Consider the following 556,500-nt stretch of genomic DNA (forward strand, 5'->3'; position numbering starts at 1 on the left):
ATAACCCTCATTCCGCTGCCCAAATGGGTTCTAAACTGGGGATGGCGTGCCTGCTGCTTTCTCATGTGATTCCAGACCCCAGTTTGCAATTCACGATGGTACGAATTTCCCTTGGTGATCAGCTTCATCTCATTTGATGAGTGAATGCCTCTTTCAAACATAGGAAGTCAGCTAATAGTGAACTCCTTCTATTGTCTTCATTTTGCCAGATGCTTGAACACAGACACATCTTTCATTCTCTGATGAGACACTCCGTGTCACTCACTCCCTCTCGGGAGGTCGGAGCACAGTTGCTGGTCCAGTGAGGGACTCAGGAGTTCCTTAGGACACCAGCAGGGATGCTTAACTACTGTGAATGCTGAAGAACCCTCATGTCTAACCAGATACACCTTCCTCTGGTCCTCAGCGTCCTGGTTTTAGAAGACCCCACTACTCTGCTTCTTACTGCTCTACCATCCCAGGGGCTCAGGAAGAGGGACTGGTTTCTCCAAAGTTATTTGTAAATAAAGCAAAATTCAGAATCACATGCACTCCTGTAGACCAACAGATTCTACCTTTGGATGTGGGAACAATCGAAGCACTAAACCATAGGGATTAGAGCATAGAGCTGCAAAGGGTTCCTTGGCTTCAACTCTGACTAGAATCATTTCTCCTCACTTCCTCAGTTTGCCTCTTAGTAAAAAGCCTTCTTATTCTTTTTGTCTCATTTTAATTGCTTTTATTATATCTTTAAAATAATAGCAGTACTATTTTTATGCTGCTTAATGATTTCTTTTAAAAAAACTTCTATATTTCTTATTACCCTATTCTTTAGGAGAATCTGAAGAACTGTGTGTTTCCAGTATAAGCTGGCCTAGTCAGCATTGTACCTATTGAATATCTCCAAGTTACACTTTTTAATATGTGGCACACAGTGATAATTGAGGAATTCCAAATATCCTCTGCATCACCAAATGTTTCTAATATATTCAGTTCAGTGTTACAGTCAGTGTATTTTATTATGTGCTAATTCTTTGACAATTGGAAACCACAGAGGCTCCATGTAGTAATTCTCTTATTAAATAGAAATTTGGATTAGGTAGATCGTTCTATTTTCCTATTACTATTATTACTGTGCTGCCTTAACAACAACAGCAATAATGGTGGCAATGCTAACATCTGTGGAGTACTTAACATCTCCAAGGACCTGTGCTCAGGTGTTCTCACACGTCGGTCACAACACGCTGTGATGGTTACTGTTTCTAAATTTTCTTTCACAGAAGACAAAAACAAGTCCTGCAGTAGTTAAGCAATCCAACAGTTTAAATTATTGTTCAGCAAATATTTTCAACACCCTGCCTGTAATGGACAGAATATATTTCCTCTGCACACTGAAGTTGAACTTGGTGTCAGAACTTGCTTTGCATCAGGGAAAGCTAGGTGTGGAATGTGCTGTCACAGGGGACCTTGTTGCCCTCTTGGGTATCTGCCATTGCAAAAGGGCAGAACTCAAACCCAGGCATATGTCTGTACATCTTGCACACTTACTTATACACTGTTGAGACAGTGCATTCACAGCACTTTACGTACGACAACCCCATTATACAGATGAGGAAACTGAGGCTTAGTAGGTTAAATAACTCACCAGTTTATATAGCTATTAAGTGTGGAGCTGGTCTTTGTCCCTGAGAGTCTGGCTTCAGAGTACACCCATGAACCACTATGTTGCTGCCCTTAGCTTGTTTTCTCAATAGACAAAAAGTCCTATGTAAGAAAACTAAGAGTTACTTTAAAAACAGGATCAGCGTATAATGAGTTCAAACCTGAATCTGATCCTTTTTAGAGGGAAGTCACTCTGAACCTCAACCTTCTCATTAGTAAAATGGTGATAGTACACAGCACTGAGGGAGGTTTAGAAAAATAATTGAGATTAGGCAAAAAAAAAAAAAAAAAAAAAGTCCAGCACTTACGAAATAGCTTAACTGTTACTATTGTATCAGTGTAATTTACTAGAGTAAAATCCTAGTGCAGAGTGCCTTGCTAGTCCAGAGACTTGATTACGCTACAGGGCAAATTCTCCTCCCTCCCAAATGAAGGACGGAGATATCATTTTGTGCCCTAGTCTGAGATTTACAAGAGGGCTTAGGTCTGTTAGGAGCCATTGAGAAATCCGACTGTGAATTTCCATTCTTTCTTTGACTGAGTCGGCTCCCTTGGCCGTGTTATCTGTGCTTTCAGCAACCCACACAGACCTACTAGAGAATGGACTTGAGGATATGGGGAGGGGGAGGGGTAAGATGTGACAGGGTGAGAGGGTGGCATGGACATATATACACTACCAAATGCAAAATAGATAGCTAGTGGGAAGCAGCCGCATAGCACAGGGAGATCAGCTCGGTGCTTTGTGACCACCTAGAGGGGTGGGATAGGGAGGGTGGGAGGGAGGGAGACACAAGAGGGAAGAGATATGGGAACATATGTATATGTATAACTGATTCACTTTGTTATAAAGCAGAAACTAACACAAAATTGTAAAGCAATTACACTCCAATAAAGATGTTTAAAAAAAAAAAAAAAAGACCAGCCAGTGCATCTGAAAGTTCTTTGACTCAATCAATGAGCTTGTTGCCATGGCAGGCTAACACGAGGTGCCATTGATGATGACTTGATTTCCTCTCGCATCTGAAGTGGAAAGGGAGAAGACAGACTAAATGAAATCCCATCCATCTTAATGAAATACAATTATATTCTCCTTATTAATCATTTAAGAATCAATATGTCTCTTCTTGGTGAACCTCACCAGAATTTGTCATTCCACGCCAAGCCTCAATACATCTTGTCTTGTAGTGATTTTTATAAGTTCAGTCACCTGTGTCCCAGGGTAAATAACAGTGTTTTCTTGTACTGCGGGGAGAGGGCAGGAGCAGCGATGACAGGGCGGGTCACAGAAATCCCCTCTGGATCTTAAGCAGCCAGCTGAATATTGCCTCCGCGTGCATAATGTAAAAATGTACCTCGCTTTATTTTTAAATAGCATGAAGGGAAATAGATTACCTTAGAAAAGGGCTTATTCTAGTACCATCAAGTGGGAAAAACTCTTGGGTAGTCTTACCCATTGAACGCTATCATCCTGCATAGGTTTATCAACATATTATATGTACATATGTGGATATATAGATAGATATAGAGGTAGAGAGAAATGAGAAAGAATTCTTAGAATACAATTTACAGTCTGTCTCACTCTACATATAATGCATCAATTTAGCATTTTACTTTACAATATTCACCTATAAAAAATTGCTATTGTTTCTATCTTCGGAATATGAATTGTGAAGTTAGAATTGAACTTCATGCATTCTGTAGCTACCTAACAGCTCTTGTTTAATTAATGAGAACCAAGAAAAAGAGAAGTGGAAAAAAATACATAAAGAGAAAGAAGCGAAGACAGGAATTCAGGCAAGCACAAGAGAGAAACAAGTGAAGAGAAACAGACTATTAGAAAGATTAAACTGGTTTCATGAGTGAGACATTAGTGGTTCTATCTCACCAGGAGATTTTTGTTATTCATGCTTATTTCAAGTATTCCTGCACCTTCCTTAATGAGGAATTGTATAATCTGAATAATTTGCAGAAAAGCTGGGCAGTGTCTGGGTTTATATGTATGTGAACAGGTTAATAGGACTTGGATAGCTTTCACAGTTAGGTCCCTACTATCTACAGATCTAGTTTTATCTACATCTTTATCTTTATAGCAATATAATGGTCTTAACAGGACTAAATTCCTTTTTTATGATTTAAAAAAAAACTACAGTAAAATAATCTCTTCTGTTTTCAAACTTGGAGCTTTCCATGAAAAAGAAAGATCTGAAAGTAAGCACCTCACCAAGAAGCATCCTTCTGTGTGGCTGAATGGTCCCTCAGACTTGCCCTCCTTGACCAAGTAAATGCAGCCGCTGAAGCGTGAGGCCAGGGCACCCGAAGTCTATAAACTTCGAGGTCAGTGATTTCAAAAAGTAGCTGAAAAATCCAAAAGGATCGGTGCCGTTGGTTTAGTTATAGCCATGGCTCTAACAGGTGACTCTTATAGGTTCCATACCGGTGACTCTGAGGCTCTGTGAAATGCTTGTCCCCGCTTCTCTGCCAATAGTCTCTGTTCCAATAGCATCAAAACTGGACGCACACCGACCCTAAGCTGGACACCCCAAATTGGTCTGGTCAAGTAACTAAATTATATGATTGGTCCAATAGTGTCCAGATCAAGGGTGAAATCCAAGAAATACGTGAAGAAAACAACACAATGCCTTCGACCTTCCAACCACCTGCTGTACCACATTCCCCCTTTTCTACACATCTGAGGGTTTCCATCCTTCTCTGGTTTTCCTGACTACAGCTCCTAGCCTCGAAAATTCTCCTCTTCCACAGCTCTCTCTCAAGTCCACGCTTATAATAGGAAATCCAGAGTCACTTAGGTGGGTATGAAGAACAAGTTTCATTTGCACAAAAGAAAGGGAATGCACGAAAGAAGAAAAGGTTTTGGAAGCGGCATCTAAAATCTGTGCTCCTGTCTGTATTTTTAATGGATCCCTCACTCTCCTCCCGGAAGCTTTCATGGGTTTCTTTGAACAAAAAAGACACTAAAAACCCAAGTTCACCACAGCCTTCCTGTGGACAATCTAGAGAAATCTTTACAGAAGAGGCTTGGAAGAACTTACAAAGGGAGACAGAATTGTCTTCGGATTTAGTGATCCCAAGAACACATCTGGAATAACCCTGGATTCCAGCAGAGCTTATAGTGAATGCTTGCAAGTACAGACAGTTGAATAAAACCCTATCAGGAGAGAGTGAAATGCAAAGTTATCAATAAATAAAATGATATTCGTACAAAATATGTATTTATTTATTTATTTTAATTGAAGCATAGTTGCTGTACAATATTATATAAGTTAAGGTGTATAATATAGTGACTCACAATTTTTGAAGGCTATACTCCATGTATAGTTATTACAACATATTGGCTATATTCCCCATGTTGTACAATATATCCTTGCAGCTTCTTTTATACCTCATAGTTTGTACCTCTTTCCTTCCCTACCCCTTTATGACCCCTCCCTACTGCCCTCCCCACACTGGTAACCACTAGCTTGTTCTCTGTATCAGTGAGTCTGCTTCTTCTTTTTTTCTGTTGTTATGTTCACTAGTTTGTTGTATTTTTTAGATTCCACATGTAAGTGATATCATACAGTGTTTGTCTTTTCTCTGTCTGAGACTTATTTTGCTTTGCTAAGTGAAACAAAATATTTTTTAACAACAAAAAAATACTCACCATGTGTTATTCTCTTCAGTGGCTAATTTATCCTGCCATCCATCATATAAGAATCCCTCAATCATGTGATGAGAGGACAATATACCACTGTCTGTGTAATATCATGCTTAGGAGGAAGGGTCTTCCAAACACCTTCTCCTACTCAGCCTGTAAGGAAATCCTTTCCTGGTTGTTGTCTTTGTGATGGTGATTAGTTTGTTTTCTCCCACCAGTTCTAGGAGGTCAGAGACTGTGATCTGTTTATCTCTATCCCCCCACCCCAGCACATAGCATGCCACCCAGTTAACAGCAGATGCTGTTACGTTAATAAACAGATATACAGCAGCCCACTCCATGTAAGGCATTAACCAGTATATTCACTTTTTGTAATAGTCGCAATCGGTGCAGAGTGGACACATCCTCTAAAGTAAGACATCCCGTGCATTAATTTTATTTCATTTCAGATATAGACAAAGAGTTGGTCATGAAGTATTAAAACAACTCTACATCGCCGTTCTCAGTGAAACACAGAAAAAGGTAATGATGCTGCAAACCTCCAGTATCCACGGAAAACCCAAGCGACCTCGCTTTCATTCTCCATAATCACACACCTTTGAACTGCTTTATTTTCAGGGTTATAAGGCTACAGCAGGGATCACTTCGCCTCCTTTGTGGTACCTGTCATTACAACTAAAGAGCGTAAGTTTAATCTACAAGCAAATGTAGTGCTGTTTTCTCATTGTCCCCAACAATAAAAGAGCATTTACAATGGCAAATGGTTTAATATGTTCAAACAGTTCCTTGCTCGCCCTCAGTCCCCTTTACTCTCATGTTTCAGTTCACATGCAAGTCTTCTGAATCCAGAGCTCCAAAATCAAGATTAGTGGGGAGAAAATCCAATTGTTTAGGGTCAAAATAAAGACGTTTTTTAAATGCCAAAGAAAGAGAGCTGGGTTATTCTACTTTGATGTTAATACCGTGCTTTTGTAGTTTTCCTGTTTGTTTGTTTTCATCTTCTACTGTCAACAGGGCACCAGATTCTATAGGCAGCTTAACAGAGAGCAGATGTTGATTAAAAGAGATGTGGTTTTGAGTGTGACATTAAAAAAATATCATTCTCGGGCTTCCCTGGTGGCGCAGTGGTTGAGAATCTGCCTGCTAATGCAGGGGGACACGGGTTCGAGCCCTGGTCTGGGAAGATCCCACATGCTGCGGAGCAACTGGGCCCGTGAGCCACAACTACTGAGCCTGAGCGTCTGGAGCCTGTGCTCCGCAACGAGAGGCCGCGACACTGAGAGGCCCGCGCACCGCGATGAAGAGTGGCCCCCACTTGCCGCAACTGGAGAAAGCCCTCGCACAGAAACGAAGACCCAACACAGCCATAATTAATTAATTTAAAAAAATCATTCTCTCTTGTCTAAATGCTATAGTCCTAATGGGCTTAATTTTTTATTAACTGATATATAAAAGAACAATAAGCACACATTTTGTCTTAACTGAACCATACACAGCTCAATAGCAGAGCCATGAATAAGGCAAGAAAGGTTCACATTTTAATATTAAAAAAAAAAGAAGAAGAAGAAGAAACATTTTCTGCTTTGTGCAAATAGCCTGTGTTTCCAGGCCAAGACTCCCTGCATTTTCATCTGCTTTATAAATATAACTGCTTTGGCCATGGTAAAAATAATTCTGAATGCATTTTTTAGATTCATCTCTAAAGATATTCTTAAACGGGCTATTTCTTCTATTTTAATCAAAGATGGCATACCCAGAGCAACATTTGCAAGCAATAAATCTGGAATAAATGGGACAAAGATAAAAGTATAGTTGGGACCTTGAAAGGGAAAAAAACAAATAAAAAGTCTCCAGTGACTTTACAGATACCTTCGTGCAGGAAGTAAGTAGAAGCTGCGTTTGGCAGAGTTGGCCACTCGGGTGCTAGAGGCATTTCCAACGGACTGAGCCAAGAAAATAATGCATCCCTACTTTTGCTGATACAGGCTTGAAAGCCTTGATGAGTAGGTGAGGCGAGATACCTGACCTCAGTGGTCCACGACACCAAAATAAATGGATGCGGAAAGCAAATTTTGCCCACTTGGAACCAGAAACCCCGTAAGAGCCATAGCAAAGTGCCTGTGTGATCAACACACCTGTTATGCCTGAAACTAGACTGTATGCCACACACCTAGAAACGTTCTTTTGAACTCAGATCAGAAAAGAACATAGCCATTGTTGTTTGCTGCTAGTGGTGGTCTTGTTTGAAGCTCTAGAGATGTTTTACCTACAAGTTTAGGGTTTTCCTAAGTTAGCTTTGTCCAGTTCCCTATATGGCCACGGATCAGCCATCTGAAGGCCACTAAGTGCTAATGACCAGTACTGATAGCACTGACCTCCCCTTTCTGTGTGTCACCAAACCACGGCACACCTAGGGGTTACAGGAGATTTGTTGGGTAGAAGATACCTTATCTGTTTGGAAAATGAAAAAAAGTTGCAATTCACAAGATTCTAGTGTAATTCCTTTCATTTGCCTCATCTATAATGCAGTTACTTTATTTAAAAATGAAGAGAAGGAAAGATAATATGTAATATTAATCTAAAAGCAATAAACTCTGGTAATTGGTACACTTGGGCACATAATCTCACATTTCAAGGCTGGCTCCAAAAGTTCTAGATCCTTCAAAAGGAACTGATGGTAATACGCAGAGCAAGCTCACATTTCAAAGGGCCCTGCAGACTACATAAATGTGTTTACACACACACACACACACACACACACATAAATACACACAAACACCCACGTACAAACAAAAACACACACACACAAACACACATTTCTTACTCAGGGGAAAAATATACTCCCTTTAAATTATTTTGGACATAGTCTTCAAATTCATCTTAGATTTTTTAAGCACTTCGGAGATAATTACAATCACTATATATTTGGTTTTCATTTATTAAAAAATATTTTCCTTTCAAAATAATATTGAAACAACAAAAATAAAACAACTTTTTCTGTGTGTCAAACTCTATGAAGAAATGCAAAAACACCACTACAAATATTCTATTGCCATTAGTATGGCATGATTAAAATGATAGGGGACCAAAAAATGAAACTAACAACAGGCTAGGAGAAAATATTTGCAAAAGATGTATCTGATAAAAGACTGTTATCCAAAATATGCCACTTTAGAAGACAGCTTGGCAGTTTCTTAACAAAACTAAACATACCCTCAGCAATCACACTCATTGGCATTTACCAAAGGGAGATGAAAACCTATGTCCACACAAAAACCTGCGTACAGATTTTTATAGCAGCTTTATTCATAATTGCCAAAACTCAGAAGCGACAGAGATGTCCTTTAGTAGATGAATGGTTGAATAAACTGTGGTCCATCCAGACAGTGGAATATTATTCATCACTAAAAAGAAGTGAGCTGTCAAGCCATGAAAAGACATGGAGGAAACTTAAATGTCTATTACTAAGTGAAAGGGGCCTATCTGAAAAGGCTGTGTATTGTATGATTTCAACTATATGATACTTTGTTAAAGGCAACACTATGTAGACAGTAAAAAGATAAGTTGTTGCTAAGGGTCTGCGGGGAGGGAGGAATGGCAAGGCAGAACATATAGGATTCTTAGGGCAGGCAAACTAGTCTCTATGATACTATAACGGTGGACATATTCCATTATACATCATTATACATTAGTCAAAACTCATAGAATGTATGACACCAAGAGTGAACCCCATTGTAAGCTATGGACTTTGGGTGATAATGACATGTCAATGTAGGTTCATTGATGACAGTAAATGTAGTCCTGGTGTGGGATTTTGATAGTAGGGAAGCTGTTCGTGTGTGTGGGTAGGGAACTTGGTTTACTTTCTGCTCAATTTTTCTGTGAACTTAAAACTGCTCCAAAAATTAAAGTGTATTAAAAAAATTTTTAGGGGAAATGATGCACAGATGATTGTGTGTGGTTGTAGCAGCCTGTCATTCCAGTTTTGATACAATGTTTACATTTTCATTTTGTTGCATCCCAAGTAGAATTATGATTTACATTTTCTATGTGCAATAGCTGATTTCATGGACTTTTGAGAGTTCAGGAAAATAGTTTCTCTATATCAGTCGTAAAATATTTTCATTCTTTACGATCACTATGTCAGTCTAATTATGAACAGTAACTACCCAGAAGAAATGTCGAGTAACAACTTTGAATAAGTTGGAAAATAATGCTATATTCTCTAATATACAGGATAGTCTCCTGAAGTTTTCATCAGTCATTGTAACTGAACCTTTACAGATATTAGATTCAGGTTCACAGTTGCCAGAAACTACACAAAAGGGGGTTAAAAAGGAAGATATGTGAGTAGAAAGCACATGGACATTGGCAAGTTAGAGGAGAATCTATCTTCGAATCACAGAATATTGTGGCATAAAGGATTCTGAGAGCGACGTGGCCCAAGGATCCTTTGTGAAAATGCTTTATTGCATCTGGGTTAGGTTTCAGGTGATTCATGTAGCCCTAGAAACTATAGGGAGAAATTTTGTTTGCATCTGAATTTGCAGTGTTTAGGGAGAAGTCCCACTGCTATCATCAGAAATCTCAAGGTACATGATGACCCCAAGATAGTTGGGAACTACTGAAATGATAACAGCTCTGTTATTTGCAGAAGCATCCCAGAGATGGGAGAAACACTCCAAATCACCCAGTGCTTATATTGGTGTTTAAAAGTTTGTTGGCTTTTTCTTAATCCAATTAACTGATGAAAAGTTTAGAGAATGAAAGGAAAATCACAGTAGCTTCCATATTATAAATATATACTGAGATAAATGGTACCAATCTAATTTTTTTTTAACAACTACAACATTGCCTAGGAAATATTTTCTATTAGGGTGAATCCATTTGGTGTAAATATTAAATTCACTAACACCTTGTTATGGACGGAATAATTGTGTCCCCTACAAAGTCATATGCTGAAACCTAATCCCGAGTGTAACGGTATTAGGAGGCGGGGCCTTTGGGAGGTGATTAGGTCATGAGAATGGAGCACTCATGGATGGGATAAGTGCCCTTATAAAAGAAACTCCAGAGAGACCCCGTGCCTTTTCTCCAATGTGAGGTCCCAGCAAGAAGACGGCCATCTATGAACCAGAAAGTGGTTTCTCACCAGACACCAAATCTGCCAGTGCTTAATCCTTGATCTCCCAACCTCCAGAACTATGGGAAATAAATTTCTGTTGTTTACAAGCTACCCAGTCTATAATATTTTTTGTTAAAGTAGTCTGAACAGACTAAGAAACTTGTATTCTTCATTTTTCAGTATCAGATAATTTCTCCTCCATAAAGGCAAGACTCTACATGAGCATAATAAATAGTCATATACATGGCAGCATTTAAGGGGCATCAAGTATCTCTTCTGCCGTAGCCCACCTGCCACAGTGCCCCCAGATTTCCATTTACCTTTCAATATTCCTTCTGACTTAGGCAGTATTTTCCAAAATTCCTTGAAACACAAATCTCATGAAATTCTTCAGCACCAAGAAGTTTCCTATCAAGAGTGTTTAAGAAACTTCTATTTGGAGACCCCCCAGTATCCATGGCGATATTAAAGACTCCAACAAGTCTTGTAGTCAAGCTATTTCACTAAACTTAGCTAAGTTTAACCCATCATTTCTTAAACCTATTTGAATTTTTTATTGTATTTATTTTTCAAAGAAAGGCCTAACACCATTAACTTAATGAAAAGAAACAAAAACCTCCTGAAAAAACACGAACGTGTTTTTTCGTGAGCGACACTATAAATTATCAGAGCTTTTTTAAAAAAGTCATATAGTAAGAAGGAAAGGGACCTTCTGAGGGAAGAAGTTCAGTCCTTTGCAGATGTTAATCATGAATTCTCCCCCCAGCAGCATGGGACGAGTCCTGTGAGCAATGATTTCCAGACTTAGGAGGGAAGAAAAGTCACCTTGTGGATGTAGAGTCCAAGCAGATCCCTAAACCCCAACTCTACACAGTGTGATTCAAGAGCACAGTAGGAATCTCACATTTTTTAGGAAGCAACCCCGTGGCTTGGAAGCAGGTGGTGGTAGAGGGACAGGCTTTGAGAAGTGAGGCATTTGAGGATGCAGTAGAGAAAAAATAAAATCAAGGATAGAGAAGGAAGACACAGTAAGAACTGAGAGCAGCTATCTTATTTCTCCTACCATCAGGAAGTTCACACCTACAACTTTTCCGGGACCCAGAGAAGCTGATTCTGTGCCCCCTGCCTTTGTCCACTTCCTACTGGGCTGCCTCATACTGCGTTCATTCCAGCCTCAGTCATGGCTGATCATTTCCAAGTTGATATAAAAGCTCTTACACAAGCCAGTTTATTGTTACCCATATTTTCATCTAAGCGCTTTGATCAATACTCGACAAGTCAATTAAAGCATTCAAACGTTTTCTCGGGGAGACCCAGGACAGTCCTCGGGTCCAGCTCCTCTTTCGAAGATTATTTTATTTATTTATTGTTTATTTTCAGAAACACACAACTTTCCAAAATTTGTGCATCCTTCTGATTCTGGTTTTAGAAAGGAAATGAAATTTGTCACGCAGTCATCCATCATTTCCCTCGCGGTACAATGTCCCATCTGTGTGTCAAGTACAAAAGAAAAGCATTTTGTGAAAAATTGCTAAAGAAGTAATGATTTTTGTCCTCAACTCTTTGTTTTGCCTTTCAATAAAGAAGGTGACATGTACCACAAATGATGTATTATTGTTTTGGTATAACCCCTGTAACACAGTGCATAAGCAAAACCATGTTTCACAGCAGAGAAACTATGGTTTACTGCCCCTATGGCTCTGATGAGAATATAATGTTCTACAGTTTATAAATGCTTTGAGGTCAATACGTGATTTGCTTCAGCTTGTTCATCCAATGAGCAGGGGATCCCAAAATATATCAAGCTATTAAGACAGCCCCCGGGAAGCTGGGCTGAGGCAGCTGTGATGGAAAGGGTCCACGGAAACCCCTCTGTCAGCTGGAGATGGGATAATTAGATCCAGGTAATACATTGGCGCCCCAACAGGGAGCCGCCAAGGAAACATGTCATCTTTATGGAGCTTTCTTGTCCTGCACAGCAACTGTGGCCAAGACAGTAAAGCATTGGGGGATTCGTGGATGCCCACCAATGCCCCACTGGCACTCAGTCATCCCCAGACACCCTTCCTCCCCACAGAAGCGAACCAAAAAGAGAAAACAATCAGGAGAGGCTCTTTTTAATTACTTTTCTTTATTCCTCCACCATTTTTTCTCTTTTTTTCTTCTTTAATTTTTTTTCAACATATCATTAGTAATGTGCTTGGATTCATCTCAGATTCTATGTATATAGATTTTGCAAAATTTTTGATCTCTTATTTCAAACGGTTCTCGCATTGGGGATGCTTTTTAAACTGCAGACAAAATAGTCACTTGTTCCAACTCTTTGAATTAAGCACAAGAGACTGTGTTTTTCTTTCACCATGATTTCACTTGGATCGTCATTGTCATTTTTGTCATTATTTTACTCACTCAATAAATATTTATTGAGGGCCTGGCTCTTCTCTTTCACTAGTCCTTTGAAGGCAATTTCTTTCAAGGGCATTGAGACTGGCCATCCTCAGTCCAAAGCTCTTCTCACTTTATGACCCAGAATCTGCTTGGATGGAAGAGGGAGTTTGCCTCCTCCACAATGGTCAGTCCGGGTAGGAGTTTTCCTTGATAAAGAAGAAGTTCTCTTCCCAAGAAGGATTCAGAACTGTTTGATTCTTAGGCCAGTGCTTTGCTTCCTTCCCTCGGTACCAAGTTTGAGGATCCAAAGTTTTGTCTACGAGACTGGGTGCTGCCTTTTCCACGTGCTCAACAATGAATGCCCTTCCTGTAGCTGTTGCTATAACCTGTGCATAAACCACCGTTTTATAAAAATAAATTGATTGAGATGGAAATCTCTGAAGTTTGTAAAACTGTGTATTTTTGACAAAAGCTACGTTATAAAAAGGACAGAGGAAAGATATGGAATAATTTATAAGGATGCTCCCATGGGATAGTAAATAAAATGACAGATAAAGCCTGAGCCAAACCAGCTTCTATTAAAGCCTCTTCATTGTTATTCAAGTGAATTTCCTCCCTCTCCCAAGTGGAAACTATTTGCACAAGACAAAAATATTAGAATAGCATCCTAGGAATTTGGGCAGTGAAAGAAAATCTTGTTAAAACTTGAGAGTTGAGTTGGCTTTAGGCAAAATTGTCAAGATTCTCTCTGTCACCTTCCTGCATCTCTCTTCAGTCCCTCTTTCTTTTCAAATTCTCCTCTCACCCAGATGTCTTTCTTCCTATTTCCGAGGTCAATGTGCCTTTTATTAATTCGTTAATTCAATCAGCACTGAGTGCTTAAGATGTGCTAGGGACTGGTTACTTGGAACACAATTATAAATAAGAGAGGATTCTGGCCTTCCTGGAGCTTACACTCATTTCTATACACTATTCACCAACTTGTAAAAACCTATCTACCAATATGTAAAAACCAAGCTAAGCTGAAAAATATAGAGGAAAAGCAAACAAACAAAAAAACCTCAAAACACACAAACACATACACACAGGCCACAAAAAGCTCAGAGAAACTCAAAGTTCTCAGTTGTGGTGGTGGGTTTATTGCTGCTATTGTGTGTTTGCTTAGTTGTTTGGTTTTTATTTATTTCTTTTTTTTCTCTTGGGCTGGGACATGAATTTTAAGATGAAAATAAAGAATCTCTTTTTTTATTGGCTTTCAGGTAACTGCAGAGATCATTGGGTTTATAATCAGTGGATTCACCTCTCCCAAAGTTAGGAGTTACTATGTGTGTAAATTCATATATATTTTCAGCATTGAATGCAAAAAAATGAACTTGTGATTCTTCATTCAGCAAATTCAATGACCCAGCTAGCTACATGCAATAGAACTAAAAGCACGTAGAGATCCACAAAAATACAAGCTGTTTATTTGCAACAAACTTGATTGATACTTTTCTCTACAAATAATTTATAGAAATTAGAAGAAAATCATTAACATATCCAAAGGAAAATAAGAAAGATATATAAAAAAGCAATTCACAAATAATACAAACAACCAATAAACATTGTTTATTATTTACATTAAGTACATTACATTAAATTAATAGGATACACTATTCACCTATGAAACTAGAACAAAGTTTTTTATACAGTGCATCTTCGTAAGAATACTGTACATTTCACTAAAACATATTAAAGCAAGAGAAGTAAAAGATTAGAAAATTATTGTGATACTGTGTCCTTCTCAGTACGTTATATCAAGAGTCACAGGATGTCAGTTTGTCCTGTTTCTGGAGAGGTCAACAGTAATTATTTGGTTAAGGAGATGTCTATCAGTTTTCTCCATCATGAAGTTGCTATTTTTCCTTTAACAAGTGTCTTGTAGAGTAACATTTTGATATATTTTGAAATATTTGATATACTAATATCTTTCTCATCAGAATTACCTACTAGTTTTAGCATCCATTGACATCTCCTAGTCTGAATCAAGGATTTCTATAATGGTTGCTAAAGGCGATTTTCTAATTTCATTACCTTTTCAACATTAATCAGTTGGCATTCATATCTACAATATTTTTGTATGTACATGTATGAAATTTATAATCATACAAAATAACAAATGCTGTTAAAATTATAAATCAGTGCATCTTATCTCTTCTTTATCTGTTACTTTAAAGAGTCTAGAATTCTTCATTATTTTATAAATTTAATAAAATCTTGTGACCTTTCCTTCAGGATATCAGGCTATCTTTTTTGATTAGCAAATCAATTGACTAAAAAGTGAGAAAATTCAATCATTCAACTTCAATTACACCAAGTCATCCATTTGAATCCTGCCATCTCTTGATTGTTGCTGACTGTTTGTCCTGCATAAAGGAGAAAAGTCTTCAAGGTGGAACCAAGAATTTTAGTTGCAAAGCAAAATATATATGACATGACAACAAGAACAAAGGATCAACTGAGGAAATCAGCAGGATTTGTCTTTAAATTATCTCCCGGGCTCAGACAGATGGGCGCAGTTGTAAGTTATTGCAAATGCCCTGGCAGCAACATGATTCCTGAACTCCTGGCCACTTCCTGCCTATATTCTGGGAGAGTTCAACCTGCATACAGGAATTATGCTGTGGAAGGATGTGTCAATGGGAGCTGCAGTTTTACAGTGAGACTAGGAAAACCTTGGTATGCTAGCAAGAGACATGGCTATGGTATTAGAGTGACTATTTAGAAACTATCTGGTGCAGTTCTGCATATCTCACTCCTGTAACGATACCAGGACAAGTGATGAACAAAATCTGACCACATACTACTTTAAAAATGCCCTGTTCTCTCTTCCTGGTCATCCAGGAAGGGCATTGCTTCCCAGAGAAGGGCGACTTGGTGCTTCCTTTTTCTTTCATCATACTATTTTGTGCATTATAACTAGATTACAGTGGCAGCAGAAGGGATGGAGACATAAGTATTTGAATTGATTGTTCCTTTTAAAATGTTTGATATTGAAGACAGGTTCAGAGAGTTCATCAAAAAAGGTTCATTTTATAGAATGATGAGGTAAAGGAGAGGAGAGTTCTGGAGAAGGAAGAGTGTGTAGATACCATAGGTACACCCCTCACCTTCAAAAAAATAAGGAAATTGAGGGTCAGAAAAGGAGATGTGTAAAATTCACGGAATGATGTAGAGTTAAGAACCCAGGTGTCCTGCCACCTGCTACAAGGCTCCAGAACTGCCATCCTTATGTCTCCTCTGAACCACGCACACCTCTGGGGCTTCATTAAGATATTCCAACTGGAATCTATTGGCAGAGGTGAGGTATGACATCTCAAGATTAAGATTGTCATATAAAATAAAGGATGTCCAACTAAACTGGAATTTCAAATTAAAACAAATATTTTTTAGCATAAGTCCTAAATATTTCATGGGACATATTTATGCTTTAAAAAATTATTTGTTGTGTACCTGAAACTCAAATTTAACTGGGCAGCCTATATTCTACTTGCTAATTCTGACAATTCTACCTAAGAACCACACAACCAAATAGTCACACACAAAAAAATAGTATAATATGTCACGGGAGAGGATAACTTTAACAAAGAATTCTTAATTTGCAAAAGGATAAGTTTGGGCTGATATACCCATGATAAAATTTAAATTCCCTATGTTTTTAAAGTAAAGATTATTAATTAACCATTCAATAACCTTAACTGTACTACCTCATAGATTCACTGTAAACTTTCATTGAGATTTTATATGTAATACAATTAAACAATACCTGAAAAGTAGTAATCATGAAATGCATATGTAAACATTATTAGACTTCATTTATTGCCTTCAATAATTCTCTGAGGTAAGCACAAGTATCCCGATTTTATAGATGATGAAACCGAAGTGCAGAGAGTTTAGGATTGATTGAGTAGGTTTCCCATAACATCATATGTTTTAGGGTGGTTTTTCTTCTTTGGTGGAACTGATATTTAGCCCAAATCTATGTGTCTAAAAGCCAAAGTCTTAACCATTAATGCTCTAAACATCATTCCTATATTTGCAGGGATTTATGCTAAGAAATTAATCAGATAAGTGCAAGGAGATTTATTTACTAAAACAGTCACCACAGAGTTATTATAAAGGAATTAAATTTTTAAATGGTTACCAATAATAAATTGGTTCGAGAAATTGAGATCACACATTGATAAAATACTAGATTATTAAAAGTGGTGTAAAGAAAGATGAAACTCAACTAACTCAAGGATTATTTCTATGGTAAGATAAAAGTTTATCATATTTATCTGCAAGTGTATCAAGATGTTATTTCCCCAAAATGGAATTATTAGTTATTTTTAATTTGTTCTTCATGTTTTAAAAATTTTTCTACAATACACTTTTTTTCCAATCAGAAAAAAATCACAAACACTTGCTTTATGATTTTTGGTCAAAGAAAGAAATATACTTAACCATATAATGTTTGTTTCCCTCTTTTTGGGGAAAGAAACAAGAAGTGACTTTAACTGTGAAAGAGGAAAACATTTGGAGCAGAGTCAAATCTGAAATATGAAGTCGAAAACAGGCAGTGAATTGAAAGATAAACTCTTATTTTTAATAGTACATTCAAGTAGCTTTAATACATTTTTTTCTATTTATTTATTTATTTTGGCTGTGTTGGGTCCTCATTGCTGCGCGCGGACTTTCTCTAGTTGCGGCGAGCGGGGGCTGCTTTTTGTTGCAGTGCGCAGGCTTCTCATTGTGGTGGCTTCCCTTGTTGTGGAGCAGGGGCTCTAGGTGCGTGGGCTTCAGTAGTTGCAGCACACAGGCTCAGTAGTTGCAGCACACAGACTGTAGAGCACAGGCTCAGTAGCTGTGGTGTACGGGCTTAGTTGCTCTGTGGCATGAGGGATCTTCCCGGACCAGGGATCGAACCCGTGTCCCCTGCATTGGCAGGTGGATTCTTAACCACTGTGCCACCAGGGAAGTCCCTTTTTTTTCAGTTTTTATTACAGTAAGTATAATCCTGGGTGGCTGGTACAAGAGGGGAAGGTTAGTCAAAGTGGCAACTGAAGTATAAGAAAACAATTGGAATAGAAACTAAGTATCCTAACACCTAGACATCATCTGTGAACATGAGAAAGTTTTCTAATCTAAAGTAGATATCAGACTTTGGTAACTATAGAATGTCATATAACTGCAACATTGCAGTGTGTTAGTTTTGTTATAACACTCGTGAAAGTCCGAGGTCCCTCAGCTCTAACTCTTGTACTTATCCATGAAGGCATATCATTTCAGTTGTTCTACGGAATAGATTCTGGTCCTCGTCTTCCAGCTCCTTTGGAATTTAGGTAGAGGTGATGTGAATTGGAATCCAGGGTCTTTCTACTTCTCTTCTTTGCATATTTCTCAGCAATAAAGTGATCATTGCTAAAGATAAGTAGTAGCTCGATGTTATAACTTCAGTACTACTTAATTTAGCAGAGTCTTCCTAGACACATAATGGATATAAAGAGCAGAATTTCAATAATACCATTTTGGACACTCGGGCATGTGAGTTGGTTAGAAGTGTTGCCTGAGTGTGGGGGGAGAGTCTTCTAGACTAACAGTCACTCAAGCACTTTACAGAGCAACACATAGTTTGAATAAATCCGAACTGGTCAGAGAGCAGAGGTGATCATGTCAGCAAAGAAGTCAAAATAAAAGCAACCTCTCTGCCAAAGCAATTTGAGAGTATTTATCATTAGAAATAGGAAGATGCAAACAAATGCAGGAAAGCTCAGCCAACCAGTCGGATCACTGTCTCGTGTAGAAGCAGCCAAGTCCTATTCAAATGGGAGAGGTTTCAAATGGCAGAGCTTTTCCATTGGTATCTGTCCCTTAGAACTGGTTGATACAAGTACCTACAAATGTATATTAAAGTGATATATGCCCTAGCTCCCAGTGGGTTTAGGAGACCTAGCTCCTGATTCAGTTTCTGACTTTAATTAGCTATAAATTAAAACCGTGCTGACTCTACCAAGCAGAAAGGGCCTCAAGGATGGCCTGATCAGGTTCTAGCCATGTGACCGGTCTGGATTTAGGTACCATAGGCCTGAATCCAAGGTTATTACACAAGACAAATGCGAGATAAAATCCAGAAGGCCAGCCAGGAAGACTGTGGATGAAGCCAAGGTTCATGGAGGGGAGGCAAAATTCAGATGCCAATAGAAGTCAGAGGTAGAAAGTAAGGTCCTCAAGTGAAGACAGAGCCAACTGATGACGGAACAAATGCCAGCTGAATAGGACAGAAGTGGGTCAGATTTGCGTGCAGTTAAACAGGGCCAGCATGGACGTTCATCAGCTGGGATAAGTCACATTCTTTCTGGGTGTCAGTTTCTTCCCTAATAAAAGGGTAAAACATCAGCTGCTGTCTCTTTAGCTCCAAGTTATTTGGAGAATCAAGTGTGACAAAGCCTCTTCAAAGGTAAAGAGTGAGGAATTCCCTTTTAAAGTAATAAAAATAATCCAAATTTGGAACACTGATAAGACAATCAGTTTAATTCCTTTCAATTACGGAAGATGTTATAAGCTAAAGAGCCCTTGTCCCCCCGCCTTGACCCTCTATCATCAAAGGGTGATACCTTTCCTTCTAGACAAACCCCATCCCTCTAGATTTATTATATTTTGGACCCTGCCCTTCATTCACTCACCTCTTCTCTCAATAGACCTTGCTCCCTTAGTTCCTTTACCTCTTCAACGTTTCCTCTTTTCAGGCTCCTTCTCTTCTGCATGTAAGAATGCTCATTACTCTCATCTTAAAAAAATAAAGTTTTTCTTTGCTTGTGTCTATTATAATCTTCTCTCTCCATGTCTCGGTTTTTTTAGAAAAACTAGTCAGCAATCTCAGTTGCTTCAAGCACTGTAATATGGCTTCTGCACTCAGCTTACTGAAACAGTTCTCACCAGAATAAAAACTAATAGTGAAAATAATTACAATGTTAACGAAACCAGCATTAAATGATACTTACTATGTGGACGGCACTATGAGACCATCTCCATAGCAACTCTAAAACGTAGGCAAAATTATTCATTTCCTTTTTTACAGATAAGACTTGAGGACTAAAGTAGTGAAATAACTTGTCTAAGGACACAGAGCTAGTCTGTGTTGGTGCCAAGACTGAACCTCAGGTCCGCCCAACTTTAGATTTCCAAGCTGGAGTTCTCACCTAAACTCCGGACACATCACACACTTGTCTCATGTCCATCTTTCCCAGGCACAGCAATCTCAGCAAGTCCAAAAACAATCCAAGATCTTCTCCTCTCTAAATCTGCACCGCCTGCCCAGACACTGCCCACTGCCTGCCCATTTGAGAGGTACCACCTTCCATCTGTTCCTTCAGATGGTCAAGTTCTTCCCAGTCTCACAACCAGTGAACCATGCACTATTCCTGATCTTGCCTTATCTTTAAGGAGACTCCTATCTTTTCATTCTACAAACATTTATTGAGCAATTGCTATGCAGGGCAGAGTTTAGAGACTAATGATAGCGAGAGTTATAAAACATGGTCCCTATACTCTATACATATACTCTTTTCTATTGAGCTAGAAAAGACAACTCAAAACAGTTGGAGGAAACTATACAAGTCCCTTAGTTTAACCTGAAGAATAAGGATCCACTTTCTCATACCCCCAGTGAATGGATATATTAACTTTGCTTGAGTTAATGAACAGTAACTTGGAAAGTTTATATACTAGAACACTCTTTTGTATAGTGGGCTGAAATCTATCTCTTTTTGTTCTATCTCCTGAAATAATGAGTGATACGTTTAATCATTTTATTCTCTTTTCCTTCAAATATTCAAAGCATAAGACCTCTGTAACTATGCTTCCAGATTTCTTTGTAATTCTGATCAGCTCAGTGTAATAATAATACACCATATTATCACAATCATCATGCATTATTAATTGACTCCCACTGTAAGCCAAGAACTGTGCAGGAGATGTAGACATACAGATAAATAAGACATACCTCTTATCCTCAAAGATGTTATGATGAATCTGGACTGATAGCATATATCTACAAAACTTGACATTAATGGTGAAAACTGCATTAAATGTCTTGCAAGTACAATAATCCACTCTAGGAAGTGTCTTCTATCAGCTGTGAGGACCCTTGACATAAACACAAGGTCTGGAATGATCACAGCCCAAAAGAATGTGATAGGTACTTTTACTCTTCAAACTCTCTCAATATATTTATAATATGTATGCCTACATATAACTTATATATATATGTTTATTTTATCTATCTCCATATTTATTATCTATCTCTCTATCTCTATCAGAATCTTGTATGTAGAATGTTTTAAAACCAGGTCCAGCGATGAAATCCACACTCTCTAGTTCTCAGAAAATCCTCAATCACCCTTGTTCATCAACACCAGGTAGTGGCTCCTCCTCAACTGTTCTAAGACAAAAGATTTGTGAATATGATACTCTGGATGCACATAGCAACATGCACACAGAAAACGAAATGGATTCTCACGAATTAAACTGCCCTTGTCAAGCAAGATACAACGAGTAAAAAAAAAAAAGAAAAGAGAAATCATAGGAAAGACCTTCTGCGGGCGTTGCTTTGCAAAACTACCACAAAGATCTGTGTGTAAGAGTTAGGTTTGGAATTGTGAAATTTCTCTGAAGATACCCATCTTTTGGACTAAACTGTCGGGCCAATTTCAAATTCTTAAATGATTATTTGCCAAAAGAAAGCAAAAACAAAGCAAGCAAAGTCATTTCTTTCACGGTGGAATGGAAATTTATTTTAGTTTATAGGAAATAAATCAAAACAATATCAAAATAATGTCTCCACTTCTTTGTAGAGAAAAATGTTTCCCTAACATAGATCTTATAAACACTGGCAGTGCACTCAGTTTTGAAAAGTAAATAATAAATATAATAAAATACTCGTTTGCCATCATTTGTCTCTTTCAAATATTATCTACATACAGGAATTCAGGTAAACTATACATAAAAATATAAAGGCAAATTTTCTAATGATATACAACTGTCACATAATATATTTAAAGAAATACCCAAAAAAAGGTACATATTACCATGTAATAATTAAATTATAAATTGAAAATATGCTCTTTTTCTGTTTAGCTTGAATTTTCTAAACTGTATATACATATTAACAAAGGTCATCTATATTGGGGGATAATGACTATTTTTTCATCTTTGTATCTCTGCGTCTTGAAAATCGAATTATCCTTTCAAAAAATACTAATACTAATGAGGATATTAGTCATCTCTGCTACGAGAAAAATTACCCTCCAATTTGAGTAGCCTTTAATAAATGTTTATTTCTGTCATGTCAGATGTCGGAAGCTGAGGTTTTCAGTTCTTCTCCATGCAATTTAAAATTCTGGACGGAAGGAACACTCCTTATTTGGGACATGGTGTTCTCATGGCAGAAAGAAAAAGCAAGTGAATGGGTAAAAACACACAAGGGGCATCAAGCTTCTACTGCACACATCTTATGACCACCTGCTCACTTGTCATTGGCAAGGCAAGTCACATGACCAAGCCCAACTTCCGGAGCCCACAGGAGGCTCAGACATGGCAGTGAATGAGTGTATATCTTTACTGGAAGAAGTAATGACTGTTGAATACAATAATACCATCTACCAGAGTATATAGCTATTTCATTCTAGGGGAATTTCCAGATTGAGGAAACTGGAAATTGATCAGAATGGGAACTTTAATAAAACATATGCGTATATTTTATACGTATATAATGTAAAATGTTTTCTAGCCAGAATAGGAACCTAAAATTCTGCTGGGTATTTTAAAAATATTTAAGGTTTATTGACATCTTTGGGAGCCTACGCAGGGACAGTCTTTTTAGTCAATCTCAAAAGTATGGTCCATCAACAATTTTATGAAGTTAAATATTGGAATATAAAAAGTTTGAACGTAAAATATTCAAAATAGTATCTCTGTTCAGGGTTCGCAGCGTGTTATCAGTCTGAATAGTCTATTCCTGCACAAACTTGACCTAATCCAAAAAGCGCATATTGAACACCCTTCTCTCTAAAGGGAATCATGACACGTGATGGTGAGGCAGAGCTGGGTGCCGAGGTCACACTGAAGAGTATCCCAGCACCCACACAAGGCAGAGAAAGGCAGTCCCTCCCCACTGCGGAAGGTCACCATGCTGTTTTCATCACTGCCTACCGTAAATACGCTCAGCAATCTAGAAGAAGATGCTCAAATGCCACCATCCAGTTGGACACCCTGAGGTGGGTCTTTGCCCACGTTGTCAGGAAACAGGACCACACATGAGTAGACACCAAGCCTCATGAGGCCAAAGCAGCCAACGTTTGATTTGAGGAAGAAATAAACACTTAACGACGTAAAGTGAGAGATGCCTAAATAAACTCATTCTTAGAGTTTGGTTATTTATTAGTTATATGGAAAAGCCATGGCTCCAGGTCTGTGTAACCGGGGTAGCTAGGAGATGTGGACTTAGAATTAAATGATAAAAGAGCCATAATTATAAGTTTGGAAAATCATTTGAATAATTTTTGAACTGCTTAGAACATAAACGCTGGTGTCGTTTGCAAGTTAGAGCTGGCAGGTTCAAGCTAGGATCTTTTTTTTTTTTTCATATATCAGGGAACAAGAAAGAAAAAAGGTGAGAGGAATGAAAATATGTATATATATTTTTTCTTTTTCTCAATTCTGCACTCTTTAAAGCTAAGATTGATTTAAGTAGCATGCTCAGGACAGAAGAACAGACAAATCTGATGCTCCTATCTTGACTTTAGTAGCTTCAAGCTGCAGCAAGGTGCCGCTAAGCCTTCCGGTTGCGTTCTTCTCACAAACTATCTCGTTTTTAAGTGGGCTATAACCTGTCATAAGATTTCACTCTGAGATGAGAGCATAAGGTGTCAGTCTGAAGTTTAAATGTTTAAAAATATTCCAGGCCATTTTGGATACAAATAAATTAATAACTGCAAGTGGCTGATTTCCCTTAGGCAGTTCCATGGTGTGGTGAGAAGGGGCAGAAAGTGTTTGACTTTGCATAGATTTCCATCAAACATGGAAGTTCTGCTCCACACACTCATGGGTTCATACATGATGTTTTCCCCCAAGACTTGTTTATAGAGCCTTGAAGATTAGCAGGGCCCTGTTTAAAACTAAGTTGTTTGGGCAGTGGCTCTTCCGCTTTGCAGATTAGAATTCTATACGATTGTTCCTTCCTGGAGATTACGTCCAGCAGCAGATCACAGGCCAGTGAAACAAGGCTGGAAGGCCAGAATTAAAGAAGATACTTTCGATCGCTGTTCATGTTACATCAGGGGTAAGTAAGCATCAATAATTTAGGGAACTGCCCAATAGCAAAGCAAATGAAAGAAAAAAATACATATGTATATACCAAATATAAATACATTCTGTAACTAAATTGAACTCCCCAGCTGAGCCATCCTAGACTTATGTACATGCTTGATCATCTTTAAGAACACAGAGGAGCAAATGATGACAATAAGCCCAAGTATTTGCTGCCACTGAGACAACTTCTTCCTCTTGTCTTCTTGTCGTTGCCAAGCAAACCTTGAATGCATCGAAAAATCATAAATCCCGTGCAAAAAAGATAAGAATAAAGATATCACACAGGAAAGGAGCTGGACATATGCACAGGAATCCAAGTTTCAGTTCCTACACAGAAATTGCTCTTTGAATGTTCATAAAATTTTTACTTGTCTTTTCTTTATTTATCTTTTTTAAGCCAATATCTTCCTCTATAAAATAGGAGTATTGAACAAAATTCTCTCTAAAGTATTTTCATCTCTAAAAATATTGGTTTCTATGCATCTAGATGTTATTTCCTCCAAGAATGAAATATACAAGGGAAATACCAAGATTTTAGCAACAGAAATACAGGGAAATTTTCTTTCTTTACTTATAAATTCACCCAGTATAAATGAAATAACTGAACATGGATTAGGTAATTGCGGTCATTAAAGGCCTTTCCTGGGCTCACACTCCAAAATCCCCGACTTGTTCACGGCTGTATTTCCATCACTGGCACAGGGCCTGGCACACAGGATGAGCTCACAATATGTGCAAAATAAATAAGGCATTTAAGGCGTGAACAAACTCACCCCGGCAGAGCGTTGTCTTTATTCGGCAGATGTAAAAATCAGGAGAGAGGCATGCCCGTAGCAATTTAATGAAGAGGAGATCTAAGATTACCCAGCTGTACTTTTTGGGAAAATGAGATGCTTCAGGCCATACCCAGGATAGCTGGCTTAACATCAATACCCCGTGTATGTTATGTCCAGAAAACACTTTTTTACCTTGACATTCCTACTGACCTTTTGCACCCCTGGCACCTCACAGCACAGGGCCACCCCTGACGTGCTGTAGGAGGTGAGGAATCCTGGGGGCAACGCCTGCCTGCAGGTGCACAGGTCGGGACTCCTCTTCCCTGCTTGCATCAGACGCTCTGCATCCCCTTCGCTGTGCAATGAAAATAACACGGCTACGCTTAACTGAAAACCTGCCTTTTTTGAGCTTGCTCTCCATTTTGAAGGCACCTATTCCTAACAGCCAATCCTCAACAGCACTCTTCTTTTTTTCACTATGATCTAAAAGTTCAAGAGGTAACATCCACTGTTCTCTTCTGTTTAAATGACAATCCACTTTTTATTTCTTGATCAAAAGCTACACGAAGGTGACACGTTAAGCTCTGGTTGCCTGGCTTCTCGTCTGATGTCTTACGAGTTATACATACACGTATGTAATATACGTCTCAATATGTAAAAAGAAGAAAGAGAAAAAGAAAGAAAAACTCAAAGAAAGGGGAACAAAAATCTGTGCTTCAAATAATGAGCATGTGCACCTTTGTGCCTCAGGCCTTCATACACAATTTAGCCAGGAAGCCAGGGTAGATCATGATTTAGCTTTTGACATCTCCTGCCTCCAGGCCAGGAGAGACTAATACCGATTTCTGACTCTGAGCAGGCCACAGGAAAAAAAGTGAGAGAGAGAGAGGCCTTTTATTGACTAAATGATAAAGAGGTTTGTAATGATAAATAACAGTCATTTTATTGTGGAATTCCCCAGAAAAGATGCATTCTGCAGTGTCTGAAGGAGCCTAGAAGCTGAGGTTGGTTCCCTATGGAGCCGAACCTGTTAAACTCCAATTTTTACAGCCAGGGATGGGGGTCACAAATTGCGCGGACCTCTGGCTATTAAAACCGCACACGCACACTACGTACCCCTGGTTGCAGCTTGGCTCAAGGAAAAGTACCAAACGCTGGATCTCAGGGTGATCGGTGGAGGGTGTATCTGTCAGTCTGCTATCTGTCTGCCCGCATCCCCTTCTTCTGGCTTGACACACTTGGGTTCTGATGCAATTCCGCGGCCTCTCTGCTCAGGCTGCTGAAGGAAGCACTGCCAGTTTTGATCGATAGTTTAATTGTAAACTTTGGAAACAATAATGGATAATTTGGCTTGAACCGTCCATTATGAGCAATGTTGTCTAGGAGAAAACCTTGGAAATTAAACAAGAGTTGGGCCACATTATTGCATTTGTACAACTCACCCAGAGTTAAATAAATCCCCCTTTGTAAATGCTGTCTTGGCATCTATGGAGTTCAGTAAACATAGGCCCAGGCAGAGGAGAAAAGAAAATAGAAAATAGGCCCAAATTAAAACTATTTACTTACTCGTTTCTTCTGAAAGGGTATTATTACCATCATCATCATCACTATGACCACAATAACTCTTTAAAGGACTCTTTAAATAATGAAACGTCTAAATAAGTGGATAAAGTATTTATCTGGGGAAGAGTGTTTAATGAAAATTTAAGTCAGTGGGATTAAGGAAAGGTGGACGTAAGTTATTCACAGAAAAAAATTATCCCTAAAATAGCCATAGCACTGCTGACTGCTATAGAACAGACTTCTTAGAGAAATATGCATTTGGACTTCAGTTATTTCTTCATAAAGAAATTGTGCAAGAAAAAAAAAAACAACCCCAAAATTACCAAGGGAATTGCTTAGTTACATTCAGGGTTTAAAACTACAAGCCCCCCCCCCAAAAAAAAAAAAAAACTACAAGCCCCAAACCTGGGTTTTCCCATGCCCGTGTGAGCTATTAGAGCCTGCAGCCAATCAACAAACGGAGTCTCCAAAGTCAAACCCCTCACCTTTACCCCAGAGACTCAAATATCTGAGTAGGACCTGGGGATAGGGTGGGGCTCCGCCCCAAAGTTGGATGAGGGCTCACTGTGGTATCTCACAGGAGCATTTCCCCAAGGAAATATCCAGCAAGAGATTGAAAAAAAAAGACTTTATCGTGCAAAATAAAAGGACCATATAATGTAGGGGTAAAAGACATGGGGGCTCTGGAGACACCTGATCCAAGGGCAGCTCCGTGACTTACTCATTGCTTGATTTTGACAAGCTTCTTAACGTTTCAGCACCCGAGTTTAGCCATCCTTTAAATGGGGAGAACAACGGTACCCAGTTCATGGAGCTATTATGATCATTCAATCAATTAATTCATGAAAAGCACTGAAAACAGTGGAAGGCTCATAATAACTTCTGGCTTCAATAATAATAGTTTGAATTGCTATTCCTCAAAAGTAGTGAGCTGTCAGTTTTCGGCAGTTTAATTTTAAAAGTCTTTGTATTTCTCATTACAAAGATCTGATCATTCCTTTAGTGCGTGTGGAGGAGAGACTTTCCTTTGACGTAACTTCATTTTTCAATCCATGTTTAATGCTAACCTTCTTTACTGAAACCAGTATTCTAAGTTGTTATGAGATAGGAAGCAAAGGGTGGTTAATAATGTCTTGTAAAAGGCACATCATTGCACGATCTCAATCCAATAACGTCACCGTAACTGGTATAATAGTAAATTACCTCGCAGGACAGTGGTAAATTTCAGGCCCCACTGGTCCCAAGCCCTAACAGTCTGTCCTTTTAACTACCTCCGGGCCACTAAGCTCTGTCTTCACACTCAGGGCTGCTCCTAGATGCCTGGATTAATCCCAAGATCAGGAAGCCAAACCCAAGAGGCTTGGTGTACTTTGGTTATGAGAAGCGCTCCAGAATCAGATTGACCTGCCTGGCCTCCAGCTTCACCACGGTTTAGCTGCATGACCTTGGCCATGGACTTGACTACTCTGAGCTCCAGTTTCCTCATTTGTAAAATAAGGATAATAATACCTACCTCTCAGGATTGTGATGGGATTCAAAAACAGTCAAGTAGGTGAAACACAGCCTTAAAAATCAGCACTGGGTTGTTGTTATGATTGAAAATATATTTTTAACCAATAAAGTTTTCTTCTAGCCAGACTCTGAGGCAATGTTCCATTTCTTCTGCCACGGCTCTGCGTTGTCCCTGACTTCCAGTTTACCCATGTGCTCTGCTTCTCTGAATGGGGCTTGTGCCCATGTCCATATTTCAGAGCTCCTATACTGGCAATATACCCATTGTCCCTCTCTTTGTTTACAAAAATAAGGACCTGGCTCAGTCTTTCCAGAATTCATGTCACTGGTGCCCCATCAATCTATGCCATATACAACTAATAATAAGATAAGGCAGACTTACTATTTTTTCTAAAATTTATTTATTTATTTATTTATTTATTTATTTATTTATTTATTTATTCGGCTGCATTGGGTCTTTGTTGCTGCATACGGGCTTTCTCTAGTTGCGGCGAGCAGGGGCTACTCTTCATTGCGGTGCGCGGGCTTCTCATTGCGGTGGCTTCTCTTGTTGCGGAGCACGGGCTCTAGGCACGCGGGCTTCAGTAGTTGTAGCATGCGGGCTCAGTAGTTGTGGCACACGGGCTCAGTAGTTGTGGTTCACGGGCTCTAGAGCGCAGGCTCAGTAGTTGTGGCACACTGACTTAGTCGCTCTGCAGAACGTGGGATCCTCCTGCACCAGGGCTCGAACCCGTGTCCCCTGCATTGGCAGGCGGATCCTTAACCACTGTGCCACCAGGGATGTCCAGGGCAGACTTATGTTGTAATCATCGTGCTTGGATAAATAAAGGTGAGGACCCTTAGTTATCAATGGTCTAAATACATATGGAAGATAAGGCTCCAAATGAAAAGCAGTACCATGAAAAACTGAATTATGTTCAGAAGAGGGCCACCAAGATGGAAAAAAATCTAGAAACCACACTGTAAAAGGAGCCATTTTACAGAAATATAGAAATAGAAGGAAACTTGGGAGACAGTTTATGGCTATCTTAAAGGGCTGTGATGGGGGAAAGTGGGTAGATGTGATTACGGTCAGAACCAGCACCGATAAAAAGAAGGAAATCTTTTCAACACTTAGAGCATTAGCATTCATGAAAATATCTGCCCCGGAAATCAAAGACTGTCCCATTCCTGGAGACCACTTTCTGTGCCAGTACACGGGTTGGAGAGAAGAGTCTTATTTTAAGGAGAGGTGTGGGATTAGATGGCCCCAAACGCCATTCTAATTCTCAGACGTTATGATCTGATCATGCTTCATTAGTGCCTTCGAGTTCTTTGTTGAGTCTCAGAAGCCAATGCTGTAAAATGGATTTGGCAACCAGGCGCAAAGAGCATGCAAATACACTATCCATTTCTCAGAGCCCCCGCTATGGCTCAGGGGCAGAAGTTTTCTTCCTGAACCATCACAAGGTGAAGAGGGCAAAGAGGCAGCAACAGGCATGAACATGAAAACAAGAGCTTCTGACTCCATGAAATGTTCCTTTATCCCGGGCAACTGTAGGCTCAGAAAAATTATCATTTTCATTAAAGCAAAAATAACCTCACAGACACAGAAAACAAACTTATGGTTACCAAAGGGGAAACGTGGGGAGGTGGGGCGGGATAAATTAGGAGTTTGGGATTAACATATACACACAGCTATACATAAAATAGATAATCAACAAGGACCAATGTACTCAATATTCTGTAATAACCTATATGGGAAAAGAATCTGAAAAAGAATGGATATATGTATATGTATAACTGAATCACTTTGCTGTACACCTGAAACTAACACAACATTGTAAATCGACTATACTCCAATATAAAATAAAAATTAAAAAATAAATAACCTCACTACGAAGAGTGTGTGTAGAATAAATATTAAATTATTTTGTAAAATATTTCCAATACAGTCCCAACTTGAAGACTCAAAAAATGTTCTTTGCTCTATTTCAGAAAATCTTCACTCAGATACTATTTTTCTTCATTCTCCAAAGCTCTCTTTCTCTGTTATTTAAGAGCATGAATCCTCCCATTGACGGAGGTATCAAATGCCCTCCGTAACCAGATTTAATCATAGAATACCCGCTTCTCTTCTCTTTGTAGACATTTGATTTAGCTTCACCCACACAGAGACTCGGGATGGATAAGCTATTCTTTGCATTGTTATTGACAAATACTTACTTGTTATTGCAATAGACTATGACAATAAGTTATGTGCTATTGACCAAATTTTGACAGTGCCATAAAATATTTTAACTTGAACTGACACGGGAGGAGATGATCATGCAGTCATTTCTCCTAAATAGTACCCGGGGGTGCCTAGATACTCTTTTTCCAGAATAAAGAACCCTCCAGGGATTTGAGATGAAGGACCATTACTAACAAGATGTAACTACTCTATAAGGTTTTTATGAAACACATTGTATTAAAAATGCATGTAAAATTGGGATGTTTGCAAACATGCTCTGCCATTCTTGATCTTTAGAAGAAACAAATTAAGGTGCTCACACTAGAAATGTTTGTTAAAAGTACTTCTACGTGACCTCGTTACTTGAGTGACTGACACATATGTGAATCTAGCAAATTAAATCCTGTGGTCAGAAGTCTTCAACCTGCATTCAACCAAACAGTGGGCCTGGTGAGCATTCTCAAGGCAGCCAGGCAATGCAGCTTTGGGGTTGAATAAATGCCTTGTTTTTATTTATAAATACTGGGCTTTTCCTTCTTAAAGTGGAAATTTTGGAAATATGTTGATTTTTTTTCCAGTGGTGAGTTAAAACTGCCAGTTCTCTTAGTTTCAATTTATTTTGTAATTAATGGGGTTTAATTAAGGTGGACTTCAGGGACATTCTTTTTTTTTACTTCTCCCCTTTTCTCTGGAACTTTAAATCCCATGACTGGTGGGTTGATCCACAGCTACAGAAACTGTCAGGTGTCTGGAGGTTTCCTAGGATAAGTGTCTGGATGGGTCACACTTGGACAGGCTCATAGGTCCCCATGTTCTAGTCACCGGGAAGCTGTGGAATTTTGTCCTCATCCTGGTCGTGGACATTTCACCTGAGAAGGAAAGCAAGGCTTCCAATATTTTAATTTCAGTCCCTTTTTTTTTTATATATATAATCTTAATTACTGTAGCTTTTTTTTTTTAATTAATTAATTCTTATTTTTGGCTGTATTGGGTCTTCGTTTCTGTGCGAGGGCTTTCTCTAGTTGCGGCGAGCGGGGGCCACTCTTCATCACGGTGCGCGGGCCTCTCACTGTCGCGGCCTCTTGTTGCGGAGCACAGGCTCCAGACGCGCAGGCTCAGCAGTTGTGGCTCACGGGCCCAGTTGCTCCGTGGCATGTGGGATCTTCCCACACCAGGGCTCGAACCGGTGTGCCCTGCATTGGCAGGCAGATTCGCAACCACTGTGCCACCAGGGAAGCCCAATTTCAGTCCCTTTTAAACAAAATATCTTTCTGCTGGAGATAATTACACCCAGGTACTAAATATTTTATATTCATTTTGATCAGAAGCAAGCATATTGCAAATAATATATGTCTTTCTCTTCATATAGCTACCCATTGGATATTGTGACTTAGAAAAATAAGTATTTATCAAGACACTGAGCTTCTGAGTGTCGTATTCATTTAAGCCCTCTAATGGCCTTTCTCACCTTAGTGGGGAGAAAGGGGAATATATTTATACTCAGATGTACGTATTCCCCAAGAGAGGGGCTGCATCCAAATTTACACAAAGTTTGAGTAAGCGAGAGTTGTCCACGAACCCACTCCTTTTCTTTTTATGTGTCATGTTACTCTTTTTGAGCATCTTTCCACCTTTCCTTCCTTCATTCCCTAGACAAGTACCCTTCACTCCCATTTCGTAATTTTCCCCTTATTTTTCTTTTCTTCTTTCTAGACTAACAGAGAAGAACAAACCTGACTCCATATTGGATCTATTCTTTTAGGTCTAACCCTTATGCTCTGTTACCTGTGCTTAGTCAAGCGGGCTCTGCACCTTTGTAAAAGAATGCTGTCTATAGCCTGAAATATCTCAGTGATCTGCCTCCCAGGCTAGACCTTTAAAGGTATAACACCTTTCCATTCATATAGAGATAAAAAGTTGCAGAACAGAAAATAACAATTGTCATGTTGGAGGTTTACAGGAACATCGTGACCAAACCTACCTGGACAGCTGCAAGAACAAAGGATTCCAGCAACAAGAAATCTGCAACAACCAGTTACAACCCTCCCTTTTTAATATAAAAGGAGCCTGAATTCTAACTCAGGTAAGACGGTTCTTTGGTACAGTAATCCACCATCTTCTCAGTCTGCTGGCTTTCCAGATAAAATCGCTATTCCTTGACCCAACACCTCATCTCTCGATTTATTATTGGCCTGTCTTGCAGCAAGCAGTTCAAGCTTCGACTTGGTAACAAGACTACTTGGAATATCTCAAGAAAGCTGTACGTTTTTTTCCCTAGAAAGTGCACATAAGCCCAAATCTTGTGGACAACTTTGAGGTGTTTATAAGTATCAGAGATGCCTTCATGGTCTAAAACCTATGTTCTCTACAGAAAGATTGAAAGTCTGCTATGACAACAGCCCTCATGTAAGTCAGTTCCAAAGTCCAATCACTGCTTAAAGGAGCATCGCAGCGATCACACGAGTAACATCCCAAGAGTTTCCTGGGGAACCCTAAAACATAAGTATAATACAAATTACTCAATTCCCAAGATTTTCTGGGATTCAGCAAACTGATTTTTGAGTCCATAAAGCACGAGGAGGGAGGTCCTATAACTGGAAAAAATTTAATTCATTCATTGAGTGTTTACTGTGTGCTGGATTGTTGGGAAACGTGGGCAATGAGGTCTTGCTCCCTTAGGGGCCCTCAGTCTAGAGGGGTCATTGATGACAAATTCTTTCTCCTTAATGTAAGGGCTTTGAGAGAGATGTGCTGGGAACCCTGGCGCACCCTTGAGGGCTCACAGATGGCTCACCAGACCTGAGGTACAGTAACAGTTAGCCTGGTGCCATAAACTGAACGTCACTGTCCCCTGAAATTCATTTGTTAAATCCTAAGACTCAGTGTGATGGTGTTAGGAGGTGGGGCCTTTGGAAGGTGATTAGGTCATGAGGGTGGAGCCTTCATGAGTGGGATCAGTGCCCTTATAAAAGAAACTCCAGAGAACTCCCTTTCCCTTTCTGCTGTGTGACCACAGAGCAAGAAGAAGGCCACTTATGACCCAAGAATCTCTCACCAGACACCAAATGTACCTGTACCTTCATCTTGGACTTCCCAGCCCTCAGAACTGAGAGAAATAAATCTCTGCTGTTACAAGCCACCCAGCCTACAGTATTCTGTTATAGCAGCCTGAACAGACTAAGACACTTGGTTAAAAGAGAGTGAAGGAGCTCACAGGGGGAGGAATGGCATGCAGAGAGAGGGAAGCATGCCCAACAACCCGCTGTGTGAAACGGCACGGTGTCTTAAACAGCAACAAGTAAATTGGAATACTAGAGCACCAAGTCTGAAGGAAATAGAGGTGGGAAGTAAGAGGGCTTATATTTTCTTTTTTTTATTGGAGCATTTATTTATTATAAATGCTTTACAATGTTGTGTTAGTTTCTGCTGTACAGTGAAGTGAATCAGCTATATGTATACATATATCCCCTCCCTCTTGGACTTCCCCCCCACCCCATCCTACCCATCTAGGTCATCACAGAGCACGAGCTGAGCTCCCTGTGCTATACAGCAGGGGGCTTATATTTTGACAGGTGCTTGTATTTTATATTAAGAGTCTTGAAAATTTAAAAAATATGTGAAGTGGAGTCATCTGTTGGATTTTAAGGAGGCAAATGGCATAACTGAATTTGCACTTGAATTTGCACTTTACTTGCATGTCTCCGGCCACGTGCAAAGGGAACCACATGGGGAAAGCATGGAATCAATGAATAGGCAGATGCAATACAGTTTCCTCCTGCTAGGAAATCCTCTTGCATCTTAACTCATCACAAAGGACCACATACATTTCCTTTGTGATGGAAAGGTATGGACTTGGATATACAAAGATAACGTTTCTTTTTCTTTCTTTTCCTCCATAGGAAGAAAGTTGTGGGGTTTTTGTTTTGTTTTGTTTTGTTTTCATTTCCTTCCTTCAGCTCCAGCTGAAATGTTGGTTCCCAAGTCTTGTCTTTTTTTAAAAAAAAATGTTTGAAGCAACTAAACATCCTTGACAGAAGCAGCTTTGATGTGTAATGTTCCATGATTTAAATAACGGCTTTCTTCCACATAGACACAGACCTTTTCTGAGAAGTGGCAATTACAGGATTAGGCACTACTTCAAACATGAATTCTTTGAGCACTGCTCAGGCCTTCCTTTGTTTAGTTAGTAATTATGTTTTTAAGATCCCTTCACTTGCTTTCTGAGTAATGGGTGCTGGGATTTAACTTCTTTCTCCTTCAAATTTCTAATATAAAGTGGGATTTGTGTCATGCTGGGAATCCTGACCAGAAAACAATCTACCTTCTGAATTTTATCGCACTGTCCAGCAGGATGAATCTTCCAAGTTGACTATCTCTGAAAATCAAAGAAAAACTTATCGTCTTCGAGGAAGAAGAAGAAGAAAAAAAGAATGGACACAAAAATAGCAGCCCTTCACATTAATTTAAAAAATGTACGGCAAGGAATTATGCCCAATCACCACTGCAGATAACAGTCCCTCAACAAGACAACAGTCCATTGTCCGGATGGACCACAGTTCAGTTATCTTTTCACCTACTGAAGGACATCTTGGTCGCTTCTGTGTTTTGGCAGTTATGAATAAAGATGTTGTAAATACCTGTGTACAGGTCTTTGTATGTGCATAAGTTTTCAGTTCATTTGAGTAAACACCAAGGAGCATGACTGCTGGTTGAAGGGTGACAGCATGCTTATTTTGTAAGAAACGGTCCTCCGAAGTGGCCGTACCATTTTGCACGCCCACCAGCAGTGAATGAGAGTTCCTGCTGCCCCACATCCTCACCTGCATCCTCAACATCTTCAACATCACCTGATGCTGTCAATGATCTGGATTTGGGCCATTCCAGTTAAGCCTGCGGTGATATCACGTTGTTGTTTTAGCTTGAATTTCCCTGATGACATGTGATGTTGAGCACACACATACGCTTTTAAATGCTTATTTGCCATATATCTTCTGTGATAAGGTGTCTGTTCAGAGCTTTTGCCCATTTTTGAATTGGTTGTTGGTCCTCTTATTGTTGAGTTTTAAGAATTCTCTGTGTATTTCAGATAAAAGTCTTTTCTCAGATATGTATTTTGTAAATATTTTCTCCAAATCTGTGCCTTGTCTTCTTATTCTATTGACAGTACTTTCACAAAGCAAAAGTTTGTTCTTACTCTGATGAGGTCCAATTTACCAACTATTTATTTTCTAGATTGTGCTTTGGTGCTGTATCTAAAAAGTCTGAACCATGCCCAGGGCCATCTAGATTTTCTCCTAGATTATCTTCAAGGAGGTTTATAGTTTTGCATTTTAAATGTCAGCCTACAATTCATTTTGAGTTAACTTTTGTGAAGGATGTAAGGTCTGTATCTAAATTTATATTTTTGTGCCTGGGGGTACAGCTGTTTCTGCATCATTTGACTCTCTTTTGAGCATATTTTTTTGTAAGCAAAACCTTCTCCTCGACCACATTATGTAGTGAGACTCCCTCTGTCTCAGTTTCTATGAAACGGAATCTCCAATCACCACATGTCAGGCAGCCTCATGCAGTGACAGCACAGAACTGCAGTCAGCATTGCAGTGCAAGCCTCCTTCTATAGGAAGAGCTCGTCAGACTCACTCACAGAAGTCTTTTCCCATATTTAATAACATTTCAGTAAAAACAGTAAGACCCACGGAGAGGAACTACGCCATAAGATTGTTTTAACGGTTACGACTAGTATATAACTATTGCCTCCTTCCACACTTTAGTTCAAGACCCTGGACACATGACTATTAACATTAATAGGACACTAAAGGACAGTAAATTTTAAAGATCATGGCTAATTAATTAAATAAAACATGAAGCTGCTATGAAGTGGGTACTCTTGGCTATTTAGCAGTCTAGTAACCGGCTCAGATCTACATTAGAAACCCCTAGGATTTTTAAATTTTTTCTTTTACTTCTATAAGAGACAAAGGCCCTATCCTTTGACGTCGAAAAATAAACACACACACACACACATTCACATACCCAGAGAAATAACCAATCTGCAGGCTCGCCTCAGCAGGACCCAAGTAAAAACTATGGAAAACATTGAAAAACTACTTTAATTGTTCCATTTTCATTTCATAAGAAAAGAACAGTATGTGAATAAATACATGTGTTGGAAGAAATAGTGGAGAAAAAGCTTTTGTTAATAAATTCTCTTCAGAAAATTCAAAGAAGCAATCAGTAGAATCAAAGAAGCAATCTATTTTCATTCAATAGATGGTACTCTGATTAGAGGCCATCAGAGACCACTAATGAATGAAATAGTATTTGCCTTTAGTAAGTACGTTTGCATATCACTAGTTTTAAATTTCATTCAGTAACACAAGGTCAGTGAACACCTTTATGGAAAACACAAAAACAAAAACCAGGCTCTGAGTTGATCAGAGGTACAAGGCAGGCCTTAAATTATTTACATTCTTCTTTGTAATTAAAAAATGTCTAAAGTAATCAAATCATAAATCTGCGAATAGCCCTTCTCAGTGTGGCGTCAGAATGGTGTGGAAAAAAACCGACACTGAGAGTCAGGGTTCCTGAGTGCTGGTCTCAGCTCAGTTACAAATTTTCCTGGTTCTCTGTTTCCTCCTGCATAAAATAGGGGGGTCAAATTGCATGATTGTCAGCCTCCTTTCAGGTCTAAGTTAGGACTCTATGCACTACTTATAATATGAAATAAACATAAACCTCAAATAAGGAGATAAATAAATGTGTATGAGCATGCCTCTATAGGACACTTGGAAAAGTGTAAGACTATTTAAAAAAAAAAAAAATTTAGCACACATACATGGAATCTAAAAAGATGGTACTGATGAACCTAGTGGCAGGGCAGGAATAAAGATGCAGACGTAGAGAATGGACTTGAGGACATGGTGAGGGGGAAGGGAAAGCTGGGATGAAGTGAGAGAGTGGCACTGACATATATACACTACCAAATGTAAAATAGATAGCTAGTGGGAAGCAGCCGCATAGCACAGGGAGATCAGCTCGGTGCTTTGTGGCCACCTAGAGGGGTGGGATAGGGAAGGTGGGAGGGAGATGCAAGAGGGAGGGGATATGGGGATATATGTATATGTATAGCTGTTTCACTTTGTTGTACAGCAGAAACTAACACAACATTGTAAAGCAATTATACTCCAATAAAGATATTAAAAATAAATACATAAATTTAGACTTACAAAAAAGTTGCAAAAATAGTATAGAAAGTTCTCATACACTCTTCACCTGGTTTTTCCTGATGGTAACCTATGGCGTAACCATAAGAAAGTTACCAAAACTGAGGAATTGACATTGGTACAATGCTATTCATTAAACTACAGTCTTTATTTGGGTTTCACCAGTTTTCCACTGTTGTCCTTTCTTGGTCCCAAGATCTCACCATGCATTTAGTTGTCATGTCTCCTAGTTTCCTTCAATCTTCAATAATTTCTCAATCCTACCTTGTGTTCTATGACCTTAGTAGAGTGCTTTGAAAAGTACTGATCTGATATTTTGCAGAATGAGTGCTGGTCTCACGTCCCTCAGTGTGGGTATATATGATATTTTCTTATGATCACATTAAGTTTATACATTTTGGGCAAGAATGCCACAGAATCGATGTGCTCTTCTCAGTATCTCATACCAGAGGTACCTGATGTTGATCTGTAACCCATGAGTTTTTAATGTTTTGGGGTATAAGTAGATAACTTTTGTACTCATCTAGTAATTTCGTAAGCTTATTAGATGTAAATAAATTTGATTAGTTTTTTGAATTATCAATAAAAAATACGAAACTCCACCACTCCTAAGTGCAAAGAATAGATAAACCCTTTATTCCTTCTCAAAGACGGATGTTCAAGCATGGAAAAGAGGGATTGGAAATTTAAAAGAGACAGGAGGGCTCTCTCAAACTCACAAAACTAATATGAAACTTCTTTGTACAGGGAGCAACTGTATTTGAAGTTAATAGTCTATCGAAAGCTTAGTGGAAATACAAAACAAACGGCAAAATGGAAATATCTTAGTTAAGTATATTTGTGAAAGGATACACTCAATGATTTTTCATTTAAAAGATATCGTGGGTGCTGTCTTCTATTCGTCTTTAATTAATGCAAGTCTGTGTGTAGTTATTTTTCTACACCCTGTATGCCAAACCCCTAAAATATGTAAGATGGTACAACTTTATAAACCGATGTCTTGGTCAACTTATCCAATGCATTTAAATTAGCACAATTATTTTTCTACCATGAAGAGGTCTACCTGTTAGAGATATGCTCCCCCACTTAATACCTCTTCTCTTCCTTCTCCCATGTAGACGGTGGGTATAAACCAAGAGAGCAGGATATTACACTCCCAACGGTCAGATAAGATGGAGAATTTTCTTGCTCTATTAAATCCGATGTGTGCTGTGCTGCAACTACCAGAATGTAATTGGAAAGAGTTAAGCAAGAGGTAGATATGTTCTGAAAGTGAAAGAATGCCTGGAAAGAAGATGGAGAAAGAAATGGAAAAGAGAGTTGAAGAAAAAAAAAAAAAAAATTCAGGTGTGAGTTTAAGAACAGCATTGAGATCTATCACTGCATTTAAAGTTAGTAAGGCACGTTTGCTGGCTTAGAAATACTACAATTCAGAGATCTAAAAATATACCTAAACTTTAGAAATGAATTCAGTTGTAGTTGGAAAAAAGAGAAAGAAAATGAAAAAAGTTACTGAATCCTATATAAATTAAATTAAAATAATAACAAAAAGGATTCAGAAATGAAACAGCAAAGTTGTAGAGAGAAGTAATTATGAAGTTCTTATATTATGAGGTACATTTACATGTTACTATTTTCCTTTTAATAACCTAAAAGAAAAACTCTTTATAAAAAGCTCTTGAATCTGAGAAATGATTTTTATTTTTTTCAAAGATGAAAATCTGATGTCATCTTTGATTCCCCTTTTCTTTGTATTTTTTTTATTATATACTTTCTAAATTCAAACCTTAGTCAAAAATCAAGGGGAAACAAAACCACAAGTGTAAGAACATTAGTTAATCCAATGGATACCTTCTTTTGCAAATTAGTCAGAAAAAATAACAAAAACTTTTCTTTTTTTGGTTATTTCAAGAGCAACGACAGTGATTCTTTCTTTCTTTCCTTCTTTCTTTCTTTCTTTCTTTCTTTCTTTCTTTCTTTCTTTCTTTCTTTCTTTCTTTCTCTCTCTCTTTCTTTCTTTCTTTCTTTATGGCAGTGTTGGGTCTTCGTTTCTGTGCGAGGACTTTCTCTAGTTGCAGCAAGTGGGGGCCACTCTTCATCGCGGTGCGCGGGCCTCTCACTATCGCCGCCTCTCTTGTTGCGGAGCACAGGTTCCAGTCGCGCAGGCTCAGTAGTTGTGGCTCACGGGCCTAGTGGCTCCACGGCATGTAGGATCTTCCCAGACCAGGGCTCGAACCCGTGTTCCCTGCATTGGCAGGCAGACTCTCAACCACTGCGCCACCAGGGAAGCCCCACGACAGTGATTCTTAACTCTATGCTGTCCTGGTTTGTACCTTGAGGGCATTTTGTTCAGGTTTGGGGGCTCTGGATCCAACAGGTCTTTGACCAACAAAATTCTGAGTGACAGTTAATAATTTTCTGGATGTCTAATAGGTGATGGAAGAAGAGTGGAAATAAATAGCTGTTTCTAAATATCTGAAGCATTGTCAAGTGGAGCAGAGATGAGGTTCATTCATTGAGACCCTTTGAGGACAGAACAAAACCCAAGCAGGTGAAAACTGCAGAAAAAGGATAATAGCTCATTGTAAGAAAGAACTGCCTAAAATTATTTTGTATGCAAATATGTCTGGCTTTCAAAGGAGATGGTACATTTCCCATCACTAGAAATAGAGAGGAAAATGGAGTGACCTCTTATTATGAATGTTGTAGAGTGGGCTCATTCATCTGCTAAGGTTGTACTAAATAACCTTAATGTTTCCTACTAAATCTGAGACTTCATATGTGTAAAATGGTTATGTAAAGTATATTAAATATTTTAAATGCCTTAAAGTTGTTCTTCTATTTAAAAAACCCTCAGTCCATTATTTTGTATATTGATGAATGAAGTCTTTTGCAGTATATGAAACTCTCTTAACTTTTCTATTTTGAACCTAAAGATTTTATGTCTTTTGTATATAATGTAATAGATAAATAAATAGATGAGAGAGAGAGATAACAGATATTGAAAGTGATTCAGTTATATATTTACATATATAGTTATTCAAGCTAATAAACTAAATAAATCAATCCAAAAAAATCAAGATTATAATTTCCACTTCACATGGCTTTCTGTTACAATTTTTGTTGTCGGTTTTGTTGTTGAAGCACATACGAGGCCTAAAATAAATGAGCCTGTACCCATTTTCAAATAACATTTTAAAATGCATTTCCTAAATAAAGACTTTTATCATTAATAACCCAATTCATTTATGATGAGTTCTGGAAAGGGTCCAAGAAGTTAATTTTTGTGAGGACTCTGCCCTATTTCCATTTAAATCTATTCTACTTCTATTGCTTTTAAGTGGCCACATACTGGTTCCATGCTTCCTTCACTTGTTTTTGGAAAAAGGGATGTCAGAGAACACAAAGAACTAGGGCTGATATAAAAAAATAAGAATAAAAGGGGTGGAAAGGCCACTTTCCTCAAGTCATTATTTCAGCATTTTAGTTTTTTATTTCCTCATTTATTGAGGATGGATGAGAATGAGACATTGAACTGCCCTACCGGGGACCAACATTGTCCAAACAATTAAAATAGTATGATACGGTGAGGGCCAAAACTCAAGTTAAAGAAAGCCAAATAAGGACTACTGACTACAGCAGATAACCAATCAGCAAAACACTGTATATCAAAAGTGGTGAGCACATGCAGTACATAGAAGGCACTGGAAAATAAATCAACTTGCAAAGAAGGTAAGATGACTAGGAGAATTTCCTCCAACTGTACAAGATTGGGGGGCCTCTAAGATGCAGTTCTCAGCTACAAAGTCTTGACCCAAACATTTAAATGGGCGGGAGAAAAAGGGGAGGATCTATAACTAAATTAACTGGCATAGTGTGTCACCAAAGCTTGTCTTACCCATATTTCTCATCTACAGGACAATCTATGCTATAAGAAATACATAATGATGGTGATGGTGACAAGCAAATTAATTTATAAACCCAGACACACCCATGGAAGTGTGCTTCTCATTTGAGCATCTTTTCTTATTGGTGTCATGGAAAAAGTAAAAATTCTTTCATAATATACTCTTCTGCAAAAGATGATAAAAATATAGATTTAAAAAAAGGGAAGAATCCATTTCCAATGACTCTTCTGTGAGGATTAATAAGATGTTTATGTCTTCATACACCAACAAATGTCTACTAAGCACCTAAAGGTACTGACTTCTCCAACCCAGTCTCCCCATCGTGGCTGGAGGACCGTTCTCAACCTTAGATCTGACTGAGCCCCTTCCCCACTTCAACCCTTCACAGCCTTCTCACGGTCATGGCCAATCAGACTCTGTCCAGCCTCCTCTTACCACTCCGTCTTTTACGCTCTATTACCCATGCTTTTTGAACTGCTATTAAGTTGTGTTCCCTTGAACACGATCACTCACCTTGACATTTTTGCACCACCTGTGCCCTCACTATGGATATATTGCAGTAGACTGCCTTTCGTCTGTCTACCTCTCACTTATCTTTTAGGTTTCTGTCTCAATGTCCCTTCCCAGGACTTCCCAAGACTCTTTCAACTGGATTGCATAGGCCCACCAAGTACCCTGTACTTTTCCTACAAAGGCACAGAACGTTTGACTACTTGTTCCATTCATTTGTCTATCTTCCCTAATAAAATGTAAACTTGACAATAGACGGAATGCCTTTTCCCCAGTAACTAGCACAAGGCTTGGTACATAATTGGAATACAAAAAAGGATTTGTTGAAAGAATGAATAAATGCATTAAGTAGAGAAATAGGGAATATAAGTGACCAGTATGGCAACAGAGTTGATTACGCAGCTGAGTAGATTGCCTTATCCATATATAATGCATTAGCCTCTTTCCTAAGCATTTAGCCACAAGAATGATCCTTCCTGCAGACTGGGAAAATGAAGACAGAACACTTGGTGTCTCTCCTAAGTCATACAATTAAACATCGGCAGAGGCAGGGTGAGAACCCCCGTCTCCAGACACTTTTGGCTCCTCCCCCAAACTGAGATTTACTTTATCATGCTGTCACAGAAAAATACACCAATCACTGGATTAAGTCCCCCCTCAAAGAATAAGGGGAAATATATTAAATGGATCAATATCAAAGCAAGATATAAGTGTAGTTTCTCTAGAAGTTTTACTTCCATTAACTAACTTACCAAGGAAAAGTATTCCACAAATAATCCATGGGTATAAAATGCTCCTGGAAAGAACTAGGAAAAGGATTGAACTTGCTGGAGGCGTTTCCACATAAACCTATCTATACTATGTTCCCCCAGTAAAATTGGAAGCATCAGAGGACACAGACATGCCCAAAACCTGATTTTCAATCCCCTGATAGTTTATCAGATTGCTGGCGTCATCATGTTTTTGTAATTAAGCAGAATAGATTTGCTCACACATAATAACTAAAAAACAAGACAGCTTCTCTAGTGTTAGAACACTGTGTCCTCAACGTAACAGGACTGACTGTGTGAAATGAGAGAACATTCTGGTGAGCATAAAGCAAACCACACACTGCCCTCTGGCCTTGCTCTGCTGAGACTGAAAAGATCTTATCAGCCCTTTTCAGATTATCCAACTCCATTGGACTTTGGGCTTTCTTCTGTTTCTGCAGCTGTTTACCTTTATGGTATAATCTGAGATTAAATATAGGGGGAAAGAGAAAAAATAAATTGTAAGAATTGTACTTAAAATATAATAGTCCCACTAGGAGACATGCAACATTTAAACCTTGAACACCAAAGGCCATACAGAACGCTACCATGGTCTGAGCAATAAATCAAACACACATGGCTATGACCTCTATTTATATACCCGACAGGCTCCCTGGTGAAAGATAAGAATCTACCTTTTCATTTTCATAGAAGTGTAGTAGGAAAAGAGTAGCCTTAAAGTTCTAGTGAGAAAGAAAAAGACATTTAAAATGTGTTTGCAGAAACCTGTTACAAAGTCTTAATGCCATACTAGATTTGTACCCAGTGATATGTGGGCAAATGTGTAGAATTTCTGTAGACTGAACTTGACTCTGAAGATGTAGGCATTGTCGCTTTATCCTGAAAACGTCACTACATTACCATTCGCAACTTCTCAGAATTTCTGAGCATTGGACAGTAAATCCATTGCACCTCCCTACTTAATTCACAGAGTCTTCTGGATGATCACCGATGTGTGTTTCTTAAATTTGTTTGTTCCTTTCCTTGAAGGCTGTTGCAATGTGTTATGAGCATGGAACTCAAAGCATCTGGATGCCAAATGCCCTCCTCTGCCTGCTGTCAATCAAGTTGACTCGATGCTCTGTCCCAGGTCATCATTCCTCTTTGGCTTCTAGTAACAGACCTCTGAGAAATGACACACAGCCAAACAAATATTGGTTTGCAAATGTCTATCAATCCTTAAAAGACCTTCGTTCTTCAAATATGCACTATACAAGCCTGTAGACTTATGGTGTCCTCATAATCCTCCCACATTTCAGGCGTGCCCGAGTCACCTGTCGGTGCCAATTACCACTGCTCATTTTATACCCAAGCTGATTTAAATATGTCAATTGGTATTCGAGGCTTTTTGAAGATTGTGATTTTTTACCACTTTCATGGTGAAGGAAATTTTCCTGTTTTCTTTCAACTTTTATATTTTTTGGTCTTTTGCTCTTTGATTATTTCTAGGGCAATAATCAAAATAAAATTTTAGTTTAAAAAAAAAGGGTAAGAAGATGGCAGAGAAACCATTCGTAGGTCCATGTTTCCCACTTTATCTCTGGTAGCTTTGTTGGAAAACTAATACGGTGTTCAAAAGAAACTGGATCAGGCTTCCCAGGTGGCGCAGTGGTTGGGAATCCGCCTGCCAATGCAGGGGACATGGGTTCGAGCCGTGGCCCGGGAGGATCCCACACGCTGTGGAGCAAATAAGCCCATGGGCCACCAACTACTAAGCTTGCGCTCTAGAGCCCGCGTGCCACAATTACTGAGCCCACATGCCACAACCACTGAGCCCACATGCCACAACCACTGAAGCCCGTGCACCATAGAGCCCGTGCTCCGCAACAAGAGAAGCCACCGCAATGAGAAGCCCGCGCACCGCAACGAAGAGTAGCCCCCGCTCGCCGCAACTAGAGAAAGCCCGCGCGCAGCAACGAAGACCCAACGCAGCCAAAAATAAATAAATAAATAAATAAATAAATAAGAAATGGTAATTTAAAAAAATAAGATAAAATCTAGCCATCTTTATAACAACTATTTTGTGAGACAATGGATTTGATTTCCAAGCAACTTTCCATATATAACTCATTAAAATCAGGGGCTGCTCGCCACACTGTCATACCTGAGGTTTAACGTAGCATGTGGGCTGAGGGAGAGGCATGGGAGAAACATTTTAGAGCAGAAGCGGGCCATTTAATTAATATAAACATTTGGGGAAATCACTGCATGGGTGAAGCTGGTAGTATCCTTCGTGCATCAGAGGTTTTGACTCACTCTACCCGTTTGTACAAAGTTGTGACAGTCCTGTTTTCAAAGTGCTTCCTAAGCACTTGAGCAAGTTAAGGCGTTTAGTATTTCTCCTCCTACTCAAAAGCAGCAGAGATGCATTTAGTTAGAACCTCCAGTTAACGACTGAGTCCCTTGCAACATTGCTCTTGTTTCCTTGTAATTGTGAATAGATGAACAGGATCTCCCTCAATTGTGTCCTGAGGAATGTTTAATTCAAGTGAACGAGCAATTGAATAATTTAATGTTTGTTATGGATGGCGATTTTTTTTTAACATGAAAGATGCTTTAAGTTCACATTTTTTTTCTTTTCTGCTATATCTCTTCTCTGGGGAGGAGCAGTATAAGATTCTGAAAAGAGCATGGCCTTTGGAACTTGTCAGACCTGCATTTTGTTTTGTTTTGTTTTTTGGCCACGCCATGCAGCATGCAGGATCTTAGTTCCCCGACCAGGGATCGAACCTATGCCCCCTGCAGTGGAAGCAGAGAGTCTTAACCACCGGACTGCCAGGGAAGTCCCAGACCTGCATTTTGAATCCCCTTTCTGCAACTTTGTGGCTGTGGGGCTTTGGGAAATTTGCTTAGCTTCTCTGAGCCTGTTTCCTAAACTACAGAATAGAAATGGAAGTGACCCATGGCAGGAGTGCTGTGAGCGTCGGACGCGTGGTAACACACCTGGGCCAGCGCCTGACTCGTGCTGGGCATTTTGGGCGTGTGCCTCTCCTCACCTCCTCTCCTGTTCTCTTGGAGCTAATTCAAGTGCCACTCTCGCAGGCGGTGCTTATGAGAAAGGTATTTGCTGCTCCATTGCTTCCAGAGGAATGTTTTCAGGCCACGTTAACCTAGGACCAAAAAAAAAAAAAAAAATATAGTTTTCCCGCTCTTCCTGTCTATCTCAGTACCCCGGATGCCACTTGAAAGTAAAATCCCTCCTTCCCACCCACCTCAAATGTTTCTCAGATTCTAGAAAAATCCTTCACTTTCCTGTTCAATCCAAATTAAACCAGTGGCTCTGCCACTTTTTGCTGTGTGACATTGGTCAAGTTACTTAACCTCTCTGTGCCTCCACCGTCTTGTCTATAAAATGGGAATACTAAAAAGATCTAACTCACAGAGTTGTTTTGAGGGGTACAATGGTTCCTACAGGTGAAGCACTTAGAACATTTCCAGGCATAGAGTCAGTGCTCAAGAACTGGCTGTTGTCACACCCGCTCCAGCTTCCTGGGGCTGCCAACCTGGTTTTCTTCTTGTGACTGATGCTGCTGATGTTTGTTTCCCAGCACTACCTTTGTATAACCTGAAACTGTCCACAGCCAGTCTGACCACAGCCACAAGTCAGGGATGGGTTCTCGAGGGCCTCTGAGCAGCCACCTATGAGCTGAGCTTTCTGCTACCTGGGACATCCTGCGACCATGTGATCACCCACTATAAGACCCTTACAGCCATGCAGCTGTGTTCCTGCAAAACAGAAACATCTGTTTCTGTTTTTTTTTTTTTTTTTTCCTCTCTCATAGCTCCGTCCCTCACACTCAGGTATGATCCCCCAGGGCCGGACCAGGGGGTAATATGGGTGACGAATCCTCCTCTGATCTCAGAATCACCCTTTCTGACCATGAAGCATTTTCTTTGGCTCCAGCTTCTGTGCTTTGATTTCTCCCACCTTGAAGGTGAGCACTGTTAGGAAGACCCTTCAATACCTCCTGCAACCAAGGTTATTCCTGAGTCTGCCTCGCATGCCTGAACCTTGGGTCCCACTTCATCTGAATTCCTTCCTCTTGGAGATGCAAGTCAGTGAAATAAACTCCTAGAGGCGTTTCAGGCACCAAATGTCCTTGTTTGAAAAATAAAGTATGATTTCAAGAAACAGCCATAGTACCTGCTACTACTCTATCAGAAAATATAGAGGAAGTAGTGCTAGATGCTACAGAGAAAGGTTGTTTTCTCCCCTTTCTTCACGGTTATCCTTAATCTAATCTGAAAGAGAGGAACTACAAATGCCTGTTATAGACATCTGCACACAGATGGTCACTGTCATGTGCTAAATTGTTGACATTTCTTGCCAGAAGAATGCTCTGGGAAAAACCATTGATGAATATATGCTACTTTGGTTTCACCTTGTCAATGCTAAGTAGAAATCTTTTTCTGAGGTTATAGTTGAGATATGCCCAACAAAGTCATAATGAGCAAGCAAGCGAATGTGCCAGAGTAGCAGCAAACCTTGATAACAGCCCCTGTGCCAGTACTGACCTCAAAGGCATCACAGCTTGTTCCTGGTAAAGGAGAAGAACAAATTTCCCCAATTGTCTTGGAGTACAGTCTGAAATGCATATATATTATTTATGAAATTTCATCATTAGAAAGAAATCTCCATGCATGCCAGAAATTTAATGTTGCATTTACTACGTGATCACCAGTATAGAATGATTTTCCTTAATGTTCATTCAGAGTTAATGATTATTTTGTAAGTGAGAGGTACACCCCAGATGTATGGAAATTCACTCACATTCATTCATTCATTCTTCCATCCAGCAAATATTTATTTAGACCCTACCAAAGGCACGTGGAGGAACGAATTAACAAATGAATGAATGAAGTTTTTTAAATATCAGAATTTAAGAAAGTTTGCACTTGAATTTATGGATATTTTGAGCCAGTCAGGCTCCAAAATTAATAGACCCTAGAATAATTTTTTTAATGCTCATTCGGAGCTAATGATTATTTCAAATATGAAACGTAAACACCAAATAAAGTTGAGCAAATGTAAATTATATTTTGAGAGAAACAGCTAGTAATTTTATTTAGAGGTCTTACTCAGCAAAATCTAGTCCAGATGTGTCTGAATCTACATCTAAATGTTTTTTATAGCTACTTAATCTTAAATCATGGAAGATTGTGATCCTAAAATATAGAATCCACAAGTTCTTATAAAGCTTCAATGATTGCTCAAGATATTGACAAGCCACTGACATTATCCAAATCTTTTGGAACCTGAATTTGTGACACTTTTTCTTAGCTCTAGATTTTCACTCTTCAGTTTGTTATAGATCTCAATATAAAGATATGTATATATGCCCTGTGGGAATAAAAAAAGAAAAAGTATTGTCTTTCCTTCATTCTTCATATTGAGGAAAATTATCTGGTTTTTAACAGGTCTTACATATATGTAGATACCAGTAGATTTAGTGAGTTCAACTTGGATTATATCCTGTGATGTCAATGCTGTATGTTTTGGTATCAATTATGGTTCTAATTGCAATCATGGAGTTATTTTGAATTAACTACTTTAAATAGGAATTATAGCCTTTGTGTATGATACTTTCGTTAAAAAATAAATAAATAAATAAAGATGAAAGCCCTAAAAAAGATAGTAGTGGATACCGATTTGATTTTTGAACAATTTTAGAGTACAGTCTATACCTGGTGTTCTAAACTTTTTTATTTTTTTTTAATTTTTTTATTAAGCTTTGGCATCGGTTACTTTTTTTTTTTAATTTTTGGCTGTGTTGGGTCTTCGTTTCTGTGCGAGGGCTTTCTCTAGTTGCGGCAAGGGGGGCCACTCTTCATCGCGGTGCGCGGGCCTCTCACTATCGCGGCCTCTCCCATTGCGGAGCACAGGCTCCAGACGCGCAGGCTCAGTAGTTGTGGCTCACGGGCCCAGTTGCTCCGCGGCATGTGGGATCTTCCCAGACCACGGCTCGAATCCGTGTGCCCTGCAGTGGCAGGCGGATTCTCAACCACTGCGCCACCAGGGAAGCCCCTGGTGTTCTAAATTGATTCAGTTTTTGTTATTATTCTTTATATCTGCCCATTTTTATCTAAAACGTTTCAATAGCTGTTTCGATCATTATATTAAAATAAAATTAGGTACGTTTGAGGTGCATGAACCTTTGCAAACGTACAGAGCTACAGATTTAAACATGAGCTGGGGGCTACCTTTGTTTTGACTCTGTTAGTCCCTCCTCCCCTCAGAGTGTGTGTTAAAAGAAACTGGCTCAGTTAAAAGGTGCTTCATGAAAGATGCCTTGACAATCACACAGGGTTTAGAAACCCACAGATAAACACCAAAAAGGATGTGAAGCAAAAAAGCCCCAATTAAGCTTGTTTTAATTCAGCTAGAGATTAAATAACTAATCTCTACTTTTTTTATCTGTTACATTTTATGCCAATCAAAAATCTTCCAAATCATAACTTTTATCAATCTGAAAACATTTGTTCCTGGCATTTGATGAATGTTGACTTCAGAGCTACTGTTGCTACAAAACAAAACGCTACCAGCCAACATGCATAAGATAAACATTTGAAAGATGGGGTTTTCTAATTATGCATAAGATAAACATTTGAAAGATGGGGTTTTCTAATTATCTCCTTTCTTTTTTCTTTTTCCTTCCCCCTTCCTTCCCCACTCCTTTCTCTGTATGTCTTTATTATGTGAGCAAATGATCAAAGAGTAAAGTTCAGACCACAGAAAGGATTAGAATGGCCACTAAGATCACGGTTTCCTTCTCATGAGAGTAGAAAACTGGCTGAGTCCCTTGTAGAAAACTCCTCCCCAGGTTTGATCAGTGCAATTTCAATTCTGCTTTAAATAGAATGGCTCTCAGGCATACTCTGCTATTGTCTCCTTACAGATTTGCAAAATGCCTTTATGCTTTCCCATGGCCAAGGAAGCTTTTCAATCCTTAGTTGTCCATGGGAGCTGGTTGATTAGATAAGTATATGTGTACCAAAGGAAGAAGTGGGTTATGGCTTAAAGGTGGTACAAAGGATTCATTTTAATTTGGCCTCAAGTTCCAAAGCTTTTGAACCACAAAAGATTTGTCTGCACTGAAAACTAATATATGTATATACATTTTTTGTTTGTTTTTAATTTTTTTTAATTTATTTATTTTTATTTTATTTATTTTTATTTTGGGCTGCGTTAGGTCTTCGTTGCTGCACGTGGACTTTCTCTAGTTGCGGCGAGTGGGGGCTACTCTTCGTTGCGGTGCACGGGCTTCTCATTGCGGTGGCTTTTCTTGCTGCGGAGCACGGGCTCTAGGTGTGTGGGATTCAGTAGTTGTGGCTCGTGAGCTCTAGAGCACAGGCTCAGTAGTTGTGGCACACAGGTCTAGCTGCTCTGCGGCATGTGGGATCCTCCCAGACCAGGGCTCGAACCTGTGTCCCCTGCATTGGCAGGCGGATTCCCAACCACTGCGCCACCAGGGAAGCCCAGTATATACATTTTAAGAGGGAAGAAAAGCATAGAGAATGGTGATTTGCTTTCCAGGTGACAGGTGTTGCATCTTTTTGGAATAAACACAGGGTTCCTAAGATCCATTTCCTCTGGGCACAGACATTTTCTCTAAACTGAACATGTTTTTGTTTGCATAAAGTCTGGTTTTATTCCCAAACTACAGAATTTCACAAAATTTTCCAGACATTGGCATGTATACAGTAAAGCTTCTCATTTCTTCCCTTTCGAGGCGTTTCCATTCAAATGATCTGCATTTCTTGTGTGTTGTGTGCAATGTATTTCACAAGGGAAGAAGTTTCATGAAAACGAGTAAGATGCAATCCTCACTTATAAGGATCTTGCATAAACAGAGAAATCAGCTGCTCCAATAAGCATGGTAGAAGCTGTAGTCAGACCATTAGCTCTTCCATGACCCTGTAAAAGTGATTCAACCTTTCCACATTTTGTTATTCCCTATAAAAATAAAGGAGCAAAACTAATCCACAGGTGCTATGGAGATCATGTTCATGTTCACAAAGTTTAAAATGTGATTGCCATGATGATTTATCTTAATTTACTTGAATTAACTTAATCTACATTCTGTCATACTATCAGTGTGTGATACACAGGCACACACATCTCTTTGGGAAAGAATACCCACCCTCCCAGCTGATTAGCTTGAAGGAACAGCATGAGAACACTTGATAGAATGCGTTCAGTGTGTGTGAAACTAATTTACATTTTGCCCCACTTTTGTTCTGGAGGCTTTCTGATGCTTTTTACACATGATTTCATTGTATGAACATGTGTCTGTATGCACCTCTGTGTAGAGCCCTAAAATTAAATTGACTTGCTGGCTACAGTTAGAGAAAATCCTTCTCTAGCTTCTTTCTACCACTCAATAAATTATTACAGTCTGTGCACAAAACACAAATTACATGCTTTATTAGTATGTTCTGTGGTAACCTCAAAACCACAAGTGTTTACATGTGCTGCACGCATGCACTTTGGGGCTTTTTAATAGCTGGTTGACAAGAGATTAAAGGCAGAAATATGGCATTTTATTAAAGCAAACATATCACTATGCCTACCATGATAAAATGATCTAGTTTTCTTCAGACACAAAAGTTTCTGTTGAGTGATACCTTCGAAATTCCTTGAGGGCACCCTATTATTCACTTTCCTCAACAGAGAGCAGGTGCAAATGGTCTCCAATTTTCAAAGAGTACTGCCTGGTCATTCTTTACTGTCAAAATGAAGAAGAGCATAAAAGTTAGGTCAATAAAGTAATATAAAATGCTTAATATAAAAATTCAGGAATGAATGATTAACCATTAAAAACTTACAGTAGCTATTTCATCTAGGAGAAAAAAAAAATTAACATTTCCCCTGAAACCTATTAACACTCCTTGTAAACAATATTCTTTTTTGAAATATATGACCTTCCCTCATTCTCTCCACACCCATGGCATTTTTCTTATATCCACTTTACCTCTACTGATAGGAGGTTGAATTCCTCAGGAAAGAGTGTTCCGAGCTCCTTTCTCAGATGTATGTGGTCTCCTACTGCATCTTTCACCTGGATGTTCTCATCAACATCAGATGCTAATCTGACAACCTGTTACTGCTGATCCAACTCCAAAATTACAGAATTTGGTCGACAGCCATACCCCCCTGAACATGCCCGATCCTGTCAATATTACAGAATTTGCCAGGGGACAGGAGGCAAAAGACTGCCAAAGCTTAAACCCATCGCTTCCTTATCGATCTAAAAAATTGGACAAATTGATAATTGCAGAAATTAGTATACATGCCTCTTCTCTCTCGATCACCTCCATTTCTTGTTGATATCTGTTCAGTCCCTGTGACCGTCAGATAGAGGGTCGTGTGCAGAGAAAAGCAGAAGTAAAAAATGCTTTTCTGCATTTTTGAGGAAGTCTATGACTTCTTTTCAGATTTAAATCACAGAAAAAGCAAGACCGTTCAGGATCTATCCTAAAGCTAATCCTTCAGTTTCCTGATGTTGTTAAGAAAAATAACACCCCAGGCGTAATATACATGAAGGATGATATTGATTTAAAAATTGTGAAATGATATGGCCACGGTCAGTAAGACCGCCTCTTGAGGTTGCCAAGTGTTTTCTACACGATGGTTCTAGAGTCATTGAAAAGGCCCCACTGCCATGTCATCCCGAGAAAACCATCACCCGGGCTGCAGCAAGTTGGTTAGCATGAGAGGTGAGTATGATTTGATCCTGGGAATAAACTAACATTGCAGAAATTTTAAGGATTCTTGCAAATCTCTCATTTTATAGAGTTCATTTGCTTCAGTAGACATTGTGAGCTGCCAGCCATTTCCCAGAAGTCTTCCTCCAAATATTGGACAGAGATATCCAGGCGACTCCTGCTAAGGAATAAGGAAGCATACTGAATAGTGTCTTTACTGGGTTATGAAATATTTGTTTAACACCTAAGAAGCATTCTGTTCTTGAGAAACACCTCAAAGAGAAACAACTAAAGAATGCAAGCACACTCAGGGCAATAGTGCTCCAATATTTTAGGCAGGTATAGATGGCATGTGAAACGTGCCCCATATTTGTTCTCCTTATGTTGACATTTAAAAAAATCAAACAATAGATTCCCTTCATTAAATCTACAACCAATTCAGTGTTCACAACACCGATAGGCCTGGCCATCCCTACCCTATAGGAGTAATTTGCAGTCCTCCTGCCTCTGCTAAGGTTTGGGGGTATTGTCTTATGGAATTTCTTTTGTCAGCCATTTCAATGCAATTTTAAAATAATAAACTTTATTTATAAAATTACTTATTTTCTTATGCTCTTGACTTATTAAAACACTACTGAACAAGATGTGTTATTTCTGGTAGGTTTATTTATATTCTATTTTTGTTTTTTTCCTTTGGTGTTTGTGTGATACCTTGTGCTAAAAAAACAAGAAGACTAAAACCAATTGTAGCAGTGAGGCTAAGGAATGTGGTAGTCTTGGATCTCAATGAAACTACAAAATTTTCTCTACAGGTCATTATCAAAACTCCATTCAATTTAAGGGCCAACAGGAAACAAGGTAATTTTCACCAAACAATCTCAGAATATCTCAAAAATTGGAGGCAGCTGGTACATATGAAGGCAAGGACACAGGATGGGGATAAGAACAACGAGCTTGGTCTGTACAAATAGTAACTACACCCCAGGTAACCTCTCCCATCTGATTCAGACAGGTCACTACATCTCTGCCACCCTACAGGACATGGGAGGTTTACTATACAAATATTTTAAACAAGAGATGCTCTAGGTTCACAGACATAAGACACAGTTGAGCATAAGATTGAAGCACCAAGAAGGGGGACAGTGAAAGTGAGTATTAGACTATGAACCCACATTCCTCTTCCCTTGTCTATGAACCCACATTCCTCTTCCCTTGTCTGGCTCTCAGAGCCCAGCAGCCAAACTAAAATCACACTCTCTTCTACACCATCTTTACCCTGGCCTCACAGTCAAGAGATTGGAGGGTTTCTTTCTGGGAAAATCCCCCAATCCAAGAAAAAATTCCTGTAGAGACTGGCTCTCGGAAGGTCCCAACCCAAAGGTTGAGTTTACACACGGTCAACAAATCTGCCCGCTCACATATCCAGACCTTCTTGTTAGTGCATCACTGCCTCATTTTCAATATAAACAGAGAGCCAGAGATATAAAACATTTTTTAAAACCTCCAACAAGAAAGACAAAGATTAAAGGAGATAGAGAAAGGAAACTCAGAAAAAATAAGACTATTAAGAGAGAAAGGGAAAACTAAGAAACAAACAAACTAACAAAAATCCTGAAATTGGTAGCCTAAAAAAAAGTGAGAAAGTAAGAGAAGATTTATGAAACAAAGAAGGATATTATTAAGCAAAAGGGTTGTTCATAAAACAATAGCTCTTGGAAATTAATAATTATACAATTATTAATAAATTGTATAAGAGAAGTTAAAAATTCAATTTAAGGACTAGACGATAAAATCAAAGAACTTCCTGAGAAGGTAGAACAAACATATTCAAAAATGAAAAACTGTATAAGAAAGAATCAATCTAAGAGTTATAGAAAGAGAGAACAACAAAATCAGAAAGAAAAAAATCTTTCAAAGAAATAATACAAACAAATTTCTCGCACGAAAAATAACCCAAAACATCGATACCAGATTGAAGGGCCCATGAAACACTCAACTCAATGAATGAAAAAGAACCCAATCAAAACATATTATTAAAAGTTTAAGTCACCAGGGAAAACAGAGGTGGATATCTCCAAGGAAAACATCACCATATTTATAGGGATGTGACAGTCTTATCAGAGAATCTGAAGATAAATTAATAATAAGTGTAAAGGGAAATTAAGAAAATAATACAAAATAAGGCAATTATTAACTGCTTGAGCAGTACAGGAAAGGGGATGTCATTGTCGTACTCTGCATTACTTAGCTGTAAACAATATGCCTATAGTCATATACACAGTGGCTAGTGAATTAACACAAAAATTGTGATTGAAATATAGCAGATACGCAAGTGGAAGAAGATGAAGGGGGTTATGGAGCTCCGTAGAAAAGATAAATTGCATCTTTCTGCTGTAAGAAATCACTGTCTAAATAATGTCTAAAATAAGAAAGTCTAAAAATGGCAATACACAAATGTTATTTTGAAAAACAAATTTTAATGCAGAAGAAATGTCCAAAAAAGTTTCTTAGAGTAGTTAAGAGTGGGTGGGGTTGTCAACTGCTGTTTTTATTTTCAAGCCTCATAGTAGCAGGTGCTTTTGAAAATATATACACATATGTATTATTTAGTTAAAAATTTTTTAAAATTAAAAAACATTGAATGAGGTAAATAGAGAAGCACTGATACGGTATTATGTTCAAGACATTAAGTTATATTAAGTGAGCTACAGAATCCTAGTTATGTTGCTAAAGTTACATATTTGGATATTTACTCTATATGTATTTGTGTTGAAAAAGACTTAGAAGCAGCCATGTAGAACTAAAGTGGCAAACCAATGGGAGAACTTAATACAGGTTTGATTCCTTGAAATGTTTATTTTTACAATGTCTTCAAATATTATAGGTATGATTTTTAAACCTTTGAACACTTTAAACAATATTCAATCCATATGAAAGTATATGTGCATAGGGAAATACATAAAATCATGGTCACTAAGATATTGGGATGATATCTCAGAGTGATAGAATTTCACTTACCTTTCATTCTATGTTTTACACTATTCACTTTGAGTTTTTGGAAATGATAGAGCAAAAGCCAGCATGTGTGAATATAAGGCCACAATGACTTCAATATAAACCTGTGACAAGGGATTATGTATACAGGTAAGTAACTCCTGGCGAGAACGATAAAAAAAATAAACAGTTGAATTAAGATGGTACGATTATGCCTGAAAAAATTTTTAACCGCCCATCTTTTGTATACATGGCATTTATTTAAAGAAAGAATGACTTTGTCTCCAATAAAATAAATTTAAATAAACAGGGAAGACAACTGACAAATGTGGACAGAAAAGGAGGGGGGTGGATAGAAGAACACGTGTTTGTTTAGCATCTACTACATGCTAAGTACTAAGTGTGTCTTGGTGGCGGGCACAGCAAGTGACATACACAGGTTTTTCTCCACCACCTTAGCACAACATCTATGTCCAATAAACATCTTTAATAAAGTACTATATCTAAGGACGAATGAATAAATAAACCAATGAGTTATGGACATTTTTAAATTTGGCAAGAAAAGAAGGAAGGAAAATGATGGCACCCGCAATAGTAATGAGCAGTAGCAATATTAAGTAATGGGTTTTATATGGTTTTCAGGGTAATGGAAATGGAACATGTTTAAAGAGAGAGGGGTTTCATGGACGGTTAAGATGAAAATGTAGATGAGGACCTGAAAGGACTTAAAGAGATGAGATCCAGAGCAAAAGTGCAGCATGAGCTCCGGCTGCCTTTTCTGGGGGACGAGGGGATGGCAGTTGCCTAATTCGAGGACAATTACCTGTGAAGGTGATTTTGGAGACATCTTGGGGAATTTACCTTGGATTGTCTCAAACTTCACATAAGTAGCCAAAAGCTTGTGCTTGAGAAGTGACAAAAATGTAAAACCAAAGCTTTTAAAGGATCTCTTGAAGATTAAAGATTGAACGAGCACATTTGATTGTATTAAATAATTTAGATATTTTGTCGTGGTTACAGACTTATTTTATTGCAATAAATCAGAAGTTGAAGGATCATGAAATTCAGATCATGTTTTTCTTCTTTCACTTAAACTACTGATAAAACTGTGTACCCATTTTGATGACTGATTGATATTAAACCCCTTAGAATTTCCATACTCTCATCTATAGGTTAGAATTAGAATATGTTTAGAGCCCCAAGAGCTATTAGCTTTTACAGCTATAACCATGACTATAAAGGCACGTTGTCAAAGAAATCCTCTCAATAATCCCAAAATATGAAAACCCTTTCAAATCATAGGTGAGAAAAGTGACCTGAAAGGCATTGACATACGATTTAAATGAGGGTACGATTTAGATTAAGGATATGATAACTGGGGAGAGAATGAGAAAGTTCAATAAAATCTCTCCATGACTGAATATTGCAATTTAATGAAATGATTATTAATATGCATTTAAATGGAATATTCTTGAAGATGCATATCAGAAACATGCTTTCTCTGAGGCTGTGGTCTCTCGGTGCCCACACAAAATTGAGAATTGAAGATGTAGCCATTGATTAATGTAATGACTCCCTTTAAGTGAATGGATGATATGTGAATAGAATTAAACTCTTAAATAAAAATCAAATAATTGAGATATTGGACATAGATAGTGTATATATGAGTTTATTTCATTTGTACTTGAAAAAATTCTGAATATTTTTATTGTGAATATGTAACTCCAAATTCCCTAATAATTTAAATATTTAATAGAAATTTTATATCCTGAATTTCCATTTTAAATGATGTGGAACGTATGGGGAGAATGTACTGGGTTGACTGAAACAGCCAATGGTAGGACATCTCTTCTATAATCTATAGATGACACAGAGAGCAAAACAGAGTAGAAAAAAGGCTGCACCAGTTGCCAAGACTGGAAAGATAGCCTGTAAAAAACCCCCAAAAAACAGAAAGTGATGTATTTATTTTTAAAACAGACTAAACATATATTTTAAGCATGACATCATGATAGAAACTGACAAAGGCTAGGTCAGCACCACTGACAGAACAGTTCATGTTGCAGAATATCTGACTTGAGAGAACATTTTGAACACTTACCAAGGACATGAACCAACTTTAAAAATCCCATGGTGAGATGCATGTGACTAACAGTAGAACTTTATGATTTAACTGGAAATGAATTTTAACCAGGTAGTAATATTATGGGTCACACTCAAATGCTCCCATGTGCTGAAGTTCAGAAAGATTTAGACTTTTTTTTTCTATAGTAGGTACAGATCATAGATTCTATCTTGGACTAGTGTACCTCCTGGGTGCTTGGCAGACATTGCTATGTGTCTGATAGAAAGAGAAAATGAGGTTACAAAATTGCTGTACTATCACTTACTCGTAGATGGAACAGATAAAAAATCCTTAGGGAAGTCATATTAATGGGCAATAGGTTTTCCAGAATTTAGCCACATTCTGGGAAACAGGGACAGAACGCAGCACCCCACTCCATTTCCTATAACAGCAGTGTGGCTTGGGGAGGTATTTTTAAATTTTGGAAAGCAGAGCCATAAACAGTAACTTTTTAAATAAGTGTATTCAACTGAAAATCCATTCATTTTCTTAAAACATAACACATTTGTGTGTATGAGTATCATATGCAGTTAGATATTGGTGTTCAGTACAAGCTTTTTGATAAAGGGACTGCTTAGAGACAGGTATAAAGAATTTCTTTTTGGTGATCAACACAAATTCTTGCCTTGTGAGAAGATGAGAGCCTGTTAAAAATCTCAAATAAAATGAAGTGCATCCCAAATCCTATAAGCAATACAGCACAGAAAGAAAAAAAGACATTTGTTGAGCAAGAGAAGTGAGATAAACAGAAACTAATAAAAACGGGGGAAAATGTAAACGTTTACAAATTTCTCTTAAAAGTGCTTATTCAAGCTTATTCATTGCATTAGCAGAAAAGGAACAAAGACCATGATCTTGTCATCTAACACGAATACTCATTAGCATATCATTAGCATGTGGCAAAGTTTACATTTTCCTCTTATAAGCACATGGTTTGGATGGGCGTTCGGCACACCAGCAATCTGTTCTGAAATTGTGTGTATATAGTTGTGTGTATTTAGTATTCCTGAACTGTTCGTTCCTGAAATATCCTCCTCCAGTGAAACTCTCGAACATAGCTCCATTCCCATAGACTTTGGAAGAAAGACTTCCTCTTTAAAACTCTCAGCTAAGGACACACAATGAAATGCCTCGTTAAGAATCTTAATTTAAAGCAGCACACAGTTCTGTATGTCAGAGGTAATAATTACCTTCTTTAATGAGCCCGATTTTCCCTGTGATGAGTAAGCCTCTCTCTGCTTTGTTTATAGTAACTCTGGATTTGTTTCTGGCTTTCTTCAAGTGCTCTTATTTTTTAAAAATTATCATTATGCTTGTCTTCCTGGGGTCAAATTCTGCCTATTCTATACTCAAACCATGTGCTGTTTAAGCACTGTTAAAACCAATTACCCACATATTCCCGGGACATGCAGGGGCCTATAGAAGTCATAGAATCCATACCCCAGCTTCTAAGCAGAGCCACAGATAAACTATGTAAGGCTGACAAGGGTCTACCTTATGATTTTAAATAATTTCCACATGAACTATATATATTCAAAATGTCCCAGCAAACGTAAGCAATAAAATTGAAAGGCTCTTGAACAAATTGATTTTATAGATATCTATTATAATCTTAAGAATTTAAGATATATTTTTACAGTTGGAGGAGGGCTTGAAAGTAATGCCCAAGCATATGCGAAATTACCTAACAACTTGCTTTAATTATAATATGAAGTATTTTGTGGTTTTCTCAATATAATTAGATCTTTTCCCCATTCTATTAGCTAACCCTAATATTCTGCCCAAATTTTATCTGCATTTCATACAAAATAACTGCGAATTTTAACTTTTTTAGTTTTTAGATGCTGAGTTTAAATCACATAATATAATTCCTTTGGTTTACGGATAGGAAACAAATAAAAGGACATTAAGTGATTTGTCTAAAGTTGTATGATATGGATGTGACAGAAGCAGACCTTGAACGCAGATATTCAGTATTTGGTATTTGTATCCAAAGCTCTCTTGTCTACGAAAATCTGCCCTTTGCTTCTGGGAGAAGAGAGAGCCAATTATTCTTTCTAATGTTTTTGTGAGATGCATGCCATCAAGTCAGGTTCACATAAAAGTTTAATGATTTTCCACTTTGAAACTAGGAGCCAGGGCCATTCATTTCTTGTTCTTCATGCTGGGTCAGACCCAGAGTCACCAAGTTTTGGAGTTGGAGAAAAGCTGAGAGAGCACATGAGTGGACATGTTATGGAAGGGAAGGCATTTCATTAGATGTGAACTTGAACAACACAGAGAAAACCAGGGCACAGGCACGCCCATGTCACAGAGTCTAGACTATCACGACTGTCACCAATTCCCAGCACAGCTCTTTTTTGACTGCAAAGCAGACTTCAGGGCTTGACATTTTATTTATCAGTTTATACTTGTCAAGTAAGAATGAAATTGCAAAATTGGACAATTTGCATTAAAGTGACCTTAATCCATTAGCCTGGGCAGCTGGATGCAGACGAAGTCAGCTGAGATTTACCTTCCTTTGTTCCTTTGGTCGCATTACTCTAAACATTACAGATTTGGCTCAATATTTATTAAAACAACAATAATAAATATTGAGAAATTTATTATTGCAAATTTATTTATCAATAATAAATTTTCTAAAACTTTAACCACAGTACTTGACATCTGACAGAGGCCATGACCATGTGTAGTTACTTTAGAAGTTGTTAGTCTCTTTTGGCAACCAGCTCCTGAAAAGCCAGTAAAATTCATTACACATTAAGATTCAGCAGCTAACGTAATTAGAGCCTCCAACATTTTCAGAAAGTGCTTGCTGGACAGAACTAGCATATCCATTCTCCCAAGTTAATCCATATACTCAGTGCAACAGATTTATTTTCTGGAACTTGATAACTTTATCTCACTGTTTATATGAAAGAGCTAAAATGCCACCAATAGTCAATTCTATTTTGAAGAAGAAAGTGGTGAGGGATTTGTCCTATAAGATACAAGATGTTCTAGAAACAGGAGGAGGAGGAGGAGGAAAAAGAGTGAGAGGAGAAAAAACAGTAAGAAAATCTCATGTGACTCTGAGAATGTGTATTGGTGCAGGGCTAGGGAAATAGACCAAAGGAACAGAACAAAGAGCCCAGGAATATTTACATGGAACATACGGCTTAGTACTTGGAATATAAAAATAAAATTTTACAAATCTATAAAAAAAATTAAAACATTTCAACCTCTCTAGTTGTAAATGGAATGAAAATTAAAAACACAAGAGTCTACCTTTTCACACGCATCAGACTGACCAATTGAAAAGTTGTTTTAACGTGTTAGAAAGGATGTGGAGAAATAGGCAATATCTAGGAAAGTTGCAGATGACTAAGTCTGACCGAGGTGTTGGAGAAGGTCACAGAGAAGATGGTTGACCAGAGAGCTGGACCCAGGCAATTAGAGGTTCCTGACTCTCCCCCCACCCACTTGGAATGTGGTTCTGCCCACAGTTTCTCACTAATAGCCTTTTGAAGGAAGCGGCCTTGAGAGTAATGTTTTGTTGAGATCACCCGGACTGGATACGTGCCTGAACCCCATTAAGGCCTCTCTATATAAACTCCTGAGGTTCTGGCAGGTGGGTGTGGAGACCTACTCATCTTGCGGCCACTCAAGACAAGCCTGGCAGGTAAGTTCCCTTGCTTATTAAACCTGCCACCTACCAATCTGGGTCCTCTGCCTCTTTCTTTGATCTCTCCTTGCCTTCCCTATCCAGGGTCCAGTTTTGAATTTCACCCTGAGAACCCCTGAGATTTCAAACCCACACTAGGACCAAGAATTCCACACTTAGGGAAAGCTTGTACATGTGGATACAAGAAAATGTATGCAAGAATATCCACTGCATGATTGGCTGTAGCTAGAGGACAGACTCAGGAAGAAAACTGCCTGGACCATAGTTCTAGTACCAACACCTAGCAGCTCTCTGACTGTGGGCAAGTTTCCAACCTCTCTGTGCTGTAGTTTCCCCATAAATAAAACAACTTGAGTGTTATTGTGAGGATTAAGTGAGTTCATACACAGAAAGCATTTTTAAAAAGTCTTCCACCTGTAAGTGTTTCCTATCATTTTTAGTTATTATATGTATTTAACCTATCCTGGGTCTTTACCCATACCAGTGTACCCATATAATATCACAGAAAATGAATATATTTATACATCAGAACCTCATTATCCCATGTTCCACTAGATCACATGGAAAAAACTCGTTTCCTAGTCTTCAAACTTCATTTCAGCTGCAGAAAGTTTCTTCAACAAAAGCTTAAGCAGAAGCAAGTAACAGAGTCCATGATAGACCCCACCTTTCAGAAGTCAGCATGACATGGTTAATCTACATCAGGTCCCCCAGATATCAAGGGTAAATAGAAATAAGCACCATTAAAGAAAACCAGATATGCCAGTTCCTAAACCTAAGACCTGGAGAGATTAGGGGATGATTTTCACTTTTTTGAAAGGAAACACTCTAACTTTCCAAAAAATAATAGTTCCCTTACTTAATTTCATATGGGATTTGGTTTACAAAATGCACACACACACATACAATTGGCCAGAAATTTTTAGAAAATGTACAACTCAGTGAAGTGTTTTTTGTACTTTGGACTGTTTCTTTTATAATTACAAAAATAATAGAAAAGTTTGAAATATCAAAAATACAGAGATATAGAGAGTAAAAAAATAAGTTTCTCTTAACCTCTCCCCTATACTCTGATGATTCCTTCCTTGACATTACACACACACACACACACACACACACACACGCGTGTACATATATACACACGCTACTTTAAACGCACATGGGATTGCAATATTCATTACAAATGTATAGGACTGATTTTTTTCTTTATTTTTAACAGTATATTGTCTATTTTTTTGCGTAGACTATGTATATAAGGTAGAATTCTGAATTTTTATCCGTGTGTGACCCAGTTATCCCAATATCATTTATTAAACGATTTTCCCACTGATTTAAAGTGCCATTTTTATTATAGGCATAGTCTCTTTCTGGAACCTAGTCTATTCTATTGATCTATTTTTTCATTTCCATGCCAAAACCACATAATTATATTTACTATAGTTTTATATTATATTCTGGTACCTGTAGAAAAAGTTTCTCCTCATTCCTCTTTGTAAAATGTCTTGCCTATCTCTATGCTTTCATTCCTCCATATAATCTTTATAATTTACTTAGAAAGTTCTACAAAGTATATTTTGGAGATTTAGATTGGAACTTCTTTACATTTATTGATTTATTTGTAAAAGTGGGACATTTTCAATATCCCAAGATATATTGTAAGAAGAAAAAATTAGATTAGAAAGTAGATATCCTTTCTTGAATACTGAATGTCAAAGAAAGGTAATTTTCTAAAGATAAATAAGTAAAGGTACTCATTTTTATTGTGAAATAAGAAGGAAAGGATAAAGTGAAAAATAAAAGCACAAACAATATAATGCATTACAGTTTAGCAGGTCTGATTTTAAGGCAAGTCTCTTTTACCCTGTTGGGACCAAAATGTTCTCATCTATTAAATAAGCAGGTCAGACAGGATGAGGTCTAAGGCCTTTCCCAGCTCTATAGTCTACATTGCTCCTACTCTAGGCAGGACAAAATCATCAGCCAAACCAAATGGCACTAAACAGTGACCCAGACAAACTTTTTTCTTGTCTAGGCTCACACCTTATTTTGAGAGGAAGATAAATTTGTTGCCCTCCATACATTTATTTGCAGGTTGGCCAGGCAACACAAAGGAAGGTGTTGTCAATCTGATAGTTCACTTCAGAATACTGAGGCTCAGAGGGGTTAAGTAGATTTTCCAAGATCACACAGCTAGCAAGAGGCAGAATGTCATTTTCATATTAGATGTGTGAGCCCAAAGCTGATTTTCTTTCTACCTAGTGGAGCAATTCTGAATGATTGCTGAAGGAATGATTGAATAAATGGTTGGATGGATGGATGGATGAAATGATCACGTTTCAACTGTGTCTCCTCATTTCAAAGTAGAGAAAGAGACACTTGCTGAGAAAAAGAAAGTAGACTTTGTTTTAGAATTTGCTTTTTCCTCCTCATCGTAACTAGCTTTTACAGGAATTCGTTTATAAAAGGATAGATTAAACTGACTTTAAGCTTGTAAGGGATAAAGACAACAAGAGAAGTCATTCTGTGCTCCACCAGATCAGAGAATTTGACCAATAAAATAAGTGTTATCAGTATGTTCTATTTTCCTAAGTAGAATCTATTTTACCTATCTTATTTATAATAACACCATGAATGGTAGCTTTTGAAGAATTATTTCTGCAAAATCAAGGTAGGAGAGAAGAAATATATTCATAGGAATAGTTTCTATTCATTGTGGGTACTACATGCCAAGCGTTGTTCTGAATCTTTATATGTATATATGAACTCATTTCATCTTCATTAAAAAACTTATAAATATTTTCTTTATTCTTATTTTACAGATGAAAAATACTGAGGAACAGAGATCAGGGAGATAAAGGAGTTTGCCCTCCCACACAACTAGATAACAACAGTGTATGTACTGAAATGCAGACAGCCTAGCACCAGCACCTGAGCTCACTAAACTGCCTTTCACCAGGTAAAGATAATGGGCTTTGGGGTTAGAAGAAGAAGAAGAAGGTGGAAGAGAAGACGAGGTCACAGCTAGAGCCCATACTAGGTGTCGAGTGCCTTCCTACACTCCCTGAATGTATCAGCTCATGACAGCCCCACGAAGTTCAACTTCTGTGTACAGCCCTTACAGGCTGTGTGATCTGGGGGCCAAGTAATTAGCATGTCTGAGCTTCCAGTTATACACAGGAATGGTAATACACACAGTTAGTGTAAAGTTTAAATGAGAGAATCTGTTTGAAAGCATCCAGCATGCAAGAGCTTGATAAATGTTTGTAGTTTTTACTTTTATTTACAGTATTTTCAGTGCCCTCATGAAAAAGAGGAACTTCATGGGTCTGAATATTTAACAGCACCAAAGTGTTCAAATTCATCATTCAAACCAACAAAACCCAATCTTCCTAATCACATTGACTTCCTTCTTAATAGTTTCTATAGTTTCTTTCTCTCCAATACATAGGATGAAATAATATGATATCAATGCTCCCACACCCTGGAAGTTCCTTTCCAAACATAGAAATGCTTATACTTTTAAATTTGAAAGCAATCTTGTGAGAAAATGAGGATTATATTACATTTACACCAATATCATCATGAACTGATGTTCATTAGGCTCAAGCCAGACCAGGTTTCGTAGCGTTTCAGAGCTGGAAGAAATCTTACTTACCTTATACAACAGCAGTTTTTGACAGACAAGACAATGAAGTCTCAGAGAGATAAAGTGAGCTGCTCAGTGTCACAGGGTAACCTGGGTGGCTTGCTGAGGGTTACATACTTGGTCCTGTCTCCTGCAAGCACTGAGTATGTTGACAAACTTAGGGCCTTCTCAGCAGTTACTTGGATGTGAAGAGTGTGAAGCTTAGTTCAATGCCATCACACCATGCTCTTCCTGAGCCATTCAGGGAGCTGCTGAACAATTAGATGTCATTGCCAAGGACAGACGTTTTTTGGCCAACATTTGTACTCAAGTGTAGCTTTGTAAAGAGATGGGCTATTGCAGGATGAGTAGATATAATGTCAATTGTTCCCCTCTGCCCGGTAAAAGAGCTGGGCAGAACAGGGTCTTACTGCTTCTGTCCAAATGCATGCAGACTGATTAAAAGATGGTAGTTCTTTTAATCCACCAAGACATTTTTAAAAATTTTGTCTATCCCTCCACCTACTCCATGATTTGGAAGAATTTATGGACCAAACTACATGAGTAAATCCTACCCAAGGCACTATGATCCCCCCGTAACGATGTGAGAATAGCTCAAAGCCACATTTCAACTTTTAATCTCTTAAGAAGTTGAGGAAGCCAAAGTTGGGATCCCTGCTCCTCTGAATGCTTTAAGTTAAAAAGAAGGTCTGATTTTCAAAGATACTTTACTCCAATTTATATATACGTATGTTCAGGGAAAGTAAAGTAAACTATATAAACATGCTATGAATTTAATATCTGTTTTTTGTGTCCTTAGGTTTTGAGGAAATTTTGTTTACTTCTCAATGATTGTAAGAGAAATCATTAAGGAGAAAGACAGAAGGTGAAAAATTTGGTTGGAACTTTCACAAAATTTGTAGGTATGAGGTGGAGCCGGTCTCTTAGAGGAGGTCCTCTACACATGGGGCAGATTTGGACTGAGTTCAGAGAGAGGGGAAAGGCAACAATTCATGTGTGCCTGCTGTGTGCCGGGAACTGTTGTGAGCCCTTCACAGACATGATTTCATTTAATGCATGTGGAGACTCTCAACATAGGTATCATTACCCTTATCTTAGCGACGACAGTACGAGAGAACTTAAGAAACGTGCCCAAGGTGTAGAATAGTGTGTATCATAAGCTATTGTTTCTATTTGTAATTATTAACAAATGGAAGCACAAACCAGTATTTGCTTATACTACAAGTGGAAGAATAAACCAAAATGTTTTAAAGAGGATACCTAAAGGTGAGAGGTGGAGGAAGTAGAAGGAGAAGATAGACTTCTTTGAATATACCTTACTCTGTAGAATTCATCTGGGAACCACGTAAATAGTTTACATAATGGTAAACCAAAATTAAATGTTAAAAAGCAATCTGGGGGCTTCCCTGGTGGCGCAGTGGTTGAGAATCTGCCTGCCAATGAAGGGGACACGGGTTCGAGCCCTGGTCTGGGAAGATCCCACATGCCGCGGAGCAACTGGGCCCGTGAGCCACAACTACTGAGCCTGTGCGTCTGGAGCCTGTGCTCCACAACAAGAGAGGCCGCGATAGTGAGAGGCCCGCGCACCGCGATGAAGAGTGGCCCCCGCTTGCCGCAACTAGAGAAAGCCCTCGCACGGAAACGAAGACCCAACACAGCCAAAAAAAAAAAAAAAAACATAAAAAAAAAGCAATCTGTAATCTAAAGCCAAATGAAACAAATGAACCTAAATAGGCATCACACTGACACAATTTTAAAAAGAGGAAAAATTTCAAGTGACTTTAAAACACAATAATATGACTGCCCATCCCTAGTTGAAGAGATCCTATAGACAAAAGTAATCATGAAAAAACTTTTAAATGTTTACAGTAATCAGAGTGGGGGGTGGTAGAATTGGTACTGCTCTTCTGAAATTATTGGGCATGAATTACGTAATAAAGCAAATCCGTATTTAGGTTGGCATTACCGAGAACTGGAATTTTCATTGGAAGTTAGAGATGTAATATGGAAGATGGCAAGTAAAAATCTTGGAATCCGAATTTGACTTGGAAATATCTGTATTAATTTATTGTACATTTTACCTTTTTTGTTTCCCTAGCACTCTCCACTGAAAATGAGCACCATTAGTGCTCAGATTACTGCATTTAAACACTATTTCACACTAAAAGAAACCAGCACTCTTTGTAGAAATGACTGATGCCGAGCGTGGAAAAGGGAAAGTACAAAATGTGCCTGAAACACCTTAGACCAAAAAGCAAAAAGGTACCAAAGACTCTTAAGGTTGTTTCAAAAGGACGCAGGAGCTAACCTGAAGAGACCTCCACAATAGCCACACATGGGCATTTGAGGCAGCCATAAGGATAATAATTGCAATCTGATTGCCATTGATTTAATGTGTTGCAAGACACATCAAATACATTGAGATCGATGAGTTCATAAAAACAAAAACAAAAACGAATTCCTTACCTTTGGAGGACGTTAGGGAACCAACTTGTTATTTTGAAAACTAGTAAATAAAGAGAAAGAATCAAGGGTTTGCCCTGCCTTCCTATACGAATATGTTCTTTAGTTTGTAAAAATTAACAATGAAAAAGAAGGAATTCCAATTTTAAACATGTAAATCAAATACAGTAAAATTTGATGTGTGAACTAAAATTTGCATTTACCAAACAAAACTCTTATACCTTGCAATTCACGCGCTATTGTCTTTTAAATTTAAGAACAAATGAAGTTAAATTCAAAAAACAAACAGCATGTGAATAACTTCAAGTTGTCACACAAAATGATCACTTGAGAAGTAAAGTGACTTGCATTCTGTGCGTTCCTCTTGACAATGATTATGATATATTATTGGATTTTGGAATTAAACAAGACTATGTAGCCTCAAAGGGACCGAAGTCACAGACTGCACCCAGAGCTCCCAAAAGCTTAGGAAATCATCCTTAAAATGGAAACATTCCCCCCAGTCCTTGTGTGTCAAGGCCAACTGCGAAACTGGATTTCTCCAAACTAACTTCCACTTAGGAGAAAATGTTTATGAAAGGATAGGTAATTAAAATGTGCTTATTTATGCTTACATATATATTATTAAAACTCAACAGTAACCGCAGCAATTGTTTATAACTTAGTCCAGCTGAAGATTTTTCAGAGATATTATTTAAAATTAGTGGCCTCAGTAATGATAAAAAGTGTGCCAGTATTTACTTAGTTATATTGCTGTTTAAACCCTCTTTAGGATCCAAATTACTGCAGGCAATGCACCCCTAATTGCCTGGACCCAGAGCAGGTCACTGCCACTGCCTCTGCCCACAGTGGTGTGTGGGCCGCTGGGTCTGGGCAATTGACTCCAATGTCACAAGAGACAACCAGCCATTATCCACCTCCTAACTGAAGTGCAGAACACTATCTAGAAGGTATTTCTTGCAAAAATATAAAATTTGAATCTGATCAAGCCTCTAGATACAACTACCAATTTGTAGGAATCATGGGGGTCAGAACCTGCTAAACGACATGACAGGATGTCATCGGCACAGTCCAGACTGTGGGAAACTCCACATAACAAATACACAGATTTTTCAACAAATAAGTTACAGAAATGTGTGGTGGGGGGGGGGGGGGAGGAGGGGGAGAAAGAAGAGGAGGAGGGGGAGGAGGAGATTTAAGAGATACATCAACTAATTGCAAAGGATGATCGTATTTGAATCTTGATTCAAACACTCTTAAAAAATTATCCAAGACAATTGAGAAAATTCAAACACTAACTGGATATTTGATAGTTATTAAAGTATTACTGTTAAAGTGTGAGAATGACATTGCTGTCATGTTTAATGAAAGAGTTCTTTTATTTTAGTAATAAATCCTAGAGGTGATTTAATATCTGGAATCTGCTTCAAAATACTCTGATCTGGAGGCAATGGGTGGAGGTAGAGATGAAACGAGGTTGGCCAGGAGTCAGGGATTGTTGAAGTTCAGTGTTGCATGAATGGGGGCTCATTATTCTGTTCTCTCCACTTGTGTGTGTGTGTGTGTGTGAGTGTGTGTGTGTGTGTATGTGTGTATGTGTGTATTTTCCCTAATAAGATGTTCAAAACATTTTCCAAAGATCACCAAGCTGATGGGAGGTTTGGATGCAGTGCAATTTGATTTCCTTTTATGGGAAGTGAGAGAGAAGTTACATAAAGGAAGGAATGAAGGTCATTGTAGGAAGAAGACCCCAGAGCCGTCCTCTGGATTCAGGAAGCACGGAGCCAAAGCACGGGGGTGGTATCGGTCTTAAACTTAACACCTGAGAAAAGACACTTCTTTCTAGAAATGGGAGAGGAGAAAAGGAGAACATGTGAGGATACTGACACGTGCACTTGCTGGGGAAAGACAGCAGATGTGGGAAGCTTGAAGGCCTTCATCAATCACTTAGCCTCTTTGTTTCTGAAAAAGAGTGAGGTAAGCGAGGTGCGGAGGGGCCACCAGATGATCTGCAAGTCTCTTCAGCTAATTCTACCACAGTTGATTCTCCAATGTCAATGGCAGAGAATAGAACTTACCGTCCAATTTCAGACTTTCTGGTAATAATGAATTTGAAGGCCAGTGACTTTCACTGTAAACTACAGCATTTTTTCTCCTGTTTCTCACAATATCTAGTAGAAGTTCTCACAAATATTCTCTAATGATTCAGAGTTCCTCCACTGACCTGTTTTATCTTTGTTTACAATTAGGTAATAACACGAATTTATTATTTTACCTGGATAGTTGATAAAACCAGGCTTCACATTATCATGAACTCATGAAACAGAAGGTCAATCTTGCAATAAATTCTAGCAAATTCTGATGCATATTTATTTATGGGCAGTAGAAGCTGGTGCGGTTGGTTGCGTGGCAGAAATTTCAGCCCACAAATGTGGCCCTTCAGCTGCAAACATCTGAGAACAAATGAAATCTAGTTCTCATGTGGCAATATCCAGGGTGCCTGAAGCAAAGCTCACTGGTACAATGGCTCAACCAACTTGAGAATTCTGAATTCATTGCTTTCCATCTACCACAGCCATGGGAAGTGCAGGAAAGGCCAGGCTATTTCTGCTTCACCAAAAAATGTGCTTTGTAGCACTTCACCCTGGATCCTGGGGCAGAGAACTTACAGAGCCTGACACTTCCATCAGACATAACACTGACTCATCACACTGCATCACATCTCCTGAACTGAATAGGCAAAGGAAATCAGAAGAGGGTGACCACATTCAATGATTTGAATTCTTTGGAGACACCACAGTCCTCTGCAAGTCTAAAGAAGAATAAATTATTACAGAAGATTTCCCGACACAGCTGCTTCCTGTTAAACACTGTCAAATAACTTCCAACTTTCTTTGATCTGAATGAATTCTCTATAGCACTTCAGTGACCTTTAGCACATCTCTCCTTGATTTCCTTTCTTTTCTATTTTATTCTTTATTTCTATTTTATTATATATACGGAGAGAGAGAGAAATATGTCAGTTATTTAGTTGGTTTTACTTTAGGAATGTGTAAAAGCCAATAAGTGGTTTGGTAACTTGATAAAATGATAAAGACACAAGACATCAAATAGCAAGAAATAAAAATATAATGTCCTGGGCTGCTAAAGTATTCGCCCTCTGATGATTTGTGGTTTATCAAAGACAAATCACATGAAATCTGTATCTAATGACTTCTGATACTTTTCCTAGGAGTAACATTAATGATTTCAAAATCTTGGAAGAAATGGATCAAAAAAATAGAGAAACAACTGAGTGTATAATGAAAATAAATGCAGTACTCTGTGAGAAAGAGAAATTGAACAGTTATATAGATAGAGAAAAAAAAGAAAAAAGAGGAGACAAATTACACAGACAAGGTGGATTATCTCATTTTATCCTTAAGAAAGAAAATAAACCAGTAAAACAATTTTAATTGGTTGTGACAAAAGTATATTTATTATATACTAAGTTTATTTTAATAATTTTATTATAATAAATATACTTACCTGATTTGTGTATCATGGCTACAGAAATTATTCTATAGTACCATTTATTGTATATATGATGAATTCCACTCTTTAACAGTTATGGTCAGTTAAATATTTTATTGCTACATCCAATATCATTTTTCTGCAACCAATTGCTTGAAAATAATATAAAGCAATGAGGAATACATTAGTACCCTGTAATAATATCTTTGGTCAAAATCATACATAAGAATAAGGAAGAACTCTGCCTTGGCCTTTTCAAAAGAGATTAAAAGATGACCGATCTAAAAATTGCAACAGGTTTTCATCTTTTCTTAAGTAACTCTAACAAGTTAAAAAATTTTTCTGTAGGGGAAGATAAATTTCTGTTTGAAATGAACTCAGAGCAATAACATTCTTTGGGCACGTGCTTCTAAATTATCTTTGTGCCAGAATAAGTTATAAATAAACATTACAAACCTAATTCATTTTTTGGTCAAGTATTACAATAAAATAATACAGTATAATACAACTTAGAATTGCAAATGAGTCACTTGTAGAATAGTCAGGTAGTACAATTACACATCCAGAACCAAGTTCTGCTTTGTTCAAGAATCGTTACAAAGGATATTATTACCCCTACCTTCATATCAATCATTTCACCTAAAAGGACTTAGTTCTTTGCCATATGTCCATAGGTGACCTTCTAACAGCACCTAAGACTTATAATAGAGTCACTATTCCGTGAGATTACTCATTTTTCTGTGCTCTGGCAGACTTGCTGGAAATGACACATTTAAAAGAAGATGATATCAACACTCTGATCAATTCCAACTAACCACACTTCATTTTCCCTCTCCCCAACACTTATTTATTTTATAGTAGTTCCAAGTGAAGATTAAACTTACTTTAAACTGAGCATTGAGTTCTGAAAAACCCATTTACTTTATCCTTGGGATGCTTAAGAATTTTAATTAATTAATGATTTTGAATCATCTTTAGATCCTTAGATGGAAGAAGCTACAGCACACTAGATTATTATCATTACAAAATTGTAAGTATAACATTGCATTAATTATGGTTTTACATAGACTGTAATTATAAGACACTTAACTCTGGAGGTAATTTCAGTGTTGGCAGGCCTCTTGATTTGTGAAATCAAGCAAAACTGCTGTTGCTAGAAAGTGCTGTGCTATGGACTTTATTAATCCATGGCATCCCTGATCCTGTGTAAATCCCTAATTTCTCTTAAATCAAGACTATGTTCTGCTATAGGATGTATTATTCAACAAGATTTTTTTTTTCCCCAAAATTTCTTCTCTCAACAACTCAATGGGGTTTTGTCATTGGAAGTAACTCAAGGGTTAATTAAACCACCTCACTGGTTTTACATCTTTTGCTAGAACTATTGATATGCTTCTCATACTTGAAATTAACAGTGTTGTTTTGTTTTGTGTACAGAAGTGATGGCATCAACACATAATTTAAGTGGCTCAGAACTAAACTATTATCATCATATGGAAATGTCTGCTGAACCAATGTTTAAGCTATATAAATCTTTTCTTCTAACTTTATTGATTAAAATCCTTCAATGGCTTTTCATTCCAGTAGAATAGTGTTAATGTGAAAGAGTTTTTACCCTTGGGACTCAATCTATCTTCCACTTCTGGTGCTTCTTCATTTTACCACTTCCGCAACCTCACCCACACAAGTGTAAACACACACATTGTGTTTCAAGAACATAGGATGGCCATGTACTCTTGATTACCCATAAACTTTCTTCATCCTTGGTCTCCTTTCAAAAATCTGCTTTTTATGTTGTTCAAATATCATCTCTTTTGCAAAACTGCCCTCATCATCCCAGGCAGAATCCACTCATTATTCCCCTATAAGGTCCAGTTTACACCTCTTTTAATTAATTAATGATTATGAATCATCTTTGGATCCTTAGATGGAAGAAGCTACAGCAAACTAGATTATTATTATCATTACAAAATTGTAAATATTATAATCTTATTTTTCATTCTTATTGTGTCTACATCTACTATTAACTTAGGAGGTCTCAAAGAACAAGAAAAGGAGATAAAACCAACATTTTTAAAGTATCTATCCAACTTTCCCCAATTTTCTGGGGTAAAACTGGGTGACATAGAGGTCAAAAAATAACCAGGTTTATATAGTTAGTAAGTATCAGAGTCAGAATCTTGAATGCAAGCCCACGTGACTCCAAAACCTGGGAGCTTTCACTCTGCGAGCAAGACTCTCTATCCCATTTTGAAAATATGCTCATATTCCGTGACAGCATATACACCCAATAGATGGGTGAATAAATAAAACTCCCAGGACATGAACTGGACTCCCCAGATGGTAGGGATGGAGCTCTCCAGGAACAAGGTCAAAACACCATAGTGGCACCTGGTCTCCAAGCTCTGCTTTTTACCAGCCCCAGCCCTGTCCTGAGTGATATTATTCAGATGTCACTCATTTCCAGGGGACCCATGCCAGTGATTTGCCAGGATAGGGGCTTTTAGCAAATACAGGGGGGTTCTTACTACTCAAGCCAAAACCATTTTTGCAGCACTCAATGTTGGATTTCCTCTTCTTCCAAAACTCATATTTTGTACGTACTCCACCATTTTATAGTACTTTTAAAGGCAACATGATATCATGAAAAGAGGGTAGATAATGATCCCCTGATCCTAGCTCTGCCTCTCACTGGCTAGATGACCTTGGACAGGCTGCTTAACTCCTCTATGTGTCCTTTTTCTCATGTGTAAAATGAGAACAATAGTACATACATCAGAAGGCAGTTGGGAGAATTATATGGAGAAATGCATGAAAATTGACCAACACAGTCTCTGAGAATAAAGTAGGCCCTCCTTGAATAATTAGCTCTTACCCTGGTAATCTTTTTTTTAAAATTTTATTGAAGTGTAGTTGATTTACCATGTTGTGTTAATTTCTGCTGTACAGCAAAGTGACTCAGTTATACATATATATACATTCTTTTTCATATTCTTTTCCATTATGGTTTATCACAGGGTATTGAATATAGTTCCCTGTGCTATACAGTAGGACCTTGTTGTTTACCCATCCTATATATAATAGTTTGTATCTGCCAGTCCCAAATTCCCAATCCTTCCCTCCCCAACCCTGGTAATCTTAACATTTCCTGGCTGTGCCTAATACTTAAGATCTCGTGATACTGTCAGATGGGTCTGTTTCCTACTGCAGGTCAGGTGCTATGCCTGAGCTAATTCAGGGTCCTGGTCAAGAACACCTGCCACAGTTAGAGCCTGGAAAAGAGAGTGAACACCTTTATTAAAGACAGAGTGCACAAAGAGGTCTGGCCAAGATATGTTGGCTTCACTTGTTTCCACAGACTTAATTCGCGATACAGAGTCTATGTTAGACTAATAACTTTTACCTAAAGAAGCAAAAGATAGTTTAAATGAAGAATCCCCAAATGAAAGCACTGCTCACCACATTACCATTCCCCTAGGGAGACTCTACAACCCACCCTCTACCCTAGAATTCATTTCTTGATCTTGCCTATTAAGCAAAATGATAAATCTTCCAGATGCAAATAAGTTGTGGTTCCGTATTCACATCCTGAACCCCAAACACCCCAAAGTCAGGCTACCCCAGTTTATGTTTTGCTTTCTCCACTTGCCTCTTTATGCATTCAAATTGACAAATGCCCTTGTACATTATTTTTAACCCGCCCATACCTAATGCATCAGTATCTCGTTATGTTTCCTTTGATTTCATTGCTTGCCGTGCTAGTATCAGCAGCACAGAATTGCCAAAGCACTAAGCAGCCCAATTTTTCTTTAATTTCTCAGAAAATTGACAGTTTTATGAACTGTCTCTTTACCTATGCCCCATAAACATGTCAGGCTGTGGAAAACCATTCTAATTAAATCCCAAGGGGACCGCAATGGAAGATTATAGCTTCTTGGCAGGTTATTAAAAAACAGTTGTTCGTATATACACAAGTATGTGTACTAGAGCCTAACATTTGACAGAACAGTCAAGAAATTAACCTCACTGGCAGCTTCCGCTGAAAATGACTGGAAAGAAATGAACAAAGTGAGTGGGAGATAAGACTACTCCATTCAAGCCTTGATGTTTATATCCTTTGTGAGCTCCTGCAGATTACCAGATAGTTTAAAAGGTGTCTGAGGTCCTCACCTTCCTCAATGGATATTTTATACCTGCTGGGGAAAATTTATACAACTGTTATCTTTCCACTGAGTAATTTCGGATACCAGGATTCTCCTGGAATGCATATAATTGTGCTGGTGGAAAAACAAATAAAATAAGGAGAGTTTTTCCTCTCACACACTCTCAGAATAGAAACATCTGGCATATGGGAAGTCAAATTTAAGAAAAAATAATAATTCCCGTTCATGAAAATATTTTCCTGAATTTGCGTTCTTGCCAAATGAACTCTGCTTTCTAACTGGATAGGTAAATATTTCAACCTAACTGGAGACAGCCATTTCTCAGATGGGTAAGTCAAAATCCAGTGTCAAGAAGAATAATCTGTGAAGTTCTCTATGGAATATATGATTCATAGAAATGAGTATAACGTTTAATTAATTAGTTAAATTTGGGATTGTGTACCAGCTGAATAATGATTCTGGTTGATATTAAAGATATTGAGTCATTAAAGTGTGATCCTGAAAATAAACCTTCCCCCTTACCAGTGAAAAGCAGACCGGTGGTAAGACATCACGCTACTGAGGTCAGTTTATATACTCAGACTCAAATAAGGATGGTTCCCTTTTTTCTCTTCCATGGCCTTAGAGTGTACTAAAGTTTCTAGCAACTATAAAAAAAATTCATGCCCATGATCTACAGGGGAAATTGAGTAAGAAAGCATGGCGCCTCATGCAAATCCACCATCACCACTGTCCAAAGTGAAAATAAGGAGCGACTGGTGATATCTTGGCAAATGAAAATCCTGCTGTACTTCCCCTGGAATCTGAGCCAGTTGCCAGTCAATTCTACTAAAATAAACTGCATCTACGCATAAATCAGATCCTGTGGCATAACAAACACCATAGAATCTCAGAAACCAAATGAGAAAATAGTGCCTGATGCCTGGAAAATTAAATTGGTTTGGGTTATGTTTTTCTGTTTGCTGCTGTTTTTACTTCTGTCTCCAAACTTATTTCCTCTTGCTTCCATCTTTACATCCCCCTTTTTTTCCAGAATCCTTTTCCTCTGCCTATAAACATATTCAACTCTCCTGTAACCTCATAAAAAGTCTTTTCTTGATCCTTTTTCATTCTGAAGTCACTCTCCCTTCCCTTCACTAAAAACTTCTTGCAAAAGTACTCAGACCTGCTCATTCCAGCTTGTTTCATCTCATTTATTGCAGACTTCCTCTCCACCACTTCCAGGACTATGTTTAAGAGCCCTGAGCTCCTATTGAGAAGTGGCACTAAAAGACAACTAAAGAACTTCCGGTCATGTCACCTGACAATATGTCTCAGGTCTTGATATTTATTAGCCTATCTGCCCCTTGCCTTGGTGCTCTGACCATGTCCACCTTGCCTGTAGCTCTTGATCACCTGTTGACATCTCAAATCTAGCCTTTGGCTGCTGCTCTGCCTACTTCCTGGCTCTCTTATAATAAACCCTCCCAGCTGCATCTGGGACGTCCTGTTTGGCTATAAGGATTTCCAGACTTCAACCTCTTAACCCAAGGAACACCCATTCCTAGTCATCCCCACGTTTGAGGTTTTCCACTTATATTGTGTACCCTTCATTGGCCGATGACTACACAATTGCAAAATAAAATGCCTTTTCCCAATTCCTCTTCTATTTAACCTTCAGTTGAGTACTGTCTCATCCTTGAGAATTCCTCATTTCTTAGTTTGCATGCTACCAATCTTCATTCCTCCTAACTCTATGCAGTCTCTTTCTTAGTCCCCTTCAACAAATCCTTATAGTTTTCCTTCTCCTTAAATGATAAGGACTGTGCAAGATCCTCTAATAAGCCATCTTTTCCTCTCTTTGTACAATCTCTTAAATTAATATCCCTTTCTATGGATTTATTGCAATCTCCGTATCAAAGACTGCCAAATCTCTCTCTCTTTTCCCTCCTTAGCTTTAGACGTGTTTCCAGTTGCCTTCTGGACATTTAAATTTAGATACCTAGTCTACCTTGATGTGTCCCAAATCCAACTGTGTTCCCACAAATCCAAATGTTCTTTTTGATCTTCCTACACCTGTTGAAGGACTATATTCCCAGGCTCCAAAGTTCAGTAATATTTTTGACTCCTAGTTTTGCTGAGCTCCTGTATTTAATCGGTAGCCGAGTATTGTGGATTTTACTTCTAGAATATCCCTGACATCTATACAATATTGTCCAATTCTGCTGCAATTTTCCCCAGCTTTCATCACATTTATTGTAATAGCCTGGTAATTAATTTCTTTGCAGTTTCTTCTCATCTAACATACCATATTTAAATCTGCCTTCTTAAAATTCAATTGCAATCAAGTCATCCATCTGTTTAAAAATGTTAAATGATAATGATAAGACAATTCATCACTGCCTACAGTTTTTAGAACCAGCTCCCCACAACCATGCCATCTTCCATCCACCCACTCTCCACTCCTTTGGGTAGACCTACAGAAGCATTTTCCAACCTCAACCCCTCCCTCAACATTTATAAATGCCTTTGCTCATGGCTTTTCATCTAACTTCCAAAACTTTTCCCCAATATCTCAGATTCTTGTTTAAATGTTGCCCATCATGATTCCAAGTCTAGGGCGGGACATATTTAAGATAAGTCTGGACATTTTGTTAAAAAGCAAGGAAGCCATGAAAAACTAATTGAGTCATGTTCTAGGAGACGGGAGCAACATGAAGGGTCCCTACAGGCCAAAGATGGGGCTCCAGACAGTCAAAAAGGATAATATCTGAAATGGATTGCAACACATCAAATATATGAAAATTCATGAGTTTATAAGAATATTCTTAAATTTCTTAAGAAAGTGTTCCCCATCCTTTAAGGTCCATTTCTAATGTTAACCTGTCCATATATCACTTTTTGATTCCCTCAAATGACTTGGCTAGCTTCCTCCTTTGAATCCCTAAAGCATTTCCCTTTTACTCCTGGTATTCTACTTTTTCCTAATATATATGCTTCTAACAATATAGAAGCCATATGACTCATGAAATCACTTTTAGAGGTCAGGATTTCATTTCAAATGTATGTAAATGTTCTCTGAGTGGTAAATGATCCATTTTTCAACACCAAGAATTCTACTAAGAATTATAAGACCAAAAATTTTAAGTATTCTATTTTTGTTTATTTTCATCTTTTCAATTTTTATTCAGTTTATTATGTATTACTATTTTGTCTGCTACCTCAAGTTGTTCAGCAAGTAAAGTTAGTATAAGGAAAATAAAATAACATATTAGTAGCCTGTTAGATTCCAACTATCAATATCAATGTTCTGCTGCCCAGTAAAGTTGGTTATGTGTTAACTATATGTAAGAAACCACTATTTGATAATTATAAATAATACACGAATAACAGAAAAACAAAATAATTTTAACTATTTCAAGAAATTAAGATTCTTATACCTGGTCTATTATTGGAAAAAATAATAAATGACAAGTTATCTGGTTTATGAAATTCTTTCCATTACAATCTCTATAAAAATTGTAAAACATTTCGAGCACTTTGTTTTCCCTTGATTGTACTTATCCAAACATAGCATAAATTCCCATTCCTGACACCTCTTCTGGATGACTTTGTTATATCATTACTAGAGTTACTTTAAGAAAGTAAAGAAATACATCTGAAAATCTCAAATAACAGAGCAATAAATGCCAAAACTATAGTAATAAAATGAAGTGGGAATTTAAGGCAAACAATTGGATAATTCACGATTCAAAAGACACTTAATCTCAATAATAGGAATTATCTGGATTAGCACTGTCCATAAAACATTCTGTGATAAAGAAAATGTTCTGTAAATCTGCATTGTGCAATGCAATAGCCACTAGACATATGGGGCTACTGCCACTTGATATGTGGTTAAAATGTCTGAAGAACGTAACTTTTATTTTATTTAAATTTAATTAACTAAATTAAATTGTCCCTTGTGACTAGTGGATACAATATTGGACAGTACAAATCTAAACCATTGCTTCCATCCTTCATCTAATTATTAATTAGTATTAACATTTTCAGTAACAAATGCCCACAAGCAAAGAGTACGAACAGACCATTCACAACTGAAAATATAACTACTACTGCTAACTACTGACCATCTGTATGCTCTAAACACTATTTTTAGGTCTTTACAAATGTTATCCTATTTAATATTCAAAACATCCGCGGGACATTGATGCCATAAATATTTAGATTTTGCGAAGCAGGAAAAAAAAAATCACAGAGAAGTTAAGTAACTTCCTCAGAAATACCATCTAGAATTGGCAGTCAGGATTTGAACTTAAGTGGTCTGACTCCAGAGCTCACGAAATTTGTTCTCCTACTACACTGCCAGTGCAAAACCACCTACCTTTGTGGTAATCAAAGAGTCGTAAGCGAATTAAAATAAAACAGGTTATAAATTGTCACCCATTAAATTAGCAAACATTTAAAAGGTTATAGTATCCATAAATACACTTACTATCGCAGGTAGAGGAACACAATAGCCAATTAATCTAATTTGGCAATAAGAACGAAGAATCATAATTAAGCCCACACCTTTCATCAGTTCCCATTTCTGGGAATTTATTCTAGAGTAAAGAAATTCCATAAATACTTAAAATATACACAGATACTCATAGGCTGCCATTATTTTACCAACAGGCAAAAGCTGATACAATACAAATGTTCAATAATAGCTTAAAAATTAAGAGACTATGATGCCCAGTAGAATATTAAACACATAATAAAAATGTTTAAGTAATAACATGGAAAAGTTTATGATACAAACTTCTATGTTAGGCAAAAATTAGAAAATAAAACCTATTATTATAGTACGATGACAACTTTAAGGAGAAATTATTACTCACAAAATGATGATAATTATGTTGTATTAGAATAAGAGACAAAGTGCTTTTTCCTCTACTTTTCAAATTATGACCACAGTCATGGGATTTGAGGAGAATAAGTTATTCAACTTGAAGCTCTCACTGAAAAATGTCATACCTTGTTACTCAGGTGCAGCCAACCTGGGAGATTTTAAAAATGCAGAATCCCAGGTCCCACTCCAGAATTCCTGAATCAGCTTCTTCATTTTAACAAGATTCCAGGTGATTTTTTTATGCACATTACAGTTTGAGAAGCACAGATACAACTTGCTACAGGCAATGAACACTTGATGCTTCTTGGAAATCGATCTTCCAGGCTATAATAACTAATCAAAGATTGAAGTCAATCCCCTGAATTATCAAGGACCTATTTCCATGTAGGGTATCTTTATAAATGAGGATGAATCCTGCCATCATTCTTCGGAGTTTTATATGTAGATGATTCATGAGACATTCTGGTCCTTCAGAATCTTGACTTTCTTGACTTCAGACGTTTCCTCTATTCCACTTCAGTGCCTCACTCCAGTGGTTTCCCCCTAGACCTGGGACCAATAAAGGGGAGCTATTACCTCTTCACTAACATTAGACATCCATCCTCTTCAATTCATCCTGCCAAGAATTGCCATAGAATTCTTCCTAAAATGCTGCGATATTTTATCAGGATTGCTTCCTGTTCAACTATTCACTATTACCTCCTTTCCAGCATCTACCAGATTGTTGGGTAATTTTTAGTTTATTCAACTATTCCCTCCTCCCATCTCCCAACCCTTACAGCATAAGACATCTCCCAACCCTTACAGCATAAGACAATGTCTTATCCTCTCTCGAACAGAAATATTTAGCCCAGTTCCTGTCTCAAAGCAGGCATTCAGTGAATGTTTGAAGAATGGGCACAGTCATAAGTATTTTTCCCACTTTCAAGAATCTTTATACTCAGCCATTTGCACTAAGTACAATTACACTCATTTTGCAAATAAGGAAGCGGATGCCCATGACTTGCCAAAGATTAAAAATGGAATGTGAACAAAGAGCAGAAAATCTCAGGTTTTCTTCCTCTATAAATCACAATTTTTCATTTCAATAGATTTTTTTTTTCCAGTTTACAATTCTGCTTAAATCTCAAGCCCTGTCACAGACTGTCCTCTTCCTGCCTAGCCATCGGTAAGACTGTACTTTCTCTGCTATATTCAGGTAAACCTGCTCATTGACACACTTATGCTATGCTTCTTCCCTCCTTCATAGCTTATGTTCATAACTGTTAGCCTAAAAGAACACCTTAATCCTTAAACAAATGCAAGTCATCATGAGTCCAATCTCTAAATTTCTATTGCAATGTTACCCAATACTGCACAATTTTAGTACGTGTAGTCCTCACCTTGCTTGACTCCAGTAGACACCAATATGATCATTACGATGATCATGGTTTAGTTAAACAGCACCAATTTCCCCAACAATATGGTTCCAATTTCAGCTACATGGCATATTAACTGTAAGTAATTGCATAAAGTAAAACTTTGCTGCTCACTCTCTAGTTTACAGATCAACATGTACATAACAGATATGCATCATGATCAGTGGCAAACCCCATCATTTCCTTCAGAGTCCGCTGGTGGTTGGTCGCTGTTATCAGTTTACAAAAAGACAGAAAAGCGTGTAGTTGTGTTGATTCCTTGTCTCTCAGGGAGAAAACCAAGTGACGTTTTACACAAATTGGAAAACCAAAGAGGGAACTGGTCAACAATAATGAAAATGTAGCAAAGAAATGAAAAGTGGTAACATCAGAAATAAAGCTAGAATCACATGTAAATGAAATTAGAAGAAATCCTGGGAATACTGACACTGCTGTATTTCAAGAGATTCTATTAGCTATGCAGCCAGGGGAACTTTGTGAAAATGACCGTATTGATATAAATGAAGAAAACAGTTGTGATGAAAAGCATGAAAATACTGACAGAAAAAGAGAAGAAGCTGCACAGGTATCTTATAACTTTGAAAATACAGAGGATAAAATATCAGAAGCTGATCCAAACTTAGAAAACAGCATGAAAATTTGCAAAGGCATAGAAAAGATGGGTCCTCACTCCATAGCAGAAGTTATGCTAAGAGAACAAGCAAGCATTCCCAAACCACTCTTGATACTTGTTTTGTAAAGAAATAAAACACTTTAATTCACAATATTTTTAACGTTTTCTATTACACTGTACTGTTATTTTTTCTAATTTTTTATTTCTCTATACAGTACAAGAGTTCTTAACATTTTAACAAAATGTTTTAATGCTATGGAATATTAACTTTTTCCAAGGTGCGCAACGTCACTAATCATAAGGGAAATGCAAGTCAAAACCACAAAGAAAAATCACCTTATCCATGTTAGAATGGCCATATGATCAAAAAGACAAAAGAAAATAAGTATTAGCAAGGCTGTGGGAAAAAGGGAACCCTTGTACACACCTGACGGGACTATAAATTGTTACAGCCATTATGGAAAGTTGTATGGAGGTTCCTCAGAAAATTAAAAGCAGAACGACCATGTGATCCAGCAATCCCACTTCTGAGTATTTATCCAAAGGAAACTGTCGCCAGGGGCTGGAGGAAGAGGGAATGGGGAGATGTCAGTCAAAGGGTACAAACTTCCGGTTTTGCGAGAAAAATAAGTTCTGACGTACAGCATGGTGACTATGATTAACAGTACTGTATTGTATACTTGAAATTTGCTAGGAGAGTAAATCTTAAGTGTTCTCATCACCCCCCGCCCCGCCCCAGAAGACAACCAGTGTGAACTGATGGACATGTTAACTACCTTGACTGTGATCATCCTACTATGTACAAATATATCAAATCATCAAGATGTATACCGTAAACAGATACAATTTCTATTTGTCAAGTATACTCCAGTAAAGCTGAAAAATAAAAAATCAAAAGATCTCTGCATAATTTCAGCTTGCACAGCCATATTATGGTTCCATGCTGCCAGAGAAAGTAAGGAATGCCTCTACTGGATTTTTGATGTATGTTTGTTCTATCTCCTTCTCAACTAGACTGTGAACTACCTGAGAATGGTACCCTGTTATAATTTTTTTAACTGAGGTAAAATTCAGATAACATAAAATTCACCATCTTAACCATTTTAAAGTGTACGAGTCAGTGGTTTCTAGTACATTCACAACGCTGCACAACCATCACCACTATCTAGTTCAATAACATTTTCATCATCCCTAAAGGAAGCCCAATACCCACTAACCAGTCACTCTGCATTTTCCCCTGCTCTCTGCCACTGCCAATCACTATTCTACTTTTTGTCTCTAAAGATTTGCCTATTCTGGACATTTCATATAAATGGAATCCTACAAAAATGTGAGTTTGGGGTGAGTTTTCAATTAGCCTAATATTTTCAAGGTTCAGCATGTATAAGTACTTTACTCCTTTTTATGGCTGAATAGTAGTCCATTGTATGAATATGTCATATTTTGTTTACCCATTCAAGAAATGCTGGATATCATTTTTCACCCTTTGGCAATTATGAATAATGCTGTTATGATAATTTGTGTACATATTTTTGTTTGAATATATGTTCTCAATTCTCTTGGATATATATCTAGGAGTGGAATTACTAGGTCATATAGTAATTCTTTATTTAACTTTTTGAGGAACAGTTGAACTGCTTCTCACAGCAGCTGAGCCATTTTACATTCTCACCAACAACGTATGAAGATCCCAATTTCTAAGAAATTCATGGAAAAGACTCTGACAAGTACAGGTTTCTGGTAACTGACTGTACTGCTGAACTGAATGAATAAGCAGAACTGAATTTTCAGAACTCTAATGAAAAACTGATGAACTCATAAAAGTGCTAACAAAAGATCAAGATGAAAAAAAAAATTAATTACATGGGACTGAGTGAACTGATGAGGATGAGTATAATTTTTGTGACTTTCTGTCTGAATTAAAAAAAAAAAATCCAACAAGGACTCAGAGGCAAAGAATATACAAATCAATTTTCACTGCAAAGTAAAGGAGCTGTTACAGTGGAGGATTACTGGACTGAATGTCAATATTATGACATAGTATGAGTGTGTTTCACGTTTGGTAATTGCAATCATTGTTGCTTTTGTTGTGGTCATCCATGTACAATGCTTGGTGTCAGTCTACTTATCTCTTGTAAAAATAAAATACAGTGTGTGTGTGTGTGTGTGTGTGAAAAAAAAAAAAAGATCCCAATTTCTCTAAACCATTGACAACACTTGTTATTTTCACTTTTTTTATTCTAACCATTCTAGAGAGCGTAATGTGGTATCAATTTATGGTTTTGACTTGCATTTCCTTAATGACTAATAATGTTGAGCATTTTCTCTTATGCTTGTTGGTCATTTGTATCTTCTTTGGGGAAGTGTCTATTTAAGCCCTTTGCCCATTTTAAAATTGAGCTGTCTTTCTTGCTGAGTTGTAAAAGTTCTTTATATATTCTGGATGATAGACTCATTCAGATATATGATTTAAAAGTATTTTCTGCCATCCTATTGGTTGTCTTTTCACTTGCTTAAGAGTATCATTTGATGCACAAGAGTTTTTAATCTTGATGAAGTCCAATTTATGTATTTTTTATCTTCTTGCTTGTACTTTTGGTGTTATAGCTAAGAATATGCCAAATGCAAGGTAATGCACTTGTATCCCCATGTTTTCTTCTAAGAGTTTTGTATTTTTAGCTCTTATATTTAAGTCATGGATCTATTTAGAGTTAACTTTTATATGAGGCCTGAGATAAGTGTCCAAATTCATTCTTTAGTGTATGGATATCCAGTTGTCCCAGAATGATTTGTTGAAGTGAAGTCATTTCCCCAATGAATGGTTTTGATTTCTGTGTTAAAAATCAAGTGGCCATAGATATATGAGTTTATTTCTGGACTCTGAATTCTATTTTATTGACCTATATGTCTATCCTTATGCTGGTATCACATTGTTTTGATTACTGTAACTTTGTAGTGAGTTTTGAAATTATGAAATGTGAATCCTCCAACTTTGTTCTTTTTCAAAATTGTTTTGGCTCTTCAGGGTTCCTTGTAATTCCACATGAATTTTACAATCAGCTTGTCCATGTCTGTATAAAAAATATTTCGGAATTTTAATAGATATTATAGTGAATGTATAGCCCAATTGGGGAAGTATTGCTATCTCAACAATATTAACTCTTCCAATCTGTTAATACAGAATATGCTTCAATTTACTCAGCTCTTTAAAAATTTCTTCTGGTAATGTTCTACAGTTTTCAATTACAAGTACAAATGTACTTTTTTGGTTAAATTTACTCTTTTTTGATGCTATTATAAGTGGAAATGTTTTATTTTTGGATTTTTCATTGCTCGTTTATAGAAATACAAACAATTTTTGTATTTTGATCTTGTATTCTGAAGCTTTTCTAAATTCAGTGATTAGCTCTAATAGTTTGGGAGTTTTGGGGGTGAATTCCTTGGATTTTCTCACAGATCATGCTATCTGTGAACCAAGATAATTTTACTTCTTCCTTCCCCATCTGATTGGCTTCTATTTCTTTCCCTTGCCTAACTGCTTTGGCTAGTACTTTTAGTACAGTGTTGAATAGAAGTGGCCAGAGTGGATATCTTTGTCTTGTTCCTGATCTTATCGGTAAAGCTTTCACTCTTTCACCAGTAAGTGTCATGTTATATGGCTGTGGGTTTTTCATAAATGCCCTTTATCATGTTTAGGAAGTTCCCGTCTATTACTAGTTTGTTAAGTGTTTTTATCATGAAAGAGTGTTGGATTTTGTCAGATGCTTGTTTGCATCAATTGAGATGATCACAGGATTTTTTTTCCTTCATTCTATTAATGCGGCGTATTACTTTGATTGATGTTTGTATGTTGAACCACCCGTGTATTCCTGGGATAAATCCCACTCAATCGAGTGGTGTAATCCTTTTAATATGCTGTTGAAATCAGTTTGCTAGTATTTTGTTGAGGATTTTTGCATTTCTATTCATAAGGGATACGGGCCTGTAGTTTTCTTGTGATTTCTTTGTCTGGCTTTAGTATCAAGGTAATGCTGGCCTCATAGAATTTCTCCTCTTCTGTTCTTTTAGAAGAGTTTGAGAAGAATTGGTCTTAATTCTTTAAACATTTGGTAGAATTTAAAAAAAGGTATCATATTTTTCAATTTGTATGTGTGCATACGTGTGTTTAGAAGGGTATTTGACGTAGAAAAAGATATTTAATGTGTAGATAAATTTCAAGCCAAGAAAGAAAAATCACTTTTTTAAAAAGGTAAGTAAATCAGCTTGAATATACTCAACTTTCTGTAAATGTGTTCATTGTGTGAATATCTTCATCTAATGTCATCCCAGCCAGGACCTGAAATAAATTTTCAAAAAGCTAGCAGGCAGGAGGGGTTCAAACACATACTGTAGACATAAAAAAAGAGGAACAAGCTCTACTAAATGGCTCGAAAAAAAAAACCTCCTAGGTAATACACTCACCCACCATCCAAGGAGAAACTATGTAAAAATCCATAAATGGATTAACAAGCAGAACTGTGGCTGAAGAAAACCAGATTAGCTCTGCCAAAGATGACAGCCGTAAAATGCACCAAGAAAATATCCAACAACAGAAAAGAGAAATTATCTGTTGGTAAAAATTCAAGATTCTGAAAGTAGACACCACCAGCCTAATTTAATAATTGCAGGATCCCTGATGGAAGGAAGAAGCAGGATATGGCTGAATCTTTTTCAAAATTTAATTAAAACCAAAATGGCACTTATTCCTTTGCTCCTCCATGATTGAAGCAGCTTCACAGAATACCAGCAGACAAGCCAAGATCAGAGCCAATGACTCACCACATTTTCAGAAGAAGATTTTAAGAATCAAATAAACAGAGTTTAGAATTGCAGGGACTAACTTTCCACATGCAGCTTCCAGATCTGTCCCTGTCTGTCTCTTCGCTGCATGCTTCAGCGGCACTCTGCACATCCACTGTGCCTTACACGACGGCTGGCCGTCTGCCTGCCCCAGAATGAGCCCTGAGCAAAACCGCATTCACCGGGGCCTTCACTTCTCCCTGGGAAAAAGAGCGTTTTCTCTCCCGTGCCCAGGAGGGAAACTTACAAGATCTCTCCCAGACTTCAAGGGAAGCCGAGATTCTCACAAGTAACTCTGGTCTGCTTGATATCTGGTGAGATATGAACCCACCCTGTTAGATGTTTCTCTTTTTACTACCTGCTGGAAGAAAAGAGGACCACATGCTAATTGCGAAATCTCTTTTTGAAAATCTTCGGATTCACATGCTACTCTTACCATTTGTCCTTAGCAGGCATCAGTCAAGATTTGTTAGCTTTACTGGATTTGGCAGAGAACAATTTGAAAACTAATTTCAGTTTTGAAAGGCATTTTACACAACTCAAAAGAGGGGAGATAGGAGAAAAGTGGCCAGCAAAAATGGTTGTTACCAGGGAAGCAGGGGCTTTGCTAGATTTGGTTCAGTTTGGCAAACTACAGAAGCAAGCAGTTATGGCTTATTTGCTGTTGCTGATTTCTGGAGCTTATATCTGATATGTCTCAGCCTTTGGTTAAGGAAGTCAAGTTTATTGGTAGGTGATTAACCAGTAAGAGAGCTGGGCTGAACACAGGTAAATGACCTTTGGCATGAGGTCTCTGAAAAGTACTGAATGAAGACTTCAAGTTCTGCTCCAGAAAATTAAAGGTATGGATATAAATCATTTTTCTTAAAATCCCCATTGGATTTTATAAGTTTCTACTTTGAGCGATAGAATTTTTATTCTTGAAATCTAAAAAATAAATAAATAAAAACAAAAATCATGGGGTATGCAAATTTTGAGTTGAAATAGAATCATCCAAAGAGTTTTCTAAATTTGAGGAGAAGGCAAACTATACAGTGATCAGTTCAGTTCTTCAGAGTTAATTAATATCAATTACTGGCAAGAAAACTATGAAGTTGAGAATTTCTCATTTATTAAATCAGATAACAACTGAAAATATCTCAAAATTTTCTTATGAATTAGTTAAATCAGTTGCCCCTTTCTTTCCAAAGTTTTGACTAGTTTATTAAACAAGCTGCTTAGGAAACCCTTTTTGTAAGTTTGTTCTCCTTCCTTTTCCCCCAACTCATTGACTGTTCATTCTTAGTCTCATACGCCATTAAAATTTGTTATTTGTCTGTTTTGTCTACAGTAGTACTTGGGGGTGTATGGACTGCACAAGGATTTACAGTGTATTAATTGACTGGTTATGAATGACTTGCCAATTCACTCAGGCAAGTTGTAACTTAATGATGATAGATGTAGACGTGAGTCGGAAGTATATGAACTTTCATTATCTGCCTTTCATAGCCATTATCAATCCACTGTCTTCGTATGGTGTAATTATTTACACTTTATAGTTCCAGGAAGTGTTTAATTTGAATCTAAATAATTCCCATCATCATCTTAGCAATGGTGAAAATTAGGTTCATACACATAGAAATGTTAAATTCCCTTAACAACAAATGTCTCCTGGGCATATATTCTTACAATTAAATTCATATCTGAACTAACCATAACATATTGATTGAGACCAAAGATTTTTAAATAAGATGTATCTGAGTTTAAATCCTGGTTTATCCACTTACCACCCCGATGAGTTATTTAAATTCTTTAAGCTTCAGTTTCCTCATCCGTAATATGGGGAGTGTGCCTATCATCCAAGGTTATTATAAAGGTTAACTGTGATGTATCTGACAATTTTTAGGGAGTGTTCATAAACTTAGCTATTAAATAATAATAATGACAACGGTAATAGTAATAATGATAGCATAAATGACATTGTTGTTTTGTTGTTATTATTTACTCACCCAACTGCCATGTATTTGTTCTTTTTATTCAGTAGATTTAGTTTAATTCCTGTCTTCCTAAGGTAACAAATTAGAAAAGGCAAGTTTAAGTATCCATACCTAAAAAGTAGACATGGTGGCATGGAGGCCAAGTTCAGGCTGTGTGGATAGGAGAGAAGGTTCTTAAGGGTTGGAGAGGTGGTTGAGTGGTGGTTGACCAGGGAGAAGCCATAGTAGCTAGAAGAGTAGTTTGAATGGACGAGGCAGTAGGGAAGCATGGACAGGCGAGAAAAATCTGGGGGCAAGTCAGCTGATAAGAAGTGCACCCCAGAAGGGACCCTGAGCAGTCCCGAATGCCCAGCACTGCTCCTGCCTCACTGCTTCTCTCCTAGGTCACTGAGGGGTATTTCTTTCCCAGATTGTACATTTTTGGTTTAAAGTGTTTTTACTCCGTAATTCCACTTGTCTTGCTGTGTTCCTCCCAGAAGAGCTACTCTGAGATCAGCCCAAGGTCAAAACGTTAGGGGCTCATGGTCTGTGCAAATTACATAAGTGATAGGTATTCACTTTCATATTGAATGAACCCCCTTATCAGGCACCACTGATTTCAACCTTCCTCCCTCTGATTCTAATGCTTGACAATTCCCTTTCGGAATTCCAGCCTTTTCCCATTCCCAAGTCCAAAGCGGAGCTAATTTGCCCAGAATGGTGAGTCCTGGAGAAACTGTCTCTGTTCTCCTTGAACTCAAGATCCATCCCCTAACTTTTGGTTAAGTGGCTCTCCTTGGTCCATCGCATAATGATTCAGAGCACATGGCACTCTGCCCAGTTCAAATTCTGCCTCTGCAACTTTCTACCCATGTGCCTTGGAGAAGCTACTGAACTTCTTAGTTCACCAGTTTCCTCCCTATAGATAGAAGTCATAACTGAACTGATCTCCTAAAGTTGCTATTAGTCAATATTTGGGGAGTGCTTAGAACAGAGCATGGCACCAGTTAAGCTCTATTCAAGTGTTTATTAAATTAAATGATTGGTAAATATTTGAACTTAAACTATGTTGCATCTCTCATCTGCCACAGAAACTTCACCAACTAGCTTGTCCTCTGTCTGTGCTCCTCGAACTTTTACTCTTTGCTGGTCATCCACCAAAAACTTGAATTAATAAAGAAGAAATATAAATTCACGCAAACTTCACTTGTCAGATGTGTCATCTCAGACTCTCAGCCGTCTCCAACATCAGCATCCCCTTGGCCTTTGCTTGGCTCCTTTTCCAGGCCATTGTCTCTTCCCAGACATCCACATGGTCAAGAGCATCTCTATCAGTTAAGTCCTTCCAGAGAGCCAGAACCCCCTCCTAGGTGTGCCCAGAGATAGAGCATAGTTTTGGGGGTGAGTATTGAGGGAACAATAAAGGTAGAGGATGGTCTGGGATGCCATTAAGGCTTGTGCAGGCATTAGAAGGAAAAGCTGGTTACCAGATTCCCTTCCCCCACCTCTCCAGTGCTTTTGCCTAAGGCGCTCTGAAGTTAGAGATGCTATAAGATGCGTGAGATGGGAAAAGACTCCCGTCTTAACTACCCAGTAAACTCGTTCTCTGGTGTTTCTCATTTTTTGTCAGATCGCTCAGTCAGACCAGGATTTTACAATAGCTCAAGTAGCTTTTGTAAACAGGAGGCCATTCTTCCCCACATGGTGGAGTGGAAATTTAAACAAAGCAGCAATCACAGGGGTGGACTTAACTCAGGAATGCTCTGTAAGCTCCATCACATACATACCTGTTTACAAAGTGAAAGCATCTTATAAAACCCCTTTTACCACTTATGATGAGAAAATCATTCCTGCCACTTCTCTAAACATCGCCTTGTGGTCAGGCTTTCAATGCACAAACGAGGCACGAGAAATCGACAGCGTGGTTTAGACCGAATTGAAGTTGATGGCCTCCGTCCCCTGCTTCTCGTTGGCGGTGGAGAATGACACCGTATGCCGGGGAGAAAGGATACATAAAACTGAAGATTCCAATCTGCATTTTAGGTTCTCATTTCCTTAAGAGCCGAGATGGGGTTTTGATGTGAGTATTAGGCGTGCATGGGTCCCTACTAAGCACAGCCCACTTTCAATGTCACTTTTTATTGTCCCCCGTGTCTGCACAGTGTTCTGGACATAGTAAATGCTCCATAATATATGGAAATTGGTTGATTTGGTACATAAAGAGTAATAATGATATGTCGTCTTTACTCCCAATGTCATGGCAGCTATGTTAATAAGTTAAATTGCTCACATTTTCCCCAGTGATGTCAAATGAAATGGCAAAATGAGATGTGTGTTGATGAATGAACAGCTCCCAGGGGTAGTATTTAACTGGCTTAAAGGGACAACTGAATGCACAGTTAACCCCTCTCCTCTATTTTCTAGACATATAAGTAATACCTCAGCATAAATTTTTCCAGTGTAGTGTAAATGGAAAGACTCAGAAAAAAATATTAGAAATATATTTGAATCAAACTAGGCAGCATATATAAACAGTGCAACGTTATTTACATCTTACTAATGAATGAGCCTAGCTTCATGTGTAGACCTGTCCAGTTCCCATAATATGTTTCTCTTTCCATCCATGAAGTCCATCAATCAACTTCAATCAATATTTTTCAAACAAAGGCAGTAGGACTTTGCTACTGGCTGAATCAACATAGGGCTGTTTAATCTTTTTCTACTAGTACCTAACCTCCAAATTTCAGGTTCAGATCTAATTGGTTTGAAAATCTGATTGATTTCCCCATTATCACTTTTCTGGGACTCCCAAGTTTTGTCAATGAGCTTGTGAAAAGTACCTCATTTGCACAGGCAAAGTAGATTTAATGGATTAATATATTAGAAGTCAGGGATCAAAGTGGGTATTTCCTTATATTATTCCTATTTTGTCATGTTAATATAGCATGAATAAATAATTTGTATGTCAACATAGCAAATGTGTAATGATTGAGATACAATATTGCTTATTAAAAGTGACACTGGAATAGAAATGCAACTTGTCAATGATAATACAGTTTTAATAATAATAACCCAAAATAGAAAGTCTATATGTGGCTTTTTACTAAAAATTTGTTTTCATGAAATTAGTTCTGTAACTAGAATGGTTTTATATACATATGGATTGGAATTTTACAAATGCGAGGATATATCATGTTTGAAATTTGTAAGTTTTCTAGACTCTTGTTTATACACTTAGACAATATATGTTCACCATTACCTTGTGCAACACAATATTCATCCAGATTATAATTAAAAGATCATAAAATCACCTTTTATTGCTTAAAAAGGGGTCTTAACACTGCAAATACCAATCAGAAAAGCTGAGTAAAACTTTTTGTTAGTCATGCCAGGGTTCCTACCACGGGTTGTGTTGCGCACATGGCAGTACAAGGATACCCCCTCTAAGAACAATGAGAGAAGCCAGATAAAACACAAAGCTCTAAGTCTGAAGTCATCACAGAGCTGCTGAGACAACCAGGAACTGAGAGGCCATGAGGCTGGGGAGAAGGGAACTCAGGAGAGATGAGCCTACTTCTTTGACCTGTTTTTCGCGTTGGGGGATTTGCTGGTTTCTTGATATTGGGTGAAAGGTTAAAAATCTGAGTGCAAGATTTGGGCCAGGAGGCAAAAAGGTCAGCAGAGTATTTATCAGTCTCACAGTAATGGACAGACAAAAATTGGGGTTCAGACCACCCTAGAACTGAGAGACTAAGATCCTGGAGAAACTGGGATAGGTAAAGAAGTGAGTGCAACCTTTGTGGTCTTCTCCTCAAGGCCTTTACCAAATTCTCCAGCTGTGAGCCAAGGGGTTAAGAAGCTAAGCTGAGGGTTTCCCTGGTGGCGCAGTGGTTGAGAATCTGCCTGCCAATGCAGGGGACACGGGTTCGAGCCCTGGTCTGGGAGGATCCCACATGCCGCGGAGCAACTAGGCCCGTGAGCCACAACTACTGAGCCTGCGCGTCTGGAGCCTGTGCTCCGCACCAAGAGAGGCCGTGACAGTGAGAGGCCCGCGCACCGCGATGAAGAGTGGCCCCCGCTCGCCGCAACTAGAGAAAGCCCTCGCACAGAAACGAAGACCCAACACAGCCAAAGATAAATTAATTAATTAATTAAATTTAAAAAATAAATAAGAATTTAAGCTGAGGCACTCTGAAAATCAGCTAAAGTTTTCAGCAGTTTTCAGGGCTTAGGAAATAAATACTGTAGTCTGGAACCCAGCAAGGAACTGGGGACCCCAGTAAACACCCCCATCTCTGGAAGACTAACCCTTGGAGACAGGGTGGGCCAGAGTTAGAAAGAGCCGTACCAAAACCTCAACTTGGCTCAAAGCAACTCAGTCCTTGACAGAGGAAGAGAAGAGGGCCCCTTGCATAGCACAGTTTTAATATATTACATATTTTAAAATTTGTATGTCTCATAATACTTTTTAATATGGATATTTAGATAATTGATTTCAGTCTTTTCTTTGTTAATGTATGCATTTATATAAAATATAAGTACATAGAATATATATAAACATATATAATATATAAATATGTAAGTAAATATATATTTCATTGTATTTCAGTATCTGACTACATAACAAATATCTGGATATAAATATTATATTTACTGTAGTATAAAACACATATAAATGCATTTCTGATGATAGCCAAAGAAAAGGCTGAAAACAATTATCTGAGTATTCATATTAAAAAGCAGAAAAGAGTACACAAAACTAGATCCAAAGAAAATAAAAGAAATAAGAGATAATTCCATGACAAGATTGATAAAGTAAAAGAGACAGAAATATATTACGAACCTCAGAAATGAAAAAGGGGACATCGCAACAATCCTATGGATATTAAAAAATATTTAAAAAGATAGGATGTTGTGAACATCTTTGTGCCAATAAATTTGAAAATTTTGATGAAATAGAATCCTGGAAAAACACATTTAAAAAACTAACACAAGAAGTAATGGCTAATCTAAATAGTCCTGTATCTATGAGTAAATTGAGTCTGCAATTAAAATATTTCCTAAATGGAAATACCCAGGCTGAGAAGTCTTTCCCAGTGAGTTCTTCCAAACATGTAAGAAAGAAATAAGCTTATTCTTACACAAGCTCTTCCAGATATAGAAAAAGAATAGACACTACCAAATTTGTTCAATATTACACCAGAAAAAAGTCATCAAGAGTTTGTGCAAAAGTTCCCCAATGATGTCCTCATAATAACATTCAATCTTATCAGTGACCAATTGCAAAATCCCGTGACTTCAAGCTTTGCTTACCACTGTTTTTTAAAATGACATGCAAGAGAGGCTAAAGATGGTCAGATCAGAACGCATAGCTATTTCTACTGTGAATATTGCTTTCTTAAACAAAGAGCTTCAATTATATAAAGTCTCTTATATACCCAAATAACTGGTTTGTTCTTCCCAGAATAGAAGGACTATCTTCAAGCATAACTAGTTATATAGACCCTCCCCCCATGCCTGGAAAAGTTGATGGTAGGTAGGACCATGCATTACACGCACTTAGATTCCTCTTCAGCAGGGAGCCCAGTGTTTTTCACATGGTAGATTCTCAACAAATTTTCATTCATTTGTTGGGAAAAAAACACACAGTATGCAATTTTTGACTGAATTGTAACAAGATCCATCAAGATTTTTATGCTTGCTTTTTACCATGTCTAGAAGGAGATGATAGGTTCATCCCAGTGTGATGGCCCAATATTGTCCTTATATACAAGGGTCATGGTGAGAGAGGAGAGAAAACACCAATTATAAAAGGCCTACGAATTCCTAAGAGTCCTTACTACATCATGGATAACTCCTTTTTGAACTCCTCTTCTCTGGGAAATGCCTGCTGGCTACCATTTTGTTCTGAGGGCTCTAGTTATCAAAAAAGATGAACCAGAGAAATCAGTGACTTAGCTGAGCAGGACTCTACTCCCTGCCCCCAGATTCAGAAGCTAAACTTTATTCGTAAGAGAATTTCTCGTAACACTATCTTGGTTGCCACAGGTAGAAAAAGTTGGGTAGAGAAAAATTATTAAGCCCTTCTGTAGTAAAACAAATCATAATGGGAGCAAGGTTTATATTTCCAACTGGCAAATAACTTCACTATCACAGTACCACCAACTAAAATGATCATGGTGAGGCAGAAAACATCAAATGAATGAAGAGAAGGCAGAGATAAAAAGAAGCAAGGTAAGGCATGCCAAAGCCACAGCTTGTACCAATGTTGCCCAATTTTTCATTTTCATTGTAATATTTCATAATCAATGGTGGACAATAAACCATCTAAAAGATGTATTGTATACACTATTAAACACAAAGGCTCATTTTGATTCACACCTAAAGTTCAAGAAACATACATCACCATGAAACCCTTTAATAAAAGTGACAGATAAATAAAAATAAATGGCTTGATGTTTGTTAAAGAAAAAATGAGGCTCTTCACCTTTACTTTTAATGAGAGAATCAGAAGTTTTGTTCTCCCCTGAAGTTAAATACAGTGTTGTGTTGTAGCAAACTTTCCCTGTGGCAGCCCAAATGTAATTTGAGCTAATTCATGAAATGCACTTTGTAAAAGGATATTTATTGCCTGCAAGATAGTCAAAATATATCAGATTTATTGATATCCAGGGAAAATGACATTATGGTTGTTTAGAGTGAACCTATGAGCAAAATGAGTATTCAGGGAAGTGAGAGCAGACTGCTGGTATGTGCCTTAAAAAAAAACGACGACAAACAGAAAAAGAGCAGGAAAGAGGAATCTGCATACAGTATAGTCATTTTAGAGGGAGGTGTTTAACACTGATTGCAATATAGATCTGAATGCGAGTGGTGCAGAAGCCTTTTCTATAAAAATGGGCAGAAGAGAACAAGGATATGTCAGGAGATTTGCTTTATTTCAGTTGCTTATTAGAAAGAAGCAGAAAAACAATGTCTGAAGAATTTATGAGTAATAAGCTCTTGAGCATGTTTTCCTAGCCTTGTGGAATAAAGAAATCACACTCAGCTCTCAAAGAAGATCAGGACAAAGGGACCACCTTGCACCTATGGGAAATTCGTCGTAACACAGGTCCTAGTGAATTATCAAATTGAAGGAAAGAATGACAATTTTGGTATTAAGGGGTGAAACATGGGTATGTGTATGTGATACAGGACAACCAAAGCTTTCTTCTCCAGACTGTGAGGCCTTTCTAAATCATGACAATTGAAGTTGGTCATCAGAAAGGATATAAATATAGCAAAAGATGACGGTGTAAACATATAGCTTCATAATTATAAAGAAATAAATTGAATATGTTATACAAAACAGCTTCCAAAAAAACCCCCAAAAAACACGGGATAAGCCTAGCATCACAAACTGAAATAATTATTCTTTTCGCCCACATTAAGCAAAATAGACTAATCAAAGTAATTAATAGGTAAGCCTTTAGGCCCCAAGGAAATAACATTCAATAATATTAGTATTTTATCAGAGTACATACATCCAAACCACAATTGATACTAAAATAAATGTATCACTTACTGGTTTTAATTGTTGTGATTCAATTCTTCATGGCTGTGATTTCATTAGTTGCACTAACATGTTTTTAAAATATCTGATCCCTTTCCCTTACTAGATCTGCCATCTTATGAATGCTTATCTACTTTCTGCACTGAAGTCAGAAACCTGAGATGTTATTCCCAGTTTGAACACGTCTTTTACGTCAGAACAAAACCTTTAGTCGATAGAGATTCATAGAATATCAGAGCCGATCCAATCTTGGAGGTATCTGATTTCTATTGCTTCATTTAACCAGCGTGGGAGCTGAGGCAGTGAGAATGTAAGAGGCTAAGCGATGTTCCCGCTGTGGGAGACTCTCCCCTATGGGTCTCCTGAGGTCTTACACGTCTTGCTGGGTATGCTGAGCATGCGAAACTCTGCCCACTCTACCAAGGCTGTTTCACAGGGCCGTGTTTGCTGTGAGAAGCCTTGAGGGATGAAGTAGCACCCCCCTTCAGGACAAAGAGCAGAATTGCTCCCTGCTTGTTACAAAACTGGGTTCCCCGAGCTTAGAGTTCCATTCCTGTAATGCGACCCACCGCATGTGCAGGCATACGTCTAGGCCCTCTGCATCACCCCGTGACACTTGGGGGTAACGGAGAACTGGTGCGAATATACTGATGCTCATGCTGTCTGCTGTGTTGTAACAGGGTCCTTTGTCTCTGACCCTTGAGTCTCATGTCTTCTGTGAGTATCCATGAAATAACAGCTTATAAGTAGGACAAAATCAAACCCCAGAACTGACACCTGGCAGCGGAAGAGAGAAGAAAGAATAGAACCATCATCTTTTGACTTCTATTTGTCTCTTTTTTACCCTTTGAAATAATGGTATATATTGAAATCATGACAAATGAGAGTTTTTAGTATTTGAGGGTAATAAAAGAAATAAATAATTAAACACATTTGTTGCCTACGTAATTTTATAAAGAATTAAGGAGAAAATCCTCAGTTGGGAAAATGGTCTATTGGGTAGGCATCACTGTACACTAAATAGTAGCTTAGTTTCCACTCCCCCACCCATCTCACACACAAAGGAATATATTTAATACATTCTTCACTCAAATTTTTTAATTTAAATTTACTCTTAAAAGTTCTATTTGGTTCATTTTCCAATCTGCTTTCTCTGTTTCTGTAACATTTATAGTGTCTATCCCTTCATCTATGAACATTTTTAATATTATTATTTGTTTCCTTTTAGATTTCTCTGTTACCTGTGGTCCCAAGAGTATGGATTTTCCTATTGGTGGCATTTGGTTTTTAGCTTTGGGTTTTAGTTTTAGTTTAGAGTTTTAGTTTCTTAGCCACATTCCTGAACCTCTTCATCTGTGGGCTTGAAGTTCCAGTGTCTTCCAGGGAACTCTGTTTCCATCAGTGACTAAAGGTGGGTGTATGGCTTCCAGGATACTTCCCTACACATTAGATTGAGTATTTGATCCCAGTTAAAAGATAAAATAGCCCTTTCCAGTTCCATAGAGTGGCTTCGATCCTGGTCTTCACTGGTATTAAAATCCAAACACCTAAGAAAAACATCCAGCTTGATACTCAAACACCCTACCCAAACTATGGCTTTTTTTCTCTGAATCTGAATATCCTTTTCATTTCTGGCAACTCAAGATTTCCCTTTCATATTTTTGAGTCAGGCAGCTATTTTCTTAACAGGCCTTATTTTATCCAGAATCCCTGGGAGAGTCAAAGGGTGCTCTCCCAAGTCAGCTTTATGTGCCCTAGGGCACAAAAAGAGAGGTCTTTTCCTTTACCCATGTGAATATCACTTGTAAAAACCAGTCCTTGCAACAAAGTCAGAATATATCCTAACAGCAAAATGGCAGTGGGAAATATTTCCATCGGCCGTATTCCATAGGCAGGTGACTGCTAACATAATTTTAGAAGTTGAATTACATTAATAATAACATTATCAGCTAGAACCAATGGCTAATCCCCAAAAGATATAAAATCCCTACTCATTAAAAAGAAAAGGTATACAGAGGATATCAAATAATAGTATAACCTTGGATGGACAACACATTAAATGTCTGCTGATTTAGAATGTTGGTTTCTGTGTGAGAAAGAGGGGGATTTTTTGTTTTGCTCTGATTTTTGTTTGTAAGGTTTGTTTGCTGTTTGAATCAACACCTTTTTTTCCTGGATGGTTTTTCCATAGTCAGCCTTGGTTCACTGAGATTTTTTTCATTAAAACAAGTAACAGTTTTCATCTTTGTTTTTTCTCTTAGACCGAGACTGAAATTGGACTGCAGATCAAAGACCAGCAAAAAATTCCTGACACTGGAAACTGCCTTCCCAGGTATCTGTGTACCTCATCCCCTTCTACACATTCCATATAAAGAGATTGTTTCATTTTCCACCTGGCAACGCTTAAATCGTTTTATTTTTCTTCATTAAAACCACCACACCTCTTCATTTAACTCATGTTTTAGTATCTTGATTCAGCAGGATCATAAAAAGTTTTATTTTTGTTGCCGCTGCTTCTTTTTGCCGCAGGGAGAAGTAAAAGAGAAACAAGTTAAGGAATATACAGTCAACCCTTCTTTAAAAATATATAACTAGATTTCTAAAGGAATGAAAAAATATAGTACTAGTGGGAAAACATTGCAGTCAAATCTACATTTAACTTGAAATAACATAACTTTTGTGGGTGTGCTTGACATTCCCTCATACCTGCTACAACCCTTGTGAGTCCTCAGTAAATATTAATTATGGATAATTGACAATTCCTTTCTCCTAATGGAAGCTGCAGAACCAATTTTCAAGTTTCCATTTTGTGCCGGTGCAGTAAAGTGCAGCCTTCAACAAAGATCTGTTCTCTCTGCCTTGGAATGTAAACATGATGGTCCTATGAGAAATGAGTGTGCATTTTTCTGGGTTCTCAAAAGGAAATCAAGTTTCTACACAGAATCCAAACCTAAAGCAAACAAACAAGTCAACCTCATTTTTTGTCTGTTTTTTTTAAAGAAAAAGAATTAAGCCTGATTCTGACCAACCACTCTGTGTTCCAAATATACTTTCCATTTTACGAGAAGTTCTTCTGATGTGAATGCCTTTCACTGACCATCCTGTAAATGGCTTAAATAGTTAAAATCGCCTAATGAAGGAGAATTTAACAGTGATGGCAAATGCCACCAGAGTGCTTTAGTCTGTTTGCTGCCAATTCTGATCAATCGGTTATGTTTGCTGTAAATCTAACTGCTTAGTGATCAGTGAATAACATGAACTCATTGCCTCAGCTCACTTAAGGAATTTGTTTTGCAGTCGGCATGGATGCATATTTTAAACTTGACACAAACCCAAACCTGTGTGTGTGTATATATACACAGACAAATAAACATATATATACACTATATGAATAATATATATATATACTACATATTATATATGATGCTATATGTAAGTACCTTCATAATCTTTCCAAATTAAATTAGATTTGCCTTTAGAACAGAGAGAAAACTACAGAATGAATTTCCGCTATGATTTTTTTTTTTGGTAAATGAAGAGTTTCCCAGAAGTACTTAACCATGATTTTTTTAAAAAAAGATTTAATTTGTTGACAAGTTTTCAGAAATATACCCATTTTCTCAAGCAAGGTTCACCTTTGTTTCCTCTCTTCATTGTAAACTGCACACCTATCTACAACTTCTCTAGGTATCAACTATGTAATGTTGGACATGCGGGTTGCTTTTATGTGGATTGATCATTTCAAATGGAATTTGTGTTTATAATCCAAAACTTTGGGTAAGAATTTAGGTGATTCCATCTAGCCTGCTCAATTGTATTTATTCAAATGTGTCCAAGTCACACACTTTTAACAAGTAACATGAAGGAATATCCCAGCTCACCAAGTCAGGTGGGAATAAGTGAGTAAGAAAGAGCATTACTCCTTTGTCTGGTCTTGAATGGGAATTAGGAAGAGTTTGCTCATCTGCCATCTATGAAAATTCACCATTCAGCTAGGCTTTCATTGTAGCTGTTCATCACTCCAATTCAAAAGAAAATGGCCATCTGACAAACTCTCCTCCCAAAAATAATATGACCTAATAACATCTGCAAAGAGCTTACTATGTGCCAGGCACTGTTCTAAACACTTTACATATTTCATCTCCTTTAATCCTCATCACAATCTTGGGAAGCAGGTACCAATATTTTTCTAAGATTTAGAGATGAGGAAACTGAGGCACAATGATGTTAAAGTAACTTGTTGAAGATTACACAGCTTGCTAGTGGCAAAGCCAGTTTAGAAGAACATTCCATTTGTACTTTTAAGTTGTACTAAATATGATATTGTAGAAAGGTATTATTAACTGCATTTCATGTATCGCATGCCCAAACTCAGGGCCAAGTGCCAGTATATTAAGACAGTCTAGAGTGAGAACAGTGCTGCGCTAGGAATCAGCTGACCTTGATTTCAGCATCACTTCCAGCCTCACCTCTAACCAGCATTTAACCTTGAACAAGTCACTTAACTCCCGAGCCCAAATTCCCAGTTTGCAAAAGGAGAGATTAGATGTTCTCTAAGATTCTTTTCAACCTCAATATTTATGTCTCTATGATTAATGGCTGAATGAAATGTCACATTGATCTAATAACTTGTGGGTTTGTTGGCCGTGTTAATGTTAAAAATATTAAAGTGAATGTGTCTGCTCTCTAAGTAGAGATTCGGCCACAATTTCTTCAGTTCAATAGTACTCAAAAAAAGATCCTGTGCTCGTTTCGGCAGCACATATACTAAAAAAAAAAAAAAAAAAAGATCCTGGTTTCTAAAGCTGTAAATCTTTGATATATATATATATTTTTTTACCATCACCAGCAGAGATGCATTCATTCACTCATTCATTGATTAAATTAGTAATTATTGAATTAGAATTGTGTGCCAGACAGTGTTCTAAGCACTGAACTACAAAGGATGAATAAGACAAATGTGATTTCTACCCTCAAGAAGTTTATACATACATACACACATATGCAGATAAGTGTAAAAGCACATACATAAATACATATTTGTGTGTGTGTAGATATAAACACTGGCATACACCACTCATAAGTTCCAGAAGGAAGGTGAGGAAGGTTTCTATGACACAGCCTAAGGAGGAAGACTGTATCTGTAGAAGTGATCCCTTCTGCTGAATACAATAACAATGCTATATTGTGCACTAACAAACATGTTAAGAGAGTAGATTTCGTGTTACATGTTCTTACAACAACAAACAATAAAGACAAGCAAAAGCAAACATAAAAGAGGCACAGGGAAACTTTCAGAGGTGATGGACGTCTCTTTGATCTTGACTGTGGTGATGGCCTCGTGGGTAAATGCATCTGTCCAAATGCATCAGATGGTACACATCAAATACGTGTATTTTTTATATCTATCACTTATATCTCAAGGCTGTTTAATATTTTTTAATTAGAAACTTAAAAAAATGGAATACAATTGTGAATGTCTGTTCAACAATTCTGTCAAAATAATGACTTCTAGAATCAGGTTGATTTCCTCAAGTATTTTTCTAGTTGTGGTTAAACGTCAGGTTTGTGAAATTTGGCGGAGTGAGAGGCCCACCTCCATTTTGATGGGTCAGCTTCTGTAATCCCTTTACTTTGCTTAGTCAAGTGTAGCTGCTAATAGCACCTCTCTCTTGAGGCTGTTTTGAGAGTTAAATAAACAAATTAGTGTATGTAACGCAATCTCATCAGCCCTAGAAGATAATAAGCTATCAATAATTATTAGCTACTTTTATTCATATCTGTAGCTTCTAAATTTATAAAGAAGATTGTTCTTCCCATTATGACATTTTAAAAAGTACAAGCCACCTTATTTAAAGAGTTTCTAGGATGATTCTAAATTGCTGTTTACCTGAGTCAGTAAATGTCCTTATCTAGTTCATTATACACTGTGGCAATTTCTCAAACTTGAGCATGCATCAGAATCACCTAGAAGGCTTGTTAAAATACAGATATTTGGGTCCTGCTCCCAGATTTCTCATTCAGTAAGTCTGGTGCGGGGTCAAGAAGGTGCATTTCTGACAATTTCCCAGGGGATGTTCATGCTACTGGTCCGGGGACCACGCTGTATTACAGTACTTTCTGCCATGCACAGGTGAAGATCTTCATGTACCATGAAATATTTGATTCTCGGAGTCAGTCTGCCAGGGAGGCATTAGTATAGCCATTTATGATGGTAAAAGTGAAACCCAGATAAGGAGGTTGATCAAGGTTCCAGAGTTCTCCAGCAGCAGAGCTGGCTTTGAACCCCAGTTCACCTGTCCAGAGCCCATTATGCCATGTGCTGTGTATTGAACTGCATTGTAACCTGAAATTCAATGATATTGGGCCCCAGAGAAATTCCTACAGGACTGTGGTATTTATATCAGTTTGCAAATCAAACAACAACAACAAAAAAACCCCTAAAACTCAGAAGGCTCTCTGTCATGATTAGACGTGCTGCCTAAAACCAAAAATTAAAATAAAGACCCAGGAACCATATTTTAAAGTATTCATTTAGCATTCAGTTCTTCCTTCTTATAGTGTAAAACTTTATTTGAGTCTTGAAAAATATTTCTCCAATTGAGAATCATTTTGAGGTTAAATACACTCTATCCCTTTTTTATAAAATATAATTTTAATTGAAATGCAACAATAGCTAGAAAGATTTGATCCCAGTGCAAGACGTTTGCTTGAGTTTTGATGACACCTCAGAAGAAGTAAAGACCTTCTGATATATCCTTCAGCATTATTAAGATAGAACAGAATATACTTCCAACAGAATCCCTGAAATAGGCAATCTTTCATTTTCATTTTAGTAGAAATGCATTTGTCACATCTCGCCTTGGTATTCAAATATATTTAAAATGGAATATTTCGACACTAATATTGGGGGAAAAAAGGGAGAAGACAAGTTCCCTTTCATGGGGTCGCAGCCCTGCAACCTAGCTGAGCACACTATTGGCAACTCACAAAGTGGGAACAGGCATGCCTTTAAGAAGCCTTTCCCCAGAGGCGGATCCTTATTTGCACGTATCATTTACTGCTTTGCCATGTGGGTTCAGATGAAAATGGAACTCTGTGGGGGGGGGGGGGCATAATTAACTGAATCAGCTCAAGTACTTTGACAAAAAACATGCAAGTGAAAACTACCCAGGTTTTTAGGGCTCCAGTTCTTGCATTAATTCCACTTAAGCGAAGGACATTCTGACATCCCCAAAATGTACAACCCGATTCAAGGAAATGAACACTTCAGAACTAGAGACAAACTGTGTATTTAACATCTTTTTCAAAATGTCCTTGTTTTTCTCAGACAATATTTTGTTTCTTCATTTGCACATATTCTCCCACTAGATTAGTGATCACCCTGTTCTAAAAGCCACAGTTTCATAAAACTCACCAACATAAAATGCAAATACAAACAAACAAAATTTTTTTTTTCTTTTGCACGAATCCATTCCAAAAGTTTAATTTCTATTACAGTAAGCTAAGGTAATCAGTCAGCCTGGGTTTTTTGGGTTTTTTTTTTTTTAATTAATTAATTTATTTATTTATTTTTGACTGAATTGGGTCTTCATTGCTGCGCGCGGGCTTTCTCTAGTTGTGGCGAGCCGCGGCTACTCTTCGTTTCGGTGCGCGGGCTTCTCATCGTGGTGGCTTCTTCTCTTGTTGTGGAGCACGGGATCTAGGCACGCAGGCTTCATTAGTTGCAGCATGCAGGCTCAGTAGTTGTGGCTAGTGGGCTCTAGAGCGCAGGCTCAGTAGTGTGGCACACAGGCTTAGTTGCTCCACAGCATGTGGGATCTTGCCGGACCAGGGCTCGAACCTGTGTCCCCTGCATTGGCAGGCAGATTATTAACCACTGTGCCACCAGGGAAGTCCCAGCCTGGGGTTTCTTCCTTTATTTTGAATTGTATTTGTCCACTGCAGACGATTATTTAACTTGCACCAAAACTTTAGCTTTTCATCAAGTGGAAGGTATCTTATATGGTTAGATATATAAACACTGCTTAGAGAACCAAAAAGGAGATCCCTCTTAGGGGAGGAAGTGAAGCAAAATAAAAGCAAATATGGGGAATGTTTTAAACCTTCTCACTTTAATTTTAGGCACAGTCAAGAGCCACCAAGGATACAAAAGTGCCAGAGGGTGGTGTGAGCTTAGAAGAGATGCTCAGTTGAGGAAATAAGCATAGGGAGCTCTGGATGTGAGCTGGAGCCACTGCGAGCCCTCGGTGATACAGTATTTCTGGAGAAAAGAATGAAGGACTTGCAAGCATGCATGCAGTCATCCCATAGTTGTGATCAGCCCATAGCTGTGATTGTAACGGAGCTACAGTAACACATGAAGTACGATCCCAGGCCTTGATGAGTTCCAATGTAGTGACAGGCAGCAACCCAACCATGTAGAAATTAACATAGAGGTGCCACTATCATCGTATTTAAAAAGTAATCACCTATTATGTGCCAACTGCTTTATACACAGCAGGTCAGTTACACAAGTAACTCCCACTTAGAGAAGTAAAAACAGATTCTGAACGTGTCCAAGTAACACAGCGAATAGGTAATGGAGATACTTCTTCTTGCTTCCTCTCCTACAGAAGACATCTAAGACAGAGGCCTTGCCAGCTGAAACTTACAACAGTGAGAGTAAGGAGCGATAAGATAGGTAAGAGGGATAACAGGCATGGGAACAACATTTATTAAGGGCTTATTATGCTATGTGTTTTATATAAATCACCCTTCCTGTGAGGATGGGGTAGAAGGGCAGGTCAAGAAAGACTCCACAGGGAAAGTCACATTTATGTTGAGTCTTAAAATGAGTAGGATCTGCCTCATTCTTGTCTGTCTTTGGCCCGAGGAAACACAAGGAGGCATATGGATGTGAGTAACCTGGATGGGCAAGAATGGAGGCTGTAGGAGCAAGAGGGAGAGGGGAGGGCTGGAGAGATTGCCTGAGGACGGGTGGGGAAGAGCTTTGAGTACCTTGCTAAACGTATTGGACTTTGTACAGTACTGAAAATGAAGATGAGGGGAAAGTGAAAAGAGTTACAATTTACACTTCATTCATACACCCTACAGACTCTCACACACAGACTAGAGTCTACATTTGGCTCTCGATGAATACTTGTCGAACTGCATTAAGGACTGTACTATTGGATCATCAATAACTTTATTATTGTGTTAACGTTTTGTGGCATTAATAATAATGAATCAGTATTATTTATTTAGCACCTCTCTCTCAAGTGTTAGGCACTTTGAATACATTATCCGTTATTTCCATTCCACACAACAGTCCAGTAAGATTCCTATTATTGCCTACAATTTACACGTGAAGAAACTGAATTTATGGCGGTTATGTGACCTCCTAAGGGCAAACAGCTCATAAGCAGCAAAGTCTAGATTTGAATGCTGGTTTCTGATTCTAATACCTATGGTCTATCCACTCTGCTATATAGTTTTTCCAGGTGCACTGACGGATTTGGGTAAACCAACTCAACATATCTGCCTCCCCTCTGATTCCAATCCACACTTCCTCCCCTAACTGTGATGTGAACAAGCCAAGTGCAAAATGGCAGCTTGGGTTGGAAATGAAATATGGAATGGAGAACACGGTGAGGGTAATTGACCCCTCTGGGAATCAGAACTATAACTTTGTTCTCCAAATAGTGAAAAAGGCAAGTGAAAACAGATGCGGTGAGACGGAACATGAACTCAGAGTGAATTGAGGAGAGTGAGGAAGAGGAGACGGGTGACGGTGTCAACAGGAGATACTGGTGACCAAGCGTCGGGAGACTCAGCCTGTCACAACAACATACAAGTGATCCTCTGGTTTTGCAAAAGAGAGTATGCATCTGAGTGACAATTTTACTACCAAAGAGGAATCGGGGATTTGGGAATAGAAAGAATCTGACTTAAAATTTAAGAGGAAACAAAGCCACATAGGAAGCCCAGAAAAGTTCCCAGAGAAACCGTGGGGAGGCCATAGGCTCCTAAGTTACTTCTCATTCCAAACCATGCACAGTCTAAACGATGCCTTTGCTTGAACCCATGCACTATGGCTTCTTCAAGAGTTAGCAGGAGGGGCACTCTTTCAGCTACTATCAGGTGATGCTTTCAGTCTCACAGTGGACAAAAAGAGAGGTTCGGGGTAAATCATTGGCATATTTGGGAAAGTGAGAGGATATGAGAAAGTACTAAAAACATTCAGGCGAGAAGAAGCTTATTATCTGGAGGACTATCTATTCCTTTAAATTTTTTCCTCCTCAGGATGAACAGACAGATGAGCAGGAAAATAAAGCAGAAATAAAGAAGCAAAGAAGACTCTCTAAAAGTGGCTAAAGCAGAAACCTTAGGAAATTGTCAAGCCTCAGTCATGACTGCAACATTAAAGAAAAAGAACACTAACTTTCTTTGTTTTTTAAACAAGGTGTTTCACTAAAAATGTAAAAAAAACAAAAACAAAAACCCCCGCTAAACAAACACATCCTGTGAAATGTGAATTATTTTGATATCACTTTACTGCTTGAAAAGATATTATTCGTTTGAGATTTTACTTAGATAGAGGTACATTATTTTATTCTTTTTAAAAAATATCATATAATCCATTCCATTCTCAAGGAGAGGCTTTACTGCTTTTCAGAAATATTGTCAATATAGAAACTTATGTTAGAGCTTGCAGGAAGATTAAAAGTCATCTAGGTCCACTTGTGAATTTTTACTGATGAAAAAACTAGCCCAGAGAGACAGAGATTTATATCTTGTCATGCTGGCTGTAGTGGCAGGAAGATGTCAGGACCCCTGAGTACTGAATCCACACCCACGGCGCTAACCACTACACCATTTGCTAACAATTTTGAACTTTAGAGAAACTGAACTCATGAAAGAATGCCTGATAAAGGGTACACCTATTACCAATCACTTTTTAAAATAGAAAGCCAAGAACCTGACCTCCAAATATTCATGTGTCGTCTACAAAATAAAGCAGATTATCTGTAGGAACCAATGAGTGAAGATTATATTTATAGAAATACTATTTAGGAAATATAAACATTAAAAGATTGCTGATCTTCTAATCTTTTTGCCCAGGAAATATCTTTTCACAAATCTATCCATAACCCTTTAATACAATGAGGTGGCCATAAGCTCACTACTCCAATGACCTAAGAGTCTATAGCTTCTGATTTTGAACATAAAACAAATGAATCCAATTAGAAGTCTTGTTCAATTTTTTAAGTCCTAAAAAGTCAAAGGTTGATTTGTTTTCCTCTCCGTATCCTGTTTAGAATTCAAAAGGTGTCAGTTTATTTATCTCTTTTTTTTTTTTTTTTTTTTAAATACAAATGGTCTCCCCAAGAGAAGACACTTTTTTTTTTTTTTTTTAATTTATTTATTTATGGCTGTGTTGGGTCTTCATTTCTGTGCGAGGGCTCTCTCTAGTTGTGGCGAGCGGGGGCCACTCTTCATCGCGGTGCGCTGGCCTCTCACTGTCGCGGCCTCTCTTGTTGCGGAGCACAGGCTCCAGACGCGCAGGCTCAGTAATCGTGGCTCACGGGCCCAGTTGCTCTGTGGCATGTGGGATCTTCCCAGACCAGGGCTCGAACCTGTGTCCCCTGCATTGGCAGGCAGATTCTCAACCACTGCGCCACCAGGGAAGCCCTTATTTATCTCTTGTAAAAATAAAATACAGTGTGTGTGTGTAAAAAAAAAAAAAAAAAGAATTCAAAAGGGAAGAAATTTAAGAATTCAAAATTTCCTTACATAAAAACTGAATTTCCAAGTCAAAAGAAAAAGCATTAAAAACGTTTCAACAGACTTACCCAAAGCAATGAAGAAAATTGGGACTATTACTAAGTCAGACATCCTTAAACGTTAAACCATGAGGCCAGTTCACCTCTCTGTATCTGTTGAGCTCCCCCGACCACCGTCAGCAGGAGAAAACAACTCTGAGTGTTTGAGCTTTAGTGGGCCTGACCAGGGAATCCCGAGTTCTACATTTAACAGTGGGTGTGGAGAACAGAAGAAAGGGTGCCTAGCTAGGGTCACCAACTCTGAGGTACCCACCTCAGAGATTTGATAGCGTCAGTTTCTTGGTTTTTTTTGTTTTTGTTTTTTTACCAGGAGAAAAACAGAAGTTCAATAACATGTATACCTTCTGAATACAGGGAGGACACCAAGGAAAACTGAGTCACTCCCTGAAATGACCAAAACCATCACCTTAAATACCATCTTCAGCTAAAAACAGAAGAAAGATTTTGGGGAAGTGGGGTAGCCAGTTATGGCAAGTTAACGTGCAAAGCACAGTAAACAAAGGTATGATTATTTGCAGATTTAAGTCAGAACTTCTCCATTGATAAGAGTTATTTGATTTCATTATCCTTCTGTTTCTGGTGCAAAAGCATCAGTTTCTTTAGCTTCTATTTCCTTCAGCCAGGAATGGGAGCAGGCTAGCAGTGGCCTTGGAAATAAGAACTCAAATGAGAAAACAAGAAACAGAAAGAAAGAAGATCTGATCCAAGCTTGATGTTTTATAACCTCTAGTCCATGTATCTCCGCAGAAAAATGTGTCCCGTTTTTTCAGAGCCTCTTGCAAGAGAAACTCCAGATACAGATGTGTAATCATACCCTTACCAATATCCTAAGCCATGAGAATCCACTCTGCAGTTTAATGGTTTGCTAAACTATGAGTTGCTGGTGATGCTTTATTAAGAATTTTTTCCCCAGCAATTCCATAATTAGCCCATAGAGTGATCTGAATGTCAGCAACCAGAGTTCATGACCTGATGTCTGTCCCTTCTCGTGAGTCACTAAAAGTTCAGGTAATACAACACCTGATAAGCAGTAAACATTCTCAGGAAACATCTAAGTATCAGCCAACCATTCAACATGTAAGCAATCTGTTTGTTTTGAATTAAAGAGAACTTCCCTTGAGTCATTCCTCATAAACAGAATAGCAGACATTAAAGGAAACTATGAATAATTTGCTTTGACTTGGAAAGGACATTGAGAAAAGGCCAAAGAGATATTTTTTCTTTCATTGATGTTCCAAGCTGATTTGAAACAGGCCAACTGCTTTCATGCATACATGTTAATAGACTGGCGCTCTACTCTCTCAAATCAAAATAATCCAACTGGTCTACCAACCTCCTAACAGACTCATAAACCTTGGATATCATATAGCTCAATCTGACATTCAAAGAAAAAATCTATTCTACAGGATCAGTGGCTCTTAAGCTTTCGTGTGACTATTATGAATAAACGGAAGCTTATTTCATCCCAAATTAACTTGTTCTATTGTTGGGTAAATCAAATTGTCAGAAAGTTCAGAAAATTCCTTTATATATTACATCAAAATATAACTCTTTCTAGTACCCACACCTTGACCCCAGGTAAGTAAGCTCTCTGAGGACTGTCCTCCAAAATATGTCTACATCTTTTACATGATAGGTTTTCAAATATTTGAAGACAAGTCTCACTCTCTAAAGAAATCTCTTCTCAAAAAAATGTGTCATTTTAGAACACATTTTATGATATTATTATCTAGAACTTTCAATATCACATTACTCTTTCTTTGTCCAGCAATAATTTGTAAAATATTGCACCAAAAAATGTAACGTAATTCTCTAATAGTGTGTGCTTTAATCTTTAATCCATGTAAAAGCATTTAAAAGAATGTCTGATACTTCATGAGCACTCAATAAATGTTTGCTCTTTATTTGTTCCACCAATTTGTAAATAGGCACTACTTTAGGAATTGGGAGTAGAGTAGTAAACAAAATAGACAAAATCCTTGGCCCTTGCAACTTATTAATGTTTATTATTTGACTTATTGGAACACTGGTTCACATAAACCCAGTGTTGTTTGAAATGTAGCTTAAATGTACAGGGTCAGAAATCAGAAGACCAGTATCTAGTTGGATATTTTTTAGACAGGTGATCATTCATCAACTTGAGATCACTTTCATTTCCTACTTCTTAGAGTTGCTAGAAGATAAACAAGGTTAAACCTCTTCTGGTTGTAAATATCTAGAATAATTTGTAAGGTCCTTTACTATCTGGCTCTGATCTTTTTTCCCCCAGATTTAAGTTTCAGCTTTCTCCTTTTGTTTCCTAATCTCTACCTAATTTTCCAACATTCTTTCTACTTGCATGCCTCCGTACCCTTGCTAGTCCTTCTCCCTGAATACACTTCCCTAATTTCTCCTCCTGGACAGCTTTTCATCTTTTCCAATTCAACTCAAAACACAACATTAGCTTCAAAGCCTTCTTTGATCCACCTGCATTTCCCCACAAAGAATTTGTAGCTTCCATCTCTGTGTCTACAATATTTTATTTATACTTCAATGATAATACTGGTCTTCTCAGATCATAATTATTTCTTCACTTATCTGTCTATAGTAGTGGACTGTAAGTTTCTCTAAGGGAGAAATGATGTCTTATTTATTGTTTTAAATCTGGAGTTTGGAAAAATGACTCTTGTTGTCAGTACACAATAATATTCATGAAAGGATTTAGTGAAAATGCTTTGAAACATACAATTAATAATATAGATATCAGGTATTATCTATAATATAAAGTACTATTATATAAACACAGATCATTTCTTGAGTCTACCATTTGATTCTACATGTCCAACAAAGTTGATTTTAAGTGCATATATTTAATTGACAGCATTAATTTAGGAACCAAAATGGGCATTGGTAAAAAAAATGAGATCAATTTTATATTTATATTTGTATATTAGCAATAGTATCACCCCATTACTATCTTAGTGTAAATAGTTTCAATTAAAAAGTATTTAACAGGGACTTCCCTGGTGGTCCAGTGGTAAAGAATCTGCCTTCCAATGAAGGGACACGGGTTCGATCCCTGGTTGGGGAACTAAGATCCCACATGCTGCGGGGCAACTATGCCCGTGTACTACAACAAAAAAAGAACCCACAACAAAGATCCGGCATGTCACAACTAAGACCTGACACAGCGAAAAATAAATAAATAAAATTAAAAAAAAATAAAGTATAGGGGAGAATGTGTGTAGGTTATATGCAAATACTATGCCATTAAAAAAAAAAAGTATTTAATATAATCCAAAGATATACTCTAAAATGTTTTAGCAATCTAAGTATATACTTAAATTTTAAAAGTAAGTTCAAATAGGGGTTTCCCTGGTGGCGCAGTGGTTAAGAATCTGCCTGCCAATGCAGGGGACACAGGTTCGAGCCCTGGTCCGGGAAGATCCCACATGCCGCAGAGCAACTAAGCCCGTGTGCCACAACTACTGAGCCTGCGCTCTAGAGCCCATGAGCCACAACTACTGAGCCCGCATACCACAACTACTGAAGCCCGCGCACCTAGCGCCCGTGCTCCGCAACAAGAGAAGCCACCGCAATGAGAAGCCCACGCACCACAACGAAGAGTAGCCCCCGCTCGCTGCAACTAGAGAAAGCCCGTGCACAGCAACAAAGACCCAACGCAGCCAAAAATAAATAAATAAATAAATTTATAAAAAAAAATAATAATAAGTTCAAATATTACTTATATACTGTTTGCAAGATCCAAAAGAAAAAACAAAAAATATTTAAAATAAGAATGATTAGAATTAAAGTGAATAGCAGGAAATATAGTACATAGATACCCAGATACTTCTAATAGATTAAATTAAATATCACTCATCAGATAAAAGCATTGAAACATTTCAGGTAAATTTCTATTGACCATATTCTTTATTGCAATAAATTCTCAAACTAAGCAGAGACATGACCAAAAACTTCAAAATGCGAAGATATTTATTAATTTAGACTTTCAATTCTTTTTATTATCAATAGGAAGGACAACACAGAAAAAGCATGAATAATTAAAAATTCTTGAAATGTAAAGATACTCACTGAAAGAATACAGCCTAATAACCACAACATGCTACTGACCATGGTTGAGAAGGAAAAGAGGAGAAAATATTCAGGTAAATTTGGTGTAGATCTTGGCTGCCACACTTACCAAGTGAAATTATCATGTGTTAGCAATGTGACGCTGGATTTCTTTGCCCCAAAGAATCTAGAGCTAAGTACTGTAACTCCCTATGTCCCCAAGGCCCCTCAGCTATGCACACCCTGGTCCTGTGATTAAATACACATAGACCATCTGCTTTTCTTTGATCACACAGGAGAGATTTCTGCTCTGATTTTTGTCTCCAGCTTAGGTTCCTTTTGGCCAAATATTAGTATGGTTTTAGTTCCCCTGGCAGATCCGAGCTCACACCCTTTCCCACTCACTTCCTACTGGTGCATGGGATTCTCCAAGCCAGGTGGTGACATTCACAGTTTCTCTGGACTCTCATCCCAGAGTTCTCTCAAGGTAGATAACCAATTCTGAGTTTTCCCTATGGCAGGTATTATACTATCTATGATTTATGAGAAATATATATCTGGTCTTCATCCCAATTTGATCTTCGTCCCAATTTCTGGCACCAAGCTCCCAAAACTCTAGGAATTTCCTAAGTGATGAGAGCAATGAAGATGTCCTTTGTTATGTTAATGAGGTGACTTTCGGTCCACACAAAGGGTGGGGGGCTGGTCACCTGGAGAACCTACAGCGTCCTTAGAGGGTTGGAACTTTCAGCCCCACCCTGACCTCAGGAGAAGGGAGGGGGCTAGAGGTTGACTCTATCACCAGTGGCCAAGGGTTTAATCAATCATGCCTTTGTAATGACACCTCCATGAAAAACCAAAAGGACAGGGTTCAGAGAGCTTCCGGGTTGGTGAACGGATGTGGGTGCCGCGAGAGTGGTGCACTTGTAGAGGGCATGCAAGCACTCCTTCCCATATACCTCGCCCTATGCATCTCTTCGTCCAACTGTTGATTCCTGTTCTTGAATATTCTTTGTAATAAATGGGTAACCTAGAGAGCAAATGAGTTTCCTGAGTTCTGAAAACCACTCTAGTCAATTAATCTAATCTAAGGAGGGGTTGTGGGAACCTCTGGTTTTTAGCTGGTCAGTTAGAGGAGCAGGTGACAACCTGAACTTGTAACTGGTGTCTGAATTCCAAGGAGGGGGTCGTGGGAACCTCCAATCTGTAGCCCGTTGGTCAGAAGCACAGGTGACAACCAGGGCTTTCTATTGGCACATGCGGGTAGGTTGTGTCAGAACAGAGTTGCTTGTTGGTTGAGGGAAATCCCCACGGCACACACTGGAATTGGTGACCAGAATTTCAGCAGGTGGAAAACAACTTGTTTCTGTCTGCTTGTGCCGTGTCAAGGCAGAGGAAATACCAGGAAGGTACCAATAGGGACGGTTAAGGGAAGCCCCTTCATACGAATTTATGGCCGGCTCTGTACATGTGGAACTGTTTTGCTTCAAGGCCATATAACAAAAACAAAAACCCCAGGGAAGCTATTAACAGAGTAACATTTTCAAAGCCAGAGAATGTGAATTTATCTTAGAAAGAGAAGAGCCTAAACATGTTGAAGATAAAATACAAACGTTATACTTGAGCAAATGGGATAACTAGGACTCAAATTTTCCTTAAGTTGACTGTTTTAGAAGCTTAAATAGCATTATAAAGTATGTTTACATCAGTGTGACGGTTAATTTTGTGTCAAACTGACTGGGCCACGGGTGCTCAGATATTTGGCCAAAGGTTATTCTGGTGTGTCAGTGAGGGTGTTTCTGGGTGAAATTAATATTTGAATAGGTAGACTGAGTAAAGCAGTTTGCCCTCTCTGATGTGGGCGACCCTCATCCAATCAGCTGAAGGACTAATAAGACAAAAAGCTGACCCACTAATCAGAGGAAACTTCCTGACTCCTTTGAACTGGAACACACTGGTCTTTTCCTACCTTCAGACTCAAACAGAAACATGGGCTTTTCCTTGGTTTCATGCCTGCCAGCTTTCAGACTAGTACCTAGACCATGCCAACTGTAGATCTTAGGACCTCTCAGCTCCATAATCAAGTAAGCCAATTTCTCATAATAATTCTGTATCTATCTATCTATCTATCTATCTATCTATCTATCTATCTATCTATCTATCTATCTATATCCCCTAATGGTTCTGTCTGGAGAACCCTAGCTAATACTAATACAATAAGTGGTACTGATTTTTATTTAAACTTTCTAGTCACTCGCTTCCTTGTTTTTAAAATAAGGGGTTTTGATTTATTCTGAGCTTTCTTCAGCCATAACTCTATTCTGTAGTTTTCTAATTCTGTAACTGTCAAGTCAAATGATATTTTTATCTCTGGCTTTTATTGAATGAGGACTTACTGTGCCCTAACACTGAGCTGGAGGGTATTCTGCATATTTACTAATTTCATTTCACCAGAACGTGAGGTATTATTATTCCTTATTTTTATAGATGAAAACAGAGAGGCATTCAACAATCTGCTCATGACCTCCAAGCTTGGAAATGGCAGAGCCAGGAGAAGAACCCAGACATACTGACTTAGAAAAATTAATTTAAACAAAGCAAAACAGAATGTAAAAACAACTTGAAGAAAATAAGAAAAAAAAAAGTGGTGGAGTCGGGAAAGAACTTTTTGATACTTTTAAACACAACTGATTGGGACAATTCCTCTAAATTTACTTTTCCTCCTGATAAACATAAGTTCTGGTCACTGAACATCTTCCTCAGAAGGCTTCAGCTTTGTGAAGGTGACTACCTTTTCATGCCTACCCACCCTGGTCCTTCCAGCTCTGACAACCCTTCTCACATGATGGAAAGAAACTCTGCCTAATAAAAGGAAGAGATTTATGTGACGTCAGGCAAATACTTGATTCTCATGCCTTTCTCCTCTTAAGCTCATCGATAAAAATTAGTGTTCTGGGGCTTCCCTGGTGGCGCAGTGGTTAACAATCCGCCTGCCAATGCAGGGGACGCGGGTTCGAGCCCTGGTCTGGGAAGATCCCACATGCCGCGGAGCAACTAAGCCCGTGCGCCACAACTACTGAGCCTGCACGTCTGGAGCCTGTGCTCCGCAACAAGAGAGGCCGCGATAGTGAGAGGCCCGCGCACCGCGATGAAGAGTGGCCCCTGCTCGCCGCAACTAGAGAAAGCCCTCGCACAGAAACGAAGACCCAACACAGCCAAAAATAAATAAATTAATTAAAAAAAAAAAAGGTAAGAAGAACCAGGTGAAATTAATTAAAAAAAAAAAAATCAGTGTTCTGTAGGTGGTCCCAACTCCTTTTGGAATGCATTCTTTTTTTAAGCAAATTTACCTACCAATTGTTTGGTATAGAATATTATTAGTGTTCACTATATTTTTGGATTATTTTGGGAAGTGGAAAGAAAGTAATTTTGTTTGAAAATATACCTACACGCATCAATAGCTATATAACAATAACGGTTAATATTTATTGTCTCAGGCTTATTATAAAGGTTAATGGTTACTGTGTGTCAGGCTCTATGAAGTAAGTACTTTACTATCTCCATTTTACAGCTGGGAAAAGTGGAGCTTAGAGGGGTTAAATGATGAATATAACATCATACAAGAGCTGAAATTTCCTCTGGTCTAGAAATTACACCTAACATTAAGGAGATAGGTTTTATGTAGGTCCACAATGCAGAAAAATTACTAATTTTATGATACTCTGATAGGTGCCTTTTTAAATTCTATAATTACTGCATGTAGAGCGTGGATCCTCTCAGAACTACTGACCTCTTTTCTATTAAGTAAAATACTTAGTAAACCAAATGTTTTTAGCTATTCCTTCCCTGCTTCAAATGTTGTAAAATTTTCTAGAGGGATACGAATTTAGGGGACTAATCACAGATACCAAATCCTGCATTGGCTAAGAGTCTGTACTAGAAAAGAAGCCCAAACCAGCTTCAACACTCCCCTGTTTTCTACGATTACTTACAAATCCTGAATAGAATCCATTATTTGATAAGCCACGGGGAGTAGTCAGAATCCTTTCAGATTAACTCGGAAATTCTCTCATGCAATCATTTGCTTTTGAGCTTAGAAATCCCCTCACTCCCTGCTTCTGATTTTTAAGGGCTTTGAGACAGAAAGGAAGGTGAAGATTAGGTAAAAACCTGAAGCACGGTTAACTTTTTGTATATTTCAAAGCTTCCACTTACACATTGAAACAGGATGAATTTCCCGAAAAGGCGAGGAGGGTAGATGCTACCTGCCAGGGGCACAGAAGTGCCAGGACGGTTGAGTGGCAGGTTGCTTGGCTCTGTGAGGACGAATCTGTGCAAATGCCCGCACCTTGCAGCAGCCTCACTTCAAACAAAACACTTACAACCGCACCTGTGGGCTGCCAGAGCCTTCCAGGGTGGGTTCCTGGCTGCCAGACAAAACTCTGACGGAAGGTTCATTTAATAAATGCTTCCAAGTCAAAAAGCCATTTTTTCTGGGCTGGTTTCAAGCAAATCTCTGCCAAGGCTTAAATTCCTCATCTCACACTGCCATCTACTGTCTAATGCCCGGTGCTCTGAAGAAAAAAGGAAGGACCCACCAAGAGCTTGGAGAGTCCTGAGCATTATTCCCGGACTTTTCAGAGTCTGGCTTTAATGATAATCAGGTCTGATCGTTTCTGTGTCCACGAACAACAATGCTTTTCACTCTGCAGAGTCATATGAAATGCACATGGACCAAAACCACACTATTTGACCTCACGTGGGGGAAGAAGGAAGTTATAGCCCTTATTTTAAAATAATTAGAATCGTTCAATAATATCCAGCAACAACAGACCCAAAAGATCTTGATGAAGAACCATCGCCTCATTGTTTTAATTGGACAAAAACAAAGCTGTCTGGAACTGACTGGACTTCGTTGGCATTAATGTGGCCCCCAAGGTCTAACCATGCTAGACCCTGGCAGTGAACGAGAGTCCCTGCAAATAAATGGCCAAGCCTAGGCAAACGTCAGGATAGCCATCTAAGCCTAAGGGGGTACATTCATCCATGGCAGACTAAGTGATCCATTCAGGGTCTCCCCACATCCATTTCTTCCTTTCACCACTGGTGAGATCATTTCCCCGAGACTGGGCTCTTTCACTTTTAGATCAGTTGACTCAAAACCAGATGTATCATTCTTTCCTTCAAAGAGGTGATATAACTACACTATTCACTCACAAATCCATCATGCACCACCTTTTAGCTATTGCTATTATCGTTGTTGCTTGTTTTGTTTTATTTTTTACAAGAGGCAACATAGAACAAGTCCTGTATTAGGAGGTCAAGGAGCTACTCTTCATCATGGCTTTGTCATTTAGCATAGAAATTCATGACCTTGGATAAAACACTTGATGTTTGCAAATCTCAGCCTCGGTTTTACTATCTGGAAGTGAGGATAATAGTTCTTTCCCTTCCTGCACTATAGGGTAAAAGAGTATAATTTAAGTAAGTTATGCAAAAGCAAGCTCTCATTAATATTGACATTGTAACTTGGCTTTTCATGTGTATTTTTTCCATTTAATTTAAGTGTTACCTCCAACTTCATCTCAGAATCTAGAGCTGTGTCTTGCAGGAAGTTGGCATTTCTAAAACGTTTATGGAATGACCGATTCGTCGATTGATATTCTCTGTATTTTCTAGGAAATTCCAACTATCTTCATCACAGCACTGTGTTCTCCAGAGAGTATTAACATTAATTTTTCAATGTTAAATAATGTCCTAGTAAATAGAAAATAGCTCAAAGGACAAAGTAAGGTATTTTTAATTGAGAGCCTCCCCATGCTTTTACTATTCTAATTTTCAAAAGCCATTTGAACTGCTATCAAATGTGTTTTTGAGAAGGCTTAAAAAATAGAACAGTAAGATAAATTTATTTGTTTCAGTTGAAAAATAGCAAGCCTTTCCTCTTTGAAAAATCAATTGAGCAATTAGGGAAAAGTCAGAATTTCCAGAGTGGTAAAACTAAGATTTTTAAGCCACCCATTAGAAAGCAAACAATTTAAAAAATTTTAAAAACAACCCAGAAATACATTTTAAAAGAACACTACATATTAAAGAACAAAAATAGTTGTGTGTGTGTGTATGTGTGTGTCTACTGGATATTTCAAGAAGTAAGGAATCTATGTTGATGTATATAGATGCATTTATTCCCATTTTGATTACAGCTACATATTCTCAAGACACTAAGGGTTAGTGTTGTAGAAAAAACAACAACAACGACAACAAAATAACCCCTGAAACTGACAAAGTAAAGAAATGGCTTTTGATGGGTTCAAACTCTTATCACTAACTTATCACTGTCATACTAAATGCTGGAAGTATCTACTACTAAATTTGTTCTAAATTCCTATTGCTTTTCCTTTAAACTAGTGAATGCTATTCTGCTTATCAGTAATTAAGTCTACCTATGACATATGTTAAATAGACTCACCTTTGAGACTTTGGTGACACAAAATAGAGGGGAAAAGACCAGAAACCAGGAGGAGGTCAGAACAGCACACGGAGGACTATCCCGGCTGCAGGCTTGCCTGCGAAGAGGCCAGCTCGTGTTCTAACATCACATCATGCGCTCTGCAACTGTCAGGCCAGATTCTGTGTCTCGGGAACTACAGCTGAGTCAGGTTTGACTCCAGATTTGGTATTACAGGTACTTGCAGATGGAGGAACTCTGCACTGGGAAAACTGGCGGGGGGAGGGTGTGGATTGGGGGTAGCATCTAGACCAGTAGTTCTCCAACATTAGACCCTGGGCACCAGTCACCAGGAGCGCTTGTTAAAACACAGATTGCTGAACCCCACCTCTCGAGTAGGTCTGGGGAGAGGCCTAATATTTACACTCCTAACAACTTCTCAGGTGATGGTCCCTAGAGCAAACTTTGAGGACTGCTGACTTAGGGTAAAGCCACTTTGGAGACCCCTGCCTATAAAGGTAGGTTGGACTATGTCACCATTATTCTGAAAATTTCTGAGATGTCGCAGTAAAGTATTCCTTTCCTTTCCTATTTAAACTGTGTACATTTGTTGGTCACTGTTTTTTATTTCGAACCATAAGCCATGCTGAAAACAACAAGGACATTCAATTGCTATAGCAGAACCAGAAGGGAGAAATAAAAAGTTAGGGACAGGTCTTCTTTTTAAATTTATCTTGGCTTCCTTCCTTCCTTCCTTATTCTACTACATTTTAATGATCTTTTACCTCTCTGTCTCCCTTCTTAAGAAAAAGGATTCTGTCTTTTATTTTTAAAGCACTAGTATGTGGCCTAATCCATCGGCAAAAACCAGAAGCTCAATAAAAGTTTGTAGAATACATAAATGTTTAAGTAAAGTTAAATGCAGGAACAAATGAATGAATGAAGTTGTCAACTGAAATTCTATGTATGCTGGAAAAATAAACATAGATGTACCCTGGAGGAAGTCTCATACATTTTCTGAGTACTTACTATGCATCAGGTGTTGTGCTAAGAGCTAGGGATATAGTGGTGAAAAAATAGATGCAATTTGGATCTTCATTTAGTTAGCCTAGTGGAGAAGAGATACATTAAAGACACAATTACCAACGTCTCAACTGGATTGTGATGGAGAATTGCATGGTGCATGGAAACACTGGTATTCTAGAGTATTGTGGGTGGCCGTGGAATATGTCTTTGCGTTCTGAACAGTAAGTAGAAATTACTCAGACCTAAGTTGTAAAGATGTGAATAAAAATGTGCCTCTATCTGAAATATAAAATATGTGAATGTATTGTATAAGTAGTGTCACTAGTGAATTTTGACCTTAGAGCAAGAAGACCACCTATTCTTCCAAATGTCTTCAGATCAGTAGATATCACCGGTCTAGAGAAACTTTAGATTTTTATTAATCTTATCAAATTTAAAACATTGTGGAAGAAAAGGAACACAAGTTACTAGTGAGTTATTAGTTGTGAAAAAGAGAAAAGGAGTTAACAGTAAAAGGAGCAGTAACATGTTTGTTGTAACTGGCATTTATCATCTCAAATCATGTTAAAGCATGGATTACTTCAAATGCCCTAATTATATGCTCAGGATCAGATCTATCTCTTGCTAAGAGTACTGTAGTAAAATAAAAACATCATGAGTCTAATTCTATCATCACTTTGGCTGTTGCTAATACAACTTAAAAGTTTGTTTAAAACCAAGCAAATGCTACTTTGGGGGAACATTTTTGGCAAAAAAGGCCATATTAAGAATAATAGTGTGATAATCCACCATAAAAAGGACTTGACTTATTATGAAAAGAAAAATTTAAGTTAATATTAGCTTATTAAAAACTCATGTTATTCAAATAAATTTATTCTCTGGACAGCTGAATATTCCATTGTTTCCAAATGAAAATAGTTGATAGCTTGCACCTGGTTAATTCAAAGCCCGTTAAGAAGAAAAACATGTATTGGAAATTTAAAAATTATTGTATGTTACTATTCTGCTTGTATATCTTCTTAGAATTTTAGCAATATTCCCATAATAAGTTGTATAAAAATAAACTGAAATAATTTGGCGTCTATGTGGAATTACATGAGCAGGAATTCATTTCAGGCTCCAATTATTTGAACAAGCATTCATGAAACACCTGTTTGAACAAGGCCCTTGGTTAGCAGCTGGGGGGGTGGAGGTAGCATTTAAGGTGTAGGCAAAAGTACGCAAAGGCTTATAGGAGTTAGAAAGAGCATGATACACTCAAGGAATCAGTATGGCCAAAAGACAAGGTTGGTGTGGGTAGGGAGTGGTTGTTGGCCGGGGAAAATCACCAGGGGAGGGAGAGACGTAAAGGCCAGATCCATGAGGTATTATAAGCCACACATCATCGTTTGTGTTTTCCCAAGAGCAGACCCTGAGATAAGGCCTTGGATTCAGGTAGTTTACTTAAGAGTTGATTTCCGGATGCACGAGTGAGGAAGAAAAGAAGAAAATCCAGGAAGAGGTCTGTTAACGAGCTGGTTATGGCTATGGGCCATAGGCCTCAATCTTATATCATATCCCTCTGAGATCCCATGTGGAGGGGTTGAGAATCATCCCACTGAAGACTGTGGAAGCCAGGATGGCTGGGCACTCATCCACTGATGCCATCCCCACTGTTTGAGAGCTGCTCCGGACGGGTGGCTGAGCATCAAGCAAGCTGCCCTGGTACTAGCTAAAGCCCCCCCGTAGAGAGCAAGAGGAAGAGCTCATACGCCTGGTATGGGAGCCCTCAGACGTTTACGGCTTTCCAGAATCTGCCCACAAGTTCAGGCAACTCAGATGGGCAAAAAAGACATTGCGTGGATTGGGCATTAATAGTGCTGCTACACCACAGAACTGTTTTAATGTTAAAGGGTTTTAAGCATTGAAGAGACATAATCAGAATTGTGATTTGGAAGTTTATTCTGGCTGCAGTGAAGTGAGTACATTGAAGCTGGGAAAGATGGGTGACAACGACCAGTTAGAAATCTCAACAAGTAATAATGATTCTAGAGATAAAGAAGTAGAGGAATTCATGGGCTATTTTTGGAAGCAGAATGGACAGGGCATAGAGATTGATTCTATGGAGGATGAGGGATAAGGAGAAGTTAGGAGTGACCCCAGGATTTTGGCTTCTGCAGTGGTTGAAAGGAGATGCCATTCACTAACACAAGACAAGGTGATCGATTGGGTTTCCAAATTAGAACAAGATAATGTATTCATTTATTCCTGTCATTTATTGATTCAGTAATAATTTTTGAGGGCCTGCTGTTCTAGGCACCAGAAATTCAGCAGTAAAAATATAGACAATATTCATACTCTCCTGGAACTTACATCCAGTTGGAAAAAAACAAAGGAAGTAAATAAACATAAACAAATATGACAATTTGAGATATACATAAATGGTATAAAGACCATAAAACAAGAAGATGGATAGATTGTAATGAAGATGGGCTGAGATCCTTTGGAAAGAGTGCTCAGGAGAGATCTCTCTGAAGAGGTGACATCTGGACCAAGATCTGAATGATGAGAAGGGATGACTGAAAAAACGAGGAAGAAACAATTCCAGGCAGAGGGGAGAATGAGGAGCTCGGGTAGAACGAATGAAAACTTGACACATTCAAGGAGCAGAAGCAAACCTAAGTGGGCAGAGCTTAGCGAGAACAGGGGTGCTTGGTACGAGGGGAACTGAGAAAGAGTCACTGGGGAAGATCATGGAAGGATGATAGACCGTGAAAAGAAAACTGGATTTTCATTTCCATCATAATAAAATTATCCGTGGTTTTCAATCAACGGAATCATGTGATCTGATTTAAGTTTGCTAAAGATCACTCTGGACACTTTGTAGAGAATAGACTTTTGGACAGGCAAGGTAGAAGCCTGTGAGATCAGTTAATAATGATAATTAGCTCTAACATTGTAGAGGCACTGCCCTAAGTGCCTTACATGAAATTAATTCAGTTAATTCACACAGCAATCCTACTAGGTAGGTACTATTTTTAGCCCTACTGGACCAAGGAGAACAGACATGTATAATAACTTGCCCAATGTCAGGAGGAATTCTGGCTCCAAATCCAATGCTATTAAGCACAATGAGCCATACAACCAGATACGAGGCACAGCCTGTGTCCAGGCAAAAGACGATAGAGCCAGTTGGATGATAAAAAACTAAAACTGAAGTCAATTCATAAAAAAAACTGTGATAGGCTGAAACCCAATCCAACACGAGGTTAATCTCACAAACACCTAACATCTTCCCATCTCCCCTAGACCTCCTATGTATGGGCTGGTACACTTTGCTGACTTTGGGGAAAATGATTAAACTGGAAGACGCTTTGTGGATGTGAATTTTTAATTAGGGAAAATGTAAAACATTTAAAAGTTTTTCAGCAGTTTTCAGCTTTTACTACATACCCTGCCATCCTGTAGATGGAGAAGATAGAATTAATAGTTGAATAGTGAACATGGTCATTATTCCTGAGAAATTGGGACTAGTGGAGGAGATGGTGATACAAACAAATTAATTACAGGGAGGGGTCAGGTAAATGTGCAACAACTAGCTCTTGGGAGTGAGGGGAAACCTTGATTTGTAGTGTTTACCAATTTCTGTGGAATAAATACTCTCACCATGACTGATTTCAAACTACCAATATTACATTAACTGATTCACCAATTTCCTTGAAAATGAATAATCAGCTCTGTCTTGAGCCAATGCAAAGCAGCTCCAGCACTTACAGAAAGGGGTTGAACAAAGTACATGGGACCACACAAGGAAGCATGACTGACTCTGCCCAAGAAAGTCAAGCAACGCTTCAATGAGGTGATGGCGTCTGAGTGGGGTCTTGTAGAAGGGAGGAGGAGGAGGTCTCTCACTGTCACAGCTTATGTACAGTCTATGGCAACTCCAGTGTACATATGGTCTATGGCGACCCTCATGCTGCAATAGCAGAGTCGAGTAGTTACAACAAAGACTGTAGGGACCACAAAGCCTAAAATACTTCCTGTGTGGCTCGTTACAGAAAAAGTTTGCCAACCCCTGCGTTAAATTGATAACTACAGAACTCATCTGTGCCTTTGATATCAAACCAGTTCCAATCAGCTATCAAACCAAAGCCCCATTGTAGTCCATTTATTCTCCGATTCTCCTAGACAACTCTTTAATACTCTCTCTGTGATCTTGAACCTCTAACACAGCTTCCTCGATCTCCACTCTCCACTGATGACCTTGTTTGAGATTTCACTTAGAAATCAGAACCAATCAGAGAACGTCCACATCTACCTACCAACTAGAATATATCAGCATATCCTTGCTTCTCCTTTTTCTACGAAGGGCGACCTATCAATGTGCCCATCGAGAGCCGGCCCCTCAATTTGTACTTTACGTACCCTCCCCATAGGCCCACCCAGAGTCATTGCTCCAGGAATTCTACCCTCCCTCCTATCTGCATCGTTAGGCTTTCTCTCTCTCCTGAATCATTCCAATTTACATACAAACTTTTCATTATTTCCATCTTCAAAAAACACTCTGTTCTCCCTGTTCCCTCTTCAGGGACCACCTCTTTCTCTGATCCTTTTACTGCAAATTCCTCAAAAGTGTTGTTTGTATTTTCTGTCCCTAAATTGTCTCTTCCTATTCTCTATCGTACCCACTTCTCTCAAGTTTTATCCCTCCATCCTTCTTTAGCAAAACGGGTCAAGGCCAGTGGTAGCCTCCACATTCTAAAACCAGCAGCCATTTCTCAGCACTTATCTCAGTTCATCACTCCCAATTTTTTAGAACATTTTCTTCACTTGACTTCTAATTCACCACACTCATTTTATTTCCATTTTTGTCTGCATTTATGATCTCATTGACAACATATATTTCTACCTTTATCATCTTAGGGTAGAAAGCTAAGTACAGAGGTGGACTTAAAAGGGAACTTATGCATTAACCCCAAGTGATGGCCAAGAGACAACACAACACAGAGCAAAGGTTTAGGTTCCATAGTAGTTTGAATGGAGCAAAATGGAGAGGGAATTGACCCACTACTGGCAAATAAAAGTGAGCACTTGACAAACTTGAAAGAACATCGCTCCATTCCATGTTCACATTGCAAAAGATGATTTGGTCTCAGCAAAACAGCATCGTCTGTCACAGTGAAGCAATCTTAGCAATTCAAATACTACTGCTTTCATAGATTTGTACCAACTTGATATAGAGTTTTATGATTTATGATTTATAATTTTCATGGTTGTATAGATGCATAAGAAATATAAGAACAAGAAGTTCATAACTTTTTATTTATTCACACTTAAGTATTATACTGAAATTAATTCTAAGTCAATAGTAGAGCTCTGCTAGAATTTTTGTTAAGTGATTAAATACACTACACAAAGTTGAGAAAAACTTTGGGCACCTGGTTGTCCTTTGGCACTACGGACACACTCAGAACATGGTTCAGACTTAGAGTATAATGCATTTGTTAAGTTTTTTATGATTACCATTGTCCACAGCACACTAATATACACAGAGAAACATACCCTAACATAGCTTCACAGGCAGTGCCCTAGTTATACACCTCATGAAAACTCATAAAAATAATTTTCATCTATTATACATATATTTATATTAAATTTAAAATTCAATATTATCAAGGTTCACCTTTATCTTCTTTTAGTAATAATTAATTAAAATGTTCACATTCAGTTTTGAGAGTCAGGATTCTGACAGCAAACACCATGAGAATAACTAGTTATTAAACTGTCAGAAAAGCAACATCACTGATATTAATGACACACCAAATACAAAATAAAATATAATAAAACGCTCAACTAAATGTATCTTTGAGAGCTCTCTTTCTAGAAAATAATCTTTGCAGGTTAATTTTACAGAATGCTGAGATTAAACAGTTACTAAACATAAGTTCAATTGCCAAAATAGATGTGAAAAACAGGATTCATGACCACTCTTAGGAATATTTCAAGATTTTTTTAAAAAACTGTCCAAAAGGGAGTTCCCTGGCGGTCCAGTGGTTAGGACTCTGTGCTCTCACTTCCCAGCGCCCAGGTTCAATCCCTGGTCGGGGAACTGAGATCCCGCAAGCCACACAATGGGCTCCTCACCAAAAAAAACTATAAACCAGAACATGTCATTTTAAATAAATAAATAAATAAATAAATAAAACCTATCCAATATGTATTAAATACAACAATATAGAAAATTAATTATTTTACGGTGGCAATTGTCTAGTTAATCCCTATAATTCACTAAAAAACCTTAATTCCTTCTCTCTTGGGTTTTTTTTTTTAACCTCTTCCTGAGTTTCCCACCTACCTTTGACTTTAAGGTACCACCAGTAACCTCTGCTACTATAGCACCATTGAGATAGTTTCGTCCTCAGAAGAGCTGCACTTTTATATCCCCAATTAAGTCACGACAAGCATGACTCATACATAGACAGTGTGAGTAGTCACTCCATCCTCAGTATGACTTTGGAACATCTGGAAATTCCTCCCAGCAAAACAAATAACTAGATAACAAAAAAAAAAAAAAACAGAGGCCATCCACCTGCTCAATGATGACTGAAATTTATTGAACCAGGAAAGATTAAATGTGACGCTTATAACATCCAATCCATCTACCCCTACAGCTTAACTGTCTATAAATACTTCTTAAAAATATGCATTTTTCTCCACTATATTGCCTAACTGTAGACCAAATTAACTTGATTTCTCTCTTGAAAAACTACAATCACACATCAGATGGCCTTCCTGTGACCACCCTTACCCATCCCCTCCCCACTTGCCTTTATTTTGCACAACACAGGCAGAATGAGACTTTAAAACTCAGATTTGATCATGTAACTCCACTGCTTAAAATTCTTTGGTGGTTTCACATTAATCTTAGATTAAGGACCAAACATTTTTCCATGGCCTACAAGACTTCAAAATCTCTTGACTATCTGGGGAGCTCCTTTTTCCATTCCTCTCCCTGTCGCTTGCAGGTCTCCTGCCTCTGTATCTTCTTTTCCATTTCTCAAACCTGGATTCAGCTTCCTACCACTGGGTCTTTGCACTATTTCTTCAGTCCACTGTGCTCGTCTCCCTCTTCTTTACTTAGTTTATCTCCTACTCATCTGCCACACTTCAACTCAAAATCATTTTCTTGGTACTGTTTCAAATAGCACCAGGAAAATAGAAGGCACTTGGTAAATATGTATTGAATGGCTGACTACGTGAAAATACCACCAACGGAAGAGAAAAATACAAGAATGGGAATTTACTTTCACCTGCACTCAGAGATTTTCATTAGAGAAGATTTAGGAAGAAAAAGTGGGAGGAGAGCTACACAGCAATGAGGTACAGGGAAGAGAAGACTGAACACTCATAAACCAAGGGCATGACGGATGCAAAGGCAAATGTAGCTGGACATGCGGTTTTACCACGATATAATTGCATGATTTATAATTAGGCGTCAATGTACTACCAAGATAAAGGAACACAGACACACAAAAGCCCCTGCTGGCTTTACACCACAGAAGCATAGGCAGACTGGCCATGAACACGGTTTGTCTACTGACTGACTCCAGGGCCAAGGGTCCCTTTACACGTGGGACCCAGAGCTACCAGTGGCCAGAAGTGGGGCACCTGCACAGTGATTTAACACAGCATGTCTTGGTGCTCGGCGTCCCTCTGGCCCTCCCAACCCCACCTCCTACCACCGTGATACTCCTAAAGCTCTTAGTAAAGGGAACAGCCCGGCTGCTCTTTAGGGGCCATTTGTAAAGCTGGAAGTATGGAAAGATCATCTTCAAAACTGCTCTGCCTTCAAGAAAACAAAAGAAGAAGCAAGGATATGATTACACATCAATATGTCTGTTCTTTTTCTTCCAGTTGAAATACTAAACCTTAGAAATTATCAGTCTTGCTTTACAGATAAGAAAACTGAGATTCAGAGAGCTGACTTATTCACAAACACAGCTAAATAACAAAAAAACTCAGATTCTCTGTTTAGTCCAATGCTCTTTTTGTGAAGACAGAATGTCTACTAGTTTGCTTTCTTGCAGCCCATCAATACGTAAAGATTTAACCTTTTCTACCCCAAAACTGAATATCAATGTGCAGCTTTTTTTCACAGTACAATCTCATTTTTATCCAGTTTATTTCAATACATTGTCTTTCAAATTCTTTTTGTTTCCTTCTTTTAAAATTATGGCTTTGCTTTGCCATACACTTCTGTAATTAGGTACAGTTTCCATTTTATCTCATGCATGACATCCTTATCTGAGATGCAATTTCTCAGTTTTGCAATTTTGTGTGAACACTTGTCTTTAATAAATAAGTACAATACGTATGCTAACACATATATATGGAATCTGAAAAAAAAGAAAAGGTTCTGAAGAACCTACGGGCAGGACGCAGATGTAGAGAATGGACTTGAAGACATGGGGAGAGGGAAGGGTAAGCTGGGACGAAGTGAGAGAGTGGCATGGACTTATATATACACTACCAAATGTAAAATAGATAGCTAGTGGGAAGCAGCCGCATAGCACAGGGAGATCAGCTCGGTGCTTTGTGACCACCTAGAGGGGTGGGATAGGGAGGGTGGGAGGGAGACGCAAGAGGGAGGAGATATGGGGATACATGTGTACATATAGCTGATTCACTTTGTTATAAAGCAGAAACTAACACACCATTGTAAAGCAATTATACTCCAATAAAGATGTTAAAAAAAAAAGTACAATAGAAGTGAACTTGCTAAAATAATACCTGATTTTTCTTATTTGTTGGTCTAAGTGTGTCAAGGATACTATACTATAATATTTGTACTTACCCTCAAATAGGGTAAATTAGAATAAATTAATTAAAATTTCAATAAAATAGTAATAAATCTATACCCTCTAAATGCAGTACAATTGCTTCAGCTTCATGTGATATCTTTACATAGTTCTCATTCAATTTGTACTTTGGAATCGATTAATAATAAGAATAATATTTATTGAGTGTTACTGTATTCCAGATTCTCTTCTATATATCTCACATGTAGTTTCTCATTCAGTTCTCACAGAGACTCTGTGTGGAAGAATACTTATGAACACATTTTGCAAGTGAGGAAACCAAAGCACAGAGAGGTTGAGATACTTGACCAAAGTCGTACAGGTACAGCCAGGATTTGAGCCCAGGTCGCTTCACTCCAAGTCCTACACTCTTACCCACTACGCTGATTTCCTAAGAAATTACAGGAGGTGTTTCTTGAATGCTTCTGATGCTTTCTCTTTTGTGATAATCTTATGGGTAAGTAACATCAAAGGTAATTTATATTTGTATTTCTTTAAAATAATGCAGACTCAGCAGTTTTATTTTCTCCTCTACTTCATAGTTGTGATATATCTAAGCTTCAAGAAAAGAAAACAAAAACGACTTTTACCTTGACCTCATCATCTCTCCTTTATCTTCTTTTGACGTCTACCCTCCCTATTAATTGGTTCTTAATTAATCTTTGTGCTTTGGGATTTGAAATAGCATTAGAGTATTGGTAGCCAGTTTCTACCCTTGCTCATTTTTTTAAACAATGTTGATTGAAAATTAATTCAAAGTGGAAGAAAATGACGCTGTCCTATGTAGCAAAGTGGCCTGTGGGTGCTCTGATTTACAAGTCCCATCAATCAGAGCTGTAATTTCAACTAAAGTTTGCATTTAGACACCAAAAAGTCACTGTCCTAGAGCCTAAAGGCATAGTCCACGCTCAGAAGAATCCCTTTTGTCAGTCGATGAAGATATTATTCTTTATTTGGAAAGGGGACAAAAATACTTGTTACTGGCTCTGAATTTCTAGTTAAACAATATGAAATTATTGAATGTAATTGTATCCTGCATGAGGTCTTTAAAGCAACATTTAAGACCTGGAAAAACACACACACACAACTTTCTGAATGTTCCTGTAAAGCCAGCCCCCAGATACAGAGGTCTGAACAACACCTGATTAAGATTTAGATCTTACTGCTTTTTTTCTTACCCAGTAAGAGTCATTTTTCTCTATTCAGAGTGAACAATATCTCGAAAACTATATTCGAATGGTTCATAACAATCAGGTGATTGTTATTTTTCTTATTTGTAGTTTGATTCTGCTCTTTGGATATTTTAAAATTCATTGTCTGATTGTCTGTACTTTTTTGCTCTTTGGATATTTTAAAATCCATTGTCTGATTGTCTGTACTTTAATTTCCCTCCTATAAATCCAAATATGTTACATAATGGATAAGCATAGTAATTCAATTGCTTTAACAATGGCCCATAACCAATGCAAAAATGTATTTTTTGCTTACTTAATGCAAACCACAAACACACAAAACCTTTTTATATTTTTCTATTAGTTTCTAATATTGAAACATCATGTGCTACTTTTAACAGAAAGTGAATTTTTAAAATCCAAGAGCCAGTGTTATCTTTGCTGAAAACCAAATCAGAACATGCAGAAACTAGATGAATTCTGAAATGTAAAACTGTATTTATTTTTAAACTGTATTCATCATATATATGCCATTAACAGAGTATTAAACCAATCAGTACATGTGGCTATTTCTGGTTCTGAGTAAGGATAAATATTTAATAACAAAATTCTAAGAAAACATGCATGTATTAACAGTAATCACTTATCTCCTTATTGTCAGAGATGTTAGTTGTCCATCAATAGTCATTTTCTCTTTTTCCTTAGTAAGTGAACTGTGCAGATTTTGCCATCATTTTACAACTTGCAACTAGATGTGAACAAATGACCAACTCCTGGTCCATAGCTTCGGTTAATTGGTCATTTTGCAGGTTCTACGGAACTGCAGAAAAGTCTCCTTAAAAAACAGAGGTGACTCAGGATGTGGGTTTTTCTTACATTTGTTTTGTTTTATTTTGTTTTTTCCCCTTCTCTCTTCTTCCTTCCAGATGTCTTCAGTGTGGGCATGATAGCTGGATTTCCAGCAGCCACCTTGAAATATGAGGCAACCTTAAGAATTGAAACACCACACACTAAGGATGACTATGTAGGAAGATAAAAAGAGCCTGGGTACCTGATGACTTCAGAGGAGGTGCTCACTCTGATTTATTTTATGAAAGAGAAAAATAAATCCTTATAGTTTTAGGCTATATTTGTTTTCTTGAGGTCTTTCTCTTTTTTTGTGTATGCAGTGAAACAATTCAAGTGGATGCACTCCCCAGTACGAAAGACAAAACGCTGTATGTGATTATGTCATTTTAAAATAAAATGGATACAGGATCTCTTCTGACTGAAGAAGGAATAGATACGTGACATTTACAAGTTTAGTGTTTTTATTTCTCCTTGGAGTTTATTAAATGTTGGTCCTGCCAATATTTTGGTGTATGTTTGTGGGGCATGACAGTTGAGGTAAGACTGGATTCTCTGCTATTCTCCAACCTGATATACTGGACTATTCAGGGCTGGCCTGGGAGAGAGGGTCTCACTATGGTGTGTGGTTCAGATGAGAGCATCTTTAGGAATAAGTTGAAAATAGCACAAAAAGGCTGATTAAATTTTGAGGATTCTTTATCTCTTGTATAAATGCTGAATGCGCAGATTTATTATCTCTCATTTCTTCCTTGTCCACCCCTGCCCCACCCTATAGGAGTCTTCCCCCCCGCCCCCCGCCACGGGTAGCTTACATATATTGAATGAGAGATTTGCCTCTTCGTGTCACAAAACAGTTGCGGTCTCAATCTGCCCATTGGCTGATTGTTGCCACCATGTTCTTCTACGTAGTCCTCTGACAATAAAATCAGAATAGCCCTTAATGAACTTCTAACCTATGGAGTCTAGAGTTGCCTAGGCCTCCAGTTAAAACTCAGGGACACTGACCCTGTAGTGCAGAAAAAGACAGAGCAAGGCTGGAAATTGTTGGTGACATTTTTAATATTCCTCTGGTTATGATACAGGAGAAAGAGCAAGGGCTTTCAAGTCAGACCTGATCTGAATTCCCACTCAACATAAATCTGGGCAAGTTATTTAATTTCCCCAAAGCTTGGTCTTTTATATATAGGAAAACAGGAAATGATATCTTTATAGGGATCCTTTGAAGATTAAATGAGATAAAGTATATAGAATTGGCACAGATGTGGCACAAAATGGAAGCTATTTTAATATAGGCTCTTTTTCCCTCTTTACTTGAAATGGCTTTTATATCAGTTCTCTGCATTCAACTTTTATCACCATCCTTCTGGTTCAGATCCTTGTACCTTAAGTCCAAAGCACTATAAATTAGTTGGCCGCTTAACTAGCAAACCCCCAAAACTCATGGCTTAGGACAATAATCATGATTTAATTCAAAATTCTAAGATTAAGCAGTTTGTCTTGGGCTCAGCTGGACAGTTTCTCTTACCTCAGCTGGGTTCCCTAACGCTTCTGTAATCAGTGGCCCCGTCATCTGGGGGCGGGCTGAGTTATTGGTTTAACTCCATTCCACACAGTTTCTCATCCTCCTCAGCTGTCTATCACAGGTAGCTGGCAAGACAGTTTGGCAGTTTCTCACAAAACTAAACAGACTCCTGCCATGTGATCCAGCAGTCATGCTCCAAAGACTTGGAAACTCATGTCACACAGAAACCTACACTCAGTTGTTTACCGTAGCTTTATACATAACTGCCAAAACTTTGAAGGAACCAAGATTGTTGTTTAGTAGGTAAATGGGTAAATAAGCTGTGATACATTTAGACAACGGAATATTATTCAGCACTAAGAAAAAATGAGCTATCAAGCCATGAAAAGACATGGAGGAACCTTAAATGCATGTGACTAAGTGACAGAAGCCAACCTGAAAAGGCTACATAGTTATGATTCCATACTTTATAATATGACATTCTGGAAAAGGCAAAACTATGGAGACAGTACAAAGATCAGTGGTTGTAAGCAACTGGAGGGTGGGAAGGGGAGGGATAAACAGGTAGAGCACAGAGGGTTTTTAGAGCATTGAAAACACTCTGTATGATCCAAGAACGATGCATGCATGTCGTTATACATTTGTCTAAACCCATAGAATGCACAACACCAAGAGGGAACGATAATGTAACCTATGGACTTTAAATCTGACATGTCAGTTTAGGTTCACAAATTGTAACAAATGTACCATCTGGCGGGGAATATTGATAATGGAGGAGGCCTTGCATGTGTAGGGGCAGAGCATATAAGGGAAACCTCCGTACCTTCCTCTTAATTTTGCTGTGAACCTAAAACTGCTCTAAAAGAACAATCTTTATAATTTTAAATAATTATATTATGCTATCACATTATTAATGGTTGTCAGGAATTAAGGAGGGAGTGGGGGTGGGAGGGAAATGGGAGTGGCAATAAAAGTGAATGAGGGAATCCCTGTGGTGATGGAAATGTTCTCTATCTTGAGTGTATCAGTGTCCACACCCTGGCTGTGAGAGTGAACTAGACTGTGGTAAGCTGTTTCCAGCGGGGGAAACTGGGTAAAGGGTACATGGGATCTGTGTATATTATATCTTACACTGCACGTGAATCTGCAAGTATCTCAAAATAAAAGGTTTAATTTTAAAAATTGTACATGCAGTAATACCATGATTTTCTTCTTCAATATGTGTCTAAGTGCAATTATTTTTATTTACTGCTTAAGCTATAGCTAAATAATGCTATATTTATTACTTCCAGAATGTACTACATCACACTGTAGAAAAGTTTAGAATTATTTTCAGGGAGGGAGAGAGAGAAGGAAAGAAAGAAAGAAAGAGGGGGAAAGAAAGAAAGAAAGAAAGAGAGAGAGAGAGGGAGGGAGGGAGAGAGGGAGGGAGGGAGGGAGGAAGGAAGGAAGGAAGGAAGGAGAAGGAAGGAAAGAAGGAGGGAGAGAGGGAGGGAGGGAGGGAGGGAGGAAGGAAGGAAGGGGAAGGAAGGAAGGAAGGAGGGAGAGAGGGAGGGAGGGAGGAAGGAGGGGAAGGAGGAGAAAGAAGAGGAGGAAGGGGAAGGGGAGGGAAGAGAAGGGAGGGAAGGTAAAAAAATTAGACCTCAGACCATCACTGCTTTATTATTTTCTTTTTGTTAATTTTATAGTAAACTATTTTAAAACATCTTCCTGTTTTTTTCTGTCATAATTTTATATTTAATTCATAATCCAAGGGTATTTTAAGAAGCATACTGATATGTTCTATTTCATTCTAATGATTAAGAATGGAAATAAATGGCAGTATAAATCTTTTCTACCAGATTTAATAGAATACAATGACTATTAATAAATGGAATTAAGTTTTAATCATGGCAGAATTGACTAAGTCTCACACATTTCTTCCAGTATTAAAATATAATTGAAACAGTAGAAAACTGGCATTATATTCATTGAATTATTCTCAGTAAGATCAACTGCATTTCAGCATGAAATACATTATCTATGGAACATATTGTGTTCCATAGATAGTTCTAAGCTTTCCAGGTTGAGATAGACTTTGTTGTTATTTTTGTTTTTTTTATTTTTTGGTACTTACCACAAAAAGTTAAGCACATAGGGGTTTTTTTTTTTCTCTTAATTGTAATACAGTGTTAATCTAAGACTCCCTTAGATTTCCTAAGGCTACTTGTAAAATATACTTTCATGTTTCTGTATTCTCTTTATGAAATTAGTTGTGAAAAAGCTGTATCTTCTCAGGAATTACAAAGATGTTCCAAGCCCAGCTGTATCATACAGAGAATCAGTTCTCATAAAATACATTGTATATGTGGACAGTCTTAACACTGCAAGATTAATTAGAAACTCCTTAAGCATCAGTCATGTGACTCAGGGAGTTTTGTCAAGTGATTCCAAGTAGACCCTCTGAGCAGTACTTCATGGTCTATGGATCAAGAATGAGACTAGGAAAAGTCTTGTCATTTGCATCTATTTCCTGCAAAGGAGCCAGTGTTGGAATCTGGTCATTTGAAGTCAAAACATAATCACTAAAAAAAAAAAAGTAGAAAATGCACGTGGCAAAGAATAAGAGAAAATGGGGGAAAAAAGGTAAAGAAAAGGGCAAAAAAAACTCTATCAAGTTCAGTAATTATTGATCTGCATTTTATCCCATTTGAATGGGTAAACATAATACCAGCACTTCAGATTTACTTAATGGTGCTGGAGTTATTCACAAGAGTCTTTAAAAATATTATTTTGTTTTTAAAAATACACTTAGCCAGCCTTTTTCAATAGCTCCTTGGGCTTTCTTTTAAATATTGGATATATACTATTTTCTTTCCTATTTTGTACAAAGTAACACGCAAATTCACAGGTAGTATTTAGACTTACCTCAGTAGCATTAATGATCAGAAAATGTATGGATAATTCTGTATGGAAATGTTCCCTTTATAATCAATACCTTTAATCCTGTAATCTATTTTTCACATATCAAAAAATTCAGAGAAATCAAAATTAGTCCCTTTACAGAAAAATTTTGGAGATCCTGTTCTAGTGAAATACACTCAGCCTTCTGTGTCTGTGAGTTCTGCATCTGCAGATTCAACCAACTGTATATTGAAAATATTCAGAAAAAAAAATTCCAGAAAGTTCCAAAAAGCAAAACTTGAATTTACCACATGCAGGACACTATGTACACAGTATTTACATTGCATTTGGTATTATACATAATCTAGAGATGATTTAAAGTACATAGGAGGATGTGCTTAGGTTATATGCAAATACTACACCATTTTATATAACGGACTTGAGCATCACAGATTTTGGTATCAGGGAGGATCCTGGAACCAATCCCATGAGGATACCAAGGGATGACTTATCTCCTGAGTCCATCAAACTCTTGCACATCATAAACTTATTCTGTGTACTTCTCAGGCATACTTTTTAAATAACTCTAAAATGAAGGATCACATCACATAAACTAGTGAGTTTCAAAAAGCAGAATGTGATTTACACTCATTTCATTATTTTCTCTAATTCAAGAGTTTAGTTGCTAGGAATTTGGGCCTTGAGAGGTCACAAATATCTATGAAATGTAATAATATTAGTTCCAAATACTTGGGAATTGCCATATTCCAGGAATGTAATTTAGTAAATTAATAAAATCCTTATATTAATTCAGAAAGAAAAAAATTACCTAAATATGTAAGTGTTTGAATAATAAATTATGGAAGTCACTGTTTTTTTTTTGCAGAAAGTATGACACACCTACATCAAACATTGTGTAGGGCATGTAACCCAAGATTACTATTTTATTCCCAAGCCTGTGTCTGGGCCTGTTTTTCCCATCCCTATTCATTTGATGCTACCTTCACTCTCCCAGGCGTGGAGATGAATACTTACGTGCCCTCTCCCTCCACCTCTCCTGTAACAGGCTCCATCCCCTTGACTGTTTAACACTTCTGACTCTTGGGATGTCTTCCCTGCACTGACCCGCCCGGCCCTATTCAGTAGCATCTCCTCACCCCTGAATGACTGTGACATCCTCTGTCTGTCTCCACACTTTGAGCCTCCCTTTCTCTCCTCTCCATCCACGTTACACACCAGCATTGGACTAATTTTTCGGAAACATACGTTTTACCATAATCCTCTCCTGCTCAAAAATCTCCCATAACTACCCACTGCATAGAAAATTGTTGAATTTGTTCAGCTTGGCATTCAAGGCCCTACGTGACCTGAATTTTCCCCCATTCACCCCAGTCTGTACTCCAAAGAAACAGAGCTACTTGTGCTCTCCGGGGGACCCCTGCCCGTGCCTCTTGAGCCTTTGCTGTAGGATGTTTTCCACTGAGAATGCTTTGCCCCACAGATGTGGGAATGCTTTCCTCTTTCCTCCAGCTGTAATTTCTCCCTCCTCTGGCGCTCTATCTATAATATATACCCTAATAGCATATAAATACTGTGTTATTTATATACAGGCTTTCTTTTTCTCAGTAGTCTGGTTTCATGCTCTCTGAAGGCAGGTATCAAGGCCACGTCCATCATTGTACAATTCACGTGTCTAATAAATACAGGGTAGAAATAAATAAATATTTGTTAGATGGATTGATATATTCTCCTTTAGAAAGAAATTTTAATTAAAAAAAAAATCTCTGCAAATAAAATGATCCCTTAGGTTGCAATTACAGTTTGTTCCTGTCTCTTACATGTTATTGATAAGATAAATGTAGAAGGGTATAAAAAGAGAGGTTTTAAAGCCGTCTTCCCTAAATGAGGTGTCCTTCATTGTGGTGGTGTGCAGGTTTTGGTCTTTTTGTAAACAAAGTTCTAAAAAGTGTTTCTGGTCACTTTTTAAAGAATTTTGCAAGCTAGTTGCCACAAAAACATAAATTTAGTTAACAAAATGGGGATGAAATAATAGTTATGAGAACAATGATCTTTAAGAATTCTTTTGATGCCATCTTGGAGGTTGATGTGTGGTTTTATTTTATTTTTTTGCCATGTGTGAAAAGAAGGCTTTTTTAAAAAAAATTACTTTGTCTGAACTGTAAAAGAATTATAAAAAAGACCTTAAGATAAAGTCACTTGGGCAATCCCCCTGCTTTGAGAGGACTCTATATAAGCCCAACTAGAGAGATAGGTAGAGTTTAAAAATCAGGAAGGGTGGAAATAGAACTAAACTTGACTTTAAGCTTATTTCATAATACAAGCAGGTGTTTAAACATCTTTTAAAGGTGAAAGTATCATTTTGCTATTTAAATACTCTATACTTCAATTACATTCATTGAACATTTATAGTCTAGAGTGAATTATTTATCTCATCAGTGCTAGTACTAAGAATACTGTTTTAATAAAATCCAATCCAAGGCAGCACAAGCTTACATAACATTTGAATTACAAAAGAATTCACCACAATATGCTTTCAAATAATTATTTTCCTGAATGCATTTAAAGTATCATTCAATTTATAACTTCTCAGAAGCACATTTGTAATGCAAAGTGAGGGACAGCTACAGTTGGATGTTGGGTTACGTGGAATCTATGTAAAATGAAATGGATAAAATTATTTTAAAACTGCACTAAGACTCCAATAAAAATAGTAAAAACTTTGGAAGTTAGAATCTATTGAAAATAACAGAGAAAGGAAAGGGGATTAAAATGTATTGGGAATTGACTAGGCCGGATGCTACAGCACGTTAATTATCACTTTATTAGGGAATCAGTAGAATCATCTTATTAAAACCATGGGCATCCTATCCAGATGCCTTTTTTTTTTAGAAATTCACGTTCTTTTATTTATTTATTTATTTATTTATGACTGTGTTGAGTCTTCGTTTCTGTGCGAGGGCTTTCTCTAGTTGCGGCAAGTGGGGACCACTCTTCATCGCGGTGCGCGGGCCTCTCACCATCGCGGCCTCTCTTGTTGCGGAGCACAGGCTCCAGACGCGCAGGCTCAGTAATTGTGGCTCATGGGCCCAGTTGCTCCGTGGCATGCGGGATCTTCCCAGACCAGGGCTCGAACCCGTGTCCCCTGCATTGGCAGGCAGACTCTCAACCACTGCGCCACCAGGGAAGCCCCAGATGCCTTTTTACAAGAATTCAGGTAGCTTAACTTTATATGAGTATAATACTGGGGTAAAGACTTTGAAGCAATTGTTAATTTTTATTACAATCTTTCACTCTGCTGATGTATTTCTCTCTGCAAATAAACCATTTAATGTAATGGGGACAATGACCCAAGCTTCCTCTCTCTCTCTAAACGTAGCATATTGGAGCATCCATTTTAACTGTCATAGGTAGATCTGAAAGCTAAATGCCACCAAATACCTACAGCGTATCTTTCATCCCATCGCCTTCTCATCAGAAACTGTGCCACTGTATCTATGTGTGGCATTGATTTCTGAATAAGCGGCCACGTTGACGTGTGATCAGTTATACGGACAGGCTCGCTGCACTTTCTTATATCTGAAACATCCCTGGAGGCTCTTACAATTCCTCAATGTCACAGACTCTAATCTTTATGGATCTTAAGTCTAAAATTAGAAAACACAGAATATCATGATTACCTACAATATGAAATATTTACAAGTAGAAGTAAAACTTCACCTTCTTGATAAAAAAAACACTTCATATTAAAGTGCAAGATCAACCATCTTCTCTGCAGTCACTTGCTTTAAAAAATTAACAGATGTGAAAAAAATTTTAATTTTTCATCTAATCTTTTTGAAGTCACACCTCGCAACTTTATAGATATTATTTTAATAGACATTGCTTCCATGTGAATCAAGTATTTACAGCTCAAACTTTTAACAGCTCTCAGTATTGTCAGTTCTACAATTTCATGTGTTGTCTTGACATCTTTGAGCTTCGCAAGGCCCCAAAGGCCTTAACCAATCAGAGGTGGTTGATTGTGATTTATTCAAAAATAAATGAATCGATGATCTATGTGTTGTGGCTTTAAGAAACGTGATAAATGGCAATTCTGATCTACCAAGCAAGGGTTTTTATACATCCCTGATACACACAGGAAAAAGAACACACCCAAAAGTTGCCTTTGGGTCAGGAATATTTTATTCTCTGTGCTATCTTATTTGGCATTATGTTTTCTAAGATCCAAACTATTATAGATATTGGGTTTTTGATACTCTACTCTTGGTCTTTCTCTTCTCCAGCCTGTCACCGTCTTGGTGTCTTTCGAGGATTCTTGTTCCGCTGTCAGTTCCTTCGGTATTGGTGTTCCTCAGGTCCTTCCCTGTGCCATCTTCTACTCTCACTATAGATATTCTCCTTGAGTGACCTCATCATTCCCAAGGCTTATTTTACCAGCCATTAGCTACTGAAGCCCAAGTATTCTACTCCAGATCCTATCTTTCTTATGAGTTTCAGACCTGCTTATTAACTGGCCAACTGGAAATCTCTGCTGCATCCCATGAGCCCTTCAAACTCAGCGGATGAAAACCGGGCTCACCATCCTTCTCCCTAAGTCTGCTCTCCCATGCGTGTTCTGTTCTTTCAGAAACAGTAGCAATACCCACTCCATTGTACCAAGATGGATGCCCTACTGTCATTACTGAGTCTTTCTGCTCATTTACTCACCTGTTTACAATCAGACAGCAAGTTCGGTCTTTACCGTCTGATCTTTCTCAAGCCTTTCCATGTCTCTTCATTCCCAACACAACTCTCCTAGTGCCCGCTGACATGACCATGTTACGCATGCTCTTCTGCTCTCCTTTTAGCTGGCTAATCAATGCGAGGGCTGTGCTCAGCAAATTCTAAGCAAATAGGCTGAAGACTTATAGGTTTAGGATGACTTTCACACACATTTGTAAAAATGCCTACTGAGGCTTATGAATAATTGACAAACCCTTGGGAAAATACATCTATAAATTTCGATCTCCCCACATTTTGAAACTCTGTTTCTATTACTTTTCTCAAGTATTTCAAAGCTGAGTAAGTTGATGGGCATAATACCAGAGTTGGCTACTGAAACTTTTCAAACATGTTTATTGGGGGGGGGGGGACAATATATATATATATATATATATATATATATATATATATATGTGCATATATATGTGTGTGTGTATACACACACATACATTAAATATGTTTGCCAGATTGTAATTACTAAAGTTTGTTCCTAAGGAAAATGTGTGTCCCAGAAGTTTACCCTGAAGTATAGGGAAGATAGTTTACCCTGAGTATAATGACTCAAATAAACAAGCCATATATCACATTGCTCCTACTACATTTTTATCTCTAAAATCTGAAAGGCCTCTTTTCCATTATTGGTCACTGGGTGTTTCTATTAGAATCAAGTCTCTGTGTGTTGGATGTTTTCACAACTTGCATAAAATTAGTCTAACCTGGCAACAGATTTTCTATGTCTCGTTCAAAATCAATAACGAACTATAGTATATGAGTACACGTAGCACTTTGTTTTTTTTTTTTACAGGTTAAAAATTAGCAGTGACAATATAATAAAGTCTTGACTCAAATTTCTCTCAGAAAATGTTCGGAGAAAATTGTTCAGAATGACCAGAATTCTGTTTTTCTGGTTTTGAGACCACCTTGGGTAGCTCTAGAGAGTACAAAATTGTTGAGAATATCTAAAGCAATTCCTAAGAAAAAATTAATTGACATTCACCTTTTCTTAAAAATATTTGGTAGGCAACACTTTTCAGAGACCAAGGCAGTGTTAAGAAATTGAACATTCCTCAGATAAGAATATTAGAATCAATCTGTTAGGATTGATTCCAAGAGGATTGGTTACTGGATGTAACCCTCCAGAGCTTCTGTGTGTCCAGGGACGCATTTCACCAGGGGCTGAGGCTGGTCCTCACTGAGCAAAGCTATGTCACCTAAACAGTCATCCTACCCTTTGAGGACCGGCATGCCTGAACACAGAAGGAGCCTGCTGAGTGTTCTTTGTTAATCCTTTCCTGGGTTATCTCCACTTCTCAATCAGGATGTTGGCTTTAAATACTGTTACTTAATTTGACGAAACTGAAATTCCTACCTCTCACCCTGGCTCATCTCTAGAGCGAGGTTCACTATTTACTTTTCTTCCCATTCCAGTTTTGGTCCCTATACTTGCCCCGTTGTCATAAACTCATTTCCTAAATCCCGTATCATATAAAACCTCTATATACCTGTTACTCAACTTTATTTCTGAGGACATCACCATTGCAAAAAGAATTTCCTGGATTATAACATTCCATTTGGCCAAGCCGGAAAAACAAAGAGATGGTTTCTCACAGTGTTTACTACCACGAATTTGATATTCCTGGCTTCTTATTACTACATTTTACTATAATTATTTGCTTATTCCTCTTCTTCTCCATCACCCCACCCCACCTGTCATCCTAGACAGTTAGCTTCTTAAACACAAAGAGAGGTCATATATTTTTAAATTTATCTGACCCAGAAGCATATACATATAAGGTTTTGAAGCTTTTCTTTTTCCAAATTGCAATTATTGAAAACAGAAAGTCATTGACCTTTGTCCCCACAAAGTAGGGGAGTAACTGGGTAAATTTTAAAAGGAGAGTTAAAATATTGTACCAGATTAAATTTTGAAATTGTAAAATTGCTCTGAAATATCTCAACTAGCTAGAAGAATCTTTCTGATGAAAAAAAATTTGTATTTTAATTGGACAAATTTATGTGCTACATGAGAATGAAATGAAATTAAGAAATGCTTTATTCTGTAGTATCTAATTTTGACTAAGGGTTGAAAATAATCATAAGTAAACACAAGTTATTTGATAAGATTTGTCTTATAAAACATCTGTCACAGAAAGTTTCTCTGAATGAAGACAAAAAGAAAGCATATTTGTGAGAATATTTGTTTTGCCATATTTATGCATTTTAATATAAGAACTTAGAATTGATACTATTCTGTACTTAGAATTTTCTCAGACCTTAACCAGGCATCTTGACAACCATAGAGAAATTATTTTCTCAATTAAAATGTCGAGGTTACAACTCAACAACAGTAAAAACAAAAAAAAAAAAACACAAAAAACACAAAAAACTAATTTCTAAAATGGTCAAAGGGCTTGAATAGCTATTTCTCCAAAGAGGATATACAAAAAGCATATAAAAAGATGCTCAGAGAAATGCAAGTCAAAACCACAATGAGATACCATCTCACACCCTTTAGGATGGCTACTATCAAACTAACAAATATCGTATGATTCCACTTATTTGAGGTCCCTAGAGTAGTCAAATTCATAGAGACAGAAAGTAGAGCAGTGGTTGCCAGGGGCTGGGTGGTGGGGGCAGTGGGAGTTCTTACTTGATGGGTAGAGAATTTCAGTTTGGAGTCATCACAAAGTTCTAGAGATGAAAAGCGGTGATGGTTGCATAGCATTGTGAACGTACTCAATGCCATTGAACGCTACACTTAAAAGTGGTTAAAATGTTCAATGTTATATTATGCATATTTTAGCACAATTTAAACATTAAAAAAATTTTTTTCAAATATTGAGGTCTACAGAGTACAGTCAATTATTTTCAAAGTTATTAACCATGAAATACTAACATTTCTAGATCTAATACTATGTGCCAGGCACTAGGACCTTTTCCATGTATTAGCTCATTTAATTCTAACAACAATCTAGAGAATAGATATGAATATTATCCACAGTTGGTAGATAATAAAACAAGCACAAGAAAGCTGAGAATTTGCCCAAGAATATGCCTCCGGTGAGTAGTGAGCTTGGGATTCATAGTGAGGCAGGCTGCCCCATCCGTGCAAATGCCTAGCATTAAGACCTTTTCCTATATGAGTCTATAAGATCCTTATCCAAGGTCACACATGTGCTTAGTATTATTTCACTTATACTTTTTTTCCCCACCAAGATGTAGCTGTAATGAACAAAAAAAAAAAAAAGAAAAAATTGTAGTTTCTGTAACAGTGTAGTCTTCATCTGTCTTATGAGCAGGAGACAGAATGTTTCCCTACAAGCCAAACCCTACCTGAAATAAGCTGATCAAATTAAACAGGTTAGGAAATCATAAGACCTCCGTTACATATACAACAATAGAGGCTTTAACTTTGTAAAGAATTTTCACAATGAAAATATAGTCTAGTTTTGCATATTGTAAAGTATGCATTATGAGCATTATGTGATAATTGTATTATTATTAATGATGACAAATTATAATTTCAGACTCTTCCAGCTTTCCAAGGTATGGCTTCATCTACTGTCTCTAACTTTATCCTCAGTGCAACCTTGTACAAATGAAGACAAGGGTATTAAGCAATTTGCTTAATGGCAGAACTGGGAATAAGATCCAGATCCTCTTGGGTGTGTTCAATAATTACTTGTTTATAAACTGACCTCTTGGGATTCTCCCAGAGAAAAAAATGCTATGAATCTTAGGCCAGCTCACAGACTCCCTTATGTCAATTTAAGTTAAAACAAAGTTACCCATTTAAAACATTTTTTGATTATGTGATAATTTTATTCATAAAATATCCCCAGTTATGTAACCAAATTAAGTTTAAAAAAATCCAATTTCAAATCATCCCTTGAAATCCCAAATTCTGAACGGGTTACAATGATCTGTGCCACAGACAAGCCATAACATAAAGTATGTTAAATGTAGGAATAAATCATTAAAATATGAAAGCTAAGGTGAAATATAAATTAAGCAGAGAAAAGAAAATGCTATTTTATTTTTTAAATAAAAGAATCAGATGTAATGATGACTGATAAAAATGAAAAATAGACATGATTAAAGAGTCTCAATACTAATTATGGAATCTGGAAAATGAAAACAAGAGAAAGTTCATTTTAGGTAAGGCAAAAGGAAGATCATTTATAAATTCCATTGAAACATTTAAAAACCAGAAAGGGAGATTGTTATATATGTAATGAAATGGATAGTGGAAAGTCAGTAAAATTAATGTGTGTGTGGGAATTTTACAAATGAGAGTTTAGTTTGGGAACTAATATCTAAGCCAGAATTTCAGCAGAAGTAGAACCAACGCAGAACTTTAATAAATACCAAAGGTTTTATGTATCCAAATCTGTGGACAGAGTTTCAAATCACATAATTTCTTTTAATAATTTGAGGCCATTGAGACCCAGACATAGTAAATTGATTAGCCCCAAATCACACAGTTAGACAGATCCCAGGATTCTCACACAGACGCATCCTAACATTTTCAAGGCTCAACAAAGAGGACAAAAAGGCCCTTATACCTTATGCCACAAACCACAGCCCGCTGTCCTGGTCTGCTCCCTCTTCTTCCCTCTCCAGGTTCCTTCCTGCACCATCAGGAGTCACACACACACCTGCACACACCTGCATTTGTGAACCCCTCAGCCTGCAAGTCCAAGATCTGCCCAAACCCCCTCCCCTGAACCACAGTGCTAGAAATGAACCACCCCACGGTGTAGGCTGGGAAGGTGGGGCAGAGGAAGAGGCCCAGGTAGGCTCTAAAGCTGGGGAGTCTTTGGGTAGGAAATTCAGGGTCTCGGGTACCCAGATCACAGCATAGAAGCTGGGGCCCGGGCTCTGAGTGGACTTTTCTCCTTGACCCCAGGGATTCTTCTCACTGCCGTGGGGGGCAGCGCTAGACTAAGCTAGAGAAGGTCCTCTGACGCATGGCCACTTAGTTGGGCCTTGCTTTCCCAGGCCAAAGAGTGGCACTTTTTATAAATCCCTTACCCTTATATAGTATTAGTGGTAAACACACATGATCTCATTTGACCCTCCCAGGACCTCCATGATGTAGAGAAGGAAAGTGTCACTGAGAAAACTAAGGAGCAGAGATAAGGACTCAATGTCCCAGAGGTAGGAAGAAACAGAGCTCAACTTTCATACTTCCTACCTCCTTTCTGTTTCCATCTTGGTCCTTCAGTAACTACCCATGAAGCTGTTCTTCATGGTGTGAAAGACAATGGAGGGACCAGAGCCTGAGACCTCACCCAAGATACTTGGCTTCAGGATTTTGGAAACAGTCAAGGTGAAGAAAGTTAAAATTCCACACACCCTAACACAGATTACTAACTAATTGCCTCAGTCTTCTCGAGCTACCATAACAAAACACCATAGACAGGATGGCTTAAATAACAGAAATGTACATTCTCACAGTTCCAGAGCCTTAAAGTCCAGGATGAAGGTTCACTGAGAGCTCTCTTCCTGGCTGCGGGCAGCCGCCTGCTTGCTGTGGCCGCACGTGGCCTTTCCTCAGCGCATGGACGCAGAGGGAGAGAGCTCTTGTGTCTCTTCTCATGAGGGCACTTATCCTGTGGGATCAGAGCCCCACCCTTGTAACCTCATCTCACATTTATCACCTCTTCACAGGTCTCATCTCCAAATACAGTCACATTGGGGGTTAGGGCTTCAGCCTATAAATTTTGAGGAACACAGACATCTAATCTATAACGTTACTCCAGATACATGTTTCTATGACAAAAGTAATGCCCAATTAGTCATTCCTCACCCTGTTTTTCAGGGGCTCATTAGAGTTGATTAAATTCCACAAAATTTGCCTTCTTTGTGACAGAGCACTTGAAGAGCTTTATATTCTAGATTGATCTGCATATAATCACAAACCTACACTAAGTGTGGGATAGACACACACAGCATGCCAGGCAAGTCGTCCCTTCTGTTTCTGTCATGAGCAAAACCTAGCTCCAGACACCTCCACCTCTGCCCGGAAGCCATAGGTGGGGATGTCTCGGCTACTGTGTGTCCACCCCGACAAGGGGCTAGAGGAGGCTTTTTTCCCAGTGATAGACATACTTGAAGTGATACTTACATACAAGGTTCTCTTCTGCCAAAATAATTGAATCATCATTTATATATTATAGTCAGCAAATATTCATTGTGCCAGAAATTGCACTAGGTGCTAGGGATAAAATGAAGAACCAAACAAACACAGGGCCTGTCCTCATGAAGCTCACAGTCTATTGATTATATTGCAAACATTTTCCTGTGCCATGAAAATGTTTTTTGCCATTGTATTATTTATGCCTGTGTTGCCCAACTGTATGTAATTTTTTCCTAATGTTGGACATGTACAACTTTTATAGTAATGAAGAAGCTATGCTCGATAACTCTGTCCACATCTTTTACTGTTTTCTTGAGATAGAATCTAGGCTCTTTCCTGATTTTAGGTTTTAATCTGGATTAATGCTGCCATCAATGGAAATAACTTTTAACTGACACAAGAAAATATATTTTAAACACTTTTACAATGCAGAATATCCGCTCACTTTCACAAAAAAAGTAGCATGACCAGGTGTACAATTGTTGAGACAGGATATTTTCTTCTCGAGTCTCAGTGACTGATCTGCCACTATCTTCAGCCTTTTAGCTCAAATCTGCTTGATTTTGCGCCCTTTTAATAGTGACTTTGTTGTAGTTGTTCTGTCTGGATGTGTTGAAGATTTATTTGTAATGTTTTCTTGCAATTATGAGTTTGAGCAGTCTGTATTTTTATCTGTGGTCTCCCTTATTAAGGGCGACTGAAACACATGGAAACTTTTTGATCTGCAAATTCAGATCATTTTTCCACAAGTGAAATTGTCAACAACGATTCTGAATATTTGCTTTTCCTGTGAGGGATATCTGTAGTTCTTAGGTTCAGATCTCCACACTCTATTCTTCAGATATGTCATCTTCTTTTTAAATATTTAAATTGATCTTACTGGTTCACCTACTTTATGGAAATTCTTCCCAAATTTGTCCCTCAGCTCACTGATGTTATTCTCCAAGTATCAGCTCGGCTCTTCACTGCCCCCAGTACAGATTTTAATTTTCCTACTGACTTTATCATGGTACAGAAATTCATCTGTATCTTATCCATCTCCTATGTGCACTGTTTTCTCCTCAGTTAGACTTTTCTTTTCTGTGGTTATTCCAGAGAAGCTGAATTCTCATGCATCTTATTGTTGATGCCTATATAGTCTTCCTTTGTCTAGTTCCTCACAAAAAGTATTTTCATAATCTACTCTGACTTTTCAGAATGATGTTTCATTTACTTGATGTCGGAGTGTTTTATATGGTCCCTAGATAAGTTTTGTTTTTGCTGTTGTTGCTTACTGTTTTTTTAAAAAATAAATTTATTTATTTATTTATTTATATTTGGCTGCATGGGGTCTTCGCTGCTGCTCGCGGGCTTTCTCTAGTTGCAGCGAGTAGGGGCTACTCTTCGTTGCGGTGCCTGGGCTTCTCGTTGCGGTGGCTTCTCTTGTTGCGGAGCACCAGCTCTAGGCACGCGGGATTCCAGGAATCAAGAGATCTTGCAGATGCATCCAATGTTCACCAATGACCAGTGAAAGTATTCTACCCATCAACCTGTGCTCTGTGTACTCAGGGGCTGATTGTAGGCTGCTCTTGAATCAATAAGGTCCAATCACTAGTTTCTAGTAGATTTTGTCTGCTGGAATTGCTCTAAACATCACATCCATTACCTGGTTCTTTTCACCATGGAGGGATGAAGGGCATAGAAAGCTGTAACTGTCAGTACAAAATGCCATCCACACACACCCCACCCAATATTTTCTTGTGGAAACTACACTACCCAGAGTGCAATATATTTCTACCAATTCTCCAACCCCCAGGCTACTTTCTGCCTGGTGGTTTTCTGGGGCTCGGCTTTTCTGACTAGTGAAGAACAAGACAGGTGGCCAATACTCTGCCTCAAAGAGTGATGATCATGCAGGGCAGCTATCTCACGAACAAGGAAGTAGATAGTGGGAGAAAGTGCATATCTGCCTTTGAAGGGAATTATTTTTATTAAGATTGGGCCATGGATGTGTTTTCAGTCCAGATGCATCATCTCTACAGTTATTAAAGCATCCTTCCAGATTCTGGTGATAGGATTACTACTAGCGTGGTTTGTTTTTCACTTTCTGTTTGTTTATTTGTTTTGCTGTTGTCAATTCTGATCTTTCCATATCTTCACAGGAATGTGGAAAGGTTTATATCCAAGGTTGCTAGCTACATGCTATTTTATTGTATTTTTTTATTATTATTATTATTATTTTTTTAAATTTATTTTATTTATTTACTTTTGGCTACGTTGGGTCTTCGTTGCTGCACGCGGGCTTTCTCTAGTTGCTGCGAGCAGGGGCTACTCTTCGTTGCGGAGCACGGGCTCTAGGCGCATGGGCTCCAGTAGTTGTGGCACATGGGCTCAGTAGTTGTGGCTCGCCAGCTCTAGAGCGCAGGCTCAGTAGTTGGGGCGCACAGGCTTAGTTGCTCCGCGGCATGTGGGATCTTCCCGGACCAGGGCTCAAACCCATGTCCCCTGCATTGGAGGCAGATTCTTAACCACTGTGCCACCAGGGAAGTCCCGCTACATGCTATTTGAAACCTATGAAATAAAAAATTTTAATTGGGAAGTCCATTTACACAGATCAAAGAATTACATCATTGATCATTGGGATTGGACAAAAGCTGTCAACTTGAAGCTACCTTAATTAAAGGAGTTACAGGTTGTACGAACAAAATCCAGGCCAAAAACCATCCAAAATCAGATCTATGTGCACAGAGCAGCCTGATGTTCAATGATCAGTCAGACCCACAATGCTAGTGGCTTATGATTAAAATAATAGAAAATATTTTTCTCCCTAAGGATTTATCCTTGTACACTTTTGAAGAGACCCCCTGACTATCACTTCATACTATACGGGAACCACTTTAAAGTGACGTCAGTTCTTAAGGAAGATTAAGAATCAGTGATAACCTGGTGAACCTGCCCCTCAACCACACACACGCGCACAGGCACACACACACACACACAGTTAGTTGGGAGAACACATTATAGAGTTAATCACAGGCTCATCAAATGAGGGCAGAGTTATCAGCACATTCAGTCGATTGCAAAACCCACTCCCATTAGGATGTCCCCCCACAAAATAAACGAAAGAACCCCTTCAGGGAGAATTGTAAATTGCATCAACTTTTGCCACAAAAGAAGCTTGAAAATAGCATGAGTCATACCAGAAAAGTGTGTCATTATGATTTAGTATTTTCTTCAACTATTAAAATAAAACATGCCCAAATTTAAAAATAAACAACAGCATTTATCTTGACATTATGTGAGAAAGCACAAAAAGATGAGTATAACACCCTAAATAACTTTTTTCCCATTCAAGTTTGCATCTTCATCTCTGAAACCCATTTTAAAAACAATAGGGCAGGGCACCATGGAAACAAAAGGTCATTTTTCACTAGCCTTGAATGTGTGACTACTTAGTAATATAATTGAAAGCATGACTATAGCACAATGCCAGGGTTCTATTGCCAGGGGATTATATCAAGATGATACAAAATATTTCATATCCTTTTAAAATTTTCATATATTGTAATGAATTCCTTGTCAGATCATGAGGTAATATTTTTAACAATTAATTTTAGCGATTGTCTAATGGATGACCATCCCTCACATAATGCATAATATTGCACAAGAATAACATCTCATACCTATGAATCTTACTGTTTCTTTAAGTTCATTTCTTTTTTTATTTAACCTTCCAGAACTAAGGGTCAAGAAGTGGTTAGAACCAAACAGACAAAAATTAGAGGAATGTCAAAATAATGGATGAAAACTTTTTAAAAGAATAGCCTTTTATTTTGAAGTTTTACATGGGTTTTATACTAACAACATAAAGGACAGAATAAATGCCAGCCCAGTTCAGGGTCAGGTGCACAGTAGACTACACTGTGAACAAACATTGTGTCTTTTTTGAAGGGTACCAGTACCTAGAGCAGTGTCTGGCACATGGGAGGTACTGAAAAGTTATTAAATGAACATTAATTGATAAATTATAATACTTTTTTTTAATGGTCAAAAATATTTTTTATTTTTAAAATTTTTATTGGCGTATAGTTGATTTACAATGTTGTGTTAGTTTCAGGTGTACAGCAAAGTGACTCAGTTATACATATACATATATCCACTCCTTTTTAGATTCTTTTCCCATATAGGTCATTACAGAGTATTGAGTAGAGTTCCCTGTGCTATACAGTAGGTCCTTATTAGTTATCTATTTTATATATAGTAGTGTGTAGATGTCAATCCCAATCTCCCAATTGATCCCCCCCCCCTTCCCCCTGCTGGTAACCATAAGTTTGTTTTTTACTCAATTACTTTTCTTTTAGAAGTTTCTATTCAACAGAAAATTTTAATTCATTACCCAAAAAGACTTTTATTGAGATTGTTTCTGTAAAATTCGTTTTCTTTCTGGCAATGCTCCCTTAATTTTTTGAATGAGGCAAACCAGATTGTCCAACGTCATAGATACCTCTAATTTGTATTACTGTTCTATTCTGTACATTAATAAAGGCATATTATCTGCCTGTTGCCTTGCCTTTTTGCTGTAGAAAGCCATGGCAATCCCATTTAAAGTCTTTTAACCTATTCTCTTCGTGGTGGTAGCAATAGCAGAGCCTTCTGGGCTTTGTAACATAATAGCATCCCTTCATCATCCTGAATGGTTTATTAGAACCTGCTTGTACTGATGATTTAGTTCTACCATGGTGAGGCCACCACTCCAGGGCTTTCCCCTCTGTTTGGGGACTCTTCTGTCATTTTAATGTTTAGGGGTTTGTTTGTTTTCTTCTGAAATGGGCTTTCATTTAATTTTAGCATTATTTACATTATTTATGATGGGGAGACAAATTGAAGACCAGGAGGTTGAGAACAGTGCGCCGTGCTCCAGAATCACCATGAAATCTGCGGCATAACAATATCGCTGATAATATTCAGTCCCTCCGAAGGCATCACACAGACTCTCGCTCAAATGTACACCGCTGTCTTCAGTTACAGAAACAAATAGAAAAATAATGTTTAACCTCCTTCAAAAGTTGAATTTTGCAAACCCAACTGTTTTGCCATACTTGATGGAGTTTCAGATTTGCCTTTATCTTTTTCATCCCTAGTTTCCAGCAGCTGGATATGCCACGGGCCAGAAAACACATTAGCCAAGACATGGGGTCCTGAGAAAGATAAAGGCTCTTGCTCCAGTTTCCTGATTCTGCCTTCTGACTCCATCTAAAGGCCTGGAGTTCTGCCTTGCCCTCTGTGCTGAAGCCTGCTGAGTTTCTCTGCCCCATACTTCCATCTCCCTCTAGAAGGAGGGACCTTAAATGGAACCTCAGCCCACAAACCCCAGTGGGCTAAGCCTTGGAGGGGTTAATTATCTCCAGCCTACTTTGTGAACTTAGTAACTGGGCTTGCATTGCTCTTGGCTGCTTCTCCTCTCTAAAATGCACTTTTGTTATCGATGATGTTTGACCTCACAAGACCTGAGGTATAAGGACAAACCTAATGACAGCAAAAGTGAATTGGGAAAAAGAATGCTATTTTTCCAGAAAAATATAATTTTCATAAATTAAACATTATCGCTGTGAAAAAGTATGATATTGCTGAATCAATGTGACTTTAGCAAAGGAAAAACATTGTATTCTAAACTGCATTTAGTAAGATAAGGGTTGACTGACAAATCTCAGCTTCCATTCAAGCCAGGCATCAGAAATACCTTTGGTTTTTTCTTTTTTTCTTTTTTTAGTCCACTTCTAAAATCAGACAGAAGAAAAGTAATTTTTTAAATAGTCAATTAAGGATCAGTCAGTATAACTAACCAAAACCTTGTCAGTTTTGAATCAATCAAAAAAACTCAAAGGCTAAAATCATGCCTCCCTTCATTCTTAACATCAGCAGTGAGGTGAGGGATTTAATTAGAAGTAAAAGGCAATGATCAAGAAAACATGAAAAGAAAAAATACTATATGGTTAATGTAAAAAAACTAAATACCTATAAAACTATCTCCCTGGTGACTTTGCCATGGATTAGGTTGATCTGGAGTGGTAGGCTTTCAATAGCCCTTGAAATGGTGAAATTGTTTGAATATTTGGCCTTGCAAACCACTATATTCTATGTAAATCACCAAAGAACAAAGAAAATCAATGGAGCTGAATTCTTCCAAATTTAGGCAGCCTGCAATGCAAAGATACCCTTCCTAGTGACACATCCAAATGAACTCCATCCAAAATCAAACCTTTGCATTTGTAGACCTTTCCTGGGTAAAAAAGCTAATGAATAAATTCCATGACTACTCTTTTTTCTGGTATGCAAATTTTCTTTGGCAAGTTCTTAATAACAAAAAATCTCATTGAATTTAATGAAATCAATGCAACAGCCAAAAGTTAATACCATTTGGATGCCAAATGCGACAATCACAATTATTGTTTGATTGACTTCAAAAAGTAACCCACAAAAAATTCCTGTTAGTGACTTAATAGCATGCATTTATAGTTACTTATTTTTTCCAGAATGGGAAAATACTAAAGTCATTGGCATTTGAATTATTCCACAAATGATTTTTCTCCCAATATGGACTGATTACATTCTTTTAATAGCATTCTTTTAATAGCTGAGTTATTTAATAAAACAGGAGGGTCGAAACACCTGATTCTCTGAACGCCACGATCACTTCATTCCAAGCCATAATCCCACTAAGAATAGATAGCATCCAATGTAAGAATCAAACAAGATGCTGAAATATCTTTCATTCTTCACTCGCGAAATCTTGACCCTAAACGTGAGTTAAAAGAAACTGGCAAAAACAGCTGAAGCATTTCTGCTTTCCCGTGCGTAGCTTCCAATTTGTCTTCGGTCTGAGTTTAAAAAACAAAACAAAACTTCTCAGTGATTTTTAGGACAAATAAAACTAGATATCACTTTCTAATAAAATAGACCCTTCTAGATTCCATAATATCATGCAAACGGGCCTTCTGACTGGAGATAGCGTCAACTTCAATGGTTTGAGTACAAGAGCTGAAGAAATTTCCCTCCATTTCAGTGACTATGACCTAGGTTTTAGAAAGCTGTGTAATTCTAAGCAACGAAATGTATCAATTTGGCTTTCTCTGATAGTTTTCATCTGGCTTTTCTCTGACAGTTTTGTTTTTAACACTATCTATCCTTAGCATCTAGCAGTTTGCTTTGCCTACAAGAGGTAATTAGTAAGTATATGATAAATGAATAAGCACGTAAAATGAATAAATGATAACTATCTCAACTAACCTTGTTAATGACTAAGTGGTGGAAGCTTTTTAAAAAATTAAGAAACTTGAAAAGAAGTTTCTGCAAATGCAGGGGATTATGATCTCCAAATATTTAATGTGGGAGTGGGATTAACTAAACTAGCCCATGAATAATCTGAAAAATATATGTATATATAAAACTGAATCACCTTGCTGTACACCTGAAACTAATACAATATTGTAAGTCAACTAAACTTCAATTAAAAAAAAAAGAAATTTCTCAGTCAGGACTCAAGCCATGGATAGCAGGATTTCTGGTTCCAGTGTTTTAAATTTTCCTAATTAATAAATAGTTAGGTACCATTTTTAGTCTTTTTAAAGCACTGTAGGTCTCACAGAACAATGGTTGTCATTTATTTTAATATTTTCTCTGCAGTTTTAGGAGGGATAGAAAAAGGAGGAAGCCAAAAACCACTCACGCCCTTTGCTTTCAGAGCATATGATGTTAACGTAAGGAAGGTAATCAACGTATTAGAGAAGATGATTTCAGCCTTCACGTATCCTCAGAAAATTGTTATTATCGCTGCCCCCAGCACACATACACATATCACCCGAAGAATCAGTCTGCACTACTCTTCAATCCTATCCTAAAAAAAAAAAAAAAAAAAAAAAAAAAAACCCAAAACAGCAACAGTATACTCCAGTAAGAAGAAAATATAGCAATAATGGCTAAGAATTATGGTTATAGTTATAAATAGTAATAGAGTTACACATCTAGAAGTGAGTCAGCCCTAAGAGTACTGATTTTGGAGACTGATCACCCTTCCTTTTGCCTTAGCACCTCCACTTCATTGTTGTGTGATCCTGGGCAACTTAATCTCTAAGCCTCAGTTTTCTCATCTTTAATGTGGGCATAACAATACCAGCTCCACAAGGTTATGGGGAACATTAAATAAATAGTCAGGCACTTAGTAAATATAAAATTTGTACATGTCCTGCATACACATGTATGTCTGTATGTGCCACTTTAATTCAAAAATCATAATTTTTTCTATAATTTGTATTCTTGTATATTCGGAATCTCAAAGCAGAGAAATGTGCCCTAATTAGGATATGTCTGATGGTAAACTCAAACAAAGTTATCTGGCTAAATGTAGAGGCTGTTCATAAAATAGAATTTTATCTTATTATCAAGAATATAGTATAACATTTAAAGTATTTTAAATCACTGATACAGACTTCCCACATTATATTTTATTTCTACCTAGGCTAACATGTTATGATTAATTCTGGGCACCTATAACATAATCTTAAACTCTAATGTGACAAGTCAGAAAAATGAAGGACTTTTTTTTAAACCGGCCTTTCATAATTTAAAATGTAACCTTTTGGTTTACATGATGCCTGCAAGCAGTGACATGGATGTTGACGACATTAATATCACTATTTCTGTCACTAAAATCTATAGCAAATACATTAGCAGCCACAAACGGAGGCAGTTTTTCCGAGAGCTTGCCAATTGCATTGCTGCTGTGAACTTAGTTTTGCAGTGTTGATACACAAAAACGCAGAACTGAGAAAGAAACACAAACCTTGGGACAACACGTAAACAGGCTGATAGCTGCTTCTGAAAATATATCCTTGTGTTTAGATGACTTATCGGGTTCTCAGTCTCGATATTGTGGAATGGTATTTCCCAAATAATGATCAAAGAGACAGAGGCTATCTGTTTGAGACAGAATAATTTACCCAACGTCCTGAAGTAAAATCAGGATCTGATGGAGAGGAAAGCAGATACTCTTAGACGCAGGATCCAGGATTAACTGAATTTTGTGAGACGGTGGCCGAGTCGAGAGGGGTGAGGCTGGGCTTCAGACTCCAGCCGCCCTACCCGCCGAGCCTACACTCAGTCACCACACGGCATCGTCCTTGCACCAAAAGGCAAACTTGCCACCTGATGTTTCTGGATAATGAAGGAAATACGATTTTTCAATTCCAAGCAATTAATAATAATAATGGTAAAAACATTCTGTTTCTGTCTTAAAGAATAAATACAATTCATTATAATATCTCTACTCCTCAATTTTGCTGTTTTTTAAATAGGATCAAAAGCTAAAAATCACTGTCTTTACTCCCTCTACTGCGAATTCCAGCTCTTTAGAATTGGGAAGAATTTCTTCAACTCCTTACTCTCTTTCTCAGTCTGTCTACGGGAAAAAAAAATTATGTAGAGATGATAAGCCTTATGAGAGCCCCTTTCAAAGTCACGAGTTAGTTGGTAGCCGGAGACCCCCGGCTCCTGGATTCCACTCATCCCACCGCCTGTCCCAGCAGGGAGCCCCAAGTGTACGTTTCCTAAAAGCCAATGTTTCTCACATACCTTCAGAGAAAACATAAAGACAGCATTCATTAGATTTCATTGCCTTAGTTATTATCCAATTTGTAAAAGAATAAAGACATTTTGTTTAAAGCAGCATGCTATACCATTGGGCAATGGTCATAAATTCAATATACTTCTGAGAATTAATCTAAGAATAGGAAAGAACAGACACACTTTTATTTGATGGCAACAGCTGTACCATTAAAAGAAGAAACTTTCCAAACAAAAGTTATTGGCATTAAAACGGGGGGTTTCCCCAATAATTTTAACATCAAATTCCTTATCAGGAAGCCCTAACTGCCGGCGTCAAGAGGACAAAAGGATTCATACATGGGATGTGCCTTTTTCAATGGCTCTCTCTTTTTCCTTTTATGCTCTGTTCTTTGAAATTGCCTAAACAACAAAATGTAATCTTAATTTTATATGTTTGACTTTGTGATTAACTTGATTCATGTGGGCCTTAAAGGTGGGGAAGGACATCGCATAACCTGTAAGAAATCATTCGTGGTTCCTAAGGTTATTTAAATAATGCTAATTCTAAATCCCCACATATTATGGTTTACCCTAGGGTGGTAACTGAAAAGTTAAGAAAAAAGAAAACGACGCATGAATAATTGGACACTTTAAGACTTAAAACTTAACAGAACAGTTGAGACTTTGTTCCCACTAATAATGTTTCATGTACATAAAGCAAACAAAATCAGAGTTTGCTAAACACCATAGTTTATTCATCTCATGTTTATACTGAAACAGAGGGGAAGGATATTTGAAGTTGATACTGTTTTGAAAAGGGGGTTCACTTTTTTGTTGTTTTCTGTTTTTTCTGTTTTTTTTTTGTTTTTTTTTTAACATCTTTATTGGAGTATAATTGCTTTACAGGTTCACTTTTATTCTGATTTAAAATGTGTTATAAAAAATGGACATAAAAAGTAAGAAATCTCCAAAAATCATACAACTTATCCTTAGAAGAAACAATGGAGTATTTTGATAGATCTGCATTTTTCATGAATATCAATTAGAATATTGTCTTGCATTACGCTCGTACTGTTGATCTTCAATCTATGTGAGTTCCTTACAAGTGTACATTGGATTTTGCTTTACAGTGACTCATACCATAAGGGTCATACAATGAGTCTGTGAAAGAACAGGAGTCAGAGGAACCCTGTGGACATGTCGGTCTAACGAGGGCATGAGTGTGGATCTCTCGCTGACTCATCCGATGGGTGATCTTGGCTATGTGGCTTCTCTGCTTTGAGCCCTTGCCTTCCTTTTCTGTACAGAGGAGGATCATAAAACCTACTTTGTATGCTTATTTTAGTAAGAGTTAAAAGACCACAGGGCTGGAGTTCAACACTGGTATTTATTATTATCTAATCCCCTCTTTTTGGAAATGAAAAAATCTGAGACCCAGGGGGAGAAATGCCTAAGCAAAGGTCACAAGGTCTTTAGGTCACGTGGTCAGGTTACCAGACCACCCAAGGTAGGCATAGCTTTATTTGTTTCAAATATACCTATAGGCCAGGCTTTATGGAAGGCGGGAGGGAATCTTTCAATAATGAAAACAGATTTGATTCCTACTTTTGATAGCTAAGTACACTCATCCCTTGATATCTGAGGGGGATAGGTTCCAGGACCCCCCCCCCCCCAACCTCATACCAAAATCCGCGATGCTTAAGTCCCTTATATAAAATGGCGTAAAGTGTTTACATATAACCTACACACAGCCTCCCTTATACTTTAAATCCTCTCTAGATTACTTATAATACCTCATACAATATAAAAGCTAAGTAAATAGTTATCAGTACAATGTAAACGTTTTATAAGTAGTTGCCTGTGTGTGGCAAATTCAAGTTTTGCTTTTTGGAACTTTCTGGAATTTTCTTTTCCGAATATTTGTGATCCAAAGTTGGTTGAATCCACAGATGGGGAACCTGGGGAAATGGAGGCTGACTGTACAGGAAGGAGAGGACCAGTAGTCCTCCAAGGAAGAGCAGTAGGATTTATAAGTAACAGAAGACCTAAAAGATCTCAACACATTGATTCTGCTCATCTCATATGTCACAGCTCGACTCAAGAAGGCTTGCCACCCTGAAGTATTATCAATAGGAAGCATTATGACCACCACAGAAAAGAAAATGGGTGGGCGGGGAGACAGAGTAGAGAACAAGAGTTCAACTAGGTCCACACTAAGATGGGGTAGGAAGCCTTTGTATTTGTAGGCTGAGCGGATCACCTTAGGGGAAGGAGGTGGGAAGGCTTTCACACTGTTCTCTGCTGCTTCTCTCTGCCTTACCTGGTCCTCCATAAAATGCCCATTCCTTCCTTGCAGCTCATATATTATCAGGAAAGTACCTAATTCATTCACATTAGGGTAGGTGACAGATTACCCACTTTTAATCTTCTGTGGCACATTCCCTTGGAAATCCAAATAAATCTCTAATGAATCACATTCCGGGCAATGTGAGGGAGGTAAGTTTCCAAGTGGTGTCTAGTCTCTGCTTTGAAAAATTGGGAGCACAATGAAACCAGACAGACTAACTTTGTGCATAGAACACGACTGCTGCGGCACCTGTAAACGGGAAGTTATCTTCTAGCCTTGCTCCCCAAGGACGGCTGGTCTCTTTATTTACAAAATGCCTAGGGCTCATGGGATTTACTTTCTTGTGGCTCATTTAAAAAAAAAAAAAAAAAAAAAAAAGACCTTCCAGCTTTCATTTCTCTGCTGGTAGCTCTTTAAGGATACCACTCTCCTTTCTGAGTTCTGCTGTTCGGCTCCTTGGACGTGGATTCCCAAAGGGTCCGGGGATTCGCCCACTACCCCGGTTCCCTTCCTGACAGCTGGCCTGCCCTTTGTTATGGGAGCTCCCCAAGTCAGAGCTGGCTCACTTCATTATTAATTTATAGAGCCACAGGTGTACTTCTGAACAATTTAAGAGACGTAATTGACTCCATTATGTCCCAATCAAGTTGTTTCACAAAATTCTACTCGTTGAATTGCCTTCTACTGAGGGACACCAGTAATTACTCTCATGATGTGTAATAGTTAATCTAGGCATCCCTGAAAAAACAGAGAAATCATCCTGACGCCTGTGCTTCTCTTCAAATTACTTGTAGTAATCGTTGGCTGAGAGCCAATAACAAAGAATCCTTTACAAGAGCTATGTTTTTTAAGAGGGTTTTCATACGATAAAGGTATACATAGATTTCCCTAGTCTCTTTTGGGAAGGGACTTTTTATCAGATAACATGCCTTGGATTTTCAGAAAAGAAAGACCGGATTCATTACATGTATCCATTTGGTTTAGTAGCACTGTTATGCCTTAGCCAGTTGAAAGATTTAATTATCTATCTTGCAGGGGGGAGAGTAAAAGCTGTATGGCTATCGAAAGATGCTGCTACTGTAGGTTAAAATGCCTTTCCATGAATGCTCTCGAGGTTTAAAGCTAATGTGCAGTATTCTTACTCCATAGAAGGGAAATGAAGTGTAGTTGTTGAAAACTGAATGCCCCCATGTATCAAACTGAGGCCAAAGAAGGATTATGTTCATGGAGAAAAGTTGTCACCGAGGTGACAACTTGTATGTATTTGCTCATATGAAAAAACAGATTGCTCAAATATTGTGGACTGCTTGGGACGCATGATACTGTGGGCTCCTCTAGGAGACCGCGAACACTTTCAATACGTCAAAACTGGTGTTTATTAGCTAATGTTAGGAAAGGAGACTAAACTTCTCAGACTAGTTTATCAATAGAAGAAATGTCAGAGAGATTTATACTAGTTGATCCACACTGAACCGATCTAGTTTTTAAATAAAATCTCCAGCATTTGCTGTTTAATCATAAACTTATGACTGAGATGAGAGGCAGCTGGAAGCAATGGAAAGAAGCCTGGACCTGCTACCAGACAATGCAGCCTCTGGTCCAGCTTCCACTGCTAATGAGCTCAACCACCCTGGACCTCCATTTCCTAACATGCACAGTGAATTTCTCAGACAAGGTGATCTCTAAGGCCCCTCCAAGTCTTTAAAATACTCCGGGGTGAAAGCTGCCATATATACCACTTGCTAATGTTAAAGCTTCTGGGATGACAAGGGAGACATTTGGTGCCCCAAGCTGCCCTAAGACTGAATACTTGCTTTGATCTTTTGAACCTGTCTGGACCCTCTCATTCACACCTTAACTTTGAACTGGATTTAAGATTTCTAATTCCTCATGGTATGATTTCCTTTGTACTACCGGGGTTTCGAGAGCCATATTCTAAAGTAATTCATATTAAGCCACTGTTGACTCACTCCCATTTTTAAATGACTATTGTAGATAACGATGGCTATTATTATTCCCTATTGATGACAATCCTCAATACAGCAGTTTTCGTTAAAGATAAATAAATCCATACATACAATGTACACATTTGATTTTCTGATCCTCAAAAGAAAATAAAAACATCCTTGTTCTACTAAAAAAGTAGCACTTACAAAAGAGTAATATTTAAAACCGCCATCATGTAATTAAATAAAATGTTCTCTGTCATTCAAGAAATAAAGGCTATTCCTAGGATAATAAGGAGAGGATTTGTTAAGGTAATTGCCTAAGACTGAATACTTATTTTGGTCTTGTAAACACTACATTTAAGACTAATTTTACACACGCACACACTCACACACACACACACACACACACTCACCAGGCTCTAGGATACATTGAATGAGACGCAAGTTAAGAGGAAAAAGGAAAATAAAAGCACTGAAATTTTCATCTTCTCAAAAGAAGAGTTAAAAGTTGTTAGTTTAAAAAAAAAAAAAAAAAAAAAAGTTGTTAGTTTCTCCTTTACTTGACAGCTACATCAATAAAAGTTCTTCTGGAAAAGATTAAAAAATCAACTGACAGAATAAAAAAAAAAGAGTGGCTATCTTTCAAATTGTTGTGAAAAATAAAAGACAAGAGAAATGAAGCATTAAAATAAAAGCATGACTAAGGTAGACCACGCAAAGAGAAAAATAAAAATAAAAGATTTAAATTCCCCCTTCACAAGGCAAAGACTCCCAGAAATCACTAAAATAACAGTCTAATATTTTATTCTTCATAAGAAACATTTAAGAAGTAAAATATCATTAGAAAATAGCATACACGAAGCTCTAGAGTGCAACTCCCTCTCCCCTATCCACCCCCCCCTCAAAAAACCCAGGGTAAAAAGACTGATATCAGTTTTATTTGCAGTAATAACTACATGATAGCAGGGACAGCATGTTTGTTTATAGATCTGTTCTCAACAACTATCAAGTATCTGGAATGTAATCAGAATTCAGGAAATACTTGTTGAGTGAATAAGTGGACGAATTAATAAGAATTTGTTCTGTTAGGAAAAACGTTGAATTGAGTAAGCAGGGCCATTTTATATTGATGAACGTTACAAACAATAAGAAATCTATAAAAGTATTAAGCTTTTATGCTTCTGATACTTTCAAAACACCTTAGTAAATAACAGAAGTTCAGCCTTGGGTCATTCATCTTTATAGTCCAAGGGTTTTCTCTACTGACTGATCAATGGTGGACACATGATGGCCTCAAGTTACATTAAGAAGTTGTGTGGCTAAACCAAAGGATGTATGTGTGAGAGTGACTGGAGAAGAAGGCACATGAGAGTCATGCGAAAGGATCCTGCTGCCCCACTCTACAACACCCTCTTTCTCGATTCTCTGTATGCCAGGCTCACTACCCAGCTAAATTACCTGATTAAGACAAACCCAGTTTCTTCTAGATTCCAACCTCAATTTAGATACCTTGTTTCACATTATTAATACGTATCATTAGCAGCCTCCCTTGTTTTACCAACACCTGAGTTCCCTTCCCCCTTGTCCACACATTACCCCCATGATCTTTGCTCCATTTTTCTGAACCTGCCTCATGGGCTAGTTTGTGAAGGGCCATTTTTTCATAAGCCATCCTAGTTTCAATAGGGAAGCAGAGAATCGTTTTATACAACAACCATTCCCCATAAAATATCCCACTAAAATGAACAGAAGGTAATTGGCAACCATGGGATCCAAAAAAGCGAGAGATTGTTGAAAAATAAAACTACTTAGAGAAATGCAGTAATGACCCAGGCAATAAATAAAGAGGTCTTGGACTAGCGTAGAATCCTAGGACCTAGACTAAGAATACATCAGGGAGGTTGGATTTGAAACACATTTGTGATTTGACCAGACAGGGTGATTGACGAGGTATAGAATGACTCCGAAGTTGCTACCTTGGACGTTTCAGTGGATGACAGCACCATTCACAGGTAGAAGGAACAGTTTTAGAAAGAAGGCACAGTTTTGAGGGGGAAGATAATGGTTTCTCTTCTGGTCATCCTAATTTTGATGGACTCATAGAGCACTAGGAATGAGAAACCTAGTAGGCAGTGGAGAGAGATTTGGTTTAAATAGTGTAGCTAATCTGGTCACACTTTGGACCATCTTGACTGAGTACCAGCTACAGGCAAGAAGTGATCTCTGGAATAGTCAGAAATGACTGGACTTGTGGTTGATTAGATCAGGGAGGACGAGTAAATAAACTCTTTTGTCACTGCTGAACAGCTGTCATCTTAGTGTCTAGTTAAGGTTCTCAACGGAAGTAGATTAGGACAATGACCTATTGACATGGATCCAATATTAGAAGGTAACCCATGCTATAAAGAAACTAATATCATGTTCAAATCTTTAAAAAATCTTAGTCATAAGTTACAGAAAACAAAATAGTAATACTAACCATGTAAAAGTATATTCAGTTGCATTCTGTTATTAATGACTCAAACTAACGTCTTCCCACCTTTAAATCTCCCAAGATTCCTGCTCTATGTCAGCAACACTTTCCTCCTACCAAGGTCCTTTTAGGAGCCCTCCGTCACATCCATCTGGCACCAGGGTAGCACTGCCATGGATCATCGAGACACGCTGGCTAGAGAGGCAGATCACTTTTGTCAAGGAGGAACATGTAAAGAGTCACAGGATCATAACTCTTATCCTCTATAGTGAAAATGGCATTGCTGATGATTTAAGAACTTTGGATGGTGCTATTCAGCCAGCATAATTATGAAGAATACCCCGTTGTGGAATATTATTCCATAGGTCTGTAAATTTTCTGTCACTTTTCTTATTTCAGCTCATCTTACACATCAAAAAACTCACACTGTCCATACAATGGAAGATATGCCATATAACAGTTATATCAAAAAAGATCTTTTATGTGAAATCACTTCATAAAGTGCTGTTTGAGCACGAGGTCTTAGTAGTTATTTTAGCCGATCACAGGACTCCGAGATTTAGAGTCAGACTCTCATTCTCCTTTGCTGGGCTCTTGGAAATAGCACAACTGAACTCTAAAATGGATATAGAAAACAGTGACCCAGAATTATGATCACTGCTCTAGAGTTACTGGACTTAATTCCTGCTTCAAACAGGAACAGTAGTAAAACCAACTTTGAATTCAGCACGTCTTTTTTACACACTGTCAACCCCTTTCCAATTTCATCTTTGACCCTGATTCAATCCCTTCTTTTGGGCGGTCACATTCACACAGCCTTCCAAATTACCTTCTTTATCACATTGTCTCTGAGGTTCAGAGCTACCTGAAACATAGCTTTTGTGTCTGGAGACAAAATGCCAGATGCTAAGATGCATAAAAACTGGTGAGCCAATTGTGCAGATGAATTAAGGTTAGGTATTGCCAATTCAATTATTTAGTTCTGGTTTTAGTTTTGATGGTGTTCTATTAGTCCTTTCAAACTTTTTTCTTTGCAAGCAGCATAATTCAAAAAGAAAGGACCAACAAGTTGAGCACTTAATTTGTGTTCCTTAAAAAATAACTCCGTGCTTGCTTACTTGACTTGGGCTTTTGCTGTTATTGCCACAAAACTCGCTTTCCTTGGGTTTTGTTGGTTTTGTTGTTGTCAGGGGTGGTGGTGATTCTAATCTTTCAAGCAAAGGATCTTCTTGCCTATACTTCAGGGTGTCTTCCAAAGCATGACACTACCCAGATGCATGTGTATTTCTAGGAAGAGAAAACAAAAAGTTCTAAGAGGTCCTTCACCACCAAAAATTAACCATTTCACTTATTACCTGTTCTACTTGTTTTAACATACTATTTTCAGGTACTCAAGACCAGATCATTCTATACCTGTATGTAAAAAGCTTTGCATTACCTAGAATTTGTAAGTTATCGAGCAAAAATGAAGAATGGGTTTCTCCATTTTTTAATGGTAAAAATTAATTCCCGCATTAAAATAGGAAATAAGCAACTTGATACAACTTCCTCTTTTAATCTAATTCTTTTCTCTGCCTTGTGTTCATTTCCAGCACTTTGGGGTTCCCATTATTCCTTGTGGAACCCAGCTCAGCCTGAGGAGTTCCAGTTTGTCCAAGCTCCTCCCCAGTGCACACCCATCTTTTCTTCCTGACTGCCTGCCCTGTGGGTTTCAGGCTCCAGCACCAGGCACTGAAGCCACAGCCCCAGATCGACTGCTCACCCAGCTACCACTCCAAGTGGGTGTGCTTCTCTGGTCCAACACTGAACACTACACACTGCCATTGTCTTCTTCATGACTTTTCTAATTTGTTATTTACTTTGTTCTTTCCTCTACTCTCTGCTTCTCAAAGCTTATCTAATCTCACAGGAAGAGTTCAAGTCCCGCCCTTTGCATGAAGCCTTCCCTGATATTTACTGTTGCTGTATCTCTCTTCTAGCACTTAATGCATCCTTAAGGGCAGAAATGATGTTTCACTCATATTTGTATCCCCAAAAGCAACTATCACAGTGCCCAATGCAGAACTGGAGTTCAATAAATGTCTGTTGACTGAAGTCTGGTTCAGTTTGCTTTATTCTCCAGCCCTTTAGGGCACTGCTTGGGTTGTCACCATGACTGTATCTAAAAGACAGCTTTACCCTTCTGGGCTCTCTGCTCTTGTTTTATCTATTTTTATGATGTGTTTATACATAGTTCCTGTTTTATGCCAGAAGCCAAGCACTTTGGTGATACATTTGCAGTCAGGTTAAATGTTTGCCATTTTTTTCAAGTGGAAGGGCCCTCACCAGATGTGTTAAGAGTTTTCCTGTGAAACCTTATCATGAAAAAAGATAAGTAAATAACTGAATCCAATTAAGGCATCGTGTAGTTACTGTGGTAGAATATCCAGCACAAAGCAAACTCTTAGGAATCGTGGGTTGAATGACTGAAGGAATAAATCGATGGATTTCCTAATTAATAAAAACCTAAACAAGGAACAAAACTATCAGGTATATGTGTAACATTGCGATTTTTAATGACATGACTGGAGAATTTTCGAAAGAAACATGGATAACATCTACAGTCATACGAACAGATAGCAGCTTTCTGTCCTTTTAATTGCATTAGTTCTTCATCCTTGTTTAGAGTTTGCTCTAGGCTATAGTTGATAATGAGCTATTATTTATGGTTTATACAAAATAGTATTTTTTAACCTTTTACAAAATAAAATACCACAGAACAACTGGAGTGATATGTCTAAGAAACTCTTCTCACATGGATCTAGATCTATTTTTAGATTTTTTTTGCTCGTCTAACATCAGTAAAAGAAAGTGTCAAAAGTGGTATTTAAATACTTTTTCTACCATTGCTAAATATTTGAGAATTTTATAAAAATTCTTTCAACTCCCACCTATCATTCAGCTTCTAGAAGTTGCTATGTATTTCAGTAGAAAATGGGTACAGCTTTAAATTGGAAGTTTTATGTCTCAAAACATTTTTCCCCCAAAGAAAGTTCTAATTATAAGTCCTGAGGAACCAAGTAAAAGTCTAATATAAAATAAGAATAACTATTTGCTATCTCAGTAAGTAAACTGTCAGAATAAACCTTCCTTAGGGAAAAACTAGCTCTTTTTATCTGTGAGAGGAAAAAAAAAAAAAGGAAAAGAAACTCCAGAAAATTTTTAAGTGATTAAAAAGTAAAAACTTAAATTATTCTCTTGCAAATGAAACTAGGAGAATAATAGTTAAAAGTAAAAGTTTCCTGGTTTGATTTGTGTCCACTTCTATGCAGTACATGTAATGTTACCTTTGAGGATGTCCTTGGCTTTAATTTATATTTCTAAGTTCATCGTGGTTACAAATATTACTTTTGTAATCCAGGGACTCTGTAGCATTTCTGTTGCTTTATATGTAACAATTTATTGGACCAATTAACATTTAAAAGGTCAGCAAAGATTTTGTAAGTCATTCATCCAACGAAACTTCACTGAGCAGTAATGAAATATGCACCATGGGTTTACAGTTTAGGTTCAGGGCACAGACACACCCACATTAGTACAGTACCTGTCAGAGGTAGTATCAGTAAAAGTCTCCATAGATACCAGGAGGTCAGGAAAGACAGTAACGAAAGGAATACGTCTAAATTTAATCTTCAAGTATCATCAATGTTCATTAGACAAAAAAAGTCTAGGATAGGAAAAATGGTCGCTCATACAAAGGAAACTGACTGAAGAAAGTTGAGATGTGGAACTCTTTGATGTGGTACAGGAAATGTTAGGTATGGACGATGCTTGTCAGGGAGCAGGATGAAAATAAGAGAAGCCCTAACACCCACCACCTCAGACTGTGACTGTATTTAGACCTAGGGTTTTAAAAGAGGTAACAGTTTAGATGAGGCTGTTAGGGTGACCCTAATCCACTCTGACTGGTGTCCTTAGAAGAAGAGGAGATTAGGACACACAGAGAAACATCAGGGACGCGTGCACACGGAGCAAAGACCATGTGGGGACGCAGAAGGAGACAGCCTGCAAGACAAGGAGAGAGGCCTCGGGAGAAACCAGCCCTGCCTGCACCTTGCTCTTCGACTTCCAGACTCCACGACTGGGAGAAAATAGATTTCTGTTGCTTAAGTCACCCAGTTCTGGCACGTTGTTATGTCAGCTCTAGCAAACTAATACCAGATGAGACTGGGGAGGGAGGCTGGGGCCTTTCCATGGGGGGCTTCATACATCCTGAGAAATCTTCACTTCCTGCAGGTGCTCGGGATCATTCAACAATTACAAATGGGAAACTAGCAATAGCTTAATGATAAACTTTATTTTATAAAAATATCACTCCGTAAACTACATACAAGAGAGAAGACATGGAAGAGTAGAGATGGAAAGACCAATAGTTGAGTTGAGAGATAACGAAGGCCTTGTGGAGGCAAGAGTGGAGACTGACGTGAGAGATGTTTCAGGTACAGACTCAGCAGATGCTGGATCCAGAGTTGGTGTCATGTTTCAGCAACGAGAATGACACTCAGATCTGCTGCAATGTTGGGACCTGCAGTACAGGAACTCAATAAGCATTTATGAATGAATGAATGAACAAAGGAAGAAAGAATGAAATGACAAGCCAATTACCCTCTTCATCAGATGTACACCTGAGAATAAACCATACGACTCCAAATACAATAATAATATTGTTATTACTACCTCTCTTAAATTTCCATTTGCCACACTATATATGCAGACAATCAAGTGTTAACTCTAAACACACAGGTACAATATCCATCCATTCTTGTATGATTTATATATTGTCTGTTTTCCTGTAACATGTATTGATTGATTGCTCAGTAGATGATACACAACCATGTGCTACTTGGGTTCAGGAGGGGTACTAGAAAGTGATGTAGAAAAGACTTCTGGCCCAAAAAGGCTTAAAAAAAATCTCCAGACTACAAAACCTTCATTCTTTAAAATGTGTGTAGCAAAGGAAAGAGCATTACAGAGTATCAGAGGCAAAGTGCTGTTGGTGTGGCCCAGACATGTGTTGTTCTAAGGGTTCAGGGTAGAAAGACATCAGTATGAAACAAACTGTGAAGGAAAAGTGTAATTGACCTGGTATGACTTAACTGCATATTGAGGGATGGGTAGATTTACTAGATTTGTTTTCTCTCAAGATTTCCAAAAAGTACATGAGAAAAGGTTAAACCAGAAGGCCCATCTGGCTCATGTGAAAAGGGGCGTGAACATCATCCTATTTACCAATTTTGGTTTAGAGCAGGAGGGTTCAGCTCACTGTGGTCCACAGGCCAAATCCAACCCTCTGGCTATTTTTGCACAGCCTGTGATCGAAGAATGGTTTTTATAATGGCTGGAAAAAAGAAGAAAATTTTTTGATATACAAAAATTATGCGAAATCCCAATTCCAATCATATTCATTTATTCTCCATATTGTTTACAGCTGCTTTTATGCTACAAGGACAGAACTGAGAAATTGTGACAGAGACCGTATGGTCCACGAAGCCAAAAACATTTACTATGTTGCCCTTTACAGAAAAAGTTTTCCAACCCCTGGCTCAGAGCAAGGAAAAATAAGATCAAAGACCAAGATTTTTACTGACTTTTTAGGAACACTGACTCCCCGTGCCCTGCAATGAAGTAGAGATGAGTAACCTGCATGTGGCTCATATAAGCATTTGTAAAATTAGTATTTTACAAAGTGTGCTCTATGGAAATTAAGTTCCAAGGAATGATAAAGGCTGTGGCATGAAAAAAAAAAGGGATTCTGTGGACAAACAGTAACTTTCAGAGATGCTGAATGATGCTTCAAGAAGTTAATATGCTCATGGAAATTTTGAATCTGCACACATTTCTCAAACAAGTTCTACCCTGGCATTTTTTTCTACTCCACCCTACTCTCCAAAACAGGGCACCAAATGGGACTGGTATGCCTTGAAATAGAACCTGGGGAGTGCTGTACCAATTGCGTGAAGATGGTGATGATGTATTACTTTCATTAAATACTCCCTAAATTATTCGAAAATTCAACCACAAAATCAGGTAAGATGTGATATTCTACTGAGAATCTGTCATCTCAAAAATTGCATTCTGATGTTCACATTGCCAACACATATCATATACTTCTTGATGACCTGTAAGAGGCAAATTCTTGGCAAAGAGATGCAGCTTCTGAAGGCAGAGAAAGTCTACAGGCATCAGTGCACCCGTTTAAAGCAGACCAAAGGGGTTTAATGTAGCAGAAAGCCAAGGTGGCTAGGTTATCAAGCACCACAGATTGCACTCAGAGCCTCTAATCAGCAGGACCACTTGGAAAAACAAACAGCCTGCAAGGGCTAATCACTGCTTGGAAGTCAAGTTATGCAAAATACGTTTCCTTTGTGTGAATACCACAAGTCCTTGGATTGGCTGCTGGTAAAGACAGCCATAGAGGCTGATAGAATTCTCTCACTTACTGACTTCTACAGTTTGGGATTATTCCTAAAACTTTAACTTCTTTTCTTGATTTTATATCATGGAGAGAGTGCTGACAAATCAGGAAATAGTACACTGCCAAAAAAAAAAAAAAAAAAGAAGTACTGCCCGTTTGTTGAATGGCTTACTAATGTTTGGTGTTTTCATTATTTTGCTACATACTTTTCCCAGTATTTCAGTTCACATTCCCAAAGAAAAATTCATATGCCCAGAAAGCACTGACCTCAATATTTTTGCAAATGGTGGATTAAATGATATACAGACCTACTTTCCCCACCAAGTGTTTATCTACAAGCTACAGGGTGTCCGGGCACTTCTGGGGAATCATCGAGGGGGTGGGTAGATACAGGAGATCTGAGCTTATATAGCTAAGGTGACCCTGAAAGAGGGTGTATTACAGCCCTTAATATATCGTATGATTTCTCTGTGATTCTTAATTTCCTTGAAGAGTTTTGCCCCTTTATCAAGAAAGAAAAAGATCTGTAAACAAAGACTTTCCTCATGAAAAAACGATGAGGAAAAAGAACCCGTATACTTATTTTAGGGCTATTGTGAGAATTAAAGGAATTTAAAAAATATATATTTCGGGGGGGGGGGGGGTTGGTGAGAGGAAGAGTGGTTTGAAAAAGTGCCTGGCACAAAGTAAGCCATATAGCAGTGTTATCTACTATCATCATCATCATTGGAGAAATTTCCATTAAGACAAAACTTAAATTCCCATGAAGGAATAACCCTAAAATGATCTGTCTGGTAATTTTTGATGTGTATATGTTATGACTAATATTCTTAAAATAAGGCAAAAGTGTAAAAGCGACAAAATGTGTCATCATAGGTGCTATTGTTTTATTAGTTTTCATATAAAATCCAAGAGAACTGTTTGCTAAGATGCCTAAAGAAAATGATCTACAGAAAATTCTAGAAGAAAACAGGAAGTATGCTGTTTGCCCTCATATCCTGCTGATGTTCTGGCACAAACACCGATTTTTATTTGGCATCTAACTCAACATCGGCTCATAGGATCTGAGTATTGACCCTTGGGTGAACCAACCATCATGTTAATTTTCCCTAGACCCAAATCATGGTTGTAAGTTACTCAAGCTGGTCAAATAAGAGTGACTCTCAGGATTGATTAATGATGCTACTGGAAAAGTTACTTCCTCTTTGCTGCAGACTTGAAGGTAGCTGGGCTTGTGCTGCTGCAGCCATCTTGCCACCACGAGGAAAGACTGACTGAGACAAAACAGTACAAGGGAAAGACCAAGCTGTGAGGTGGTGAAAAACTGAGTTCTGATGGCATCATTTGAGCTCCTGGATCAGCCTATGGTTAAATCTAGTCCTACCACCAACTTTTGAGTAAAATGAGCCAATAAACTGTTGACTTTCTTAAACCACATTGGTTAAATTACAAAGCGGGAAGAGAAACCAAAAATTAAGCACCAGAGCCTCGCTGAGAAGGGTCATGGGGTTTTATTGATGAGGCTTTAAGAAGACCTCAAATGAAACTTGTACTCTATTAGGAAAAGGAAGCAAAGAAACTACCAAGAACAAAGAACCTAACATGTGCTTGGCATTCTCTATTTATTAAAACCTCTTACCCATATGGATTATGATATTAGTATTTTACTCCCATTTCTGACGTTCAGAGTAGCAGTTTTAGACCTGAGCTGCCTGGATTCTGCCTGCAGGCTCCCTAGGTTATAACATTTAGTATCACTCTGCATCTATGGTTAATTTTTAGGCTCACCCTATCACACAGAGCCCGATGACAGTGATGGCAGAGCCCAATGTTTCCTCTTTGCCTGTATTCATACAGACATGAAAGCTCATCTCAGAAGGCGTTTGTAACTGTTGCAGTTGTGTCCAAATGCACTCATTTATTTAGTCAAGAATGTTTAGTGGGAAGCCATTCTACGCCAGGCACTGCTGCCGGCACTGGAGATACAGCAATGAGCAGACAAACATGCCTCCCTTTGCAGAACTTATATGCTAGGGGATGGAGATAGAAAATAAACAAGATGAATAAATAAAATCTAAGTGTGTTACATGGTGAACTAGATGAAAGGGAACTGGAAATTGCTGAGACAGGTAGAAGGATGGGTTACAACTTTAGATAAAGGGGCTTGGGGAAGTCTCACCAAGAGGGTGACATTTAAGTAAAGACCTTATGGGGGTCAGAGAGAAGAGCATTGTAAGCAGCGAGGTGAGCACGTGCAAAGGTCCTGAGGTGAGAGGATGCTCTGCGGACACAGGTGTGCCCTAGGAACAGCAAGAAAGCCTCTTCATCTGGCCCAGAGCGAGAAGGAGGAAGAACAATGGGAAATGAGATCAGAGAGTGAATGGTGTGGGAAAGTGAAAGGTAGAAGGTAGCAGATTCACTAAAGCCATTTGAGCACTTACTTTTTCTAAATGAGTGGAAAACATAGAAATTTTTAAGCAGAGTGACATGATCTGGCTTACATTTTACCAGGATATTCTGGCAGTATTAGAGTAGACTTGGGGTGTAGTGGCAGAAGCAGGGACACCAAGCAAGAGACTATGTCAGTAATCACAGTAAGGAATAACAGTGCCTTCGAGCAACGTAACAGAGGAAGCAGTGTTAAGGGTTTGCCAGATTCTGATAAAGCCAGCAAGAACAAGTCCAGATACCACAGCACTGCAAGGAAGCCCATGGCCAAGGCCTCGGTCAGGCCCCGTCCCTCATGCTATGCTGCAGCCACCTTGACCTACAGAGCTTTCTGCTGATGTCCTGCCCTCTCACCTTGGCAGACACCAACCCTTAGTCACACAGCAGGACTCAGCCCCGAGGTCTCCTCACCCAAGGAGCCTTCCCCTGGAGCCGGGCTCTTAAAGCCCTCATCATACTATTTCCTTATTTACTTGTTTTGCCCCTACTACACCTGGAGCTGCTGGAAATTAGGATCTGAGTCTTGGTGGAGGTTATAGCTTAGTGCTTTGAACAATGTCTGACATAAAGTAAGGGCTCATAAATCCATGTTTCATGAATGAATAAAATCACATTTTTATTTCGGTTTTTTAAAATTTATTGAATTGCTCTTTCCTCATTTGAAAAATGGAATAACAACTTCTTTACTAATTATGATGAAGTGAGTATACAAGTGCCCAGGATAGGTCCTGGCAGAGAAGAGACACATAGATATTGCTAGAACCCACCAGTTTTCAGTTTATCCAGCTAAAGTAGGCTTTACTATTTTTGCTGACTTTCTCTAGCTTTTGAAAACCAACTTTTCCACTTTTTATTTAAAGTGGTATTTTACCTTTCTGGAATATTTGCTTTACCTTTTAAAGTATTAGCCAAAGGATACGGAAACAACTTGGAATTCAGTAAGAAACAAACTGAACTTTTGCAAAAGCTTTGCTTATTCAAACAAAAACAGTTCTGTGAATCCCCCCAAAGGGAGACTGGGTGCTGACCTAATCTTGTTTGCCTTCCTATTCAGTATTCTTCCCTACCAACCTCCCTCGGGGCCTTAAAAGGAATTACCAACTGCACAAAGAACTGCCTTGATGGTCATGCTTACTTGGTGTTTCTGGTCTAATGGACGAGTGATATTGAAATAACAGAAAAGTGCATTTTGTTTTCATTTTTATTTTGATAGCTTAACATTTTGAGGAAGTTTTTTTTCCTCTTCTAAAGAAGCATTACATAGAAACAGCAAAGTGAATGCTTAATAGAAAAAAAAATACCATAATACTCCTTGGAAGAAACCAAAGTGATCATTATTTTAAATAAAAGTAGCTTCTAGTTACTGGAAACATAATACCCGGACAGAACAGGCACTGGGATGAATGAATTTCCTTATTTACTCCCCTGGAGAAGTCTGGGACATGTGTACTGGTGTTACTGCCATTTTGCATATAAGGACTCAAGAGGCTCAGTGTGGTTCCCCTGAGATAATACAGCCCGTAACGACCACGTGATACTCATTTCCCTCTCGAAGTGACTGTTCATTTTTATACTCCCATCTCCTGAGTCTTATTTCAGGCCCTTAGCATCTCACTCTCCAATTGTTGCAATGGGACTTGTAGCCAAAGCAAAGGAGAGAGAAAGTTCTAGAAATTCTTTTCTTCTCTTTTTTTTCCTATTCATCTTGAAGCCCATGTTAGAACAATCCTCTTGCAACTTTGATCTGATACCTTCCCTACTCGTAAAACATTGATGGCTCTCATTGCACAGAACACAGATCAAGCTTCTTTGTCTGACATTCAAGGATCTTCATTCTGTGCCTTGGCCTATTTATCTGGTCTTTTTTATCATTGGCCCTTACACTCAAGGCCACAGCGCAAAATTCTACACTGAAAGCCTGCTCAGCTCTGTGCAGTGACCCTGCTTTAAAGGGCCTGAATGCTAGCCTGTCTGTCTGCTCTCCATTTTTGAAACATCCCTTGGGCTCTCCGACTCTGTTTCCATTTCATCTCTCTTGAATGCCTTCCACCACCATTTGTCTACCCTGATCTTATCACATTCAAACGACTGCTCAACTTATTCATCTTTGATTATGTCTTACCTGATCACCTTGGTCGGAAGCAATTTCTCTTTTTCAGCATTCAGATAAAATTTATTTTGAACCATGTATATGCTGTTATTCTCATATTGCTTTGGATAGTCTTCTGTCTCATCTCCTTTACTATATTTCAATCATCTTGAATATAAGGAATTGTAAGAGTCAGGATAGGTTAGGTTACGGTATATCACCAACGATGACAAAAATTCAGTGGGTACAAATGCAAATGTATAATTCTAACAACTCTGAACTTGGCTTCTATAGCGTCATCCACCACCATGTGGAGAGTGGTCACTTACAATAGCAGAGGGAATAGGAAGGTAAGTTGAACACTAGTACTCAGAGCTTCTACCCAGAAGTGACACATAATACACATAACATCTGTTTACAGCTTATGTGCAAACCAAGTAATTGGTCAAGGGTAACTTCAAGAAGAATATGGATGTAAGAGTATAGAGAAAAAGTAGAATATGATACACTTCTCCAATGACTACAAAAACCATACTGGCACCTATGAGTACTATAAGAACTAAGGCCTTCACCTACTTCTGCATTTCAGTCTTGACTCACCAAGACGATCTTCTTGTATTTCCCTACCACAGTGGAACGAAGGTAGAACTGAGTAGGCAAATACTTGCCCTTCTCTGGTTCCAAGTGTCTCATCACCATTAAAGTGTAAAGCCAGAATGACCAGACACTTTTGCCCGCACAAACCCAGTTGCCATACGACTGTTTCACACACAACCAACATTGCCCTACTAAGAAGTAAAAGGAGGGGTCCGGTTGATGTCGCACCTATTGACAGATCCGAAATCTCAGTAGCATTAGGAAAAAAAAAAAAAAGCACATACTTCTTGCTCACACATCTGCAGCCTGGCTGGAGTTTAGCTGATCAAGGCTGGCCTCAGTTGGGTCCGGGTCTCAGCTTCAGGTTGGGTCGGCTTACTCTGTCTCTCTCATCCTCCTGGAATAGCTACTCAAAGCACATTTTTCTCAGGATGAAAGGTAGGAGCATAAAAGTGCAAGCCCAATGTGGCAAGCAGAGTTTATGCTTCTGCTCAAATTACAACTGATAACATCCATTTGACCAGAGTGAAACACACCCAGATTAAGGGGTGGGAAAGAACGCTCTCTCCACCATGAGACAAAACAAGTCACAGGGCCAAAGGGAGAGGAACTGTACTCCCCCCAAGGACGAAGTGGGGAGAGAGTGAATACCTGTGGGCAATGATCAAATCTACCCCACCTGACGTCCAAAGAGGAGAAAATAAAATGGGAATTTCCCAGCAACATTTCCGATGCTCAAACAATATTTCCTGCAAGATTTCTCCAGGCCAGAAGAATGGATGTGCATTTACCAACAGAGCTATGTTCAAGCTGTGTACTTCGACTTCTAGAACTATGTTTTTGAAATCGAATTGACCAATGTCCTTCCACTGCAAATGACACAAAGAAAGCGTTGGACCACTAGAAGTTAGAATCCTCTGGGATTTGTCGGAACCTGGGGGGCTGTTTGGTACTCCAAGCCTAAATTATTTGAAGCACAGGTGTCAGGTGTGATGGGACAGTCACTGGAGGTAGAACCAATGTTACACAGCTCCTAGCAAAAGACATTTAATGCAGGGGACGTGGGCTACAGCAGGAATCTTGAGAAGTAGAGTTTTCTTGCTTTTACCAGCAGATTAGGGAAAGGGTGTCAAGCATTTCGACTCTAAGGATGCAATGGAGTGCACCCCCAGTTGTACGGGGTATCACCTGCTTACATGTATAATCACAGTTTGCAGGATATGAAATTTATAATGACCCCCAAATAGCCAATATATTTAGAATTATAGGGGCCAAGGAGAGAAAAGAGAGCTGATACGAGGAAATATTAATGAAAATCAGACTGTATGGCACAGTCTTAGGAAAAGGGAATGGTATTTAAATTATTTTAAATAACCCATTTGGACAACTCATTTACAGGGAAGGTCCAAGAAAATTAAGACATTCAAACATCTCTGGACACAGAATTTAACTCCAGGGAAAACCACATTGGCAGATGCAGGAGGAGTGGAACCACTGCTTCTAACTTATATTCCGTCCTGCTGGTCTGAAGGAAGCAGAAGTAGAGGGTCCTGGCGAAGCAGGTTAGAACAAGGAGATGGGCTGGAAAATTCCATCATGCTGACTGTGGTACTAAGCTTTATAATTTACCAATAGGAGCATGATTTATAGCCCCCAAATCATGTACTCTGTGGTCAGGTAAATTTTCACTTCCTAGTCTAAACAAAGGGCTACCAGTGTTTGGGTATGGAACCTGCCTCATGAAAAAGAATGTGAGCTAGTTATGTAGGATTAGGCTGAGCGCCCAGAGTTTGAAGAATGCGTTGTCTCTTCAGCTCTTCAGTGGTGGACGTGGAAGGAAGCGGGTTGAACGCTGTTTCATGCTGGTCCTGACGGCTTCCACGACCGCACAGTCCAAGAGAGCTCTTTGTGATGGCAGAAAAGTTCTGTATTGGTGCTGCCAACGAAGTAACCACTAGCCACACGTGGCTACTGAGCACTTGACATGTGGTTAACGTGACTTTGAACATGAATGTTTGATTTTATTTCATTTTAGTTACCTTAAATTTAAATAGGTACATGTGGCAAGTGGCTACCATATTGGATAGCACCATTCTAGAATCAGAGCGTCCTCTGAGCCTCTATATTCTTTTAAGTCCTCAAAAGCTGCTCAAACGGCTTTTCAACAAACTGACATTCTCAGAGCCAATAACTGAACGCCAGCAAGCAACCAGCAGTGTCTTAGCAGCTCTCTTGATTGTCAAAAGAAAAAGAAAAAAAAAAAAAATTCTGCTTCTGGGCAGACATCTGACTGTGTAACCGTTGCAGAGAGACAATTTAGTTCAGAATTATGTGCCACCCTGACTCTACCTGGCAGGTGCCTTCTGTGCTGGCTTTTCGATCTGAAAACTTGAGAAAGATGACAGGGTTTTAAATGATTAACTCCTCTGGGCCACATTACTTAATTATACAGTACATCCAGGGATAGGCACATGGGTCTTTTATGGTAAATGATATGACGGTCTTAAAAACTCATTAATATGTCATTAACCAAGCAGACATTTACTAATTAAACAATTAGCCCCTCTGTTCTTTTCCTTTGTTCCTCCTAGAGATGCTTGGTTACCCAGAGCCCCAATTTAGCAGAAGGTCTCCCCTTCTTTACCCAGAGAAAATCACTCATAAAGCAAAGTCTGAGACTAAATGATTTCACCAGATTTTTTCCCAAGTTGGCCACAAAAAGGAAATCAAAGCTGATTTCCATAGTATAAATTGATGTGGGTGTTTGTCTAGTTTAAATAAATCATCCTGATCTGTAAACCAATTTTACATATATGTGATATAGCATCTACCATAGCTGGCATAAACAGTGAATATAACAAAACTACACATCCCAGTTAAATAAATACAAACAGACAAGATGAACAGCTCAAAATGTGTTATTATGATTCATCATATAACGTCAATACCAAAGAAAAGTGCAATGTTCTTAACGTTCTCTCTCCGAAGATTTTAAACATCCATCACGCTCTCTGACAATTTTAGTTTAATCATATTTGTTGGGCTGAAACCATGCTAAACTGCAGGACAAGGGGGATCCTCTAACATATGAAAATAAAATATAGCAAATGTCTTCTGAAACAGGATTTTGTGTATTTATAAAAGTAAATGTAAAATAGCTTTAAATTCAAATTAGCGGGGCAGCTGACGCGAACCTGGTCTCTTTAGGGCCCGCTGGGGCTTTAGCTTCTGGAACACACGGGGCTGAGTCCATGCTGACAGCCCGGGGGCTTCAGGACAACACGGGGTTGAGTCCATGCTAATGGGAGCCAATTCTCCTCAGCATTTGCTGGGGCTTCGGCTTTGGGATGCTGTGGGGTCCAGTTCACGCTGACGGGAGCCCCGTCTCCTCAGGACCTGCTGGGAGGTGGTGCGGCTGAAGGAAAAGGCAATCCACAGTACCCAAGACATGGTAGCTACTAACACACTCTTTCCACGGTGCCTCTGAATACCATGTGGACTCCTACAAGGGAAATAAGTACCACAACTTTGGTTGAACTTGGTCTGGCCGTGTGGCTGACAAGGTCTTGGTGCTCCGACCGGGTGTCAGGCCTGTGCCTCTAAGGTGGGAGAGCCAAGCTCAGGACATTGGTCCACAAGAGACCTCCCAGCTCCATGTAATATCAAACGACGAAACCTTTCCCAGAGATCTCCTTCTCAATGCTAAGACCCAGCTCCACTCAACAACCAGCAAGCTAGAGTGCTGGACACCCTATGCCAAACAACTAGCAAGACAGGAACACAGCCCCACCCATTAGCAGAGAGGCTGCCTAAAATCATAATAAGGTCACAGACACCCCAAAACACACCATCGGACGTGGACCTGCCCACCAGAAAGACAAGATCCAGCCTCATCCACCAGAACACAAGCACCAGTCCCCTCCACCAGGAAGCCTACACAACCCACTGAATCAACCTTAGCCACTGGGGGCAGACGCCAAAACCAACGGGAACTACGAACCTGCAGCCTGTGAAAAGGAGACCCCAAACACAGTAAGTTAAGCAAAATGAGAAGACAGAGAAATATGCAGCCAATGAAGGAGCAAGGTAAAAACCCATCAGACCAAACAAATGAAGAGGAAATAGGCAGTCTACCTGAAAAAGAATTCAGAGTAATGATAGTAAAGATGATCCAAAATCCTGGAAATAGAATGGAGAAAATACAAGAAGCATTTAAAAAGGACCTAGAAGAACTAAAGAGCAAACAAACAATGGTGAACAGCACAATAAATGAAATAAAAAATTCTCTAGAAGGAATCAACAGCAGAATAACTGAGGCAGAAGAATGGACAAGTGACCTGGAAGATAAAATAGTGGAAATAACTACCACAGAGCAGAATAAAGAAAAAAGAATGAAAAGAATTGAGGACAGTCTCAGAGACCTCTGGGACAACATTAAACGCACCAACATTTGAATTATAGGGGTCCCAGAAGAAGAAGAGAAAAAGAAAGGGACTGAGAAAATATTTGAAGAGATTATAGTTGAAAACTTCCCCAATATGGGAAAGGAAATAGTTAATCAAGTCCAGGAAGAACAGAGAGTCCCATACAGGGTAAATCCAAGGAGAAACATGCCAAGACACATATTAATCAAACTATCAAAAATTAAATACAAAGAAAAAATATTAAAAGCAGCAAGGGAAAAACAACAAATAACATACAAGGGAATCTCCACAAGATTAACAGCTGATCTTTCAGCAGAAACTCTGCAAGCCAGAAGGGAGTGGCAGGACATATTTAAAGTGATGAAAGGGAAAAACCTACAACCAAGATTACTCTACCCAGCAAAGATCTCATTCAGTTTCGAGAGAGAAATTAAAACCTTTACAGACAAGCAAAAGTTAAGAGAATTCAGCACCACCAAACCAGCTTTACAACAAATGCTAAAGGAACTTCTCTAGGCAGGAAACACAAGAGAAGGAAAAGACCTACAATAACAAACCCAAAACAATTAAGAAAATTGTAATAGGAACATACATATCGATAATACCTTAAATGTAAATGGAGTAAATGTTCCAACCAAAAGACATACACTGGCTGAATGGATACAAAAACAAGACCCGTATATATGCTGTCTACAAGAGACCCACTTCAGACCTAGGGACACACACAGACTGAAAGGGAGGTGATGGAAAAAGATATTCCGTACAAATGGAAATCAAAAGGAAGCTGGAGTAGCAATTCTCATATCAGACAAAGTAGACTTTAAAATAAAGACTATTACAAGAGACAAAGAAAGTCACTACATAATGATCAAGGGATCAATCCAAGAAGAAGATATAATAATTGTAAATATTTATGCACCCAACATAGGAGCACCTCAATACATAAGGCAAATGCTAACAGCCATAAAAGGGGAAATCGACAGTAATACAATCATAGTAGAGGACTTTAACACCTCACTTTCACCAGTGGACAGATCATCCAAAATGAAAATAAATAAGGAAACACAAGCTTTAAATGATACATTAAACAAGATAGATGTAATTGATATTTATAGGACATTCCATCCAAAAACAACAGAATACACTTTCTTCTCAAGTGCTCTGGAACATTCTCCAGGATAGATCATATCTTCAGTCACAAATCAAGCCTTGGTAAATTTTAAAAAATTGAAATCATATCAAGTATCTTTTCCGACCACAATGCTATGAGACTAGATATCAATTACAGGAAAAAATCTGTAAAAAATACAAACACATGGAGGCTAAACAATACACTACTAAATAACTGAAGAAATCAAGGAGGAAATAAAAAAATACCTAGAAACAAATGACAATGAAAACACGATGACCCAAAACCTATGGGATGCAGCAAAAGCAGTTCTAAGAGGGAAGCTTATAGCAATACAATCCTACCTCAAGAAACAAGAAACATCTCAAATAAACAACCTAACCTTACACCTAAAGCAATTAGAGAAAGAAGAACAAAAAAACCCCCAAAGTTAGCAGAAGGAAAGAAATCATAAAGATCAGATCAGAAATAAATGAAAAAGAAATGAAGGAAACGATAACAAAGATCAATAAAACTAAAAGCTGGTTTTTTGAGAAGATAAACAAAATTGATACACCATTAGCCAGTCACTGAGAAAAAAAGGGAGAAGACTCAAATCACTAGAATTAGAAATGAAAAAGGAGAAGTAAAAACTGACACTGCAGAAATACAAAGGATCATGAGAGATTACTACAAGCAACTCTATGCCAATAAAATGGACAACCTGGAAGAAATGGACAGATTCTTAGAAATGCACAACCTTCCGAGACTGAACCAGGAAGAAATAGAAAATATAAACAGACCAATCACAAGCACTGAAATTGAAACTGTGAATAAAAATCTTCCAACAAACAAAGGTCCAGGACCAGATGGTTTCACAGGCGAATTCTATCAAACATTTAGGAAGAGCTAACACCTATCCTTCTCAAACTCTTCCAAAATATAGCAGAGGGAGGAACACTCCCAAACTCATTCTACGAGACCACCATCACCCTGATACCAAAACCAGACAAAGATGCAACAAAGAAAGAAATCTACAGGCCAATATCACTGATGAACATAGATGAAAAATCCTCAACAAGATACTAGCAAACAGAATCCAACAGCACATTAAAGGATCACACAACATGATCAAGTGGGGTTTATCCCAGGAATTCAAGGATTCTTCAATATGCACAAATCAATCAATGTGATACACTATATTAACAAATTGAAAGAGAAAAACCATATGATCATCTCAATAGATGCAGAAAAAGCTTTCAACAAAATTCAACACCCATTTATGATAAAAACCCTCCAGAAAGTAGGCATAAAGCGAACTTACCTCAACATAATAAAGGCCATATATGACAAACCCACAGCCAAAATTGCTCTCAATGGTGAAAAACTTAAACCATTTCCTCTAAGATCAGGAACAAGACAAGGTTGTCCACTCTCACCACTATTATTTAACATAGTTTTGGAAGTTTTAGCCACAGCAATCAGAGAAGAAAAAGAAATTAAGGGAATCCAAATCAGAAAAAGAAGAAGAAGAGCTGTCAGTGTTTGCAGATGACATGATACTATACATAGAGAATCCTAAAGACTCTACCAGAAAACTACTAGAGCTAATCAATAAATTTGGTAAAGTAGCAGGATACAAAATTAATGCACAGAAATCTCTTGCATTCCTATACACAAATGATGAAAAATCTGAATGAGAAATTAAGAAAACACTCCCATTTACCATTGCAACAAAAAGAATAAAATACCTAGGAATAAACCTACCTAAGGAGACAAAAGACTTGTATGCAGAAAATTATAAGACACCAATGAAAGAAATTAAAGATGATACTAATGGACGGAGAGATATACCATGTTTTTGGATTGGAAGAATGAATATTGTGAAAATGACTCTACTACCCAAAGCAATCTACAGATTCAATGCAATCCCTATCAAACTACCACTGGCATTTTTCACAGAACTAGAACAAAAAATTTCACAATTTGTATGGAAACACAAAAGACCCCGAATAGCCAAAGCAATCTTGAGAACGAAAAACGGAGCTGGAGGAATCAGCCTCCCTGACTTCAGACTATACTACAAAGCTACAGTAATCAAGACAGTATGGTACTGGCACAAAAACAGAAACATAGATCAATGGAACAGGATAGAAAGCCCAGAGATAAACCCATGCACATATGGTCACCTTATCTTTGATAAAGGAGGCAAGCATATACAGTGGAGAAAAGACAGCCTCTTCAATAAGTGGTGCTGGGAAAACTGGACAGCTACATGTAAAACAATGAAATTAGAATACTCCCTAACACCATACACAAAAATAAACTCAAAATGGATTAACGACCTAAATGTAAGGCCAGACACTATCAAACTCTTAGAGGAAACATAGGCAGAACACTCTATGACATAAATCACAGCAAGATCCTTTTTGACCCAGCTCCTAGAGAAATGGAAATAAAAACAAAAATACACAAATGGGACCTAATGAAACTTAAAAGCTTTTGCACAGCAAAGGAAACCATAAACAAGACCAAAAGACAACCCTCAGAATGGGAGAAAATATTTGCAAATGAAGCAACTGACAAAGGATTAATCTCCAAAATTTACAAGCAGCTCATGCAGCCCAATAACAAAAAAACAAACAACCCAATCCAAAAATGGGCAGAAGACCTAAATAGACATTTTTCCAAAGAAGATAAACAGATTGCCAACAAACACATGAAAGAATGCTCAACATCATTAATCATTAGAGAAATGCAAATCAAAACTACAATGAGATATCATCTCACACCGGTCAGAATGGCCATCATCAAAAAATCTAGAAACAATAAATGCTGGAGAGGGTGTGGAGAAAAGGGAACACTCTTGCACTGTTGGTGGGAATGTAAATTGATACAGCCACTATGGAGAACAGTATGGAGGTTCCTTAAAAAACTAAAAATGGAACTACCATACGACCCAGCAATCCCACTACTGGGCATATACCCTGAGAAAACCATAATTCAAAAAGAGTCATGTACCAAAATGTTCATTGCAGCTCTATTTACAATAGCCAGGACATGGAAGCAACCTAAGTGTCCATCATTGAATGAATGGATAAAGAAGATGTGGCACATATATACAATGGAATATTACTCAGCCATAAAAAGAAACGAAATTGAGTTATTTGTAGTGAGGTGGATGGACCTAGAGTCTGTCATACAGAGTGAAGTAAGTCAGAAAGAGAAAAACAAACACAGTATGCTAACACATATATATGGACTCTAAGGAAAAAAAAAAAAAAAAGGTCATGAAGAACCTAGGGCCAAGACGGGAATAGAGACACAGACCTACTAGAGAATGGACTTGAGGATATGGGGAGGGGGAAGGGTAAGATGTGACAAAGTGAGAGAGTGGCATGGACATATATACACTACGAAATGTAAAATAGATAGCTAGTGGGAAGCAGCCGCATAGCACAGGGAGATCAGCTTGGTGCTTTGTGAGCACCTAGAGGGGTGGGATAGGGAGGGTGGGAGGGAGATGCAAGAGGGAGGAGATATGGGGATATATGTATATGTATAGCTGATTCACTTTGTTATAAAGCAGAAACTAACACACCATTGTAAAGCAATTATACTCCAATAAAGCTGTTAAAAAATAAATAAATAAATTCAGATTAGCAATATCTAAGACCCTTTGGAAGCACTGTAGCACTCACATATTGTTTTCACATCATTTTACTTATTTGTTTTATGATTCATTTCTATAGTTTTGGTGACTTTCATAAATACCCTGCTGACCAAAAGTGTTGAACATTAGCAAAGAAGCAAAATCTGGGTCATAATTGGGATGGTGCAGGTGTTGATAAAAGACACAGTGGAAAGGGTAGTACTCAGATGGGAGAAAGTTCTAAAGCTGGCACATGTGCTCAGAGTTGTTTGACTTTCTTCTACCTTCCTGGTTTTTGTATTGGCTTCTCTCTGTGCCTTCTAAGTAGGTCATGAAGCCGAGTGAGCACTAACGCAACACCCGTTATTATTCTAACAGAAGAATATGTCTAGATAAGAATCTCAAGGGGTCAAATCTGGTGGAGGACCAGCACACTGAGTATCTGCTCCGTGAAGGGGTTTGGAATGGGTCTCAGTAACACCTTGGAACTGCACCAGGGTCACCAAGAGCACGGAGCCCTCTCTAATGAGGCAGCACTGGTTCTCAAGCTTTGTCTCAGACCAGAAGCAGCTTTACAGTGAAGCTGATGAAGATGAAGCTTCAGGACCACTCACTGGCAAAGGCTCTTGTAAGTAACGGGAGTGAGTGCTAAGCTGCACAGAGGAACAATTCTTTAAAAATATTTCTGATAAATTACCTAAAGTGATCTCAAAAGACAGAGGCAGCAATCTCTAATGATTGAGTTACTTACTAGGATTTCTTCTCCCATTCCAGATAAGTATGAACTTTCCTAATAATTTGTATTTGTAATTTTTAAAATAAGTTTATTTACTTATTTATTTTTGGCTGCATTGGGTTTTCATTGCTGCGCGCAGGCTTTTCTCTAGGTGCGGCGAGCGGGGGCTACTCTTTGTTGCGGTGCGCGGGCTTCTCATTGCGGTGGCTTCTCTTGCTGTGGAGCACGGGCTCTAGGCACGCGGGCTTCAGTAGTTGTGGCTCGCAGGCTCAGTAGTTGTGGCGCACGGGCTTAGTTGCTCCGCGGCATGTGGGATCTTCCCGGACCAGGGATGGAACCCATGTCCCCTGCATTGGCAGGTGGATTCTTAACCACTGCGCCACCAAGGAAGCCCTGTATTTGTCATTTCGAACACCTTTTTTTAAAAAGAAAACTCCTCAAATGATGTAACCGGGATTACACAAAACAGGGATTTCCTCTTGAGCTCACCCACCTGTTCACTGATGAAATATTGGACTTTTATTGCTAGAATCTATTCTGAGATGCTATCTGATGTAGCACCAAGTTGTGTAATATTCATTGAATATGTGAGTGTTTAAGGGTATTCTGCAAAGAGCATCATGATTTTCATGGCTTTTGGCCAACAGAACAAGATTGGAAAACTCTGGTTCCATGTAGGAAATACTGGACTGGGGGACATGATCTGTCCTCCTCACATCTTTGTCATTGAGTAGCTGTGTGGTCTTGGGAAACTCAGTATCTCTAACCCTTACTATGCTCGTCTGCAAAGAGATGGAGCGGAGCGTGAACTGGATCCTTGGTACCCAAAGACTGGTTGGAGGAAGGATCTTAGAAACGCTCACTCTCAGGCCTCAACCTCCTGAATTAGAATCTGCATTTTAACAAGATCCCCAAGAGATGCATATTCACATTAAAGCTGGAAAAGTACAAGCACTGGAATCGTCACCTTTAAAGCCCTTTCCAGGTCCAAAATTTTAGTACTAAACTGGACAGAGGGATACATGGAGATAAACTCAGATTTTAATTTTTAGGAAAAAAAATGTAAAATTAAATTGTTTCCCAATTTTACCTTCCCATCACTATCCTCTCATCCCCAGCACTGCCAAATTTCCCTTTCATCCTCAAGCCCGATAACATTTTGCTTAATACCAGTATTGCTTGACTCATCAAATCTCTTGAGAAGAATTCACTGGTGATTTTCAGTTTTGCTTAACCATGAAGATCTTTCATGCGCTCAGTTCAAAGACTTTGAAGACTCAAAAAGTAAATCAAATGAAAATTATATACTGTCTTTAGTTCACAGTGATTTTCTCTAAAAACCAAAATACAGATTATAATTCAGTCACAGACATTTCCTCATATTCTTTAAAAGTGTCCTCTCCCCCCACCTCTCTCTTTTTAATAATAATACCTCCATACTTTGGAGAAGCATTACTTCAAAAGGCTCTCATATTAAACCTAGTAAAAAAGTTTGGGAGAATGTTTGAAAGGATGACCCAAGTTTTCTGGAAATGGAGATAAAGCTGCCCAGTGACAAGCCTATTTTTAATTCTAATTTAACTCCATAAGGTCACGGGGATGTATTTGGGTTGAAGAATTTTGTTAAGCATATGGACCATCAGTTTATATGAAGTTTTCTGAAAGAATTACGTAAGCCCGCAAAAGATTGTATTTCTTGTTTGTGCAGCTAACAGGTATTTACCTGCACAGGTAGCTCTTCTTACATTACATGCAAATAGGCTTAGAGATGATTTAAGAGCCCTAATCAGTGTATCCTTTGAAAAACTTTGATCCCTAAGGAGGAAAATGGACGTCATCAATAAACTTGGTTCTGACTTGCATTAGTCATGGATTTAGAGAACATGAGCTCAGATTCCAGTAAGTACCTGTAAAACAGGAGAAAAGCCATCCGACATTTCAACACTGGAAAACAATTGCGTGAGAAAGTTTTTCATAAAGAGAAGATCAATCCTCCCTCCACTGACTGAAGACAAAATTAATTACCACAGTTGGCAGGAGATAAATGGTTTCAATGTAGAGAATTGTGTAATTATAGCAGCTGCAGAGCTGGAAACCAGCTCCTAACTTTGAACCTCAACCCCGACCTGACATTTCTCCCCATATTCTGTTCTGCCAGCAGCAAGCATCTTAAAAGTTCACTCGTGCTGCCTCCATAATTACATGTTGGGGTTCAGAAGTAATCATTGGCTCCATTGCCTACATGAAACCTTAGCATCCTCTGGTTTGCAGAAGGTATGCTGTATCATCTTTTGAAGTGTTGAAATCCCCAGAGAGAAAAACTTATTAGGGGAAAGTCCCTGTTATGGCAACAACACTAATTCTGCCATAACATGTCAAATGAACCTCCCTCCTAAGGGCTGGAGTCAGAGCCAAGTTCAGAAATGGACGCCTATTCTGTATCGATTTCTTAAATGTCACTTTAGGTTGAAATACAGCCAAAGATTTGTAGAGACGTGGATGGAGCTAGCGACTGTCATACAGAGTGAAGTAAGTCAGAAAGAGAAAAACAAATATCGTATATTAATGCATGTATGTGGAACCTGGAAAAATGGTACAGGTGAACCGGTTTGCAGGGCAGAAATAGAGACACAGATGTAGAGAAGAAATGTATGGACACCAAGGGGGGAAAGTGGCAGAGGGGGTAGTGTGATGAATTGGGAGATTGGGATTGACATGTATACACTAATATCTATAAAATGGATAACTAATAAGAACCTGCTGTATAAAAGAATAAATAAAATAAATTCAAAAGATAAAAAAATTAAAAATAAAAATAAATACAGCCAAGGTAAGCCTCACAATTTATCTCAACATTCTAACGTACTCCAGAACAACACTGGATGGAAAACAAGAGGTTAGGAACTAAAGAAATCCTGCAAGTAAATCTTTTTTTTTTTCCCCATCCCCCTTTCCAGACAGCAAAGGAGGTTGTCAGTTAGGCTGTGTGGAGATTTTGGTTCTCCCTTTGAAGCCAAGAGGAAAGTTCTTAATCTCATCTTTAATTTTAATCCTTTAAAATATGTAAGTGATTTAGAAATGTGCAAGTTAAATTTGGCAGATGACCGTACTGGTAGAAGTAAAGCCATTTCTTTCAACTTCGCAATAATAAGGGAGTTCAAAGCTGGCCACCTCAACTATCTAGCTACGTCAGTCACAGGCTGTAATCTACTGACTGTAAAAGTTCCCCTTGTCATGAATGCTTAGGAGAAAGACACACACAGTACAAACAAGGGAGGTGAAAAGGTCGTCATCAAAGAAATGACCTCATGCTTGAAAATCTATTTACCAATTGGTTTGTTTTTCCTGAAAAGAAGAAAAAGCTCTCTATAATTTTTAGGATAGCTTTTCTTATTCAAAGGGAATTTCATCTGTTCAGAGTCCAACATTTACAAGTTACCTTATTTGGGGACTCAAATCACTCCCTTTTTATGTACAGCTGTATAGTCAGGATTCTCACATGATTTATATCAGTGAAGAGAAGACAGGTCTTGATCAATAGTGGTATCCTGTGCCTGATAATGGTTGTTCCAGTTACTATCTCTACATTAAAAAAAAAAAAAATCACTCCACACTTAGCGATGTAGAACAACCACCATTTTATTACGATCTTGGATTCTGTGAGTCAGAATTTCAGACAGGGCGCAATGGGAATGCCTTTCCTCTGCTTCCTGGTGTCTGGGCACTCAGCTGGCGAGACTCAAGGCCACAGGTGACTGACCAGATGGAGGCTGGAGTCACAGGGAGGCCCATTCACACACGTGTCCGGTGTCAGTTAGAACCTCTAAGGGACTGTTAAGCAGAACACCTACATGTGGCCTCTCCATTGCTTGTTAAGCTTCCTCTCAACATGGCAGCTGGAATTTAAGCCAAACCTCCAAAAGACAGGAAGCGGAAGCTGTCAGTTTCCTAAGGCCCAGGGCCCAGAAACTGGCATGGTCTCATTTCTACTATTGATCAAGCAGTCAGAGTCAAGTCTCAAGGAGATATACACCACACTTCTCAACTGGAGTCATGACAAGAATCTGTGGACCACTGTGTACACCATGCCTTCATCAAAGACATAATTGTTGGCATCTGCTTCACTCTTCTTCTGCCCACTCCAATTACTTCTGTGTCCCCGACATCCATTCAATTTCTCATTGCCCACTACTTTCCTTAAAGCTATAGCTCCTGCCTCCTGCACTATCCTCACTCGTATTCTATTTCCTTACTATCTATGCAGTTCAAATTTGATGCCAAATCCTCAGATCCTTCCCCTTACTTAGTGGATACCAGTCATTAAGCAGAAAGGTGATGGTGCTTATTGGATGAGAAGAACAGGGAATATGGGCTATACTAAAGAAGAAAACTAAAGGGGAATGGCTAAAGGACTGGATACAAGGGCTTTCCATAGTCTCTAAGACCCAACACAAATAAATTATTCCGAAGACTTCTGGAAAGAAAGCAGTACAAATCTACTTCATCTCTAACTGTTAATTTGTTATAAAATTGAGGGCTAATTGGCCCCAAAATATGGTCATTGACAATTTTCATACAGTAAAAACAAAACTTTTTATGATAATCATACTGAAGTAAAAATAAAGGTCTAAAAAATGTGATTTTCAAATGGAACTTTTCACACAACAAAGAGTGACACAAAGTTTTTAATATAACTTAATATGTACTTTCTTAAATGGAAATGTATAACATTTGCTTACTATGCCACTAATCAGTGAGAACCAAAAGAAATTGCATTTTGGAAACAAAATTTTTAATGGAAAGCTATGAATGACTACACCAATCACCAACCTTACCATGATATTTTGTTGGTTTTTAGGCATGTCTGTTTTCACTTCTGTTTTTCATGTCTGTCTTTGTGTAGGAAGTTTATTCTTCCTACTGCATAATATCAAGAAAATACTTCACTTTTAAACTTTGGGAAGAGTGGGTACAGAATTTTTAAGCTGATCTACTGCATTACGCAATATAATCCTCATTTAATATATGTTCTGTGATCTAGTTTTTTTTGTGTGTGTGTGTGTGTGTGTGTGTCACAGTCCTGCTTAAAACCCACCAATGGCTCTGGGTAGATATAACCGATGCTTGCCAATACTTTCAGTTCTTCTCTCCTTGCATGAATATTCGAGAAATGTTTTGCTTCCTCCTTGAATCCAGGCCTGGCCATATGATTTGCTTTGCCGTCACGGGTGTGATCTAGTTTTAAATTGCTTCCTCTATGCCTTTATGGATGCCAGACTAATGTTTCTTTTGAATGTGATAATGTGTAAGTAATTATAGAAACAGCTCAGTTTTGCATGGGCCTATTGACTGACTTTGGATTTAAGGAGAAGTTCTCAGTTGCATCTGAGATTCTATGATCACCTGTCTCTTAGATTTGTAGTACACAAGAAAGGGAATCAGTGCATCAAGGGCTGTGATAATTTTATGAAAAGTGGAAGGAAATTGGGAAACTGCCTCGCAGAACTGGATGAGCCAGCTGAGAGCCAAACAGTCACAGCACAAGGTGAGTTCCTTCAATTGAGAAAGTTTAACAAACTCCCTAGAAACATTGTGAACTAGAAATCAGTTTTAACCAACACCTCATAGAAATCTAGTATCTTGAGGAATGAGTTCTTTCTAGGGGAAGAGAAGGTTGGGTTAATTGAAAATTTGTGTATTATTTCACCAGCACACACCAGATCCACTGGGTAGTTGGCTTCTGCTGTGGTTTTAAAACTTTTTGTAGAGTCTAGAAGGGGGTCATTCTAGGGATGAGTGGAATATGCATTGATCTTTGAGTTAGAGTACTCCACTGAAATATCCTCAGGGTGGAGAGTCTTGGAAGTGAACAAATGTAGAGTGAATGGACCTGTAGGGTCCAGCGTTAGGAACTGAGCATGGATTCAAAACCCAAAGATCTCCATTCTGCGGCAGATTAGAGATTCTGTAGAGAGAGCACATGATAGCGTGGAGAATCCCCAGCATGTGTAGGTCAAGGAGATAATTCTGCCATTGGCCACCCCCCGCCCCGCCAGAAGAAGAGGAAGTCAGCATAGAGGATCAGGGCCATAGAGATATACAGAAACATGTTAGACTTCCTTACAAACCAGGGTCAGGGCTGCATTCTGATACTGAAGCTAAATAGAGGAGAAAGAGACAGAGACAGAGACAGAGACAGGGAGAGAGAGAGAGAGAGAGAAGCAAGCTCTCAGGGGGCTCCTGCTCAGGCTCTTTGCTGGACCCTCATCACTCCCTTACCCTTGGATGATGAACATCTACAGGGTTTTTCACATAAGGCCTTTCCGAAGGGTCCTTTGGAAGAGGTCTTCAGACTTCTTTTATTTATTAATGTTTAGTATCTCCTTGATTTCATATAGTCAAATGGTTTTTATAATGAGGTCTCCCAATTTTAGATCATGAGTTCAGATCTTTTCCTACTTTCTAATCTCATATTTTCAGCTGCCTAATCAAAATCTCCACTGAATACTCACTAGACATCTTGACATCAACATATCCAGAAGCAATGCCATGATGACTCCTTCTCCTAAGGTCAGCGCCCCAAAAGACAAAGCCCCATTGGGTGAAGACAAAGGGGTTCTTCACCCTCAATCAAAGACTTCTAGACCAACCCAGAGTTTGGAAAGCACTGTGGCCACCCCAATTACATTTTCTGAAACTCAAAACCCTTTTAGAAATTTACTCACTATAAAATGGAGTACATCAAGCTAGATGAGCCTTTTTATGACAGCATTCTGTAACTGTTCCTGCTTCTCTGCTTTTGACACTTGAGTTTCAAATATTTAACTGCAATAGTCAGGTCTTGGGGATATAGACATCCACACATAACAGTACTGGGAGGAGCTTGCTATGTACATTTCTTTTATGATGTTTTTCATTATGAAAGTCTTCAGTAAAATTGGGGGCAATGGATTTGAATAACGGAGCAATGAGAATAAAATACAGGTTTACAGTAGGATGAAATCAGCTGATGAGGCTGATGATTTATCAGGCAGCTTGGTGTGTGGCAATTATAATGAAAGGTGGGGGTATTTCTAATTTATTCATCATTCAGCAACTAGAACAATGGAAGAAGGAAAAAGAAAGAAGGGACGAAAGGGAAGGAAGGAAGGAGGGAAGGGAGAGAGGGAGGGAGGGAGGGGAGAGGGAAGGAGGAAGATGGGGTAAGGAAGGAAAGGAAAGGAAAGGGAAGGGAAGGGAAGGGAAGAAAGGAAGGAAGGAAGGAAGGAAGGAAGGAAGGAAGGAAGGAAGGAAGGAAGAAAGAAAGAAAGAAAGAAAGAAAGAAAGAAAGAAAGAAAGAAAGAAAGAAAGAAAGAAAGAAAGGAGGGAAGGCGGGAGGGAGGGAGGGAGGGAGGGAGGGGGGAAGGGAAGAAAAAAGAAAGAAAAAAAAGGAAGAAAGACCAGAATGAAGGGAAGGGAGAAACAATCAAGAAATGCGGCACTCAGTGAGTATCTATAAGTTTGTGTAGAGGCTGCACAATGGTTTTAGAACTATGTTAGAGTATAGTGAGTGCTTGTAGGGCCCATTCTCAAGTGTATAGTGTAAATGAAGAGGTGAGCTTGCATTACATAAAATTATTAGAAAGTAATACAAGGGAGTATAAGGTCGATTGCTAAGAAGTTTTACAAAACATAAAAATAGAGTGGCCCAAATTAGATAGATTTAAAAAAAGCTATATGGATGAGGTAGAATTTGAACCAGACTTAAAAGATTAAAATAAAGCAGAAAAACAGAATAAACAGGTTTGAGAAACTATATTTAGACTGGTCTGACTAAAGTGGAGGAGTTACGTTGGAGAGACAAGGAAAAAAGTTACGTGTGCAGGATAAAGAAAGACTACGGGAAAATTTATTTAAAGTGTGCTTCATACATCACAATGTTAATAAGTCAAGTAGGCTTTTGAGCAGGAAAATAAATTGCAAAACAGAGTGAGAACAGTAATATAGTTTTAAAAGCACCAAATTCCGAGTCAAGAGACACAGATGCTGTTTCTAATTCAGCCACTTACTGGTGGTGACTATGGACGTGTCCATTTGTAAGTTTCACTTTCCCAGTAATGATGATAATAAAATATACTTTGCATATTTTTATGAAGATTAAATGGCATAATTAATAAATGTATTAAACACTATATAAGTTTTATATAAGTTTATATAGAAGCTCTGTATCAGTTTAAAATATCCTCTTTTCATTTTTGCTGGTGGCATTTACATAACATTTTATTACATGTAATTTTTTATTAAGATATAATTGACATACAACACTGTGTAAGTTTGTTACACAATGTGTGCTGATTTGTTACATTCATATATTGCAATAGGATTACCACCTTAGCATTGGCTAACACCTCTATCTATATTCTTAACATTCCGGCAGAACTCTTTAAGTAAGTTTAGTGTGGCAGTAGTAACCAGAATGAATGGGTGTGGGGAGAGACTGAAGTCAGATTAGCTAAGAAACGAAAGCAGAAATCCAAATATGAGATGCTGGGGCAATCAAATAAGCAAAATGCAAGGACTGGGCATAACTGCCTGGAGAATGAGGAGAACACTGAGTGAAAAAGTAGTATCGAGGAAGAGCAACTAGATGCCATTAGGGACCCAGATTTTTCTGTTTTTCTCGTTCATGTCCTTAGTTGTTGCTTTTGTCCTCATGCTTGTGGCCTCATAGGCACAACATGGCTGCAACATCTCCAGGTATTACATCCATATACTTGGCATGAGGCAATGAGAAGGACCAAGAGTAAAGAGGCATATGAGCTCAGCCTGTCTCCTTACAGAGGGAAAGCCAAAGCTTCTCTGGAAAACCCACCCTTTAGACTTTCACTCATACTTTTTTACCCAAAACTGTATCACTGGGCCAACCCTGGCTGGAATGTGACTAGTGAGAAAGGAATTGTGGATAAAGGTTGCATTGAGCAATCATCAGAGTTTGTCCAGAATCTTTCCTCAAAGGACTGTTGAGAATATGAAATGAAATATCTGAAGTACCTGTCCCATTGTCCATAGGACACTATAGTAGCTGCTCAAAAAAAGTCGGTTCCTAATACAGTACTATCATACCAAAATATGTGAGTGCCTACCAAGTAGCAGGCAGTTGCTACATACTGGAAAGAAATCATTGAATAAAATAGGACTTCTGAACGATTTCTGTTCTAGACATGCAAGAGATAGTGGTTTGAAACCCCAGTAGAAACGTGTCACACATGACTCAAGAGAATCAGGGAAGGAAATCATGATTTTAAAGTGAACGTCACAGAGTTTAGTGCTGAACTATGAGAGTGTTACTACAGAAATAGAAAACTAGAACTCCTAGGATTAACCTTTAAAAAATATTAAAGGAAAAATGAAAAGGAATGGCTGCAGTTGGGAGGAGCAAACTTTAATGATGTAGTTATGGAAGCCAAGAAAAGAATGAGTTTTAGTAAAGAGTTTCTCGTACCAAATTCTACAGAGAAGTCAAGGACAAGGAGAACAGGGAATGATCTAGTAAGAATAACAGTATTGATGACAGCAATTTCAGCAGGATACTGGGTACGTAAGTCAAATTTCAAGGAATTAGTAAAGGAAAGGTGGTTAGAGGTTGAGTACGAAGGGTTAAGAGCTTTCACTGAAGACTGTAAAATAACAGGCAATTACACCAAAATGCAATAAAATGATGGCTAGAAGAGGCAGCATGACAAGGGAAGAACTTTTTAAGAAAAGAAAGCCCCGAGTGTGTTTGGGGGCAAGGAGGAAGGAATCACTGTACGAAGAAAGACTTAAATCATGGTAAAGGAAAAGAAGAAGCTTCAGAGTGACATGTCTGCAAATAAAATGTCAACAAGACCTGGGACACATGTGGGGAATGATGGCTACAGGGAACAGGACTCAGTGTGAGAGCTTAGCAGAGAGGAAGAGTGATTGGAGAAGGAGGTTAATGTAGATCTCTGCTAAGATCAGGGTTGACTGTGAGAAAGGAGGAAGTAAGAGTGGGTTGAGAACAAGGCCTCAGGTGAAAGCAATAAGGAATCAGGAGGGATAAATAGAAGAACTTCCAAGAAGTAGCAGGTGAAAGGGTAGATGGAAGCAATGTCTGTCAGTCAAGACTGTGTCTTCTTAAGAACAGAATTAAAGCTAGAACGTCTTCTGGAGATCTTTTTTTTTTTTCCTAGTAATTTAAAGAGAGGTATGGATAAAGTCATTTCAGGAATTATTTTAGATTGGGGATTGATATTGAAGGCTTATTTAAAATCAAGAGGCTTTAGGCATCTAGACTGATGGGTAGGGATCACGAAAGCCAGAGGTAACCAGAGCACTCAGGTGGGAAAAGATGATGCAGTCAAAGAAGTGAAAAGACTGGGCAGAATGGTGGGGGGAGGAGTTAGGAGGTGAGTGATACTGGGAAGTGGGTTCCACGGAGGTGGAGAGAGGGAGAGCCACAGGCAGCGCAGCTGTGCTTACGAGGAGCCCACCAACTCCAAGACTTCAGAGGTGGGAAGGTGATATGTGACGTGCAGTTCTGGAGGATGACGGTGTGTGCAGTGAAAGCTGGATGCTGAAAATGTCAGAACTGTGAGTTCATGACGCTTACTTGATGCAGGGAGAGCAGGAATGCCAGTGTCACTGAGAATGGCGGTGAGGAGGAAGCTCATAGTGATTAAGAGCATGAGTTCTAGGCTGGACCCAGCTCCGCTGCTCGACCTCTGTTTATCTTTGCACGAGTGATTCGATCCCTGCAAGTTTCCTCCTCCTCCGCTCCAGCCCGGAAATAATAATAGCAGACATCTCTTAAAGCGCTGTGACAATTAAATGAAGTAAAGCATGCAAAATACTTTGCATAGCACCAGCACAGAGCAATTAATTGCTTGGTGAATGTTAGGAATGTCCTCAGGAATATAAAAATCATACGTGCAGAGAGCCCTACAGGGTGACAGGGATGACTTAGAAAGTCAGTAAAAAAGACATTTGAGGGATTTTGAAAGATAAGGAATGGAAGGAACTGGGCAGTATTATGGAAGGATCTTTGAAAAAGCTCGGACACTATTGAAAATGGCAGAGGCAAGTGTCTGTTAGAGACATGAAGGCAAAGAAAGAAAGGAAAAGGAGGCTTAAGATAAAGGGAATTTCCTCAGTTTCAATCAGAGACTTAAGTCACAAAAAGAGGGGGAAAAGGGGGAAGAGTACAAAGCGGATGGAGAAATGCACAAAGAGATGAGCATGAAAATTTTAGCTGTCACAGGCCCTGGAAAGGATTAGAAGTTTCTATCTCCTCTCTCCATTAGAACCTATCAAATGTCTCCACTTTAAAAAAAAAAAAAGCATCTGTTTCTCAAAAACACAGGGCCTGAGTGTTTGTGTTCTGTTATCCCCAACGGAACATAAAGTCAGAAGCAAAGATCACATAGGACAACATCACATATGTGCTCACCAAGGCCAAATAAGCTTTCACAGAAGAAACAGGTCCTTGTAACTAGAAAAACACTACATAGAGCATTTTATGTGGCTCTTTTTTTTTTTTTTTTCTATCATTATTTTTCCATCACCACACTCAGGCTTCAACTATGTTTAAACAGTCATGGTTCAACATTGAGATATTTGATCTTGACCTGCTAATGGTATAGATTATGTTTTCCACTCAAAAAATATTGTTTATTGTATTATGTAAGTAGAAGTATTCTGTTGAAATGCAGAACAGGGGAGATATGTCTTGCCACAGAATTTGTAAAAATATGAACTATCCATCTTGACCATCCCGGATATTGACATCCATCAACTTTAGCTACACATTCATCTATTTCTATTTCGTTTGAGAGGTCGTCCACCCCACTTTTATCCACTGCTGCACCTGTAGATTTTACTGGGCTGCAGAACTTTTAGTGTTCTAGTCGCTCACTGCCATCCAAAAGCAAGAGTTGCCACATGTTTCATGCTGCCTCACAATGTTGTCTGTGAGATTATGCTGGAAGATTGGGGGAAGGAAATCTACCTTTAGGCCACATCATTTGCATGTGAGGACCTAATACCATTTCAGTAAGTGAAAATCACAGCCTTCCAACACAAAACCAGCTATTAAAACATTGCCATAAGCAAAATATTGAGGCTTAAACTGACTTTGCACAAGGTGGAAAAGAATGAAAGGGCAAGTCACTGAGACACTGTGGCTTTAATCTTTTCCATGATCCTTTATATTCATGGGATTTCTCCATACTCCCCTTTGTTACGTTTTATAAAAATCACTTTCAGGTTTATGGAAAATGGGGCATAAAGTGAGCAGTTTTTTAAAAACGAGTTACATGGAAGAAAAAACTGCAACTAAGATTTTTGTGATTAATTTGATAGACTTCCAGTAGGAAGTATTTAGTTTATCTGCACATAGAAAATGAATATTAAAATATTCATACCCCAAGGCTACCAGAAAAAAAGTAGATAACAGCTGTTGGTCTAAAATGTGGTTTCATTATGCAGAGATTGGAATAAGCTTGTAATTATGAATTAAAGCTAGAGCAGTTTAAAAAAATGTTGAATAGGTTTTCTAACCCCAACATTTAAAATCAGTTTTCTGTTAAGAAGTAAGGAAAGTGTTTACACCATTTCCCTCAGTGAGCTTTCAAATGGTATCAGCAATAGCAGACTTGCTTCTGCTCACCTCTAAGAGAAATGGGCAGTAGATACTTCACATAAATTTCTCAATGATTTATTTTTCCTAAAGCAGGTTCAAATATCTTGTATTGAGTCCATATTCCAAACTAACAAAGCCCTACTTTAATATCTCTTTTAGACCTAAAGACACAGTTAATACAAGAAAACAAGGTTTTAGAAAAATTATTTTGGTTGATAACGCAGATTACACATTCTTTACCTATACGTATTATTGTTTATTGGATGTGATACCCGTATAATGAAGAAAGTATTTTTTAATGTAGTCACAATATCAGATTAACAAAATGAGGTATTATAAGTAAAATAATTTTATTTCAAAATTACTGAAATTAGCAAACATTTGTAATTGCTTTCTAATGGGAAAAAAATAAGATAATCTCTTTTCCTATTGTTCAAACAATAATCCACTGAGAGTTGAGACTTTATTTGAGGCAATCTAAGAAATATAACCCCTACCACACACACACACACACACACACACACACACACACACACACTTAACATATAAGCAAACTATACAGAACAGAGTAAAACACAAAATAGATTCCCCTTCTAGCCCTTCTCTTACTGCTTCCCCATTATAATCTGTTAAGAAGCTGGATAGATTGTTACTGGGAAAAAAAAAAGATAAAACATGATTGAACAACATGCATCGTGACTGAGAGAAGCTTTTGCATTAATGTGACACATTTTATTAAGAGTTTCAAAGCATTTTAAAAATATTTTCTGAGATTAAGTGGTATTATTCTTTCTTAAAGACCAAGAAAATGTGACATAGAAATGATGTACTAGACTCAAGATGAACAACAGTTAAGTATTACAAAAAACAAACAAAAAAGATGAGCAATTTTTTGCCCATTCTTTGCTGTGATATGAACTTTCAGCTAAACTATGTGTATCTTGGTACAAGGGACCACATTCCCAGGCCACTTTTTCCTTTTTATACACACCCTCTTTCTCCCCAACTCTAAGATGCATCTAGAAAACAAAAGGGAAAACCACCTCCTGACTCTCCCTCAGCTTCCACTTCCTGGGGCAGATGAGGATGAGAAAGAACAGCCACCCAGAAACGCTGCAACACTTTCTGGCGCTCCAACCAGCACTCTTTGATGCCAGTTGTACATGCAAATGAAAGGGAGAACAGAGACAATTATCTGGATAATATTTTCTAAAAATCGGGATCATTATTTTAAAATCACCTTAACAGTATAGCTGACTTGCAGGAGGAGCAAAAGAGAAGTTCATCTTCATTATCCTTTCTATGTGACACCTTTTAAAAATTGCACCGTGCACTGCACTTGCTCTGTTCCTTGAATGGAACCCTGGGAGCTATGTCAGGAGACAAAAGAGAAGGGCACAACAGCAAAAATCTCCCACTCCCCGCAGTCATATTCTCAACAACACAGTGCAGACAAAAGGCCTCTAAATCCCTTCCTTAAACAAATGACAAACATGAAGACAAGTTGAAAATATTGAGAGTAACCGTTATTTTATTAGCAATCTATTAGCAGACAAAAATGATTTGCACATAATAAAGGTAACTTTTCCTGCTTTCCTTAACATCTTGTTAAGGAAACAGCAGGAGACAGGAACTTTGAAAAGTGTAATCAGCTTAAAATCAGCTCATGTTCATTCTAATAAATAAGTTATAACATACAAATTAGAATCTACATTTTTTTGGATATAAAAACTTTTATTTGCAGCAACATAGATGGACCTAGAGATTATCATACTAAATGAATTAAGTCAGACAAAGACAAATATCATATGATATCACTTATATGTGAAAGCTAAAGAAAAATTATACAAATGAACTTATTTACAAAACAGAAATAGATTCACAGGCATAGAAAGCAAACTTACGGTTACAAAAGGGGAAAGGGGGGCAGAGGTAAATTAGGAGTTTGGGATTAACCTGTACACACTACCATATATAAAATAGATAACCAACAAGGACCTACTGTATAGCACAGGGAACTATACTCAACATCTTGGAATAACCTATATGGGAAAAGAATCTGAAAAAGAATATATATGTATATATAACTGAGTCACTTTGCTATACACCTGAAACTAACACAGTGGTGTAAATCAACTATACTTCAATAAAAAAATAAAATTAAAAAAAACTTTTATAACTGAAATACAAAACACAAAAAGGGTATGTCCCTTTCCCAAAATGCAAAGTAAATAAACAGTCAGATAGTTAACATAAGTACATAGTTAATGTTTTTGACTGTTTAAATTGGGTAAACCCACCGATGTTTTTACTAGAAGCATATGAATAGTATGAAATAGCATATTCCCAATTACATTGTGGCGCTTTTTCCCCTAAGATAAAATGTCAATACAAAGGTAGTAGAGAATATTAGAGAAATATGGAAAATTTTTTAAATGGATTTCTTTCTCCTTCCAAATGCCAGCACATAATTTGATGGCAAGCATAGAGCTCCATTCTCTCCCACAGTTTTGTGTAATTTTTGCTGGTAAACAGAAATAAAAACACCTTGAGAAGTAATAAGAGCATCAAGCTCTCAACGTGCCCAAATAAGATTTAACATCTTTGAAAATACCATACAAATATTAATTAATCCAAATTTTAAAAAACTGAGGTAGGTAAGTACCATCATCACCCTCAGATGAAGAAATAGACAATGATGTCAACATTCCGCCTAGACTTAGGCTGGGATCTTCTGTCTTTAATAGCGTTGAATGTCTCAACTCCAGTAAGAATCGGGAGGAAAGGGAAGACATACGTCAAATACCAGTTACCTCGGGCTTCCCTGGTGGCGCACTGGTTGAGAGTCTGCCTGCCAATGCAGGGCACACGGGTTCGAGCCCTGGTCTGGGAAGATCCCACGTGCCGCGGAGCAACTGGGCCCGTGAGCCACAATTACTGAGCCTGCGCGTCTGGAGCCTGTGGTCCGCAACAAGAGAGGCCGCGATGGTGAGAGGCCCGCGCACCGCGATGAAGAGTGGCCCCTGCTCGCCGCAACTAGAGAACGCCCTCGCACAGAAACGAAGACCCAACACAACCATAAATAAATAAATTTAAAAAAAAATGCAAACCTTAAAAAAAAAAAATACCAGTTATCTCAACTTCTGAAAGAGTTTATCTGAAAGATTTTGATTTGTGTTTATCCTCTGAATCTCACCCACTTGTATTAATCGAACACCTTTCTTTGAAGACAGAGCTCCACTGCACAGACAGCCTCCACTCTTTTAATTGAGCCCCTTTGGGGGAAAGTATCGTTTAAATATAACAATATATTCAGAACCCTAAAATAATTTGATCTATAATAAATTCTTAAGCAAGGGAGGAAGACCAGCCTGGGGACCCTGGGAGGGGAAGATTGCCAGGTACTAAGTCACAGCTTCACAAGAAGTGGTAGAAGCTCCTTCCCTGGAGACTTTTAAAAATAGAATAGACAGCCCTCTGCATACAGTGGTGTAGGAGGCCCCATTATACTTTGTTATTAAAGAACTTCACTATAGGTTTCCTTAGGCTTGATTAAAAAAAAAAAAAAAGTGGGAGCAGGGAAGGGAAAGCCACCTGATATGAGGAAAATTCAGTTTAAGAAATGCTTTCCATAGTGAACGAAGTCTGTTCCTTGTAATAGGAATTCTCAGATTTTCCACATTTAATTTTAAGGATAAAATCTTAAAGGGATTTAAATTCTAATATCTGTTTGATTACACTGCTTTACATTTTTATCTACAATTTATATTACTGGTGTGTTCAGAATATCATGCTATTTTTAGAACTTCGGTACTACCGGGTCAAGAAGAAACTGAAAGTTGTTTGAATATTTTACTTTTTTGTCCTCTTTTAACTCCATAATTTCCTATCTAATTGAAGATATAGGTAGAAACATACCCATACATAAATATGACTTAATAATAGCTTTTCAAGGAAAGTTAATGTTTTAAGTATACATAATCTTTTAATGAATAAACTATGGAATATATTCCTCACAAATTTCACATGACTTTCTTCTTCAATCATGATTCATGACATCATGAATACATCCATTTGAGGCAAATCTTTTTTGCATTAAAAAAATAATAACAAGGAAAAAATTTTTTTCTGAATCTATTATCCACATTTACACAGAGCACCACAGTGACAGGCCACTTCTCATTACCTACGCCCAGGACTTGGGCCATATTTTACCTTTAGGATTGGAAGAATATGTTTGAGACCTTCCAAAGACAACTGAGATTTCTTCTGCATTCTCTGATTAAACTCATCATTTCTTTCTTAATTGAATTACACATTTAAGAGCATTTAAATAAGCTTTCCTTGAAAGTAAGCTGGACATTTTGGACAGAAAATGTTAAACAGCCAAAAAATAGTACTCGTTTGAATATACTGCAACCATGTCTATAAATTTCTATAAACTGTTGTAAAGGATTTGGCAATTTCATTGCTATCTTTAAGTTTCTACAGATAGTATTTGTTATTTTAAAATGCAGCTATAGCATCATAGAATAATCTTTTTGAAGATATTGCACAACTCAATTTGGGATCTAAATTTTAGTTAATATTTACAATAGGACAATCAATGCAGATAACTAATATATCTATGGGCTGCACACATACAATCTACACAGGCTAAACTTGCCTGTATACATGTCCCATGATAAGTACATAACTACATAATTCTCTACCTAGCAGCTGACAAAATTTTTTGCACTAGTTGTGAATTCATCTGTATTTTTAAGAAATGTTAATCAAGGACATAGAATATTAATGATAAGAGGAATTAATAAGAAGAAGAAGGAGCTTTCAGCGCCATTCTAAGCTTTTCAAAGCACCACATTGGGCCGAGATATCCCCATATTAGTTTTCTATTGATGCGGTAATAAACTACCATAAAATCAATGCCTTAAAACTATGCATATTTATTATCTTAGAGTTCTGGAGGTCAGAAATTGGGCATCAGTTTCACTGGACTAAAAATCAAGATGTTCGAAGGGCTGTCAATCCTTTTTGAAGGCTCTAGGGGAAGCTTCTGTTTCTTTGCCTTGTCCAGTTTTCTGAGATCACCCATGGGTTGACTCCTGACCCTTCTTCCATCTTCACAACCAACAATGGCAAGTTGAGTCCTTCTCATCTCTGAAATCGCTTCCCTCTGGCCTAATCTTCTGCCTCCCTCTTCCATTGTTAGGAACCTTCTAGTTACATTGAGGCTACCTGGCTAATATGGGATAATCTCCCTATTCTAAGGTCAGCTGATTATCAACCTTAATTCCATCCACAACCTTAATTCTTCTTTGCAACATATTCACAGGCTCCAAGGATTAGGACGTGGACTTCTTTCGGAGACAATCATTCTGTCTACCACGTACCCCTTCAAATCTAAACTACAGGTGTATTATAAACTCCCCTAATCCTAACAAACTGCAGCTAGTTTATATATCACTGAAAAACATATATACCCAAATTGTGTAAATAATGCCCCAAACTAATTTCCCATCAATTTAGATGCTGATTACCTTTAAGTTTCATCATTTATTTATATAAAGTGATTTTTCAAATCCCTTATAAAAATGTATAGACATAAAATGGACAAAGGATCTTGTTTGAGTTAGATCCTACACTTTAATGCACGACAGAGAACTTAGGTCAACGTCATCCCCATATCTGGGAAAGAAAGGCCCCTGCCTTGGGCCCTGGGCTTTAGAAAACACTTTTCTACACCTTTTCTGGTAGTGACCCTCCTGTGGGCAAGAAACCTGTAGGGCAAAAAGGGTTCTGGCTACTCAGAGTCCTCATCTACCATCTAGACCACACTCTGGGTACCTGGCACCGCAAGTCCCTGCTCCTGTGGCCCAGAGCTCACTTTCCAGACTGTTGACCTATTCCCAGCCAAGGTCACCTCATCATTAACATACACACCCCTAGGCCTAAGAGATTCCAAAAGGTTGGTAGGTGCTTGAGGTGTACGTGGAGTTTGGAATACAGGCTGGCATCTCCACACGTGGGCCTGCAGGGCTTTGTAGCACAAACAAGGACGGACAGGGAGGAGACGGCGGTTCCAGGTCAGAAGCTCATGTGCAGCCCTCCCGGGCATCACGCTGCAGCACAGAGCTCCTAGGGGTTCCAGAATTCAGATTCAAATGTGGCCTGCCAGAGTGTTATAACTTGTTTTTGTCAAAGTAAGAGGGTAGAACATATTTCTTTGAGAGTTCGTTAGCTTGATTTATGACTTTTAAATGTTTACACGCAGGGTATGTGGACTTCTATTTGTATATTACTGCCTGGGGCCTTGGAAATATTAGGGGCCAGTCTGTCTTAGATACCCGTATTCTGACATTTTTAATTCAAATTAAATTTGCACATCAGTGAAACAAGTTAATATCAAAAAACCAGTTTTCAGACATATACTAGAATGTATCAAATGTCTCTCACCTTAACTCAAATTATTCTTCTGAGACTAGGAAAATTTGTTAATTTCAGTGTTTCAAGGACCTGGATGATTCTACCTTAATTTTCTCATTACTGCAAGAGGAAGCTATTATTATTCATGTATTTATCTGTGTAAATAAGGGAACAGAGTGAGTTTATTTTAGTGGAGGCCAGGGGACACCACGACAACTCGGGAGGCAGGATGAACTAATCATAACGTTTCTGCATAGAGAAGCTAAAGGCAGGGAAGGTGAATGAGGCCACTCCAGGTAATGATGATGTCTTCCATCATTGTTTCACCAGTAGAATTATGAAATAAAATCTGGAGAATCCAGGAAACTTTAATTTGGCGTTCATACTTACTCATTTGGCCAATAAATAAAACTTTAATTTGGCAAAAAATATTTCCAGAAATGTAAATTCAAGATTTATAGACTATGAATCTGAGAAATCACAGGGGCTCGCTAGGACATAATGCCCAAGGGCAAATCTAGACAAGCCTGGTCTCGCGGACTAACACCACCCCTGGTAAATGCATTAAACTCAAATTAAAGGTCAGTATCGTTTTTAATATATCCCTCAGTGTAATTACATTTTTAGCTATTTGTGGTTTTGAAAACAAAGAAAATAATTCCAAGTTCTTTTCTTATATCCAACCTCTCTTTGGAGAGGAACTCTGGAAAGAACAAACATTTCTAATTTCTTATCGATTATGACTTCCACTGGTTGTGGATAGCAATTATATAAGTTTGACAAGGTTCATCCCTTTTAGTTTGAGCTATTAAAAAATCAATTAGTCTTTGTTCTGTAAAACTATTATACATATATACTATTGGATTGTTCTTGTGCAATTGCTTGATTATGTCTTCTACCGAAGAATGCTGCAAATTTAATTACCTCCAAAAAAAATGACTAAATCTTAGGAAGTATTTTACAAAATGTCATTCTTTACTTAATAAAGGGCCAGCCCCATATGTCATGCATTTCCATTCATCTGACAGAGCTGTGGTGTTTGTAATTGTGTCTATAAAGCCATCAGTCTTCTAGAACCATCTTTAGTTGAGCAAGCCCCAAAGCATGGTCCATTCTGCTCAGATCTGATCAGCATCTTTATAGCTTATCAGCCTTGGGGTTCAATTTCGTTTTGGATGCTTTTATAAATGAGCACAATCACTGGTGAATCTGTTCTCCCAGATTGCAAAGAGAAAAAGCAAGAGAGGAACTTTAGTAGATTACAGTGTCATTGAGAATAAAGTACAAACACAAAAGCACCTAACATAGTTTCAGGGATGGTTTTGTTGGATGTACATTTTCAGTTTTATTGATGTACATTTTCAGTTTTATTTCAGTAAAATTAGATGATTGTCTTAGTTATTATTGGTTTTGAAGTTATGCTCTAGCCCCAGGCTAGGAGTATGATCAATGCGCTAACAAAATCAATTTGTTCCAAAACACTTTTTTTTTCTTAAAAGGAAGGAAAGATACAAGAAAAGAGGAGTAGCAATACATAGAAAGTGCAAGAATTATTTTAGAACTTTCTTCTTCTGGACAGGCGACTGATGCATTTTATACTTTTTAGTAGCTAGCCTCAATAGTATAGTTGTTCTCAGGATTCAAAATAGCTGCAGAAATAACAGAAGGCAAGAGAAAATTTTAATCATTTTAATGGCGTTTGCACTTATAACATTTCTCCAGAAAAGAGTTCATGATTATCTTCACCTCAATGAGTAGCTTTTTAAGTCAGTAGAACGATTGAAGTATAATGTTCATAAAAAAAGTTTTATTTCTTATACATGTTTATGAAAATCTTTTGCCATATTCAACGTAGATCAAATAAAATGTTGTATCATTTAATATCCTAATAGAAGAAATAAACGTTCCAAAGATTATATCAAATGTGCAAGAATATGTTTTTAACTTGTTAAGTTTCAGAAAGAATATGATACTGTCAAAGAAATTCCAGTATCTGGCCAAGGATAATTTTATTCTATTAGAAATTTAGAGGGGCAACTGCAATGTCAAAAATCCAGGTCCGTTCTGTTCTAGTCCTGATAACCTACTTCTCAGTCATTACAAACTATAACTATAGCCTGGAGATTATTTTCTGAACTGCAGGAATGAACACTGACATGAATGAGCCTCAAAGAATATGTAGTTTGCACACGTTCTCATTGCTCATTGTATCGTATGGCATCTTTCTTAAAGACTTCTACCACACTGTTACAGACTGAATGTGTCCCTCTAAATGTCATATGTTGAAACCCTGCTGTCCAATGTGATAGTATTAGAAAGTGGGGCCTTGGGAGGCAATTAGACTTAAATAAGGTCATGAGGGTGGAGCTGCCATGAATAAGATTAGTGCCCTTATAGGAATCACAAGGGAGCTTGCTTTCTCTCTCTGCTCTCCACCACATGAGGATACAATGAGAAGTGTGCAGTCTGCAACCCAGAAGAGGGTTCTTGCCAGATCATGACCATGCTGGCACCCTGACCTTGGACTTCCAGCCTTCAGAACTGTGAAAAATAAATTTCTGTTGTTTATAAGCCACTTCATTCAGGATATTTTTGTTATAGCAGCCCAAATGGACTAAGACAAACACAGAACTAAAAGGTGAAACACATCCTTGAGACTATTTATAATTTATTCTCAATGACACAATCATCTACTAAAGTTTCTCTCTCAGTGTTCAGCCCTCACCACAGCATCTTTTAGAACTGACCACAAATGTAACCATTTTGGCTACTTTCACATAGACAATCCCTTTAGTTTATTTATAGACCAATCAATAGTGGAGCTCAAAATACCAGATCAACAGTGAAGATTTCTGGTTGTCTGAGCCTACAACTTGCCATTGTTATATCAAACAGATATCACAAGAGAACTTCTAAGAACATGTGACTGACAAACTAATTTTTTAAATCTTTCTAAATAAGACAAAACTACTTATGCTATTTCTCTAAAAATAAAATGTATTACACCCCCACCCCTCACCCCAGGGTTCCTCCCTCCTCTTTTGTGCATTTCAGTTTCATAAAACTAAGTAGGGTTAAATGTAATTAATATGAAAAACATTGAGTCCGAAAGTGGCTGCCATCTTGGCCATCTGAGTACACTGTATGCAGCAGTTTGCGGAGAACTGGCGTTTAGTAAAAGTGGACACATTTTTGGATGGCCATGAAGACAAAAGATAAAGAAAGGGGACAGAATAGGACATCGAAGAGTATTGGATTTATGTACAAGTCTGATGGAGATAAGATCCTCATCGTCAAAATTTGACTGGGTCACATACGCTTAAGGAAGAATTACAAAAATTGACTGTCTAGCTAGCAGAGAGAATTCAACCAATCCTCTCAATCTTTTAAGCTCACAGAAGGTAGATAAATAAAACTAAACTAAAAAGAGCAGTAACTGAGAGCCCAAAAGGCAGACAGGGATTGTGTCTCTCAAAGCAGAATTGGGGCTCATACATGTCAGGCCTAGAGCAGCCAGCCCACTGGTGGGAAGGGACCACTAACATGCTGGGACAGGGTAGCTCGGAAAACAAGTGTGGCTCAGCTCTGACCCTGGGCAGCATCACAATGGTGATGTCACGCCTGAAATCTTAAACAGACCTATAGAGAAAAATAAATTAGAAATACTGGCAATTCTGTGGAAACTGGAAATAGAAATATGAGTATAAATATTGGTAACAACTTTTGAATAGAATTGGTACTATACTTTGCCGTTTGGCCTTTTGGAGAGATCTACAGTCAAAAAACATTGTCAACAAATGAGGATCTAAACAGAAGAAAACAAATAGCTCCCAGTGCCTGTGCTTGTCAGATTTGGAAAACAAGCACAAGTAAAGCCAACAAGATGACAATGTTTGAGGTGGGAGGTGGGGCAAGTTTGCTTTGACTTTCTAATTTTTACAAAATGAAATAAACATTTATTCAGTAATACTATGGACCAGAAAATGTACTATGAATCTCATTTGATAGGACTATTTTGCAAGACTGATATTTTTTATTTTATTTTATTGTGCTAAGAACAAATAGTATGAGATATACCCTCTTAAATTTTTAAGTATAAAACACAGTATTGTTAACAACAGGTATAATGTTGCACAGATCTCAATTTTTATCTTGCTTAACTGAAACTTTATTCTGGTTGAATAGCAACTCCCCATTTTCTCTCTGCCCCAGCCCCTGGAAACCACCTTTCTACTCTTTGATTCTATGTATTTGACTATTTCAGATATTTCATGTAAGTGGGATTATGCAATATTTGTCTTTCTGTGACTGTCTTATTTTTAGCATATATCCTCAACATTTATCCATGTTGTCACATATGGTAGGGTTTCATCCTTTTTAAGGCAGAATAATATTCCATTGTATGTTTATACCTTATTTTCTTCAACCATCATCCATGGATGAACATTTAGGTTGTCCTCACATCTTGGCTACTGTGGATAGTGCAGTACAATGAACATGGGAGTGCAGATAACTCTTCAAGATCCTGATTTCAATTCTTCTGGATAAGCACCCAGACGTGGAATTGCTGGATCCTATGATAGTTCTATTTTTAATTTTTTGAGGCACCTACATACTGTTTTCCACAGTGGCCTCACTATGTTGCATTCCCACCAACAGTGTGCAAGAGTTCCAATTTCTCCACATCCTTGCCAAGACTTGTTGCCATTTTTTTATAATAGCCATCCTGACAGGTGTGAGGTGACATTTATTGCATTTTTATTTGTATTTGCCTGATGATTAGTGACATTGAGCATCTTTTGACATTTGTATGTCTTCTTTGGAGAAATACCTATTCAAGTCTTTAGCCCATCAACAGAGTGAAAAAATAACCAATGGAATGAAAATATTTGCAAACCGTATTACTGATATGTGTTAATTTCCAAAATATATCAGGAACTCCTACAAGTCAGTAGCAAAAAAATTAACAACCTGATTTTAAAATGGGCAAGTTTGTTTTTAGAATTTATGTCCAAAACATCAGGAGTTACTAGCTTGAGGGGCTATTACTGGTGCAGAAGAACCAGAATAAGATTAAAATGCTCATACTCCGTGCACTGGATGCTATTTTCCTCACCAGCTGAAGACTCCTCATCCACCTCCACATAGAAGGAATATGGGCAAGGCCTAAGGATCTATTCCTTGAGTGAATCCTGATCCACCATACAAATGTACATCTCTCACATGACATTTTTCTATATCATGAAATCTATGTTCACTTATAAACAGAGGGAGGGCTTTATAATTTTCATTATGTGGGCATAACTATGTACGTTAAATATTGAAAAAAATAATATTAAATATTTTAATGTTTAAGATTGTATATTATCTTCGGAATAAAGACTATTATAATTCTGGTACCGCTATTCCCAGGTTCTATTTGCCTTAGCAGGTTGAAGTATTCTGAAACTGAGCAAAATCCATAAATAAGTTAAGCCTCATGCCCAACTGCTTAATAAAAATATATATTCTCTCTACTTTTTTAATTACCTCACTTATTTCCCCATAATTTTAATAAGTACATTCACTTTACCATCACGATTCATTAATGTCCTATAATCACAGTGAAATTGCAAGAGTTCTCCCCCTCCAATACAAACCATAGTAATGATACTTTTGAGAATTAATTATCATATATATGATAATTTGTACAGATGGGGTAAAGCCTACCAGGTCCGGAAGTCTATCAGGAAAGAGGGATTTTAAGTTAAAAATTTGCTTATGTTACCCTGCACCAATCTCTAAACATTGAAATTTGGAAGAACTGATACTTTCATAAGTGGAATGATAGGAACTCTGCTTGAAAATTCATTTTCCAAACTTTGGAGATTTTTGAGACTCAGGTATGAAGTTGGTAAAGGAGTAGGTTCCTGAGATAGATTATGAGATCTAAGATCGTGCAAAATAATAAATGGGGTCACTAAATAGATATTCGAGAAAATTATAGACTTCTAGTCAAAACATTCTAATGGACCTTGACAACCTCCTCTCTTCCAAACACGTCAATGATAGATAAAATGCAAAAAGGAAAAACCAGAAAGACACATGTTGGCTCAAAAGCATCTCGGTAGAGTCAAACTAAAAAGAGGCCCAGTGGAGAGCAGACCTGAAGCCATAGGCCACTCTATTCCAGAACAGAGAAAGGCAATGGGGCCAGGACTTGGGTGCTTGCAGAGAATCAGAGAACAAAATGACTTCACAGGGGATTGAGGAGCAGAGCTCACCTCATGGCTTGATACAAAAAGCTGGGATACAACATCCCACCCATGAGAGGAAGCTGAAGCAAAAACAGCTGCTGACTGCTGGTTAGGACTGTGTCTTTGGTGGTGCTATGAGCCTGGGGATTGCGGAGGACAAAGCCACCTCCTCAGGCCCAGCTACTGAACCAATGCTGCTTTGGTGACTGGATCAGTGATATCTCAACACACCACTGGGAAGAGCTCCAAGGAGACATTGTAAGGCCAAGTTCTGGACTTGAGGGCTGGAAGGTTGGAAAGAAGCATCCATCAGGGAAGCATAAGGAGAGAGAGAGAGAGAAAGACAGTAAATGATTCAAATAAACTTCCTTTCAAAATAAGTCTGCAAACCAAAATATCAAAACACATAATGAAGAATTCTAATGCTAGGAAAGTCAACCAAATTAATCAAAAAAATCAAAACATGAATTCACATGACAAAATTAATATTCACAGTCTAACAAAGACTTTAATGTATTTAGGAGACTTAGATGAATAAAGGACTAGCATTCATTTAAAAGAAAAAGAAATGATGGAATTTTTAAAATGTAGGGAGAAACAGGTGACAATGAGAAAATAGATGTTTTGAAAATAAAAAATAAAGATATTTTAGGCAATAAGAATTTCAAAATTAAAGAATTCAAGTGGCAAGCTAAATTCTACACTGAACACAGATGAAGAATCTATGAGTTGAACAACAGTACTAAAGGACTTGACTAGGCAATGGCACAAAGAGAAATAGCAAATTTTAAAGAATTTTAAAGAGATATTAGATGATAATTTTCTGGAATAAAAGAAAGGCATTAGTCCTGAGATGAGAAATGCATTTAGAGTGTCAGGAAGATAAATAAATGTAAATGTATTCCTTGAAATATTGTAGTGAAACTGGAAAATAAGAGAAAATGGAAAATTTTTAAGGCTGTGAGAGAAAAAATAAACTACAAAGAAATGGCAATTTGGCTTCTTATCAGCAACAACAGATGAAACAGTAGAATAGTATCTTCAAATGCTGATAGAAAATAATTGTAATGATAGGTTTTATGTATAAGCCTTATTCATGAATGAGCCCCAAATAAGTCATTTTAGACATACAAAAAGATAACTACTACCTATGGACCCTTATTACTAGTGGATACTCCAGAGAGAAGTTAATACAGAAGAAAAAATGGATATAAGAAACAAAGATGAGGATAGATATTGATACAGTAAGCTGGTAAGTTTGATTAATAATATACTTTAATAAATAATCATGATATTTGCTTATACTTTTTAATTAAAAAAAGAAGACTCTATATGGCAGTATAAAATGGGAGCAGCTGCTTAATGGATAGCCAAAAAACGCTAAGGTCCTTTTTTGTGTTTGAGAGGTAATTAGAACTGTTGACTAATTTTGGAATTTGTTAAAGATTTTATAGTTAAGTGCATGTGTTAAAAATTAAGGATAAACAACAGACATAAACAATTTAAAAAAGTAAGAAACAATACAGATGCAACTAATAGGTTTAAACTATTACAAGATGGGGAACAAGAGAACGTAGAAAACTTTAACAAACCAACACAAATTAGAAAGAGGAGAGGAAAAGAGGCAAAGGATATAAAATGGTAGAAACCCAAATACATCAGTAATCAGGATTAACGGAAACAAAGACAATCCACTTATTATCAGGTTATCAGACTGGATTAAATACTTAAAACTCTACTTAAAATCAAAAAGAAGGACTGAAAATATAAGGAATGGAAAAAAGATTTATCAGGCAAATCCTAATTAATTCTAATTAACTATATTTACTGATTCTAATATATTTTGTCACTATATTATAAAATCATTGAAGTATAGCTTTATGTTAAGAAAACATTAATGCAAAATAAGGAATACTACAAACGTTATGCATTTAACAACATGACTTTGAAAAACATAAAGCAAAAAACTAACAGAATTACAAGGGGAAAAATATAACAATGACAAAATCATAGTGGGATATTTTAATACATTTCTTTCAAAAGCAGAGAAAAAATATTAAAGATATAGAGGATTTGCAGAATAAAATTATGAATATTGATAACATAATTTATCTGTGATAAATATGTGTATATATATATATATATATAATTTACATTTAAATAAATTCTGAACCATAAAAAATATGCATTATTATCAAGCCCATGTGGCACACTTACAGAACACATGACTCATACAATAGGTCATAAAGTGAGAGAGTGGCATGGACATATATACACCACCCAACGTAAAATAGCTAGCTAGTGGGAAGCAGCCACATAGCACAGGGAGGTCAGCTCGGTGCTTTGTGACCACCTAGAGGGGTGGGATAGGGAGGGTGGGAGGGAGACGCAAGAGGGAGGAGTTATGGGGATATATGTGTATGTACAGCTGATTCACTTTATTATAGAGCAGAAACTAGCACACCACTGTGAAGTAATTATGCTCCAATAAAGATGTTAAAAAAATTTTTTTAATAAAAACTTAAAAAAAAACACAAAAATTTAGAAAACAGTATCACAAAGATCATATTCTCTGACAAAGAAACATAAAATAGAATTCAGTAATGAAAAGACAAAGCTCCCCATATATTTGGGAATTTAAACAGACACTTTTAAATAACTCATTAGCTTAAAAAGAAAATAACAAGGGAAATTATAAAATGTTTTAAACTCGAAATAAATAAAAACAAAGGATGAAAGTACTTCTTTAAAAGATTGTGAAATGCAGCTAAAGTAATAACTTCCAAAAAAAGCATTTATTTGAAAAAGAAAAAGAAATAAGAATGACGACTGAAGGAAAAGAGTAATAAAATTTTCAATTCAAAAGCTAGAAAAAGAATAATAACATAAAACTGAAAAATCTAGGAACAAAATAATAAATACTGTGTGAGTCAACATGAATTAACAGAAAACCAGTAAACAAGAAGTCATCCACAAACCCTAATATGAACTTGATATCAAATTAGACAAGGATAGCATGAGAAGAAAGTTATAGATCAATCTCACACATAAATGGAAATGTAAAAATTCAAAATAAAATGTTAGCCTATCAATTTCAGCACATACAATATACGCCGCACACATCTATACACACACACATATAGGATGGTGTGGAGAAAATTGGTTTTAAAGTCAGAGAGGGCTGAACCTGGGTCCTGGACTACTTATAAGGTGAGTCCCCTGGTATTTGGGGTTTATTTTGTTAACGTGATTTCAGTAGAAAGCACTGACATCGCTACAACCCAGATGGTTCTTAATTTACTCAAAATGATGGAAATTGAAAATTTCATAGTAATATTTTAATTGAAAATCTTCATCCTTGAAGCTGTTTATTTGCCCTTAAAAATGTTTGTTAACACTCTAATATTTTTGTTGACTAAAAGTAAATATTAACCAAAACAGTTTTTAAAGTATAAACACATCCTAAGCTTGGCAACTGAATGCTGCTTTTTGTTTTGTCTTTACAGCTAAAAACAATGTTTTCTTCGTGGTTTTCTCTGTGTAAGTTAAACATGAAAATAATTTTCATTTCTTGACATTTCTCATCGTGAACTCTCATGGTCTTCCTGGTGGAAGGTCAGATCCAAGCACAGTGTACAAACCCACAAGCTCTGCCAAATGCATCTATCGGAACCGTACATCCTTCAGGGATGGCCCGCATCTGCTCCGGCATGCCTGAATTTCCACGGCAATCGTGATCATGTACCTCATGTATGCAAGTGGGGTAAAGCCACTGTCAGCCTCCAAAATGCAGCCACCTCCCCCATCTCATCATCAGAATCAATCTCGGGAATTTGAAAGCCCCAAATTTAGTGACTTGAGTGCCAGAGAAAATTGATATTAACAAAGAAGTCAATAAAAACAGGTTGATTTCCAGCCAGCTGACAAAAGTAGCCATGTTGACCCTATGCCTGCAGCCAACCCCTGCAGCAGTGTCCCTCCACCTACTGGTGGAAAATCCACTGCTTGCCAATTACCAAAACTAATGTGCTGTAGCTTGCCTTTCTAAGCACCTTTTTATAGGTATAATTTACTCTGTTAAAACGTTGCCCTCTTAGAGGGCCTTGAGACTCTGGAGAAAGTTGGCGGTAGTTTTCTCGGTAATCTCAGAGTTACAGCCTGGAATTCCCCCTCATCTGTTCCTTTAGTGTATTTTCCTTCCACCAGAGATGACCTTGCACTTCACTTATTTACTTGTGTAAGAGGACCATTTCTCAGACACCTGAATACACATGGGGGTGGAGGGAAAGCAGGAGTTTCTCCTTCACAGCAATAGCGTCTCTGGAGTCATTCTCTTTCAAGCCCTGAGGTGTGCTGAGCTCACATTTCTTCTTGGAACAAGCATAGTAATTAATAATGTGGGCCTGATTGTCTTGTCTAATGACAAAAGTCAGACTTGTCATCCTTGTCACAATGTGTTTAGGGATCAACGTGGTTCTGTTATAGATCATAAGTAGAAAGTCAAGTATAATCAAAAATAATCATATTCTCCTTCACACATTTTTTGCTTAATCTTCAGTATTATTTATCTATCTATCTATTTATTTATTTATTTTCCCCACAAGTACTCTCGATTGAATTAAATCCAAACATTAGAAGCTGCAATATTCTATGAGAAAGGAAGTTTTTGTTTCCTAGGATTTTCTTATTGTGGTGGTAGAGGTGATAATGGTTTAAATATTTTTAGTAGCCTGGAAAGAAGGGAGAGAGAAAAGAAACAACACAGTTGGGGTTTTTAAAGTAAAATTAATATTATCAATGTAATTATGGTAATGATCATATTTTGAGAGGGCGATTTCTCAGTAATTTTTATAGTATGTGAATATATTTTTGTCCGGAGGCATTAACTACTTTGTACTTAACTTTTTAAAAAATGTTTAATTTTTACCTTTCCAAAAGAAATGTCTCATAATCAGACACAATGCTAAAATGCCAAATTGGAGAGCAAAAGTTTTGTCTGCCTATCTGACCAGATAAGTTGCGTTTTATTTCATTTTTTAGTTACCCCCCAGGGAGAAATTACTTTGTAAAATCTTGTCAGCTCCCAATATATAAACTTCCTTAGATATATTAGGGAAACATTTAAAGACAGATTCAGAAACTGAGGCACTCAAAGGAATTAGTCCTGCCACACCAACCCTAAGACCCTTCCTAGATATCATCCATGCATGGTCTCAGAAGGAGGGCTGGAGCAAGCATACATCAGAGCACAATGTACTAGTGTGTCGTGCGTGCGTGTGTGTGCGTGTGTGTGTTTCAGTAAAGATGAAAAGGTACATTCTAATTACTCTCCTGTAGTAAGTAAAAGAAAGCTTCAAAGAAATATTGAAGGATGCTGGCAGACAGCCAGAAACATTTAACGGTTAGCAAGGCGAGTGGAGTCTTGCTGCCTTATTCTTAATAATGGCTTAAGAACTCTGCTCTCTTTTCAATCACTGAAACCCCTCCCTGTATGCACATCAGTTCTCTTTCCATACGTAGAACACCAGGCAACCATCACCCATGCCCAGGCCCTGTCCTGATGGAGGAGAACTAAGGAAATGCAACTGCAACAGAGGGTTTCCTTTTCATTTGGTCACGGTCACGCTATTCAAATAGGAAGAAATCTGCAACCCATTAGACATCTTCCTCCTGCATTAATAGTCAGAAAAATTAATTATATTTTGTAGCCATTCCTATTGTTTTTTCCTGGTTGGGAAATGTTCTCAAAGGGCTGTGCCTAGAAAGCAGCATGAAGACTCAATAAGATTGGGCAAAAAGAACATAACTCTAAAGAAGTTGGGCAGATTTGCATCCTATCTTTGGAGAGAGAGGACGGTGGCAACAGAGAGAGGGTCAAAGCATTCGGCATCCGTGGTACCATGAAGTAGCTGACAACAGAGTGGCCAGTTCAATAACATGAAATCCCAAATAACCAACCACATGCTTTTGAAACATCTCAAATTGGCCAACATGCATTACTCATTGTAATCCTGTCCTGATCTTAAATTGTATTCCTACTGGACAGAAAAGCTGAATCAAACTTCCTGTCTAAAATCACACGGGTGATCTTGGAAATCTGAGAATTTAAACCTTTCAACAGAAATATCCATACAATTACCCTGGTTTTCTTCACAATAGTTTGAACAGAATCAAGTAGTAGCCATGTTAGATGCAGGGACTCATTTGGAAAACAAAAAGTGCCACTGCCCTTGGCAGTTTAACTAGCTCACTTCCAAAATACGTGATATTTTATAATTTGGCATTTTCGGAGCTTGCACAAATTATAAAATTTCAGGGCTGGAGGCAGCCTTACATAGCATCTAATTAAATTTCTTCAATTTCCAGGTTAGGAAACTAGGCCCAAGGAGATTCAGTGACTTAGTCCAAGGTGACAGCTAACTAGTGACAGAGTGGGGATTGGGACACAATCAATTTTTATTTATAAAACACAGGTAACAGAAAATCAAGCAAAATATATTTCTTTCCACAGCTGACTCTATGTTCTGTTTTCCAAATGTAACATGCTCTAAACAGGTGAAATCCAACAATTTATATTCTATATTCATTTTCTATATTTATGTATTTATACATGTACTTCACATACTTTTTAAGCAGTAAATTGCAAGTTATCAAGTAGTTCTATGCTCTGGGGTTCATTATGTCTCCTTTAAAATTATGTTTTAATACTATCGTAACACACAGAATAACCATCCTTCCATTTCAAATAGGGGAATGTGTGTGTGTTTTCTGTAAAGTATCAGATAATCATGAAAGAGGCATTGTCTTAGGATTACTTGAATTTATTACAGTGACACACAAAAATTAATAAAAGAGAAGCAACTAAAACCACTTTTATATATGTAGCTTTAATGGGTATAACCCTTTATGGTTTTGAAAGCATTTTCAGTTTTGTAGCAACTGAGCTTCCAAGTAATAGCATTGACCCTGGGATTCTGAAGTTTTGTTTCTTGGTGGTATCTTTTCTTAATTTTAATAATAGAAATTTTTAAGATGATCAATTTATGGGAATATTGGTTTTTATTTCATGTATTTACAAACACTCACAGTGGGCATGTCTTGATTTTGGCTTCCTTCTGATGATAGTACCTGGATTCTCCTCTCTCAGTTCATGTGGTTCTGGGCATCTAAATCGCCTCCTCCCTACCTCCACCACTATAGTCAAATTTATGACCCGCCAGCCACGTGGAATCACGACCCAGACCTAACCAAGAGATTCCATCCCCTCCTCAACAGTGATTGGTTTGGAGATAGGCACAGACGGCAGTCATGCAGTAAGACTGAGCCCTAGAACTTTCACTGGGACTATCATGAAAGAAGTTTTCCTTTTCTGCCAGGGATTACTAAGCTTAGAGGATGTGGGTTGAGAGAAGCCATTTTGCCAGTTTATAAGGAAAGCCTGCCTGGAGAAATAAACCACACAGGAAAGTGGAGTGGAGAGAGAGCTCCTGATGCTTTTCTCCTTTTGCTGTTCCCCTCATCTTTGGATCCAGTCACTTCTCAATACAGATTACCCTTGGCATTTCAGTGACATGTGCCCCCAACCCCGCTTTCACTTATTTTTACTGAAATCAATGTGAGTTGGGGTTTTATTCCCTTAGAGCTAGAAGGATCTTTTAACTAATATCAAACAGAAGAGGCTTAAATGAGAAAGTGGCAGGAATCTTTGACTTCGTCTCTCGAGCTAATTTTACCCATTTAAATAGAGGCAGCAAATGTTAATATTTCATACATTTGGGGATTCACATTCTGAACTCTTTTCTCAAGTTTTCTTAATTTAAATCCCGCCTTTTCTTACAACCTTCTGAGGATCCACTTTTTGGGATGGCATTCTGGCTCTTGAGAATCCCCCCAAATCCTTAAGATATATCCAGACAACACAAACGGAGCAATATTTTTTATTTCTCTTCTTCCCGTTGTCAGATTGTTTAGTCCCAACAGAGACGTTAGAGGACAGGCTTGTTCAAGTGGAGTCTGTGAAGCTGGTGACAAAAGCCTACAACACTTAAGTGCTTTACTCAACTAGGAGGGTTTTGGGGTTTCACTAGAGAGCTGATGTCAGGAACATGAATATTTCTGGCCATAAGATTTTAGGTTTTTTTATAAAATCGTGTTTGGAGAAAGGTCATGTATCTCTACATTCACGATCTTGACAAGTTTATCATAAAGTTTTAATATATCTAACGTAAAAAAATCAGTTATTTGAATTCTAGTCATGCGCTGTGCTAAGTTTCCTCCACATTTTCTTAAATGCCTGGTAACGGGAAATTTTTCAGTGGCCAGAGCATCATTGTTTTATGCCTTCCTCATCTCTATTTGCAGAGATACATTAAACAGAGTCACTGTTCTGAGACCTCATATCATAATGCGATTTAATATTATTATGTGTAGAAGACTAAGTAGAGAAGTTGGTACACCAGAGAGTAAACTTAACAGATAGGACTCATATATTCTGCCATATGTTTTAATATTTTTAATGTTTCTGAGAACCTAAATTTAAGATAATCCTAAGGTTAATGTTCTAAGAAGCCACTCAATACAAAAGTGACCTTAAAAAAAGAAGCTGTCATCTTGCCTTACATAATTTTAGCCACCAATTATTGCTTATTGAAGATACTATTTAATTACATTAAAATGTAACAGTTCCATATTTCTATAGCTCTTTATAGTCTAGAAGTGATCTCAATCTCCCAAAATTCTACAAAATAGGACAAAATGATATTACCCCTTCTCTAAAGAATAAGAAAAAAGAGGCTTAATTCAGGCAGCTGGTAAATGTCAGACTTGGGCGTTCTGAATTGGTCCAGACCTTTGGATTGGCTACCGGAAAGCACCTAATCAGGAGTATTTCCTATTTAGGCATCAGCCCAGGGTATCCCTTGCTTACTCACCAGTATCATGACTAAGTGGCCAAACCAAGGTCCAGATATCTCTACTAGAATCTTGCCATGAGGTTTGAAAATGAACAAATTAATATAGAAAAGCCGAAAGAATGCCATAGAGACTAGTTCTAAAATGCTGGCTCCGTGTAGGCTCCAAAGATGTTTCCTGTCATGGTTTCCTCCCTAACACCAAAACTCTATCTTGCATATAGACATCACTCATAAAGTGTTTTTTCAGTTTATAAACAAATCCATCCAACTTAACTAACCAGTAAAACTTAGCAATGTGTGGATCTATATGTTATCCATGTATTATTATGAAACCAATTAAGCTATGTATAGCACAGAAATAATTCTTAATAACCAAACTTTCTCACCAGGACCAAGTGAAATCTGGTCTTGAGTTGCCAGAGACAAGATCTCAGTTACAGTCTCAGTATTCTTATATATCAACCTCCTTGCCCCTAACTGGATTTCTTCTTTTTTATTTAACAAAAACTTCATAAATATACTGGCTGTAGAAGCATCCTTGCCTCTCTCTAAGAGGCCAGTGAACTCAAGGTTACATCTTAACCTTGGTTTACCTGAGAGTCCCTGCCTCATTAACCACACTTAACCTGTCCGCAGTCATCAAATCACTCTACTCTTCTCTGCTACCTGGGCAGTGGTGGCCCTTCCAGTGCGAACTTCTATTTTAAGTCAACAATTCCTTCATATTCGTTAAGTACCCTAGGAGAGTCCATTTATTCTGCCTCTATAATTTTGCATGGGTACAAACAGCTTAAGTAAACCTCTTATTTCCCTTCCCTAAATGTAATAGGAAAAACACTTTTGAAATATTTTTTTTTCCTAATAGTTTACTAGCCTACTCCTACTCAAGAATTTAGGCCATTAAGTGTGTGGTCCTCACTTGATTTCCTACCTCTGATCTACTTTAAAACAAACAAACAAACAAATGAAAAAGTCCTCACACAAATAATAAGGAATCCAGGAAGAAACATTATAAATTAAAGCAGGGTATTTGAGGAGAATAAGATCCCATATTCAAACGTAGTGAAGTTGGGTTATATTTCTCTAGAGACAAGAGAGAAAGGGAAACATTTCAAAGGGGAATTGTGAGAGAAGATCTCTTGGTGAGTCCCAAAGAGAATCCCAGACCCTTTTCCCTTGGAAGGAGCCTGAAGAGGTGCCAAAACCCCAGTGAGGGGATAACCTAATAAAACTGATGATGTCTGATCAGTCTCTTGGAGGACTTCTGTGGCCCAGCATGACAGGAAACAGCAGAATAAGCCCCTGTCCCTAAAGATGGCAAAGATGGCACAGACTTAGGAGAAAGAACCCCAGACCCAATGAGGTAGTGTGGACAGGAAAAAGATTGTCTCAGCAGTGACCTCCTTAAATGAATGACCAACGACCAATTCCACTCACAGTCATAATAATATTTAAGATCGTCATGATCAGATACAACTCCAGAGAAAACTAAGTGTACAGAAACTCCAAATTAAATGCAGTTAAGTCTGCTGCCCTGTTGAAATTAGTCCTCTAAATGAAACAAATTGACTTGCAGAATAAAAAGAATATTATGTATCTCACACCCCTGAGCCGTTAATCAAGATTCATACTCTCTAGGAAAACACTGCTTCCGGAGGAAATCAAGGAACAACATGACTAAACTTAAGATGAAAAGTTTCAATAAGATATTGCTAAGGCAACAGAAAACTCCTTTTTCATAATTTTTAAATACCTCTGTTACTTTTCGTCCCTCCACATAAGGGTTATATGTGCACATTTTTATGCACGAACTTAATTCACTCAAAAAATATTCATTGAGTATTTCTGATGTTTAAGGTGCTGTACTACACACTGTGAGAAATACAGAGAAATAGACAACACACAGTCTCTTCCCTCAAGTGATTTATAATCTAACTGGGGACAGGAAGACAAATTAAACTATTATGTAGTATATCAACATGTACCAAATAATCACAGAAATGATAAAAGTTTTATGAGTTTAAACAATTGATGGATAAGTGTGTGGGAATTATCAAGGAAAGCTTCACAGAGAAATGTTTTCCAAATAGTGGATGAAGACACATTGGTAAGAATGAAATCATTTTAGGGCATTATGACCAAGATGTAAACTGGCAAGGATGGAGTAAGGCTGGAAGGATAGAACAGCAAATGGAAGGATTGTGTCAGTATCACAATTCTAATTAAAATATTTTTTCTTTGACATCTGACGGCAAATCCCCCTTAGAAATCTTTAATAAACTGGACTATATCACTCCTGTTAAATCACTTTTTAGTAATGAATATATATATATATATTAGTGCCCTTTAAGATAATCAATTTCTTCCCTACCATCACCCGGTAATTTTGACAAAGCTGAATTCATACACACACACACACACACACACGCACGCACAATTCCTTATGGGCTTAGAACGAGATGAAAGTCAATGCAACACCCTCCGCCCTGCATACATCAATAATTCTCACCACCACAACCTCTAAACCACAACCTAGAACCCTCCCAACTCCTACTCTGTGTCTTAAAATGCATCACTCCCATCCCTTTTAAAACATAGTTTCTTAGAGAGCTGGTAGAACGGGAAGAAGCGACAGTGATGTTATTTCTATGAGCACTTTGCTTCTTCACAAAGTCTGTATCCCACGCAAAGCTCTGCTGATACAGCCTGTCTTGTTCCCAAGTGATCTAGTAACTAGAATCTTCTCAGCAGGACAGGACACCATGAATGTGGAGTGGAGAGGACGAAACTGGAAGGAACCCAGAATCTTTTTGCTATTGGCTCAACTGGCTTAACTGGTAGACATAATGTTTCTGTCTTTATCTGGAGATGATTATTTAAAGTCTAAGTCAGGAAAAAAAGATTATTTTATTACTATTTTTGTGCCTTGCAGTATTTCTTCTTAAAACACACACACACACACACACACACACACACACACACACACACACACACAAATCAGCCAGCAGAGGGAATCCTAGTGGTTTACTCATAACGCCCAGAGGCAGGTCATGCCTAGAAAATGAAGTTCGTAAAAGAGAATGTACAGATATTTTCATAAGAAATCATATCCAATCAACACACTTCTACCAAATCCCTACTATGTGTGAGACTAAGACACCATTTCAAAGTAAGTCGTTTTGAGAAGCAAATACTGACACGCAGAGACTGGATTCCTTTTGGATTTGTTTTCTGACAGCTGACGTTACCCCAGATTGATTCTTGCCGTATTTATATACAGCCTCGGGTCCGAAGTCCTGACTGTTTCATCTCATCATCCCTGCGAACACCACCAGTGATTTAATCGACTCTTCTCCAGGTGAGACGAGCCGTGCTCAATGCCAGGCTAATGAAATTTCTGTGGTCATCACTGCCACATACATCTTTTTTCTGAAGAATGTGTGGGTTTTAGACAATCACATAAAACCTCCGTTCCTTAAACAACCGTGGTAAAATTCTTAAATTATTTCTGGTAAGTACTTTATCTGTGCGATCCCTTCTAGTTTCTTCACCGTTTTTATAGATGTAATCAATTATCTCAGTCAAGCACAGGACACTGCCAACTTTCCAAAATTCCTAGCACAGTTTTAACTACAAGCTTGGGGTTTTATTCAGTATGAGCATAAAAGTTGTTATATTCTAATTGCTTGTGATTGTTACTACACTGAGATTTATCTTTGTTGGTTATTTCAAGAGACTGTTAAAATGAGTTTAGTGACTTCATTCTGGTTTTCCTGACTGATTCTATTATTAGGACTGTGGCAGCCTGAGGCCGTTTGGCCTTGCTGAACATCTTGAACAATTTTTTGAACAGTTTGGGTTTGGCAAAACCTATTTTGCCAAGAACATTACCCTTTAATTTTTAAAAACCATGTGCATTTTAGGGAAAATGTAACCCATATGTTCCTAATTCCTCTGTACTAAACACATCAGAATGTTTTGTAAGAACTGCTTGATTTCCAAGAAGTCTTATGAGCCTTCCTTATAAGACCCTTTAAGCTATTTTTTTAAACAGGAAGTTACTTCTGCCAAGAATAAAGCTATTTAGACACCAACTGTTTCAAGAAACGCATGAACTAACTAGACATATTTTATGTTACTCTGGGATATATTTACTGAATAAAATGGTAACCAAAAAACCAAAACAAAAACTGAGCTTTGAGAGAAACAAATCGAATTGCAAAAATTTTAGAATATAGGTACTTTTTCTGAATCTTCATACATTGAAACGCTAGGTTATAGAGTTACTATTTGACAAGAATATCTGCTTCAAAGGATTTTGTTAAGAATAAGATTGGGGGGTATTTTTTTTTTTTAGTTTAGAGAAGATATTCTAGAATATTATTTGAATATCTGTTTTTAACATCTAACAAATTAACTTTTCTCAGAGGATTTGGGAATTTTAATTCCATTGATTTTCATTTTATTATTTGTATCTCTAATCTCAACAGTTAGAATAGAAAGAATGTTAACAAACCAGAACATGTGTATATTTTTACACATATTATATACGTGTGTGTGTGTGTGTGTGTGTATCATCCTAGATTTTCCCGTGGGTACTGAGGTAGCTGCACTTCCTTCATTAGTCTCTCAATGAAAGTCCTACTCCTCAAACTAGCAAAATTTGGTGATCATTCTTCCTATTCTAGACCCACAGGCTGATGTGTCAAGCACAAGTCTGTCAGTTTGAAAGGGCACCCCCAAGACTCTCCTGGGGAGAGCAAGCAACCTACCAGGCCTGTTTCTGGCTGGGCTTCTTGGATATTCTGGTATTCTCTCTTTTCCATATTATTCTCAAACATCACCTCAGAAGAGAAAAAGAGAGCCCTTCCCAAGCCTCAAACCTGCAAGGATCCCCCTCTTCAGTTTCCCCAGGTTAGAGCTCGCCTCAGACTCCCCCATTTTGGCTGATACCGGAGGTGAGACCCCTGTTCCCCTCGCCACGTTGCCCAAGGCTCTTGGTTCAGCCACTTTATCTCTGTCCCCACACGGCCTGGCTGCTGTGTCACAACTCCCACCTGTGAGCTGATCAAACACTCAGCACTCAGAGAGAGCCCAATAGATAGCACAGAAAGCTATTAAAAAGGTAAAATTTTCTGATTTGTAAGTAGCTATGTGGTCAGTGCTCATAGGTATGAGACAACTGGATGTGTGTAGCTTGATTGTGGTCATCGTTTCACAATGTACAAGTACAGCAAATCATCACATGGTACACCTTAAATATGCACAATTTCTATTTGTCAATTATACCTCAATAAAGCTGGGTAAAATATGAGAAGTTATATCATCTGGCTCTGTTGTGAATATAATCTGTCATACATTGAGATCACTATTTATACTATCTTAGAATGTATAAATGAGAACCACAAACGAGACAATTCATTTCCCTCTGCTCCAGACCTCGGTTTCCTCATCTGTAAAGTGATATAAGTAGATGGAATGATTCCTAAGGTTATTTCCTGCACAGGCTTTTTAGGAACTTAGTCTTGACACATGAACCACCCAGTGATCCTGAAAATGAAGAAGTCATTGACAGTTGGTATTTGCGGCACACAGTGTTTCTTTATGGAAGTATAGCCTATTTCAGCCTTGAGTTCCTGCTGCATGCCAGGCACTTTGCTAGGATTAGAAATACAAAGAAGAGAGCAGACAGAAAGAAACAAATGGATTTTAAAGGGGCTTAGATATATAAGCATCCAAACAGCTATGACAATGTCTGATTCGAATTTTCACTGATAAAGAAGAAAAGCAGAGGCTGGAAGCCCTCTGTACTTGACATGGACATATAAAAACAGGGGTCCATCATTCTCAGGGGTAGTTGGCAAGGAGGTTGTGGTGTCAGGGAAACTCTAAGAGATCTGTTGAGAAATAAGGTTGAATATCTTAAGAAGAGGTAAAAAGAAGTTCAGAAATTATTTCAAAAGCAATGTAATGCAAATAATGTAGTTTTCTACTTTGTGCACAAAATATACTTTGTGTTCTCACTCTTTTTTTTTACATTTCTAAAGCTAAAAGGTTTATCAGTTTTAAAACAATAGAAACATAGAGTGATTGAATTTGTATTTGTTTTTTAATTCCTGTCACTTTAGTTCAGGTATGTGTTTCTTTGTGATGCTTTTAAGTTCTCTACCATCCCAATATATGACAACAGCCACCAAAACAAAATAAATAAATAAAAGGATAAAGAGGACACATCAGAAATGTTACTGGGATAAAATTCAAAACATAGAGAATCATGGTTTCTGCAGACCTGGAATACAACCTGACACTTTCATTACGTATCTGTAAAATAGACCATGCTGGGGCTGGACGAGCACCGTGGAAACACCACAAAATGTACTAACGTAACAGCATCTTTGCAACAGGGTGAGCATGTTTTTAAAAATAAGACTCTTTAATCTGAAAGACGAGAACAAGGCTGGTCATCGTCAAAGTTTTTAAATCGTGAAGTTTTAGAAGGATATTCCAATTCTGTTACATTCTTTAAGGATTAAAAAATTTCATGAAATAAATAATACACAATGGATGACATGTGTAAGTGTTTAACATAGTAAATGGCAGCTCCATCCATAATTTTTTATTAAGTTAACCTAAAGCTTTGTAGATGCACATCATCAACATTTTTAGATTTAAATCTCAAACAACAAAAGTATTTCCTATGTGATTCATCTGTGGAAGCAGATATGCTCTTATGACTCAGTAGGAAAATTTTAATAAATTGTTCTTAATAAAGAGCTGATGCTTCAGCACTATATAGGATCCACCAAAAATTATATATTGAAATCCACCAATTATATAGGATATGCCAGTATGCTACAATAATCCCAAAATTTTATATGGGGTTGGAAATTTTCCTTCCACTGTAGCTTTTGATTAGGGCATGAATGGAGAGGACTGAGATTTCTCCAGAGTGAAGCAACTGGGGTATAAATGGTCCTCTCTTACTATTGAATACTTCTTCATGCATACTGTGTCTGACCAAAAAGGGAGGAAAGAAGGGAGGAAGGAAGGGAGGAAGGAAGGAAGGAAGGAAGGAAGGAAGGAAGGAAGGAAGGAAGGAAGGAAAGGAAGGAAGGAAAGGAGGAAGGAAGGAAGGAAAGAAGGGAGGAAGAGAGGGAAGAGAGAATCAAAAGAAAAGAAAAATTCCAAGCAACTTGAATTATAGCTATATTTTAAAAATAGGCCCATTAATCTAGCCAGCTTAAACTACAGTAATTGGAAAATTTTGTTTGAAAAACAGAAAAGATAACTAAGAACACCAACAGAATTCTAACTGCCTAAACTCCATTCTTATTTTTCATAAATCTAGGTCTTGACTGGTTTCTTTTAAAATTTACTTTCATATAATTTACCTTGATATTTGACCTCTGGAGGAATTAAAGGTGCATGTGTTGAGGAAGGTAATGACATAAAGGTAAAAAGAATATACTTTTGGTGAATATAGGTGATACAAATGCAAATTTTTCTGGCTGATAAAACTTTCTGTGTTTTTAAAACTCAGAAACATTTTCCTATAAGCTATGAAATGGGCCAATTTATTTTTGAACCATCCATAGTGACTACTAGCTTTCTGTTACTAGGGAAGTATTCAGAGTTACCACAATTAAATAATTACACTTATTTAACTGTAAATCTGACATGTTTGGTCAATATTTTCTTCCTTTGTATTAAGCTATGCTGAACCAAAACCAAGCTCAGCAACAGTCTACCACCAGCTCATTCCAATCCTGCAATGAAGTCTGCCTGAATTTGTGATAATAGTCATAACACAAAACAGGGTTTACTCAGTTTATGAATTGTGAATAAATGGCAGAATTCATGAAGAAGCCAATTGTTTACCCATGTGAGGTGGATGAGTTTTTTCCAGAAGAGCAGGATTTAGTGCCCTCAAGAAGGCAATTTATTAAATGAAGCCAGAAATGTGTGTGCATTTCACTGAAGAGAGCAAAGTATCATCATTAAACAATTTCTTTAGGACACTCGGATTTCTGTAGCAGGTATTATGTAAACTTTGTCTGTACTTGTGTCCAGTCTTCCCAAGCAGTAACAGCAACATGACAATACCTATTAGACCATCCTGTAATGTAATCACTTATTAATACTTAGAGGGGAACAAAGCCTTATCTGGAAGACTTAGTTTGTGAGACCTACTAGGGGAAAGACACTTCAACCCAGTTCATCTGTAAACGTGGAAGTTAAACAAAATCATCTCTAAAATCCCTTTCAATCCCAAAATACGACGATTGATTCATTTTCTTCTCAATGTGTTAACTTATGTGTTCTAAGTTGTACTAAAAACATATTTCTTGCAGTAATGCCTCGTCCCTGCTCACCCTAAATATACACATAATTACCTCAAATTAAAACAAGATTTTAAGTGTGCTGTTCTCTTTCAAAACGTATGGAAAAACCAAGGCAATGCAAAAGTTGTTTTATGACTGTGGCAAGAATCACTTAACAAGTAATTTCCATGCCTGAATAACATGAGTTTAGGCCAGGCATCTCATTTCTCACCTCCTCTGTTTTCAACCCCAAAATAGATGATTGCTTGCTCATTTCATAAAGTAGGTGTTAAAAAGTTTCTTGGACATCGGAAAAAAAGACAAAACAGAGATGCGAAGCAAAACTTGATTCTGTCTTTTTAAAAACTTGTAAATCTACTTTGGGAACTTGACTGGCTCAGCCATCAGGTATTTTGAAAAGAAAGGAGTGAAGAGGGAGGTCCCAGATCTAAAATTCGAGCCAGACTAACATCAGAGAAATTCCAATGTGACAAATTCTAAGTTATTGGTGGGGAAATGGAGGAGTATACCACGAAGAAACAGCTAGTAATCCCGAGCCCCAGCCTCCAACACTGTGGGCCTGGCAGCAACGCTTGTGCTACTCTTTTCATTCCAGTGCACTTTCCCTCCTAAATCACTGCTCTAACCACAAACCATCCAACTCACAAATGACTTACTATTATGGAAAAGCATGGAGAAAAATGTGCTTCTGCTTCAGGGCTGGCTAGCAGCTTCCTACCAGATCTCCAAAGCAGTTTGTCCCGTGGGTAGATTGTTCTATTATGTTTTACCAAAATGTTTTTCAAAGCTTTTCTGTTGGAAGGAAAGCCTGTCTGAGAGGATAGGCATACAGTCGAACTTCCGTATCCGAGGGTTCCGCATCTGCGGATACAGAGGCCTGACCGTACTTCGCCATTTTACGTAAGGCGCTTGAGCATCCTTAGATTTTGGTATCCCCTGGAGGGTCCTGGAAGCAATCCCCTGCAGATACGGAGGGAGGACTGTACAAAAGGATCAGATAAAAGGGCCGTTAAGTGTTCTAGGTACCCTCTAAGCTAGCCAGGGAATAGTGGAGGGATGAGATGGACTGGGGAAAGGTAGGACAACTATCCAGCCCTCCAACTGAATTAAGTCCTGAAAACTCAAGCTGTTGAGCCAGAGGCCTAATCACTGGAGGTCAATGGACAAAGAAGTTGCTGTCTTCCAGAATGCCCTGCGCACGTCCTAAGTCAAGGCCGTCTTGCAGCCCGGCATCCTTCCTCAGATTGGTGTGGTGTCGGCAGAGGCCATCGTAGAGACCAAGCCCTCTCAGATTATGACTTGCTGATGCTGGGCCCCGCCCTGCCCCACATTTCAATGACTTGTGCCGGGAGAAGTTGAAGATCTCACAGGATCACCCAACAAACAGAATGTGAACAGCAGCAGCCCCGGCCTTTGACCAGGGTTTAGTCTTCATACAGAATGTTCTTACCACTCTCGTCATCAGAAACGGGGCCTGATCCTTACTGGATGTCCCTCCTCCCAAAGGTTAGTTAATTTATCGTGTCACCTTGGCTCATTCACTCCAAAGGTTGCTGCATCTGGGGATTATGTGTCATTCACTCAGATTCTTCTTCATTCATGATATGGCAGGATGTGGTTAAACCAGAACCTAACATTTGCCTTCTTAAAAATGGTACCTGCAGAATATAAACATTCTTGTTACTTAAGCTTCTTTCTTCAGCTTCCAAGAAGAGATGACCATACATGAAATACGATGAATCCTTAACAATTACTAAGCTCAAGCTTTATATTTATAGCAACTATGCATAAACATGCATAACAAATGTTATATCTGTATTTGTATTTTATTTGTCATAAATATATGATTAAAACATTTTCCAAGGATTGTGCAAGCTGTTCTACATAAATTACCTCACAACAAACCTAGGAGGTAATAGAAAAAAACTGAGGCTTGGAGAGGTTGAACATGCCCAAAGTTGAGTAACTATTTAAACAAACTTTATAAATACACATAACTAAATAGATTACTACCAAGTCGATTGAGACTAATTATATCTTCTCAAGTAGCAAGAACTTATTATTTGAATCACCAGTTTTGCTCTTATCATACACCGATCTATACTGAAAGTCATTGTTTGTATGTGTCCAGTCATACTGTCAAAGGTTGTCCGCTCTTTAAGGCTGTAGAATCTGATGAAAGCTATGAGCAATGTCCCCAGAAAAACGCATGTATACACCAGAGTCGTCCCCACAATTTCAGAGAGTTGGAAGGCCTCCTGTGGCCTGCCTGTAGGCATGGGGATCCATGGGGATCCTCCTGTAGGCATGGGGATCCATTACCCTAGAGAACCATGAGCCCCAGGCTCAAAACACCTCACTCACCACCTTACTCAACTTCCTGTCTTCCACAGGCCTGTGTCTTGCACACTTTTGGTTCTCAAGAAATATGCTAACTTTGAAAGAGAAAGACACTTGCTATGGACTTTGAAAATTTTACAGTCCACGAGGCTATAAATATGGTTTACCAGAGAGCTTGTTTTTCTATTTTATTATCATATTCTTGAAAACATAAAACCCAAGAAAGCGATAACTGTAACTTGTGCTCTCTGAGACTTGACTTTGGCGAGCACTGTGGGAATAGACCCTTCTTTATTGGACTGCTCTCTCTGACATCAAGAGCACCGATGGCTCTGGAAGATCCAGATCTGTCTACATAAATTGTTTCATGTTGTAGATATTTCGGGAGGTGTTAGAGTGGACGTTCACACTTTTTTTGAAAAGAAAAGATGCTTCCTCTAAAATTATAACATTCCACTTACTCTATACCATCCAAGACACATTGTATGTGTTCCATTATGTCTGGCAGTTGCTGAATGAAAGAAAAGTGTACTGTCAGTTCTGGGAAGAGTCTCCTTCCCTTCAGGAAGTAAGGCAAAGGAGGAGGGAATTAGGCCAGTAGAAAGCATTCCTGGTACCTCTTGAGAGATCCCTGGGAGAAAGGTATCCTGGTCTGTCCACTTTGCAGGAAAAAGTACTTCAAGTCCAAGTCTTTTGGGGAACCTTTATGCAAGTGGTATTTCAGTATGTCAGTACTGGTGTCTGGTCTGGGGAATTTACTGTGAGTCCTAGAATAGATCTCAATGTAGGTCGAGCATTACGAGCATCTAAAATCAGATTGAGAATTAGAAGCCATTAGGTGAATATATGTGAAAATTTATCCAAGCTCCTGATAGAGAAGGAGTTTCTAAGGTAAAGAATAATGGAAAATACAGTGTAGAAGAAATTCAATTAATATATAAACGTCAAACAACTAGATATTTTAAAAATAGCTAAAACAGAAAAAAAAAAAAGGATAAAAAAGATACCTCCTTCATTCATTTATTTATCCATTCATTCAAAAGTACTTGTTGAGTATTTTTCACGTGCCAAGCGCCATTCTGGATATTAGGGATATAGCAAATAAAGCGAGCCTCTGTCAGAGATATTTATTTCTAGTTGGCAAGACAGATAATTAAATAAATAAAAATATATGTAATTTCCAAAATGTCAGATAATAATAAGTGCTATGAAGTACTTTGGATAAGTGATCAGGGAAGAGCTCTCTGAGGCATCAGTTTCAACAGTGACCTTAATGAAATGAGTGAACAAGCTATTTAAAATCTAAGATTTTGCTCCAGGAAGAAGGAAGTGCAAAGGCCCTGAGTAGGGAGGGAGGTTTGGTGAGTTTGAGGAACAGCAGGAAAATCAATGTGGCTAAAACTGAGTGAGCATGAAAAACACTAAGTTCTAGGAGGCAGCCAGTGGCCAGGTTATGTAGGCTTTGAAGGCCCTGGCAAAGACTTTGGTTTTTATTCTAATTGTGATGGGAAACCATGCAGGGTTTTAGACAAAGTAATGGTATAATCTATTTTTTAAAATATTACTCTGAATGATGCACAGTAAATGCATTGCAGGAGGGCAAGGGTGAAAACAGAGACTTGTTAGGTGGCAGCTTCACTAGAGCAAGAAAAGGGCTGCAGACAGCATCATGACAAAACTAGGTGATCAGGCATCCCCCACAAACTTCAGAATATACGCATGCGAGGCCAAACCAGAGACGACGGAAGAGCCAAGTGTGATCAGCAGATGTGAGGAAGAAAACAGAGAGAAAAACAATATTTGTAAGAGCTAGAGAACACAAAATTTGCTAAATATTTACTACTAAAAGGAAAGGACCTGACATGGAGTGAAGGACTCAGCTGGTAGATGTGAGTGTGCTGTGCAGGCTCCAACTTGCATGTGAGTGCAAAATGACCAGAGGAAGGCCTGAGGATACAGAAAAAGTCTAGGTTCTCAGGGCTATCAGAAATACCCAGCAAAGAACAAATCCCTGGACTGAGATAAAACTTCTTGGAATAAAAATAAATTTATTAGGTCAGAAACTAAGGGAGTAAAGAAGAAATGAAGATTCAGATACTACTGGTGGAGGAACCAGAGAGATATCAGAAAATATTGGAAAGGTGGCTATAAGGAGAGGCCATACTTGTTACTACTCTGCACCAAGAACAGGATACAAAAGAAAAGAGAGGGAGCCTGAGAGCTCAAATACTAGAAAACCTAGCTTGACCCACTTCTACTCCCTGCACAGGAATCTCTTCTTTAAAGTACAGAAAACCCCAACTTGCTTCAATGTAAACAACAGAAAAGAACTGGGGGGCTTCCCTGGTGGCGCAGTGATTAAGAATCCGCCTGCCAATGCAGGGGACACGGGTTCGAGCCCTGGTCTGGGAAGAGCCCACATGCCGCAGAGCAACTAAGCCTGTGTACCACAACTACTGAGCCCGTGCTCTAGAGCCAGCGAGCCACAGCTACTGAGCCCGCGTTCCACAACTACTGAAGCCCATGCACCTGGAGCCCATGCTCTGCAACAAGAGAAGCCACCGCAATGAGAAGCCTGCACACTGCAACAAAGAGTAGCCCCCCACTCACTGCAACTAGAGAAAGCCCGCGTGCACCAACAAAGACCCAACACAGCCAATAAATAAATAAGTAAATGAATAAAAACTTAAAAAAAAAATTAAATTATAAAAAAAAGAAAAAGAAAAGAATTGGGACCACTCCCATTTAAATAAATAAATAATCAAATAAATAAATACATAAATAGCTTAAAAGAAATATATATACATACACACACACATACATATGTGTATATATATAAGGACTCAGCAGATAAATATGTCCATAAAGCAGAGTCTTCTTATTTTATACATTAGGTTACATATCCTTATATCAGTGTACCCAAATTTTGCAAAGCAAATAAAAGGGAATTAATTAAATGGCAAAAGCTATTAAAGAACAAAATAAATTACAATCAGGAAAACTCAGAAATGTGATAGCCAAATAACAGGAAGATGAGAATGTGAGCAGAAAGAGCATATAAAAGAATTAGAAATAGAGAAATAAGTTCAGAAATGAAGACTCAATAGACAGTAACACAAGAGTAAATAGACAGTACCAGAAGCAATATTAAGAGAACAAAAAACAGAAAAAAGAAAAAAGGAACTTAAGATAAAAAGAAATAAACATATTAAAAATAATTTGAGAGAGATAAACAAAGAAGACAAATAAGATGTAACAGAAGTATAATTGGAATCTCTGATAAAGAAAATCAAAACAGGGCTTCCCCGGTGGCGCAGTGGTTGAGAATCTGCCTGCCAATGCAGGGGACACGGGTTCGAGCCCTGGTCTGGGAAGATCCCACATGCCGCGGAGCAACTAGGCCCGTGAGCCACAACTACTGAGCCTGCGCGTCTGGAGCCAGTGCTCTGCAACAAGAGAGGCCGCGATAGTGAGAGGCCCACGCACCGCGATGAAGAGTGGCCCCCACTTGCTGCAACTAGAGAAAGCCCTCGCACAGAAATGAAGACCCAACACAGCCATAAAATAAATAAATAAATAAATAATGAAAAAAAAAAAAGAAAATCAAAACAATGGAATGCATGAATACTAAAAACTATAATCCAAGAAAACTTTCTTATAATAAGAAACTTGAATCTACATATTGAAATGGTACCACATGTACCTAGAAATTGAATAGTCATATTTTAATACAAAATAAGATACTGGAATTTCCTAGCAAATTAGAAAAGATTTAATTATGATAACCATATATGATACGATGTACACTATTTAACTTGAAATTTCTTACGATTTCTATAAAATAATTTGTCTATATGAAAGAAGAGCCATAAAAGTTAATACCTTTTGAATAAATAATTCCCTCCTCATCATCTATCCTAACAAAATAGTCACTATGTCTGTCATTGTGATAATAATGGCAAATCATGCTATTTTGAAGATCTGTATTGGCAGTTACCTATATCTTTGATTAATTAAAATTACAGTCAAATAAATCATTACTTACATTGTAAAAAAAATAATCATTACATTGTAAGTAATGATAGGAGAAGGGGAAAAGATAATGAAGTTTTGGCATAGAAAATGTTGAGAACGACCCACTTCGTGCAATTCTTTCAATGTATAAACAAGAAAATGAGATTTAAAGAAGATAAATAATTTGTCCAATATAACACAACTAGACTGTACAAGGCTTCAAATACTAGCTTAGTCTTCTGATTTTCAGGTCCATGTTTTGTTCTACTGCAGCATACATAAAATTAAAGTCATTCATTTGATTTAAGACTAAATATCATAGTGTGGGAAATTAGAAAATCTTATTTCTTTACAAGATATAATCTTCACAGCCCTCGTGTATAAATAATAGAGCATGCTAATGTAAAATACAACCTAAAAAATAATAATAAGTCAGCCATCGTAGCAAAGAATATTACAATGCTATGAGTTCAGAAAAATCTACCTGTTGTGTTCCTGGGCTCACAGCTGCCTTATAGTTGGATGTGGTTGAGTGACTGATTCCAAGCCAATGCAACGTAGTAGAAATGATCTACACTCCTTCTAAGTTGGGCTATAAAAACCTCTCATAAAGTATGCTATAAGAAGAAAGAAAACACTCTTAAAGCAGATAAGACAAAACTTTGTTTGCTTTTGAATCTTAGTATGACTACAGATAATGAAAGAGAAAAAAAAATGAAAAAAACAAGAAACAAAAAACCTATAAACAAGTCTCCACTCTCTTTTCCCCATCTGCTGGCTAGATGTCAGTGCTTTGAAAATTATATATTGAAAGCAGCAGAGCTTTGTTAGTTTGGGGGGCTAGAAGGATTTATAAAACAGAACCCTCAGCTCCTTCTGACTATTGGATTTTACATGAGCAAGAAACAAACATCTTGTTGGGTTAAGCCATTTAGATTTCAAAGTTTTTCTGATAACGGTAATTAGCATTATCTTAAATGGAAATTTCTATCAGAGGTGGTAGTAACAAAAAATATCTAATAATTGGCACTGCAGAAGAAAACTAAGAGACTAGTACCAGAGGCTGGAAATATGAATTCTCAAGTTAGGCAGGGGCGAATTTTTCAGTAATAGTGATACCGATGATACCTTGGAAGGTAAGCCACTCACCTTCCTAGAAGTTGGCTCTAGCAAAGAGATTGGAAAACAGAATTATATTAGCATGCATTAGATGTCACTAGCTTTATTTGGCAACCTATCAGAAGAAATGACCACAGGAAAGAATTATCCTCTGTACACATAAAAATGAAAGGGGTAAAGAAGCATCCAGAAATTTTAATCTTCAAAAACTTGAGAATGCTTATGTCAAACATTAGAGAATATGTTTTTTTAATTGAATAATTAAGGGTCTTAAGATACAAATATGTGACAAAGTTTACATATGTGACAAAGTTTACATATGTGACAAAGTTCAACCCACGGCTGATTGCTTTAAGATAAATATCATTGAGCTGAGAAAGAAAAAATGATGATGAGAAGGAAAATAAATACACCAGATTTAAGAATTATATCTAAGAAAGAATTGTAGGTGTGGCTACTGGCATATTGAACTGACTACAAGCAAAGAGATCAAAGTCTTATTAATTTTAAAGGAAATTATATACCAAAACAACTATGAGCTAATGCTACAAATTTTGCCTGAGCATTAAAACAACTCTTCGGCCACCAAACTCATACAGGCAGGAAGTAAGCAGCAAAAACTCTACAGCCCCCAACTCCCATTATAAATGTGGCCAAGTCAGATCATGAACAAGCAAGAACTCCCCAGAGGCAGAATCAGAGGCTGTGTTGACCAGTGGACAAGGAAGTTCCTCCCCAGGAGCAAAATCAAGTTCTAATCAAGGAACTTCCCTCACTGCCAGGACTTCATAACGGATGTTCAACAGGATTTCATCATGACCACAGACCACTGACTACTGTGACTATTGCAATTTTCTGTTTTCTGAATAGGGTATTTATTAGAGTTATCCTGTCCCCATTCCACCATGCATGTTGGCTACAGTGGGAGAGACAGAAAACCTACAACTAATTTAGCCATCAAATAAATAATTGGCAATCTTTGCATATTAAAAAATTAAAGCATGAATTCTTTTCCAAACATATATATATTATGGACTACTCTAAAATATATTTTATATTTAGCTTATTCTCCAACAAACATTCAACAATTCCGCTTTTTAATGCTTTGTCTAAATGATGTCTAAAGTTAGGAATTTCTAACTCTTAAAATTCTACAATATTTTTACATCATCCTTAGTGTAAGGTTTTATAATCAAAGTCTTCATTATACTACTTTAGGCTGCCTTTCTTGTCTCTGCCTGTATCTTCTCTACATACCAGCAATACTTACCAAGGACTTCCTGCTGCTACCACTACTGAATTATCTTTATTTCCAGGTTCCATGTTATAGTATAAGAAAAAGGAGGCCTGTAGCTAAGGAAATAGCCCACTGTCTTAGTTTGGCTTCCCCCAGCAGCAGACCCTGAGACAAAGATTTGAGTCTTCATAATTTATTTGGAAGGTGATCCCAGTAAGAGAATGGGGAAGTGAGATAGGGAAGGGAGTCAATAAAAGGTGCTGTTTCAAGCAAGTCGCCACTTGCCATTCCAGGGCCCTAGGAAACTGTAAGACATCCTCCAGAAATGTGCACCTCACCGCTCTCCATCCATGGATGAGGGGACTCCTCTGGGACTAGGATTGAGGATGGCTCCTTGTAGGCGGTATCTCCCCATCTCTCAGGCTGCTGTGTGCCCAAGCAGAGCAGACTCCGCTGGCCAGAGAAAGCCTTCAGGCAAAGGGAACCAGTTCCCAGCAGCTGGTAGTCAAACTGGACTATACAGAACTGGTGAGGACTGAGGTGATGGTGACGTCATCTATTCTAAGGAAAAAGTTGTTTTGTTCTGAGTTGTTTTGGAAGCTGGATACTGAGTCTATTCTGGATATAAAGCATGACACTTGTTTGCTAATACTTTGATAGTGAGAAACAACTCTTTCTTTCATCTGAATCCTTAAAGGCAAAGATAGCTGAGAATAAATCCTACGTAAGTTAACCAATAATATTTCCCAAATACCACCAGGAATGCTGATGGAAAAGTAGTCTCAGATATTTTAAGCTTAGCTGCTTCTATGTGTTCTTCTCCTAACAAATTCCACAGTGAGTCAAGCAAATGTTGAACATTTAGCCTAAGTGAGAAGCCTGTGGGATTTTAAGCCACCAAATTTGAGGAGTTTTTGGTCCCTGCAGCATAACGTTAACAGATATTCTATTCCCCCCCTGCTCCAGATACACCCTCCTGCCTCCTCTGCTGCAGGAAGCCTGCTTGTAGAGTACATCAATTAGCTCTCTTGCCATCTGGCTTCTGCTTCAACCATTAGAGAGACCTGGCAGGAGATTAGAGGGAGGAACGAGAGTGGGAAGAGAGTATTTATTATCCCCTCACTTGCTCTCTGTGGGGTTACTTTAGACTGCCAGTTTCCCCCATGAAGATGAAGCCTCTTCTCAAGGTGGCCCCTCCACAAGACTCTTTCTCCTTCCAGGTATTTCACCCCTTCAGGCGTAGGGGTGAAATGGGCCTTGTGTTGCTGGTCTCGGGATAACTCTCCTTGATGATTCCCCTATATCCCACCCACATCTTTGTAATTAGTCCCTTTTTTCAGTACCCCTTGCAATATTCTATTGGAATAAGCCATCCGTTTCCGGCTGGGACACTGACTGACACATTATTTTCGCCTATACTGTCTGGTTTCGTTTTTCTATCGATAAAACGTCACACTGTTAACGTAGCATTCTTCCTGAACCACTGCGGTTTCCACCACATTTAGCCTTGCCAACATCAAGGAAGAGGCTGGGAGATCTAAATTCCACTATCATCTCAACATTATTTACACAATAAAACTCTCTCCCCGGACAATAGTGCCTTTATGTCTGAGAAGCAATGGTCCATCCAAATGACAGATCTGTTGCTCCACTGCCAAGCCCAGCCTAGTTTAAATGCAATTCTGATTCTTTAGTGCCCTAGGGAAGTTTCCTGAAGCAAGATCTGTGATATTATTCCTTCTTCTTCACATTAACTCCCTCAACTCTACCCAAGGTTGAGTTTATTTTAGTTTAATGTGTTGAAAGAACATCTCCATAAAAAGAATATTTATTGAGAACTGATTAGTGATTCCAAATACTGGATCTTGGTAAGAGATGAGGACTGACTGCTCCTAGCATGTTAATAAATTCATTCGGTTAAGGTAAGAGGTAAACAGATTACTCACCTACTTCGAACCAGGGAAAATTTGTTTAATCCCGCACTAAGTGTTCAATGACATCACTGAAGGAAAATTATGAAAGGATCTCAAATATATACATTAAAGTTTCAAGAAGGGGCAGAAACTAGTATAAATTCCAGATTACCATCTATGGAATATGTTCAAAAGCACTATGTAACAAGCCTATATTTAAAATTATTATAAATGAAAGTAATTTTGCCATTATAGGTAATTTATGTTTTATATAAATTTGACTTACCAGATCATCTTATAGAATGCCAGTCCAAGTTTGTTAGAGACAAATACACTTCTCCTCCCTCTGGAAATTATTGTTTTGTTTTTCCCTCCTGGGCATTGCTTTCTCATCCTTGAATCCTAATATTTATACAGTGTGCATAATTTAAAATCCTTTTCACATAGAGTGGTAGTTCTTAACCATTTAACAGTCCTTTGAGAATCTGATGACAATAATATAAACACTCTTTCTGGAGTTTATACATGTAGTATATGTACATGGGTCTATACATATACTACTGCATTCAATTTTAGAGGGTTCATTGATATCCTAAAATCTATCCAGGGGTGAGTAACTCCTATAATAATAGTTTAATTCTCATAACACCTATATGAGATAGGAATTGTTATTCCTATTTTTTCAATTGAGGAAATTAAGCCACAAAGTCGTTCAACCAAGTCAGGCAGCAGGATTTGGTGTTAAAGTCAGGCCTTTTGACACTATGGCCAATGCTTTTGCCTCTGTCCCATGACTGCCTCCTACTTTTGTTACTGTGAATCATCACCTATATTCCACTATAAAATATTTTAGGTAATTAAGGTAGAGTAAATTTTTTCTATAAGAGTCTCAGGATTCCTAAATGTTTCCACTATGTTTTTAGATTCAGTTGAATCTCTGTTCTATAAAATTCATTCACTCAGAAGAATTTCCAGTTTATCCCATAGGGAATTACAAAATTAAAAGCAAATATCTATGTCCAAAACATTGATGAGATTCATTATTTAAACATCTTTTCCTTTCCTCTGTTTTCATCTCAGCATCCATGGCCAGTCTACCACCTTGGACTCTGGACCCACTGCTTTGACCTGTTGATACCCAAGTCTTGGTGTAGGGAAAAGAATGACAAGGACTCCTGACTACTCATAAGAAGATCTGGTTCTAATCCATTTTGCCACTTAGCACATAAATTACCTTAAGCAAATCACTTGTACCCTCTGAGTAACAATTTCCTCATCTGAAAATGAGGGTGGTATGGCCCACATATATGTTGTAGGGTTAGAGAAAGCACCCAACAAAATAATACTGCCTGAAAAGGTGTTTCAGAAATTATTAAAGCATCACAAACATTTAAGGTACTGTGATTAGAGTCAGCAAAGACACCTCCATCAGCAAAACCAGCATTAACTTTTTTAAAAGTAAGAACATTGAGATTATACGTTCACAAAATTACTCACTGCAAATGTCCAGCCGTTACTATTATCTCCCACATGTTTGGCGCTGCTTTATTACATGATGGTGACCACATTGAGATGACTCATCTGGTCAGCTTTGCAAAAGAGCTGATGTCCTGGTTCCTCCATTGGACACAAGCCAACAGATGAGTCACTCAATAAACTCAGTGGCTTTGCATGCTGCAGTTATCTACCTACTGAAATTGGATGATAAATTTACTGTCTGGTATTAAATTACCACTTTGTTATAAATAATACCAACCTAATGGTCTTTAAAAAATAACCTTTAGTAACCACTTTAAATAAAGAAGGGTCGATTGTTTATAAACAGTATATATGGTATTTTTAAAATATTGTTGTATAATTGGTATGGTAGATTTTTCAGAATTGTTTTTAATGCAGTAGGGCTGATTTTTACCAACTTTCCTGCATTCTGATGGTTGAGTGAATAGTAGTGCAGTATATCTTTCAACATGCGGATCAAGTCCTTCAGAAAGTGAAGCCAATAGAATTATATCATTTGAGTACAAAACGTGCAAGGCAAATATAAACTGTTAGTGAAAATCAAATGGAGACAGGGAAGACCCTTAAACAACTGTTCTCCAGGATTATAAAATCCAGCTGGGGAAATTGGCTCAGAAAAAACTTACCAAATCATAAAATTCCTGGTACTTTATGGATCTTTTTAAAGGAGAAATTAAGCTCAAAAGCAATTGCTCAAAAAGGCCAGTTTTATGGTGGTTTGTCACCTAACCTATGACTCTAAAACAAACAATCACTGAAGTCATTTCAGTGACCTCTTTAAACATTTCAGGATCAGGTTCTCTTATGATGCAAAGCTCTGGCTATTAAAATGTCTAGGAATAAAAAACAACTGAGGATATAAATATCAGGCCTCAAACACGTACATACCAAAAAACGTTACTTTATCTTTTCTTTAACAATTAATTTCTATCTTGAGCTCCCATTCAGTTCAGTGGTCAAATTCAGGGTTAACAGGTCAGTGCATTGTTTTTCAGTCTATGACCAGCCTGGAGGTTTTCTCTATTGACTCATTACCCCAGAGCTGGCATCTTAGTTTCAGGAGATCTACGTAATGCCACAGCATCAGCAGAGATGGGAGGATGTCTGGCTCTCAACCATCATTTTCTCTTGCCATGATTAGGTGATAAGACATTGACATTTCACGTTGTTTCTGGCCAGAGGTATCTAATCACATTGCAATATACACATTCCCACTGGGTCTTAGAAAACTAAGTCACTTTGTATCCTCAAAGTCTCTGCTAAGAGGCTTCTTCAGGTCCACCAGCTGGCACCTATGTGCCCCTCTTAAGAGGGAGTAGAAAAAAAAAAAAAAAGAGGGAGTAGAGGGGAAGAATATTATATAGAATGTAATATGTTGGTATATAGAGTCTAGCAAGAATGTCTACCCTAAAGATTCTCGCAATCCAAAGAGAGCATTAATGTAATATTTCTCTATGTTTTGCTTTACCCGTTTGAGTATGGGCTTTGGATTCAAACGGTCTGGGTCAAACCCAAGCTCCACCACTCAAAAAAGTTTTTCTTTTTACCTTGGATACCTCATCTATACAACCAATCGAACAGTATCTTCCTCATAGGGTTTTTGCAAAGATTAAAGGAGACAATAGATGTAAAAACAATCAGAACACTGTCTGATGCGTAATAATCTCTAAACAAATGATACCCATTATAGACATTATTATAGCTCCTCCTCTCCATTCCCTCCTCCAACTTCTGCTCATAGAAATGCATCGATATGTGTGCCACCAGGCAAAAGACAGCAGGGCTAACACTGAGCTAAATAAGAATGGCACACCAGGCTGGTCAGAAGAAGACATTTATATAAGATCTCACCTGTTGTTCTCAACCCTGTCATTTTTGCCTATGAGTGTGTAGCATTCCTTATTGTGCTGCAAAAAATTTCCCCAAGTGCCTAGAAGATATCCTTTTAATGTGGACACGTGAGGCTAAGATTTGGATCCAGCCATTAATACCTATTTAATTTCATAACCACAAGCCAGTGTTGCGTATTTTAAATAAGAGAGGAGATCTGTACGAATTCTGTCAGCTTTCATCTGTTTCCTTTCCTGAAAGTATCCAATTTTAAATCCAAAGAACTAGTTCTTCCGAAGTATTAGAGCGAAAAAAGAGCTCCAAAGATTAAATCAATCCAGAATCACCTCATGGGTAAATAGCCCAGTAAGTTAATTACAGGATTCTTTGTTGCTCTTTTTTTATTGTGGGTAAGACTTCTTGATGCAATATTTTTGGTTAATTGAAGATTTTCTTTAAAACTATGCAAGACAGCCAGCAAATAGTGCATTTATGTATGTAATAGAAATGGTTGTAATATATCATTAAGGCACTCCAGGGCATGTTTTATTGGTTCATTAATACAGTACAGGCCTTAGGTGTATTCAACCACTCGGGGCCTATATTAATGGACCAATAAAATGTACCCGGGAGTGCCTTAATGCTATACTAATATGGCTAAGTTTAAATTAATTTTTTCAGGCTTATCTTTTTAAAAATCATGTTTTCCTAGTTGGGAAGATAGATTCCTTTATAAGGGGAAAAAGTTCATAGTGACAGAATAAGAAGAAGCAGGATAATAAAACTCTTTTGTTTCATCCATTTCCTAAAATGTTTCATCCTTTCAGATGGTGCAATTTCTAATCTTCTGCATTCTACTTCCAGTGTTTTCCCATATTTTCCAGGGAAATCAATAATCTTGTGACTAGGAGCAGAAAAATAAGAACTATTTATTTTTGGAAGTAACAGGTCAATGTACCAGCAAATGTCATATCTACCTATAAATCCCCTATCACCTTTCAATATTTCACCTGGTCAAAACAAATGTTTACCTTGCTTTAAGGACAAGCTCTTTCATCTACCTCTTGTCACCTGTGTAATCAAGGACTCACACTTCCCCTCAAAAGGAAGATGTTCCTCCAAATCATATACATTATACTTCTCTCTCAGCTTTTCAGAAGTTCTTGAATTCTACTTTGGACCCTTAAGGAATCTTCTTTTTAAGAAATTTGGGGAAGGATGAGAAAAGTGTTTAATCCAGCCCCAAACTGGATTATAATCTTGGCCCTACCATCTACTTGTTCTACGATATTGGTCTGAAAGCTTCCAGTTCCTCCTCAGCAAAATGGATAGAATAATGTCCAACTCATAGGAAGAGCATGAAGTTAAATGAGATGTCATGCAAAACACTTAGCTTAATGCCTGGCACATAGGAACCATTGGATAAGTGGTAGTTTTTGTTATTAACCTCCAAAATGCTACTGAAGACACCAAGATGAATGGCTGCTCTTGAATAGCATGACGTTCCCAAAGAAATGCTGACAATTGAGCATCCAGAGTAGGAAAAGCAGATATCCCTCCTCAACTTCTCCTTTTTCACTTTTCCTATTACCACACCACTGAGGCACATGACCTTTAAAAGCTACCTAAGAAACAGACTGTAGTCCTGGACTTTCTTTACCTTGATAGCTTAATTTTTCTAAAGAGTGTAGTCATCTGGGAATGTTTATCATCACCATCATAAATGCCATAAATAAGTCCTACTATGTGGGAAAACACTGTCCTTGACTCCTGGGGGCAGGGGAATAGAAAGATGCTGTCTTCAAAGAGGTTATCTTTTAACTGGAACAACCAGATACAGGCATACCTTGTTTTATTGCACTTTGCTTTACTGGGCTTCACAGACGTTGCGTTTTCACAAATTGAAGGTTTGTGGCAACTCTGAGTCCAGCAAGTCCATTGGTGCCATTTTTCCAACGGTGTTTGCTCACTTCGTGTCACATTTTGGTACTTCTCACAATATTTCAAACTTTTTCATCATTATTATATTTATTATGATGATCTGTGATCAGTGATCTTTGATGTTACTATTGCAAAAAGATTCACTGAAGGTTCAGTGAAGGTAATCACTGAAGATTCAGTGATTATGATTCACTGAAGGTTTACATTATGGTTAGCCTTTTTTAGCAATAAAGTATTTTTTAATTAAGGTAAGTACACTTTTAAGACATAATGTCACTGTGCACTTAATAGATTACAGTATAGACATTATTTAAAGGTACTAAAGACTAAAAAATTCATGTTACTTTATTGCAATATTTGGTTTATTGCAATAGTCTGGAAGGGAACCCACAATATCTCTGAGGTATGCCTGTATATGCCTGTATAATAATACAAGATAGACCGTAAGTGCCACATGAGTTTTAATTCCATTTTGAATGTAATGGAAGAAAGCTCTGTGAACAAAACTGATCAACCAGGTCGTAAGATCTACATTGAGACTGTTTGGTTAGTGAAGAAGGACGTAAATATTGAAGCTGACCACGACGAATTCAGAAGGGAGCAGTAGAAGCACACCATGTTGGAGGATGGAACAAAGGAAAATGTAACTCTACCCGTGAGCTTTTGATGAACAATGTTTAGGTGAGAGGGCCATTGGAGGGCGTTCAGCGGGAGATGCAATTGGGCAGGACTATGGAGAACACCTTTCAGGTGATAGAAAACCAATACAGGAACTTTGATCAAGGAAGTGAAATAAAAGCAGTATTTTAAAAGTATTTCAATTACTGTGATGTTTATGAACTGGAGTAGAGAGAGATGGTATCCAAGAGATCAGTTGAGAGAATACCATCATATTCCAAGTTTGAATCATAGGGACCTGAATAAGAGGAGGCAAAAGGAAAACAGAAGAATAATTGTGAAGAAAAATCCAACAAAAGTTGATAAATATTTTATTGTAGTAGGCAAGAAAGAGTAAAAAAAATAATAATAATAACTGAAAGGCTGAAGAAATGGGAGGATTAGATAACTATTTGCTCAATTTGCTTAGTGTAGAAATAACTCTCCAAGGTCTCATCTCTGAGCCTCACATGTTCCTGAGCAAGAATAAAACAGGTTGAGGCAGCAAGAAGCCATGAACATTATTAGAAACTACAGTTAAAAAGCACACATCCCAGAAAAGGTGGGTCCATTGAGTGCATTAATTTTATGTCAGAAGAGAAACGCACTTTCTCAATTATCATAGCACAAAGGTTGGCTAAACTTTGAAAGCTTCATTGAAATGTTTCTCAGTGTCGGATATGTCCTTCATTTTGCCAAAACGGTTCCCTTCATCTGAGCTCTGTTTGCTCCTTTCCACTTACCTAAAAATATTTACTCTTCAAGGCCTATTTTCTCCAAGAAACGTTCCCTAACTATTCAAACACACACTGAGCACCCTTTCCCTCCTTAAACTCCTAGAGCCCTTGCTGAATTAGCCACTTAATTTAGCACTTACCTACGTATGTCAGCACCACACAAGTCCATGTGCTTATAAGTAAAAGGGACAATGTGAGATACATCCACTCACATTTCACAACATTTACCATATCTAAATCTCAGTTATCCAAAAAGAGAAATTCTAAACGCATTTAGAAAAATAGCTACATCGTTGCAATGAGTATACCTACTCTCAGGGTGATTACATTGTAAAATACTGTATCCCATTGATTAATTCAAGTAAAATATTAATTCATTACTTCAAAGTTATACCTACTTATAACTAACAATTGTAAGCGTCATGAACATAAGAGGGTGTCTTTCATTAATTTTTTTTTTTTTTGGCCAAAATTGCGCAAAAGGAAATCACCATAAATATCTGATGATTTACTGGGAAATTTAAACAAGTACTTGAACAGTTTAAGAAAATATACACTTTGTTCAAATATTTGCCCCAACGCAAAGATGATATGACCAGAGCTGTCCCAGCAATGGCTTCCAGGGGCATGCCTTCCAAACAGCCATAGTGAGGTGAGATGGGGTGTGAAGGGTGACAAAGGCCTGCCCATCTAAGGCTGCACAGGATAAGAAGACCCAGAACATCAAGAGAAGCCAAAATCATTAAGAAGAGCAATGAGTAAAAGCTAGAGAGAACAAAATTTGAATGTGGGTGCCAAAGAGCCAGAGGCCAATCAAGGCTGGGGTACCTTGCCAAGAGCCAGAGCTGGAATTAGAAAGAGACCCAGTGATAGTCTATCAGTCCTAGTGTTGAAAATTTCAAGCAATTCTTAAAAATAGCTCCGAGCATCTGAGGTTAGACTTAATCATGCTGAGTAAAAAGATATTTTTCTAATTTTTCTTGATACTTTTTAATCTCCTTTTGCATTTATTTCTCTCATGCTTTGTAATTTTAGACACAGCCTCAAAGAGGGTTAACTGTTAATTTCAGTAATTTGCCCCAAATTCAAATTAATAGAGTTTCTATAAATACATGTCTTCAGTGTATAAGTTAAATTTTTCACTACCTGTACAAATGTTAAAAATTACATATCACCTACAAATTTGGAAGCTGACAACATATTTTAGTGATCATCACACAATAATATCACAGGGGAAACATGTCATTCTTAACTAAAAACAATTAGATAAGAAGACAGGAATTTTACAGATTTCCAGGCATATAGCTCAAACTTAATTATCCAATAAGAATCTTCAAGATTTTAGTCTTGCAAACAACTATTCAAATCTATATCATAGAAACTGAAAATTTCCCCCAGTTATCTGTATAACTTAGGTTCAAAAAGTATATTTCCCACAGATGGTCTTTTACACTACCCTGAAAATAACTGTTCCAACCTTTCTGGAAGGCAATTTGGCAATTCATATTAAAAGCTTGCAAATGCCCTTTCCCTTTGACAGAGCAGTCCTGCTGTGCTGTTTGTGAATTTTTCCTAAACAAACAGTCATGAATGTGTGCAGATATTTATCTACAACAACGCTTATCACATCCGTGTTAATAATAGCTGAAAACAATTTTAAAAATGCAGAAGTACAAAACAGGAGTGTACCTAAGTAAACTATGAAAAATCCATATAATGAAACTAATTAGCAATAATAAAAAAATACATTGTGGAAGAACATTTAATATAGAACGATAGATTATAAAGTGAGAAAAGCAGTTGTAATGTCTGATCCTCTAAAAAATATTGAAAGAGAAAGAGCAAGAGAGACTCACTTGATTCAAAAATATTAATATTCTTTATCTCTGGTTGTTCTCAGAATATAGTCCAAGTTCCTTAATATGACATAAAAGGTCCTATGTGATCTGGTTCCCACGGGCACTTCCAACTTCCTCTCTGCCACTTCCCTTTTCATTCACCATCCTCCACTCATTGGGCCTGTTCTGGGAACACGTTGATGGTCTTCCAGACTCAGGACCAGGGTATCTGCGGTTCCTTTCATCTAAAACCGCTGCCCCCCCCCGCCCCCGCATTCACCATTCCCACTCCCTTACCTTGGGTCTCCTTCAGACCTCAGATTAAAACACATTCCCCCAGCACTCCACCCCTCCCCCTAGTCTGGAATAGGTCACCCTTTTATGCATCCTCAGAGGACCCTGGACTCTGTTTTCATAGCACCTATGTCCATTGTCATCGTAGAGTTATTTTTGTAACTATCTGCATAATATCTGTTATCCCTAATAGACCACAAACTCCATAAAGGCACAAGATATGTATTGTGCATATCAGGCACCAATAAATTGTTATTAAATGGATGATAAATGGATGGGACTATGGTCATTATTTACCTTCTTCTCTATCATCTTAAGTGTCTACAGCACGCATGTATAACTTCTGTGATAGAAAACAAAAAGTTTAGTTATAAAAAAGTCTATTTAAATATCATCAGGGTTGGAAATGTAGTGGAATTCTTCAGGTTATAGTAACACTCCGTTTCACTTGCTAGTATAAACTAGATCATGACTTCAAAATCATGATTTAATATCTCTGTTACATATTTTAAACTTGAATTTGACTTCATTTTTTCACTGTCATCACTAGAAACCCCTCAAAGTAAGAATATAAATACCAAGCAGGAAGTCTCTCTGTGGATGGTGAAAGGAATTTTGCCTTAAGTTAAGAAGCTACTTCTCAGATAATAAGTACTAAAATAGGAATTTTGTGGGTCAGATAAAAAAGAAGAGATACCTCTTAAATTGTGGAATGGTTCAATGGTATGTGTGAACTGATAATATCTTTCCCCCCTCCTTTCTTTCAGCCTTGACCTATGTAACAAAGAATTTGGTTTCCACAATTCAGCCAACTTGAAAATGAACTGCCAATCTGGTACATGATCCAGTCTTAGTCCATGATTCTTTTTTGATGAGAACAGATCCTTATGTTCGTACTTGTTTTAGTTTAGAGTTTTTTTCCCTTGAGTTGCTTCTCTGTTTTTAAGCACATAAAATGTATTTGAACACTTAACAACACAAGAAGTATAATCAGGGTCTACAAAATGTTCCAGCCAAGTTTCTCTTTTGAAGTGATAACCCAGCATTGCTACACAGGGCTGACTGCATGGTAGCCTAATGGTATATTATAAAAACCCTTTTCAACATTAAACAGGAAAGTAAACCTGCCAAATTTACTTTAAAATATGAAATTAATTTCCTGCCACAGTCTCGTTGCCAAAATAATTTCATTCAATGTTGAAGGTTTGTAAGTTGAATCTCTTCCCAAAAATTGGAAGTTAAATGCTATGTTCCTAATTAAGCCTCAAGTTAGTATTTCTACATGAGAAAAAAAGAACAAATACAGTACTTCCTCTTCAAGTGATCTGAATTTTTCAAAATGTGTGAAAGGTTCTTGACAGTATTTTAAGTTTATTATTATTAACCTGGCAGAAAACACTGTTTCATAATCGAGTACGATTTTAATAAAATCAAATATGACTGAATTATTATAAGTGCCTCATCTTGACTTTCTTTTAATCTACCCAAATTCAGTGTTTCTGGTGGAACCACTTGAGTTCACATTAGATTTATCTCACACTATAAAAGCACAATTCATTAAACAGACTAGTCTATTTAAACTAAGGCAATTTTATCTCAGTCAATTCAATTATTTAACACTGCTTTTTTAACTCACTACTTAAAGCTTTCTTTTGACAAGTATTCCTTTAAATAAATGAGTTGTAATTTAAAGAATGAAAAAAGATCAAGTCCCCTTACAATATAGGCAATTAGCCTATAGGGAAATGTTTTTCTGATACAAAAGTAAGTTTTATTTGGAAGTTAGACTGAATCTCAAGTACAGAAGCCATCGAGGTTATTTTTCAGCAGAAATAAACATAATGGAACTTTCTATGTGCAATTTACTTTCTTGCATTGCTTGTATTTTCATTTAAGAAAGTAACTTTTTGGTCAAGCTTACATAATTAAAGAATCAGAGTGAGCAGCTGAATAATGTATTCCAAAGAAAATATAACCCGAAATAGGTAGAATCAACTTTCTCATCCCACTAAAGGATAATCTGGCTGGTGAGTTTATAAAGGTAATAAATAGTGAAAAGAATAGTTTAATAACTGCCTAGCCAAGTACTAACAAAAGCAAGTTAAGCTGGTGTGGTGAGTTCTTTTCAAAAGTTTCCCCACAAGATTTTTTGTTTAAAAATTTTATGAGACTTGAATTTCATTTAGGATTTTGGACCTGAACTACAGATTAAATGAGCTAAATAAGGAATGTTCCCATCACTGAAGGAAAAGGAAGTTAGATATATTTAGGGCATGGTGTGTTCATCAAACAGTGTTTTCATAAAGGCAATGTCATTAATTTTTCATGTGGGTTGTCCTAGAAAAATAACGTGAAAAGATTCAAATGAGCATGGCATACATTGTCTGTCATTGTCCAAGAGGATTACTTTGATTTTGATATGTGATCTATGGAATGAATCTCATGACTTTTAGTTGGATTTCAAGTAGCGTTGTTCTTAAATGGAAATACTGAAAACATATTACTGTTACTGACATATTTCAGATAAAGAGAATTTTTGGTAATTAGCCTTTCAAATTTCTTTTTTTACTTCTCCTTTCTTTTTCTATTGAGAAATAGCTTTGGATAACTTTCATTTCTGCTATAACCACTCACCATATTTTAAAAAACAACCCATTGGATCAAATGACTTCTTCTAGTATAGATTACTGAATTAGTAACTTTTATCAAAAATAATTGAATAATTATCCAGGATGAAGTTCTTCATTATAATGGAATCACCTAGAAATTAAATGCTGCATGCTGAGATTAAATGCTGATACCAAAATCATTCACCTACTACATGAAAAATAGTACTAAATTTTAGTGATAGCTATGAATTTACTTTGCACCTTCTATATCCAAAAAAGAAAAAAAATAGGCAATTTTCAACAAATTATTACAATATTTTCATAGGATATAAGTGTCAAATTTATTGTCATCGGTCATCTAAGAGCCAAGTTGGATATTATCCTGAATGCCTCATTTGGATGTAAGTTCATGTGGATTAATTACCTAATTTAGGAGTACACGGGTAAGCCAAGATATACCTGGAGGGAAATGAAAGAGAAGTATAGACAAAAATTTCACAACAAAGTGCAGTTATAATACGTGTGTGTTTATTTTAAAAGACCTATTTCATGCCTGCCTTTCACTTTCCCCAGTAGACATGCCTAGTGGCCCAGCCATGTCAATCTCTACCCTAAACATGTACTTTGGCCCTTGCAAGCACCACACTGACACACAGCGGCCAAGACGGAGGACACCCAAATAAGTGGTGGGACACTTATGGCTGACAAAGTTGGCTCCAGTGGATGGAAGTGCCGGAGTCAGCAGTCCTGAAATGTACCTCCACTGAGAGCACCTACCCTCTCCATTCCAGTTTACCATGGAGAATAAGGACATACCTCTTTGAGCAACTTCCATTCCTATACCATCATTTCATGCTGCCAGTTGGTAAGGTTTCCTTTTGTAATTTTTCATGCATTTCATACATGGGATTTGTGGTTATTATCACCATCTACTTCATGTTGGACTATATGTCTTTCATCAGTTCACACTAAGCATTGGGGGTCTTAGAATGAAAGAGGTCAGGTCCAGACTAAGGGTATGTCGGCAGACAAAAAAGACATCTGTGCATCCAGAGAAGATACATTTGCCAGCATTTGGTTTTGTTTACCTTGCATTGTCAAGAAGGGACAGGAGGACCAGAAATTCCCATTCTCAAGAACTTCTGGGACTTCCTACTGGGTCCAGTGGGTAAGACTCCATGCTCCCAATGCAGGGGGCCCGGGTTTGAGCCCTGGTCGGGTAACTAGATCCCGCGTACATGCCACAACTAAGAGCCCGCATGCCACAATTAAAAGATCCTGTGTGCTGCAACTAAGACCTGGCACAGCCAAAATAAATAAATGAAATATTTTTTTTAAAAAAAGAACTTTTCCTGCCTCGTGGGTTTTATTTTCCTTATTTTTCTGTCTTCATATTTTCCTTATCGTTTTCTGTACTTCTAAAGTTCATCAAGAGAAAAAATAAGATATAAAAGTAGCGTGTTTGATGGATTCAATCTACAAAAAATATAAACCCCTCTCATAATCTAAAAATAAAAAATAGAAGCTACCATATGCAATAAAATTTCCCTTAATATGTGAATCTCACCTTTTCCTCATAACTGTTTGTCTTTCTTTTTATTGCTTTCACTGAAGGAAGACTTCCATAGCCATAAATTAAAATTGCCACTAGAAGTTTTAAAGATTTTCGATAGTATATGGAATAGGAATGACTAAGTTGATAGATAATTCTTTAAAAACAGCTCTATGGTCAAATCACGTTAAAGTAACACATAAACTATCTAATCCTGGAGAGGCAGAGCACATTTTTTGCATACAAGTGGTACTGAGAAATCCCTCAGGGAAAAAAAACTACTAACTTCAATTATCTCAATTTTTCCCAAGCTCTTTTTACCAAAGAATCATTTTTGTCATAGCATACTGGCTAACACTGTACAGAATGAGTATCCAAGACTATGCAATTTAGGAAACCTATAAAACGTCACATCTTATAGACAAGGAAACTGAGGCGCAAGAGGTCTTAACTGCCTCACCCTGGCCACCCAGCCATTTATTAGGAAGACTCCCACTGAAACCCCAGGGCTCCTGACTCCCAGTCAAGTGGTCTTTTTCCTCACTAGAAAACACGTACAATTTTACCAAAAACAGATGCAGTTGCTTCTTCTAATATTGTTAGATATAAATTGTCAACTGTAACTGTAAACTATTTAATACCAAAACATAACCAATACCAACTGAAAGCCAAGGACTGTAAAGACCTTTGAGCTACAGCATTGGACAACAAACATCTTTTTAAAAGGTTTTTTGAACATATTTCATATTTAAAATATTACAGAAATGAATATCTTAATTATAAATTTAATACTACATATGTAAATTTGAATTTATGAGTGAATTCTCAATAGTGTATCTTATTAAACACTGTAGAATTGTTTTAAAATATCTTTAAATGCCTACTAGTTGTCTAATATAGAGTATATGCCTTGTATCATAGCAAAAGCAGTTTGAATAATTCTACCTGACTCAGAATGATCTCAGATTGATGTAGTTAACGTAAATTACAACTTAGAAACAGGATGGTAAGTTCATGTTAGGGCCTTGGTCTTTGTTCAGATTTGTATTTCAAAAGTTAAAGGAAAGCTCAAAGATGGGGGTTCTAAGAAAAAAGAATAAGTATGCACAGCGCAAACCCAAGAAAATTTTCCCATTTAGACTAGAAATAGCCCTGCCATTGATATAAATGAGGATGCTCTCCTTTCCAAGGAGAAATGTCCTTTTATTCATTCATTCAATGAGCATGCATTGAGCACCCATGGTGGCAAGTCACCGTGGCAGCCACTAGGAATAGAAATGAGGAGAGAGACACAGTTGACACTCGTGGGGAGCTTAAGTTCTCTGTAGGGAGGCAGACAGGAGATAGCTGCACATTACAATTACGATAGGTGCTACAAGGTGGTGCAGGTTGGTTAGAATAGGGCATAGGTGAGGGCATAACTGTGAGCTCAGACCTAGACCAGGAGGTAGGGGAAGTCTTCTCAGAGAAGTTACATTTGATATGGATCCTAAGGCTGACAGGAACTTGTCAGAAGAAAAAGGGGAAGGGCGTTCAATGTAGTTGCTGGATCCTTTGCAGGAAAGCTGGCTGAAGAAGAGAGAGCTAGGACACTTTGCTCCAAAAAGGCTGCTAGAGAAGGCAGGACCCGGATCATGAAGGACCAGTTTTAAAGAATAGATTAAAAAATCACAGTGCTGGCAATGAATTATACCTGGGCAAAAGGCCAATTTAATGGGTCCATAGTTCTGCCGATAATATTAAGATTGGAGGGTTCAAGGGTGAGAGTGGCAGGAAGGCGAATGAGCTGCTTACAGCTCTTCAGAAAAACAATGTTTTCTGTGAGGCTTCCAAGATTCTGGCCTCTGTAGTGGGTATCTTTGGTTTCTTAGCCTCTGTAGTCTGAATTTATATCTTCCCAGGTCTCATCATTCTTTTCATGCTTCCTGCCTACTCTTGGAGGTTAACCAACCAAGCCTGCGGGGATATACCCCACCTAGTTCTGTCCATGTGAACATACTTGGGACGGTGGAAAATGCATCTCTATTTCCAATCCTCACATACTGAAAACAGATGAGCTTTCATTCTGTCTTTGAACTCAACTACTTCAAGATATTCAATTAACTAAATACCAAATCAGCTCCATTTCAAAACTCCTTATGGAAATACCCTCAAATTCCTGGATGTTATTAAGATTAGAAGGAGAATGAAGGTTGTTTTGGTCAACAAAATGATAGGATCTCACTACTTTCTAAAGCACTAAGTATCTTTTTTCCCTCTCTTATAAAATACGGATAGGGATATGATTCCTAAACCACTTCAGTTTTCAAGATTTAGGCAAGCTTTATCATTTTCAATTAAAAATGTCTGGGAAATCATATCCCAGTTTCTAACCTAGAATATCAGTTTTTTATTCTGTGAAAAAGATATTAGACAATTAATTATCTAGTTAGCTCTCAGGTTTTTAACAAATAAGGATATTGTATTTTTTGCAGTTATAGGAAGCTCATTATTACTACATTCATCCCAATAAAAGACTTTAATCTTGAAACGGAGGCTATTCTTTATAGAAGTTTTCAGTTTTCAGCTTTCTGAGATTCTCTGAAAAGTCTGTCAAGAAATCAAGTAGTACGCTTTTTATAAGTCAGCTTCAATAAGGCGCCACATATCGTAGTTCTAAGGGAAATCACATCCAGGATGTTTTATTAACTGGTAGGTGAATTCAGTAGGTGTGAGTTCCCAGCAGATGCTATGCCTAAGTACAGTTGCTGATTAGCATTTCAAATAGTTATAAACGACCCATGGATGACATTTGGGAATTATGAAGAGGAGAGAATGTTTTTGTTTATTTGCTTGTTGTTAATTTGAGCATTTTCACAGGTAGAGGAAGCATACAAAATCCAGTGTCTACTGGGTGGTCCCATAGGCAGTATGCCCTATTGTCCCCTGGAATATAGAGGTCCCTCCAAGGAAACTATTACACAAAGTGCCTTTTTAAATTTTACATATAACTGATAAAATGCAACTGCAGGCAGCCTTAAATAGTTATTCTTCCAAAGGTTTGTTTTTAGAATCCAAAAAGCATATTTCCAGAAAAGAAACAGTACTGTATTTGCCACTGTTAGGTTACCATGTTAGGTTTATTTAGCTCACAGTACAAATAAATCTCATATTTCTTGTGTGTTGGAGTTTTCATGAAGATTGTATAAGTTAATAGAAAGCACATAGTAAGGTTTTGCGTCTGGTATAATTGTCATTCCTTTCTATGGAATCTAGGGGCTCAACAGATGTTTGTTTCACTTCCTTATTCCTTGTTATTTAATAGGTGATTTGAATTCAGTGTTCTGGTAGCATGTGTAGGACGTGGGGGATATTAACCAAGGAGAAAGGAGGAAAACATTGAGCGAATTCCTCAATATCTCAATGCTCCCTCTATAGACACATTATTCTCTCTCCTGCTGGTCAAATCTCCTCACAGCAGCAACCAATCCAGGCCTGCCTTAATCTCCAATTTTCCAACCTCTCCCCTCAGTCAACCCCAGCACTGCTGATCCCAGCTAGGTATCTGAAATGAAGTCATACTAACAGATGAATGTAGTTTTAAGGAAGTTTAAAATACTGAAGAGTGTGCTAATTTTTAAATAGAGATTGCTTGAAAGCATGATGGTCTTTCTAATTTGTGCAAATTTTAAAGAAAATGTTAGAAAACAGGGGTAGGGGAAAGATATTTGACATAAAGAATCTACCACAAAGGTCCTGCCAAGAAATCTACCCTAGAGGTCTGTTTCCCTGAGCTACACCAGAATTTGACAGCCTTTTCGCTGCCTGGGCGTTTAAACCTACCTCATTGTCCACAACAATTCAGGGGCCAAGATGTGATAGTAGTTGAAGGAACAGTCATGGGAGCAAGTCTCTTCTGTATTATGTCATTTATCATCCAAGGGGATGCAGCATTAGTATTTTCGACATGATTTATAACATGAATTCAATAATTTTAAAAATACACAAGAACCTAACACTCAGGAAAAACCATAAAATCCTTAAATTTCTGTAATCTATTTTTTAACTGATAGCAAAATTTCAGGAGTGATCATGTTGTAATTAATGCAATTTAACTTCATGTATTTTATTATGAGAGAATTCCAGGTTCCTAACTAAGTCTACAATATACATATGGCTACATCTACACAGTGAAATGGAAAATTAAGAACCATAGTTAGTTGCAAAATTTCTTTCTTTCTTTTTTTTTTTCTATTGTGTTGATAAAATGGTATGGGGGAGAATATGTCAAAAAAACAATAACAAAAAAACAGTTCCTGCTATTGCTTTTGCTATTTAGTTGATGCACTGATGAATAGGAGTAGGAGGAGAACAGAAGACTCTTTATACATTCATCAGGTAATGGACATTTGGGTTGTTTCCAGTTTGGGGCAATTATAAATAAAGCTAGGTGTGTATGTGTTTTCTTCTCTCTTGTGCTATCTTATTGTGGTTGTAATCTGCATTTTTCTAATGACAAATGGTGTTGAGAATATTTTCACGTACTTAATTGTAATCCACATCTCCATAGTGGTGAACTATCTGTTCAAATACTAATGCCTATTTTTTAATTAGGTTCTTTATTTTCTAATTATTGAGTTATGAAAGTTCTTTATATATTCTGGAGAGGAGTATTTTTCAGTTATGTGTTTTGTAAATTTTTTCCCTTTTATGGTTTGGGTTTTCTGTGTTCTGCCTAAGAAATCTTTCCCTAACTCAAGGTCACAAAGATTTCCCGTATGTTTTCTACTTTAGTGTCTTATACAGTTCTGCAGTTCTGAGTTTTACATAAAGCGTACTTTCTATTTCAAGTTCATTTTTGTATTTGGTATGCGGCATAGATTGAGGGTTTCTGTTTTGTTTTGCTGTCTTTTTTTTTTTCATATGGATGTCCAATTGTTCCAGTACCATATTTTAAAAATAATATTCCTGGGACTTCCCTGGTGGCGCAGTGGTTAAGAATCCGCCTGCCAATGCAGGGGACACGGGTTTGAGCCCTGGTCCGGGAAGATCCCACATGCCACAGAGCAACTAAGCCCGTATACCACAACTGCTGAGCCTGTGCTCTAGAGCCCATGAGCCACAACTACTGAGCCTGCGTGCCACAACTACTGAAGCCCACGTGCCTGGAGCCTGTGCTCCGCAACAAGAGAGGCCACCGCAGTGAGAAGCCCGCATGCCGCCAACAGAGAGTAGCCCCCACTTGCTGCAACAAAGACCCAACGCAGCCCAAATTAAATAAATTAATTAAAAATAATAATAATAATAATAATATTCCTTTACAATTAAATTACTTAATTAAAAATCAATTGGCCACACAGGTGTGTGTCTATTTCTTTCTGTTCCATTCCATTAAGCTACATTTCTATCTATTTGTCAATACCACACTGTTTTGATTATTATAACTTTATAGTTAGTCTTAAAATCAGGTAGTGAGAGTCCTCCAACACTGCTCTTTTCAAAAAAAAAATTTTTTTGAATATTCCATATCCTTTGCATTTTTATATATGCTTTACAATCAATTTGTCAGTCTCTATATTACTGCATAATTTCTGACAAGCTGTCTAAAAAGTAGTTTGTTCCTTTCTATGTAATTGATCATTTTTTTCTCTGGCTTCCTTCAAGATTTTCTTTTTATCTTTGGTTATAAGCAGTTCATTAAGATCTGACGTGCGCATGCATGTGTGTGTGTGTGTTCTATTTTGGAATCTTAAAGCTTCTCGGATCTGTGGTTTGATATCTTTCATTCTTTTTGGAAAATTCTTATCCATTATATTTAAAAAATTTTTTAATCTCTACCCATTTTTAATCTTTCTCTCACTCCATTCTATCTAGAATCCAGTCAAAGATATCATAGAACATCTGATATTCTCACACAGCTCCTGAATGCTTTGCTCCTTTTCTCACACTTTTTGTCTATCTATGTGTCCGTTTAGATTATTTAAAGGAAAAATAGTTTCCTGATATTTTCCTCACTGATATTTCCCTCAGCTGTATCGATTTATTTGCTGAACTATTCAAAGGCATTCTTCATGTTTGATGTTGTGTGAACACATGTGTATGTGTGTCTAACTATAGCATCTCTTTTTATTACATTATTATAATTTCTGAATTTCTCCTTAAAATTCCCATCTGTGCATACTTGTTGTCCACCTTTTCCATTAAATTCCTTAACATATTAATCATAGTTATTTTTAAATCTCTAATAGTTTTGACATCTTGATCATCTCTGAGTCTGGTTCTGTTGATTGCTTTGTCTTCTGACAAGGGCTGTTTTTCCTTGCTTTCTGTGTATAGTATAATTTTTTTTTAACATTATGTGTAGAACAGTAGAGATATAGTGTATAGAACAATGCAGAATAAGGTAAATATCACTTATGATATTTACTCTTTTGTCATAAATTATTTGTCATTAATAACTATTAGGTCATTAGTGTCAGGATTTGAGTCAAACCAGTCAAGAAGTTAGCAGGATTTGGGTTTTGATGTCACTATGGTTACCTTTCTTGCACCATATGTTTCACTTCTTCTAGTGGTGGACTACCATTGCCTCGTGCTTAGGGTGGGCTTAGAGTACCAGAGGCTTTCCTTAGAATTTCTGTGCCATCAGTTTTCACTCATTCCTTCACATCCTCCACCATACAGTTGCTCTTTCTTCACCCTTTTGCACTTCCCCCAGTGGTAGATTGCTGTTTTTTGTTACTCCATGCTCTTGTAGGAAAGTGGAAAGAGTTCTCTGGGGTGGGGGTGCCACCCCAAAGGTGGGGTTTCCATTTGTTCTCCATGGCAGCAAGACCCTGACTTGAGTCTGTGGTTAGTCTTAGGCAGGAATTTACCCTCCTTTAGAAGTAGCAAGCCTCTAATGGTATCCTTATAGGTATATACATAGTATAAGATCCTGGACAAAGAAGAGCTTCCTATCTCCCACTCATGCCACCTGTGGAGTAGAGTATGTTTTACCTTTACCTTTCAGTCAGCTCAGCTACTATCTATGTATTTGTTCTCTTCTTGTCACAACTTTCCAGTCCTAGCTACCTTCACAGAATAGTCCCTAGATCTGGGACGTTTTATAGACTATCTGGTTTTCTGACACTGTTAGAATGGTAGCAATACTTTTATTTTAAATTATGTAACTTGTATTGTAGTCTTCGTTTCTGATTTTTTTCTTTTTCTTCTAATTCCTGAAATCAATCAACTCTTATTTAGTTTCATCTTTTTTATATGCATTTATGTTAGTAGATTTTCAGCTTCTGACTCAAGGTGTATTTTTTTAAGTATCTCTAAATGCTTAGAGAATATTCATTCCAGTTTGAGATATTGTGTTACACTTTTCTGTTTTGTGGTTGTTTTTTGCAGGGGATGGGAAAATATTCAACATCTCAAATTATTTGATTCAGATTTGCTGTTTTCTTCTTACAGTTGCTTTGTATGAGTGTGATCTGCTTTTTTTTTTTTAATTCCTATTTAATTCATGGATGGGGTTACTAGTTCAAGAGTGCCCTCTTCTGTAAGTTTAATAAAATACAGATCCTTTAATGGATAATGATAAGGGGTAGGTGAAGATATTACCATTTTTTCACTTTCTTTTCTGTGGAATCCTTAATTTATCCCCTCTTATTTACTTCTTTGTCTTCATTATAACATATCCAAAAGGTACCATTTCTTATCTATATATCCGATTTCCCCTAGAAGCAATGCTTCCTCAAGGATGCTATTTCTGGTCCCACTCACATTCAAGGCCCTTTCTGTACACAGTGCAGTAAACTACCAAATCCTAGCTTTGTGTTCTATGGATTCAAGGAGCAAACTACATTAATCACTTCATAGGTGAGGATACAATGGTATAATCCATATCACTGGAGTTAAGCTGAACCAAGTTTGAATTCCAATTGTCACATTTACTGGCTACATGACTATGAACAAAAGGAAAAAATGCACCTACCTCCTAATGTTGTGGCGACAATAAAATGACATAACATAGTACAATGCCTGACACAAAACAGTTGCCCATAAAAGTAGTGAAATAGAAAAAGCTATAGTGCATTTATTACTCTTCACAACAGAATAAGATACTGTGGTCAATTGTTTAGGAAAGAGAGATTCAAAGTATGGCATTAATGAGATTTCTTTTATACTAGTGAATTTAGCTTTGAGCAAAGAAGAGCTATAAGTAATTTCTATAATGTTCCAGAATATAGTGCTAAAACACTTCCACACCATTTCCTAAGTGTGAGTGACTTGTAACAATGAAGGCAAGTGAAAGAATAAAAAAGAATGGCTAATTTTGTGTAAGTGCTTAGTGCCTATAAAACACTCCGTCAGAAAAGGGAACCCTCTTGCACTGTTGGTGGGAATGTAAATTGATACAGCCACTATGGAGAACAGTATGGAGGTTCCTTAAAAAACTAAAAATAGAACTACCATATGACCCAGCAATCCCACTACTGGGCATATACCCTGAGAAAACCATAATTCAAAAAGAGTCATGTACCACAATGTTCATTGCAGCTCTATTTACCATAGCCAGGACATGGAAGCAACCTAAGTGTCCATCAATAGATGAATGGATAAAGAAGATGTGGCACATATATACAATGGCATATTACTCAGCCATAAAAAGGAACGAAACTGAGTTATTTGTAGTGAGGTGGATGGACCTAGAGACTGTCATACAGATTGAAGTAAGTCAGAAAGAGAAAAACAAATACTGTATGCTAACACATATATGTGGAATCTAAAAAAAAAAAAAAGAAAAGAAAAAGAAAAGAAAAAATGGTCAGAAGAACCTAGGGGCAAGATGGGAATAAAGATGCAGACCTACTAGAGAATGGACTTGAGGATACGGGGAGGGGGAAGGGTAAGCTGGGACAAAGAGAGAGAGTGGCATGGACATATATACACTATCAAGTGTAAAATAGATAGCTAGTGGGAAGCAGCCACATAGCACAAGGAGATCAGCTCGCTGCTTTGTGACCACCTAGAGGGGTGGGATAGGGAGGGTGGGACGGAGGGAGATGCAAGAGGGAAGAGATATGGGGACATATGTATATGTATAACTGATTCACTTTGTTATAAAGCAGAAACTAACACACCATTGTAAAGCAGTTATACTCTAATAAAGATGTTAAAAAAAAAACAAACACTCTGTCATATGTTATCTCATTTAATGTTCCCAGCAACTCTTTCAGGTAGGCCTCCTCATAATGTATCTATTTATATTACAAACTATTGCATTTACGATACGGAAAAAACAAAGCTGTCTGAAATTAAATGAATTTCCCAAGATTTTACATTGTATGTATTAATTTGCACAGTAATGCTAGCTGCTATAACAAGCTCTAATATTTCAGAATTTGTCAGTATTTGAGTCAGTTGACACAGCCATTCATGAATTCTTCTATCTTGTGGTTCTGCCCTCTTCTAAGGCCTCAGAGTCTCTTCCTTCAGGAAGAGGTGGAAGAAATGGGCAACAGTGTACCCGCTTCTCAAGGTTTGGCCCAGAAGTGACATACATCAGTTCTCACACTCCATAATCTTCTATATATGCAAGGGATAGAGTGACACTGGGACTTGTACTCTGGCAGAGTACATGCTTACCAGTCATCACTCTGTGGTATGGAAACTTGGTGGACAGTTAGCCATGTCTGCCTGGAAGTGTAAAATGATAAAGTCTGTTATCTAACCAAGGTACTATGACACTAAAGTATCCTTCTCCTATACCATATTGCCTCTCAGCAGATATAAATAGCTCAACACAAGCAGAAAACAAAAAAAAAATCTTATTGCATACTTTCCTATATGGTCAGCTTTGTTTATAAAATATGGTTCTTTGTGCACTTGGATTGAAAGAATTAATATTGTTAAAATGGCCATACTACCTAAAGCAATCTCTATCAAATTACCTATGACAATTTTCACAGTACTAGAACAAATAATTCTAAAATTTATATGGAACAACAAAAGACCCAGAATTTCCAAAGCAATCTTGAAGGAAAAGAATAAAGCTGGAGGCATAACCCTCCCAGACTTGAGACAATACTACAAAGCTACAGTAACCAAAACAGCATGGTACTGGCACAAAAACAGACATATCAATCAATGGAAGGGAACAGAGAGCCCAGAAATAAACCTGTACACCTTTAGTCAATCTTCAACAAAGGAAGCAGAATACACAATGGAGAAAAGACAGTCTCTTCAGCAAGTGGTGTTGGGAAAGCTGGACAGCCTCATGTAAATCAATGAAATTAGAACACTCCCTCACACCATATACAAATATAAACTCAAAATGACTTAAAGACCTAAATATAAGACATGACACCACAACATTCCTAGAAGAGAACATAGGCAAAACATTCTCTGATATAAATCATAGCAATATTTTCTTAGATCAGTCTCCCAAAGCAAAAGAAATAAAAGCAAAAATAAACAAATGGGGCCTAATCGAACTTAAAAGTTTTTGCACAGCAAAGGAAATCATAAACAAAACAAAAAGACAGCCTACTGAGTGGGGGAAAATATTTGCAAACGATGCAACTGGCAAGGGCTTAATTTCCAAAATATACAAACAGATCATACAACTCAATATCAAAAAAAAAAAAAAAAAACAGAAACAAAAAACCCAATCAAAAAATGGGCAGAAGACCTAAATAGACATTTCTCAAAGAAGACATACAGATGGTTAACAGGCACATGAAAAGATGTTCAACATCACTAATTATTAGAGAAATGCAAATCAAAACCACAATGATGTATCACATCACACCGGTCAGAATGGCAATCATAAAAAAAGTCTACAAATAATAAATTCTGGAAAGGGTGTGGAGAAAAGGGAACCCTCCCCTACACTGTTGGTGGGAATGCAATAACACTGTGGAAAACACTGTTTTCCACTATGGAAAACAGTATGGAGGCTCCTTAAAAAACTAAAAATAGAGCTACCATATGATTCTGCAATCCCATTTCTGGGCATATATCCAGAAAAGATGAAAACTCTAATTCGAAAAGATACATGCACCCCAATGTTCATAGCAGCACTATTTATAATAGCCAAGACATGGAAGCAACCTAAATGCCCATTGACAGATGAATGGATAAAGAAGATGTGGTATATATAGAAAAAAGAATATTACTCAGCCATAAAGAAGAATGAAATATTGCCATTTGCAGCAACATGGATGGACCTAGAGAATATCATACTGAGTGAAGTAAGTCAGAGAAAGACAAATATTATATGATATCATTTATGTGTGGAATCTAAAAAATAATACAAATGAACTTATTTACAAAACGGAAACAGACTCACAGACATAGAAAACAAACTTATGGTTACCAAAGGGGAGAGATGAGGGGGGGAGGGATAAATTAGGAGTATGGTATTAACAGATACACAACACTATATATAAAATATATAAGCAACAAAGATTTACTGTATAACACAGGGAATAATATTCAATATCTTGTAATAACCAATAATGAAAAATAATCTGAAAAAAAAAAAAAAAAATATATATATATATATATATAAAACTGAGCCAATTTGCCATACACCTGAAACTAATACAATATTGTAGATCAACTACATTTCAATAAAAAAAATTATAGCCATCCTAGTGGGTGAAAAAAATAAAATAAAATATGGTTCTTTGTTTTCAACAAAAGGCAATAATATCACATTACTATTACCTAGCTGCACAGATTCTAATAAAAAGCTAAGATATGTTAAATAAATAGCTCATCTGAGGAGATGAACAGTACAAAAGACATGGCACTTTTCATTATAACAGCTTACATCTTTAATGAACATGTCTCACAAAACAGATAAGAGGCAAAACTTATGAAAATTAAGACTAATCAATTCTTGATTTGTTTTTGCCCCACCATCTTGATTTCTCCTTAAACCTGAACATTTAATTTGAGGTGATTTAATAAACATGCAAGTAGAAGACAGAACAAAAAACACAAAAACAGTGCTTTCTATGATGTGCTAACGTTTATTTTTAAAAATTTAATTGTGGTTTATCCAATGGAAAGTGAATCTATGAGTTTTATAAACAAAGAATCTATTTTAATTTCAAATAGAAATGTGCTTATTTGCAACCAGGTTTAAAAAAAGATAAAGCAAATTCATTCTGCTTCAGAATTCAAGATATTCGTTGTTCATCTCTTTCTTCTAATTTCCCCTCTAACCAGTAAGTTAGTGCTATGAAAAAAAGACATATTTATTTAAATGGTGCTGACACACACTGAAAATTTTTTAAACATGTTTATTTATTCATGCTTCTTCCTCAGGAAAGAAGCATGGAAGTCATGCTTCTTTCCATATAGCCTTTGAAAAATAGAGGGATTTACATAATGGTAGTGTGGGCCACTTGTGTGGTATAAATATATATATTGCTAAGTAAACATTATATACACATAAAATATATACATAACACTAAGTCTTGCTTATACAAGAGCTAGAGTAAAGACAGTGCCTTCTGGCTCAGCTCAGAAAATGTAATTTCTATAATGAATCATGTTTTCCCTTATATCCTTGATAATCTAGACCCAGATAATAAGATGAAACTTTCACACAAAAAGGAAACTAGGAGTAGCAATAACGTCGAAAACTAAATGGACCCCAAACCAATGAATGCTAAATAGTCAAACATCATAATAAGGGTAGAGATTTTTTTATTTGTCACTCCGTTTTCAACATTCATCAGAATAAGAGAGAAGCTTCCATTAGTTTTTTATGGATGGTAACTAGATCTGCTTCTTTTAACATTCCAAAGCCTGCCTGGGTATGGTAATGCTTGTCATTACTTCGAGTAGCTGTAGGGTCCTAAAAACTCACTGTGTCTGTCTTTTGCTTATCACTCGAAAAAGGTTAATCTCTAAGCAACGATCCCTGGTACTGTTAACCCTAGGTTTGAACTTTTTAGTCCATCAAGAAAGAAACGGCAGGATTCAGAATGGCAGAGAAAATACCTAAAGTTTATAAAGGACAACAGAAACCATTCCCCTACAGTAAAAATCTTCATTATAAAAAAAAAACAAGAAAAACAAAAAAAACACAAAAAACCTCTCACTACAAAAAAAAAAAAATAGGCCCATGGTAGGATATTATTTTTACCTATCCTTTTTCACTTATTCCCCCAGGAATAACCTAGTGGTAACTCTAAAAATACGTCTCAGTTAAGAACTGTCCAAAAAATTTCGTGAGAATGTGTTTTTTTTCCTTTCTCTTCTTTTCTTTCAGCTTTCTGTCCAGAATTTGACGATGATTGGAAGCAAGTTCTATGTTCACAGCAATTTATCTTTCTACATCACCAGTTTCTAGGTGATAAATATGCCATTTTCAAATTAGTGTGGCATTTGTTCAGTTAATTATATTCATTAGGAATTATTTCAGCAGGAATGTAATTTTCACCACACACGCATTAAAGCAGAAATCTTCCTGGAACCCTTAACTCCTGTGCATTAAACTTTATAAACATTTTCCCACAGAGTGAAAATCTTAAAAGGAACATTTTCTGGGACGAATAATGAAAACTTTGAAGAAATAGTAAATATCATCACCCCTCCCACCCAAGTACCTAGAAACAGAATTTGATTTGAAACAGGAATCTGTTTCAAATCAGAGAGAAGCACCTAGAAATCCCTAGAAAAGTTCTAGTTCTTACCCTCATGTAACTTATAGCCTAAATTATGACTTTTTAAAATTTAATTCAGGTTCAAACTATATATAAAGCTATATTTTAATTGTAATATAAGTTTATCAGTCCTGTACTACTTTCTATCTGTATTACAAATAACCACCAGGATTTCTGATTTTGACATATTTTTCCTTCATTTCAAATTTTTATAAGGTCTTATTCTTTTTATACCATTTTGTCATAAGGACTGAGGCAAAGTGCTTATTAACTTAAAAAACAAAAGCTGTCTATACTCCAACTCTTCAAATCTACTTTTATTTTTGGACTCAGTTAAAATACTTCTAAAATATGCATGCATCAACTTTGAGAAAATGTAATTGTGATATTAAATTTTACTGAAATTTCTCAGGTCCTGATTTGTGTACCAGCTTGTGCTCTGAGTTCCCACGAAGCAGTGAAACGTTTAAAATACTGTCTGTGCAAATGCAAAATTTATGAATTCACACATCTCCGGTTGATTTATGTGAAATAATAATGCACTATTTAATGCTTAAACATGGCTAGGAGCAATGCTAGGCTATCAAGATGTACAATGGAATAACAGATTTATAAGACAGATAACCTTCCTGCCTAGAGAAGCTTGTTTAAAGGTGTTGTACAGATATATCAAACTATATGTAATTTTATACCAACTTAATGCTTTAGGCCTATACTGCAAGCAATAAAAGATTACAACCATGGCATCTGCAATAATAAAATGATCTGGCTATTCAACATGGGGTATCTGAGGACTAAAAAGAGGCAAGGAACTTGTTTAAAACTTTTGTCCCTTTTCATTCATTGCTCTTTATGAAATATTTTTTTTTCCTTTAATGTGGCCAGCATAACTCCATGCCCCAGCAGTTCTCTCATCAAGTAACTGAGGGAAAAGATTTCTGTAAGGACAGTAATTGGACGTTTCCAGGAGGCCTGCAGGCACATTTGATTATCACCTGATTTGCTTAGAAAACTAACTAAAAACTTATTAGAATGAAATATAAGAGAAAATTGTAATTGGCGGTTTTCTGATAGTCTCTTTACTCTTTTTATTACACTATTCATGCATTTCTTTTTTAAATCAGGGAAGGAAATACTTTTCTCACCTGGGTTTTTGGATTTTTGATTATTGTAAGGTAAACGCTGAGATGCATTAGCTCAACTTTTACGCTCATGTGAGTTAAAAGATATAAGACAGCTTTAGAAATTTTAAAGTGACTATTCCCATCATAAAAGGCTTTGAATTTTGTAGTGATTTGCTTTGAGTTTATCCCTCTTACACACAGTATGCTGAATTAATGACAAAATGTCTCTCTAAAATAGAGATAAACGAGGTAATAAACACATTTAAATGTCTGCATTTGTATTGTAATTTCAACTAAATTCAACTGATACATTCATTTATCTACATGCTGTTAACTAGCAGTTCAACAAAGTGATTTTAATAACCAATGAGTTATTCTAAAAGAAAAGAATTTTGTTTCAACTAATACAGAATTTTAATAAAAGTTAAATCTCCTTTGAAAGAAGAAAATTTTTAACAAATCAAAATGTTTATGTAAGTTAGTTTAGATTGATTACCAGTCTTACAAACCAAAAAAGCTAGGCTAGGATGAACAAACAGTTAAGAGGAAACAAAGATTAGTGTTAAATTTTCACATTCTTTTGCAAAAAGGTCCAGTTGAAATCAAATTAAAATTTAATGACGTTTTCAAAATAATCATGACAAATTATTTTCTTTCAGCTTCCAGAACTCAATCGTATGTCTATGGCTACCTTGCCTACTTAAGACAAAGTTTTTAAAGTTTGACAGTGATATCAGTTATATTGACCTTAAAATCAGCTACATTTGTCAGGAAATAGCCCAATTGCATATTAAGCATCAAATGTTCAACTCCCTTTCTGTGCATGTAGTTTCTAAAGTGCACAATTTCAACAGCCATTGTTAATGGCATTTCAGCAACTTTTATCCCCTGTTTACACATACAGTGAAAACACATATGATTAAGAAATAGCTCAGTGCTGAAATATTATCTTATGCGGAGCACTCACTGTTGAATGATTTTCAGCATGTTCAACATTGCCCTTGGGAGATGCATAATATCTGAACAGCCAGAAAGCTAGTAACTGGTTGAAACTTGTCAAAATATGTGGTCAGTCTGAGTTGTGGGAGTGTAGTCGGTGTCCACTGTAACCAGGTTTCCTCCAAGCTGCATCTGCCTAGTTTCCTGAGGTGGGATCGACTGGAACATGGTACAAAGAGGTAACATTTATAGAAACAGATCCCGTTAAAGAATAAGATGGGAGAAAGGGGGTGGCACTACTACTCCACCTTGACTGCTAAAGGGATACAATCCGTAAAAACATGACTACAAGTACAAAAGGTATGATTATCATCAGAAAATATATGAAATTTGCCAGAAGCTCTTGTCTATGTGAACATTTTGGGTTGAGAGTTGGGAAAACTCCCCTTCAGGTCTCTGCTCCAATGGCATCAATATAAATAGCACAGCCTCTCCCCTTCCTTCTTACCTACGTTATCTGCTGTAATATCTTCTTACCCTGATTTATTTTTTGGCATAGCATTTCTAATACCTGACTTATTACATATTTATTTCTTTATCTGCTTGTCTGACTCTTTCAACTTAAATGTAAATTATGTGAGTGCATGATATAATTTGTCCCCTGCTGTATCATTACACGTGGAAGCACACCTGGCATCTGGTAGCATTTACTGAATTACCAATAATATTCATGAAACAATGAGTAATCTTTTCCACTAACTAACTCTTTAGCCTTGAACAAATCTTTGAATTCTTCTGGGTTTCAGGCTCTCCCTAATTTCTAGAATCAGGGCATTGGACTAAGTAATCTCTCAGATCTTTCAGATTCAAATGCCTTAACTTTATTAAAATGCTTCAATTTAACCCTGTAGACTATCCTTTCTAAATTATAGTATGTGTCCATGAATTCCTTTAGACAAATAGTAATTTCCCTACGTCACTGGTTATAGTTACTTTCCAGACTAGCATGGCAACACATTTCACATTTTTCCATTTTAAAAATTCAAATTTGTATTTAGTTACTTAAATTTTTTTAAAAAATGGAGCGATTGTGCCAGTTATCAATTTATTGCTTTTCTGGTCCAAATCCACCCTTCATTGCCCTGCCTTGTGGTGCTGAAGCTGGGCCCTCTAAATAGTTCTTCGTCTACGGACACAACGCTAAACTTTGTCAGTAGAGGGCGATAGAGGGGCCACTGCCAAAGAAAAGGGAGTGTCTCCCTCTCTATTCAGCGTGCTTTCCTCCCTTCTTGCTCCTGCAGTGTCAGCCAGCTTCTGGGACACTTGGTGGTGCTCAACGATACCTAGCAAGTTTTAGCAGCACCCCTGAAAGTAGCTTCTTAATAAGTTCAGCTGGTGACCCAGTCAGTATCCCAGAGAGCCTGGCAGGCCCCAGGGGGCAGCTTTCAGAGGGTTCTGCGTGTGCTCCAGCTGGGTTCCCAGTGAGTTTCACTAGTATCCTAGCAGGAGGTTTCCTTTTTGCCAGCGTGCAGCACCACAGCAGCAAGCTTCTCAACCATCCAGTGGGCTACAGCACACCTTCTCCAAATGTATCCCTGCCCTGGGGACTCTGCTTTAGCCATAGCAACAGCGGCTGCCCCCTCTGTCTGCTATTCCCATGTTCCTTACAGGCCTCTTCACCCCTAGCAATTAATCCCTAGTTGTAATCAACTGTATTTGTTTAGATTTCTGGGTTGTTCTTGTCTCCAAGCTGGACCCTGAGTGACATAGTGATTTTTTAAAAAGGATTTATTTAATAAAAATTAAACTACATGCTACTACCTCAAATCATGCCAACATCTGTCTTTGAATTTTGTAAAGTTTTGTAAGTTCTTACAATCTTGAAACTTTTTTCTTCCTTAAAGTGCCAAAAAAAATCCCAGAAAAGTCTAAAGACTAAAAGTATGCTTCCTTCGTTTCTAGTAGGGGATTGTTTAAAAGAGTAGGATAGATTTATTTTATGAGCAAGTAGAGAAACTGAATTTAATAAATACAGGTCTCTAGAGTCCAATTTACTTTATAACAGAGGATAAAAATTGATTTGTAAAATGCCTTCATGTAGATTATTACATACTCCTTACTCAGGGTTGCACATATGTATAAATCATCAGAGCCATGTATATACAATGACAGTAGCTTAAGCAAGATTAGGCATGGGTGCTTTCTAGTTAGAATACAGTATTTCACAGACCACATGAATCTTACGGAATATTATATGGCTTAAGGTAAAACATGCAATAAATCTTCACAGAATTACGATTTTTTCCCTCCAATTAAAAGAAGTATTTAAATTGCACAACATATATCCTTATGAATCCCCTCCCTTAACTTTCACAAAAGCTAAATGTGGTCCTCAGTACTTGTCACATTGTCCTTTCACTTAGCTGAAAAAGGTGACGTCATCTGGCAAAAATGATATGCACGGCATCATACTCCTCAGAAGCGGTGCACCTATGACCTTCACTCTTTTGGAGGAACAATTAAAGTCAAAACTATAAACATCAGCAGTAACTTCTTAAAAAGAATAGCATTTAAAACTTTTTCCTTGATGCTATTCTTTTATGGCTATTTATTAAATATTTTGAAAGTGCTCTCCCTATGGGGGAAGGAAAACAGGGCTGTAATGGGGCATAATTCCCACACTAAACTATATCGCACACTGAGGACAGGCTGGAGGGGAGAATAAGAGAGGGAAATATTACAAAAGAGCAACCTCTACCTGAGTGTACGTAGAAGTTATTCTTGCCTAGCAAACAGGCCAGTGAGTCGATCAGGTATGTTTAACCATCAGGTGGCAGTTCCACTGACCCTCTCCCTCTATGACCTTCCTGCTATTTCAGACATCCGGTCCAAGCCTCTTGTTTTTTTTTTTGTTGTTGTTGTTTTTCAACATATAAATGTATTTATTCAAATTAAATTCAGTGCAATTTAAATGTGGAACTAAGCAATTTTCTTTATACATTTAGGCATATTCCATTTATACCTGTATAAATTCCATTTATACTAAATCTGTATAGGTTAAGTCCAAGGTTACATGGTTATTTGCTGGTCTGAGCTTTAATGCATTAAGAACTGTAGCCCCGGGCTTCCCTGGTGGCGCAGTGGTTGAGAGTCTGCCTGCCAATGCAGGGGACACGGGTTCGAGCCCTGGTCTGGGAAGATCCCACATGCCGCGGAGCAACTGGGCCCGTGAGCCACAACTACTGAGCCTGCGCGTCTGGAGCCTGTGCTCCGCAACAAGAGAGGCCGCGATAGTGAGAGGCCCGCGCACTGCAATGAAGATTGGCCCCCGCTCGCCGCAACTAGAGAAAGCCCTTGCACAGAAACGAAGACCAAACACAGCTAAAAATAAATAAATAAATTTATTTTAAAAAAAAATCTTTCCATCACCTGTTCTATTAAAAAAAAAAAAAAAAAACAAAAAACTGTAGCCCCTTCGGTTAAAATCAGTACAGAGGTACCATGGAAGGGACTGCTAGCTGTCTCCCAAAGCCCAGCATCCCCTGCCTTAAAACTGAATCCCACTTGGTAGACTGGCACATTTCTACCCAACCTCCCTTGCAGCTAGATGTGGCCATGAGACCACTTGGCCTATGAGATGTAAATATAAGTTTTGTATTCAACTTCCAAAATGCAATATTAGAGGCATAAGGCATAGTCTTTTCTGGCACCTTGCTGTTTCCTGTTGGCTCAATTAAGACTAAACAACTGCCACTTGTATAGTCATCTCTGACCCTGAAGTGATGTACTAACTATAGCTGGGCAACAATATGGAAGGAACAAGGGTCTTAGACACAATGGAACCACTGTACCAGCCTTGGACTGCCTACCTCAGGACACCTTTGGCACAAGAAAGAAATTATCTTATTAAAGCACAAATAGTCCCAGTCAGTCCTACTCCTAACTGGTTCAGATAATTTCAGGTCCATGAACATTGTAACAGCGCTTCTGAGATAGGGTAGCTAATCCTCACATCCCAGCAATAGGTCCAACAAAATCTTAAGACCTTGTTAGTCAAACTGTGATTCGCTAGCCAGCAGCGATGGCAGCAATTAGAAGTTCCACAGAAACCCAAAATCTCAGGCCTCTCCCTACTGACCCCAAATCTGCATGTTAACAGTATTCCTGAGTGACGAAGATGCACATTTAAGTTTGAGAAGCGCTGCTCTAAGATCACAGAGTTCTGCCGACACCTGCCATGCCAGTCAGTGTGAGCCACTTTTGTGCACCTTGCTGCTGTGAGCCATTTTATTGCAGGATCTTTCTGCTAAGACCAACTAACAGTGTGGTCTCTGCCGAAATGTCCAAATTCTGTTTCAGGTATTATAGTCACTTGTAGACAGCTATCAGGTCTCTGTTTTGAATTTTAAAATCATCAAAAAGCAACTGTGAACATGATTTTTCTCTGTCTCAGAAAATCTTAGGAACACAATATGTTAATACTCAGTTTAACATGAGGAAATGCCGGTCTCTTTTTATTTTTGTCGTTGTATAACCGGCCTTTGCAGAAACGGATACAGTTGATTCAGAGGCGTGTTTCTTAGTCCCAGTCTAGAGTTTTTTCCACTCACTGTGACTAATCTGTTCGGGATGAAGGCAATACAAGGGGGAAGGGGGAGGGAGAGGGATGGACTAGGAGTCTGGGGTTGGTAGATGCCAATTGTTACATACAGGATGGATACACAACAAGGTCCTAGTGTACAGCACAGGGAACTATATTCAGTATCCTGTGATAAACCATAATGGAAAAGAATATGAGAAAAGAATGTCTATACGTGTATAACTGAGTCACTTTGCTGTACAGCAGAGACTGGCACAACACTGTAAATCAACTCTACTTCAATAAAAAGATTTTTAAAAAAAGAATTAACGTGACCTGAAGAGATCAGATAAACTTGGCCACAGTCATTCAGCAAGTCAGAGGTAGAAGCTGGACTACCATGTGTCCCAGATATCAAGATTCCCTTTCTCTGACAAAAAAAAAAAATATCCATTACACCATTCTGGCCCTCCAAAGATTCTTCAAAAAGTTTTTTATAGGATGAAAGCTCAAAGTTGGTATAATGTCCATACTGAGTAACTGTAACTGTAAAACATAGGGTCCCTCTTGAAGTGCTATTTAACTGATATCTTAGCATCCATAATTATGAATAAATAGTAACTATGATCTAAAGCATAGTAAAGCTTCAGGATGAGCATTAATAACTTTAATAAACTAAAAAGGACAGCTTCCAAAACAACTGAACATGTTCTCATATATCCTTATCCTTCTACTGACAACTTTGGGGATCACTGATAGCTCTAGCTGTGCTGTCTAGAATTTTTCATGATGTTTCAAGCAGTTGTGGTTAATGACACAAGAACTCAAGTGAGAGAGACCATGGTTATAATTCAAGCTTTTCAAATACACTAAACAGAGTTACATATATTTGTTTCTTACATGTGTCTTTGTAGCTTTATTTTATATAATTAACACACAATAAGCCTCACATACTTAAAGTGTACACTTTGATAACTTTAGTATTTGTATACACCCAGGAAACCATGACCATAATCAAGGCAGTCAACATAGCCATCACCCAAAAGATCTTCTTGTGCACATTTTTAATCCCTCCCACTTGCCCCTCCCAACTCCCTAATCTTGTCTGGAGGCATCCACCGATCTGTTTTCTGTCACTAGATTAGCTGGAATTTTCTACAACATTATGTAACTAGAATCATGCAGTATGTAACCTTATTCGTCTAGATTCTTCCACTTGGGATAATGGATCTGATATCCATCCACATTGTTTTGTGAATCAGTAGTTGTTCTTTTTTACCCCTGAGTAGTGTTCCATTATAAGGCTATATATCTCACACTGGTTATCCATTCACCTGGTGATGAGTATTTGGTTTGTTTCCAGTTCTTAGCTATTACAAATAAGTTGCTAAGAATATTCATGTAAAAGTCTGTGTGTAGAGATACACTTTCATTTCTCTTGGTGAAATATTTGGAACTTCCAGTAAGTAAATGTTTAAATTTTTAAGAAACTGCCAAACTGCTTTCCCATTTCAAACCCCACCAGTAGTATGTACACCAGAGTTGAGTTTCTCCACATCTTCACCAACCCTATTGTCAGTCTTTTTGATTATAGTCATTCCAGTGGGTGTGTAGTGGTTCCTCACTGTGGTTTTAATTTACATTTCCCTAATGATTAATGATGTTGAACATCTTTTCATATGCTTATTTGCCATCAATATATATTTTTGGTGATCTGTTCAAATATTTTGCCCATTTTATACTGGGTCATGTGCTTTATTATTATTGCATCTTGAGAGTTCTCTTCATATTCTGGATATAAACACTTTATCAAATATATGACCTACAAATATATTTTCCCAGTCCATGGCCTGTTTTTGCAATCTCTTCATAGTATCTTGCAAATAAATGAATTTCTTAATTTTGATAAGAGCCAATTTTTTTTCTTTTTTGGATTATGCCCTGGATGTGCTTAAGAAATCATTCCCTAACTCAAGATCACAAAGACTTTCGTCTATGTTTACTTCCAGTTGTTTTATATTTTTTAGGTTTTACGCTTAGGTTCATGGACCATTTTGAGTTAATTTTTATATGTTGCAACATATGGGTCAAGTTTCTTTTTTTTGCATCCAGCATCATTTGTTGGAACTACTACTCTCTTTCCATTATATTGTCTTTGATGAAAATCATTTGACCGTGTACGTTTGAGCTTATTTCTGGCTTTTTTACTCTGTTCCCTTGATCTATGTTTCTTTGTGCCAATGCCACATTGTTTGATTAACGTAATCAGTAATACAATATCTGAAGACAGATACTGTAAGTCCTCCAAATTTGTTCTATCTTTTCATAGTTATTTTTTGCTATTCTAGATCATTTGTGTTTCCATATAAATGTAAAAATCAGCTTGTTTAGTTCTATCAAAATGCCTGCTGGGGGGCTTCCCTGGTGGCGCAGTGGTTGAGAGTCTGCCTGCTAATGCAGGGGACACGGGTTCGAGCCCTGGTCTGGGAAGATCCCACGTGCCACGGAGCGGCTGGGCCCGTGAGCCACAACTACTGAGCCTGCGCGTCTGGAGCCTGTGCCCCGCAACGGGAGGGGCCGCGATAGTGAAAGGCCCGCGCACCGCGATGAAGAGTGGTCCCCGCACCGCGATGAAGAGTGGCCCCCGCTTGCCGCAACTGGAGAAAGCCCTCGCACGAACCGAAGACCCAACACAGTCAAAAATAAAATAAAATAAAATAAATAAATATATTAAAACAAAACAAAACAAAACAAAACAAAAAAAAAAAGTACCCAAGCTTTAAAAAAAAAAAAAAAAATGCCTGCTGGGATTTTAATTAGGATTTAATTGAATCTATAGATCAATTTAAGGAAAGTGGCATCTTAAGAATATTGAGTTTTCCCAAACAAGAACATGGTTCTTAGTTTTCTCAAATCATTTAGGATTTTAAAATTTATATCAAAAATGTTTGATAGTTTTCAGTGTATAAGACTTAAATATCTTTTGTTAAATTTAACTCTAAATATCTCATTTTGATGCTCCTTTAAATGGCATTATTTTAATTTCAATTTCCAATTGCTCAATGCAAGTATATAAAATAAAACTGAATTTTTATTATTGGCCTGCTTCCTACAACACTGCTAAGCACACATTTTGTTTCCAGTAAGTTCTCTAGATTCTGGTAGGATTTTCTACACAGACAATTCTGTCATTTGTGAATGTTGATGGCATTTACTTCTTCTATTCCAATTTTGATATCATTTATCTTGTCTTGCCTTTTGCATTGGCTGAAACCTCCAGTGCTATGTTGAATAGATGTGGTAAAAGGATAGTCTTACCTTGATCTTACGAGAAAGTATTCAGACTTTTATCATCAAGGATGATGTTAGCTGTAGCTTTTTCATAGATTCCTTTCTCAGGTTGAGAAACTTCCCTTTTATTCATAGTTGCTGAAAATTGTCATCAGTAGTTAATATTTAATTTTGGCAATAGCTTTTGCAGTATTGATCAAGAGAATCATATGTTTCATTTTGTTTTGGTCTGTTAATATGATGAATTACATTGATTTCCAAATGTTAAACCAGCCTTGCATTTCTAGGATCAACCCCACTTCATCATATTATTTTATCCTATTGTAAAATACTAATGGATTCTATTAGGAAAATTTTGTTAATTATTTTTGCATCTATGTTTGTGGAATTACTGGTCTATAACTTTTTTCTTCTAATATTCTATTTCTGGTTTTTGGTATGTGGGTGATTCTGCTCTCATAGAATGACCTGATAATTGATCTTCCCGGTTCGATTTCTGGAAGTATTTGTGTAGACTTGGTAGTATTTCTTCTTGTAAAATTTCCTAGTGAAGTTACCTCAGCCTGGAGCTTTATTTGTGGGAATATTTTAAGCTACAAATTCAGTTTCTCTTACAGACAGAAGACTATTCTGGTTATCTATTTATTCTAGTGTGAATTTTGGTAGTTTAGGTAGTTTAGGCATAAAGTTTTTTTGGTAGTTTAGGCACAAAGTTGTTTACAATATTCTTTCATTATCATAGGTAGAATCTATATCTGTCAGCTGTATAACTCCTGATATTGATAATTTACGTTATCTTTTGTTCTGATCAGTCTGACTAGAGGTTATCCACTTTTCTGATCTACTCAAAGAACCAGCATTTGGTCTTATTTACTTTTTTATTTTACTTTACTTTTTATTTTTATTTTATTTTATTTTATTTTATTTCTGCCCACATACTTACAATTGCCTTAACATCTGCCTACTCGGATTTTAGTTTGCACTTTTTCTAGTCTCTTAAGATAGAAGTAGAAATCAATGATTTAGACTTTTCTTCTCTTTTAATAGGAATTTATGGCTAAAAATTTTTCTCTAAGCACTACTTTAGCCATATCTCACAAGTTTTGATATATTCTGTTTTCACTTTATTCCTAGTTTCACTTTTTTTTTTTTTTACTTTTTGGCCGTACCACAAGGCATGCAGGATCCTAGTTCCCTGACCGACCAGGGATCGAACCCATGCTCCCTGCAATGGAAGCATGGAGTCCCAACCACTGGACCACCAGGGAAGTCCCCCAGTTTCACTTTTGATATTTTCTTTAACTCATGGGATATATAGAATTATATTATTTAGTAACCAAATATTTGGCAATTTTCTAGAATTCTTTTGTCTATTGATTTCCAATTTAATTCTATTTTCAGAGAACATACTTTGTAGGAGTTGAATTCTTTTAAATTTAATGAAACTTGTTTTGTGGTCCAAAAGGCAGTCTGTTTTGATCAACATACTGCACGCACTTGAAAAGAATATGTATTTTGCTCTTGTTGGGTATAGTGTTCTGTAAGTGTAAGATCAAATTGGTTGATAGTGTTGTTCAAATATCCTTTGTGCTGTGGATTTTCCATCAATCGTTCTATAATTATTGAGAAGGGGTGTTGGAATTTCTGAATCTTGTTTTTTTTCTATTTCTTCTTGCTGTTCTATAAGTTTTTGCTCCTTTATTTTAAACTTCTGTTATTCAGTGCATAAACATTTTGAATTGCTATGTCCTCAAAAATCTACTTTGTATGAGATTAATATAGCTACGCCAGGTTTCTTCTGATTAGTGCTACCTGACATATGTTTTCCATCCTTTTATTTTCAATTTATTTGTTCACAGTAGGCAACCTGTAAGTGGGTCTTGCTTTTTGTAATCCAAATTGCCAATCTCACCTTTTAATATGGTGTTTACTGACTTATATGTAATGTGATAGTTTATATTCTTGAGTTTAAATCTACCATCTTGCTATTTGTTTCCTGTTTGATTCATGTTTTTGTTCTATTATTCCTATTTTTGGATTAATTGGCTTTTTAATGATTCCATTTTACCCCCTTTGTTAGCTTATCAACTGTAAATCTGTTTTGAATTTTTAGTGGTTGCTTTAGAGTTTATAGTATACCTCTTTAACTTATTACTGTCCACTTTCTAGTAATATTATAATAGTTCAGGTACAATGTAAGAATCTTACAGCAGTTTGTTTCCATTTCTCCCCTCCTAGCCCTTGTACTATTTTTATCAAATGTTTTACTTCAACATGTTATAAACCCCATGATACATTATTATTTTTGTTTTAAATAATCAATAGTCTTTTAAATGAACAAAAATAAGAAAATGTATTTTGTATTGAAACACGTATTTACTATTTCGAGTGTTTTTCATTCCTCTACGTAGATCCAGATTTTCAACAAGATCATTTCATTTTCCTTCTCCTGAAGGACTTTCTTTAACATTTCTTAGAGTGTGGGTCTGTGGTGATGAATTCTTTTGGCTTTTTCATGTCTGAAAAAGAAAATATTTCATCTTCTTTTTTGGAAAAATATTTCCACTCTTGGATAGAGAATTCTAAAATAATAATTTCTTCCTTTCAGTAGTAAATGTGTTGCTGTACTGTCTTCTGGCTTGCATTGTTTCTTATAAGAAATACACAGCTCTTCTTACCTTTTTCCCTGTGCACATATAAGCTTCTTTTTTCTGCCTGCTTTTAAGATTTTTTTCTTTTACCACTAGTTTAAGCAGTTTTTTTTGGAGCCCTTACTTTCATGGTTCTTGCTTTAAGTTTGATGATCTTCTTGGCCATCTAGACTTATGGTTTTCATCATATTTGGACAGTTTTCAGATATAATTTCTTCAAATATTTTTTCTTCTTTTTTTTCTTTTGGAATTTCAATTACACATAAATTAGGCTGTTTGAAGTTGCCCTACAGTGTACTGTTTCTCTGTTAAAAAAAAAAAGTTTTTTCAGCCTTTGCTCTCTCTGTGTTTGAGTTTGGATAATTTCTATTGCTATGTCTTCAAGTTCACTAATCATTTCTTCTGCAATGTCCATTCCATCTCGTATCTTTTTAATGTCAGATGTTGTAGTTTTCATCTCTAGAAATTTGACTTCAGCCTTTTTCATATATTTCTGGCTCCACTTAACGCGATGTGTCTTCTTGAACATACTGGGTGGGCCAAAAGGTTCATTTGGTTTTTCCATAGGATGGCTCTAGTAGCACTTAGTTGTCTTTAGCTTCATTTGAAACATTTTGTTAGATTATATGTGGCAGCTGTCACATCAGCATGCATTTAAAAAAAGACATCAAAATTGGTGAATTTTTGTGTAGCCATTTTAATACTGAAGTTGGAAAAAAACCCAACATTTCAGCATATTATGCTTTATTATTTCAAGAAAGGTAAAAACGCAACTGAAACACACAAAAAGGTTCGTGCAGTGTATGGAGAAGGTGCTGTAACTGATCGAATGTGTCAAAAGTGGTTTCCGAAGTTTTGTGCTAGAGATTTCTCACTGGACAATGCTCCATGATCTGGTAGACCACTTGAAGTTGATAGCGATCAAATCGAAACAATAATTGAGAACAGTCAACATTATACCACGTGGGAGATAGCCGACATACTCAAAATATCCAAATCAAGTGTTGAAAATCATTTGCACCAGCTTGGTTATGTGAATCGCTTTGATGTTTGGGTTCCACATAAGTTAAGTGAAAAAAAACCTTCTTGACCATATTTCCACATGCGATTCTCTACTGAAACATAATGAAAACGTTCCGTTTTTAAAACCAATTGTGATGGGCAATGAAAAGTGTATACTTACAACAATGTGGAACGGAAGAGATCATGGGGCAAGCGAAATGAACCACCACCAAGCACACCAAAGGCTGGTCTTCATTCAAAGAAGGTGATGTTGTGTATATGGTGGGATTGGAAGGGAGCCTTCTATTATGAGCTTCTTCCGGAAAACCAAACGATTAATTCCAACAAGTGCTGTTCCCAATTAGACCAAATGAAAGCAGCACTCGACGAAAAGCACCCAGAATTAGTCAACAGAAAACGCATAATCTTCCATCAGGATAACGCAAGACCGCATGTTTCTTTGATGATCAGACAAAAACTGTTACAGCTTGGCTGGGAAGTTCTGATTCATCCACCGTGTTCACCAGACATCACACCTTCTGATTCCCGTTTATTTCGGTCTTTACAAAATTCCCTTAATGGAAAAAATTTTCAATTCCCTGGAAGACTGTAAAAGACACCTGGAACAGTTCTTTGCTCAAAAAGATAAAAAGATTTGGGAAGATGGAATTATGAAGTCGCCTGAAAAATGGCAGAAGGTAGTGGAACAAAAGGGTGAATACACTGTTCAATAAAGTTCTTGGTGAAAATGAAAAATGTGTCTTTTATTTTTACTTAAAAAACCGAAGGCACTTTTTGGCCCCCCGAATATGAAGTATAGTTATAATAACATTCAATGTCCATGTCTACTAATTCTACCATTTGTATAATTCCTTGTTCTGTTTCTATTGATTGATTTTTCTCCTCATGGGTCATATTCTACTGCTATTTGCATGTTTGATTTTTTTTTTTACTGGATGCCAGACATAAATTTTACATTCCTATAAATATCTTGAGCTTTATTTTGGAGTGCAATTAGGCTATCTGGAGTCACTTTGATCCTTTTGAGGCATGCTTTTCAGCCTTGTAAGACAAGATTTGAGCAGCATTTATTTTAAGACTAATTTTTCCTACTACAGAGGCTATATACTTCTGAGCACTCTATTTGATGTTCCATCAACTACAGATCTTTTTTCCCCACTCTGGATGGTGGGAACTGGTACTATTATTGGTCCCGTGTAAATGCTGGAGATTGTTGCCTCTAATTCTTTCAAGTGGTTCTTTCTCTGGCTGCAGATAGTTTCTTCACATGGATGCATGCAGTTGCAGACTGGAGAGAAAACCTGTGCAGACCTCTGCATCTTTCTCTCTGCAGCTCTCTCCACTCTGGTAGTCTTCTCTGCTAACTCTAGCTGCTATTGCTTCCTCATACTCCCAACTGTGACACTTCAACTCAGAGAGCTCCAAGTTCAATTAGCTCTGCTTGGGTTCTCCCTCCCTGTGTTGTGACCTGAAAACTCTTAAGTAGTAAACCATGGTAACTGTAAGACTTTTTTTTCCCCCTTCTTTCAGGAATCACTGTTCTGCTCTGCTTTATGTCCAATGTCTGAGATTGTCCACTCATATATTTTGTCCGGGTTGTTCCCCAGGTGAGTTAGGAAGTTTTTTCAGGTGAGAAGTCTCTGTTAGTACATCTCAGCCAGAAGTAAATCTCTGATTTTAATACCTCTCTCATGTAAAGAGAACATATAGTTAGAGTTGAATATGATTTATACTACGGTTATTTAATCTCTCAAGTTTTTTCTTTTTATTTATTTATTTATTTATTTATTTATTTATTTATTTATTTATTTATTTATTTTTGGCTGTGTTCGGTCTTCGTTTCTGTGCGAGGGCTTTCTCTAGTTGTGGTGAGCGGGAGCCACTCTTCATCGGGGTGCGCGGGCCTCTCACTGTCGCTACCTCTCGTTGCGGAGCACAGGCTCCAGACGCGCAGGCTCAGTAGTTGTGGCTCACGGGCCCAGTTGCTCCGTGGCATGTGGGATCTTCCCAGACCAGGGCTCGAACCCGTGTGCCCTGCATTGGCAGGCAGATTCTCAACCACTGCGCCACCAAGGAAGCCCTAATCTCTCAAGTTTTATTTCTTCATCTCCAAAAAGAGTATGTAAGAATTAAACAAGGTAATATGTATAAAGTACTTATCATAGTTCAAAACAATAAATGCTAGAAATCACTACTTCCAAAACTGGAGGACTCTTTCAAGGTATCAGAAACAAAGTTCAATATCAAATAATAAATTAATAAAAATTATTAAGGATGCTTATGAACACATTTTTGCTATTTTTGGTGCATGTTTTATAAACTTACCTATTATTCCTTGTTGTGACCTAAAATCTCTTTGTACTTCAGAAACAGTAACTTACTATTCTGTTTTGTACTTGGTCCAGAACTTGTAGGATTTCACCAGCTGTGGAGAGGACTAATGTTTTCACACTTGCTTTTTTGAGTTTTCTCACTCTTTCCCTTTGAAAATGGTAATGACGTTAGTATCTTAAAGATCTAGCATGATTTCTCTAGAATGCTGCATATGAAGGGAAAGTCTATTCCCAACCCTAGACATCTATTCTCCATCCTAATCAAAATTCCCATCAACTGTGACAGCAGACTTTCTGCTTATGCTCTAGCTACCAACTTCTTGGGGGCAGAGTTCACTTTATCAAATTTTGACAAACAGTTATGGCAAATGGAAAATGTTGAGAATTTATATTTAGTAGTTTCAAAAGCAATAAATTTTACTATCTTTGAAGCTTTCATTTATTCAAAGTGACTTGTCAGAATATTTGTTATATCTTTTAAAAATTAATATGCTGCTGTCTTTTTACATTTGAAAATATGCCAAGTCCTTTGTGATTAAGAATTTTTTATTTTTGACTTAGGGAATAATTCTTAACTCAGAGGAAAAGGAGGAAACAGCTGTGATCCTGACAGCTAACAGCTGATTTAGAAGCTGAAAGTATTCTGGAAGAAAGTCTCTTTATGGAAAAAAATGCCATCAAGATGTCAACAGCAAAGAATACTAACTATTAGGGCCGGAGTACTTTTGTGTCTTAGTAGATAATGGAAAACTTAAATGGGGAAACCTCCTCAAGACATCATTCAATTGGAGAGTTCATGTTTTGAGTTTTTTTAAATGGCAATCAATGTGGAGTTGTTGGGTGGTCATGGTGGTTGATGATGATGTCCTCTTTTTCTCTACGTTGAAACATTTAGTGTCTTATTAGAACAGTGGTTTATACTCTTCTTATTAAATTCAATGGCACAAGGCTCGTTGTCAGTGCTTTCTTTTGTGGGCAATTTTTCTGTAACATTCAGTCAAATCCTCTTAAATTCCTCAGATATTCAGTCTCACCTTCTGGAAACTTGCCATGGTTATGAAATTTAACTCCAGAAGAATTGTAATAAAATAGAGACTGAGGTATAATTATAGTAATATCTAGGAAGAATTGTTGGTAGAAGGTAAATCCTAACATAAAGTTTAAAGCCTTAAGTTTAATTTTACCACAATTTAAGTAATTTAAAGACAAATAACTGAGAGAAGATTTTGGTTAATGGTGTCATTAATTAAAGCCAATTTTATGAAACATCTCATATAATAAAATAAAACAGAAATTTAAGACTATTATAACCCTGGAAAAGTTTTAACATTATATTTTCTATTTCTATATTTTTCTAAGACAAGCATAAATTTTTAGTGATTAAAGCAACTGGAATAACTACCATAAAGATAACAATAATAATAATATATTAAGAAGCCTATGATTTTCTTTTGTAAGAAGATAAACATTTCCTATAAAATTTAATGATACATATCAGAAGTGTTTTCATTTAGTGAGGTTATGTATCATTTTAAGATACAGTGCCTCTAATCAGAGTGAAGCTAACAAATCCATATAAATGAATTAATGTTCTTTCCTTCACTAAGTCATTGGGCAAGAATCTTTGGGCAAGAAAAAGAAACATACATGTCAGTTCAAATAGATAATTACAGAGAGTGTATTGCAAAAATACGAGTGGACTTTTATAATTTACTAACATAGATATATGTTAATAAATTATACAATTATATATGCATATTTTTAACCAACCAAAGTCTATAATATGAGAACTAATTATTAAACAATATATAAACTTTGCTACCCCTATAAAAGCTGGAAGAAATGTATTTTGATAATTATAAACATGTAGTGAGTTTTAAAACTTGACCATTTTCTAACTTCAATTTAGAATATGAACTAAGTCTTTCAAATAGGTCTTCAATGGATGTTTCAGTAAAGTTGGGTGAGCAACTGGTAACAACACAAGAATCATATGTGCCTGGATCCAGGAAAAGAAAAGAATTCAATAGGCAAGCATAGAATCTCCAAGCCTTCTCACACACACTGGAGTTCTCCTACATGCCTACTGTATCTTTTCCTTAAAAGGTTGTCTCTGGGTTAGAAGAACCTGTGGAGAAATGCCAGCTCACTCCAATTCAGCACTTACCATGTGCTGTCATGAATTTTTGTTCCCTTCGTGGTTATGCTGCTGGTGAGTTCTCAAGGCAGGCAGCTCAATATGAACTTCAGGTGACCATAAAACAAGCGTGCAAATTGGAGGCCCATGGGCTGAATCTAGATGACAGAGGTTGGCTAGAACTGCGTTCTTTGAAAAACATAAACTGGCATGCCTTTGTGGGAGGAACCCCGTTCCTCTTCTCCATAGCCTCTCCTACACTCTGTTGTCTCCCCGTCAACATCCATGTGTCCTGCCCAGCCCTGCAGAAAAAACACTGCTCTACTGGCTCTACTGCCATCTCAACATCCCCTTAGTATGTTATCACATAGATGCCATATTGGCCCTTCTGCTCTTCATGTCTCATAGTCCCATGGCTGCAGTCTGGGCATTTTTAAATATCTAAACCTAATTTTCAATCTCCATTGCTCAGCAAGGCCTCTCTGACACAACCTTGTCTACATCCTTCAGCTCAAAGCTCCCTATCTCAGTCTTGTTGGTAATATAGTAAATGGCTCTACCAAGAATGTCATGTCCTAATCAAGATATTAATCACTTCTTTGAACTGTATCTTTACCATTCTCCATCTCCTCTTTTAAGCTTCTAGTGTAACTTTCCCATGCTCTATGTTAATATAATTTATTCACTTTTATTAAAGGCAGAATCCCTAAGCTAAACAATGAATGCAAAGAAAGAAGGCAAGGAAGAAGAGGAAGGGAGAAAGAAGAAAAGAAGCAAGTGGAGAAGTCAGGGAGAGAGAGAAATAAAGTCAAATCTCCTGTATTGTATTAGATTGTTTTCTCTCCTATGGATCTGTTTACTTTTTTTACTCACAGAATTTTTACAAATGGAATTTTAAAGAACTAGTCCAATTCTTTACTATATATATGTAGAAACTTCACCAAAATCATACAATTGATGGCAGATTTGAGACTGCCCTTTTTATTATTACACCACTGTGTTTTCTCCCTATTACGGGTGTATTCTCAGAAGAAAACCACCTGAGTTATATATACTCAAGGTTTGTGATACAGATGTTTTGCTTAACTACTTAAGCATTATAAATATATTACTTAACAAGGTTGCTTAAGAAACCATTTTGTTTTATTCAACAGTATCAGTTAAGCTTCTGATGACAGTAAACTCAAAAATTCAAACTTAATCAGCAAGAGCATCTTTTTCATGCAAGTAAAGCTTTTGTCAGTGGAATTCTGAGTGAACTTACGGACACAGAATGTCTTGTTTCTCAAGACTTATAGTTATTTAATAGCACAACTGTAGAAGACCTTCAGAATTCCCTTTGCTTTCCTAAATTCTAAAATGCAATAGAAAATAAGAAATACAGTGTTTCCATCTTTAAAGCAAGCAAAGCAACTTAGTGTAATATTTTATATTCCTGGTTTGATACTTTTTAGAAATATTTTTATATAAACTATTTCTAGAACTAAAATGGAGAGAAAATCAGGCTTTTGCAAGATGTACAACCTTAAAATGAAAAGAGAAGGGTAGTTGTAAAGGGTGTTCCCCTGCTTCATGCTTACTTTATAATTAAGTAAGGTGAACCTCAAACAGAAGCTTTAGAACAAAACACACACACACACTCACGCACACACCTGACATAAACTACTGCATTCCACTGTCATCAAAAATGTAAAGCTTAGCTGTCCCGAGGGCAAGGAGAATGAGCTTCTCAGCTACTCATCTGGGTTTCAGTATGGCATCTTGACAAGCGGATAATCTTTAGTACACAAAACAGCTCCACAAGTAAAAACCAGTTCAAAGACGCCCTTTGCAGAAAGTCAGTTCACTATTTTGACACAAGCATTATTTAAGCACTGGATTAGAGTCTAAATTTGTGAAAGACGTTACAGTAAAATGTTTCTGCCCTTCTTTTATGGGATTTCTTTGTTTTGGTGCTTTAATCAAATTAATTACATTTAAAAATAGTTGTCATGATTTTGAAGTATTACTGCCTGTCCTTCTTGCAATGTTAAACAGCATTACTGTATTTTCAAGGGTTAAGCATATTCCATCCACAAAAAGGTAACAAGGAATGTGTGAATATTGCTTGAACCGAAAAGGTTATAAAAGATGTTGTTATTGTGCCCATGTTTAGTTATTTTTAGTAAAAGATTTAAGCAGCTCCAACTGAAGTCACAGTAACACATTGAGGATTGTATGCTTCATGATGATTCTGGCTTTGTTGGGCTATTAAAGCAATAGGCTGTCTTTCATCACACTGAATTCTTCTTGTTCAAATTTCTTCCTGCTCAATATGGCTTGATGTGCTTTTTGAAATACAGCTCTATTTTATCATTTCTAAACCATTTTCTAGCTTCCCAAATTTACCTAAAAAATTGCTTACTTCTAAATTAAGATGCTTTTGTTATTCAAGATATTTGATACATATATATGTATATCCATGATTATATGATTTTTTGATTTTCTAATATGTCAGTTTAATATATAGTAAAGAGATTAATGTTAACTCCAGGTGCCCATTTTTTTGTTTGTTTCATGCATTTTCATATTACAGTCGTCCCTAGGTATCCAAGGGGGACTGGTTCCAGGACCCCTTTCGAATGCCAAAATCCTCAGATGCTCAAGTTCCTTATATAAAATGGTGTAGTACTTGAATATAAACTATACATATCCTCCAATATGTTTTAAATCATCTCCAGATTACTTACAATACCTTAATATAATGTAAATGCTATGTAAATAGTTGCCAGTGCACGGAAAGTTCAAGTTTTGTTTTTTGGAAATTTCTGGAAATTTTTTTCGAATATTTTCCATCTGTGATTGGCTGAATCTGTGGCTAGGGAACCCATCAATACAGAGGGCCAACTATATTTGTTTATATAATAGTTGTGCCTCTGGTTTTGGTCCCCGTTAATTTATCCATCATTTTCTCTGTCACCGAAGGACTAGGAAGCTGTCTGTCTGAACTAAGCATATGCTTTGGGGAGGGTGGTAACTTTGTGAGGTGCTGTCCCTCAATCCCACCAAGTAGTTTTGAATTAGACAAAAATGCATTGATATTTACTACACTCAAGTTGATTAATATGATTTTACATTTCTTGATATCGAAATTATATTTTGAAGCACCATTTCTGTTTTAGGCTAATATTCAGTTTAACATCAGTTGAGGTAAAAAGACTCAGAAAACTGAGTGGAAAAGTGGTTGCCAGGGGCTGAGGAGGTGGGGGGGAATAAGAAGGGTTTAGTAAAAGGGCACAAATATTCTCTTATAAAAGGAATAAGGTCTGAGAATCTAATGTACAACGCGGTGAGGATATTTGACATCATAAAGTTGACAACATCACCAATGCCTAGGAATTTGAAAGAAATGTAAATTCTTGGGCCTTTCCTCAGACCTAAAGACTTAGAAACCCTGTGGTTGGGTCCCCCAGTCTACATTTTATCACAAGGCTTCCAGGTGATTCTGATGCCTGCTAAGTTTTTAGAAATACTGCCTTAAGGAGAAAATATATTTTGCTCCCTAAAGAGAGTTGTTTTATAAAAATAAATCAGTGTGAAAATGAGAATGTGCCTTCTAAAAGAATCAAAAAGTTCAGTTTAAGTCTTCTAGTTTTAGTCTGCAGACTCCTTTCAAACAGAAAAGAAAAAATGGCATTATTAAACTTTCACTGCTCTTTGCTTTAGTTGTAGTATCCTAATTAAAGTTACCCTGAACAAACCAGGAGCATCATTATACAATAATTTTTTTCTTAATTAGTGTTTCTAAAATCCATTCCAACACTATTGCCCACTTAAGTGGACAAACAGTACACAGACGATGTCCTGACACAATTACCAACTTGGTACATTGTACAAACTCTAAATTTACCAACACTGTCCAGGAGCAGGGAAGCAGTCAACACTCCAGTCCTGAAGTGGTGTTGTAGAGTATGGGACTTAAAATTTAGCAGTAGTTTCTTCTTTTCCCTAATGCTGGTTACAAACCACCCTGTATAGCAAACCACCCTGAAACTTTTTGGCTTAAAGCCAAAAAATAAGCATATATTCTGCTCACAAATTAGTGATCTGAGCAAGGTTCAGGAGAGATAGCTTATCTCTGCTCCATCCAATGAGAGCTGGGGCAGCTCGACTGTGGCTGGAGAGGAATATCAAAGTTTTGGGCCATCTTTAATGTACTTCAAATTGTTTATTCACTTAAAATGAGTATAGATTTTGAGCTAATGATATTTTGAGGCTTCTTTGGGTATATGTTTTTCTTTTAGGCTCGTTATAAAAGTATTCCTAATTTGGAAGTTAAATCAGAGTGAAAAGAAAAAATAGAAAAATCAAATATACTCAAGAATAAGAAATACAGTAAAGAAACTGAATAATAGCATCACCCTCCTAAAACTGGGTCTGTAACTGAACAAAGAGTGAACAACAAATTCAGGATGTATCATCTGGTAAACCTACTTTTGTAAGGTCTAACTGAATACAATGTATCATGAGGCAAGTGGATCAAATTTCTAGCATTTTGTTGTCATAGTGAAAGTGTGAGATGTACAAACACAGCTAATATCAACTCAAAAAAAAAAAAAGAAACACGTGCAATAATCAACACAGAAATATGTAAATTCATGTTTACTCAATAATAGGTGCTTAATTTGTTTTTTTTTAATTGAATTATCCAGAAAATTTTTCCTCAATTCTCTACTCCATCTAACCTTTGGAATACAAACTAATTCAGGGAAACATATTAGATGAACTTCAAGCGTTACCAAATATATCAGATATAGAGCAACAACAGAACAGTAAAAGAGATCAATTTAAGGGAGTGATTCCTTCCTAATGTAAAAGATATTTCTTTCAACTTACAGTAATAGAAATAATATTTGAGGTAAAAAAATATCATCCTATGTTGCCATGGGCTTGAATTTAATTGTGTAGAGCAATTAAGAAATAGTAATACTCTTACATCAAAGGCAAATGTTTACACCCTAAACAGTAAGATGGATCTTCCAATTGTTTTGTTACTGATCTGCAAATCCATTGGTAAAACTTGGACTTAAAGCAGAGATTGACCATGAAATGGAAAGCATTCATTAAATTTCACAAACACACAGAGTCTAAAACAAACCAAAAATTTCAAGGAGGAAATGAATGAAGAGAATATACACTACTGATAATTTTACAAAGTGGCATTTAAGAGATATGCATTATTTTAACTATTGAATTGTTGAGTGGTAATTAATTTGAAGTAAAAAAGTTGATTGGAATTATTACAAATATAATTCAGATGCAGTCAGCTGCTTCCCTCTTCTGGCCAAAGGTGGAGGGAAATTTGATTTTTACTATTGAATCTGAATAGAATTGTCTTCACAATCAACTCTAAGATTGGGTCTTACACAATGAAAATTTACTATACTTTCTATCAGCATGATAAAAGGCAATATAATTCAGAAATAATAGGTTAAAATATCTAGGAATTATTTTGTAGGAGAGGCCATTGAGCTTTTCATCTGTAAGAATTTTTGTGGTGTACAAGTAATTTAAATGTGTTTGCCAAACAGCCTTCTGAATAAGAAACAAAGGGTTTCATTGCTCTGAGGTCACTTGGGGTTAATATATTTTGATTGTCAACTGAAATTATTCATAGAAAGTGGAATGAGCATTGCTGGTCCTTACAAGGAAGAATGAGAAATTACAAAGATAAACTCTAGAGATTTCTACCACAGGTTCTAGAATGAAATGCAATTTCTCTTCATGATCTTGCTAAGCCTTACAAGTATTATGAAGGGAACTACAAGATTAAATCATCAAATTTACAAACTGAACAATATTTTCCTTAATTGGGATAATTTAAATAATTTAAGCCTCCCTTTAGGTCCTTATATTTTGGACAAAAAAAAATTATATTACTGAAAATTTGAAGAGAAAATAAACTCTCAAAAAAAGGCCCTTATAAAATGTCCGTTGCCTAACTTATAAAATTATAAATTTGTGTGCATAATAGCCATCTTATAGACTCCATATTTCATTCAAAAGAATAAAGCCTAGAATAATAAATCTATTAAGATTTGTAGACACACGTGCTTTGAAATATTGATAACAAATATAAAGCAACCAAAGGAACTGAACAGCCTGATTTGACGATATATGAAGACAAACAATAACTGAAATTCAAATACTTCTATTTCATATTTACTTTTCTAAAATTAAAAAACTCTCGGTCAGAATGAGCAAAGGAATGATTTAAAAACCAACAAAGATGAAATTGCACTGGTATTCAAGGGATAATAACATGGAATCCAATATATATGTTACCCTCATTACATTTTATAAACTTAAATACTCAAGTTTTCAAAATACTCCTAAAAACAGGGCACTTCTCAGTTTTTTCTGAAAACCCAAGACAGCTGATGACAAAATAAGTTGCCACTAGATAAAAAAAGGATTTTGTACAATTAGGAAAAGGGCAACCTTTTCTTTTCCTTAATTATACAAAATGCATTTAGAAAAATCATTATGAGAAACCATCACCATCACTGCATAAATCCACAGTGACCAGGAGGTGAATGGCACTCCTGCAGGTCCACTATGCACAGCCTGACTGTACGCGGAAGGCCTGTGCCAACCATGCCCACATCCGAAAATGCATTAGCAGATCCTTATGTAGAACTTGCAAAGTGACGGTTGAAAACTTAGGTGAAAAAGTCTAAAACATTTAAGAAACTGGGTTAAATCTGAACTGAGAGAGGTTTTCCTGGAGAAAGCTGTGCTGTGTCCTTGCCCAAAGGGAAGAAATTAAGTGTGCTTGCTCTGTACTGTAGAGCCAGGGAAGAGACCTATCGTGCGGCCATTCAGAGATTAGTGGGCACAATGAGCTTGTGTCTGATGGAAGCCTGAGAAATCTAAAAAGTGAGAATCAGTGACTGGTTATCTACTCTAAGGATGGACAAAAGAAATGTTCCCCCGGGAATAGCCTGACCTCCCAGGATATGTCTGGTCAAAGGACGCATGAGGTTTTTCCCATGGACCAGATGAGGCCCACTGAAGAAACAGAGCCAGGTTAGGGATGTCTTAGGTCTTGCCTAAGTAAATCCTCCTGGAGGGGAGAGTAGAAAGATCCTGGAGGCTAATTCTGCTAACAAAATGGAGACTATTAGTTTCACCTAAGACACCCAGACAAAAGGTAGCCAACCTCGGTGGCCACTAGATCACAAAGGCGGCTGTGCAGAAGGGTGACTTTTGGGGGGAAATAAAGCTCAGTGTAAAGAACTGCAGGTTAGAGATTTTCAGTGAGGCACAGGATGGAGGAGAGGGGGATTCCTGTACAAAAGCCCCATAACACAACATTGTAAATTGACTATACGCCAATAAATTTTTTTTTTTTAAAAGCCCCATAAGAAAGAAGCAGTCAGTTTACACCCCTCTGGGCCATGCCACCAGGTCATGAAAGGAACAGGAGGGAGAGCTTTAACTTCAAATAAGCTAGGACACCTGGATTTCAACACTGAACATATTAAAAATTGAATTGAGACTTTTTTAAAACTAGAATTGTGTTATATTAAAGGAACACAACTTTATTTTTTTCCCAGTGACTTAACGAAAGAACATTTATTTCTAGCCTGTACAAAGGCTGATACAGGTCACATGATGCTGGGCATTTTGACTTCAGTGGTGACTGAGGGATCCAAACTCCTTGCATCACGTGGCTCCATCATCTTTGGAGACCTTTGCTTCTAGCTGTGCAGGCAAGGACAAAATAGCATGGAGAGTGGCACAGTTTATTATTCAGGACTCTCCAGAGAAAGAGAATCAACAGGATGTGTACATATATAGAAAAAGATTTATTCTAAGGAATTGGTTCTCACAATGATTGAGGATGGAAAGTTCAAAATCTGCAGCACAGGGAAAAAATACAACTTTAAGCGTCCTTATCAGACTACAAATATGGTCCACGAACCAGCAACATTAGGAATCTTTTCAGAAATGCAGACTATCCCAGACCTACTACATCGTAATCTTCATTTTAACAAAACCCCCCAAGTGATCTATGTGCACACTGAAGTTTAAGAAGCACTGTCAAAACTGATTTTTAAGTGATTAAGTTGTAGTTGTCAGTGGAATTAAATCTTTGTTACTAATTTTCATTTTTACTCTTATGACAAAACATTTATTCTTGGGGGAATTTATTAAGATATTTCTTTCTGGCCTCACAAATTATCAATTTTTATGAATGCCCAAATGAATAGAAACAGCTACACTTACTTTTTGTTGGTTACAAGGTTCCATATGTATCTATTACTTTATCAATAATATTCTCCTGATCCTTTATATATTTATTTGACTACATAGACTAATCTCTAATATGTCTTTATCATTTCTTCATTGTATTTTAATAGTTTTACTTTGTATACTTCAATAATAGATTATTCAGCACATAAAGATTAATGTTACACTTATCATCGTGAATTGTTTGCTTTGGCAGTGTGAAGGGGTTCTCTTTATTCCATGTAATTATCTGGCCTTTGTCTGACTTTAATGTTTGAAGCCCTGATTTCTCTTTTTGTTTTGTTTCTTTTCATTGCCTGATTTAAATTGAGTCTTGGTGTTTTAATGCATTCATTTTTGTTGTTATAAATGTTATATTTGGTCATTTGTCTTCCTGTTTTGTTTTTTCTGTTTTTATGCTTCTTTTGCTAGTTATTTGCTGTTTTGTTTTCTACAGGACAGTATTTGTGTCCTTTTTTGTTTGCTATTTCTTTTGAAAGATTATTATTCTTAAGATTTTTCAAAGCATTTTAATTTATGTTTACCTAACTGTCAAGAGTCACAAATATAAAGAAATTTGTTTGAGGCCTCCTATTTGGAAAATCTTCTCTCCACTTGTTTCAGTCTTTATAAATATTATGTCAGACTTTAAGTCCAAATTTTCATTATAACAATATTATATTTTATGTTTATATCTATCTTTTGAAGAGAAATTTTTACATCTTATCCTATCTTTCAGTTTTTTACAACCTTACACTATCTTAAATAGCTCTAAGACACACTGACTGTGTTTTCACACTGCGATCACTCCATCAATCTCTTAATTTTCATCACCTTCATTCTTGTATTGGCAAGAATACATCTTCAAAGTTATAAATTACGTTGACATTTGAAATATGGTGGACCTGTGTAAAACTTTCTAAGTTCACATGACAGCAGACATCTCATCAGTAACAATTCATGTTAAAATCTCATGGAATGAAATGACATAAAGTGTTATGGTAAAATAATTGAAACTCTAAACTTTACATTCACCTAAAATATCATTCAAGAGTTGTAGCCTAATAAAGATATTTTCAAATAATCAAACCCTTAGACTATACCACTCTGGTAAAAACACAAACAAAAAACACACAAAGATAGATAGATGATAGACAGATCAATAGAGATTAAAATAAGAGTACTAGTAATTGAAAAGTAACTGAAAAAAAAATTAACTAAAGAAAATTGAAACCAGAAGGGAAAAAGCGATGGTGCAAAAAGCAAGGATTTCTACTTCCAACCAGGTGGATTAAGAAGGGAGGATTTACCTTCTACCTTAAACAGCCAGAAAACCAGACAAAACGTGTGATATGCAGTTTTAAACATTGTATGACAGGGAAACACAGGAAGTGAATCTTAAAATTTTCCCAGCTTACTGCCTGGGGAAATTTCCAAGCTGCAGCATAGGCAGGAGACACCCAAACAGATCCCCATGCCCTTGCTGAGTTAAGGAGACTATGCAGAAATTAGGGAGAATAAGCAGGCTAGGATTTGGGGCCTGATATCAAAGAAGGAACTAGACAGAGAAAGAGCTCCCTCTAGAGATCAGCGAAGGATCCCCTAAAGATTTTATCTAAGAACTGATCTGTAGATAAGTGTGAGAATGTTAGGCAAGACCAGGGAAAGGCTCACCTGTAAGGAATAGGAAGAACTATCCCCTGAGGCTCAAAGAGGGCTTGGACTAGTTCATTTTCTCAGTAGACAATGGGAAAGACATCCTAAAACACAAGGCATTAGGTAAAGTCCTAAAGATGGTATTGCATTAGGAGTGAGGGCAAATTAACCCCAAAACAACGATTTATATGGACCAACCTTAAAAACCTTGAAGGTAAGCCTAGAAATAGTAAAACTCTTTCAAAGTCACTTAATTTCATCCCAGAACAAATCCCAGGAATACTTAGTAGAAGATTTAAAAAATAAACATCAACAAACACAAAATTCATATTGTCCAATATCCAATAAAAAATTATCCATCATGCTTTCTGGTTCTGGGATAAGATATAATAGACACTTCCTATTCTTCCCACTGGGTACAGCTTAAAATAAAACCCTGAACATTATTTATAAAGCAAACATAAGAAGATTCTGAAATGTAGAGAGAAGAAGGCAGACCAGCGTGGGACCTAAGGGGCAATGTACCAGAGAGGCCCATAGGTTTTCCTTTTGCTTAATATATCAAGACCAGGTGAGGGAGAAGCCAGCAAACCAGAAATAATGCCAACAAGTGCAAGCAAACAACAACAACAACAAAAGTGCCAAGAAAACCCTGCTCTTTTTCTCTAGCCAAAGGATTGGGAAAGTGACAGCCTAGTAAAAATACCTTTATACAACCACCACTCTATTCTAGCTAAACACGACAGAAAAAACAAAACAAAACAAAACCAAAAAAACCCTCAGTTTCACATTCACCCTTAGCAAATGCCCAGTTCGAGTCAAGTCTTCCATCTTCACTTGACTGTAATGAGGCCAGGATGCTGTTAGAATTTCTGACTGGGGAGCCAAAAATTTCATCACTGGCTAGCAGTAATGGGTCGCTATTTCCCCATGGCATCAGTAGAGGCCACCTGAAGAGTGGAATTATTTGAGGAAGATTATTTATATTCCTTTTCTTCTTTAAAATGTTGTGAGCAAACAAGTATGAGAGGAAAAAATATAGATATAAATGAGGCATTCCAATATGAATCTAATGTTTTAATATCAATTTTGGTCAGATCAATGATTTCTACCTTTTCAGAGTTAGAACATTCTACTGATATTCTTTAATTTTTAGGCGTTTCATGATGTTTTAAAAATTAAATTCTATAAAGATCAATTTGTTTTAATTTCTAAAAAATGATAATGCATGCCAAGAAGTAGGAAAATGTGACCTGTAAACAAAAAGAAATAAAATCAATACAACAAGACACAGAAATGACACAGATGACAGAATAGCATAAAATGAATTCAAAACAGATACCATAAATATGCTCTATATGTGCAAGAAGGTAGAGGGATCCACAACATGATAAAAAGAGAAATGAAGGATATAAAAAACACCCAAGTGGAACCTCTGGAGATGAGAAATACAGTAAGTAAAATGGAAAATATACTAGATGGAATTATACTAGATGGGATTAGCTAAAATGGAAAATATATTAGATGGGATTAACAGCAGATTATACACTGGAGGAAAAAAATTTTATTGAACCTGAATACATAGCAATAAAAACAATCCAAAGTCACAGAGAGAAAAAGAATTAAATAAAAGTAACAGAGCATCAGTGATCTGTGGAACAATATTCAGCAGTGTTACATCTGTGAAAATGGAATCCCAGAAGAGACAGGGAAACAGGTAATATTTTTGGAGAAATAACGAACAAAAGATTGCCAAATATTATTAAAATTAAAAACCAACACATCCAAGGCTCAATGAAGCACAAGCAGAAGAAAAGTGAAAAACAGTATGCTAGGGTACATCATAATCAAATTTCTGAAAACCAGTGATAAATTTTTTTTTAAAAGAAGCTAGAGAAAAAAGAGGTATTACATACAGAGGAACTATTGAAAGAATGAAAGTAGACTTCTTGTCAGAAATGATACAAGGCAAAGAAAATGGAGAGATATCTTTAAAGTATTAAGAGAAAAACTTTCCAGAATTCTATACACATTAAAAATAATTTTCAAAACTAAAGATGAAAGAAATAATTTTCAGACAAACAGAAGCTGAGTGAAATCATCACCAGCAGTTCTACACTACAAGAAATGTTAAAGGAACTTCTTCAGGCAAAAATAAAATGAAACCACATGGAAATTTGGATCTAAACAAAGGAATGAACAGTGGAAATGATAAATATGTGGTACATATAAAAGACATTTTCTTGTCTCTTTTTAAATCTCCTTAAAAGATAATTGATGGTTTAATGAAAAAAATAAAAATGAACTGTGAGATTTATAATATGTAGAAATAAAATGTATAACCATAGTACAAAGGACTATAGAGTATAAATGGAAGTAACAGTGTTCTAAGACTCTTAGACTATATGTAAAGTAATGTAATATATTTAAAGGTAGAATGCAATACATTAAAAATGTATACTGTAAACTCAAAAGCACCCACACATACACACACACACACACACACACACACACACACACAAAATAAGGTAATAAGTCAATATTAGTGAGGAACAGAATCATAAAAATATCTACTAATTCAAAAGAAGACAAATAAGAGGGGGAAAGGAGCAAAAGTATAGCCCTATCAAATAGAAAACAAACAGAAAGAAGGCACATTTACACCTAACAGAAACAATGATCAAAATAAATATAAATGGTCTAAATAATCCACATAAAAAGTAGAGATTATCAGATTAGATTTTAAAAATGAGGTCTATTTATATGATGTCTACAAGAAAGCCACTTTAAATATAAAGAAGCAGATACAACATACAAAAACAAAAGCTGGGGTTAACTTCCCTGGTTGTCAGAATCCATGTGAATTGTCAGACACTGACATCAGGAGGGTAACATATCCTGAGGGCAATGGAAGCTCCACGTTTGGAATCCTCCCAGACATTGCCTTATACATCTCTTCTTTCAGCTGATTTAATGTATCCTTTCCTTTTAATAAATCTTAACTGTGAGCATAATAGCTTTCAGTGAGTTATGTGAGTTCTAGCAATTATAAAACCTGCAGTTGATTTTGGGGATCCCCTCAAACTTTCATATGGTGTTGGAAGTCTTGGGAAGACTTGGAAATACAGAGGATTGTGCTTTCAAACCTCACAATTTGACAACTCCAGGTAACAACTGAGAAGGAAAGGACAGACCAATATTCCTAATGCATATACATGCAAAAATCTTTAACAAAATGTTAGCAAATAGCCTTAAACATATATGGTGAATTGATTTTCAGCAAGGGCACCAAGGCAATTCAATGAAGAGAGAAAACTTTTTTCAACATAAGGTGCTGGAATGATTGAAGCTATTTGCATAAACAAATAAACAAATGCAACATTATCTTTCAGAAATGAACTTAAACTGTGCCAGATAATCTAATATAAAAAGCTAAAACTATATAAAGTCTAGAAGAACACATAGGAGAAAACATTTTTGAATTTAGATTAAACAAAATTTTCTTAGCATGAGAGACAGAAAGCATAAACCTATAAAATCGATATATTAAACTTTATCAAAATTAAAGTCACCTGCTCTTCCAAAGACAACAAATGAAAAGACAAGCACATACTGAGGGGAAAATACTTTCAAACTATATATTGATAGAGGGCTTGTATCCAGAATATTAAAAAACAATTACAATTTAACAATAAGAAGATGAACAACCCATTTCAAAATATAGGCCAAAAACACTGAAGTGACACTTCACCAAAGCAAATATACGGATGGTAAATAAGCACGTAACAATACTATTAATAGGGAAATGAAAATCAAAACAGAATTCAATACTACTACATACACATTAGAATAGATAAAATTGAAAGTCTGACAATACCAAGCATTATTGAGGACCTTGAGCACCTGGAACTGTATTCGTACTACTGTGTAAATGCGAACTGGTACAAACACTTCAGAAAACAGTATAACAATTTTTTATAAATTTAAACATATACTTTACAGGCTAGTTATCAATTTACTGCTTCTTAATTTCAAATTCATCCTTCAGAAACTGCTCTGCAATAGTGGACTGCACTCTTTAAGCATTTCTCCTTTACAGTGAGCCAATGTTAAGCTTGGTCGGTAGAGGGCACTAGAGAAACACTGCAGGAACAAGGGGCTTCACTGTTCTGGTCTGTTGTGTTTTTTTTTGTTTTGTTTATTCTTGCTGCACAACCCGTCAACAGTATTCAGTGGTGTACGTCCCAGCTGCATGCCCAGAACATGCAACCCCTTAGCAACAGCCAAGGCCCTCCTGAGGTGGACACCATGTTCTGAAGACCTCGTGCTCACAACGGCACTACTGCTTCTGTGTACCTGCCCCACATCTTCAGCTCACTTGTATTCCAGAGCATTGTTTCCTGCTTGCCTGGCAACTATGGACGAGTTCTGAGCACAGGAACCCAGGGAAGTTTTCCACCAATCAGTAGGCTGCAACGATACCTTCTCCAATGAGATCTAGCTCCAACTTTGGGAAAGGCCCCCTTCTTCCAACTATATCATCCTGTGGGTATTCTTTCTCAGTCCTAGAGTAGCCTTTAGAGTTCCCTTTACATCGATATAGTCCCTCTCTTATCACAGCTTAATAATTCTTTATATTATACTTCCACAGCTTAAATTACTATGGTTTCTTCTCCTGATTGAGCCCTGCCTGATATACAACATGACTAGTTCACCCACTCCTAAGTATTTGTCCCAAGAAAGAACTGGTCTATAGTTTTCAGGCTTCTTGAATCTGCATATATGAGTCTTCAGTTAATCTGGACATTTTTAACCATAAATATCTTCCAACATTTTTTTCTGACACATCCTCTTTCTCCTCTGCCTCCTGAACTCCAATTATATATATTTTAGACATTTTGATATTGTTTCTGTAATATGAATATGTTCCATTTTATAACATTTAACTGCTGACAGCTTTTAAACCAAGTCCTTTCCTCTTCCCCTTCTGCCCTACAGATGGCAAAGCTGATAAGAAAGCTTCTCTATAGACACCAGCAACTGATTCAGAACATTAACCTTTCCTTACTCTCTTTAGCCTTTTTCAGATCAGTTCCAGAGGCCTGCTCAGCTCTCCCAAACAGGCTTGTTATGTGAGTAATAAACTTTTTCATATCTTCTTGCTGTGTGTGTGGGGGGGAGGGGGGTATCATCAGTCTTGATATCTGAACCACACTGGGGGTGGGGGGGTGTCCATCTATTATTTCAAGATGGCTACAACAGCCTCATAAAGTTGTGTTAATTTTTTTCTTTTTTTTCCTGAGTTGCAGATGATAAAATTTATATTAATCAGTTTTCAAGTAAGCTGACATGTTTTGATTCATATATATGTTGTTAAGACCCTTAAGGGAATATTTTTAATCCAAATATTGTATTTTTTCTGTTCTAGATGTTCCATTTAGTTCTTTTTCATATTTTATAGTTCTTTCTTGAGATTTACTACATTTTCATTCATTGTGAGCATGTTGTCTTTTACTGTCAACATACAATTCTGTACCCAGTCAAGCTATCTTTCAAAAATGAGGGAGAAATAAAGACCTTATCAGTATACAAATATTAAATCATTATGTTGTACACCTGAAACTAATATAATGTTATGTGTCAATTATACATCAGTAAAATAAATAAATAAATAAAACTCAGAGATATCTGGGGGAAAAAAAATCAAAAAAAGTAGAGAGTTTATCACCAGAAGACTTCCAATAAAGAAAAATTTCATAAATTTTTGAACAGAAGGGAAATAATCCTAGAAAAAAATCTCTACAAGAATTACCAATAAGCAAAAATATTAAAAAATATGTGAAAAAAATCTTTTAAAAATTGACAAAATGAAGGAATAACAATAACTTATCACTTAGCGAGAACTAAAATACTTGTCAACAATTGAATGTAATTTAGAAGGCGTTGATCATTAATATATTCTAACATGCTCACATGATTCAGAATTAAAGAATAATTATTAACTAACTTTAGGCTTTGTTAAGAATGCATGTTAAAATAGGTAATGTACTAAAAAAACAGACACAGAATAAGTAATTTCCAAAGAGGTTGAGGAGAAAATAATTGAATGAAAATAAACAAAAGAAATTAATCAAAAAGAAGGCAAGGAAGTGGAGTTACAACAATAGAAATAGAAAGGAAAAGATGGCTTAACCCAATTTAATAGATCAATAGTACAATAAATGTAAATGGACTATACCCTCCAAATCAAAGACAAAGACAGCCAAATAGGATTAAAATTCAAAATATTATATGCTGCATAAAAAAGACATACCTAAAACATAAGGACACAGAAAACTAGAAAGTCTAGTAATGGAAAAAAGATATATCAAGCAAATACTAGTTAAAAGAAGGCTGACATAATCATAGTAACACCAAACAAAATAGACTATAAACACAATACCAGAGATTTTAAAAGTTGCTAAATATTGGTAAGAGGTTCAGTTCACCAAGAAGATATAACAAGTACAAACCTGTGTAAATCCTAATAATATGGCTTCCAAATATACAAGTTAAATAATTTTGGTGGATAAAAATATCAATACAGAAATTCAATTGTAAATCTTTGTACCAGCAACAATCAAAAACTGTGATTTTTAAAACATGTGCAATAAAATAAATTATACAAGAAACAAAAATGAATTGTACTTTAGAAATAAATCCAACAAAATATATGCATGCTCTTTAGAGTTAAAATTATAAAGTTCTATTGAAAGACATTTAAGATTCCTAAGTAGACGGATATTCCATATTCCTCGAGAGAGTCAGTAACATAACTATGTATATTTTCCCACAATTAATCTATAAAGAATCCAATCCAAATCCCAACTGGATTTGTTATTGTTGTTGTTACTGTTGAAGTTACAAGTTGATTTTACAATTTATTTGGTAGAGCAAAAGCCCCAAAATAGCCACCAAGTTGGGGAGGAGTCTTAAGCTAGTGGACTTGAAGACCTATCATTGAGCTTTATAATTAAGACCCTGTGGTATAAGCAGATAAATAGACATAAACAGAATAGGAAGTCTAGAAACAAATCCATGCAAAATGGATTATAATGATTTATAACAGATCTGGAACTTTTTATCAGTGGGAAAAGGATGGGCTATTCAAAAAGGTGCTGGCATTTTAGTTATTCCTATTAAAAACTGTTATTAGATTTCCTGTATCATATCACACACACACACACACACACACACACGCATGCACACACACGCACACACAGATTAGTTACTGGTTGATTGAAAATCAATGTGAGAGACAAAAGCATAAAACTTTTAAAAGGTAATATAAGAAAGTACCTTTACGACCCACAGTAAGAAATATTTCTTAAACAAGATACAAAAAGTACAGTCTACAAAGAAAAATATTTATAAATTGAGCTACATTAAAATTGAATAAGTCTGATGACTAAAATTTACCAAGGAGTAAAAAGATAAGCTCTAAGCTAGGAGAAAATATTTGTCACACACACACATAACTGAAAAAGAACTTATATTGAGAATATACAAAGGGCTTCTATGAATCAAGGTATAAAAGGCAAGCAACACAATATGAAAAGATGTGGACAGGCACTTTACAGAAGAAAAAAGCAATAGAATACATATAAATATACATATATATATTTATTAATAATCAGAGAAACAAAACCTAGCCACAATATAATACTGTTTTATACCTATGAATAGAAAAACATTTAAGGTCAGACAACACAGGGTTGGCAAAATGTAGAGTAACAAAAACTCCCACATACTGCTGACAGGCAAATAGACTAATATAACCACTCTGGAAAACAGTTTGACATAACCTAATAAATCTGAATGTGTGCCTACCCTGTGATTCAGCAACACCACTAATTAGTGTATACTTGAGAGAAACCGTTGCACATGCATACCAGAACGTGTGTACAAGCATGGTCACAGCAGCATTGCTCATAACTGCAAAATCTGAAATGGGTGTAATATCAATCAACAGTAGAATGGAAAAATAATTTGTTATACAGGCATACCTCAAAGATCCTGTGGGGTCAGTTCCAGAACACAGCAATAGAGCAAATATCACAATAAAGTGAGTCACATGAATTTTTTGGTTTCCCAGTGCATTTAAAAGTTATGTGTACACTATATCATAGTCTATTAAGTGTGCAATAGCATCGTGTCTAAAATAACAATATACATACTGTAATTTAAACATCTTATTGCTAAAAATGTTAACCATCATCAGATCCTTCAGCAAGTTGTAATCTTTTCGCAGTAGTAACATCAAAGATCACTGACCACAGATCACCATAACAAATATAATAATGAAAAAGTTTGGAATAATATGAGAATCACCAAAATGTGACACAGAGACGCGAAGTGTGGAAAAATGACACCAATAGATTTGCTCAACACAGCGTTGTCACAAAACTTCCATTTATAAAAAAAAAACACAATGTCTGGGAAGGGCAAAAAAGCAAATTGCAATAAAATAAGGTATGCCTGTATTCATATAATGGAAAATTATACAACAGTGAAAAATAAATTAACTACAGCTACTTACATCAACATGGATAAATCTCAAAAACACAACATGGAAAAAGATAACCAAGTCTTAGACAATTATATACAATTTGTTTTCATTCTATAAGTGTCATAAACAGATAAAACAATAATATGTTATTGATGTAGATAGAAAAACTATAAAGACAAGCAAGGGAAAGATGAACACCAAAACTTTGACCCTGTTACCTCTGGAAGAAGGAAGAGGTTGGGAGGAGAATGAAATCAAGGAGGATCATAATGAGAATTATATCAAAGCAATATTTTACTTTGTGACCTGAATAATAGGTTCGTGATGGCTTTTTATTTTTATTCTTTACACTGGACATAAATTTTTATGTATTCTTTTGTGTGCATAATAAATTTCACAACAAAAAATATTTTTAAAGACGTAGGAGCTAAGAAGAGAAAACACATTTTGAATAAGAAAAAGGAGAGACTCACCCAATCAGACATGAAAAATTTTATAAAATTATAGCCATTAAAACAGTATAGGAATAGGGTAGAAACAGACAAATCAAAAGAATAGTACAGATTACCTAGGAATAAAACAGAGCCTACAAATTGTTTCATATGTATGTGGGAACTTGTTATATGATGGAGGGGCATTGTAAATTTCTGGGGAAAGGATTCAATAATCAGAGGTGAGCAATAAATAGACAAAAAGAGTGGTTAGTTCTTACTCTGAATAACATGTGTCTCATCCTGCAGAACTGGGAGAGGGAGTGGTGAAGTGCCCCAGCACTGAACTCCGGTGGCTGCATTCCAATCCCCCCTAGGTGGTACACCGGAAGGATGGCCTGGGCAGGTGCCCTGGCCTCTCTGTAACTCACCTCCACATCAGTAAAAAGGGGATGATACAATGATAGTACTTGCCATGCAGCCTTGTACAGATTAAGTAAAATAATCCATTTCAAGTGCTTAATGAAGTACCTGCCCTTGGATGAAAGCTAAATAAAAGGTTAGCTTCCAAAATTATTCAACTTCAAGTTCCTGAAATTAAAGATTTTGTGTGAGAAGGGGGCAAGAAGGGTTTTAAAAATCATCATTTGTTACTTTTCTGTCTCAATTAACAGACTTTGACTTTGAACCGCTTGAGAGTAGCACGTATGCCAATTCAAGTCCGTACCTGACACAGAACTTGCCATGTAATGGATGCTTAATAAATATATATTGTGTTGCACTGATTTAAATTAAGAAGGGAAGGGAAAGTAGCATTGTTATAAAAAGGGAGTCAATGTGGGTGCTGGAAAATGCCACAGCTTTTCACTACTGTGTGGAGAAAAATAAAGCAGTGTTTTAAAGGCCAAACTTAATGGATTCCCAAGGTTGTGCTACTGTGAAAGTATACTACTGTGAAACAGGAATTAGAATCAGTCAATCCAAAATGTAAAATACCATGGAAGATAAGGTAATAAAACATAGTATACTTTAAATGAAGAGTCCAATTAGCCAAACACCAGGGAGAGCTGAAATCAGAATGTAACTTTACACGAGCAGAACAAGGAACAGCTATTAATACCAATGCGTAAAATGGACCAAAGAAAATAAGAAGGAGAGTAGCACAGCAATCACGTGGTAATATGCCATCTCACAGCAAACTTCATCACTAAAGAAATAATCGAATGCATCAACATAATTCTTTTGTTAGATACTTAAGTATATATATATCCATAATTAATCCATAATTAAAATAATCGAATCAGTAGAAATCAAACCTGATGAAAAAACTATATATTGTCCATCTTCAAAGAATAATATCTGTGCCAAATTAGCAAGTTTTATAGCAGAATAAGGTTCAGGAACTGCCTAATTCTACATTATATTGGTTATCACTGATTTGAGGTTTCATCGAAATAAGATATAGAAGAAATATACGACTTAATTGGTATTATTGTTACCAAAAACATTTAAGAAAATATATTTTATTTTGAAATCTACATCAGAAACACTTTCAGGTGACATTAAAAAGTTTCATAATTTTTCACATGAAAAAATGTGATATAAATATACTCCATATAAAAATGTATGGCAAAATTTTCAAAATACTTTGTCTTCTTTTAGAAGTATATAGCCAAGAGGTTTAAATGTCAGGGGAATTATGATGAGATACTTCTTTAGTCTCCAAAAAAGTATATTTTCAATTTCATGACCAAAAAGTGAATTTGAAAAGCTCTGATCCTTTTTGCTTTTTCATTATCATTTCAGAAATGATTGACTGTATATCAAAACTGGATCTTCCAAGCTATTACATTTCACCATCTGGTTAACCTTGCCAGGAAAGCACTAGAAAACAAACCTCACACATTAGAATTTCATCCACTCTGCGGAGTTATCCTGATCATAAAGAGTTGCCCAAAACTGAGATGAATTATTATGGAGACTAGAAGAGGGCTACATTAACTGAATGTGATTGAATTCAGCTAGAACTGCACCTACAACAAACCCTACGGTATAATACTGTCGGTGCTGCTGGTACATGTGCAGAACAGAAGTGTTGGCTGTTCAGCTCATGTTCACCCAAACAGCATAATATTGTATATCCAGACACAAGGACATTTAGAGTTTCTCAGTTTTTAACAATAATTGTGCTTGATTCACAAGGACATCTCAACGTTCTATAACACCTTTCATATATTTCTCCAATGTTTCTGGACCAAATCAGATCTGATGCAAAAATTATCATGATCCTAAAATCATGACAAAATCATTGCCCCATAAGTAATAGCAAGAACTCATGAGAATTGTAGAAGCGAACTGAGATTTAGGGCAAGAACCCAAAGGACTATCCAAACAACAGTGATAGGAAATATACAATTCAGACTGAGAATTTATAAAATGGTCCCAGAAGATGTTACTGGAATTAAGTGGAAGATAGTACCCACCATACCTAAACCCTTTTCATCTTTGCCTGTATTATGTGCAGGAAAGTAGTGGTTTTACAAGTGAAAGGTAGCACAAAGAAATTATTTGTGGTCTAAAATATTCTGGGGGTAAAACACAAAGAAGGTAAGGTGCAAATGTGATAATAAATACTCACGATGTTTACTTTGGAGAATGTAATTATCGTGGCTGTGGCTTCGACTTTTGGTAGTCCAGAAACTACCTTGTCATTTCCCTACACACAATATGAAATTAAGTTTGGTGCTCTGCCTACAAGAGTATTCACTCCTATTACAGCTTTGCCTTTTATTCCCACAGAATGCCAAGAACTTCCAAAATACATTACCATGAAAATGTCTTGGGTGACTTTACTACACATTTATATTGCAAGGTAATCAATAAATTATTATTTCAATATTTATTGGAATCTCAGAATAAGAAAGAAGATAGATTATACAAATTCATCTTCTGTGATTAATGGATGTTCCAGCAGAAGGCATACACTGATGGAGTAGGTCAGTATGCAGACTATATTACTGACTATTTCAACCTGGGTTGTAAATATAGTATCTGTTTCTCTTAGGGACTGTCACACTGAGTGCAGTATAAAAGGCAATAAATTTCAACAGATTAATTAACTCTTTGGTTACTGGGGCTGTGTGTCACCTATCCTGGCACCTAATAAAAATTCCTTTAATGCCAAGCCATAAAGAAGGGCCTCTTTGGAAATGAGTTATTAACAGCATTTCGTGAATAGATGGAGAAATTGTAGCCAAGCCATTTAAGTGTCATAAAGTACGGCAAAGGCTGCTGGAGGCCTCTGAGGGACGCCAGGCAATACCATAACAATCAAATCTGAGATGGAAGAGGGATTGAGCTGTCCGCTCAGAATTTTTATATTGTCAAAGAGCAGCGAGGAAATAATGTGATCAAGAAGTGAATTAACCTTGTGTGTGAAAGAAAGGGGATGATCTGATGGAAAAGGCAGTAAAGTAAAAATCACTCCATAATGCCCACATCGCAGGCGAGTCACGAGGGGCTCCTAATGTCTGCAGGCTGTCAGAGAGCTGATCCAGACCTCTAAGCACCATAAACCCATTCCCTGCATTAGCCTGTAATTGCAATACATTTATTCATGCTTTTTTAGTTCTTCAGGGTCTCCGTGTTGTATACCCACCGAGCATTAACTCCTATAAATGTTCTATCTTTGCAGACTCCTGCAAGCCGCTAGACGTTCTAGCGTGGGAATTAACATTCAGCGAGGGAGGAAGAAAGTGCTGTGTACATAGTACAAGATTTGAATCCATCTCCCATTTTGAACTATATTGTTTAATTTAGCACCTTGACTGCCTCCCCCCAAATATCCTTTGGATGCTTTTGATGAATGTCTAGTGATCATGTTTTGTCAAGTTTTATATTTCAAGGCAAGAGTTCCTACAAGAAGAAATTAATAAATAATGAAGACTAACCAATTGATTTTAATAATGCTAGGATAACTATCTTTCAAAATGTAAATTTCACTTTTTTATTTGAGGTTGCATCGCAATATATGATACTTTTCTACGCATAACTCCCATATCATGTAAAAATAATAATAAAATTTAAATCAATATTTTTTTCCTGGTAACAGTACCTTTAGCCTAAGTCACTTAGTAGAACCAAACCCAGCAAATACTATCAAGTAGGTGCCTAGCACACAGGGCATCTACCATAGATGAAGCACTGCTTTAAATGTTTTATGTATGTTAACTAAGGAGACCTTGATGACAACCCTATGAGGTGGGTACTTTTACTACTAACTCCATTTATAAAAATTAGGGAGGTGGAGCACAGAGAGGTTAAGTAAATTCCTCAAGGTCACACAGCTGACTTGAAACCGCAAAAATCTGGCTCTAGCAGTCTGGATTTTTAGCTACTTTGCAAATTGTTTCTCCGAGAAATAGTTAATAGAGCCAACATACTGCTTAAATTACTCTCCCCAAACAATGGATATTCTATTTGTACTCTAATAATTAAAGTTACATAGGAATGTGCATAAATGTGTGTGTGCACTGTCCTCAGGGATTTTACACCTTGGGCTGTCCCTCATCTCTCCTGTATTGTCAATCATTCTCTTTTTCTATGAGGGAAAGTTCCCATTAGCACAGAGATGTGCTCTGGTGTCTTCTGACATTAGCTTTCATCTCCTGATCCTACATCCCCTTAGAGCTACCCTTACTGCCTCAGGGCCAAACTCCTCCAAGGAGTAGTATTTGCATGCTGTCTCTACTCACTCAGGCCCCATGAATCCTTTGTCCTCTTATGAATCCACCTCCTTCCTCAGCATCCTGTGCTAAATCCAAAGGTCACTTACACACCCTCATTTATTAGTTCAACCTTTTGGCAAAAAGGACACAGTTAACCGCTCCCTCCTTGAAAAATGCTGCCTTTGCGGCTTCCAGGATGCCATCTTCTGCCTGCCCTCCTCCCCCTACTTACCCGGGTTTCCCTTCACTGGCTCCTCTTGTACCCAGATCTGAGATGCTGAGGTTCTTCAGACTTGGCTGTGGGCCTGCTGTCACCTCTCATCCACTCCCCTGTGGTCAAGTCATCAAATACATCGATTCAAAAACCATCTTTTTGCTGATGACGCTTACATTTTTATCTCCTCTTTTTGCTCCAAATGTAGATAGCCAACTGCTCCCTGACGTCTCAGTGTATATGTCTTAAAGACATCTCAGATTTAACATATACAGAATGGAACTCTTGATTTTCCCCACATGACCTAAAAAAGAAAACAAAAAACAAACAAAAAAAAGCAGTACCTTCCAGCTAGTGGCTTAAGCCAGAAATCGAGGTGTCATCCAAAGTCCCTGCTATCTCATCTGCCAGCTACTGGTTTATGTGTGATATTTTATTCAGTTCTGGCCACCAACTGTGAGGGAGAGATTTTCCTTATCTGTAGAAACACACACAGGAGGAAATGCCTCTCTCGTCCGGGTGATGACTGAAAACTGCTGCTACGATTCTGTGGTTCTGTGAGGGGACGTCACCGACCTGGTACAGAGGGCAGAACAGAAAGTGGCCAGCACCTGGGGACGTGACTGTGCCACAGAACTGACCAAGGCCCACCTCTGGACTTCTTAGTAAGGGCGCCAATAAACTCCTCACTGTAAGATGCTTGTCATTGGGGCTTATGTTATTTGAATCCAAAGGCAATCTGCCTGACACATCCCTTTTCTATCAGTTATCTGCACAACAAATTATCTCAGAACTTAGCGGTTCAGAACAGCAATAAATGTGGTATGTCTTAACGTTTCTGGGGGTCACGAACTCCGAAGTGGATTAGCTGGGTGGTCCTGGTTTGGGGTCTCTCAGGAGGCCGCGGATATTATGTTGACTGCGGCTGAGTCAACTGGAGGTTTGACGGGGCAGGTGGATCCACTTCCAAAATGGCTCATTCTCATGGGTCCTTCACAGGCACAACCTGGCACTTGCTGGGGGGCAGGGGAGGGGCGGGGGTCTCAGTTCCCTCCCACAAGGGATTCTCCACAGGCTGCTAGCTCATGACATGGCAGCTGACCTCGCTCCAAATGATCAATCCAAGAGACAGCAAACCAAGTGGAAGCTATTTTTTTTTTTATGACCATGCCTCAGAAGTCACAGAGCATTACCTCTGCCACCTTCCATTCATCAGAAGAGAATCACGAAGTCCAGCCCAGAATTAAGGGGCGGAAATTAGTCCTCATCTTAGGAAAAGATACACAGACATATTTTAAAACCATCACATGCACATTTTCTCACTGCATTCTAATGCCAGTGATCTTTCAGCTTCTAGAATTTGAAGTCCTTTCCACCTCAGAGCTCGAGCACATATGACCATGATTACCTGGAATGCTCCTCCTTTGAATTTCTCTCCTTCAGGCTGGCCCTCCCTCAACAACTTTTTGAAGTTGCTTCCCCACCCCATTCATTTCTGTCTTGGGTCCTTGTTTCTTTCCTTCATCACAATTTACTGCTACTTGATTTTAGTTTTTTGTTGGTCTGTATTCACCCCTTGGAAATACGTTTCATCTTTTGTTTTGTCCATGCAGCATGTGGGGCCTTAGTTCCCTGACCAAGGATCAAACCCGTGCCCCCTGCAGTGGAAGCGCGAAGTCTTAACCATGTGGGACCGCCAGGGAAGTGGTTACCATCACATCCCCAGCATCTAACAAAGTCTGTCAGGTAGCAGGCACTCAAAAACAGAGCGAATGAATGAATGAGAAAAACTTGGGCATGCGTCCACAAAATGTTTTTGAACAGTGGCATCTGCACAACCATTCAGAGGACGATATCTAAGATGATAAGGAGCTCAGGAAGTTCAATATGCAGAGAGATATTGTAGCTATCTTTAGCTAGAATAAAGCTAAAGATTATATTCTTTTGAATATTCAAAGGACTATCCTTGGGAAAAGAGATTAAATTTCTTCTTTCTGATTCATGGAGTAGAATTAGAATGAATGGGTAAAAATTATGGGAAAACAGAGTTTAGTTCAATAAAAGGAAGACTTTTCTAATGATTAGTTACCTAAAAAAAATGAAACCCATTGATCTGTAAGAGAGTAAGCTTCCTATCATTTAAACATATGCTCTAAGACCACCTGCCTTCAATGTCAGAGAAGAAATTCAGATATTGGCAACCGATTGGACCAGATGACTCTAAGCTCCCTTTGTACATTCTAGGACTCTATAATATAAGCCTTAACAAAATATACATTAAAAACTTTCCTACTAAAAAAATTTTTGAGATGTAATAATGAGATAAACATCCATAAGAAAAGATTTCTCTCTACACTCTCATGCTTTTGGAGATTTTGATTACACAGAAAATGAAATTTAAAAAAAATTTTTTATGATTACAAAAGGAGTGTGTTTATTTTCAAAATCTAAATCCTGTCATATATTGATGCAATATTGATTTCAGAGCTAAAGAGGTTTTAATTGAATGTTTCACCATGAGGCATATTTTCTCATATCCTTTGTTTCTGGAAATAATAAACTATATTAGCTATAGCTTTTACTTCTGCATTTACTTAATCTTTTAAACATCATATAAGGGAAAAAATTATTCTTCAGAAAATAACATAAATGGACTTCAAAATGTGAATGGATAAACAAACTGTGGTACATTCATACACTAGAATATGATTCAGCAATAAAAAGAAATGAGTTATCAAGTCATGAAAAGGTCTGAAAGAACTTTAAATGCATATTGCTAAAGAAAATAAGTCAATCTGAAAAGGCTACATACTGTATGATTCCAACTATACAACTTCTGGAAAAAGTAAAACAATGAAGACAGTAGATCAGTGGTTGCCAGGGGTTCATGGGGGAGGGAGGGAAGGATGAATAGGTAGATGGAGCACAGGGGATCTTTAGGGCAGTGAAACTGCTATGTTAGATACTTTAAATGGTGGATACAGGACATGTCTTTATACATTTGTCCAAGTCCACAGACACCAAGAGTGAATCCTAATGCAAATTATGGACTTTAGTTAATGATAATGTATCCATATTGGTTCATCAATTGTAATAACTATACCACTCTAATACAAATGTTAATATAGGGGAAACTGGGTGGGGCATATGGGAACTCTTTGTACATCTGCAAAAGTGAATAATAAGAGATTGTGATAATTTGGTGTAACCCATATGGTATTAAGCATTAAGGTATGTAAAGACAGAGAATGGGGAGGAGAATGAGACAATAATGAGGTATAAAACGTAAATCCAAAATTTGAAGGATTATAGAATTTGTAAAAAAAACAAAAATTGTAGAAGAGGATACAATCCAGCCTAGTGAAACCAAATGACTGAAGGTTCAGAAGGAGAAACACTATTAGGGAGTGTATTCCCACTAATAATGAGTATTATAAATATTCATGTAAGATAGCGAAGATGTTGGCCTTGGCTGAGCTTATGATTTACTGAAATATTCAACACATATTTGCTTGGGTAAAACACTGTGATAATTAGACATCAACCCTGCTCTCAAGGAGCTTGCTGGAAACTGAGAATTACATGATTTCATAAAATAAAAGACAGATCAGGAAACTGATCTGGAACCCCTAACATTGGCTGTCTTAGGAGAGGGGAAACTAACTAAATGAGTTAACTAACTAAATGAGACCAGGGGTATGTGATCAACTTTTCATCACATATGCATCTGCAACTTCTGAATTTTTAACTATGTGGCTACATTTCATAATCATAAAGAACATTAAAACTTAAAGAAGACAGTAAAATTAAAATTACATAAATATTTAAATAAAGAATCCAGAAATACCAGAATAAAGCATGTCTGGGGCATTTTCTCTGACCAGTAGTCTGAAGCATAGCCTATTAATTAAGCACAAAAGAAAAGGAAATAATTCAAGTTGAGTTCAATCCTCAAATTGCTGACTTTCTTCCAAGGTTCAGATCCAGATGAAGACCCACCCCTACATTTACATGAAAGTAGAGGACTAAAATAATCCTTTTGTTTGAGTCTCAAAATCACATTTCTATATTAAATATCATTACCTCTAAATTTGCATACATTTAGATATTTCAACCATCCAGAATTACATTGTGCATGTATGTTCTCGTTGGAGCTTTCAAGAAAATTTAAAAGTATGGCATCGCTGCCCATTTTAGCAATATCAGTAACTAATGTGCTCCAAAATCTAATGAGATTAATACTCAGAAATCCATTTTTAAAGGTAAGACAAAATAACCTTCAGACTGTACTGTTTCGTGAACAGCCATAAAAAATGTTTCTTCCATTGTTGAGGTTCATAATGTGATTGAATGACTCTGAAATATTCCAATTATTCTTAATAAGTCACAAACCAATGAGTAACACACCTCAGATGTCCAAGGCAAACCCAGTCAATCTGGGAATTTGTAATCTGGTATAATCCCAATGATAGCTTTGGCAATCATTCACTCAACTAAATTTATTACAGACCATTTGTATTAAATAACTGTACCAACTATCACGTTATAAACAGAATTGAGTTATTCAAGATACTCTATTCCAACTCCCTCACATACAAATCTGTTCGTACAGCTCATATGCATTGAGTGCCCCCTATACAGAAAGTACTACATAAGACAGTAAAGGTAAACGGAAAACACGGTCACTGCCTTCCTAGAGGTCACAGACCAGTAAAGGGAGAGAGAAAGAGAGAAGCATGGAAACTGGAAAACACTGTGATTAGTGTTCTAATAGAAGCAAACAGAAGTGAGTATAAAAACTGTGGTGGCCCACGAGATGGGACTGTTAACCTACTCAGCAAGGGGACAATGGTGAGGGCTCTTGGGAAGGATGCTATTTCTCAGTTATAGAGCGTGACAGTGGCAGAGCCTTGCTAGAATTCAGATCTCTGGATTTCCAGGCAGTATTCATTTTGCTACCCTTGTTCCCTAACAACTTGATCAAAGGTCATCAATACTGTAGCTATAGCACACAAGTACATGAGGGAGTAATTTAAGCAATGTTTCAAAGCCGTGTCTTGCTAACAATCACCTACTACACAGAGTGAAACGGATCTTTTAAACAACTCTAACTTTGTACCAAAAGCATTTAACGCTCACACACAGGCATGGCATGATATATATGTGTGTGTACATGCAGTTTCACATAGAAGTTAATAAAAACACATAGCTAGTAAGAAGTGTTACTTCCAAACCACAGGTCCAATTCAGTCTATTTACAATCACTTTAGTACTGAAAGTTTGTTAACTAACCAACTGTCAGACTGTATTGCTACAAAACTCTTTATCCCAGCAGGATACGTAAATTAGAAGCGAGGATGAATCTTTTCCATATTGGCATCTCTCTTATTCAACAGAATGTGTTTCTGAGGGATTACCTGGCTTAATGCAGCTAATTCAATACAAAACTGAGTTTGCTACTTAGACTGTCCAAATACCCTATCCTCCTCAAATGTGTGCAAAGCAGTTAAAACCTTTGACGTTATGACTGATAAGAATTAAGGTACTCCAGCACACCAAATGTTAATTCCCAACGGGTAGCAAAAGACCAAATTTGGCAATGTAATAGATAACTCTCACTATTTCAGAGAACTGAAAATGCTGTGTCAATCCACTGGCTTTTAAGGAATGACACTGTTCTTCTGTCCCAGAACCAACAGCAATAATAATGGATAATAATCAGTGGGTATTGCCCCCAAACCATTTTAATGAGAAGATGCGGCTTGCATACAACTCTTGGTATTCTCAAAACTCTTATGAATAATGACCTTTAATATAATATGAGAATGCCACTTTATTTTTTAAAATGGCTTTAAGATAATTTGAGTCTTATTTGCAGGGTGATGTGCACTACATCTCCCCAGAATCGGCTGTTCTTCACCGAGGTTATATTCAGCAGCATGCCCTTGGAAACAGAGCCTGTGTCTCATGTTTAAGTGCATGTGGTGTCAGCTATTCCCTGGTCCCTATGCTGCCACACATGTGAATGGAATTTCTCCTGTTATCTCATAAGCCTGAAAAATACACTGTTTTTATTCCATTCTTCCTAGCAAACTTAAGACAAAAAATTAGGGGGGAAAGGTAAGGGAAAACACCATCTTCTACTTGATAGCATGCCAAAGAGGAGTAAATCAAAATGCTACAATTTTTCTCCAAGTAGTTGGTCCCCAGCCTTTTTCCCCTGATGAATCCAATAGACTATTATTACAAGATGTTTTAAGTAATATTTCTCTTTCCATTTTAGTCCTATTGCAGATAATTTAAATGTCTAAGTGAATGCAATCTAGCCATTCTACTTCAAAAAGAATTTACATTGCGGTTAAGACCTAAATCACATTAAAATAATCACACACAGTATAAACAGAATAACAGAGCCTTTGTTCGAATTAGATAGATAATCAGATAAATGGATATATATATATCCAAAGACATGAGAAGTTTATTTTATGAAAGGCTGTTGTGATGAAATTAAACTAAAGGCAGCTGAATCATGGTCACATATTATATAGTTGTAATGAAAACTGATTAAGAGAATTTCAGAGGTGGGGAGGGGATTTGCTAAGAGGGTATTGGGGAAAGAGACTTCAGCTAGTTGCTTTAAATCCAACAGTTCTATTAGCAATTTATGGATTTGATTATACCTTCAAAATGAACACTAACCCAGTAAGAACTTCAGCAGAAAGACCCTAAAATTTTGTGATATGGGGCAATCAGGTTGGCAACCATCAGTATAATAGACATGATCCAAAGAACCAGCAATTCATGGTAAACATAGCTGAGTAACACATTTCTCATAAGAAAAGACAAAATCTCATTTTTAAGACTAATTCAAAGAACTGAGAAAATCCTTCACATTAAACCACATCCTTGATTTATTGGTCAGTGATTACAATATTTCAGTTTCAGGACTTTAGCTTTTAAGCTGAAAGAAGTAATTTCCTTAAAACTTATATACAGGGCTTCCCTGGTGGCGCAGTGGTTGAGAGTCTGCCTGCCGATGCAAGGGACACAGGTTCGAGCCCTGGTCTGGGAAGATCCCACATGCCGCGGAGCAACTAGGCCCGTGAGCCACAACTACTGAGCCTGCGCGTCTGGAGCCTGTGCTCCGCAACAAGAGAGGCCACGATAGTGAGGGGCCCGCGCACCGCGAAGAAGAGTGGCCCCCGCTTGCCTCAGCTAGAGAAAGCCCTAGCGCAGAAACGAAGACCCAACGCAGCCAAAAATAAATAAATAAATAAATAAATTTTTTAAAAACTTATATACAATATCTTAAAAGATTAAAGACAACAGCCACGTCATTTACCTATCCAGGCTTTATTTAACTGTATTTATTCAACTGTAGAAACTTCTCTAGAGTACAGAGAAAACAGAAATAGGTAAAAACCTACCTTTCTGTCATGAATTGGTCCAATATTAGTTACAAAGAGAAATAGCACAGAACAAATTTCCTCCTGGTTCTTTGATTCTTTGTTTCTTTGAAATGCAAAAATGCAATGTATTTAGAAAGCAGTTTCTATGTCAAGTAATGAATATTATTTTACATATTAAGTATATCTATATATTATGCTATTAATTTCTTGGAAGAGTTTCACTATGCATTTTGCAAGCTGACTTGAGATTTTTACCTACTTTCTAGTATTAAGTATAACACATTGCCTCAACTGCAATTTTAACTAACCAAATATTAGTGTGACTTCCACAAATCAGGCTAATATTGTAATGAAAGCTTGCACCTTATTTATTTCAGAAGTCAGTAACAAAAAAAATCTAAAAAACAAACAATAATGTATTTTATGGTCAAATGAAAGCTTCGATACTAAAAATTTTTAATTTATTTAATTGTATGAATGAATCAAAACTTATCATTTGCATAAAAGCATCTTGGGCAAAATTTCCTGACAGAGATTTCCTCTTAATATTTCTCCCCTTAGAATAGGTACAAGACTGATCTGCCGGGCACTAGGTTCTGCTAAGTGGTGACTGTTTTATTCCAAAGATGCAAAGTAGCCATCTAACCCCTGCTGCAAGGTTGTCTCCTAAGACACCAATGTGAGAGGCCCTGAAGATGTACAGTGTGGTGCCCTGGCTAAGGACATACCCAAAATTACCTCCTAATTGTTAAGTGGTCACAATCTGTGTCCTGAAGACATATGAACAATAAGAACAAAACTCCACAAGAATAATGTTCACCTTTGGTAGATCCTAAGCAGCAGATTTCTCATTGGAAACAATGCAAGCAGAAAGATCCTCTGCCGAAACATCTTTAAAGTATTGAATGGAAAACATCTATCATCCTAAAATTCAAAATCCAACAAAAATAACTTGCAAAAACAAAGGCGAACTAAAAATTTCATCAAAAAAGCAAAAATTAACTCGAAATGTGATCACAGATCTAAATGTAGAACCTAAACTATAAAACTTCTCAAGGAAAACAGAAGAAAAATCTTTATGACTTTGGGTTAGGCAAAGATTAATCAGATATGACACAAAAAGCATATCCACCAAAAAAATTATAAATTATAAATTGAACCACATTAAAATTAAGAACTTCTACTCTGTAAAAGACGGTATAAAGAAAATGATAAAGGAAACCTCAACATGGAGGAAAATATTTCAAACTCTCATTTCTGATAAAAGGATTTGCATGTATATATATATAGATATAGATATATATAACTATAACTATATATAACTATGGATATATAAATATATATATATATATATATATATATATATATATATAAAATCTCCCAAAATGAATAGTAAGAAAACAAGCGAACCAATTTTTTTAATGGGTAAAATATTTGAGCAGACACTTCACCAAGAAATACAGAAGATATATAGGATGATATAGGATGCCAATAAGCATATGAAAAGATATTTGATATCACTAATCATTAGGAAATTGCAAATTAAAACCACAGTGAGATAATACTACACACCTACTAAAATGGCTAAAATTCAAAAGACTGACCATACCAAGTGTTAGCAAGGATGGGGAGCAACCAGAATTCTTATGTGTTGCTGGTGGGAATGTAAGATGGTACAACTACTTTGCAACAGTTTAGCAGTTTCTTAAAAAGTTAAATAAACACCTACTATATGACCCAACCATTCCACTTCTAGATATTTACCCAAGAGAAATGAAACCTCTGTCTACACAAAGACTTGTACATGAAGGCTCAAAAGCAGCTTGATGAATAACAGCCAAACCTGGAAACAACCCAAACGTCCATGAACAAGTGGAATGATAAACAAAGTGTACAATGCATGCAACTGAAGATTACTTGGCAGTAAAAAGGAATTAACTATTGATAAACACGAATTAACTATTGATAAACACAGCAACATGGGTGAACAGCAAAATAATTAATCTCAGTGGAGAAAGGCAGACAAAAAAGTATGTAAGATAGGTTTCCATTTATTTAAAATTCTTAAAATTTCAGACTAATTGATAGTGATATAAAGCAAATTAATGGTTGCTTGCAGAAAGGGTAGCAGCAGGGCTGGGTCGGGGGGACAGAATATAAACGGACAGGAGGAATCTTTGAAGGTACTAGGTATGCTCATTACCTTGATTTTGGAGATGTTTGTATGGATATATACATATATCAAAACATCAAATTGTGCACCTTAAGAACGTGTAGATTATGTCAATTATTCTTCAATAAAGTTGTCAAAAAGTATACCATCAATCAAATTGGTTACGGTTCTGAATTGCTCGTATTCTTGCTTTATAATTGTAAATTATTTTGACTTTATTTGTCCTTATTGATTTCATTGCTGTGTGTCTATTTTAACCCTACTGCATGCAGTAATGGATATTTTTGCAACAGTATGTTTAGACTAAATTTTTAAAACAGTAACATGAGTCTATGCATGCCCTGCAATTCCAATATTAATCATTCATATCCATAGTTAAATATTGATATGGGGGTTTTCTAGCTCTCATGGTGAGCCCTGAGTTGACAGCTGGCTGACCATGGAAGTTTAAAAAAAAAAAGCAAGCAAAATCCCCCAGCCTTATAAGTACAATTGCCCCTTTCCCATTCAAGTGCCAGAGCGACCACGAAGACGAATGATTCATCTTCATATTCAATCCACCACAGGTAGGAAGCGCCTTAGTAGCCCTGATGCCATAGCACACCAGGAGGTATCCCTGTCGCCACCGGACTGGTGAGACCCAGCTCCAGAGAACTGAGAGACTGCATTTGAGACTTTCTTCTTACACCAACCTTCCTAGCTTGGTTTCCCCCCAAAGCTTAACCTAAGACAACTACCTGTGTGCAGCCAGGTCATTTGGGAGGTGATCCTAGTAAGAAGCAGTAAGGGAATGGGGAGAAAGATATAGAAGATGATACGAGAGTGTGTCATTGAAGTTGCTGCTGTGGGAAACCAGAACTCAACTTCACCAGGACCTCTGAAGAAGCATGGAGAATGGTCTTACAAAACTGTCTTGTTACAGGTTGAAAGACAAGAACCTTTATCCATTGGCTACTGTCTCCTGATTGAAAGCTGACCCAGGAGTGTTAACTCACCAACACTTCAAAGCTGTGCGTGGCGTGAGCTGAGAGAGCTACTGCTGGCCTCCGGTAGGCAAAGTCAGAAGAGCCTCGGGGCAGAAAGCAAAGCAGCCTGGCAAAACACAGAGGAGAGAAGCTGTCAGGGAGAAGAGTGGAAGCTTGCGTGAAACTGACCCCCAGTGAGTCAGAAACTAGAAAGGATGCTGAGAATACGAGTCAGGACACCAAAGGCTTTTGACACAACAGCACTATGAATTTCTTAGAAGTTATAACCAATTCATAGCTGCACATCTTTAATTTTGTTTGACCACAAGGGTTATCACAGGGGTAAATGGGCAGCAATGCACCAGTCAGTATTGGTTAAATGCCTCCTCTATAACAAGTACTTCTCCAGATCATCTCTCATACAGCTCATATTTGACCTGTAAAAATATGTCACTGACTGTATTACTTCGCCAGGACTGCCACAACAAAATACCAGATCCGGTGGCTTAAACAACAGAATGTATTTCCTCACAGTTCCAGAAGCTGGAAGTTCGAGATCAGGGTGTTGGCTGTGTCTTCACATGGTCTTCCCTCTGTACATGTCTGTATCCACATTTCCTCTTTTTACGGGGTCATGAATCAGATTGGATTAGAGTCCACCCTCGTTATTTCATTTTAACTTAATTACCTCTTTAATGAGCCTATCTTCAAATACAGTCACATCCTAGGGCACTGGAGGCTAGAACTTCAACGTATGAATTTTGTGGGAGACACAACATTGCCCGTTACACTGACCTTTATATTAAAAAATATTTATAATATTTAATTAAAGTACTACTCATTTGATTTAATAAAAAGTTTACCCTGGATTCCTAAAGAGCAATTCCCATAATAAACTCTCTTTGATTATCAAAAGACAAGAGTCATGCTAATCTTTATGATTAGGTTTGTGAAAATTACTGATGACTAGCACCCACTTATATATTTATATATATAATTTATTCTATTTCTTGTTTTATATATGTAGTGGTTTAAAACCTTATGGCAAAGAATTAAATAAACATAACTTTATAATGAAGCACTGTCATAGTTGAAATTGGGATAATTTTAGAAAGTGAAACTATTTGATTTTCTTCTTTCTTCATACATAATACCTTTGGACTTCCAACGAGAATTGCAGGGACATTTAATCCAGCTGGTTCTTTGCGCCCTATTATTTTCTTTGTCCTTCATGTATATGAGAAATCTTAAAATGCGTGTGTCACTTATGCTTTATTTAAACATTTAATTCTATGCTATTTTCGCTATTTTCTTTTTCATGGTTTAAAACAAATTCCAACTATTCTCTAAATATATTTCCCAGTCAGTCTGGAATGGACAGTATCTGATGGATACAATCTAAGAAGGATGGGATTTGCTGGTAAAGAGGGAAAGATAAACTAGCCTTGATGAGGCAAAGTGAATTTTCAGAGATGTGCTATTAGCAGTTTCCTATTTTGGTTCCACTTTTAGAGGTCAGCATCTAGAACTACTGTAGATTTGATTACTGCCTTGTCTAGTGTCTCTGTTTACTTTGGTTGACTCTGCTCGGACTACCCTTTCCCCCTTTCCAAACAGCCCCCACCCACCCAGTATGAATCCTCCTCATCATTTAAATTCCGTCTTCTAAAGGAAGCTTTCACAAACCACTCCAGGCAACTTCTAACTTCTTCTGAATTTCCTTATTACTATCCTAACACTCATGTGGCACTTACTCATTCACCGAGTATTTACTGCGTGCTGACTGTGTACTGGAGTGCTCTGTTCTAGATGATGGCAGTACCGCTGTGAATAAATGAGACAAAAGTCCTGCTCTCATGGGACATTCCAGTAGAGCCGAAGAGGTAAGGGAGACGTAAACAACAAATGTGCGGGAAGTGATCCTAACTGCTATGAAGGCATGTAAAGCAGTGGGAGGCCAGTGTGTGTATGTGTAGGGGTTCGCTCTCCTAGATGGAGCAGTCCGGGAAGAACAGTCAGGTCAAGTTACACTTGAGCAGCTACGGAGGGAAGTGAGAGGGCACGATCCGTGGGTACCTGGGAGGGCAGTGGTCCGTGCAGAAGGAACAGTAAGTCCTGAGTGCTGCTGCCTGGTGTGCTTGGACGGCGTTAGATGAACTTTGAACAGCAGCTGTAGATGTGGTTTATCCAGACTGAGCTCTTTCTTAGAAGTCATGGTAAGGCTTCTGAATTTTAATCTGAGTAAAATGGTAAAGGGTTCTGAGCAGAGGAATGGTATATTCTGTCAGGTTCTAAAAGGATCATTCCAGCTGCTGAAAGGAATTGGAAAGTAGAGAAATAAAGGGCAAGTAGAAAGACCGGCTAGAAGACTAGCGTAATTGTCCAGGTACAAGGAGATGATACCTTAGAACACCTCTAGTACTGTGAGTTGTTTTATGCTAACATTTACCTTTTCCTGTGTACCTGTAACTCCTTGAGGGCAGAGAGCTTCTACTTCTAATTTATGGATTATGTGCATGACCCATGTTGTATAAATGCCTAGCAGTAGCATTAAATCCACGTTATCCAGGTAACAGCATGGCATCATTGGAAGGCTACCATTTACTATTTCTTTAGGAAGTTTAAATTCTCTAAGCCGTAGTCAACATTTGTAAAATTCGACCTAACAAGGATTAAATGAAAATGCCCAACCAGACCCACCATTTACAACAGGAGATGCCTGGTGTGCTTCCAATTCCTTCCTTTCCCGGGTATCCAAAGCATGCTCTCAGAAAGGTTCCTTCCTTATAGTAATCTTTGTCTTCCATATCATTTTAGCGTTACCCCCAAATCAATTCATCACCGATCCCATCTCGGTTTGTACATCACTGCATCTCAGTGATTGTAGATGCAGCCCTAACTGTAGGGTAAATGTTTAGTTTGGGAGCTGGTAGAGCCGTGGGATTTACGTTCTGAGCAGTAAGTGGCACTGTCCAAACAACGCTGACATTTTCATGAAAAGGACCGGGGATGCTGTAGCCACAAGCTGAGTTACTACGTCAGAAGCAACCCAAGCGTTACTTGGGTTCACCTTCCCCGGAAAGCAGGTAACACATGGCAGCAGAGAAAGGTACTGTGACTTTACCCCATCTCATTTGGATCAAGCAGAGGGAACCCCAACGGTGTCTATACCCGGGTTCAACGTTCTCCACTGGGCCTCCTTCTCAAATTGCAGCGCATGGCCACTGGCCGGGAAGGCGCCACCTGCGTGGGCGCCCACGGGGACCGGGGGACCGGGCCCTGCAACCTGGGGGGCTGCACAGGCTCGAGGAGCACGGACCGGAAGATGAGAACACTCTACCCGACAGGTGCTCACCGCCCCGACGCGGCGTTTAACGCGCGTCCCGGCACCACTGGGCCACCTCGTCGGCTCTTGTCCCGCGCCCCGGAGCTGAAGGCGGCTGCGCGAGACGTGACCGCGCCCCCGCCGCCGGAGGCCGGCGAGGGGGCGGGCCGCGCGACTGCGCACGCGCCGGCGGACACATAGGCGGAAGTGGCGCGCGGGCGCCGGGGATACAAGCACCCGGCGAGGACTCGGCGGCCGCGGTGGGACGTGCAGGAGTGGGCGAGGAGGAGAAGCAGGAGGTGATGGCGACGGACCTGGGGAGGGGGAGACGCTCCGTCTGTCTGAGACGCCCCCTGGGCTGGGGTCCCCCTTTCAGGTGACACACTGGCTCGGGAGTGGACGTGCCCCCCCGGGCCTTTCGCCGTGTTTGGGATGCAGACCCCCCCCCGCCCCACCCCCCGGAGAACCTTGACACCGCCCATCTTCATCCTAAGGAGAGAGCGGGAGAGGATGAGGTCGGGAGGCAGGGCGCGGGTGACTTCCTTTTATAAAGAACGGAAATCTGCTGGCACGGTTTCCAGGGAGGAGCATCTGCTTGTCCTCGCCCTTCCGCCCTACGGCTGGCGAGAGCTCGCTCAGGCCGGTACTTGCAGGCTTGCAGGCCTGAGGCCACCTCCGGGGGGGGTCTGGTAGGCTATCCCCAGGGCCTCTGGACAACTGTCAGTCGCCTGGGTCCCCCAAAACAGCGTTTTCAGTGAAGAACTACGTCCGGGATCTGCGTTCAGCTGGGTACTGTATGGTACTTTGCTGTCCATTTGCAGTGCAAGGTGATTGTTCTCATCGGGTTAAGTTCTTGTCATGAACTTCCACTGGTAGTTCTTCCAATTCCTCCAGTCTTTGCAGCTTAACTCTCTTGCCCACCGTTTTATTTTCTTAAAGAAATGTTGAAAGAAGGTGGAAGGATTTGGCGTCCTAACATTTTTTTTTTTTTTTAATGTTGGGCATATGCATTTCTTGTACAGTAGGATATCAGACGTCTAGAACTGTTCTGGGGATGAATGTTTTCTTATTGGGATAGTTTGGGACTTGGAAGAGGGAGATACAGCCTTTGAAAATAATTTAGATAGGTGTTATTTGTAATACTTAATTTCTTAATATACCTGTAAAGTCCTAATTTTAGTTTTCTCCCTTAGGAAAAAAAAAAGTGACCTTCAAAAATTAGCACACAGTTTCTTGAACTTTGTGCAATGAAGTGTGTTCAAAGAAATGGGAAAGAATCTTGTTTTTCTGTGTTTTATAATTATACACCACAGGTCATGATTAATATCCAGAGTCCAGTTAACCTAGCTATAATGGCAACATTCTTTTAATTGTAATGTGGAGTGTGGCAAAATACAGAGTCGAGTTTTTTTTTTCAGGGTGCTCACATGGTAGTGACATATTTTCCTTATGTTCTACCTTTTTGTAGTGGGAGACTTTTCTTCAAAAGGTTGGGAAAGAGTAGATTAAATTAAATTTTACTTAAGTTGGTCATTTTAAATCAACATTGTCACCAGTCATTTATTTTGAAATTTCAATATGTGCTAGAAATGCTATTTTTTTAATTGCATTTTAGCAATCTGTAACTTCAAGTAATTAAACGTCTGTGTTGACTTTAGGAAGAGACCTTAGGCAGTGATTCACACCTGTGGTTTTTATTTTAACATTAGTTTCAAGGGTTACATGAACTTGTAAATTAAAGCAAAATGTTAATCGTTTAATTTGAAAGCTAATTTTAATTCTGTGCTTGATTTCTTTTTATTTTTTCCTACATCACAAGGACATTAGACCAGTTTCTTTAGATGATGGTTGATATCAGTCATTAATGCCTGAAATGGAAGGGATATGGCAAACATTCAGGATCACAGTTATTGGCTATCAGAGCTCAGTGTCTTTCTTCATCAGTCACATGATCTGACGAGTGATGTTCTGATTAATAAAACTTCATTCTAAATACAAGGCAGGGAGAGGAAGCTTAAAAACCTACATGGGGCCAGATTTATTAGAATGTACACCCATTTATTAGTACACCCACGCCTACAAGTATGGAAAATAGTTGCTAACCTTTTTGTTTCTTCTACATTCAAACACAACATTTAGGTAAGGTCTTTTAAGGCATGCTTTATAAAGAAAGTCATATCCCAAGGGGATCCTACAGGGTGACTTAAGAAGCCTTAACAGAGATGACACTGATTAAACGTAGCATGGGCAACAAGAACAATGTGTAAAAGAAGAAATGGGCAAAGGAAAGGAAATACAGTAAAACTTATTGAAATTACACATTTTCTATTTAGAAATATGGCAGGTATCACGTACAACAAATGTTCTTTGATGCCTGTGTATTATTGTTAGTTACAAGTTGTAGTCAGAGCCTTGACCCCAAGTTTAAATTACAGAAGGAGACCTACTTAATCTCTGTAAATCAGCAAACTAGAAGCGATCATGAAGAGATGACTCTAATTCTTGCCATTTTAAATCACCATATGGCAGTTTCGGGGTTTTTTTTAAGATTTCCAGAGAGTTCACTGTCAAAATTATTCTTATCCTCTTCTCTCAACTAGAGTGTAAATTTTAATTCCCACTGGGATTGTAACAGACATTCTTTTCTAGGAAGATAAGTTTTTCTTAATAAGTTTGTTCTGTTTGTCATAATTCTGCACTTTCCTCAACTTTTACATGAATTTACTTTTCAGTTTCTATTAATCCAAAGAGAAATTGATAGTCATCTATGGAGCCTTCATGATTGTTTTTCACAGACTAACAAAAAATGATGTGTTTTTCAGCTTTTTACAAACCCAAGGGCTTCTTTATTTCTTTTTTCTAAACAGCTTTATTGAGGTATAATTGATACATACAAAAAAATGCACATGTTTAATAGATACAATTTGATGAGTCTGGGCATATACATACACACCTGTGATACCATCTCCATAAACAAGGTAATAAACATATCTGTCACCACCAGGAGTGTCCTTGTGTCCCCTTTGTGTGTGTGTAGTTAAGAATGCTTTACACGAGATCTGCCCTCTTAACAAATGTTTAAGTGCACAGCACCATGTTGTTCACCACAGACACTGTCATAGGGCCTCTACAACAGATGGTCCCTAGAACTTATTCACCTGGTACAACTGAAACTTTATACCCATGGAACAACTACCAAAGACTTTTGAAATTGCAGAGATTTTTCTCCAAAGGAAAAAAACGTTTTCTTTTAGCCTAAGAGGTGCTGTCGCTAAAGCATAGTATCCTTTCTATAATCTTGGCTAACTCTACCTTTTTGCACAACTTACAAATGTTTGACTTTATTTTAAAATGTCATTAGCAAATAAATTTTACAATTGTCTTGGTAGCTGTAGGAGTTTGGGCTGTTCTTTACTCTTTTCTGCAATTAAAGATTGACTTTAATGTTGAAGACATTATGCGTAAACTATTGTGGGCTTTAAAAATTATATCCTCACTGCAAATGGAAACATAATAAAGGCACGTTTACTTTGATGAAATAAATACAAGGTTAGCTTTTAGTTTGTTGCTGTGGAAATAAGAATGGTGTATATTTAATTTAGTCGTGTTTGGAGACTAAGCATATTGTTTTGGTGGATGGGAAGCTTGAATAGGAGAAATAATATATTACTGTCCAGAGAGAATAACTCTTACCTGTGTAATTTTCCACATGTGACTTGAGATATTATTTGGAGCATAGCACTTTACTTGATGGTCTAAATGTTTTGCTTTAATTGTTTATTTCCTTCTGTAGGGCTTGGCTCAGCAGGCAAAAGAAAGACTGAACAAAGGGGAGGAAACCAGCAAAGATAACTTTGGAAGCACTGAATGCAGCAAAATAAGAACAATGGATCTCAAGTTCAACAGCTCCAGGAAATATATTTCTATCACTGTCCCATCCAAAACCCAAGCAATGTCGCCACACATCAAGTCGATAGATGACATTGTAGTGCTTGGCATAAATCTCAGCAGATTTAACAAACTTACTCAATTTTTCATATGTGTTGCTGGAGTTTTGGTATTTTACCTAATTTATGGATATTTACAGGTAAAAAATTAGTTATTTGTTTATAATATGTTAATTATTTATAACAAATGAGCTCAGCATGGGCACTACTAATAGTTTTGTCCAAGATACTTTCTTTTATAGGATAGCAAGTTTATTCACAAATTTGAGTTTCTTAGTATAGTAGTAGAAAAGAGCTACTTAAGATTAAATTGACTGAAAACAGGGATCCAAATTTTAGAGTGAAACATTTTACGTGGGGGAAGGGAAGCAAGAGACAATCTTAAAAAATTAAAATTATGAACAAATACGAAGTGTTACAGTTTGCAAAATATAGGTAATTGCAACCATGTGGGTTTTTTTTAATATAAATATATTTTTGTTTATTTATTTATTTTTGGCTGCGTTGGGTCTTCGTTGCTCCTCATGGGCTTCCTCTAGTTGCAGCGAGCGGGGGCTACTCTTCGTTGCAGTGCACGGGCTTCTCATTGCGGTGGCTTCTCTTGTTGCAGAGCATGAGCTCTAGGTGCACGGGCTTCAGTAGTTGCACACAGGCTCAGTAGCTGTGGCTCGTGGGCTCTAGAGCGCAGACTCAGTAGTTGTGGCGCATGGGCTTAGTTGCTCCGCAGCATGTGGGATCTTCCCAGACCAGGGCTGGTACCCGTGTCCCCTGCATTGGCAGGCGGATTCTCAACCACTGCGCCACCAGGGAAGCCCCACCATGTGCTTTTTAAAAGAAAATGGTTGAAGTATTGATTGGTATTTTGGAACATAATTCTCACATGAAATTGAACAATAGCACAAAAGCCACATTCTAGTTCACTCTTGATTCCTGGAGCTCATTAAGAGGTCATTTTGCAAAAGTGTATCAGGATGTTTTCTATTTTTCCAAGGGTGTCTCTTCAATCCTATAATACTTGAATCATCCTTTTCTTGAAGCATCTGTTGTGTTCTCATTCTTGTTGGTTTCCTCTTCTAATTCAACTTTGCCAGAACCTTATTTTTCTGTGATTTTTGCCTATGCAAAACATTTCTAACATTGCCACAGTTTGTCTTGTATTTGCATTGTTTTATGGGATAGTTGTATACATTTGACCAGGAAATTCCTGAGCTCCAAAGACAAGAGCTGGATGGATGAGGACCCAGGCTAGTGTAAACAGAATGTGTGCATGGGGACCGTTAATTACCAATTGTCAACTCATCAGTGGGTATTTTCAGCCATTCCCGGCTTTGCTTTTTTATGCAACTCCCTAACATGAGAAAATCTTTGTAGTTGAAGAAAAGGAAAGTGATGTGTTTTCTGAAAACATAGATAATATTTCTGATATTCTTTATAATCAGAGTGATCTTAAAAATTGTTGTATGCTTTTCCTTTGTTTTATAGAGATGAAATATAAAAGTAAGTATAAAGGAGGAGACAGAATTGTGACTGTTCCGTAGCTTCTGAAAATGCTATAGGGTGTATTAGTGTAAAACAACATGAATTTTAAAATCTTAATATTTATAATTGACTTTTGTACTAGAAGATGATATAAGAATTCAGGTATCACAATGAAGAACAGTACAAAATAGTAACTTTTATCAAATGTTAGAATCTCTTGTTGAGAAACATTTTTTTTTGTCCTTCGAAATAACCATTGTTACCAAATAGCTTGGGAGCAAAGTTAGCCATTTTAATGGAAAATGAATTAGAAATTTACAAATTTCATTAAATTTTTTCTATTTGATAAATGATCAGAGATTTTAATTTACAACTAATATATGTGCAAAGTTTCTTTTAAAATTAGATAAACCGATTATAGTTGTAACATCACTTTGGTGAGAACTGACATTGCTACTAATTGGATATTAAAATAGGTTAAAGAAAATGGGGTTTTGTAGTAAATTTAGCAATATAGAAAGTGAAATATTTACCTGAGTGCCAGGATATTAATAAAGCTATTTTTATGTTTTATAGTTTATAAACCAGAAATCTCCTAAATAACTGACAGACTTACTTGAACATGAAATCTAAATTTGGGGAATTACACAGCATCCTAAATGTACAAAATCAGTTCAGGATCTTTTTAGAGGCTGTGTTTAGTTTTTCTTTGAACATAAGTTTATCCATCAATTTCATCTTTTTAAAATTTATTTCAAATACAGCTGAAATGTATATATATTTGGTGGATAGTTTAATGCATTTAATTAAGCCAGATAGCTTTATTAGAATACCTCTTAATGAGATTAAGAATGGCTTTTTAACAATTAACAAAAATTTTTTCATGATATAACATTATTTTTAAGAAGAGTAACCATTTCTGTATAAGGAGAAGTTTTACATAATCTATGGCGCAAGAATTCTAAAAAATAACATTAATTATTGATTTGAACTGATTATCTTAATATTGGAAAAGAAGCCTGAGATAACAGACCTCTAATGAAATATGCTTTTTATAAGAGTACATGAGTCCTTGAATCAGCTGCCTTCCTCATTGTTTTGGGCAACTCTTTTAATTTTGGTCTTTTAAAAAAAGAAAAAAGCATAGGAGGGGGTTGCTTCCTCGTTCTACCTCCCCTGCTTCCTGTTCTGCTGTTTGTCATACCTGGATATCTACTGTCACTTCTTTGGGAAGGCCTCCTAACTTCTCTAATTTTACCTCTTAGGAGCCTTACAGTTTGGATGTTTTTTTGTGCATTTTGTTGTTGGGGGTGAAGCTTGGTTTCTATTAAAATGCTGTGCTTATAGGAATGCGCTGTGAGGAAATTGATCTGCCCCTTGGACTTAAACAGTGTTCATGTCTCTCTTGACAGGAATTAATATTTTCAGTGGAGGGTTTTAAGCCCTATGGCTGGTACCTTACTTTAGTGCAGTTTGCATTTTACTCCATATTTGGCCTAATAGAGCTTCAGCTTATTCAGGACAAAAGGAGAAGGTATGTGGTTTATTTGTTTTTATTTTTTGGCAGTTAAGTACATGAGTAGTAGTTCATTTTTTTTGTTTCATTTTTTGCACACGTGGAGTATGTTATACGTGAAATATACATTTCCCATTAATAAAACATTTAATACCCAGGAATTTTTATCAGTATTATCAACTTATTAAAAATATTAAATATGGTATTTCCATTATACATTGAAAAAAGTGTAATGTTGTCAGATTAAAAAATGTTTTGGGCATTCGTTGGCGGTCCAGTGGTTAGGACTCCGCACTTCCACTGCCAGGGGCCCAGGTTCGATCCCTGGTGGGGGAACTAAGATCCCACATGCCGCGCAGCGCAGCCAAAAAAATAAAATAAAAATGTTGTTTATACACAACTTAAGATAGATCTTCTTAAAATAGGAGAAAGTATTCAGATGTACATATATGTTTTTATAATGGAAATAGGTGTGATTACTGAAAAATTTATGATGGTACTACATAAGAATGGTGATATGAAATATCAATACCTATTTTTATAGTGGTTTTTGAAATGTATAGTTAATGTTTTGTTTTGTGGGATATATTCCACTTAACATCATCGCGTTTGTAATGGCCAGCAGTAGAAATTGCATTCTTGGACATTAGAGAAATTTCATAATGTTCCTTTTTGTCAAAACTAAAGGAGTTTATATGACAGTATCTTTTAAATTAATGACCACCTAGGTTTGAGAAATATCTTGAAATATTGTTAATGGCATATTGAGCAATATGCAGTTAAAACCTGTCAGAAGGTGGTTGGGAATTTGAATAAAACATTTTCTTGGTAAATTTAAGTGTGGTTATCCTGTCATATCAGACCCTAATACGTGAATATTTCATGTATATATTGGACAGTTTAAATGTAATAAGGAGCTATAATGTTGACATTCTTCATTGATATAAATGTTTAATCCTTCAGTGAAAATAAAAAATTTTCATAGCTACTTTTTTTTCTTAAATGTTTCTGATGTTTGTATGAAAATAACTATAAAATTTTAAATATTTAAATCAGTAACACCAGTATTTCTTCATGGGTCTAATTTTACCTCTCAACCTCTCTATTGCCAATAAATTATTATAGCAGCAATGTTAAAAATGTTTGAATCTGAGGAGATCATCTTTATTATTTTCATGTTCTGAAACTCTACAAGACTTAGCTTAGCCATAGGTGGTAGAATAGAAAGTAATTAAATGTGTCTGTCAGGACTAATATATATGGAAGCCTGGCTTCCATATATATTCATTATGTATTGCAAACTGCTGGACCTCTGATTGCTTCTAAAATAAAAGAACCCAATGCTGTATTTATTAAATGAAAAAAACACAAAGATGATGCATCTCCTAACTGTTAAGTTTTAAAAAGATCCAACTCCCTCTCAGCTACCAAAAGATGGGGAGTGAGCCTCCAGTCATGTTTTTCCCAACCTTTAAACCACGTAACCATAACATATTTAAAGTCATTTGTGTTTGATTGAAACATGAGTGAAGGAATTAGGTAGAAGAATTTATAGACCTATAATAAATGTAATTAGAAATTGAAAACTTTTCATTCCAAGGCACATTAAAAACTTTTTTCGAAAAAGTCTTTAGAAGTGTATTGCAATGAAAATATGCCCAATCCCCTATTTCTGAATTTATTTAAGTGACACTGCTCTTTAGACCTTTAATTAGTCAAATTCTTTGCTTAGGTTTTTCTCTCTTCCTATATTTATATGAATACCCATGTACTTGAAGAGTACAGAATTTGGGGTCGGAAAACAGGGATTTGAGTCATGTTACTGCCTCCTATTCTGTCAGTACCTCAGGGAAGTTTCTTAAATTCTCTCGGTTTCAGTTTGAGGATGAAATATGGTGATGTGTGATATAGCCCATCACAGACTAGAATACCCTAAATATACGCCGAAGTATATTACTCCAAAGTATTTATTTCACCAAAGATCATCTTGTAACTTTAGTGTTAATTACTCTATGTGAGTTTTTTTTTTTTTTAAACTTTATAGCTACTTTATTTATTTATTTATTTATTATTTTTGGCTGTGTTGGGTCTTCGGTTCGTGCGAGGGCTTTCTCCAGTTGCGGCAAGCGGGGGCCACTCTTCATCGCGGTGCGGGGGCCGCTCTTCATCGCGGTGCGCGGGCCCCTCACCACCGCGGCCCCTCCCGCTGCGGGGCACAGGCTCCAGACGCGCAGGCTCAGTAGTTGTGGCTCACGGGCCCAGCTGCTCCGTGGCATGTGGGATCTTCCCAGACCAGGGCTCGAACCCGTGTCCCCTGCATCGGCAGGCAGATTCTCAACCACTGCGCCACCAGGGAAGCCCTCTATGTGAGTTTTTAATAAAGGAGATCTATCTACCAAATTGAAAAGCCAAGGGGCTTATCAAAGTTACAACTTTCCCATCCTGTCTAAAGTAGTAAGCAATTGGGGTATTCAAATAGAAACAGTGAGAGTCCTAGAGGCAAGATGATGAAATCTAACCTCATTTCACCAGTGAGAAAGCAGACCTGGAGGAGAGCTGGGATTTCCATGAGCTCGTGCCCCAGGCTGCACTCAGATTTGGAACCTTTTGAATGTAGGTTTCCTGAGTTCCAGGCTGGTTTTCTTTCTTCCTTTACTGTGCTGCTTTTTTAATCTTGTGATTCTTCTGACCCGAATTTTTATTTTCTGGCCACTGTTTGCAATTTATGGATGAGGAAATTTGCCTCTTCTGACTTTTATCATTACCTGTAGAAGTGGTGCTGTCCTCCTTCACTGATACCCCACTGAGAGTTAAACCCCATGGACAGCATAAAAACCAGTGTCTGTGTACACTGATGCATAACGGGCATGCCCAATTATTTCCACATGGATTTTAAATGTTGACCACTGTGTTAGTAAAGTATAAGCAAAGGTCTCAAAATTGAAATGTAAGTGGAAATGATGCATTTTAATTGAACTTATCTAATAAATTATTTTGCCTTATATCTAGCCGTATAAAAAATGTGGAATTTCGTCGCCTTGATTTAAACATGAACACAAATCCCAAAATGGAAACTAGATCTAAAAATGCAACATAATTTAATTATATGAATAGTGCACCAACGTACAAGATTATTATTTTAGACCATTAAGTATCTTGTGAGCATATGCTCACAAGAACAGCTCAGAATTATGAAGATACCAAATTAAGAATCTCCTTTAGGAAATCCAGTTAGAGCCCAAAGTAGAAAATTTGGGATCATGAGGAGAGAGTCAGATTCCTCATCTGAAAGTTGATTGTTTTAACATTTTATAGAATTACAGCATTAGAGATGAATCATAAGACATTATGGTAATAAAAACCATGTCTAGAGTTTTAAACCACCATGTTCTTTTTCTAGAGAAATTCTGCTCAGGTTATTCTAGCAGAATGGATAGATGTATTTTTCCTAATGCTAGATGGAATGTTAGGAAACAGAACAACAATTTAGAAGTTAATTAACTAAGGTGCCTTTTCCCATTATAGAAGCCAATTTTTTTAAAAATCAATTCTTTTTTTCTAAATTTAGTCAAGATGGTTTTTATATGTAGCTATATAACTACTGTTAAAAAACCTTAAATGTAATAGCATTTATACTTTCAGTAAGAATCTAAGTAACTCTCTAATGTACTACTTTTTCACACAGTTGAGAGTTCTCACTTACAACTGATTAAATAAAGGTAAATTGTTATTTTCACCAACATTCTTTTATACAAGTTAACACTGTTGTAACTTTAAGAATAGTGATATTTTACCGATATTTATAGAAATATTAAACAGAAATTAGAAGAGTAATTAGAAATTTACACATTGTAAACACATTCTCTTACAATAGTATGAATTGGGTCCCAAAATGAAGATTTTAAAAATTGTCTTTTACAGAATACCAGGAAAAACCTACATCATAATAGCTTTTCTAACTGTGGGTACTATGGGGTTATCAAACACTTCCTTGGGCTACCTGAATTATCCTACCCAAGTCATCTTCAAGTGCTGCAAATTGATTCCTGTTATGCTAGGAGGAGTTTTTATTCAAGGTATAGTAATGATATATTTTCATACTGTTTGAAATTAATAGGATATGTTATGGCATCTAGCATTAGGAAAAACATTAAACTTCAATTAATATCTTTAATGAACAGCTTAGATATTGTAACACTTCTGAGTGATATCTAATAAAAAAAAAGCTATTATAAAAACACCGATACTTCTGTGATATACCTCAGGATCTGAAATCAGTAATTTAGAGATGGGGAAAAATAAAAATAGTATTTTGTTTTATTCTTTAATCTGGAACCTACTACATTTCCAGAAATATTGTATTTACATATTGAAGGCCTAGCTCAGAAGTACCTGGAAAGCTCTTTTTTTCAATTCTTTCATTTTTCTACTCTCCAGGGCTCTACTCTCCACCTCCATTATACAAATGGACAATTCCCATGTTGAAGTAAAGCTTAAGCTGAGCAAGTGTTTTTCAACCAACTCTGCTGACTGTTGACTCCCTAGGATCCCAACTAAATTACAAGCTATGTGAAAATAGGAGTAAAAGAGGAGGCAATGATAGCGACAAGCAGTGGAACAAGTTTTTGTTTTGTTCATCTGACTGTCATGAGGAATATTCATGTTTTGATAATCACTAAAGTTCTTATAAAGCCTGACTTCATTTTATGCATTATATAAGCCTTCCCAAAAGAGCCTTTTAAAATGAAAATATGTATGTCAACTACTTCACATATAATTTCAGGATAACTGTTCACACAGGAAAAAATAATGATCTCAATTTCCTATTAAAAATCACATTTCACATCGTAACTGACTTGGCCTGTATAATATCTCCTTAACAGTCCTTCCAAAAAGTTACACTATGTGATTTCATTATTTAAACTTGGATGTACTAAAATAAGTTAATCCTCACCAACCTAGAAGTTATCTGACTATAGTATTTGCAAACTTATATATATAGCCTGAATAACTACTCTGGTTTCTTGGTAAACTTATGAAGTATAAGAAAATTCATAGCCTTACGTTATACATAAAGTAAAAGAGGCACTAGTTTCCACAAACTTTTTAAATGTTCATATTTACTCACTATCATAACAGATAAAGAAGGATCTCGTATCTAACTTCTAAGGACATTTTGGTGCTCACGGGATAATTTTGATTTTCAAAGCCCTTCTGTGACTGTCTCCTGCCTTAACCTAAGTGCTCCTGGTCATTTTTGACATTGGATATAAAAGGCAGTCCCTGCTCTGCTTGTTTAAACACAGAGATCTAAAACTGTGCTGAGTGGGTAATTGCATAATGAGGTTGACTTACATTTATTTTGCACAGGAAAGCGTTACAATGTTGCTGATGTGTCTGCTGCCTTATGCATGAGCCTCGGCCTGATATGGTTTACCCTAGCCGACAGCACAGTTGCACCAAATTTCAACCTGACAGGTAAGGAATTTACTTGTGTTCCTAGATTTTGTAGGTGTTTCGGTTTAGAGTAAGAATTTTTACAGTTTCATGAGGGTTTTAAATGATGGTGTGGCATCTGTGATTCTCATATCTAACATAAAGCTTTTGGACTTTCCATATAAGATGTAGTAAAAATATCACAACTCTGGAAACATAACAGTTGTTTCTAGTATTCTTGTATAGTATTTTGACGTGACAAGAGGCTGTGTGCCTAGATAGAATCTCCCATTATCAAGTACATGACAGACCAATTTCTTATGAGCTGAATTGGAAATATACACATGAGTTATAGGAGGATCACAGTAGTAATTGTTATTCTCATTTTCTTAAAAAAAAATGAAAGTTGCAAACTTACTTTTCATTGTTTTAGCTTAAAAAAAGAAAATTATGCTGTTCTTTAATATTGAACTGTGTAATATAAATGTGGTCATAACCTTAAAGTGCATAAAGCTTCCACCATAAACGCTTTTCCTCATGGTGTGCCATGTGGAATTTTGTAAATTAAATTTAGATCTTTCACGAGGAGAATAGGTATTATAGTATGTTTAGAAATAAATAAGAATAAAAAATATGTGTTGGAATCTTGTTTTTAGTCTAAAGACCTTACAGGGAGATTGCTTATTATATATACAGTATTGTCATTCTTAAACTATTGAGTGTTACTCATAGGATTATTTTAGTTTCATCCCATTTCCTAGCCTCATACCTGACAAAAATAGTTCTTTCAAAGGAACTCTGAGAGAACAGGGAGAAAAGAAAAGCAAAGCAAAACAAAATAACAATAACAAAAATAGCAGCATATGTTTTTTATATATATATATATATATACATATATCAGCAAGTACAAACTATAATTATTTGTGAGAAAAAAAAGTATGCAGTGATGAAGAAAATCATTTACATCAACTTTGCTGTTCTTTCTAAGAATCAGAATTTTCCTGACCAGTTGTTAGTCTGTGTTTCTTACTGACCTGGTTAATCAGGCCAAGTTAATGGATTCAGATCAGCATCTTAGAGCAGCCCTTTAAACCAGCCTTTTACAGACGATGCTGGTAGAACCTATTAGGTCTGTTCTTTCAACTCTGATCATCCAGAGTGCGAGTGATCTTACTTCAGTGAGAAAGCTTAGAGTTGCAGGTGTTTCTAACATGGTTCAGGTTTTTCAGGAACACTTCGTTTTCGTGTCAGCAACTGCAAAAGGAAGATTATATTTGAAAACTAAGGGGAAAAGCTGTTTTAGAGGAGTGCTTCACCATAAAACAGAGATAATGATAATAGCTTGCCTCACACAAAGGTAGTGGAAGGATAGAATGAGGTGCTGGAATAATGAACATGAAAGCACTTGCACGTGGTGGGGTGAGGGTGGTGACAGTGATGGAGACAGCTGGTTTCGGTGATCTGTAACTTCTCAGTATAACTCAAGTGCCCACCCTTTCTGAGTTCCATGGGAATGTTTTTTAAGGGCGTGAGAACCTAACGATTCCTCATCATTGAGAATAATTGATGAGCATTTAGCACAGTCCTTGATCTATGAGTGTATTGTCTGAAGATGAGGTTAGCTATTCAGATGGTTACTTAAGGCAGACATAAATAAAACTTTGGATGTATGAAGTGAATATATCAGAATTTACTTATTCAAGTAAATGTCCTCCTTTAAAATATTCAGGTAATTCAGATGCAATTCAGGTATTTTCATGCTGTTGCCATTGTTCAGAACAGTTTTGGGATGTCTTTGAATAGCCTTTTAGGAGCTGAGACATTGTTTTCCAAGTCTTCGATAATAGCATGTCTTTTTCTTTCGAGGGCAGATTTGATATTTGAAACAAGGAAAAGAGCGTTCAGAATCAAGTTTGGTGAATAAAAATGTATATTTAGGTAATAAATATGAAAGGTAGATGATAAAAAGTCAAATTGAAGATTAAGTATGAAAACTTGAAAATTCTCAATTAAGTGCATACACATGTACATTTATTTTTCTGCTACCTTTGATTGCTTATATATTTTTTAAAAATAGAGAAAACTTCAAATGTTTTCAGACTCACAGATATAACCAAGGTTGCGTTTTTTGGGGTTTTTTTGGTAAAGCACCATGACTGGGGGCCAGCGTCCTATATACTTGCAGGTAGTAGCGTGCTTCTCAGGTAGACATGCACATTTGTATGAGTGTGTTGATTTCCAGATTTGTTCATGTCAGTTGTATGTGTTATTTTAATTATGCAATAATTAAATATTACTTAAATTATTCAAAAATAAGTTTGAAGAGAGAATTGTTACTGTGAAAACTAAGTTAATTAAAACACTTTGACAAGTCAATAAAATCACCGTTGAATTAAGTGTGGGTAAAAATTGGGGGAAGCATAAAAATATGAAAGGACTGTATACCCTGATTGTTTCACAAGTTCCTAAGCTTTTGGTGCACTTTTTAAAAACAACTTGGAAATCACAGAGACTGTGTTCTGAATGCAGCTTACACAAAGGAAAGTGCAGAATTTTAGTACAGACCCATACTCAAAGAAGAGGCCTTAACAACTGCATTATGTTTATGTGTTTTAAATTAAATATTTTAATAATATGGGTACTATTTTTATGCTTTCCCTCTTCCTTTGATTGTTTGAATTAACTGACTAACCACCAATCCCAATAGATCATCTAAGAATCTCTTCTGTATTTGTTTAATACAGTGTTTCTTTCAAACATATAATCTACTTAAAAGCAGAAATATTATTTGACGTGATTGTGAAACACAGCAAGGTGACAGCATTAACGCAATTTATTAGTATTAGTTGGTTTTTTTTGTTTTTTTGTTTTAATAACATCACCTACATGCCTGTTACAACTGGTTGTGGATAAAAATACTCAACTTTGCTGAGCAAATGTGATTTAAGGTCTGATTTTGGTTTTTTAGCCCAATTAAATTTCTGATAAGTCTTGATTATCGTTCATATGTTTAAATGAGGAGGTTATTTTTTTCTTATGCCTTCTTGAAGGTGTGATCCTCATCTCCCTGGCACTATGTGCAGATGCTGTCATTGGAAATGTCCAAGAGAAAGCTATGAAACTCCATAATGCTTCTAATTCAGAAATGGTAAATACTCTAGTGCTTTTTCTTCACGTCAGACAGACTCAAAAATGATGATATACTTAATTTTATGACATAATTATGGTATTGAAGACTCGCATTGCAATTTTAAACTAGTTTATCATCATTTTCATAGAAGTAGTACGTTCAAATATTATAGGAAGGTAAAAAGTAAAATACCATTATCACCGCTGATACCTTATTGCAAGCATTTGATAAATTTTTTCCTCTTTGATGGATGGAGTTTGGGGCGTGTTTAAAAAAATGCTTTGTTACATCATTTCTCTTCTCTCTTTGTATTTGGTATTATTTTCCATTTAGAAGTTTGTAATTTACATGTAGTTTAGCTTATCTTTTCCTTCATGACTTCTAGCTATGTATTATGATTGAAAAGGGCTTTTCCAGCTCTAAGATTTAAGAATTCTATGCCCATTGCCTGCTAGTTTTATAATTTCCTTATTTATTAAATCTTTGATCCAACTAAAACTTTTAAAAAATTTTCTTCCATATGGCTATCCACTTTCCCCAATATCATTTATTGAATAATTCACTTTTCCAATTTTTATTTTAAATACCTTCTTTTATCCTATCTTATTCTAATGCAGGGTTCACAATTTTATTCTTTCAATCTTATTTCTGCACCAGAACCATATAATGACAGCAGCTTTATCACCATACATTTACCATCTGTTAGGACTAGCCACCTTTGTTCCTTTTGTTTTTCAGAATGTTACTACCAGTAGTTATTCTTGGGTGTTCATATCCCCAAATAAACTAGAAACCCATTGGTATTGTGATTGGTATGGCATTGAATTATAAATTAATTTAGGGAGAATGGCATCTATACACTTGATTCTTTCAGTCCAAGAATAAGGTATGACTTTCCTTTTATTGACGTGTTACTTTTAAATGTCCCTTAGATTTTAAAGTTTTCTTTGTATAAATCCAGTTATTTTTTATTGAAGTTATTGTTAGGTGTTTCATCTTTTTGCCGTTATTACTGCAAATAATGCCTCTTCTTCCAATATATCTTCTAGCTGGTTGGTGTTTGTATATAGGAAGGTTGTTATGCTGTGTTTGCATTCGTTTTGTAGCCCATCACCTTGCTAGACAGACAGAGCACACAGCAGTAAGGATATGTAGGACTGGTTACTTAGTCAACAGAGTGGGGCATCTTTACAGAGTCCCTAAGAACATAGGAACTTTAATCTTGGTCAGGAGTTTTCTTGATCATCATCACCACTCTCCCTAGATAAGATAACGATCAGAGAATTAAGGAATTGTAAGTAGGTAGGAAGAATGTAATACAGTGGTTAAGACGTAGGCTCTGGACTAAGATAGCCTTAGTTCTCTACTAGCTCTCCTGTTTGAGGAAAGTGACTTAATATCTCTAAGTTGTAGTTTTTCCATCCGCACGTTGGGGAATGATGATTAAGAGTGCCTATCTCTTAGGTTGGTTGTGAGAAATAAATGGAATAATCCACATAGAGCGTTATTAGCACAGTACCTGACACGTAGCAGGTATTTAAGTTTGATGATGACACCGATTCTTCTTATAAGGAGTGTAGTAGAAAGATTGGTAGGAAAATTGGGAAATTAAGCAATAGGTGTGTCATATACTGCTTATTTTCATTGTATTTTAATGCATTTGCAAACTTAATGTTTGGGTTTTTTCATGTCCAATAAGTAGTTTTAGAGTATCTTTGTTTTGTGTTTGTTTTTAGGACCCCCAACATTAAAATCTGGTTTGAATTCAGTAATTAAACGAGGCAAAAAATGAATAATTAGGTAACCATTTATGAAAGGATTAGTACTGCTGTGTTATGTTGTACCTAAAATAATATGTAAACTTATAAACAGAATCAACCATCATTTCCAGAAAATTACGCCATATTGAAACAATGATGTTACTTTTAAAATGGTTTCCTCTACAGATTTAACGAAATAAAGAAATTGAGCCATATATTGAAAACCTTCATTTTACACCTTTGGTTAAATAGCACTTTTTTCCACTTTATTTTTCTCTAGGTTTTATATTCGTATTCAATCGGTTTTGTGTACATTTTATTGGGATTGACATGCACTAGTGGATTAGGCCCTGCAGTAACATTTTGTTCAAAGGTAAACACTAATCACATTTTTAAAAATAAACATCTTCCATTAATTAGTTTCCTCTGTATTTCTAATTCCCCTTGTTCCAAAAGACTATTTTATGTAATTTGATAACTCCTTTAATAAAATATATGTAAATCAGAAATTATTTCAGAAATGAAATGATTTATATTTAAATTTTTTTATCCTTGCTCTTTCCTATAAGTTAATTTTAAAACTATTCATAATGTAGAAGTTGGGGATTTTTAATTTCATCATTATTTTTCCATTAAATCAGAACTAAATCAGAATCTTTGCTTGACTGCGTTGTTGAATGGCTTATTATTGCTCAAAAAGTTGATTAAAATCTGTAGTTTTATTTCATTTATAATACCTCAGGGTTTGTTTTGCATTTTTCTAACAGGCTTTTTTATATTTGCAGGATCCAGTTCGGACCTATGGTTATGCTTTCCTTTTTTCCCTCACTGGGTATTTTGGAATCTCTTTTGTTCTGGCTTTGATTAAAATTTTTGGTGCACTTTTTGCTGTAACAGGTAAGAATGATATACTTGCTTAGATTATGAAATAAGCATTTAAATTTTCTTTGATATTCTTTTTCAGAGGGTAAGGGCAGCATCTACTCTTCATTAAAAAGAAAATTGTCGGGAATTCCCTGGTGGTCCAGTGGTTAGGACTCGGTGCTTTCACCGCCGGGACCGGAGTTCAGTCCCTGGTCGGGGAACTAAGATCCCTCAAGCCGCACAGCGCAGCCAAAATAAAAATTTTTTTTAAAGAAAGAAAGAAAATTGTCACATTTCACCAATTTATTCCTTGGCTTATGGTATTTCTTTAAAATTCTAAAGAAAATGATGTTTGATCTGAATTTCTTATTTGAAGGTTTAATTTTAAAATCAAATATATACATTTATCTAGATAGTAACTTTAAGTACATTAAAAGATCTTTTTATTAAAAAGTATGATGGGATGAATACCTTCCAGGAAAAATACTGTCTTTAATCACTTTTAAGTTATAATGGAAAATTACAGTTTTGTCACACTTGAAACATGACAGGTATATTTTAAGCAAAGGTTTTGGGGCCTTTTGTTTGTACACTTTCTAGAACCTCAACCAGATGAGCTTCTCTCTTCACTAATAATTATTATGCACGTGCTCTGTGCAAGGACTTTGCTTGGCACGTCAGAGAAATGGAGGTTGTTACTTGCTCTGCTCTGAGGAGTGAGGGGAGCAGATGAAGGGCTGCAGGTGAGGCCTGGTGAGGGGAGCAGAGGACTCCAATTGCTCCTCATATTGTTTGCCAAAAGAATGGTCCACATGACGAATGCTCTCAGCATCTCCCATCTGGAGAGAGCCCTGGGTGAAGCCCCTCAGGATGGGAAGCCATGTGACCTGCCATGAGGAGCGCTGGGCTGGGGTGTGAGATAAGGTGCAGGCCAGTCCCAGCCCTGACGTTCATGATACGGGACCTGGAGAGTAAGTCTCTCCTCTTCTCTGGGCCTCGTTTCTCTCTTTTGTGAAGAGATTGGGTTGGACAAGATCATCTCTATCAGAGATCTGTAAAATTTATATCCATAAGGCATTTACACCTTACTCATTTACCTGATTTTGATTTTTCACGGTTTTAGGGGAATATTTATTTTAATACCACAGAGTAAATGAAACAAATGAATAAATGCCCCCTCTGTAAAAGTATATTTCTTCCTAACTGTTCCCTTTCTTTGCTCACATATGACTCTGCTTTTTAAAGTTTACGTCCCTAATGGTAAGTAGAGGGAATTTAATTGTAGATTGGGCCATATCAGTAACCTTCCAAGTCAGCTCATGCTGTCAAGAAAGACCGCAAATGCATACACTTAGCTTGGGTTTCAGTTTTGTTTGTAAGATAGTAACTGTTCAAAAAGGGTCTGATATCCGTCTGTATGTATTGATGAGCCCTGTGATTGGTATAAAGAAATGTGAGATGCAATCCTTGTGTTGAAGGTGCAGGCAGGTGTCTTTCTCTCTCACGTGAAACAAATCCAGAGATGGTACTATAACAGCTAACATGTCCATAGCCCTTATTATGTACCAGGTACCATTTTAGCTATTTTACATATATTATTCATCTTAACCTCACAATGATCCTATAAAGTAGGTGCTATTATTGTTCCATTTTACAAATGGGTAAACTGAGGCACGGGGTGGTTAAGTGGCTTGCCAAGATCGGCCAGCTAGTAAGTTGCAAAATCAGTATTTCAACTGAGGCCATCTAGCTCCAGACCTGTCCTCTTAACCGTATGCCATGTGCTTCCCAAGCTGGCATGGTAGCTCCAGCTCAGGAATCCAGTCCCTCTTTCTGCTTTGCCATGTTCGTCCTCATTCCAGACAGGGTGGGTGGAGAGAAGATGAAAGACACATCCTTCTCTTTATGGAAAGTTCCTACAAATCACACTCCTAGAGACAGCACTTCTTTTTTTTTTTTTAACATCTTTATTGGAGTACAATTGCTTTACAATGGTGTGTTAGTTTCTGCTTTATAACAAAGTGAATCAGTTATACATATACATATGTTCCCATATCTCTTCCCTCTTGCATCTCCCTCCCTCCCACCCTCCCTATCCCACCCCTCTAGGTGGTCACAAAGCACCGAGCTGATCTCCCTGTGCTATGCGGTTGCTTCCCACTAGCTATCACTTCGTTGTCCAAACTTAGTCCCATGACCACACCTGACTGTAGGAGAGGCTGGGAAGGTATCCTAGTTAAAAGTAGGGGTCTTTTTACTAAAGTAGTAGGAAAAATAGATTTGGGGAATCGCGCTCTAACAGTTTCCAAAACAGTTTCTTCATCTGGTATTCATTCATTAATTCACGCTTTGAAGATCAAGTGCCAGGAACTACAGAGTCTGTGGAAATGAGGACAAATAAGACAAGGAACTGAGTAAAGCACACAGTCTGGTGGTGGAAAGGTGTAGCGGAGCTATGTGCAGAGTTCCTCTCTGCATCTGGGTGGGACGAGGGAGGAAAGCTTCGGGCCATAATCCTGGAAGGACAGTGTAAAGAGGACTGGAAAGATGTCTCATGGTCTTATCCAGAGATGCCCACCATTAGGATGTCCTTTAGATTGCTGCTTTGAAAGATAACGGAATCCAATCGTGTCTTCCTTGAAAAAATCCTTTCTTTCCTGTCAGACTTAGTATGTCTCCCTACAGGATGACGTGCCCCCATAGCCTCATGGCCTCCGTCAAGCACTTATTACAGTTGTACCTTAAATGTAACTCTGTTATTTAATGTCTGTAACCCTGCCAGCCTATAAATTCCATGGTAGCAGGAGCAGTGACTTTCTGTTTGATTTTCTTCTTTTTTCACTTTCCTTTGTTTCCTTGGCACCTCACATAAATCTTGGCACACAGTAGGCTCTGTAAATATTTGTTAACTAAATTATTTCCGAAATATTACCAAGGCAACAGGCACATTCTAAAACCAACCTTTCTCTCCCTACAGTGACAACGGGGAGAAAAGGAATGACCATTGTCCTTTCATTTATATTCTTTGCCAAACCATTCACATTTCAGTAAGTACTTTTTAATTCGACAAGTTTCTCTACCTTTAGATACTTTTGTTTCACGTTTACTCTTAAACAGCCTTAATTTCTTTGTAAAGAATCCCTTTCATCTTGACCCAAATTTATTGATGTGTCTTCTGCTGTTTCAGAAATGTATGTAATTATTTTGAAGAAATCATTTTGTATACTTAAATTGCCTAACCAGTCCCAATGCACATGTGACCGTGTCTAGAGTATAAATGAATGTGAGTGATGTGGTGAGATTAAGGGACTCCCCTTGCCCTGGTGCAAATATATAAATTTTATATATATACATATGTGGTTTTTTAAATTGTTACGTTTATTTGCTGTCTTTTCCCACAAAGGATTTGAGTTAGAGTTGTACCCTAATGGTTTTCTTAGTTTGTGGTTTTCAGTGGAAGCATTGACTGTTTTCTTTACTGTCTAGTATGTATTTGAAATTAGCATCATTTAAACTTATATTGGTTGGTAATTGAGAAGATTCAGAGTTAGAAATTATCAATGTACAGTCATCCCTTGGAATCCATGGGGTACCGGTTCCAGGACCCGCACATATACCAAAATCCAAGGATGCTCAAGTCCCTTTCAGTCAGCTCTTTATGTCTACGGGTTCCACATCTGCACACACAGAGGGCTGACTGTATATTTATTGAAAAAATCCACGTATAACTGGACCTGTGCAGTTCAAACCTGTGTTGTTCAAGGGTCAGCTGTATGAGCTTAAAGGTAACCACAAAATAAATTTTCAGCAATGTATAGTCGGTCTTCTGTATCCATGGGTTCTACATCTGCAGATTGAATCAACCAACTGCAGAGCAAAAATATTGAGAAAAAAAATTCCAGGAAGTTCCATAAAGTAAAATTTGAATTTGCCATGCACTGGCACCTATTTACATAACATCTACATTGTGTTAGGTATTCTAATAATTTAGAGATGATTTAAAGTATACACAAAGTTGTGCATAGGTTATATGCAAATACTATGCCATAAATAAAGGACTTCAGCATCCACTGATTTTAGTGTCCTCTGGGTAGAGGGGGTTGGGTTCTGGAACCAGTCCCCAGCTGATACTAGGGACAAGTGTATTTATAGAAAACTCTGCTTGTTTTCTATAAATTAGTTTCTCTTTCTGCAGGGGCTAGGTATTCACTGTAGTAATCAATGCCAATTCTCCTAGTTTCTCAGGATGTGTCCCTTTTTATCTCTCTATATTCTACCCCAACTAGTTGGACTGCTGAATTGAATTCCTAAGAAGGCCATTGGCAGGTTTACATATCCAGTGCTTTAAACATACTCTTGAGACTTTTGGTAGGAGTTGGACTTCAAATTTGCTCCTATCCTCAAAAAAAATGAACTACGTTTAGTATTTTGTAAAATGCTTTTCCTACATACATACTTAACATTAAAAATATAGAATTCTATCTAGTGTGATCTAAATATTATTTGTAAAATAAAACAAATACTGTTTTATTTTAGTGCTCTTACTATAGGTATCCAGTAGCAAAATTTTATTTCATTGAGGAATTTTTGTGACGTCATCAAATTCTGTGGTTAATGACAAATTGTTACGCTGACATTAATCTTTTTTCCTTATTTTTTTCTCTTAGGTATGTATGGTCTGGTTTGTTAGTTATCCTTGGTATATTTCTCAATGTTTACAGCAAAAATATGGACAAAATAAGACTCCCATCGCTGTATGATGTGATAAACAAAACAGCGGAAGTGAGGAGGTCAGGGACGTTGGCACAGACTGTCTAGGCAGCGATTCGCTTTATAACGCAGAATTAATTCATCAATCAATTAACTTTCCAAAGGGACTTTTATAAAAACCAGAGGCTCTGAAGGCATGCTGTCATTTGTGGACAGATTACATGTGAAGTCGCCCTTTCTTCAGAACCCTTGTTGGACTGTTTAACTTCCAAAGCAATCAAAAGAGCCACACCTGGCACACCTTAGAATAAAACGTCAAGATGAAGGACCATGACGCTTACAGTCTGTTGAGAATTTCACTGGAAATGGACCATGTTGCAAGAAAAATTGGATATCATTATGACATATCAAAGAAATTGATATGTAAGCGCAGATTGTTTTCTTTTTTCCGTTCCATTTTGGTGGTGTTATTTAAATTGATTCTCTGTTGTAAGAGTGAACTGATGATTTAAAGTCTAGAGAGAATAACTTCATTATAAATAAAAATTATTCTCTGATTTTTTTTTAAAAGAATGTGATGGAATTGGGGTAGTGAAGGTTGGATTTTGTTACGAAGATGGGAAGTACAGTGTACATAAACTTTAAAACTTAGGCTTTTCTCTGATCATTTAAAAGTATTCTTTAGAGAAAATGTGCTTTACATTTTCTGTGGAATATAGTCAATAGAGTAAAAAGAGTCATGATCCTGTATCCTGTAAGTATGTATCACAAGCCAGATTTCCTATTACCCATCAAAGGTGCTAAAAGATTTCGTGATTTGGATTTTTAAATTGAAGGGAGGGACTTCCCTGGCAGTCCAGTGGTTAAGACTTCACCTTCCAATGCAGGGTGTGCAGGTTCAATCCCTGGTCAGGGAGCTAAGATCCCACATGCCTCGTGGCCAGAAAACCAAAACATAAAACAGAAGCAATAGAGTAACAAACTCAATAAAGACTTTAAAAATGGTCCACATCAAAAAAATCTTAAAAAGTAAAATAAAAATAAAAAAATAAATTGAAGGGAAAATAATTGATGTCTTAAATTACTATAAAATAATGAAATTATAGTGTTTCTTAAAAATGAAATTTAATTTGACAGCTTGAAGATGAAATTGGATAAATTAAAAAACACAAGTAGATTTAGCAAATTCACACAATACGTTGCTTGCACAGTTTTAAGTCTAAATTCAGAAAGATTTTGGCCCTGATTTTTTAGCAGTGAGTTTTGGAATTGCTTCCACTGTATTTAAAAAAATCCTATTAATCTTCATTTTCAGTGTAAATGTTGGTTAAAACAGCTTAATATCCATGCTCTTAGTAATATCACTTATATTTTGTGAGTATAGTATACTTGGAATATTTAATCTCATTCTTAAAATTCCACTGTATTCTGATGGTGACCTTAACCTGTTTTGTGCATATGTGGGTGCAACAGAGCCCATGATAATTTAAGGATCTAGCCCAAGAAATTCTGCCTGATCTTCATGTGTCATATGTTAAATACTGTGGGTCTTTTTTCCCCAAATGATAATCATTTTTAAAGTTTTCATATTTTAAAGTGAAAGGAATGTTAATTTGCACTTCATCATACTACTGCCTTAAACTCTAAGACAGTAAGGATTTGTGCTTTTTAAAAAAAGTTAATTTTACTGAATCCTTGATAAAATATTATAATTTTAACTTATCAAGTCATCCTTTTATCCCCATACTTTTCTAATTTTTTTACCTCTGACTGCCTGTTACCAGCTTCTCATCCCACCTACCCCATCCCCAATTTTAAACAGTTTAGCACTGTTTAAAAATCAGTTTGTCAGGCCAACCCTTTATACTCCATTTCCTTTTTAGACCTGCCATCAGAAGGAGGTAAACTTCATCTCACTTATTTGTATCCATGGAATAGTAGTAGTCTAAAATACAGAATAATTTCTGTAGTGAAGGAAATCAACATTGGGATGTGTACTTTGTGCCAGATTTAAAATATGACCTTTCATGAATATGTCATCCCAGCAACCAAAGAAAGTAATAAGGGAATTTAAAATATTGACTGCAGGAGTTCCCTGGCGGTCCAGTGGTTAGGACTCTGCGCTTTCACTGCCGAGGGCCCGGATTCAATCCCTGGTTGGGGAACTAAGATCCCACAAGCTGTGCAGTGTGGCCAAAAAAAAAAAAAAAAAGAATAAAATATTAATTGCAATAGCCAGTATTTAAGTGCTTGTTAGGTACCAGGCACTATTATAAGTGCTTTATATGCAATAACTTAATCCTCACAACACCTGTCTAAGGGTAAGTATTAGCTTCATTCTACAGATGAGGAAACTGTGGCATTGTGACATTCGTAACCTTACATAGCTAGGAAAAGCCGGAGCTGTCCAGCAGTCTGGTTCCAGATTCATGCCGTTAACCACCGTGCTGCCTCTCTAAGTAGATGTGATTATTCATGTTTACATTTTTGCAAACACAGAGGTTGAGGACCAGGGTGAGAGCTTACTAGCTCACATAACACTATGGCGCAGGAGTAGGTTTCAAACCCAGTCACGCCGCAGGGCATGTTTTCTGTTCATTGTACCTCACTATAAACACTTAAGTAACCCAAAGTAACATCGTGAGTGACGAAGTGTCTTTAGTAAAAGAATTTGTGAGACATACTTGAATGAATAGGTGAAGATCGTTTGATGGACACATTAGTGGAATGCACATAGAGGTCTTTGTTTCAAGCTGTGTGTAGATATAGTTTCTTCATCTGTGTTCACATCAGGTGCCTGTCATACCTATAGTAGGCACTCAGTAAATATCTGTGTCATGCAGAACTAGTCATCAAAGAATACCATTAGACAAAAAAAGATACATTCTGAATTCTGCCATATAATGTCCCCTTCTTGGCATACAAGATAACAATAACAAAATAACAGTGCAACAAAATAACAATAGCAGAAGAATGTAGCCAACTCTTTGTGGATCACTGTGTGAAGATCTGACCTAGAGGTAAGCCAGCCCAGCCAGAATCCTCAGCAAGGCACGTTGTATAGTAAAGAATTTGGCCAACCTGTGTCTTTGATTTCTGGGAGGGAGCTTCTAGTCCTTGGAATTTCCCAAGTGATAGGAATTGTTAGGCTTGGTGGTTCCAGGGTTGGGGCTGGCCTTGCTGGGAAGTTTCACCATGTGACTATAGGATTAGGGTTTGGAGCCTCAGGATACTGACCCAACTTTTGGGGAAGGTAAGAGGTTTGGAGATTATTGCGTTCAATCGCAGGATCAGTGATTCAATCAATCATGGCTACATAGTGAGACCCAATAAAACCTCCAAGGTTTGGGATTGCTTCCCTGACTGTAGGTACCCACGGAGGTGCCAGGAGGAAACGGAAGCTTAGACCTTGCCCCACAGGTCTCTTCTTTTGTCTGTTCCTGATTTGTATCCTTTATGATAAAACTGTAGTGGAATGTATAACGCCATCCTGAGTTCTGTGATTTGCTCTAGCGAAGTATGGAACCTCAGGGGAAAGTGGTAACGCCCCCAAATTTGTAACCAGTTGGTGGCCTGGGAGCCTCGGAGCTTGCAGCTGGTTCTGAAGTGAGAGCAGTCTTGCGGGGACTGTGCCCGTAATGTGTGACATTTGACCAACTCCAAATAGGATTGCACTGCAGGCTTTAGGCTTAACTAATGTTTTTATCTTTTAGCGTTCTCGGGACTGGTCTCTTAATTTCCTAAAGTGATTTTTATCTTTAACCCACTTTACATTCTAGGTTCTTCCTTGGTCAATGAGTGCAGAATTCTAGTAAAATTTGACCAGCATAATAAAGCAACAATATGGCTTAGCATAATGAAAATATTTATGTATCCCAGTGTCACATTTGCTCTTTAAACGACACACGGTTATCAAATCATCAGGCAAAGCAGAGTAATGCTCAAAACTTTTTGTGTGCTTCCTTCCTAATTAAGCAAATGACAGTTTGTTTCCATTATGTGTTGGGGCAGAAATGTTTCATTTGCACATCTTCTGCTTTTCATGTGTGCCTATTGAATGTCCTTGTACTTGCCCATTGAACCAACCATCTTAACCTTTTTAACAAATACTGTAACATCACTGACTTGACTGCTCTATTTTTATTTTAACAGCATTTGTTCATTCACTCTCACTGAATCAGATGTGAACCAGGCATTATGCTAGATGCCTAGGATGCACAAAAGAATCAAATACAACCCTCACTATTAAGGAACACCCATTCTAGAGAGGATTTGCCGTGATCTCTACACAAAAATACATGAACTATGTTGATTTCCTTCCAGTCATTGGAGTATCTTATTAGCCTTGGGTTTTCAAAATAATAATTCCCCACAATGGTAGTGCTTCTAAAACCTGAATGTGCAGATGAGTCACCTGAGGCTCTTCTTTAAAAATAGGATTTTAATTCAGTAGGATTGGTTTGGGGCCTGAGATTGCACCACCGAGATGCTGCTTCTGGTGCATGGACCACACTTCAGGGTGGAGGTCTCAGCTACAAACTCCGGATGTTTTCAATATCAGGACATCTTAAAATATTCGAATACTTTTCACGTGATTGCCTTCATTTGCTTTCAAACTAAACCATTCTGTGTGGCCCGACCCTATTTAACTTCTCTGAGTCTCTTTGTTCAAACTGAACAGAAATCTTACCATGTTGCAGAGTCGCTGGCATAAGTGAATTCTTTAATCATTGTAGATGTATGAAAGATTTAATATTCATTACTTTCTCCATAAATATTACTTTTTTTTTTTTTTTAATCTTCACGAAAATAAGATAAACCCATAATTTCCTATCAGTCATGGTCTGTTGTTTTAATTTCATGGCATGTAGTTAGAATACTCTTTATGCTATTTTCTGGTGACATTATGAAGAAAACGTTCACTTCAGTGATTTACTGCTGCTTCAGAGTGAACTGTGTATTACAGGGGGTTCGGGAAGTAGGGCTTAACACTTAAGGGATTCTTCTGAGACTTTAATCACAAAATGTGTTTTATTAAATATCTTAATCCTATGATACCCCCCCAAATTTTCTAAAACATAATTAATTAGACCATTTTAATCAGTTTGACATGATTGATAAAATTTAAAATAGATGAAATACGTAAAACGTGGATAATTATTCACAATAGATAATGATAGAATGAGACCTTGGAGTCTAATTGTTATAGATTTCCTTGCAGGTCTCGCTGCCCTTTTTTTTTTCTCCTAATGCCAGTTACAGTGAAAGGAATGAAAAGCAGATCAAGTGTATATTGTGTTTCATTTCTGACTAAAAAGAATATGAACATTTGGGGATTGACTTTTTATATGTTCTGAAAATGGCCATTAATACATATCTTAATTGCGTAGGATATGTTTTTGTATATGTGTCCAGAGAAGACTCTTAAAGGCAAGTAATCATTTTTCTCTAGTTTCTAACTACATTTTAATTGATAGAATGTTTCTCTGCAATCTCTCTGCTAAGCAGCACAAAATCATAAAATCTTGGGACTGTTTTGATGTTGACACCTGTCATTAAATCAAAGAAGTCGATTGAAATGTCTTAAGAAGGTTTGATCTAGGAATTCCCTGGTAGTCCAGTTGTTAGGAGTCCATGCTTTCACTGCAGGGGGCACGGGTTCCATCCCTAGTCAGGGAACTAAGATCCCTCATGCCGCGCAGTACCACCAAAAGAAAGAAAGAAAGAAAAAAAAAATTGTTTAATGTTTGATCTAATAGATGGGGCAAGGCTAGGGGGAATTTACTATAAAATGCCTACAAACATATCCGTAGTCAAAGTCAGACAGGTACCCATCTTTAAACAGCTAGGAATCATCGTTGGATTCAGAAAAATTGGGGAACCAGAAGAGTGCCAACCTCAGCGGGCGGTGATGGACCTAGTCTACCATTACGGGACTTGTACGAATAAAAAGACACACAGGCTGTTAGTCACACACTGAATAAGGCGATTTATTCTTTTAAATGTCCCAGGTATTTCGTAAATTCTGAAAATCAATCTTATTAGCATATATTTAATTATTTGTTCACTCAGTTCTTTTTTTAACATCCTTATATGTTTATAAGATGTTTATATCTTGGAGCATAATTGCTTTACAATGTTGTGTTAGTTTCTGCTGTATAACAAAGTGAATCAGCTATACATATACATATATCCCCATATCCCCTCCCTCTTGCATCTCCCTCCCACCCTCCCTATCCCACCCCTCTAGGTGGTCACAAAGCACAAACTGATCTCCCTGTGCTATGCAGCTGCTTCCCACTAGCTATCTATTTGACATTTGGTAGTGTATATATGTCCATGCCACTCTCTCACCTCATCCCAGCTTACCCTTCCCCCTCCCGTTCAATTCTTAACAGCCTGCCTTTCTCAAAAAACTGAGGCATGAGTAGTAATTTGTTTCTTAATTCAGAGGGCTTATCTCTACAGTTTCTGAAATGGTCTAATAGTTTGATTTTTTTCCTCCTTTTCTGGGACTCCTTTAGATGTTGGCCGTCCTACTCCTGTCTCGTGTATCCCTGAGCTATTCTTTCATGGTTTCCATCTCTTTACTCTTTCTGGGAGAGTTTCTCGGTCTGATCTTTCAACACGTTCTTCATCTCTTCCGCCTGCTATTTATTCCATTCATTGTGGTGAGCTTTTTTAAAACATATTTCAACAATTATATTTTCGTGCCTACGAGATATTGACAACCATGTGGAGGAGGGCTCTCATACACCACTGATAGAAATGTAAGCTGACAAAGCCACTTCAGAAAGCTATTCGGCATTACCAAATTTGCATATAGGCACACCCAGTGACCGGAAATTCCACCCATAGGCACGTACAACTGAAATACGTGCACACGTCTATAAAAAGACACAAGAATATTCAGAGCGGCATCACCCATAAAAGCAAAAACTGAAAGCCATCCAGATACAGTAGTCACCTACAGTAGGATGGGTAGGAAAAATTGTGGTATATGTATATAATGGAATGAAAGTGAAAGACCACCACTCACAGCCACAAGAATAAATTTCACATTCAAAATGTTGCATGAAAGGACATAGATACAAAAGAATATAAACTGTATGATTCCACTTCTACAAAATTCAAGAAAACAAGGGCAAAACAAAACTATAATGTCTAGGGATGCATGCTTTGATGGTAAAATTGTTAAGAAAAGCAAAGAAATGATAATATAAAAGACAATTGCATTTGGGGGGGCAAGGGAAGGAGGAAGGATGGCAGGAGGGGCTTATATGGTACTTGGCAATGTTCTGTTGCCCTGTGTGGTGATTACACTGGTATGCCCTTTGAAATAAATCAGTGAGCTGTATATTTTTATTTGGTACACTTTCTGTATGAATAGTACATTTCAGGATGAAACAGTTTTCTGAAAGAGGAAATGGGAGGGGAGGACAGAAAACATGTTCTTTGGAAGATGACTCAACAGATCTCTAAAAAATGGGGACTCTTAGACCAACCTATGGTTATTGCTTTGTCTTGAGTCTTGTTTTCCTCTTCCAGGAAAAGATCCTTTTCTTCATTTTGGACTGCATCAGACACTTTTAATAAAATATGAAATTTTCTTCTAACAGTGCCTTCTCTTTATTGGAGTATCTTTAGCAAGCTAAGGGTGCATGCAGAAAGCGTGGTCCTTTGCTTAATGATAGTAGCAACTGATTAAATGGATGTAACACACACATGCCTACCTACATACACCCATTTATTTTTTAAACCCTTCTTCAAAGACACTATATTTGACTGTAGGGCTGTATTCAGTCATTAGATACTTTTTCATCACATGCCGCATTAAGTGTTTTCCATTCAGAAGATAGATCTAACACGCTAGCCTTATCATTCTTCATTTTGCAATTTAAGTGTAAAATTCTGTCAGTGTTTCCATTCATTAAAGCAGTCTCAGAAATTAAGCACTAATTTCCCCTTGAAGTGGCCATTTCGGTTTTTTTCTTTCTTTCTCTTTCTTTCTTTCTTTCTTTCTTTCTTTCTTTCTTTCTTTCTCTCTCTCTCTCTCCCTTCCTTCCTTCCTTCCTTCCTTCCTTCCTTTCTTTCTTTCTTTCTCTCTCTCTCCCTTCCTTCCTTCCTTCCTTCCTTCCTTCCTTCCTTCCTTTCTTTCTTTCTTTCTTTCTTTCTCTCTCTTCTTCCTTCCTTCCTTTCTTTCTTTCATTCATTCTTTCTTTCTCTCTTCTTCCTTCCTTCCTTCCTTCCTTCCTTTCTTTCTTTCTTTCTTTCTTCTTTCTTTCTTTTTCTCTTTCTTTCTTTCTTTCCATTACCACTGTAATGAAGGGGCCAGTATTATGGTAGGAAGTGATTTCAAAGGTAGCAATTTCTTATTATGAATCGTATACTTTACCCACCACCCCGTCCCATGTGAGTTGGCCATAGTTATATAAAATGCATGTGCAAACTCCATCTCTGCTGAGACTAAAATGGTTTTTGAATAGCAAATCATACTGTCAGCACAAAGAGTAAATTTTCAAGCATTTCACTAAAGCAAAGAAGAGGAAAGCCACTATATATTCACTATAGGATCATTTCTGATCACTCTATTACTCTTAGAAACAGATTTTCAAACTCTTAAAACACAGCTATATTATAACACATCTGATAGGGATGACTAGTATCAAAGGACATATGAGAACAGGCACTTAGAAAACTATAAAGCACTATAAAGGTATTAATTTTTTTAAGCCTTCATCTGGCCATGCTCTTCCACACCATCAGTCACACAATTCACTCTGCTTCTACATGGGCTCCTCTTTTTGTTTTCCGTAAAACTGAGGCTTAGCGAAAATATCTTGCTTTCATCAGTTAAACAGGAATTTCTCTTTTAACTTTGATCTTATTCCATGTGGACTCCTGATCTATGATGAAAAATTATTTTCCATCAAATGGCTAGAATGTGGTCAAGTGACACTATTGCTGGTTGCAATTTGGTGATAGACAAGAGAAATCAGTGTCCCTCTTGGGTATTTCTGGGTTTATCTGGATGCTCATTTATGCCCAAGGACCTTTCTTCCACCTATAGCTTGAATTGACCCACGACGTATTCACTCTAGGTTAATGGGGGTAGGAAATGCAACCTGGTCCTTGAAAAAAACTCTACAGCTAACTAAATAAATTCAATCTGTGAACATTTCCTAACTATGCAAAATAACAATTTCATGAACATATTCTTTCTTCATTTTAAGAAAAACAAAGAGATCTGCCTAAAAATGTGATGAAATCTCTGGCTCAAAATATAATGTTGGGGCAAAACTACAGTGATGGTAAAAAGATCAGTGGTTGCCAGGGGTTGAGGAGGAGGGGAGGGAAAGGAAAGATGGAGAGGTGAAGCACAGATGAAACTATTCTGTTTGAAACTGTAATGGTGGATATATACATTATACTTTAGTCAAAATCCATGGGCGATCCATACCAAAGAGTGAGACTTAAGGTAAATTGTGGACTACAGTTAATAACCATGTATTAATATTGGAACATTAATTGTAACAAACGTACCACACTAGTGAAAGATTTGTATTTGGTTGTTCCCTTGTCATTGAGTTTTAGGAGTTCCTCATATATCCTGGATACACGTTCTTTATCAGATACATATTTTGCAAATATTTTCTCCCGGTGTGTGGCTTGTCTTTATTTTCTCAACAATGTTCTTCAAAAAGCAGAAGCTTTTAATTTTGATGAAATCTAACTTACCATTTTTTTCTTTTGTAGATCATGTTTTTTTATGATTTCCTATAAATCTTTGTCTTACTCAAAATCACAAAAATTTTTCTTCTATGTTTTCTTCTAGTTTTATAGCTTTAGATTTTACATTTAGGTCTAGTTATCCTTTTTGAGTTAATGTTTGCATATAATATGAGGTATGGGTCAAAGTTCATTGTTTTGCATGTGGATATTCCATTGTTCCAGCACAATTTATTGGAAGGAAGTTCCCTTCTCCACTAAACTGTCTTTGCACTTTTTTTCAGAAATCAATTGACTGTATATGCATGAGTCTAATTTTGGACTCTCTATTCTATTCCTTCCATCTATGTCTCTATCTTTTTGCCAATATTACACTGTCTTGATTAGAGTAATTTAAAAATAAGTCTTAAAATCAGATAGTATGAGACCTACCACTTTGTTCTGCTTTTCAAAAATTGTTTAGGCTAATCTAGTTCCTTTGTCTTTTCATGTACATTTTAGAATCAACTTGTCAATTTCTTTTTTTAAACACAGATGCATACAGATGTTGAATTATAATGCTGTACACCTGAAACATATAATTTTTAAAAATTGCTGCTGGATTTCTATTGGGATTGAGTTGAAACTATGGAACAGTTTAGGAGAATTGACATCTTAACAACACTAAATTTTCCAATCCATGAATATTGTATTTATCTACATTTATTTAGGTATTCTTTGATTTCTTTCATGAGTATTTTTAACTGTCAGAATATATATCTTGCATATGTCAGTAGATTTTTACCCAAGTATTTCATGTTTTGGGTGCTCTTGTAAACTGTATTTTTTGAAATTTCAATTTCTGATTGTTCAATGTTGATATCTAAAAATAAAATTGATTTTCCTATATTGATTGGTGTTCTATTTTCAATGACCAGTTTCTCCCTGAACATTGTATGTAATCTAGGACACTGGTCCTCAAACCTGGCTGAGCCTCAGAATCTCCTACAGAACTGTAAATACACAGATTCCCAGACTGCATGTCCCCAGAGTTCTTATTCTATAGTTCTGGGATGGACCTAAGAATTTATGTTTACAAAGGTTCCCTGGGTAATTCTGATCTTGGAGAGGTTTGGGAATCACCATAAAACATTTGTGGATATAAATGATTTCATAGATAAGACAGACATGACAGGAGCATAATTCATTTCCCATACTGACACTACTAACCTACTACACTCATTGGGCATCTTCAGTTGGATTTCCAGTGATAGATTTGCAGTGATAAGTCTTTTCTGAAACCAAACCACTTCTTTTTAACCAGTGGCATGCATCTGTTGGAAATTGTGCCACATTACTAACTGGGGTTAGAAGCTCATTAAAATTTAGTCTATGGCCCTGCTTGGCCAGATTGGCACAATATAGCTAACTATTTGAACAACCTATATACAATTGCTTTGGTGGGGGAAGCAAATAAGGGGACACTGGCTGAAAAAGTAATAAAATGTGGTTAAATTCTAGAATGGTTTGCCAAGATAAAGTATGATTATAAAGAGGTTGTTGAGTACAAGGGCTACAAAGTCATATTTAAGTAGTTTGTCAAGAGGGTGAGAATGGCTGTACTAACAGGGCATTGAGATATCTCTTAGAAGAACCCAAAAGCAGGAAGGGCAAACTGGCCTCCCGGGGGGACCTGGAGAAACATAAAGAAAGCCAGCAGGATCCTCGGCAGTTACTCTTCTCCTTCCATCCACACGGCTGTTTCTGGCTTCTCTCTCTGTCTTGTTTTCTTCCTGCACAGCAGCTTTCTCAGCTCCCTCTCAACCAAAAAAATCCTTCAAGGAGATCCACATCCTACATCTACATGACTCCAGAAGCCAAATCAATGCCCAACTAAGCAGTTCTCAGGTCAGATTACGAGACTGGCTTCAATTAGATGATGTGACTATCTCTTAATATTGACTGATGATGGCTTTGGGAAAGGATCCTCTGAGAAAGAGATTGAGTAAGGCATGCAATTTGATTAACATCTGCCATATATGGAATCTCCTAAGAAATACGAATGATGGCCATATAGTGATATAAAGTGTTTCTACCATGTCATGTCATGCTGTGATGATATGTCCCATAGAAGTATACCTATTTTGAATTTTCTAATAAACTAAGGACAGCATTTGCTAAATAAAACTCTAATGCTTGTAAAGAAAACATTCTGTTCTCAACACACAGCGTTGAAATTTAGTCTGTTCTTTTTTAACCTGAGCAGTGCAGAAACAGTACTGGGGTAATTAAAATTAAATTACTTTTAAATAAATGAGCTGACTACATAACAAGGCCATGGAAATAAGGCCATTTACTTGAATACTATGTTATTTTTTTCCTTCTTTTTCATTGCTTCTCAGATTACAGTGGTTTCCAGATTATATCTCGGAGTTCAGTCAAGTTGGGCATGAGGCTCGGCATTCATTAGAGAGCTACTTCCATCTCTGTAAGTAATGTAAGGGGAAGGAAGGTTTTTACATGTCACATAGCAAGTGTTCTAGAAATGTTGGAACCAGCATACACACTCTCCAGAATTAAGTCTTAGGTCATAGCAACCAGGCTGTTAGGGGTAGAATAGGGTCCTATCAAGATCTACACCTCACTTTATAGAAGAGGATATTGAGGGCTCCGGGGATTATAACATTGCCTACGGTCTTGCTCTGAGGTACTGGCAGACTGATTGGGGCAGAATACTGATGTTTGAGTCTCAGCTGAGCTGCCTTTTGTGAAACCACGTTTTTCCACTTAAAAGCTCTGAGCAGGAAAAAAATAACAACAGTAAGCTTTTAGGGATTCTGTGAGAACTGTTCCACATGTAGATGTATTTTTTATGTATTTGTGGGAGGATGTGAGCTCCACGTCCTTCTATTCTGCCATCTTGACCTTCAACAGTAGGCTTTTAAAAACCAAGGCTATTGTTCTCCCCAAAGAAACAAACCTGAACAAGGTTCCTTCAGCTCTCATTCTACTGCTGAGTCCCACATCTATCTCACTATGTTCCTCTCCTCCACCATCTGGGTGCCCAGCCTAGACCTAGACTCCTTATCCACTGCTTTTATTAGAATGCGACTTTAATCTTCAAAGAATTATGTCAGTGTTGCTGGTATTCTTTTTTTTTTTTTAATTATTTATTTATTTATTTATTTATGGCTGTGTTGGGTCTTCGTTTCTGCGCCAGGGCTTTCTCTAGTTGCGGCAAGTGGGGGCCACTCTTCATCGCGGTGCGCGGGCCTCTCATTATCGCGGCCTCTCCCGTTGCAGAGCACAGGCTCCAGATGCGCAGGCTCAGTAATTGTGGCTCACGGGCCCAGTTGCTCCGCGGCATGTGGGATCTTCCCAGACCAGGACTCGAACCCATGTCCCCTGCATTGGCAGGCAGACTCTGAACCACTGCGCCACCAGGGAAGCCCTGCTGGTATTCTTATAAATGCATCTAGACTTTACAAATGATACCTGGCCTAATGACTCACATAACTAAAATATTTATATATAAATACATAAGGCACTAGAAAAAGAAACCATCTTAGTAAGAATTTTAATAACTTAACTTATGATTTAGCTCTTCCCAGAGTTGACACTGATGGGTGTTATGGACTGAATTGTGCTCCTCACAAAATTCATACACTGAAGTCTTAACCCCAATGTGACTGTATTTGGAGACAGTGAAACCGCTAGATGGTTATTTCGGGGGGGCTCTGAAGAGCTCCGGTTCTTTATGTCTCAGCACAGAAAGAATTCAGTGAGAGGCAAAGTGATAGATAAGAAGTGATTTATTGGAATAGGTTGCTTGTGAGGCTTACGAGTGGGCAGGCGAGCATTGCGCTGCCCTGAGTACTTAGTGGGTTGCATTTTTTTTTTTAAAGGCTCAGTGGGCTCTGTACTGTTGGGTAACTCTTTATTTTATTTTTATTTTTTTTTGGGGGGGGGGTTATTTATTTATTTATTTATGGCTGTGTTGGGTCCTCGTTTCTGTGCGAGGGCTTTCTCCAGTTGCGGCAAGTGGGGGCCACTCCTCATCACGGTGCGTGGGCCTCTCACTATCGCAGCCTCTCTTGTTGCGGAGCACAGGCTCCAGACACGCAGGCTCAGTAGTTGTGGCTTACGGGCCCAGCTGCTCCACGGCATGTGGGATCTTCCCAGACCAGGGCTCGAACCCGTGTGCCCTGCATTGGCAGGCAGATTCTCAACCACTGCGCCACCAGGGAAGCCCGTTGCATTTTTATAATCAAAGGAAAATAGGGGAGGCGGAGAAGACCACCTTCTTCCTCATTCTTCGAGCCTTCCATCATTAAATCCTTCTACATGTCGGGTGGGGGAGTTTTTGACCCTATATGACTCATCTGGACTGTCATGGAGCTATGGAAAAATTATTTCAGGTCTCAGTATAATGAGGGTCTTTCACTTTGAAATGTCACCTTTCCTTAAATTATTGTTTTTTATGTGTGCACAGAGCATGTCCTAGGGGTCGTTAACTTGTTGACATCACTGGGCAGGATGTAGGCCTTACTTTTCCACTATTGTTTTACTGTCTTGAGGCATGACTTGTGCCTCCATTGCATGGGGTTTTTTTCAATTTATTTATTTATTATTGTTTTTAACATCTTTATTGGAGTATAATTGCTCTACAATGGTGTGTTAGTTTCTGCTTTATAACAAATGAATCAGCTATACACATACATATATCCCCATATCTCCTCCCTCTTGTGTCTCCCTCCCACCCTCCCTATCCCACCCCTCTAGGTGGTCACAAAGCACTGAGCTGATCTCCTTGTGCTATGCGGCTGCTTCCCACTAGCTATCGATTTTACATTTGGTAGTGTATATATATGTCCATGCCACTCTCTCACTTCATCCCAGCTTACCCTTCCCCCTCCCCGTGTCCTCAAGTCCATTCCCTACGTCATTGCATGGTTTTGTTGCTAAGCAAGTTAGCTTAGTTTTGTTGTTAGGCAAGCCTGTCTGGCTTTGATGCTAAACGACTTGCTCTGCTTCGTAAGTCAAGCAAGCTGCCATTGTTTCAGGATTTTTCCCATTACTTTCTTGAGTGATCATTAACTTACTTCAGTCTCCCACATCCCCCTAAATTTCATGCTCTAGCTATTGTACAATCCCCTAGTGGGATTTCTGGAGTAACTATTTGATTATCCTACTCTATCCCTATCAACAGGGCATATAACGAAGTAATTAAGGTTAAATAAGGTCACCAGGGTGGAGCCCTAATCCAACAGGACTGGTGTCCTTATAAGAAGAGAAGAGACACCATCTCAATCTCTCTCTCTACACATGCACAGAGGAAAGGCCATGTGAGGATAAGTGAGAGGACAGCCATCAGCAACCCAGGAAGGGTGGTCTCACCAGAAACCAACCTTGGCATCTTGATCTTGGATTCCAGCCTTCAGAACTGTGAGAAAATAAATGTCTCTAGGTTAAGCCACCAGTCTGTGGTATTTTGTTGTGGTCCAAGCTGACCAATACAATAAACAAGGCTGTAGACTATGTTGCAGATGATAAAATGTTTTCTGAACTCCTATGCAAGGCATCTCTAATGAAAGAGTAACATAAGCGTATCTCTAGAACTTATTCTAGTATATATTTTTTAAAGTTTATTTTCATTTTCCAAGGTTAGCACTTTAAAACCGTATGAGAATGTAATATAGTTGTGTGGCTTCTTTCTACTATAAAACTTTTGCCAGATTTTTTTAGCATGTTTTACTTTTTTTATTTTATATTTATTTCAGATGTATCATTTACCGACACTATTCCATTGGATCACCTTTCATATTATTTTTCCAACAGTTTGGGAATTTCATCAAATATTGTGACCCTTAAACCTGTAAATCACAGTACATTCCCTTTTCAGCAATAAATCCTGAAGTCGTACAAAAAGTTGCCATTAGTTGTATTATCCATCCCCAGGGCATTTGTGTGGGAAAGCTGTTAAGGGCATTTTACAGGCTGGTAAACTGAATAGCAAGATTGTGTGAATTTATTTTCAGTATCAGGCTGAAGGATCACAGTGAAATATTCCACTCTTAGTCTCTCTTGTACATTTCCATTTTCCATTTCCTGACTGTTAAAAGATGATGCAAATATACTTGATTGATTGAGATCAAGGAAGAAAGACAATGTCCACCAACTTTTCATAGTTCTAACAGGTAAACGTGCTCCAAAAGATCTTTGAATCTACAAATAGGGATTAAAAATACAGAAAAATGTACCAGTTGTGATGTTCACATTCACTTTAGCACATGTTATTTTATACAGGGCATCTAAACACATCAGAAATTAGGACAAAACATGATTTGAGAAAGACTGGCATTCATTGCGATTCTGAAGGGCATAACGTTAATTTTCCACGTCATCATTAGGTGATGTTAGCTAAATCGGACAGTATGACTGTGATTGCCCCCGTTCACACAATCTGGTCTGATTATTTTGACTGCATGTTATCATGTGCATGAAAGTCATGTCAAATGTGTTTCCCAGAAATAAATGCCAGAACAAAAACATGAATCTGCAGTGACCACGTTAACTCCTGGCTCGAATCCTGACTTCTTGTGAAAGATAGTAAAGTCCTCCATTAACTTCCCCTTCCAAACTCTCTCTTCCTTTTTTTTTTTTTAAAACCTCCACAGAATCCTGTGTTCTAATCAGGCCTTCCTCCTTCTTCATGTTCTATGAATATGGCATTTGTTCCAGGCTGCTCTCAGAGTAAAGTCTTTACTATAAAGGATTCTTTTCTATAATTTCCCTGGTTCTCCAGCCTCATCGCTTACTGTTCTGGCACACACACCCCCTCTAGCCAAACTGAGACATGTGACAAGCTCTCTCTTCTCTCTTTCCTCTTGCTCTCACGGAAGGATTCCATCTGCCTGGAATGTTCTTCCTCTGGCTAATGCCTTCTTGTCTTAAGATTCCTCTTGGGCATTAGCAATGCTGCGAAACTTTTCTATGTCCTTTTGTTTCTCCCCTGGCTGTGTGGTGCAGCTTTCCTCTGAGATCAAGGAGCAGCCCTCGCTCAGACCCGACATGGTACTTCCCACCGTGCCTACACACCTGCGAGGGTCTGTTCTACTTTTAACTCTAGAACAGGGACCACATCTTTTATCTCTATGGCCACCTCACTTAGAACAATGAGGGGAACAGTAAATGTTTATTAAATGATTGTGCCTATGTTTAAATTCTCCCCCCCCCCTTGCCCCAAATCGCCTCCTTCCTTTTGTTCGCCCATCTTAATCTTTCTACTCTCCCCAAATCCCACTTAAGCCCCATCCCTCTAGAAAGCTCTTTCCCTTCTCTGTTTTTCTAGAGCATGTGGTTTATACATTTAACTATTTATTTTGTGAAAGTCTCATAGACTCAAACCAGACTAGAAGACTTTCTAGGTAAATGTTGCCTCTTTGTTACTTCTGTACAGCCATAAAAGGTTCCTAATACTCATTGATTGATTTGCCTGAATGGGGAATAAAACACTCTGGAAAAAGGGTAGAGGGTCAACTCCTTCAAAAGAATAATGATCTGTACAAGGCCACGGTACATTTTCAAACTAAAATAATTCCCTTTGTTTAATATAATCACTATTATCATCATTAGTGTTTTTTATTATTATTATTTTTATTTACCAAATAAAACACATCTATCCTGAAGCCAAGAAAAGCAATAATACTAGTGACATGCTTTGAGCGCTTTTATTAGTCAGAACCCTGGTCTATTACATGCCCAAGTCTTTAATATGCATGAAACAATATTCTCTGATGCAACAGAAGATTAAAGAAATACATTAAAGCATTCATTCTGAATGAAAATACATGGACAAGGTAATTCCCAAGACTCAGAGCAAGTACAGTGAGGAATATAAGCTGAAGTAAGTCATTTCTCCCCCAGAGGAATTCTATGCAGATTGCTTGCAATTTTTGGTTTTAAATCTAAGACGTTATGGCATAGAGAGTTGAAAAATAAGGTTTCTGACTTGTTCACATACATGTTCTTGTGAGTGTTTTTTTGTTTGTTTTTTAGGGGTGAGGATTATTCGTTGATAATTTCACCACAAGACCTATTTGTGGTTAACGTGCCGGGAGCCTCATGTGCCCTTCTAGGCTACTAGCTGCTTAGGGGCTTTTCTGAACCTCAGTTTTTTCATCTTTCAAATAGGAACAATAAAATCTTCTTTGCTTACCCCAAAGCAAAGAAGGGTTGTAGGGTGGAGTGGGTCTGGGAGATCAAATATAAGGAGTTAGACATTTTCAAAGCAAATCCAAAGGCAAGACATTAAGATTCACTTGTTCCCACAGTTTGGGATCCCCCAAAACTGAATTTACAAACATCTGTATTAAATCATGAGACTAGCGCCAATATATGCCTCATGCAGGCTTACAGTAAAACCTGCTTTGCTTATCTACAGGGTGAGGAATTATTGTTGGGCTACCTAACACACTTGGCGGGAGGTATGAAGCCCTGAATTGTATTCTTCTTACAACCAATCAATCAATAAATATATATTCATTAGGTGGTATTCACAGGCAAATAGAATGGGCACTGTATGCAGTCTTCCCAGTCTCCAGGATCAGAATATATGTTCAAAGACATATGGTATGTATGTTAATTAAAAATCCACCCAGTGTAGTTGTACAGGGGTGGGGAAGCGGGGTGGATCCGGAATCTGGAGGAGAGACTGCTTGAGATGAAACCAGAAAAAATAGTGGATTAGTTTCCTAGGGTTTCCCTAACAAAGACCACAGGCTGGGTGGCTTAAACCACAGAAATTTATTTCCTTATGGTTCTGGAGGCTGGAAGTCCAAGATCAAAGTGTCGGCAGAGTGAGTTCTAATGAGGTCTCTCTCCTTGGCTTGTAGAGGCTGCCTTCTCCCTGTGTCCTCACGTAGTCGTCCTTCTGTGTGTGTCTGTGTCCTGATCTCCTCTTCTTATACAGACCCCAGTCATATGGGTTTAGGACCCACCTTGAAGACCTCATGTTAACTTCATCACCTCTTTAAGGGCCCGTCTCTAAATACAGCCACTCTCTGAGGCACTGGGGTTAGCAATTCAACATATGAATTTTAGGGGGACAAAATTTAGGCTCTAACAAGTATAATTCAGATACTAGAGGGAAGGGAGGGAAGGCATTCCATGCAGGGAGAAGGTTCAGATGCAGAGAGGTGCAGGGGCAGTGAGTAAACCAGCATCATACAACTCAAATCAATAATATGCTTCACAAGCACCAGAATGCATTGTTTTATTCAATCTTCACAATAGACATGAGAGAGAGAGATGATTCTTTTCAAATTAGAAAACAGAGATTTAAGTGGCTTGCTGCTTACCTCGCTCCTCAAACTTAGTGTACTTGGGGATCTTATCCAAGAGCAGATTCTTATTCATCAGGTCTGGAGCAAAGCCTGAGGATCAGCATTTCTCACAAACTCTCAGTGATGTTGAGGCGAGTGGTCTGTGACTACACTCAACTAGCAAGGGTGCAGGGGACAGAGGGCAGAGTAGGAGGAGGTCATATTTTAACAGTTGGAACTTGACCTTGCGGTATTGAATCTGCTGTCTCAGATCATGAGTTAGATTAAGTATCACCTTGCCAAAAAATCACACGTAGTGATACTTTCCCAGTTTAGAAAAAGTTTAAGATTTTTGAATTAGGTGGGATTTTCTCCATTAAAATTTTTCTCCCAGAAAATTTTCTTTAAACACTTAACGTTTAACTAAAATGAAAATACAAGCAGCAGGAAAATTCCAGAAAAAGAATTTGAAAGTAGCCAATCATGCTCAGTTTGACAGCATGTTCTTAAGAGAGATGTTTGCTCATGTCTGTGATTTTGATATCACATGCAATAGAAAACCGTCCTCCTACAAGTATTATTCTTCGTGTGTTTAATGGAATTAAATACATCATGACTCTATGGTGCTCTTCAAACCCTATGATGCTCCCAGACCCCTAGCTGAATAAGCTGGGAGTGACTCTGTAGGAGAAAAAGGGCCACTGAGGGCTAGAGGCCAGGGAGTGGCTTGATGAGAGCAGTGTTTGGGGAGACTGACTATGGGAACTTCTGCAAGATGGGTGAGAGGGAAAGAGAGATAGATAGCAAATGAATGCAGGTATGAAGCCTTGAGCAAGGGTGGTGATAGAAAGGGGAGGATGGAGGCTGCATTGTCCGGACTGGGGGCCTGCAATCAGCTGGACAATACGACAGGTCTTATGTTTTGAAGGCATGAATGGAGTGCCAACTGGTCATGCCTTTCAAGAGACTTCAATTAAGAAACTGACACCGTGGGAAATCGCCTCATAAGATTTTAAGGTGTATTAACAATTCATGGTCAGAATTAGCCTGGGAAATAAATATGGTGGAAATATCCTTATAAGTAATTGTAAAGATGCTTTCTAAGTACCCATTTCCTTAAGATAGGCTCCATAGAAAAAGGAGTTGGGAGGATTCAGGAGAGGTATCCATGATCAATTAAATGTTAGACACGATAGCCCCTCTTTAGACATGAGCAATGCTCATTCATTTATTAAAAGTTCTGAAAATCCCACTATTAACAAATACACTAACATCCCTGTCGAGCTTTAACACAGCATTTCCTTAATTGACCACATGACTTTTTTTGATAAACATTCCACTAACATCCGGCTCAGCTAGTGTTTCAAGAAGCATATCGTAGAAAACGCTGTTCTAAATCAACTAGCTGAACAAATACTTTTGTTCTTTGTAGTTTGTAAACTCTTATATCATCCCTCCACTCAATGATTTGGGAAGAAAATTCACCCTTTTGTAATGTTTGTATTAAGACATGAGACCCAAACTCTGGGTCCTGAATTCTCATGCTGGAAATGGGTCGTCATGATGAACTTCTAAATGGTCAGTCATTTATTATTTAACACACGGCTATTGAATATTCAATTCTGGGGGAGGCACTGTCCTAGGACATTGGTGGCATCTACTAAAGTATAGTCCTGGTGTTCAAAACCTCTAAAAGGGAGAAAAGAAGACTGTAAGCAAGTACAACCAGGAAACCAAGAGAGGAAAGAAGAAAGATGATGTGTTTTTGGAAAGGGTTAGATCATAGACAGTCAAGAGGATCAGAAAAAGCATCAGGTGAGATCTGAATGGGACGGTTTGACAGATGGAGATCGTGGGCGGCAGGGGGGAGGGTAAGGTAATCGTATAACATCATTCAAACCTAAACACTTTCGAAAGTGAAAGAAGGTAGACTGATAATTACTCCAGGGAAATAGGCAGAAGCTGGTCAGTCTAGTTTAGGGGGAAGAAATGAGTGAGACCGTCTATTTACAGAGACCCCTGGGGAGGACAGAGAATAACGAATGGTCTAACCAGACCAGGAGGACATTGGGCTGGTGATCTGGCCCCCAACGACCTCTCAATTTCGTCTTCTACCCCTCAGTCTCCAGCCTGGGCAGTGCCCCCCTCACACCACACAAGCCCTTCTCAGGATCCTTGCACTCGAGTCTCTCAGATGTCCACGTGGCTAGTGCCTTTACTTCACTGATAGCCAAACGAAACGTCCTTGCTGTGCCCGTCTGAGTAGGACGGTTTGTCACTGACATGAGTGATGACCTCCGATTTGTGGTTTTAAATGACCACTGTTGACTGCTGTGTGGGGAGTGGAGAGGCTGGGTAGAAGCAGAGATCTGGGAGGAGGGCAGTGCCCTTGTCCAGGTAAAGGAATAAAAGATTGACTCTAAGAAGCTTGGCTTAGCAGCCACACAAGAAGCCAAGAGTGAGACCAGTGGGGGGACTGGCTCATTTAGACAAGAGATTGAAACCTGAATTAAGACTGTGAGAGTGACAAACAGCAAATGGAGGATGGAAGTGACATGCCTGGTATCTGACTGTACTTGGAAGAACGAAGAAAGCCAGGTACCTTGATGAGTGTGTGAGAAGTGTTTTGAAGATGACAAAATCCATCAGACTGGGTTGTGAGGTCATTTTCTGTGATGTGAACCACATTTCAAGACACCTGGAGAATGGTGAAGGAGAGTCAGCCAGCACTGACTGCTTTTTCAAGAAACGGACAAATAGTCGTGATAGCTTGAAGGAGAAGCCAAATTTAAAGGAAAAATATTCAAATGTGGGGATACCTGAGTTTGCTTGAAGCCTGGAGGAAAACTCTTTATGGAAAGTAGTGACGAATTCCTATAACAGGACCCAGAAAATGGGGGCCGCCCCAGTGTTGTCCCCATGTCACAAATCTAAACCTATATCCTGCACTTCCTGGAAACGCCTGGCAAGGAGACCTAACACACACCGATCACAGCCCTCCAACTCAGCCTCAGCCAGCTCACCCGACCCTAAAACACAGGACCTGCTCGCCTTGTAAGGAAATCCCCAGCCTCCTAGCCAATCATGCCTTGTTTCCATGTTGCCTCTTCTAATGCTGTATAAACCTCGCTCTTGCCCACATCCCTCAGGAAGAGAGCCCCATGCTTGTGAGGTACTGTACTCCCGCAGTCCATGCATGGTTCTCCCTTGAGTAAAGGACCTCAAACTCGTTACTAGATTGTTTTAGTTTTGTCATTTGACAGAAGTAACTTGAAGAAGCCGGAGAGATGAGACAAGTGATGGAACAAAATCTTGGGGAAGGTGGCAACCAGACCAACGCCAGTGGCGGTGGGTTCCTTCTGGAGAACCTCCTTCCTCTGAGACAGGAGGGCAAGAAGAAAAGAAAGGAACTATAAGCCACGCTGGAGATAGAGGGGGTTGGGGTTAGTGAGATCCACACAATCTCAAAGAATTGACAGGTAACGTGACTTGGAGAGAGGGCAGGGTGGGAGAGTACCTTGGAACTCGAAGTGAATGGAGTCCGTCAGTGATAGGCACCAGGGTGAACTCTGAAGCTACAAAGATAGGAATACACACAGTCTCCATCCTCAGGAAGCTTACGATCTAGCCAAAGTCTGAGCCCAGCATGTTCTCAGGTCTTCAGTGGTAGACCCAAGAATTCGGTGCACTCTAGATAAAAGCCATCCACAAAACAGAGTGTGCAAGGGTAGCATTTGTAAGTCACTGGACAGCAAAGCTGGACATCAGGGCACATGGACCACCTAGACGGTATTTTTTAGATGGTATTTTTATTAGATATTAAATAACGGCAAATTAAATTTATTGATTTGCATTGCAACTCATCACAGCTATTTTTTAAATACGCTGTTTGCATAAGCAATGGCATCTTTGCTATGCCAACCCTCTCCACTGTAAATTATTTCTCTGTGTGAGTCCTCACTGTAGAGTAGAAAAGGTAAACTGAAAACATCCCTGGAGTGAGAGTTAAGACTGGCTATAAAATGCCTTCTGACTTCAAAAAAATATGTATCTGGGCCAAATAAATGGAATTCTGTCCAAACATAGTGTTTTCCTAAAAATATCTCGCAAATAAGAGAACCATAAATACAAAGTTTTAAATATGAATAAAAGAGGGAGTGAAAAACATTATGTTAGTCTGTAATGACGAATAATTTCCAGTTAATCAAAGAGCTACTTTCATTTTTTTTCTCAATGAGGAAACAAATATGTTAGCCGTTTTTTTAAGAAAGCAGTTTCAGACACCCCACAACTTTGAGGATGAAACTACCTCTGTTTTAGGTGAACCCGTCATGTATAATAATCTAAACCATGAAATGTTCAAGTAGCAACCCTTCTGGTTCTACCCAGACTAAAATAAAACATTATAAATTAAATGCTGGTGAGATAACAAAATGGTTTTTCATATTCTTAGGTTGAGTTCCTCTGGGGTGTTATTGCCAGTGACTTTAGAATTATATTTTCTGAGGTAGAGAGGTCTAATTTGTGTTTATACCTGGGTTTACACCAGGGTTAAAAATGATAATTGGGATGGTGAGGAGGAGGAGGAGGATGGGATGGTGATGGTGGTGACGGCGGCTTCAGAAAGGACAAGGGCTCCAGCATCCCCTGCTCTTCTCTGAGTTGTTTAAGAAGCAGCTCCCCTGCTTGTGTTTTTGCAGTAAGGATCTATCACCCAGGTTGGTCAGTTGCCTTGTCAGTTACACACACACACACGCACACACACACACACACACACACACACACTCGCACACACAAACAAATGAGCTCCCCACACTTCATTCATGTCAGAACTCAACAGCTTGAGTAGCACAAATATTCTGCAGTCACTCATGAAAAGAAATTTTTAATAATAAATATCTAACAATTAATGGGCTGGTGGCTGCAGTTGTCTTCAGGGCATACTATCTAATTTCCTTGCAGTGTTTCATATCCTTACTTTTCACGCTGCAACAGTCTATCATTAAAACCAAATGCAGGTTTCTATCACTTTTATTTATTTTCCAAATCAACTTATAAATCAGTGCCAGGCCTTGTTACAGATGAGCTCCAATAAATTATCGGCTGTGGACAAATTCTGAATGTTAAACACTTGCTTTTTCTTCTTCCCGCCCTTGGTCTCTGTCTCCGTTCTCTATTGTTTTTCCTCTCTCCGCTCAGAGAAGCGATGGCTCTCCACAGCCCTCTAGGCCTCCATACCTCACTGGCTGTGCTTTGGGTACAAGGAACAGAGAGCCCTTCGTACTTAATTATGTGCTACTTAAATAATGCAGAAAGGCATTTCTTTCTCAGAGAAAAATATCAACATAGGAGACAAGAGCTATTTTACAGTCCTTGGGAAATTTACCTTCCTGAATTTCAAAAGTGAAAGCATTCTCGTTAGAAGCCTTTCAGATCCTCTCAGCAGCCTGAGGTTTGAAGACCTGAGGTCTATTTTTCACAGATGGCAATTCATTAAGCAGCTCACCTACCTTTTCCCAACTGTCCTGTCACCACCTCCGAGCAGCCCTTTGGCATGCCTGATGGGCTCCCGCCACCTCCCCCAGGAAGGGTTGGGGGCACAGTATCTGTGTTTCTGCTCCCACTGACCTGGGGTCTGCAGAACATACAGAAAACATGAGACACCCTTCCTGTAAGACCAAGGAACAAAAATTCTAAAGAGACACAGTCTTTGATGATAACCCAGGACTGTCACATGCTCCATCACACTCACATTCGCAAAGTGTGTCTGAAATACTCTCATCTTAGTTGGAAACTAAGAAAAGTGCCTTCCGATTCTTCAAACAGCAAGACCCTTTCACGAGTTCTCCCTTGTTGCACCTAAGTACCTAGTACGGTGCCCTTCACTTCATGACATAGCGTTGCCATATTTTTGACCGCTGATCCATTGTATAGCAGGTAAGACCAGGTAGAGCCTACCAGATATTGTTCATTTGACAAACTCAAGAAAGAACACGGAGCCAAGCATGGAGCCCAAGAACTGGCACAATGGGGGTCAGGTAGAGGACAAGTTGCTGGAGAAGAAAACCGGGAGCATCAGGCAACAGAAATGCGTAGAGATGTAGTGTCAGCAAACCAAAGGCTTCTTGAAAGTCAAGTAAGATGAAGACAAGGTTTTAATTTAGATTTTGTGAAGGGATCATTCAGAACCTTAAGGAGGGCTATTTTTGTGGGGTGGAAACAGAAATTGTACACAACTTTAAAAATCTTTTATTACGAAAAATTTCAAACCTACAAAAGTAGAGAATAGTAAAATGAATTCCAATATACCCAGAAGCTAGATTCAATAATTATCAAGATTTTGCCACACTTGCTTAATCTACTCTCTTGTCACTGTTTGTGCCTATTTTTTCTGGAGTATTTTAAAGCAAGTCCCAGACTCATGTCTTTTTACCTTTATTGTGCATCTTTGAAGGTTATCTAGAAGAATAATGCTATTACCACACCAACCAAAAGAATATTAACCCTTTGGTGTCATTCAATACTGAGGTCATATACAAATTTCCCTAACTGTAGGCAAGTGTGGTCCATAGACCAGCAGCACAGGCATGGCCTGGGAGCTTGTTGGAAAGGAAGCATCTCAGGCCCTATTCCAGACCGACTGAATCAGAACCTGAATTTCACAGCATCCGCAGGTGGTTTGTATGCCATTAAATTATTTGTGTGTCTACAGTGAAAAGGCACTTTCCCCATGCCTGTTCTTTTTGCAAGTCCCACTCCTACACAAGTACACACACACCCAGGCATGCACACATACACACACACACACACACAAATAGCTACTATTACTAGTTTTGTTTTTCATCCCAACATTTCTTTTTGCATATATAGGCAAGTACAAAGATATGCATATTTCCCACCTTTTCCCACAAATGTTTGCTTATTATTGATTGCTGTTATGAATCTTGCATTTTTAACTTACTAAAATTATTTTTAAAGAATTAAATGCTCCTCTTTTCATGTTTAAGGGTGATTTCCTATGAACCCTGCGCCTCTTCACGGTTCTACCACTCATTCTTTACTCGGATTTGTCAGTGCTGCGGACTAGTTGCTGGGAGGCATTTGCACTCTTTCACCTTAAAGACCCACATCCTGCAATTGTCAGACAGTGGTTAAGCTGATGGCATCATCAATGACTTTTTTTTTTTTTTTGAAATCAGAAAAGCCAATAGAGGCACTGAGCCTATTCCCACTAGAACCTTGCTTAACCTCAAAAGACTTTTAAAGAACAATTACGATCAAAGGAACATTCTCTGTATTTCATGTCTGCACAAAAGGAAGGTTGACGCGGTCGCTTTATTTGACTCCATGTGCGGGATCAGCATAATCTTGCATTTTCCAACCTCTGCGCCATTACCCCTGCCATCATCCCTGCTAGAATTACCTACCCCTACCTTTGGAAACCCTTTCCATATGTAAAATCTTAACTCGAATACTACTTTTTCCAAGAAGCCTTTCCTGACCATCCAACCAGAAGAGCTTCCCTATCTTCAGAAACCCTACTGTTTTTTTGAATGCCACCTCTTTGACATTTCACACATTCTGCATAATTACCTGTGAGCAGAATATTCTCTTTACTGTGGGCTTCTTGAGGTCAGAGACTGTGTCTTAAAAATCTTTGTATCCACTTTCATTCCTACTATGTTACAGAATATAGCATAGGTTCTTGATAAATATTTGTTAAGTGGTTGAGTGAAGCTGTGTAAAGCACTTTATGCATGTAGTCCTGTGCTAAGCTTTACATAACCCACTCCTTTGCTCTCTCCTGCCCTCCTAATTTGTTCTAACCCTCTGCAATCAGACCACATCACTCAGCCCTGAGAGTAGAGCAACCTTTTTTCATAAACTTCTTCAATGTTAGATTGTTAACCAAATTAATATTTTGTAAGTATAGGAAACCTTCTTCCCTACGTGTTAAAATATTTTAAAGACCATTATTTCATTTTGCCACTAATATCTCTGTGAGATAGAGACTTTGAAATCATGCACTACCTCCTTTAGAGACTTGAAATTGCAATGATGATTGATTCATACAGCACCCAAACATGATACAGAAATCTGAAAAGTGAATATATACCTCCCAAAGTTCTTCCAATCTAAGGTTCAGCAATCCTTTGATATACTTGAACCATACTCGTCATAATCTGACATTCTTAAAAGTCAGATATAGCCCACAGTTGAGAAAATTGATAAAAATATACACAACATTGGATTTAGCACAAGTATACAAGTTTGTAGACAGCATGAATAAACACATATAAAATAAAGGTTAACAAAAAGTGCTTCAACAATTTTTTTGTCTGTATAGCATAGAATATATATTTTAAATTCCTAGAAATACCTTCAAAATGGGGAGTGGAGAGTATATATATATATATATATATATATATAATTTATAATTTATAAATTATATAAATTATAAATATATATATAATTATATATAATATATATAATTATATATAATATATATAATTATATATAATTTAATATACAGGTAAAATAGAGATGATCATACTAAGTGAGGTAAGCCAGACAGAGAAAGACAAATACCATATGATATCACTTATATGTGGAATCTAAAAAAAAAGATACAAATGAACTTATTTACAGAAACAGAAATAGACACACAGACATAGAAAACAAACTTATGGTTACCAAAGAAGATGTGAGGGGAGGGAAAAATTAGGAGTTTGGGATTAAAATATATACACTATTATATATAAAATAGATAACCAACAAGGACCTACTGTATAACACAGAGAACTATACCCAATATCTTGTAATAACCTATAATGGATATATATATATATATATATATATATATATATAACTGAATCACTTTGCTGTTCACCTGAAACTAACACAACATTGTAAATCAATTATATTTCAATAAAAATTTTTAAAAATAGCTCTACAATTTTAGAATTTGCAAGGTATCTCAGGGCAAACTCTAGACATATTCTAGACATATTTTTTACAATAAAATCTTAGGATTTCAGTGTTCTGTCTACAGAGGGAAAACAAATAAACAAACATTCATGGGTGCCATCACACACCTCAGCAGGAGCGATGAACTTCCCATCTATCTCCCCCCTCCCCCTAAAAAGCAATTTAACGCACCACTGGAGGTTGCCTATTAATTGGACTAGAAATAAAGTAGCCTGTGAGGGTTGGCCGGGGAAAACACAGTTTGTGTGCACGTGTGTGGGTACATATATATAAGCATTTATGTATATAATATTTCACCCACAAAGTAAACAAGCCACACTCATCATTTTCTAATTACAGAGCTGTTTCATAAACTGTAAATGCTAACATGGGAGAGGTAAATCATAGCAGTTTAATTAATAAAACAGTTTAGACACTTAAACCCATATGCGCACCCCTGGGGGCAACACATCGGTAACAGAAGCTTGCAGGCATATTTTAGAAATTTTATGCAATCATTTGCAGATCTCGTAGTCAATACTTGTTACAAACTGCAGTAACTCTTTTCTTGCTGTACCCAAGAAGAGAATATTCGGTTGTTCAATGTTCTTTACTTTTTGGATGGTCTCTTGGGGTCCCTAGGAGTGGAGGAGCCCAGGGTTTCTTTCCCTGAATTTCAAGCACTAAATGGGCTCAGAAAACCCCTTTTCTAGCCAAAGAGCACAATGTGGGAAGTGAGACTCCTGGGAAAGCAAGAGCAGGATCTGCCCCCTTTCCTACCATTAAAGGGGGATGTAGAAGAGTATAAATGTCAGAGAATGGATTTCAACATTCAAGTTTGTATATGTTTAGATCCTCTTTCTCTTTTAACCTTCTAAAATTATGTCTATAAGACTCCCATATAGGGCTTCCCCGGTGGTGCAGTGGTTAAGAACCCGCCTGCCAATGCAGGGGACACGGGTTCGAGTCCTGGTCCGGGAAGATCCCACATGCCGCGGAGCAACTGAGCCCATGTGCTGCAACTACTGAGCCTGCGCTCTAGAGCTCGCGAGCCACGACTGCCGAGCGTGTGTGCAACAACTACCGAGCCCGCATGCCTAGGGCCCGTGCTCTGCAACAAGACAAGCCACTGCAATGAGAAGCCCATGCACCGCAACGAAGAGTAGCCCCCACTCGCCACAACTAGAGAAAGCCCGCGCGCAGCAACGAAGACCCAACGCAGCCAAAAATAAATAAAATAAATAAATAAATTTATTTTTTAAAAACAGACTCCTATATATTATTGGCACGAATGTAAAATAGTGCAGTCAGTTTGCAAAACAGTTTAGCAGCTTCTTAAAAAGTTAAATATAAATTTACCATACAACCAGCAATTTCACTCCTAGGAATTTCCCATTTCCTAAGAGAAATGGAAACAAGTCCACCAAAAAGCTTGATCACGAGTGTTCTCTCTGTTATCAGCATCCTCACATTTTTCTAGTTTCCTCACGTATACTGAATCTTCTCCTCCCCCTACTCGTCTCCAGTCCTTTGGTCCTGTTGAACTCCCAATCCACCCATCCTTCCATCCATCCATCCATCCATCCATCCACCCATCCATCCATCAGTCCATCTGTCTGTCCATTCCATCCTAACCTCACTTGGCTCTTGTTACACTGTGGACTACAGAATTAACCCTTTTAGGGTGTGTTCCCCAGTACCCTAAGATACCCCATCCCCTCATCCTTCTGCTGTGCCCTACACAATAGAGGCACTTAATAAATATCTGTTGACTGACTTCCCATCTTGCCACTACCTACTGGTGGAGAAAGTAATACAACTGTCTTGATTGAATCCATTAAAACATGTTGAAATCTAATGTCAGCTAAGCTTGCTCCAGTTTCCTCCCATTCAACTCCAGATGACTTATAGTAACTCTCCAATAAGAGTGTAACACTTTCACACTCTATCCTGTCTGGGTTTAAAAAATACCAGGCTCCATTCCAGACCAGTTATTAAACCAGAATATCTTAAGGTCAGGACCAAGGCATCTGCATGTACAAAATCTCCTCAGAGGATTTTCGTGTGCAGCCAAAGTCCAGAAGCTCCCAACCCTGTTCCCATCTTCCTCACCTCAGTTGTGAGAGGAGCAAGCTAGGTCCTCCTATGTTGTTGAGATGATGAAAGACCTCTGGTGTATGTTTCTTCAATTTCCCTTTTCAGTCTCCTAGAATATCTTTTCAGAGCAGAGGTAAGCAAATCATTTCTGTCAAGGGCCAGATAGCAAACATTTTAGGCTTTCAGGTCAAGAGGAAATGTCCTCAACTCTTCCAGCAGCTGTGATCACAGTTAAATATTTTATATCTAAAAATGCAAAAAGCACTGTTGGCTTGTGGGCCATACAATAGCAAGCAGTGGCCGTAGTTGGCAAACCCCTGTTTTAGAGTCACTGATGATTTGGTCGACAAATCCAAGGGATACTTTTTAAATGTTTTATAAACCTTGATCTTTGTGCAGCCCTTGATACCATCAATCACCTTCCCCCTTTCAGGCTTGACTTTGATGTCATTAAACCACCTTGGTTATCCTACCTCTACCCTATTTTTTCTCTGTCCTGTGCACCAGCTCCTATGTTGTGCATGTGTGTGGATGTGCGCGTGGGCATATGTGTGTGTCCCAAGCTGCTTCCATGGCCATGTTGTGAGTTAAGATGCAGACATACTTTTTTTTTAATCCAGTTATACCCTCACCACTGGAGCCTGACATAGGCCACCCCAACTGCTCTGCGGATAGACCGCTCTCCTCAAGCTGTGTGGCTCCTGCAAAGTAGGAAGAACAGTTCTGTCCCCTTCTGCAGCAGGCACTGCACTCCAAGGCTGCCTGACCCAGGGTTCACTGCTCCGCCTAATTGAAACCCAAGGCCATAGCTATACAACCATAATTGGTGAGAATAGCAGTGGCATATCATGTTTGCCTAGTACCCCGTGCTGCCAAGGTTTGTACTTTATCAAGGTCAGTCGAATGAACAGAACTTACTTCCTAAGGAGGAAAAGCCGACATAAAATGTGTACTGAGAATATTTGTCAGTTGCCCAATATAGTCAAATGCCATATTGCCTCAAACAGTTCGTAGCAGGGACAGATGTGCAGGGGAAACTACTCTTCCAGCTGGGAACTGAGCCTGGGAAAGAACACTGGCCTGATTTTGCAACTGCTAAGCATTCTAATGAAGTTGACTTGATTTCCATTTTAACACTATCACACAAATGTACTACATGGCACTTTTCCAATAACCACTTCGACATCATTCATTTTGACACCTCCCATTGTTATGAAAAGCAGAATGAATAAAGCAGCATTCCAGGATAGGGCAAGGGAGGGGAGCTGGATTTCATTTGATTTTCATATCAGAGAGCCCTGACACGCCCTTTGGTGAGATGCAGGTTTCTCAAGACTGAAACTCTATGACGCACCTTCCCCGTCCTCGTGAACCTGAGTCCTGAGCTCTTCCTGCCCACCTGCCGTCCAGGACAGCTGTGCAATAATTAACACTCAGTATCTGACTCATCCATTCTAGAAGCCAAGCAAATACACTTCCTGTACTACCAGAAGCAGGCAATCTTGGTAAAATGGATTGTTTCAGGATACTTAACTTTCCTCTCCTGAACTAACCTGGTCAAGGCTCCTTGCTTCTTGGTCCCATGTCCTGATCAGAAAATGAAGAAGTGATTCTGCGTCCCTATTGGCAACACCCACAGTGTTTAAATATGGCCCCTAGAGGGTCTGATTATATTTTTTTTCTGTGCAGAAGCTTTTTAGTTTTATATAGTATCACTTGTTCATTTTTTATTTTGTTCTTTGTGCTTTAGGAGTCATATCCAAAAAATCGTTGCCGAGACCATGTCAAGGAGATTTTTCTTATGTTTTCTTCTAAGAGTTTTATGGTTTCAGGTCTGACACGTAAATCTTTAATCATTTCATGTTAATTTTTGTGAGTGGTGTAAGAGGGAGGTCTAGTTTCATTTTTTTACATGTGAATATCCAATTTTCCCAGCACAATTCATTGAAGAGACTGTCTTTTCTCCACGGAGGATTCCTGGCTCCCTTGTCAAATATTAGTTGACCAAAAATGCTTGGGTTTATTTCTGGGCTCTTGATTTGGTTCCATTGGTCTATTTGCCTGTTTTTAATGCCAGTACCACACTGTTTTGATTATTATTGCTTTGCAGTATAGCTTAAAACCAAGACATGTGATGCCTCCAGCTTTGATCTTCTTTCTCAGGATTGCATTGGCTCTTCAGGGTCTTTTGTGATTCCATATAGATTTTTAGGATTATTTTTTCTACTCCTGTTAAAAATGTCATTGGAATCTCGATAAGGAGTGCCTTGAATCTATAGATGGCTTTCGGTAGTGTTGACATCTTAGCATTAGAGGACTGCCTTCTGACTTTCCCTTTGGCTCATCCTTTTCCTTCACAGAGCTGGACACATAATGTCCATGCAATTATCCCTTGCTGGTTGCTGGAACATTATCACAGCATTAAAGGGACCAAGGGCAAGTCACTTGGTCATCTCTTATGTAGTATGTCAATCTCCTGTACATTATCATCAGTTGGTGGTTGCTCAACTTCTGCTTTTGGTACCGCCGGCAATGAGAAAGTCATTGCCATGTTGAAACAGCAGAGATGTATCTTGGGGGGCCCCGAGGAGCTCCAGTTCTTTAAGTCTCAGCGCAGAAAGAACTCAGCAAGAGGCTAAGTGATTTATTAGAATAGGATGATTGTGAGGCTTCCAAGTGGGTGAGCAAGGGACTGCCACTCACTGGAACTCAGTGGGCTACAGTTTTATAATCAAAGGAAAAATTGGGAGGAGGAAAAGACCACCTTCTTCCTCATTCTCGAGTAGACATCAAGCTTCCATCATCAGCATCTCCTCCACATCAGGCAGGGAAGTTTTCTTGTCCCAACATGGTCAAGCCAGGACTATCATGGTGCAATGGAAATGAGCAAAAAGTTGGTAACATATACTAAAATACGGTAAATCTTCTCAGGTTTCAGTATAATGTCACCTTTTGCTTATATTTTTGTTTTTAGCGTGCGCAGAGGAGCATGTCCTAGGAATCATTAACTTATTGAGCTCACTGGGCAGGATGTGGGTCTCAGTCCACCATTGTTTTATTGTTTGGGGGCATGTCTCATGCTTGTGTTGAATGGTTTTGTGGTTAAGCAAACCTGCTTTCTTGAGTGATCATTAACTTACAGGGGCCTCCCAAACTTTCTCCTTTACTTATGATCCCTTAATGGGATTAACTCTTTAATCACCAACTTTGTCCCTTTGCTCTGTCCCTATCAATGTGAGGTATCATTCAGATTTGTGATAGCACTATCTTTCTTCCCAGTTTTCATATGGAAAAAAAACAGAGAAGGAGATTTTTCTTCCAATTATAAGTCTTAAGAAAAAGAAAATGTGACAACATAAAATGGGCCCTGCAGTGTGTTGTAATAAAATGAACACTGGAGTCCAGAGGAACCCAGGTTCGTATTTTCCAATCCCATGACATACATGTGTGGCTTTTAGCAAGTTTATTTTTCATCTTGAAAAAAATCATTGTGTTGCCTATTTATCTCATTTATTCAGCTGCATGTGAGCGTGCTAGTGGCTCTGAGCAGGAAGACTTTTTGGCCGGGGTGTGCAGAGGGGATATTGGGCTTGGGCTTGGCTTTGGACATTTTAAACCTTAAGAACGTCCAAATGGGTATGTCCTGAGGCATGACAGGTAATGAGCACCCTCTTCCTCTAAGACCGGAGAGAGGTAGAAAGGAAACCTAGGAGGGTCTTGCTCTCAGCACCGTTTCACACAAACACCCTCTATGTCAAAAGGGCTGCTTGGTGTCAGGGACACCAAACCTTGTGAAAATGTCTGATCAGACCCTCTAGGGGCCACACTTAAACACTGTGGGAGTTGCCAATAGGGACGCAGAATCAGTTCTTCATTTTCTGATCAGGACATGGGACCAAGAAGCAAGGAGCCTTGACCAGGTTAGTTCAGGAGAGGAAAGTTAAGTATCCTGAAACAATCCATTTTACCAAGATTGCCTGCTTCTGGTAGTACAGGAAGTGTATTTGCTTGGCTCCCAGAATGGATGAGTCAGATACTGAGTGTTAATTATTGCACAGCTGTCCTGGACGGCAGGTGGGCAGGAAGAGCTCAGGACTCAGGTTCATGAGGATGGGGAAGGTGCGTCATGGAATTCAAGCTTGAGAACCCTGCAGACTCTACACACAATGCCTGGTACATAGTAGGATGCAATGAGTACTTTTTTGCCTCTTTTGTCTTTCTTTCCTAGTTAGCTTTTGGAGTGTGATGCATAGAGTAAATGCCCAATAAATGTTTGATAAACAAAGTGTTCTTAATGGAGATGAAAAAATTAGTCTAAATATTCAACTGGGTTTGATTCAGTCCTCAAAAGATACCTTGCAATTAAAGAGTTCCTCCCAAATTGTATCTTTCTTTTATGAAGTTAAAAGGATTGAGGATATTGTCATTTAATTTTGCTCATTTAAATTAGATTCTTTGATGCATACTTTCATACTCACCAGTCATGCAATTCAAATTTTAGAGTGAAATTTCTAACATTTGTATAGCAAATGATTATTTGTCTAGAATCACTGGGCATCAGGGAATCTGGCTGGTTGAATAATATGAATGAAATTTTAGACTATCTGAGGATTACCAATTTTCAAAGCAAATAAATTCAAAAACTATCCTTAGCACCAAAACTCACCCTAAGATCTTGATCTGTTGCCTATCAATAAAGTATTTCAAGGTTTCTTCAGTGACTCAAAGCTGTGCTTATGAAAATGAATTATCATCATGTGTTTCTACGAAAAAGAAGTCTGGCTATTTAATCTTCCTAATTTTCTGAATTCTAAACCACTGGAATTCTGAATCAATGTCAGAAGAATGTTTTGTTAGGAAACAAAGATGGGGAACCAAAGCAGCCTGGGGTACAGTTTAAAGGATACCCCACAAGCACTCTGAGTGGACTTAGCAAACCCAGAGAGTAAGAAGATAAGCCCAAAATGCAGCAGGTTCCCCCAGGAGCAGCACTTCTGCCAACATGGCAGCCTTGGCCATCCCAGGTGTGGGAAAGTGTTGCACCAAATCGTGTCTTAGTCCATTCAGGCTGCCATAACAAAACACCATACGTTGGGTGGCTTATAAACAGCATAAATTTATTGCTTATAGTTCTGAAGGCTGGAAGTCCAAGATCAACATGCCAGCACGGTCTGGTTCTAGGGAGCTTCCTCCTCTGGGTTGCAGATTGCCAACTTCTCATTGTGTCCTCACATGGCAGAAGGGGCAAGAAAGCTCTCTTTCATAAGGGCACTAATCCCATTCATGAGAACTCTGTCCTCATGACCTAATCACCTCCCAAAGTCTCCACCTCCTAATATCATCACCTTGGGGGGTGAGTTTTCAACGTATGAATTTTGGAAGGACACAAACATTCAATCTATAGCAGCATGTCCTCTGTAGTCCCTGTAATTTTACAAAAATAAGAATCACTTCTGTGTCCTCTCATTTGAACCCAGTGCAGCAATATAATTTCTCTGCCTATAGTTAAGCATTTTTATCTTAATGTGGTTGATAAGCCCCATCCATCCTAACAGTCCTGATACATTTAGCAATAATTGCCTTTCTGTTGAAACTTTTCCTTCTTATTCTCAGCCAAAGGCAACTATTCTCAGACAAGTCTGAGACAAATTAGTTGAACTGCTCTTGCGTTATATAAGGAAGTGGCAGGAAAACACTACACTTCCCTTTTCTTTAAAAAAAAAGTGTCCAGCCTACTATATAGCACAGGGAACTCTGTTCAATATTCTGTAATAACTTAAATGGGAAAAGAATTTGATAAAGAATAGATACGTGAATCACTTTGCTGTACACTGGAAACTAACACAACATGGTTTATCAACTATACTTTAATATAAAATAATACTTTTTTTAAGTGTCTGGAATTATTCATTCCTTTTTAACTCGATATTATAAGGTAGTAGCACACTCAACCACATTTAATTTTTTGACTTAGCTTTGTAAGTTCACTTAAAAAAAATATTTGAAATATATGCTAAGCTGTTCAATAAATCTCATTTTTCATGATATTCAAGAGATTTTCCTTTGGTTCCCCAGTCGATGTCAGTACTCCTCAATGAGGAAGGAAAAATCAATTCAATTATCAAAGCACAGTTAATTGCTTTCAAGATTAGGGCGATTTAAAGAGCAACAAAGTACTTTATCTATACTCAGCAGTTTGGGCAAAGGATATTCTCCTAAACACAGTAGAAAGAGAAGTTTAAAATTCTGTCCGTTCACACATTACATTCTTCCCAACTTTCCCCCGTGTTTGCCATTAATAGAGCTAATGACAGGAGCCCCGGCACAAAGAACCGCAATACAGAGGTAATATTTTCCACTAATATTACCTGTTTCATCTCTCAAAAGACTGATATTTTTAGGCCTCGGTGCTTGGCGCTCCAGTTCTTTGAATAACCGAAATAGTTTCTTGAACACACATAGAATAGAGAAAAAAAGTCTTTTATGCTAAGGATTCTCCCACCTCATCTATTCACTGATGGCTAAAATTCTTTTACCAGCGTCACTTGCATTTAGTTCCATTTTTGCAGCTTGTATCATGCTGGAAGATCATTCTAGAAGCTATTAATATGAAGATGAGTAAGATATGCACCTGCTCTTAGGGAGCTTACTGTCTAGAGGGAAATCAAGACAAAGGCACACATTGTTTCATTCCCAGGGGTGAAATGCAGTTGGGCCCCAGGGAAGCTGCCTCAGGGAAGTTCCCAGGAGCTGCTGCCTGCTCGGAGGGGTGGAAGATGGCGGAAGTAGCCAGGAGAAGAGAACCCGTATCCTGGGTGGAGGTCGCCATGTGAGCAAAGACAAAGAGACATGGACACGCCTGGCAAGTGCAGGAAACCCCCCATTTGGTATTATTAGGACATGAACAACAAGTCAGAGAGAGGCAGGAGGTGAAGCAAGGGGAGGCTCTTCTACTAAACATCAGAGCTGACCCTGCAGGCAATGAAGGACCACTGGAAGGTTCTAAATGGGGATATGACATGGCAAACGTATGTAGAACGTGTTTTCAATTTTAATGTCTTTTTATGATTAAAAACATAACATATGCGTCACAGAAAATTTTGAATTTGCAAGAAATTATAGAAAAGAAGATAATGTGTAATCTTACCAACCAGAGACAGCCAGCACTAACATTGTGCTGTTTTTCCTAACATTTTCGTATGTATACATATATATTCTATGTATACGTATATGTAAATCAGTGATGTGAGATGTATATATTCTTTTTTTATTGGAGTATAGTTGCTCTACAATGTTGTGTTAGTTTCTGCTTTATAACAAAATGAATCAGTTATACATATACATATGTCCCCATATCTCTTCCCTCTTGCATCTCCCTCCCTCCCACCCTCCCTATCCCACCCCTCTAGGTGGTCACAAAGCACCGAGCTGATCTCCCTGTGCTATGCGGCTGCTTCCCACTAGCTATCTATTTTACATTTGGTAGTGTATATATGAGAGACGTATATATTCTTAACAGGTGATCTGTGGAAGAGAGAGAGCAGTCTTATGGAGAAGATGCTTTGGCAAGCCCACTGAATTGTCAAAGTGCACCTTGGGCACTCCCCCTGTGGAATAAAGAAGGAGAGATTTACTGGAAATATATACTGGATTTACTGGAAAGGAGAAACAGGAAGAAGCAGCAGAGCTCTACAAGGGGAGAGAGCATCAAAAAGAGGAAAACTCCTATTCCGATGCATGGTATTTAACTGGGATTTATTAGGTTGTTTGCTGTGTGATGTAAATCTACTCCCCCTCTCCTTTAAATTTCTTAAATAAATTCTTTTATTGTTCATTCATTCATGCTTTTGTGCCAGTAAAGTTCTGAGGACACTGTAAAAAAAAAGAATGAGGTACTATTAGACATCTGAGAAATATATCTGTATACAAGAAGAAATACATATTGATTTATCTCTTTTGTGGAAGGAATACACTGTGAGTAGGGAAAGAATGTATCTCTTTCTCATTTATGGATGGAGAACACCTTATTTTTCTAAAACTCATATTTGGATCGACTTGTTTCTAATTATTGTCAAACACGTGAGATGAGAAGTTTAAGTCTTTTTAGTCCCCTATCCCACCACTTCATGAACCTCCAGTTTTTGTTGATGTAATCTGGAATTTAGATCTAAATAACTTTTGTTCTTAAATTTTAATTTTTTCCTTTTCCCTATAAAAAATCAAGGCAAAAATTTGTGGTGTCTTTGATTTATAAGGCAACTGAGACCTAAATAATTTTTAATAGAAGATATTATATATTTTGCATTTCAAGAATTATTTTTATATTTAAATTTTATAACTTAAAAACATTATACTTAACTCTGTGTTTTCCTAGTTTTGTTATTTAGTTTTCATGTATAAAATGGAAAATAGATATGTATGTGTGTATATATATGTATATGTGTGTGTATATATATTGAATATATTTAGCTTCCCATCTAGAATTCCTTATTTTGATTGTACATCTATTGACTAGATGATCATATATGTCTTTAAGTAGGCTTTTTTTCAGAAAGAGTAAATGAATAATAACTAATATTTATTTAGCACATACCATGTCCCAGATGCTGTTCTTTATCTCTATTGACTCATTTAATCTGTACAATAACCCTATGAGTAAGTTACTATTATGGTCTACTTTATACAAATGAGAAAGCTATAACAGAGAAATTACGTTAACTCACCTAAAATTCCACAGTATCACGTGGCAGCTGGGACTTGAACCCAGGCATTATCATGCCAAAGTCTACCTACTTCATCGTTCACCTATGCTGTGGGATATAACTTAGGAACTCTTCCATACCGGTGATGGCTTTTACTGTGACCATCATATTAAGCAGTAAGAGTTGATGTAATCAATTAACATGAGAACTGAAAGTTTTCCTTGAATTTGTCAATTAGGAAGTCTTGGAATGACAGCTGTTTTCAGAGGAGCCACAGAGATGGAAACCAGCTTAGAGTAAATTTTAGAGTGGAAAAAGAGACACAACTACTAACTAGAGTGTATAGATATAGGCTCAAGGAGGTATGTTTAGATATAGAAATCTGTCTAAATTTATCTACCTATCTATCTATATGAATATATATGTATGTATGTATATGAGTATGTAAGCATATGACATATAGACAGCACCTTTCCTATAGGCAGACTGAGACCAAAAAAGTTATACATATATAAAGGGAGGGAGCCAAGCATGTTCACAGGCTGAAAACACCGTCAGAAAGAGAAAGAGAAATGTAAATAACTGAGGAGCTAAGCCTCAGGGAAACCAGGAAGTAGTGGCATCAAAAGCATAAACAGAGAAGCTGGCCTAGAGTAGAAAGGACTCGCCTTCTTCTGAGCCTGGAAAGAGGTGGCACAGGTGAGCACAGGTGTGTCTACAGCAGAGGATGTCCGGAAGCTCGAGCACCACTCCTGCCTGGTGCCAAGGTTGTCTGTTGAGAGTGAGAGGTTCTCTGGGGGCTTCACGGGAGTGGTGAACACTTAGATGTTCTGAGGAGAGTGGGAGATGGTACGACGTAGAATAAGGAAAAGACAACCAAGTCGCACTGCAGGCTTAGTTGAGACTGGAGACCAGATATCTGAAGGGAATTGTTTTTCAATGGAGATCTGATATTATCATCCTGATCGTTAAATATTATTACATGTGAGGCTTGGAACTAAGTGCTCTTTAGGCAATATTACACGGAAGTTACGATCTATAATCTCCATTTGAAAGATTCAGGAAACCGAGGCATAGGGAGTTTAAAAGAAAAACATACCCACGTCCACAGCTATTAAGAAGTAAAAAAGTGAACCATGGACTTACTATTCCCCTTGGTACCTGAAGGAGGCTGAAAATCAAAACTTCTTGAATTCAGCATAAATTACAGTTCACTGGATCTATCAGAAGAAAATGTTTTAGGAAACTTCAGCTGAAAACAAGACAACATGGCATGCCATAATAGAGAACGTCCCAAGTCTTTTCTAACAAGAGCTTCAGTATGAAATTATGTCTAAGTGATTAAGTCCCACATGATAGGTTTTCACGGACTTGATTGCACAAGGACCACATGGGTGTGTGTTCCAAGAACCTACCCATCCTGCCCTCAAGGCACCTTCCTTGAAGGTACCTCATTGAGTGCGAGTGTTCTACTCATCACGGTGTCTTAGCAAAGTCCTGAGGAGCATCTCCAGCTAAGGGTCCAACTTAAGAGGACAAATCAATGTCATACTGAGAACCGATTTTTGCTCTTTCATTGGGTTATTTGGCCACATGGACTTTGCTGGTTTGCATATAGTTTTCCTCAGCTCATGGATGACAAAGAGAGTATCTTATGATTATATCCATGGGAACTGCTAAATAATAAGTAATTTGTATATGTTTAAGGAATAAATCAACAAGCCATCACTGGGTTTTATCTGCATCAAATGTGGTTGCACGGGTGACGGTCAGAATAAATTCATGACTACTCTAAGTTAAGCAGGATATTTTTAAATGCAATATAGTGTATAAAGTAGTTTCAAATTTAATGTTGATGACACAGTACCAAGTTGAGGTTCTAATACACTTGCAGTATAGAAGAGTTACTTCTTTATCCTAACATTTGAGGTCCTCCAAGACTTGAGCTCAAACTCTCTTTCTTGCAATGTTTCTCTATATTTCCCTTAAAATACCCATCACTCGAAACAGCAATTATTCACTGGTCCTTGTTTAAACCCCTCCTTGTCCATATTCTTTCCACCACCTGGATTGACCTTCCTCTCTGTATCTGCAACTTAAAATCTTCCCAACCTCCAAAGATCAGTTCCCACCTCCTTGAAGATTTCTAACATTGCTGGGGTTGGAAGAAATCTCTCACTTTTCTATAGTCACCTAAACTTTAACCATTTCCACTTAGAAATCTCATTGTACTTAGAAATCTCATTGCAATGTGGACAAAGCATGGGCCAATATTTGAAATTTGGGCTCAATAATTGGCTAATTTTGTGAGAAAATTTAGGGAGTTCCCTGGCAGTCCAGTAGTTAGGACTCGGTGCTTTCACTGTCGTGGCCTGGGTTCAATCCCTGGTTCAGGAACTAAGATCCCACAAGTCGTGCAGTGCGGCCAAAAAAAAAAAGAAAGAAAGAAAATTTACTTAGACACTCTGAACCTTATAATCTTCATCTGTGAAGTGGAGAATAATAATAGTTATCTCCCATCATTGCAGTGAACACTACAATATTGAATATCTGTAAAATGCTCTTTCCCTTCCTTCTTGTAATTGCTTGTGTTTGGGTAAGTTTCTAGTCTACTAGACTCAAGTTCTTTGAAGGCAGAAGTACTCTTTGGTGAATCTTTACAAAACTGCAAACATACAATACTCAGTAAAAATAAAATAAATGTGTTACCTGTCTGTATCCTTTTCATGTAAATAGATACTGTGAAGGTAATTAGAAACTTTTTTTGCCTTTAGTTATGTTAGCTATTATCTTCTATAATCTTCATCATTGTTTATTTTTTATCAAAGCCCCTCTAAATAAAAAAAAAAAGCTAGACTGTGTTTAGTTAGTCATTAACTCTGGATTAGTAGTGATTTTATTTATGAGATTTTTATTGTGTACATCGTCCAATGCTCATACAATTTACAGCAAGGTTCTTTGCTTGTAAGCAGTGGAAAATAATTCTGCACAATAAAAAGATATATGTTGGAATGTTTCCTTATAGTTTTCAGAATTAGAGGAAGAACTGAAAAATCAGGACAGGAATCTCAGTGACCAGAAAGCCTGGACCATCTCCGACGGACATTGCCACTGGACAACCATCTCCAGCCTCCTTCCAAGAACAAATATCTTTGTTCAAGATTTTCTTCTTTTCCTGACAAAAAGAATCTATTTGGCTTTGATTGGATCTTGCATGCACACAGAGGAGCAGGGGCTTATGACTGGCAGCCCATTCTGAACCAAATACTAGGAAAGCCAAAGGGCAGGTAAAAGGAATATACATTCCTTACAAAATGTAAAACAGGAAACAACTCACCATTATGTGATGCTCTGTTTTTGTGAGTTTTTCTGGACTCTCTCTTTTTAAATTATCTCCCAGTTTATGAGTACAAAAATCTGAGGAATCATAGACTACAAATATGGATTTTGTTCTGACTAATAAATAATAATTTCATTAAATGTTATTTAACTAAAGAAATGATACCCTAAAGCTCAAAAGCATTCCACACAGGTTATTCAACAGAGATGATCATGTACAATTAAACTTATAAATACATTACTGTTTTTCTGTGCACTTGACAATTAGATTTTTATTGGTTATTATCTCTGGCACAAGGTTTTGAGGCAAGGTCTATTCAGTGATAGGCAAATACTAATATGAAAAACTTCCTGTAAGGCTCATTTATTCATTCATTTATTCAACAAAAGCTTGTCGTGAGCACTGGGCTGGAGCTGAGGATGCAAACGTGATCAAAGCAGATATAAATCCTATGCTCACAGAGCTTACAGACCAATGATGAAAAGAAAACACTCATAACCACACAGGTAACTATATGGCTTCAGATAAGGATAAATTCTATGAAGAAAAAGTAAAGTTCTTATGAGGAATATGCATGGAAAGTCTACTTACTATTGAGTAATCAAAGAAGGTGTTTCTGAATAAGTGGGTGATTGATTGTGATCATGATGGTGGGGATAAAGATATGGATTCAAGATACATTTTAGGAGATAGAATCCACAGGACTTCATACGACTTGATGGAGAAAGGACGATGCTCTGAATTCTGGCAGGAGAAACTGGGTAAATGGTGGTGTCATTAGCTGAGCTGTGATACTGTGATAGCTGGGATATTGTGATAGCTGGGATATTGCTACTGGAGCAGCAAGAAATCCTGAAGGAACTGTCCAGCATTACAGTTGTTAAATTTGAGATGCTATATGATATTCAAGTGGAGGTGTCATGCAAGCTGTAAGATATATAGGTCTTAGCATAAAAGAGTCTGAAATGAAGAGATAAATTTGGATGTTGTCATTTATAGGCGTTAATTGAAGTTAGGGAGAAGGGTAAAATTGCTGAAAAAGACAGTGTGAAAAGAGATGAAGCAGGGACTCAGGACTGAGCCTTGGGAAATTCCAACTGAAGTACTGAATAAAGGAGGAGAAACTCAAAGAAGGGATTTAGAAAGAGTGTCAAAGACATACGTGGACAGAGGAATGTTAAATACACAAGATAAGAAAATAAGAAACACCATGAAAGATGCATATAAAATATTATGAAAATTTAGAGGAGAGAGATGATGTCCAACTTGGAACTAGCTGGATCCTGTCCAGGAAAAGGCTAGAAAGAGTAACTGCATTCTAAAACAATTATTTCTTTCCAGACTTTTCTGGATAGGAACCAGCTCCACTAAAATATAAACATATAGTAACTCAGTTTTCAGAACGTATCCATGGCATTGAAAACCAGAGGATGAGATGATGCCTCTGGATGAGAAAGAACCAGAACTCTCTCCTTCTAACTCTTTTAATTACATGGTTATGGAAACCAAATTGGGTTGGGAGGCAACTGGCAAAGTTATATGATTTTGGTAAAAAGATGTCTCTACATTGGGCTTGGACAATGCCTTTTCTCATCTCTTTTGGGCGGAGAAAATAATGTGCCATTATGTTGTCTTAAAATTCAATGGCTCTCAAAAGGCCACAGATCCTAGAAAAAGGGAAGATGGTTTCCATTATTCATGGCATGGACATCACAGCAGAGATGGAACTGGAGATGAAGCAAATTGATGGCTGATTAGCTCTGGGAGACAAAAGAAGAGCAAGTAACATGACCAACCTGGGTTTGCCAGGAGCTTTTGCCTTTTCAGCACAAATAGTCCTGCTCCTGGGTAATCTTTCACTCCTGGACAAACCAGGATGGCTGGTCATCCGTAGGAGGCAGAGCTGGCTCTAAGACTTCAATTCTGGGTAGCTCAAAGAATTATTGTGTCTTTAACAAAAATACGACACATTATGAAGAAAGTGGACTGGAGAAGAAAGAGAACCCGTTAGAGCTCTACGGGTGTTGAATGTGAGTTCCTGTGGGGCAGCTGCCATGGCACCCAAGCTCACAACAGACAAACGGGTCAGGGCTAGAGTTGCAGGTGGGGGGTCAGTCACCTGGACGGTAGCTGAAGTTCTGCATTCGGTAAATTCACCAAGGGAGAGAGTTTAGGGAGAACCGTAATAAGGAAAACAATGGGTTCTTAAATGGCCCCATTTAGGAGATGAAGAGAGGAAGGAATAGGAACCGGAGAGGGAGACAAGAAGGAGAGGACAGCGGAGCAGAAGATAAGGCTGAGGGGAAAAGAGAAGAAAGAAGGAGCACACAGCCAACTGCTCTTCATTGTTCCAAGATTAAAAACTAGAATTCAAAAATAGATTGCAAAATAAGAAACAGCCTTTGGATTTAGTGACTAAGGTGTTATTGATGGCCTTGGCAGAGAAATTTTAGTGACTTACTGTAATAGAGAAGAACAAATCTGACTCCATATAGGATCTGTTTCTTTTACTTTAACCTTTGTATTCTATTGCTTCTGTTACAAGTTAATCACTAAAGGGATGCTCCCTAGAGCTTAAAGTAGACAGTAATGGCCCATCTCCAGGAACCCCACCTCCCAGGCCTAAGTGTTAAACTAAATTACCTTTGTTCAGCTCACAGGAAATATCCTGACCCAGCTCACCTGTGAATGGCTGCAGGAAAGAAGAAATTAACACATCCCCTCCAGAGTCTGGCCAAAACCAGGAAATATTTGTAACAACTTATGGCCTTTTTACTTTACCTCCTCACCTCCCTACTCTTTGTTCTATAAAAGAAACTAACATCCAGACCACAGGAAGATGGTTCTTTGGGACACTGGTCCACCATCTTCTCAGTCAGCTGGCTTTCCGAATAAAGTCACCATTCCTTGCCCCGACAACTCGTCTCTCAATTTATTGGCCTGTCTTGCAGTGAGAAGTAGGAGCTTAGACTTGGTAACATTACTGTGGGCTGAAGCTATATATCAGGAGATTCCAGAGTAAACAGGCAGGAGCGAAGAGGAAGCCTGAATACAGACTCTCAAGGAGCTTGGTGGTGGAGAAAAGAAGGATGATAAGCTAGTAATTTACTATGTTAATATTGTGTTAACTTTTAAAACCCTAGTGGACAACTTATTATAAGCCACCATTGTGAGAAAAAGCACAACATAAAGTTATGAAATATATGACAGTAACCATTAGGGAACTTCTGATGAGTCACTAGCTCCACCCCAAACCTACCCTCCCTTTGGTCTGTAAAAACACGTGGTTCATCTCAGACAATTTCTAAAGTTTCTTCCAGCTCCATTGGACCTCTTTTCTAGAGTTCAAGGCTGTGAATCAAATAACCATTCTTCCATTTTGTGATGCAAAATTGTGGGTTTTGGAACTCCAGATGGTTTTCCCCAATTATCTAAAGCAGCATTGTCCAATGGAACTTACTATGATGATGGGAATGTTCGACCTCTTTGCGGTCCAAAACAGTAACCACTAGCCCTATGTGGCTACTGAGCGTTTGAGATGTGTCTGGTGTGACTGATGAAATGAGTTTTAAATTTTATTTAATTTTAATTAATTTAAATATAAGGAGTCACATACGGCTGGAGGCTACTGTATGGATGGTGCAGCTCTAAAGGATTATAATGAAATTCTCAAAAAGTTTCAAGCCCGAACTAACTCAAAACCATAGACCATGTGCTATATTTTGTTGGTAGTATGACCCTGAAACAGACAAGCCCTTGAGTGCATTAGCTGCCACAACATTCTACCAAATGAATACAGGATGAAAGAAAGCTGTGTTAGCCGCTGCTGTAACTGTCCTGGCAGAGAATGAGCTTCACCACTGAAGAAAAAAGGTTAGCCTCGTTTTCTAGTCCTACCAAAAGAAGCTCTAAATGTGTTAGGAGACGCTAGCTGGGTGGGAGAGGGACTTAGAAAGATGCTGCTGAGAGGTCACTACATACAATATCTGATAAGAGCACTTCACGAGAAAGATAACAGAGTAGATGAGACCAAATCCTCTCAAGCAACACATAGAAAATGGAAGAAGTAAACTAGGGAAAGGGGGAAACAGTGTTAAAGGCACCTAAAGAATGACTCAAAATTTTTGCCTTCTCACAATGTTTCTAGAGAAAATTTTCAGCATGGGGATGACTAGTTTTTCAATGTGTGGATTTTCTCCCCTCAATTACAACTTGCACTAAATGCTTTACAATTAACACAGATAACGTAAATATATTTGGAAATGGTGTTCCACCTTTTGAATAGTAAACTAAAGGCTCTCCCAAGAAGTGAGTCAACATTTTCATCCTTACCTATAGCTCAATTTGTACAATTTTCAAGTAGATGTTAAAATTCAGAAATACATTTTAATCCCTATTCGAACTGCAGAGCTTTTAGATTCATACATCCTCTGAAGTTAGTTTTTTTTAATTTTTATTTCATATTGGAGTATAGTTGATTAACAATGATGTGCTAATTACAGGTGTACAACAAAATGATTCAGTTATACCCATACAAGTATCCATTCCTTTTCAAATTCTTTCCCCATTTAGGTTATTACAGAATATTGAGCCGAGTTCCCCATGCTATACAGTAGGTCCTTGTTGGTTATCTGTTTTATATATAGTAGTGTGTACATGTCAATCCCAAACTCCCAGTCTATCCCTCCCCCCCTCCCACCCTTTCCCCCTGGTAACCATAAGTTCGTTTTCTAAGTCTGTGGGTCTGTTTCTGTTTTGTAAATAAGTTCATTTGTTTCATTTTTTTTAGATTCAACATATAAGCGATATCATATGATATTTGTCTTTCTCTGTCTGACTTAGCCTGAAGTTAGTTTAGGTACTTTGAGAAACTTGTTTCGCATTCTGGGCCCCATGTAGACCTTTAGTCAAAACGGAGATACTCAAAGGATCTGAGAGAGATGCAAATCTGTTGTGTAATGTTCTTAAAATTAAAATGCCCCTATGCAACATTGTCAGTTGAAGGATACACCATACACAATAGGCATTTAAAACACAGATTGGGTGGGAGATGCGTTATATTGAAAACCTTAATTTCTCAATTCATACAAAAACCAGATTTGGTGAAAACCTCAGCAGTCCTAGTGATAAACAGTCAGTCAGGGAAGGGAGACATCTACTGGTGGATAAAATTTTTAAATTAAAATATTATTTATAGATAGGTATGTCTATAAATATATTCGGGTATGTCCATAAATATAGATGTAAAATACTATAAATATATGCAAATTCTACATACGTAGTATTTGTATATAATAGTATATTTATGCATGTATATATACTCACATGTACACACACAGCCTAATCACATAAAACAAGTATTCGACCAAAGGCATTTTGTACATACTAAAAAGGACGCAGTTAAAATCTACTTTCTTAATACAGAGATCATGACCTGAAATACTAGGATACAAAGGAAAGATACAGGCAAGCACAGCTGACTAACATGACATACAGAAAATACAACTCAGACACCTCTGTTGATCACTAAGTTAATTGTACAGTTTGTTTCTCCCTAAAGCTTTCAATATTATTTCAACTTGGTGAATTTTGATTTTTAATGTGCTTTATTTTACTCCAACAGAGTAATTACACTTGATTATTATTTTTTTATTTACTTCTGACAGCATTTTTGGTCATTGATAAATTTCATTTTGGTCTCAATCTAAAGATTATCCTGAGTTTTGATGTATTTAATTTGAAACCAACGAGGCTCAATCGTGTTGTTTTTCTAGGGCTGTGTCAAAGGACATCACTGTGCCTGCATAGACCCATACAGTATCATTATCGGCTGCTGGATGATCAGAGAAGCAGGAGATGGAATCTCTTCTCAACATACCAAGCCCCCTACCTTCTTGCTCTTTCTCTTTCTTTTCTAAAATGAGAAGAACAAAAAAAAAAAAAAAAAAAATCCTTTCCCCAATCAGCAGTAATCTCTCCAAAGGTCTTTTAATTTCAAAAGTCATAAGTGTTAATTAGCTATTATTAAGTGCCCTCTGTATAAATTAACATGATTGATGAAAAAATTAAGGCTAATGAAAAATGTAGCAATGCATGTATTTTTAAGTGACTGTATTAAAAGATGGCAGTCCCTCTGGACGGAAACTAAGGTCCTGTCTTCTGTATCCTGACTTGATTATCATCTCTGGCTATCTTTCCTCCCACTAATTTTTTTTTTTTTTTTTTTTTTTTTTTTGGCAATAGGAAAAAAATGCTGAATCGTTAACTTTAATTCAGTTATTTTACAGTTTTTATTGTTTAAACTTGGGACACCAAATTGCACACCTTACTTCATGCAGTCCCGTGAGGTAAAACTGTCCCTAGTTTTCAACCCTCCAAATGGAAGTAAAATGTCCTCTCTATTTAGAGGAGAGCAAGTACGTCTCTCCAGAGCGGGTGGGAGGCGGCTGAGCGGAGCAGCTCTGCCGGGCGCCCACGCTGCGCAGCTGGAGCTGGACTTCAGGGCTCACGTGTCGTCAGCCTCCCTCCGTTCATTTCCTTACCGCACTCTTTGGAGTATTTGGGACATAGTTCAAAATTAACAAAAGTTTTCCACAAAAATTAAAATGGAGCCTACAAACCTATATCTTCAATTGAGAGTTAAATAATGTAAATCCTACATTGAAGATTACTAGAATTTTTTTTTTAACTAAAAATATGTAAAGTTGTCACAATAAAAACAGTTCTATAATCGAAGATTTGGGGCATCTGAAGACTACACTGTGATTTAATTCAAAGCAGATATTGGGAAGAATATTCAAGATAAAAGGTGCTCAAAAGTCATAAAATTACCGAAAAATGCAGAGATACATATTCCATCATTTAAAACTATAAACCGATTTTTTTCCAATCAGGCAAGAAATAAATTTTCATTTTCTTCTACTGATTAATGGAAAGGAAGGCATGATGTGTACTCGTAGTTTTTTTAAAATCACACTTAATATCCAGAATCAAATCTTACCCTGAGAAGATAAAAATCCCTGTATTTTTGTCCTTACTAAAAATAGAAAAGTGACTGTTTCATGTTCATTTCCTAAAAGATTGCAGCCTTTTGCAAATTTGCCAACCTTTGTAAAGGCATGAAAATAAATTTCAGATTGGGACTTCTAAACTTCCTGAAATGTTTCTAAACATCTTCAGGATGATCAAAAGTGATATATTGTCATATGTAGGCAATAAGCAAGTTAGCTTGCCTGTCTGCGTGTGTTAATGGTTTGGGCAGGCGTGTTTTCATCTTTTGTATCAATCTCTCTCCCTGCCTCCCAAATCAATCTCTCTTATGAATATTTAAGAAGCCAGTGATGGTGAACCCTTGCCATGCTATACACCACCTCCCATCTGATCTGTGGGGCGATGTTTACTTTGACAAGGTGAGGTTCAGGATATTGTGACCCCCACCTTCTTACCCTGTCCCATTGTGTGTGTATGCTCTCTTGAAGTTCTACGCTTTCTGCAAATGGTCATTTCTTGTTCAAAGTGTCCTGACGTGCATCCAGGAGGACGGCAGCCCTTGCTGTTCCGGTGGCTGCGTTAATTAGCTCACTGCCTTTTCAGTGGGAGAATCTTCTACAGCTGAGAACAGCAGTGCATTTATGAGATGTATTAGCATATCACTTATAGGGACAAAAGGAAGAGAGAAAGCTAAGTGGCGGCGGGGTGGGGTGGGGACAGAGATGAATTCAAAGTCATGTTCACAGTTATTGACTGGGCTAGTCACACCTGAAGATGCACGGGACACTCAGTGCTAGAAGGAGTTGGTGACTTGTGCCAGCCTCTTCGGCCTCATGAGGAAGAAAGAGGAGCCCCTATTTAAATGAGGAAGCTGTAAAAAAAATTTTAATCTAACAAGGAGACTTGGAAAAACAAAGTAATTTAGCACTACTTCTGGTTTTATATGATTTATAATGTCTGTAGATCTGCAATTATGGATTATTATGAAAGCAGATAGAGCAAGATTGATGTAGAATGCACTAAACGTCTTCCTCACCCACACAAATCCCTTTTAAAATGGAAGGTCCGAAAGGTCTTTTATGGAAAGACTTAGTGAGGGACATGATTCCATCTTTAAAAAGATTAGATTGGCTATGGAGTGACTTGGCGTTCAAATCTGAAAAACGCTTCTTGGTGCTCTTAAGTATTTTCATTAACATTTTCCCCCAAAGGGAGTCATAATTAAGCGATCAGTGATGTCACTCTGATGCTACCATGAAAAAGGGAAAGAAAATCTTCCAAGGCAGAAAGATACGTTTATGCTACATTTCAATTAAGTATAATTAAAACACGAAACTTAAGGGAAAAAACTCAGATGTTTTTCAAATATTACATTCTGGTAAACTATGGTGGAGAAAGAATAGGTCATGGAAATCCCATTTAAGCAAAGACAAGTATTTGTCTCTTAGCAGAGTTAGCTAGGGTCCAGATCCAAAGCAGAAATGATGCTTTCTTTTAAACCTCATATTGTTAACTATGGTCTACTTAAATAAGGAGTTATTTAGGTCTAGTACTCTTCAGTGAATTTGCTAAAGGAGGCAAAATTTGGGGAAACAAACTTCATGTGCCTTCCTGTTTTGTCTTTCCACACACATACACCTTCTCTCTGGTCAGCCCAAGGTATCCATCTGCTGGGGTGGGGTGTCAGGTAGATGTGATGGGATTGCCGCAGACACAAGCGTCTCTGCGTGTGGTCCCGGGGCCAGAAGCATCGGCACCCAGGAAACCCCTCATTAGAAATGAAATTTCTCAGACCCCTCCCCAGCCCCACAGAATCAGAAATTCCGAGGGTGAATTCCAGCAGTGTGCATTTAAATCAGCAATCCAGGTGATTACGATGTGTGTTCAAGCTTAACTACAGCTGTAAGAGAATCAAAAAGGAAGAGTACACATAAAATCATTATTTCATTTCTGACATCAAAAGTAGAATTATGCAATAGGACAATAAGCCCGAGAGGTTAGCATGATTGAGGAAAAAGTCGTTTCTGCAGCATCTATAAGACCAGGGGTCAGGCTGAGTCCGTGGGGAAGGTTCCAGGCCCCAGTCCCAACTTTAGACCATACTTTAAAGGTAGAGCATGTCACACACACACACACACACACACACACACACAAGCAGATACACTGGTTTAATAAGGAATAAAAATAAAATATTCAGAATTAAATCACATAATCCTTAAGAATAACATGCACAACCAAGCAAATCTTATTTCCTATGGAATATAGAAATGAAAAACTAGCACATGAGAATGTTCCTAATTCTTCCAAGGACACATTCCCAGGGTCAAAAAAGGCGGTGTGCCTGCCTGGACAGCTCTGTGGGGTGAGAACACATGGGTACCTCCATCGTTTGGGACAGAGGGCTCAGGGCTGGACAGCAGGACCATAACCCCAGACACCTGCTTTCAGGACAACACTGTTCGGGTCCCAGGGAGACACCTTTCATGTTCTAAGTCCTCAAAGCACGAGGACCGCTTCCCAGGGCTGTGAAGGTGGGAGGTGGTCCGCTGATGGTGATACAGATGGACATGGCTTCCAAGTGGGGATTTTTTGAGCAGAGGAAGCACTTGGTGTATCAAATCCTTCTTGTCAGCAAGAAATACGATAGAATTCTTGTGTAATGCAGGGTCATTTCTTAGCAGTGCTAAGTGTCCATTTTCTCACTTTTCAAGTGCCAATCCATGATCCCAGAGCACTTGAAACCAAGTTCAGCACTAACAGCAGGTGCGTTTGGCTAGAGGGAGAAAGGGCTGCAGCTGCATCACAGCAACGATGCTCTTTGGAACAACCATAGCTCATGGACACTGTTTTCTGGATACACCTAAGGGGGAGAGATGTCGGTGAAACGTGCTGATTTTTTTTTTTTTATTGAAGTACAGTTGATTTACAATGTTGTGTTAGTTTCAGGTGTACAGCAAAGTGATTCAGTTATACAAACATATATATCTATTTTTTTTCAGATTCTCTTCCCTTATAGGTTATTACAAGATATTGAGTAGAGCTTCCTGTGCTATACAGTTGGTCCTTGTTGTTTATTTTATATATAGTAGTGTGCATATGTTAATCCCAAACTCCTAATTTATCCCTCCCCACCCCCTTTCCCCTTCAATAACCATAAGTTTGTTTTTGAAATCTGTGAGTCTATTTCTATTTTGTAAGTAAGTTCACTTGTATCATTTTTTTAGACTTCACATATAAGTGATATCATATGATATTTGTCTCTCTCTGTCTGGCTTACTTCACTTGGTATGATAACCTCTAGGTCCACCCATGTTGCTGCAAACGGCATCATTTCATTCTTTTTCACAGCTGAGTATTATTCCATTGTATATATGTACCACATCTTCTTTATCCATTCATCTGTCGATGGACACTTAGGTTGTTTCCAAGTCTTGGCTATTGTAAATAGTGTTGCAATGAACATTGGGGTGCATGTGTCTTTTCGAATTATAGTTTTGTCCAGATATATGCCCAGGAGTGGAATTTCTGAATCACATGGTAACTCTATTTTTAGTTTTTAAAGGAACCTCCATACTGTTCTCCATAGTGGCTGCACGGACTTACATTCCCACCAACAGTGTAGGAGGGTTCCTTTTTCTCCACACCCTCTCCAGAATTTATTGTTTGTAGACTTTTTGATGATGGCCATTCTGACCAGTTACATGTGCTAATGTTGATCTTAAAAGCACTTTATTATACACAATTCTAAGCAAAACAACACAAGATGCTCAAGAGATGTTCAAATAAAGAGTGAATTGTGACCTTGTAGGAAAACAAAATTAATTTTGAAGTTGCACTGTCCACAGTATGTGGTTTGAAATATGGCTTATTATAAATGTTAGCAAAACAACAACAACAACCTCAACATAATTAACTTTGATTATTTCACCTTTAAAAAAATTAAAATTACTTTTTAAAATTTTAGAAAAACATGGTATGCCTGAATTGAAAGAAACTGTGCATGCAATGTGCAAAAATGTGACATTTCAATAAAAAATAAGAAAATGAGAATAAGGAAGCAAGATTGTTGGCTTGATTGTGAATTAAATTTATGCAGAAATAATCTCCAAACTATTTCTACAGAGTTTATTTTCTGGCCATTATAGATCAAGGTATAGTCTCCACGAAAGAGAGAGTTGAATATATTGAGTAGAATACAGTTAATTTTATTTTTAAAAATACACTCATGAACTGAAAACTTGAAATAAGAAAAATGTAAGATAAACCGTATGGATCTAAAGAAATGGTGATAATCATTAGTAAGGTAAGTAATAATATTTATATGATGAAATTTAATAATTTCTTTAGTAACAGTTTTATCACACACAACTTCATTACAATGTGTGAACATATGTAAAATTCATGGATTCATTCCAAATCAAATATTGCTTTAAGATTTTTATTGACATTCTGGTTGCTACTCCCTCAGCAGAGCAAGTGTTCTCTAAACTGAAACAAAGGGAAAATATATTGAAATTATAATGATTCAAGAAAGGTTGTCTCATTTAGCATTGCTATAAATGGAACCAAGTTATGAAAATCTTGATCATAACATTATTAGGGATTCAGCTGAAATGAAATAAAGAAAAATAAATTTATGAAATGAATATGTAATAATATATTGAATTATGTATTTTTATTAGTCATCCAACTATCACCAACCCATCAAGAGAACACTCAGGCGTGTGTACAATAAATAAATTTGTCTTCAATATTTTGTCAATGTTCAGACATATAAAAGCCATTGCTTTAAATATTTTTTAAATTTTGTTATTATAAATGCATACTTGTCAAGGTAAGGGAATAGAGCATACTTAAAAGTGTGTTAGCTTGATTTATATTTATATTATATTTATATTGATGTATCATGGTAGTCTTCTCCCAGATGCTGCAAATGTTAGAAGCAAGCTGGCGAGGCTCTGATCAGGTTTGAGAAATATTAGACCATGAAATTATCAGTCACAGATGTCGCTGGTGGATACGGCAGAGTGGCCAGGATGAGACCACACCAAACATACGTCAGCAAGTGCCAGCCATGATGCACCAGGAATCAATACAAGGCTGGGCAACCCTTTCCTCCAAAGCCAAGTGGTCATGGAACCTCCTCCACAAAGCTCATACCCCACGTGCCATCTTGGAGAACAGCAGAGTGGAATCGGAAAGACTGAGAATTGAGCCTAAAGAGTCTGAATTAAGCTTTTTTAAAAAATTGTTAGACAGACTGACAGACATAGAGAACAGACTTATGCTTGACGGGGGGAGGGAGCATGAGGGAGGGATGGATTGGGAGTTTGGAGTTAGCAGATGCAAACTATTATATATAGGAGGGGTAAACAAAAATGTCCTACTGTATAGCCCAGGGAACTATATTCAATATCCTGTGATAAACCATAATGGAAAAGAATATGAAAAAGAATATATATATATATATATATATAACTAATCACTTTGCTGTACACCAAAAACTAACACAAAATTGTAAATCAGCTATACAAAAATTGTTAGAATGATTAAATGAGGCTAAGGGTTAAATTAAATTGAACCAAATGTGTTTCTTACTACCATCATCATTACCAAGTACAGGTAAGGAAAGTTGCATCGATGATCGAGGAATAAAAGAATTAAAATTCCTTTGTACCTCCAACTGGTAGTGAGAGTAAATAAGCCTTCCTACAAGTATAAATAAAGGCAGGTGGCAGGTGAAAATCAATGGATACAACTACTGAAGCAGGCCCACTGTGATAGGAAAGAGGTAGAACACAATTGCAGACACTGCCATTGGCCTTATCTCTTGGGACTTCATTGGACAATTTCCCTCGCTTTCAAGCACCCAGACACTTGTGCCTTTGATCAGACATCTATGCTGGCCTCTAACCTGATGGAGGGTTGTTGGCACTTGATTCAGAGATGATGATCCTCTAATTTCCCCCCATCTTTGGCATCTCTGCTTTGGTGCATACAATTTACATGGGAACAAAACATTAACCAAAGCAGCTAATTCACTGAACTTTCAATTTGCATTTTGTTCTTATTACCATGGGCATAGTTTCCTCTCTCGGGTGACCTGTGTGATCCTAAATTTAGATGACCCTAAAAGTTCTACAATGCTTAAGCAGCCCCCTCCTAAATTTTTACCCTGCATCGGGAGCCCCATTAATGAATTTGTCAGTTGAGCAGGATAAACTGAAAGTTGATTAATTAGGCTAAAGAAATAAATCCTATGAGATTTCTTGCATCTTATTGTTTTGGACTAAAATATGCTACACCATCATCAGCACAGCAGGAGTTCCTAAAGACTGAAAGTCTTTTAAGTCCAACAGTAGGAAGTGAGGTAGCAGTGGATAAAAAGGGTGGGGGGAGGGAAACTCTCTGAATCACAGCAGTTAAGTGGTACCCTTCTCTCCCAACTTAAAAAAAACTATGTTGCAAAACAAATGTCTTTGCAATACAGTCTCCAATAGAACTTTAAGCCTAATTTGTTCATTCAAAGGCTCCATATATAATAAGAAAATGTGTTGACACAATATCGATCCCATCTTTTTTTTTTTCTTTCTTCCATTTGCAGCCCGGAAATGTTTAGAAATCTAGTTGGAGTAATAAGCAAACAAACAACTAAAAGCAGTCGTCTTCAATTTTAGTACTAAAAATTTAAACCCTGAACTTTAAACGCAAAAGAGATCAAAGTGAATAAAAACAGCCCTTGTAGTCAGGCTCATTAATAAACAGTTAGTACATAATGAGGTAGGAATCGCATGAATTAAACCCCCAAGAAAGTCTAGAGTGAATTCTTTTCATTATGAAATGGGCCCTTAAAACAACAACATATGTGATCATTAAAATGGCTTCTTATTATAAACACAACATCCAAATGAGTTTCGATATTTGCTTCTTTACAAACTTCAGAATAAAGAAGGAAATTGACAAGTCCTAAGTCTTACTGAAATATCCCTAAAAAGACTACAGAATAAAACTGAGTAATAGCTTCTTTCCCCTTCAATATAAGTGTAAAGCTGGGTAAGAGATCCATCGCCAAGTCTTTTTCTCAGCTGAGAACTTCACTTTGAGAGAAAAGGAAGAATTTGTAAATTGCAAGATTGTATACTCAAGATGAGATATACTAAAATCTCCCTAGACCAGTTCTCTGTTTCTCTAAAAGGAGAATATGCTGCCTTTCAGGAAAATAAAATTGCTATAATTTTCAACTTTTTACATGTGTGAGTAAGATTTTTATTGCTTCATAAATATTAAGAACAATGACATAAATCATCTCATTTCAATCAAAAAATGAAATCCATGTGTGTTTTCCTTAATGTCAAACCAGAATTGAGTCTTTGCACAGCCAAAAACAAACACAGGCATCCCATTAAATAGTTAAATTTTATTCTGTATTGCTGGTTTCAAAAATAAAAAATTTTATGCACATATGAAGTTCTAAAAGAGATCAACCCATGCGTATAATAATTTGTAATGTCTAGACCTGTTTGAAGCTGATCATGTTACTTATTTTAAAAAATGTTTTCCAAAGTCTAGTATGAAATCATATCTTAGGCCATATTTGTATCGATTTTGCTTGGGCTGTGGTTTTAGAAGTTTACTATTCAACATTATCAATAAATTTTTATGTTGTAAATAACATTACTTAAAATCAACTTGCAATCTTAATTTAAATTAAGTCTGCCAAGCTTACCATTGAAAAAATGAATTTCCATTTTGGTTTTTGCCCGCTGTTATTTAGCAGAAATTTATTCTTTTTTGCCTTTATGAAAAGATCAACTAACTACACTTTTACCCAAGAGAAATTGACAAAAATAATTTTTAGTTTTAGTTAAAGGGAAAACTACCTGTGCACATACTATATACCATATCTCATTAGCATGTTCTGTAAAGTAGAAAATTCCAACAAGACTCTTAGATCTACTTGGATAGAGTAAAAACATCAAAAAGAATGTCTCTTTAAGGCAAACCTGAAGTTTCCTTAGAAATGTCTTTTTAAGGCATACCTGAAGTTTCCTACCTGCACTACTGACTTTTATTGAAGTTGATATCTCTTGGGGGAAGGGGAACCACATAAAAGAATAGACTACTAACAAGTTGGCCAAAATAAGTAAATCCAGAGAAAAAGATCATCCTTTACTCAAAAAAAGATTGACAATTATTACAGTCAATTATTATATCTACAACTTTCAGATAATGCTAAAAATTCCATGAACTGGAGATAAAATCATTTTTTAAATTTTTATTGAAGTATAGTTGATTTACAATGTTGTGTTAGTTTCAGGTGTACAGCAAAGTGAGTCAGTTATATATGTATTCTTTTTTAGATTCTTTTCCATTATAGGTTATCACAAGATATATAGTTCCCTGTGCTATGATAAAATCATTTTTAAACACAGGGGTTCCCTGAGGTTTGGAAATTATCTTAAGGCATTTTGAGGGTAAAAGATTAAGAAAAGCTGCTTTAGCCAATTCGAACAAGAATGGATCTATTACTGGGAATTCCCTGGCGGTCCAGTGGTTAGGACTCCGCACTTCCACTGCCAGGGACCCGGGTTCGATCCCTGGTCAGGGAACTAAGATCCCGCAAGCTGCGTGGCACGGCCAAGAATTAAAAAAGAATGGGAATGGGTCTATTACAGCCCATTAAATGGTTCACAGAATTATGAGGAGTCTTGAGAAAAACAAATGAAACAGGTTGAACTTCCAGGGACAACTTGGATTCACTGAGGGAGATACTACCTCTTCTGTGATTAGGTTGCCAGTCCCAGAACCACATCACCACCAACTCAAGGAGGAAGCTGCCACTACTGCTCTGGTTCCAGAACCTCCTCTCCCCAAAGAGACGCCAGCTCCTTGGCTCTCAATACCAGCAAAGCTGGGGACTGAAGGTGGGGCATTCTGAGCACAGCAGAAAAACCAACTGCCGCCATGACCGTGTTTGCCAGGAAAGTACACCACCACCAGGGGGTTTGCATCTTCTAAGTCTCGAATAGGGCACCTGATTATCAAAACCTAAATCTCATTTGGAACAGGAGTGTGGATTTGTCAAAGAAATATACTTTTTGCCTTTCCAGTGTGCTCAGTACACATGGGAACCTTAGAAAAGGGGTGGAATGGATGTTGAGAGCCAATCCTGCATCCAACACAAAAGCTTCTCAGTAAGACTTGTCCTACATTGTAACGATACATTTGAATCATGCACATTTCTCCTCACTCTTCGACAGTCGGGTTGATGCTTCTTTCAGATGCACGAAGGCTCTGAGACGGAGTTAGAGACAGGGCACCAGTGTTAATTAGGTTGCATACTTATTGAGTGGGACACTGGATTCGATGAAGTCCAATTGTCCTTTGACCTTAACGAAGCAGGTTTGGAGCAATGTGTGATTTTATTGAGTTTTACTTAATTTCTAGTACTGAAATGATTAGCTAATATTGAAACCAGGGTAATCCAGGGTCATTCGGTCCATACATCTTCCTTTTTCATTTATTAATGAAGATAATTCATCTAAAAGCCCGGCTTTTAATTATGTATATTAGCAATGAATAAATGCCTTTGGAATATTCCACCATGCTTTGGTGCAAGATCACTTCAACTGCGGTACCTGGACCTAACAAGGCATTTTCATTTATTCAGCTATAATCTGTAGCGGATTCTGTGGGAAGCATCCTTAACTCTCTCTGTCTCACTTGTGTGGATTCCAATAAATCCAATAAGTCTCCAAACACAACTTTAGCTGGAGAATTGGTTAGTTGCTGCTTATTTGCCAAGTTGAGGTGAGAGAAATTCTGACAATCCCCTCAACCTCCTTAAAAATTCATTTAAATTCTACTTGGAGCAGCTCTAACAGCATAAGCTAAGAGCAATTCCAGTAATACTCTGCTCTAGATCCAAGAGCTCTTCCAAGACTCCCAAGGTTATACGGCCTTCCTTCAAAATAGTATATCTTCCAAACACCCTCGTCATTACTTCTTGTTTTCAGTAAAAGCTGGACTTGTAACTCTCACTAGTATGTAAAGGTTCTGCTGCTAACTTGGTCCTTTGTTTATTTGCCAACGGCCCCCAATATTTTGATGAATTCTTCCCCTTCATCCAAAACCCACAAATGTAAGAAAGAGAAGCAAAGAACATCAACATCTTGATAAAGGACAAATCAAGAATAGATCAAGAAGTCCCTGTCGATAGAAATTTAAATCACAGAATTTCATTTTCTTTTTAATCTGTTGCGATAAAGCATCAGCCATCTTCGGGAACAGAGTGAATCTGAGAGTTTTGTGTTGACTCTCACGTTTCCCATTACAGACACCTCTCATGTCTGTCCCGAAGCAAAAATAAATTTCCCTTTTTAAACTTCTGATGATAAAAATCTCATCTGAAGCCTCATAAATGATCCTTTATTATCTATATTAATAATTAATAAATGTCTTTTGAATACCCCTGATCTTTTGCATTAATAGCACCAGATGTATTATAGATAACCTTTTGATTTAACAGCACAAACTCTGAAACAATATTAAACACTAAAGAACTGATCTTACTGGAGTCACTGAGGTCAGAATTATAAACATTTCTTTCAGTTCTGTGTGTGGGTCCATTAAGTGACACTAACACCTATTAGTATTTATTCTTTGAATGTGTGTGGAGGAGACAGAGAAAGAGAGAGAGCCCTACAATCTGAGCTCATAAATTTTTATTTTCTGCAGCCTTTTATTTTTCACACATTCCATGTTCCATCTCCAACTTTTTTCTAGTGTGAGCTAAAGAAATCAACGAGGGCAGAATTTAAAGCAACCCTCTATCTATCTGCTTCATTTCTAGCCTCCTTTTTTAAATAAAATTAATCTCTTATTACTGCATTTCCGGTTGGAAAAACTCCGGTTGGAAAGATTCTGGCGTGTATTATCAAAAAATGAAAGGATCGTTAATGAGAAACTTAGCTATTTCTTCTTCAAGTTTTTTTTACTCAACTTCACTGACTGCTCTTCTACTGCTAAATGCCTCCTTCACCCCATCACAGTTGGTGCAGATGAAGGTGTGTCAGAGGCTAAGGTGCCCTGAGTGGCCAGGTCACAGAGCCAATCAGGGCAGAGCCACAACAATAACCCAGATTCCGGACTCAAGCCAGCTTCCTTGACCTTATTCCAGGTTCAACCCTTCCACATGCTTCAATTCTTGCCCTTGGAGCTGGCCTGCTGCTAAGTGAGCCACTCTGGGAACCAGGTCCTATCCATCAGAGGGCCCAGGACCTGGCCCTGCGTACCAGTGTACCAGCACTAGCCCCAAGACCCACAGGGGCCACAGCCAGAGACCCTGGGACCCTACTCTGCCCACCAGTGGGCAGACACCAGCCTCTGGACAATCACAACTCTGCAGCCTCCCATACCAGGACCGAGCCCACCTACCAGCAGGCTGGCATCAGCCCCAGGAACCCCTAGGTCCCAGCTCTGCCCACCAGCAAGCCAACACCAGCTCTGGGACCCCCAGAGCCCTGCAGCCAGAGACCCAGGAGCCCAGCTCCACCCACCAGCTGGCCAATACCGGCTCCAAGACACCTTGGACCCCTCAGCCAGCTGCCACGGGACCCAACCCCACTCACCAGTGAGCCAACACTAGCTTTGGGACACCCCGGACCCTGCAGCCAGCTGTGTCAGAAAATGCCTAAAGAGAGAGAAATGAAAGCAACCCAGGCCCTGCCCTCAAGGAGTTCAGAGTTCAGTTGGAGAGATAGAAACATAATGGATAATTTCCATATAATGTCCTGTGCTGTGGGATAGAATGTGGATTGGCTGTAATTAATTACAGAGCTGGATCAGGTGAGATTAAAGGATTAGTCAGAGTCTACAGATGAATAGGGCTTGGGAGTGACATTCTAGGAAAAGGAAAGAGAAAGACAAAGGGCTGATTTGGGGAATGGTACACAGTACAGGTAGCAGGGTCTCACCTTGGACCCAGGATGGCATCAACCAAGATGGGATGGTGCAGATCCTTGAGAGCCTCTGGGTCAAAAACTGATCAAAGGGAAAAACTGAGGAGACCCAGAAATCTGGTTCAAAGACAATGGATGGGCTCATCATCAGAGGGATAGGAGGGATTCTGAGAGGCACACATACACTTAGATTTTCCGCCGACCAGCCCGTGTAATCATGTCTGAGGCACAGGCAGGGTGGAAACAGTGCAAGAGGAATTAAAAGCTAAAGGGATAGCCATTATCTTGTAATAACCTATAATGGAGTATAAGATGCAAAAATACTGAACCACTATTCTGTAAATCAACTATACTTCAATCTTTAAAAACCTGAAAAACAAAAAGCTAAACAGAATCTTTCTCCACATCTCTGTGGGTCATTGGGCACCAGAGGTACCCACGGTGACCATGGCGGTGACAGCCACGAACTGCTGAAGGCAGTGGAGGTGGCCGTGACCAAGGCTATGGTAATATCAACAGCAAAGCTTCCACTTTTGATGACAGAATCCTTCTCAAGACACAGCCCAGAACTTTAGAACATGGGGAAAAGGGCACCCAAATGTCCTTTGCAAATCCAAGGATGAAACCCTGTGATGGGGAACCAGCTCTCAGAGCACACACTACAGGGGCACTTCCAGAACCATTTGGGACGAGTTTGGACATTTGGAGCTTCTGCAGAGAAGGTGGGGACAGAGTCAGAAGGTATTTTTAGTGACTGCTTGTGTCACCCTATTTGCAAAACGCCTCTTCAAGACTTCAAACGTGCGGGGTCTGCACTGGTAACAGAAGAAACTGGAAACTGGAATATTTGTGGATATTTGTAAGTTTTTATCAACACAATATCTATTTCCCCTTCCCGAAAAGCAGCTCAAGTTCTTTTTGAGAAATTCCTTCTTCCCTCTTGTGTGACATCTTTGTGGGACAATAAATGCAGATACTGTTACCGACCAGGGCTCTTGGCCTTCTTAATCAATAGAAATTGATTAGAGGCCAGACAAGAAATTCAGGCCAGGCTTTACTGGGGCCCTTGCTGCAGCAGGGGAGAACGAGAAAAAACAAGTTTCCCTTTCTTGCTCACTCCCTGAGGGGGGTGGCGAGCTTGTTCCTTATATGGGGTGAGGATAGGGGTGTGTCCAGGGGTCGGGTCAGAGGGGTGGCTTAGGGGGCTTACCTACCTCTTGGGTGATGTCGTATGCAGGGGGCATGCGCAGTACCCTGCTTTTGCTCCCAACCCCCTGCTTTTGCTCTGGGCTCTTCAAAAGTGGCAGTTGGGTGTTTTGGTCTCTTTGTATCTTTTGTCCAGAATTTACCCCGACTGCACATGCATGCAGTTATCTTTAGTCCTTTATAGTTTCTTTGTATTTTGTAGCTCAAGGAGAGGTGTGTCAAGGTGCAAGCACTGCAGCACTGCAGCAAAGAGTTCCAGGCCCCAGCCTGTCTCAGTACTAGCTCTCATTGTGGAAGTTGGCTGGACAAATCCTTCCTTCCTCTCAGACACTTCATACTTGGAGGATGGCTAGTAGATACTCATTTGGTAATGTTGACTCTTCAGGGAGTGACACAGAGCAAAAGAAATGGAAGGCACAGGATACCAGTGGAGGCACCCCACTTCCAGCTTAAGTTCCTGCTATAAGCCCACTTCTATGGTTTCAGCTTCCTAACCCTCTGAAGTTGCCTTGCCCTTTCCTGCCTTTATTCCTCCAGCTTTCTTGCCATTGTTGTGACCTTCTGACACCCTTCTAATGTCTGGTCTTTGCTTAAATTCCCCAAGGTCAACTTCTGCTTTGTGTTGCATACAAAATAGAGAGAAGGGGTTCCAAGTTCTTGGAAGGTGGGAGGGAACAGCATCCAAAGCACCTGTGAAGAAGCCAGATTTAAGGAACGGATATACTTCGATTTTAACAAGCAAGAAGGAGGATGCGATCAATGAGTTGTAGGTAGATTCACATGCTGGAGAGTGGAACATTGTGGAAATGTGCCTCTGTGAAATTGAAATATTTCTCTCTCACAATAGTGCGCCAAAGATAGGCTCGCCAGCCTCCAATATGTAAGAGAAAAGACCACCCATGGGGTGTGTCGATACACCAATAGCTGCTCTCCAGGGCCAGAGGAATGAAGTTCCAAATTAAATATAATCTAAATTACTATCCTAACTAGAGAGTCTTTTCCAGGTAGTAAGATGCCCTGTAAGATTTAAGGGTCAACATAAGAAAATATACATTGCAAGGTTGTTCGGTAAAAGGGTGATAAATGGAGCCCTTTCCAGTAGATATCATTATTTTCCTGAAAATATAGATTCTGAATCGTGAGAGAACATAAGAGTAAATAGTGGAATTGTTAAAAATGGCAATTCATAGGCCCCAATCACAGAACCCATAACATACATCTGGAGAGGAACCTGCTTTTTAACAAGTATCCCAGGAGATTCTGATGCAGGTCATTCACTGGCTACACTCAGAGAAATTCCTCAAAATAAGTGTGAATGCTTGACTGGCACTGCAAGAATCCCCAGGTTCCTAACTCAGGGAATTAGAAATAAGAGTTAAGTGAGGGTCAAGACTGATACACTCTGCAGTTCCACAATGTCTTAAAGGACCCAGGTTTCTTCCGTCTTTTGACTCTGCCATGCTTGGCCTGCTGCCTTTGTTCTGGGCAGGCTCCTCTCATAGTTGCATGATGGCTGCACGCTGCCAGCTCTCACATCTCACATCGGAAATGACAACTCCACAAAAAGCCATGTTTCCCTTTTGCTTCTGCTAAAAAAAAGCAAGGAATCCCTTTCCAGGTGCACATATAGTAGATCAATAGATCCACCCTCACCCATTTCACTCGCCTGAGCTGAGGCCCACATCCATCCCTAAGCCAAGAGATGGCGTGAGAAATGGGACCACTCTGACTGCCTCAGACTGGTCAGGAGCTAGGTCACGTGGCCAGATTGAGAACAACTAACTCAAAGGGAGAGGAAGAAAGTTGGAAAGGCCTTGAGGAGGTAGCCCTCAACACGCATGCAGTGTTTTATTTATTTGCCATAATTTATTTTTTCATGTAATTCCTCCAGAGTAGACCACTGTAGTTTCAATGCTAGTACGTCCCATTCTGTAATGAGAGCAATGATAGATGTGTTTAACCTTTGGGTCAAGGTATTGCCATGGTCAAAAGAACTCTTACAGCTCCTACTATGTCCGAGGTGGAGCTGGGTGGGTACTGGTGACAACGAGGCTGAGATGTCAGATTCAATCCACAAACCTCCTTTACACACCACGTTTCAGCAGTACAATCAATCTCTAAGCTGAGGAGAAAAGATGAAAAAGGAAACAGTTGACTGCCCATCCCAATGAAGCTAAAAAAATTAAGCAAAAATAACAAGTACACCTATGTCTCAGGAAAGATAAACATTTTAACTAATTGCTTCTTTGTTTTTAAGGCAGTAGAGGAATTGCAAGCCGAACACGGGTGGCGTTGGTGGCGTGGTTGTTGGGGGCACCCTCCTGAACAGCAGGAACCCCTCTCTAACCCGTGCTGGGGGGAGCAGCCCAAGAACCCGGGAGAGGAAGACAGACAAGCAGGTTTCTGGCATCGACGGGTGAGGTCTTCCATCTGATTTGCTCCATCGATGACCTGGACCATGCACAGACACTAGGGGATTTGAACCCTAGTGGAGCAGGTGCAGGTTCAGGGGAGCAACCCAGGGGATACAGTGGCCGTGGCCGTCATGCCCACCATCCCACACTGCAGCACGGCCTCCTATCGTCCTGTCCATCAGAATCAAGCTTCTGAGCTCCCTTCCCCAGCATTTCGAGATGGACATGCACCTGAGGCCGGGGACCCATGCCTGGGAGTCCTGGACACCGCCCCCTGCTGGAGTTGGTGAAGCAGTGCCGTCGGCGCGCTCCTGAGCCTGGCTTTGGCCCTGGGCCCACGTACCCTTGTCCTGGCCCCAGCTGCACCCAACTGCACCGTGTCCTTGTTCTCAAGTCACCAACAATGAGAAACTAACATTTTACAATAAACCCTTAAGTTAAATTCAAAAAGAGAACGGAAGTAGAAATTTTATTACACTTTTTTCTGAATGTTTCCACCAGCTGTGAAAAAGATATTTAGTAACCAAATTTCTTTTCTCTTGAGACTCACAAATGAATCTTTCAGTGTTATAAAGATAAAGCTGGATAGCATACTTAGTTTAAGGTAAACCAAATGGCAAATTAAATAATTCCACACCAAATTTCATAACTGATCGCCTGGGCCAGACAAGACTATAAGCCCTTTCTGACTTTGTTATGGGGGGCACCATCAGAACAGCTTGGTGTCAGTGAAAGCAAGACAGGCCAGTATGGTGACCCACTCATCCCAGTTTGCCCCAAACCATCACCTTTTTAACACTGGAAGTCCCAAGGCCTCAGGCAAACGGGGACAGCAAGGCCAGACTATGCCTGTTAAAGTGAGAGAAATTCGAGGTAATTGAACTGAAGAGCAGAGGCAGGACTCCAAGACAGACAGATGACTTTAAGTGATACTGAAAGAAGTTGACTGATAGTTTTAAAAACTTCTATAGATAATTTGTGGACAATTGTGATAAGTAGAAGAAATACCAAAAGACAGACACCAACAAAAGTACTATTTTTCTATCACAAGAAATAATGTATTTCAGAAACCATACGGGCTGGTAATTTTAACATTATCCAATTCCTTTTAATTAAATTCAATAAGTAATTTTAGGGGCACCTAATTTGTGTAAAACACTAACAGATTATTGGTCTCTGAAGTTAATGATCACGTAAGAAAATAAACATGTTATTAGAAACAAGTATGAGCTACAATATGGATGAAACTTAAAGACATTTGCTAAATGAAATAAGCTAGTCACAATAGTGTTACCGACCTGGGTTCTTGGACTCTTTAATCAATAGAAATTTACAAGAGGCCAGAGGAGAAATTCAGGCAAGGCCTCATTGGGAAGGAGCAGTGGCTTGGGCCAGAGGGGTGGCTTCGGGCTGCCCAGCTCCTTGGTGGTGCTGTGTGCAGGGACCACGCTCAGGACCCTGCTTTTGCAGAAATGGCAGTTGGGTTTTGACCTTTTTGTATCTTACTGTTCATAATTTGTCCCAACTGCACATGCACGCGGTCCCTTATAATTTCTTTGTATTCTGTTGCTGGAGGAGACAATTGTCCAGGTGCAAGCCCTGCAGCAAAGGGTCCCAGGTCCCAGTCTGTCTCAAAAGGACAAATACTGTGTTAATCTTCTTATATGAGGTCGCTGAAGTAGTCAAATGCATACGGACAGAAAGTAGAGTGGTGCTTGCTAGAGGCCGGGGGGAGGGAGGAATGGGAGTGTTGACCTGAAACAAACGGACTGCCAGATAGTTCTCCAGCAAAGATGGGTTTATTCGGAATCAGGAGAGAATCACAGTTTGGAGTCTGCAAGTGTGTTGAGCCACGTGCAGGTCTCTACAGCGCAAAAGCAGGAGACGCTTCTATAGAGAGAAGAGGAAGTTGGGAGCACGGGCTTAGTGAACAAGCATCCCTGGCTTTTCATTGGCTGAATCCGCACCAGGAAAGAAGAGGAGGCTTTACTCTTCCTGTTGGGCTCCTGCACCGCCACAAGAAGTGAGAGGCCCCTTCTGCTCTCCCAACTCTTTAATTGAGGGTTCTGCTCATTATTTTTTACAGGAGTTTAATGGGAACAGAGTTTCAGTTGGGGAAGATGAAAAAGCTCTGGAGATCATAGTGGTGATAGTTGCACAACATTGTGAATATACTCAATGCCTCAGAACTGTACACTTAAAAATGGTTAAGGGCACCCCTGGTGGTGCAGTGGTTGAGAGTCTGCCTGCCAATGCAGGGGACACGGGTTCGAGCCCTGGTCTGGGAAGATCCCACATGCCGCAGAGCAACTAGGCCCGTGAGCCACAACTACTGAGCCTGAGCGTCTGGAGCCTGTGCTCCGCAACAAGAGAGGCCGCGATAGTGAGAGGCCCGCGCACCGCGATGAAGAGTGGCCCCCGCTTGCCGCAACTAGAGAAAACCCTCGCACAGAAACGAAGACCCAACACAGCCATAAATAAATTAATTAATTAATTAATTTAAAAAAAAAAAAAAGGAAACCCTCTATTGCCTTAGTAATACCAAAGGAGATTGCACTTGTTAAAAAAAAAAAAAAGGTTAAAATAGTAAATTTTCAGTTATGCATATAACAATAAAACAAATATGAGTCCCCTAAGATAAAGTCATGCCAAATAATCTTATTTTCTTTTGGATTGAGTTCGAGGACTGGGGATCAGAGGGAATTTCATAGACATTTATCTTGGAGGCAGCAAAACACATGAAGGTCACTGTTTAGTCAGTTTGTTGTTTCTCAACCCTGACTACACATTAGAAGCACTGGATGACTTTAAAAAATTATTTTTAAATGCCCAGATCCCAACTCATCCCTAACTATAAATCTCTGGGAGAGGGGTTCAGGCCATAGAGTTTTTAGGAAGTTTCCAGTTAATTTTCATGTTTAACAGAGGTCGATTGCTAGGAAGGTATTTGTGGCACACTTCAGTATTCTACCTTGGAAGGCAGCACAGGAAATTTGAAATGAAGAAGGTTTAAATTTAACCAGACCTGGGTTTTGAATTCCAGCTTCTGCATTTCCCCTGCCTGAGCTCTAAAACCTTGGCAAGATCACATGACATTTCTGAGTTTTAGCTTACTTGTATAGATATAGATATAGGATTATCTATTATATCTATTATATAGATATAGGATTAACTCTACTTACCTCGCAGGTAAGTGTAAAAAGGAAAAATCAATGGAGACTGTAGTTACAGAGAGGGATTCTGGGAAGTAGGGCTTGCAGAGGGCCTTGAGTACGTGGGTAACATTCAATTAGGAGCAAATTTGGAAAGGTGAGTTACCAGCAGGAGGCCCAGCTTTAGCACAGCATGGAGGTAGCTGGGAGCGTGCCATGTTGGGTTGATACTACATGGGCAAGGCAGTGCCATCCAGTACATCTTCAGGGCAGATTATGGAACACCATGAACAGCAGTCTGGAGAACTTAAATAAAGGTACCTTTGGCTGCCCTGTCTAAAACATCCGGACCAGCTAAAGGTAGAACCTAGAAAACCAACTAGAAGAAATTTACAGTTAATTCAATTCAGCAAATTTTATTAGCGCCTTCTCAGTGCCAATCACTTTGCTGGGAGTTGTGGGAAATAAAACTAGTAAAACCTAGGAATACTCTGATCAGTATGAATAAACATTTTCTGGACTAATAAATGGGAAAAAATGAATCAATGAATAATAAAATATTGGGGCAAGAGGAAAGGTGATCACGAAGGAAAACCACATTGCAGCAGAAGTTTCAAGAAAGAGATGGTGTTTAGTTTTAACTATTTGTTAGATCTGAGTTAATGATGTGGACAAGATATTCTTGTCCACAGAAATAGTATCTGTTAATGAAATAAAATAAGCATTTTAAAATTGGACAAAATAATGTTCTGCTAAACATTTGACCTCTCTAAGTTGTTAGATCCTCTTATATTGTCTAGATCATTTTTAAAAACCTCACAGTAAGCCTTTTAAATTGAAGAAGAGTTAAACACCAAAAAACCTAGATACATTTTCTGAAAAAATGGTTACAAATATTTTCTGATCATGGTATGAATAATATGGGCATTGTTAATAAAATGCCTCATCAACTGGTCTCTAGTCAAATAAGAAAAAAAATAGAAAGGGAAATAAGAGGGGCAGGGGGGTGCAGGGCAAGATTGATTGATTCATTCAATGTAAGTACATTTCACTGAAACTAATAAAATCTATAGAGTCATTTCAGCATGAGAAGGGAAGTAGAGATACATTTAGATACAAAATCATGACTCATACTATGCTGTCCCTTCTAAAGACCACAAGTAAGCCAAAATGTTTTCAAAATTACATTTTCCACATCACCTGAGCTGATATACCAGAGTAATGTGAAATATTATAAACTTGACTTTCAAAGGGGATGTTTCAAACTGCATTTTCCAGTGTGGAAAATTAAGCCAATGTTTCTGAATTGATTAACGGCAGAAAACAAACCTGTGGGGGGAAAAGGATCTATTTTCTGACTCTCTAGGCTACTCTTCAGGGGAATGTATTTTTGATGTTCTCTTGGGAAGTGATGATGTAGGGTCGTCATTAAAAAAAAATCAGACATCACATTTAGTTACATATGACAGTTGCCAGACTGGAACCCAATTTTAATTGGGGCAGCAGTGCAGCTCCTTTGTGGCTATCCAAAGGTGGGAGTATGTGGCTTTTTGTTTGTTTTGTATTTGTGTTACTGAAGGCAAGTTTGTGTGCCCGACACACAGTGAGGCCAAACAATACCAAAACGTTGGAGTTTGGAGAAGAGACAGGTTTACTGCAGGTCATGCAAGGAGGATGGGTGGCTCATGCCCCCCAAAAACCCTGACCTCCCCGTAGGGTTTCAGCAAAGCATTTTTAAAGGCAAGGTGAAGGAGGGGGTGCGGTTGGTTGTTGCAGACTTCTTGGTGTAGGGATCCTTTGTTCTTGCAGCTGTCCTCATAGGTCAGGTCATGGATGTCCCTGGAAACTTCCAACAAGACAAATGTTTTGCTCTGTTCTGCAGCTTTTTCTCTATGAATGGAAAAGGGTTATACCCTTAAAGGTCAGAGCCTTGAGAATGGGCTATCCTGTCTATTTCAGGCTATAGGCAACATTCTTAGCTCCAGGCAAAAGCAATAGAATACAAAGGTTAAAGTAAAAGAAACAGATCTAATATGGGGTCAGATTTGGTCTTCCCTGTCACATTGTTAGCTGGAGAAAGGACACCGCCAACTGTGAGTGTCCCGCACAGCGCACGTGGACGGGTAACACGCATTAGTTGAGGAAAAGGAAGGGAAGGAAGATTTAGAGTGAAGTTAAGGAAAGAATCACCACTTTGTTTATATTTTCATTGAGGTCCTCAAGATATTCCCCCCATACCTCTCCTCGGCTGTCTAGGCAAAGGGACATCTGGAATCTTGTTTTTAATCCATCAACATTGTGAACAAATGCCTGCAAACAGTGTTTCAAGGAATAAAAGAAATAAGTGAATGCCCTTATGAGAGATAAAAATATGGATTCTTTCCCCAAAAGCAAAACCGTTTGATGTGCTTTTAACAGGAGCAGAGAGTAACTGATCCCTGGTACCTTTTTGCAGATTCCAGCCCGACTACCAAACATATCTGAAGACTCAGGAAATGTCCTATAAATGGGAAATGGGAAGACTTACCATTTGGCCCTTTCTTCTTTCCCCCACCAGACACTCTTTTCTATTTCTTCTACCAATGGACATTATTTTAATCACCTTCAAAGAGGTTTTAGGCAAGAGGAGGTTGAGGGAGAGCAGGGGACAATGCAATAACTGTCCTTAGACAAAGGCAGAGAAAGGAGACAACCAGAAAGGACAAAATACACAGAGCCTCGTGTGTGATGCAGGGCCAGCCATCCCCAGATGTTACCAAAGCATCAGGGTCTCTTCCTGCAAGAAAAATTGGATTAGTCACCATCTTGTCTCCTAATGGACACACTCTGTGATCTTTAGAGCTTCATTTACTGGGTTAATAGTGCTTTGCCTGAGTTCCTTTGCTATGGAAAAAAACAAAAACCTGTAAGAAGAAATATTCTGGGTGCCGTTCGCAGCCGCTGACACGAGTAATATCGTATTCATCACAGACAGACCTCGTATCTCATTACTGCTGAAGAGTTGCCCCGGGGGCATCTGGGCTTGGGCAGGCCAGGCCTCTCATGTGGAACCGTTCAGGTATATTGTGAAATGATTTAATGCGATAATAATGTCCACTTTGCGAGATAGATTATGTTTTTCATAGTGGCTGATGGTTAATGAATGATACATTAGCAAACATCACTAAAACATTATTGGGAAATGCAGATGGAGAGATGGGAGTTCTTTTTCCTGCTTCTTCTCCACTTTCTCCCCAAGCGGTCCTACCGTCGCCCTTCCCCCACTCCAATGCATAAAGATGGAAAGCAGAAGAACTTCCAAGAATCAGAAAACTTAATTTATTTCAAAAGAAAAAAAAAAAAATCCCAGCTCTGTGTCCCTGCCTCTCAGCCTCTCCTTCCCAGAAGGAGGGATGAATCCTAAAAAACGTTCCAACAGGAGCTGAAATATCTCTTCTGAAATCAAATGAGAATCAATGAAAGTGCAAACCTGAACAAATACATTATGTGTTGACCCAGTTTATTAGATGAAGCCGTTTACCCTGATTTGATTTATCTGGCAATACACAGCTCAGCTGTGAAATGAGATAAGCAGAGCCCATTCACCTTATTTACTAGATGATCGCAGCTCTGGCGAACGCGGCCCCAGTTAAGGATCTGTCAGCATTTCCATTACAAATCCCTCTTTTTCAGCAGCTGCATGGACCCACTCCCATCTCCAGGCAGACCCAGCCAGGGAGCACAAACTCTGGAAAGGCATGTCACATCCATACGTTTGATTATTCACCATCTGTGTTGCTGAGTAACCAGGAAGAATATGAGTGACCCGCATCCAGCAGGCTGATTCTGCCAAAGAGGTCAGGCGTGTTCCCCTTTACATTTATTTTGATTCTGCCGAAGAGGTCAGGCGTGTTCCCCTTTACATTTATTTTGATTCTGCTGAAGAGGTCAGGCGTGTTCCCCTTTACATTTATTTTGATTCTTTTCTCATGGACCTTTCCGGGATAGACTAGGTCCAAAATGTGCTGTCTCCATTTCTATTCTTTTGGGAATGGGAAGGCCTACACAGTTTTCAGAACTCCTCTCCAGCCTGGGCAAGTCTCTGTCCAGAAGGCCATGAGGGGCTGAAATAATAGGAGACAGACCCGCCATAGGATTAATGGGTGGACCTGCCCAGGAGGCAGGAGGACGGTCCCTGTTACTCTGAGTTTTTCAATAAACATCTCCCATCCAGATGCCCAGATTCAAGGTAGAATCACAGAGAGAGAAAGGGCCAGAGGTGGGGCATCGCTATGATTCCAGTGTTGTTTGAAGAGGAAATACAAGAGCGACCTTATGACCTTTCAGTCTCATTGAGGTTCCAGTCCTACAGAGCATGCAACCCCACGAAACCGCACATGGGGGAGAACCTGCTGTGGGATCCTCCTTGACCCATCTCCAGACTTGGTGGCACAATCACACACAGCAGAAAGCAGGAGAGCAGAAAGTCTGGGGGAGCTGGTGTTTAGCATGAGAGCCATCCCCTCGTTCCCTAGTGAGATCCTCATTGGCCTCAGGTCTGAATGGGGGCAGAGAGAAAACTGACCGGGAAACCACGGGGACTTCTGGGTAACGTGGCCCCAAGCATTGCCCCTGCTCTCTCCTGAAAGCCCCCTAAAATGAAAGGAATGGAATAAGATAGGCATATGCTCCTAGGGATGAAGAAAAGGGAGAGGATGCATCAGCAAATCAGCATGTTCAACCGACTTTTTGGAAGCTGGAAAGAAGATGGAAGGCTGGTAACTGACTAAGCAGAAGAGAGGGAAATGCTTTGCTACTAGAACCACCCCCCCCCCCAATGCCTCCCACTGAAGCCGAAGCCGACCTCTGGACCCCAGCACTGAATTAATTCTTGGAGATAGGGTTTTGGGTGAAGTAGAAAAGAATAGCTTGATTGCTTTGCCAGGCAAAGGGGGCCACAGCGGGCTAATGCCCTCAGAACTGTGTGTCCCAACCTGGAGCAGGTAGTGAGGAGTTTTATAGTAGTGATTCAAAGGGGGAGTGATAAGCTAGTGGACATTCTTCTGATTGGTTGGTGGAGAGGTAAGTGGGAGTCCGCATCATCAACCTTCTGGTTCCAACCGGTCTGGGGTCTACCTGCTTGTGGGCAGCATGCAGTTAACTTCTCCCACCTGGTGGGGATTTCAGTACCTGCAAAACAGCTCAAAGATATTGTTATGTGTGTCCCTTGAGGGGGAACCAGGACCCTGCCCCAAGGCTGCACTATTGTTTCCTGACTGCTCCTCTCTTGTCTCCGCATCCCCTCCCTTCCCTAATTAGCAACTGTTTGAATCTGCTGTTGGAACTCAGGGACGGTCATGGAGGCCGAATGAAGCCTATTTCCTGTAATCAAGAAATGAGGGACACAGAAAAGCTTTTGTGCCCAGGAACCCCACAGGGTCCTGCTCGGTATCACCACAACAGAGCAGGAGATACAGATTTAGCCTCTGAATAAATTCACCTGGAGAGGCTCCAGATGCCCGGACTGGTGGAGGTTAGGTGATACCATCTTAAAGCAGGAAGATAATGGAAAGTTCATGGAGAGAGTAATGGACCCCCAGCCCCCTTCCCTCACTCTGCTTGTGGCCACGCCAGTGTTCTCAATGCAGGAGTTTTGTCAGTGATGGCGTCTTTTTTCAGATTTGATGGAAAAATATTAGGGATAAAGAGAGTTGGGCCAATAAAGAAATAAGGAAAAGTATTAATCAAGGAAATCCAAGAACTGTGCAAGAAAAAAAAAGAAACATAACCACAATATACAGTAGGCTCAGCAGTGAACGATAGTCACAGAGTTCATGATCATGAACAGTGTAAAAAATGGTGATTATAACCTTGCTGGGAAGACAAGGAGAGTGAGGTGTGAAAGACGGTGTAAGGGAGCTGAAACTTCAGCTACCTCCACAGGGTGGAAATGGAGGGTCTAAAATTGGTAGATGAGTAAATAACAATATAAGCTGATTTAGAAATGTGGAAATAGAAACCAAAGAAATAGCTAAAAGAATTAAATGTGGCTAATTGCTCAGGAATGGGAAACATGGGAGGCAGGTAGTAAAGATTAAAGGTGGGGTAAGGATATTTCTGTCATGACTTTGGATTTAATTATAAGCCCTCTAGTATCTTTAAAATTATATGCAAAAAAAGCGAAAATGTACCTAAAAATAAGATGTGAAATCTCATGAGACCAGTAGGCTCCAGCTTCCTACTTTACATTTGGATGAATCTGTGAACCTAAGGATGGCTTGGCCATCGGAAATGGGAAGGGCAGGGATTTGGAAATGCCAGTCCTCTCCCCAGGGTCTCTGTCTATCCCTGCTCTCCACTCACACCGGCCTTTCATTCCTGGAACACTTGGGACTTCTTCCCATCATATTCCCCACATCAGGGGTTTTGAACCAACTGTTCTGTCTCCTTAGTATATTCTCTTCTGTCCCTCTTTTTTCTCCCTCCTTCCCACTCTTTCTTCAGCTCTCAGATCCTAATACCTCCCTCATGGAACTCTCAGTCAAACGCCCTTCTGTCAACTCCCATGTAACCTTGAACTGCTCTTCTGAAGCCAACTTCACAGTGCTTTGATCCTTTGATTCATGTCTCTCTCCCCCACTTAGCCTATAAGCAGCAGGGTGTCTACATTTTTTTTCTTTCTCCCTAATCCTAATACTAGCACAGTAGCTGCCCATAAAATACACTCCAAAAGGTGCTGAATGAAAGAATAAGTGAATGGATGAACAAAAAAACCCAAAAAACATGGAATGAATGAGGCTGACACTCTTTTAATGGAGAAGCTTGATACTCCCAAAGTTGTGTAAATCCAGAAAGAACTTTCCTATGGAAGTTTATGCATTTGCAGCCTTGAAGATCACATGCGATAGTACTTAGAGTGAAAAGAGAAGCTATTTCCTTGACTCTGTGGTTAAGAAATGCCCCGTATGAACTCCTTTACACTATTGATGGGAATGTAAACAGCCATTAAGGAAAACAGGATGGTTCTTCAAAAAATTAAAAATAGAACTACCATATGATCCAGCAACACCATTTTTGGTATATATCCAAAGGAAATGAAATCACCCTCCCAAAGAGACATCTGCACTGTTATGTTTATTGCAGCATTATTCATTGTAGTCAAGATGTGGAAACTACCTAAGTGTCCCTCAGTGAATGAATAAAAAAGATGATGTATATATACAATGGAAATCTATTCAGCCTTTAAAGGGAAGGAAATGAAGTCATTGTGACAACATGGATGAATCTGGAGGGCATTATGCTAAGTGAGACAATCTGGACAGAGAAAGACAAATACTGTATGATCTTATTTATACATGGAATTGTGAAAAAAGAAAAAAGTCAAACTCATGGAAGCAGAAAGTAGAATGGTGGTTACTAGGGGCTGGGGGTAGATGGGGGAAAAATGGGAGATATTTGTCAAAAGGTAGAAACTTTCAGTTATAAGATGAATAAGTTCTGGAGACATAATGTACAGCATGGTTACTGTGATGGTTAATGTTATGTGTCAAGCTGACTGGGCTGAGGGATGCCCAGAGAGCTGGTAAACATTATTTCTGGGTGTGTCTATGGGGGTGTTTCTGGAAGAGATGAGCATTTGATTCAGTGGACTGAGTGAAGAGATCCACCCTACCTACTTGGGCATCATCCTGTTCATTGGAACAAAAAGGTGAAGGAAACACAAACTCACTCTGTCTCTTCTTGAGCTGGGACGTCCATCTTCTTCTGCCCTTGCAGCTCCTGCTTCTTGGACCTTTGGGCTCCAGGATTTATACCATCAGCTCCCACTTTGTACACTTTTAATGTATGCAATTTTTATTTGTCAATCAAATCATATATCAATAAAACTGGGAAAAAAAGAAATGCCCCTTAAATACTCAGTATCCTTCCTTAATGGCAAATCATCAACAACACTCCATCATAGCTCAAGAGACACATAATAAGCAGCAATAAATATCTAATGATTTCTTGACTGGTAGTAGTTTGGAAACTGGTATTCAAATCTGTCTTAAAGGTAAACCTCGTAACATGCAGGAGATGTATTTTATGTCTCCTGTGATGATTATACCTGACAACAAGTCCCAAAATATTAATGAGAGTAAATCACCAATTTAGGGATAGATGATTTCTTTAGGACCTTATGGGATTTAGAGGTTAATTTCACTCCGTGTTCAGATTTCAATGAACACAGATGGTTTTCCAGTTTTCCAACAACAAAGCCAAGTCCAGCTGACTTCTTTCTCTGGGGTAGAAGGTAGTGTTGAATTTCACTATTCTTCTGCTTAAATCCTGAAGTTTGCGACTTTGATCTTTTAAACCACACCACTGCTTTCAGCTCAGGCTGGAAGTTATTTTGAAGCTTCTGACTATGTAAACAGAGCTGGCTATTGGCTACAAAGTTACTCAGATGTCTAAGACCGCTCTAGAAGAGATAGCTGCCAAGAGCAGATGTTCTATCAGATCAGATTGTATCAATGCCATATAGACATGCTTCCTTCAAAATCTCTTTCATGTTGCTAGGTCATACAGGGAAGGAACTGTGGGGGAAAGCTCTGGGCATATAAACAGTATGCATATATTTGTGTCATGACAATACTCAAGTCTACTCTTGAGATGCAATCTGGGAGCAAAATGCTGTTATGCATCCCCTCAATTTAAGGCTTGACTATTTGAACATCTGACTAAATTAGAATGCTGGTGAAGGATAACTCTTGTCTTCTAGGAGACCTTTGGATTCCGACACTCTACTTACCCACTTTTACCCAATAACATTTTGTTATTCAAATTTCTTCAAGTATCATATTTAAAAAATACACTCTTCTAATACCCAATCAAGCTATGTTTCCACTTGGGGATTTTTTTCCCCTTCAATATACGACAGATATAAATGGTTCGAGTTTATTTTTTCCATCTGCTCTGCATTCAGGAATCTGCCATAGTACTTAGAAGCACGGAAGTTCAGTTTGCATTGTTTACACTGGCTCTCCACCAGGCTATAACACAAATTCAGCTGAGACCTACTATGTAGCTGTGGTGTCGCTGAAAGGACCCAGGACCCCTAGTTACTAGATAGTTAAACAAAATTCTCTGACTGGGCCAGTATTTCGTTGCAATTTTTCTTTATATTACAGTCCCACTCTCTTCTTCAGTTTGAAATTACCTCTGTCTACCACCAAACAATATTCTACTGCAGGAGAAAATGGGAAAAGCCCCTCACATTAAGGTTATTTCTTTCCTAAAGTCCAAAAGTTTGGGTATATTTTGAGGAAGCATGAAATATTCTGGAACAGTAAGGACACAGGTTTTGAAGGCAGATCCATCTGGATTTCAGACCTGGCTCTGAGCTTGAACAACCTGACTAACCCTTATGAACCCTGAGGATGTTATCTACTTCATAAATTTGAGGTAGTAAATCCAATGAGATATTTACCATCATTGCCCAAATGTAAGACATGAATGAACATAAGATATATCTCAACTTTACCAGAAAAAGATTTTAGGGAAAAGAAAAGTCGTTTCATGATGCACATCCTGAAATTGATTTTAATGTGGTTTTGGAAAGGGGGTTGTGATGTGCTAATGTTAATGTGTTTGTATCACATACTAAAGTCCAGTCAGAAATCAGGTCATTCTTTTTTCTGATCCCGTGTTTTTAATCTCTTTTTGTAGGCGTGGCATGTGCCACAGATGCCAAAGTTCTAGCCACTAATGGTTTTCGCTGTCTTCCTTAGTAGAAGAAAGTCTGGCTTTTAGCTAGGCACCTGTTCACCCAGATGAAAGAGTCACTCCTTTATTGTTCTTTTGCCAGGCATGAAAGTGGCAGTGTGGGTGACAGCTGCTAGGAAGGCCCTTAAAAGATAGCTGGCTTGTGTCCTTCACTGCTTTTGTCTTCCTCCCTTATTTTTCCTGGTGGACAAAATGTGGTTGCACGGGCTGGAGTTCAGGAAGCCTTCCTAGACAAAGGGACATCAGGCCAAGGACAGTGGATCACTGAGAGCCAGCGAGCTGCATCCCTGACAGTGACGGAGCTACTGTGTACCAGCGTGTCCTGTCCATACCAGGGATCCTCCCCTTGGGTCTGGGCAGGATCTGTGCTGAACCTTGCACTCCTCTCTGGCAACACTCCTTCTGAGACCCTGAGCTGCCACGGAAGGAGTCCTGGGACCAGCCCCCTCACTGGAGAGGCCACGGCAGGCCTGCCGTTCAATAGCCTGCATTCAGTCCAGTCTTCCGACCATCCCTGCTGTACTAACTTCCTATGGCTGCTGTACCCAACCTAGTACTTCTTATCGTGCTGGAGGTCAGAAGTCCAACATCAGGCCCAAATCAAGGTGTTGGCAGGGCCGCGTTCCCTCCAGTGGCTCTAGAGGCAAATCTGTTTCCCTGTCTTTTCCAGAGCTGTATTCCCCCCAAATCCTTGATTCATGGTCGCTTCCCTCCAGCTCCAAAGCCAGACTCGTAGGACCCTGTTTCCATTCTCGCGAAGCCTTGCTCTAGAGTCAATCTCCCTGCCTCTCATAAGGACAGTTCTGATTACATTTAGGGCCCACCTGAGTAATCCAGGCTAATCCCCCCCATCTGACAAGTCTCGATTTAATCACATCTGCAAAGTGCCTTTTGCCGTGTAAGGTGACACTCATGGGTCTCAAGGATTAGAACCTGGATATCTTGGGGGCCATGGTTCAGCCCACCGCTCCCATCAAGGCATCTGTCCTGGATCCTCCAGACCAGCCCATCGGGCAACTGAATACAACGCCAGATGACCACAATTGATGCCCAGTGGGACAGAAGAGTCACCCATGGAACCCTGCTGGAATTCCTGGCCCACCAAATCGTGAACTGTAATAAAATGGCGGTCGTTTTCCGCAACTGACGTTTTAGGGTAATTTGTTACATAGCAACAGGTAACCCAGAAGGAACAAGTACTGAAAGATTTGGGTTGGCCTGGTCCACTCTGTGCCCATAGGCTCCTCTTGCAACAGACACAGGTCTTGGAGGTAGCTGTCGGGTCAAGAATGCTTTGAAGATTACCCCAGTCGCCTCCATCATCACTGTTTGAGGTGAAGGAAAGCAGAGCTCCTCTTCTGTTAAAGGACTTGGCTCTGAGCGGATGAAAACCACTCTGGAGTATCTTTCCCCATTTCCTCAGACTCTTTTCACCTTCTTCTTTTCCCCACCTTTCCCCCAAAGTCTGAAGTAGAGGCATCCTTTGAGAGTAAAGTAGGGATCGCGGTCTAAGGAGAAGCATCTCTGCTTCCTTTCCCCTCACTTTAATCTCTGTCTTCACGAGCAATCACTAGCTTACCATGTACCTGTCCGAGAGGCACCGCCATACAGCTGTTCTTACCACTCCAAGCTCCAGTGGGTCCCTGTTCTTCTGACCTGGAAGAGCGTGCGGGGGTGTTTTTAATATTCTAGAAGATGAGTTGTCCTAATAGCTTTTGCCTTTACTCTGTCTCGCTGGGAACAGGACACGCTTTCTAATTTTCTTGTTTGGAAGATTGAAATCCTGGATGCTGGCTCTTAAACACGCTGTGTTCCTAAATACTCCGCAACAGTTGAGAGTCTGTTTACAATTACAAAGGATTTTACAGAGGACTTACCAAGTTTGTTTATTCAAGTGACTCAGGACATTTTGTTTCCTGTAAGCACTTCATTTCTTCAGGAGCATAGATTGTACATTTACTGAGAGAGACACTCATGTCCCCAGGGATGTGGGTGAAGAGGGGACATCGAAACAGAAACAGGATGTCACCACAACCTAACCCAGGCCACCCTAGAAGTTCTCCTTGTCCTGGTGCTCTAGGTAATCCCCCCTTCCCACTTCAGATTTATAGCTGACAGAGCTTATGTCCTACCAAAGTATTTGCATTTCATTAGGTGATTTCGGAAAACTCTCAAGAAAATGACCAGTATTTGCTAGTAAACCTGATGGAGAGGTGGAGGTATTTGGAGGACAGGCAGAAAACAGTACTGTTTGCTGAATGAATGGATGAATGGGGACCCCCATTCTCAGCAGGTTTGCCTTATTCATTCTGACCATATATCTTCAGTCTTAAATCTACCTAGCAACTTTCAAGGTGAAAGGTTGGAATCAGACCCCCAAAGTCATTTTGAATAGTAAGTTTTTGCCATCTTTTTTCCCTTCTCAAAGTATTATTTGTTGAGGTCATAAGGTTATTGACAGTCAAAGATGATTCCCTTTTTACCCACTTTAAGCATTACTCCATTCTGTTTAATGCAAATATTTTGGGCACGTAATATGTTCCCATCACAGAGTTAAGTGCTAAATCTGGGGGGATGGTGGGAACAAGGCTAGGATGATCAAACATCCTGGTTTTCCTGGGGCACAGGACTTGGAATTGTAAAAACAGGGAAGTCCTGGAGCAATGCAGACAAGTGGGTCACCCCTCCGCCATTCCGGAGTTGTGGTCAAAACATGGAAAGTGATAGTAAACGTGGAATCGCACCAGTGAGACGTGTTGTCAAAGAAAAGGAGAAAGGTGCTCCAGTTTGATGGTGAGGAGAGTTTTCCCCAAAGAGACACTGAAGTTAACAGTAGAAGAATCAGTACAAGTTAGCTCAAAAAGCAAGAGGAAAAGCATTCTAACATGTGAAGCCTTGATGCTGGAGAAAGCATGGTGCACACAAGGAAAGAGGATCCACCTGCTGTGACCAAAGTCGAGAAAAGGAAGGAGACATTTCTTCATGGCAGAGATGCCCCAAAGCCACCTTGTGAAAGACTTTGTACATGATATTACAGATTCTAGATCATACCCTAAAGGCTATGGGAAGTCATCAAAAGGCTTTAAGAAAAACCATAAAGTTCTCATACCATCAGGTTTTGCTAAAGGTCTCTGCTGCCGACTGTTCATTCTTTCTGAGGACACCTACTCAGTACTGGACCTGAACCAAAAGCCCTCTCAGGCACAGAGAAGAAAACTGCCGGGCACTGATAAAGTTGGATGTACACAGAAGGAAGCCAACATTAAGTAACTAGTGATGGATACGTGTGATCTGCTCATACAGACTTTTACAGCTGCTGGAAAACATCCTGGACTCCATCGGACTCACCCCCAGTCATGTAAGGATGCCCGAAATCTTGCCCCGGAGCAGCTCATTGTAACCCAGGCATGTTTACTCTGCCCTTTGGAACCCCCTCTGGTGGATGAGTTTCTCATGTTCTCATCCTCTCCAAGCCTGTTAATTGAATGGAAGCCTGGCTTTTCCTGGGTCACTTTCTCAAAGTGTGGTCCCAGGACCACAGCATTAACTCCACCCAGGAGCTCATCAAAGAAACAAACCCTGTGGCCCCTCCCAGACCTACTGACTCAGAATCTTTCTCAGGTGGGTCCAACACCCTGTGTTTTAAGAGGCCCTCCTTTGATTCTGACACGCACTCCTGTTTGAAGCCATCGTCCTATGCAAAGGTTGGACAGCTGGCTCCAGGGGGGGCAGGGAGGCACTGCTCTCTCCTCAGTCCACAGACCATGAAAAGTAGGGGCTACTCCACATCTACAATCCCTTTGCCAAGACCCTGCATTTTGACCTGCTCTTACCAAGAGCCAAAATTTCCTCTACCCCTTGACTCCTCACTCTACATGCCTTTCTCTTTTCCAGTTTCCAGTTAATGTCATTTCATTTTCTCTGCTTTGTTTCCAGATGGCTGAGCTTTATTGCAGAGAGTCATACAAGCATCATTTAATCAGAAGCGGGCCCTCTGAACCCAGAGCATTCCTGCCTCTCTCCTTCCTCCCTTTCTCCCTCCCTCCCTCCCTTTCCTTCCCTCCCTCCTTCCTTCTTTTATTGCTTCCTTCTTCTTTCCCTCTTCCCTTCCTTCCTCCTTTCCCTCCCTCTCCCCCTCCTTCTCTCCTTCCTTCCTCCCCTCCATCCCTTCCTTCCTTATCCATCTTGGTTGACTCCTTATGGAAGTCTTCCCAGCAGCTCTTTCATCCTCAAGCACCCAAACCACCTGTCAATGTCTGGCTGCATCCCTCCCATACCCAGGAGAGCTCCAGCGTCTCACTTCTTCCAGTGAGGTGCTCAGGCCATCTGCCTCAGAATCACATGGGAAGTTTGCTGAAGACGAAGGCTCCTCATCCAAAACAGTGTAAGCCCAATTCCTCCTCAAAAGAGTCCTTTAAATGTTTAAAAACAATCATTGTGTCCTCTCCAAGGCTAACTTTCACCAATGATGTCAGTCACTTTTCTCACATACTAAATACCTCACGACTTATGTAATCCTTGCATCGCACGCTCCCCAATAGTTTCTGGGTTTTCATTCTCCCTTTTAAAATGTGCTGGCCATCATTGCAAAGTTAATATTTCAGTGTTACTTCTAGCTTTCCCTGAATAAAGTGTTACCCAGGGTGACGGCTTTTTTTTTTTTTTTCTCGATTCTATCACAGTTAGCAAATGTACCAATTTCTCAGTTTCTTAGTTACCAAATGCAGCCAATCACCTTAATTGCTTGGGGAACTTTAGAAAAATGTATACATTCAGGGGCTTCACCCCACTGACTCAGAGGTTTCAGGGAGTGGGACCCAAGAGGCTGGGATTTTCTAAAGTTCTCTAGGCAATTCCGTCAATCAGCCAGCTCTAACTGTACCTCTGTCTTAGACCTTCTGAAAACCTTTTGACTTTGAACTCTGAAAACTGCCTCCGTCTCAAATAATCAATTGTTCATTCAAGGATGACAAGGGGAAAAGGTGCTAAATGAGAGTGGGAACTTTGCTTGATACAGAACCTAAAACGGAAAATGGCATTTTTTTTTAAACAAAAGATATTTATTTCTCACAGTTCTGAAAGCGGTGAAGTTCAAGATCAAGGGTCCCACAGATGTGATATCTGGTAAGGACTCTCTTCTCAGCTTGCAGACGGCCTCCTTGCTGTGTGCTCACGGGGCCTTTCCTCTTTTGAAAACAGTATTTTTTCTTTCATCTCTCCAGATCGTAGAATTTGGAACCCTGTGGTATTTCTGATGTATGATTTCAAATAGAAATATTAGGCAAACATGAATTTATTAATCCATCTTATTTAAATGACACAGAAAATTGTCTAAAATAACGTTGGGACCTTAAAAAAAAAGAAAAAGAAAAACTTTGGCTTGAAATTATTTTTAAAAATCTATCCACGAGAGTACAGCACGGTGATGCACAAGAAGGCGGTGCTGCCGCAGATCCCGGGCAGCCGGCGGGAGCTGGCGGAGCTTGTGAAGCGGAAGCAGGAGCTGTGATGGAAACACTGGCCAACTTGGAGAGACAGATCTGTGCTTTTGAAGGAAGCTACCTGGAAGACACTCAGATGTATGGCAACACTATTCGTGGCTGGGATCGGTACCTGACGAACCATAAAACTCCAATAGCAAAAACGATAGAAGGAGCGGCTCTTCAGTAAAACCCTCAGTCACTTCAGCAGCTGCAGCAAGTGCATTGGCAGGAGTTCAGGACCAGCTCATTGAAAAGAGGGAGCCAGGAAGTGGGACGGAAAGTGATACTTCTCCAGACTTCCACAATCAGGGAAACGAGCCCAGCCAGAAGCACCCTGAGAATCTGGATGGCTCTGTGCGGGGAGTGAAACCTCAGAAGCCTGCTTCTTCTACTTCCTCAGGGAGCCATCAGAGCAGCCGTAAAAAACGAAAGAATAAAAACCGGCACAGGACTGATCTGAAGTTAAACAGAAAACCACGAGCTGATGATTAGAAGACTCGTTAGTGCAGAAGCGTCCAGGCTATAGAGCCCTGCTTCCCTCCGCCGACCTCACAAAGATAAACATCCCTCACCTGGCTGCGTGGCCCTCCACCTCTGCTTTCCCAGACCCGGTGCCTGTGACTCTGAGTAGTTTGTTCTGAAATGTGGTGACAAACAAGTCATTTCTGTACGACCATATCGGATCATTTACTTTGTGTCATTTTCAGTAACAGAATTGCAGGAAAACCCAAGACATTGTTATAATCCCAGCAAGTTGGCAACTGTGCATTTCTCCCTTCTTGGAACGAATGTCTCCGCCCTCAGACTGGCTGGCACCAGCTTCATCCGTGATGCGCATCGAGAAATGTTCTCTAGGTTTGTTTCGTGCTGAACGTAGAACAGGTCACATTTCAGAGGGAGGCTGTAAATATCTGGCGTTTTCTTATTTTGTTTGTGTTTTATCATTTTTCTATTATTGCTTTTACCATCTTATTTTCTTTGGGAACTTTTTGTAATACCATTGTACAGCTCATACCTTCCTGCTGACGTTATCTGATAATCTGTTTCATGCAGTTGCCAATATTCTTAACTGAAAATAATTTGGTTTACCATAAATAAAACGGGGACTTGGCTTTTTGGTTTTTTGCAGAGGGAAGGTAAAGAGTGTTTATTTAATAATTACCTATCTTAAATCTTTTTGAGTTAGAAGCAGTTTCATGTTCAAGGAACAGGAAAAGCTGAAAAAACATAAGTTTAAATCAATCCTTTTAAAATGGGTATTTTTATTCTTTTGCGTAAATAAAATTTCACAGGCTTTGACTTCTCATCCTTCACTTTTAAACTTGAGATTGTTTTTTTCACTTACTTATTCATATCATGCCTTACGGAAATTTCTTTTTCCATCTTTCCTCTCTTTGATGGTATTTGCCTGATTAAATATTGCTCTAAAAATCACTAAGGCAAATGGAAAGGCTCTAAATTGTACCCAAAGCTGATAACGCCTGGAGTCCTTGAGCAGAGTGAATGACAGGATCACCGAGAGGCCGCGACACCCAGCAGATGCCCCTTCCTTTCAGGGTGAATGGGCTGAGGGACCTGTTGATGGTAGTTACCTGCCCCTGGAGCAGTGGCCATCCACCTTGGCTGCACATTGGAATCACCTGGGATGCTTAAAAAAATACCAATGCCTGGGTCCCACTCCCCAAGACTCTGACTCGGGTACGGCCTAGTATTGGGGATATTCTTTCGAAGAGTCCCTGGCATTCTGATAAGAAACCAAGTTGGGAACCACTGCGTTAGGAGACTGGATTGTTCGATTTAAATCCTGTGTCATGAATCAGTCTAAGGGATAAGCTGTGGGGCGTCACCTTTCCTGTGACTCTATTTAGTCACAATCCTTTACTTATGTCCGTATCTTTGTTAGAAAAAATATGTTCCATTTGTGGCAATATCGGTAGAGCTGAAATATGGATGGCGTCTCTTATCAAAACACGTCTACCTTGTCAGATGTGCAAAAGCTTTCTCTTGTTCTCAAATAAACTTTTAAAAAAAAAATCTATCTATGAGATTTTCCATGGGAAAAAAATGTTTTTTAGCCTCTCGTGATTGACACTTTATTCCAAATCATGATATTTATTTGCTAAATTACTGTTATTGCAAAGTTCTTATAGGATATTGAATAAGTCAGACTCCTTCACAGGCTCTTCCCTGGTGGTCCAGTGGTTAAGACTTCACTTTCCATTGCAGGGGGTGCGGGTTTGATCTCGGGTCGGGGAGTTAAGATCCCACATGCCTCGCGGCCAAAGAACCAAAACATAAAACAGAAGAAATATTGTAACAAATTCAATAAAGACTTTAAAAATGGTCCACATCAAAAACACAAACAGGGCTTCCCTGGTGGCGCAGTGGTTGAGAATCTGCCTGCCAATGCAGGGGACACGGGTTCGAGCCCTGTTCTGGGAAGATCCCACATGCCGCGGAGCAACTGGGCCCGTGAGCCACAACTACTGAGCCTGCGCATCTGGAGCCTGTGCTCCGCAACAAGAGAGGCCGCGACAGTGAGAGGCCCGCGCACCGCGATGAAGAGTGGCCCCCGCTTGCCACAACTAGAGAAAGCCCTCGCACAGAAACGAAGACCCAACACAGCCATAAATAAATAAAATAAATAAATAAATAAAGGGCGTTCATTTAAAAAAAAAAACAAAAACACAAACAAACAAAAAACTCCCTTAAAAACTGGAAGACTTGAACTCTCCTTTCTCTCATGAAACTTGTCATGCTTCATAAAAAGCTTATAAAGCTTATAACAGGGGTAATTTGGACCAAAATTCAAAACTGAAACAGGCAAAGTTAGCCCTTTCGAGTCACACCCCTGTGTACGGAACCCAACTTTCCCCAGGACCCCGTGTCTAGAAGCATCATGTAGCCTCTCTTATCATGCTCCATGCCTAACCACTCCCAAGGTAATTAGGACTCAGCCTCTGTGTCTTGGCCTTATTAATTCCAGATTCAGAGTCCCAGGCAGTATGTAGCATGAAAATTATTTTCTTAAAGTCTGTCCATAGCATAGACCCATTTCTCCTTGCTGCTCCTGGCGAAGTATAACTGTAGATCCAGAAATAACACAAGAGGCAACCAGAGGAGAACTCTGAAAGGGGCTGAGATACGAGCCACCTGGTTTGGGGTCTCACGACTGGGGGGACAGCATAAAGGCAGGGTGTCTCATGTCCCTCCACCAGCAGGGAAAGGCAGTCCAGGCCCAGCATTTCTCTACCCCAACCTAGTAAGAGAAGGCAGGTCAGTTGGCTCAGTCCTCCCCTGGGATGGTCAGGAGGCCCATGTAACAATAGGAGGCAAAGCAGCACCATCCATCAGGAGGCTGGATCTGGAGCCCCAGTAACTCTAAGCCCCTGGGAGAGATGTTCTCCTTGAGAACAGGTCAGAAGACTCCTCTTTCCTCCCACTGCTGAGACATTCCACAGCTCCCAGCCACAGGGAAGATCTCCCCCCACACCAGCAGAGATTCACCTCAATAAGCTTCTCCGAGGTGGCCAATCTATGGCTTGACTGGGGAGAACCAAACTTCAGAGACTATCACTCTTGGGTGTTAAGTGTCTGCCCCTCCCCCATGAGTCCTACAAGCCTTACTAACTCTCCCTGGGGCCATGCAATAAAGTAGAGCCGTCTCAAAAACTCCACAGCATTGTGCTTTTTTTCTTATTTTCCTGAGAGTTACCAGCAGCCATCCTCCTAACACCCCAACAATGACCTTAGACTGTATTAGAAGATACTTTCTTGTTATCTGAGCTCTGAATCATTTCTCCAGAAATAGGTGCTGCTCATACAGCAGAAGCCTGATACCATGGTTGTATCATGTTACCAGTGTTGCCAGGTGGTCAGAAAATTATATGTCACAGCGAACAAAAGAAAGTGTTTGCTATCGCTCTCCCACGATCTCTTTCTCCAAATTTATTTCCACATTTTAAAAACTTAGAGCTAAAGAATTTATGACTAATCGCTGAGAATGTTGACAAAATATTGATCTGACAAGAGCAGTTGTTCGTGCAAGTGACTCTGGTGACAGTGGAGTTCTTGGACTGAACCTTGACCTTGTCCTAAACGGTTGCTTAGCTTTTTTGGAAAAGCCCTGTCTTGGATCCATCTCTGCCACCTAAAACCATAAATTCAGAGAGTTCTCGATTAATCCAACCCATTTTTATGTTCATTCATCACAGTTTTAGGAACAAAGTGAGTGAAAAAGTGCTACAGAACCATCTTATGGACCCCAAAGTGAGTCTGTCAAATTCTTTCAGGTTCCCATTTCTCACTGTACAAATTACTGTTTCCTGTCCCCCAAAAAGTGGGGGAGGGAAGGCTCTAGCTGATAAACCCCCTTTCCAGGACCACACAGTGTCAGATAGAGGGAGGCTTGGAAATAGCTTTTTCCGGACTTGATGAGGCTTGTTTTGTCTGGCAAATGAATTATGTAAACCTTATCCAACAGAAACTGTTTCGAGTCAATTAATGGTTGTAATTACTTAAGATTTCTTTTTAATGAATATGGTTCTCCAGGGATTCGATGATATCCTGTCATCTGTGAGGCCTGATAAATGAAATGTGATTTGTGTCTGACTGCAAACTGAACCCTTGTACTTGAGCCATGCCTGCTTCCCGTGTGCTCATTAAGTGGAAGAAATGCCCTTGATGGAGGCAGGGACAGTCATGAGAAAGTGTTCCCAGTTAGCTGGCAAGTGAGGAGAATGGCTGCTCATGTCCTTCTACCTCTCCTTCTCGCCTCCATCCCTTTGGAAGGGAATTAACCTAGCCTGTGACCTCGGAGAAGCTGCACGTTATCACCAAAATCAACCTCACCATTCCCGTCTCCATTAGGTGCAATCAACTGAGATCTCAAAGGGCGATTTGGGGATGATATTGAACGCTCATATAGAAAGTGCAGGAATTATTTTCCCAGCCCCGGCTCTCTCTCCACCAGTACTCTGCTCATCTTTAAGGATGCATCTCTCCAAGAGCTGATAGAGTACGGTGACTTCTTTCTCACATGGACACCCCATTTCCAAGTGATGAGTAAACCATATACAGCTACAGCTAAGAGAATCTAAAATGGCACAACAAAGTACTGGAAACCAGTCCCAGTAGGGGCACCATCTATGCTAGCAAACAAAACTCTGCAAAAAAACACCGTTTTTAAATATCTGTTGCCTTCAGTGGATTTATTTTTGCCCAGCAAATCGTTTTGTCTACCCCAGTAAAACAATATTTTTCCAGGACATTTCTACTTGGTAACCTTTATAATCATAAAGCAGTTTCTAGCCAAATTTTTCAGAAAAGATTAAAATAAATGAACTTTGGTGAACCCATGAAACTCTTAAAAACCTCGTTGCTATCTCCATTGTCATAACTCAAACATTTGATTCACAATTGAAAACGGTCATACGGGAAACTACAAGAAAAGTATATATTTGCTTTGAAATCGATCATTTTTTCTGAAATTTACAGTTTCACTGAATTGTGTGAAACTGGTAACAACGCATATCTGTAATAAAACACCTGAATCACAATAATTCACAATTATAATAGTCTGCAAAATAATCAGTTACTACTCTTTAACATTCAAGCAATGTTTGTTGATTCAAAGTGAGCTGGGGTTTCACTGTCTTTATTTCAGGCTGTTACCATTCCCTTACAAACTCATGAGCTCTACACCAAATTTAAATAGGAAAGATTGCAAAACAGACAAACACCGATTTATGGCTACAAGCCTTTTCACCGTGGAGTATCTTTCACTGTCTTAAAATTTTAACTCTAGGACAACTCAGGAATAGCAAAGACATTTGAAGATCAGAGACCTTAGTAAAGCATGTGTTCAATCAATAAATATTCACTGAGTGGCTGATAAAGAGTCAGGCACCTGCTAGACCCTTTAGTGACAATGGTGAACCCACCACACTCATAGCCTCATTTATTGCATGTTTGCCATACGCCAAGCACTGTCCTTAGTACTTTGCAAACAAGATATAGTCCCTGACCTCAAGGATGCATTGAGCCTTTGTTTAAATAAAAGTTGTACAACAAGACAGACCAGCTAGATCACAGTGTCCAACTGCCATTTACTGCCTCTGTAATGTGAGCACTCATATTCCCATTCATCTCTTCAAACCCAGATGCAACAGTTGTTCATTGAGCGCTACACCGTACGCAAAGAGTGGTACCCTGATGGCGAAGAGCTGCCCGAGGCCACATGAAATAGCCATGTGACTTTTGACAAGTCATAGAAATCTTTTTATCTCTGTTTCTTCATCTGCAAAATGCAAATAATACCCATGATGATGATGGTGATGGTGGTGGTACCTGCCTCTCAAGATGTGTGTGAAGAATTCAGTGATTTAATGTATCATAAGCACCTTGTGCCTGGGACAGAGCAAATGACCAATAAGTTACTTCTTGCTGTTATTTTAGCATCACCATTATTATCTGAATTATGACTGATAAGGAAATAAAGGTACAGAGAAACTAAGTCTAGTCCCCAATATCATGCAGCTAGAAATAGAAGTAAAATTCAGAATAGCTTTCTTTCCCCAAACTGACAATTGTTTCTTAAGTAAACTGCTGTGTGCAGCTCTGTAGCCAGTCAGGAGAAGGTCATGCCAACTTACCAGTTCTCCTCAGTCAGCATCAGCCCTAGGTGACGTGCCTATACCAGGAATATTGCATTTAACATGATTTTAGTTAGATGAAGTCTTTCACTCCAAGAGTTTGTAGGATGGTAGAGAAGTAGCACAGGACAAATTCTAATCCTTAATAAACTCCTATAAAGTATGTATTCTTGGCTTAGTTTTATGATAACATCAATGCTCATATTGGTTAAATCACTTGCTTAAGGTCACAGAGAAAGTGGTTGAATTAGGATCTTCTGTTTCCCAAAATTCTGTGACCTAAAAATATTACTTAGAAGGGGCAATGGGATGGCACAGTTCCAACTACAGTCTCTCTTCTGAACCCCCGTTTGACTGACAATTAAGTATCTGGTAGATCAAGTTCCTCTCATTTCACTTATTTTCAAATTTTTTTTCTGGGAATTCTCTCCCATTTATTTTTCTGAATCATCATACATTTCAGAATCACCTTGTCAAACAGACAGAGTTAATCTTGTTGGAATTTTTATGAGTATTGCATTAAACCTACCAATTAATTTGAGAAAATTGACATATTTATTTTAAATACCCAGTCTCTCCATCTAGCAATTTTGTTTGTTTTTCTTCTAATTGGTCAAAGTTGACTTTCTTCAATATATAAATTTTAATTCTCTTTAAGTAGATCCTAAACATTTCTGGTTCAAAAATTTCAAAGTATTTATTAGAGACATTTTGCTACTGTAAAAGATCCACTTTTCATTATATTTTCTAATGGGTAGTTACTTATATTAAGGAATGTAATAGGTTTTTTTAGTTCTTATGCTAACCAGGAAGTCAAATTTATAGTTGTCCCATCCAAGTATATTCTTCGCTTTTTCTTGGTCACATGGCTACCCGGATTTGCCAACCTCCCTGGCAGCTGTGCGTAGGCTGGTGACCATGTTTGGCCCATGGGATGTGAATGGAAGTGATATGTGCAACTTCCAGATCATCTCCAGAAAAAGCTTTGTATTTTTCTCCTGGAACACAGACTCGGTGAGCCATCTTTAACCAGGAAGAAGTAAACAATATTATAAAGCAGGAGTTAGCAAACTATGGCCTGTGAACCAAATCTGACTTGTGGCCTGATTTTCATATAGTCCATGAGTTAAGAGTGGTTTTAATTTTTTTAATGGTTGTAAAAAGAAAGAAAGAGAGGAGGAGGAGGAGGGAGGAGGAGAGGAAGAGAGGGAAGGAAGAAGAAAAACATGACAGAGACCTCACGTGCCCTCAAAACCTAAAACATTTACCTTCCGGCCCATTACAGAGAATGCTTACCAGTGCCTGTTCGCAAGGACTCATGGGTACAGGATAGAAGGACACTGGGTCTCTTAATCACAGGAGCCAAGCAGGTTTGCCTTTTTTTCTGGTCACACCACACGGCTTGCAGGATCTTAGTTCCCTTGCAGGATCTTAGTTCCCGACCAGGGATCAAACCCATGCCCCCTGCAGTGGAAGCACAGAGTTCTAACCACTGGACTTCCAGGGAAGTCCCAGGTCTGCTATTCTTGACCAATGATCCCTGGACTGTTGTAAGAGGTGAAAAGAAATTTCTATCTTATTTAATCTATTATATTTGGGGTCTCTTTGTTACAAGAGCCATTAATCTAATTAATCAATTCATTAACATTTTTAGCATTAAAAGTTTTTCAGCCACTCTCTTGCAATTTCTAGAAAGACAACCATGCCATCTACAAACAGCAGGGTTTTTTTCTCAGTAACAAGCATATTACCTCTTGTATACTTTTTTCTTTTTTCTAAATTTTATTTATTTATTTTTGGCTGTGTTGGGTCTTCGTTTCTGTGCGAGGGCTTTCTCTAGTGGCGGCAAGCGGGGGCCACTCTTCATCACGGTGCGCGGGCCTCTCACTATCGCGGCCTCTCTTGTTGCGGAGCACAAGCTCCAGACGCGCAGGCTCAGTAGTTGTGGTGCACAGGCTTGGTTGCTCCGTGGCATGTGGGATCTTCCCCGACCAGGGCTCGAACCCGTGTCCCCTGCATTAGCAGGCAGATTCTCAACCACTGCGCCACCAGGGAAGCCCTTGCCTTATTTTTAATAGCTGGAACTTTCAGGACAACGTAAATTGATAGTGGCAATAGCATACATCCATGTTTTGTTCTCAATTTTAATGGCAATGCCTCTAGCTCTTTACTGCCTAGTAAACTATTGCCTTTTGATTGTAGATATTTTTCATTATTTTAAGCATATTCAGAAGAAAAACTGTTCAGTGGTTTTACTCCTTTTTGATTTATCTTTTTTAAGTTTTGGCATCAAATTTACAGTATTTTTATAAAAGGAATTGAAAAGCTCCCCACCTATGCTTAAAAATGGCTTGCGTAGCATAGAAATGAGCTATGATTTGAAAGTCTGAAAAAAGTTATGTCAAAATAATCCAGCCTTGGAGCATTTTTAAAGTAATTCTTTAAAAAAATTGTTAATTTCTTTCATGATTATATTCAGCTATATATTTCTTGAGTTAATTATGATCACTTATACTTTCCTCAGAAATTATCTGGCCAAGGTTTTCAAATTATTACCATAAACAAGAGTGGCTTCTTCTTTAAATTATTATATTTCCTCAATATCTGATGTAATAATCACTTTCTTCTATTACTTCTTTTTCTTTTCTCATTTTTGTTTTACTGTTGTTATTGTTTACCAGAAATTCCAGCCATTTGCCCATTTTTCATTTTTTCCAAAAAACAAATTCTTAGACTTATAACTAATTTTATTTTGTATTTGCTTTCTAGTAAATTTATTTTGCAAGTGTATTTATCGGTATAATTTTCTTATCTCTACTTTTCTTAGATATGGTTGTTAGACATTTTCTTACTTTTTAAATGAATTACTTAATTCTTATATTTCTTCTTTCTTTTTTAATAATGAAAATTTATAATGCTACAAATTTTAATCAGGGTGTATTAGTCACATCCTGTAAGTTTTGAGTCATACTCGTCTTCTTTATATTATTTTAAGATAATGTGTGTTCTGGTTTGGGTTTTCCTGAAAGCAGACCCTCAACAAGTACTCGGTATAGAAAGTTATCTGAGATGTGATTCTGGGAAGCATACATGAGAAAGTAAGGATAGTAATATGGGGCAGGTATAAAAAACAATAAATGATTAATTAATTAGTGGTTTAAAGCTACTAGAGAGTAGGGCTCCATCTCTGAGAAAATATTTATGACATGCCTTAGAAATGTCCCATGAAGGAAAGAGGAAGCTGGGGTATGTATCCATAGACACTCCTAAGGGTATTATATCCTCAGGCTGCCATGCCTGTGAGCTAAGCACACTGGAGAAATCCTTCAAACAGAAAAACATGAAGCCCCAGTCATTCAAGGTAGGAATCTACCACTATTCGTGGATACTGTGCATCTCCATTGCGAGTGAACCTCGACAAGGGCTGAGGCCTGGGGATGAGTATCAGTGGCAGCTGCTACCGTGTGTAAATTACAAATGTGTTTCCATTTTTGTTTAGGAATATTTTTGCCTGGTGGGTTGCTGGGTCTTAATTTTTTAAATGTGTATCCCTATGCTTTTAGATGTTAATACAAACACTCACTACACATTTAAATATGTATTCTCAGTTGTAATATGCAAGGCTTTCTTTAAATGAAATTATTACACAATAATCTTTAGGAAACTTTACATTTCAGAACCATACACACATTTTTGAAATGTGTCTTCCCGTTTTAAGAAAAAAATCACACAAGCAGTGTGTGGCAATGAGAGAAGAGGCAAACTGGATTTTCCCTTTTTTAGCCAATTATTTGTCGATGTAAATCCTAATTCTCTCTTCACATGTGAAGCCTTTATTTGCATTGAGTTTCACGGCCATGTCTGTTAAAAATCTGCAGAATGTCGTGTTTTACTATGATGATCGTTGTAAAATAGATTGCTAATACCGTCCCTCAAAAATCTGTCCAAGATATTTTAGGTATCACTACACCACTAACTCAAGCTGTTCATATAGAATGAAAGTCATCAGAATTGAGAGGAAAACTAGGAAAGAAAATAAACACCATGTTCCCAAAGTGCAGGAGCTCATGAAAACTTGTCTAGGCTAATCATCAGGAGTGTAAAATTTTTATTTCTCAGTTAATAAGCACCACCTGTGTTTATAAAAAGTCCCTGATGACTTGTTTTGTCTCTCGCAAAGAATATAAAGTGTCCTGAGAATGGATTCCAGAGAGAATACATATTATTAATATACTTCAAAATCCTTCCATATGACTGATATAACCTTCATTATCCTCTTTCTGCTCCCCACTACACACTTTCTTCTTTAATTTTTTTTATTGAAATGATATAAGAGAAAATCATTGACTACATATAAATCAATTGTCTGTGACATGTTACAGGGGAAAAGAAAACATCAAGATTGCCAATAACAGGCACTCAGTCTCATAAAACTTGTAATCAACTTCCAAGCCAAGGCGTAAACTATAATATATTGCCACAAATGTATAACAATAACAAACTATTCGAATTGCACCTTCACGTTCCCTGTCGTTAATAACAAATAAGCATGAAAAATGGTGACAGTCATTCGTTTTAATGGGCGTCTGCTTGTTTATCTGATGTGTCATCTGGCATCGTGGAATACACCCTCATCCTTGGAAGGGGATGAGGAGAGAGGGCACCCATGCTTTGGATGAGAACTCCATCCACAGGAAAATTCTAAGAGTAGCTCATTTTTTATCTCAGCTCAAACAAAGATTGTGCTCAGTCTTTCTCTGGCCCTAAGTGAATATAAAAAAGCAAGTCCTCAATCTGATCTTCATTATCTGGACTCCTTCAGACATCTATTGCTGCATAAACTCACTCCACAACGGTGGCTTAAAACAATAACCATCACTTACTTGGCTTATAAATCTGGGGGCCAACTGGGCTCAGCTAGGCTCTTCTCATTGGAGGTCTTTCATACAATTGCAGCCCATCTGTGGCTGGAGGTGAGGTCTGACTGAGGTCATCTTGAAAGCTTTTGACTCAAGTTTAGTGCCTGGGCTGGGGAGATTCAAACCCCCGCATGCTGGAACAGCTGGGGTTCCTCAGGCATCTCTCCTCCCCTCTCCCTCCCCCCTCCCCTCTCTTTCCCTCCCTCCCCTTCCCCCTCCTTCCCTCACCTTCCTCTTTTCACCTGGTGACTGAAGGCTCAGAGAGAGAGCAGGTGGGAATTAAATCTCCTTTGAGGACCTCACCAGTCACGCTCCTGCCTGCTCTACTTGGGGAGACTGTCACCCAGGCACAGGTTCAGTTGGAGGGAGGGAAAGAGACTCCACTTCTTGATAAGGAGCCCACAAGGTTCTGAGAGGCTCCCATATAGGATGGGAAACGATCTTGTGGATATCTGTGCAAATGGCCATCTGCCCCCAGACTTGCATGGCACACTTAAACACCCCAATGCACACACGCTCACACACAATAAACAGAATTCTTGATTGATGATGCAGCCAAATACCACGAAGCTCTTCACGGAATGCTTCCTAACCTCTATTCCAAAAGCTCTCATCGCTGTTCTGAAGCTACATAGCTCGGTAAATGACGGTCAGACAAATAAAACTCAGCAAATTAGTGGAGGATTTCTTAGCACCTTTAATAGACTAAGAGGCAGAAAGAATCTCATAAGCATTGCCACTCAAAATATGGTTGTTGGATCAGTAAAATTGCATCACTTGGGCACTAATTAGAGATGCAGAACCACGGGCCCCAAGTCGGCCCGCTGAGTCAACACCTGCATCTTATCAGGACCCCCTGGTCTCCATGTGCACAGAAACTTGGAGATGCACTGACTTACAGGACCGTGTAGTATTTCACAAAGTCGTCCATGGAGCCCTATTTTAAACCTGAGCACTTCCTGGGCTTCCTGGGAATTCATTTTGGGATTGCCAGAACCCATCCTTAGGGAACTGCAGCCTCTGCCAGGCCTAAAGGAACAGGTCACCAGGCCCAACTTTCTCAGGCTTCTCCCAAGAGAACTTGATGGAAATAGATAACCAACAAGGACCTACTGTATAGCACAGGGAACTATACTCAGTATTCTGTAATAACCTATAAGGAAAACGAATCTGAAGAGGAAAATATATAATTACACACACACACACACACACACACATATATAACTGGATCGCTATGCCGTGCACCTGAAACTCACACGATATTGTAAAACAACTATACTTCAATAAAAATAAAATAAAATAATTTAAAAATCACCTTAGAAAACAAAGAGAGCTTGAGGGTTCTGAGGACCCCCTACCCCTGACCTCAGGCAAGAGAGTGGTGAAAAGAAGGGTCCTGGCCTCCAACCCCCCACTGTCCTTCTAGCCCTCCCCACAATCTCTCTTGCTTCTGAAAATAGTATAGACGTGGAAGTGTGCACAGTGACAAGGACACTATTGGCTGCATTTTGGTTGTGCATTTTTTTCAGTATGGAAATCATTTTAGTGGAGTGTGTATTTTATGTAGGAAAAAAAAGGCAGTATCATTAGTCGAGCTCTCAGACTGCATAACCCTTCTCACAACAGGCTCAGTCACTAGGAACCACGTAGATTGGAAAAGGAAACACATTACTGCACACCAGTGAAAGGCGTCTTTGTAAACGTGTTGGAGGGAAGTGGGGGGGTGCATCGCAGACATAGGATTAGATTCCTTCCAAACCGATTCCAGTCACGCTAGCAGCCTCACCTCTGAAGTTCAACTGTTTTCAAAATACACTAAACTTTCCATGAAAAAGTCAACTTTTGGCAGCATTGGGAGGTGGGGGAGGAATTATGGAAAATAAGAACTTTAGAATGTTCATGTCCCCATCCAGAGAACAGAAGGAAGGGCCTTTCTCACTCAAGTAACCCATGCACTTTGAGAAAGGTAAAGCCTTTTGTGTCAGAAGAAAAATAAACCAATTTTTATACTCGAGAATGCAATAGCTGCGTCCGTTTTCAACCTGGCGGTTTGTTGAAACTGTAGGGACCATAAGAGATTTCCTGCAAGGCAGATGAACTGGATTTGGTTTTGCTCTATGATCCATAATAGCTATACCGCAAGAATAGCAATTTCCCTCCTGTATCAAGTTATGCTAAGTGTGAGATAACATGAGGGAATTTACGTGAACGTGGGAATTATATAAATGAGTTGTTTAGGCAAAACTGCTCCTAAGTTAAGCTACCTATTTTTCAGCTCATGAGGGTTGAATGCAGTAACAAACGCATTTACAGATATCAGGCAATTTGATCCAAGGTGACCTGTTACCATCTCTGCTCAGAAATACCTATTTGTTACAAAGAAATTCTCCTGACTTTGAGAACAACTCTTCCTACCTTGCAAAATCTATTGGTGGGGGTGGACACTATCTTTTCTTTTTTCCTTTTGGGAAAACAAATTACAATTTGGAAAGAAAAATGAAGAACGTTAAGGCTAGTGGTTAAGACACGACAGTGCCATCCATCTACTCCCAGACAGGTCCCTGACTTACTAAGGCATCCAAGATGCTACTTAACTGCCCTGAATCCAGGCTCCCGCCCAATGCCCTCCAGATATACAAATCGGGAGCATTTCTTCAAGGTGAGACCTTGGATCCCTCGGACCAAAGCTTTTATACCCAAGTGATTTGGCAGAAGCTTATTTTACAGCAAGGGTGGGAAATCTCTTCTTACTTATGTCCTCATCAGATAAATAATTATATCACTAAAGGCTCAGGGAATTTCTGATTTTACAGAAATACAGACCTCGAGACAAAAATAACCCATCTAAAAACAACACCATCATTTATTATCCACGTGAAACCTTCTTTGAAAAGCAAGGAGAAAGTGGAAGATGTAAGTCAAAGATATTCAACTGTTTCAGCCTCTTCTGACTCCCCCGTCCTGATCCCTCGTGCATCACGCTAACCCCTCTCCGGGGGCCAAGCTCGGAGCGTGTGAGTTTGTCGGGCAGGTGCGTTTCCCATACCTGCCTCAGTGTGAAGCCAGCCCGCTTCTGGGCCCGAGGAGAAGTTCTCTTTCCTTGCAGCAAGATAATGTTTTAAAAAGCTGACTTTTAAACCTCTTCCTGAATTTTTTAATGGATTAAATTCATCATGTCACCAGCTGCTGTGCAGCTAATAGAGCCATAAAACACTGTATTAAAGGATTACCCATGCAAAATTTCCTCTTGTGCTAATGTGAATTTTAATACTTTTAACATTTAGTTGAGATGGGAATGTCCAAGAACAGCTTGTTCAATAGGTTGTTCTATAAAATTAAGTTCCTCGTCTCATCAGAAATGCCAGGACTCCATTAAGCTAAAATTTTACAGAGAGGCCAAGATGATTCACTGTGCAGCATTTGTGAGAAAGGAGGCAACATCTGCTTCTACATTATTGCTCTTTAAAAAAAGAAAAAGGAAGGAAAGAAAAGAAAAAGCAAACAGTCACAGATCCCGTACATTCATGGAGACTGGACTGAACAGAGGAAAATGCTAACTTCAGGTTTGTGGAAGGCCCATCTACACAACCCCAAAATGAAGCCAGTAATTAGGAACACCTCAATTTATGTTCCTCTTGAATGTCATTACTCAGAAGGTCAGAAAGTCTGAAAATATACAAAGGGCGATTGTCAAAATGACATAGATATCATATTTTAGGTAACAAAAATGTGATTATGTGTATCTCGATGACAAAGAGAGAATAGAGGGACAATGTATCTGATAGAGAGTAAAAGATTCACAAGAGGGAGACTTCCCTGGCGGTCCAGTGGTTAAGACATCGCCTTCCACTGCAGGGGGCACGGGTCTGATCCCTGGTTGGGGAGCTAAGATCCCACATGCCTCGTGGCCAAAAAAACCAAACATAAAACAGAAGTAATATTGTAACAAATTCAATAAAGACTTTAAAAATGGTCCACATCAAAAAAATCTTAAAAAAAAAAAAAAGAATCACAAGACAGGACAAAAGGATGCTGGAAGTTATATAGTTCAATTTCTTCTTTTCTAGGGGGCAGTATTGAGCCCCTGAGAGTTCCCTCCTTCCCCAGGTCATGGGGCCAATTAGCTCAGAACCGAGAATAAAACCCAGGTCTCCTGCACCCAGACCCAGAGACCACACGTCTCCCTTACACATCTCTAAATATGAACATGTGGATTTTGTGTGTATGAAACGGCTTATGTGTTAAACAACAATAAAAAATCAACAGGTCAACAGTGATAAGATCATCTTTCCTCCTGTGAAAGCTTTAGAAGGTAACAAAGCTGTATGGATTACACATCATTTCCACAATATTTCTAAATCAGACCACATTCTGAATAGTTCGTTTGAAATGTTACTTTCCTGATTATGTCTCCTTACCCTCTCTTCATGAATGACCCTCCAAAGCCAGATTGTAACTGTTACCTGTGCATCTCAAACGGGTCAGCATTTCATTCTTTGCTAAAGAAATTGTCTCTTAAATGAGTTGGCTAAAAATAACATAGACTTCTTCTTTAATGTTGTTCAATAATTGGTCGAAATGAAATCATCCACAGAGGCTCCAAATTCACATCAAAATTAAAGTGGACGTTAGGGGGGTGCCTTCAAGATGGCAGAGGAGTAAGACATGGAGATCACCTTCCTCCCCACAAATACATCAGAAATACATCTACATGTGGAACAACTCCTACAGAACACCCACTGAATGCTGGCAGAAGACCTCAGACCTCTCAAAAGGCAAGAAACTCCCCACGTACCGGGGCAGGGCAAAAGAAAAAAGAAAAAACAGAGACAAAAGAATAGGGACGGGACCTGCGCCAGTGGGAGGGAGCCGTGAAGGAGGAAAGGTGTCCACACACTAGGAGCCCCTTCGCGGGCGGAGACTGTGGGTGGTGGAGGGGGGAAGCTTCGGAGCCGCGGAGGAGAGCGCAGCCACAGGGGTGCGGAGGGCAAAGCGGAGAGATTCCCGCACAGAGGCTCGGCGCCAACCAGCACTCACCAGCCGGAGAGGCTTGTCTGCTCACCCGCCGGGGCGGGCGGGGGCTGGGAGCTGAGGCTCCGGCTTTGGTCGGATCGCCGGGAGAGGACTGGGGTTGGCGGCGTGAACACAGCCTGAAGGGGCTAGTGTGCCACAGCTAGCCGGGAGGGAGTCCGGGAAAAACTCTGGAGCTGCCTAAGAGGCAAGAGACCATTGTTTCGGGTTGCGCGAGGAGAGAGGATTCAGAGCGCCACCTAAACGAGCTCCAGAGACGGGCGCGAGCCGCGGCCATCAGCGGGGACCCCAGAGATGGGCACAAGACGCTAAGGCTGCTGCTGCCGCCACCAAGAAGCCTGTGTGCAAGCACAGGTCACTATACACACCTCCCCTCCCAGGAGCCTGTGCAGCCCGCCACTGCCAGGGTCCTGTGATCCACGGACAACTTCCCCGGGAGAACGCACAGCACGCCTCAGGCTGGTGCAATGTCATGCTGGCCTCCGCTGCCGCAGGCTCGCCCCGCATCCGTACCCCTCCCTGCCCCCAGCCTGAGCGAGCCAGAGCCCCCGAATCAGCTGCTGCTTTAACCCCATCCTGTCTGGGCGGAAACAGATGCCCTCAGGCGACCTACACACAGAGGCGGGGCCAAATCCAAAGCTGAACCCCAAGAGCTGAACAAAGAAGAGAAAGGGAAATCTCTCCCAGCAGCCTCAGGAGCAGTGGACTAAATCGCCACAATCAACTTGATGTACCTGCATCTGTGGAATACCTGAATAGACAACGAATCATCCCAAAATTAAGATGGTGGACATTGGGAGCAACTATAGACTTGGGGTTTGCTTTCTGCATTTAATTTGTTTCTGGTTTTATATTTATCTTAGTTTAGTATTTAGAGCTTATTATCATTGATAGATTTGTTTATTGATTTGGTTGCTCTCTTCCTTTTTTAATTATATATATATATATTTTTTCCTTTTTCTCTTTTTGTGAGTGTGTATGTGTATGCCTCTTTGTGTGATTTTGTCTGTATAGCTTTGCTTTTGCCATTTGTCCTAGGGTTCTGACTGTCCTTTTTTTTTTTTTTTTAAAGTATAGTTTTTAGCACTTGTTATCATTGATGGATTTGTTTTTTGGTTTGGTTGCTCTCTTCTTTCTTTCTTTCTCTTTTTATGACTTTTTAATTTTTTATTTTTAATAATATTTTCTAAATTATTATTTTTAATTTTTTTTCTTTCTTTCTCTTTTTTTCCTCCCTTTTCTTCTGAGCCATGTGGCTGACAGGGTCTTGGTGCTCCAGCCAGGTGTCAGGCCTGTGCCTCTTAGGTGGGAGAGCCAAGTTCAGGACATCGGTCCACCAGAGACCTCCTGGCCCCACATAATATCAAATGGCGAAAGCTCTCCCAGAGATCTCCATCTCAATGCTAAGACCCAGCTCCACTCAACAACCAGCAAGCTACAGTGCTGGACACCCTATGCCAAACAACTAGCAAGACAGGAACACAAACCCACCCATTAGAAGAGAGGCTGCCTAAAATCATAAGTTCACAGACACCCCAAAACACACCACCAGACATGGTCCTGCCCACCAGAAAGACAATATCCAGCCTCATCCACCAGAACACAGGCACCAGTCCCCTCCACCAGGAAGCCTACACAACCAACTGAACAAACCTTAGCCACTGGGGACAGACACCAAAAACAATGGGAACTACGAACCTGCAGCCTGCGAAAAGCAGACCTCAAACACAGTAAGTTAAGCAAAATGAGAAGACAGAAAAATACACAGCAGACGAAGGGGCAAGGTAAAAACCTACCAGACCAAACAAATGAAGAGGAAATAGGCAGTCTACCTGAAAAAGAATTCAGAGTAATGATAATAAAGATGATCCAAAATCTTGGAAATAGAATGGAGAAAGTACAAGAAACGTTTAACAAGGACCTAGAGAACTAAAGAGCAAACAAACAATGATGAACAACACAATAAATGAAAATCAAAATTCTCTGGAAGGAATCAATAGCAGAATAACTGAGGCAGAAGGACAGATAAGTGACCTGGAAGATAAAATAGTGGAAATAACTACCACAGAGCAGAATAAAGAAAAGAGAATGTAAAGAATTGAGGACAGTCTCAGAGACCACTGGGACATTAAACGCACCAACATTCAAATTATAGGGGTCGCAGAAGAAGAGGAGAAAAAAAAAGAGACTGAGAAAATATTTCAACAGATTATACTTGAAAACTTCTCTAATATGGGTAAGGAAATAATCAATCAAGTCCAGGAAGTGCAGAGAGTCGCATACAGGATAAATCCAAGGAGAAACACACCAAGACACATATTAATCAACCTATCAAAAATTATACACAAAGAAAAAATATTAAAAGCAGCAAGGGAAAATCAACAATTAACGTACAAGGGAATCCCCATAAGGTTAACAGCTGATCTTTCAGCAGAAACTCTGAAAGCCAGAAGGGAGTGGTAGGACATATTTAAAGTGATAAAAGGGAAAAACCTACAACAAGATTACTCTACCCAGCAAGGATCTCATTCAGATTCGGTGGAGAAATTAAAACCTTTACAGGGGGCTTCCCTGGTGGCGCAGTGGTTGAGAATCTGCCTGCTAATGCAGGGGACACAGGTTCGAGCCCTGGTCTGGGAAGATCCCACATGCCGCGGAGCAACTGGGCCCATGAGCCACAATTACTGAGCTTGCGCGTCTGGAGCCTGTGCTCCGCAACAAGAGAGGCCGCAATAGTGAGAGGCCTGCGGACTGCAATGAAGAGTGGCCCCCGCTTGCCACAACTAGAGAAAGCCCTCGCACAGAAACGAAGACCCAACACAGCCAAAAATAAATAAATAAATTAATTAATTAATTAAAAAAAAACAAACCTTTACAGACAAGCAAAAGCTAAGAGAATTCAGCGCCACCAAACCAGCTTTACAACAAATGCTAAAGGAACTTCTCTAGGCAGGAAACACAAGAGAATGAAAACACTTACAATAACAAACCCCAAAACAATTAAGAAAATGGTAGTAGGAACATACATATCAATAACTACCTTGAATGTAAATGGATTAAATGCTCCCACCAAAAGACATAGACTGGCTGAATGGATACAAAAACAAGACGCATACTTATGCTGTCTACAAGAGACCCACTTCAGACCTAGGGACACATACAGACTGAAAGTGAGGGGATGGAAAAAGATATTCCATGCAAATGGAAATCAAAAGAAAGCTGGAGTAGCAATTCTCATATCAGACAAAACAGACTTTAAAATAAATACTATTACAAGAGACAAAGGACACTACATAATGATCAAGGGATCAATCCAAGAAGAAGATATAACAATAGTAAATATTTATGCACCCAACATAGGAGCACCTCAATACATAAGCCAAATGCTAACAACCATAAAAGGGGAAATCGACAGTAACACAATAATAATAGGGGGTTTTAACACTCCACTTTCACCAATGGACAGATCATCCAAAATGGAAATAAATAAGGAAACACAAGTTTTAAATGACACATTAAACAAGATGGACTTAATTGATATTTATAGGACATGCCATCCCAAAACAGCAGATTACACTTTCTTCTCAAGTGCTCATGGAACATTCTCCAGGATAGATCATATCTTGGGTCACAAATCAAGCCTTGCTAAATTTAAGAAATTGAAATCGTATCAACTATCTTTTCTGATCACAATGCTATGAGACTAGATTTCAATTACAGGAAAAAAATCTGTAAAAAATACAAACACATGGAGGCTAAACAGTACACTACTAAATAACCAAGAGATCACTGAGTAAATCAACAAATACCTAGAAACAAATGACAATGAAAACACAACAACCCAAAACCTTTGGGATGCAGCAAAAGCAGTTCTAAGAGGGAAGTTTATAGCAATACAATCCTACGTCAAGAAACAAGAAACAACTCAAATAAACAACCTAACCTTACACCTAAAGCAATTAGAGAAGGAGGAACAAAAAAACCCCAAAGTTAGCAGAAGGAAAGAAATCATACAGATCAGATCAGAAGTAAATGAAAAAGAAATGAAGGAAACTATAGCAAAGATCAATAAAACTAAAAGCTGGTTCTTTGAGAAGATAAACAAAATTGATAGACCATTATCCAGACTTATCAAGAAAAAAAGGGAGAAGACTCAAATCAATAGAATTAGAAATGAAAAAGGAGAAGTAACAACTGACACTGCAGAAATACAAAGGATCATGAGAGATTACTACAAGCAACTCTATGCCAATAAAATGGACAACCTGGAAGAAATGGACAAATTCTTAGAAATGCACAACCTTCTGAGACTGAACCAGGAAGAAATAGAAAATATGAACAGACCAATCACAAGCACTGAAATTGAAACTGTGATTACAAATCTTCCAACAAACAAAACCCCAGGACCAGACGGCTTCACAGGTGAATTCTATCAAACATTTAGAGAAGAGCTAACACCTATCCTTCTCAAACTCTTCCAAAATATAGCAGAGGGAGGAACACTTCCAAACTCATTCTACGAGGCCACCATCACCCTGATACCAAAACCAGACAAAGATGTCACAAGGAAAGAAAACTACAGGCCAATATCACTGATGAACATAGATGCAAAAATCCTCAACAAAATACTAGCAAACAGAATCCAACAGCACATTAAAAGGATCATACACCATGATCAAGTGGGGTTTATCCCAGGAATGCAAGGATTCTTCAATATACGCAAATCAATCAGTGTGATACATCATATTAACAAATTGAAGGAGAAAAACCATATGATCATCTCAATAGATGCAGAGAAAGCTTTCAACAAAATTCAACATCCATATATGATAAAAACCCTCCAGAAAGTAGACATAGAGGGAACTTACCTCAACATAATAAAGGCCATATATGACAAACCCACAGCCAGCATTGTTCTCAATGGTGAAAAACTGAAACCATTTCCAGTAAGATCAGAAACAAGACAAGGTTGCCACTGTCACCACTATTATTCAGCATAGTTTTGGAAGTGTTAGCCACAGCAACCAGAGAAGAAAAAGAAATAAAAGGAATCCAAATTGGAAAAGAAGTAAAGCTGTCACTGTTTGCAGATGACATGATACTATACATAGAGAATCCTGAAAATGTTACCAGAAAACTACTAGAGCTAATCAATGAATTTGGTAAAGCAGCAGGATACAAAATTAATGCACAGAAATCTCTTGCATTCCTATACACTAATGATGAAAAATCTGAAAGTGAAATTAAGAAAACACTCCCATTTACCATTGCAACAAAAAGAATAAAATACCTAGGAATAAACCTACCTAAGGAGACAAAAGACTTGTATGCAGAAAATTATAAGACACTGATGAAAGAAATTAAAGATGATACTAATGGATGGAGAGATATACTATGTTCTTGGAAGAATCAATATTGTGAAAATGACTATACTACCCAAAGCAATCTACAGATTCAATGCAATCCCTATCAAACTACCAATGGCATTTTTCACAGAACTAGAATAAAAAATTTCACAATTTGTATGGAAACACAAAAGACCCCGAATAGCCATAGCAATCTCGAGAAAGAAAAACGGAGCTGGAGGAATCAGGCTCCCAGACTTCAGACTATACTAAAAAGCTACAGTAATCAAGACTGTATGGTACTGGCACAAAAACAGAAATATAGATCAATGGAACAGGATAGAAAGCCCAGAGATAAACCCACGCACATATGGTCACTTTATCTTTGATAAAGGAGGCAAGAATATACAATGGAGAAAAGACAGCCTCTTCAATAACTGGTGCTGGGAAAACTGGACAGCTACATGTAAAAGAATGAAATTAGAACACTCCCTAACACCATACACAAAAATAAACTCATAATGGATTAAAGACTTAAATGTAAGGCCAGACACTATACAACTCTTAGAGGAAAACATAGGCAGAACACTCTATGGCATAAATCACAGCAAGATCCTTTTTGACCCACCTCCTAGAGAAATGGAAATAAAAACAAAAATACACAAATGGGACCTAATGAAACTTAAAAGCTTTGGACAGCAAAGGAAACCATAAACAAGACGAAAAGACAACCCTCAGAGTGGGAGAAAATATTTGCAAACGAAGCAACTGACAAAGGATTAATCTCCAAAATATACAAGCAGCTCATGCAGCTCAATATCAAAAAAACAAACAACCCCATCCAAAAATGGGCAGAAGACATAAATAGACATTTCTCCAAAGAAGATATACAGATTGCCAGCAAACACATGAAAGGATGCTCAATATCACTAATCATTAGAGAAATGCAAATCAAAACTACAATGAGGTATCACCTCACACCAGTCAGAATGGCCATCATCAAAAAATCTACAAACAATGAATGCTGGAGGGGGTGTGGAGAAAAGGGAACCCTCTTGCACTTTTGGTGGGAATGTAAATTGATACAGCCACTATGGAGAACAGTATGGAGGTTCCTTAAAAAACTAAAAATGGAACTACCATATGACCCAGCAATCCCACTACTGGGCATATACCCTGAGAAAACCATAATTCAAAAAGAGTCACGTACCACAATGTTCATTGCAGCTCTATTTACAATAGCGAGGACATGGAAGAAACCTAAGTGTCCATCAACAGATGAATGGGTAAAGAAGATGTGGCACATATATACGATGGAATATTACTCAGCCATAAAAGGAAACGAAATTGAGTTATTTGTAGTGAGGTGGATGGACCTAGAGTCTGTCATACAGAGTGAAGTAAGTCAGAAAGAGAAAAACAAATACCGTATGATAACACATATATATGGAATCTTAAAAAAAAAAAGTTCTGAAGACCTAGGGGCAGGACAGGAATAAAGACGTAGATGTAGAGAATGGACTTGAGGACACGGGGAGGGGGAAGGGGAAGCTGGGATGAAGTGAGAGAGTGTCATGGACATTTATACACTACCAAATGTAAAACAGGTAGCTAGTGGGAAGCAGCTGCATAGCACAGGGAGGTCAGCTCGGTGCTTTGTGTCCACCTAGAGGGGTGGGATAGGGAGGGTGGGAGGGAGATGCAAGAGGGAGGAGATATGGGGATATATGTATGCATATTCATTTTGTTATACAGCAGAAACTAACACACCATTGTAAAGCAATTATATTCCAACAAAGATGTTTAAAAAAATTAAAATAAAATAAAAAATAAAGTGGGCATTAGAATGTAGACTGTGCCCGATTTGAAAATACAACCCAAGGTGATCGGTTTTAATGGAAATTCTCCAAAGTCAATGTTCTTTACCCCAGCTGAATTTTGTCTATGGCTCCATATTCTGTACTCTGTATGTATTACTGTTCTGAGAGCCTGTCATTTCTTATCAGAATGAGAAAGGCTAAAGAGATAATATTTCAATAACATACTGGCCTGATCATAAAATAACTCAATGGAAATGTGTAACTGCCTCAGGCAGCCCGGCAGGGTGAGTTAGATGATTTCTATTCTGGGTTTTTTTTTTATGGTTACATTTTCTGTTATATCAGACATCCCCTCAAGTCTTAGTTATGCTTTTATTCAAAAGGGAGAACCATAGTAAAAAGACCTACAAAACTTATTATGATATATTACTATAAGAAATAAAAGTAGCTGCCACAGTAGCATATTGATAAGGACAGGCCTGCCACATTCACTGACCTTTTTTCATCTCACCCACCAGGGCTGAAGCCTGAGTTTCTTGGTTGCTAGGCAACGGGGGTCACAGTTTTCAGGTCTTAAATGCACAACCTAGTCAAAAAGCAGATGATGTGATCTTCAGAAAGAAAGCAGATGTTTGACAGGAGTAAGAATTTCAATAGGTACAGGGGTTTTTGAATTCGTTTTTATCGTGCTAAAGGCTGAAATGGAGAAACTTCAACTTGTCAAAAGATGCTGGGAACAGATTTTTAAGTCCTGGTGATGAGAATCTATTGCTGAAACAATATGAAGAGAGTCTAGTCAAGCTTCTCTTTGAGGAACACACTGACATGTGGCTTAGGATTTTAGCTGCTGGTAGAACAATGATCAAACTCTCACTGCAAGCACACGGACACACACACAGGCATGTCAAAAACACAGGGTGATCTTGGGAGATGAATTTGGGGGCTGATTTGGGGATGAGGGTTTTTGTTTCTGGTTTCCTCATTTTTAACATTTTTTCACAAACATGACCGCATCTGCCTTGCTTGAAGACAATGCTGCAGGCAGCACGACAGCCCCTAAAGGTCAGCAACAAGAAAGCTCATTCCCAAACCCTTTCTCTCCTGCCAAGTCAACACTTCCTTTAAACTTTAATAAAGGGCATTAGAGAGAACCAATTTCTCAAGCGGGAAGAAACACCCCAGCCCCATGTAATTGCATTTGACTATATATTCCATTGGTATGTATTAAATTTACCTATATTACCCTAATAACATTTCAACAATGGCAACTTTTTAAGGAAGAAATTCGGTAGATGTTAAGGGTCAAAAAATAAGAGACGGGTTTTGAATTTCCCATTTCAAAATCTGTTTGAATATCTTATTTGAAAATTGAGGCAAAGAGCAGCTATTTTTATTTTACTTTTTGTCAATACCCACTCTGTAAGTATCATAATTTTTTATGGAAGAGAAATGGTAGTTAATTCCTAAAGTTTTATTTTGCTCAATGTGATGTTCTGGGAGAGAGAAGAAGAAAAATGCGTGTGTGTGTGTGTGTGTGTGTGTATTTATGTGTCTGTGTCTGTGTGTCTGCGTATGTGTGTGTGTGTCTGTGTCTATGTGTGTGTGTCTGCGTGTCTGTGTCTGTATGTGTGTGTGTATTGGGAGAAAAGCAACTAATTATAAACTATAGGTGAATAATTTGGAATCCAGAATTTTAAAAGACAGATATAAGGGTTTTCTGGTTTCTTTTACGCTGGGCCGTATCTAAGTTCCTGTAGATCCCACCTGATTTCATCCCTGGCTGCTAGGTAGACATCCTGGCTCATATAAATAGCAATGAGATAGCCAGAAGGCAGGTCACACTCCTGGAGACTGAGGCTGTCAGATAACTCTAATGATTTCTTTGGCCCTTCAGGGTGAAAAATTTACTCATACTTTTTTGTCTAATATTTGCCATTTTCCTTTCCCTGAAGATAACTGTCATTTTTAGAAACATCTGCTGCCTTTTCCAAGTTGTCAGCACTGAAAGAACACAAAATGAAGCAGCTGGAAAAGATGTAGACGTCACCCCCACTGAGCCAGGATGCAGGTGTAGCCCCTAAGAGCAGCATGGGTAAGCGTCTCCTCAGCTATGGCTAAGTGCCCCCTCAGAGCTATTCTCCTCCGGGTTCTTGCTGATTTACAGATCCTGCTTTTTGTTAAGTCTTTGTCACCACTTCCAGAAACTCGCAGGTCAGGGGGCAGAAGTGGGAAAAATAAGCCTCTGCCAGAGCAGCCTCCTGCAATCAGAAAGACAATCTCCAGGTTGGTGTATTATAAGCCAATGTGGGTGGTGGACCAGAACCTGTCCAGAAACAGTTTGGCTGGACCACGGTCAGTACAGAACAGAAAGAGTTTAGAAACTTCCCATGCAACTGAATGGTGTAATTTTATGCCTGTTCAAGCTAATAAAAAAATATTCAAACTGCTGTTCTGTATGTCTTTTTCTATTGAACTTTTAAAATGTTATTATATTTTACAAAAATATGAATCCACAATGGATTGGGGATAAAACTGGTCCTTGAGAAGTACTGTCCTCAGCTGATGTCATTATACCCAACTTCCCATGGTCCTGGTCCTGATAAAACAGTCACAGATCCAACCTCTATGCAGAGCTGTTTACAGTAGGCGAGGCAGGAGCCCATCAAGGGTCCTAGTAAGACCCTTTTGCCCAAAATCTCTTTGCTTTTGTCTCAGTGCTTGCAATTTATTACTCTCAGCTAAGTACTCCTTCTCTGAGTAAGACGCCAATTGTTGCAAACACCTGTATGGAGTCACCATTGAACTGATTTCTTCTGAGGGCAGAGGGCAGATTCTGAGCACCACTGCAAGATGAAAAAGCTTTTAAAAAATTGAGTTGAGAGTGAGGTTTAGTAGAGAATCCAAGAAGCTTGGTTCTAAAAGGGGTCTTGATGCAACTGCACCCCAGCACGGCTTTGACCTCCGTATCTCAGCTGCTTTCTGTGAGGGGCAACTCTCCGTGTCCCCCCTGACCCCCCAGGGAGTGACCCTGACCTTCGTTAAAACTTTCTTACTCTGATCCAACTGACGGGAAGTTCCTTCAGGGGACCGCTGGGTGTGCCCCTCATCGGACTATTGGTTCTCAGACCCGTTCCGCACCTTCCCCTTCTCTGCTCCATCCCAGGGAAGGTGGTTCCCAGACTCCTTTGGCCCCCTCGTTTCTCCTTAGGTTTGTTCAGTGGGAGGCGCTGGTGGAAGACCAGACAACTTCTAGACGCTACTCTCAGGATGGGTTCTCCTCCCTCCGTGCAGCTCTCGGGACCACGGTCAACACCTCCCCGGGTCGGCTCATCCTCACCCAGTCAACACAGCCTGGAGACGCCGCACGGCCAGCATTCCTAAGCCCACTCCAGGCACCAGAGAAAGAGGCAGGTGCGCAGCCCAAACGGGGAGCTCGCAGTATTTCTGAAGAGTTGAATGGACCACCGGAAGACATCCTACACGTGGGCGGGTCTGCGGCAGGCACGGCGGGGAAAGCGGGTCCCACTAAGACCGAGGAGCAGCCTGAGAGCGCCAAGCCCACGGTGAAAACCAGGCCCCAGGCAGGGACAGAACACGTGGCTTCTGGAGAGCCTCCCCACAGCCAAAGAGCCTGTCAGCAATAAAGAGCAAACGTTTTTCAAGAAAATTCTGAAAGGTTCAGGCAAGTAGTTAAGTTCTAATATATGACTTTTCCTTGACTTATTCCTAGAAGGATGCACTTCCTCCAACCTTGACTAAAAGCTGCATCTAGTAGTTGGATTGCGACAGATGCATCTTTCAGGAACTACTTGTCCCCAGCCCCTTCTATTCAATGGAGCTAAAGTGAACTTTTTAATATGTTACCCAAGGGGGAAGCCATGGATTCTCTCCTTCTTGCTCTACATTGAGGGGCATCTCTAGCAGCACCTGTATCTGGCCAGGGTGCCAGCTCTCACCAGGTGGTCCCCACTGTGCTTCTAAAACCACCCAAAGAAGCCAGCTTCTGGAGCCCGATAACATCACCTTTCCCTGAGTCCCTCCAGCCCGTCCTCATGTTGCTAATCTCTGGGTGCCTCACTGCCCTGTCTGTACCCTCAGCTCTTTTATCTCCTATGTGAGCCCCCCATATTAAATTCCCTCTATTTGAAATGCCCAAAGGGATCGTTATTCTCTTGGTCTGATAGCGGGGCTTGCTACTCTTATGGGTAAGAGACCTGGTCTGTACGGGCAGCCATGCGATATCCAGGCATAGCTTGAGCAGAAAGTTCTCTGATGGAGACCATAGCGCACAGGGTACACACATCTCAGTTATGACCGCAAGCTTCTCGCTGGACCAGAAGCTCCCTGGGCATCAGGATCCCGTCTCGCTCATCCCTGTATCCCCAAGACCTACTACTGTGCCAACACATGATCGGTACACAATGAAGATTACTTGAACATTTTTAAATGAAGGGTACGGAAATTATTATTTAAATCTTTTTAAATGCAGGAAGAATTAACATGTCCATTTTATACTGTGCAAAAGGAAGGTTAGAGGCTTTCGTGTAATGTTTTTAAACCACAGGAATCCCTGGTCACACTGCTTTATTGACCAATAATTGGCCCATCGTTTTAGGGATGCAGTGAGCCTAAAGGAACTTAATTTTCCAATTAAAAATTTAAAAGTCAATTCAATTTACCTTCAAAAAGCAAGAAATTGTTTCAATAGAATTCCTTTGTGAAACCCAAATTTAGCTAGTCGAATTCTACATGGGCAAAGCACACGAACTCCAGGGAGGTGAATTACCACATCGTAAAATCCCTGTCTGGTGGGACTCTAAATGTTTGAGGTATTAAATACCGACTTCGCCTTCAAAGAAAACTACTTTTGACATGTACTTCTTAGAAGAAAGGCAAGAGCTAAGAGAGGCAGGGCTGGCCTGAGGCAAAATTGGGATGTCACGGAGATTGTTCCTGGTTACCTGCTTCCCTTCCTAACCCCACCCAGGGGACCCTCTCTCTCCAGCACCCCCTGCTGCCCCGTCTCTCCCCACTTCTCCCAGCAGTGCAGGCACTTCATTTACACTAATCTACAAATAACTGATAATAGCTTAGAAATCTGTCCCTCTCTAGAATAGGTACATTTTTACAGTAACCAATTACATCAGTGTTTCTCAAATTTTAGCCAACACTGGAATCGCCCGGAAGACTACTACAACACAGATTTCTAGGTACCGCTCGAGATTCTCATTAGGTAGTTCTGTATGAGGCCCTGGTATCTTTTAACAAGTTCCCAAGTAATGCTGAGGCTGCTGTGTAAGGATCACCCTCTGAGAACCGCTGAGTTAGTGATAGGTACCCACTCAGCTGCCTGAGGCTGGTTCAGATCCTTCTGAATACGGGGTCTGCCTGTTTCCACATTTCCCAAACAGGTCTGAGCATCAGAATTTAACAAATAAATAAACAGATAACCAAACATTTTTAAAAATATAAATTCCCCTGAATTTACACTCAAGATTCTAGTTTATTAGGGCTGCGGTGGCACTGAGAAATCTGTATTTTTTAAAGCTCTCATTTGATCCTGAGGCTCATGTCTTTGGGAACCCCTATCTTGGGCAATTGGTGTTACAGGGAAAAGGATTCTCTTAGTTCAATCCCAGCCCCGCCTCTTATCACCAATGGAACTCTGGGTAAATTACTGAAACTGTCAGCCTCCGTGTGTGAATCCATAAAACGTAGTCTTCAACAGCCTTAAAACTGCCTCTTGTTACCAATCTCCTGCCCTGTCTTACTTGGAAAGGAACCCCCAACTCTGATTTCTGGAAAGGAGAAAGAAGAAAAGGTAATGCACATGGCAATGACGCATTTTTAATTCGGGGCGCCCAGCCAAAAATTCAGGAGTAGGAGAGGAGGGCACATACCTTTTAATCTTTCTTATTTGCAAAAAAAACACTTTGCCAACGAAGGAAGAATTGTCTCCCTGCAAAGTGGTGGCTTCTTGGGCAGCCAGCACACACCATCTTTACAGATTCTTTAACTGAATAACAGTTATGTTTGTTGATTGCTTTTAACAACGGGCTTTACTCATCTGATTATCTCCCCAACTCCTAGCTATTTGGGGGGGAGGAACCAATCATCAAAAAATGTCAAAAGAGGAATTGAATTCATCCTTCTAAACTCATCAAATTGATCAACAGAGTTTGCCTCTTGCCACAAGAAAAAGACACGTGACTTAGCATTTCACTTAATTTGTTCAATAAACACTTCCCAGAGTGCTTGGTGTGAGGACTCTGTAGATGTGTAAGACCAACCCTCAAAGCGTCCATGGTCGTTCCAGCAAAGCCCTCAAATAAAAAGTTGTAGGTTCCTAAATAAAGGCCCGTAGAGGGTTCAGTGTCTCGCTAAGGAAAGGAATGTGCACACTATATGTCCTGTATGATATCCATGTACTATATACATGATGCTAGGTGTTTCAAAAACTCACCAGCAGCTTTCTAAAGGATTGATTGAATGACTCATGCCCAGATGCAGAGACCACTTAAGACAGTGCTTTCTGAGCTGCAGGAGAAGTAAGGATCACCTAGAAATCTTGCTCAAAACCACTTTCCTGAGTCCCAGCCCTGATTCAGGAATTCTAGGGGAGGTCCTGAGAATGTGCTTTTCCACAGAGTTCCCAAGCCATGCTCATGCTGCTGGTCCTTGAGCCACACTTTACAAGACAAAGAATTCTTCCCCGGGTCTCGGGTCTCGGGTCTTGAGGGAGTGCGGGCTGGACGCTCTGAGGCAGTTTGCAGTATGGTGATGGGTGGAGACTGGCAATCGGAGCCTGGAAGGCGGGGTTACCTGTTGGAAAACGTATCACTCATTATGCAAGCGTTCAGCTGAACAAACACTGCAGCACTAGATTCTAAGGGCGACATCAGGATTAGAAGCAGGAGAGACGTGGACTTGAGACCCTCAGCCGTGAGTTCAAATCTCAGCCCTGCCACCTCCTGGCTGGGTGATGATAAGCAGGTTACTCAATCCCTCAGACAATTTCTTCATCTGTAAAATGTTTGGCAAATCAAAGCCAAACTCTCGTATATATGTACCACATCTTCTTTATCCAGTCATCTGTTGATGGACATTTAGGTGGCTTCCTTTGTAAATAGTGCTGCAATGAACATTGGGGTGCATGTGTCTTTTTGAATTATGGTTTTCTCAGGGTATATGCCCCGTAGTGGGATTGCTGGGACATTTGTAGAAACGTGGGTGGACCTCGAGTCTGTCCTACAGAGTGAAGTAAGTCAGAAAGAGAAAAACAAATATCGTATATTAACGCATACACGTGGAATCTAGAAAAATGGTACCGATGAACCTATTTGCAGGGCAGGAATAGAGACACAGATGTAGAGAACAGACATGTGGATATGGCAGGGGTGAAGAGGGGGGATGAACTGGGAGATTGGGACTGACATATATACACTACCATGTATAAAATAGATAGCTGGTGGGAACCTGCTGTATGGCGTGGGGAGCTCAGCTCGGTGCTCTGTGATGACCTAGATGGGTGGGATGGGTGGGGGGAGGGAGGTCCAAGAGGGAGGGGATATAGGTATACATATAGCTGATTCTCTTCGCTGTACAGCAGAAACTAACACAACAGTGTAAAGCAACTATACCCCAATTTTAAAAAAAGCCAAACTCCCAGAGTTTTTGTAAGATGAAAGGACATGATGCACAGAGGGGAACTTAGGACTGTGGCCAGCACATAGTAGGGCCATAAATGGTAGCTTAGGTAAGTGACGTAGCCTCTGCTCTCTACCCGCACGCGGCCTAAAGGTGAAGACTGACATTTACAAACTCAGTTTCACACAAGGATGGTTAGAATAAGTGCTAAATTTATGGTTAAAAAAATAAAGTTCAATGGAAGAACAGGTTATTAATAATAGCCATCTCACAAGGATACTTGAACAATGAGACGAAATCATACATCTGAGTCCCCGACATGCACATATTATGTAATAGGTACTCCATAAACGTTAATTTCTTTCTCCCTCCCTCCCCTTAATTCCAACTGAGATTTCTGGGAGAGCCTCGTGAAGCAGATGGGGTTTGAGCAAAGCTTAAGTTCTCCTAACCTGGATATTGCTTTTGTGCTTCTCCCTAACGCTTTGAAGAGATAACCCCCTATCAGATCGCTAGACCACTCCAATGACATTTCCAAATGCTTCCAGGCCCTGATCAGTCCAGCTTCATGTGCAAAAGCGCTGTTATTCGCCTGCTAATAATCCACCCTGCCACCAAATCACTCTCGTCTCCGTGCGATGAAAGGCAAGGGAAAACCTGCTGAAGTGTAACATTTAGGATCAGAAACTTAAAAACGCTTTTTAAAATTCGATCAGAGAGATCATGAAAGCAGCTTTGGTCAAATTCACTGTGCAGGGAAAGGCCTTTTTGAACTTTTTACCTTTTGGTGATGCTTTTGATCTGCCACGCACACGATCTCATTAAAAGCATATTATTTAGCGTAAACTTTGAACATTCACCACTTTTCCCAGTAGCCTGGGGCTCGGGGCCGTGGACTGCAGTTCAGGGGAGCTTTATGTCATGGCAACATGTCATCACGTACCTGCCAGGACATTGATGTGGAGGTACGCTGGGGAGGGGCAGATTCTGGCTCAGACATTTCGAGAGCTTAGCAAGGTGAGGTCGGTAGGCATCTGCCAATGAAATGACTCCTAATTACTCAGGAATGCTCAGCTGGGGCTGGCTAACACACAGGGCAATCCATCTTCGTGGAAAGACTAGACACCTGGTTTTCAGATCAGATGACTTGCCTGGGTCCAGTGAAATTAATTGTCTTGTTCCCGATCCTCACAGAGACTTTAGAGAAAAAGTACAACCTAAATTCTAAGACCAGCCATTGATTTGTGGCTTAGCTTTCCTTACCGGACCAAGGGTGATGGGGGCCTTACAGAGCAAGCAGGCTATTGATGAGGTGAATACAGTGTATCTATACAATCACTCCCAGGATTATAATTATATTTGATAGAGCTTCTTATTTGTGATTATGTACCCCTAGGGGGTGGGTAGAAAATAGAGGACAAAACCTGCTTCACTCCGATCAAGAAACACTTTATGTCAAGGAAACATAGACCATCAGACAAGGTGGGTTTGTTTCTAGGGGTGATCTTTTTCCCAGTTAACATCGCTTTCTCTCTGTATGTAAATCGGCTCCTTTCTGCTTAAATAATGGGATTAACTGGGGGACAATAAATAGTTCTTCTTATGATGCCACCCAAAGTCAAGACCTGATACAACAGAAGGCCCAGAGGTCAGAGGTTCAGAGTAATATGTGGACGAATAAAGTGAAAGACACCTGCTATTCGATCTTTCCTCCCTACCATCCTGCTGATTCTCACCTCCTACAGCTTCATCATACCCCAGTTAGAGGCAGGAAGATGGAGGGAACAAGGTGGTCTCTCCACTGATACCTGCTTTCACAGGAGCCACAGACTGCCTCTTGCCTTATTGGCCAGGGAATTAGGACACAGGCCACTGCTAGCTGCAAGGGAAGCTTGGAAATCAGAGGGCAAGGTTATGATCATTGCTTGGACCCATCACGATCCATCCCCAGGAACTGGACGCTTTGCAGCCCAAACAAAATCAGGATTCCACTGGCAAGAAAGAAGGGAGAAATTGATGTTAGGTAAGTAACGAACAGGGTGTGCCCACACTCAGCATTTTGGGGTAATTAAATCTTTTTTATGAGGTCATACAGGAGACAGGACAAACTGACTCACTGGAGATAAGCAGAAACGTCTGGATATCTTCATGATAAAGATTAGGGTTTATTGGGTTTGTGAGTGAGTCCAAATGTGATTCTTCTGGTTATTGGAAGAGGACTGTATGTCAGCCATGCCAACGTCCTCCCTGTACCCCTCACAAAAGAGACCCAAGGCCGGGCCACTTCCTTGAGCCCATGTGCAGAGTCCTGGTGGGAACCTGGTACTCTACCAAGCTCTCTATAAAAGCAAAGGGTTCCTCATAGCTTTTTCATCTGGATTATTTTCTTTCCTTTCCCTTCATTCTTAACCGTTAACATTCCCTCCATCCCACTTTCTCACTGGATCCCAGTGCAAAATGCCCATTGGCTCTCAAAAAGGAAATTTTAGAACCATCTTGAGGAATGGTGATCTGGTCTCTTTTTCAAGAACCGCTGGCAACATTCCCAACTCCTGGGTTTTTATAAACTGATGGAAATTATTGACGTGTCTAAGAAGCAATGTCGAGGGAAGATGCAAGACTCCGAGGCTACCTCCAGGACACTCCCTCTAATAAGTTACCTAAGAATCAATTCAGAACGCCTTCCCTCTTGAGGCTTATGTGACACTCCATGAATAAGGGCTCAATGCTTCAGGTTCAATGCTTCGCCCAGTGGCACCATCGCTCAGAACAACAGGAGTCTCTGAAAAAAAACTTCACAGTAAATTAAGTACAATTAGCAGAGCAAACATCAACACTAGCAACCCAGTAAAGAAGTAATCACTCAGCCTTCATTCTCAGCACCCATTAAAACTTGAACCATTTCTCAAATCAGTGATCTCTTTAAGTGATCATTATCATGAACGCCCTACTAAATTAAGAATCCTCATTAAAGTTACCATAATGACATTAAACTTCAGCCTTCGCCAAGAAGTGGAGGTATTAAAGTTTCCCAAGAAGCGACAGCTTATATTTTTTGATCCAAACCATAAAAATAGTTAACTACTTTCTAATGCTTTGATAAGCTAGGCTTTTTTAAATGTTCCTTTAAGAAGCATTTCCTAGGATGACAGACATTTAGAGCTGGAAGGGACCTTTGAAAGCATAGAGTTCTACTCTCTCATTTAACAAACAAGGAGACTGAGGCCCAGCTATGTCAAATGATTTGCAAACTGTCTTACAGCTAATTAGTTGCAGAACTCGCTTAACATATGTAAATATAGTCAGAAATGAACCCCATTGAGACAGAAGCCTAAAAGCACATGCACCTCTCTGCTTTTGCCCCCTCAAGTAAGTACCAGGGAGAATCTTCTCTGTCCAGGGAAATGAATAGGACTATGCCAAAGATACCGGAAGGGCTTGTCAGATTTACCCAATAAAAAATCAGGGCACCCAGCCAAATTTGAACGTCAAAAGACAATAACTTTCTAGTATCAGTTTGTCCTGTGCAATACTTGGGATGTACTGATACTAAAATGAATATTCGTTTTCATCTGAAATTGAAATTTGACTGAGGATCCTATAATCAGACAATCCTAACTCAAGCCCTCATGCAGGTGATGAAAAGAAGTAATGAGGGGGGCTTCCCTGGTGGCGCAGTGGTTGAGAGTCTGCCTGCTAATGAGGGGGACACAGGTTCGAGCCCTGGTCTGGGAAGATCCCACATGCCGCGGAGCAACTGGGCCCGTGAGCCATAATTACTGAGCCTGCGCGTCTGGAGCCTGTGCTCTGCAACAAGAGAGGCCGCGATGGTGAGAGGCCCGCGCACCGCGATGAAGAGTGGTCCCCACTTACCGCAACTAGAGGAAACCCTCACAGAAACGAAGACCCAACACAGCCAAAAATAAATAAATAAATAAATTTTAAAAATAAAAAAAAAAAAAAGAAGTAATGAGGGACTTCCCTGGTGGCGCAGTGGTTAAGAATCTGCCTGCCAATGCAGGGGACACGGGTTCGAGGCCTGGTCCAGGAAGATCCCACATGCCGCGGAGCAACTAAGCCTGTGCACCACAACTACTGAAGCCCGTGTGCCTAGGGCCCGTGCTCCACAACAAGAGAAGCCACTGCAATGAGAAGCCCATGCACTGCATCGAAGAGTAGGCCCCGCTCACCACAACCAGAGAAAGACTGCATGCAGCAACGAAGACCCAATGCAGCCAAAAATAAATAAATAAATTAATTAATTAATTAAAAAGAAGTAATGAGACCTGCTAAACCCATGACATTGTAGTAGAGATGAGTTAGGGCCCTCATAACAAAGACCACAGACTGGGAGCTCAAGCAACAGAAATGCATTGTCTTACATGCTAGAGCCTGGAAGGCTGAGACCAGGGTATCAGCAGGGCTGGTTCTTTTTGAGGCTGGGAGGGAGAATCTTTTCCAAGATTCTCCTAGATTCTGCTGGTTTGCTGGCCATCATTGGTGTTCCCTGGCTTGTGGATACATCATCCCAATTCCCTGCCTTCATGTTTACAGGGTGTTTTCCTCTGTATATGTCTGCATTCACATTTCCCCTTTATATAAGGACACTATTCATATTGGATCAGGGCTCCCCCAGTGACCTCATTTTAATTTTACTAATTACATCTGCAATGACCCTATCTCCAAATAAAGTCACATTCTGAAGTACTGGAGGTTAGGACTTCAACATATGAATCTGCGGCAGGGACACTATCCAACCCATAACAAATATTAATGAGAACTACATACGGCTTGTAACACACTTTTAAGTACAATAGGCTCTAAAAGGTACACAAGAGGATTCTGACAGCAATCACTGTTCCCTCCTCTCTCAGGCACAAAAGATAACTCAATCAGTTTTGATGAGGAATATCCTGGACCCTCTTCGGTCTCTTATTGCCTTTCTACAAGTGTGCCCTTCTTGCTACTTATTACCCATCCCAGAGTTTTCTTGGACTCTGCTTTTAGGCACTGTCCTTGGGATCAGGACTTGATTTTGTGGGGGGGAGTTCGATGCTTCCAAAGTCTGGCTGCCTGCTCTACTCAGTAAGACAGGTGGCTGCATTGGGCTGCTCTCTCTGCTTCCTCCTGTCTGAGCCCTCGTCCTGGTCTGTGTGCACTTGACTGGCCTCATTCCCTCTGACCCCATCAGCTGGAGAAGGAGTGTTGGTAATGCCAGGGCCATGTGAAAGCCTCTTGGTCAAGAAGTTCACTTCCTGCTGGAAGTTCGAGCGGAAAGTGGAGCACAGAATCAGGTGGTCATAATTACTGTTTAATTGCTTTCTGCCCCAAATTACTCTATGCTCCATATGCAGCCCAGATATGCCAAATGATTTGTTCAGTGCCTTACAGATAGTTGCAGAACGAGCTTGATATATAGGAAACCTAGTCAGAAACAAACCTCTTTGAGGCCAAAGTCTAAAAGCATTTCTACTTGCAGAGCAAGACCCCAAGGTAAATGTTCTTTCTGTCCACCATGCTGCCTCCTGTTATTCCTGAAAAGTCAACAAAACATGCAGGACTTATTTGACTATAACCTAATGAAGATGGCTTCTCTGATCAATAATGACTTTGGGCAGTGGCTTCCATATTGCTGATTGAGGTATAACACCTGCTTCAAAGATTGCACCGAAAACTGTGGGTGCCACTCCCAAGCAATGTTTAATCATCTGGCTTTGTACAACAAAAGATGGAAGAAAGGACTTATTATAATATAATATGAATTATGCCCTTGATATGACATCTCACTAATGCCATTATGTTAGAAATGGAGACAGATTAACAAGATATTGTCTCTTTGACTGAAGCTGATGAAGTGATCTCAGAAAAAAGAACATCAAAGTCTCAAAACCAGAAATGAATCTTATTTTCTATTTTACATTCCTAGGCAAAAGAGAATCTTTATTCACAGTTAATATTTTTAAACAATCAGGTTAATGCACTTCATTCTTTATCAAACAGTGTCTTTTTGCTTCATTTTCTACTTAAATAGAATGTAAATGTATGCTGTAACTTCTGGGGTTATAACCTATTTAAAAGCCTCCATAACCTCAAGAATCCTAAGGAGTAGAACAGGTTAGATAAAAGTATTATTGTTTTTAACCAAAAGCCTGTGAAAAGCTAAAGCCAAAAAAAATAGAATCTGACCTTCAAAAAAATCTAAACATTTGCAACAGAACAAAATTGTGATTTGATTGGGAGTAGGACAATATGTGATTTCACGTTCAATTTCATAAGGCAAACCTTGGAACACAGCATCATGAGGTTGGTTTAGCTGCACTGTCTAGAATTCTTTTGGGGCCCCGGCAGTGAAAGCGCTGAGTCCTAACCACTGGACCGCCAGGGAATTCCCTTGGCTCTGATTTTAAAGGCCATCTTTGCAAAAAGACAAAAGACCAGATACACCAGTAATTTACTTACACAGTAAGTGTTAGTAATTTACTTACACAGTAAGTAAATTACCATTTCTGGAATTTTTTCCAATGATACTGATTAGAATACCGGCAAACTCCTACCCAGTGAAACTTCAACCAGGGTTTCAGATATTCAGGGCACAACACACGGTAGAATGAAAATCTTAAACTCCTGTACCAAGCTCAAGGACAATACAGAATAGATTCCTTGGGCTACAGTTGTGAATGGATTTGCCATACACATGTGATGGCCATAACCATAGTCTAGAATATAAAAACTTAACCAGACTTGAGAGAGGTAAGGTTAACAATGGAGAGTCATAGTTTGTGGTCACTGTTGATTTTACTCTAGCAGATAGATAAGATGGAGACTAACGAAGCTGACCATTTGACCAAACATCAAGCCACAGAAATCAGCGTTGATTTGAAAAGTGAACTTGTGGTCCACAGAGATGATATAGCTTCTAGTATTTAATATACAGCCCCTCACAATTGCACGGCAGGGGATGGCATCATTTTTATATAGTCCTTGGTGGTATCTGAATTTAACTAAAATATCATTTCTTGGTATAACTCAAATGGCAAATGTCCATGAATAAACATGATTCAAGAAACACAATAGAGTGATTATTTTAATTTAAAAAATTATTTCTGAACGTCAAAGAGAGTAATAGTTACTGCTGAGTACTCTTGATACTAGGAAAAAATAAATATGTTTGAGGAGGAGAGAATTGGTAGTTAAGGAAATGTTGGGATGCTTTCAATTTCGGTTAAAATAGGATTTGGGGTGTCTACCATGCTAATCCATATTCAACCACCAGGTGGCGCACTTCTGCCTTCTTTCCACCATCCAAGGGCAGAAAAATACCACTGGGAGATGTTGGGTTTAGTTTGTTTACTGGTTTTCATGCTGAATACTCACCAAAACCAATTTAGCATCATAAAAATATATGAATCTACAAGTTGTTCTTTCTCAGCTTTAAGATTTTTATTACTATCAGTGGAAGTCACTTTGCTTTGCTTTTTCATTAAGCTTTGAGCCAACAAGGCACGAACACATCCATGAGCAGAAATACCAAAAGAATAAGCCCATTGATTACTCTTTACATGAAAACAGAAACAACTGGAGAAATCATTTTACCTTTCAGGATACTCAAGCAAGGATGGCTGGCATTTAATATTCAACACTTGCATTTCATATTTGTAAAGTATATTTACAATGATACATTTATGATAATTACTCAAAAAAGTGAATATGATAGAATAAGTGAAATATACAATCTAGTTAGCATTCTGAACATTGTCAAGATTTCGGCAGATTTTTTCCAACATTTATGAAATGACTTTATTGCTAAAATCATCAATCAAAGTCACCCCAATTTTTAAAATATTTTAATAGAATTGTCCATTTATAATAATTCAGAGTGAGGGATAAAGATTGTCATTATGCCTTAGAAATAGTCCTTCCTGGGCTTCCCCGGTGGCGCAGTGGTTGAGAATCCGCCTGCCAAATCAGGGGACACGGGTTCGAGCCCTGGTCCGGGAAGATCCCACATGCCATAGAGCAACTAAGCCCTTGCACCACAACTACTGAGCCTGTGCTCTAGAGCCCGTGAGCCACAACTACTGAGCCTGCATGCTGCAACTACTGAAGGCCGCGTGCTGCAACTACTGAAGCCTGGGTGCCTAGAGCCCGTGCTCCACAACAAGAGAAGCCACCGCAATGAGAAGCTCTCGTACCGCAACAAAGAGTAGCCCCGCTCACCACAACTAGAGAAAGCCTGTACGCAGAAATGAAGACCCAACACAGCCAAAAATAAATAAATTTTAAAAAAAAAAGTTAAAAAAAAAAAAAGAAATAGTCCTTCCTGCCTAAAAGTAAATATGTTTTAAACTCCGATTTACTGAAAAAGATGCCCTTTTGGTTTACTGGAGTTTAGCAAACAGATTTTGGGTTTACCCCAGTTGACAAAGAACTAGCAATCAGTCAGTTAAATAGCACTTTTCAGAGAACTTTTAATGTTCATTGATCAAGTGGCCACACAAATGGGAATTTTGCTTCCTTCAGATCCAAAATGATCACAAGACAGAACGAGGTGAATTCTAGTCCCAGTAGCCACTAGCTAGCTGTGCCGCCTTGAGCAAAGCCACTTAATCTTTTTATACCTTCTTTTTCTCAAGTGAAAAGTTAAGTAGAATATTTCTAAGGCCCCATTTCACTTATAAAACTATGATTTTATTATCTACATTTGAAAATCTAATATCATGATGCATAAGAAGACATCTCAAGGTAATTGGGAAAATAGGAGAAGCTAGGAAAGATTCCTAGTACAAGGACCAACCCTAGTGAAGGTAAGAGTGTACAGACTGTCCCCCATCTTCTCCGATGAGTAGAACCAAGCGCTCTAAACACACAAAGGAAGGAGAAGCCCTTTGGTGTGGAACTTGTTTACTTCATCCGGTCTAATTAATTAATATTCAGCCACCTCAGAATGCATTCACAGGGCTCTTTCTCTGACTGTAGCTGTCTTGCACAGACTCTTCAATAGCTAAATCCGCTTCATAGAATCCAACTCCTGGAACCTACAACTTAAGGGTCCATCAAGAATGACAGCCGTGGCTTTAGAATTATGTATTATGCCCATTGAAGACCATACTATAAGCACTAAACTCCTTTTCTTATCACTTGTTCCTGGATTACTCCCTTAACTCAGAGCTGCGTTATATTTTTATATTGAGTTTACAAAAGCAAAAATCTCTGAATTCCTCAAATTTGAGAATGATTCTATAGCATACACACTCTATATATAAAATCTACACTGAGCAAACAATGGATACATATTTTTACTTACAGTACTATCTCTTCCGTAACAAGCTAATACTGCACGGATTTACAGATTGGTCCAAGAAACATATTCAATAGGCTAACGATGAGAGGACAGGTTTCTTTTTCAGCATACAAGGGCTTCTTTCCTTCTTTATCGTGCACTTCTGATGGTATTTTAAGAAAGATTTTTCACGAAGGATGGGTCCTTAATTAAGACGTTAAAATGAGGCCAATAAATATATTTTATTGGTTATAATACCTTTTTCTTTATTAGAAGGATAACAGACTGCTGGTTCACTGGTCATGAAATATTAGTCAAAAAGAAAAATATATAATGGAAGCAATCTCAGTGGGTGCTAACTCATATTTTTTCACTGGGATTTTTTTCTGCATAAAGTTAAAGGCATATGGACCCAGTTCTGTCACCTGTAGGGAAACATCAAGTGGTTTTGCATCTCTTGCACCAGCAGCTCTGGAGTTTCTCTGCACCAACATTCGGGACCCAGAGAGAAAATCTCGTTTGGACGTTAGCAGTCAGAAAACACGATCAGGACAACACAATAGTGGCAGAGCTTCCCACAGGGGTGTGTACAAACCCCGTAGCTCTGCATGGAACAATTTTGTCCTCACCAAGCAATGTGAGACAAGGGAACTCTTTTTTCTTTAAAGCTGAACTATTTTTTAAAATTTATTTTATTGAAGTATAGTTGATTTACAATGTTGTGTTAATTTCTGCTGTACAGCAAAGTGACTCAGTTATACCAATACAGTTAAGTCCCCTACATACGAAGTTTCAAGCTGTGAACTTTCAAAGATGCGAACGTGCATGCCAGCCCCTGTCTGCCAGCTGTTGTACTGTACTAGTGTACTTTTCAAGGTACTGTACTGTAAGATTTAAAATGTTTATTTTTTGTGTTTTTCTTAATGTACATATTATTTGTGTGAAAAGTATTATAAACCTATTGCAGCACAGTACTATATAGCCGATTGTGTTAGTTGGGTCCCTAGGCTAACTTGGTTGGACTTACAAACAAATTGGACTTAGGAACGTGCTCTCGGAATGGAACTTGTTCTTATGTAGGGGACCTACTGTACATACCTTCTTTTTCATATTCTTTTCCATTATGGTTTATCACAGGATATTGAATATAGCTCCCTGTGCTACACACTAGGACCTTGTTGTTTATCCATTCTATATATAATAGTTTACACCTGCTAATCCCAAACTCCCACTCCATCCCTCCCCCACCCCCCTCCCCAACAAGGGAACTCTTTCTGCCCCAGGCACCTCCCTTTGCTAAGCGGCACCGTCTTTAACTTTCAGTTAAATCCCATGTTCTCCCAGATTCTATCCACCCCCATACACCTCAGCCTGTTCCCCTCAACCTGGTGGAGATGATTTAAAACTTAAATTTAAGAGAAAAAGCAGATGTTTTAGGATAACAAGGGAAAGTTATCCTCAAATATGCCTGTGATGCTGTAAATGGAATTAAGATAAGCTTCTCTGGGCAACTCTGATACACTGGTCTCATTTTGCTGGAAGAAATTCTGGGGAACACGCCCTTACTCTCAACTACAGGGAGCAGGGGAAGGGTGTGTGCTGCTAGGCACCCTCAGAGGAAGGATCTTCTTGAGACCTCGGCGGCAATCTCCATGGCAACCAGAAGTCTCCAACCAGGGATTCTCAAACTTCAATGTGCATAGGAGTCACCCAGGACTATCTTGCGACGAGGCAGCTTCTGATTCAGCAGGTCTGGAATGGGGCAGAGACTGGTGGTCCTCAGACCTCACAGGAGTAGTGGGGACCCTCTCCTCTCCATGAAGCTTGGAGCCAGACTAGCCTTTGTCCAGTAAAGGGAAGGAAGAACAGAGCTAGACTGAGGCTAAAGGGTTATATTTAATGCAAATCAGTGATGTATTATAGTTAGAAGATTCTCAGTAACTTTTTAAAATCTCTGTCATTACAATATCATTTGTATAATAAGTAAGAATTTTAAAATCTTTTTAAAATTTTTTAAACAACTTGAAAAATGACTGACGATCCCAAGGTGCTGTTTCAGCCACCCACCCCCCTTTCTTTTTCAGACTCTTCAATAGTTATCCATTGGCTTCTTTACTTTCAAACTTGAACAAGGCTAGAGTTTTTATTTTTCCACTGATTAACAATTTATTTTATCCTTTAAAATTATAATACAATAAAACTGACTGCTTTTCTTTTGGTTTATAGGTCTCTGAATTTTGATACACGAATAGATGCATTCACACACCACTACAATCAGGGCATAGGACAGTTCCATTACCCCCCCCCCAAAAAAAAAAGACTTATAGGATTTTGGTTCCCAAATTTCTACAGCTTTTTCATTTTTTCCCCCTTTCTCTAGTTCCTCTCTTTGCTCCCAGGTTGGCAGGCAATCTTATATGAGTTTGATTTAATAAAAGTAAAATGAAATTAAGTATAGTTTTGAGAAAATGTTCAGAAAATTCACACTCTTCTTGAAGTAACGGGAGACAGAAGAGGGTTGACACTCCGAGGTTCAGAACCATTGTGATGAAAGGAAGGTCACTGAACCCCGGGTGGGAAGCAAACACATCCTCCTGACTTGACTCCCTCTGGACCAGTTGGGCTGCTGCGTGTTGCCCATGGACCTTCCTGAGGATGGAGATTCTCGTCAACGTTCTCCTTGTTGTATTGCCAGAGTCAGCTCAGAAGAGAGTGCAGGCTGTCTCAGAGCCCTCAGTGACCTGTAAGCCCTGATCCTCAAGGCTGGAGGGCAAAGCACCCTGTTAAATGCGGGCGGCATTGGAGTGCCCCAAAATAGGTCACTGGCAGAGGCGGAAAGGCGTGAGCTCATTTATGCTGTTTCAGCGTGTAGGGCACTGGAGACTGTCGAATCTGTGTCCCACAAAAAAAGTTTCAAATCACAGAAAAAACTCAGATCCTTCCATGATTCATATTAACTACAGATAAAAGAATAAACCTGCAGGAGAGGACAAAAATGCTATAATCTGGGGGGCTATTTCCAACCCCTGTAAACTTTTAACTCCACTCATGCCACAAAACTGAAGGTCTTGTAATATCGCCTTTGATTTACAGAAGGAAAAAGGAAAAGATGACATTACTGAAAAGACCCGTCACTCCTGTGTCTCCTCATGTAGTTCAATGTTAAGTACTCTACAAAACTGATTCCTTGGTGGAAAGTGATTCTGTAATTCAATCGAGAGATCTTGCTAATGTCCCAGACTGCAAGAACATAGCTTAAGGGTTTAGGTTTTAGCAGGAAACCTTGCAAACCAGAGACGGAATTAGAGCCTGCCTCTTCCATCAGGGATGAGCGAGGGTGTTGGCAATGTACTATTAAATAACGAGTAAGAGTTTTAAAAGGAAGTGTAAGAATTGTAAGGTTAAGTTGGTCTAGAGATGGAAGGTTGGAAGGTAAAGGATAAGACGAGACAGGACACCAGATGAACAAAAGGTGAAGGCTGGTAATCGCTGAAGCTGGATGATTAGTAAACAGGAACAGAGTAGACCATTCTGTCTACTTTTGTGTACGTTTGAAAATGTCCAAAATAAAAAGTTTAAGAAAAAAAAAAGATGCCATCAAACGACTGTGATGGGAAATTAAGGCTTCTTGAAACTCATGGAATTTGTAGATGTTTCTCATTTTTTGTATCAAAGGTCAATATAAATAAAAATGTGACAACTTCTGTAAGATTATAGGTCAGTTAGTCAGTGCAAATGGGAACTCTTTGTAAAGGCAGGAGTAAAACACCTTCTCAGTGCAGTAAGGGAGCTTTCTTGTGTGATGATGTCTGTAAAGTTTTGTCATTCATGTATTATTCATACACACATGCACACACAATATTATATATACATACATAGTCAGACTTCCGAATGGAAAATTATGATGGTGGGAACACTGATTATTCATGTCCCAAAAGGGTCATTGTAATATTTCTTCATGCATCAGTGCATATCGATAGTATGGCTCAAGAATCTCTATTTATGTAACAAGCCGTTTCTAAGCTCTAGCTACAGTTATAATCAGTTGGGGACTATCTGAAAAAATACTCATGACCTGATCCTGATCCAGACCAGCCAATTAAGTTCTCCAGATTTTTTAATGTATCCAGAATTGAGGGCTACTAGGCTACTGCTCTCAGGAACACAGCTAAGGTCTAAAGTGACAAATTGTCTTCAAAACTTGTCAGAATAGATCTGGCGGATCAAGATGGTGGAGTAGGAAGATTCCCAAGCTTATCTCCTCCCACAGACACACCAAAACTACAGCTACATATAGAACACCCATCTCTGAGAAGGACCTGAAGGCTAGCAGAACAGATGTGCTACAAATAAGGATATTAGAAGAGGCCACCTTGAGATGGCGAGGAGGGCAGAGAGTTGGTCTTATCAGTACCCACACCCCCAGTGCTGCAACCCACAAGAGGGAGGGGTTTCACAGCTGTGGGAAGCCGCCTGAGGAGTGAGGGATCCGAGCCCCACATGGGTTCCCCAGCCCAGGGGACCTGCATCAAGAAGACAAGCCCCCATAACTAACATCTGGCTTTGAAAACCAACGGGGCTTCTGTCTGGGAGAGCCGGAGGGCAGTGGGAAACTGAGACTCTGCTCTTGAAGGGCTCAGACACAAACTCACCTGTGCTGGGTCCCAGGGCAGATGCAGCAGCTTGAAAAGCACCAAGTTAAAGATAAAGAGAGAAGCTTAAAAGCACCAAGGGAAAAACAACTAGTCACATACAGGGGAGCCCCATAAGACAATCAGCTGATTTTTCAGCAGAAATACTACAGGTCGTGTTTAAAGAAGATGTGGTACATGTATACAATGGAATATTACTCAGCCATAAAAAAGAACAAAATAATGCCATTTGCAGCAACATGGATGGACCTAGAGACTGTCATACTGAGTGAAGTAAGTCAGACAGCTATCGTATATGTATCGTATATTGCTTATATGTGGATTCTTAAAAAAATGGTACAAATGAACCTATTTACAAAACAGAAATAGAGTCACAGATGTAGAAAACAAACTTATGGTTACCAAGGGGGAAAGGTGGGGGAGGGATAAATTGGAAGATTGGGACTGACATATACACACTACTATATATAAAATAGATAACTAATAAGAACCTACTGTACAGCACAGGGAACTCTACTCAGTACTCTGTAATGACTTATGTGGGAATAGAATCTAAAAAAGAGTGGCTATGTTACATGTATATGTATAACTGATTCACTTTGCTGTACAGCAGAAACTAACACAGCATTGTAAATCAACTATACGCCAATAAAAATTAATTTAAAAAAAGGAAATACTACAGGTCAGAAAGACTGGCACAGTATAGTCAAAGTGCTGAAAGAAAAAACTTACAACCAAGAATTCTCAACCCTGTAAGGTTATCGTTCAGAATCGGAGGAGAGATAAAGTTTCCCAAACAAAAGCTAAAGGAGTTCATCACTGCTAAGCAGGCCTTACAAGAAAGTTAAAGGGACTTCTTTAAACAGAAAAGAAAAGGTTGTAACTAGAAACAAGAAAATTAGGAAAGAAAAAGTCTCACTGGTAAAGGCAAACATATAGTAAAGGTAGTGGATGAACCACCTACAAAGCTAGTATAAAGGTTAAAAGACAAGAGTGGTAAAAATCATCTATACCTAAAATAGTTGAGCAATACACAAAATAAAAAGATGTAAAATAGGTGGTCAAAAACATGTGGGGGAGAGGGGATTAAAGACATAGTTCTTTTAGAATGCACTCAAACTTAAGCAGCCATCAACTTAAAATAGAGTGCTATAGCTGAGTAGTATTCCATCATATAAATATACCACATCGCCTTTATCCATTTATCTGTTGACGGACACTTAGGTTGCTTCCATGTCTTGACTATTGTAAATAGTGCTGCTGTGAACCCTGGAATGCATGTATCTTTTCAAACTAGTGTTTTTGTTTTTTTCGGATACAAACCCAGGAGTAGGATTGCTGGGTCATACGGTAGTTCTATTTTAGTTTTTTTGAGACACTTTCATACTGTTCTCCACAGTGGCTGCACCAATTTACATCCCCACCGACAGTGCACAAAAGTTCCCTTTTCTCCACAACTTCGCCAACATTTGTTATTTGTGTTCTTTCTAATGATGGCCATTGTGACAGGTGTGAGGTGATGTCTCATTGTGGTTTTGACTTGCATTTCCCTGATGATTAGCAATGTTGAGCACCTTTTCACGTGCCTGTTGGCCATTTCCTCTTTGGAAAAATGCCATTCACTGCAACGTGGATGGACCTAGAGAATATCCTACTAAGCGAAGTAAGTCAGACAGAGAAAGACAAATACTGTATGATATCACTTATATGTGGAAACTAAAAAATGCAACAAACTAGTGAATAAAACAAAAAAGAAACAGACACGTTGATATAAAGAACAAACTAGTGGTTATCAGTGGGGAAAGGGAAGGGAGAGAGGCAATATAAGGGTAAGGGAAAAAAGGGTTATTATGGGATTGTATGAAATCATGTGTGTGAAACTTCTGAAAATTGAAAAGCACTATAGAATTTTAAAAACTGTTTCATTCGATCAAATAAATAAATAATAGAATATTGGCAACTAAAAAAAATAGACTGCTATATAAACAGGTTGCTGTATATGAACCTCATGGTAACCACAAACCAAAAACCTATAACAGATACACAAAAAAATAAAAAGAAAGGCATACAAACACATTATTATAAAATAAATAAGTCATGCGGAAGTAATGTACAGTTCAGGGAATATAGTCAATAATATTGCAATAACTTTGGTGACAGATGGTTACTAAGTGTATGGTGGTGATCAGTTCGTAATGCATTTAAATGTCGAATCACTACATTGTACACCTCAAACTAATATAATATTGTAAATCAACTGTACTTCAATTAAAAAAAAAGAAAAAAAAGTCAAAACTTGTCTGGATAGGCCATCAAGATTACCATATTGTTTGGATAACCCCAACCATCTATGCTAAGTAAGGAAATGTCTGCCTTGGAAAAGTTAAATTACAATGAAAATCATGGTATGCTCAATGTTAATTAGAATAAAATGAAGTAAGTTGGAAAAAAATGCCCTGAACTGTGGTCATTGGCCAATGGTGGGTCAGTGCTGGATTGGGGACCCACTAGTAAAGCGTAGCATGAGGGGAACCAGACTATGCAAATAAACATTGGAAAATTCACCCAATGGCTAACTGAGCAAACTGTACATTTTAAACCTCACCCTCCAATCATTCTTTGTGTTACCAACAACTTCAAGAAACTCCTTGCCCAGAACTTTTTTCTAACTCTGCCAAGGAATCTCATGGCTCTTTTTCCCTATCCTCAGCATAAACTCTTATTTCTTATATTCCTATGAGATGTTCCTATGCTCAAGGTTGTCTGATCTTGAATGAACAGTCTCAATCATCGCATAATATCAGAGGGGAAGACAAGGCATCCTGGCTTTGGACTAGCCTGATTCCAGTGGCAACTAGGTCATAAAACAGTATTAGTTCACCTCTATTCCATTAGGGCTCCCAAGGATCAGTTCTTTCCCATTCTAAGGACTCCAGGAAGGACCATGTACAGGTAGTACCATCACAGCTAAATTTAAGAAGTAGCTGGAATACTTTAGCAGACAGTAATTTATTTGATCCTTACAAATCCAATTTATTTGATCCTGTTATACAGGTAGGACATGAATTATTATTCATACTTTACATATGATCAAACTGAGGCTCAAAAAGATTATGGTTTACTCACTTTCATGCTGCCCGTCAGAGTACAGACAAACCTGATTTTCTGATTGTTAATCAACTGCCTGTTCCACAAGATCAGTTGCCCTCCACTGTCACTAATGATCACATACAGGTATTGAGCAAAGCATTACGCTGGATGCTGTGAAAAAGACAAGAGCAAAAGGTCCCCATCCCTCAGCAGCTTGAAATCTAATTGGGAGAATAAGGCATTTCAATTTTTGAACAAAACGAAAAAAAAAAAAAACCCAAAAAACTATAATACCTGTATTAAATGTTGGAAAATAGATAGTGAAAGACAGTACAGACAATAAAAGCTGCAGGACCTGGTGTTTCAAACTGAACAAAAGGAAAGATTCTTTCAACAAATACTTCTTCGCAATATTTATTGAGCACCTACTACATCTCAGGCACTTTTCTCCAAGATCAAAGACCTTTTGAAAAAAAAAAAAAAAGACCTTTTACTTTTCTTACCTAACCTCTCACAGCATGTGGAGAATCTGGGTGAGAAAGAGACTCCAGAAAGCACCCAGGTGATTTTGGGGGGCCCCTGGGGTGCAGAATTGATGGGGTCTTCCAGGGCCGGTGAGTGGCACTGGGCCGGGACCCAGGACGTCATGCCAAATTACACATGGCCAGATGGGTCTCTCGTACCCCTACCCCACTCCTGTCTTGTCAAGCAATCCGTACTTTGATAAAACCACTGATAAAACATTCACGGGACCAGATTAGATTTTAAATCTATCTAATGAGCCGTGAAATGTGTTGTGTCAGCTCCAGCCATCAGAGGCTGTGTGACCCGTTCTGCTTTGTAGCCATGCTGACCCATCAGGCTCTGGAGCATATTCTTCTGGTTTTTACCCTTTCAAGTCACTGGGGGAAAAGAAATCTCTCTGCCACTCCTTCCGGCTTGTCTGCCTGCCCACACACGCGTCTTTTATTTTTCTGTTTTAGTGGGGAGGTTTCTTCCACATCCCAATCTAAGCCACCTCCCAACCAGAATAGCTGATGAGGGATATTATTTTTAAGAAGAACCCTGTTTATTTTAATAAAATATGTTATTTAAGATTTGTTTCTTAGTGATATTGTTTCTTAGTGATATTACATTGTTAAATATGATTTGTTTCTTAGTGATAATACTTACTACAGAGAAAGTTGCATGCTTCACACTGGTCCTGAGCTGGTTTTGTTTTTTTGTTTTTTGGGGTTTTTTTTTAACTTAAAATTTTTTTCATTGAAGTATAGTTGATTTACAATGTTGGGTTAATTTCTGCTATACAGCAAAGTGACTCAGTTATACACATATATACATTCTTTTTTTTGTATTCTTTTCCATTATGGTTTATCCCAGGAGATTGGATATAGTTCCCTGTGCTATACAGTAGGACCTTGTTGTTTACCCTGAGTTTGTTTTTAAGTTAATTTAATTATGCCCAATTAAATTAACTAACTTATTCATGTGATGAAACAAATGCTGTCTGCCTACTACGTACCAGGAATGCAGAAAGAAAAATATTGATTTCTTTATTTCATGATAATTTTTCAAGGCAGTTATTATTCAATCCATTAAAGCAAAGATTGAAAGAGGTTGATATCTGCCTTGGGTGTCATTACCCCATTTTATCTTACCTCCCACCAACTCAGCCTAGACCCTCTGTTCTGCCAGGCCAGTCTCCTCACACACAGCTCCTCGACCCACAAGTCCTGGGGTCCGTCACCCTGGCTGCAATGTTTTCTTGGCCACTCCATCCTCAAAGTTCTGTCTCTCCTCTGAACCCTCTTCTACAGCAGTCGTAGGGATAATCGGTACCATTTCTTCAAAAGGTCATTTGCAGGAACTTTGACAGCTGGTGTCATATGCTACATTTGGTGCCACTCCCAGCGTCATGCATGCAGGTGACGGAGTGACTGATGGACGGTTTGTGAGCAAATCAGTCACCTGTATTGTTAGAGAATCTAGAAGGAAAAGGTGGGTCCTAGAAATGTTTGTTTTCCAATCAGTCTATTTTTATATCCTTACCTTAGAAGGTAGTAATTTAACCTTTCTCCTTTGTGCACTCTGCACACTTTGGCACACTTTCCCCAAAAGTCTCCGTTCCAAATTACACTCTTTTCTGTGTCCCTCTTTTTACCCCATAAGTCAAAAGTTAACCATTTTCATTTCTTGGACAAAATGTAAAACCTGAACTTGGTGATTCCAATTAATGAGAGGCTGTTCTTACTAAGAAAATCAGGGATTCTCTATCCAGGAACAAAAAGCTGGTAAAAGTCTTGAAATCCACCAAACAGACCTGCAGTTTCTTACACTGCCCAGTCCCTTGTCACATCTCAGCTACAATCAGAACTGAATTGTCTTGGTTCCCTGAGAAATCGTCAGCTGACCCCCGTCAGATGCGCTAACATGTACGCAGGGTTAGGTAAACCAGGACCTGGAAGATTTCTGCATGCTACTCTTTGTGCAGCAGAACTCTACATGATTTTCACGATCTTAACTCACCTCTCCTTCTCCCTGCCCCCAGAACTAATCTATATGCTAATTTGCACTTGATCATGCCGCCCCACAGTATGGTAATTGCTGTAATGTTTTCCAGGGAGAAAAAAAAAAAGTAGAAATCCATCTCTGAAGTCTGTGCATTCACAAGAACCTTGGCACAAATGGCAAGTTAGAAAGCCTGAGCTCACGTCGGTGCTTTGCTCATGGAGGTCAACGTGGGATCGTTCTAGAAGAAGTGGAGATGTTCTCCTAGGCTACCCTACTTTGAAATGATCCCCAGAAGTACCATGTGTCTGCAGAGGCAGCGACCTGCAGCCCATCGTAGATGAGTCAGGATGACTGCCTTCCCCATTCTGAGAGGGTCTCTAGATTTACAAGAGACCTAAAAGCCCTGACTTAACAGTTCATCCTCTGAAGGGTGATGGTGAAGTGGTCCAGGCTTCCGGCTTCTCCATGTCATCTGTATCCGCTCAGGGGTCCCTCCCTTCTTGCCCTATTTCACGCCATGTGCCCTCCAATGCTATTAAGATATCAAATGCGGGAGTGACACCAAGAGAGCCCTAATTAAACAGCAGCAAAGAGGGCCCTCGAAGGAACAGCCTGAACCCAAACAAGAGGAGCTTGGGACTGGAAATGGGGAAGAAAGACGATGGGGGCTTGGAAATCAGCTGGGTTTAAAGCAACGGGTTTGTTGTGTGTATTTAAAGGGCCAGATGACACAAAGAGCTCCCTGTGCTGTCAGGCCAGAGACCAACCTCGGATGCACCAGGATGGAAGGGATAATACTCCCTGAGTCCTGTGACCAGAATCACATTGTAATTGGCCTCCGAGATCACTTATGGCAATCAGGGAAGTAATATGCTTCTGAATAATTATGAATAATTAGGCACATTTATGAATAATTACATTGATAATAACTATCCAACTCATTCCATTTTAAAATTGTAACTCAGTCATTATGCATTGGGTAGTCATTCCCTGCATCCTGCCTTCTGCATATTCCTGGCCTGACCCACCTGCCAGCCTTACAGGGTCTGGAGCTTCTCTCCAGGTCAGCCTTGGTTACAGCAACAGCCTGGTCCCGGACTCGCCCTGGGGACCAGGGAACATACTGGTGGGCAGAGTTGGAGCTTCACAACATTGACTTGAAAGACTCTGAACAGTAGAAAGCGGCAGAAAGGACAGAAGGAAACACCTTCCTAAAACACTGGAGCTTTGCCAACTCATGACTCATTTATCAACATGCAAATGCCTTAAAAGTAACAGCCTGGAGCTCACCGCTGTTTTCAATACTGATGGTAAAAAAGAAGCTGTTGCTTCCACGTGTCATTGTAAAGAACACCAGTAAACTGTACGAGAGCCGTCTTTTCACAGTGTCTTCCGATCGGAGTACTGGGCTGCTTAGAAATCAGAGGTCCCAACTGGAAGAGGGAGTCCAAATCATGCGTGCTTCCTCGGGCTTTAAAACAAAATGTGCACTTGCTTTCTTGCTTTATTCTTTTCCCCCTTCACGTCCCACTTTCCCTTTTTCTTTTCTTCTTTCTCTCTCTCTCTCTCTCCCCCCCTTCCCTTACACCTTTGCCAATTTTTCTATCATCTTCAGGCCTCTTTCTGTTCCAATCCTAACAATGACAATCATAAAAGTAACCTTGGGGACTTCCCTGGTGGCGCAGTGGTTGGTAATCCGCCTGCCAGTGCAGGGGACACAGGTTTGAGCCCTGGTCCGGGAGGATCCCACATGCCGTGGAGCAACTAAGCCCGTGCGCCACAACTACTGAGCTTGCGCTCTAGAGCCCACGAGCCACAACTACTGAAGCCCACGTGCCTAGAGCCTGTGCTCCGCAACAAGAGAAGCCACCGCAACAAAAAGCCCGCGTGCCACAACTAAGACCCAACCCAGCCAAAAATAAATAAATAAAATAAATAAATTTTAAAAAAATAAAAGTAAGCTTGTATTTTCCTGATTCCAAAAGTAATATCCGTTAACTCAGAAATTTGGAAAGTATCAAGAGCAGAAATAAAAATAAAATTTTAAAAATCAATAATCTCAACACCTGAGAGAACCAACATGAACTTAACATTCTGAGGTTTCTTTTTCCATGCATATTTTACACAACTGAGATATTACAAAAGCAATTTTGCATACTGAAATTTTCTTTAACATTTTCCATAGTATTTCATTTTGCATATTATTCAATAATAAGCATTTTCCATGTTATTAAAACTTATGTTTTAAAAGTTTCATGTTTGATATGGCCAAATGAAATTACATGAAAGTGTACATGATAATCATTTCCTGACATTTTGGGTACCCATGTTTCCCATTTTTGCTAGTTTGCCATATAATCTCGTGGGGAAGTCTATTGTTCTTATTTCTCACCCTATTATTTCCATGTTCCCCTCCTCTTAAATTAAGACTTGACATGGGCGTAAGGAGGTACACGGCTCCAGAAACAAGAAGGTGGAATAATGTCACTGGTTCAGTGCACGGACAGGCTTACAACATACAATCTTTTTAGGGGTGAGCAACATTAATAACTATTCTGCAGTTTAACTCTAAACAAAACTTTTTGTGCAGAATTAAGCATAATCAGAGTCCATCTTGGACCTAAACCAAGGGGGCTTGGTAACTGAAATACCTTCTTATGCATCCTTTCCTGAGACTTGATTATAGAAAAATGGAGGCATAAATGGCATCTTGTTGAGCTTCTGGAAGAGTCATTTTCAGAGGATGGCTTCAGATGCATCAGAATTGCCAGGTGAACTTTGTGAAAATATATTTTCCTGGAGTCCACCATTGATATTCTGATTCAGGAGAGTCAGGAGTAAGGATCGAGCTGGGAAGGGAAGCAGGTGGCAGAGATGAGGTACCATGTGTGTCGTCCCAAGAACCTTGGACTTCAGTGTAGAAGCAACATGGTTCAGGAGCAGATGAGTGACCCGGACAAGTGGACACAGGAGAAAGGTGAGCCCAGTGCAAATGAACAGAGTAAACTGAGTGGTTGTGAGATGGGGCAGGATGAGGGACAAAGAGAAGGACAGAAGGACATTAGACTAGTGGGACTACTGTGGTGACCCAGAAATCTGGTCAACCATTGATGAGACCGTGAACTGAGGTAGGACAGTGTGAGTGGGAGAGTGGAGCAGGAGATGGATATGAAAGTTATATACAGCAAAACTAATAAGATCGTGTGAATGCGGAATGTGAGAATTAAGACAAAGCTAAGGTGACTCCCGATTATCCGGTTTGGATAAAAATATGCAGGGAGAGCAGCAGTTGGGCGTCGTGTGGTAAGCGGGGAGGGGGAAGGGTGATAGATATTGAAGGGCCATGATGAATCCACTTGGAAACAATGGTTTCCCAAAGAAAGAGGAAAATACTGTTAAAAAATCATCACTTTCTGAAGTTGTTGTTTGGATAGTTAATCATGAAAATAAAGATTTTGCTTTCTTCCCCCCACCCCGCCCCTTGTGAATGTTTTTGGACTGCAGTGTGACCACACCCCAGGAATGAAAAGCCAGTCATCTAGGTGGTTGGTCTTTCATGGGGAGCCAACCAAGAGAGGCGCTCTCGTAGTACAGATGCTTTGCATCACTTGCTTTCTCGACGGTCTGGAGAGTAATCAAGCAACCCTGAGACTCTCTCCACAGGTAACCTGAGGACAGAAAAAGTCGGACATCTGGTCCAAGTGTACCCCAGTTGTAGGTCTTTGCAAGTGTTCTCCCTGCAGAGTAGGACACCTGTAGTTCCTTGCATGAGGCAGCTCTACACAGATTCCAGGGCCCAGTCTCTTTGTCCCAGCAGGATTTCCTGTGGGCTTTGAGGGGAGTTGACATCCAAAAGGATTTATCGGCTGTCCTAGGAAGAAAGCTCAAGGAATGCTCATTGGGATATATTAATCCAAATGTTGGAAGAATTGATTGCTTTACTTTGAGTACATGGGCATACTAACTTTAAAGAATTATCAACCAGTTTTTTGGTTTTGTCTTTGTCTGGATGTTTTATCTCCAAAGCACTGGCTAGTTTCCTATCATAAAAAAAGAGACCACCAGATATTTCAAAGGGCACACTCATGGGAGGAAATCCTGGTAACATTTTTCAGTGGAAAAACTGTATCTCAATTCCAGTATCTTTTCTGGGTGGAATAAATAGAAAAGACTAAGAAATATGTCTTGATATTACAAAGCATTTAAAAATCATGGTTATGAAGATAATTTAGCAACACAGGAAAATGCACAAAAACAAGCTAGAAAATTGAATATTCACTATGAATTCAACTGTATTTTTAAAGTGTAAAACAATGGGAATAAATATGGGGAAATACTAACAAAGATCCTGTTACATTCGTGATAATACCTTTTTTGTCTATTTTACAATTTATTTATCAAACGGTCATGTCCAATAAACAACAGCAACAACTAAATAAATAAGTAAACAAAGAAACAAGCTCTGCTCCAGACGGATGAGGAGAAACTAAGAGGAGGGGGGAAAAGAAACCCAGAGAGGTCAAGGGTGCTACCCAAGGTCATACTCTAAATCAGTTGAAGGAGCTAAAACTAGAGCACAGAATTAGCCATGAGAATCACTCCCTCCCTTGATCCAGCCATGAGAAAAATGCAGCCTATGAGGACTAGCCTGAGTGCTCCCCACTCAGCTATCGCCTTGGCTGGAGGCCCCTGCTTCAGCAGAAGCTCTAGAGGCAGCCCCTGAGTCAGTCGTGCAGAGGTCCAGCCAGAACGGAGGCCTTTCTTTCCTTAGCAACGAAGGCAGCACCCACTGCGTGAGCTGCCACTACGCACCATCAGCCTCCTGAACACAGCTTGAGTCTGATGTCTCAGCGAGCCCCCCACCCTCCCTTCCCTCCTGACTTCTCTCTCCGCACAAAGAGGCCATTATCTTCTTGTTTTTTTGAACGAGGTATTCGGATAATGATTCTACTGCCTAGCCAACCCTTCCTCCCCCCACTTCCCCGCTGCCAGCTAAATTCTAATGATTGATGGGGGCAATACTTCGAAATTTTGAGATATGGGGGACAGGAAGGGAGAGGGAAGGAGACACAGTGGACAAGGAAAGGGGGACGGCAGTGCTGAAGCACCAGGGACATTAGAACATGTCAGGGCTGGTAAATGATTCATTGAGGTAATGATGATAAACATTTATCTCTGAGCATATATGTGCGTTTTACCTAACGATCTCAAACGTCCATAAGTGAAGAAAGACTCGGAATAAATCATACAAACAGGCCCTAAATGAGAATCCCGTAGGAATGGGATCTGAATTGTAAATGCCTGCCGGAAGCTCACACATCAAATTACAATAAACGGAATGATATTTTAAGCAGCTTGGTACTTAAAGGGTAGAGTGTGGAGTCCTGAGGATTTCCTTCTACTTTCAGATCTCTCTCTGTGGCTGGTGGAGGGCTTTGTGCTGCTCTCCCTCACTTGGGCACTTCTGTTGTGGATTCTAAGCTGAGCTGGAGAGAGATTTCCACCTGTAAACCTGTAAGCTCATCAGTAGTCCAGGCTTCCTGTTGACCCAGCTGAGTTTCCCTTCTGTCAAGGGCCTTTGCTATCCAAGGATAACGCCCACGATTTGTATTTTCTGGACAATTTTACTGAGTAAGAGCCAATGAAGCCAGGCTTTGAGGAGTCAGAGAACGTGGTGCAGCCCTGAACCTTTAACTCCAAAGGTTTATTTGAAACACACGTGCTCGTGATGACACCTTAGTGACTTACATGTTTTACTTCTGCATTTTTCACTTTGTCTATTCCCTGAGCCTTTGGAGACTATGCACCTGGAGACATTCTCAGGGCAGTAGCCTCATAGTGTCCCCTGAATTAGTCATTGAAATGAGCCAGGTCTGGCTCAACTAACACCATAAAGTAATTGCATTCTTAGGAACAGTTCAGCTCTGATCTTTGTTCAGTATCATAATCCTTTATTATCAACATCAAGCTCATTAAAGAGAATGTTTCTCTTGTATTGAAGTCGAGTTGAATTACAATGTTGTGTTAATTTCTGCTGTACAGCAAAGTGACCCAGCTCTACATATATATACTTTTTCATATGTTTTTCCATTATGGTTTATCACAAGGTGTTGAATAGAGTTCCCTGTGCTGTACAGTAGGACCTTGCTGTTTATCCATCCTGTATAAAAGAGAATTCTTGTGTAGCGAATAATAAGAGTGGCCTTACATATTTTGATTTTAGGGGTACTAGGAAGGCTACTTTGAGCCCCAAGTTATCTCCTCCACTGGCCTGTCACTGTGTCTGGATTTTTCTCACAAGACACAGGTTTCTTTGGGGAAAGTGCTCTTTGAGTCTACAGAGCAAATAGACCGGCAGCACATCAGAACAACTTGGAAAGTTTTTATAAAAGATTGTTTCTCCACTTTATACCAGACCTATTTTCTCTCCCAGGATGTGGTCTAAGAAACTATACTTTTTGAACCCCAGTGTGTAATTCCAACGTGTAAACAGGTTTGGGAACTAGACTTCCCCACCTCCAAAGTGTGGGTGAATGTTATTTATCTAGGATTCCCTATGGCCAACTAATGTGCTCAGGACATAGTATGCTTTCAGTACGTGTTTTGGACTTAACTGAGAGAGGAAACGTCCGTCAATAATATTTTCCTGGGAAATAGCATCATCCAATTGCTCTCTTTTGCAAAAGAGGGAGGAAGATGTCGTGTGAGTGCCTGGGAGGGAAGGAGAAACTGGAAAGGACAGGCAGAAAGGGAGAGTCAGAGCAGAGAGAACGGGAGACCTGCACCGCCTTACGTGATACTTTTGTCCAGAGTTTCAACGGCCTTCATGGTAACCATCACTTGTCATCTAAAATTTAAGACAAAACACAAGACTAACCATTTTTATGTTCACAGAGACAATGAATAAGCACAGTCTTGTGCATATACATTTTCAAACATTATGGTGTCTATGGGCCACAACTGTGCTGCAGGCTAATGTCTTAGGTTGGGCTCCCCCAGAAGGTGATTCTCTCCATTGCTGATTTGCCTGATGACGCGCACAATATAGGAAACTTAAAATTATCCAGCCTCGTCGGATGTTTGATCAAAAATCCCAGTAGAGGGCTTCCCTGGTGGCGCAGTGGTTGAGAATCTGCCTGCCAATGCAGGGGACACGGGTTCGAGCCCTGGTCTGGGAAGATCCCACATGCCGCGGAGCGACTAGGCCCGTGAGCCACAACTACTGAGCCTGCGCGTCTGGAGCCTGTGCTCCGCAACAAGAGAGGCCGCGACTGTGAGAGGCCCGCGCACCGCGATGAAGAGTGGCCCCCGCTCGCCGCAACTAGAGAAAGCCCTCGCACAGAAACGAAGACCCAACACAGCCATAAATAAATAAATAAATAAAATTTAAAAAAAAAAAATCCCAGTAGACCAAGGGTCATTTTAGACACATAAATAATTTTTAAGAATTAGAATGTACTATAGTCAAACGATCCCTCCTATCATTTTTCTTTGAGAATTCAAGACAGTTCAGAATTTTCCAATGCCTTGTGGTCATCATTGTGAACTTCACTTATTTTAGGGAGATTCATCATTTTTCTGTGATAAAGATTTGCAGATGAAAAATATTGAATAACAGAGAGCTTCTCTAGATGAGTAATAATAGTAATAATAGTGAACGTAGCAATGTTATATGGTGATACGGACATGCCAAGCTTGTAACTCATCTTCTCCCCACAATCATTCTAACAGACTTTTCTATGCTTCGCTTTCACACTTGAATAGAGATTTCAAGAGACCAGGAAGCCTGCCCAGGTCAGGCACCCAGGAAAAGGCAGAGACAGGAATTTGAACCCTGACCTATCCATCTCTTTACCCACAAGCTCTTTTATTAAAGGCTCATGAGCTTATAGCAACGTTCAACTTGCCAAGAACTCAAAAAAGAAAAAAAAAAAAAAAACACTATTGATAAACAAGTAGAAAAATGGCCCATTTTACAAGAGGAAAACCACAAAGCTAAAACTTTATTTAAAATTTTTTTTCAAAGAAAAAACAGCTAAAAGAAATCCAGGTTCTACTTGAAACAATGTAAAAAAATACTTTATCATCAAGACATTGCAAACATAATATATTATACAGTCTATTTGAAACTGATGAAATTTATAACTTTATTTTTTGTTATCAAACTGGAGGTAAAAGGGTGGGCAGCACTCTTCGAGTTTATATTTCTAATACAATGGCTAAATTTCATTTTCCTGTAACTTCTATCCTCCTATATTCAGAGGCTGATGGAAGAAGATGAATTATGATAGGATTGGTAGAACTCTGAGTAATGTCAAACAAAACATCTTATGTGTTTTTTCAGTTTTAACTGTACGGCAACTTACAGACTTCGGTCTCTACCAGAATGATCAATCTGTCACTCAAGTTACTTGACTATTGATTAATTTTCAGAAATGTGTTGACATAAGTCTTACTGTAAAAAGAAAATCAGCTCCCCTTCCTCCTGCCACCAGGATTCCGAGTCTTATGTCTTTGCCTTTTTGCATGATTAATGTTGTTCTGAGAAACCTACAGAATCAATAAACATTTTCTGAAGCAGAGATATCTACATCCCCAAAGAGGGCTGCCTATTTAGTTTCCTACTCAATCTACAAAATGCATTACCCTTTGGAATGGAAGGGTCAGGCTTGGCTGGTTGATGAGAATCAGGAATCTTGTTGGGATTTTTTTTTTTTACCCTTTTCAGTGTGAAAGTCCTATGGCTAGGAGGACTCCATTAGTCTCCTGGGTGGCCTGAGAGACTAACCACACTTACTCTGGTTTACACACACCCCTGACTGACCCAAGTTAAACACTGGAGCAATCTGACCCTTTGGGGCTTCTATTTTGAATGCTTCTTAAAAGAACAAAACTGAGAAAAGAAATCTCTCTCCATCTCTCTCCCTCTCTCTCTCTCTCCAGAATATAAGATTCTCTGGACTAGACAGCATCACCTCCAAGGGTTTAGAAATCTACCTTGTTGTACCAGACATCATTCCCTTAGATTGAGAAAAACCCTCTTCTCTACTGAGGCCATATAGTTTGACTCGCCTGCCTCTTCAGCAGGGGAAAGATGTATCTAAACACAACTGCTACACATGAACACAACTGTGTCCAACACACAGGAGTCCAGCAAAGCACAGAGTAACAGAGCAGCAGATGTGGAAGAGATGAGAGAGGAGCTTGTCTGGAATCCTCTTTTCTCCCACACCATTACATAGAATTGTCATCAAGGAGAAAGTCTTGTCCTCACATCTTTTCAAGATAAGGGCTCCTTTCTAAGAAAAATGAATGAAATAGTTTGGAAGCGAGATTCAAAGGTATAAAGGGGAAAAAGGAACTCCCCACAAATGTCAAGTACTCTTGGCTCCCCCCTCCTCCACCTCCGCATGCTCAATCCCACTACCCCCGTGGCCAGGAGGTCCGACCTTGAGTAATATCTGACACAGAGCCCCTGTCTCACTCCATGTCACTCCGGACCCAGGGAAGGATAAGGAAAACTGGAGGAAGGAAGGCACGGAGGAGCGCTTTGTCTAGTGCAAATGGGATTCTTGTTGGGATTCTGGCCTCTCGAGTTGGAGCTGACTCGAAAAATAAAGCAAGACGAGGGAATGCGATCTGATAAGCCGGGAAAAGACTGCCAGTTCAGTCAGTCTCAGTGAGGCAGGGGCCAGAACCTTGTCAGCCCGTTGGATTTGAGCTGAGAGTTGCAAGAAGAGACTTTTCCTGGGTGCTCAGTCGGGGTCAGCAGCTCAGAGAGGAAGAATGGGAAGCCTAAACTTTCTTAAAGAGGACGCCATGGCTCTTCCTCCTGCACAGCAAGGATTCCCAGATCAGCAAGTTTCTGAGGCTATTTGTGGTACAGATCTTCAGTGAGAATTTTCTCTGTGCCTGGAAAGAATGAAAATTAGCAGTCCAACCATGTCATGGAAACAACCTGGGACATTACTTAATAGATCTAATTACATGAGAATAATTTCATTAGCACCAGCTTTCACTTGAATATGCTACAAATGGTCCCCAAAAATGTGCATTTCCTTCCTGGAACCTATCCACAATGAGATTCTTGTGGCTGATGATTTACTCCATGTGACAATTCCAAGGCACCAAATTTTAAGTTAAATGAACACATTAAGCAACCAGAAAGTACTTCTTGGGTTTGTAATTATCGTTATTTACAAAGTACTCTTATAACCACCAGGATAATGTCATTAAAGTCATGTGCAATGCTAGAGAGAGGATCTAAGTGATGGATACGTTTGCAGAGGCCAGGGATCCTGACTCCTTGTTGACCATCCATCTCTCCCAAAGTGGGAACTAGGATTAGGATGCAGGAGAGCCCTGTGCATCCTTCTGGGCCCCTCACAGGGCCAGGGAAGCACTTTCTCTCCTTAGGGTGCAGTGACCTGACCTTCCTGCTGTGGACAGGCTTCAAATGAAATCTGACCAATAAGGCTTTCCTTCATTTCCTCCTTCCTTTCCTCCCTCCTCCCACCTTTCCTATCTTCCTTCCTTCTTTTCAATCTCTCTCTCCCTCTCTTCCTATTTTCCTTTCCTTCACTTCTTCTCTCCTTCTTACACACTCCAACTCTCAACACACCAGAAAGTAAACATTCAGTAATGAATCTTGTACATATATATGATGAAATATTACTCAGCCATAAAAAAGAATGAAATAATGCCATTTGCAGTGACACGGATGGACCTAGAGATTATCATACTAAGTGAAGTAAGTCAGACAGAGAAAGACAAAATCATATGATGTCGCTTACATGTGGAATCTAAAAAAATGGTACAAATGAACTTCTTTACAAAACAGAAATAGAGTCACAGATGTAGAAAACAAACTTATGGTTACCAAGAAAGAAGGGGGGGAGGGATAAATTGGGAGATTGGGATTAACATATACACACTATTATATATAAAATATAATAGACAACTAATAAGGACCTACTGTATAGCACAGGGAACTCTACTCAATACTCTGTAATGACCTATATGGGAAAAGAATCTTTAAAAAGTGGATGTATATGAATATGTATAACTGATTCACTTTGCTGTACACCTGAAACTAACACAACATTGTAAATCAACTATACTTCAGTAAAAGTTAATTTTAAAAAAGATACAAAAAAATAATGACTCACCCCTTGATAATATAAGCATTCTGATTTTAATTTCAACCCTGTCCAGAGTCTCGGGATATTTAGCTAAGCATTATTTATGGAGAATTAGATCATCCCAGGACACCTTAAAGACTAACCAATAAATATGTAAAAATACAGCTTCTACAACATCAAATTGCCAGCCTGTGAAGTTGGCATTAAGGTCATTTTTCATTAACTTTCCATGACTCGGCAGAACTGCCATCAGCCCCTTCTATTACCAGTGTCCCTCTGTGTTCTATTTTTCTTTTGCACCAACTACGAGCACGGTCTCTGTAAATTGCCACCAAGTCCCTAATTACTTAACCATATCCTGTATCCAGTAGCACTGAAATGCCATTCTATTGGAATCAGCAGGAAGGGGACTGCTATTCCAGATGAAAGCAGGCCACCAATAAAACCTCATTAATACCTGCAGCTTTAGAGAAAGAACACGTGCTGCGGCCATGCTTCACAAATATCAGGAGTACAAGATGACAAAGGAAGCTCCCTCCCCACTCCCCAAACCCACCCCCCAAGAACAGATATTGTTCTATCCAGATTGAGTGAGAGAGAAAAAGCATCCCCAGAAAGAAACCCAAAGGGGGGAAAAATGCACTGAATTTGGTCTTTTTCCCCCCATAAGTCTTCTGCCACCATAAGCGTGTTCGTTCCCACACTAGTAGAGAATAAGAAAGAGAGCTTCAGGTGAAAGGTTACCTACATTTATAATGTCAGGCACTGGGCCTGCCTAGGTAAAAGGTAAATGGTAATTTTATCATTAACATGCCTGACCCTTGGCCGCCCCATATCTCACAGGAAACATTACGATAGCTCACCTGTCAAGACGCAAATGCTTAAAGGTCAATGAGCACAGAAATCTCCCAGAGCTCACAGCTGAATTGCTGACACCTTTTATTATTGCCGCTTAAATAAATGATTCAAGGAACAAGACAAGGAGAGACTGGCTTCATGGGGAGATTTCCATGATGGATTCTTGGGGGTTTTGTTTCAAAACTCTATAAAAATACTTTGCTGTGCCTTGGTATCAAGGAGCAAGGCAGGCCTTGAGGATTCATAAATAATCCTGGACTTGAAGGATTTTCAGTATTCCTCAAAATATACCATCCATCTGTAATGGAATTTGGCAAGGAATTTCCCTTCCTGTTTCGCTTTTTATTCTACATAAATTCGACATTTTATTGTCCTTTCCATTAGCAGTAGGAGGGCAGATAGTAAGGATGATTTTCACAGCACCATGTGAACATTGTGCAATTCGAAAAGCGAGAGGGGTGAATGGAGATTTGAAAGAGTGTCCCACTTCTTATATTTTTCACAATTAAAATCATAGGTAAAAATATGTCATTTAAAAATAAGAAAAAATTTTAAAAAATAAAAAAATAAGCATGGCAGGGACTTCCCAGGAGGTCCGGTGGTTAAGACTCCACGCTTCCAATGCAGGGGGCACAGTTTGATCCCTGATTGGGGAACTAAGATCCTGTAAGCTGCGCAGCACGGCCAAAAAAAAAAGTAAGCGTGGCAGTTCCTCACATGGTTCAACATGGAGTTGCCACGTGGCCCAGCAACGCATACCACTTCTGGGTTTCTACCCAAGAGAATCGAAAGCCGAGGCTCGGACAGATACTTATACACCCATGTTCACAGCAGCGTGATTCCCAGTAGCCAAGAGGTACAGCTCAAGTGTCCATTCATGAATGAATGGATAAACACAATGTGGTATGCACATACAATGGAATATTATTCAGCCTTAAAAAGGAATTAAATTCTGATACATGCTACAACATGGATGAATCTTGAAAACATTATGCAAAGTAAAAGACATCAGACACAAAAAGACAAATGTTGTATCATTCTACTTATATGATATGTCCAGAATAGGGCGCTTCATAGGGACAGAAAGTAGATTAGTGGTAACGTAAGACCGGAGAGGAAGGAGGGAATTAGGGAGATGATCGCTCAGGGGTGGAGAGCACTTTTTTGGGCTGATGAAAATGCTCTAAAATTGAATGGAGTGATGGATGCACAATCCCTTAAACATAATAAAAGCCTGAAATTGTGTACTTTAAATGGGTAAATTGTACAATATGTGAGTCCTATCTCAAAACTTTTTTAAAAGAAAGCAAGATATATTTGGATGGAAATGTTAATGTTACTGATGAGATAAAGGTAGAATTGCCAGATAAAATACTGGTCTTTTTTATTTGCTAAATCTCATTACCCTAAGTTGTTCTAAGTGCTGCCGAAAATACCTTGAAATTACATTCATAGTATGCCTGTTTGATTCATTCTCCACGTGGATCAGAATTTTCTTCCCTGACCCTTAGAATTTCTCCATTTATTGTTAGTAGAGGACTGACAATCCCTCTGAATTTGTGCCTACATAACAATCGTCAGCGCTACTACACAGGTAAGACAGACCATGGCAGTCACGTGTCACAGAAGCCAGATCAGAGAGATGGATGTTTCCAGCTCTCCTCCAAGGCTAAGCTGCAGGTTCTGGTTAGGTGTTTGCCCTTTGCAAGTGTTCCTGCTAAGCCATAAAAAGTTGGGGCTTCCAGCCTTCTGGAAGTTTGGGGGAACCTTAGCTCCCTTTCACTAGCCCCACCAAGGAAGGAGTGACTTATCTGAATGGGGAGTTTGGGGAGGGGGTCCTGAGCATTTCAGCCCCCTCTGAGCTCACTTTCTCAGTCTCACCTGACTACAGCCCATGCAGTCTTCCCCAGGTAGAAAGCAGCTGCACCTGCCAGGATGCCTGTAGCTCCCCAGGTGTCCAGCACACAACTGGCTAGTTAAACCCACACAATTCAAAGAGGAGAAATAGAAAACTCCTTCTTGCTTTTTACTTGCAATAAAGCTGATACGGTGGTCTTTATCAGACCCCTGTGTCTCACCTGGTTCAGAACCAACATGGAAAAGGATAGTGACCGCCTGTCATCTCCAAAACCCAACAGACCTTACTGGTCAGGCAAACTAATCATCACACTTCGAGTAGTCCCCCACCTTGTATTTAAATAAAACCTTAATCTCTTTCAAGCTACTTTATCACAGTCACATTGTTGGAGCCTGAGGCCATGCTAAGAAAAAGATCACCAGAATGCCAAGTGAAAGATGGGGTTGGTCATTCCGAGGTTTATTTTTCAAACTTCAAAGGACCATAAAAATGGGCTCAGGGAAAGAAAATACACAGAAGGGAAATCTACAAACGGTCTTAAATATAAAGTTATTAAAAATTGATTTTTATGGAGGCCAGAATTTTATCTTCTAATTTTATCTTGAAAACCTAACCTAAAGCAGAAGGAAATACCAACTGTAAACCTTCCATCTGAGCACCTTTTTGCAAACTTTCAGGAGGATCTACTGGCAGCATCTACCTTCACAGACATCAGTGGCCATTTCACAATGCATCACCTGGATGCATTACAGTCTAGATGACTGGGGGAAGGAGAGTATGCGTGTGGCTTTTTTTACGTTTTTTTTATTGAAGTATAGGTGATTTACAGTGTTGTATTAATTTCTGTTGTACAGCAAAGTGACTCACTGATACCTATATATACATTCTTTTATATATTCTTTTCCATTATGGTTTATCCCAGGACATTAAATATAGTTCTCTGTGCTATACAATAGGACCTTGTTGTCCATCCATTTTATATGTAATAGTTTGCATCTACTAACCCCAGACTCCCACTCCATCCCTCCCCCACCCCTCTCCCCCTTGGCAACCACAAGTCTGTTCTCTATGTCTGTGAGTCTGTTTCTGCTTCGTAGGTAGGTTCGTTTGTGTCATATTTTACATTCCACAGATAAGTGATATCATATGGTATTTGTCCTTCTCTGTCTGACTTACTTCACTTAGTGTGATAATCTCTAGGTCCATCCATGTTGCTTCAAATGGCATTATTTCACTCTATTTTATGGCTGAGTAGTATTCAGCACGTGTGTTTTTAAGGGGGCAAGTGATCCCAACCCCAAAGGCATAAGCCTAAGTCTTCTCAGGGATTTTTCCCCCCAGAGGAGTTGTTCTTTGCTCTACTAACTGCTTCACCCTCATCTACCAGACCATCCCATGGATATTATAACTTCCTCTGGACCCTCCCATCAGCTGCGCTTTCTGTCTCCACTCTTCATGCAGGTCATTTCCAAAACTAAGCTGAAGACTCCTACCATCCCCATGATTGCAGGATCCAGAGGAAGACTCTACTCCAGCAGAAGATGGCGTTCTAGGCAGGTCTCATCCTATCCCTTGTTCCTCTTCCTCCCATTCTTCCCCACTTCCTCCATCATTCTCCCCTCTCTCCCTCTGTCCAGCCCTCCACTCTACTAACCCAAATTCCCACACAACTTATGTTGTTCCCTGAGAACTATTTGTAAAGAAGCTACAGGATGAAGTGGCAGTTAAGACAAGATACTCCAACAACTAGCATTTTACCCCAAATTCTTACAGCTGTTAGGGGTACCAACAGCTTGTGAATAAAATGAACTTTTTACACACCCTCTCAAGATTTTCCTCGTTCTGTTAGCTGTGTGACTGACCACCAGGCACAAAGAAATGGGAGACCCCATTTGTAAGCAGCACTGGAAAGTTTGGGCTCTTGTAAAGTTCTGCACAGTACCCAAGGCTGAAATGCCAGGATGGGCTCTCATCAAGTTCGCTTTTCTCTCTCCACCTTACCTGGGATGTTATGGAAGACGGGTTAAGACTTCACTGGGCTGGTGTTTGAGTGGATCAGCTTGTTTTAACATGTTACGGAGTGCTCTCAAAGAAGTAGGCAAATAAGCTCCTCACTCTCTACTAAGCTTGCTAGTTACCGTTGGGATCAACACGAAAAGCAACAAACCACTGAAAAGACACCACTGAATCTAAGCATCATTAATCCTGAGCAAGGAAGATGCCATTGTCATCTGTCCAAGGGGTAGGATAGTCCCAGCTAAATTTTGGGTTTATTCCCCACCTGTCTACAAGGGCATGAGAACCACTTAGGTAATTTCTAGAGAATGTCAATACAATCAGTCGATTCAGTCAAATTTTGAACAAAAATTTATCAGCCCAACTAGGCAGCATGTAGATCAAGGGAGAAGACAAGGTCTTCACTTTTTTAATTACCAGTGTTCACAATAATTAAACATACTTTGATCTTTATTTTATTTCTTCTGTTTGAATGAATGAAATAAAAGTTACCAGAGATTATTCCATGCTAGATGAAATAAGTTTCATCTATTATTCCATGCTGAGAATAAGTTTCCTAGTTCAATTTTTAAGATCAGATCAAATCATATTATGGCCTATCTCCCTATAATCTATCTCTATATAACCCAATGATCAAAACCCCTACTTTTCTATATGTTATATTTATATGTGTGTAAATATATGTTTGTATACAACTATTTGAGCATGGAGAAAAATTAAGATACATTCTAGGTTGTAAACATCGGTTGGGGTATGATTTGGGAGAAAAAGAGGCAGAGAGAAGGATTTGTGAGTCAAGCAAAAAGACAAAAGAAAAAATGAGCTCACAAAATATTAATGTATGTGATATCATCCCATTCATATAATTTTAAAGTTTTTAATTCAATTTTTTTAAATGTGTATAATTTTAAAATGAAACAATAATGCAAAGGAAATTTTTAAGGAGAGATATTATGGCCCTTCTATATTTGGGTAAAATTCCTGTGTTCTCCCCGCACCCCCAATTCCTGCCATCACAGCATTTGTAGGACTGAATCATGATTGCTTCTCCACTTGCCTCTAGAACTTCTCAGTGTGTCAGTAACATGAGGGTAGGGGCTGTATTATATTGTTCCGCCACAAACAGGCACGATTCCTGGCATACGGTAACAGATGCTCAACAGATTCTGTGACTGAATGAATGATTGACAAGGTACCCATGGGCAATGGATCCTCTAACAGACCTTGAGGAGACAGGTGGGTTATCCCACTTAACTTAAAAAAGACAAGAGAATGATGTCACAGAAAGATTGTGAATTCTAAGAGTGCACCACAAGTCAGTAACATAACATACAAATCTGAAATTTTTTTTTTCTTTTCACCAAATTTGGAGTGATTTTTTTCCCTTTTTTATTGAAGTATAGTTGCTTTATGGAAAAAATTTAATATTTTTCCTTTTCTAATTTCAGATCTGATGGAGATATTACTGTCCTGCTTTAAGAAACAAATGACTTGGGCTTCCCGGGTGGTGCAGTGGTTGAGAATCTGCCTGCCAATGCTAGGGGACACGGGTTCGAGTCCTGGTCTGGAAGATTCCACATGCCGTGGAGCAGCTGGGCCCGTGAGCCACAATTGCTGAGCCTGCGCGTCTGGAGCCTGTGCTCCGCAACAAGAGAGGCCGCGATAGTGAGAGGCCCGCACACCGCGATGAAGAGCGGCCCCCACTTGCCGCAACTAGAGAAAGCCCTCGCACAGAAACGAAGACCCAACACAGCCAAAAATAAATAAATTAATTAATTTTTAAAAAAAAAGAAACAAATGACTTGATAATGCAAAAATGAGCAAAAAATCCACATCACTTCGCTTTGGACCAGTTAAACTTTCTCGTCTTTTCCCCCTTAGTACCTCCATTGTCTGGTGTCATAAAAAAGCTCAGAGGTGAACTTTTCCTCTGAACATAGAGTAAGAAGTCAAATTTTCTATTTCATGCCACCATTCCTAACTTCATCATTCAGGGCTTATGCACTAATCTTAATACAGTTAAGAAAAGAATTGTAGTAGCCCTCCTTCACAGTTTCATTTAAAAGCACTTGCTGAAATAGACTCACAGACATAGAAAACAAACTCATTTTTACCAAAGGGAAGGAAGGAGATAAATTTGGAGTTTGGGATTCACATATACACACTACTATATATAAAGTAGGTAAACAACAAGGACCTACTGTGTAGCACAGGGAACTATACTCCAATATCTTGTAAAAACCTATAATGGAAAAAAGAATAGATAGATAGGTAGATAGATCAACAGATGATAGATAGATAAATAGATGTATAACTGAATCACTTTGCTGTACACTTGAAACTAACACAAATTGTAAATTAACTATACTTCAATTTAAAAAAAGAAAAAAAGAACTTCTGCCAAATTGTAATCATCTCTCAATATTGGTTGTGGGTGTCTATTTAATGAGAACCTCCTTATAATTTTCTAGCACATTGTTAATTCACAAGAATTTATATCATTAAGGTCATTAAACTCTGTTATTTGCTATCAGCTATTAAAGAGAATGCTGATAATTTAAATTACTCCCTGATCCTGCAAAAACAAACGAAAAAAGTTGATGTTGTGTCCCATTTCATTATATTTTCATTCTTGCCTTTTTAAAAACTGGACATCCTTATCTTCCATTAATTTTTTCAAGTTTTCAGTTGTTGAATTTTTCTGTGTAAAAAGATACCGTTTGATTGGGAAAAAAACTTTCAAGTTAAATGAAAAATTTTCCCAAAACATTCATAATATTGTTTTATTTCACGCCATAATTATTTAAAAGGTGGTATTTATACCTCCATTGCCCTGGTCGTCTTCCCTCTGTCAGTAAGTGAATGCAACCTCGTAAACACGGTTCACAGAAGCAAATATGCTTAGCTGTGTCAGATTCCATTGCTTTCCAGAGAGCTTCAGACGAGGAACATAAAAAAAGGCGACAATTTCAGAAGCCACTAAAATTTTATACTTAGCTTTGTGAGTAGGATTAACACATTTTAGCAAAACTCCATAAGAAATGCTGGCTATTCTGCTGTATGTCTGTCACAGCCACGAAAACTCCCAATATGTCGGCCTTCCTCATAAAGAGTAAGTATATTGTAAAACCATTTATAGCCACTATAAAAATGTTTTGACTATTTTACCCAACTACCTGAGCAGGACACATGATACTAGTTAAGGGGGGAAAAAAAAAAAAGATTCGCCTTTCCAGTCAAGCTTTCTAGAATTCAGGGGGAGGGTGGAGAAGAGGAAAGGCCCTTTTCTATTAAAGTGGCATGAGCATCATGTCTGTTATCACGTCTCATCAGAACGGAGTCTCCGTGGTGTGGGCATTCTGGAGCGTATGCAGACATTAAACTATAATGCTGTACACCTAAACTTTATATAGTAAAAAAATGTTTTACGTCTCTTTGCTTCTCATGGTTTATTTCCAATAGCAACTATAAGGGATCCGCCTCCTGGCTCCCATCTGAGAGAAGCCAAGCATTTTACTGAGATGGTGTCCACACTACTATCTCTCGAAAGGAATGTAGAAGCCAACACTCCATATAGGACACTTCCAGGGATGTCCTAACCACATCCTGAGCCTTCAGAAGGTGTCCCTTTCTCCAGAGGACGCAGCCCCTTGGAGCAGTAGCCGAAGCTCCGCCCCTCTCCAGCCCCGACAGGCGAGCATACTCGTGAGTATCTGGCCGACCTTGGCCTCGCACATTTCCAGCCTTATAGCTCCTCCTACGCCTTTTCTATCCCATACGCTTGTGTGTTTACCAAACAGACTCTATTCTTAGTGCCAACCAGGAATCCAGAAGCCAGTTCTTATTTCATGCATATGGACTGAGAGCCAGTATATACAAGTGGACAATGTCCAGACCATGTATAAAAATAGAGCTGCAGCAACCAGCCCAGAAAAGCAATCCATTGTCTACGGTAACCAGCGCAGGACTCCAGCCTGCCATCTGTAAGACAGACTCATAAGAAGTCAGACTACAATCTCTAGTAACAATCCAGGAAGCCAAACAATAACCCCTGTGACAATCACCGCCAAATGGTCAGGACTTAATTAATAACTGACAGCTTCCCTAATCTGTGTCCCCACCTCCAACTTAGGACCAAGCAGAAGAAGTCAAATATGCACCCCTACCCCATCATATGAGACACCCCACTTCTTGTGAGCCTTCTCCAACTTCCCTGGACCCACAGCCTCCAATCAGAGCACACCTGAAGACCCCCCTTTCTCCACTCTAAAACCTTCCCACTCCTCTGTCAGCCTTTGAGTCTCAAAGCAAGCGATAGTGGTTGACTCCTCTGCTACAGCAAGTTGTAAATAATAAATAGCTTTAGCCCACTCTCCTGGGTCTTCATCTACCTCCGCAGGACAGAAGAAGTTCTCTCCCAGGGACTTCAGGCAATTCTTAAGGGCAAGTCTATGAAGTAAATAGGCTTACGGAAAGATGTACGTGCATCCACTGCAAATAAAAACAGATGACTCCCAAATATCTTGGGGATGTTCTCAGAGGTCTCTGTGAGGTGAGTGTCTTGTTACACTGCCCTGTGAAAAACATGGATGGGTCAAGAGAGGAGATAAAAAGTATAGATTTTATAGCCCTGGTGCCCAGGGACTCTTAGTCGAGTGTGACTAGGTAAAAGTCTACCCGGACTCCAGTCTGCTCTATTTCTTCCAAAAAATCTTCCCAAAGCCCTTCTTGAAAGAAAGTTGAGTGCCGGGACTGCCCTCCCAGCCTCAACCCTCACACCACCCTCGAAATCCAGCCATCCTAGTCCTTCTGTGTCCCAAATATAAAGGGCGTGTTCATCTCTCCTAGAACTGAAGTAAACGTTTACCCAACATTCAGGGCCAGAGCCTCTAGAGCAGAACTTGCCTTAGGACATCATAGCAATTTGCTTATAGGGTCATCTCCTCAAAAGGACTGAAGCTCCTCAAGGGCAGTAATTGTATCACGTGCATCATACACCGAAATGGAGTAAAATATACGAAGGAAGGGAGAGAGGGAGGGAGGAACAAAAAGAGAAAAAGGGGAAAAAGAAGGAAGGAAAAAGAGGGAGAGAGAGAGGAAGGAAGAAGGAGGGAGGGAAAAAGAGAAAAAGAAAGGAGGGAAGGAAGGAAGGAAGGAGGAAGGAAGGAAGGAAGGAAGGAAGGAAGGAAGGAAGGAAGGAAGGAAGGAAGGAAGGAAGGAAGGAAGGAAGGAAGGAAGGAAGGGGAAGGAAGGAAGGAAGGAAGACTTTATATCAGTTCTATTTTCTATATAAACCCTTCTCTCTTTCGGGTGTCAGACATACATAATAACGCTGCAGTCAGATTACAGTGTGTATAAATTGCTCATATTGAACCAAATGTGCCTACTTCCCCCAAATCAGTAGGATAGCAACCCTTTTTCTCAGCACAGTAGACGGTCAGATGTATGTGGTTTGAAACCCGACTCCACCGTGTGCTCGGCTTCTGAACCCTCGCACCTGTGGTCACGTGAGAACAACGACACCCACTCAGAGGGCCATTCGTGTACGATTAAATGAAACAAGTAGGTAAAATTCTGGCATATAAAGGGCAGTCGATATATGTTCATTTCTTTCTCCACTCTGACTTTCTCGTTTTATTCAGGCATCCAAGATCAGAATTCAGTAGCCCTGGTTGTGCAGGTCCTGCCTTGCCTCAGGCACCCAGTCACACAAATTAATGATCATTTTTCCTCTAGAGGAGCTCAAAGCTTAAAAGCTTTGATATTTTTGATCAACACCTCCAAAACAGGAAGTTACATTTTTAGGCAAATCCATCTCCGCGGATGAGGTGAGGCTACCTGATATCCGAGAGGAAGGCCTGCCCAGGGCTGTAGTCTTAGAAACCCACTTCTCCCTGTGGACTTGATGTGTCGCCCCCCCCCCTTCCTTCCTTCCTCCCCCTGCTCCTCTCTCCATGTCGGGACAAAGGCGACCCAGACACAGCTGGATAGACACAAGCCTCTGAAAGAGCTCAGCATTCCAGGGAGCTAAAGGACAGTAAAAGCAAAAATATTGCCCGAGGTGAGGATAGCAGCAAAGGGCTGTCAGGGCATGAAATAGGCTGTTCGTGTGATTTCCAGAGAAGAGAGCCCAGAGGCTCAAAGAACTGCTTCTCTGACCTTGCCCCTCTCCTGGAGGACCTGCCGCCTCCCGGTTTTATTTACAGTGGCTGCCAGCAAAGCAAAGGATGAAAAATGGTTTAGGCAGTTTGGGGGGTGGGAAGGGGACGGGTGAGGAGGCAGAAGAGAGCTGAAAGAGAATAACAGTGGAGAGAAAAGGAATTAAAATTTCATTAACTCAGAGAAGGGGGAGCTCTACTAGAAAACCATTTAAGGGAGGCCATGAAGGCTTGAAGTTAGTCTGAGCAGGTGAAGTTCACCTGGCATCCTTTCCAAATTCTCTGTTTCAGGTTATTGTCTATGGGATTAGCTCAGCAAAGCAGAAAGACCGAGGGCTCGAAGGAGGCGTGATCACAGGTCACTGAACGCTGGCATCAGTCTCTCTGACATTTGCACACCTGGGAGCAGAGCTGCAAATATGCGAGCAGCCTTCTTAAAACACTGAAGAAGTGCACTGTGAAATCTATCCGCTTCCATCCTGAGCACTGCCTTCCTCCCACCCCTTCCTGGAAGAGGGGTGCGTGCAGACTCAAGCTCAGAGCCCACCCATCTGGCTCAGGTTAAGCTGACTTCATCTTCAGATGCTCCCCAGGAAGTGATACACGTGGGAGGCCCGGCAGGCGGAGACGGCAAACCGTTTCACTTGGATTCTGAGCGACACTCGTCTTTTGAGTGGACCCTGCAGGGAAAGTGACCCTGAAGTTGTCAAGGCAACGCCGAGCAAAGCCGGAGACACCCTAACCTCCAGAAACCCTAGGCCAGACCCTGCATCACCTTTTGAAGTCTGCCTTGACCCAATAGAGTTGAATCTTCCCTCTTCTGTGTTCCCATACCCTGTAATCCATACCCCAATTATATCATAGATCACGTTTATTATAATCTGTAGATGTGCATATCTGTCTGCCCAATAGACTGTGAGCCTCTCAAAGGCAAGAAGTATGCCTCGTTCAGTGTTTTACCTCTAGAGTTTAGCACGGTGCCTGATATGTTACAGATATTCAGTAAATGTCCGGTGTATAAATGAATTAAATCCAACAAATTCTAAAAGAGAGAGCCTCTTCCTCAATCGGTCCCCACTGACGCCAAAGGTGATAGGACTGAAGAGGCCAATAATTAATCCACCTTTATATTCCCACTTTATATCTTTCGTTATACTTATTAAAGGCTGCCACCGTAATTTTTAAAAGTAAACTACAAATAGCAACAACTTTTGCAAAAGAGGTAGCAGATTTTTTTCACTTAAATTTATTTGTGCAGCTCCCCAAAGCAGCTGGGATTCCTAGAACTCAAATCAAGAATCCCAGGGTAGGAGGATGGGTGAAATAAGTGAAGAAGAGTAAGAGGTACAAACTTCCAGTTATAAAATAAATAAGTCACGGGGATGTAATGTACAGCGTAAGAAATACAGTCAATAATATTGTAATAACTTTGTATGGTGATAGATGGTAACTAGACTTATCGCAGTGATTATTTTGTAATGTATAAAATTATTGAATCACTGTGTTGTACACCTGAAGCTAGTATAATATTGTAAGTCAATTATACTTCAATTTTCTTTAATTCCAAAATAATTTTCAAATCCGATAGTTCCTACTAATTTTCTAAGGCTGGTCTTAAAACTACAGAGTCCTGGATTCCGCTCCAGCCTCACTGCATTAGAATTGACAGAGAAGGATTTAGGAATCTACATGTTTTTAAAAAGACCAACTGGCAGGGTCATTGTTAGGATCAGATGCGAAGCTATGAAAAAAGTGATAATGTGCTGGAAAAGTGCGTCAACCCTAATCATCCAGCTTATTCAGAAATACACCTTCCTCTGGCTCCAAGAGAGCATAATCTCTCCAAGCTGAGACTAAATGGGCATTTCAGTGCCTAGCAATACAGTCGGGAATCCCCCCTAAAACTTGCAAATGGAATGGTTTCCCAGTAGGCAACCCAGGAGCCATGTGTGGGGTTGTAAATCTCATTAACACAGAACGAGGACAGCTGAAGCAGGCCAGTGAGAGGTCCCACCCTTCTAGAACCTTCCCGGGGCCTCATGAGCAACACCTGCCAAGCTGAGAAGTGAAGGACCAACTCTGCCATGGTGGAAAGTGCTGCATCTGTGCGCCTGCAGACATGGGAGAAAGGGGAGAGGTCCTTTCTGTGTCCTCTTTCCACAAACTGGTCATCTTAGACACAGTTCTCACTGTGACTCACCCAGTTAGTTATTCCACTTAGTCTGGTTGCAGAAAATGTAAAACACGGTGCTCCTCCTTCTCTCTTTGGGTTTCAGTTGCATCACAGATAAATTGTTGATAATGTGAAATTAATCTCTCCATCTTTTGTTCTCTGTGCAGCTCTCCAAAGGCTGTGTCAATTGCTTGTTCCTAGGTTTGCCTGCTGACACCTTGTCACGTTGTGTGGGTTTTTCTGTAATGGCACCAGACGTTCCAGTTCTAAGAAAGTTGTTTTCATGGAACAGTCAGAGCTGCACGGGCAGCTGGAGGGACCAGCAGAGCTCAGCATAGCAAGGGCAACGTTGCACGGGACCAGGATGTCTCAGGGAGGGATAAAGGTCACTTGCAGACAGAGATTCTAACAAGGTTAGTGTGTGAAGAATAATTTTATAGTGGCTTGCCAGATTCATCAAATAAAAATACAGGGCACCCAGTGAAATTTGAATTTCTTTTTTTTTTTAATATTTGGCTGCACCGGGCACACAGGATCTTCATTGCCATGTACGGGATCTTTAGTTGCGGCATGTGGGATCTACTTCCCTGACCAGGGTTCGAACCCGGGCCTCCTGCATTAGGAGCACAGAGTCTTAGCCACTGGACCACCAGAGAAGTCCTGAAATTTGAATTTCTGATAAACGTGTAAATATTTAACTTGAGTATGTTCCAAGCCATATTTGGAACAGACTTATACTAAAAATGTATTTGTCTGCATTTTATCTGGACCATCACGATAGTAACAGTGAACTCTCGCGATTTCTTTTCCTGGCGATTCTCAGCCTTGGCCAACCATTAGAAGCACCTAAAGAAATCTGAAAAATCTTGATGCCAGACCAATAAAACAGAATCCTTAGAGGTGGGACCCAGGCTTCTGTGTTTTTAAAACTTCCCATGGGACCACAAACCTCAGTCAAAGTTGAGAACCACTGTCAGACTTTTGTTGTTTAGCTAAAGAAACTGTAAGAGGGATAGACTAATCATTGCTGAGAGTTGTGTTTTGTTTTGTTTTTTTGCAAGCTTTCTTGAATTGGGATAAAGTTTGAGCATCTCATCTAATTCCATCTTACCAGGAAGGTATGAGCTACGATGTCTTCAATAAATAGACACTGATCGAGCACGGCACATGGCACTAGAGAAGCAGAAATGGACCAGACACGGTTCCTGCCATCCTGCGGTGGACTTTTATCAAAAATCTTCCCAGGGAAAACTTTCTTTCCAAGGAAGAATAAGGAAGTTCAGAATGGAATCTGAAGCATGATAGAATGATGTCCCCATGTATTTGTGGACACTTGATTTATGATAGAGATGACACGGAAGAGCAGCGAGAAAGGAAAAGAAGGAAAGAAAAAGAGAGAGAGAAAGAGAGAGACAGAGAAAAAGAGAGAAAAGAAAAGAAACGGTCGCTTATAAACCAAAATCCAGCACTCCTCCCTTCAGTCTGGACTGGAATGGCCTCAAAGGAAAAGGGAAGCAGGGATTGTGCAAGGAAAAGAGAAGAGAAATAAGTGCCTCTTGCTGTCTCTGTGTCCAAAGAGGCACCCGCAGCTGGTCCCTGTAAAACACCCTGATGTAAGTTACTGCTTAGCTGGGGAGCAGCCATTTCTAGAAATGGTCCTAACTCTCTCAGACACTGGAGTAACCCTTCCTGAATGATTGCTTCTCTGCACTAATGTTGCCTTCACAGCCTGCAAAAGTGCAGCTTCCAAAAAGCTCTCACTTAACTAGGGGCTCTTATGCGAAGTATGCCCCAACTCAAGTTACACTAATATGTATAGGGTTTTTGTGTAGCAGCTACTCACATGATAGGCTCTCAGAGGTTGTGGTCAAACAGACACCCACCCTCAAATATCTCCCTGCGTCTAGCAGATGCCTCAAATTAGACTTCATTTCTCCAGCTGAAGGTTTGGTCAATTCCGCTCAAGTTTAATGCCATATTCGAGAGTAACATTTTTAGCCTAACGTTTTAGCCTAAAATTAGCCTAACGTTTGGCCTGTATTTCTCACCAACAATCATGAAGGTGAAAGTGTTCCTAGAAATTACACTTCCTAGTTCAACCCTTTTATCGTATAAACGAGGATGGTGAAGCCCAAAGAGGTGACAGGGTCTCCCTGACACCTACCCCAGGACAAACTGGTAACCAACCCAGCACCAGGCTCCTGATTCCCTCCCACGGCTTTTTCTACTGTGAATGTCTTGGCTTCGGTGTAAATAAATTTAATGAGATATTTCCTAAGAGCAGAGTGAGGGAGATGGCAAGTAAGTGGGTATTGGATTCCTGAAATAGGTAGAGAGTCGCAGAGAGAAAATGAGTAGACCCAATTCACAAATTTTGCCTAGGGCTAGACCTTTATACATTTAATATATGATCATAATAATAATAGATCCACTCAGTCGTTCTTTTCTTCCAAGGGACTAAATTCTCCAGTTCTTTTCGATGGTCAGAAAGGAATGATATTTGAGGGCAATGACATTCCATATACATCATGCCCTTGACGTCCCAGGGTGCATCTTCCTTGAGGGTTTTAATTCTTTAGCTGACTTCTAGTCTACTCCTGATTCTCACACCAATGACTTACACCCAAGAGTGTATATCTATTATAATTGCTACCTAAAGAGAATAAGAATTACAGATAAGTAATTTTCTTTTTCTAATCTAACCCCCTGGAGGCATTTTAGCAGCTAATACGGGTGATGACAGGCATTTCTGCTATAATTTATACAATTTCATTTTTCTTAATCACGGGTTTTAGTTCTCTTACGTCACCCACTTGAAATGGAAGCAGATTTTTTTTTGTCACTGCTTTTACATTTGTAGTCTCTCTTGCAAAGTGCTTAAAATGTCCACACGATTATGAGAAATTTGGATTAGCATCATTTCTGAAAAAGCTTTCCTCTAATTACTTGCAAATCCTTTTAAAACAATTTATAAGGCATGAATTTAGGTGCTTCTATGGGACACCATATTTTCAGTATTTAAGAATACATGAGAAAAGTTACTAAGTGGGCCTAAAGGTACATTTATAAACAGCTATTTGCCTTGGCAAAGAAATTGGTGGTTAAGAATGTATGTTTAATATAATTTGTATGGTACAACATAGAAGAGAATTTAGGGAATGCCTGGTGTGGGTTTGAATAATTCATTTTTGTGGTTCTCATATCTAACACAATGCCTGACACATGGAAAGATGTCAGTAAATATTGATAATTTGCATGTAATATAATTAAGTGGTCATCAAATAAGGTAGTATTCTGATCACACCCTTAACCTTCACACCCACTCCTTCAAAGCCAATTCAGTTCAGTCAGCCTGACAAATCCAAGACAAGCTAGTGTTCTCCAATCAAGAGAGTCCAGACCTTCTGCTACAGCCCAGGATCATCTGAGACCTAGAATTGGGGACGGCAGCACCATTAATGGGTCATGAGATCAATTTAGTAGCTCAGCAAACAGGATTTTGTTGGCGTGGAATGAGATAGCATAGAACGGAATGGAACAGATTGCATCTCACTCTGGTAAGAGAAAGTACTGTTTTGTAAAACTCTGACTCCCTGGATACAATGGAGCTAGGTTATGTTGTAAAAGTATTTCTTCCTGTGGCTCAAAACAAGTTGAAAGTCACTGTTGTAAGTTGAATGGAAGCACCCAGAAAGATTAGTCCCCATCCTAATCCCTAGAACCTGTGAATGCTACGTTATTTGGAGAAAGGGTCTTTGCAGAGATAATCAAGGTGAAGATCTCAAGATGAGGACATCATTCTGGATTATACTTGTGGACCCCAAATCCAATGACAACTGTCCTTATAAGAGAAAGGCCAAAGGAGATTTGAGACAGAATCAAGAGGCGGAGGCAGTGTGACCATGGAGGCAGAGACTGGAGTGATATGGCCACAAGTCAGTGAACACTGGGAGCCACTAGAAGTGGAAGGAATGGATTCTCCCTGGAGACTCTGCAGGGAGCAGGGCCCAGCCGACACATCGATTTCAGACTTCCGGCCTCCAGAACTGTCATAGAATAATTTCTGTTATTTTAAGCTACCCAGTTGGTGGTAAGTTGTTACAGCAGGCCACAGGAAACTAATACAGCCATTGATCTAAAAGATGCAAAGCCCTGGGTTTTTTCAACAACTCTAGAGCCAGCCCTGTCCCATCCCAGTCTACACAGAAACACCAAAGTTACCCAGAGAATTAAGTTCATTCTTTGGTTACCCAAAACTCACCAATATTTTTTTTTAAGCCATGGCCTTTATGAGAAACATAAAAATTCAAGGCCCCACCATCTGATCTAACCCAAGTGTGGGAAAAAGAACCATATACAATCACAGTCACCAAAGCCAAATAAAGACAACCGTCAGCCTGCTTGTTTCAGACAAGGAAATTGTATCAAGCTTAATTTTCCCTACAGTAGGTGTTTTGTTTAATTTTCCTAATATAAATTTATAATAATAGCTATGCTTTTTCAAACTCGAAGAATGTATTAGGGGCTTTCCTGGTGGCGCAGTGGTTGAGAATCTGCCTGCTAATGCAGGGGACACGGGTTCGAGCCCTGGTCTGGGAAGATCCCACATGCCGCGGAGCAGCTAGGCCCGTGCGCCACAACTACTGAGCCTGCGCGTCTGGAGCCTGTGCTCCGCAACAAGAGAGGCCGCGATAGTGAGAGGCCCGCACACCGCGATGAGGAGTGTCCCCCGCCTGCCGCAACTAGAGAAAGCCCTAGCACAGAAACGAAGACCTAACATAGCAATCAATCAATCAATCAATCAATAAAAAAAAAAAAAAAAATGTATTAGAAAATCACTGTTTTTCTCTCCCTAGTCACTAGAGCCAGCCAAAAACGGAATTTGGCAAGAATGAGGAAAGATGGCTCTTTTAATAACAATATAATTCTTACTCCCCCTATACTCTTTCCAAGATTGGCCAAAAGAAGGGTTATTTCTAGGAATGTCTGGATATCAATCACCATAGGGCATGCTATCCACTGTTGATCTCACCCATGGGCCCTGAGCAACTGTAAGATATCCAAGCTATATGGTACATACTTTAATTGGAACATGATAAAATGGAATTATAAGTGTTTATGATGAATCCATTTTACCATTTGTATCAGCAGTAATTAGCGCTGTGAATTGCCAAGGACCTACCATAGTTGTAAGCTACTGGCTTTCTTTGGCTCTTTCCCAGAGTTACATGAGGACTGCAGTGCATGTCGTTTTGAGGAACCAACACCTAGGTGAAAGACACAGGAGGCAAGACAGTCCAAATGTCATTCGTTCACTTAGTCATCACTATCTTTCCATCACCTTGTTAATGACTCTTTGCACTAGTTAGGACACTAGCATAATACTCTGTACATAGTAGTCACTCCATAAACATATCAAACCCAATTGAATTATATATTCTGAGATGATAGTACAAACTAAATATTAGGGATAATTATCAAGTGGGGGGAAAATAGAAGGGGATGTAAGATTAATTATGGCAAAACCATCAACCAGCTCACTGCATTTCTGGCTAGCATGCTCTTTTCCCCTTATATCTAAGAGAAAAATCAAGATAAACAAGATTTTCAAACCATCAAAGGCCTCCCTTAACAATATGTTGGTTGAACTTCAAAGCCTCTCCCCAACCATAATCCCTCCATCCCCAGCAAGCCATGGCAAATTGAAACTCACTAAGAGTCTCAGGCCTCATAGAGACAAACCACCCTCCATCAAGGAAATGTCACCACTGATGGCTTGTTCTCTTCATACTCGTGACACTGTCTGTAAAAGTGATTTGTGTACATTCGGATGGCTGTAAAGATGACATGGGAAACCCTTAGGAGTGAACTAAGACAAAGAAGAGGACGGGGGCTGGTAAGAGCCAGGGAGTTAGTAGAGGCAAGAGACAGTCAGTCTAGTCCAGGAGGAAGCCACCCTCCCAGATGGCAGATATGAGTGTAAACATTTTTTAAAATTACTACTCTTTTGGGCTTCCCTGGTGGCACAGTGGTTGAGAATCTGCCTGCCAATGCAGGGGACACGGGTTCGAGCCCTGGTTCCCGAAGATCCCACATGCCGCGGAGCAAGTAGGCCTGTGAGCCACAAATACTGAGCCTGTGCGTCTGGAGCCTGTGCTCCGCAACAAGCGAGGCCACGACAGTGAGAGGCCCGTGCACCGCAATGAAGAGTGGCCCCCCGCTTGCCGCAACTAGAGGAGGCCCTCGCACAGAAACGAAGACCCAACACAGCCATAAATAAATAAATAAAATAAATAATTTTTTAAAAAAAATGAACCTAAAGCTGGAAATGGGGATGACGGAGTATATTTAAAAAAAAAAAAAAAAGGAGGGGGGACAAGATGGCGGAAGAGTAAGACGTGGAGATCACCTTCCTTCCCACAGATACAGTAGAAATACATCTACACGTGGAACTGCTCCTACAGAACACCCACTGAACGCTGGCAGAAGACGTCAGACCTCCCAAAAGGCAAGAAACTCCCCGCGTACTTGGGTAGGGCAAAAGAAAAAAGAAATAACAGAGACAAAAGAATAGGGACGGGACCTGTGCCAGTGGGAGGGAGCTGTGAAGGAGGAAAGGTTTCCACACACTAGGAAGCCCCTTCGCGGGCGGAGACTGCGGGTGGAGGAGGGGGGGAGCTTCGGAGCCACGGAGGAGAGCGCAGCCACAGGGGTGCGGAGGGCAAAGCGGAGAGATTCCCGCACGGAGGCTGGGCGCCGAGCAGCACTCACCAGCCCAAGAGGCTTGTTTGCTCCCCCGCCTGGACGGGCGGGGCTGGGAGCTGAGGCTCGGGCTTCGGTCGGATCGCAGGGAGAGGACTGGGGTTGGCGGCGTGAACACAGCCTGAAGGGGTTAGCGCACCACAGCTGGCTGGGAGGGAGTCCGGGAAAAGTCTGCAGCTGCCGAAGAGGCAAGAGACTTTTTCTTACCTCTTTGTTTCCTGGTGCGCGAGGAGAGGGGATTCAGAGCGCCGCCTAAACGAGCTCCAGAGACGGGCGCGAGCCGCGGCGGTCAGCGTGGACCCCAGAGACGGGCGTGAGACGCTGGGGCTGCTGCTGCCACCACCAAGAAGCCTGTGTGCCAGCACAGGTCACTCTCCACACCGCCCCTCCCGGGAGCTGGTGCAGCCCGCCACTGCCAGGGTCCCGTGATACGGGGACAACTTTCCCGGGAGAACGCACGGCGCGCCTCAGGCTGGTTCAACGTCACGACACCTCTGCCGCCGCAGGCTCGCCCCGCCTCCTCCCGGCCCCGCCTCCTCCGTACTGCTCCCTCCCCCCGCCTGAGTGAGCCAGAGCCCCCGAAGCAGCTGCTCCTTTAACCCCGTCCTGTGTGAGCGAAGAACAGATGCCCTCAGGCGACCTACACGCAGAGGCGGGGCCAAATCCAAAGCTGAACCCAGGGAGCTGTATGAACAAAGAAGAGAAAGGGAAATCTCTCCCAGCAGCCTCAGGAGCAGCGGATTAAATTTCCACAATCAACCTGATGCACCTGCATCTGTGGACTACCTGAATAGACAACGAATCATCCCAAATTCAAGAGGTGGACTTTGGGAGCAGGATATATTAATTTTTCCCCTTTTCCTTTTTTTGTTAGTGTATATGTGTATGCTTCTGGGTGAGATTTTGTCTGTATAGCTTTCCTTTCACCATTAGTCCTAGGGGTAGGTCTGTCCGTTTTTGTGTTTTTTTTTTTTTTTACTTAAAAAAATGTTTTTTTCTGAATAAATGTTTTCTTAATAATTTTTTCCTTATTTTCTATTTTTAGAAATTAAAAAAAAATTTAATAAGTTTTTTCATATTTTTTATTAAAAAAATTTTTTTCTTAATAAATTTTTTTCTTAATAATTTTTTTTCTTATTTTTTATTATAAAAAATTAATAAATCTATTTTTAAAAATTAAAAAAAAATTTTTGTCTTAATAAATTTATTCTTAATAATTTTTTTCTTATTTTTTATTTTAATAGCTTTATTTTATTTTATTTTATCCTCCTTCTTTCTTTCTTTCTATTTTATTCTCCCTTTTATTCTGAGCCGTGTGGATGAAAGGCTCTTGGTGCTCCAGCCAGGCATCAGGGCTGTGCCTCTGAGGTGGGAGAGCCAACTTCAGGACACTGGTCCACAAGAGACCTCCCAGCTCCACGTAATACCAAACGGCAAAAATCTCTCAGAGATCTCCATCTCAACATCAAGACCCAGCTTCACTCAACGACCAGCAAGCTACAGTGCTGGACACCCTATGCCAAACAACTAGCAAGACAGGAACACAGCCCCATCCTTTAGCAGAGAGGCTGCCTAAAATCATAATAAGGCCACAGACACCCCAAAACACACCACCAGACATGGACGTGCCCACCAGAAAGACAAGATCCAACTTCATCCACCAGAACACAGGCACTAGTCCCCTCACCAGGAAGCCTACACAACCCACTGAACCAACCTTAGCCACTGGGGACAGATACCAAAAACAACGGGAACTACGAACCTGCAGGCTGTGAAAAGGAGACCCCAAACACAGTAAGATAAGCAAAATGAGAAGACAAAAAAACACACAGCAGGTGAAGGAGCAGGGTCAAAACACACCAGACCTAACAAATGAAGAGGAAGTAGGCAGTCTACCTGAAAAAGAATTCAGAATAATGATAGTAAAGATGATCCAAAATCTTGGAAATAGAATAGACAAAATGCAAGAAACATTTAACAAGGACGTAGAAGAGCTAAAGAGGAACCAAGCAACAATGAAAAACACAATAAATGAAATTAAAAATACTCTAGACGGGATCAATAGCAGAATAACTGAGGCAGAAGAACGGATAAGTGACCTGGAAGATAAAATAGTGGAAATAACTACTGCAGAGCAGAATAAAGAAAAAAGAATGAAAAGAACGGAGCACAGTCTCAGAGACCTCTGGGACAACATTAAATGCACCAGCATTCGAATTATAGGGGTCCCAGAAGAAGAAGAGAAAAAGAAAGGGACTGAGAAAATATTTGAAGAGATTATAGTTGAAAACTTCCCTAATATGGGAAAGGAAATAGTTAGTCAAGTCCTGGAAGCACAGAGAGTCCCATACAGGATAAATCCAAGGAGAAACACGCCAAGACACATATTAATCAAACTATCAAAAATTAAATATAAAGAAAACATATTAAAAGCAGCAAGGGAAAAACAACAAATAACACACAAGGGAATCTCCATAAGGTTAACATCTGATCTTTCAGCAGAAACTCTGCAAGCCAGAAGGGAGTGGCAGGATATACTTAAAGTCATGAAGGAGAAAAACCTACAGCCAAGGTTACTCTACCCAGCAAGGATCTCATTCAGATTTGATGGAGAAATAAAACCTTTACAGACAAGCAAAAGCTGAGAGAGTTCAGCACCACCAAACCAGCTTTACAATAAATGCTAAAGGAACTTCTCTAGGCAAGAAACACAAGAGAAGGAAAACACCTACAATAACAAACACAAAATATTTAAGAAAATGGGAATAGGAACATACATATCGATAATTACCTTAAATGTAAATGGATTAAATGCTCTCACCAAAAGACACAGACTGGCTGAATGGATAAAAAAACAAGACCCATATATATGCTGTCTACAAGAGACCCACTTCAGACCTAGAGACACATACAGACTGAAAGTGAGGGGATGGAAAAAGATATTCCATGCAAATGGAAATCAAAAGAAAGCTGGAGTAGCAATTCTCATATCAGACAAAATAGACTTTAATTAAAGACTATTACAAGAGACAAAGAAGGACACTATATAATGATCAAGGGATCGATCCAAGAGGAAGCTATAACAATTGTAAATATTTATGCACCCAACATAGGAGCACCTCAATACATAAGGCAAATACTAACAGCCATAAAAGGGGAAGTCGACAGTAACACAATCATAGTAGGGGACTTTAACACCCCACTTTCACCAATGGACAGATCATCCAAAATGAAAATAAATAAGGAAACACAAGCTTTAAATGATACATTAAACAAGATGGACTTAATTGATATTTATAGGACATTCCACCCAAAAACAACAGAATACACGTTTTTCTCAAGTGCTCATGGAACATTCTCCAGGATAGATCATATCTTGGGTCACAAATCAAGCCTTGGTAAATTTAAGAAAATTGAAATCGTATCAAGTATCTTTTCCGACCACAACGCTATGAAACTAGATATCAATTACAGGAAAAGATCTGTAAAAAATACAAACACGTGGAGGCTACACAATACACTACTTAATAACGAAGTGATCACTGAAGAAATCAAAGGGGTAATAAAAGAATACCTAGAAACAAATGACAATGGAGACACAACAATCCAAAACCTATGGGATGCAGCAAAAGCCGTTCTAAGAGGGAAGTTTATAGTAATACAAGCCTACATCAAGAAACAGGAAACATCTCAAATAAACAACCTAGCCTTGCACCTAAAGCAATTAGAGAAAGAAGAGCAAAAAAACCCCAAAGCTAGCAGAAGGAAAGAAATCATAAAGATCAGATCAGAAATAAATGAAAAAGAAATGAAGGAAACAATAGCAAAAATCAATGAAACTAAAAGCTGGTTCTTCGAGAAGATAAACAAAATTGACAAACCATTAGCCAGACTCATCAAGAGAAAAAGGGAGAAGACTCAAATCAATAGAATTAGAAATGAAAAAGGAGAAGTAACCACTGACACGGCAGAAATACAAAGGATCATGAGAGATTACTACAAGCAACTCTATGCCAATAAAATGGACAACCTGGAAGAAATGGACAGATTCTTAGAAATGCACAAACTGCCGAGACTGAACCAGGAAGAAATAGAAAATATGAACAGACCAACCACAAGCACTGAAATTGAAACTGTGATTAAAAATCTTCCAACAAACAAAAGCCCAGGACCAGATGGCTTCACAGGCAAATTCTATCAAACATTTAGAGAAGAGCTAACACCTATCCTTCTCAAACTCTTCCAAAATATTGCAGAGGGAGGAACACTCCCCAACTCATTCTACGAGGCCACCATCACCCTGATACCAAAACCAGACAAAGATGTCACAAAGAAAGAAAACTACAGGCCAATATCACTGATGAACATAGATGCAAAAATCCTCAACAAAATACTAACAAACAGAATCCAAAAGCACATTAAAAGGATTATACACCATGATCAAGTGGGGTTTATTCCAGGAATGCAAGGATTCTTCAATATATGCAAATCAATCAATGTGATACATCATATTAACAAATTGAAGGAGAAAAACCATATGATCATCTCAATAGATGCAGAGAAAGCTTTTGACAAAATTCAACACCCATTTATGATAAAAGCCCTGCAGAAAGTAGGCATAGAGGGAACTTTCCTCAACATAATAAAGGCCATATATGACAAACCCACAGCCAACATTGTCCTCAGTGGTGAAAAACTGAAACCATTTCCACTAAGATCAGGAACAAGACAAGGTTGCCCACTCTCACCACTATTATTCAACATAGTTTTGGAAGTGTTAGCCACAGCAATCAGAGAAGAAAAAGAAATAAAAGGAATCCAAATCAGAAAAGAAGAAGTAAAGCTGTCACTGTTTGCAGATGACATGATACTATACATAGAGAATCCTAAAGATGCTACCAGAAAACTACTAGAGCTAATCAATGAATTTGGTAAAGTAGCAGGATACAAAATTAATGCACAGAAATCTCTTGCATTCCTATATACTAATGATGAAAAATCTGAAAGTGAAATTAAGAAAACACTCCCGTTTACCATTGCAACAAAAAGAATAAAATATCTAGGAATAAACCTACCTAAGGAGACAAAAGACCTGTATGCAGAAAATTACAGGACACTGATGAAAGAAATTAAAGATGAGACAAATAGATGGAGAGATATACCATGTTCTTGGATTGGAAGAATCAACATTGTGAAAATGACTCTACTACCCAAAGCAATCTACAGATTCAATGCAATCCCTATCAAACTACCACAGGCATTTTTCACAGAACTAGAACAAAAAATTTCACAATTTGTATGGAGACACAAAAGACCCCGAATAGCCAAAGCAATCTTGAGAACGAAAAATGGAGCTGGAGGAATCAGGCTCCCTGACTTCAGACTATATTACAAAGCTACAATAATCAAGACAGTTTGGTACTGGCACAAAAACAGAAATATAGATCAATGGAACAGGATAGAAAGCCCAGAGATAAACCCACACACATATGGTCACCTTATCTTTGATAAAGGAGGCAAGCATATACAGTGGAGAAAAGACAGCGTCTTCAATAAGTGGTGCTGGGAAAATTGGACAGGTACATGTAAAAGTATGAAATTAGAACACTCCCTGACACCATACACAAAAATAAACTCAAAATGGATTAAAGACCTAAGTGTAAAGCCAGACACTATCAAACTCTTAGAGGAAAACATAGGCAGAACACTCTATGACATAAATAACAGCAAGATCCTTTTTGACCCAGCTCCTAGAGAAATGGAAGTAAAAACACAAATAAACAAATGGAACCTAATGAAACTTAAAAGCTTTTGCACAGCAAAGGAAACCATAAACAAGACCAAAAGACAACCATCAGAATGGGAGAAAATATTTGCAAATGAAGCAACTGACAAAGGATTAATCTCCAAGATTTACAAGCAGCTCATGCAGCTCAATAACAAAAAAACAAACAACCCAATCCAAAAATGGGCAGAAGACATAAATAGACATTTCTCCAAAGAAGATATACAGATGGCCAACAGACACATGAAAGAATGCTCAACATCATTAACCATTAGAGAAATGCAAATCAAAACTACAATGAGGTATCATCTCACACCGGTCAGAATGGCCATCATCAAAAAATCTAGAAACAATAAATGCTGGAGAGGGTGTGGAGAAAAGGGAACCCTCTTGCACTGTTGGTGGGAATGTAAATTGATACAGCCACTATGGAGAACAGTATGGAGGTTCCTTAAAAAACTAAAAATAGAACTACCATACGACCCAGCAATCCCACTACTGGGCATATACCCTGAGAAAACCATAATTCAAAAAGAGTCATGCACCAAAATGTTCATTGCAGCTCTATTTACAATAGCCAGGACATGGAAGCAACCTAAGTGTCCGTCATCGGATGAATGGGTAAAGAAGTTGTGGCACATATATACAGTGGAATATTACTCAGCCATAAAAAGGAATGAAATGGAGGTATTTGTAATGAGGTGGGTGGAGTTAGCGTCTGTCATACAGAGTGAAGTAAGTCAGAAAGAGAAAAAAAATACAGTATGCTAACACATATATATGGAATCTAAGGGAAAAAAAAAAAAGGTCATGAAGAACCTAGTGGCAAGATGGGAATAAAGACACAGACCTACTAAAGAATGGACTTGAGGATATGGGGAGGGGGAGGGGTAAGATGTGACAGGGTGAGAGAGTGTCATGGACATATATACACTACCAAATGTAAAATAGATAGCTAGTGGGAAGCAGCCGCATAGCACAGGGAGATCAGCTCGGTGCTTTGTGACCACCTAGAGGGGTGGGATAGGGAGGGTGGGAGGGAGGGAGATGCAAGAGGGAAGAGATATGGGAACATATGTATATGTATAACTGATTCACTTTGTTATAAAGCAGAAACTAACACACCATTGTAAAGCAATTATACTTCAATAAAGATGTTTAAAAAAAAAATTACTACTCTTTTGACTTTTTAGGCAAATAGCAGGAGATAGAACAGTGCAAAGTTACAGGAACAAACAGCCCTGAATTTGAAGATTGTACCCTGGATTCAAAGATTGGAGATGAACTCTGACCTTGAACAGGTGAATTAGTTTCTCTAAGCCTCAGTTTTCCTTTCTGTGAACTTAAGACCGCCGAGCTTCAGGTTGCTATTATTATCCATCGAGCTAATGTCTGTGATATGCTCAGCACGGCCATTGACACTGCACTTGACCAAGCGTTTGTAAATGCAACCCTGCTCTTAGCTAACCTGGGCTCAGTCTATCCTAGTGGCATCTAGGAAAAGTTGTATTATTAAGTTTTATCTGGACACAAATCAGCACATTTCTTCAGTGAGGATAAAGTGGCTAAACCGTATTTTCTCCAGCCCAGCCGACACACTGCCACCAGCTTCCTGAGCAAAGAGCTCCAACACTGCCTCTCTTCGGCTCAAAGCATTCTCAGAGTCCCTCACCCCTACCCTCCGTCACCCTCCTCCTCCTCACTGCATTAGAATTTCATTCAAGACAGCATGGCAGGCTGGAGAAAGTGTCCCTCGGCTTAAATGTCAGTCCTGCCACTTAGTAAGAGGCCATCTCTAGCAAGTTCCTTAAGTTCTCTCTGCCTCAGTTTCCCCATCTGTAGAAAAGGAACAATAACACTTTACAAAAAGGGAAAATAACACTTATTTGGGGACAGCTGTTTTAGGGATTAAAAACTAGGACGTCCTCAAAAGGAACTATCAACGCCTGGTCCAAAGCAGGCACTGGATGAATTTTCATGCTTTCACTCTGTTCCAGCTTCACTCCGCATCACCGCCTTCCATCCCACTTTCCACTCAGACTGAGGGCTCCCCTTCAACCTCTCATCACCTCTCTTTGGCTTTGCTTGCAGGATGCATTCTGCCTGGAGTACCCTTTTCCATTCCTAAATATCCACATCCTGCCCGTTCTTCAAAACTCAAGTTAAACACCATCTTTCCCACAAAGCCTTGCCTCTACCCAGAAGAAATAATCACCTCCCCTCTGAGCTTCCTGGACGGTGGCCTTTGGCCTTCTTGAAAACCTTCACATTGTATTAACGATCATTGCTCTCAGTTCAATCACCCCAGTCTCTAAGGGCAAAGTACCATCTGCATCTTCTTCCTGGGCACACCTCAAGTGCTCGAAAACTATTTGTTGAATGAATGAATCAATAAAAAATTATGTGCATTGAAAGAAAAATTTATATGAAATATCTATGCTTAATTGATAAATGAGAAATTGGGATGAACTATCTTCACGGAAGCAAAGATTCTGCCTTCCACTTTCTTTGTGTGTGTAATTAAAAGAATTGCATATGTTTACAAGCAAGTTTAAGAAGGTTCCCAATGCCTGCCTTGAATATTCCCAATATTTTACGGCCTCTCATTTCCTGTAAAAAAGCAAATGAATTTAATTGTGCAACTTTCCAGCGTTTGACAGCTTTGGGGCTTTGTGTAAGAGAAATCAAAGCAATCAGTTATTTCATTAATTCAACAGTGGAAAATGTCAAAATATCACCTGTCTTTGCATACACTAGTGAATTGAATGAATTTTTCTCTTCTAATGTGTTCAGGGGGTCACATAAACAGCACTTCAAACACAACTAAATATCCAGTTTTCTGAAAATTTATCTCTGTGATTTCTTTAAATTTTGGGGGGTTTTATAATTTTTTAAAAATCTTTTGCATTTAGAAAATAAATAAATGTGACTATATCAAAGTTGTGAATCAAAAATAATACTTTTGTGTCTCCCTCCTGCCCTCCCAATCCCACCCCTCTAGGTGGTCACAAAGGAGATATGGGGATATATGTATATGTATAGCTGATTCACTTTGTTATAAAGCAGAAATTAACACACCATTGTAAAACAATTATACTCCAATAAAGATGTTATAAAAAAAAAGAAAGAAAGAAAAGTTATAATAATACTTTTTCTGGGACTTCCCTGGTGGTCCAGTGGTTAGGACTCCGTGCTCCACTGCAAGGGGGCACGGATTCAACCCCTGGTCAGGGAACTAAGATTCCCACAAGCCTCACGGTGTGGCCAAAAAAAAAAAAAATGAATGAATTTGCAGAATTTTTAGTAAGTGGAATCATGAGAATTAAGGAAAGTAAACGCTGTAAGAATCAAAATGAACAGACCATTCTACAAAGAAAAGCCAGAATCAAGTTTTAAAGAATGTGATATGGGAGCTTGGAACACTGTGGAAATGTTTTTCATGTGATTGTGGCGGTGGTAACATGAATTTATTGACATGTTAAAATTCATAGAACAATCACCAAAAAGGAGTCAGTAAATTTTTTTTTTCAGCAACACAGAGCCCATGTTTCATTTAATTATTTCTGTCTTTGTTCATTTTCTCTCAGTTTTAGAATTCACATCCTAGGCTTTCCACTGGCCACGAGAGTGATACTTGTACTTTTAGAGGATGAGAAAAATAGCTAATATCCATCTTCAAGTGTTAAACAAACACTGAACAACATCTTTAAGCAACTGAAAGAACGTTCCTCTAAATTAAGCACATGATAACGGCATTCCACTCTTGGTCTCTCCTGGTTCCCCTACTGATCTCTTCCAAGTTTTCAGAGAAGTGAGCACCCAATAAACAGTAACCACCAGACATAGACAAGCATCTCTCTGTTCCAGAATATGCCTCTCGTCAGCTCTCCCTAGGATATAACCAGACCTACATTCAATATACCTGTAACAAGAGCAAAGCACCTCCAGGCTATGATGTGAAAAGTATAAGTCAGAAATCATTCCAGCTTTATTTATTATGCTGTCATTTACTGTCGTGTGGTAAAGCCCAAAGAATCTAATTCCCTTTGCTACTGGGATAGTAGCAGTGTGTCTTTTTTATGCAGATTTCATCTTTGAAAGATGCTTAAGCAGGCTCTCATTGTTACCCGGTGTCACCGATCTGGTCTCCCCACTGTCTGAGTTCTCACATGAAAAAAAGTGAATTCAACCCAAGACGTCTTACTGTGACCTTGTCATCTCTTTTGGTGTCTGTCTGAGATAAATTGAAATACAGTGTTTTTTATGTGAATCTGTTTACATCTATCCTTTATTACATACATTTTAAAACTTACTTGTGTTATTCACATGTTGACATCAGGGCCCTGCCAGACCATATGAGGCAAAAGGAAAAATTAATAACACTGATCCTGTTTAAAATTTTGATATTTTGTTCATCATGGGTTTTTTTGCATTAATTCAAATTTTTTAAAATATTGCCTTAGAACGTTATTTATCTTAATTACTGAGTGTTTTGGCAGCTCCTTACATTTGCAGCTGAGGAGAATGCCTCGCTCACCTCAACCTGGTCCCAGTACAAAAAATTTAAATGGAGGGGGCTTCCCTGGTGTCGCAGTGGTTGAGAATCTGCCTGCCAATGCAGGGGACACGGGTTCGAGCCCTGGTCTGGGAAGATCCCACACGCCGCGGAGCAACTGGACCCGTGAGCCACAATCACTCAGCCTGCGCATCTGGAGCCTGTGTTCCGCAACAAGAGAGGCCGCGATAGTGAGAGGCCCGCGCACCGCGATGAAGAGGGGCCCCCGCTTGCCACAACTAGAGAAAGCCCTCGCACAGAAACGAAGACCCAACACAGCCACAAATAAATTAATTAATTAAAAAAAAATTTTTAGGGCTTCCCTGGTGGCGCAGTGGTTGAGAATCTGCTTGCCAATGCAGGGGACAAGGGTTCGAGCCCTGGTCTGGGAAGATCCCACATGCTGCGGAGCAACTGGGCCCATGAGCCACAATAACTGAGCCTGCGCGTCTGGAGCCTGTGCTCCGCAACAAGAGAGGCCGCGATAGTGAGGCCCGCGCACCGCGATGAAGAGTGGCCCCCGCTTGCCACAACTAGAGAAAGTCCTCGCAGAGAAACGAAGACCCAACACAGCCATAAATAAATAAATTTTAAAAAAAAAAAATTTTTTTTAATGGAACCACCTTAAGAAAAAATTCAAAAGACTGAAAAATTTAACTTACTGATTCTGCCATTCAGAATTATGTTTTGCCAACTGTATTCATTTCCTAAGGCTGCCATTACAAAGCATTACAACCTAAGTGGCTTAAAAACAACAGAAATCTGGAGGCCGGGAGTCTGAAGTCAAGGTGTCGTCATCACCAGGCTCTCTCTGAAGGCACTGTAGAGCGAGTCCTTCCTTGTCTTTTCCTGGCTTCTAGTGGGGCCAACAATCTTGGGCATTCCTGGCCCTGCAGCTGCATCATTTCACTTTCTGCCTCTATCATCACGTGGCTTCTCCCTCTGTGTCTTCCCGACATCTTCTTAGAAGGACACCAGACATATCAAGGTCCTACCCTTCCCCAGTATGACCTCATCTTACTGAGCCAGTGGGGCTTAAGCCTTCAACACATCTTTTTGGAGGACGTAATTCAACTCCTAATACCAACCAAAACAGGTGATAACTCTTCTTTGAAGAGTTGGCCTGCCAGCATATCAAGCTGCTCGCATGGGATTTGTGTGGGGTATGGCCATGTGTTGGTGACAAAGAAAGGTCTCTCTAGCCACCTGATGACCCCACCCTGCCCTCTCAATCACTCAATACCTTCCCTTCAGGGCTCTCCTACTCACCTACTCCTCCTCCTCTGCTCCCACCTGTTGCCTGTTAACACCTGTCCTCTCTCACTCTGTTCTTACCTCCAGCACAGCTTCCTAACCTCCTGCCTCTTCTCAGTTCCACTCCATATCCATCTGCCCCATGGATAAGAGCCTGTGGCCTCAATAGCCCATCATCCTTTGACCAGCTCCATCCTGCTCTCATTCAGTTCATCTGAGCCTCCTACTCAACTCATCTGCCTAAACTTTCCTAAAGTTGGGTTGTGGAAACCTCATGTGAGATTCTCATGCCTTATATCCATCTTCTGATGGCTTATTTTCCTACTTCCATGGGGAAAATTTCCAAAACTCCTAATGCGAGCTACCATCAGACTCAAGATTCCACGAGGGTTGCGGGGAGCAGGAAAAGAGAGAGGGTTAAGACTTAGAAATTCAGCATCTGCCCATCAACCCCACACCCTGGCTTTCCATTCTTCCCGGACAGCCATCACCTTTGAGCAGTAAACCATTTGTTTAATCACTTTGCTTTTTCCTGACTGCTAGCAATGAAATGCTGCACTCTCTAAAATAATTTCCTGACTATTTGCTAAGATTCATCTCTGACATTTCATTAAATATGATCGTTTAACTGTACAAGTACAAATGCATTTTTAATTTAGCTTACTGCAGATATTACAGATGTGGGGAAATGAATTCACATTGCTCTAGGACAAATATATCATTCACACATGCATGCGACAAAAGAACAAATTATTAAAAATTACTGAAACTTCCACGAAGATTTATATTTAACTTTCCCATTTTCAACCTCTGTGTGACTGTGAAAACAGATAGCATGTCACTTTGTCAGCCATGATTCTATGAAGAACGTGTGGGTGATCCCATAAGGATCTCGATCAATAGCCTTGTCTCCGTCATTGACACTCTGTTGCAGGAAAAGAGCTGCAGACGGTTTCAAGTGCAAAGTTAGGAGGTTAGCAGTCTTATTACTGAAGCAGTAGGTAATGTGCCTGCCCTACAAAAGCAAAACAGCATTAGGATGTGTGTCTTCTCTGCCATGTGCTGTAAAGCCCATCATAACAAATGCCAAAGTTTTATTTAATAGGAAAGTGCTCAAATGTGAACTGACATTCTTCAATGTTTTCTTGGGATCTATTGTCATTGAATTCAAAGCTGACTGAGGAAAGAACGAGCTTGGTTTGGGGCCTTGAGCTATGAAATCGAGAACTTACGCGTCAGGAGCTAACACTTACTATCTCATAGGGTGTCAGGTATTCCCACAGAATGTCCTTTTATTACTGTGGAAAGAAATAGGCTCCTTTTCAAAAATTTTTATGATATGTTTTAGACAGAGGACAAAAGCAAGATAATAGAGGTTTGAAGCAGTTACCTAGAAGAAAATTTATCCCCAAAGTGGAAGTGAGAAGCTTGTTATTTCCAGATATCAAGAAACTAAAAGAACCCAAATATCCTTCACATTTAAGACACCAATATAATAAAAATAGTAGTGTCCAAGACATCTACTAATTACTTTCCAAGTCATCTACTAGTGATAAGATTTGAGGTTTGGAAGGGACCTTGGACATCATGTGGATTATACCGAATTCAGTTAGTGTACAAACGAGAAAAACGAGGCTCAAATAATTCGCATAGACACATACGAAATTGGTGGCCAAACCCAAAATAAAGCCAGGGCACCCAATTTCTGGTCATCACGTGATCCTCAAGGAATTTCTGAAGGCCAGGTAGGCAGGGAATGTAAGCCTCCCCGCTATGAGGATATTAGCAAGCTGAGTAATTAGCCATCAGCTGAATGACCTGCGGCTCACCTGCCCACACGGGCAGGGATAGGAAGGGTTAAGTGATCATAGGGCGTTAGAGGAATTTGCCTCATCAGACCTGTGGGAAAAAAAAATCTAATCTCACAGACCTCCGCACTCCCAGTTTAAGCACTCTGTTAGCTGATGTCTCTGATGGTTAATTTTAAGTGTCGATTTGACTTTGGGGCATCAAATATGCCAGGGGGTGCCCAAGTATTTGGTCAAACATTATTCCGGGTGTGTCTGTGAGTGTGCTTCCTACGAGATTAACATTTGATTCAGTAGGCTGAGTAGAGCAGGTTGCCCTCTCTGATGTGGGTGGGTCTCATCCAATCAGGTGGCAGCCTGAATAGACAAAAAGGTCGACCCTCCTCTGGGTTACAGGGAATTCCTCCTGCCTGGCTGCCTTTGAACCAGGACATCGGCTTTTTCCTGCCTTCAGACTCAAAGTGAAATATGGGCTCTTCCTTCAGTCTCAGCCTAGAACTTCATCATTGGCTCTCCTGGGTCCCCAGCTTGGCAACGGCAGATTTCAGGACTTATTCCTATAATCCCATGAGCCAATCCCTTATGATAAATCTCTTTCTCTATGGAAATGCATCCCATTGGTTCTGTCTCTCTGGAGAAACAACCATGTCCCTGTAATCTTTTTTTTTAATATTTGTTTATTTATTTGGCTGTGCCGGTCTTTAGTTGCGGCATGCAGGATCTTTAGTTACAGCATGCAGGATCTTTAGTTGTGATATGTGAGATCTAGTTCCCTCACCAGGGATCGAACCTGGGCCCCCTGCATTGCGAGTGTGGAGTCTTAGCCACTAGACCACCAGGGGAGAACCCTGGCATCTTTAAATTTCACATCTTTTATAATTGCTGCTTTTTTTTAACATCTTTATTGGAGTATAATTGCTTTACAATGGTGTGTTAGTTTCTGCTTTATAATTGCTTTTTTTAAATTTCCAACTCAGGAGAAACTTTAACTCGGGCAAACATTGTAGACACCCAAAGCCCAAAAGCGGTTTCAGAAATAGAAGACTTGCATGCCAGAGTTATTGGATGATGGTTCTAACATTGATGCCACATAAATATCACACATAAAAATCTTCTCACTGTGTCACAATAAGAAGTCTGTCATTTCCAGGCTCAGTTTACTGTGAAGCTGACCATCGCAATCATCTTCTTTTCCCAACAGAGGTGGTTTTGAAATATCACAGTGAGCGATCACACCACTTGCAGGATGCCTGGCACTGCTTCGGTCATTCACATTTCGTTTGGACTTTCTCTCCTCTGATGAACCAAATGTCTTTCTCCCTCACCAAGCTGTGAAGGGGGTTGTTTCTAGGCACAGTGTGTTAAAATACAATTGGGGAGAGGTGGTGGCCCCCAAGTTCTCTTACTTTTGAGTGGTGGCAGCATTGCTTTGCTGCGTGATGAAACAATTAGGCCAGCCAATAAGAGCTCTAATTCCTGCGATCCAGGCTTGTAAAATCCCACCATTTAGAAGCGTTATTATTCTGCTTCTGTTACAAGTGATGGCATTGAGTGAGGCTGTATGCCTGTGAGGACTCTTCTCATCCACAGTGAGGGGAAACCAGGGGTGTCTAAGCATCCCATAGTGATAAGTGAGATTATCAGTGACAAAGTGGTGGGGTCTTTTAACCACAGGAGCAAACATGCCATTTGTCGAAAGCTGAACCATGATCTGCTAATTCCAAGAGATTTTGAATGCAATGTGCCAAAACATTAAGAGAATAATTCTGTCTCAGCAAACAGCTGGACCCAGGATAGACGTGGACATCTCTCCTATCATCAGTGTTTGCTTTCCAACTTTGTAGTGTGCAAGTCTGCCCCTGAGGCCAGCAACTCAAACACATCGTGGTGAGGTTTTGCATCACACCTTCAATTTAAGAAGTCTAGGGGCAGGCTCTTTCGTCTTCTATGAGAACAGTAGCGTTGTCTCCATTACTTCTAGGGTCCAGAGGAAACTTGAACCCTCTGCTAGTTCCAACAAATATTTTCCTTCTTATCATGAGTGGTAAGGAAGGACCAGCTGTCCTCTGAGGGAGGCGGGAATGATGGAGATGATTTGCTCACCTGAAATAAGACACAGCTTTGGCCTCCTACAGCAGTGACCCAAGGAGAAGTACCGGTAGGCTTAGCTTGACTACATCCCCAGCCTCTCCTCCTAGGAAGTTTTAGTGCCAACCCCGCTCAGCAGTGAACAAGCCTCAAGTGAAAGGAGTGCCTGCGGTTTTTCAACCTTTAGGCAGTTTGGTCCAAAACTGCCACATTTACTCAGCTGCATCCCATTGCATATACTGACAGTTCCACACCTCCACTCATTCATCAATTGCACCCTCTGCTCCAAGCGTGATGTTCAATATGGCTATCATCCCAGCCCTTAGATGATATGATCCCAGCCCTTCTGATGTCCTATCTCCCCCACCCATGAACCACGACAGGTAATGACCTCACTGTTTAGGATCGACTCCCCCACCCATGTACTATGCTTATAGGCAGCTCCTTTTAGAAGCGAATCACCCCTCGGACAGTAGATGTGAGTGGTCACACAGTGGAAGGCAGTGTACTCTCGGAAGGAGGAAAGTGAGCTTCCCATCCAAGCGTAAATCCACATGAGGTTTCCCCACCCATTTAAGCAGTCAGACCAACCTGAAAATGTACAGAGTCAGCAAAGCTCATCTCTATGGGCCCAGCCTCCCCCTTCTGTGCTCCCCTTCCTCCCCCAAAGCCCTGCCTCTCCCCATCCCTCTTGCAAGAACCAAACTCTCACCGCCTTTCCGCCAATCCTTCAACTTTCTATCCACTTTTGCTTTCAAGAAAGGATGTACTATCAATTCTTCACACCCCAATGTGACACCAAGTTGTGTTGTCTCTAATCACCAAACAGTTTTCATTGCCCAGTAAGTGCATAGCCCCACCTAATGAGAAAAGCAGGGGGGAGAACAGAGCCCACCAGGCTGAGTCCAGAAACCTGCACACAGGTTCAGCCATGCGTACCAGCTCTGCAACTTTCCCTCAAGGATGTCAGTTTCCTCTAAAACATTAGCACTGGATTGGGTGGTACCTAAGAGATCTGCCATTTCTGTGTGCCCGCGGACTTAAATTTGCATAGTATTTTATACTTTTCAACATACTTTCATTCACTCATTCAACATATATTATCTCATCTTTAGCTTTAAAACAGCCTGTGGGGTAGGTCAGGAAGATACTCTTCCTATTGCCCATATCATAGAGGGGAACCCTAAGGCTCAGTGAGATTAAATTATTTCCACCCGGTCCTCTGTCTCTGAAGGGACTTAATATGTGGGTGGAATTCATGCAAGAAAGGAAAAAATGATTTTAAAAAAAGTAATAAGTGTTCTGTAAGTCAGTACTATGGGGATTCAGAAGAACCGTCCCGCCCTCCCAAACCCCAACCTGGAACAACTTTAGCTGGAAAAAAAATACCTCCCCATGGAGGGGCAATGTGGGTCAGACCAGGATGAAAATGCAGGTTTTATTGAATGATGGTGATCCCCAAAGCCATCTGTAGCAAGGAAAACAGCATGAGCAAAGGTCTTGCAAGTGATTATCATCTTCCTAAATCTCTACGTGGCCCAGGATCTGGCTTTCAATTCTACTGGGAAACGCTGATTTCAGAAAGGTAAGAGGTAACTATTTTCTTTTCAGGAAAGAACAATAATAACAACGACAATAATAATAATAAATAATCCAATTCCAATTTGCATCTCAGTTTTCCTCAAATCTTTTTTTTTCATTGAAGCAGAGTTGATTGACAATGTTGTGTTAGTTTCTGGTGTACAGTAAAGGGATTCATTTATATATACATATAGATTTTCTTTTTCAGGTTCTTTTCCATTTTAGGTTATTAAAGGCATTGACTCTTGTTCCCTGTGCTATACAATAGGACCTTGTTGTTTAGGTAAAAGGTAACAATTAAATGCCATTGCTGGGCCACAAATAAGAGATGTGCCCACTGAGTTCTACAGTGTGTTGGTACTTATGATAGACAGAAATCATCAGGAGAAGAAAAAATTTTCACTTACCCCGATCAAGTCAAATACCTTGTCATGTATCCAGGGCTACTTTTGATCACCAAAGAAATGACTGGCCCAGTCTTCTCATGACTGTTGTCCAGGAATCAGTCAAACAAAATAATCCTACTTTCATAAAAATTACTAAGATAATTTTAATACAGGTTTTAGTACAGCTGAAATACCCTAGCAAGCAAGACATCTGTTTTCCTTTTCTAAAGTAATTCCTAATATAGTGTCCCACTTCTTCTCTAATTCTCTCCTTGACAAACTGGGGGAGGGGGTAAAAACATTCTCCTGACCTGCTCTGGAAGAAGTACACGGCATTTGTAGCTTTCCTTCACTTCTCATATTTTTTTAAGAAGTGTTATATGTAATAGCAATGTTTCAATTATTTTTGCAATCCAAGCTCTTATTTATTGTTCACCCAAATTTTCATATTTTAGTTTAACATATGTGTGAATCTTAGTTGCCTTACGTTGAATGACTTAGAGAGGCAAGACTGTGTACATTTTAATTCCATTTTTATGGTATTCTCATGCCACTTCACATACACACAGGTACTTAATGGCAGTGAAGACAGGGAGAATGCGGGTGAAGATGATGTTGATGAAGACGATGATGAAGATAATGATGATGATGATGGTGAGGATGGAAATGCTGACAAGGTTCATGGTGATGAACGATCAATTCTTCCTCTCCAACGTCTTCCACAAGCCATTTTTCTACGGCTTTCAAGTGTCTTTCCTCCTCGGTGACACCAAGTTTCTCTAAAAGGCTTTCACTGGCCCTTCAGGATGATTTGGGATGAAAGAAAAGGAGAAGTTTTCCATAGCTCAGAAAAACTCTTGCATTATCACAAGGAAGTTTGGCAATCAAACATCAGGTGGGGTAAAGGAGAAATTGCAGAAGAAAGATACATCGTAACAAGCCTCAGATGACCTCCTCTGAGTAAAAGGACTGTTAAAATAGAACAGAGACATAAACGTAAGAAAGTTAGGTTTTGCCAGTAAGTGTTTGAAACTTGAGTGTATCTGCGGAGATGCTGAAGACACCTTCCGACAACAATGCTCTTGGCCTGAGAAGGCAGGGCTGGGCTACCTCTTCCCATCAGGCCGGCCAGAGCTGATTAGCCATGACAGGCAGCTCTGAATAATTGCTCTAATTGCTTCAGTGAGCCCTTTACCTCGTCCTAAGAAAGGAATCATGCCTCAGCCAGCTTCAGAGGCCAGACACCCCTAACCTGACATCTCTAACAAAGATGCGTTTATTTCCATGGAAGCATTATCTGATGTTGTTCATCAGAAGCAGAGATGCGAGAGTTCAAACGAGACCTTAAAGTTGGCCGTAGATAAGGGCCTCGTTAAATGGCTCGGGAGTTTGTATTTGCAGGTTGACTTGTTGTGATGACCGGTTAGTGGAGACTGATAATCCCAAGAAGGGCAAAAATATGTCACCCTGAATTGGGTTGTGGATTCCACTCTCCCAGAGAGCAGGAGATAATGAGGGCAGTGTGTCATCAAAACTTTTCATGTCAACTGTAGAACACATTCTCTCTAAATAGGAAACTGTCAGATCCGCTTAAAGCCATGAGTGACAGGGACCTCTTTCCAGCCTATACCTTCTCATTGGAGATGCCAACTTACTTTAGAGGGCTAAGTGGTGAGAGGCTTCACTTGAGTCTTGGTCTCCTATACATTTGTTTGTTTTGCTACAAAATGAAACATAAATGATAAAACTTCTCAACCCTTGAGGAAATTTTCTGTGGCCTTCCCTAATACTTGAGCATTTTTGCCTCACTACGCAGATAATTTCTACAGAAGACAAAATAATTTATTCTGAGTCTAAGCAATGCGTTACCCTAACTGTCCATCTAATGGCAAGGAATTTTCATGGAAGGAAGCATTGCGTAAAAATCTCTGTAATGTGTTAGAGACTACGGGAGCTCAAAGAGGTCAATCAAAGTAATCTTTTAGTGTAATGAGATCACCCGTCCATTCACCAATGTGCAGACTTCTCTTTATTATGAAATTTAGCATATCTTGTTCAAGATAATTATTTTTGTACCAGTGCCACCACCTGAATTTGAGGTCCAAGAGGGCTGGAACCAGTTTGTTCACTGTATAATCCTAGTGCCTATCCTAGTACCTGGCAATTAGTTAAATTAACCATTAACTAAAGTTGTGCTTTTGAACTAATTTTCTTATTATATTGATACCATTCCTTTACTCGTTTTTCTTCTCTTTCTTTCTCCCTTCCTTTTTTCCATTCTTCATTCACTCTGTTGCATTTACTATGAGGCTAATGTAAGATTTTCCTTGAGTATGTCAGAGAAAAAAAGTGAAAGAGAATGGATTGAGGGACTTACTATATGTTTGGTGGGTGCTTATTTTTTTCCACACAGTATCTCATTCAGCACTCACAAAAAGTACTGAGAGGCAGCTAATATTATCTCAATCGAGGAACTGGGGCTCAAAAAAGTAGGGACTTTCCCCTATGCCTATTCAAACTCCAAATTGCATAAGCTTTTCCCTGTAACAAACTGCGAGAAAAAAATAGGAAAGTTGTTTAACTGGAGTAAGGTAGAACATCTTCTAAAAAAGTTTCAAAACTTCACCTTGATGCCAACCAACCTGAGAATTGAGTACAAGCTGATCACACACCCTGCAGTCCCCTCCCTCACACTGCCTTTAAAAACCTTCCCTGAATATATGTAACTGAATCAATTTGCTGTTCACCTGAAACTAACACAATATTGTTAATCAACTATACTCCAATATAAAATAAAAAGTTAAAAACAAACAAACAAACAAACCTTCCCTGAACCCTCCTACACTGTTGGTGGGAATGTAAATTGGTGCAGTCACTATGGAAAACAGTATGCAGTTTCCTCAGAAAACTAAAAACAGAATTACCATATGATCCAGCAATCCCAGTCCTGGGCATATAACCAGACAAAACTATAATCAAAAAGATACACGCACCCCAATGTTCATTGCAGCAATATTTACAATAGCCAAGACATGGAAACAACCTAAATGTCCATCGACAGACAAATGGATAAAGAAGATGTGGTATACATATTCAATGGAATATTACTTGGCCATAAAAAAAGAATGAAATAATGCCATTTGCTGCAACATGGATGGGCCTAGAGATTATCATACTAAGTGAAGTAAGTCAGACAGAGAAAGACAAATACCACGATATCACTTATATGTGGAATCTAAAACAAGACACAAATGAACATATCTACGAAAGAGAAACAGACGGAAAGAAAACACTCCCCAGAAGGGTGTTAGCAGAGGGAAGTGAGGTCAGGGAGAACCTTAATTTGGATCTTGTTTTAGAGAACAGACTTGTGATTGCCAAGGCGGGGTGGAGGTGAGGAAGGGAAAGATTGGGAGTTTGGGTTAGCAGATGCAAAGTAGTAACAAAAAAAAACCCAAACCTTCCCTCAAAGCCATGAGGGAGTTTGGGTCTTTTGAGCATGAGCTGCCCATTCTCCTTGCATGGTGCTCTGCAGTAAACGCTGTACTCTCCTTTATCACAACCTCGTGTCAGTAGATTGGCTTTGCTGTGTGTCCAGCAAGCAGACCCAAATCCAGGTTGGGTAACGCTTTCACGGGGCTGTGTGTTCACTGTGGCTGGCACGATAAGATTGCTTCCCAGTTGAACGTGGTCAGGCCTCAGATCCCACTGGAGCATTTGGTTGACAATCTGACAGTTATCTCAAGAAAAGGACATTAAAAAACATAAACTGACATGAAGTAATTGCATTTTTTCTTCAGCACAGAAAGACTGCCTGGAAACCCCCTGCAGCTGCAAGACACAAAAGTAACATGAGCTTGTGCTTCTACATAAACCAAAACCTTTTCGTGGGGATTTTACTCCAGTCAGTGCCCAGTGCTCTGACTTCCACGCTGTGTCACGTGGAGAATGCACAATGTCATAAGCCACTCCAACAGGGAATCTGATGAATTGATTGCAAGATAGTCTGCCTTTTGAAGGTAGCAGTTGGCTGTATTCATCTATGGATGAGAACCCTAGGCAAATTCCATTAACGTTTGAAATGATATTAATGTACCTTCTGTGCATACATTGAGTGGCTAAAGCTGATTGAGTTCAGCAAGAAGCTAGAAAGTTTGGACCCTCACTTATAATTCATATGCCATGACCGTGCAGGGTTTTTGTTTCTTTTTTTTTTTTATGTATAGACCCAGTATTCATACACTGCTTCAAATAGATTGGCAATAATAAATAAATAAACAAATAAATTAAATATCTAAAAATTTGGAAAGTGGAAAGCAAGCTCTCTAGGGGAAAACATGCTTCTCTATGATATGGGAAAGATGATTCTTTGGGGGCCATGTTTCCATTTCATACTTAACTATAAACCTCCCTCTAAAGAACTTAAAGAAACCATTCAATCTCCCTTATAAATCTAGGTAATTATAAGTAACATGTAGCAGTAAATGTCATTCCTCTAATTTACTTGTTTACTCACTGAGACTAGTGAGGTTTGCAGGAAAGACAACTAAGCCTTTCTCCTTAGCATAAAGGATCATGATCCAAAATCCTCTTTTCTGATTCTTTCAGCATCAAATGTTTTGGCCTCTTTTGTGTCTGCCTTCTCTATTTTTCTGATCAAAGTACCAGTTGTGCAGACTTTGCTTTATAAACTTACAATTACTGCTATCATAGGAACTACACCCATATCACATGATTAAAGCCCATTTCTTTAGCTGCTACTTCCTTCAATAACTATTCCATCAGCATTCTAGAGACAAAACAACGTAGCATGTTACTATGTATAAAATAGATAACTAATGAGAACCTACTGTATAGCACAGGGAACTCTACTCAATGCTCTGTGGTGACCTAAATGGAAAGGAAATCCAAAAAAGAGGGGATATATGTATACGTACAGCTCTTTCACTTTGCTGTACAGTAGAAGCTAACACGACATTGTAATGCAACTGTACTCTAATAGAAATTAATTTTAAAAAATAAAATAAAATAAATTTTTTAAAAAACAGCATAGCATGAGGATGCATGCAAAGGAACAAAAGAGCACGAAATATCAATAAGAAGGAAGCATTTTATAATCACAACCGAGAACCAACTCATATAAGATAGTAATGAATAACATGCAGGGAATTTTAACTAACAGGCATCCAGAGCATACTGATACAAATAGATGTCAGAATCTAAATATTACAACTCCTTAAATAGGACAAATATATTGATACATTGCTACTTTAAAAAAAAAAAAAAGATCTTGTTTGCTTGAGTTTTGCAGACTTTTACTGAATTTTCTGTTCAGTGTCACGAAATGTCATAATTGTGTCATCCAAGCTCCTGTAAACTGGATTCAGCGATTCCCACTCACATGTTGCACAGAACCTGTAATCAGATCAGTGCAAGTTGATAAGCATCTTAAAGCAAATTGTCCACGTGCTAAATTCATCTCAATCTATTTACTGCAAAGCAATGAATTAATGCATCTTGTTGGGGGATTCTTCACACGTCTCCCACTGAGCTTAATGAGGACGAGATAAAAAGTTGGAGAAAGGGGCTTCCCTGGTGGCGCAGTGGTTGAGAATCCGCCTGCCGATGCAGGGGACATGGGTTCGAGCCCTGGTCTGGGAAGATCCCACATGCCGCGGAGCAACTGGGCCCGTGAGCCACAACTACTGAGCCTGCGCCTCTGGAGCCTGTGCTCCGCAACAAGAGAGGCCGCGACAGTGAGAGGCCCGCGCACCGCGATGAAGAGTGGCCCCCGCTCGCCGCAACGAGAGAAAGCCCTCGCACAGAAACGAAGACCCAACACAGCCATAAATAAATTAATTAATTAATTTAAAAAAAAAAAAAAGTTGGAGAAGGGAGACAGATGGGGATGAGATAAAATGTTGGAGAAGGGAGACAGATGGGGCCAAATACAAGAAGAGATCTGAGAGGGAAGTTCCCGGGGACAGATCTCTGTCTGGAGAAAGCCATCTCTCCTTTTTCTCCTGGCTGCCTCCTCATCCTCAGTTTTCTTATCTTACCTAAAAGCCTGGGAAGCATCCATTTCCACCCAGAAATCACTTGGATGCCAAAAAACCAAATTAATTACTGTTTTCAGGTTTTCCATTTCTATGGAAAGTTGAGATATTTTTAAATCCCATGTTTGGTATAATATTATTTTATGACATAATAGACATATTCATCAGACCAGGTTATGCTGGGTAACAAAGTATCCCCCAAACCTCAGTGTCTTAAAGTATCACATGTGTCTTCTGATCATTTTTATTGTCCAAAACATGTCACGTGAACATGGGGAAATTATGATTTCACCCCCAGAAGGGCTGTGCATATTTGTATGCAATAATAAGATCTACAGCAGTGATGGACCACTTGACAAAGTTTTAAATGTATGTGTTTTAATCTTTAAGTTACTAACTCACTGAAATTTTTTTTGTATCATAATTTATTTTTTAATGGAGTGTGGGTAGGAAAGAATCCATAGAATATACAGAATTTCCCATTAAGTTAAAATAGAATGCCTTTGAGATAAAATTTTAGTGTATATTAGCGATTTCTATTTTTTAAGGAAAAAAAAAGCACGTCTGCATAATGACCTTGGATGCCCACTTACGGCATAAAAAAGGGATTTTGCTGTGCTAGTCGTATCTTTCTTCTAACAAATACCTAGACGACTGTAATAGACCCCTCTGATCCATCCTTTGCAGCACAGCTGAGTCACCTGCTCAAAAGACAATCTGACTGGATCATTCCTCTGCTTACAAACTTCCGGTGGTTTCCCATTGACTGGTTGCAGTTACCATGGTTACTGTGGTTTCTCCAGCCCTTCCGATGTGGTCCCAGCTTCCTCCTCAGCCTCATCTTTTGATGCTTCCAGCTCCACCTAATCAAACCTTACCTCTACCTTTAGTTTCTCAAATAAGCCTGCCGTTGGGCCCCTCACATGCTGTTCTTCGCCTGAAACCCACACTCCTCCTTTCCACCCCCAACTCTCAAAACCCTCTCTGCCTTGGCCTGGCCGACTCCTTCCTACACATCCTTCAGGTTGTAGTTTGAGAGAAACTTTTCACAGGAAGCCTTTCTCAGGAACTGGAGACTGGGTTCAGAGCCTCTGGTTTACATACCCCTAGCACTCGGTAATAAGTGCTCTACCACGGCACTTATTACACTTTAGGCTAATTGCTTGTTTAATTGTTCAGCTCCTTCAACACACTCTTAGGTGAAAGTACTGAGAGAACCAATGGCCCATGCAGGTCTGGGGTCAGTTCAAAGAGATCTCAGAATTCAGGGACCACAGCATCCCCCAGCGGGCACCGGGAGGATGCCCGAGACCCATGCGGGACCTACCATACTTCAGCAGATCCCTCTCGAGGTAAAAAGTGACCAAGGAGTGGACATCTCAGCTCCCAAGAGGATTCATGAGCTTTTCCCTTCATTCAGATGCCCTCCTGAGCAGAGTGAGTGGGAGGAAGTCCATCAAGGTCACTGTCTGAAGGGCCGTACCATCTGGGCCTTCTTCATATATACCCCCAGCACCAAGCACAGACCTGGGGCGTGGTCCTCAGTAACTCTTTGTTAAATGACTGACCCTATGAATAAATATCATGTGACAATTGTTAAACCCCTATGAAATATGCAGGGCAGGTATCATTTGGCCAATGAGGAAACTGAGCATGAAAGAAGTTAAGAGATTGCCCCAAAGTCACAAAGGACAAAAATACAGGTGCTCCTCATTACTCCTGCAAACCAATTCTGTCCAGCTGGGTGCCTCTCTTAACGGACTGAATGTTTATATCCTCACAAAATTCTTATGCTGAAGCTCTAACCCCCAATGTGATGGTGTTTAGAGGTGGGGCCCTTGGGAGATAACTAGGTTTAGATGAGATCATGAGAGTGGCGTTCCCATGATAGAATTAATGACCAGAACTAACTCTCTCTCTCCATCTCTCTGTCTGTCTGTCTGTCTGTCTGTCTCTCTTTCTCTCCCTGCCGTGTGAGGAGATGACAAGTAGGCAGCTTTTTCCAAGCCAGGAAAAGGACCCTCCTTACCAAAACGTAACCAAACCTGCAGCATTTAGACCTCCCAGCCTCCAGAACTGCGAAAAATAAATGTCTGTTGTTTAAGCCACCTCCTCTATGGTATTTTGTTATAGCAGCCTGAGTTAACTAATCCTGCCTTCAAGTTTACCTTTAATTTACTTGAGTTGTTTATCACCATGTGATATAGCGCCATATTTCATAGAATCTAAAACACTATCTAGGGCTTCCCTGGTGGCGCAGTGGTTGAGAATCTGCCTGCCAATGCAGGGGACACGGGTTCGAGCCCTGGTCTGGGAAGATCCCACATGCCGCAGAGCAACTGGGCCCGTGAGCCAGAACTACTGAGCCTGCACGTCTGGAGCCTGTGCTCCGCAACAAGAGAGGCCCTGATAGTGAGAGGCCCACGCACTGCAATGAAGAGTGGCCCCCGCTCGCCGCAACTAGAGAAAGCCCTCACACAGAAACGAAGACCCAACACAGCTAAAAATAAGTAAATAAATTAACTAAAACACTATCTATTGGCGACATGCACCGGTATTTTGTGTGTATCACTAGGGGAAAACTACTTCCAATTCCACTGGGACACAATGCTTCCTTATCACATACAAAATCATTTTTTGCTCATTAACAGAGCTTTTTTAGACAGAATTAGGCATAGATTTCATTATGGATCCCCTTTGCCCAAACAGTTTTAAGAAGTGAAATAAATCAGTTAAGATTTTCCTAAAACTGGGACTTCCCTGGTGGTGCAGTGGTTAAGAATCTGCCTGCCAATGCAGGGGACACGGGTTCAAGCTCTGGTCTGGGAAGATCCCACATGCCACGGAGCAACTAAGCCCGTGCACCACAACTGCTGAGCCTGCACTCTAGAGCCCACGAGCCACAACTACTGAGCCCGCGTGCCACAACTACTGAAGCCCGTGCACCTAGAGCCCGTGCTCCGCAACAAGGGAAGCCACCGCCATGAGAAGCCCACGCACCTCAATGAAGAGTAGCCCCCGCTCACCGCAACGAGAGAAACCCTGCGTGCAGCAATGAAGACCCAACACAGCCAAAACAAAAGTGAAAACAAAACAAAACAAAAAAGAGTTACAGTGAACTGATTTTTCTTCCTTTTATTTACCTGTACTTTCTAAATTTTTAACATGACATTATTATGTCATTAATTTTATAATAAAAGTATAATATCTGCACATTTGCTTTATTTTTATGTAGTCAAAGGCTGAAGCTATCCATACTGCAGAGGAAAAGCCAAATAATTCAATTATTTTTGCATTAACTCTATTTTCAATAATTTAACTTTTAAAGTGTCTTGATATAAGGTTTCTTAAAAATGCTATCTACAGCCTGAGGATTCATGGAAGGAGACCAAGTTAAGGTACTTTGGGATCCACCAAAATCTCTCTCTGCAGCCGAGGCCTGGGCCCTGGCTCCTGTGGGCTTGGGCAGACTTTGTTCTCCCAGGCTCCGTGGTCTTCAGGGAGGCTCCCTGGACATCCCCAAATTCTCTGTGATCTCATGGTTCTGAGGAGGGGAACTACAGGCTATCAGTGAGTCTATCCCATGCTATTCAAAAAGGCATAAGGAAGCTAAGGAAATTGGGGGATATATTTCAGTCAAATAAATCAGCACCCCAGACTGCTCAACTTCAATCTAGACCAGGGAGGGGGTGGAAGGGGTGTTATGGGCTGAATCATGTCACCCTTCAAATCACATGTTGAAGTCCTAACCCCCAGAGCCTCCGAATGTGACTGCATTTGGAGATAGGATCTTTAAAGGTGATTAAATTAAAATGAGGCCTTTAGGGTGGGTCTTAATCCAATCTGACTAGTGTACTTATAAGAAAAGGAAATTTAGACATAAAGGCAGACACCAGGGATGCACAGAGGGATGGCCGTGTGAGGACACAGGGAGAAGACAACTGTCTACAAGCTGAGGAGGAGAGAAGTCTCAGAAGGAAGCAATCCTGCCGACACCTTCCGACACCTTGATCTTGAACTTCCAGCCTCCAGAACTGCGAGAAAATTAATTTCTGTTGCTTAAGGAACCCAGTCTGATATTCTGTTATGGCAGCTGGAGCAGACCAATGCAGGGGGTACATAGTTAGTGCCCCCGCGTCAGCAGGACTCTTCTTTTAACACTTTATTTTTTGTTTGTTTTTAGCAACTTTATGCACTTTTATGACTCCAAATAAACTGCTTTGTACGTACATATGTTTTTTAATTGAAGTATAGTTGGCAACTTTATGCACTTTTATGACTCCAAATAAACTGCTTTGTACGTACATATATGTTTTTTAATTGAAGTATAGTTGATTTGCAATGTTTCTTGTTAATACAACCTTAAACTCAGGAAGTTTCATCTGTGGCCTCTGAGAGCCTGTGCATGATAGCAAGTGGTGGCATAAGTGCCTTCTACCTACAGATGGTTCCAAGGTTCTTTTTTAACTCTTACTCTTAACCTTCCCCCCCATAGCACACCTCCAGGATTTGCTAAAACTTTGTGACCAGGAGACTGATTTGAAATCTCAAGTCCAGCTGGGACTCTGTGATGGCCCAGATCAAGAGTAGGCACAGAAAAGGATACAGGGAATAAGAAGTCTAGAAAATACAGCACCCAGTTAATCCCATTTATAGATACTGTAGTTCTAAGTTAGTCATACCTAAGAAAATGGAAGTGAAAGCTTATAGCACTGGAAAAAGAAACTGACGGATTATTAGCCTGACACTCACCATTTGCGAAACAGAGATAATAGATTCATTATCTTGAGTCCCGCCCCACCCCCCCCATCCTTAACAGTGTGGGTTTGATTGCCCTCTTGCCTACAGGTAATTCTCCATCAAAATTAAATCTGTCAGCTAGTTCTCAATTTTATAAACTACGCAGGCAGGGGGAGAGAGGAGGCTGGGCGGAGGCTGGCACTGGGTCTGAGGGAGGTTGTCTTTCCCAAGGCTGCCAGGACGCAAATTCCAAAGATCCCCTGAACCAAGGATTTGGAAATACGCTTGCATTCACGGTCCCATAGTGACATCAGCTGGTCAGTTCCCAAACAACAGCCTAGCCAGGCAGGAACAGGCTCGAAAACAAAGTCATCTACAGCCAAGAATCACTGGGTAAATGTATGTTTTCAGCAGTGGCACAATAGCTGGATTTTCAAAGTGTCGTTTACAATGATTCTTCCAAATATGTAATATCGATAGCTGATGGTAAGTACAAATTTAGAAGTAAGCTTTCAGAAATGGGAGTTTAAAACCTTCCAGTGGCAACAAGTATGATCATCAACCCAAATAAAGTATATGAATTTTGTAGATCATGAATGGATTTTAATTTTGAAATATAAGGTCGAAACCAAACACAGTTTGAGATGGATTCTCAGACAATATTAAGACATAAAGTGACTTTTTTTGGAGAGTTACAGCTATGCCAATTAGCCCGGGCCCAGCATGAAGTACAAAAAAATTAACAATTCAGGAGAGTGGGCGTAAGAAAATATAGTCAAGTCTATCTTAGTTAGACCTCTTCTATTGGGTTACCAGAAGGAGGGCTTTGGGTAGGAATTTTGGCATGGTACTGATAGTTCCTTAACCCTGTGGTTCGCACTTTTTTTTAACAATACAGGAGATTCTGTGGTTGAAGCCAAACAAGAATGCAGGTATAGAAGATTGAGAAGGGGGTGAAGAAGGCTCTGAACATCATGCCTCTAATTCACAGTGGGGAGCAGAGCAGAAATGAAGAAATATTCTTGGGATCCACAAAGCACAGTTTGAAAGCAACTGTCTATAACCTAATAGTGTTCTGAAGAGGAGAAATCGGAGGACCAAATATTAAACGAGATAATCTAGGCACTTGGGAAATGATTTCTTTCTTAATTCAAGGTAAACTCATTTTAAAGGTAAAGGAAATATTAATATATTGGTAAAGAAAGAATAAGAAGGTTGATTAAAACTGAAGAAGCCTTAAAAATTTAGATATTAGAATTAGATATTGGCTGGTGGAAGATACTATCATAAAAACACAACCAATTACTCAGTATTTCAAGTTGATTTTCTCACGTAGAGAAGCTCTTATGTGTAACTGCTGCCCACAATAACAAAGATTTCTTGCTCATTATCCATATCAGCTGTAGGTCAGCAGTTGCTCTATGTGCCTTGTTCGTTCGGATTCAGGCTGAAGAAATGCCACGTCTCTGGGGCACAATAATCCTGTGGCAAAGAAAAGAGCTAAGACCAAACCATTCAATGGCTCTTGAAGCTTCCGCTCACATTTCATTGACCAAAATAAGTCAAACATCCACCCCTGACATCAGTAGGGTAGAGAAGTATAATCCTCATGTAGGGAGGCACTGCAAGCCACATGGCTACAGACAGGGCTGAATAATGCTCTTATAGAGAGGGCAGAAAACAACCAGGGACGATAATACAATCGACCAGTCCACAAAACTCCCAGTGACTAGCACAATGTCTTGTACAAAGTAGATGCTCAACAAATGCTGAAAATAGTTTGTGAAATGACAATGTTGACCATGAATTCACACTAAATGTAGATCAGTTCATCTTTTCTGGTGCAGAGTTTTTTTCCTTGGAGTGTTAACACAGCAACTTCCACTTTGCTACCGTAAATATCCTACTAAGAATGAATCTCACCAACATCATGTTGAGCCAAAAAAGCCAGATGCCAAAAAAATACTAATAGGTGAATGGATAAAGAAATTGTGGTGCATCCATCCAGAAGACTACTACCAGCACTAAAAAGGAGTGACCTATTGATACACACAACAGCATGGGTGAGTCTCAAAATAATTATGGGGAATGAAAGACAAAAGAGTACATTCTGTATATGATTCCATTTACGTAAAATTCTAGGAAATGCAAACTAATCCATGGTGACAGAAAGTGGTGGCCTGGGGAGAGGAGAGGTAGGGTTGGGGGAGAGGGTAGATAAGGGAACTTTGAAGGCGATGAACATGTTAATTATCTTGATTGTGATGATGGTTTCATGGGTGTATTCATCTGTCAAAACCCATCAAACTGTACACTCCAAATATATGCAATCTATCGTATGTCAATTATGCCTCAATAAAGCATAGAAAGTACTTTTTAAAGCATGCTTACCAGGCTTCCCTGGTCGTGCAGTGGTTAAGAATCCACCTGCCAATGCAGGGGACACGGGTTCGAACCCTGGTCCGGGAAGATCCCACATGCCGCGGAGCGACTAAGCTCGTGCGCCACGACTACTGAGCCTGCGCTCTAGAGCCCGCGAGCCACAACTACTGAAGCCCATGCACCCTAGAGCCCGTGCTCCGCAACAAGAGAAGCCACCGCAATGAGAAGCCCGCACTGCAACGAAGAGTAGCCCCCGCTCGCCACAACTGGAGAGAGCCCGCGCACAGCAACAAAGACCCAATGTAGCCAAAAATAAGTGAATAAAATAAATAAATTTATTTTTTTAAAAAAAGCGTGCTTACCACATGATTTATATGAAGTTCAACAACAGGCAAAACTAATCTCTGGCGGTTACTCCTGGGCTAGGTCCTGCCTGGAAAGATTACAAAGGATTCAGGTGATGCTGCCCTTGAGCCGGATGCAAGTCAGAGTTACACAGGTGTGTTCTGTCGGTGAAACTTCACTGAGATGCGTGTTTATGCCGGATGCGCTTTTCCGCAGGCAAGTTATACTGCAATAAAAAGTTTCTAAATGTGCCGCTTTTCTAAAAATACATACTGATCATCTTCACACTATTAAAGAAAGCCATCCTCATAAACAATTTATGACAGAAAAATAATAGTTATGTAATGGCCTTATTTATCACCTCCTTTGGAAATTCGAGGGCTGTGAGTGGATTTTTGTCCTGCAAGTCTCCATGACGGAGGACAGACCACAGAGACTAGAGACTCGTAGGCTGTAGACCCTGGGAGGGGGCAGTCACAGGGACAATGGGGGCAAGTGTCAACACAGCCACCACGAGACCAGTGTCTGCCCCCAGAAATGTGCCAATGCTGATGCTTCTGCTCTCTTCTGTGTCCCTAATTCTAACTACTCTTACCTTCATTGTCTTCTTAGGCAGGGATGCAGGGAGAGGCCACGTATACACACAAGGGGCTCCCATGTACCCAAGAGCAAGCCAGCTATGCCAAAGCCCCACCGATGGGATAACACGATTGCAGACAGCTGAGCGAAGATAAGAAATGAAGATTCCTAGACATTTTTCTGAACCCATCTTTTTCACTATTTAATATATTTTTTAAAAAAGAAAACCTTGGGCTTCCCTGGTGGCGCAGTGGTTGACAATCCGCCTGCCAATGCAGGGGACACGGGTTCGAGCCCTGGTCTGGGAAGATCCCACATGCCGCGGAGCAACTAGGCCCATGAGCCACGACTACTGAGCCTGCGCGTCTGGAGCTTGTGCTCCGCAACAAGAGAGGCCGCGATAGTGAGAGGCCCGCGCACCGCAATGAAGAATGGCCCCCGCTTGCTGCAACTAGAGAAAGCCCTCGCACAGAAACGAAGACCCAACACAGCCAAAATAAATAAATAAATAAAAAAGAAAACCTTATTCCCATTGACTGATTACTTTAATGAATAAATATAATGTGCTGTCAATGGTTGGATGGTTGAAGTGGATTATATTTCCCTTGCTGGCAAGCATGATCTTAAATAAAAATGAATCGAAATTTCAACAACCCTCTGCCCCCGCAAAAAAGAGAGAAAATCAGTCTGTTTCAAATGACTTTGATCTTTGTGTTTATTTTATAAACTACTACCTGGTCCCTATGAATGTCCCTATGGATAAAAAACGAATCCAAGTGTCTCAAATTGTGTGTTTAAGTAATTTTAAAAGACAAATTTTCAAAATGCCATTGATCTATGGTAAAAACTATTACTCTCTTCTCATGCATAAAACTTTAAGATTCCCCACTAGGCTCCATCTAATAAAAGAAAAATGAAAATAACCATAACCACTTAGGATCACTATTTAAAATGTGAAAAAAAGAAGACAAAAAGAACGAACTGAAAATCCAATTCCGCATCAAACAGCCACTCTACCCCGTGCTGTGCTACAAACTACATAGATAAATGAAGACCTGATTTGGGTACGAGAAAGTGGGGTGCTGCCCTAACTAAATCCTAGAACATATGCCAGTTTTCAGGACAGAGTGTTGGTAGAAGGCCTGAGGGTCTTCGAGAGACTGTTGGCAGAACCTTGATGATGGCCCCCCAGGAGGCTGTTGGTGAGCTTAAAGGAAAAGAAAAATGTTCTAGGAAACTAGAGGAAAGGGGATCCTTGTGATGCCGTAGCTGAAAATGTAGTAACACTCTTGTTGTGGGAATGTGGAAATAGAAAATGTACTTCTGAAAGGGATAATCTAGCTAAGGAGACTTCCAAACATAGTATGGAAGGTACCGCCGGCCTCTATTTGCTGCTACAGAAAAGGTGAGCAGAGAAATAAACTCAGTAAACTAAAGAACTGCTAGATATAAAGGAACCAGGACTTGCTAGGCTCAAAAATAAAACTTTCTCATTCCCAGCCTTTCCAGGTAGCAAACAGTGCTGAGATTAAGAAATACCTTTCGGACAAAGATCAAATCCAAAGTATGTCAGGAAAATATGGTCTAAAAATGAAGCCAAAGGTGTGATTGTAAAAGCTTTTGTTAAGATCTCAGAAGGCAGCACCCATTTCAAATAGAAAAAAAAAAAGTCTAAGGGTCTTAAAGCCACTGTTCCTTGGCTGCTTTACAGGGAATCTAAGCTGCATAAGGGTATATTCAAGAGATTTCAAGTGTTTCTTTTAGCTAATGGAATGGATTTCAAATCAATTCACCGAAAAACCTGTGAATTTTTAAAGTTACATTAGATTGAATTGAGAGCATAGACGGTACAACATGAAATGATGCCTTTGAATGCTCAAATTTCTATGGTTAGAAACCAGATAGAGATATTATTCAAACACGGGCCACATTTTATGGAAAAGGAAGGCTATTTCAGAGGGTGGAGCCAAGAGCCGCAGTGAATCTTTCCCAGGCATTCGAATTGAGCTCTAATCATGGAACTGCCAACACATGCCCAGCTGGACTTGGGAATTGTTACAAACCTGTAACTGCTGTGTGCCTTCACCTTTTTTGAACAGAAATGTTTATAATGGTTATCCCATGCCCATCCCATCGTTGGATGTTGGCTAAGTGGGGTCCAGATAACTTAGTTCACAGGTCTTTCTGTCAAAAGGAACAGTTCTCAATGAGTTGTTCCAGAAGTATAATGTTCAAAAATCCTCATCTTCACCTGGACCAGATTTAAATGACAGGATACTGGACATTGACTTGGAGCCTAGTGTCATAATGGGGTGATGCTTCCGGGCAAGTATAGTTTCCACGTAGGAAGGACTTGCATTGCTGTGACCAGAATGCAATCTGTGGAGACTCCAGCAGATTGCATTTTCCAAAAATAACTGCAGCAATAGTTTTAGTCCCACATGGTCTTCAGAACTTTGCAACTACTCTTCAAGAGGTAGAGTCTATTTCCCCTGCCCTTGAATTGGGGCAGCCTTGATCAATAGAATGTGATGAAAGTGATACTGTGAGACTTCCAAGGCTTGGTAATTTTAGAAGGAAATTTTCCAAAATATCATTGATCTGTATGAAAGCTATAACTTTCTTCTGATTCATAAAGCTTTATTTCCCAACTAATCCCCACCAGAAAAGTGAAAAAATTAAAACAACCATAATAATCTATGACCATCACTTGAAATGGGAAAAAGACAAAAATAAAGAACTAAAAGTCCAATTCAGAACTAGATATCCACCATTTATCTGGCACTGTGATAAGACGGGGTGTGCACAGATAAATGAGGAGCAATCTCTGTCCTCATGCAGTTTGATGGTGGGGTGGGGAGCACAGAATGTCAGCCTTTAGTAGAACACAGTGGAAGAAGAACTATAAAAGATGGCTGCATAAAATTCTTTAGATCTGAAATTGGAATGCAAATAATTCATTTGTGGAGAAGATAAAAATTAGTTCCAGAGAGATTATATTGGAATTAAGTGTTGAAGGATGGGTAGGAATTTCCCAGGTAGGCAAAAGTCATTCAAATAAAGGCATTAAAATAATTAGGTCTAGGTTTCACTATGTGTGTGACACAAAAACACAATTAGGTCTAGGATTCGCTATGTGTGTAACTGGTTTAACAAAACAGATTTTTATTTCTCTCTCACACAGAGGCATCCAGAGCTGGTACAGCAACTCTGTAATCATCAGTGAGTCAGTCTTCTTCTATCTTGTTTATCTGCCATCCTCAATGTGTGGCTTCCTCCTCATGGTACAATATGGTTGTTGCAGCCCAAGCCATCACATCCACATTCCAGCCGCAGAAGGAGAAAGGTCAGAGAAGGGCAAGCTCCTTCATATGACACTTTAACTTCAGTCCTGCTAACCAGAACTTGGCCTCACCTAGAGGCATGAGAGACTGGGAAATGTAGTCTTTATTCTGGACAGTCATGAGCCTGTGTAACAATCAAAGGTTCTATTACTAAGGAAGAAGAGAGGAACAAATATTGGAAGATACTAGGAGTCCCTGCCACAGTTGTGGAGGCATTAAAGTGTATGACCCATGGAAGGAGCTGGGAGAAATTCAGTATCTTAAGAGCATAGAGAGTGTATATAGTGAGAAAGTGAAAAAGTACACGGGCAGATGGGTGAGGACCACTTGATGCTGAGCCCCTGGCCAAGTTAGGGAATTTTAGAATGTTCTCTACACATTAAGGAGTCACATGGAGATGATTAAGCAGATAAATGGCACGGTTAGAGCATTGTCTTAGGAAGATAACTCTGGCAGCAGTGAGGTGATGGCTCTCAACCTAAAACACAGCAAATAGAGGTAGTCCAGGTGGAGTAGATGTCCATCACATGTGGCCAACTGGCATCTCTGAACACCCTCCCTGAATTTCGGTAATTTCCCTAACTTTGAGTTCTACATTCTCAAGGTGGAAGCTGGAAACTCTCAACCCAGACCACCCACCCCCCGCCGTCCCCGGAGCTCTACGACCTGGATTCCACATATCAGCTACCTAAGCCTCGGGTTCAGAGCAAGCAACATGAGCAGGCAGCTGTGCTGGGCACCCAGTCTTCTGGCAAGTGCAGGAGTAGAGGATCTGGATCTTCTAGGAGCAGAGGTGATGGAGTTTCAGCATCTAATCCTGAGCATTGTAGAAGCGAAATAGCATGCAGTGGAATTTCCAAAGTGAATTCTGCTTTTGACAAACACTCCTAACCAATATCATAGTTTCCTGATAGAAGGGAAAGACTCAGTTGGCAAGTGATTTTTTTCCTTTTGCCCTTCTTCCTACCTGGAATGCAGATGCAATGGAGATATGGCAGCCACCTTTCAACCATGAAGACAAGGGCAATATGTTGGAATTACAGAACAGGAAAACAGAAAGAGCCTGGGCTTTTGGAGGCATGGTAGGTTGGCTGTGTACTTCCACCGACTGCTTGCAGACAGACTTCTTATATGAGAGACTGAAACCCTGAAGAGAAATGGGCTGGTTGCAAGATGATAAATAGTCACTACTTTGCTGCCTTAGTTTTAGGGGATACTTGAGAGAGGGCGAGTCTATGTTGAACCGAGAGAGAATGCCCTCCCTCCAAAGGGAGCCGCAGCTACTCAACTCCAGACACGTGTCCCCAAGCAGGAAAGGATGCTGAGTGTTGCCAGATTTTCCTGTTCTTAAAGGAAAGCCAGAAATCTGGATTTCTATGCAAAATTTCTTGATTTTAAATGTCGGCAACTAATTCAAGTTTTTGAAACTGTGTAGTTCAACGTCGTGCTGGATAAACAAACACATCTATAGACTGAGGCAGATTCACTGGCTGCAAATTTGTGGCCCTGTTGTTTCAACTATACAGCTTACACTAGGATGAAAGTTTGGCCTTAGGAAATGGATAATTGTATTTGCTTTATCAACGACTCACCGAAAAAAAAATGGAGAACAAAGACGTGTAGTGGCCGACCTGGTGAGCATTGAACTTGGAGCCTTGGTATCTCCCTTGAACTACTCCCTGGAATTGGCAATGCAAAGCCAAAATGTAATGTCCTCCTGGAGCCCTTCCCCCTGGAATGGTGTTCTAGACTGAATAACTCAGACTCGGGGAAATATACTGGTCAGAAGAGGGGGACCAATCTCAGTGAATATAGGATAGGGTTTTCTGGAAGGTCGACGGACAGACACATCATGGAGGTTTAAAAAGAGGGGTACCTTTGTGAAATTGTGTAAATGTGCGGATGGAAGAAATGAGATGAAGATCTGGGAATATCCATGAGGGTATCCTGAACATCCTTCTGGGATAGGGACCAGTTCTTGAACTAAATGAAACAGTCAAATTTGGAGCATAATTTTAGGCTTCTTTCTCTTATAATTCCCTGTAGTTGCCTTAACCCTTCAGGAGATGTATTAGAAAACAAAGGAAGAGGGCAGAAATGAATGTGGAGCTTCTCAGTGCCAGGAGGCGGCTGCTGTCTTCAGGGAGTGTGCAGTGTCCCCTCCCGGCTCCCTGGACTGGAGTGACGTTGTCCATGGGAGCTCCTATCTGTGCATAGCAGTCACCTGCAAAGTCCCCAGCAGCTGGTCAGCCAAAATGCCACCGCCCAGGCAAAAAAAAAAATCTTTACCCCTCCACAGGCACAAGGAGAGCAAGCGATACTTATCAAGGAATTGTAACCAGCAGAGAAATGAATAATAGTTGTCCACACCAAAGCTGGCAGAAGAGATGAAGAGGGTCAGTGGCCAAGAGGACAGCTCAGGAGGGGCACACATCAAAATCTTCTCTTTCAGTTTATACGGAGAGAATGGCCCTTCAAGACAGGGAGGCTTACGTTACCTATAAAATGGAATCATGGGACCTCAGGCATTATCCAGTCCATCAGTTTCTACATCCATTTTTCACAGTAGCACTTCTCTTCAAAAGAAATTTTATAATTGTTGAAACTGGGTGACCATTAATAGGGATTTATTATATTATTCTCTCTGCTTGTGTGTATGTTTGAAATTTTCCTTATGAACTCTTTTTAAAGAAAGTGCATTGAAATTTAAAATACGAAACAAATTGAATGCATGCAGTTTAAACACCACCAAATTATTCTGTCAATATTCTGCATACTTGCTAAGAATCATTTCCTAGGAATTCTTGGCAGATGATCTGTCATTGCTTAAATACTTAACGATGACAAGGAGCACAGTCATTTTGGACAGAGTTGGATGGCTCTGCTTGTGAGAAATAATGTTGACATTGATCCAAAATAGGACCCCTTATAACTTCAAATGAGAAGCAGACAATTCCTCCACTAAGAAAGTATATTTATCCCTTTTGTTTTATTCAGTGTGGTTTCAAATAATCCCCCCCAAACTGACACAGTTCGGTATTCAGTATCACAGTCATATACGCTACAAAGTCTGCTAGAGAGCTGCTAAGGGCTATGTTTCCATCCTCTGGGTTCAAAAAGATGTGAGCAAAATACTTAAGTAAAATTAAGATACCTACAGGCAAAACCTGACAAAGTGTTTCACACTGTGCTACATAATAGATTGAGTTTTTTTTTTTTTTTTAATATCATGGCACTCCATATCTTCACCTACCTGTCAGCTCCACATCATTTGTTATTAATTTAACACCAGAGAGCCTGGAAAGAGCTTCAAGCTAGTGAGAGCACACAAATCAGGAGCAAAGACAGCAAACCTCCTTGGAGGTTTTTGTTCACAAACTTTAACGGAGTTTAAAAAATGCCCCTCAATTTGGAGGATGCTTGATATGAAATCAAACGAAATAGAAACATGAGTTTCAGTTGCCTAACTTAAACCAAAAACTGAGAATAATATGTAGGCAGCCAGGTCATCTATGGAATTCTAAGCAGCACTGGAGGAGCAATTCTTCTCTTTCTGATTTTCTTTAGCATGTTAATTGCATGGACCTATTCCCAGCATCCTCTGATTCTAAGACAGGGACATCCATGGGCATCTCAACAGGATGAGTTGGAGGAAAACCTGTGTCTGGTTTGCAGACTGATTTTTACAGCAGTGCTTCCTCACTAAGAACTTCATCTGGCTTTCCACTGAAGCTTTGTGTAAAACATGCTTGTCCTGTATTAATCAAAGTCCAGTCTCAGGTGAGTAATCTTCATTCCGATACATGTCCAAGTGCCATCAAAAGAGGGTTAAAGCAAAATGACACTTGAGTGTCAAGTGCATGAAGAAGACGTTCCTCTACTAAATTTCCTAATCAAATCCCATCTTCTTAGGCCGGTATGCATATATACCCGTATCTGTCAAAAGCCAAGGATAAAATCCAAAGAATGGCACTGACCGTAATGTGACAGCCACTGACTAGATGCTCACCAAACTTGTTTCCTCTTCTTCCAGTAGCAACCAGGATGCTTGCAGGAAACAGAATCCAACTCTGATGATTCAGGAGACTTTAAATGAAAGGACTATTTACAGAGGCATGGAAAGGATTGAGAAAACCCAAAAGGCGTGCTGAGGCACGCAGGAACTAGCAAGAAGAGAAAAGTATGACAACCCCGAGCTTACCAAGGACTCTCAGATAACACAGGCTGTCTTCTGATCATCCCACAAATACGAGATGGACTCCCTCTCAATTAACAGGTTGGCTGTCTCAACTGATGCCACTTCTTCAGGCACCAAGAGAACTTGAAAGAAAGTCTATTACCCGCACACAAGGGACTCTGGGGAGAGAAGAATAGGTTCAAGCCCATCTGGAATGGCAAGAGCAAAGAACAGAGCATGAGTTTGGTCTTCATCATGCCTGGGGGCTAGAAGAGGGTTCCCATGGCCAGGCTGGGATTGCGAGTTTCAAACTTCCTTTTGGTTTTAAGAGCTCAGGAGGTGTATGGGGTTTTCTTTGGTAAAGTACCAGATTTCAGGGGTGTAGAGCGGCAGTGGTGGAAGCCTAAACGCTATCAACTGTCTAACATCAAAAACAGAGAACAGACTTGTGCTTGCCAAGGGGGTGGGGGAGGGCTGGACTGGGAGTTTGGGGTGATGCAAACTATTACATATAGAACCGATAAACAAGGTCCTACTGTAGCGCACAGGGAACTATATTCCATATCCTGGGATAAACCGTAATGGAAAAGAATATAAAAAAGAATTATATATGTGTATAACTGAGTCCCTTTGCTGTACAGCAGAAATTAACACAACATTTTAAGTCAACTATACTTCAATTAAAAAAAATTTTTTAAAACATCAAAAATGGGTTAGATTCTATTGCACAGCCAAATAAAGGAAGGGAACAAGGTATAAAAACTCCAAACTCAGGAATTCCCTGGCTGGCCAGTGGTTAGGACTCTGCGCTTCCACTGCCAGGGGCACAGGTTCGATCCCTGGTCTGGTCGGGGAGCTAAGATCCCAAGAGACATGCAGCAGTGACTGATAAATCCTCCAATAACGAGGACGATGAGGAGGCGGATGCAATGAGATGATAAATGGCCACTTTCTGAGCCCAGAGCTGGTGGTTCAGGAAATCGGTGAAGGAGGGATTGGGGGACTGGGGCAAGGAAGTGATTTTTCCTTTAGTAAATTTTTCCTTCTAGTAATTTTCTGAGTCATTTTCATTCGCACAGACCTACCCACCAGATATGGATTCTCTGCTTTGGGGGTTTTCACATTTGCTTTAAGGCAGAACGCTACCACATCCTCGCAGTGTGCGTGTTGGTCGCGGTGACACATTGACAAGCATCATGTTCATTTTCTCATTCAACCAATGAAGTGGTCAAGGACCCACTCTGTTCGGTCCCTTGTGCCAAGTGCTGATGACTCAGTAATAAACAGGACGCCGTCCACATCCTCAGCAAGCTTGCAGTGGGCACAGAGGGACAAGAAGGCAGTTTCAATACAGTGGAGCACTTCTCGTGTGGGGAGCACTCCCAAGGCTGCTGGGAGAGCTCAGGCTCAGCCCCAAGAGAGGACCTGGGGCGGGGGTGGGGGCGCGGTCTGGGGAAGGAGCATAAGAGATAATATAGTGAGTTCAGTGCAGACACGTTGAGTTTGAGGCGCCTCAGAGACTTTGGAGTAAAGACTTTTTTTTTTTAAAGTGAAGTATAGTTGATTTACAATGTTGTGTCAGTTTCTGGTGTAGAGCAAAGTGATTCCGTTATACATATATATACATACATTCTTTGTCATATTCTTTTCCATTATAGCTTATTATAAGATTATTTAATACAGTTCCCTGTGCTGTACAGTAGGACCTTGTTGTTTATCTATTTTATGTGTAGTAGTGTGTATCTGTTAAGCCCAAACTCCTAATTTATCCCTCTCCCTGCCCTATCCCCTTTGGTAACCATACGTTTGTTTTCTATGTCTGTGAGTCTATTTCTGTTTTGTAAATAAGTTCATTTGTATCATTTTTTTAGATTCCACATATGTGATATCATATGATATTTGTCTTTCTCTGTCCAACTTACTTCACTTAATATGACAATCTTTTTTTTTTTTTTTTTTTTGGCCATTCCAGGAGGCTTAGTTCCCCAACCAGGGATTGAAACTGGGCCCTGGCAGTGGAAACGCTGAGTCCTAACCACTGGACTGCCAGGGAATTCCCCTAGCAGGATAATCTTGAGGTCCATCCTTGTTGCTGCAAATGGCATTACTTAATTCTTTTTTATGGCTGAGTAATATTCCATTGTATATATGTACCACATCTTCTTTACCCATTCCTCTGTCGATGGACATTTAAGTTGCTCCCATGTCCTGGCTATTGTAAATAGTGCTGCTATAAACATTGGGGTGAATGTAACTTTTCAAATTGGAGTTTTCTCTGGATATATGCCCAGGGGTGGAATTGCTGGATCATATGGCAACTCTATTTTTAGTTTTTTAAGGAGCCTCCATACTCTCCTCCATGGTGGCTGCACCAATTTACATTCCCACCAGCAGTGTAGGAGGGTTCCCTTGGAGCAAAGACTTCTTAAGGCAGCTGACAAAACTCCTTCTGGGCTTCCCTGGTGGCGCAGTGGTGAAGAATCCGCCTGCCAATGTAGGGGACACGGGTTCGAGCACTGGTCCGGGAAGATCCCACATGCTGTGGAGCAACTAAGCCTGTGCACCACAACTACTGAGCCCGTGAGCCACAACTACTGAGCCCATGTGCCACAACTACTGAAGCCGGCGCACCTAGAGCCCGTGCTCCGCAACAAGAGAAGCCACCGCAATGAGAAGTTCACACACCGCAACTAGAGAAAGCCCTCACGAAGCAACAAAGACCCAACGCAGCCAAAAATAAAAATTAATTAATTAAATAAATTAAAAAAAAAAAAAAGACTCCTGTTGATCCAGCACCTACTTGCTTGCCCAGCTTCCCTCTCCCCTACTGACCCGGGACAGTTCCTGCAAGAATCACGTTCTCCTCAATTTACAGCCTCTGTATGTGCAATCCCCACCCCACCCCCACCCCCAGAACTCTCCACTTCCATTCCATCTCACCCCTCACCTGAAAAACACCTTTTCCTCCCTCTGGTCTCAGCTCAGACACCTTGACCCCCAGGGAACCTACCCTGACCTTCCCCAGTTCTCTGTGTGTTCCTGCCCTTCTCTCCACCTCCTGCTCTTGGCCTCTCACACGATTCTAATGGTCTGTTTTCAAGCTTCCTCCCTCCAGACACCCTACACCTGAGGGATTGTTCGTCCATGTGACCCCAGCGCTTAATTCAGTGCCTGGTGCATAGTAATGACTTAAAGAACCCTTGGGATAAATACAGGACAGACGTAGATATGAGAGGTACCTGCAACAAAGAAATCAAAGCACGCATTGCACATGTATCACCTTATTTAGCACACAGTTGATGGCAATGAAACCTGGGTTTAAAATCCCAACATCTTCTGAAATAAAGTTCCCCTAGAACTGAGCATTTTCAAATAGGCGCTGCTGAGAGCAATCTGATACAGTCACGGTTTCTGGCATATGCGGCTCATTTTAACAGATGCCGATATGACATACAGAAAGCTGTCAGGCCTGCTCCAGAAAAGAAAATCAGCTGGTTTGTGTTCCACTTGACAAATTAATTTCCTTTGACATTTAATTTGTATCCCCAGGTACTGTGGATTTAAAACTTGACTAGGACAACAGCAGATTAGAGAAGTGTTCCATTTGACAAAATCAAATCATCAAGTTATTTTTATTATGAGCAAGGCGGTCTTCGCATGGATATTTCCAAGGCAAATATGCAGATCATCTAAAAATACACATATTGACTATTGTAAGTAAAATACAACCTTTCTCCTCATTCTTACGCCTAATGTTGAGTGAAGGAAATACAGCCAGCGTCAGCTCACCATAAAAACAGGGAAAGGAGACAATAGGAAGTTAGAAATGTGTGGGCTTCAGAACCCCAAAGTTGACTCGAAATTCCAGATCCTCCGTCTTTTTTTTGTTTTAATTTACTTTTACTTTTGGCTGTGTTGGGTCTTTGTTGCTGCTCGCCGGCTTTCTCTAGTTGCGGTGAGCGGGGGCTACTCTTTCATTGGGGTGTGCAGGCTTCTCACTGCGGTGGCTTCTCTTGTTGCGGAGCACGGGCTCTAGGCACACGGGCTTCAGTAGTTGTGGCACGTGGGCTCAGTAGTTGTGGCTCGCAGGTTCTAGAGCGCAGGCTCAGTAGTTGTGGCGCACGGGCTTAGTTGCTCTGCAGCATGTGGGATCCTCCGGACCAGGGCTCGAACCCATGTCCCCTGCACTAACAGGCGGATTCTTAACCACTGCGCCACCAGGGAAGCCCCAGATCCTCCATCTGTTAAAGGGGGTCTCAACCCTGGCTGCACGTTAAAAACACCAGGGAATTTTTTTCTTTGTTTTAATTGAAGTATAGTGGATTTACAATGTTGTGTTAGTTTCAAGTGTATAGAAAAGCGATGCAGATATACATATATATATATATATTTTTTTTTTTTTTTTTTTTTTTTTTGCCACACTGTGCAGGATGTGGGATCTTAGTTCCCTGACCAGGGATCGAACCCACATCCCCTGCACTGGAAGTGTGGAGTCTTAATCACTGGACCGCCAGGGAAGTCCCCATATATATATATTCTTTTTCAGATTCTTTTCTCTTATAGATTGTTACAAGACATTGAGTACTAGTCCCACTACTTGTACTATACAGTTGGTCCTTGTTGTTTATCTATTTTATATAAAGTAGTGTGTATCTGTTAATCCCAACCTCCTAATTCATCCCTCCCCCACCTTTCCCCTTTGAACCCATAAGTTTGTTTTCTAAGTCTGAGTCTATTGCTGTATGGTAAATTAGTTCATTTGTATCATTTTTTTAGATTCCACATATAAGCGATATCATATGATATTTGTCTCTCTGTCTGATTTACTTCACTTAGTATAATACTCTCTAGGTCCATTCATGTTGCTGCAAATGGCGTTATTGCATTTGTTGTTATGGCTGAGTAATATTCCATTGTATATATATACCACATCTTCTATATCCATTCTTCTGTTGATGGACACTTAGGTTTCTTCCATGTCTTGTCTATTGTAAATAGTGCTGCAATGAACATTGGGGTGCATATATCTTTTCAATATCTTTAAAATGACCAGGGGGCATTTTTTTTAATACCAATGCCTGTTCCCACTCCAGACAAAATAAATCCGGATCTCCAAGGAGTATGGCATGACTTCTGCATTTTTTAAAACTTCCAGGTGATTCATGCACGGATCTATTAGCTATGTAGATTTGGGCAAGTTAACTTAATATCCCTGGCATATAAAATGGAGTGTTGTAGACATCTCTCACTGTCATGACTGACCATCAACATTTTTCTTATTTAACAGTTTTTGTTATTATTGTTGTTGTTGTTAGAATTAGGCTTTAAAAAAAAGATTCATACATTGTAATTGATTGCTATGTCATTATAACTCTTAACATTCATCAGTTCCACCTCCCCTCTGTCTTGTCTTTTTTCTTTGCAAGTTACTTATTGAAGTGATCAGATCATTTGTGTTATAGAGTCTTCTGTGGTCTAGAATTTGCTGATTGCATCTCCACGGTGTCACTTAACATGTTCCTCTTTTCTGCTATTATTTCCTCTGAAGTGGTTGTTAGATCAAAAGGCTTAATCAGATTCAGACTCAATTGGCAAGACTACCTCCCAGGTGATGATTGTACCTCTCTCAGAAGCTCACTCTGTCTCTTTGCCTCTATTTGTGTGATGTGAAGTTATTGATAATCACTGCCTGGATCCATTATTTCACTGGGGGATGCAAAACAGTGATATGCTATTGTTTCATCTTCATTTATTAGCTGGAACACTTCTATAAAGAGAAACTTTCCCCTCATCACTATTTGGTTTCCCTGAGATAGAGTATCTATAGGATAATCAAGAAAAAAATGTAACTTTGTTTCCTTTATTTAACACTTTTCAAAATAATGAATTGGTAATGACCAATGACCAATGAAAGTTGTTTTGATTTTGTTCTTGTTTTTGTTTTTTAGTGTCATTATGACCTCATAGATTTAAACACATTTAAAGTGTTTCAATTCATTGCAATTATTCTTATTGACACTCAAATGGCCCTATCCTGTCCTTTGGTATTACTCTTTGATAACTCCTTTGCTTTTTGCTATGACAAGATGATCTAGATTCATCTTCTACATGTCATGCCCCAGATCTGGAATCAGCCAATACTCCAAAGAACACTCATTCATTTTTGCGGGAATAGTATGTGAAACCAGAATCTGGCTACTGGAGGTGCTCAGTGTTATGGACCATCCTTGTTTCTAAGCCTATTAAGTGAACAGAGCCAGATAGGAAATAGTCCGACAATGGCCCCCAAATATACCAGGTCTTAATCCCTAGAACCTGGAGATATTACTTTACAAGGAAAAAGCGTCTTTAAAGATATGATTAAATTAAAGATTTGTGCATGGGGAGATTATTCTGAAATATCCAATTGGGCCTTCATGCAATCACAAGTGTCTATAAGAGAGGTAGAGGGAGATTTGATATACACAGAGGAGAAGGCTATGCAAAGATAAAACAGAAAGAGATTTGAACATGCTGGCCTTGGAGACTGGACTGACGCAGCCCTGCTGACACCTTGATTTTGTGCCAATCAAACTGATTTTGGACTTCTAGCCTCCAGAATGTGAGAGAATAAATTTCTGTTGTTTAAGCCACCCAAATTGTGGGAATTTGTCCCAACAAACACAGCAAACTGATACAGAAGGTGTTTTCTCCATGTATCAGCTTTCAGAGATTTGTATATACGTACATGTTCTACACTCTTGACTGTCTTATCTAGAGTTTCTATATTCTTCTAGATTTTTTTTCTCTACTTGCTCTGTCTCGGATTGAGAGAGATATATTAAGGATTCCTACTATTACCGGGTTTCTATTTCTCCTAGCATCTCCTGTTGTATCTGCTTTAGTGAAAATTTTGTCAAGTTAGTGCGTACATAATGTTAATTAATGTTTTATCTTTATTTTGTACTGTTGCCTGTAGCATTATAAAGTACCATTTGTATTGTTTTGGATGTGCTCGTGTAAACTACGTAATGTGAATTTTGCTTTGTTAGCCAATTCGAAAACCCTTTTCCTTAAAGGTTAAACCGTTAACCCCATATATATTTATTAATATAATCGATATACTTGGCCTCAGCTCTGTCATATTGATTTACGTTATATAAATTATATACACTCATGAAGATTACAGTCATCCACTTATGTGGTCTGTTTTTTTTGCTTGAGTGTTCTCTTTCCCTTGGTGTTTAGGAAAGTTAGTGTTTTTGTTCTAAGGTTATCTGTATATAATAACTCTAATCCCTTCTTCTTTTGGATGCTGCCTATCAGTTACCATTTATGAACAATATTAGAGTTCGCTAGTAATCTTTTATTTCACCTTCCCCCCTGCTCTTCCGGCATCTACATGGAAACAACAGCTTTTTTTCTTCTAATTAATACCAGTAAGGCAATCACAAGCTGTTCTCATTTCCATGTGCTCTTTACACTACACAACATTGTAAATCAACTGTACTTCAAAAAAAAAAAAAGAAGAAGAAGCAGTGAGCAATGTTCGGAAAGACACTGTGCATGGAGATGCCCTCTGTGAGGGAATAGCTGGTAGCCAGGGCAACCAACTTCCAAAGGCAACGGTGAGAGAGACGCAGTTTCCCAATGATTTTAAGGTCATGTTCCTAATGCAGAAGTGGCATTGGTGCTGGTAGCAGCAGTGGCTGCAGAAAAATCTAATTTCTTATCTTTGTAGCAATACTTTGTAGCCATGACATCAGCGGTAGAAGTTCCCTCATCAGGCCAATTCTCCAGCTTGGTTTTGGAACCCTAGCTTTGAGATTGTTCCTGTAGGCTTCCTGACATTATTGTGAGCTTCCTAATATCCTTTAAATTAATCAGAGTAGATACTGTCCTTTGCATCCAAAAGCCCTGACTGATAACTGGAGGCCACACATCTCCCATCACTGTGAAGGACTGAATGAAATAACTTATGCTTAAAGCACCTAACACACAATAGTGCTCAGCAAGCACTAGTTTCCTTCTGGACTCCCTATAGAGGCGAATAATGTATACGGAGGCAGCCAAGCTAGATCTTGTCCAAGTTTCTGAAATAGATTTACATTCATGAGAGATATATTCAGTTGCCTTTGTCTGGACACTGAATGTCAAAGCCTCAAATGTTTCTTGGAATCTTTTTAGCCTATAAAATCAGAGAGCAAAGGTAATAAGCTTTACATGCAGGACTGGCTATATAAGTCATTGGGCCCAGTGTAAAAAGACAAGGCAGGGCCCCCTTTTAAAAGCTATTAAGAGTTTCAAGATGGAGACAGCAGAGTGTTATACCAAGCACAGGGTCCTTCTAAGCATGCCCTGGAAAGCAGCCCTGTCTACATGTACTTCTGGTCCTCTTTCTCTTCTGTTGGTATTAAGACTAGAGAGTATGACAGGAACATCTAGACTCCCCTCTCTATGGCCACCCCCAAAGTCTGTTCAAACAAGCAAGCATTTTACTTATACACCACAGTTGGCCACAATAAAAGGCCCTTCCAGCCAACAGTACAAAACTGCATTAGTAGCACAGTTACATTACAAATTTACAATGACAAAATTACATTAGTGGTACAAAAATACATATTCACTTTTAGGCAAAAGTCTCGAAGTATTGAAAAAGCTGGATGTCAACACCAAAAGGAACCAGAAAGGATATCTAATCCAAGCCCATTGTTTTATACTTGGGGAAACTGAGTCCCAAGGGGGTTAACTGCCTTCCCAGAATGACACAACTAGTTCATGCTAATCAGAAACCAGAATGTCTGACTCCTGAAATCTGGTTTAAATTTGCCCCTTTTTATGTGGCACCACCTGCTTTCCTTTTCAGCTCAGAAGCACTGCAGCGGTCAACCAATTTTATTCCCCAGTCATGCACATCCACAGCAAAAGGAGGAATACCAGGGAAGAAAAGGAAATTCAAGGTTAAAAACCTTCAGGGCCTGCCCCCTGCACACCAAATGTCTTGACAGGCCATGCTCTGACATTAATTCTTCTCTAAAGAATGGAGCAATCCTCTCCCCTTCTCCACCCCACTCTGGGAGACCTTGAACCCTGATCTACGGTAGCAAGACCCCTGCACTAGAGAAACTCTTGCATATGTACACAGGAGCCTGATCAAGGATCTTTACGGCAGCAGTGACATAAGGGCAAGAAATTGGAAACAACCTAAATATCCAACAAGGGGATGACGGATGGTGAAACCATTGCACACCTCTTGTCTGAAGTGCTGAGTAGCAGCTAAAAAGAATGAGGTGTGTAAGTGGCATGAAAGAAGTCTCCAACACATTATTAAGTAAAAGGAAACAAATTGCCAAACGATACATAGGGTATGAAAAAAATCAAGGAGACACCTAAGGTACCATATATATGTGTGTACATGCCCAATAAAAGGTCTTGAAAAATCCACTCCAAACTCACTGCAGGGGTTACCAGCAGGACACAGAATGGGATCGTGGAGAGTCTGATGGTCATAATTTCAAGCCTCATCTTGAAAATGCCGAGGTCAATCCTGCGTCTAGGCTTTCACACTGGCTGTTCCTTCTGCCTTGGGACACTCTTCCCTGGGGTTTTTGCATGGCTGGCGAGTTCTCTGTTAGGTTCCTGCTTAGTTGTCCCCTCCTCAGAGGTCTTCACTGATGCCCTGTCTAAAGCAACCATCCCCAGGCTGTGGGTGAGGGATGGAGAGAGACTTTTCATTGTATACCGTTTTGTGCCCTTGAATTTCAAACCAAGTGAAGTTATCACCCATTCAAAAAATAAATAACAATGTAAAAACCTTCAGGACTTGAAGGGAAGAAAGAAACTTATAACTACTTTAAAACAAACAAATTTCTTTTAACTTACAAAATCTATAATATTTCAAATCGAAGTGCATAAATTAAAAAGTGATATTCCACCCATATATCCAATCTTACTCTCCCAGAGTTATCACTTTTACCACTGGGTGCATGTCCTTTCTGATACTTTATACTGGAATTCAAATCAAATCTCAGGTTAGGTGATTTAGGTCAAGGCTTATCTTAAATATAATGCCCATTGGAATTAGATAACTGTACAGATGTTTTTAAATATTTTATTGCAAGCAAAACGTGTACCTAAACACTGAAAATAGATGAGTGAATTCTCTCAGAGGACTGGCCTTTTTGGAAGGAGTGAAATAGTTATTCAACTCTCTGTATAAGGAAAACAAACAGATAATTAATGCACAATAATCCACTTATACTGGAATATCTTTTGTCTTTTGTTTATGTCGATTTGGTCAAATTTTCTTTTCTTTACATTTATGTCTGCTGCCATAATCAACTCTTTAAGCATTTTAGGGTGGGG

The 556,500-nt window shown here is 38.8% G+C and overlaps 1 protein-coding gene, 1 long non-coding RNA gene and 1 pseudogene across 6 annotated transcripts; 2 read left to right on the forward strand and 1 right to left on the reverse strand.

The window, feature by feature from the left end:
• Positions 1-51,335: 51,335 nt before the first annotated feature.
• Positions 51,336-318,650, reverse strand: LOC137773929 (uncharacterized). 2 transcript variants are annotated; one of them, XR_011075756.1, is made up of 3 exons: positions 318,610-318,650; positions 315,940-316,036; positions 51,336-51,436 (listed from the first exon to the last, which is right to left on the reverse strand). It is a non-coding gene; the product is annotated as an uncharacterized lncRNA (long non-coding RNA). The 2 variants fall into 2 exon arrangements; XR_011075757.1 differs by lacking the exon at positions 51,336-51,436 and adding an exon at positions 305,617-305,666.
• Positions 318,651-319,440: 790 nt separating this feature from the next.
• SLC35B3 (solute carrier family 35 member B3) lies at positions 319,441-342,508 on the forward strand. Of its 4 annotated transcripts, none has more exons than XM_068558164.1 (10): positions 319,441-319,610; positions 323,028-323,321; positions 326,073-326,194; positions 330,098-330,252; positions 331,547-331,654; positions 334,663-334,760; positions 336,783-336,875; positions 337,288-337,399; positions 340,344-340,413; positions 342,034-342,508. In XM_068558164.1, the coding sequence occupies exons 2-10, from the start codon at positions 323,121-323,123 to the stop codon at positions 342,182-342,184; spliced, it is 1,110 nt and encodes a 369-aa protein (XP_068414265.1). In that variant the 5' UTR covers positions 319,441-319,610; positions 323,028-323,120; the 3' UTR covers positions 342,185-342,508. The 4 variants fall into 4 exon arrangements, with proteins under 4 accessions (XP_068414265.1, XP_068414262.1, XP_068414264.1 ...); XM_068558161.1 differs by having other exon boundaries at positions 319,451-319,533; XM_068558163.1 differs by lacking the exon at positions 330,098-330,252 and adding an exon at positions 330,614-330,678 and having other exon boundaries at positions 319,496-319,610.
• Positions 342,509-425,104: 82,596 nt separating this feature from the next.
• On the forward strand, positions 425,105-425,664 carry LOC137773888 (chromatin modification-related protein MEAF6 pseudogene; annotated as a pseudogene).
• Positions 425,665-556,500: the final 130,836 nt, after the last annotated feature.

This window comes from Eschrichtius robustus, chromosome 12, assembly GCF_028021215.1.
Source record: "Eschrichtius robustus isolate mEscRob2 chromosome 12, mEscRob2.pri, whole genome shotgun sequence".
NCBI classification, from domain to species: Eukaryota; Metazoa; Chordata; class Mammalia; order Artiodactyla; family Eschrichtiidae; genus Eschrichtius; species Eschrichtius robustus.

What these genes read in the sequence shown, in the direction of transcription:
- SLC35B3 (XM_068558164.1), top strand. Translation starts at nt 323,121, where the DNA reads ATGGATCTCAAGTTCAACAGCTCCAGGAAATATATTTCTATCACTGTC. An exon ending in CAGTAACATTTTGTTCAAAG is followed by an intron (nt 336,876 to 337,287) that starts GTAAACACTAAT and finishes TTATATTTGCAG; the next exon opens with GATCCAGTTCGGACCTATGG. An exon ending in TGCACTTTTTGCTGTAACAG is followed by an intron (nt 337,400 to 340,343) that starts GTAAGAATGATA and finishes CTCTCCCTACAG; the next exon opens with TGACAACGGGGAGAAAAGGA.